This window comes from Falco punctatus (assembly GCF_963210335.1).
Source record: "Falco punctatus genome assembly, chromosome: 2".
Lineage (NCBI taxonomy): Eukaryota > Metazoa > Chordata > Aves > Falconiformes > Falconidae > Falco > Falco punctatus.
The window spans coordinates 26,628,779-27,205,494 of NC_137581.1; the positions used below are offsets into that span (position 1 = coordinate 26,628,779).

The 576,716-nt window shown below is 40.1% G+C and overlaps 5 protein-coding genes across 15 annotated transcripts; 2 read left to right on the forward strand and 3 right to left on the reverse strand.

Annotated features, from left to right (window-relative positions):
• Positions 1-19,454: 19,454 nt before the first annotated feature.
• Positions 19,455-276,508, reverse strand: DCLK1 (doublecortin like kinase 1). 5 transcript variants are annotated; one of them, XM_080377546.1, is made up of 18 exons: positions 270,815-276,508; positions 267,306-267,694; positions 257,303-257,649; positions 141,704-141,803; positions 102,324-102,440; positions 86,159-86,253; positions 68,490-68,574; positions 67,018-67,126; positions 62,554-62,611; positions 61,672-61,791; positions 55,741-55,887; positions 50,470-50,603; positions 49,720-49,797; positions 48,983-49,079; positions 46,993-47,073; positions 39,711-39,824; positions 33,905-33,978; positions 19,455-24,556 (listed from the first exon to the last, which is right to left on the reverse strand). In XM_080377546.1, exons 2-18 carry the CDS (start codon positions 267,679-267,681, stop codon positions 24,499-24,501), a joined length of 2,190 nt encoding a protein of 729 aa, XP_080233672.1. In that variant the 5' UTR covers positions 267,682-267,694; positions 270,815-276,508; the 3' UTR covers positions 19,455-24,498. The 5 variants fall into 5 exon arrangements, with proteins under 5 accessions (XP_080233672.1, XP_080233671.1, XP_080233673.1 ...); XM_080377545.1 differs by lacking the exon at positions 33,905-33,978; XM_080377547.1 differs by lacking the exons at positions 102,324-102,440; positions 141,704-141,803; positions 257,303-257,649; positions 267,306-267,694; positions 270,815-276,508 and adding an exon at positions 87,175-102,315.
• A 33,050-nt stretch (positions 276,509-309,558) lies between these two features.
• CCDC169 (coiled-coil domain containing 169) lies at positions 309,559-365,482 on the reverse strand. 2 transcript variants are annotated; one of them, XM_080377558.1, is made up of 8 exons: positions 360,470-365,482; positions 354,313-354,395; positions 353,754-353,864; positions 353,621-353,661; positions 319,217-319,315; positions 319,013-319,066; positions 315,118-315,194; positions 309,559-311,629 (listed from the first exon to the last, which is right to left on the reverse strand). In XM_080377558.1, exons 1-8 carry the CDS (start codon positions 360,544-360,546, stop codon positions 311,527-311,529), a joined length of 645 nt encoding a protein of 214 aa, XP_080233684.1. In that variant the 5' UTR covers positions 360,547-365,482; the 3' UTR covers positions 309,559-311,526. The 2 variants fall into 2 exon arrangements, with proteins under 2 accessions (XP_080233684.1, XP_080233685.1); XM_080377559.1 differs by lacking the exon at positions 354,313-354,395.
• A 115-nt stretch (positions 365,483-365,597) lies between these two features.
• Positions 365,598-383,256, reverse strand: SPART (spartin). 6 transcript variants are annotated; one of them, XM_080377556.1, is made up of 11 exons: positions 383,206-383,224; positions 382,227-382,388; positions 376,744-377,576; positions 375,655-375,852; positions 374,547-374,651; positions 372,640-372,769; positions 371,686-371,880; positions 370,553-370,711; positions 370,384-370,474; positions 369,355-369,415; positions 367,132-367,265 (listed from the first exon to the last, which is right to left on the reverse strand). In XM_080377556.1, exons 2-10 carry the CDS (start codon positions 382,243-382,245, stop codon positions 369,355-369,357), a joined length of 1,791 nt encoding a protein of 596 aa, XP_080233682.1. In that variant the 5' UTR covers positions 382,246-382,388; positions 383,206-383,224; the 3' UTR covers positions 367,132-367,265. The 6 variants fall into 6 exon arrangements, with proteins under 6 accessions (XP_080233677.1, XP_080233678.1, XP_080233679.1 ...); XM_080377551.1 differs by lacking the exon at positions 369,355-369,415 and having other exon boundaries at positions 365,598-367,265; positions 383,206-383,222; XM_080377552.1 differs by lacking the exons at positions 369,355-369,415; positions 382,227-382,388 and having other exon boundaries at positions 365,598-367,265; positions 383,206-383,256.
• A 36,497-nt stretch (positions 383,257-419,753) lies between these two features.
• CCNA1 (cyclin A1) lies at positions 419,754-432,941 on the forward strand. Its single transcript, XM_080377563.1, has 7 exons — positions 419,754-419,951; positions 421,047-421,290; positions 421,514-421,635; positions 422,773-422,996; positions 423,618-423,822; positions 424,752-424,865; positions 425,510-432,941. The coding sequence occupies exons 1-7, from the start codon at positions 419,826-419,828 to the stop codon at positions 425,645-425,647; spliced, it is 1,173 nt and encodes a 390-aa protein (XP_080233689.1). The 5' UTR covers positions 419,754-419,825; the 3' UTR covers positions 425,648-432,941.
• A 97,718-nt stretch (positions 432,942-530,659) lies between these two features.
• Positions 530,660-548,806, forward strand: SERTM1 (serine rich and transmembrane domain containing 1). The gene is made up of 3 exons (XM_080377562.1): positions 530,660-531,550; positions 538,121-538,212; positions 545,569-548,806. The coding sequence occupies exon 3, from the start codon at positions 545,754-545,756 to the stop codon at positions 546,075-546,077; it is 324 nt and encodes a 107-aa protein (XP_080233688.1). The 5' UTR covers positions 530,660-531,550; positions 538,121-538,212; positions 545,569-545,753; the 3' UTR covers positions 546,078-548,806.
• Positions 548,807-576,716: the final 27,910 nt, after the last annotated feature.

Below are 576,716 nucleotides of genomic sequence, written 5' to 3' on the forward strand. Positions count from 1 at the left end.
CCCAAAGTGTGGTGATGGAGTTACATCCAGCTGGTGATTAATCACATGTGGTATTCCCCAGAGCTCAGTACTGGGACCAGTCCTGTTTAATCCCTTTATTGATGATCTGGCTGAGGATATTGTGTGCACCCTCAGTAAGTTTGCAGATGACACCAGGTGGGGGGAGAGTGTTGATGTGCTTGAGGGCAGGAAGGTTCTGCAGAGGGATCTGGACAGGCTGGACCAATGGGCCAAGGCCAACTGTATGAAGTTCCAAAAGAAATGCTGGGTCCTGCATTTGGATCACAACAACCCCACACAAGGCTACAGGCTTGGGGCAGAGTGGCTGGAAAGATGCCTAGCAGAAAAGGACCTGGAGGTGCTGGCTGACCAGCCGAACATGAGCCAGCAGCGTCCCAGGTGGCCAAGAAGGTCAATAACATCCTGGCTTGTATCTGCAACAGTGTGGCCAGCAGGACTAAGGAAGTGATTGTGCCCCTGTACTCAGCACTGGTGAGACTATACTTCAAATACTGCATTCACTTTTGGGCCCCTCACTGCAAGAGAGGCTTCAAGGTGGTGGAGTATGTCCAGAGAAGGACAACAAAGCTGGTGAAGGGTCTAGAGCACAAGTCTTGTGAGAAGCAGCTGAAGGAACTGGGGTGGGTTTTTTTCTGGAGAAGATTTAGAGGAGATCTTATTACTCTTTCCAGCTACCTGAGAGGAGATTGTAGGCTGAGAGGGGTAGGCTTCTTCTCCCAAATAAGAAGCAACAGGACAAGAGGAAACAGCCTCAAGTTACACCAGAAGAGGTTTAGATTGGCTATTAGGAAAAATTTCTTCACCAAAAAGGTGGTCAAGCATTGGAACAGGCTGCCCAGGGAGGTGGTAGAATCACCTCCTTACAGGTGTTCAAAACACATGTAGATGTAGTGCTTAGTGATATGCTTTAGTGGTAGACTTGGCAGTCCTGGGTCAATGGTTGGACTCTATGATCTCAAAGGCCTTTTCCAGTTGCAATTTGAGTTAAGACGGACAACAAATATTGCAATACACACATATCAATTAGTGGTCAACAGCTTACCTGTCATGGTGTCTGTTACAGGTCACAGGTTCTCCCACTTGTCTCAGCTACATTGGGCACCAGTTGTTGTAGTGAGAGTCGAACTCAGTTACCCTGACACAGGGCAACAATTGTCACAGCACAAGCAGGCTAATAGGTTGCAACAAGGTTTGGGTTTTTTTTCATCAATCAGATCCTACTAGCCATACTATTTCTTCTACCTCCAGAGACCAGACCACACTGCTCCCACCTTATCTAACCCCCCACACTCCTCAGTGTTATTTAACTACTTAGTGGGAACGAGCTACAGCTGCACATCATCCATGTCAATCAACCCACTGCCATCGAGGCAAGGCCACAGCTGCATATTATCAATGCTAATCAACCCACTGCCTTCAGTCCTCTACATTTTCCAACCTAATTGATTCTATGATTCTTTTAATCTATGATTCTTTTGATGATCCATCCTACACAGAACAATTGCTCAGGAACTACCTGCAGCAGAGATTTTAGGATGGAAAATAAAACAGTTTCTGTGTTTAATACCTATAAAGTGCCATGACACTAACTGAATTTATACTTTGAACAAATGAGCAGTCATCTGCTTACCCTTTCCAACCATCACTTGGGCTACTTATGGATCAATGATAGATACAAACACAAAAAAAAGAAGTGCTAAGACACATGTTCCAACTTCTCAAGTTTTCTGATAGCTTCCTCTCAAATAGATGTTGCTTCTTTATGACTCTGAGTTCATGCTGATTTTTCATAAAAAATAGCTCTGATTTCCAGCTGAGTTCTTTCTCAGAGGAGGTTTGCAGTGGATATATATCAAAAAGTGTGTAGTCTTACCCAGCACACCTTAAAATGGAAATTGTATATGTAATGGTCTCTGATGATGACGATACACGTGTATACTCCACTAAGCATGTGGAGCCTACTAGAAAGTAAAATTGAGCTGAGGGGAAGCATTCATTTATCATACAGTAATCTATAATGTTGCCTATGCTAGATAAGAAATCCTTCAAAGTAAATCTGACATGAGAAGCTTTTGCTATTGATATGAAGTAGTGCACAGAAGCACCAACTGCAAAGCAGGACCTTGTTGAAGTAGATGTTATAAAAAAGAATAAAAACCTCATGACTGAGTTCTGAAAAAGTCACAGGTAATTGTAAAATGAACATTTTATTGTGAATTTAAGTAGAAGTCTTGGAGCAGGAGACAGTAGCTAAGAAGGAGCTGAGATTTCAGCTTACTATGCAACAATTTGCTCATTATTTCTTTTTTCTCATATACAGCTTCTTCCACCTATTCTTTTCCTGCCCAATCCTCCTGTTATATTTGTCAAGACAGGGTTCTAGATTTAAAGAACTGAACCTGGATCTCTTATAGTTTTCTTTTTCTCTCATTTTGCTGATGCAGAGCTCCTTAAGGGGCAATAACACAAGTCATTTTTCCATTAGTCATTGATTTCATATATATGCTTAGAGATAAAGTGAGGTTGGAAAGGTGAGAAGAGCAGAAAGCTTCACTGCATCAGTGCATAAGAAATGGAATATTATAGCAGTTTCTACCTGCATGCAAAGGAGAAGAAAATCACTAAGCTGTTGGGAATCAAGGTGAAGGGACAGGCTTTATGGCTCTCTGAGTATTAACTGTAACATTAACCCTAACCGTAATGGCATCTTGAGGCTGAGGCAGAGGTCCTCAGCACCATGGCAGGTGAAATTTAGAAAGGTGGCAAAGATGTTGATGCAGTGCCATACTGCCCTTGACATGCTTTTTCCAGCCCCAGTGGCCCTGAGCTGTAGGCTTTGTGGCTATCTCAAACCTAACCCTAACCCTAATGGCATCTAGGGGCTGAGGGGGAGGTCCCAGCACCAAGTATGGCCCAAATTATAAAGGTGTGGAGGCAGCAATGTTGGTGCATTGCCATGCTCCCCTTGCCATGCCTTTTCTAGCCCCAGTGGCCCTAGAGCTCTAGGTTTTGTGGCTATCTCAACCCTAAAACTAACACTAATTGTGGATTGGGGCTCAGGCTGAGGTCCCCCAGCACCATAGGTAGGCCAGATTAGAAAGATGTGGAAACATCAATGTCTGTGCAGTGCCATCCTTCCCTTGGCATACCTTTTCCAGTCCCAAATATCCCTGAAGCTGTAGGCTTTGTGGCTTTCTCAACCCTAACTCTAACACTAAGACTAATGGCAGATTGTGGCTGAGATCCCCATCACCATCGGGTGGCCCAGATCAGAAAGGTGTAGAGGCATCAATGTTGGTTCCGTGATGTGCTCCTCTTGGCATGCCTTTTCCATCCCCAGTGGCCCTGGAGCTGTAGATTTTGTGACTCTCCTAAGATTATGCCAGAGTTACCCTTTAATGCTTGTGGTAGGAAAATACATCTTCACAAAAGTATACCTTTGATAAGATGGACTACATTTCTTTCAAATGTTCTTAATGATTTCTTTTCCTGTTTTTATTGGAAAAAAAACCTGCTTTGTAATGGCCTTGTAGGCAAGGATATAGTAATATTTCTCTTCATAGGACCAGGATATAAGATGGGTCATGACCTGTTAGAAGTGAAATGAGATTGCACAGGAAAAAGCTTTAAAATGGCTTGAAATAGCCATAAAGATATAAGAAATAACTCTTAATTTCAGTTACATTGCTGTGAAAGCCCGTAATTACTGTAGTAATTATAAATGAAGTATACATTCTTTATCAGCCCAACCTGTATGATTAAAAAAGATTAAACTGCTGTTGGATCCTTTACTGGCACAAGGTTATTAACGTACAGAGGGCTTATTCAGCACACATTTCCTTTCAGAGGTTTGCACACAAAGGTTTTGGTGATCACCTTTGCCCTGACAGAGGTGCTGCCAGAAAAGGTTTTAGGACCAGATCCAAGACCTCAAACAGTGTGTCCTTTGCCCTTCAAACCAGCATGTGTCCATGCCTGTCACACCTGTGAGTGGGAGAGTCATGGCTTTGCTACATGTCTTTCGCATTGCCTTGCTTGGCCTCTAGACATTGTACTGTTCCCTGACCCCAAAACAGTTCTAGTGCTTCCCACATCTCTCCCTGAGTTTGTGCATGCCTTCTTTCAGAGACATCAGGAAAAGAAATAGTCCCACCTGCTTTTTTCCCTGTTACCCTTCACACCACTCCTCTGCATTGTGCACTGTGTCTGTTCCCAAAGTGTTTTTTTCTGCACTTTTTCCCCAGAAAAACTCAATTTACTTTTTTTTAAGGGACCAGACCTACTTAGGTGCCCACAATGCCTCATTGTATTGAACCATGCATCCTAGACTGAGGCAGCCAGCAGGTCCTAGCTGCTCCTGCAGTGCTCCCTTTCTCACCGGAAATTCCAAAATTGAGGTACCTTCTCATTTAGGTTTTTAGATTGGGATGTTTTTTTAGGTCTCCTAAAAAGCACTAGTCAAGGTGAAACGGAGTCAAGGTGCAGTGAAAGTAGTGGAGTGCCCACAATTGAGTATGCACACCTTTGGGAAACATCATTTGTTCTGGATCATACCTTCAAAATACTGTTGACTGAATGCTTAGGAAATCTTTTCAGTATCTAAATAATCAGTACCAATCACTGAACCATGTTAGTTATTTGTACATAAAACATATCACATCTGAGGGGGGCAAATTATTTTAATCCTGAAATAAAGCTTTCAGCTATTAGAGGTTTGAACAGGCTCCATCTGATTGTTCACTGAGCCCACAATGCCTGACAGCAGGAAATGTGGAGGAATTCTGCCACTGGGAAAACATTATGGGAACACTGTGGAGGAGTTCAGAACATAAATGGTATACGGGACTGAAGCAGAGTAATTGGAAAGGATTATTCCCAGGTAATGCTAGCCTTATAGCTGCCTATATCTGAGCAAGCCATACAGCTAATGATTCGTTTGATATATTTCTCATGACCTTAGGATGAGAAGAGTTGTGTCTTCTAAGTGCCTGTTGTGACCACAAATGCAGGTTGGAGTGATGGCCCTCAACCACAACACACGCGGTGCCTCTTCGCTGCCCATCTGCATTCCCCCCTGAGCCTGCCCAGGCAGCAGGCAGACCCACCCTGCTGCTGGGCCACAGGGCCTCCCCTGGGACCCCCGCATGCCTCTGCCTCTTGAGGCCCCTCCTCAAACCCCCAGAGTGCCGATTTAAGTAGCAGCAGTTGCGACTGGTCAGTATTGCTTCAGTCTGTACTACAGTGTGAGCTCCCCACGGGGAGGTGGCACGGCTTGGTGCAGGCCTAGCCTGTCTGTTTCTTCCTGGCGCCCTGCCTCCTGTGGGGCTATCTTCTCCCTTAGCTGGGAACACTACACTCCCATGCAGGCTGGCATCAGAGTACGGCTACGCTCTGAGCCATTGAAGACATTTACTATGATTCTCTCATTTCCCAGTGCAACACAGTCTGCCACAGTGAGACATGGGCTAGAGGGATGTTGTTGACACCTCCCAGCACAGCAGAGAGCCTCTGCCTCACCAACAGGGAGCTGGAGGGTGTTTCTGCCTTTCCTGACCCCTGCGTTATCTCCCCACGTGGTTCAGATGGGCCCGATGTGTTGGATCCCTTGGATCCAGCGAGCAGGGTACAGAGGAGGTGGATCACCAGTCGAGGGCCAGGGCTGGCCCAGCTGCAGGCCGGGGAGAGGAACGCAGGTGGCCTGAAACGTGGGTGCGAGCCAGCTGCGCTTCCCTCACTTCAGGCTAAGCAAAACCACAAACATGCATTTATTCATAGCATTCAAAACAGACAACACAGCCACAAATGTTTATAAAAGATGTAGGCAGAAAAAATAAAAGCAAAAATATGCTTAATCTGCTTATACCAAGGTAACATGAGAAAGTTCCCTCGTTTTCTTATTCAGCAGATTTGCTGTTTACCTCCTGATGAGACAGTTTCTGCCTTTGCCCATGCCTCTTTTTTGAATGAGTGACTTCAGTTTTGTAGCCAAAGGGCCCTTTGAAACCTCCTAAAGGGTGAAGACTGGTTTTGTCTTTCACCCCTAAACGTTTCTTTTTGTGGCTGAAGTAGGAGACAGACTATTCAACCCTCATGAGCAGAATAAATGTTGCTTCCCAGCTATAGCAATGTTAGAGCAATCCCAGTCTGCTATTGTGTTTTGCTAATAATTTATTTGATCCGTTATATTTTATTATTAGTTATATTAATAATTTACTAATATTTTAAAGAGTAACACACTAGGAGTCACTTGCTGTTCTTAACTGGTGAGTAACGGACTATAGCTAAACAGGGTATGAACCTCTTGCCCCCTCCTTTTGGCAGCTGTTGTGACTCAGTGAGGAATGCATCTTTCATTGAACCCTTCACTCTGTCGTTTTGTACTTAGAAACCTGCATGCTGGTATCACTCTCACTGCATATAATTCATTACTAATGTTTGCCCAGAGAAGACAGCAATCAGTCACAGTGAGGCAGCAATGGGGTTTGGGTGACTGGCCCTGAACCTCTGCAGAGAAAGACGAGGCACACACATACTGTGCATGGATCTGAGAAAGGAGGATGAGAATGGGGAAATGAATCTCCATATTCTGAGCTTTGTAGGTGCTCATGGATTTTGAAGAAAGAATTGGTTTCATTGATTATTTGTTTGCTTTAGAGCAGAATATTTTGATTACTGAGTCTTTGACTCTTCTCTTTGTAACAAAGCCATATTTGGTTGACACACTTATTATGAGACAGATGTGGGTGCTCTGGCCTGTTACACATCAGACGATCACAAGACCGGGATTGCAGGTCTATTTTTGTTAAAGAACATTAGTGAGGGAAAAAAATCCTTTGCTCAAACTGGATTAAGGACCAAAACAGCTTTTGTCCACTGCTTCAGATGAGGCATGTAGACCAAAGCACATCTTACAGAAGGTAGAAAAAAAGGGGCACAAAGGTACAAGACATGCCAAATTATGTGACTCTGAACAGACTCAAATGCTCCCAAGTCTGTGTAAAGGATTTGCTGAAAGTCAGGGGAACAATTGTCTAATTAATTCACCAGCTGATCAAAGGGGTAATCAAAAACAAAGGTAGGAGGGGAAGAGAGGGAAAAGATCCATGATGCAAACAAACAAACAAGCAAACTTAAACTAAAAGTCATCAAATGAGCATGATTGATGCCATCCTGAAGTGGATGGTAATCTACTTGCAGGAAGGATTTCAAAGACATGGATGTTGGCAGTCTATCACCCTGGAGATAAAAAAGCATAGTCATTAATATTCAAGAATTTGCTTTTGAAGCTCTGGATCATTCACATCCCATGTACAGTTTTTTCCATAAAAAACAATCTGAGGCCACTGCAGAAGGATTGAATTACATGGCAGGTTAGATACATGATGAAGTGAGAAAATGAATGGTGAGGATAACAAGACTTTCTTAAATTTTAAGTTCTCGTCCATGAACAAAAGAACTTAGTGCTTAAGTTAGCAGAACAAACAAAGCAAAGAATGGGAAGAAACCTCAAGTAGAAATGACTCAGCCTATAAACCTGAGAGCTCAGCAGGAAAAGCAGAGACAAGGGAAACAGACATAAACTTAAATTTAAGGAAGAAGAGATTTAAACCGGATGACAGGAAAAAAAATCTGACTCAGAAGGTTATTGGGTTAAAGATCAGACTGCCAAGGGAAATAGTTCAAGATACAATTATCAAAGAATTTAACACTGGAACCAAAGAGCATTGAGAGACTTATAACATTTCTATACGGGGTGGATTCACCCTGATAAAACCAGTGGCCCAGACTAGACAGAGCTGTGATTCTTTCCAGCCAAATTTCTCCAGAAATGGAATTCTAGAGTGGAATTCCTTTTGCTCATTTCCAGTAAATTAAACCACATCAAACTTAATATTTTGTACATAACTGCTGCAATGTGTTTGTCCTCGGAGTGTTTGTGCTATGGCCCAAGTTTACAAGGTTGTTGCAGGTTACAGCATTGTCATCTGACACATGCACATCATTAACGGTCAGGGCTGAAGCACTATTTCTGTAAACAGTGGGCTGGGGCGAAAGAGTTCCTGGTCTAAGTGCCAAAGAACAACGCCAGCTTCTGCTGCCATATGGCATGGGGACAAGCAGCAGGGTCAGCATTTCACAGTGTGTCACCTGGTTTCCTTCCTCAGATTGATGAGCATTAGCCAAGGAACTGTTCACATAGGCTTGCAAGGCAGTGCCACTTGTGTAGTCAGCCTGTGTGGATTTTTTTAAAAGAATAATGTTAAAGATGTGTGAAATATTCAGAGCTTTCATTTTGTGGTTCCCCCCTCTGCCATTATCCCATGATCTTTTTCTTTTCTCTGTAAGGGCTGAATAATAGCTTCATAATAGCTTCTAAGGAAAACTAGCTGGAAAATCAGTTTCTTCTGAGAAGAAAATTAGAATTATGAAATAAGGGAATGTTTTTTTCCAAAAATATTCTCAGGACTTAAATATTGAAGAGGTCTGTTTAAATGAGAGCTGGCCACATTCATGGTCACAAAATTTCAGAACAGCACATTTTATGTTGGAAAGATCAAAATTATACAAATCAACCTAGGAAGCCTAGAAGCAGCCATTTTCACCTCTAATTTCAGTGCATCAAGACCAAAAAAAAGGGAAGTCAAAGGGTACTTCTCTCTTGCAGAAAGAGGAAGGATAATAGCATCCCTTTAAAATGAGGGATGAAACAGGTAGGAGGAAGAGTGGAAGGAGATGAGGGAGCTGTTGCTTTCTTTTGGGGCAGGGCAGCGAGATCAAGTTCTGCAGCTGCGAGTGGGAAATAGTGACACTAAAGCTGCAGGAGTTGCCTCCTGAAGGTCCAGTACTACCTGCTGCATCAAGCAGCATCAAGCCAGCTCTCCACCCATCCCTTCAGCCACCGCAGCCCAGCACCCCTTACAGAAAGGCAGCCAGATACAACCACCAAGCTGCCCCTTCGGGCAGAAGCGCTGCTGGCTCCCATCTGTCTCTCCCTGGCACAAAGGCCAACAGCTAATTTAGGTTTCTCTCAGTTCCTGAGCTGCTGATTTCAACAATAATTGTACACCCTCAATTATTTTTTAAAATTCTACTGCTTCTCTCCAAATTGGTTGAAATCAGCCAACAGACTCAAGTCGTGAAGGGACGAGTGGGCAAGGAGCAGGCTGATGACAGTGGGACACACAGAAAGGAAAAGAGGTAAGATTATAACTAATGGCATTCTGGCACCTAAACTAATGAATTTTTCTCCACAGACGCAGGCAAGTGGTGGTACGTTGACAGCTCTGTGGGCACAGAAGCCTCATTTGAGTGTAATTTAAGACACACATGAAAGGCAGCACACATGAGACTGAATGAAAGTCCTGTGGGAGATTTTTCTTCCACATTTGGGCTTCAAGTAAGTAGTAAAGTAAGAGTTTGATGCTTGATTTCTGGCTATCCCATTCAATTTTCTGACTAGCCCAAATTTCTATTTACCTCATTTACAGGGTAACCTCAATCACTGGAGGGGTAAATTCACAGCACTGGTGTCCCAGGGAAGCAGCTGGGTGAGGGCGTGGGGCACAGCAGGCAGTTTGGATCTTGCTGCCTTTTGTGCATTCACATTGAAATGGGTGGCCAGTTTAGTTCCAAATTCTCATGATTTTGTTTCACTTTTTCTCCTTATTATTTGTCTCTTTTACCTTTTTCCTCATTAGCTCTCCTGGTACTGTAATACTGGAAAAATGCTCTGAATTTATCCTCTTTGCATGGTAGTCTGTGTGTATTACCCCTCTGCCCCTTCTGCTTTGCTATATCTGAAAGCACTTAGGCTGAACGGGCCTTCAAAGCTTTGCCTTCGTCTGATTTCCATTTCTGTTTTAGAAAAGGGAGACCAAAGAAACACTCCCTCTCCTCTCCCTGAACTGGGCAGCAGCACCTAGTCTCTGGGATGGCAGAGAGAGGACAAGGCACAAAGGCTTGAAAATGAGCAAACTTTTAAAGAGAACCAAGGTCTCCCTGAAGATCACTGTCTAAAGTCAGGTTCAGCATTGAGCCAGCCCCACCAAAACTTATTATTTTCAGGAAAAAGCTCCAGAAGGAGCCAACAAATTGCCCAGATAGGCTGTGTTCAAACACAAGCCTGGCCAGCCAACTTGTTTTAAGCTCAGAGTGATTATGCTGGACAGAACAGAAATAAAAAAGACTTATTAATACACCTCCCCCTGCCCATTGCATCCTTGCAAACACATCCTTTCTCTCAGCCTCCACTTCAGCCAACTACATGGCTTTTTGGTCATAGCAAACTCTGCCCAGCCTATTTTCTTCCTCCAGATGCTCTTTCCATGACCCTTGAGCTCAAGTTATTTCCGTTCCTTGCTGTTTTCAGCAGCTTTCCCATTTTTGCAGGCTCCACAGCTCGGTGGAGCAGCCTGCGCTTCTCCCAGAGGAGGTGGCTGCCACCCCTCCACAGAGACTACCGCCTCTCTAAAGAACACCTCACACAAGCTAAAAATTAATAAATAAACCAAATCTTGGCCATCACATAGGCCTTGGCTGTTCAAACTGACAGATCATTTTCCTGTTGTTTCTTTGAAGAGCTCTAGTACCTCTGCTCTGCTGCAAGGACATAAAATTGGCCACTAAGCTGATGCTGGGGTCAGAGAGAGGCCACATGCTGCTTTTGTGATTTGGGCAAGTCGAAAAGCTTCTGGACACCAATGTGCGCATTCTCACCAGAGGCCATTAGAGCTTTACTACTTTACTTTATTCGTTTGATGTGTTTCAGAGCTTCTTCCATGCCAGCTGTGGTGAAGTCTCCCCTGAGCAGAGCATAACCCTGTAGCACAGACACATCAGAGCTGCAGACAGGAGGTTAAAACAAAAGCAGCTGTCACCTCTTCATTTAGCGTAAAAGAAAAAATCCACAGGTTTGGGAACCTGGTGAAAAACATGAAGTCTAGTCCTTCAAAGTGGAGAGGTAGGACAGCTAGCTCCTTCCCCTGTGCTGGCAGGGTCCACACGAGCCAGCTGACTGCTCCTCCCCTTACAGAGTTGCACTTCACCATCACTACATTTGCACTTCCATGCAGTGTGAAATGCTCTGTAGCCAGAGCAACTGGCCAGCCCTCAACAGCTCCTGCACCACCAAATCTTTTAGACTGTGAGTCACTGAAATCCTGCAGCCTGGAAACTTTTCTTGGTTCATGGCATGTCAGGCTTTTGTGTTCTCCTTTTCAGCTCATCACTTTTCACTGGTTATGTTCTCTTGATGTGCGAACTGCTGGTCTGTAGGAATTTCAGTGCCACATGGTTATTTGTGGTTTGGCTTTCTCCATCTATCATTTTATATATAGGGGTGTGTGTGTGTGTGTGTGTGTGTACCAGTCTCCATCCCACTCCAGCTCCTAAGACTGAGTTCCTAGCCTCTCCCAGGGTTTTACCAGTGGCCTCAAAGCAGAAGCAAGTTTCTGCCAGTCTGCATTCCCATACAGGCACACAGCCAGTCATTAAACCTTTCCAATGGTCTCAGAAAATTTCCACCTATGGCAATTATGGTACCATCAGCCTTGAGTTGCAGACAGGAACCTACCAGTCTCCCTTCCAAGTATAGCAGCTATAAGGGGTAAAGGTTGACATTTTAATGGCAACACTGCATATTTTCCCCAAATTAGGCTACTGAGCAGATTAATGCATGTGCTCAGTGAGTTAGCTACTTAACTGATCCATTTGGCTGAAATGGGAAAGGCTGCAGGGAACGAGGACCAGTTTCTCCTGACATGTAAAGACAAAAGGAGGACAATTTCTGATCCGTTACAGGCTCATAATTAGAATAAAATACTATAATTAATTACCCACAGTTGTTTTCTTAACAGCAACAAAAACACCGAAGGGAAAAGTCCACAGTTCTCAAAAAATGAATGCAGAAACAAGACAAAACTTTTCTGCTACACATTGGTGAAGGAAGGTTGGTGTGCTTCAACAATGCACGGAAAATTGGACCTATAATTGGGAAAAAAATCATGATTTTCTCCTCCTCCAGCCAATGGAAGAGATGGCTTCTGCAGGAGAGTGATTGCACATCTTTAGTGGCACCGCAACCCAGCATTTCAGTAAAAAACCAGGTTTCTGTGCCATAGCATCAGGACTGTGGTCTACAGCACCCTTCCTCCCTTCGTGTTGTGGCTTTCAGCACACAGAGAACCAGCCACTGTGCTTTGCTTCCAGCTCTGTGGCTGCTAAGTCTGCAAGTGGAGAAGGCCTGTGGGGCTCTGCAGACTTCAGTAATTAGGTGTGCATTAAGAAAGTGGTTTTAAAGAATTTTTAACAAAAGAAATCTAGGCCAAAATGTCTTCCTCAGCTGCGGTTTAATTCAGCATCGCCTGGCCAAAAATGAGATATTTCATATTCTTAAGGAAAAACTGGAACTGACAAATTCATTACTTAATCAGGCTAATCTAGTAAATTAAGAGGTAATTCCAAAGAAATAATGAAAACTCTCTAGTGGCATATTAATTATGACTTTCTTTTCAGCTATTAAGAAAGGAGGATTATGGATGTGGCCAAGAATAGAGAGAGAGATATTTTCAGGGTCAGTGGGTTTATCTTTTCAGGTGTCTAGCAGGAAAGAATAAATTGATTTCTCTCTATGCAGGTGATTTGAGAAGCCTTGGACCGGAGATGTCTTTTTTCTTTATACTACATTGCATAATTAAACTTGTTATGTTTCAAAGTTTAGTATCTGCTTAAACAAATACATGCATATTCATGGCTTTGATAAAAAATCCAGCAATCTCTGATAACAGGCAACTGTCTCAGTGCTAAAAGTTTCTTTTTAACTGTAATGCCATTAATTGAATTTACTATGTGTATATGTTTCTCCTACCTAGAGCTGGTACAAAAAAAACAGTTTGGGGATATTCTGGAATGTTGTAGTACCATAGATTTGATTATGTGGCAATTATATGTAAAATGACAATATCCAGCTTCATCTTACATGAAGGGAAATAAATAATGAATTACCAAGGTTTCCTTTCAGGTGATTTCCTTGCCTGGAGTGTGGTATGTCTGTACTTCAAAATGAGCAGCTGGACATAATCTAGATCCTATCTTCCTTACCTGCCTGTTGCCCAAACAGAAGAATCACGATAAGATTTGGATATGTAACACTGTTAATCTTTTTTTTTTTTTTTTTTGTTAATGTTTCCAAAGTCCCATTTCCTAGAACATAACAGAAACAAGTAACAGGAAGCAAGTCTGAGTTTTGAACAAGTTTGCTGTTTAGAAAAAATAAAGCAAAACCCAAACCCCAAATCCAGCTGCTTTCCAGGGAAGACTTGGTTATGACTATTTACTACTGATTTGCAAGCCACCCATAGGGTCCCCATTTGTTGCCTGATGCCTGGCACATGCTTACAGCCAGTACAGAGGCAACAAACCAGCACCCCAATAGCTGCATTTTCCAGTCTCTTTGCAGAAGTGTGTCTTTTATGATTATCATTGGTTTAAGTATCTTTATGTCCTCGTTTCGGCTGGGACAGAGTTAATTTTCTTTTTAGTAGCTGGTGCAGTGCTGTTTGGATTTGTTGTGAGAACAATGTTGATAGCACATGGATGGGTTTGGTTTGTGCCAGGTGATGTTTGTACTAAATCAAGGACCTTTCAGTTTCTCAGGCCCTGCCAGAGAGAGGGCTGGAGGGGCACAAGCAATAGGGGAGGGGACACAGTCAGGACAGGTGACCCAAACTGCCCAAAGGGATATTCCATACATAGAATTTCATGATGGGTATATATAAGCTCGAGGAAGAAGCAGGGGGGGAGGGGGGAGGTGAGCATTGGGCATTACGACATTTGTCTTCCTAAGTAACCATTACCTGTGCTGGAGCCTGGCTGTCCTGGGGATGGCCAAACACCTGCCTGCCCATAGGAAGTGGTGAATGAGTTCCCTGTTTTGATTTGTTTGCTTGCACAGCTTTTGCTTTACCTATTAAACTGTCTTTATCTCAATGCACAAGTTTTCTCACTTTTACTCTTCCAATCCTCTCCCCCATCCCACTGCTGGAGGTGGGGGAGTGAGTGAGTGGCTGCATGGGGCTTAGTTGCCAGCCAGGGTTAAACTACAACACTTTCAAAAAGAGGATTTCACTGGCCTTTATATAGCCAGACTAAATGGTATTTAAGCATCATCAATTTTTACTTTGTCAGGAGCTGCCCATGACTGCACAGTGCACAGGAGCCTCGTGACTGCTGGCATTCTCTGGCAGAGACCAGCAGTGCCAAGCCTGCCTGCTGGCATGCAGCGGGCCAGGGTTTATTTTTCTACCTACACCATGACAAGTGGAAAACACTGCCTAGCTAGAGCAGCTCTGGGGCAGAGCAAAAAGCTACAACCGGGGCAACATCTAGGCTTAAGGTTTCCAGCAACTGCCTTTTCCTGCCTTGAAGGTTAAGTGGCAACACATAATAAAGCTGTGGGTCATTTATCACTTTGGGGCAAGTGACTGCAAGATAGTCTGTGTGTGTCTTCCATCATTGTCCTTTAGAAAGCATTGGATAAATCTAAAGCATGTAGATAATCTGAAGGCATGACACCTCCTCTCTATGTATTCCAAGTTTTACTGAGCATATGTAATGTTTGAACACAAATGATCATGTCCCACCTTCCTCCAAGTCTTTCTTCTTTTGTTATTGCAGTATTTTTTCACATGACTTGACTCTCTGTTTATACAAAATAAAAACACTTTGAAAGATCCAGATATAAGAACAACAGTGTAGAACTTGATCCCAACAGACACAATACATGTTTTTTAGACCCTACACCTTTCATTTACAATTTACACCACCCCTGCTGTTGAAAGCAGTCCCATCTTCCCACTGCAGCAATGACTTTTTCATACCCTTTTTCCTTGCATGCTGGTGTACTGGAGTCACAAACAGAACCAGGTAATTATTAATGCAGGGTAAACCTTTTTTCTTCCTTGAAGAAGTTTCCCTGATCTGTTTTACCACAGGGATTTGCACTGCACATTTGCAGTGCAGAAGAGAAAGGGAGTGTAGGAAGGAGAAAGAAACAAGTGGCCTGGAGGGGCTGGAGGTGTGTGAAAGGGGTAAGAGAAGAAGGGGGCTATTTTGTTTGAAGACAGTGAAGGTTCATGAAGGTTTATGGTGTTCACAAGTCACTCACCTTCATCTCAGCGTGCCGAAAGCTTTTTCTGCCAGTACGGTGGAGGGGACACTCTTTGGGAAGAGAAAGTCCAAAAAGGGAAGTACTACATGCCTATAACCCTGTTGTCAGTTTATAATCTCTGTGAACATAAAAATTTATCTTCTAGACAGACAGGCATCTTCTAATAGACTCTTTAGTTTTGCATCTATATCCTGCATCAAGAATTGTTCCATGAACGTGCTGTTAAATAGCAACTATTAACTTGTAAATGAGAGTAGGATAAAATACATGCTTTTACCAACATAGATAAAATAGCACTTTCTCTGCCTTTCAGCAAAAATAATCAGAGCACCCTGGTGGGATCTCATATTACTCAGACTCCTTATTTGTAGGTTTTACACTCCAGCACACTTGCTGATAATGTATGAAGTATGAAATTAAAACTAAATCGATTGTCAGAACAAATGAAAAAGTACACTATGCAATGCATTATCCTCTGGTCTTTTATTGTATTTCTTTATTCACCTGTTAATTCCCCAAATCCAGCCATTTACAATGAAACTTCCAGTCATTAGTGGGCTTTTGCAGGCTTCCACTGTAAAACAGTATTCACATTTCTCATGAGAGTTAGTATGTATAGTGTCGAAGGGCACCAGATAAAAAGGCTGTCAGTTCATACCATATTTGATTTCCATACGCTTATCCAAACTCACCTCCTGTACTAGGGCATTAGCACACGAAGTGTGAATTTTGTTAATAGTTGCTTCTCTTTTTTTTTTTTATAATCATGTTCATCAAGACTCACTTTGGTGCAGAGGTTTATGTGGGAAAACTGGGATGTGGCTGCATGACTAATTTTTAAAGCCTGTGCACAGCTTTTCAGGAATGCAGCTGGATGTAACTCCTTAGTGGCTTGCTTGTGATGACTGAATTGAAATATATTGTAATGCTTCTCCGCTTAAGAAACATGAGCTTGTTAGAAGTTAAACCTAGAGCTGAGGCATTAAGTGATTTGTCCTTTTCTATTCTTTTATTACCATTTTAGAGCAAATATTAAGTAACAACTTAAAAACTTAGTTCATTAGTTAAGGTGAAAATATCAGATCTCACTCCTTTTAATTCACATTTATTGGCATAAATGGCAGGATTTGAAAAATGCAATTTGGCTTCCCTCTATTTTTGCAGAAATATATATAATCTAGAAATTATTTATTTAGAACATTGAAAATGAAAGATTCATCTATGCCATTCAAACCACATAGCAATTCCTAAATTTCTTACTTTTCAAAAGAAATGATTTTTTTTTCTAAATTGAAATAATTTAGAAACTTGTTTTAAAGGCCACCACTTCCTTAGATAGCTTTTTAGCATACATGAGAAAAGTGTTATTTAATTTCACACTTAATTAATCCTTTAACAATTTTCATTCAGGCAGAATATAAAAGTTTATTATTAATTCCTTAATAAAATATAAGTTATAGCAGTTATGTCTTTAACCTTGGACCACTTTGAGTAATTTTTTACCCTCAGATACGACACCAAAGATCAGCACAAATGGCAAGTGATAAATTGGCCTCCAGGAATTACTAAAGAGTCCTCCTCCCTTTTTCACATCAACTCTCTCTGGAAATGCTTCTCCTGAACTACTTCTTGTTTTAGCATCAGTAAGTCAATTTGATTCCTCCCACCTCCTAACTATCAATGGCAAAAGTCATCAAGATCTGGTGTTAACCATCTTATATTTTATCTCCTTATTACACTGAAGTAACTACATAAAAACTACACCTAGTTAAGATTCATGATGAATGCCAAATTGTCAGAAGTTCATATCTTAGAGGTTTGTTTATTTGCCTTTTGCTATGTGCTTGGATTTGCTGAACAGAAAAAACCTCATCTCCTTTGCAAGACACAGCACCAGTAATACTCTTGGTCAAGCGATCCATTGCATTTATACCTTACAGATAATCCCCTCTCTCAGTTTACTAATTTCTCTCACCAGTTTTCAAACTCTCACCATATTATGGAACTCAGCTACAGTAGCTGTGGGCATCCTGTTTGAAAAGAAAATAAATTTATAAGTGCTGTCATTAATATAAGACCCTTTGGGTCTTGTTAGCAGATGTTGAAGCATTCCAGGCACCTAATGGAGGTGCGTAGGTAAAAAAAGTAATTACCTCTGAACAGCAATGGTGGTAGTAGTAGTAGCAGCAGCAGTATCAGTCATAGTAGTGATATCAGCTCTTGAAAGTAACTCTAGACAAGTAAAACTAGGCTTCTTTTTATTCACTGCTGTCACTTAAAATCAGATGTGTATGAAGAATTCATCATTAGCTTTAAAATCTGTTAAGAACATAGAAATACAAGAGATCTTCTGAGTTTCTGAGTCCAGTGTCTTCCTACAACAGGAAATGCATATGAAGACTTATCAGAAACACCTTAAGAAGAAAGTTCCTCATGAACAGAGCAAGTTCCACCTGAAAATCAATTGGAGCTTCTTGGCTCCAATGGTTCTACTGAAAAAAAACCCCTCTCAAAAATCTGTTTGATCAGCTGGTCAGAAAACATTTTCCAAATGCCAGTCTACAAGTGTCATGGCTAATCTCTACCTATATGCTTTCTGCTAGTTCTGCTATTTAGCATAAACAGTTATTTTCCTAACCTAACATTTACTCGTGCCTTGACAAAATGTGCAACACTGCAAGCAGATGCCAAGAAAATGGCATGGCTTTGTCCAGTGTCACCTCCTCACCCAGTCAGGCAGGGTGAACACTTTTGGAAATAAGTAAGCAATGTGGTTCATCATTCAAGTCAATCACTAAGAGGGATCAGGAAGACTTCTCTGTTACAGGTGGGTCATTCCATGAACTCTTTATTTAATGGATGCTTTATTCCTTCCTCTGGCCCCTGCTGCAGAAAATTGCAGTTAATATGGAGCCTCAATATAGCAACTCAATTCTTACTGAAGCTATTTGGTGTGGTCTATCCAAGTATATATGCAGACAAGCATAAAATGCATAGACATCAATTTTTGAAAGCTGTCATTTCCCAAAAGGACCCATTAAGGTAGGAGCATGCTGCAGAATTGCTAATAAAAAAAAAAATATTAATTTACAGTCATTTTTTAAACACCTAATTTCCCCACTAGCCTGCATGTAACACTACTTCAAACAGCTACACACGGTCTCATTTAGTGACTATACGAGGAAGAGGTCTGCATTATGTTTGCTAAAAGAACTAGGATTTCAATTCCATCTGCCGCTGGGTGTGTTTGATTTGTATATTAATTATGCCTGTTTGTAGCTGTAAATTTGCTCCAGATTAGTAGCTGATTGGCTCTGCACATGGATTCATTACACTGCGTGGCTTTCTTGCACTTTTATAGTTTTCAAATGATTCCATACTTATGCTTTTTAGACTGCTTCTAATACCCCTCTTATTCAGTGTGAGCTTTCAGCCTTGTCTTATTCAGACAATTTTTTTTGCCCTTTAAGAGAAAACATGTTCCTTTAATTCTTCTTTGTGGATCCTTTTGGCTGGTGTAACGTCAGCTTTGTCCATGGTGCTACTCTAAAACACAAGATGAAAATGCTTCTTCTCCCAATCTTACAGGGAAATTCAGCATGTCCACATTTAGCATTTGCTACTTGGAGTGACTTAAACTAATGGGTTTAGAAATTACACGAGCGCTCAGCATGGTATATATACATACCCACTACTGCACAAACTTTCAATGTTTGTCACACCAAAATAAAATTCTCCCACACGTGGAACATTTTTGCTCTTGATCGCTGAGTTTTCTCCCTGGTTTTAAAAATGCCCCAAAGTTCTGAGCTGTCACCTTTGTAGTTAAGACCTGTGAGATGTGCTTGAAAATGTACCACATCTGAAATGAGCCGCATAAAGACCGTCTTTGTGTCCGTATGTGTGAATGTTTGTGTACACTTAGAAAATAAATGTCAAAGAGGTCAAGCTGATTTCCCTTATATTTTAGGAAAAGAATCAACTGTGAGCTGAAAAATTGTATGCCAAGTTTCTGCCTGAAGCAAATTTTTACAATCAAATTAAAAACCTTTGAGACTAAGAGTTTATAATGGAAATACTAACACAGCCTTAACCATGGCAGCACTAGCAGGCACTGCAATAATATTAGGAAAGCTCTCCCTGCCCACAATCTAAACTAAATAAAAAAGATGCCATTTTCTAACATACACCCCAGGCTAGCAAATAACAATGATTTAATGTACTTGCCCTGTGGTAATATAGTAGCACTGCAAACCTCTGAGCCAATTTTTCTTTTCTTTTCTTTTTTTTTTTTTCTTTTTAAACATATATGCCCCATAGGGAAAGGATTGCAATTTAGCTCTTATTTGTGGATATATCGCTTTCATTTCAACAATTCTTGAAAGCCTTCCTGCTGTCATATGCTACTGTATGTGAGCACCCAACTGAATAAAGACCCGCCAGGCTTTTTCAGGAGTTTATTCACAGGTTTGGCTTTGCTTATTGTAGTATGCACCACATTTAAATTAGATGAGGGCTACTGTAAAGCAATAACATTGTCAATGACTGGAATCTCACTTTCCCCTCTAACAGTCTGAAGCAAATTAATGTATTGGTTGTTCATTAACAAGTAAACAGTTTCTGCTACAATGTCAAGGAAAAAGAATGTGTTCATTAATATGAACAATCTTCATCTACAAAGATGATTTACACAATGCATGTCATGAGATAGCTTTCCCCTAACTAGTACACTACCAAACTGAAAAGCTGATTCTTAGGACTTTCTTGAAATTACAATATTGTTTGTTTACCAATAAGAAAGACAGTCTCAGTCACCTATGCCACCATTGTAAGCTCTATAGTAAGTACTTAAAAAAAGAGAGATTTCTGGAATCACTTGTGGAATTAATAAAATTGATGACTACAGACTTACACTGCATTAATGATACATATTATTCCTGTGATAAGTTAAGCTAAAAATAAGATTAATTTGGTTATAGAAATTCCTTAAACAACAACACTTAAATTATTTCAAACTTGAAATTTTTCAAGAATTTTCTGAAAAAATCAGCAAACACTGGCTAAAAAAGCAAAGCAGTTTGGATACACCAATGTAATCAGCATGCCTAGTGCTTTTCTGTTAACCCTCTGAGTAGAACCATAGTATTCTGGATTTTTTGTACATTAATGCTATGAAAATTGTAACTTACAGAAATATTAATTTATATGTCACGACTTAATAAATCATGTTCTAAATATATTTGGGCTAGGCACCTCATCTAGTGAGCAATCCATCCATCTTAGAATTTTATTAACCATTAGAGAAGCCAGTCTAGCAGCTATAATGGAAGTTTTGATGATTGCCCTAGATTAGATGTGTTAACTCCTAGATGGAAACATCTAGATGAGACAACACCCAGCTCAGCAGCGTTTAACTAATCCTGTGCTATCACCTATCAGTACTACATTTTCACATCAAAGTTTGCTTACTGCATGTAAGCTCACTAGAATATTGCACTTAAGTTGGAGTCCACGTTATCCCCACTTACATTTAATTGAGAGGAATTAAGCTGGAAGTGACCCTGTTCTACTCTCCTGTTAATGCTAAGATCAGACTGTCAGGCATCTCCAGAGACCAAATATTAGATGACCTGAATCACCCTTCGGAAGTGCTCCTCTCCATCTCCTTGGTGATAAGACAGTGCCTTCCATGGCTGCCATCCGTCTCAGCTTGGTGGAAGGAAGTTGGCTTAAGGAAGTTGTAATAAGCTTAAAAAAAATATATGTTGTCACATTTAGCACCAATACGATGCAATGATTTATAAGGGAAATGAAGAAAGAAGTCAGGAAGACTGGTGTGTATTACAGTAAAATGCCCAGAGTGTGCTATGTGCTCTCCCAGATCATCACATTAAAAATAGTCTGTTACCTTTAATTTCTTTTTTTCACTGGTGTTTCAAGTATTTTTAGGGGCACATATCCTGTCTTTGCTTACCCCCAGGAATTCAGAAGTTAGGCAAGAAAAAGGGATCTCACTGCCAAACAAGCCTGAACCATTATTATTTCCATGAAATGATACGTACATATATATATGGTTATATTTAAAAATATATATGGATAAATGGATACATTTCAAACCATTATTGCCAACTCTTTCAAAACAGTTTAAATATTCAGACACCTTTCCTTGAAGCCTAAAAAGAGGCTATCAGCAATTTGAAACCCGATCTCTCATAGACCTAAAAATAACTTAAAATATATTTTTATAATTATGTTCATAAAACATGAACGAAAGATTGAAAACATATAAGACGTTGGGGATGAGTAGGGTTTTCAGGATCTAGGATTATTTTTACATACATTTTAAGCAGTACAAGATGGTGGAAGATGAAGGAGCCAAACATCTTACTTTAATGATAACCCTCCATTCCAAAACAAAGCAAAGCAAAGGTGATAGGAAAATCCCAGATGGATTTTTGAATAATATTTCTCATGCATAAGGTGAAGCATATTATTTTATTTTTTTTCTCCTGACTTCCCTCTCTCATTAAGAAGAACGAACATCAGCTTTTGCTTTAAGACTGCCAAATTTTCCCAATAGTGAAGGAGCATATGGTATCAATGGACATTTTTTTATTACCAAATGTATGTCTTGCATTTACATGGCTGAGTTGCATTTCTTCTAAAGGAAAGGCTGTGATATAAAGTGGGAAGGGCAATGCTGGAAAAACATATGCCAGTTCCTGACCTACTGTAAATTGATGTAGGTAAGTGGCAAGGGAGGCTTTACCTTAGCTGAGGGTTTAATCTTACTGAAAAATAATTTCTGTCCTTATCCAAATGTTATCAAACTACCATTAACTTCACAACAGCAGTGGCTGTGCCCTATCTACTAAGGATCTTTCTCTCCACAAAGAATCTAAGGTGGGATGGGCATGGTCAAAGATCTGCCACAGACACAGTCCTTCCCCAAAACCTAAAATCTGACAACTTTTGTATGGCAGTTCTTTTGTCCTTTCACCTCTTGCCCCTGTGGAGTTCTCCAAGACACCTACTTGCTTCACTTGGGTTAAGATGTTGCTACTCAGGTTCCAGACAGAGTAACTGAGGCCAAGCACAGGCCATCTGCCCATGGGTGTACGTTCAGAGATCAGAGCTCCTGAATTAGGGTGAGATTCATTCTAATAAACTCATAACCTGAAGTTTGGTGTCTGGTGTAAGCTTCCAACAGGAGTTCCTTCTACAGTCAATGGAGTGAATCAAACCATGAGTCCTACCTGAAATGCGTGCCCATGATAGGTGAGATGAATCAAACTTGGAAATGCTCATCTCTCTATATTATGCAGGATGTCTGCAGATCTAGTTTTGACTAAATATCTCACTTCTAGATCATTAACACTGGGTGGATTTAAAAACTTGCTGTATGAAGTACCTGTACCACTTCTGTGACGATTCACAAGTTGAAATTCCTGTATTTAAAGTCTTCATAGCTTTTAATATACAAATTTTCGTGACAGAGGCAATGAAAGATGCACTTTAAAGGATGGAGAAACAGAAGAATTTCAGTGTTCCTTGAAATACAGTTCAAGTGATACTTCCAACTAGAAATCCAAAAGAGCATTACACCAGCTGCAACAAGCTACAGGTACACATCAGCTGTCACAGCTGTTTGTCAGGACAGTTCCATATGCAAACAGAACTGAGAGTAGAAATGGCACCATGGGCAACTTGGTCTGCTCCTCCAAAATCTATTTGTACTTCCCAGCAAGAGCAGAAAAGTCTGCATATCTTTTTGGGCAGCACATTGATATTTCTAGCTGTATGATACGAGAGAAGAGGGGCGAAAGAGAGAAAAAGGGTAGGGAGGGAGGAGGGGGGGAAAACACATTTATGTGACTTTATAAACATTGTGAGAAAATTTTAACTTTAGAGGAGAAAAATTCCGTTTTATATGAATAATAAGAGAAAGTAAAAATTTCATATTTTTTATTTTAGAATAGGATTTTTGAAGTTGCTTTTTTCATTGAAGTGAAATTCTGAGGGATTTTATAATAATTTTTCTTTCAATTTATCACATCTGAAGCAAAAGTCTACAAAGTGTAATATTTCTGTGGAAGCCAACTTAAGGATAACGGTTAAATATAATGCTATAATGTTGCATTGAGGTTTCAACAAACCAGAAATATGTATACTCTGTGTAAATGCCCATTTTATTAAGTATTACAGATAGAAATGGTAAATAATTTTTAATTTCTCCATTCTAAGACAAATCTTCCACTAATTCAGTGTAGGCTTTACATATATATTAAATGACTTGTACTTTTGCTGGTTTAGAAGTAGTCTAGCTATTTTAAGGGTAATTCTCATCAATGTTAATCTTTAAAAGTGACTCCTGGAATAACCAGGTCATGCTGAGAGGATGTCTGCACATTTCTGACTGTGAGGCAAAGGAACCAGGAACTTCTCAACTACATCATTACATACCATTACATGACAAAACGCGTCCACAAGCCATTTCCCAAGACTCTGCATTGTCATTAGCAGCAAACAATATGGAAGCAACCTTTTGTGGCCATCACCACGTCATCTTCTGGAAACTACAAGGCTGCCCTAAACGGAATTCCCCGTTTAGCCTGCATTATATCCTCCAACAACAATCACTCCCTGTGGAAGTATGATGCAGGTTTAGAACGAGCTGCTATAGAAGATACTGTTTAATTTTATTTTCATTTTTTAAAGCCTAGATTTGTAACCCCTAAGCATTAGCGCGTTTGATATTGTTTTGGCCAGAAACAGGCAAGAAGCTTTAGGGTACTATAAAAGATATGTGCGTATAAAAGCAAAAAAGCCAGAATAAAGCCCTAATGTGGGTTGTCAAGGTTTAAATTGATTGTTTACTCAGAGGGTTAACATGTGCTAAAATTACATACTGCAGTTCCTAGCTTCACTGATGAAAACATTCACTGCTTCTATCTTTAAATAAAAAAGCAAAATAGCCTTAACCCTTTGAGGATCATATTAGCAGCAAGTTGCAATCTAAACAGAGAACAAGTATTTCAATCAATTAGGAAACTATTCTTACAAAGATTCTGTGAGCACCCTTTAGTGTTCCACCATCCCAGCATTTACTGCTGGATAGATCAGCTGTAATCACTTCACACAGGTCTGAAGGATTTTCAGGGTCTCAAAGGGTTAAAGCCAAGACTTTCGAGTAAAAGTGTTTTATTAAAAGGGTGAGTTAGGTGAGCGAACAGTCTCGGATGAACTTGGTGAATAGTCTTCCGATTCGGAGTTGAGTTCAGGTGGAGCTTGCTGTGCCTTATAACGTCCCCTCACATCCTGGTTGCGTCTTCGTCGGAAAACCTGCCTCTCCTTATCAAGAGCGGTGGTCTGGCAGGGGCATAAAATAAGAATAAATGAAATTAGGCTATGTGTGAAATGCAAAGCTAATGAAAACCATGAGTTTTTATGTGGCCTGCAATACGAGGGATAATAAATGTTCAGACCAAATTAAACCTGTTCTGTCTCAGTCAGGTCTGAAAGGTTGAGCCCATAACATAGCTAAATGCTTTAAAAAGTGCATTTCCCAAACATTAAGAGGTAGCGTGACATCATCGAGCAGATACAGTACCATATATATGGATGCCATATGTTCTACTTCTGGATGCTATTAATTTCATCCTTTAATAGATTCAAATTTCAAGCCAAATACCAAATGACCTTCCCCCCACCCTTCTCCAAGTATAAATCTGTTTCTACAGGCAAGGCAGAGATGTACGCTTGTCTTTGATTTGACCTAATGAAGGCTGATACACACTCACGCAAGTTCAAGTCAGTGCAATCAGCTAACAAAGATGGATTGTGATGAAGTTGTCAGACAAGAGAGAGAAACAAACACTGAAGGAAGCTAGCCCAGCTCTTTGACACTTTCCTCACGCTGCTCGATGGATGTTCTTAGGGAGAATGCTGAAGAGCTCTGACAGAAAGACCTGTTTAGCCTGACCACCCTGTCTCCACCTGCTAACCAAGGTCTATTGAATTAAATATTCCACTAATTATATCTAGGTCTATCCAGAGTATCTAGGAATGGGAAAGAAGAACATTTACTTGATGGGCTTCGGTTTTTGATCAGTTTCTGCCAGTATTGAGAATGCAAGTCTTAATAAGATGGCTGTTAACTTCTAGCCATATCCTTTCTTCTGCTTTTATGGCACATTTACAAGGTGAAACTGCGACCCAGGTAAGGGCAGCCTAAGTCTGACTAACAATTTCAAGCATGGGACTGGGTTTTGCTGTTGTCTTGGTTATGGAGTATTAGACTGCAGTCCCTGAAATTGCTGTAAAATTACAAGTTCAACAGGATGGCCTTGATTCAGCAAGAGCACTTCAACACAGTTAACCGTCTTCTGCAGCAAGGCTGCCTTCATGAATTTTTTTGAAAAAGCAAAATGGGAAAAGGCAGGTAGCTAGTAAGACGACATAAAAAATGCAAACAAATATCCGATTACGGCACTGGAGGCAAAGGTAACTTTGAGAAGCCAGTAGGTTTGACTTCTAAGACTTGTAAAATTTGTCCCTACTATGAAAATCTCCATTTAAAACAATGCAGCCAAAAGGTTATTCTGCTTCAAAGGATTTATTGTTTTTTCTTCAGAGAAACATGACTGATTTCTCTAGCAAATTTACCAGTTATAGCATGAGCCTCATAGGAGAGCAGAGATGTATTTTTATAACCAACATATTTTTGAGAACAAAATGAAAACTAAATCCATCATACCGGTGCAGAATAGCATTATAGCAACCCATGTTCTAAAAGAATGCAATCAGCATTCAATAATGATCTAACAGAGACAGAAAGATGGACAAGAGTACAGAGCTACTATAGCAAATGGATTTAGTTAGGCTAAATTGCTGAACTATTATTTTTGTGTCTGGAACCTACATGGCATTACTTTAAAGGGGCAAAACATTACCTTTGATAAGTTCATCCCCATATTTTAAATAACTCCTACAAAATCCAACACTTCTCATCTCCTGAGAACTTCTATGTTCACTGCTAATCTTTCAGTAAAGAATATATATACTCTAATTAGTATTTTCAATGCCTTCCATGTTTCTTAGCCTTGGACTGATTCAGTTTTTGATTATTTTTTAATGTGAAACAGAAGAATACCTAGACCTTTTACACACAGTGAATATACTGCATACAGTATGTAATTCTGTGTGAAAATTGAAAAGAATGGCATATATTACCATTCTATAAAATACAGATTTCCATTTAAAAGATTTTTTATGCTTACAGGAAATAAGCATTTATTTCAAGTTTAGACCACATCACATAATCCTCTGGTAATAGATACTCTCTTGTGAAAAATTTGAACATTTCTGGTCAAATAAATAAAAATATTTGTATTGAATTCAAAATGTATTTTTAAAACCTGCTCCATGAGAATGGTAAATGTATATGTAAAAACTGAAGATATTTAAAACAGGGTAAATTACACAGAAAGAAATACACTTGAATAAAAGATTTGTTTTGAAATTTAGCCTAGGATATTGCTATTTTTAAAGGAAAAAATTCCAAAATAAATAAGCCAGTTAATTAAATATCAGGACATATTTTTTAAGATGTTAAAAAATAAATCCCAAGGTACTGGTTTTCTACTATTGTTGGGAAAGCTTTTGGGGGCTTTTGTTTAAACACATTTTTAAAAATATACATAAAGGCACTTGCCTCAACAATAAAAAAAATTAAGCAGAAATACCCCTGATGATCTCACTTAATCCAGCATGCTATGCTGTAACTTGTAGGACCAAATATTTCTGGCTTCCTAACCCTTCAGAAACTTCCTGAGATATTTTGAGACAATATTTTTCTTTACATTTTTATCCAAAGTCTCCCTTGAATATTGTCTAATCAGTCTTCGTAAAGACACTCTTGTAGACTCAAGGTTATTATTGTGGTAACTCTCCTGGGCTGAGACATTCAGAGCCTTTCTCACCCAAAGAGATTATCAAATAAAAATATATAAAGTCACAAAGAGCTAAAAATACACAGGTCATATTCTAACATTTAACGTTTAACATATCAGACCCACAAAATGGGTCACTTCTGGCCACAGACAGAGCACCCACAAGCCCTACAGACCTTGCAAGACTGGGCTTCTTCTGCGCAATGTTTTGATGATGTTTTGTACTTCCAGCATCTAGTACGCTGCCAGACGGTATTGCTACTCTGCATTCTGCACAAATGCTATTTTTCATGTAATGAGGTCACGGTTATTTTTTACCTCTGAAGAATTTCAAAATATGATAGATTAATGCTGTGGAATGCAGGGGAGATGGTAAGAATCATTTGAGTATTGAACTGTGTGTGTAAAGGCAGTTTTCACCTACTGTACCTTCTTGTGCACGTGGGCATATTAAAAAAATCAGCTTTTTTGTTATTATTACTGATTTTTGTAGCAAAGGCCTCTTATACACATTGTCTTGGTTTAATAGATGTATTATTTCATCTACTGTTCAGCTGAGTGGTTCACCGGTGCATGAACCAGTCCATTATGGATTTCCAGGGCATTTCTACTTTAAGCTACTCTTTCAATAAATAATAAGAGGATCTGAAGTGCACTTATGCTTCAGAGGGCTGCAAATCCCAGATTTTCATTATCACATTTTGACATTTTTTTCCCTGGCTCGAGGTGAGAGAGTGAGAACTTTGAGCACTATACGATAGTAATGGCAACTCAAATGTAAGGATAGCATTCTTATTTAAGATATGCGGCTGTCCTCCTGCAATCCATGAGGAAATGTAGAGCTTCTTATCCAGCAGCGGATAAGTGGATTGCCTCTAATAGTTTGGTGCTGATGGGTCTGAAGCACTTCATTAAGCACTAATGTATTTTGCATCAACATTTAGTAATCCTGACACCCAATACCAAATGGTTAACAAGCCATTTTTGGAAATGCATTTAATTTCAAGTAAAGAAGCATTATTTTAAAATCATTCTTTCTGTCACCTGTATACCGAGGTGCAGTTAGCATTTCCCCAGGATTTTGCCATAGGGAGTGTCTTCATTTTGATTTCTACATCTTGATGTTGCAGGTCTCCTGAGCCATGCAAATTCATTTTTTATCTTGGAAAACGTTGAACTGTGTGTTTATGAAGAGACATTCAAAAACTGTAACAGCTTTGATATATATGTTGGATTTGCAGTGGGAAGCGCCTTATTTTAGCTGTGGGGTGATATTTTCTGTCAGGTCAGTAATTATTGGATTGAAGTAACTGCATTTTATGAATGTGAGCAGTGACTGTTTTTCTTTTCACTTGTCTTAATTTACTGCTGGACACCAAATATAGATATATATGCATTTCATTAATAAAAGAACATTATTGTGCATTTTGCCTCTTAGTCCATCCATTATTCATACCAGCCAGGAGACTGAACTGGGGATGCAGCTGTTCATGCATTAATCTAAAAAACCCTTCCCTTCACTTGCTTTCATTCTGCAGGAGCATATTTGTTATTTGCTTGTAATTTCTGTGATGCTTTGTTTAGTGTGTGGAATTACATGAACATATTGCAACACTGGTATTTTTTCTTCCAGTGCATTCTTTTACATACATATATGTGTATGCACATATTGAAATGTTCACACCTAGATAATTTTATCTTACTTCCTTAAGCTTCTGGCTAGTGACCTTGATACGCTGAGATATGTAATGATAGGTTTCCTTACTGTAAAAATTACCATTAAACAACGCTCATGGCACGAGCCAGGCAGCCCTTCAGTCTGATCTTTTTTTTTTATTTTTTCCATGGGTTTCTCAGGTTACACACACACACATATATATAATTTTATATATATATATAAAATATATATATGTGTGTGATTGATTTATGTTTCAAGACACTTTTTGGAGAGTACTTCAAAATTAGCAATGCACCTCAGTCCAGGAGTAAAAGACACGTGTTATTTTTAGCCCCTCAGGCACAAGCTGTAAGTTAAGTCAAGTTACACGGTGATTTGGAGATGTGCAAATGACCACATCGAGGGGACAAATTAATCGAGTGGATTTGAACCTAGACCTCCAAATGCAAAAGGCCAGTGCTTTAGCGCACCATGTAACTTCTGGCATGAAATTTAGCTAAAATGAAAGTAAAAAAGAAAGAAAACCAAATCAATTTGATGTATGCTTTGTACTGCATTGGTGAGGGAATACAAAGTAATATTCTACACATACAACTGCTGAATTAGTATTGCTATATTTAAGTTTGTGTTTATTTTTTTATATCCCCCCTTTTTAGAGACGTGATTCCTCAGCTGGTTTGAATTACATGTGGAAGAGACTTAATGCCAAGTTGTTTGCAAGGGTGAATTTTATTTATAGTTTGAAAATCAGTTGTGGTTTTCTTAGTCAAAGAGCAGAAGAGATTTAAAATGAGTTTAGATGCTTGCCTGTTTCTACCAGTATTCAGCTTACGGAGGGTTTTATGGTATTAAGCATGGCACTCTACAGATAGTAAGCCTGATTCCCAACTTTCTTGTCCCATTGTCAAGACATCTGGCTGTAAGTATTGACTTGAAAGTGTACTGTATTTACTTGGGACAGGTGTAAGTAATTTGACAGATGCAAAGTAATGGAAGTTAAGAACCAAACATAGAGGATGGAACTATGGGTTTTCAAATGAGCTATTCAGATACTTTTTTAGCTGTGACGATGAGAACTGTGTTTTAAAAATCAAGTATTTTATGAATTTAATATGGACTGGAATGTTAAGCATCCAATGTACCTCATCTCCTTGCTATTGTCATTACACAGATAAAATCATTAATGACTTTCCTATACATTTCCTGGGTTTTATTTTGCTCCTTTAGCTTTTATATAGTGTCTGTGGATATATAGAAAATAACATATGCTAACATTTTATATTAATTTTATACATAATACTACATATACGAACATTGCCTACTAAAGTTTTACATTAGATACAACCATTCTGATGCTCCCCTGATATTCTGAATCAGCCCAGAAACGGCAGAAAATTTAAGCCATTCTGTCAGTAGCAGATTAAAATAATGTTAAGATTCAGACAGAAACCAGAACCAGTTTGGAAATTCAGGGTCAAAGAAAATATTGGTAAGCTATGGAAAGCACTGCCTTCAAAACATGCTGCCACTAGGAGGAACAGGAAAAGCAGCTGAAGAAGGCTATGGACTGGACACTGCAACACTTGGGGCTAAAGAAAAGGCTTGGAATGCTTCCACTATATTCTGGCTTAGTTACAAGAAAGCCAAAAAATCTGGATTCACACAAACTGTTAAAAGCCTCAGTTAATGACATCTTAAAGAAAAGTTCCTCATAAGAAAGTAAATCCATCAGTTATGATATTTCTGAAGGATAATGCAAGTGCCATTTGGATTTTTTGTGGTCACTGCTGATAAGTTCCCGTATAAAATATGAATGAATTGGCTTTAAGCCTTTTACAAAGAGAACTACCAGAGAATGGCTGACTTTGGAGAAAAAAAAAAGAAATCCCGAACATAGTACCTCTGCTCAGAGATGGGTGATATCTGCTGTCTTCGGCTTGAGTTGGCATTAGCAATTTGGGAGAATGGAGATGGGACTGTACCATGGGCATTACCCTCCCGCACCAAGGCTGGCTTTCCTGGCTATCAGGAACAACAAAGTTTCACCAGCCTTGGCACAGTGCAGACTGGCGGGGGGGGGGGGGGGGGGGGCTGTAACTGGGACCCCCAGGTCTCATTCCCTCCTGCTGCTGCTTTGGCCTTTTCTGCACTTGTGTTTGCGGGGCTGGTGTCCCAACAGCATTAGGTGGGCTGCTTTAAAACATGTATCACTGTGGGGTCCAAATGATTTTACTGATTTAGCCCCTCTGATTTTTCTGTTCCTTCTAGTCAAGGAACAGTACAAGATTTCCTAGGCATTATATCTCATACCTGATACAACAAACATTATTGTACATAAGGTTTGTTGTATTTTAGTATCTAAAAAAAGTTGTGTCACTTTTGCACATCTTATCCTACTGAAAGGGAATATAACAGGGTCACAAAATTGGGACTTCGAGGCACTTTGGATAGGAATGTCTTTTAGGCCGAGAAAGGAAAAGGTTTTCTGGTTGACTGAAGTAGGAAATAGTGCCATTTAAAAAGATATTTTAGAAGATTACTAGAAACTAGGGATGAAAACAATCAAAGGAGTGGGGAAGAAATTAGTAGTTCAACACTGACAAAGGGAGCATTGCATTTTCCTTGGGACCTGCTTTCATTTTTCGCTGTACTTGTGAATTCAGGTTAATTTTCATGGGCCTGTGATAAATTAACTGTTTTATAGATGGGAACTGATGAACCTTTTCATATGCTTTGCATTTGCGTTACTAAAAAGTAAACACTTGCTACATCGAAATGGTTTTATTTAGCCTAAAAAGTTGGTCACTACAGCAGTTGCTTGTTCTCGGAGATGAAAGAGGACCAAGCACAGGGCAGTGCTTGTTTGGAGGTACCCCCTGTTATAGTATTTCCTAATTAAGCATCTACACCTAGGAGCCCTGCTCTCCCAATTGGCCTTTCCACACTAGGTGCCCTGTTTAGAAAGCGCTAATTATAAACATTGTTGTTACTGCCCCCAGCTGGAAAACAGAGCAGTTTATGTATGAATAAGAGAGATTATCGCCCATCTGCTCCAGCCCATTATTCAGGGATGTGTCATTTTGTATGCTGATGACAGCCATTACTAGTGCTTTAGTAAAATGGCTTTTTTTTTTTTTTTTTTAATAGCGTTTATTTATTTACCAAGTTGCAGAATTAGTCTTCCCCCCCTACCTCCTCAAAATGCATATGGTTTGTTTCAAAATCTGGGCTATGCAGTCAAACTGAGTCAAGGCCAGTCTGAGAGGAGATGCTCCATTTTATCACAGTTTCTGGTGGTCTGCACCCCCTGAAGCTGGGGTTTTAAAAGATCCAAACATTGTGTATAGAAAGATAGGAGTTTTTTGGGGGAGTTATTTTTCTTTTGGTGTAAAATATAGTAAAGCCGAGAAGGACTGTGAGCTGATCATGGATAGCAACTAAACTCCAGGAAGAGAAATAAAGCTCATTTGAGCTTTCCTCTGGTTTACAGAGGAGGCATTACATTTGCAACTATTTGACAAAGTCCTGCCTGACACAAAGTGCCATCTTTTCCTTCATAACCAGGAAAGAAGAATTCCTCTAATACTATCAAACCCACACTCAGCTAAAGCTGGGCACTCAGGTCCCATTCACCCTGTCTTCAAAACCAAAAAGCACAGATGCTGTGCTGCCGTCTCTTGGCTGTGTTGAAAGGTTGGAACCTGCGAATGCCAAGTGACGGGACAGACCAAGCAGGTTTTGCTGTGCCCTTGCAGGTCACGGTAGCTTTGTAGCCACCAACGCAAGCGCAATAAACTGGAATTACAGGTACTGCTGCACACTTGAGCAGTTGGAGTGAAAGTGTTTCTCAATTTTTCTGCTTTTTTTTGTCTGAAAAAAAAGATTATTTTTGGTTTTTCTTTCCCCAGAACATCCATATCGGTACCTACTTAACCCTCAGTGTGCGCTCGGTGAACTGCTAGGGTTTATGGAATCCGTGCTGTAGCCCGATCCATGCACTCAGTGAAATGATCCAGGGTGGGAGTTTTACTTTACTGGAAACACTTGCAGTGACCATCTCTGCTGTTTCACTAATGTGGTTAATTTGCTGTTTTCCCAAATAGCTCACAGATGAGTTTTTAAAGTCTTCAAACATTGCATTGTTAGAAAATGCAGGTTTTGCAAGAAACATAAAAATTTCTCCAGCTATCAATATGCGGGTCTTGTGAGTAATAAGAAGGAAAAAAGCCAGCAAATAACCACTTGATGGAAATTCCAGGGCTCTGGATTGACTGAGGAGGTGTGTGGACCTAGTGCCTCGTGTGGGCTATCAGACCCGGATCCCTCCTTGCCCCCGCTCCAGAATAACCCCTTCCCCCCAGAGCCCCATTTTATCATACAGGTTAAGCCAGCTAACAACAACCCTGGCACAGTTACACAATGAAGAAAAATATATTCAAAAGACTCATGCAATATTTTAAAAAAATCAAATAAAAATAAATAGGTATCAGAAGGGTTTTAAAAAGGAAAGAGAAGGAATGCATTGTTAGAAACACAAGCTTACCAGCACATACAATGCATTGTATTTCATTGAACTTGGGAGAGTTTCTGCAGACCATGTTATGTAAATGCATTGTTCAATCTAAGGTAAGGATTGTGTTTAGTGGGTTTAAAATGACAGTATATAGCTCCACATCTCACATGGAAAAAGAGGAAAATATATGCTGAGAGCCTGTTGCTGCTCCGTGTGTTTCAAAACAGGAGCGCAGGGGAAGCAGATGCCTTAACAAGCAATAGAGGAGGGGGAGGGTGCATACTTCAGCATATCTAGTAGATTTTCTATATACACTGTCCTTTTAACTATAGGAGAAATTGATACTGAGCATGTGCGATGAAGAGAAAGCTGGCAATGTGGGTGTGAGGGATGGGTGAAGAAAGGGAATGAGGGGGTGTGGCATCTCAATCAAGATTAAAACAAAACTGATAAAGCAGCATATGGACCGGATAACAAATCAAAAAGCATGTTTATCCACTGAAGGAACTGGTTAATGGAGACTGCCAGCACGTTGCCATGGAAACACTGACTGTTGGCGCTGCACCATCTCATACCTTATCCAATACATTCCTGGTTGTTGGTAGTAGTCCAAAGACCCTGATCTCTTGATGGTAAACCCGTGGTCCAGCTGAGCAGAGAGAAACGGGGCAACTCAGTGGATCGACATTAGGCTAAAGAATTCAGACTCCAGAGCAAGCTGTTCCTTATTTAGTGCATATTTACTGTTTTCACTTTCAGAAGGCACTTATCTAACATCCTAAAGCTATGTACCAGAGACGAAAAGGAAAAAAAAGTAAAGAAATAAAAGAAAAAGATACTAACTCTAGATTCAGTCTTGCTAAATTAGAAGCCGATTTATTCAAACTAAAATGGAGTTTGTGAAATAGGTTACCTAATGCATAATGCATTCATTTAAAAGTCTGACAAATATCTTGTTACCTCCAAAGACAGAAGTGCCCTTTTAAGTTGCACATACCAGTAATGGAAAATTATCTTTTGCAATTAAACTGTGAGGTTTAATAATTTAAAAAAAAAAATGCAGTGCAACCATCACAAGGAACAGGCTAGACAGACTACACAAGGCTTAAATTAGACTGCTTCATAATCATGGAATGTGTAAAGATGAAAAGAATCAGGTTTTGATACCCCATCAATCATGGTAATTCATTTCTAAAAATGCGTTAACCTTGGAGAGGAGGACTACTCAGAGCCATGAATAACATTGTTTATCATTTCAGCTTACACCTCATGCTCAAAAAGATAACAGTACAAAACTATTCGGTTTAAAATTGCACCAATTAAAGTCAAAATAGAAATTAACTTAACATCGTGTCCAGGAAAGTGTGCTCATGATATTACTTAAGGAATACAGATCTTTTAGGTTTAATTTATCATTATCAGAATCGTGTGCATAGGAACAAAGAAAATGTGTTGTTTTCTCTAACCCTTCTGTGCTGCACTAACAGACGGTGGAGACATCATTTAGCTGAGTTAAATAAAAATTTAGGGGAAAATATCTTGAGGGAGACACTTCGCCCGCTTTAAAATTGTTAGTTGTGATGATGTTCACATTTTACCCTATGAAGAGAAAAGGCCATTTTGTGCTTCACTAAGAACGTGGCATATATTTCCAATACTGATGACTATTTTGAATTCTAAATTCAGTAAAGCAGTTCAACGCATTTCCAGTTACCAACCACTCCAAGGGTAGCTAGGACCTAACTGCAAATTTGAATTTTTCTTGATGACTCCCCTGCAAGCGTAGAATTTAATAATTTATTCCATTTTGTTAAAACAATGCCACTTGCATCTTATTTAGAATTATTTAAAGGACGTTTCCTGTTTAAACGCAGGAGAACCTTGTACCGAGTTAATTTGCTGTTGGCTTAACTACACTGGTCTGTTATTGCCATCTACTGGCTTCCTTGTATGCTGCACATAAAATACACAAAAGGGGTGTTTTTTCTTAAAAAGCAGATCAAAAACATTGCCCTACAGTCGAAGAGCTAAAAAGTAATAGAGAAAAAAAACCAAAACAAAACGGGGGAGTTGCTTCCTAACACGACCTGAAACAATTTTGTTGGCGTGGAACTGCTGCTGTGGGAAACCTGACTGTGGACAAGGGTACCAGGACAACACAGACAATAGATGGGATGTGACAGCCCAAGCACGGGTTCACCTTTAAGCCAAGCAAAACCCACAGACTAAACTTGGCTTCTCTTCCACATCACTCAAGAAATCCCACCGCTAAAAACGCTGCTTGGAACCTGTGATTTTATGTTTAAACCGGCAGAATGCAGGGCAACAAGCCATCCACCACCTTGCCCTTGCCCGACTGCCAGCAGCGGCCCCACGTCGGTGTCCCCAGCCCACTCAGGGCTCTACAAGAGGCAGAGGGCTGCACCAACTTTCTGAGCAGCTTTTCTCTTTCCTGTCCTACTCAGTTCCTCCGAGTCTCCAGCTGGAGTTTACTCCCATTGCCAAGACAGAGACCTCATACAACCTTAAGAGAAGATTATCATTAATCTTTTCATCTGTCTTAACAATGGCAAAAATACAAGCACAGAAGTGACAACATACAGGCAAAGCTTTAACATTTCAGACAAGAACACAAACGATAGTCGGTTCATACAAGAAATTACTGCACACTTCTGGATCGCAGAAGCATTCTGAAAAAAATTATTTTGGCTCTTGGTTGCTTGAGCCACTGTCACTAAAGCCCAGAGGGTACAGCCACAGGGTGTTGTTCTGTGGCCAAGGAAAAACAAAAAAGAGGTGACACCCTTGGAGAATTGAAGGAAAAAATGTATCCCCCAATTTTAAAAAGACTACTTAGTAAAAAGTCTGGTTTCATGTTTTTACTGCAGTGTCTTTTATAAACACCATCCTGTAACTATAAAATACTGTTCTTATTGGAAAGCTGTATGAGAAACCTGATCCTGCAAATATTTTGGCACATGCTTAGCAGTTATGTGGCCACTTTGACACGGGCTGGAGGGGCACTAGCTCAGCCCCTGTCTGCTACAGAGACGGCACTCAATGTCTATGACAAGAGTTTAAGAATGGAGCATGAAAAGTGATCTTTCTCCTACATATTCTCCCCGCAGCAATCAGAGTTTTTTAGGGGCTTGCTAATTCTCTTGCTGTTTTAAAAGCTAGCTCTCCAATTAAAATTTTGCTGGCAAAGCTATGTTGGTTTAAGGGATTTTTTTTTCCAACTGACATAGTTATGCTGGCAGAACTTTTAATGATGTATTAAGGTATCAACAGAAAAGTCTCTTTGCCTGTATAGCTAGTTTTGTTAGGTGAATCATCTCTGCTACATCAGCAAAAGAACTACTTTGCTAGTCATGCACAACACGTTCATTATGGTAGTCTGTCCAAACTGACAAATCCTTTCAAATGTGGACAAACTCCAAGTCTGGACACATGCACAAACACTTGCAGGACGTCCCTACCCTGAATGGTCAGATACAACTTTGAGGATTACCACATCAGCAAGGTTCAGACTTAAGTCTGAACCAAAGAGGGGTTCAATACAATGTATCTGGACGTCGCTGAAGGAAGCAGCAGCCACGGCAGATGCCTGTAAAATACATGTGGCTTCAAACTTCCCCCCAGTCAAACTGACCACAAACGCTTCTTTAGAAAATTAGTTTTCATATTATAGTTTTAATTGGTGCATATGATAAATATTGCTTGAGATCTTTGAGGTGTGTTACTTCTTACCACTCAAGAAAACAGGCATATAATATCATACCAGTGTAAGGACAAATTAAGGACTAAATACCACAAATTACCTATCTCTGTAGATAAACAGAGTTATAAAACTTAAAATAATGCTATTAATTATCTGTTATACTCCTAAGTAAGCTATATAAATATATGCATATATTGACACATTTTCACACACACACACACACACACACACACAGAGACACAGATGTGTTATATAATATATAGAAGGCAACTCTGTATATTATATACACAAGCACTCTGTCAAAAAGTTACAGTAAACATACAAGCAGGCACAATAAAACAGTATTTTTGTAGAAAATACACTTAGTGCACGTCTTTAGTGCTGAACAATAAGTTACAGCATCTGTACATACTTTGAAAATTTTAAATGTAGAGCAGTCTTTGTTAATAAGATTTACTTCAATAATATTAGAGATTGCACAGTTAAAGGAAGACCCCCAAATGTAAACCCCTGATGACATGCGTGTCAAATGTATATTAAATAAGCTTTCAAATGCAGAAACAACAATTAAAGGTTTTGTTGTTTTGCTTTTGGCTTTATTTTACTTATTACATTAGTTTTGTAGAAAATAAGGGCAATTTCTTCTTAAAATCAAAGTTATTTAGCTTTCTGGAACATTACCAAATCACTACAGAAGTCTACACTTCTCCGTGTCTTCCAAGTTTTAGAAAATAATTGACACAAGCTAATCAAACCACTTTCTGAATTATGTAAAAATATGCTAAACATTTCTACTTCATAGGCCAAGTTGATGGATTAATCATGCCAGAGTATGATGTTCACCCATAGAGATGATCACTAAAAATAATCTGTTAAATTTCCAAACACTAGAAAATAAATAAAAGCCATTAAGAATGTAATTAAACATATACGTTCCCCCCCCCCCCCCCCCCCCCCGATGTATAACGTTTTGCAGTGGAAAGATTCACTACAGTGCCTTTTTCATTACTCAGTTGTCAAACTGCTGTAAACAATTCCTTGGCACAGCAACTGGGGCAAAGAAAAAAACAGAGGAGGGTGGGGAAATTAAAAACATAAAGGAGGCGAGGGGTGGATGAGGACAGAGGCATCATTTCTTGCTTTTAAGCTTTGAAGTCATTAGCGTGGAGGATCTGAACAGTAATTCTCATGGACAAGCGTGCTGGCAGTCCATTCGAAAGGAACACGGTTTCAGCTAGTCTATACAGAACATACCTGCATTTCAGATGAGCAATGGGTATGTGATGTTTTAGTTGTGGGAGAGTTGTTGCAGTATTATTGCTTAAAAATGGAAATAAATAAATGCTGACTATGTTAGCTGATGACTGAGAAAATCTAGGAAAAGCATGAGGAACAACTTGCTTCCATGTTGAGGACATTCAGGATTAGAAAGAGTAAAGAAAAAATATGAGAGGCACAGCTTGAAATTTTAAGTACTTATACCAAGTAACTTTGAGAGAGTATCCGTTTTGCTGCACAAACAGTTCACACCTGTGAGCCAGACTGCATGTGCTGAGCTGAGTTTACTTCATGCTGATTTAACTCACCACTGGAGGGGCTGAGCTGAGAAACATGAAAGTGGAAACAGTACAAGAAAGTGTACACGTGCAGTCACACCACCTGCAATTTATGGAAGCTGGGAATGAACACCGAGTAATCTGATATGGGAATGGTTATGTTTAACATGTCGCTTATTTTTAGTGACTATTTGGAGCATTAACATTACCATGAGTAATAAAAGCTTACAAACACAGGCAGATGTATTAAAAATGTGAAGGATGTGCATGTTACTATTCAATGGCATTAGTATGAAGAATCCCATAACACACTGAATTTATTCTGCGCACATGTATATCTAATACACGTGTTCATTTTGGGGAAAAAATACAAATGTATGCAATGTATGCTACACTGAGGATGCCATTGAAACCTCAGTAAAGCTTGGTCAAAAGTTTGGTCAAGCTTGGTTTCAGAACCTGGAATGCCTAGGTTGGAATTGCAAGATGACAGAAGGCAGCAAGGAGCTCCATTAATTCTTTACACAGTTAAGTCCTTCTGCCTAAAAGGAAGCAGTGTGCATGTGGCAGTACAGTAAAATGCTGCTGCTCAGCTAAATCTGAAGTGGCTAGATCTGTATCAACCATGAAGGTAGAAGCGAGGCATCATAGTGCCCTTTGACATCTTCAGAGAAGAGCAGCTGCGACTGCCATACAGATTTTCTGTTACGGTTTTGGAGCAACTTCCATTTTAAAGTGCTGCTGTCTTTCTGCTCCAACCTCTGTACGGCCTCAACCCATGTGATGATCCTGCCGCCAAGTAAAATGTCATGATCCCATTGTTCAGGTTGTTGAATCTACATTGGAGTTAGGTCCACTGATCTTCTGGTAAGATGTGGAAGTGTGTGTACAGTTATATCTCCCAGGGCTGCTAATGTGACTCGCAAGGGGAACCAATGGAGAAATTGTGCAGAATACCAGTCTAACGACATTTATATTAATAAAATGCTAGAATTATCTGAAAAATTAACCCTCTCTGGTTTTTTTTGGTGGCATGTCCTAAACACACACTGTCTTGTGGGCACATAAATGTTAGTTTTTCGGCTGTGTATTTCAGATGCTTACTGCTATGACAGAAACTCCAGCTGCTGTGCTGTTCGGTTTAGGGCCTGTGTTGAAATGCTTCTTTATCTTCCCAGCTACCGAGAGCTGATGTTCATTCTCTGGAAGGCCATCGTCCTGCAGAGAAATAGAGCAAAATAAAACTTCAGAGAGAAAAGGTGAAATAAAGGAATTGTGAGGTGATTCTGATAGAACCTGTCAATATAGAAAAGTTTACAAAAAGTTTGTAATGAAATATGGGTCAATCATTGTGTCCATCAATATATCTAAGGTATTTATAAGATGAACGTATGTCACAAACCAGCCTCTCCTTCTTTACCCAATATCTTACTCTCAAATTTTAGGTCATGTTAGTTAATAATAATGATTAAATATTTTATTATTCTTTCTGCCACGTCTTAACTACCCCCGCTCAGTTATTTTTGGGTTCATTAATATTTCAAAGCTTGGTAAACTCAGATCTGTTTATGAGTCCGTCTACACATCACATAAATTTAAAGATAATGACCTCAAAAGTAGAAAGCACCCAAAAGATTAAAGAAACCAGAGGCCCTGTTTTGGTAAGATGCAGGAAAGGCTCTCCAAAAGCCCTGAGAGACACCTCTAAGGTCCATGTCTTGTTGTAAAAGTTACAAACTCAGACACTATGGGGTTATGTGAATATTGCAGCCATGGCTCAGTGAGCTCCAGTGCAAGGAAACTCAGGCAAGATGGGAGGTCAGACATGCCCTGGATGAGACCCTTGGGACAGCTGACTGTGAGACCTCATCAGTATCAGGACGTATCATTGCCTATGTCTGCAGGCCAGCTTAGGTGTGGGCTCACGGCTTGCTGTGGCATTCCCCCCAGTCTATGACTGTACCATACCAGAATCATAGTTAAACAAAGTCACCTCTGCAGATCAAATCTCTGACTGACTGAGAACAAGGGACTGCAATTCCTTCCCCCAGTCCCAAGGCACGTAAGCCTGGGATGCTATGGGGAAAGGACAGGCAGAGGCACAGACTGCCTGGGAAAGCAGCTGGAGCCAGCTGTGGGTAGTCTCATTGTCCCTGCCAAAAGACACATGTTTTCAAGTTGATCTAACCTGAGGTAAAAGTAGGCACACAACTGTGTGCCCAAGCAGAGGCAGACACGTGTCCTGCTGTCACATGCACCAGGCAAGCTGGCTGCCATGCAGCTGGGCTGGGGGGTGCCTCCTCCCAGCTGGGGCATCCTGCTTCCCAGAGCAAACCTGTCAGTCTGCACCTAGCCACACAGGCATCCTTGATGCTGAAGTGAAACCCTACCAGAAGGAAGTGAGTTTGCAGTTTTGCACAAGTCAGCAGGTTGAATTCAAGCCCAAGAGAATAAAGTTCTTTTAGAAATTGCAATTAAGATCCTTATGCCTGAAAACAGTGCAAAAAGACTCCACTGGGTGAGACACCTCTGCTGGCAGAATATGCAGGATTTCAGCTAACAACAAGTAGAATAGGCAACAAAATGCAGAATATGCAGCTTATCAGGTCACTGGCCATCCACAACGGTCATCCCAAGCTGGTACTGCATGGTATGTGTAGCTATAAAAGTTTAAAAAGTTCTTAAACTCCACTTAAGCAAAATCCTAGCAGAATACAGGCAAACAAGAGACAAGATCACAATACAAAGAGATGACAGACACTTTTTTTTTCTGGCTTTGCAGCAATTCTGAGTGCGCTCAAAGAGTTACAGAATTGCTGCAGTAAATCATGAGTTCAGTGAGCATATGGGAATTTTAGGGAGGTTGGTTGGGGTTTGTTATTTATTTAGCTTGGGGAGTTTGTGTTCAGAGATCCCTCACTCACCCCTTAACAAAATGTCTCGGCTGGCAAAATATGGTCAAGTGCACACAGCTGCAAAACACAAAACAAAACAATACAACCCAGTAGCTGATTATTGTCTAACACCAGGGAGTCTTGGCTCGGTGGTATATGACCCCTAAAAATAACCTGCTTTCTGCTGACCTTGCCTTTCCCAGAAGAAAGCTAGTCTGTAAAGTGTACTCTTCTTCACTGGAGGGGGTGAGGGGGGGAAATAAAATCATTCTCTTGGCTTTCTTGATATGAAAGCCTGCCAAACGTGCATGTCATCTTGTCAAAAGACTAAAATATGGAAAAGACAATAGTTACCAAGACTGTGTAATATTTTATTGGTGAAGGACTGCACCCACAATTCCAGTGCAACATGCCAGAGACACATAGTTTGGGCTCCAGCCTTTAGATGAAATATCTTCCAGCTCAATGTAAGATGCGGCATAGGGATACACGGATTACTCTATCGTTATTAAATTTTCTCACTACTGTTGCTGCTACCTGATGTTTAGTAGTTATCTTTTTTAATTATTATATATATATATAGTATATTTTTATTCCAACATGCTTTATAAACAAGCTAATATATATTAGCTGGCTCCTGGAATCACTTCAGCCACCAATAAAATAGATGGAGGTGAGAGATGGTAACTGTTTAACTACATAAAAAACAAACTGCTTTGCAGTTTAAAAAGGCAAGAAGTGAAAAAAAAAAACACCATCAGATTCACCAGAATCAGCAGGGTAAGCTGTAGAATTGGAGAAAAAGCTAAACACCGCTGACAAGAATTTCATCAGGTTGCTGTAATGGAAAGGATGTCAGACCCCAATGAGGTTAACTGTTCCTTTTCCCTATTTTAACATTAGGAACTACTTCTTGCAGTGGGTTAGAATCACAGAATTTCATCTCAGCTTTAGCAATCAGGACAAGATCTTTTAAAGTTGACTAGTGATTTTTGGCGCTCAACTCATGAGCTTCAGAAAATGATGCTGTGAAAAAGCGCTCTCCTGAGCACATTTCAGAAGTTTAGCAGTCAAAATCCATTGATGTTTTCAAAACTCTGGTTCAGAATTTGAGTTTTCACCTGGACAATGTAAACTGCTTGGGATCTTAAGATGCCTTTTTTTTTTTTTTTTAAATCAACTTCCACAAAATAGGTTTCATGATCTATTTGCAAGAAATCAAAATGAAATTAAAAATAAGAGGCAGAGCCTTGGTGTCATTTGAGTAACTAATAAACACTGTTTTCATATTTGCATTGTCCTCTATGGCATGAGACACTGCCACTCAAAGAAAAAAGAAGTGTTAAAAAGATGGAATGAAGTTCAGGATTCCCAAACTCCTACTGCCCTGAAGCACTCAGATCCTTTTTACAAGAGCTTTACTTTCAAAGTCTAAAGGCATGAGATGAATAGGTCATTATATAAATAACAGCAGAAAATTAGAGAAAATAGAAGTACTGGAAAAGTTTTTGGACTCTTTCCTTTAAGGATTACAAGGAAATTTTTCTTTGAGCAGTGTCCTAGGGTGTAACCAAAAGTAGTGCAGCTGCCAAATAAGAAATGTCTTTTAAAATTAAGTTCCTCACAAATACTCAGCTTATTACTACTTATTGCTTGGTTACTCATTTCTTTTGCACACAGATTTCCAAGGCAGACATGGTTAAGGAAATATGTAAAAGCTCCAGCTTCCCTAATGCTTTTTAGGCTGGTGTGTGCCATCTTCCTCCTCCAGCATCAACACACAACAATTAGTATTGATTATTTTAACAGAGAAGGGTTTACAGAATGCAGTCCATCCCTTTCAGCATCCACTGCTCAGTGCAGCATTAGAAAATATTTACTACTTATACAACAAAAAGAGAGTAAGTTTGTCCTGTAATTTGTAGAGTATAATTCAGATTCTCAGTATCACCAATGTTTAAAATGCCAGACCTCAATCTTCCAGCCTCTTTTATAATTCTTTGGTTTTGCAAAGAATTTGAGCAGGTAAAGAAAGGAAAGAGCTGGGGTCCCTGTAGGGGAAGTATAAACCGATGGATTTGTTTCCAAGCCTAAGTGTACTGCATAGGAAAGACAAATCCAAATAAACTACATGGAGGGGGCAAGGAAATGCTGCTGAACTTCATTTAGAATTCAAGATCTCCATCTGTGGCAGTGGCACATAGCCAACATCTTTTCAGGTTTTGTTTTTTTGAATTGAAAACAGCTGGGATATTATTGACATAGGAACTGCTTTACTGGTCTGACTTTGACCATAACAACTTTTGCAGTTTCCAAGAGGATTCCAGCTATTTTTATGGCAAAAACTGAAACTGAAATGAGGGTTGGCTCCTACTGAAGCTGTCAAAGCACATTCCAGGAATCTCAGCAATTTACCAAGTAATCACATAGTAAGCAGCTATAAAGTAGAATGGTTATTTACAATCTACAAAATGGTTTTATACAGTGTAAGCAGTTACAACACTTCTATCAAAGGTTTGATCAAAGAGAGAAAATGTTTCTTAAAATTGTCAAAGAAAACACATGCCTGCTTTTCAAGCCAGCTGTCCTATCCAGTATTTTAGCTGCAAGTTTACCGCTCTATGAATAGGTTCAGAACTGAAATAAGAAAAGGGAAAGTAAAGTCTGGCATTTGATGCCATGGAAAAGTATTTAAACAGGTCATCTGGGAAAATGGAGTGTTAGGTGAAAACTTCACGTGCCATTTCTTCTCAGAAAGATAGTATTTTATGAAAGTTGCAGGGCAGAGCCTTTTATAAACAGGGATGAGTACTACCATAATTCCCTGTCCTGAAGCTGGGAAAATGAGGTACAGGGAAGCGGTGTGACAGACTTGAAGCTGCTCAGGCAGGTGATGGTTTGGGGATGTGAGTTTGGATCTGACACCAGCGCATCATTCTGCCTCTGTACACAAGCAGGCTGTCCCTGCTAGGCTGCCTACTGTGTACTTCCCAGCCTTACTTCAGTGAAGTGTCCTTTTTCACGAAAGCATTTAAGCACCTGTTTCAACCCAGCCATGTTCTTATTTCTCCTGAAGTGAACTAGGATTTTAGTGCCATATAGTTAATTTTATGCCTACTATTAAACGCTTCCATGTGTGATGCCTAGGATGCTAGGAATGACATTTGGAATGAGCTCAAGCACTTTCCTGAACTGGTCCCAGTGCTGGCCTTTATTTTTCCAGAAAAAATATCTGGAGGATACATATGAGAATTCAAAAGAGGTTTTGATCTGCATTATGAACTATTGTTAGCATATTGCTGAAAACAAAACACTGATTCATCTCAGCTGCTAAAAGCAGCAATTGGACAGAAAAGAAAAAATTACAGAACTGTCATAGAATATTTGTTTCATGTATTTATGGACAGAACTGCTACAGGTTTTGATTGCAAAGAAGTATAATTAGCATAAAACTATGAGAACTGCAGCAAGTGTAGTAGAGCTAGACCAAAGGTGAATTGAACACAGTATCTTGTTTCCAACAGTGTACTGTAGTCACAGTTCATGAAATAGTACATTTAACAAAAACAAGTAGTTCTTGAACTTTCCGCGGTATATCCTCCAGTTTCTGCCAGCCGAGTACTTAAGAACTTTGTGAGCCAAGAGTTGTATCCAGACCACCATATTTAAGAGGCACCAATGGGCTCATCCTCCAAAAATGTATCAAACTCCCTTTTAAATCCATTTAAGTCTCTGCAGTATCCTCTACAGTATCCACATTTTAACTTATTGCACAGAAAACCGAGAATTTGCCACGGTGCTTCAGAAAACAGAGCTCAAGTTTGGTTAGCAGAGCTCTGGAGTGTCAAAAGACTTTAGCCCTCAGCCCCTTTCCCTGTCACTTCCCATCAGCAGGCACTAGCGAGGGCAGGGAGCAGACCACGTCACCTGCACACCATCACCATCACGTTACTGGCAAAGAGCTGCACCTTTTCTTCTTAATACATCTCACTAAAATGGCTTCCTGAAATATATCATGGTGTAACTGAAGCCAAAAAGGAAAAAAAAATGTCTCCAGGGGGAGCATTAACAGTTCCAATGTGTTTTTTCAGAAAAAGAAGATTAGTGACCACATCCTTACGTGGTCCAAACAAGTGACGGTTCAGTAACCTCAGCAGCAGTGTGCAGACTGACACTGCGGGTGACCTGTTCTCTCTGCAGCTTCTGGTCAGTCACTTCCATCTCTTCCTCAGCTGCACTCCAGAAATCCCCACTCGTTCTCCTCCCATGGAGACAGAGAGACACCTCACTCACCAAAGGTCAGTATAAACTGTGACAGAATACTATGTCCAAGGACAGTACCTGGCAGCAAGGAAAATTAGTATTTCAGCTGCTTAAATGTTACCTTAAAAAATGAAAATATTTTCATCAGACATTGTCCTGGATCCTTGCACTCTGTACACGGCAGAACTGCTCTGCATGATAATATTTACAATTTAAAAAAAATAGTTTGGGCAACAAGGGAGCCTCCAAGACTAAAGCATATACTTAGGAAACACTTAACTATTCTGGGCTACATGGAGGACACTTTCATAAAAAAAGATTAACATTTTTAATAAAAAACATTAAGTTACTATATATTTGAATTTTAGAATAGTGAGTAGAAAAAGATTTTGGAGGACTATGCACTGAAACTTGCAAGAAACACAACAAAACATTATTTGTTCCTCCTTTTGTCTTTTTTCTCTGCTCATCCCAATTGTACTTTTCTCAGTCTTCCCTTCTGAATTTGAATCTGGATTTTCTCTAATTTTTCTTTCTTGTCATCCAAGTATTTTAAGACATATTAAATAGTCTGAAATAATTAACAAATATTAAGTAGTGTCCTTGTCTCAACATTAATTATAGAGAAATCTCTTTATTCTCTGCCAAATTTATCTCTATGCCATCTCACTGATTACCACTTTTATGGCAAATGTCCAGTCGCTTAGAGACAAGCCAGGATACATAAATAGCTATTTCATGGTAACTAAGATTAAATGGATATGGCTGCACATAAATATATATATATATTTCAACGTCAGAAGCTAAATATGATTCTAAAGGTTTCCCTGTTTCATGCTGGATCAAGTAGGCTTAACACCATGAGCTATATTTCAATAGCTCTTAATCATGACTGTCAGATTTTTGAGTCCATCTGAACTTAGGAGAGCAAAATGTGTCACTGAACCTGCAAGCTGATTGTTAGAGGTATAAATTTGTCAAGTGTGGTTGAGATTTGTTGAAAACCTGGCCCAAAATATTTCAGAGAAAATGTAGCTGAGCATGCATAAAATAGTGAATACTTCAAGGTACGCGTGATATACTAAACCAGCCTGTAACACAGCTTATTTCCAGTTAAATCTCTGGCATTTTTAGAATGTGCTGGCTCCAAAAGGGCATAGAAAGGACGACAGAAAAGAGCTCAAAGGTGCCAAGCTACAAGCAGCATCTATAAGCCTTAAAATACTTACATTGACCCATGGATGCTCAAGAACTTGCAAGGCTGAGAATCGCAGATCTACATCCACTTGAAGCATCATTGTGATAAGTTCCTGAGAAATGGAATACAGGGCCAAATTTAAAGAGCAGGTTTAAAGAAGAAATCAACATTTAATTCACAAAAGTGCTTTTCAATTGATTATGTAAGAGTGCTTAATAAGAGAGTGAACTACCAACTGCAGAAATACATTGATTATTAAAAAAAGGCACAAATATGAATTGCTGAACTTCAAGCTGAATTTTTATATCAGTATCTAGCAACACCTTGAAAAGCTAGAAGACAGCTTGGAGTTACACCTGTGTATCCACTGTTTAAGAGAAAAACACTTAATGCATAATGTACAAAACAGATGGTAGCATGAAATTAGGTTAGCTTCCCATTAAGAAAAAGCCAATTCTTCTGTAAGAAAAAACCCAGCAAATCTAGAATTTTACTTTAAGCTTTTGTATAAATGACAAGAAGATATTAAAAACCCAAACACTTAAAAATATTATTTTTTTTCTTGTGATTTCCTCTGCAATTACACAGTTTTCAACTAGAATGTAAATATACAACTAATTCCACCAGAGTGGAGTGCACAGGAAACAGCATGGAAGTATGACAGCAAATAAAGAGGTATCACCGAAGACCAAAGTTAATAGCTTTTAGCAACAAAGAGAAGTTAAATGAATAGGTTAATGCTTCAAAACAGAAAATTTGGACTGAACTATTTGGAAGAAGGTGTTTCACAGGAGGCCACCATTGGCAAAGGACTTGCAGAGTTCTCATTAATGATGCTATGAAATAAAGCCTGCTACACACAACAACGTGGTTCCTCCAACTCTATGACTGTATCTCATTCATTAACCTCGTTCGTTAACAGGCTAAAATGCTAGTCCTGATCACCCTCCACATATCTGTAAAAGCAGAATGTAACTCTCCAAAGAATGGAGATTCAGAATGTGAATGCTACTCTCATTAAATTTGGAGATGGATGCAGGTAATTTTGTTTTGGTGATTAATTAAACACTGTCACACTGAAAGAAACAGAAAGACACTTTTGCCTAGATTTGCCTTACAGGCTACAGAAGTAAACTGGCAGAAATTAAACACCTACCTACCTGCAGGATCACCATGTGAATAGTTTTATGGCTTTGGCATGTTTTGGTGTTTTGGGTTTGTGTGTTTTTTTTTACATACACATATGTATTATCTCTCTCTCTCTCTATCTCTCTATCTAATTTTTACACATGACCATTGTGAATGCCAGATCCCTAGAAAATCTGTGACTTAAACTGCTGCTCCAGTGCACTAATGAGAGTTAAAACCCCTTGATCTGCTCTGAAAGTGTAATGATTACTGTCAGGATCTGTACTTGAAAAGGATTTGTGTCTGCCTTAGCACACCTTGAGCTCTATGTCCTTTGTGTCATGTACCAAGAGGCTACACCATGAACTGGTGGCTGGAACCAGTCTGTGTTTCATACGACCCTGACAACAATAAGGAGTTACAGGTAATGTGAGGCCTGTTTTTTTGGAATAAAGAAACAACAGACATATCATCTAATGGATTTATAAGAGGAAAACAGACTCCCTATAATATTATTATATAATATTCAAAGGCTTCAGGTTGGTACCTGGTCCCCATCATAAGTACATATAAAGAAAGTACAGTCCCAAGGAGCTTTCAAGCTAAGAAGTGCAGGTCAAGCAAAATTACTCAAAATTTTTCTTGATCAGTAAAGGCTGCTGGTGCCTCTGGTGTGTGAGACATCATATAGAGACAGGGTCCATTTCAGAACCACCTGGAGTCTAACAGACAGTGATCATATGACAACATACTTGGTGACCCAGAGGAATTTATAGGTGTAGCAGGGAAGTGTGAGACGTGTCAAATACAGTACTGTGAAAGAACAACATGCATTAAATACTGGCACTGGGAGTAATATTGGAAAAGAGAGTATCATCAACTATAAAACCCACCTTTGCAGAGTCAGAAACGTTGTCCCAATACGGAGATGGAAAATCCACCTGTCCCATCAAAATCTGATCAAAAAGCACTTCTTGGTCATCTCCACTTCTGTAAAGTAAAAACCGAACAAAACCAACAAAAAAATCCACAAAGATTATTTCCAAAGCTGGTTTCAATAGGCTTCTTCAAATTGCTTTTAATTGGCAATCTCTTAGTATGCTTTTGGAAGCTGTTGATTCCCCTCAGGCGTGCAACCAAGGGTGTGAATAGTAAGATCATAAAACAAAGTGCATTGGTACATTCTTTCTGAGGTAACCTGCTTGTCTTTAGGGCTGTCAATAACTTTGCAATTGCTCTGAGGGAGAGAAATGATCTGATGTCCTTATTAAGTGGCTTACATTTTAATTACCTTTTACTGACCACAAAGTATGTCGTATTTGGTCCATGAAAGAAGATGCTTATTTCACTGTGTTTTTTAAACATCAGGCAAAGGCACCCAGAACCCATAATGGAGGCTCTTGTTTTGTAATGCAATGAAGTTTAAACTAAAATAAACAAACATGAGACAGACATTTTACAGTAAAATCACAGACTTTTATGGGGCTTGTGTAAATTACTGTGCAGAGCACAGGAAAACCCAAACTCTACGAGCAGAGAACTTTTTCCAGTGGGAATCCCTGTGCTTCATGCAAAGGCAGCACAGTGATCAATTCATAGAACAAGGATGGTTGAATAGATCGGTCCATACCCACGGAACGGAGGAAAACCACAGAGCAGGATGTAAGTAATCACACCCGCTGCCCAGATGTCCACCTTCAAGCCATATCTAGAAGTGTGAGAGACATGGTTAGAGACATCCAACTCCTATGAACTACAGTGCAAGAACAGAGGAAACATTTTCAGAATTATTCACAGTTTCTTATATACTCTCATCTGAACTTTCTCTGTGTCCTTCCTACCTATCCTAATTCTGCTTTCAAATCTTTTTTACATTTACATCTTAAAAACTACATGAGATCAAAATGTAGGAGTGCACAGAAGACGTTGTGCTGTATTCCTGAGTTAGAAGTGATGCCTACCAACATGAAGCCTGCAAAGGTGACAAAGGCTGCTCAAGCCAGCAGGCGTTTACTCTGTGGAACAGATCAGAAGAGGACAGTGTGTGATAATGAAATAAAATTAAGTGAATGGTAATTAGCAGTCTCTGGGGACAGCTTAAGAATTATTTTTATTGTATCTGAAAATGGCTTCTTTGTAAGTGAGTGTTAAGCTGAGAAGGTTGGGGGCAACTTGACACAACTCCAAAGCTGTCCTTCGTTTGGACAAGATAGCCTCTGGAGGCCCCTTCCAACTAAATTGTTCTATGAGCCATGATTCTGCATCATACCCAAGCAAAAGCAGCATAAAAGTCTTTACTGCAAGAACTCCTGTCTGGCATACTGGCGAGAACAACCTCCACTGTGTACACACCGGTGAATCGTCACTAGAAGTGATTTACCCAGTTTCAGCAATGATTTCTGGAGCTACATATGTTGGGGTGCCACAAACAGTATATAGAGGTCCATCCACAATTGTTGCTAGGCCAAAGTCTCCTAGCTTCAGGGACTTGCTTCCATCTTGGTGTTCATAAACCTAAATCAGGAGGAAAATTCAAAGGTTTAATGCAATACCGTCAAGGTAACTACTGTATCATTTTCTAACTGCCTGAAGCGTTCCTTCTAATTTACAGTCTTTTTTCTTCTCCTTACCAACAACATACTTCTCTGCATGCTTTGAAAATTCACAGACAATTTGGACAACTTCCCTTGCATGTACTCAGGGTGTTTGGGAAGAACTTACCTTGCTACCTGGCCAACAAAGGACATACTACTTGCTAGAAGCTAAAGCTCAGAAGCAAAGGTCTGACCTTCCAGTAGTGACGTTCCTAGCTCAACTCCCCATGGACAGCCGATACACAGTGTAGGGTTTTGGAGTTTGTTCCTTTAACTTCCACAGAGCTTAAAGGCTTGCACAGGAATTTCAACTTCTTAGATAATGCAGCAGTGACTGCACTGATAGCAGCAACAGATTCTTTGTGTGTTGAAGTCATGAGACACAACTGTGGCTGGACTATTTCACCTAGCAACACTATCCTCTTCTTGGATGACTGCTAAACTCCAATCAGTGACTTAGTGGTATGTTACCGTCATCATCAATGGACACAGGTAGGGCTATTAATGAGTATACAAGAAAATCCTGTGTTAAAACGGGGTCTTCACAGCAGCAACATGATCTTTCATGGGGTTTTATGGATGCAAATAGAGATTAAGATGCAGTCACAAGAAAAAAGCTAGAAACATCAGTAAAAAATACACATTTTTAAAAGCTGGCTTAATGCAAAGGAACAACCCTAAACCTGCAAACACTGAAAACTTACCAAAAAATGTTCAAAATCAAAACAGACTAAAATGCATTTAAATTAAACACTAGACTGTGAGTCTTTCTTTAATCCAGCTGCTGGGTTCTTGCTTCTCATTTTGAAACCGTTTACGATGGAATTTAATGCTGTTAACCACAACAGCACCTTAAAAAATGGAAACAGTCTATAGGAGGCCTTTTTAAAGTATGTATGCATCACTATTATTTTGCAACCCGAATCAAAACTCCATGCAATCTGGCTCACCAGCAGTGATGTCCTGACAACAGTTAGCAGTAACACCGTGCAAAACCAGTCATACTTCACAATCAAAACCAAAATCATCCTTAATACCCATCTTGACCAGCTACTCCTACATCAGAAATCACATTTATCTACAACTGTTTGCAGAGGTAAATCCTAGATCTTTGTCTCACAAAAATACAATAAATTCTACAATGGACCCATGAACAGTTCACTTGGTGCAAAAATGAAATCTTGAAGTCTCTTGCCAATGTTTGCTACAGATCTGCTATAGCTCATAATAATTATTTTATACACCACCACCACCCAGTTTCTCCTGTTAGTTAGTCATGTCTAGAGAAAAAAACCCCTCTGTCCAGATGATACAGCCACAAGCAGACATTCAGAATACACAAATTTCTTCTCCTTTCCTTATGTTATTTTTAATAATACAGCTGGACTTTAAGAGGACCAGCAATTTGATATGGATTCACATTTCTGTGTTACTAAGCCAGAAAAAAAGATAGGCTTATAGAAAAGCCCTGGAAAAAAAAAGCAATTACGGTTTTATTAAAAACACAGATTGTTAAATACATCTGGTTGCTGAAACTAAAGAAAGTGCTCTCTGAAATGGCAGTAATAAATCTAATTTCAACAACAGTTTTAATTAAAGGCTATAGACTAGAGCTTTAAATATTCACTTGCTGAAAAATGTAAAGCGTGCACTTAGACATCAAGAGCTGAATCCGGTCTAATTAGCATCTCAGATTCTATTTCATGCGGTTACCTTTTACAAAGCCCTCTCTAAGTTGTGTTAACTTAGTGAACCTTCATAAGTTCCTTCCTTTAACATACCACACCTTGTATGACTCATATATCCTAGAAATTAATTAGGAAGAGGCTCGTTTGGCAATATTTACCAATGCAGAAGGTTTGGTGCTGTGTGTTTTCTAGTATTTTGTCCCATCTGTTTCCAGGAACCACTTTCCTTGGAAAACTACTTCAGTTCACTTGTAAAACTGAAGAAAGTAACTTTTCCTCACCCTGTTATAACTCCATATAAAAAGAGCCCAATGTGAAGCTGTGGTATGTTACTTGCCAGTCAAGGAATGTGAAAGATAATTTAACGCTCATGTTATTCAGAACAAATGCTATATATGTTCTGCTGCATTTAAATACTGAAGGGCAATTAAAGAAATGGGGATTAGTGCAAATTACCCACTATGTAGTGCTTTCACTGTTTTAACTAAGCAATAAAACTTAGTAATTGTACAACACTAATTGAATGCAGCCACACATAATTGTGTGCCACCATATGTATCCTATTACTATAAAGACTGTCAGTATTTTCTAAGCTGCTCTTGTGATCGGTGCAGATGGCAACAGTCAGAGTTGTTCTCTAGGGTTTATTATATGGCTATAGAGACATCCCATGACTTGACAAAATAAACATGCTAAATAGCAGCAATTATGAAAAATGTTCCAATTAAAACATGGAAGATACTCTCTAGAGAACAAAAAAAGTGCTAACAAATCACAGGTATTCAGCATACCTTAAACTCTTGGACAGTTGACTGTTAGGTGGGCTTTGCATGCCTTGAGGATAATAAAGAATATTTAAGGACTTACAAAAATAACTGGTGGTGCACACAGGACATTGAGACAGGTTCACACCCCCCCAAGATTTATCAGCTGGGACTACAGCTGATAGCTATATCACATATACAGCTGATAGCTATATGACACTCAGCCGTAATCATAAAGTTACTTTTGGGAAAAAGAAAAAAAAAAAGGAAAGACAGGAAGAGGAGAAAGGAAAAGCCCTCCCCAGAACTGAGAAGAGATGCAATAAGGAGGCTCCAGAGGACCATCCTTCTCTGGGTGTCCCCTCCAGAGCAGCACATTCCCCTTCACCCCTTGTATCTTCTTGCCTGCCGTAACTCTATAGCTTTTGTCAGGCCTTGCTCACACTGCCTGTTGTTTTTTCCTGCTAACTGGGCTATTAGCCTTGGGGTATGTACTGATCCGGGCAGATGCTGCCCCCTCCCTAGTTAATTGCTCCACTCCCATTTGGGGCAGGTCTGTTATAGGCTCCCCTAAACCTAAAGCTACAACCCATGAGTAGCCTAAGGGCAGAGGGGAAAGGGCTGATTCTCACACCTATGACCAGGAGGACCTGCTGTAACAATACTACCAGGGTTTGCAGGTGCAAGGCCGTGACAGTAATAGCATGAAAGCAGCAGCACAAGCACAGCAAGGGAAAAATACTGACATGACCACTTAGGTGAAGGGTTACAGAGCTGCAAGCAAAAGGCAGGCTGCGGGAGGCAGGAAGGTCTTTAGCAACAGAAAGGCTAAGACCCATATGGCATTTTGCAAGTGTTTTATAAATGCCATGAAAATAACCCTAATTGCAGTCTTGTGATACAAGGAACTACCCATCCCATCCGACAAATAAGAGAATGAAAGTAGAAAGGTCAAGAGACACCGAGGCCGCAGACAGCCAGTGTCAGGGACAGGGTTAGAACTTGGGTAAGGTTGGTTGCAAAGGGTTCTTCTAAACCAGCGTTCATTCCTTTCCAGGACCTGATAAATTTTAGAGAATTAATGTAATTTGTGAATCAAGTGCTGGCTTTTGAGAGTTAGGATTCTGCAAGAGGTTAAGAGTTGCATCCTCACTGCTCGGAATCAATATCAATGTAGGACCTTTACATATGCATAACTGGAAAAATGCAGCTACAATGCAAATGGTGTGGTCATTCCTGGTAGTGAGTAATTACTAGAGACAGCTGGGTATAAAAATCTAATCCTCCCCCTGTTGCCCCCACCTCCTGCCTACTTTCCACTTTTCCCCAAAAAGCTTGTCTACTGTTAGAATTTAGGCATTTAGAGACATGTCAAGACAGCAGCAGGGCAAGCCTTGCCCCAGACCAAGCCCCTCCTGCACACTCCGAGTCACAGCATTAATGAACCCTGGCATGCGATTGCCATCACTTCTGCCTGCAGCCACCCACACCAGCACCAGGGCTGTGAATGGAGAATCAATCATTAGTGTCTAGTGAAACTGCCACCCAACATGTTCTTAGCAGATTCTGGAAAAAAAGGACAGGCTACTTCCTCACCCAGAATTATAAAGGCACCTGCCACTAGAGTAAACTACTGCTAGTAGTAAACCACTCAACTGTAAAACTCCCACTCCCTGGAAGTTTAGTAAGATCTGCTTGAATCAAGATTCTCATAAATCCTCTTCAGTGTCAAGCAGGACTAAATACACTAAATCATGACAGAGAACACACAGCTGAGAGAACTGATACTCTAGGTATCTTACGCATTTTTTTATGGTTGCAGAATATATGGAAATTTGGGACATCTTGATACTGGAACATGACAGCAAATCTGGGAAAACTCAGAGAACAGTGAAATAACAGGGAGAAATTACTTTCTCAAAAAAGATAAAACAATGTCAATTGGAGAACAAAATTTGCTGCATTCAAGAGTGCAAAATTCTCAGAAGAAGGACTTATTGCCAGGGTGTGTTTTTCATTGTCTTCAGTGGCTAGGGGTTCATACAGAGTCAGCCAGGAAAAGGAAGATTTAGGCTATCTATTTGGAAATAATAAAATAATAAACTTAATAAAAAGTTCTATAGGATTATTTGGGAGGTGCAGCAGGGGAAGGAAGGACACTGAAGTCTCTTCCTGGTTGTGCTCTGACGTACTGTGTGATTAGGGCTCAACATTTACACCCACCATGTTTGTAAAACTGAACTGCTGCTGATTACTCAGCCAGCTGCAGAAGTACAGAATAGTCTGCTGGGGACAGAACACCTTTGTGTTTATGAGAAGCTTGAAATGATGCTGCAGCTTACTAAAAGGTCACTTCTAGCGATCACTGGAACAACTCTGTCTCCATGTCCTGGAGAACAGTCTAGACATACCAGCTTGTTACTGTATTTTTTGTGATAGCTGTTATTCTTAGGAAAGCTTTACAATGCCAAGGTTAAAATGAAAAGACCTATAACTTAAAAGACTGAAATAAACTTGGCGGGTGTGTGGAAGGAGGAAGAAGTACAGACCTTCTCTCACACACTCTCAAGTTATCAACAATACCAAAAGCTGAATCTCCACTTACCAGTAGATTCTCCGGCTTGATATCCCTGTGGACAATGTTCAGGCTGTGAAGATATTTGATAGCACTGGCCAGATTGTAAAGCATTCCACTGGCGTCCCGCTCTGTATATTTGTTGGTGGAAGTAATAGCATCAAAAAGATCTCCTCCCTGGAGAAAAATTACCATGGCACCTTGAGCAATACTGCTTGTGAAATGACTGCAAAATGTAGAGAAGATCAAGGTGCATCATTTATAGAGGAGGAGGAGGAGGAGGAGGGAGGAGCAGCACAGCTTTCTTGCATCTATAAACGATGGGTACTGTGGTGACATCCCCCCATAATGGCAGCTGAACATATCAGTAATTCAGAATAATTTGTCATGGCTTAGTTGGTCAGACAAGAGGCTGGAATCTCTACTGAACACAATTCCCACCTGCTGCTGGTTTTGTCACATGTCCAGCACTTGCCAACCTGTGTGTTAAGAGCCTCTGCTGCAAATTTCTGGCATGCCTACATACTTGCCTGTCACAATGTCACTCACGTACCAACCCTTGCCACTCTTTATTATAATCACAAACAGGCTGACGTCAAATTTTTTTCCTGAAGCCTAACTGCACTCCAGAAAGATGAAAGAACTCTGAGTAAAACTCAAACCGGCTACTTGTCATCACTGCTAGCATATTTTAAAAGTTTGTTTCCATCTCATAAAACTTTGAAAACATGGATTTTATAAGCCACCTTCTCTATACAAGATGTGAAGTTTTGGGTAGTGTGATGCTTCTCGCAGCTAATACTGAAGAACTCTCCAGCATGTATGTCAGACAATCATACTGGAAGACACTTGAGAATTAACATTAGTATTTCACCACAGCTACAAATACAGATGGCACTTTGTGCCATTTCCAGCTCATTATGCTGTCTAATTCAGCTAAAAGCTACTGGCAGTGAAAGAAAAAAAAAAACAAGAAAAAAGAGAGAAAGAAAGAAGAAAAGAAGGAAAATTAAGTTGAAGTCCTCAAAGTTGAAATGAACTTCACCAGGATCTGAGGCAGCCATGACATTTGGACTGTATTTCCAGAGCTGAGCGGGCACATGGGAAGAAGAACATGTCAGTGCTTGGAGAAAGACCAAAAAAAAAAAGTTTAAAGAGGAGATGAAGGAGAAACCTTGACAGAGTGGAGGGAAAAAACAAACATCTTTTGAGAGATACTACTCAGAGGTGTTGGTCCTTCGGCCAAAATCAAAGCAGCACCATAAACAACACACAACACCACCAAAAGGAGGGAAAGGATAATTCTGCAAAAATAATGCAAAAAATCCCTGCTGCTGTCAAAACATAAAGAAAAAACCCAAAACACAGGAGACTGTATTTTAAAGAAAAGTAGGTGCTTTCTGAAGGAGTCCCAGCTTTGCCAACTCTCATGATTTTATCAATAGCTTCAAGTTATTTGTTGGGTTTTTCTAAGGCTCGGCTCCAGAGAAAACACTGTTTTCACTAAGAGAAAGGAGGAGGGGGAAGAAACAAAACCAGATCTTTTTCCAGGAATCATGGCTACAGAGAAAAAGGTAGAAAAAGACAATCACCAAAGACACAAACCTGAGAAAACAGACAGTACTAGTTAAAAAAACACCCAAATAAAGTATTAAAAATGTAGCATTGTTGAGGTGCAGCTGGGGTCGGCCCTGGCAGGTTTATTCCCACTGTAGATGCAAACCCCTAGTTTTGGAAACTGCTTGCAGCCCACTGTTGTCAAATCTGGACCACATCAAAACCGCTTGCTCTGACCAGTGACTGATTAAGATACATCAAGATACATAGTGTCAAGGAAAAGGAGGAATAAAAGACCAAGCTAAACCAGAGAGAGGATTAGAGAGAAAGGCCAAATATTTGGCAAAAGTACAGTACCATGTACTTCATGGCATCATCTGATCCCCAAGTATTACATATCAGCATGTGGCAATATATGTGGGAAAAATAACCTATTTTCCCTAACCTCTTTCCTGTGAAGCCTCAGTTCCAGCTGCTTTTTAACATGAGGTAGTGGATTAGACAGATCTTTGGTCTTATCTAATACCTTCCAGATGCTCACGAGAAGGGTCAATAGCCACAGCAAAGGATCTGCCTCCAAAACAAAGGAAATGGTCCAAGCTGAGATGCAAGGGGCAAGAAGGAAAAAAAGCTGAACCTTGAAAAGAGAAGGGAAAATTTTGGTCTAAAGTCAGAAGAAAATGAAAAAATGTTCATGTGCAAGAGAAACCTAAACTCAGAAAAAAATAGAGGCTGCAAAGCACATTAACAGATGGTCGAGGCAATCTGAAGCAGAATAACTTTCTTCATTTCAGCAGTCTACTTTACTTGGTAAAGTTTCTTACCAGGTAGCCCGCTAAGAAAAGAGCATATATTTAGTCTGTGGGATTCTCTGCACTTAAAAGGGAGGTGATGCCCTGGAAAGAGTTAACAGATCTGACAGCTATATCAGGCAGAATTGTTTTCAGACTTCCCTTTCCCCAAAGAGCACTTTAACCTGCAAGGTTCTGCTTAGCCAATTCACACTGCAGGTCACTATCATTTATTCAGGCACAAGATGTGAGTTCAGGATGACATTTCAGTCTTAAATCCCCTATTCTGGAGTAAAATGGGACCAGTAACATCTGAATGCAGTTTTTATCAATATGAGCACATAAGGAAGTATATTTGGAAGTACGGTAACCAATTATTTATTTATTAGCTTGTTATGTAAATGATATAATCTCTCTTTTCTTCTGCAAAAGTGAAATCATATCCTGGAGCAGTGAAGGAAACTGCAATAAATCTTGTTTGTTAAATTGGCCAAACCCCTGTTAGGTTTGAATAACAATTTTGTTTCGCTGTGTAAAAAGGCAATGTGCCAGAAACCAGGTCCTTGCTTCCTTTTACAAGCACCACTTGCAATGTGTTTATATTTGTATTTATGAAGTGCTTTTTCTTACACTTTACAAAGCAATGAATGGCCTATCTGCCATGAGGTGAGGGCACCATTTGCAGCAGCCACTTATGTCAAACATGTTACTGCCAATTAATGCAGGGTGGTATTAACTGAAACCGTGCTTTGCAGTATCAAACCTTTTCTCCATGAATTTCTTTCCTGTCTGTGAGTTTGATTTAAAGTCAGGTCTTCAAAAGTCAGTCAATAACAGATGGTTAATCAATTCTAACAGTGCAGGCTCTGAAATGGTAACAGTCAGCAACTGGTGAATTAACAATTAATGTCTTTCCAGAAATACCTTCCCTGGTGCCCATAGAGTATAACAAGTTTGGGGGTTTTTCCCAATTAAATATTAAGGAATATATGTTTGCTTCAAAGAAACAAAGTTGACTTCCCAGGATCAGGGTCTTTCTTCTAAATTTCTTTTATTATTCCACATAAAAGTAAAGAACATTAGCACTGTGCTCACTAGGATAGCTGAACTACAGAGATGTCTATAAAGCCCTCCTATAGCATGGCTAAAAGCATAAATATCTTGGTATGTGCAGCAATTCTGAAGAGTAAAGAAGAAAGAATGCAAGAAAACAGATTTTTCCAGAAAGTGAATATAATGGATAGTTTCCTTTATATACATCTTTTAGGCTAGTTATTTTGTAAGAGTTGTTGGTCCCCTCCTGTCTTATTTAGCTGAGCAGGACTTTGATTAAAAATCCACCAGAGACTACAGTTTGAACATTTTTCCAGCATGAATAGAACAGCAGGTTGCACCCATAAAACCAGCTATGTGCTTACGTCTTGGCATGTTAGACAAGGCACAGCTTTTACTTCTTAGCACACCTCATGGGGCCGAGATGAAGGATTTGTCAATGCAGGCTGAAGCTGTGGCTACATTAGATTACAAGTTGGTAAGAGTATTGAGGTACCTCTGAACAAGTTCTTACAGATACTGGGAAAAAGCTACAGTAACATGGATTTCAGAATGCGTTCGCTTATGGAAAATAACACTAATTATGGTTAAAATAGTGTTAGATGGCTAATGGCATCTGATCTGAAGCTGTGCTGTTTCATATTACGCTCCTGAGTGCAAGAGAGCGCTGTGACTATGAAGAAGGTGGGGAAATGCTTCTGGGACTGTCTACACAGAACGATTCATGGCATGGAAGAGTGCCAGGTTTTTGCTTTTTTTTGTAGGATTTAACCTCTCCATCAGAGACAAAACAGGGATGCTAGGTATCCTGTCAGCTTCTTGCCACCAGCACATCCCAGTGTGCTTCCTCAGAGCTTGGAGGTGGTGGACAGCTGGTTTAGTAGGACCATAAGCTCCATAGCACCACTCAAGCCAAGAACGTCATCTAGCAGGCTCAAACCTAAGAGGACAATGTTGCCATTTCCTAAGCTGTGGGGCACGGCTTGAGCTTCTCATGGATAACAGCTTTCCTGGTCTGCCACAAGGACAGGGAAAATTTGTGGCCATCCACCCATGGGTCACACTTGACAGCCTTCCAGCTCTGCACTAGGAACATAGCTTGTGTCACTGGTGCTGCCATAGAGCACAGGATAATGGAACAAAGCAAAAAAAAAAAAAAAATCATTCTTTTTGCTCTCGTATTCCAGCCGAGATTGGGAAGTTCTTCAAGAAACACTTGGACCTAGAATTGTCCTATCTAACATCTCAGCGAGGTGCCTACAGTAAGAGCACCTCCTAATCTCCACCTACAACCAGAGCAAAGCAGAAAACAATCCTGCTTGCCAAAATTGTTTTCTCTCACAACCTCTGGTGGTGCCTCTTTCTAACCATGGATACAGAGGATATCTACCAAAGGTGACCGCACTTAATTCAAGATAAATGGAAGTGAGCTGTGTGCCAGGGTTCGGAGTGCCTGATTTGCTCACAAGTGTTAAGCATGCACATACAACAGGCCTGCACAGAAATACTGCTGCTGCACAGCTTTATAGTAATCTTTGTCCTTAAAACTGTGGATTTCCAAGGTGTAGGCATGATAGGCTGCCCCAGGAGAACCTGCTGATCAAGATACAGAAATGAAGGTGGCTGCTGAAAAGACCTCCTTCCCACAGAATACTTGAGGAAGAAAGTCACTAATCCCATTAGTGAATGTGAAAAATATGTATTCTGTTAAAGTATGGAGGACAAGGTGTCCTCAGCGGTTTTCTGTCCTATTTGTACAATTTACTTAAATGTATTTTTGCCATTTTTTATGCACAGTGACATACTTGTGTATTAGTACTAGAATCAAGAGCTAAATTCGTACTTCTTGCACTGCACTGTTGACAGTACGGGGACAAGTGATGACCTGGTCTGAGTTTCCTAATCTAGTTTGAATATTCGCTTCCACCAGTGAGTGAAATAAATGCATGAGATCTGGAAGTTACTATGAAAAAAATAAATAGTGTCCCAAATGTAAAATACTGCATTCACAAACTTACTTTTAAAAATAGAGCCATGTTTTATATAGCAGGTTTTTCTCTTTCACTTCCCCCCTCCTCCAGCTTAATTATTATCAAGAAGGAAAAAAGACAGGTATTATTGCTTAAATATAACATAAATGAATATAATTTAATTAAACTATTTTATTAAAGAATACTGTATTTTGAAGGCTGGTATTTACAGCTATTCAGACTGGGTATATTTTCAATTCACTTTAAGGAAGATGTCTTTCTTTAAGATAAAACTTTTGTAGAAGACTTCTTTTGGGGGATCAAATAAAACTAGTGATCTCCAAAGTACTGTCCACAGAGCACTTACAGAAAGTCAGAGAAATAGTTGAAACATTTGAAAGCTATACAAATTAATCTAATAGCGGCTTACACATCTTTCAGTAGGGTGCTGGACAGGATTACCTGCACAGACCCCTTCCATTCTAAAATATTCTGTGATTCCATAATTTTTAGTAAGCTTTAGTACCAATGAAATTTTTCAATATGTTTGAAACAATTCTTAATAAGCAGCTTGTCTCCAAAATGCTCACCTTTACAAGTTCCATGACAAGGTACAACTCAGTTGGCATGTCCATCTCCTCAATCAGAAGTACAATATTGGGATGCTTGACTCGTCTTAAAATAGACACCTCATTCTGGATCATGTGTTCCTGCCACAAAAAAAAAAAAAAAAAAAAAAATCTTTAATGACTGTGGGTTAGTGGGAAAAACTTTCACAGTGGAAAAAGCAGAGGGAATTGGGACCTACATGGATTCTTCAGGTTTGTTTTTTTTTTTTAAAAAAAAGGTAACAGATGTTGCCTTCAGCAATATGGAAGGAACGTGTCTAGAAACAACATCAGTGTGATAACTGAAAAAAGAACAGAGAGTAGACCATAGAAAAAGAAATGGAGGAAAAGACATGCTTCTGATGCAGAGAAACATTAAATATGAAAGCTTCTAAAATTTTTTCTCTGCTGCAGAATCTTGACTTAAAAATATGATAGCAACTTCTGTTACAGATTTCAAAAGCTAACAGTCACTTGGTATAAAATTGACATCAATTTGATTAATCTTGAATACTGCTTAGCCACAGTGACAGGTGTTGTTATAATTATTACTATTTTTTTTCTATTTTCTATAACAACTGCAATTATGAAAGTTAGAGGACATAATTGCAGGGGTAAAGAGCAAGGGGAGTGCCCCCACACAACCAACCAACTGCAGAATCAACCCATGCATCTAGAAAGGCACACTGCAGCCTTTTATATGGATGCTCCAAGGGTCTCCAGGGGCCAAGCAAAGGCTTCAACCAAAAAGATTCTAACGTTTGCCAGGAAGAAGACAAATACCGACAGCTTCCTAAACAGATCTCTCACAAAATGTTTCTTGGGGAAAAAATGTTTTGGTCTCATATGATTTCTTGTACTTACTTTTCCTCTACATTTACTTTTTTTGATTATTTTCAGGGCATATTCTCTACCAGTTGATCTGAGGAAAGAGAAAAGAAAAAACTGTATGTTCAATCCCATTGAATATTTTTCTCAGGCAAGTTTATATTTGTTACTTGAGCACAGTAAGTCTCGGCAGGGATTCTATTCAAGTATTTGTTTGGTCAAGAAATGAAGCTTGGATTTGACTGGAATTGTGAACTTGAATCAAATGTATTGAATATGTGTGCCCAAGAAAAAGGTATTAAGCATGTTTTCAGAAAAATGAAGACATTTTGATGTTTGCAAAACAGTCACTTGATTTTTTTCATTTTATAGTGGTAATTGTTATTTCTTCTGCAGTTTTATGTAAAAATATTATATAGCATTTACAAATCCAAATCCTCTCAAAACCATAAAGTTTTGTTTTCTATTATATATAAAAAAATACAAGCTATGGTAATTACTTACATTTTTCACTTAAAATAAAAAGTCATTTGTTTGCACATCTGTACTTACAAGTTTTATGATAAAAACATCACTCTTTGGAATAATGTTTTAAGCATTAGGTAAGTATATGGTACTTAGCAGGTTTAAATATGATGTTTATAGGACAGAATATGAAAGGTTATGGAGACAGTAAGAAATTAAAGAGAATACATTTCCTTTTAAGTGGGTTTTTTTTGAAACCATATGATATTTATCACTGCCCTGTATATACATACATTCATTATATTGAATGCTAACACAGAAAAATCAGCTTGTAGACTAGTTAAGAGGATCAATTGCCATTTCTTAATCAAGTTACAGACCCAAAAGATGGCTGTAGGGATGAAACCACAAAGCTCTGTTCACAAGCTCTAGTTTCACTATAAGGTTAAATGCGTAATAGGTAACATAAGAAAAAGCCCTTACCGAAACACTTTCATTTTGTAATAAAAGTCAAAACAGTTTACAAAAGTCTATTACATTGCCCTTAGGTGCATGTTTCATTAAAAAATAAGGAAAAAAATTACCTCTCAAACATATGGGGTGATTTTTTTTCATTCTTCATTTATCAAAACAAAGTTAAACTGATACATTAAATTGATCTATAATAAGTTCAATAGAGAAATGAACATGCCTGAAAGTGTACAGTCTGTCAAACAGGACATGCAAAGTGAGTCATAAACTGAAAGCACTGCATTAGGAAAATGACTGGGCATTTTCATTGCCATATTTAAACATGGAGAATTCCTCTGGCAATGAGAGACACTATTTTTAGGGAATGGAAGGAGGAGGTAGTGGAAGGAATATTAGAAATTAAGATATCTGGGGTTCAAACTCCGACAAAGTATGCCCTCTTTCAATAGGAGTCTCTTTCAAGCTGTTTGGTTGCCCTAGGAATGCTTCCTTTCTGTCATGAGAAAGGAAATTGATGGTTTTTGTTGGCCATGGGAGACTCCATGTATTCCAACACACTGGGAAACCTGAGCTAGTGAGGAAATGTCAGAATTTGGAAGTATCTGAAAGTTAAAAATGAACACATATAAAAACACCGCAGGACAAATTGCGCATACAATGGAGCAGATATGTAACGAGCAGATGACAACTCTGACTGCTCTTTGTTTTGGTAAAAAGAAAATTAAAGCCAAGATAATGCAAATCCTTTCCCCTAAAAAGCCGCAGAACCGCAGGCTGTCAGCAGCGCTGCAACTTACACATCCGCCAAAAAATATGCATGGCCATGCCACAGACACACAGTGAAATGGGCATATCACCTCTCCCCTATCACTCAATCTAAACAATAAAATGGTGCCACACAAAGTAGGAAACACATTATAGTTGGATAAAAGTCTGGACCCACAGCACTACCACAGGGCACAGAGTTAGACCTCTAGTTTGTAACAGGGCTCTGTGCCACACTCACTGGCTGTTTTAACCTTTTGCAAAGTTTCCATTGCACTGGGGACAAAAATCTATCTTCATTACTTTTATTTGTGCATTAAATATGTACGCACATGTGTGTGTGTGTGCACATGCATTCACAGATAGATAGAATGGGATTTAGAAGTCCTCGTGTGACAATTTGGAAGATAGTTTTTCGTTTCTCTTCGGTCTGTTTGTTGTCAGAGGAAAATGCCTGTGAACACATTTGACGCATCAGAGTGGCTGACCAGTGCACACGGGCTGGTCTCCACAGCTCTGGAGAAGAAGTATCCATGTGATCAGTGAAGCTGTGTAACAAGACCCATTCCTACTTGCTTAACACCTCATGGCGCTATTCCTTTGAAGTCTAATGCACACAGGAACTGTATGTCCAAAGAAAGTGGAAAAGTCCTCTCTCCCAAGTATCACCCCATCAATTCTGGCTCTGCAAATGATGGACATATCAGACTTTGAAGTGAGGTGTTTTTTGCTTAGAAAGACTGTGAAGAATGTTTTTGAAGGGGCTTTACATGTACTGGCTTTAATTTACCCTCTTAGCCTTTAATTTCTCCTTCCACACTTGTGATGGCAAGGGCATACTGCTTTAGAAGTGGGAACTAACAGAAATAGTTCTGCTTGAATTTTCAAGATGTCCTGAAGTAGAACTCTGATATCATTCACATCTATGGAATGGTATAGGTCAGAGACCATAAAAGCATGTATTGGGGAATACCTGAGTAATCATGCTCTTAGAGCACGTATTCATTAGATATGTCATGTTATCGGATACTTCTGGGACCAGTGGGACAGACAAGAGGACAAGAAACAGTTTTCATTTAAGTTCTCAAGGCTATCGTAATTAGTATTACATTTAGGCGTGTCAGGACCTATATTTAATTTTATTCATGTCTTTTCTCCGAGCTTGAGAAAGAGTTGCAAAATGCACACCGCCACATTTGAACTGTCTCTCAGCATAACTGGCATTTTCAGCTGAATGACAGTGTATTAAAATCTCAACCTTTTATTTTGGCTTGCAATCTGTTTCAGTCGCTATGCACTTTTCTTTTAGCTTGCATTTTTCTCTTTTCTTAGTTACATGTTTTCACTCATGTTTTTCATCAGTCATGCCCCCTCCATGGGGCTTTACAGTGCTTTCTTGGTTTCATATTATTTTGCTTTGCTTCCTTTAGGTTTCCATATTCCCCAGTTTAGTGTTTGGACGCTGGGGTTTGATCTGAACAGCTATTGCCCTCCAGATGACCAGCTCCACCATGAACTCACTCTGACAGAGCTCTAAAGGCCTCACAAGAGTTTTGGCCAAGTCCCACCAGCACGCTGTCAGCTGATACAAAATCGGCTCTTCCCCCTTTCCCCAACAGATGTCTTCATGGTCTCCGCACTTGCCAGACACTTTCAGATGCAGGGCGGGACCTGTCTTTTTCTGAAGAGACTCTAGTTTAAAACCAGCCAAGCTAATTTATCATCATCTGCCATGAGATCTAATCTTTACTTACTCTCTAGGGTTAATATGACATTCTCACAGGCTAAAGAGCAAAAGTTCTTTCTTTGAGCCCAAAGGTGAGGTTACAGTCTTCTGTAATAGTCTCTATGATCTGGTAATAAGGGATATAAAACTTCACTTGTGAAATTTCATTATCAGACCTTGACATCTCCATTGTTCTTTCTTTTGGACATCTCTAGCGCTGGCAGGATTTTTGCCTTCTCTGCACTGCTGCTGGATATCATGAACAGTCTTACAATCATTTCACATACAGGTGAAGTACCTTCTATCTTTTTTACCCCACGTTCCCCTATTTTTAACAATGCCGCCAAAAGGCACCTGCGGTTCTGTGGGACTTTTCTGCTTTTGTTCCCTATTTTTTACACTCTTAATGTTGGGTCGATCCAGTTCAAACCAGGCTCATGACCTGCCTGACCAGATCTAGAAACCGACAGCTGAGCTAGTCAACATGGATGCTTTCAGCAACACTGACATTTGAGGTGACTTGTGCCTTCTCTAATCTGGAGTAGGTGTCTAAAATCAAAATGGTAAAGGGCACTGAAGAAGTTAGATTTTGAGTGCAGGCTCCTAAAGTTGGATGGAGCTCATATAATGGCATAAAGTGGGCAAGCAGGAGATAGATACCCATTTAATTAAAGATAAACATGGAAGAGGTTACTCCTCAGTGTCAGATGCAGAATAGATGGATCCAGTCAGCTTTTTATGCTGACCACCACCACTGCACTGCACACACAAAACTTCCTGACAACTTTAAAGAATGTCCCTACACATGAAATGTTTCATTGGTCTGATTTAACACAAAGAACTGGTAAAATCATGCATTCTGAAGAAAAACACCATATAAAGCTTACAAAGAATTAAACTCATAGATTGTCTGTTGGACTCTCTTTTTTTCATATGAGAGGGCATTACCTAGTTTTTCTGTCTGGCATTGAGACATTACCTTATTACATATTCTGTATTCTACAAATAAAGACATAGAAAAAGCATGCCATAAATGATTATTTTTACAGTCATAAGCATATCATCCTCCTCACCTTTCTATACACTCCTTCACAATAGCAAAATTTCCATCTCCTATAGTCCTTCCAACTTTATATCGCTCTGCTATCGATGCTGGAACCTGGAAACCTTCCTCCAACACTTCTGAAAGAATCATTAGTACATTTTTATTGTTAGTGAAGGAAACACAGATGTTGCACATAACATGCATTTTAAGTCTATGGTTTAGGAGCCTGGAAACCATTCAGAGTCAGTATCTCACTTACTGTACAGTGAAACCATGCTGCTGACATTGTATATACTCAACAGGTTTCACACAGATACAATAATGAAAAATAAGACTTCTGGGGGCTCAAACATACCACCATTCGAGTGTTACATAGTTTACCATTCCCATTGCAATATGCCCCCAGGACAAAACCAAAATTGTATTTTTTTAATTATGAAAAGGCCCCTGTGATCTGCACAAGCGCAGACCAGCCTCCAAAAAGGGTTGGAACTCCTTGACACAGCATGATTAAATATATGTACCAAAGAAGTCCAACACTCAAGCACTTATTTTATTACATCCTGTAAACTGAGACATCCATAAAACTCCTCATGTGCTAAGTGCTAGTTCTCCCCCTCCCCCAATATTAAATATTTAGTTTTTAAACAAATGTTCTCAATAATACTACCTCACATGCAACCTGGGCACCAGATGTTTTGGTAAAATTGCATTACACAGTGTCTAAGCATAAGAAAAGTTTGTAGTTTCATGTGTTTTAGTGCTCATTCATGTACCATTATTTTTAAATGTATTTGAAATAGTGTGTTACAAATACCTAACATGCCTCTAAAAGCTGACTGTAAACTGCAGCTGATACAAACTACTATATAAATACCGTACCATAAAAGAAATGTCTCTCAGAAATGTGACTTGAATTTACACACTTTAAGGCAGTGCTTTTAACTGTATCTTTATCTGTCCTTTGTTCCAGTTTAGTATGAAATGTGAATGTCATGATACAAGGAGGCTGGGGTTTGCCTGGATTCACAGGTGGCATGAACAGTTATGGTCAGAGGGAAACATACACATACAACGCATATGTGCGTGTGAGTGAACTGGCAGTATTTGAGCAGGCACTATCCCTTAGCCAGCACCTTAAAGCCTTAGTACAGGGTAAGATTAACCATTTTTGAGTAAAGACCCAGGACTGCAGCATGTTCTTTAGTACCACGACTGATGAGAGAAAAAGTTACTAAAATAATACAGTCAGCACTGTGTCACCTGCAGGGCTGGTATCTCGAGTATGCTGCAACAAAACCACCTCTGAATAGCGATGTCCAGATCAGATCTGATCCAGGGTGAACCTGAGTGGTTTGCTAAGGCTGCCGAGCTTCCTCATGGAGAGTCATCCAGCCCGCAATGCTCCCACCTTCTCCAGCAGGAAGAATGACTCATTTCCTACACAGCTGCTGTTGTCACTACATTGACTGCTTGGAAATGTCAGCCTTCAAATGTTACCTTCTGCAGGTCCATCATTTTCATCCATAGAGCTGCAAACTTTGGTGGATGCTAATGAGGTAGAGGAGCCACTGTGTTGGGAGCTCTGGAAATGGAGAGACACAAATGAAAACAGATGATTTTTAAGGAGCAGGAGTACCTGCAGCATGTTCCTGCTGGACAGACGTCCTGGAAAGGATTCAGTGTTCCCTATGTCAAGTATCAATTTACTTTGGCGAAGGGATACGAGGATGCTTGGGAAGAGTGCAGTTTTTCCACGGAAATTGCACTTCTGATATCCTTGCATAGGCAGAGATATCCCTGGTCCATCACGTGCAGCAATGCTGTTATGTATGGCCCATCAGTTTCTCCCTTTTCCACACACACTTGGCAGGGAAAACTGAGGAGCTGTATGCCCTCTGCAGGCAGGAGATTGTTTTCTCAGCAACACCGTTAACCCAGCAGGCACCAGAAGCACCAACGTCTGTTCTGACTGAATTTGGCTCTGTTACGGGCAGAATTCCTCACTTTTGCAAACCTCCCTCTGGTGAAATCCTCCCCAGTTGTGTTCTAGAAGGCAGAAATCATTATGGCAATGTATGGAGAAAATAAAACGTCAGGGTGAATAACGTTTGCTTTTCTTGGAAAAGCATTTGATTAGGTATAGCTCACTTGAGGCATCAGCCTGAACCTCCATTTTAAATACTCGTACAGCAAGTGTCTACATTTGCCTATACACTTAATGGGGGGAGGACAGTATCTCTGTAGTCCATGGAAGGTGACTCACAGCCACCCGGCTTGGATGCCAGAAGTACAGCAGGCAGGACTTTGCTAGGGAAGCCTTCCAAAGCACCTACCAGTGTCTATCAGTTACGTATGGACTCTAGGCATGTACTTCAGGAAGACTGCTTCATCACCAGTCTAGATGGATGAAACTACACAGGCACATGAGGTGGACTGGATTTCACCCAAAATGTTTATGCTGTGCTGTGTAATGATTACACCATCATATCTTCAGGATTCTCCCATCTTCAAAGCAAACTAGAAGCTAGAAATGTAACAGTGGCCCTTTAAACTTACAGCAAAACCCAGCACTTCCTCACGTCTTCATGTTGCAACATGAGTGAGAAGCATTCAGAGGATTTCCAAACTAAAACTTTCTCAGGTTCACACGGTTTGCATACTGAAAGCTTACAAAGTGCTGCAGTGTTTAATTACCCCCTTCAGTCTATATATTACATAAATTGCTGGTGGCACTGCACGTTACTAACACTACCGGTTTCTTATCTGCGTGTGTGAGGTATCTAGATGCCCACAGTCAGGGTGCCAATCCACTTTACAAATTTAATACAGCTCCTTTGGAATGACCTCTCTCCTCTGCCACCGCAGAGCACAGCTGATGGCTGGAGCAAGAGGAACTAACGATGCAGCAGCTGGGATTTTTGCAGAGCATGGAGCCAGGGAGAAGGCTGTCAGCAGAGTTAAAAGCTGGCCAGTATACTGAGTTCATTTGAATAGTCTAACTTTTAATTTCTCCCACAATAGATTAAGGTCAGCAAAGGCTGAACTTGGCCTATTTTTCACAAAATAATCCTGAAAGCTTGCACACCCCATCTACCAAGAGATTCTTTGCTCTTTTTCTCTTTTAATCAACCACAGCTCATTCTTTTCATCCATCCAAGCATTTTTGCTGAGCTTTGGCCGGAATTAAAAATTGCATTAATCAGTTTTTGGACTACTTTTGCTGCCTCTTGACAACAGAAGTGAGCACTGACTGATTTTGTGCAGCTCGCTAAGATATTGCTGCCCTTGTTTCATGATTAGGATGTGTTTATGTATGTTCTATTCCTGTGCTAAACTCTGTGGGACGTCTCAGTAAAAACTTACCTCTCGTTCATTTTTGAACAAATGAGCAGATGAGGATGAAGGTAACAGGAAAATGCTAGAAGTTCTCATGTCTGGAGAAGTCACTCTTAAAGCCTATTTTTATACACATGTAATGAGAGAACTGTTTCCTTTACACTCCTGCTTGTAAAATAAGCACAAAAACATGTTTTCACTACTCATTCTGCTGTGTCTGTTTGTTTTCCTAGACCAGGATCCAATTTCTTACTTTTTTCCCCACTCCACAGTATTTTCTTAAAGGACTTAAAACTTAAATATGTTTAATATTTGTTACATACAAAATCAAGAATGAATCTTTACAACATTTAAGGGGTACACCACAAAAAAGTTAGTGCTAGATTTTCAACAGATTATCAAACACATACTTTGTTCAGTTTTTTGCATTTTAAATAGTGAGATTACACTTTTTTAGCCAACGTTAGGCGAAGACTGCTAACTACTCACTGGTGCAGCTTTCTGCTAGCAGTCTGACGGTCTCTTTACGGAGTCTTTAACGTGTTGTTCTCATATGCGAAAATGGGGAGACACAGAAATCGAGACCTAACTCGGTGGCCACATCTTCTCAAAATGGGTGCCTAGAGGTACTCAAATTTCTATTTGGGAACTTAATTTCTCAAGGACCCTTAAGATGAGGTTTAGCTGAGAATGATGACTGCTTCGTCCTTCCAAAATTAGACTCCTTTGAGGGCCCATTCCAGCAAAGTGTTTCAGTAAGTGCTTCACTTTAAATACAAAAAGTCTTAATGGCATTAACACGAATGAAATTAAATTCACTTCTAAATATCTGTCTGATGTATAGCTCCCTAAATATGTATTTAGCCTAGGTTTAGTTAAACTAAAAAAAAAAAAAAAAAAAAAAAAAAAGAAAAAAAAAAAGTGGCCCATAGAAAATTTAAAGGAAATAAAACATCAACATGAGATTATTTTGTTAAGTGTCCCTTTTTCTTTTCTTATTGATACCACATAAGAATGGGAAGACTAAGATGATATCCATAATTGAAGAATTAAAGCGATGCATTAGCAGCATATACTGTACCATAGGTCTGCAAAAAAAGCATAGAGCCCCTTCAGTGAGATTTGCGTGCAAAGCACCAGCATGTGAGCAGCAGAGCTCGCCAGTGACAAGGAAGCAGTAGCTAAGAAGACATTTGCTAAAAATACATACTGAGATTTTGAAAACTCTAAAATTTTTAAATGACTTGAAAAATATGAAGAAAACGCACACTTTTCCTTTGCTGAACACCTCCTATTAAAACAACAGCTTAAAAATAAACCAGGAACTGTACATTTTCATATATTCACCAAGTCTGCTGACGGACCGACCCCCTTTCACAATGAAAGGGACGTTACTAGGTAAACACAACACAAATATTTTCATCTTTATTCAGTCCTCTGGAACAACATGCAGGCACTTATTTATTTATCTTTACTTCAGCTAGAAGAACATTCCTTTATTTAGACTTTAATTAGCTCGTTGTTCTCACAAGCTGAAAGCCCTCCGGGTCCAGCAATCCTTGTGGGTCTCGGTGTTCCTTCCAGTTGGCTTGCCAATCGTGAGGCAGTCTGTTGTCTACACTGTTGCTCTCACAGCTGTGGACCCCATCAGGGATATTGCAGATGGGGACGGGGAGAAAACAAAGTCTAAGCAAGAGTATAATCTCTTCAACACACAGACCTTAATGCAATTAGCTGTTTTAATTTTAAGAGATGCCGAGGTGCTTGAAATGTCAACACTTTTACATGGATTTAAAGGAGTCCAGTTGCACAGGTTGCCAGCACATGGCCATTTTTATGGCACACCTCCATAAAAGTGATGGCATAAAAAAAATCAGGTCTTTGGTGTAAGGATTTCAGATCCTATTCAGGTCTATATAACAGATGGCCAGCACACCACACATCTCACTGATGTGAATGGAAACATTAGCACTATAGTGTTTCATCTGCGTCTCACTGGGAGATTTATTTAGCAACTGTTTTGTAAATAATTTCTATGTCAGTGGAAATTGTGTTAAATCCATGAAAAAAATAAATGTTACTGTAATTTCTCTCTCCTCATACTCACCTTTGTCCTAAATTATTTTCAAAATTCCACTCCAACTAAACAGCAGGAATTATTCTTGTGGACTACCAGTATCAGCAGTTACGAGAAGAAACTTAAACAAGTACGACTAGGAAGTTTGTTAATGCAATTCAGATTCCTGAATCTTAAACCCCAAACACTGCATTATACTTTCCAAACCTCTCAAAACCTTTATTAGCGCACATGGAGTCTACAAAGTCTCTCAACAATAGATTCCTTTGTATTTTCCTAGCATGAAGGAAGCATCTGGATGAAATGTGAGTAACAGAAATGCACACAGGTGTAACACTGAGTTTGGATCTCATGCAGAGTTCTGCTCTTTTAGAAACAGGCTTAATGAAGTAAAAAGTAAAATTAGTAAAGTGTAAATTCAGGAAGGAGGTGCAGAATAAGGGAATTATTAATGCCTTCAACTGATGTCTCCTAAGATTTTCCCTATTCTGAAGAATTCTATGGAATTTAAAAAACATGCAAAACCTATGTGTGTCAGTAATATGTGTAAGATAAGTTCAATTCAGCAAAGATGAAAAGCATGAAAGCCAAAACTAAACAGTTAAGCAACCATGCTCACCTCTTCTGGAGCCTATACTAGTGTTCAGTCTGTTTATAAATAACCTTTGCAAGGTAACCATCATGAATTCCTGACATAGTCAATTACAATCATGAATTCCTGACATAGTCAATTCCTTACCCTCAAGATCATCACAGTTAATGGTAAAAAAAAGACAACAGTCCAGTGCAGGTATTCGCTTTGAAGGACTTTGAAGGGCTCAAAAAATTCCTTTAACATGTAGCAGTCCAGAGCAAGAAACTGAGTTAATACAACAAAATGGTACATCTCCAGAGAACAAAAGGGAAAGCAGAGGACAGCTGGTTTAAAACAGTAAAATAATATATCTTGATGCAACTTTTAAGAAAACAATCTATTTTTTTATTATTCAATTTAAAGCGAAGAAAGGGTTGCACTGAAACTCCCTCTCTAAGCTCTATGCAGTGAAAAATGTTTTTTTTTTTTTGTTGTTTTCTTTTGTTTAATGGTTTACAATTTTTGGCCCAGCCAGCTGAGATGGGGGAAAAAGTTTTCATGTAAACAGTACAGAGATGGTAAAAAAATTACTTCATGGAGAAACATCAAATCCACAATATTCATGCTGAAAGAATGGAAGCCAATGGAATTCAATGTATAGAAAAAGAAATTATGCAATTGTTTTCTTTTCAAATTCAACACTACACTAAACTGACAGAGATCCAAATTTATTTATAAACTGCTTTATCTGGAAAGGAATGACAAAAAACATATGCAAACCTGCTCTACTACTTATCCACCATTCTGTGTCCTGCCCTATCTAGTTAGATACTTGAGAGGCCCTACATAGGGAAATTATTTTTTTTCTTTTTCTTTTATGCAATTCAGGATTTACACAGTTTGGAGAAGAGTTAAATTCGAATGACACAAGCAACAATCTGCTGTGTGTCATTCAGGAACTTGTGTTGGTTTTCTTCTTTGAGGGATAGAGGGACAAATGGGGGAGTTTGCAAGGAAACGGAGCTGACACTGAAAGTTAAATTTTCAAGCTGAAGCACTTTGTTTTATTAGGATCCTCTTATTAAGCTGCAGCATCAACTCCTTTATACTCATTTGATTTGTGTAACAAAGCAATTCTGAAAGACCAATACAGTTTCCTATATGGTATTTAACAGTAAACTTAAATCCAACCTCCCCTAGCTCCTAACAGCTGCTTCCAAAGCTGAGCCATAATTCAGACTGTAGGGTCACTCAGTCTTTGGCATTCTCCAGAAAAGATTGATGATCTAAAAAAAAAAAGTATCAGATTCATGGTATCGGAAGCTGACCTGTCATTACTGTATCCATACTGTGGTTAACATAAAAAGTTACATATGCAGTGATGCAATGTGAAGGTTTCCTTTTTCCTTTTCTAAAGTTATACACAGTTAAAAGTTTCCACTCAACTACAGAACAAAAATTGAAAGGCCATCAAAGGAGGTTCTTATTTCTTCCACCTAATTAAGGACACAGCACAATCACCACTTCTATTTTGAATCTATTTGAGTTGCATTTTAAAAGCTTTCCTGGCATTCTTAACTGTTACTTGGTAGGGACAGAAACCTCAATTATTTTGTTTCTACTCTTCGTCATTTCTACAGTACTGTTTCCTTCCTATGTCTGTACAACATTTTAGGCAGACCTATTTACCAGCAGCCAAGATGGTTTCAAAACTAAAACTTTTATCAGGACCATAGATCTCTCTAGGAGAGTGTCTGAACATCAGCTGAAGCATCAGACTGGCAGATGACATGTCAGAAACTGTAACATCTCTCTTTCAACGCCCCCACCAAACAAAAAATAAAACTAGGCTATAGATATGTATTTTTAAAGAGCGGAAAGATATATCAAGAAAACAAGGTACTTATTCTAAAACTCTGTGGGTACGTTTCAGTACTCTCAGATTTTCACAGGCATATTTTGCTAATACTTTTCTTAAGAGGAGTGTTGCTATAGCTGAGTTGTCAGCAGGGAGCTGTACTTTGCTTTGGATGATCTACTAATTTCTCACTTCATACGTCAAATCTACCCCATTGCGTGCACACAAACTTACCCATAAGCAATTCAAGGCAGGTATATTTACTGTCTCCAAAAGACCTGTTAGAAACCAAATTCTTCCTTGAAGGATCTTCAGTATGCACACACTAGAGCCCACAGTTTATTATTTAAAAAGACACTAAATGTATCTAAAATCTAAAGGAACCCATTAGGATGCATGGATCCCATATGATTATACTAAATGAACTGTTAGATGGACAATGCTGATCCAAAATGAACAAGCAATACCAACTGCAAGTATTTTTTTAAAGCTGTTAATCATGTTTCCAAAATAAACTCACTGAACAGTGCGTATTTTTTAAATATATTTATTACATCGCTTACAATAATCTACAGTAATGTTAAATCTAGAGAAACAACAAATTGCAACAGGATGACATGGTCAAATATGAAACACAAGTACAACACAGTATGATGAAACAATGGCACAAAAATGAAGGTGATTTTCTTCAGCTGATTATATGAAATAAAACATTCATCAGCATTATTTTTTTTGCAAGTTTTACATTTTTTTGTTGATAAATCAACAGCTTTCTTTTTGGTTTCCTGCATCACATTAATACAAAAATGGTATATTTTAAAAAGCAAATATCCAAGCACTTTTCTTTAAAAAAAATAATTGTATGCATAACTTCGTAAAATCTTAAACTTATGTTGTAAATGTGCCAATATTTACAATATCATAGTGCAACTAACAAAATGAAGAGGCCTTAGCACAAACATTGTTAGCTCCTCTTTCACTAGAGTCCAAATTCCAAAACACTGTATTGCAGGGCAAACCACAAACTAATTACCTCATATAACATCAGAGAACAAGTACACGCTGAATACAGTACAGCTTTTTTTCAAACTTCACTGCTGAGGGTTAATTTAAGCAAATTTGAATATAAGCAACATGCGCAAATACAGACACTAAAATGCATACAATTATGTATGTGTGCACCGCGTGCGTTTTTAACCCTTCGCTAATGTGTGCATACACAACACATGTATCTACATACCCACTGCCGTCCACGGGGAGTTAGGGCGCTCAGCCAGCCTGAGACCAGGTGCATGGCGAAAAAGGCAAACCCGAGCCAGCTGAAAGGTGTTAACAACAGCAAACACGGCTCAGAATAGCCTCTGCTCTGCTCTGCAAGCCCTGCTTTCTGAACCGAGGGATTTCCTGGGGGCCAGCACCCCCATTTCCAAGGAGTGTGACAACCACTTGCTTGCTTTGCTCTGTATGTAAAGCTACTGCTGGCTGCGTGACATAAGGTTATTTTTCTATTCATCACTCATGGTTACAAGTTCTCATCCTGTCACTAACAGGTAAACTGAAAGTGAATATTAAATAAAGAACAATCTTGTATTCTGTTGAATACCATTAATTGGATACAAGAAAAAGCACAGACAACATTAATCTAAATATTCATCAAGTGTTGAGGTAATTTAGCACCATAAAGATTTTCTGTTTGTTCATTTCTCTACTATTTTTAACAAAACAGTACACTTGGGTTGATCAGAGGTTGTTTTCTATATTCTATATTACTGTTAATTCATTTTAACAGTTAGAGTTGTAGGACATCTTTTGTAACATACTGTGCTATATAAAGTTCACATCACAGTATGAAACTGTAAAAGCAAAAATGACTATTTATTTAAATTGCTACGGCACACAATCTCAACCCAGGTGTTCTTCAAGGCTGTCTAACATTATGGTATCCTTTCTTATAATATACGTTTATAGCCACAATATTAGTGCCCCAGAATTTTCATTTTACAGCCATATATGCCCTGTGAAAATGGGTTAAAGAGAAAAATAACTGAATATAATGTGCTGTTGCTGAATTATATTTTACAAATTAAAAAGCAATTTTTGCAGTGGATAATGAATGTTAAAGATTTTACTGATTTCAACAAAGAAACAGTGACGTTCAAGAGGAGACACAGGTCTGAATGTGTCAAAATAATACCATTTCAAATTTATGATTAATGTTTTGTCTGTGTATATGTATCTGGGTATAAGGTCCTATCCTTCCCACCTTGCAGTCAATCATGGTTTTGCCACTAAGTTCAAACTGAGCAGAACTTAGCCCTTGTTTGTACATGAGATCTCTTAAAACTGTACAGACTTCCTCGGGGGAGCTGCGCAGCAAGTACAGGTTAGTGCAGCTCCACTGCCTTTAACAGAGCTGTAGCAAATCCCACCAGATGAGCATCCTCCCATAAAGACATTTTCCCCACATATCTGTTTAAAGCCACAAATGTGTCATAACTGTGCATGGGTTTCAAAGCCATTAATCTATGTATGTGTGTGTATGTGCGTATAAATATAAACATACACATTCTGTGCTTCACATGTGAGCTGTTTGTTGCGTAAAAGAAGAAGAAAAGAGATTAAAAAAAACCCAGAAAGTTGCAGAAAGCATTAGGGAAATAATCACAAGGATTCATAAAGTTCAAAGGGAAGCAAAGCATTCACAATCTATACAAGACTCTTTAGCTACATCATAATCACCTTAGAGTAGGCACAAATAATGCAGCATACAGAGAACTATAAGAGGTTCAAACACTATAAAGTTGCTTAAGCTATTCTGTTATTTAATGAAGTCGATGAAATCTAGGGACAAACTAAAACCTGTGCTGTTGCAAGCAGAACTACAGCATCAAGAAACACAATTTCAGTTTCACCCATAAACTGAAACCTTCTGGTCTTGCTTAAAAGAAACATTTCATTCTGCTCATGTATAATGGGAATTACATTCCACACAAAAGTGATCTCAAAGTCTATAAACAGTGTACCTTTTCAATCTCTAAGGGACTTTCATTCCTTAAATGAAATATTAATGATACATATTGCCCCTGAATAGCCCCTTAATACAAGTCATATGTTGAAATGATTAAATGTTATGGACTAGCATATTCTTTGAAACAGTCTTGATGGAGAACTCGCTATGATAACAATTACTGATATAAGGTCCATTTTTCTTTTCCACAACTAAGCAAAGCCGTGGGATTCAGGTTTGCTGGCAATCTGCGCTCCCTGCGCAGAACAAACATTCTTAATGAACTGCTTTAAACAGCAATAGCCTACATGGGACAGGGGAGGAAAAATAATATTCCTGTAATTTCTTTTCTTTACAGGAAAAAACAATTTTCAAAACGACAGTATCAGTCTGGCGGAGTTGTCTGAATTTTTGGAAACTAATCCCAATGCACCTTTACATAATATGCATTTCTTGGGATTAAGTAATGATATTTTGCAAAGACATTCCTTCATAACAGGCAAAAATGCAAGTAAATTCACAGCTGCAAACTTTTTCAGTAGAACAGGACAGCTTTAGGATCGGGGTGCGGTGGGGGACACAGGGACTGTTCCTGTTGCTGGGAACAGTTTTAGATCTGAAGTCTGAAGCAGGAATGGAAAAACATGCATCTCAAAAGGAAACGACCTAACTGCTTCAACAAACCTGCCAGATCAATGACTTTCTCTCCAGGTGATACTGGAACCAAGTATTGAAAACAGAGAAGGTAAGTTTTGTATTCTGCTGCCCTTTTACTTCTTTTTGAAAATATCCTCCATAAAGAAAATGATTACTCGTACAGTGGAGCCACATCACATGCCAACATTTTCCAGCTGCCAAATTTTATTGTGAACAAATCAGTGTAAAGGAATTATTTCACTACGTTTAAAAGTTGGCATGTGGCAGCTAAAATTTTCTGCTATTAAGTAAATTTCCCTGATTGCAAAATATATTAAATCATCACTACGTAGCTCAAAAATATAATCTCTATGGATTTTTGTTGAGGACCAGAATCACACTTATTTCTAATTCTTAAATCATTATTATTTGAGATACTGAAAGGAAAGGTATAAGTCAGTAAAAACGTGATCACTACACTATCAGCTTAAATACAACAGATAAATTTTAAAGCAATATGCAACATACGATGGGAAATATTGCTGTTATGTAAATTAGACTAAGAGTCTCACAATAAAGCAGCAGAAAACAAATAAAATTAGTAGATATTTGTTAAGCAACTGGTTATAATGCATGACCTACTTTAACACTAAAGGAGTTTTGCATATTCATGCTGTACAAAATGACCATCTCTAGAAATTACGCAAACAGAGAAATTAGGTCAATAGAGGGATGATTTACAGTACTGCCATTTCTGTAGGCTTTCATTTTAAAATGCATAAGATGTCTTATCACAGCAAATAAAAAATGATGTTCCTGTCCTTAACAGAAGTGAAAATAATCACTAGTTTCTCAGGCAAAATGGTTTTTTTTTTTCCCCAAAGGTCTCATCACGTGTGTCAGATGACGCTGCTAGCCAGCAGGTCCCCATATTTTCTCATTTAGAAATCTGTCTGTATTTACTTGCAACACAGAGATGATCAGTATTAACAGCCCTTGCCAGGTAAAACATTCATGTTGCCTGTGAACACCCTTCTGTTTACAGTCATCAAATGGTAATGCAGAGAAGAGAACTTGAACACTGCTTTGAAAGCATTTACTTTCTGTCCAGTGCCCACATGGGATTTCTTCATCCTCTTTTCATTTAGATAAAAAGACTAAAATTAGAGTGTTCCAAATGTGCGTGTCAGGATCAGACAGTGTGGTGCAAGCAATTTAATATGGCAGGATTTTTCTTTTCTGCATTTTACCTATTCATTGGTAAAAGCAAAGTATTCATTAACTGTTCATACCCAAATGAATATACGTATGGTAAAAACAGAACATATAATCAGTACCTTAGATGATAAAAAGAGCACTATTCATAGATGTGCCCGCTATGGATTTGTGCGTTATATTCACCTTATTCAATCTTTGTTCCTTAAAGCATGCACAATGCTGTTTTGTACCTGATGGACATATTCAATGGCTCATTCATTAAAAATTCTTGCATTAAAATGCAGTGGTAAAGCCAAAAATACCCCCACACGCTAGAATTAATTTGGCCCCGTGTTTTTAATATTAAATATGCAAAACTCTTTTGTGCGATTCACTATTACTGTAAATTAGCAGCTATTCTCTTTAAAAATGTTAAACCTTCACCAAATCACAAACCATAAACATTGTTCCATTTTCTCTTTTACACTGAGTCTCCTACTGAATCCATATCATCCGAAGAGAGTGGGCGATACAGGTCCTGTAAGATGAAGTGCAGTATACATTTGTTTATTGTGTTTGATTTGTTGCACTGCAACTGTCATATTCTTTCTGTTACTGTGGACCAGAAGATATTGTTTAACATAAAATAAACATATTCTATACACTCAGATTTTTGGCTCAATGTCATAAAATTATTTTTTAATCAACAAATAGACGGTTAGTAAACAAAGCTGAAGTTTCAAAGTACCACATATTCTAAGAGGAAATTATTCTTTTATTGGATTCTTTCCTATTAAACACTATTAAAACAACGTTCGTCTGTTCTGGAGGGTCTCCTATTTGTTTGGAAACTTGGCAATATGAACTTAATAGTAAAGGGAATACATTTCCCTTTTTGCTGTTTTGCAAACAGCAGTAGGAAAGTGCTTACCTTGTATAAGGTAATCAAAAACTTGCCACCCATGGGTGATATAGCATGGATCCAGCCACACTTGAGTCCCAGAATGCTGACAGAATATTGCCATTATCTATATTGTACTGACAATGGTATCTCATTTCCACAGGTTTTCCTGTGTCTGTGTGGATGTGTAAAAAGGCAGCATGTAAAATCCCCCCATCGCTGGCTCTTTCTGACGGTAGCCAAGCAACCAGCTCATGGCAGCAGAGGGAGAGTCTGAGTGTACGATCCACTTTGTTTTTTTCAACACCCACTCTGAGCATCCTCTGATGGATCAGATGATCGTCAAATGCCAGAGGTGTTAGGTGATGATACACTGCCCTAGCCTACCTACAAAGCACAAAAATACTAGCCAAGATACCCCATAGCACTAGATGAAAAAGAAAGTTCAGCAAAGAGAAGCAGTAGAGGACAGAGCACTATCTTTTTAAGATGAATTAAACATAACTGATGGTTTAGAGGGGTGCTGAGTAGGCAGGTGCCCAGCACACATCATAGCCAAGCTCTGATAACTTTAAGGTGTTTTGGGGGCTCCTTTAAGAAAAAAGCATATTTAAAAAATACAACAGAACAAGTATAAGACAAATTACAAGACCACATGAGAATGGGAAGGCTGAGCTTTAGGGCTGATCTTTGGAGATTTTGGGGGGTTTTTTGTTGGTTTTTATTTAGCCACAGAGAGATAACTGAGGTGGGGAAAAAAAAAAAAGAAAAAGTAAAGGCTATACTATAAAACAAGGACTACCTAACATGAATGCTTTACAAATTTCAAATTTACAAGGGTCTTACTAATCTATGCAGGTTTATGTTTTACTTGCAGGCATAATATAAAGGGGATTTAAGTTGCTTAAAGGGGTTTTTCATTACCTAGAATGCTTTTTCTGCACGTATTCTGCCAATGGACATGTGTACATACAGTAGCAGACATGTTAGACTGGCAGAGTGAAAATCAGGTCTTAAATACATTTATATTGTGAACAATCTAGACAAAAGAAGAATTTTAAACAGACAAGACCATCTCATTCTGAATACCAACTAGTCAGTTAATTATTAAAATTTCTTTTGAGCATATACACTTTGGGAATTTCTAATACACAGCACAGAAAAAAAAAAAATCTTTTGATTTGCTAGAGAAGGTAACACCCCAAACTTTTGAATAGTATCTTCCAGGTCACTGTTCACTCCCCTGAATATAAAAATATAAGCATTCAGAACTTACAAAGATGATACTTGTAAGAACTGACTTTCAATACTTAGGGAATATTTTTGCATTAATTTCAATAATGTTATGGTTGTTTTAAAGCAAAATCACGCACAAGATTTCAGGATCATTTTCTCTGCTTTGTCATATACTTCTAAATACTTCAAACTTTTTTTAAGTTTTCCTTTCTGCAAGAATTTTCCTTGCCTATAATTAGCCAGAGAGCTGTATTTCTGAAAAGATATGAGGAGAATCTATTTTTTATTTTGCATAGATTAATAAAAAGACAAAACTTGCTGAATTAATAAGATTTCTTGGCCACATACAAGTCAAAAATTCCTTATATACATAGAATTAAACTCTTTTGTCTGATTAGTCAAGAGGTACCTTAAATCTAATTTTTTATTCTTCTATAGATTGTAGTCTCTAGGGAAGTAAGAAACACATTTAAAATAATGGCAAGCAACAGAAAACCAGGTATAAAGTATAGAATGTGTACACCTTAATTGAAGCAATGGCTCTGATTACAAGACAGTGGGAAATAAGCTCATAAACTATTATAAAGGCTAGCTAAATAAAATGTTGAGGTTGCTATTATGTATATTTATTATTTTGATTGCCATGACACCTTTTCTGGGTCTGCATCATTAACTGTACTCTATTGTGGTAGAGCTATATGCATGTGCAACACAATAACTCTCTACTTCAGCTGTTATAAACCTGAATTTCTGATGTTTTAATCCTCTGTGGAAATACACAATAAGTACATAACAATTTAAAACCAAGAATATTAACTTCCTATTTAAGAATAAATACAAAGAAAGAATTAAACTAGGTGAAAGCATAACTATAGTACACAGCCTGCAAGTTAAAGTAGTCAGAAGCTGATAATTCAATGATAGTTGGCTCAGATAGCTGATAAATTGTTCCTAGTTCACTTTCAAGTCCATGTAGTACACCCATGAAATTTATCTTTCAAATCGCACTTTCCTCAAATATAGATTGAATTTCACCCACGATTATAAAAATATGACTTTCACTGATTTCTGAATTTCTGGAAACAACTCAGCCACATACATATACAAGTTAGAAAGGGTAAAACTTTTATCTTTTTATGTTCTGGCTTTTGAGAATACAAAAGTTTGTCTGTAGGGTTATAAGAATATGGTTTTCATGAGTAGGCACCACAGCAGCATTTTGGGCTATATTTACAACAGTGGAAAGCCAGAATTTATTTTGTTAGAAAAGGTAAGTGATGAAATGTCAGGAAGATGATTGATCCCTATTTCAAGTTGCCTGATGAACTCCATAATTAGAAGGAATATTTTCCTTGAAAATTCTACCATCTCTACTATTTTTATACTTTACTATTCACAGAGATAAATCCCTCAGTTTGCAGATGTACCTTGCTTTTGTGCCTCTGAATTTAAAAGCATGACTTCCTCTCACCTGTACTTCCCAGGAAAAACACTGGCAGCCTGCCCAAACCCCTCGCTATTTTGACATACTAAACCTACAACTCCCTCAGAGCACATGGATGGGGATGCTGAAGAGCTGACTGACTGGTTACATCAAGGTAATCAGGCTGTGTTAGGGTCAATGTTCCCCATTGCCTTCCAGACCCAGTACATATCACTGGCACCCCATGAACCTCATGGCATGAGAGAACAGACATTCCTCTGACTGCACAAAGAAAGGGGCAGAAAAACCAATGAATTACACAGCTGAGCTGGCATCCCCAGGACCCAGCATCTTATTTCAGTTCTAAAGCAGTAGCTCCCTCAAACTCCATATAAAGAGAGAAACCTGGACCAGCCAGAAGCCCAGCATCACCTTCAACCCCAGACTGTGGCTCTAGTAGCCAACACTTCTTTCAGGGCAGGAATACCTCACCTCTCAACACTGGGGACAGTGAAATCACCTCCTCTTTTCTCTTGTAGGTCTATCACATAACACCAAAACTTCAAAAACCTCCTAGGGAATAAACCTTCTGCAGCTGGCCTGTCAGCCCCGCAGCTGAAGCCATGGAAGATAAAGTAAAATGCTCTGGGTTCAGATTTGGTTTATGACAATATGGCACACAACCTGTCCCCTAAATAAAGTTTAAATACCAACATACAATAGTACTAAAACTAAACAGAACACCATTTAGACTGCTAACAAGAAAATTAAGATCAGTAAGCACCGATGTTCATAATGGTTATTCGTAGAACTAATTCAGTTCTTGGAATACACATTATAACCTTCAATGACACAATCATATATGTTTTTTATACTGATCTTCTAGCTCATTCGCTTCACAAGTTAGAGATGAAAGCAGCTGAAATTCTCAGAGCAAGTGTAAAGTTTCCATCTCTGAACTTCCGAGCAGTTGATTTTGTAATGTAAATAATATTATTGCAATGCATTTTTACATGACTGCAATCCATTTTTACAGTAATGTATTCCATGTTTTGTCAGGTAAAAAAACCAAACAACTGTCTAAAATAAAGCCTGACAAGCATGAAAGGTCCCCTACCGAGGTCAAGGGACTAGATATGAGTATCTCATAACAATGTCTTATCTCTCCTGTAGTTTAATTCATTATTTATTTTCTATACAGTTAGCAATGTGATTATGTCACCACTATACAACCCTTTGCATCCATAACACTGCCACTTGGTGATCCTGTTACACTTCCACATAGGGAACCCGGATAAGGAGAAATCCATCTGCTCTCCTCTTCACACTTGAAACTCAGAAACCTTGTGGCCAGCCCCTCCCTGTGTCTAATGGTGCTGACCACATAGTTTCTACTCACCCATCCAACCAGCATTAACAGAAAAAACATTTCTTCACTGTGCAGAGAGAAGCATCAGTGGTGGGAAAGGAAGTTTAGGAAAGTTACCAATGAAAAGAGACAGTGTTACAGCAAATGAAAATCCACTGTATACTGATAACATCCATCTAGACACCCTTACATCAATGTATAATTCATTTGGAAGACTCTTTGTTCCCTCTTCAATGACTTATTAATGATTCATTAATAATCTTTGAGAGTAAGAACAAACAGGTGTAGAAGATATTGCATTCAAGAAGATTTTAGTACCAGCTTACCCAACTGAAACTTGCATCTTTACTGCCTGTACCAGATGATGAAAACCATGACACTACCCTGAGGCTTCAAGCTGCTGCTCACTGGCTGCCTCTATACTGCAAGATCACAGTTGGTTTCCACATCTATAAACAAGTCACGGCAGAAACCCATGGCTGTATCCTAGCCTGAGGAAACATTGGGCATGCACAATTCCTCAGCTCCCTGGTACCCGCCAGACATGAAGGAGGGTACACAGCCTAGAAGGGAGTTGTGCCATGCTACAGCTATTCCTGATCTGGATGTCTGGGGAATCAGGTCTGCACCAGCCCCTAAAGTCAAGCACTGCCAATTCTGTACGTAATCCACTTACTTTGAGACACACAAATTATGTCTTTATTTAAAAACTGAAAAGGCAGAAAAAGCATGTGTTCAAACTGTGTTTATAAACAAGTTAGAGATACAGAGTACTGCCTTAGGGAAGCTTCCATTGAGAACTGATCACAGTTTAGAAAATAGCAGAAGCGAAGATATACAGACATCTGTCCCATTGCTTTTGAACAGATACAAATAATTAAATAAGCATGTGGAGCCTTTTGGGTTGACAAGTCATATTTTGTCAGAGGGTTAACAGCAGTAACATAGGTACTACCTTAATTCTGGATGCTTAGGCACATTGTAGATTCCTCTATACTAGAGGGAACTTACAGCTCCTAACAACTCTGGTCCAGCAAAGTGACTGGCAAGTCTCATGCTGCTTCGATACTGATAGTATCTCCACTGCACAAGGCTATGGTATCACAGCTAATCCACAGCTAAATTCCACAGCACATTCTTTCACCTTGCTTCAAAATCAAAGCTGTTTGTAGTTTTCGCAAGTGACATAATGCCCATGGTAAATTAAGAAAAAAAAAAAGAAGTCTTTAACAATGTGAACATTTCCAGTTGTGAAACATGTGGAAAAAGAAACTAAAGAAAAAAAAAAAAAAAAGGTTTTGTAAAAAAGAAGAAAGATACCCCTGGTTTTCCCCTCAAGGATAAATCCATTTCCAGCATACTTTAGTATTTTAGCAGGCACAGAACTGTTCTGTTCCACTTCAGTGTTGTATAAATACAACAAGGACTGTAGCCAGGCTCTTCCACCCTATGACTCCAAACAGAAGGAATCAGTGGGGGGAAGGCTATCGGGTAATGGCTATGCTGGGTTGGCCCCAGCCATACTCAGAAACCAGTTTCCTTATTTCCTTACCCTCTGTTTCCGTAGGCTTCCTGGGCTGGTGGGAGATGGGCTTGGAGACTTCCCAGAGCGGGGAGTAGAAAGCTGGCTACCAGGGGTTCCATTCACTAAAAGAGCAATAAATTGAAAAAATAAATACAAGGCATTATTAAAAGCAAATAAATAGTTAAATCAACATACGTCTTTTCATTCTTTGCTGAAGAGATTAATTTGCTTTTGCTTAATGGTTTAAACATTAAATAAGGTAATTCACAAAAGAACTTTTTCCTCAGTGTTTTGGCTCATGAAGCCAATTTTTATACAGAGTGCAAGTAAATAAACACACCTGAAAGACTGTTTTGTCAATGGCAGAGAACATGAACATGTTTTCTTAAACTGTATTGTTCCTGTGCTTGAAAGTGATGGGGAACAAGATGCTTTGTTGACTTTAACAGACAGTTGATATATGTAAACCTTTTCATTCATTTAGTTATGGTTTGAAGTGCTACCCACCAAAAGTAAAAAGCAGTATTGCTTGCAAGAACAAATCAGCTGCTTGCTGTTCCTCACTCATTCATTTGAAGAGATTTTTGCAGTAGTATCTACCCCAAACATCACCTCAGACTTAACCCAGAAGGGCTTTCTAGAGGCAAATAAACTGGATGCAACACCTCAAGTCTGACTTGCAGCAAAGCATCACTTTCACAAATAAGTTCCTTCATATATGTTAGTGCCTATCATTTTAGAAGCATCTTTTGCATGCATGTGACATTATCTATTCAATTAACAAAACAATACCAGCAGAGGACAGAATTCTGCTACAAAATAGTCATACAAAAGGCTATCAATAATGTTTACACTGAGCTAGATAGAAACACTACAAAGCGTGGATCACATATATATGTAAATATTCTTAAACAAGCAACTGTTATATCACAGTCCATATTTGCCAGCACCAGGAAAAAAATATAATCGACTATTGAATTCCCAGATTCTGAATCTTAGGAGAATATTTACACACTAGGATATCAACAAGGTATTTGACTTACCTTCTATGAGTTCTAACATGGACAAAATCTTACTGTTTTAACCTGATAACAGCAAGCAGCAAAATTCCTGCTCTGTACTAAGCCAAGCTGTAGCCAAGATGAGAAGCAATGGGATTAGTTAAGGATAGCTGGGGCTGCTCACAGAGTGAGCTGAATGCGATGCAGGATTCATAAGCAGAAGCCTTTTCTGCGTAAGGCTGACGTCTTCAGAGCAGCAGTGGGAGGTGCAGGTGCTGTCTTAGGGCTACATCAAAGGTGTCAATTAAGCATAATGCTGCTGCTTCACAACGCTGAGCCACCGCAACCCCCACTCGCTTTCCATGGAGCCCCAAAAGCCTAAGCAATTCTATATGCTGTGCACTGAATCATAATGAGGTGCCTTTGGGGGCAATATACCAAATGACTCATCTGAAAATCAAAATGACAATAACTCTTGTAAAACCTTGGCTGACTGGCAATCTAGCAAATGTTAATTCCTTTGGATAATACAGGAGGCATTTTTAATAGATTTTCCTTACTTTTTACATAATACATTGTCCTCACTGGCTAATACTGGGCCCACACATTATAAGGAAGAAACATGTGTATCTACCACACCACACCACTCACATCAAGAAAACACATTATACTGCATGATAAATAATGATCGCTTAACAGAGCTTAGGTGCTATGAGTGATCAAATCTCAACATCACTTTGTGCAAGGCATTGTTTAAGGCAAAGGTGCAATATATTGGTATAATGATAAGAATAACAAGATAAATGAATTGGATTTAAATAGGCTGCTTTTCTAGAAAAACATTCTACACATGTAGGCTTCAAATTCTCTTTGTACAGAGGACAATAGTTGGCACATATCAGCACTGATTCAAATGCTGTACTAAGTGTGTGTGGGAAAGTACATGCATATGGACACATTCACTGAAGTTCGTACAGTATTCAGCAAAACACCCCATAGGTCTGGCCAATAATGACTAAAATCAAATTTATTATCAATACTTCTGAAATCATTTAGGAAAAGGACAAGATGAGGACATTAAAAATGAGATTTTTGGAACCTTAAACTTACAGTTTTAAAGGGCTCCTTATAAGCAAATATGGTACTATTTAGAAACTAATTCTAAACTACTAGTTTTCACATAGAGCTAGTCCTCAGGACTGCTAAGTAACAAGACTTCTCTTTAAACCAAGCAGATATTCTCAGGTCTTATTATTATGAAAAAAATTAAGATAAGAGAGACACTTTAATAGATCTTGTAGCACTAGGCAGTGGTTCCTGTTCCTTACAGATTGACTCCTTCCCCAGAACTTTCAACAACGATTTTTCTTAGAAATACTATTGCCGTTATTCTGTCCTGAAGACAAAGACTTGAAGCTACCAAGTGGATGCAGACAAACAGATGCAATGTTGTCTTTGACTCTTAATGTATTTCCCATGTACCATGTTTCATCTGTTTAAGATGAAAAACCAAAGTATTACAAACCCTAAAAATCACTCGCTTTCCAGCACCAGAGTATCTAAAGCATTTAAGCTAAGCTCCAATGCTCTCCCCAACAGCATTTTTGAAAAAGGAAAATGATGATAGTTGTGCTTGTGTTGGACATCTGTAATATCTGAAATCAAGAGCACGATTAATGGATCAAGGTCCTCAGGAGATTTAAGTGGCATTTGCTCACCTCCCTACCCATATCCAAAATACAAAGGTGGCAAGTACCTAAAACGCATACCAAGGTTTTTGCGAGTGTATAAGGACTCCCTGTGGAGAGATGTTTAGGAAACTAGAGATGACAGTTAGCACTGAGGATGAAATTCCTTTTACCGATCTTCAGGTACCTATTGCATTGACTTCTACATCTGAAGTAGTTTTCTAGACCTTATTTCAACCAAGTTGCTGTCATAGCATGAGATGTATCATCCCCAAGCAACCATCTAAAAGGGACCTGATGTACTAGGAGCATCCACTGAAGTGTAGACTTCTAAAGCTAGGAAAGAAGAATCCAAACACATGTACCTAGAGGTTTAAGATATGCTGGAGATGAAGCAAAATCATCAAAATTCTCCCCACCTACCAATTTTAGTGGATTTTATTCCAAACACAGAACTGCATTAAATAAACTTTGATGACCGAAGGCATACAAAGTCTACATTAGAGTCAACCTGAACAGGGACTGGGGTGAGGTGGGTTTTATTCCCAACTCTCTATATGCATCTGCACAACATCAGGCAAGTAATATAATCTTTACTACTTGTCTACTTAGGCTTTAAGTTCTGGCTGAATGAACTCTCTGGGCACATCATGTCTGTCTTCTGGATGCTGGATACCTGCAGATATATATTACTATTACTACCGATACTATTAATGTAATGCTTAAGACTGACATCACAACAGGCAAGAAATCCCAATTCCTAATAATTCCCCAGTCTACTCCAGAGCCCCCTCCTTTTTTATCTTCTTGTTTATGGCTTGTGGCCATTTCATCTCTGACTCTAATTCCTTGTAATTCACTATACTGAATTTGCAAATAGAGTTGATATTAAGTGCTGTGTAGTGGGAAGAGACTGGACTGATTCTGACCCCCTTCCTGAACTCCATTTACAATCACGACAATTCAAAGGCCATTCTTACATACACTGCTCATGACGAGACAACACAGAAACAAATATGTGAATAAAATCAATAATATTTAATAATAATGCATTCCTAGTAAGTAGTGGAATATAGTCTAAACTGCCCTAAAAATCATTTCTAGGTGGAATGCATTCTGGTTGGAAACTGCATTCCTGTCCAGTATCTGCACTGCATTTCTCATGGGCTGATACAGCACATGTTCCTACAGGGAACATTTATGTAGATAAAGACATATGAAATTGGTAAATCACTGTTGTGATTAATCATGTTATCGAGTGAGGCAAGAGTTTTCTTGTCACTTTTATTCATAAAATGGCAGGGGTCAGAGACTTCAGCTTAACACACAGCGCCCTCCCATGGTCTCATGAAAAAGATTTATCTGTACAAAATTTCAGAGGAAAAATATGTATTAAAAAGATAAAACAATAACAAAATTATTGTGGCTGCTCGGAGCAGATGTATGCAACTGCTCATGTGAACTCCTTTCCTTACCATCCTCTCAGTGGGGACGCATAACAGAGCAAGAACCTATCTTCGTATTTGTTTTTCCAGCACCTGGCACACACATGAAGGTAGAAAACCCCACAAAAAAGAACACTAAGCTGGATACCATCATCTACTAAGATAAATGCAAAATAGGTTTTCATATAATGATGTTTATGAACTAGTTAAAACACTGTAAATAAAATGTACTTTGATGGCAATCCAATAAATAATTTTGATAGGGAAACTTTTTATTAAATAATAATAATAAAAACTGAGAAAAGCTGAATGGAAGTGTCAAGTGCCAGTCTGAGAAGCTGCCGATGCCACTGCACTGTATTAAAATCATACCCTCCTATAAAACTGCCTGTTCATGTGTTAGCATCTTGTACTCTATAAAACATTTAGAGATGACTCTGTGTGTTAATAAAAGTGGTTTGCCAAACACAAGAGTGTGTGCAAAGAGGAAAAAATGAGACCAAAGGAAAAGAATGGTGCAGGCTTTTTTGCAGCCACAACTTACTTACAACTAGTACAGGATAAACTAAAAAATGATTTACAGAAGTCACAACAACGTGTGCAGGTAATTTTCAACAACTGTTAGCTAGAAAATAGTGATGCATGATCGCTACTTGACCTTGTATCAATTACTCCTGTAGTTTGTTGCTGTTCTTTCCAAAACAACATTTTTGCCTCAGTAGAATTATGTAGTTACAAAGTAGTTATGGAACAAACCATACCTTGCCTTTTGGTTCCTTCTGCTTCTGTATTCTACTTTTATACACCTTGTCATTTTTCTCTTCATTCCGAAAGACAGTTTGTCTGAAGCATCACATTAAGCAAGTTCCCTCATTATCACTCCCCAGTAAAGACAAGGCTTTACAGGTTCTACATCAGAATGCAACTGGTTGAGAAAAACTCCAAATAACGAGTACTGTGTTGATTTTAACTGGTTCTAAACTGTCCTTCTTACATTCAATCTTTTCTAGAGTTTATGATGAGAAGTTTCTTCTCTATGGGGGTGGTGAGGCACTGGAAGAGGTTACCCAGAAAAGCTGTGGACGCCCCATTCCTCGAAGTGTTCAAGGCCAGGCTGAATGGGGCTTTGAGCAGCCTGGTCTAGTGGAAGGTGTCCCTGCCCATGACAGGGGGGCTGGAACTCGATAATCTTTAAGGTCCCTTCCAACCCAGACGACTGTGATTATGCAGATACAAGAAAAACATCTCTCTTCCACTAAGACAAGGCTTGACAGACCCATACAGAGTTTTCACATGATCAACAGATCAACAGATTAAAAGTGTCAGCAAAAGGGATCACCTTCAGATCAGGTTTATATTTGTATCTTAGTAGCCACCAGTACCTGAGACCCTGTAAGTCACTGGTACGTGTGGTAGCCACACAACGTAACCCAAGCAGTGCAGAGCTCAGCAGGGACTGTAAACCCCACACACACTCAGCCCACAACAACCTCCATGGAATGGCCACTTCTACCCCAACCTGAAGTCAGCTATGTCCACACTTTCAAGCAGAGAAGTGCTGTAGACACTTAGACATTGCAGACATGCCTGATATCTCAGAAGACAGGAGTCTTCCTTGAAAATATCGTTTCCTGGAATCCACGAGTAATTTTTTTTTTTTTGGTAACCTCCTCATAAGGTGGGCAAGTGCCTCTTGTTTTTTTTCTCTGCACTTCATCAGAGTACAGCTGATATTTATGACCTTGGCTGCTAATTTTGTGTAGATCCTAACCGAGAGAGCATCTACATATATGTAAGTTTTAATGAAAATTTCCTTTGAACTGTTTTGCCTAATTAGAAAGACTAGGATTCTCAAATCAGTTTGTGTGAATGGAGTGCCAACTCTGAGGACATTTTCTCATTCAGCATTTAACTTTCTATTCCCTTTAGAGGGTTAAACTATTCAGTCTAACCAAATCTATTTCTCTTACTAACTCCTGATTTTTGTTACGGGCTATAAAATGATAAAACGTAGTTTTTTAATTATTAGTATCAAGTAGAAACACCATAAATAAAAAATTAAAAAGAAGCCAGGATCAAAGTAAAAATCATCTAAAAATCCCTGGGTCTGTAGGATGACTCCATCACTCCCATGGGTTTGTACTCTTGGCTTCAGGAAAGTTTTGCTTCAGCATATTTATTACAAAATCTGTCAGCTGAGTACCTGTAACAGTGTGAATAAAAGCATGTGACCTCACCAAAGACAATATGATATGTTCCTTCCTTTGGGATCCAAAAGGTCTTCTTGACTCAGGTGGCTGAAGAAGGGTTGTTTCTGGATAATGGTTTAGGGATGAACTATCCAACTAAATGAAAACATATCTTCTTGTGGAGAAACACATCTACCCCTTTTTTTCTAACTAGCTGAGAAAAGCACAAGCATCTGCCCTAGAGAAGTCTTCAATAAGATCCAATTTCCACATCCCAAACCACTTTTTTCTTTAGGGAACATCTACAGTTTTGATCAGGCTTTAGTCTGAGGTGTAGTTTCATGATTTCTTTACCCAGGTGCAATTTTTTTTTAAAAAAAAAAAAAAACAGCCCTTGGTAATAGGACCTACTCTATCTGCTCTTCACATGTTCCCTTTGTCATTCCGAATAGGTACGTGTATCAACTCAGTTACTCTTGAAACAGACCCCTGTCGCACTAAATAACTGAAACTGCAAAACAACTCCTCTTAACCCCAAACCTGAATTGCTGTTACAAAAAAGATTTCAAACATCTGAAATATTGTGGGTGACAGTTTGAGGGGAACAGTAGATAACTCAGCGGGGAGGAGAAGTGAGAAGTAAGTAATTTTGAAGGAGATGTTCAAACTGAAAAAAAAAAAAAACAGAAAGTAGTTTTGTTGTGAGCAAGTCCTGAAAATTATGAGTTGAGATTTCAGAGGCTAAAACAGGGTTCATCCAAATGCAGTATCCTTCCTTAATTTAACAGAAAAAGGTACAATAATTCCAGCCATCTCATGCTGCTCTTGATTTGATTAAAAGTAATGATCAGGAAGAAGTAAGCGCTGTGTTCTGCAAATCTGTTACCTCTTCACCTGCATTGAGGCTGACACCAATGGTGTTAATTGGTAGCTGGACAGAAGCCAACAGCTACTGAATAGTTTTCAGACATTCATAATTTTCAGTCACCAGCATCAGGCTGATACCTGGCCTCACTGAAACTCAATGTCTCTTTTATAATGTCCTTTCCCAAATAATATCTGATGCCAACAAAAAAACCCCAACCATTAAGGTGTTTTACAGCCTTTAAGAAGATATCAGGAAAATTAAATAGAGACAGGATTATCTATTGCACTTGGAACAAGACTTCAGCCCTCTGCTTGCCTGGGAGGTCACACTACTTTTCTCTGCTTCTCTCCTTTGCCTTGTTTCCTGCTTCTCTCCTCTATTTAGACTGAAAGCATTTTGAAGCAGACAATACCTCAAATGCATTTGTAAAAAATCAGGAAGCTATCCTCCTGCAGCGAGACTTGTCTTGTACTGTTTTGAAACACTGTCAGATGTAAATAAAAAACTGAACAAAACATAATAATGGAGAAGTCAGCTCTTACCACAGATCTTCCTAGCTTGCATGTACTCTTTTAAGAAAAAAAGTATTCTGTGTTTTTATATAAAAATAGGATGCATCTGCTTTCAGAGTCAGGGAGGCTACCAGGAGAATATAAGCACATTAAACACATGCTCCGTTAAGAAATTACAAAAAGGAAAAAGCAAGGATGGAAGAAAGGTGACCACCACCTATGGAGGAGCATACATTCCTCTTAAATATGTCAAGAAATGGTGTAAAAGCACATGCAGCTTTTTTTGCTCACTGTAGGTTGTAATGCTCAAAAGGGTGAGGGGTGTGTGTCTCCCATTCCCTTACAAAGTGACCCATTACCTTGCCCTCAGTTAACCAGAGTACAGATTTGCACCTGCGTGGCACTGAGCGCTAGTGCAGTCTCCAATATTGCTAAGGGTCTTTGTCTGCAACCCTGCAGCCTGCTTGCCACCTGAAGCTCCACCTTTTCCCCCATCCTGCTGTGCCAGGGTGTCCCAGCGCCTGTGGGACAGTATTTTTTATTTTTCTGTTCCCATGCTGTTACTGCCATGGCCAGGTACCTGCAAACCCTGACACTATTTTTATGGTAGGTCTGTATGGGGCTTTCAGGCTTGCCAAGGATGCTTCCCTTACAGGCAATGGAGGGATAAAGGCAACCCCAGCGGGTGAAGGTTATCTAAGATCCTTGGGAATGTCACTAAGAACCCTTTGCCCATAGTACCAGATGAGAGGACAAGGGAAATGGTTCTCTGGAGCAATGGCTGGGGGCTCGCCAAGGAGGGGAGACACTCAGGGTCCTTCGCCTGCTCCCACACGCAGTCAGGGGCCACTACAACAAGGGGAGACTGAAGCAGAAAGCAAGGGCCTTCAAGCAGAATTTTCTCTAAAAATCATCTGTGAACACTACTGAAATTATCTTCAAAGCACCAGTTCTGGTAAAATGGTATTGCTCCAGACTTAGAGATGCAAAAATGAGACACAGATATTAAAGAAAACCAAAAAACCAACCAACCCCTTAAAATAACCCCTTCAATTTCTGTGAGCAATTTCAGAAGCTATTGGGACAAATCTGGGAAAGTTCATCACACCACACTACTATTTGCTGAGACCAAGTAACTCATGGACTTCACTGCATTTATAAACATTTAGTTCAAGCCAAAGTGTGGCTTTAATTCATGTGCCACTTGAAATTCTGTGTCAAACATGGGAAACAGTTCTTGAGGGTGGTATATAAGTGCTTAAACCAAACCAGACCATGTCCTACCCTCATTGACACATCCATCTCTCTAACAATAGGGGAATAACCCAAAGGCTCTTATAATATCCTTCATTAACTCTAGTAATGATGAATCCCGATCAGCTATCCTGTGCTGGATGAGAAGAAAAATAATGTTGAATAGCTACATTAAAGACTATACCATACTACAAATGCATACAGGAGAGAATTAAGGGTAAGTCAAGGACATCCATTCATCTCAGGACTTTATCAGTTTTAATATCCAACTTCGACATTTTTACATTTTTTTAACATAGTCTTTGTCTATGCAACTTTCTTTTTAGGGCTCATGTGTAGTATGTGTATCCATGTGTCTTATCTTAATATGGGCATGAACTGATGACCAAGGCAGGCATCTGATCCTTTTGCATAGGAAGAATGCACAAACTTTTCAAAATGCAGCAAGAATCAAATAAGAGGGATCAGATTCTTTCTAATTAGCAACATGCTCTTGTCCATAGAGATTGCTTAGCTTTTTCTCAAGGGTATGCTACTGATAACACTTTCTGCCTGCCCTTATCCCTACTTTTCTCAACTTTTTTTTGTGATAAAACTCTTCACAAAATGATACATCTTTTCATTTTTAGAATGTGTATGTATTGGATTTGATCTGAGCAAAGAATCTGCTATTTTCTTGAGTATGTTTTGTGTTTATCCCTAATGAAAGAAAAAACCCCTAACAGTAAAGATGAATTGAAAGCAGTTTAAAGGCATAGAATAAAAAATAAATAAAAAAACCCCACAGATGTATATACACTTAGCAGTAAAAACATGACAACAAAAGCATAACTTCCAGTAATGCACTAGTCATTTAGGATACTCACTAATACGGAGATGTTTAATGTAGGCATACCATGGAAAAAATTATCTGTTCATACGTGCACTAGATGGTAATTCCTTCATTTTGCTACTGTCACAGGTACATAATCCCAATAAATAGGCAGTATTTTTAGGCCTACTGGATGGCAGAATAGTGAAATCTCTACATATTTTCTGCATTTCATGGGAGAACTTTGTATTTTGTCTAACATATGAGTTAGTGCTTCTTCTTTCCACTGTTGTTTTTTTTAAATGAAGTATATAATATCAAACCGCTTGTTTTTAAAATCTATTCATTGATTATTGTTAATTTTACATTATCTAAAAACAATTCTTGAGGGCAAGTGGCCACTTAGTGTAATATCGCTTCCTTTTATGACAGTTATATTGATGTAAAGACTCATATATGGAAGGTTAGAAATTGACTTCCCATAGCATCCACACAAGTTGACTTCAGTATTTGCAGGCTTTCTGCACACAAGAGCTACAGACAGCCAAGTGAGATCCATTGTCACCACAAAAATTAACTTTTATAGAAACATTTTGAATTGTTTATCCTTTTTAAGCAGTAAGAAGATAGACTAGACTAGACTAGACTGGAATAGAATAGAAGGACAGGACAGAACAGAACAGAACAGAAGAGATGGAAGAGACCTACAGTGATCACCTAGTCCAGCTGCCTGACCAGTCAGGGCTGACCAAAAGTTAAAGTGTGTTAAGGACATTGTCCAAATGCCTTTTAAAAACAGACAGGCTTGGGGCACTGACCACCTCTCCAGGAAGCCTGTTCCAGTGTATACTGGCTTTGTGTGGCAAAGTATCAGGGGGGCTACAAGGGTGGCTTCTGTGAGAAGCTGCTAGAAGCTTCCCACATGTCCCATAGAATTGACGCCAGCTGGCTCCAAGATGGACCCGCTGCTGGTCAAGGCCGAGCCCATCAGTGATGGTGGTAGCATCTCTGGGATAGCGTATTTAAGGGAAAAAAACCTGCACAAGACTAGCAGCAGCCAGAAAAGAGTGAAGATATGTAAAAGAAACAGGTCTGCAGACAAAAAAGTCAGTGCAGGAGAGATAGGAGGTGCTCCAGGGGGCAGGGGGGCGCTCCAGATGCCACAGTGGAGATTTCCCTGCAGCGCATGGTGGAGACCATGGTGAGGCAGGCTGCACCCTGCAGCCCATGGAGGTCCACGGTAGAGCAGATCTCCACGTGGAAGCCTGTGAGGGACCCCACACCAGGGCAGGTGGGTGCCCGAGGGAGGCTGTGACCCGTGGGCAGCCCATGCTGGAGCAGCTCCTGGCAGGGCCTGTGGCCCCGCGGGGAGAGGAGCCCGGGCTGGGGCAGGTTTGCTGGCGGGGCTGGGGACCCCGTGGGGACCCAGACTGGAGCTGTTTGTGTAGACCACAGACCTGTAATCTGTGGGAAGGGCTCATGTTGGAGAAATTTGTGGAGAACTGTCTCCCATGGGAGAGACGCCATGCTGGAACAGGAGAAGAGTATGAGGAATCCTCCTGAGAAGGAAGGAGCAGCAGAAAAAGCATGTGAAGAACTGACCGCAGCCCCATATCCCGTCCCCCTGTGCCGCTGGCAGGGAAGAGGGAGAGAAAATCAGAAGTTGAGCCCAGGAAGAAAGGAGGGGTGAAGGAAAGGTGCTTTTTTTTTAAAAAAAAATTGTTTTCTCATTACCACACTCTGTCTTGATTGGCAATAAATTAAATAAATTTTCACAGAATCATATAATGGTTTGGGTTATAAGGGACCTTTAAAGGTCATCTAGGTGAATGCCCCTGCAATGAGCAGGGACACCTTCCACTAGATCAGGTTGCTCACAGCCCCGTCCAGACTGACCTTGAATGTTTCCAGGGATGGGGCATCTACCACCTCTCTGGGCAACCTGTTCCAGTGTTTCACCACCCCCACTGCAGAAAAATTTCTTCATTATAGCTGGCATAAATCTACTTTCTTTTAGTTTAAAACCATTACCCCTTGTCCTATCACAACAGGTCCTGCTAAAAATCTTTCTTCTAAGCCCACTTTAAGTATAGAAATGCTGCAGCAAGATCTTCCCACAGCCTCCTCTTCTGCAGGCTGAACAACCCCAACTCTCTCAGCCTGTCTTCATAGGAGAGGTGCTCCATCCCTCTGATCATCTTTGTGGCCCTCCTCTGGACCCGCTCCAACAGGTCCATCTCTTTCCCGTGCTGAGGACTCCCGAGCTGAATGCAGTATTCCACGTGGGGTCTCACCAGAGCAGAGCTGAGGGGCAGATTCACCTCCCTCAGCCTGCTGGCCACACTTCTTTTGATGCAGCCCAGGATATGGTTCGTCTTCCGGGCTGCAAGCGCACATTGCTGGCTGATGTCCAGCTTTTCATCCACCAACACCCCCAAATCCTTCTCAGCAGAGCTGCTTTCGATATTCTGTAGCCTGTATAGATACCTGGTGTTGCCCTGACCCAGGTGCAGGACCTTGCACTTGGCCTTGTTGGACCGCATGAGGTTCACATGGGCCCACTTCTTGAGCTTATCCAGGTCCCCCTCGATGGCATCCTGTCCCTCAGGTGTGTCGACCACATCACTCAACTTGGTCTCATTTGCAAATTTGTTGAGGGTACACTCAATCCCGCTGTCTGTGTCATTGAAGAAGATATTAAACAGTATTGGCCCCTGAGGCACACCACTTGTCACCAATGTCCAGCTGGACATTGAGCTGTTGGCCACCACCCTCTGAATGTAACCATCCAAGCAAATCTTTATCCACCAAGCAGTCCACCCATCAAATCCATATCTCTCCAATTTAGAGGGAAGGGTGTTGTGGGGGACCGAGACTAAGGCCTTACAGAATTCCAGACAAATGACACCTGCAGCTCTTCCCTGTTCCACTGATGCAGTCACTCCATCATAGAAGTCCCCTAGGTTGGTCAGGCAAGATTTGCTGTTGGTGAAGCCATGCTGGCTGTCTCAAATCACCTCCTTGTCCTCTATGTGCCTTGGCACAGCTTCTAGGAGGAGCTGTTCTATGATCTTCCCAGGCACAGGGGTGAGGCTGACAGGTCAGCAGTTCCCAGGGTCCTCCCTTCTACCCTTTTTACAAATGGGTGCAGCATTTCCCTTTTTCCACTCACTGGGGACTTCACCTGACTGCCATGACTTTTCAATTAGCATGGAGACTGGCTTGGCAACGACATGAGCCGGTTCTCTCAGGACTCTGGGATGCATCTCATCAGGTCCCATAGACTTATGTATATTCAGGTTCCTCAGGTGGTCACAAACCTGATCTTCTCTTACAGTAGGAGGGATTTTGCTCCCCCAGTCCCTGTCTTGTGATCCACCCATTTTCTGCAAGTTAAGTCTGCTTTGCCCATGAAGATAATTTCTGAGTGATGTTCCTGTTTTTATCTCGACCCATGAGCCTTTCATTATATTTTCTGTCCCATGTCCAGCTGAAAGGGAAAGTGACAGAGTGGCTTTGGTGGGCACCTGGGGTCCAGCCAGGGTCAACCCACCACACAGTGTTTGACCACCCTCTCGGTAAAGAAATGCTTCCTAATGTCCACTCTAAACCTCTCCTCACCCAGCTTTGAACTGTTCCCATGTGCTCCATCACTGGATAGTTGGGAGAAGAGCTCAGCACCTCCCTCTCCACTTCCCCTCCTTAGGAAGCTGTAGGGAGCAATGAGGTCACCCCTCAGCCTCCTCTCCAAGCAAGACAAGCCCAGAATCCTCAGCCGCTCCTCACAGGACATGGCTTCCAGCCCTTTCACCAGCTTTGTTACCCTCCTCTGCACACATTCGAGTGCCTTAACGTTCTTCTTAAATTGTGGTGCCCAGAACTGCACACAGCACTCAAGGTGAGGCTGCACCAGTGCTGAATCCAGCGGGATCATCACCTCTTTTGACCGGCTGGTCACACTGCGTCTGATGCACCCCAGGGTGCGGTTTGCCCTCCTGGTGGCCAGGGCACACAGCTGACTCACGCTGAGCCCGCTGCCCACCAGCACCCCCAGATCCCTTTCCGCAGGGCTGTCCCAGCCACTCCTCTCCCAATTTGTACTTGTGCCCAGCATTACTCAGTCCCAGGTGCAGAATCTGGCTTTTGTTATTGTTAAATTTCATCCCATTAATCATTGTCCAATGCTGCAACCTATCTAGATCCCCCTGTAAGGCCTCTTGTTCATTGAGAGAGTCAACAGCACCTCCCAGTTTGGTATCATCATCAAACTTGCTAACACTGCATTCAACTCCTGCATCCAGATCATCAATAAAAATATTGAACAGAACCAGCCCTAGAACTGAACCCTGAGGAACATTGATGGTGACCAGTCATCAGCCAGATGTAGCCTCGTTTACTACAACACTTTGAGCCCTGCCCTTCAGCCAGTTCTTCACCCAGGCTCCTATCAGCTAACAGACTGATCTGCCAGCATCCTATCCATTCTTGTCAGGCTTTGTCTTATGTTTTTCTCTAAGAAAATCTTAATTACAGTGTGGAAATGATTATGTCCAATAGGCAAGGTCATAGAATATCTTTTGACATACTAGTATGTTCCTGTAAATTTAGTGGTTTCACGTAACATATTTTTAAGATGGGAAATGCATCATCAGCACAGGACCATCCAAAATGCTTTGCATTTTTAATATTTCCACTATAATGTTTCTTTCCTTGTTATAAATATAATGATATATTAATTATTATTGTGGCATACAGAAAACATTCCTTTTTTTCACCAGCTGTAAAATAATCTCCTGGTCTTTTGCAGTAATTGAACATGTAATGGTATTCTGCTCAGACCCTTGTAAAATTGAACTGCAGGAAATTAAGATTTACTGACCTATACTTCTGCATGTTTAAGTAAAACCAGTACAATTTCTCTCAGGACCAAAACCAACAAGTTATCACATAGCCAACATGGCAAAAATGTTGCTAGTCCCCTGGCAGAAACATTTGTTATGCATAGCAAGACTGTTGTTCCACACAGAAATGAACATACACGGTTCGCTGTCCATTACCTGTGCTCCCAAATGAATATTCATTAGACAAAACCCAGAAAGAGTCCATAACATTCACACAGCAAACTGGGTCTCCCTTGCTAAAGTTTAATTTAACTGTTCCACCTAGCTAGAAAGAAATCTGCTTAATACATGTCTAAGAAAGAGCTACTGCGGGCTTGCTCCTCACTATTGATACTTCTTCCCATTACCTCTTTTCAGGTTTCTCTATTTCAGCTGTTCTTAGGATGTATAGGAGGCATGTTGCCTCCCAGCCCTGTTACCTGTGTCTACGCCTCTCTCATTGTGTCTTTCCCACTTCCCTCCTTCCCTGAGCAAGGACCTTTTTTTTTTTCTCAGCTTAGTCTTCTTATGAAAAATATGGTTCCAGTTGGTCCATGTCTCCCCTCTTTGAAACCAGCTAGGAGCACCTGGGCCATTCTGATCACCACCTCCCCATAAAGACCTTACAGTGCTGGATGCAGGTCCCAGTATGAAATTCGCTTCCCTGTCGGCGGAAAACTTCCTGCATGAAGAGTGAGGTGGCTTTCAGACCTCTTGTTCACCTTTTACAAAATCCATATTCACAAGCAGTGCTGCAAATGCTGGATTGGGTCTACTCAACTGGTGCACACCAAGTACTTTGAAGCACCAAGTGGCAAATTATCTAATGCACTTTTTTTTGTTTATTTATTTGTTTTGCTTAGGAATAAGCAGCAGGGGGGAACTAGTCACAGACTACTTCATGGGAGCAGCTGCAAAGGCAGCCAAAGCAAGGCGCTTCAGACTGAGCTTCTTAAAGCTTTTTGCTGTGTCTTCTCCAGCCTGTTCCACTGGCTTGTTCAGTCAGCTCTGACTTTTTCTTCCTCAGCTATCTCTGCACCTCACACTCACATCTGTAATTGCATTCTTTCTCTGCCCTGCCCCCCTTTCCTCAGTATCCTCATTGCCTTTAACCTAACCTTTTCTCACTGCTGCCTCTCAACTCCTTCAGAAACAAAATACAAAATAAAGATTATGAAATCAACCTTTTGCAGACACAGATCCTATGCTGCATAATTTGGACTACTTCCTGCATTATACTTACTAAGTTCCTAGTAAAAAGAATATCTCTTTATGTCAGTCTTTATGTATTGGAAGCAAAATCATGCATGGAAAATAAATTGAACCATGGTATGCCAGAATATGATTTATAAAACTGGAGAATTATTTTATATTGGGAAATCACTTCATCGCAGATGCAACTTAGAAAACAAGTGAATTTTGACTATCAACTGTTTCACACATACAATGATTTTCCACAGAATCATGGCACTTCAAGCACATTGCCAATTGTATTGAAACAAATTGGTTGGTTTTTTTTAAGGAAGATTTCTTGCATGCTTTACCTGAGCTAGTAGAAGCAGGAGACTTGCTGCGTCGCGATGGGCCCGGGCTCTTGGTGGTGCTCCTACGCGAAGTTGAAGCTATTTTGGTATAGGAAGTGGATTTCACCACCCGACATTCTAAAAGACAAAGAAACTACATAAGTTAGCAATTAAGAAAGCCAGCAAGATTCTATAACAGAAAGAGCACTGAAAAGCACAAACATTTAGCCCACACTTGTTTTCATTCATCTTGAAGAGTTTTATGAGAAAATATAAAATCTGTATAAATGGCTCCATTAAAATCCAAGTACAGTATGTACCACATCCCAGATAAAGAACTGCTGCAGTAATCCAGACTTTTAGATACCATGGTTACTGCAAGTATTTAGGACAGCTTAATTTAACAGTGCTGAGATTACACATAAAACTTATTTGTTTCTGAAGATTTCAGCCTAAGTAATGCAGTGGTTTTTTGTAAATGATCCAAATGCAATGTAAGCATTTTTTGTTAACCTAGGCAGCCTCTTCTAGAAGAACTGGAAAGCTGCTTTTATATATCAAAATGTTAAGACTGTACAAGATGACGCAGGTGTCTGTCACTCATGAAAGGTTTGAAGAAAGTGAAGCATGTTTGTTGTTCCTGCTTAATCCTCTGGTGAGCAACAGCCCACATTGTATAGCACAGGCAACTCATCACAGGTTGAGGGAAACAGCTCTACTTGCTCATAAGAGACATCAGTAAAATCAATGAAGAGGTGAAATTACACTCCCACTTGAGAACACAGCAAGATGTTCAGGTTAGAGTTTATATACACCCACACAGCTCTGTAGGCATTCTTGCATTGTGCCTGCAAAATGGTTCTTGGCCCGAGGATGAAAGAACTTAGTGTGCATAATGCTGATGTCTTGCACTCATAATGGATACTAACTTAATCACCAGACATATTATACAGTTGGGCAAAAAAAAAAAAAAAAAAAAAAAAATCCACTTCTTAGCCAATATACAATTAGAAGTCTGCAGCAATGTTTATACTCTCTTCACCTGACAATGTCAGTATACTTCACTTATTTAAAAATGCATCAGTAAACATTTAGTTCTGTATCAACCTGCTTCCCATTGTCTTCCTATGTTTAAGGTTCCTCAACACAGGTTTAGAGAAATAAACAATATTTTTTTCTCCCTACTCAGAAAATACCATGTACAAGCCTGCACATTATTTAGTCTTCACAGATGATCAGTGGAGCCTGTAACATAGTTTAGACAGATTAGAGAACAAAGAAATAAAATTGAGCATAACTCATTAACTTAAACATATCCACCAGAGAATGACATCATGAAATGTATTTCTCTTGGCTGCCCTTGTCTTTCATCAGGCTATTGAAGGAAATAGAAGCAAGAACTGATGCGTTACTGAGGGAACACCCAGCACAGCTAAGAGCTGAGAGGACCAAAGAAACGCCCTGGTCTTCCCAAAGAAGCTTCTCATCCCCAAATCTCTGACCTTTCTAATGCCAAATAGTAGCTAATTTCTTTCTGTTGACATTTCATGTGATTCATTTATGACTACTCTCGTTTTATATGAATGATGAGTAGAAACGTAGAGAAACATTTACTCTGTTGTAAGAGGGAAGTATCAGCTGAAAACAGGAGGAATCAGATGAAAGCTTTCAATTAGATTCTACCGGGCAACTACAACAGGAACCTTACAACGATTTGCTGGCCTAAACAGGTGCTCCAGAAACTATCTATCCATGTGAAATGTAAACAGGTTCTTTACCTTTCTTGTAAACAAAGACTTAGAATGTCCTGAACACCTAACTGCCAGTTTGTTTGATCTTGGAAAACGACGACATGATCCCAGTGCAGGCCCCATTCACAGGAATCATTTGGGAACTGAATATTCTAATGGTCAACAAATGAGACTGAAGCAGAATGACTCATTCAAGCTAAACCCATTAGAACGTAATTATTTGCTTAGTAGAAAAACTTAAGGGCCCATGAGTAAAACAGCCAGGTACTTTTTGTAATACACTTTACTATGTTTCCTGTTTCCAACATGTAAAGAAAACAATTATCTACATCCCTCTCTTGCAATTTGTGCTGTGCACTAAAGCTTAACTCTCATCTTATTACAAGTATTAATATGCATTCAAGTTCTCTCAATACCTTCTAAGCACCCAGAGTTAGAATGAGGTTAGAGATAAGATTCTGTATTTGAATGCGTGTTTTCTCTCCTAGTATTGGAAAGGACCAGGCGAAAAGTGGTACAAACGAAAAGAAGAGGCAAATAAATGCATGTCACGGTTATCTTTCCATCCTACTGATACAATGCTATTGAGGACAATACTCAAGACAACCCTTCTTTTATTTTTTTATTCATAAACGGGCAGCGGTATGACTTGTGGAGAACCACGTGCACAAGCTTTCAGTGCTGCATACACCAGGGTCAGGCAACTCATGTCTTCGAGACTGTGGCAAGACTAGTTACAGAGTCTAAAATGATTTCCAGTTATGAGTAGAATGTAACCGTGCTGCTTGTTGTAAACAGGTCTCAGCTCCCATGAACAGTTTATTTATGCAATTTTGTTGTAACATTTAGTATGGAAAACTAAAATTTTACTGTAGGCAAGGATCCCACTTAGTAACCACATAACCACTGCTTGTCTCCTCTAAGACATTACCATTATCTGCCTGTTGCTGTAGAACTATGTGTGCATAAAGAGGAAGGGAAAACTAAACAAAAAAGTGTGTTTTTTAAAACCACATGTTCTACACAGAATCTATCCTGGTAAGGAAATAAATATGTATCTTCTCCTCATCAACAGTATTCCGATAACCATACAATGGATCCTTGGTAAGCCATCAAATAGAAGAACATTTTTTCCCCTGATTTTCTTCTGATGCCAAAACTATATCAGAAATAGATCTGAACTCCTGACAGAAGAGAGTTATAGTGCCTTTTCACTCATGTGGGCATGCTCAGCCAAGAAGAAACACTAAGTGTTTCTGATTACGTTCAGTGGGGAAGAAATGTATCATGAAGTCCCAGTCCTTCCTCCCACCATCGACTGACTAAGATTAAAGGAACAAAATGATGACACCCATGGTAACGTGAAGCAAAAGAAGGTCAACTTTTAAGGTTTGATCGTAGGCTTTATTGCTTTCCACCTCAGAATAATAGATAAATAAGAATGTTCTTTCAGCCAAAACATCTTGCAATAAGATGTTCTATTGTATAAATACAGACAGAACTAAAAAGTGGGAGAAAGAAGTACAAACAATCGGCAGCAAGACTAACGATGTGACACTGCAGTCCCTTTACAGCGTAGAATATCACCACAGCAGTCTGAGGCATTTGATGGACATTAAGAACAGTACAGCTGAGAAAAAAAGAGGAAATATCCCAAGGCTATGATCTGACATCATTGAGACACCATAGGGACAAGACAGGAAACACAAAGTTCCTGAGATTGCATGGTGGTTTCAATGAGCAGTAGGAACTGGTACAACTAGGAGGAACCCCAGCATATTTACTTGTGAGCTCTTGATTCTTCCTGTTGTCAAAATGGATAAAATGTAAGCATGAGGTAATTCAGGGATGTTAACGCACAGCATCATAACGCCTCCAGTCTCCAGGTCTGTGATGTTTCATTTCCAAGATGTTTCATTAGCTTGTATGTTCGGTAGATTTTACAATGCCAAGAAAGCAATACAGAGTAACTAATCTGCAATAAATGTGTCATAAAACGAACAAATTTAACATGTTTTGAGAGAACACTGAAAAGTTATCTAAACTACCAGGAGATCAAAAAGGCTTCCTTGTCAGCAATACAGAAGTTGACTGTATGGGCTTCATGAGTTCTGGGCTAAAATATCATTCTATGTACTGTTTTGCCTTTTTTTTTTTTTTTTTTTTTTTTTTTGAGGCCTCTGTGTAGAGGACAGATACTTACTTTTTTTGGTATCCCTGTCAATCTGTTTCTCTAAGACAGGAACATTTAACTTGGTTTAAGCAACAGCTGTATCCTACAGATAAGCAAGGAAGGAAGATCAAGGATGTATGTGGTTGTTGGTAAGCCACTTTACTGTAAGTCTTAAGCTGGTACCTTTTACCACTGCTTAAAGACATTAGCCTCACTAGCAGTGTCCTCAGGCCAATCAGTAGATCATTACCCCAAATGCAGTACCGATTTTAGTTTTTAATGTTAAGAGTAATTTGTTCCATGTTGCTAATACTTAATGCAGCTAATAAGATTTTACTTTTCAGCTGCATTCATGCCTTCAATTAAAACCAGTAATCTTCTGTTTGCAGAACTAAGTTTCACTCTTCCGCAAAAGGGAAATGGTACCATCCTGTCTAGTGGCATTGAAATAGACTGAAATTCACCCAACCCTACTGACAAATCAGTGGCAGCTATGACTTGTAATTACATGTTTAAAAGGGTAACTATCATACAGTTTCCAGAAATGAAAGGGATCTAGGGTATTTCACAGAGGTTTAAGTAATTTCAAACCTTCTATTGTCATGGTTGTGCCTACTTAAATTTTGTTCTGCATGTCTTCACGTTCAATGTGTTCCTGATGCAGATGGACAGTGATGTATGCATAGAATACAAAATCCTGACATTTTATCCCATGCACTAAGCTATCTGCCACTGTAAATGCATTTTTTTTGGAGACATTTTATCTTCTGATTTGATTTCTTACCAGTAACTTGTCCTCCACTCATGACAAAGATTAGGAATACTTTATTTCAACTCTGTGCTGCATATTTGTGACAGCAAATACCTAAACATCCTTTTTTTTTTTTTTTTTTTTTTTTTTCCTGCCAAGAAACATGCTTTGACTGGGGTATAAAATATAGAAAAAGCTAGATTTTCCTTCATGTAAAGTATCATTCTCCACTTCTGAAACTGAGATAAGTATTTACTGACAAGGCAAAAGCCAGAAATAAGGAAGGTATTCATGAATTCCTGTACTATGACTAATATCTCATTCTGCTCTAATGTATAACTTTCAAAATTCTTATTTGTTTCTAAATTCAGTGAAGTCACTCAGAAAGATTTTCTTAAAAGGTAAACAGAATTTATCTATAATCAAAATGTTGCTTCAAGTATTTCCTACTTTATCTTCAAACGTGCTCCTGTCTACATAACTTAAAGACACTGTTGGGAGGATTGAACTCATTGAGTACAAGACAGCTAAAAATATGATGCATACGTATGAACTATTCACCCCATGGTCCTTCCACACTCCATGGAACATGTGACCTATCTTAGGAACCTGTAAGTTAGAAAAGATGAATCTTACTCATGAATGACCAGATATAAATTATAGATTTTGAGTACTGGTGAAGGTACCCTAAATAGAAGCAGTATCTTTGGATGGGGATGGGCTCTTTTACTCAATACAAACAGTAACGCAAGATTTTTGCTGTATTTCATAATCTTACTGTGTATGAGTAGATTTTATCTTCCTGCCTTCTCCAAGCGCTAACCTTTTTGTCAGAATCATCTCACACAGACTTCCATGTTAATATTTTGGCTATACAAACACTATGATGTTAAATTTTACTTTTCAACAGAGAAGGAATCAGCTATCATGAAAAGTACCACCCTACAGCAGTGATAATGAGGAGTTAAAAAACATTTTTCATCACTGCAACAGCTTCTCTGACAAGGCACAATATCTAATTATTTTCCAACTCTGCGTTTGTAGGCAGCCAAAATTAGAAGACTTCTTCAAAACCTGCTTGCCTAAATGAATCTGAAATATTTCCTACCAAACCCATGTGAATGAATTTGCATGTGTAAAATATTAATTTCTGAAGCTGAAATTGCGTTATCAGAAAATATTTTAAGAGACTTGAAGAATGAGTTGAAATATGAACTCTGTCATTAGCTAAAACACACTGCTAGCACACAGTCTTTAACGTGTATGTCTTGTGCGTCTTGCCACATACTCCCCTTCACTTCCAGAGATTTTATCACTTCTTTGCTCAATATACTTCACCCAAGCTGTTCCAATGCTATTCATTAGTTTAACCCTATACTCAGAACACTCCCCCTACTGCAGGTTTACCACACTAGCTGCACTAACCAAAATATCAGAAAGTTACTTTTAACTGGAAATGGCTAACATGACACAACTGATTACAACTGCAATTGACTATATTATTTTTATGTATGGCCTCAACATTATTATTCATGAAACAAAGAAACGTGTCCTGCCTTTGCTTTTTCTTTCCTTGACAAAAGCATGTTCACTGGTCATATACTCTAACAACAGCAGATATCCCTCTAATGCCCCTGGTGAAGTTGGGGGGGAAATTCTTACTGAAGAGCCTTACTTTATCTTACTGGATGGCATTTTTCTTGACATTGTTTTATTCATGCAATTGGAGATGAAATGAGAGGATAGTACAAATTAATCAGTTCTTAAGTGTTCCGTTCAGCAGGATCAATGGCATGCTTTCCTGTCCAGTCCAAAGAGGTAGTATTTGTCGTATTACCTATTAAAAATCATCTTGTTCTTTGAGAATAAACAGACTTCCTATCCAATCCAGATGGTAAATATTAACATCATCCCAAGCATCAAGTACACAGGCATTCCATCATTTATTATTTTTTTTATTCCAGTCTAAGAGAAGTGACAACATTATAGTCCAACAAATTCAGGGTGTTTGGCACTACTACTTGATGTCTGAAGACTATCACTTGTTTTCAACCATCTTCCATTTCAAATGACTCTTTTGGAAGTTTACAAGTTCAAGTCCTTTCCACAGTTAGAAAAGTAAAAATGCCCATTTGCAGAGTATTGGCTTCACATGGAAAGTGTCAGCTAAAGATATTTCTGAGAAACACCCTTTCAAAACAGTTAAATTTTAACGCATTTTAACCAGGTCTTCTGAAGTTACAGATTTCTCTGTGTAACTGATTTGTAGTGAGGGAGAAAATACGTATTTAAACAGAATGTCCTACTTATCTCTGCTTTGATGCTTTTTCTCAAGTAAATATGCATATTTACAATTAATTTATCAGTATAACAAGTTCATTTTGCAGTATTAAGATTTAAAAGCCTTTTTTTTCTTCAAAGAAACAAAATATACTGTACTGTGATAAAGATTGTAGTCACAACAGTTAAGCACAAACCAAATTCCCATGGCACTTACACAGCTAAGTAGTTAGATTAGCAAGAAGCCTTGCACAAAAAAGGGATATACAAATATAAACAATCCATTTGAAACAGACTAATATGAGACCGTGACTGTTTACCTTTTTCTTTGTTTCAATTTCATTAAAAAGACTAACTGCAATCAGGCAGATAACTTTAGTGACAGCGGGATTAGAAGACAAGGTGCACTAAGAACAGAACAGGTTAGATAGAGCCCTTAGATAACATTTTCAAATTAGCTAAGCATGAAGAATATTTAGGGACACATCTGAGACAATCTCTGAGCTACCAGACACTATTTTTTGAGAATTGTGAAGGACAAGTAAAGTTCCAAGAGATTAGAACAAGTCAGAGCAAGTGCTGATCTTTAAAACTGACACAAATCAGAAAACTGGGAGCTGTGGAACACTCAGCCTAGTTTCAGATTATGGAAAAAATTAGCCAAAGGGAGGGTACAAAGAAGACAGAGTCAGGCTCTTTTCCTTTTACTTGTGGCAAGAGAAGAGGCAACGGGCACAAACTGAAACACAGGAGGTTCCCTCTGAACATCAGGAAATGTTTTTTTCACTCTGAGAGTGACCAGGCACTGGCCCAGTGAGGTGGCGGAGTCTCTCTCTATTTCCAGCCTTTAGGATATTCAAAAGCCATTCAGACACGATCCTGGGCACATGGTTCCTGCTGGCCCTGCTTGAGCAGGGGGGTTGGACCAGAGGAGGTCTCCAGAGGTCCCTTCCAACCTCAAACATTCTGTGATTCTGTGACAATACAAAACAATAAAGGAAACAAACCATTTGATGCTTAGAAGATATTAAAATTATATATAATAATATGATAGTCTAAATAGTTTTGTCAAGAACAAACTGTGTAAAAGTAGTCTTGCTGTAGCAGGATAACAAGGAGGACAGTAGAGATGATAAACTTTTGTAATCAGGATTTTGAAACCCAAGCTGCAATTTAGGAAAATATGTTCTACAGAAACTGCTTTTACAACGGGTATTGGAAAACCAAACCAGAGCAGTTATCAAGGGGTTTACTGTCAAATAAGGAGAGAATTAGCAAAGGAGTTCACCAGGGTTTTGTTTCCAAGCCTGGTATAAATCAAAATTTGTATTAATAAGCTGAGTATGCATTTTAAATCTGGTGATGAAACTATCATACTGTAAGCTGCAAGCACTGAAGAAGGACATAAATGGTATTTAGAAGAGTCTTGAAAAAAAGAGAAGTTATTAGAAAAAACAGATAGAACTCAACAAGTTCAAAGTACAACAACCAGGAAAGAATAAGCAACATAAAAAAAGGTAGAAGCTAGCTCACTACATGAGTCATTTGCATAACTGCTAAAGAGAGTTCTGCAAAAAAAGACATAAGTTTTGCAGTGGATCACATGCTGAATCTGAAGCAAACTACTCCAGCAAAAGGAAAGAAATCATCATCCTGCTGGTATGAACAGAAGCACTCTGTGGAGGACACCTGAATTATCCTGTTCTCAGGGCTACTGCATTGTTAGCCAATGCAACAAATCCACTTTTGTGTTTCCCATGTAGAAACAAGTTTTTCACCTTTAGAGGGTTGAGAGAATAGCAAGGAAGATCGCAACTCTGGGAAACATGACCAGCGAAGAATAACTAATATAAGCAGGATCTTCAGTTCAGAAAAGAAGTGATGTGACAAAGTAGCAGCCTTCAATACTTTATTAAGAAAAAAAAAATAAAATCCTACTATTAGTTGTATCACAAATAGGACAAAGAAGAGTGATTTTAAATTTCTAAAAGGCAGATTAATTCATGCATGAGGAAACATGTTTTTAACTGCAGAGATAAAGAAGTACTGGAACAAATCATGTGGAGGACTAGTTGAATTTCCCTAACTGCAACTTCACACAGACAGGTTAGCCAGAAACCTGTGAAGTCAATTTAGGTATAGCAGGTCCTCCGCTCTGGGACCTCTCAGATCCCTTCTGTGATTCCTTTGATTAAGTCCTCCTAGTGTGACTCACAGAAAGTACTCAGAATTTTTTTCACTGTCAGCACTTTTGTCTGGATTTAGCTGAGTGATAAGTAAAAGGAAGATAGTCACTCTAATATAAAACTGAAAGTCCAAGAACATTTTAGTAAAGGAAAAGTCCTCCTTAATGGGTGAATTAAAATCATTATCATTTCCTGAGTGGGGTGACTATTGAGATATAAATCTTTTATTTGTCTTCAAAAGCCAGCCTTAAGAATTTCTTTCAGCAGGGCATTAGCAGAATTGGCATTTCCCAAAAACCACAGACTTTCTCCTTCATAGACAATTCAGAATCTTGTTGGCTAATATTACCTCATACCATTATCTTGTATGTACATTCCTTCCAAACCATCTCCAATATGATGGAACCTAATACTGAGACAAAACATTTCTTACTGACTTCATAGATTACATCTTTTTTTACTCTCATTAGACAGATCTAAACTGATTTTGTGATGCTAGAGTTGCTTGAGGAGGCATGTCTCTATCTACATTTTCCACACGGCAGTCCGCTCTCGAAACACACTTTTCATTCTTTAGCCCATATATAGGCATGTCCAGATGAAAAAACAAAATGAAAACAGAAACTCACACATGCTACCCAGTTCAAGAAAAGCTGCTGTAAAAAAAGCAAATTAAAAGCCAACTAACCAAAAATATGTTAGCCCACACCATCTTCTGAAGCAGTCTGGAATGTAAACATTTGAAGCAAGGATCACTGCTTAATATGCAGCTGATGCTTAAATGATAATCAACAAGCCGTGGGTAGGCGAAGGGGAGCAGGAGGAGTGCTAACTACGCATCGATAAGACTATAATTACATACATTCAGTTAGGTTATTACTGGAAGCAATGCTTTACACTCTACCTTATAAAAATTACAGGTATTATTATGATAGTATCTAACATTTCAGTGGATTGTTGTTTTTAGCATCTTTTCTATAAAATTATTTCACTGCTGAGTCACACAAACTTAGCTGATGATAGACAAATCCAGTCTGAGCTGACCTTCTTCCATGAAATTAAAGCTGTTACTACGATTGACACAGTAGGCTAAGCCTAACAATGCACTAGACAACAATGTTTCATAGGGGTGTCTCATTTTTTTAACTCTTTGACCCATGTAATTTTTTGTTCTACACGGTGATGTCCAAGAAACGTCTCTAGCCCTGTATCTCCTCCATTAATTATAAAGAAATTCAAATGTGGAAGTATATCTACTTATAATTTTTTTAAATAAAGATGAATTTCTACTAAAGTGTTTGAAGAGGGCTGTCATACGGGTTGACAAAACACTGGGCTGCTTTTGAATTGAAGTCATGTAGCAACCATGAAAGATGAAAAAATAATTAATTTAGCAAGTTTTGCCATATTATTCTTTGCGAGTCACCCACAGTTTTCTCAGATATGTTCTTTATTTAAAGTCTTACTTCCCTAAAACTTGCATTCAGAAGTTTGGGATTATTCAGTATTTAGAAGTGAGAGTATTCCTAGTCTTGGAAGGGCTGCAACACTCAGAAGCTGCCTCTGAACAGATAAGGAAAAGCTACCAGTAAAGACCTGATGCAAAGCCAATGTTTACTAATCTATTTTCTACGAATATTCTCAAAGAGACACTTAATTTCCTGTAAAAAGTCATCCCAATACAGGGTGGGTTTTTTTTTTTTACAAGAATACTTTCAAAAAACAAATACCAAGAATTCCAAACACAGCTGAACCCCAAAGTTAACTTAAGCCCAGGTTTATTAACAAACATACTCCTATGTTCCTCTAGACATTCTAAGAGAAAATGTGACTTCTTTCTCACAAACGTAAGCACATATACAGCAATGTTGTTCAAAATCACAAAATACCAAATAAAGCAACAATGCTGATAATAAAATACAGTCCCTAGAATTACTAATTTCCATTCCACCAGTATCTGGAACCCAAGAAGCTCTTCAAGAACATCATAAATCCACTTCATAACTGAAACTTAGAAATATTGAAGACAAAATATCCTTGCCTTAACTTTCCAGTTTTCTTCTAACCTCCCTGTGGTTTTGCCAGTGTCAGTCCCAGCTTCCCATATGTCTGTTCCTCCCACAAAAAAGCCTCTGCACTTTCTCTGACACTAACTTCTATGAATAGAAAGCTCTCCCTGAGGCAACCTGCACAAGGCAGCTTCCCCCTCTGTATGATCCCCCGATGATTTTATAGTTTAAATATTGCAATTGGGATGATGTAACACAATGCAAAACAAACAGATGGGCAAGAGATGTAAAGCGTGGTCAGGTCTAAACTGGAAAACATCACTGCCAGAAATCTTGTTGGTCTCGCAGCTGCTGACATCGCTCCTGGGATGTGTGCACGCTGAAACTTTGCTGGCAACTGCATTGCTGGCTGAGGTTTGCAGCATGTGGTTCTATTTAGGTGCCACAAGCTGGGCTTTGTTTGCTTACTCCACATTTACATGTGCCTGCATGCAAACCTGTGGAGATAAAAGGTAATTCCGGATGCCAAAACTCTGTTGTGTAGATCAGACATGTTTTCCTACACTGAAAGAATTCTATGAACAAATGGGAGTTTTTTAATGAGGCACATTTACTTTGTGACTGCAGTGTAGAGTTCTGAAGGTACCATCCCAGATTTAACTTGAGCGTGGGTAGCAACTTAGCTACACGAAAATGGAGCTCAGAAAGGTAAATTATCGTATGTTCCTATGCTGCTGCAACATACAGCTTGACAGTGTGAGAGGGCTTATTTAAATCTCACTTGGGCATCTCTACTATTAACAGGAATTCTGTGATGGTACTAAAGAAAAATAATCAGTCCCAGTCTAATTTCTTTCCTAATTATTATATTCCATGCTATCTTTATGTGACAGCAGGTGCAGTTCCTCAGTCATATAAAAGCAGAGTACCAGAGACACTGCTTTAAGGAACAGTAATTCTAACAACAAAGAAATATTGGAAAAACAATACAGGTGTTATAAAAATAAACCAGTGCAAATGCAATGATAAATCACAAGAGAGTATGGTAAACCGGACCCTCAGGTACTTTGTCCAGTCTCATCACCCTATAGACTGTGACTGTACAACAGGGTTTCTGTAACAGTCGTGGTCTAAAGCCAGGAGCAAAAAAACCACTTAATGGACTGAGCTATACATCTTGAGTCATCCTCTGAAACAGCTGAGGAAGAGCAGTAGAATTCCAGCTCCCTGAACTGTTTCAAACAAGCAGCACCTTTTAAAGTAGCTAACCTGCTGCCTAACTTCCCTTCCACCTCGAACAGGAGCTCCTTCCCCTAATATTCACAGCTGATGAAATCAAATGGCAGCTTTCTCATAACTTATAAGACAGATATTCCATGGCCCTCTCACAGGTGAGAAGAAGACACTGCAAACAGTAGAGTCTGAAATTAAGCCCCTAGAGTCTGGAATGAGGTATTATAAATCTGATATATTCATAGAGATAAAAGTAATAGATATAGATACAGAAGTAATGTTTCAGATGGGTCAAAAGCCACTATGCAGGAGGAATTTTCAGAAGACCATGAAGGCTGAATTCATACCTTATTTCCATCAGAGTAGGATTTGTAGGATCTAAAATACCTGGATTAACCTGGACCACTTTAAAACAGACAAATGCAAACAAAAATTTTCATTTTGATTATTGTTTCTTCCATTCCTTCACTGAAATTAATATTTTTATGGGGAGAATATGACTTTAAAAACAGAAATAGATAAAGGTACTCTGCACTATTTCCAAAACCCTACCTCCTTATTCTAACAAGCTTGCAAATTACACACTGATACCTAACAAGGTAACACAGTTGAATTACATACTTGTTATCTGCAAAATTGGTCTGCTTCCAGTTATTATTCTGGTGTCGGAAGACATGAAAGGAATGGATCAATGAGGCAGCAGGATGTAATGATCTTTATATATTTTACTGAGGCAAAAAGGTTTTTCTTCTGGTTATTGATGCAAAAATGACGGAAAAATTTACACAAATGCTCTCAAAACTAATCAGAGACTTCGTGGCAGAAGACATCGTCAGCCACAGTTCCTACTCACAGGCACCTCATCAATGATTTAACATGACAGAGGGGACTGCAGCTTCATTATCTGGTGATATTTTATTTATTCATATTTAATTACTGCATATCATAACAATTTGAAACTTGACTGCATTGCAGAAGATGAAGGAAGAAATGAAGCTGTTATACTGGCTGTACTAACACATCTGCTTCACAGACCTACAGGGATTCACTCAGCCACAATATATAACGAAAGTGAAAAAACACTTATATTCTACAAATGAGTTACAAATTCTCCACATTAAAACTGGTGAAATAAACAATGATGTCTTCAAAATTCATGTAGTGGACGTGAGGAATTCTATTTATCTTCATTATATGTTGAGTGTGTTTGGGCCAAAATCCCCAATTTAGGTGAACCATAAGGAGGAAAAAAAATGATGGCAGGAGGAAAAAAAAAGTAACATGACAAATTAGCAGAACCAAACCTCTCCCCCAGTGGGAGGGAGAGGTGAAGGCCAAAGGGTAGATTAATCTTGCTATATCATATGGTCTTGATCTTAAAAATTTCTCTGCATGTTTAGCAGGAATCACACGCACAATGGGGAGACTTTGAAAAGATCAGGAGCCAGAGCAGATTAAGATGAAATGGGGCCAGATCCAAAAAGCCGTCAGCCTCCCACCCTTTCCTGCAGACTCCCATGTGGGCAGGAGATTGTTTCATGGCTCCAAAGTGCTCGTCTGTACTGAGCTCGTTGATGACTGCTCTCGCTCCCTGTGTCTCTGACAGAGGAGTTTTGACTTCTTTTTTCACAGCAGTATGAGCCGCAGCTGTGGACACAGGTCTTTGTAGCCCCTTGCACTTTGCGGCCTGAAATTAATGTGCAGAACCTGGCTGATCCAACCACACACACAAAATGGGTTCATGCCCAATCAAAAAAGAAAGAGTATTTTTAAAAAGTGAAAGAAATTAGAGACTTTGTTACAGTTGTTTTTAAATTGTAATTAGAAAAAAAAAAAAGGGCTCAAGCAGATGATCAGGTTACTGCAGTTTACCAAGTTACTGAGTGTCATCTGAGTCACAGCAATTATCTGCATATATGCATGGTAAAAGTGAGTTAATGCAACACGGCTTGGCTGAGCCTACAATAGAAGCAAATTAAATTATGTACACATGCACAATTGCTACAGCCGAGCTGATGTGTGATTGCTTTTCAAGCTATTGAAATTGCTTGTGTATGTAAACTTCAAAGTCTACCAGCCAAGCAAATAATTTAGAATAAAAAAAAAAAAAAAAAAGAATTGAAAGGATTTTAAAATCATCTATTCAATGAGTGACACAATGACAAAAAATGAAGAAGGACCCCTAAAAAGTATAAATGCTGTTGTAACTATTGATCTGAAAATTCAAAAGCATCCATATGGAAAACTGTTTTACTAATTTGCTTTCAGAACAGCTAGGTGCAAGAGCATATGTCCATTCACATAAATCTAACAGCAGTGTTTCCACTCTCTTTTAAGATAAAAAATAATTTGTTCCATGATTTATGATCTCACTGACTTCCCAAATTGAATTAGGCAGCTGAAACAATCTCTATCATTCTAAAAATTATTATTAATATGCTAGCATACACACATGCACTGACCAATACATTTTATTTTAATTCATTGTGGGTGAGGAGAACATAATAATTTTATGAGAAAGGGTTATACATCCACTAACAACAACTACAAACATTTGCTCAGAACTTTTGTGCAAAGCATGCCAAACAAACACCAACAATGTAATTCCCGGTTTTACACTGGCACAACCATTGCATTCTGTAACCTGAGAGAAACCTTGTTTAATTTAGATACTGTGCTCCCCATTCTTCGTTATTAAGAGCAATTAAACATATATTTTTATGGCTGTTGCTGTATATGTTTTCTTAAGTTCTTTTTTTGTTATTTTTTTCCTCAATTTTCTATATTAGGTGACTTACATTTGTTTGCTCTTTCAATATCAGCCTAAAAGTGTCAACCAATTAAGTTATTACTCACTGAACTAGGCAGAACTCTTTCGTCTTTCCCCTAATTTTTCCCTGCAACCATAACTCCTTGCTGGTTTCCATCTAATATTTAGATGTGCTTGAATGAAATGCTTTGGTTTGTACCTAATGCAATGCATGTGTTTATGGAACACAGCGGGCACACACTCCATTTTCAAGACATAACAACAGAACAGCCATTTATGAAAGTTTTACTGTTTCTGATTCCTGCTTCCTCTTCACCCCCCACCCCTTCCCCGAGTCCAACTGGAACATCTGGGTGCACTGGATTAAATAATGGACTCTTTGTTTGAAGAAAATTCACAGGAAACATTAAACTTCTCTTAAGACAGGAGAGATTAGTGCATGGGAGCCAAGACAGGAGAAAGTCAAGGAGTCAAATGGAGAACTGTGATTCTTGGGGACAGAAATTTAAATGTATCACTTGGATGTGAGAAGTTCTACCACCGATACCTGGGTCTTGCTGAAGTACATAGCGGCTAACTGTCATGGCAACATGGGGTTACTCTGCACCTCCTATACTGGATGCAAAAGGCAGAAATAAAGTATCACCCAAACAGGTAGGGATGAACCTGGGAAAAAATTCTCCCTTTCCATGGGAGAATTTCTTCAAGGCTTTTGTGAAAAGTCTGTAGTCAAAGAAAACTATAAGAAATCTGGTCTGATCTGTAATCCTTGCCTATCTCTACACATCTTTCTCCATATTAATGTATCTCAAGAGGGTGTATGCTACATTTTCTTTTGCTAATAAAAGCTAACAGAACCTGCAGAAGTTACCCAAGAGATGTGCATTGTTTTTCCAGTTCAGCTTGGTGAGGAAGCTTTTTAGATCAATAGAACTTCTACATCCATCCTTGGTTTAATAGAACACATTAGCTTTTTTACTATGGCAAATGAGCAATTAATTTTATTTTAATGCAAAGGTTAGTTTAAATAATATGGAAAGTTCTAGAGCATTAATTTTAGATGTTAGCACTGGTTTATGGTTTGGTTTTTTTTAAATCTGCATAGATCCAGTCCCCAAAGTTAACTGCAGATCTTCTATATCTGGACACAATTGTATCCAACAAAAGATTTCTACATACGTAGGTATCTAAATATTTTATGGCTCCCTTAGCAATTTGAAATGGAAAATGAATCTCTATGGAAGCAATAGAATTTGAGCATAGCAGTGTGCTGCTGATCTCCACAAGATTAATTTTACATCTCAGGCATAAGATATTTTTTCTTTATATACGTAGGGGGTGGGAAAGTATGTGGTGATTTTACTGTATTGGTACTATAGAAGTGGAGAACACCTACATAAAGCAAAAGCCTTATGCTTCACTTATCTGGATTTATTCTACAATCTACAAAGCAACAAAGGAGACAAGGGGCAGTCTTATCTGTTTTCCCCTTGTTCATCTTACACAGAAAGAATACTAACCAATTGGTTTAAGCTGTTAACAGGACCTAGATTTGCATTATGAGGTTCACCTGAAAAACTACCAGCTGCCTGACCTGAAGTAAGAAAAGCCACGTTGCACACAGTAATGAGAATCCTTGCACTCATCTTAGTGAAGCCTGACCTTTCCTAAGCTGGGTAATTTTCCTGCAAATTTACCTGATCAAAAACCTAGTGATTTTGCACCTTTATTAAAATAAACTTCTATGAAAACCAGAGCTATGTATTTAATCCTCAAATTCTGGGAAGCAATGCAGACAGGCTGCACAAAGGATTATTTTAGCATATACATCAGTAAAGAAAATTTATTCTCAAAGCATGCTATAAAAACAAACCAAGAAGCAATCCAGCACTACCATCATTTTTTTCCCCTCATTTAAACTGTTCCCCTTATTTCTTTGGAATTTCCATAACTTTCTACCTGTACCTTATATGGAGTACTGGAAAGAAACTGACTGAATTGGTTTAGCAGATAGTTAGCCTTCTTTTAATACTATATCTTATTTCTCAGGTTTTATGGTTCCTGTAATTAAATTACCTTGATATATATTCAGCTTTACATATATGGTCTAGAGGGCTAAATGCCTTAAAAGAGAAAACAACAGAAAACAGACTTCACAGTTTATTTCACTCTCCAAATATTTTTAGATCTTTTTTTTAAACAGCAGATGTTTAATATGCACACTTCAGTGCACATTCTCAGCATGTACATCTTGATTTTAATTGAGTTACCATGAAGGGACTATGACAATATATACTAGCTGATGATGTTCCTATTGGATTGTATTTGGCTGTACACAAACCTTCCAACAAGACTTCCTATTTTTCCCATGATTTCTTAAATAAATCATTATACATACTTCTGCAATGATACTTTAGGGTTGTTTTTAATTTTGTGCTTTTGATTATTTCTTTTTTTACTCTGAACAGGACAGGAAAAATGAAATTTGGAAATAAGTCTTATTTAAGGGATATGACTAAATGCCTAAATAACCACCTTTGTCAAATATTCCAACATGTAATACAGTTCCTGCTGTTTTAGACAGTGAGTTTGCTTACACAAGCAGCACCACCAGCATAACTAGGAAATCCTGGTGGTCACTCCAAATATATGAGCCCACCAAAGTCAAAGCACAAAAGATAAAAAAGACCCAATCTAATTTCAGAGTTACAAGGAGAAAAAAGAAAACATTGCAAGACCTTGATATAATATTTTCTCCCACTAACCTAAATACATATTCCTATAATTCCATTTTCACATTTCCAACAAACAGGTTTTGATAGTAAGAAGAAAGTGGCACAGGATATTTTTTGCTTCAAAGACCTTTAAATGAAGTGGATCTAAGAAATGGCATTCCAGAGAAACTTTCAGGACACAAAAGCTCTGACCCAGTAGCAATTTTGAAGAGCATGCCTAACTGCACTGCTCAGCAAGAAAAAAAAAAATCAATAAAAAATTGTTTACAAGCATCTTATCACATCTTGAAGGCTTATTCTGTCGCCTTTCCCCTCTTCTCTAGAAGCAGGTTAGGGGTTGTTTTTGTGATGATACACTGAGGCAGTGATGGAGTAGGAAGAGAAACTGGGAGAGGAAAATACAGCAGTTAATGATGAAGATGTTAGTGCAGAAAGTGTGATCAACAGTGCAGAATCTGTAAAGGGTCAAAAAGAAGGATGCACTGAGTCTTTGTGATCCAGGCAGGAAGGGACAATTAGGAACCCCAGAGAAACCACATTTGTTGGGCTGGAAATAACACAAGCAACACTGGGGCTGCAGCTGGAGAAAAAGGAAATGACCAGAAATAGATTTGAGATCACACGAGGGGAAGAACACCAGTGCCAGCTGTAAGAACAGTGGTGTCCTGGTGAAGGAGTCACAGTGCTGAGAGAGATACCAGTCTTTTATATTTCTGAGTACAAGTTAAGAAGACTGCAAGCACCAACTTTTCTACTGCTGTTCTTGTTATTATAGCATTTTTTGGTCTGCTATTGGTGTTATTTCAAATTTGCTGGGTTGCCACAGGTATTCACTGAAGTCCACCACTAGCAGTCACATTGTGTTAGAAAACAGACTCCTTTCATCACGGAGCTATGTTTTGTTGCATGCCATGTCACAATACATACATTGGCATTACGAGGAGAAGGGGAACTAAAGAAAGAAGTTCAGCAGAGGGCCAGATGTAACTTATTTTTTCAGTCCAAAGGTGTCTATTGGCTTAAAAACAAATGCAGCATTGCCTTCTATGTCAGGCCTCAGATTTAATAGCATGATCTGCATGTAACTTGATTTTAAAATGACTTCTTGAACAGTTCAAAGATCAAGCTACCTAAAACTATTTTTTCTCCATAAATTCATAGAAGATAAAATATTTCAATAAAACAAGTCTTTCTATTATTTCTTTTTACCAAAACCATCTATTACTCCTAGATCTTGACAACATATTGAAAATTTTTGAACATTTTCACAAAATTCTTTGACATAGAAGATGTCCAGTAAATTCTACCGATTTTTTTTCTCTTTGATGACTTATATGTTCAGTTATCTCTGAGCACCTGACTTTTCTGAGGACTTAGACCCCAAGGCTCATGAAATGCATAAGAAGTCCTAGACGGTGCAGCTGTTATTATTTTCCAGCCACCACGTTTAACAAATATCCCAGCGTAAAAGATGCAGTTGTTTTCTTGCTGCTGTAATTAGTAGCACTATTTAAGATATTTTTTTTTTTAAAATAGCAATTTTAAAATTTTGTACTTTTGCTGAAGTGCATGTCAAGAAATGCACAAAGAAACACTAAATTATTCTGTTCTGTGACTCATATTTAACATATTGCCACATTTAAAAAGTAAGGTATTTGGTGCCCAGAACTTTTTTTTCTTTGTAATCCACCTGTGTGACATTGCCTACACCACATCATGAGCCCTCCTTTCTACTGCAAAACACATGATTGAGATTAAGTGGAACACTGAAGTTCACTTAAACTGAACATTTAATTTAATGCTATGGTTGAAGCTGCTGGATACCTGCTATTGTAACATATTGTTCACCAGTTGCTTATAACATTTCATGAACACTTTAACTGTGGATTGAAATCTTCCATGTTTATTTTCTTTTGTCAGGCTGATTTACTCAACTGATATGTCCACAATTGAATCCCAAAAGTTAGAGGTGGCTAGGGGAAAGCTGATTATTTGTCAGATTAAAGAAACCAAAGGAAGCAGAACCGGAACAGACCCAAAACTGCCTGATTCCATAAAATTTCTCACTGATCAAATTTAGTTTTTCTGTGATTTACACAGCTAAACAGAAAAGCAAAGGTCTGGACAAAATGCAAACCTCAAGAAGTGTTTTCATGTAATAAGAAGACTTCTTTAGAAGTCTTCAGACCTCACAGAGATTTTTTCTGAAGATCCGGCCTGCATCACAGAGGACCTATCTCCTCTACATCTGCCCACAGACTGCATGGTTAAGTGTGCCATGTTGTACAACCACCACAGCACAACCTTCTTTCCAATTTCCTTTCCTGATATCCCTAGGCTACTGGTATTCCAAGCATGGAAAGGAGAACTGGAGACACTGTTTTGTTCTAAAAGTGCTGTCCTGTAAGGGATGGCATATAAAGGAGGAAACAGCCACACCGAAACACAGAGGGAGCCAAATAATGATGAAGTGAAACATAGTTTGATAGACAACCATAACTTGTGAACTCCTGAACATTTGTGAGCCTGATTTGTTTAATATTTGCACAGTATTACTACAAAGTGTTTTGGATTTGGAAAGGATTTGTCTTTTTTTAATTATTATTATTTATTTGAAGCATTTATTTGGGTTTTAAGATGTGCTTATATAAAACATGTTTAAAAATAGTAAAATTATACCAAATAACAAACAGTAAAGAAATATATTATTACTGAACTTAAAAAAAACCCAACACACACTCAAAACCAAACTCCCCCAAAAATTTCTGAAAATAGGAAGTGAAAATCAATGGATTATTAAAAGAATAAGATCCCTAGCAAGATAATCTGTATACTGGCCATTAATGTTTTTTCCCATTTGTGTATGCGTACACACATATGTGTATCCAGAAGGTATTTTTAGTTCTTTCGTTATAGTGTATCTGCTCTTACTATAGTCAAATTTTAGCTATTTCCATGTATCAGTTCTATTTCTGCTCTTCTCTATCACAAACCACACATTACCATTCAGCTGATAACAACATGAGAGTAGAGGAAAACAAATTTGCTAATTAATTCATTTGGAGATACTTTGAAGATAAAGGAGGCAGGCTAAAAAGTATTAGCATGAAATTTCTTGAGCATCAAGCTCTATCGACTTCTCACTAACACTTCTACACAACATAAATCATCACCTGTCCTGTGATGAGGTGAGCCAGAAAAGACAGGGCATTTTTCTTGGGTGAGGAGTTAAATTCTAAGAAGGCACAGCTTGAACATTGTGTATAAGGTGCACCGGTAATTGTTGCAGCACATATGATAATCTCTTGGCATCTTACGGCTCAAGTATCTAATGATAATATATGCAAGTGATGGAAAAACAACAGTTGTTCAGACACATAAACAAACACTTATTCAAATAAAATTCCACCCAAGTTAACTGGCTCCAGACAACTATTTTTTTTTGTTTTGTTTTATTTTGCCAGTGTTTATCTGTGAAGTTATGGTTTCTAACTAACCTATGCACTATTTTATACCCCCAAGATTCAGATATTTAAGTTTGAGACTTTAATTAGTGCTCTGTGGCTTTGAAATACCCAGGAGATAGATATTTCTCTTTCATTTTGTTTCTTTTTTCCTTCTTCATTACTGGACTTGCAGATCACAGGCAACTTTAAAGTAAATGAGGCCAACTTCAACTACAGTAGCAATGGTGGCAGTCACATATTCTGCTTAGTTAGGCACTTCTGATACACAAAACGTGTGGCATCTAAACACTTTCTGAGTGGGAGGCCTGACAGAAATGCTACTTCTAATGATAAATGCACAGCAAGTGCATACTGCAGTAGGAAGAACTTTTTAAAATCATGTTTTGGGATGAGGATCTTTTTTCCTCTCACTTCTTGCATTAATGCATGCACAGTTGCTGTGTCAGATCTCATCACAGTATACCCAAGAATAATGTTAAACATTTATGCCCAGGTGTTTACTAGTTTACTGAAGCTGTTCCTGTATGTAAGAGCTGCTAACAGCACTCACAAAAATATGAAATCTTTGTCCTGAAAAATTTGTCAGAAAGGAAAAGAAGTATTAAGACAGCTAGACAGAATCATAGAGAAATACATTCAGATGTCCTATGTATACCACCTAAATCATCATTTCCCCAGGTTTGGAATAAAGGACTAACCCACAGGATGAATGTGATGGATGATCTTTGAACAGACCACTCAAGTCATCTCCTAGGAAATGTTTTTAGGAGATAATTACTCTAGACATAGTGACCCTTCTGTCCTTCTAGGAATTGTTTGCTAAACTGGAGTATGGAAATGGGCTATTTTTTACCATGAAATTGCAATGGCATCAGTAACCTGCAAAAGTTCATATAGCCACTGAACTTAGTATCCTGTATTTTTTATTGTGTCCTACATGCCAAATTCTGTTCTGTACTTCTTGCTGGAACATAATGGAAAAGAACCACAGGTTTAAAGGCTATATTGGAAAAGACCAATTCAAGGGGACCTGGCCAAACTCAAGTGGGCCCATGTGAACCTCATGAGATCCAACAAGGCCAGGTGCAAGGTCCTGCACCTGGGTTGGGGCAACCCCCAATATCAATATAGGCTGGGGAATGAAGGGATTGAGAGCAGCCCTGAAGGGAATGACTTGGGGGTGCTGATGGATGAAAACTGGACATGAGCTGGCAGTCTGTGCTTGCAGCCCAGAAAGCCAAGCGTATCACGGGTTCCAGGGAGACCTTATTGCAGCATTTCCATAGTTAAAGGGGCTTATAAGAAAGATGGGGACAGACTGTTGAAAGGGCCTATAGTGACTAGACAAGGGGTAACAGGAGAGATTTAGACTAGATATAAGGAAGACATTTTTTACAATGACAGTGGTGAAACACTGGAACAGGTGGCCCACAGAGGTGGTAGATGCCCCATCCCTGGAAACATTCAAGGTCAGGTTGGACAGGGCTCTGAGCAACCTGATCTAGTTGGAGATGTCCCTGCTCATTGCAGTGGGTGTTGAACTAGATGATCTTTAAAGGTCCCTTCCAACCCAAACCATTCTATGATTCCAGAGTTTCATGCCAGCTTTCTCACAGACATGAAAAAGCCCATGTGTAATTTGAATACTGAACTTTGCCTGAATTTGTATAGAACCCTGAAATAGGAATGGCCCTGCACATTACAGGTAGTGGTGAATAATAGTATTTTAAAGTATCATTGTCATTCAAAAGGACATGGTGAGCTTGATGGAGAAACATGAAGTATTTCCTAAAAGGGAGACAAAGACATGGAGGCAGCTTTCAGTAGTTTTGAGATATAATCATGTAGGTTATTTAAAAAGGAGGAGGAAAAGACCTGCCCCTCATGCTAAGCACCAAATATTTTCAGTTGCTCATCCACCTAACTGCATCATGAGGTTCATCATAAGAAAGGTAAGAAATATCACTGAAGAAAGGTTTGAACACAATTCTTATTGATGAGTCCAGGAAGGCTATTCCACATGTGTGGGGGAGGAGAGGGAAAGAAAGTTCAGGAAAACACGGGGGACACTGGACACCAAAGCTAGGAATACTTGTGGAAGAGCAGGTAACACTACAAACTCTTCAGAAAAAAAGGTAGGTCCTCTTAAATGACTTCTGAGTCATTCATAGAATTATGTTTAATATTCAGAAAGTACCCATTCTGTGATTATAAGGTAAGCATGTTTAGAAGTTTGCCTTGTTATCCGTTGAGCAGAGAAACTGCTCATCTGGAAACTCTGTCATAGCTAACATGCTAACATAATCTCACTTACCATGGACTTTCTTTATCAAATTATGTCCACAAGTGACATATTGCAAACTTGCCATATAAACTGAAAACATGTTTCAGAAGCTTGGTCTCTTAGAAAAGCAGGAATATTCACACCCTTCCAAATGAACTATTCTTTCTTGAACAACTTCATATACTATTGCAAAGTGAGTTTCGTTGTTCCATTCAAATACATAAAGACATGAAGAGCTATTGTGAAAACACAGATGTAGCTATTGCAATTTACTAGATATATCTCAGAAACCTGGTCTGTTGCCACCTGTTTGAGAGCTTGAAGTAGGTGCATCCCCCTTATATGTTCCAATGATAAAAAAAATCCACAACAAGTGTGTCAATATTCTGGGACAGCAACAAGAATTACACAAGTTGTCTTCAGTATACAGGACCGGTAATTTGAAACGTGAGTTATGAGAATGACAGCAGTTTTTAAAATCTTCCAGATTACTGTTTTTCTGGATGAAATAAGGCTGCTGCCCTACATTGTGCAGGCAAAGACCTCCCTAAAGTGCAAAAACCCCCAAAAGCTAACAAAATGCCTGTAGTTTAATGGAGACTATTTATGTGCTTTAAAAAGGAAACCTCACATACATTTCACTGCAGCATTATCATTTGAACAAGTAACTACCCATGGAGCTTCCATCTCAGAAACAGAGCTGCCTAGAAGCTGGTATACATTCCCTGAAGCAGTTTCTATTACTGACAATATATATGCCTCTCTTTCCTTGGTAACAACCGTCGTACCTCCTTATACAGGTCTCCCATTTCAACAAGACCTATTTTCAGAATTCATTCTTAATGAATGGTGTGAAAGGGACTGCAACAAACACAATAATCTGCAAGATCTCTCTACGGTCTTTCATATCCTGTAATTTCACATATTAGATCTTGAAAGAATTAACCTAGCACAGTCTCAGGCTAGAAGCATTTTTCCTTTTCTTTAAAAAGAAGAGACATACAGTTCTGAATATTTCACTTGAGCTCACAAAGATTCCTATCTTGCACTGTACCCATATACTCCAGTTGCTTTTAAATGACTCAGAGAAGTCCTCTGTACTACAAGCAACTCCTGCTATACGTAGCTGTATCCATCAATAAGTGCCTGCAATCTCTAACAAGTTCCAAATGCCTAATAAGCACCTGGATCAAATTCAGAGTAGGAAATAATGACATCATAAAAGTAAGAAGAGGAAATACTCAATATCCTACCTCACTAAAGATGAAAGCTGTTAAAGCACAATGCAATGCAAATTATATTAGAGCTCAACATAATAAAAATCCAAAGTATGCAAAATCTCAAAACAAAGCTATTCATTAATTCACCTCTAACACAACACAGAAATACACAGTATCAAGGAATATCTTATTTTAGCTAGAAAGCTATAGCATCACTTCTGCAATGAGAGCTAACCAGCTAGAACCAAACTCTGGGGCTGAGAAGGCTATGCTTAACAGAGGATCCAGCAAAAGGATCAAGATGACAAAAAACAAAGCATATTTTCCACAAAAATTTGGGGCACTTGAGATGACTGAAAACTTTTTAGCATAGTCCTGGAGTCTAGAGACACAGTAACTGCTAAGACTCTCAGCACCATGAATAACCATGGATCCTGTGTAAAGAGTTTGCTGATACATCAACTCTTCACTTTATGAAACCATCAACCCTGGCATTAATTGACAGAGGCTTTGCTCCATCACAGCCACTTTACTTTTCAGACCGTATGTCTTTTAGTAAGGCCACATGCTACTAGTGCCCCAAAAGTTCTGAAATTTAAATGCAAACCACATCTTTCAACCTGACCCGGACTCCAGAAACTCTAGACATAAATGGGGAGATGAAGAGTAAGGTATATATTTAATTACCATAAGGTAGAAAAAGAATAACAGCACACAATTTGTATTCAGTTTGGACTCATTTCCTTTTTTCAATGCCTGGGCACAATTTTCTTCAAATCACCTGTAACAGATTTTTGGACTACTTGTACATTACCTGTAAGGAAATCCTTCTTTGCAATGTTAATGTTCCAGTGAGTCTTTAAGAACAGTCAAATAATTGGTGCAGTGACATTACTGTTAGACAAGATGTGAAGTCATTTACAAATTTCAGTTTTCCACTCAATCTTTTTTTTTCCCCCAATAGAAATTACTTTAAATTGGATATAGGCTCACAAAGTATTGCTAACAAAGCAGTCTGACTCACAAAGAAACAAGAAATTCAGGGGTATATCATGAAACTCAAGAAACAGAAACAATTTTAAGAAATTAGAGAAACTTTATTTTACATAGCATGAGGGAAATTGTTTAATCTGTTTTAAAAGGAAAAGTAACCCTAAATTCTAGTTGTCACTCACTAAAAAACCAGACATCATACTAACTGAAGAAAACTGTTTACTCGTATGTGAAATGACTAAGTTAAAGTTACAGAATCACAGAACGGTCAGGGTTGGAAGGGACCTCTGGAGATCATCTAGTTCCAACCCCCTGCTAAAGCAGGTTCTCCTACAGCACGTTGCACAGAGTCACGTCCAGGCGGGTTTTGAATGTCCCCAGAGAAGGAGACTCCACAGCCTCTCTGGGCAGCCTGCTCCAGTGCTCTGCCACCCTCAAGGTAAAGTTCTTCCTCATATTCAGAAGGAACTTCTTGTGTTGCAGTTTGTCCCTGTTGCTCCTTGTCCTGTCACTGGGCACCACTGAAAAGAGCCTGGCCCATCCTCCTGACACTCACCCTGAAAGTATTTGAAAGTATTTGTAGACATTGATAAGGTCCCCTCTCAGTCTTCTCTTCTCCAGGCTACACAGGCCCAGCTCTCTCAGCCTTTTCTCATCAGGGAGATGCTCCGATTCCCTCATCATCTTTGCAGCCCTCCGCTGGGCCCTCTCCAGTAGTTCCCTGTCTCTTCTGAACTGGGGAGCCCAGCACTGGACACAGCACTCCAGATGTGGCCTCACCAGGGCAGAGCACAGGGGCAGGAGAACCTCCCTCCACCTGCTGGCCATGTTCCCCCTGATGCACCCCAGGATCCCACTGGTCCTCGTGGCCACCAGGGCACCCTTCTGGCTTATGGGCAACTTGCTGTCCATTGATAAGTTCAGTGATAATAAGAACCAAGATAACTATAAATACAGAACTGAAAGTACTGGTGTGATTAAGAAGCTACACCTATTGCATTTTGGTTTATGGATGTGGCTTGAGAAAGGATGTAGCCTCCTTGACCTAGATTGTCATTTCCAAACTTTAAGGTTCCTTCACTCTTGAAGTGGATTCATGGGTGCAAAACGGGTTCCCGAGGTTGCAATGTCATCCCAGGTACACCTGGATGACAAACTAACATGTGACATGGCTATGCCCATCAATGGGGACCACATGTGAGAGCAAGGACAACCACAACAGTGCTTTGATACTAGCTGGCAATTAGGGCACTAACTTAAACAGATGACAATTAAGGTTTAAAGTCTATGTATTTTTGCTTACAAATGACTGTAGTTTACAGACATTTCAAACTATCCTAGGAAGGAGGGAGCTGAATGGAAGTGCTTTTTCTTCCTGATGTATGTCCTTACTTACTAGACTGTAGACACGTGCTCCTTCTTGCTTCCTACCTTCTTTCATGACTCTTGCATTCCTGCATGCAAAATATCAGGACACTTGTTTTGGAGGCGGAAAACGTGGACCAGTGCCAGTTAAGAATCAGACTATTCTAGCCTACCAGGAAGTCATTAGTTTTGGTACCCAATATAGCACAATTGATGTGTAGGGTTTTAGGTTAATTATAGACTTGCCCATGACAAGAATATCAGGTATCTTGGAACCCTGTTGAAAATTCTGGCTATTACATGCTACCTTGATATGTACCTACAACATTTACTATTAAACTACTGGTATGTTTACCTTGTATTTCTTACAGATTTTCCTCTCATCTTTACCGAACACCATCTACCCATACATTTAAAACAGAGTGTTATATCACAGGGGGGTGGGGGGAACCTGTAGGCTCTTTTCACACCATTCCTCTGTCTTCACTACGAAAAGCTGTATCCAAATCTAGTCCAAGTCACCAATCACACACTTCCCTAAGAATGCAATTATTCCAAATTCAGACCTGCGTAACTGGTCTGAATTTGGGTTTGGTTGGCAGGAACATGTAAGTAGGTGTAGGTTGCTTGTAATGGGTAGGAAAAGGAGATGAAACTTTCAAAACGTTGTTGAAAAAAATAAAGGAAGTATAACAACCATATTTTTGTTCCATTTAAACATAAGCTGTTATGTAACTGTCCACTGCAGTAGGTTTGGCTTTAAAGAAACATACACAGGCACATACACTGGTTCTCTTGTAACAAATAAAGTTATTTAACATACCTCTAGGAATTCAGAATATTAGAGACTTTTTTTTTCTAGTTAGTGACCCAAATTTGCCTCTAATAAGAGTACTGAAAATTAGTAGGCAGCAATTTTTAAAGAAGAAAACCATAAAGTGATGTCCGAAGAAATAAAACCACCTGGTATTCTAATGGGTTTTGAAAATAACAGTATTACTTGGCAGGCCTTTAATAAAAAGAATGCCTACACTGTCAAATATTAATAATTTTGATTTTTTTATCTAATCTTCATACACACAAGAAAAAAAATGAACTGTGACATAAGTAAGATATCAAATCAACCAGAGGCTAAGGAGTCCACAAATGGATACAGGAAAAGGCAAAATGAGAGATTCAGACAAACTTACTCTAATATGGAGCTCCTCAACTGTTTATTTTTACAGACAAAATCCTCATGCACCAGACAATTAAATACAGCACTCTTACTAAAGCAAAACACTTTTATATGCTGACACTAAATCAACATTCACACCTAGGCACACATGCCTTGCACATTGAGCTGTTCTGTAATGTGGGCAACAAAACCCGCCTGCCTTCTATAGGCAAATACAATTGCCAGCCCACCCACATTTTTGCCTCTTCACAATGGTACTGCTGACTTCAGCTGCCCCGGACTTGCCGCAACATTGCTTTACCTATCAACAGAAAATCCAGCAATTAGCTTCCCAAGTTAAAAAATACCAAAGTCTCCAGGACTGTCTCTAATTTAAAAATCCCTAGGCAGCTTTTGCCACTGATATTAATGGGTTCTCCTTGAATGCTATCTTGTTCAGGCAATTAAATTTTGCTATAATTATTTAGGTAAAACTAATGTAAACAGGCTGAGTCACACTGGCGATAGGCTAACTGCAGGATAGCTGGAAAACATGGCTTCACTAACAACATCTGCTACCACCACAACGCTTACTGAGGTGTGTAAAGTCCCAATGACTTTCTTTTTTTTTTATTATTCTGAGAAAGTTTAAATAATTGCAGACTGAAAATGTATGTTAGGCTGGAAATAGCCCATGAAACCATCTTTCATTCTGTGTATCACAGCATACTCCAGAGATTATTCAGAGTGTTTTGAATTTTACAGATTAGTTTGTTCATAAAGCTGATGTCCTATTTGAAAGCTCAAAGAGCCTATCTTAATTGAGCATGGGAAATCAGATAAGTAAAGAAATGACAGAAAAGCTTAACTAATATCAGCTTCTTTTGCTTTACAGGAAGGTGCACAGCATTAAATTCTGTTACTATCTTAATAGCACGTACAAGCTTTTTTCCTCAACAGTGACAAGTATTGCTTGCACAACACGATGCTTTTTGCAACTGACTTAACTTCTGCATTCTTCCCTGGGACAGTAATTTTCATTTCTCCAAAGATCTGATTAGAAAGGGTGCTTTTCTCCCATTACAGATTTCATTTTTTCCTGAATACAGAGGCCAAAACATTGACATAGTAGAACTGTCATTACTACACTGTATCGTGACTTCAGTTTATGGCGGTTTGTTTGGGGGTTTTGTTTTTTTAATCTCATCTGGCTAAAAACTTTACCTAATTTAATTTCTTTTGCAAGGTCAAAATCCACATAATTTTGGCAAATGTGTCTACGTGAACATTTTCATGTTCAGGTTTGTGTACAGACTTCTTTACAGACTAATTTTTCTTTAGGCTTTCCATTTTCTGCCTGTTGATTTTGGATCCTTACCGATCTATTTCGGACAGATGCAAACCTGAGACAGCTTCTGGGTTGCATTTTGGTTGAAATTACAAACCTCCTCTAATGTTCATCCCCAAACTCTTAAGTCTAATCGACTTCACTGACAAACTCTCTCGATTTTTCAGTGTTCTCTCTTAATATGTAAAAAAATCAACTTAATTGCCAGACAGGTTTGGTTTTACTTAATCTTCTATTCAACATAAATTAAATCAATACCTGCTTACAACATCTAATGCTCTTTCTAAGATGGCTTTTCTGTAATATCATTATTATTAACAAGACCAAACTAAATGGAATAAATGTTCCCAGTTAGCATTAGCAGCCTTTTATCTCTAATCTGCATCTAGGAAGTTTAAAGCTTCTCATAACATGTTAATATTTCTCCTGCTGGTAAAAACTACACAGCTGTCTGTCTGCATCCAGTCTGAGCTGTGATCCCAGCAGACTCCCAGCGGAATCTCAGGAGAACAGTACTCCCCAAAGTGATCTAGAAAAAAATCAATCTTGTTTTATTTATGTAGGTTTGTCTTTACTATTAAATGCTTACATATGAAATTAAGAATTCTACTTTTAATGACAATTTCAAGCAATTTATTAGATCCCAAAGTTAGGCTGCTTGACACGTATTTATTACCTGTGGTTTCCCAATTTATTTCTTTTAAGCAGAAACAATATACCCCATCTTCCAGCCCTGCAGTACAGCAACTGCTATGCAAACATCAGTCTATTACATTTTCTCAAGTCACCTATTCTGCAGACATTAATATCTGCTTGCAAAACAGAAAAAGCATGTAAAGTTAAAGACAGGAATAATTTGTATAATGCTTCATCAAATTTGCTCTCCTGCAGTTTTTTTTTCTTCGTAAACATGGTGTTTTCATCAGAAACTGCCTCACTCTGTCTAGCAAAAATGGGAAGACGGTTTACAATCTTAACTGTTCAAAGCAGCTGTGAAAAATTCCTTTCCTATTCCAGAGTAACAGGAAAACTTAAGTGATTTAAATTTCTTTGTCTTATAACCAACTTTCACTCTCTTAGGAATAATTAGCAATCTTCCAAAAACTTTCCTTGACCCAGGTCCTCCAGTTAAAAGAATGAGATCTCAGATTAGGTCCCTTCTTGCTTCAATAAATTTAAGTTCCTAGAAGATTTTCTTCCAAAAGAAAAACCCAAGTGCTACAATTCCTCTAGAACAAAATTTAAAAAAGCTCTGACTGAAGAATAAAAGAATCCAAATCAGAGCTCCATGACCTGCCACCTACGGGTGTTCAATTCCATGGCAACATGAGACTTCCTAATGATTACTCAGCCTTAAATTACTTTATGCATAATATTAGCAGCCAGTCCTCCTGCAGGGAGCTATGCTATAAAAAAAGTTTATTCGAAGGTGACTGTTCACAGGAGCAACCTGAACTCTAAGGTAACACTTTTGAATTTTCAATGGGAAATTTCTGTAGGTTGCATTTTGAAAACAGCAGCACTGAACCATTATACATTGTGAGCTATCAGTTTTGCAGTACAGACCAACACAGCCACTATACAGAGGGCTTCCACTGGCTGTATTTGCAGGACAGTAAAACCCTTTATGCTTGATATATGTGTCTGTATACACAGCATCTCACTAAATATGTATGTGTATATAGATATGGATATCTGTCACTGATGTACTGTTTCTGATTTCACCACTTTGAAATACTATCCAGGTTAGTTTTGATTCTCTTTCAGCTGCTGTACTGCAGTTTCTCTTTGGTAAGATTTTGGTTTTTTAAAACAGGCCTTTAAGAAATATTAAGGATAAATATTTTCCTCATATGCCTTCAGAAAGTTTCTGATTTCTAAAAGCTAATGAACTCTGGATTTTGAATTATTCTCTTTTCAAAAGGTTTTGCCAGTATAAGAGAATATGTGGACAGCTCTGCCATTAAAAACGCGTGCACACACTTACTCAAGACATTATAAAACTCCAAATATAGGGCCTGTATCTAATATGAGAAGTAGAAAATTACAATGTCAGTCTAAGAAGTCAGTCCAATTTTATTGATGATGAGTAGAATCTAATCACAATACAGAATCTCCCTGATACAACTCTAGTAGCCAACAAACAGGAAGGTCTCCAGGGCATGTCCTAATACAGTTTAGCAAATGACACAGTTCGTACACATTCTCAAACTGAATAATGAAGCCCTGACACTACAAAGACTACTAATCTTGAAACAGTCTCATACAAACTCGTAATAACTGAAGAAAATGGGACTGCATTGCTCACCCAAAAGATTGCCTGCAACAGGACTACTGGGCTCATCATTTCAGAAATAGATCAGATTCTAATAGTTGCCAGCATTGGAAAGGGTCTGCAAACTGTGAAAAATACAAGTGCAAATATACTTGCCAAGATCACCAACACTTTATGTTCCATTTTACCAAGTTAATTAACAAAACAAAGAAAAGTACAAAGATAAACATACGGGAAAGATGATTTCTAAACATCTATGATAAATTCCTCTGCGCTTCTCTCCAAGGGTTTATAATACACAGCTACTATCTGCTGCTTCTGTCATCACTGGAACTGGAAAAGGAAAAGATAAAAGTCTCTCCTAAAAAGCACTCAAAGGAAGCTGATATTTTGGAAGCTACCATCTTCTGAGGATACAGACTGAACATACAAGCTCAAAACTCAACCTGTGGTCTAGAATGAAGTATTACACAAACTGTGGATTAGGCTCAAGGGCTGTAAAATAAAGCAACTTCCATGAAAGAAGAGACATGACACAGCCAAATTAAGAACTCAAGTGCCAAGATCTACCTTGTTATGTCTACCAAATTTCGGTGTTACTTCCCCGGAACTGAAAAATTGTTTTTAAGGCTAGTCATAAAAATGGGAATTGTCCTGGAATTGTCCTCTTTGCATTTGGATATACAATTGAGATATTCATAGTTGAGGAAACTAGCTTAAAATGTGTTGTAAGAAAAATCTTTACCTGAACCAATCTGATTAATCTCAATATTCCCCTGGCAAGATTCAGTTCAAGAAATACAACACAAAAATAAAACAAAAGAGCAAAAATATAAATCTGTACAAACCCATAAACACATTCTGTCTACTCTTTTATTAACTATATATTAACACTACCTGTTATGAGTAAAACCTCCTGTGCGTTAAGATAAAAATACTGATGATTTTTAATAACCATTTTTCTTCTACTTAAAACAAGCTGAATCTTTATATTATAAATTCCCAATAAAAATGCCATTAATTAATATGCACATATTATTGAGAAACTCTTGATATTCTCGGACCCAAAGTTTTTAGTACTTTTATACCCCAAATCAGCTTTACCATGGTAAAATGTTGAAGGAATATGCACACTCAAAACTCCTTATGCAAACGAAGTGGGAATTTCCACCAGTTCTAATTTATTGGATAGCATTTCATTCATGCTATTTTTAACAGACATCAGAGAAAGAAAATACTGCAGAAAACATATTGAGGAACATTTGGTTCAATGAGCAGAGTGAGTTAGCATCAAATGCAGTCTTACTGTTTGGTTAGTTTCAATGAGAAACTGTTTTATAAGTTTTAAGTGATCACAATTTTTCCTGGTTATACATACAGGCAACTTTTTCATAACAACACTGATGAAAAGTGATAACTATGCAATATACATGCATGCATGGTGAGGAGGTAGGGGAAGGGAGAGAAAAGAAAGGCATTTCAGTATAAATCTGAACTGGGAAGTACGTATGTAATCTTCTTGAAAGCTCTAATGTCTTTATTCGCGTCTATAAATCTGCCAGCTAGGGAGAGCAAAGATTTATGATTTAAATGACCAGACTTTCACTGCTAGAGATGCTTAGGCAGAAAAGTGAGAAGCAATGTCTCAAATAAGTAGACCTGTGAGACAGAGTAGAGAATATTCAAAGCAAATATCTTGCAGACAACAGATAAGGAAATGGGCTTATATAATCGGCAACATACCTATAAAAAAAGTGCCAAATGTTAAAAGAAATCCTGCGCAGAAAAAAACCTGAGGTTCTGTGAATGCATTTTTCAAGTGAACAGCTCATTCGACCCGAGTGTTACTACAGATTTTATTTAATGAGCGCCACATGATATTATATTAACAACCACCTGATGATCAGGCTAACAGGCTTTTCTTAGTATTTAACTGCAGATCAGCATTCTCCTTTTAAAAGTTTAACACAACAGAAACAAGTGAGTCACTTGCACACTACCATGTGGCTGAGTCCTTCCACACAGCTAGAGCCAAGCCTGGCATGCCAGCTGAGGGACGGAGGTACTTCCAGTGCAGTGGGATGCAGGTGGTCTCAGTGATGGGATATTCCTATTGTTATTGGGAAAGTGGTGAAACTATCACACTGCTGGATGAAACAGACACCCTGTTAATGTCCTTACTGTGAGGAAGGGAATGAGGAAAAGCCGCGGTGTACCAAATGGGAAGGAGCTGAGGGTACTATGCAAGTGTCTAAGGCATGATGAGAGGGTGGAGATGAAATTGGAGGTCTTGGGGTAAGAAAATAAAGGGGTCACTGGATGCAAATCCACAGGAAACCCAGCTTCTTTCTTTCTGCCCTTTCTGAACCATTGGTCTGAAATGGTACACACAGCCAGAGGACTGGTCCCTCCTCCCTTTGTTTATTTCTGCATTGTACACAGAATATCTGTCTCCAGGCCCCAGCAGTTGTTGACATTTGAAAATATCACACCGTGCTGGAACACTTTATATTTATGCCTCTGTTGAAAGCAAAGTTATATCTCAGAGTCCCCAGAACCCACCATTACTTTCCAATTGCCAAAGCACGAGTTTTTGATGAGGGCAGAGTAAGTCAGCCAGCATGCTCTCCACTCCTAAGTCCAGCCAAAAACTGCTTAATACATCAGTCTCTGTCCTATAAATCAGGGTAGAAGAGGACTATAACTGATTTCTCCTTCCTCTCTCTTTTAGGAAGGACAGAGTAATGGAGGTTACAGAAACCTGACAGTTATTAACAGGGATAAACATGATACTCCTGACCTTAACAGCAGTTACTGAATCAGATGCATGTGCATGCCTCCACGCACACACGCACGTGTGCGGACGCCACAGGACTCAGATTTTCCTGGCAAGTTGTCTGCTGCTGGCAAGATGAAGCAGTAACACTGCTGGCACAGAGATGCTGAGCTGAGGACTAACACAGGCCAGCAAAATCAAAGTGAAATTAAGTTTCATAGATTCCAGTCCTAATTTTCCCCTAGAAGGGTCATTCTCATCATTGTTTCCATAACAGTAATATGTGCTCTTGACAAGTGAACTGCAGTTGTTTTCACATCCAGACATTCTATGTTGGTTACGCTCTGCTTGGAGGCAGACACTGGCTTTGGTCAGCTGGCATTGCAGCCTTTTAACATGATGCATCTCAGTATGTGATGAAATCCACCATACTTCAGTTTGTGCGACTTAAGCTTCCAAAGCACTCAGCCAACACTAACTAAACATAAAAAATAACTTAATTTTTTTAAAATTAAGTCTGATACCGCCAGCAAAACTCTCATATTTTACAGTGCTAAGAAAGAAATATCCGTATAATCCAAGGAGATGTTCTCATTTAGGGCCAATCCCGTGAGTTATTTGCATTGCCAAATCCTATTTAGGTGCCGAAATAACAGCTGATTGCAAATATTTTTGTGAGCGTGGCACTTAAACCCTAATCTCTGCCAACACACAGCTGAGGTCTATAGAAAACCATCCTCTGAGTTCTTTTCTTTGAAAACTGAACCACCATCAGTTAACGAAAACCTGGGATTTCTGGGAAAGTTTCCAGAACCGCAAACTAACAATGCCTGAAGCAGCCATGGCCATATTCTATGCCGAGGAATATTTCTTCTTACAAGCGGGTTGATGTAATGTGTGCTTCATTAATACAATGGTTTTGTGCTTTTCCCAAAAAAACTTTCTATGAAAACAGCATTTCCACTGATGCTTGACAAACAAGGAGTATTTACTTCTTAATTTTACGGTCATTCTGATGCATCCTCATGCCCCATCTGCAGTTCTCTTGATGGAAGTGTGTGTGGCTATTGTATCTATTGATTTGGTCAGATATGCAGATGATTGCTAGGAATTATGATGGGGGTGGTGCCTATTGATACTGTATTTCATGTGATAAACTGTGTGCTTAATATGAAAACCATCTGTACGTCAAGGAAGAGAGAAGATACTGCAATGTACAGTGCCGACTGCTTGTTTTTCTCTTTGATGGGTCCCTAATTAACTGACTTTTCTTAACTGATTGCCAAGGGGATATGCAATGCCTCTTCCTGAAAGACATAAAACAGAGAAATGAGATGATAGAAAGAAGGAACACACTCCTTCCTTCAAGGACAGGTTTGAGCCTGAAGTCTAAACAAAGAAAGGCTGAACTAATTGTTCAGCCTAAAGAAGAGAAAATTGATGAGGCTTATGGAAGCCCACAGATTTTTTCAAAGAAAAAGGAATCATCTGTTTCCCATGTTCACAGTAGATAAGAAAAGTAGTAATGGGCTTCATTTATAGCAAGGGAATCTGGGGTAAGATAACTGAAAAACAGTGAGGAGAGTTCACCACTGGCACAGAATGTCTTGGGAAGTTACAGATTCCTCATCAGAGGTGTTAAAGGGGCATGTTAGACAAGTTTATCAGAAATTAAATGGGGAATATTAATTCCACAGTTAGACAGGAAGATTGATTCACTGCCTTCTAGACTGTTTTTTTAAAATTTTTGGTTCTATGGCTTTTAGAAGGTGTTATCCTGTGCTAGGAGCAAGCCATGGGAGCAGGATAAAGAAAGATGACTAGGAATAATGCAGACTAACTTTAGACTTTTCCTTTCTGATGGGGTGAAATTAATCTCACCCTAAAAGCTTTTTCAGCAGCTTTACAGAAATACAGTGTAGATTCAGAACAGCTAAATCAGGCATATAGATCTCTTTACAAAAGATCCAGACAGTTCTGGAGCATAATCCACACTAACTGTTCTAAACATTCATCTTCAGCTGAGTCAATCAAACATCTACCATCTTACCTTGTCAATAGGTCTAAGTTTTATTTACTAAGAAAGAAACCTACTGAGGCTGGCTCAGCTGCAGGTACCTACTCTCTTGATACCTAGAGATAGCTAAAATGGATCCCAGTACAGCTGATAGGTCTTCCAATCCCAGAAACTTTGTCTCTTACTTGCCTCTAGTATCAGGAGCTCTGAACACACACCACAGAACAAGGGTATTCTTTGATAAACAATTCCCAAAAGCCCAGGGCTGTGGTTGTTTAAGTATTCATTCTCTCTGTTTTTCTTGCCCACCTTAAAATTTTGGTTTTCTTTATTCTTTAAACTGCAACACCTTAGCTATTATTCTCCTCATCTGGCTGAAACTGGGAAACACTGGAGGGATGTAGTGACTGAGACTAGCACAGTGTTGCTTCAAGCTGCTTTTCAGGGAAGCAGAGACTGGCTTTCCAAGCCTTGCACAGTTGGACAGCACTTAGTGATAATTTTAATGTTCTTAGATTAACCATGAGGAACACACAGACACACAGTGTGATCCCACAAACTTCATCTACCAAGCAAAACAAGCTGAAAGCTCAGCTGTTTTCTTATTCTCTCTTCAAATCTTGCTCTTACCTCTCTTACCTCAGAAAAGGCTGGGTAGATGTGTATCAGCTGGTATATCAGCTTTTAATGGCAAGCAACCTAAACAAGTTTTCTGATACCAAACTTCCCCCCAAAATATAGAGCAAAGTTGAAGTACATTTTGCAAAGAAATTACAGTCTGGAGCCTGATTTTATGCTCTTTCTTTGCTCCTATACTCAAAATAGTCATTCATTGAATCTTTACCTAGTAGAAAAGCAAACACCACAACAAATTGCTAAAGCTGTATTTTCAGCCTAGATTTTAAGCGCTTTTTTTTCCAGCTCAGCATAATATGGGTTTTAGCACCAATGTTCCAGAGAAAGACTGCTTACTCAAAGAGATGATGATATGTCAGACAAATAAAGACTAGGCAGAGTCAGGCTATGTCTGTACTTTGACACAAGACCTCCAAAAAAGAGCTATATACTTCAAAAAGGGATTTAGACAAATATGTTGTCAGCACTTCTCCCTGAGCCAGTGCTGGAAAAACTGCTGCAGGATTCACTGTGAGGAGATGCCAGGCAGCTGCCAATGTCATCTTTCAGATCAGAGACCCAAATGAATCCAGACTATGCAGTCAGCTACCTGGCTGTCCTGTCGTTAAAGGCAAGAATGACTGTGCTGGCCACATCGCCAACTGGGAAACTCCCCTGCTGCCCAAATATGTCCCCTTACCTTTCTAATTCCTGTCCTAAAGATGCCTAAAGTTACTTTTCCATGGTTTGTACATTTCACCTTAGAGGCAACTACAGCAATTTCATTATTGCAAAGAGCAAACCTGGTGCATCATTTGATTTTTATTTCCATATTACAAGGCCCTCTAGAGGAAGGCAGAATGAGTGCTTGCTCCTGTCTGTGCCTGACACAAAATGTCATTCCCGTGTCCAGTAGGAAAGATACTCATTTCAGACTCATCCCTCAGCTTACAAGGTATGGTCTGTGCAAACCGCCTTATTCTGCTCCTACACAAGCTAATGGAGCATTTGTCTGGATCCAAGTGAACCAAGAAGCCTTCCAGTTTCACAGGTTAGTTAGGGAAATACAACTGCACCATCATTCACAACTGCATCATCTAGCATCATAAACAATGATGAAGTACTGAAGTTAAAAAAAACACACACATGATGACTATGAAGGAGTTATTACTGTAACAAATTCTTTTCTGACTGATGTTTCAGTCAGCTGTTCTTTGAGATCTTTGATATTTCAAAAAGATGAGAGCAGCTGATACCAATGGATTACAAACACACCCTGGGCTGAGAGAAAGTGTAGGGGCAATAAAACCTTTGCTGAATCTTGCTGTACACAAAAATAAATACAATTAAAGTGGTAGACTTTTTTCCCCCAAATTTACGAAACATAGCTTTTTTCTTCCTGCCATGGTTCCTAAATTAGAAATATTCTTTGTAACAATATAGGTATTTGCAAATTGAACATGAGGATTATGTACATTGATCACATTATTGTATTAGTCAGTGTCTGAGAAAACAGAACTCCCTGAATTTTCTCAGATGACTTTCGCTGCATTTACTGATTATACTTATCTTCCATACAGAATTGTATCTATCTTCCTTTATCATATAACTTGTGAAATATTATATAAAGCTCAGTTGTAAGAACTGTGAGCTTGAAAGATTATGACAAAGCAGCAGAATAAATTCAACAGAAAATAAAGACAAAATGCTAAGACAGACATTGGAAAAAGAGGAGTTCCACCAAACACATAACCATTTCCTATGATATACAAAATTCAGGCTAAAGTGAAGTTTGATGCTAGATAGGCAGATATATTTCACTGGGTAACTTTATTGTTCCTTTCAGTTACTTATTTTCAGTAGTCAGAATTTAAAGAATAAAAATATTTAGGCTCTTTCTGAAATCAATTTAGGTGATACAGTTTTGTCTTAATTAGTGTGATATAGAAATCTGCCCTCTACTCTGGTTGTAAAAGTTTTAAAATACACCTTCTTACCACTTTCATCCAGCAAGAAATCATCCTGGTAACGGAACTTTTCTGGTCCACATGCAATAAAAATGTCATCATCGCCAAAGAAATCCTGAAGGCACATCACCTGCAAGCAAAAAGGAGAGGAAGGCATTGCATTAAATACTTCATCATCAGAATCGTAAGAACAACAAATGCCTCCTTGTCTCCATCTGCATGAACACTTTTAATGGAATCAACAGGGCTTCATCTCCAGATAAATTTCAAAGCTGTGCTCTGACCATCTGTTACAAGTGAGAAACACTTTCATGGACACTGCAGGAAGAGAGAGATAAGACAAAAAGCTGTAACTGTCACATTTATTACATGATGCATCAATGGGGTATGAGGCAAATGCCTTTTGTTTATGCACAAGGTACCATTCAGTACTTAGTGGATAACTAATTTGCTTTTGAGCCCACGTGTCCATCCTTTGCAATGAAACAAGGTTACAGCTTTGTATGCAGAATAATGAAATGGAGTTATTTCAGCAAAATCTCCCTGGCAGGGAATGGAACTCATATGGGTGAACTGAGTCTCCATCACACTCTTCCTCTTCACTAGCAGAGTCAAAATGAAGCCTCTTTGAAGGCATCAAGCTGAACAGTCAGGTGAGTGGGTAATGGTTCTTCTAGTACTGAGTAAAAGGGTAACCCCTTTCTACTCCCAAATATGAATAATCAGGATTACACTGGTGTAGTATCATGTCCATACAGGAGATTTCCAGGGAGACCTTATTGTGACCTTTCAATACTTGAAGGGAACTTATAAGAAAGATGGGACATACTTTCAGTGGTAGGACAAGGGGTAATGGTTTTAAACTAAAAAAGGGTAGATTTAGACTAGATATAAGGAAGAAATTTCTTACAATGACAGTGGTGAAACACTGGAACAGGTTGCCCAGAGAGGTGGTAGATGCCCCATCCCTGGAAATGTTCAAGGTCAGCCTGGACGGAGCTCTGAGCAACCTGATCTAGTTGAAGATGTCCCTGCTCATTGCAGGGAGGCTGGACTAGATGACTTTTAAAGGTCCCACTTTGATTCCAATTCTATAATTTCCTTACAAGAGCTTTTAGTTCACAAGGCACTATTTAACAGTTTAATGTTTCCATTTATATGACTACTTTTACTAATATTCTTGAAGAAAAATCAGTAACTTTCCCATAATCTGACATTGGACTTGCTGTTCCAGTTTTGACAAATTAAAAAAAAAAAAAAATTAGGTGTCTGACTACCTTTAAAAAGTCAAAGACATTTGGTAAACTCTGTTCCTGTTTCACATTTACAAGAAGATTTTAAAAGGCTACGTTCGCTTATTTTTTTATATCATGTTTTGTAAATAAATAGTGCACTAATATTTGAACAGGATAATTTCACAAATAGACTTTCAAGTTTACAGACAGGAAAGTAACACATGAAAATCTCTAAAAATTGACAAAATATTTGAGAACAGTCTAGCTAACCTCATAAAAAGCAGGGGGGGAAAGCCAGCATTTAGAGCCTACAAAAACACAAATGAAAGAATTGGCCAATGAGGTATTTCCAGGCTTCGGCATAAAAGCAAGCACCTTTCTAATCTGCAGAGACTGGTGTCTAAGGGTTATAAAATTCACATCATGCTTCCTGGAAACATGCCTTAAGGCTTTGGCATCTACAACAGTTATGAGCCTCTACGCTAGAAAAATCTCAAGGAAGAAAAATAGTGGTACATGTCATGACTTGCTTGCAGAGTAGGAATGGAGAGTAGAACTAGATGAAATAAATACCCAAAGACACAAAGGTAATCCCCAAAACTCCTTTCCTTAAGCAATGCACATATTTTTAAATTCAGCTCTACCACAACCCTATTCCTATCACGACTGCCATCTTAACACCTCACAGTACCTGAACACCAACATTAAAAATGTTAATATTTGACAGAGCTTTTTACCATGCTCCTACTCAGTTTATGTTCTATTAGTGTATCAGCCTCAGCAACCTTTATATAAAGTCATTTACTTACCATCTTTTTTTTTGTCCACAAGACATATCTTGACTATCTTCCCACCCCATACTCCCACCAAGTTTCAAACATCTCTTCCCTTCAGTCAAGTTCCTCTGAAATTGCTACCTCTCCCACAGCATGTACGAAACTACTAATTCACAAAATGACATTAAAAATCCTGTTATTTCCTGTTGCCTCCCAAGTTTGACACACTTCTGGGGAGTGATAACCTTTACATTCATGTTTATACCGAGCAGAGTATTAGAACTGAGCAAATAATAAGTCACACTAGGCGCAAAATTGATCTATTTTGACAACAAGGACGAATTAAAATCAAATTCATATTTGAATAATAAAAAAAAAAAGTATGAATTTAATAAAACTCAGAAATGCTTGTCTCTGCCCAGTTAAGAGGATTTTATTCAAGCCTAACCAAGACATTAAAATGGAGGTAACAACACCTAACCAGGCTCAACTCTGCCACTATTTAAAGCATCTCAGGTTCAATCAGTGCAATTTATATGCAAATAAGAAAGAAAATAGGATCAGCACAATAGAAAAATAATTTCTACTTAGATATCCTTGCATTTTATTAAACTTTACACTCATAATTTAAAGTGTTCTTATGCTTGCCTCTTTTCTCCATGCTCTCAGTTTCCTATAGTGTATGTAAAACTACATACGCTACATACACAAGTTTTTCTTGTCTCCAGGGATTTTATTAATTTAGGAATTATCTAGAAAGCTCATAGCAAGAGCTTAAGTTCTTTCCAAACCCACTCCCCTCTGAAATAACTTCTCTTCAGGCTTCCAATATCTTTTTATGTTATTTATTTGAAGCCTTGGAATGTCCTTCGCTGTCTGTATTTTCCATCCTTTATGTCTCAACATCCCTCGCCCTCTCCAATCCTCAGCTCACACTCCTCAGAGGTTTCACAGAAGGGCCTTTCCAGAAGGCATCTAACAAATACACAGCACCCCCTTCCAGGCTTTTTTGGATAGAAATCTGCAAGCACTTTCTATTCACTATCAGCCATCAGCTAAGCAACAGGACCTGCTTTTTATTACCCATTTTCACTTATGGAGAACACAGCTCCTCAAAAGTTACAGTTTAGAAGATCAAGGATTTGTATCACCCATACTGGACTGTACCAATGCTTAAAAGGCCAGTGTGCTCTGTTGCACATGATCAACTTTAAATAGAGCCCATTTTAAAAATAGTGAATTACAAAAGTCTCCCTGAACATTTTTGTTATTTTCAAGTCACAGAATCCATCTTCTTCTTTTTCACAAATGAGTTTTTATCTTCCATATTCCACCAGGACATTTCTGACAGTGAGGAAAACAAAGTCTATGCAGGAACGGTCAAACATACACCTTAAGTAAAAAGAAACTGAAAAAATAAATGTTTTCTACCACACACCTGGTACTAAACATACTGTGAAACTTATAAACAAAAAACTTTCTGGCAAAGAGGTGATATTTAAAGTGAATGGTGTCTCACACTCTCGTAGGGGAATGGATAAATAACAGTAACATCACCAGAGGCTAGGGAGTCTCGGGCATTACAATCCTTCGCATCAGTGGTAAGAAAACTGACAAGCAGCAGCAAAGAAAATTGATCACTAGTATAGGCTTCAGGCTATATGTAAGTCATGTGAAGAAGACTAGCTGACCTGTACGTACCCAGTGCAAAACAGAGGAGAGGCAGAAGTATTTGTCATGCCTAAACTCACCTGAGCAAGCTGTACAGGCTGAAGCCTGGATCCCCCACAAATCCTTGTCCTAGTAAAAACTTATGAATCTCACCTGCCTTCCAGTGGGAAATGCAAGTGTCTGCCTAGGAAGAATCTCAAATTATTTTGTATCTCAGCAGTTGCTGTGGTACTTTCGCTAGAAGCCCAGAGGGGACTTGGGGATCCAGATGGGCCAAGCACCCACAGCCTCTGGGGGAGCATGAAGCAGATCAGCTGAACTGCCCCAGAAGGAGAACAGGGAACAGAGCAGCAAACTTGGCTTCCATCCTAGCCTCAGGACTGGCTTTGCACCATAGCACAGATGCTGAGCCGCTGCAAAAACTACCTTAACTTTTCTTTCTTTTTTTTTTAAACAGGTGAGTACCTGGAACCAATGAGAAATATCCTAACTATTGTGGAGCCTTTTGTTTTCCCTCAACTGGCCTGAAACATTTATGCTCTTAATACTCACCTCTTTGAAGTTGGTAACTTTGTTATGGAGACTCTCTTTCTTATATCTATAAACGATGTGAGAAATTGTGCTTTATCTTTTGGAGCACAGATGACCTGAGAGTAAGAATAATAGCTTGTAGAGCATTACCTGGTTTTATTCTCTCACGACAAGTGAGAAAGAGCAGTCAGTACTGGTGTGGAGGAGGTGCAGAAGGACAGAGAGAGAGAAGCGGGAATGGAGGGAAAAGAGAGGGAAAGGCAAGGGGAAGAGAGGGAGAGGGACGAGAGAGGGAAGGAAGGAGGGAGGGACGGACAGAGGAATTTAATCAATCCTTTCTCTACAAGCATGCCATGAAAGCTACAGATAAAATCACCGTTTATAATCACTATATTCTGGCTATAGTGGGATCAGGGATCTTTCTGAATTCATGATTTAAAACACACACATGCACAAAAAAAAAACAGAACAATTTTTGTTTTGCATATGTTAGTCACAGCAAATCGAATATGTTCCTATTATTTTAGAGCAGACCACATATCAAGTTAATACCGACTCCGAAATTTTTAAGTGAAAAATAATCAGAAACTCAAATTTTCCCCTGCATTCAGGAATAGCTCACAGCAACAGCACAGTACATCACCACCACCAGGATTACTAACTCTCATGTTTTTCTTACAATTTTCACAATGCTTCCTTCTTGGATGAAGAAGAAGGGGGGGTGGTGGTGTTCTGTGTGTTTGTCCTCTTTTAATAACAACAACTTAATTAGACTCAAAGCTGAAAGCTATTTTGGATGAGCAATGAGAAAATCTCAAGCTGGGGTGCCCTCAGGCACCACTGCTGTTGGAGAGCTGGAAAGAAAAGTGAGGACAAAGAAATGAGGTGGTAAAACAAAAAAGATGCAGAAGGATGTAAGGAGAATTCAAACGGTAAGTGGTTATAGGGGTTTTCTGGAAAGACAAAGAGAAATGAAGGATGGCAAAAGGAAAACATGAGGCATAAAGGAAGGAGGAGAGGCAGGCTGCAAGGCAGGAGTGCAGACTGAGGGCAACAGGGGGGTAAATGAGGCTACCGAGGCAAGAGCAGCCCAAAGGAGGGGGGCAAGCAGAGAATCAGCGGCAAGTGTCTTCCAGCCTCTACCCCATAGCCAGCCAACTGGGAAGTTTTAAAGCTATTTTAAAGTAGCTTTTTTGAACCTGAACCAATGTCATATTGAGTTTGATCATCATTTCCCTGACAGTGAAACAGTTAAAAAACCCCAATCATATATTTGGAAAAACCTCAGTGTGTAAATAAGTCCTGATTTTAGGACTCTGACTCAGTTTTGTATCAAGTTTTATGAGTTTTATTATGGATTTTTTTTATTTTCCTCCTACTTTTGATTCACTTAGCCTCAATATTTAATTCCTAGGCAGGTCTCTTTAGTTCTTCCTGAGTAGAAGGAGCTCACTATAAACTTTGTTCTACTATTTTTCTCCTTTTTTGCCCTCTGACTGATTTTTCCAATAAAACAAAGGCCCTCCTTGTTTTAAGACATAAATTGATCCTTATTAATGTCTTAATATTTACGTCTCAAATTATATTTTCCACTAACCATCACCTCTGCACTAATTATTTTAACGATTTCCCCATTCTTTGTCTATTGCTCATGGAGGAACATCTCAGATCAGATCCTGAATTGATTTCACTGACGGCTACCAAAGACAGTCAGTAAGAAGTCTCATGACAGCTATGGATTTTCCTGAGAGATTATAAATCATAGAATCATGTAATACCTTGGGCTGAAAAATATTTTTAAAGAACATCTAGTCCACAAACACACACACACATGCCGCAATGAGCAGGGACACCTTCCACTAGATCAGGTTGCTCACAGCCCCGTCCAGACTGACCTTGAATGTTTCCAGGGATGGGGCATCTACCACCTCTCTGGGCAACCTGTTCCAGTGTTTCACCACCCCCACTGCAGAAAAATTTCTTCATTATAGCTGGCATAAATCTACTTTCTTTTAGTTTAAAACCATTACCCCTTGTCCTATCACAACAGGTCCTGCTAAAAATCTTTCTTCTAAGCCCACTTTAAGTATAGAAATGCTGCAGCAAGATCTTCCCACAGCCTCCTCTTCTGCAGGCTGAACAACCCCAACTCTCTCAGCCTGTCTTCATAGGAGAGGTGCTCCATCCCTCTGATCATCTTTGTGGCCCTCCTCTGGACCCGCTCCAACAGGTCCATCTCTTTCCCGTGCTGAGGACTCCCGAGCTGAATGCAGTATTCCACGTGGGGTCTCACCAGAGCAGAGCAGAGGGGCAGATTCACCTCCCTCAGCCTGCTGGCCACACTTCTTTTGATGCAGCCCAGGATATGGTTCGTCTTCCGGGCTGCAAGCGCACATTGCTGGCTGATGTCCAGCTTTTCATCCACCAGTACCCTTAAGTCCTACAGAAATTGTTTGTATATGTATTAACAGTCTTGTTTAATTTCAGAATCCTAGCAGAATTACAGTAACAGAAGGCATCTTTTATATTACTACATTTATCTCCCAGCCAGTATGGAGCTGCCTCCCATACTAGCTTTCCCAAATGCTTTGTTCAGTTTTGTAATATATTCCTTACTGTGTAGAACTTCCCTTATCAGAAAGACCAGCAAAACAGCCATTACTAATTTGTAAGGATTTCATGGCTTCAGGAAAATCAGAAATTAATCATTCCATACTGGTGTAATCGTCTTTAGGTCATTGCTGTGAAACGAGAAATCCAAACATCTCAGTAAGGCTTTCAGGAAGGGGAAAGAAAAATACTCATTGTTTATAAATAAATTTGCTATCTAGCCCTTTTTTAATTTTTTTTTTTTTTGAGGAACCTCAGCCGACCCCATTCTCTGTGAGCTGTGGATAATAGCAAGAAATACCCTTTCTGAGGGAAATGAATTAGACTTCAACAGGAATTCACAGAGCATCACATTTGAATATTGCCTTGAAGTTCAAGGCAAGTCTATTTCCCTTCCTGTTGGCTCAGGCTCTGAGGCTTTCATTGATGCCCTTTCACATTTATCAGTTTTTACACACATGCCACTTTCCGAGATCCAGTCCTGTACAAAAAAGTATAATTTATGATCAGCATATATGTACTTCCTCTCTTAGCTTCTCATCCACGTTCTCTTCTCAGGTGGTGGCTTAGCTGAAGGTATTGGGAGGTATCTGCTATATGTTTCCAAAGCTGAATGGCATAGAACTCATTCTTTTCTGTTGCAGTGAAATCTCCATGGTGACAACTGCATCATCAAGCTGTGAGAGCTCTTCAGTGAAAAAGAGCGTTTTATCACAAGATTCTCATTACAAGAGTGCCCTCTGTAAATGAGGAGGAGATGTTGCTGTAGGGGTTCAAACTGGCTGAAGCTAGTCTTTAACAACTGGCTTGTGTGGACACACTGCAGGTTAATGCCTCTGAAACACTATGTGTGCCCCCAAATTAGATGGTCCATCATAGATGGCCATAAACATGGCACCATCATAGATAGAAACATATGAATTTTCACACTCAAACTTGGCAGAAATAGCTTGTTCTCCTGCTGCCTCCCAGGAGTGGATGGAAAGCAAACCAGCACCCCCAGCCTCAAGGGAGTCACACCATGCTCCATGTATAACCTCCACCGCAGCTGCCTGTTGACCAGCAGTGGCTCAGGACTGACCACTCTTCATTTTGTTTCCTCTGTCAGCAATGCAGAGGTTGCTCTACTTTTTAAATTGTTGAAGATGTAGTATCAGTCTGCTTCAACAATTTGTGCATTCATCAACATCCATTCTGTGCTACATACAAAGAAGTTCTTCCTCATATTCAGAAGGAACTTCTTGTGTTGCAGTTTGTCCCTGTTGCTCCTTGTCCTGTCACTGGGCACCACTGAAAAGAGCCTGGCCCATCCTCCTGACACTCACCCTGAAAGTATTTGAAAGTATTTGTAGACATTGATAAGGTCCCCTCTCAGTCTTCTCTTCTCCAGGCTACACAGGCCCAGCTCTCTCAGCCTTTTCTCATCAGGGAGATGTTCCAGTTCCCTCATCATCTTTGCAGTCCTCCGCTGGGCCCTCTCCAGTAGTTCCCTGTCTCTCTTGAACTGGAAAGCCCAGAACTGGACACAGCACTCCAGATGTGGCCTCACCAGGGCAGAGCAGAGGGGAAGGATCACCTCCCTGGACCTGCTGGCCACGCTCCCCCTAATGCACCCCGGGATCCCACTGGTCTTCGTGGCCACCAGGGCACACTGCTGGCTCATGGGCAACTTGGTGTCCACCAGAACTCTCAGGTCCTTCTCCACAGAGCTGCCTTCCAGCTGGGCAGCCCCAGCATGTACTGGTACATGGGGTTGTCCCTCCCCAGGTGCAGGACCTCACACTTGCCTTTATTGAACATCATTAGGTTCCTCTCTGCCCAGCTCTCCAGCCTGTCCAGGTCTCGCTGAATGGCAGCGCAGCCTTCTGGTGTAGCAGCCACTGCTCCCAGTTTTGTGTCATCAGCAACTTGCTGAGGGGACACTCTGTCCCTTCATCCAGGTCATTGGTGGATAAGTCAAACAGGCCTGGACCCAGCACTGACCCCTGGGGAGCACCGCTGGCTACAGGCCTCCTGCTGGACCCTGCACCACTGATCACAGCCCCCGGAGCTCTGCATTCAGCCAGCCCTCAGCCCACCTCACTGTCCGCTCACCTAACCCACACTGCCTGAGCTTACCTGTGAGGATGTTGTGGAAGACAGTGTCAAAAGCCTTGCTGAGGTCAAGGTAGACAACATCCACCGCTCTCCCCTCATCTACCCAGCCACTCATTCCATCATAGAAGGCTATTGGATTGGTCAGGCATGATTTCTCCTTGGTGAATCCATGTTGACTGTTCCTGATGACCTTCTTTTCCTTCACATGCTTTGAGATGACCTCCGGGATGAGCTGTTCCACCACCTTTCCAGGGATTAAGGTGAGGCTGACCAGCCTGCAGTTTCCTGGATCCTCCTTCTTGCCCTTTTTGAAGACTGGAGAAACTTTTCTGTACTATGCTTTGAACACTAATCTTACTATCATCTGTTTTGTTTTTCTGTGTTGCACTAAATGACAGCATGCTTAAAAGAAAATCTAAATTAATATTCCAGGTTTTTCAATTGTGCCATCACCTTCTTCTTGAGCAACGTGTTTAATTTGTGACAAATCTTTTTTAAAACTTTGAAACTAATCCTCTGAATTCAGATAAAGTTAATAGAAACTTGGCAGTTTTAATTACTGAAACTACTGTATCTGGCCTGAAATGTTAGCTGAGACCTTTTCTTTGTTAGATTAAAACTAGTTTAGTAAACAAGTTTCTTTGCTAGAGAATTTGAGGCAAGCAGGGGATATTTCCCAACAGGGAACCCATGGGTTTATGCATGAATGCAATGCTGAGAAGCACTAATACTCAGTTTCAAGAATGGTTGCTCTGCAGGAAGCACAGACATGGCTGGTTCAAGCTTCCCCTGTCAAAAATTGCTTCATGCCAGACAGGATAAGAGCAGTGAGAACATGCCTCCTATCCACACCCAAAAATGACTCCTCCTCAAACGTTACCTTACTTTGAAAGCTGCATTAGTGCACAATTGCGCTGACTAGCTAGTGTGGAACAAGATTAACACACATTCACATGGGAAAGAGGAAAAATGCAGAGGCACCATCATCAAGCCTGGAGTGGGCATCTCCTGCATCAAATAGAAACTTGCTGCCCTCCAGTTTTCTAACCAGCTTGTTGCTTTTGCCTGCTCACTCCACTATTTAAACCCCACTGTGTACTAAAATTTCATTTCCTTCTGCACCTCTTACTTCTGAAAGCCTCCAGCGCTGACACCTGTTCTTGCAGACACCTCTAACTTAAAACACAACTGTTGCCCTGTCACTTCAGTTCTCTCTTCTAAACTCAGCTCTTGACACCACACACCACAACAATATAACTTGCCCAAGGCAACTCCTGTTTCCCCTTCTACCAGGCTCCATTTTCTCCCCTACATATGAATTCTTTGAGCACACTCTTTCCATTCACTCTTTACCCTGACTACAACACTTTGGCAACACAATGTAATTCTCCTTACATGTTCTCCTTTCTAGCATCTCTAAGGAGCACCACAGGAATTAAGCTGTGGCTCTTTACAATCTCTCCATAAATCCACTGAGGATAGTATTTGCAAATTCATCAGAAGCCTCTTTCTGAAATGCTTTTTTTCTCATTCTCAATTTAACTCCAATTTATCAGAGCCACATAATTTCTGTGGAAGTCTCCCTTCTGGTTTTCATGGTACCATATTTAGTTCTTCTCCTGCTGGCAAAAACTGCAATCAATGCATTACTTTGCAATTTCAAACCACTCTTACATTTTGGAGTGGTTTAATCTTTGGCTCCTTCCTCTTATTCTGTACTATGTCAGTCATCAGGAAACTCTGCACTTTCTATAGTTCCAATTTCAGAGCCTACAATATAAAATGTAAAACTCTACTGGCAACCCAAGTCCATAATCTTAGTCTGTTCCTCGTTTACTTTAGTTCCTAAATTTAGGATATTACTTTGCCCCCTAACTCCCTATATAAAAGGGATCTCAAATACTTTGCTACTATTACTGAAACCTTAACTCAGTATACCTCTTTTACTTTAACTGTCCAGCTCCTGCCTTGTAGCATTCCAGTCCATCCAAAGCAATTAATTGTAGGCATTTCAGAGAAGCATTTTGGATCTTGCAGTTACCAGATCTGAGGTGACCAAATACCTTTACTAGCTTCACCCACCCTTCTAATAGTTAAAGACCAATGAAGCATGAGCTTTTGCTCTTGCAAAACCTGCATTGCAGGTTCATGATATCCACAGAAAAACACAACTCTCAGTAGAATTTCTTCCAACCCTTTTTTATTTCTGCTAATCTGTTTTGAGAGTGACTATCATAAACAGTTTAGATCAGGGAAACCTGCATCTGTACTGTTTACATAGCAAGCAACAATTTTTCATTGTGATTTATGTATTTTATCTTTATATTTTATGTTAATTTGGTTTCCAATATGGATTCAACAAAGGTCTTGAGTTATCCACAAACTGATTCATCTTCCTTTTTAGGCACTTCCCCAAGTTATTGACATATGCCATTATTTAGTCAGAATCCAAGGTTTGAGGGCTGCAGAGATTTTTCTATCTAAATAGATATCTATGAACTGATGAAGGAGAGCATCACAGTAAGAACATCACACTGGTACTTCTTTATATAGATACTCATACTCAAGGTCCCATAACTCACTCAACACCAAAGCAAAATCCTAAGACTAAAAGTACTTAAAAAAATCTGAATGGTAAATTTTAACTCTGCTTCTTTTTAGGCTTCAAAATTTTTATGGTTTGTCATTTCCTACAAAATGAGAATTTGCATTTCCAGCCAGGTATATCATATGTTTCGATTGAAAGTACCTTGTGGCGTTAGCTATTCCTAAAACTACACAAATCACGAACAGTAACAAACAAGCAATGACTTGCTTACAACAGGCCACATAATGCTTGAGCCAACACACCCCCAACACCCCCACACCTCATAAAGCCAACAAAGAGACACAATTTGCTCCAAGTTCTGAATTGGACCTGTATCCTATTGTTTTGTCGTCCAGCAAGTGGCCCATAGCATCTTCTTGGCAGACAAGAGGCTGCTACAGCATAAAGCAAGGCAATAAATCATAAAGCAGCCATATGTCCTCTACTGTCTTCCCTAGCGTGACACAAAAAGTGGGATTAGGCATTATTATTGCCTCCTGTACTCATACCAAGAAAGGACAGAGGGATGCTCTCTTCTCCCAGCTGCTCTGCTCAGTAACACTTACCTGGAAGCTGCAGCTCGCTGGGTATCATCTGTGCATTGCAGCACAAGTCAGAACTGCTCCCACATCCAGGGAACACCACAGGTGTTATATCAAAAAAAATTGTATTATTATTCATGATATTGTTTGTAATTATAGTTAAATTAATATTTTAATTACATGTTAATATTTAAAATTAATAATACAGACTTTAATTAATAATACAAAAGATAAAGTACTGATAGATTATTCAGGCAAATAAGCAGAAAGGCATACTTATGAGCCATTCAAGGACTGCAGCAATTTCTAAGCTATGTTATTTGGCAAAGAAGCAGGAAAGTGAACCTTCAGGTTCAGAAGTCCAGCTGGATTAAGAAGCGGGATGCCCATCTGTCACAAGTACAAACCCAAGCATTTTTTTCCTCTGTCAAACTAGCAATGCATGTTCCTACACCAAAATTAAAAGGGACATAACTTTGCAGCCCCACTGCCCAGACAATCTTGCTTATAAAAGTCAAATGTATATGCCAGATAAAGATTTATCCTAAATAATGAACTACTTGGCCACATCAAATACAGTCATCTTGCATCAAAGGAAACAGAAACCTGCTAGCCACCATAAAATACTCTCCTGTTAATCACACAGCAATTGCACCACAGATCAGCATGCTTGTGATGGACAATTCAAATAGCATAACAAAGCTTGTAAAGGGATGGAGAGGAAAAAACTCCTCACACATTTAAAATGAATTAGTTGTAAACAGAGGGTGTTTTTTCCAGAACAATCAGACATTGAGAGAACGGCTGATTTAACAGCAGAAGATGTAATTAATGGGCCAATGGAGAAACAGTTGAGACGTTGATGGCAGAGTTCAACTACATCTGGATTTTATTTTTTTTCTGCCATATTCATGTATTTTACTTTATCAGCTGCAATACAACACTACCATTTAGTGGTCAGACACACAAAGTGCAGACTCCAGCAGCCCTCCTGTATTTTTGTCCAAACAGGTGGCAATATTTTAAAAGTAAATAGCGAACTCACATAATCCAGGAAATTAATATTACTCTAATTTCTGATGGCTAAGCAAAATAATTTTTCTTTGAATTTAGGTGCTTCAGTGAAGCCTTGTTAGAGGTACTGAAATAGTTTCAAAGACTGGGCAAATAAAACAGAAACACTTGCAAGTTATTAGCAGGAAAACCATGATACTATCTCACACAACTCTGCACTTCTGCTGAAATGTATCTGAATTTCAGAATGTGTATGCACAAGGGAAACCATTTATGTAGCTATACAAGCTGTCTTTTGCTGAAGATGATAAATACATTACCGTACACCTATGAGTTATTTACTCCAGATTATTACTGAATTCTCCTGTTAAATACTCAGGAATAGGAAAATTAAGCACAGAAAAATTAAGCATAGAATATGCTGCTTATGATCTAATGAGTGAGGAATTCTAAAGAAGCTTCTTCACCCACTTACACTAGTGTGGCAAATACCCTCTGTGTCAAGACGGTGTTTGCTTTTACTTATTTACCATTCAAATCATTGTACTCCTGCAACTGGACTTGAACAAAAGCTGCTGGTTTCAGAGCAGTCTCTCAAACCATCTAAAGTGTTTGTCAGTACGTTCTTCAAAAAGCAGTGACACTTGAGAATTCATTGGCTGAAAAATGCCTTTGTATGACAAAACCTCTTATAAATAAAACCCCTACAATTCAAAGGCCGCAAGTGTCTTTTCAATCATCAGTCACGTACAAGTGAAAATGCCATTTTTTGAAGTGGTTGGGATAGTATTACTTTTTAGAATACCATGCCAGATATATTCAAAAATTGAAATCCACAGCTTTGTTATGTTTGTAATCAACAGCGGAGTACTGGACTAGATTCTCACGGCTGTGTGTAAGGTTTCTAAAATAAGCAATAACAATCAATCATGAATTTTCATTGTTCACATTTTATGACAAATTTTAGCTGATGATTTAATCCTATCCTTCTAGTTGCTTAGAGTAGGTAAATGAGGGGGTAGAGACCAGCTAGGTGAAATGAATTAATTCAAAAGAAAAATGCAGTCAGGTGCCAGTTTCTGGGAATTATAATTACAGGTTTGGAGCTAAGAAGGAAATGTCTTTTTAAAGTACAGATAAAAAGATTTTTCAGGGTAAGCTTCTAGTGCTAGACAAAATGAAACACTGCCATGCTTACTGTGTTTAATAAATGTGTTATATTGGCCCATTTCCTCATAAGGCAATCAGTGGGTTTCCTACTGCTGAAGAAGTTTTATTGTATTTCCCCCCAAATCTTGCAAACTTGGATTTCATTCATAAATCTCAAAAATAAGGTGCACATGATCAATTTTTCTCCAAATCTGCTTTTTCCAAATACTTGCAGATCAGTAAAGCCTTCTGACTGCAATTTCTCGAATTCAATACAAATCTTCACCCAAAGACACTCTCATTATTTTACCCACAAGTGTACAATACTGTTATTTCCATTTTCAGTTAAGAGATCTATCAAACGTATGCTATGTCAAGTATGAGTCCTTGATTTAACCCTTAGATTCTAAGTACTTGATTGATTTTTAACCATGGTCCACTATGTATTTTTCTAGACATCTACTTATTTTTGCCAAATTCTGCTCAGCAGGAAGCTATAAGCTGGGTCCTGATCTGCTTGGCTGGCCAGATGCTGCTTTCTACCTTCCCAGCTGGGAATTGTGGCAGCAAGCTGCAACCGCTTTTTGAGACACTGGGAGACCGCATTGTTTTCCATTGGAGACTGCAGGAGACACCGCTTATCTGGGAATTGGTCTGAATACAATTTACTAGTCACCTGGATCCAAATCAAGATGGAAATCTTGATTTGTAATTTGGCTTTAGATACTGAAAATCCTTCTATAACAGAAATTGTATTATATACATTACTGAATGATACATGAAAAGGTCAAAGTCATAGTCAAATACAGCATTAAGAAAGCATCCAAGTTAGAGGCTACCATGTCATCAGGTCCACCTGGTGGCATTCAAGGAGGCAGTTTCTGGGAAGCCCCCTGGAATAAAAGATTTCCTTTCAGTTGGACTGGTCTTTGGATTCAGAGCAACCTGCCCCACAGTATGATTTTATCAAATGTGGGAATATTTCTGGCTTTGTCATTCTTGTGAGAGAGGTAGTGTGCGCTGCAGAAGCAGGTAAAAACATGGAATTTGTAAGGGTTATTAATATCTGAACCGAACCTATCACATCTTGTGCCTGAAGCAGAATCAGATTTCAACTAGTGATTCAAGTAGCAGATGGACTGTGCAATAACATGTATCTACCCAAATACAATTAGAGGTGGGAGACTTATTTTTCCGTCTTTGAAAGCATTTTAATTCCAAAATTCCAGTGCTACAATGCAGGCATCACCTTAATGTCCATGACACAATGTTCTCATGTTAGCTTACTGACTAATGGTGGACTGTGGTCCACCAATGCTGTACACTGCTTTTCTTTCAGGCATAATCATTAATAAAAAGCATGTGAGACAGCACTCCATCGTATACTGTCTGGAACGTAACTGAGATGTATGACGCCTTTTGGCTAGATAGACATGCAAAGTTAAGGTTTGGCATGCAACACTGAAAAAGAGCGACATGGTTGACTTCTAAAAAAAAAGGAGGAAAAGAGAAAACAGAAGTCCAGGTTTCAACAAGTCATTGCACACTGCGGCAATGTGTGACCAGTATAAAAACATCACAAATATGCTGATAATGTAGCATTTCATGTAACGATAAGGGCAATAAAATAGCAGAAAATGCAAATCCTTGAATAGCTAAACACCTTCCTCAAATTCCAGAGGGTCAGTTGGGCCGAACAATAATAGTAATCCTTTCAATAACCAGATCAAATGATTCAAGTATCAAAGCTCTTTGTGCTCAAGAAAAGTGAAAATTGAGAGATTCCCTTTCTTCTAAGTGCAAAATATAGACAATAAATCTAAAGTCCAATCCAAACAGACATTCAGATGCACAGACTCATCGCCATCTCTCTTGAAACTATTTGGCAAGTTTCCGTTATTACAACAGATGTTAACAAGATGGATAGAGAGCATGTTAAATAAACATTAATATTAATATACAAGTATCTAGCAAAGCCACTGTTCAAATTGTATACTTCCCCAAGGGCATTTCTTGGGAAATTAATCAGAGAAATTGTCTTGCTAGTAACTGCTATAAATTCAAGATATTTCCATTAACAAAGACTGTGTCCTTCAGAAAAAATGTGTAATCCATAACTGGGGTCCAGCAGAGTGATTCTTGTAACTGGGCTTTGACTCCTTAGGACAGAGCAGCAAAAGTTGGAAATACGCTGAGAGAATCTAACTTAGAAAGATTTACAATGTGAAAGAGTTCAAAAGCTTAAGGATGAAGAGCAGACACAAGCACACAAGCAATAATCACAAAAATCTGGAATTTTAAGCTCAGTTCTGTGGAAGAGACACCTTGATCAAAACTGTCGCCACTACACAGACAAGCTAGTTACAACCATTAAGATTTCTGAAGCACACTGAACGTGGAGATTGCTTTCCCATGTAAATGTTTCTCAGTAGAACTCAAATTATTCTTGTGAGTCTTTCAGTACAGCAAATGCTGGGACATTACTAAATCCAGCAAGTAAAAAATGAGAAGAGTTTGCAAATCCATGAATATGATGTGACCCCAAAGAAAGCCAGCAAAAACCTCAGATTGACACTTGGAAAAAGTATTTTACAAGTAGTGGTAGAGACACAATTGACTACCCAAGGATTTAAGAATTAAAAAGAAACCTGTGAAAAGGTGGCTAAACAAAAAGATGGCGTCAGTTAAAGTTTCAAAGAAATCCAGGGCAGCAAAACACAGAATAAATTCACAAGCAATGACAGGTGAAAAGGAGCTTTGTCAAGCATATCAGAAAGTTCTAGCACGATGATATAGAAAACGATGCCTTCAAAATCCCTTGTATTTTGCTAGAATTTTTTTTTAATATTTAAACTGTAATGTTATTCTCAGCTATAAACTGTCAAAGGGGGTACTTTTATTAAGAGTAGGTATCCAGAGTTGTTTAATTTTAAGATTAAAATGACTGGAATATACCGATACCAATATCCTTAAAATATACTTGATGCCTAAGAAAATGTAAAGGGAAACTTCTGGCTGCCATGCAACCCTCTAGCATTCATCATTAAACCGACAGCTGCATATTTATAGATTCCACAAGTGAAGACCATTCCATTCATGCTTAATTACTAGAAAGTTTATCCTCATCTGTGCACCTTGAGGGTGACTTATTTTAAGCTGTAGCATAGCTTAGAGGAAACATGCGGAGACACAATAAGCTCCAAATGAATTTGGACGAGTTTTGACTCTTTTTGACGTAATAAGATATATCAAACTGACACCGTGATGCAGATGCACATCTCTGCTGGCAGTGCAGTATTGCTTACATGCAACAGTCGTATCAAAAGTATTTGCCAGATGCGCTTGGAAATGATATGCAATTTAACACACATTTGAAGAAGAACTGACTCAAAACCCACATGAAATTTAAAAGATGAAGCAATCTGTGCTCAGGCACTACAGCCCTAAATAACTTGTTGAATTGCAGGCCCAGAAGTCCAGCAAACCATTCAGTACTTTGGCTGTTCCTTACACAACTTTACAATCTTTCAACTTGTACCACCTATAATCTGATTCTACTACCTATTACAAACTCAAACTTAATAGCCTTCAACTAAAAATCCTTTACGTCTGAAATCCTACATCTTTTAGGGAATGATGCAATAAAGAAACATGAAAAAGGCTACACGTAGGAGAAATTAGTGCATTTGCAATTCAGGAGGCTGCCAGTTGTAGATAGATTTGAGAAAGAAAGATACAGTAACAGAAAACAGCACCATGTTGGGAAGAGAAATTTGCATCAAAAGCAATTTCACCTGTTTGGTGAACATATATTTGGAGTTAACTCCATAATCCATGATTAACTGAATTAAATCCATATATATTTCTCTACACATTCTATGTGTATCAATATGAACAGATTTAAAGATCCCAGGATACAATTTGTAACTACCAACATAATGAACCAGAAAATGTCTGGCCTGTAAGAAAAAAAACAAACAACAAAACAAAACAGATGAAGGTTTGTCCAAACTGGTTAACTCTCCTAAGTTCAGGTATGTCTATAAAATCTCATAGCCTAAATCTCTCTCCTGTGCTTGCATATGCTTTTGTTGTTGTTGGGTTTTGGTTGGCTGGGATTTCCTTGGGTTTTGGTTGTGTTTTTATTGTTTTGTTGTTTTGTTTTTTTGTTAACCGAGAAACTGGGTTGCTAGCTCAGAAGCAAAGAGGGGAAAAAGGTAAGTATCTTAACCACCTGAAAGCAAAGATGAAGCTACAGATACACTAATTGTCAAAGCTGGGACATCTGTGCAGCATTAAAAAAAAATAATTATCAAGTCAAACAAAAGCAACAAGAAGGAACTGGCTACATAGCCCACAGATGGTGACACACTCTGATGGGGATGGAAGTAATTACGAGCCAGTCTTAGTTGTGGGACTCTTCAAGGAGTCCTTGAATGATATTCACAAACGTTAGGCATGTGACAGAGGATAAGCACTCTCACTTATATTAATGGCAAGGCTCCAATTACTCCGGCTGGCTTCATTACTTTGGAAGTGTTGTTAATAACTTTCAGCAGGCGCAGGTAACGCTTCAGCAAAAATATGAGATGCTTTCCTTTCTCAAGAGATACTGCACTAACAACCTGATATTGGAATCCAAATTTGAGTCTTTTTGTTGCTTAAAGGAAAAACCTGAAAAAGAGGAATATGAACACAGAAAATCAGAGCTTTACAACATGTTTGCAGAACGCTGCCAAGTGCATAAGCGTTCAAGGGTGCTTTGCATAGTTAGTCTTCTCAGTGTACGTTTGGCAGCAATGTATATGACATGCATTTGTTTTGTATTACCTATGTAATCACAAATTTCTAGCAAATTTATAACAGGCAACAGACTCACTTAGCCAAAAACACCTCAAACGTACACCCTTACTTGAGCTTTCCCCATCATTTAAAATCAAGTTAACTCTTTCAAGCCCCAAAGATACTTCTTTCCATTCCTTTGCGTTTTTATAGAGGTAGTTACCTTGCCTTTTGTTCAAGATGATTAGCCTTTAATATAACCCTTCTTTGCAGAAGCCAAGAGGCTGTGGGTGTGTTTTCCCTTCTTATAATAAAAATTAACCTGAAAACATACAAAATTGCTTTTCTCTCCTTCAGAGAAGTAACTTGGTATATAAGTAACCTACAAGGACCTAAAATAAACTCTCAGTAGGAGCCAGACAGTTTAGCACCAGCACTGATGCATTCTGTGTAAGGCCAGTATTAGGACTTTGAAAGGTGTTTTATAGAGATTTTTACTTGGTAATATATGATTTGGGCATAGTGTAGGTATTAATATTCCTCTAAACCTAAGTTACAATAAATTTTATTTCTTTTCTCCTGCTATTATACACAAAAGTTAACTTCATGAACAGAAAGTTATTCAATGGAAAGGGACAGATTTTAAAAAAGGTGGTTTAGAGCAGGAGGAAAACTAAGTGCTTTGAATTACCTTCCAGATATATCTCACTGCTGACAGATGTAGTAGCTCAGAGTCTCAGTAAAAACCAGCCTTGCTAGTTTACCTTCATAAATACATTTACTTTGCATCCTTAATTGTCCCCAAACTTCCTAAACCTACAGATTTATATAACCTGTAGGGTTATCTAAAAGAAGGGTTATACTAAAGGCTAATTAAAATCTAGACACAGGTAGGGAAAAGAAAAGAGCATCAATAGATATTCATAAGACAGATCTAAAGATCCTCCAGACTACATTAGAACTTGCCTCCGCAAACAGAAACTTGATCATGCAAGTAATGTATTAATTTCTTCCGAGTGACCCAAAAGTTGATGGAAGTATTACAGAGGGGGTAAAAAACACCGGCTGTTTGGAATGGCACAGTGACTCCACCAACCTGAGGGCTCAGATGAGCATAAAGCTCTAAGTTACCATCTGGGGCATGTTTTAAAATATTTCCTGTGCCAAGATTACCGTCTACCTTCCTGAGTTCATCAGTGGCCACTTCAGAATGAATTCACTCTGGAAAAACAACCATCATCCTAACAGCATGCAGCAGCCTTGTCTTCCCTCCTAACCAGCCGTGAATATTCAGAGAAATCAATACTGCTTCTAAAGGAGGCTAAACGGTTCCTTGTCCATCTGCAGGGGCTGCAGAGGTCTTCATTCCATTTTAATTATCCAGTGCACGCTTCAAACGCTCCACATACTCCAGCTCAGCAACTTAGGATGAACTTGCTTGGTTTCTCATGATTTTAAGCAAGTTTATTTCACGTTAAATGTTAGCGTTATTAAATTGGAATTCTTCATTTGAAAGCGGCGATGCCTGTTGATGACACGCTCAGAAAACGCAGGCCAAGAGCTGCACCGTACCAGGCAGGCTGGAGCGGAGCGGTGCGGAGCGGAGCCCCCGGCCCCGGCGCCGCTGCCGCCCCCCGCTTGCACACACGGGGGAGCTGCGGCTCCGCAGAGCCCGATGCTGCGGGCAGGGCCCAGCCGCCGCTCCTTTCGGTTTCTTCCGTTTCTTCAGCACGCTCTAGCAAAGAGACTTGCGGCTTCATACTAGGCATCTCTATCTCCAGACAGGCTGAAGGGGAAAATGCAGAAGTAAGGGGCGGGACGGGGGACGGGACACAGGATCATAAATAGAGAACTCCTACATCCTCCAGGGAGCTTTCATTGCAGAACTTCAAAACTAGTGACTTCTGGTTTTATAAGCGTGCAAAATGTACTGTTCCTAGCCAGAAGAAAGCCCTTCTCCCTTTCTCACATTTCAGATGCATTAACTTAGCTTTCCTTAAAGGCATGCTTGGCTATGAGCGATCACCCAAGCTAGTGCTCATAGCGTGAAATCTGTTTTTCACACTTTTTCCCATTTTTTCCTGAACATCAGGAAACAGATTTTAAGGTGAGGGTGACTTGAGCACTGGCACAGATTGCCCAAGGAGGCTGTGGAGTCCCAGCCTAAAAGATACACAAAAGCCATCTGGACACGGTCCTGGGCAGCCGGCTCTGGGTGACCTTGCCTGATCGGGGTGGGGGGGTTGAACCAGATGACCTCCAGTGGCCCCTCCCAGCTTCAGCCATTTGATTTTTTCCTTCAGTTCGTTTTCTCCTGCCATCACTCCCTCATTTTCACTCTTTTTTCCCATTAATATCTTCTGCCTCAATTGTCTTATTGCCAGCCTGTTTTTTCTCTGCTTACTCTTCATCTCCTGTTTTTCACTTTTGGACAGTGAAAGAATACTCTGCCCTTGGGAAGTAACAGGAGAGGCTACAGGTTTGACAATTGGAGCCAACAAACAGGTCCTGCTGAAGCATCTTCCATCTCTATAGTAACATGGGACAAGAGGCACTACAGGACAACATCCTCACCATAGTATATCAATTCAGGTGTACATACTACCATGCATACTTCATGTAACCAGTAAATTGCACTATTTGTATTAACATAAAAATGCTTCCCCATGTCACGAGTACTGCTAACACACTGGAAGTAATGTGTGCTTCATTTGTGGAACTGCCACATACATGGTAAACATTCTGCAAAATCTATTTGCGATATTTAAAAAAAAAAACAAACTGAGTTTTGAAACTAATTGCAAAGGATAATAAGTAGACATTTTATAGGTTTAGAAGCAAAAGCCCCTGACAACGGGCTATAAGCATGCTCCAAAATAACCCATTCCCTTAAAAAGACAGAAAATAAACCCCCAACCTCAGTATAAGTCACATTCATAAACAAAATTGGGACAGAAATAATAACAGAACAGATTATGTGTCCATAATTTACAGGAGACAATTCTCACCACCACCAGTTCCTGTCAGTTTTGCCTATGGCCTGTGAACAAATTCCTCACCAGCTTTGCCTGGACATCATATTACAACACTACCTGTCTTGACTAACCTCACTCCCAGAAGCCAAACCATCCCTGACCCTGTTCCTGAGGAAGAAGGGTAACTACTTTACCTGGTTGTGGAAACTTCAGGCAAACTCTGAGTGGGAAAAAGGGCTGTTCTCCCTCCTGCATCATCTGTCCCAGCAAGGACACATGGCATTCTTGGGAGACAGTAGCACCAGCTTGGGAAAGCTCTTCCCCGCTTCAAAAAGCTGAAGCGCACTATAAACAAAAGTTAGGAAAAAAGCCTTCGATGCTCTTTCTGTTGCCTCTCAAACTCTGAGCTTACCTCCTGCCATGCAATTAAAGCTGTCTTAAGAGTACTAAAAAAGTATTGAATCCACTGCATTACATCCATAAAACTAAAAACTCAAGATTGTTATGGAATGACATATTAAACAGTGTTTCAGGACTGGGACTTGCACTACTATGACTATTTAAATGAGAAAAGCATAATCTGTCTGAGACAAGAAATGATGGGCTCAGTCCTAGGGCATGGTACCTACTGTACCTTTCTGCCTCTTCTGCAAGCTTCCCACTAACAGAAATACAGGACATAACCCAAAGTCAGCTAAGGAAAACTTTGAAATAGGTTTGTCCTGTCATGAATTTACCTAACAAAATTCCTTCTGTTGCTAAGCAGCACTAACTGTTAAATCCAGTTAAGTTTGTAGGTGGCATATTATACACAGGGGGGCATGTTGCCATACTTCGGATGCAAGGGGGGCATGCAATTCTGTAGCTCTGAAATTAACCACAAGTTCTCAGGCACATGGACCACAACAGGTCAGAATGGAAGAGATCTCCTAGAATATCTATGCTTTTTGTTCCTCGTTCTACTGGTATTTTTAAACTTTTCAAAACACAACAAAATCCATATCCTTTGAGGTGAAAGATTTATGTATACTTAAAAAAATCCAATTTCAAAAATAATGCTGCATTCCTGTGTAATCCTATCATTTGTTCACCAAATCTGCTTCTCAGCAAAAGCCCTGCATTCCAACAATTACTTACTTTCTTGTTACAGTCTTAGCTGCAGTGTCTTGATAAATAGATGTTTCCATGGAGGTGACAAATGAATATCATCCATGTTGCAATGAGCTTTTGATTTCATCTTGAACCATTAGCTTTCAAACCACAGCTTATTCATTATTCATTTGTAGTAAGGAAATGGCTGAAACCCTGAGCACTACAGCAGATTAAAATCTGTGCATCAGTGTAGAAGTGCATTTGCCACCACACAAAATGAACAAAACTCCCTGGGATTAAAATAACGATCCTAGAAGCTGTCCTAAAGGCCTACAAAATTTCCCCCCTCAATTAATAGCATGCCTAAACTATGGGAATTAAGACACTTTTTAAATATTCAGGCAGGCAGGGGACTTTCAGGAGAAAAAAACAGCAGGTGACAGTCAACTTTTTTACACTGTAAGAATGACAAGTAAATGCTTTTCAGAAACCCAGGAACAGGCCCAAACACAGATCTTAAAAAATGTGACTTAATAGCTTAAAAGGAACACGTAAATTCTTGCGCTTTGTGACTGTTCTTGTGCATGAAACCACTATCTGATTCCCATTAAGAAAATGCCTTTCTTTTATCATTGGCTCACAGGTGCCTGTAGTCTTTGGCAGCTCTGAGGGAGTCTAAGAAAGAGGAGGAGTAAATATTTTCAGTCTTTCCATAACAAAAAAACTTTACAGTTCCTGCAGTTATTAAAGTTCATGAAAGCTTTCCACTCTGCAGGAATAAATGTCTACTTTTGTCTGCTCAAAACAGAGAAATATTTATTCTTCTATATTTAAATAAATCAAAGGCATTACAATTTTAAGATGGCCAATTACATTAACATACAGTATTAGTGCAGTCAGTCCATCTTCTGAAAACATTTTTTCAGTCTTAGTCCTGGGCTAGAAAAAAAGTCAATGCACTCTTATTGCCACAAGTAGCACCTTCAGAAATAAATTTTCTGTCTTCTGCTTTTCCACATACGAGGGCTTCAAACTTCTGGTAATTCAAAGAATATAAAATATTCGTATATAAATATAAATATATGTGTGTGTATATATATATATATAAAATATATATAGATATAAAATTATGAAATGCTGCCCTAAGACTAGGCTCCTTGGAAGGAAGGAATCTGTGACCAATGGTTGAAAGCCACAGCAGACACACGCACTGCAGCATCACCTTTTTTTTACTGCCTGCTTGTTATCTGTCATTGCCTGTAACAGCATTCAAATTTAATAAAATTAAAGTAGGCAGGAATTTTCTGGCTGATTTTCAGGTTGAAGGTGTTTATATGTACATGACCTGAAAGACTTTTTGGCTGGATGAAAGTTACCTTGCATCTGATCCAGGGAAACAAAACCGGACGTAGAAAAGTGGGACGCCCTTCACACTTGCCCTGGTTAATAACATCCATGCTCCTGCTGTCTGAGCACTGGAGTTGTGCTGGGAAAAGCACATCAATTAGAGTAAATTATAACCAATGACGTGTCTCATCATTTGAATTATTGTCCATTAAGAACTGACCTGAGTTTACAGAACACATTTCATTCACGTAATGGGCTTAATACCAGTGTGACAAGGGGTCGAAGGGTAACAAGAAATGATGAACAGAGATTACTTTGTTACATGGAAAAGGGACAAAGAGTGGTAACTAAATTTTTCCACTAATGCTATATGCCATTTTCATACTACTACTCTTACCCACTTTGTCAGATTACCATGAAGCTGGAATGACCACACGCTCCACTGCACAAACAGCCATCTCTATAAAGTCTCCTCGTATCTCACAGATGAGGCATTATCCAAGCATAACATAGGGGTGAGATGAAGTAAGCAATAAAGGCCAACCCTTATTCATGTCAAGAAATATGCAGACAGTCTAGACAAAGTGCTGAGCTCTTCCCGCACAGGTTGACTCACACGGAGTAAGCACATGTACTAAATGACCTTTTCTGCAGAAACACAACCTTTTCTGCTGGGGTCTTTTTGTTGTTGTTGTTGGAGACAGGGATGCAGGAGAGGGGGAGAAGAGGAAACCACTGCCCAGCCTTTGCAACCTCTGAAGATTCAATCCACCACATTTAATTTAAGGAGCTTTTCCACTCTGAACTCAAAATAAAAGTTGCAAGTGAAACTGTCCATTATTGCAATTCACAGTAGTTAAGGTCTGGAGCTGCCTAAGTTTTGAAGCGAGACATCTGGGGCACAGGCTGTCAGAAAATGGATTTGTCTCAGACCTAACTCTTTTCTTATTTGGGAGGAAACGGGAAATGCTCTCTCTCCATCATGCTCTTCATTTGCCTCTGAGCACAGATCCATAATAACCATGACAGCGCATCTCCCTCACAAGCACAAGTTGTAATTTTCAGAGGAAATGAAAGCAACAGGCAGATAGACAAAGCCATGGAAACCTTTCACCACAGCACAGTCAGGATTCCAGCATCGAGCTAGATGACTGATGATCAGAGTGAAACACGTGCTATTTTCCCTTGAGAAAAAAAACACCAAGAAACCCCAGGGACGGAACAAGGTGTTCTAGATACAATGTGATAGAGTACTTTTTTGTAACTTCCTAAGATAAACACACAAAAGACTGACACTTGTTGTGATATTTACTGGGGCTAAAAAGACCAGTGTGAACCCACTGTAGTGTGTGCTCGATCTTCTGAAAGACATTGTAACGTTATTAAGTGCTGTTTGCAAACCCTTGTTTAAACTATAACTTTTCTTTGCTTGCTCTCTCATGCATTTATATGAACTTGTCACTGTGTGCCTACCTGCTACAAGTTTTACTTTCTCCAACCGGATTAAGAAGAAGCAACTCCACAGACAAACAGCACAAAACAGTCTGAATCCACTAAAAAGTGAGCGTGCATGGTCCTTCAACAGAAAAATCACTGCAGCCACCCCACTTCACCTGGTGCACAAGGAAGCCTTGCTGTCTGACAGCTTGCTTTGGTATTATTTTCAAGTAGATGCTGTCATGCACAATACACTTGACATTTTGAAACCTATAGCTTCCAATTCATTTAATGAACATCATCCTATATTTACTACTGTTTCAAATACCTTACAGCATCAAAAATATCTGCAATTTTAGATAATGTCCATGGGAAAACAAGAAGCCACATATTTATATAACTGACCATTTCTGACGTGACAGCAAACTTTGAAAATCACAGCCCTAAAAGTTCATGACTGGAAATGAAGATGCAGGAAGAGCTAATTAGCAGCCATAACAGACTAATTAAATACTGAGTCCTAAGAGGGAATAAAGGTTCATACCCTTGTAGCATTTGGGCTATACAGTTTTAACCCCTAGGTCTAGGAATGTACTCTTGTAGGTTCTGTTTCAAGCTCAGTATCAGTTTGACCTTCCAGAAGCTACCATGTGATTTGGTCCAGTTTAATCAATGTGTCACAGTACAGATACATTTTTCTTACTTTTTTTTTTTTTTTTTTTTTTTTTTTTTTTTTTTTTTTTACATTTTTTGACATTTACAAAGCGTCCTGAGTTTGGAGAGTGTTTTACATTTACAAAGTGACCTGAGTTTGCAGAGTGTTCAGTAAAAAGCATAATGCAAAGAAGGAAGTTAATTTTTCTTGAGTACTAAAGAAAAAACTAAATATTCTGCTTTAAACCTAGAATAAGATATGAAAAGTTTATCAGTGAAAACTATTTGGCTTTTGTTCAATGACATGATATTAAAGCAAGAACACACAATCTTCAAGAAAAGTTTGTGCTAACATTATCCCTTTTCCAATTAGGAAATAACTAATGTCTACAGAACACATTTGTTATTGTTAAGTTGTACAATACCGCAACGCTAGGGTGGAAAACAGCAGTTCAGGCACAGAAGCTTTGGTTTACTTGAGCTGAAGTCACATTGCCCAGGAGAAACAGGCTTATTCCCCACACTTCAGCCAAGCACAGTTAACAGAAAGCAATAAGTCTCTATACAATGTGGCCCAAAAAGACAGCCCAGATCAGCTGTGTCACACCGTTGGGAAATCATCCTGCCACAGCCTGAAGTCAAATTCAGTGTGCAGCAGTATTGAAACTATGGGCCATTGCAACCAAAGCCTTCTACCAACACCTACTTGGCAGAAAAAGCAGCAGTTGTTCAACTGTGTCTTTGTGAAGATCCTCCCCAACTTAGAAAACCAGGAGAAACCTACTGAAACTAGGAACTGCTCACTTGCAGAATCACACTGCAGCATTTCTTCCCTAGTATTTCTATGTAATGACCAGATTAGTGTAGCTTATCTACTTTTCTGCTTTCCTTCCTGACTTGAGTACCTGGGGTGATACTCCACAACCTGCCAGCAACTAGATGACTCAGCTGAAAAACTGGAAGAAGCTGCTGCAGGATGGGAAGGTCGGGGCTATCTACAGTACTGTTAGTCCTGAAGCCTCTCGAAGGACTGGGCTTGAAACCCTCCTGCTATTCATGGTGGGAGAAGCCCCATGGAGAGCCAGGGGGGGAAAGCTCAGTCTGTGACATTCCCGTGGGTGTAATCACAAGTCCTCACTCACATAGCCTGTACTCACCAGGCATGAGTGGGGCCAAGCACACAGCTTTTGACCACAGCATTTTGTCAGCTTTGAAACCAAGCTCCATGGCTAAACAGCTCACTGGGCATTTTCAGAACATACATATAATCTTTGCAGTTCCCAACCTGCTTGATGATGTATTGTAACCAGAACAGACAAAGCACCACTGTGGCACCACTTCAAGGAAGAATTGATTTGATTTTTAAATTACTCCTCCTCTTCTGCAAACAGATCTTATTTTTGTCTCATGAAACCTACTTTTCCTAGTTTCTTCTCTGCAGAAGGGAGAATTTAGGCAATGTGTAGAGCTAACTGCACTATGTATAGATAGTATTATAGATCATCATCTTTGATGATCATGTTGAGTTCTTAAACCATTTTACATTTTTCACACCAGTGTCAGTCCCAGAAAACAGCAGGGAAATCTTCAGCAGCAGCTATTCAGTCATTTCTCTGTCACCAGCTAGGATAAAGCTCAAACAGCTCAAGTGCTTTATACAGAAGATTTAGCCGTTCGATCTTTTGGAGCAGGGATCGCACCAAGGTCAAAGAAAAGCCTCATTTATCTCCCTTTGAAAATTTCAGTTTCCTCAGATTTTAAGGTGGATGTGCTCTTATCCAAATGCACATCTTGTAGAAGCATAATTAGAATCAGACACTCTCTTTTTCTAATACTCTTCTTCCATAGGGTAATTTCTAGCCCCAGAACGTGCAAAGCAGCACCAGGAAGGATATGCCCCTCCCAGCTCCACAGCAAAAGAAACTAAAAAGCCCCATTTTCGCATGTGCAATTGCTGCTCCAACCACCAGATGCTACTGCGGCATTAGAATGGGAGCCAGGGGCTGTGGCTGCCACGGTCCCCCATAGTCTGCTGCTGGGGAATGGACATTATACAGTCTTTAATTACATGATCATATACCACCTCATCCCTCAAGCAGGTGTCATTTGGAAGAGGATAATGAAGAAAGCTGTTATCTGTAGGGCCCTTCTTCATTTGCTGGAAAAGTTAGCAGGTATGTACTGAACAAAATGAGACTGCAGGTGAAAAGCAGGGTGTCATGGCTGAGGCTGCTGAACACAATGAAGCTGTACTGTTAAAGAGACTGTTGCAAAGGGCTGAACAGTTGGGAGCCTGGGTACAGATACACTGTTCTGGCTATCCAGAACCAGAGGATATTTGAGACACTGTATTTCATCTTTCCATGTTTCCATTTCCTCTGTAAAATGGGGATAATGCCTGCCAACATCTCTGAAGTGACTTTATGAGTATTAAACAAATAGTGGTTCTAATGCATTAATGCATTTATACATTAAGTATTAATAGCACTAATGCTCAGCATCACACAGTATAGAGAAGAAAAAAAGCTATTTCATACAGAGTCATTCAGGTAATTTTAGTTTATTTTTTAAAATGTACAAAACTCAAAATAGGTTACCTATCCAACATGTTCTAAGAACCTTTGACAGCATTACATATTTAAAATGCAGCAGCACCACTTTAACTTCAATCTCTTTTTTGGAAGGAAAATTCAGAAGCCACGGTTAAGAAACGGTCCTCCAGGAGTAGGATGCCTGTAAGGCAGCCAGCACACCACAGCTACTGCTCCCTTACTGCAAAAACTTGAGTTCTAGTTACCTGGCATGAAAAGAATGGCTGTAGTATCTCATGGGTGGTCAGTTGACAAGAATGAAGACGGAGGTGCACCGAACAGGAACAGGTGACAAAGCCCACTATAAATAGTTCAGAAAAGTACCCAAACTACACTAGAAGCCTAGATTTAACACTTAACCCTTCAGCTGTTTGCAGTTGTTCTCCCCATCATGTTGCAGCCTCAATGAATGCCCAATGAGCTTTCTATTATCTCCTTCCCCATTTGCTACAACAAAAACCTGAAATCTGTGCCCTGTCAGCTACAGTTTGAATCATACAGAGATGGGATAAGTAAAACCCCTCCAACTCTTCCTCCCTCCATGACCAGACCTGTGTTCTGTGTAGCATTCCATGCCTGCTCACACTAGAGCAGCTCAGCAGGAAAAGAGCTGCTGTCTGGGAGGGTGATTTCTGCTGCTGCAGGGCACAAGGAAGGAGGGGTAGAATTAGTAGCCTAACTTACTCAAAGCAAAGTCACCTTATCACTGAACTGAAGGTAATCATACCACAAGAGAGAGAGAAATTATGCTTTTTTTCCCCTTATCTGAGGATTGCAATGTCCTGATAAGCAATCAGGCTCAAACATTTCAGCTCCGCATGCAGAATCCACAGTCCTTTTCAATGAACTCATCTCATTTAGACAGTGTTTTTCCTTCATCAAAAGTAAGTCCTTATCCTTCCCCCCACCTGATTCTCAGCTCCTTTCTAGAACCAAGGTCAATCCACAAGCTCATAGCAGAGCTGCTGTCCTACTGCCGTCCAGAAACTGTCCTGCACTGTCAAGAGTTTTATCCTTGCCTGCTGCCATTTAAACGTATGGCACACAGATCCCTTTCATCTTCCCCCTTTTCCTCTGTCAGAGAAAACAGAGGCCTGTGACATAGGCCAGATTTCCTCTGTTTCTTTTCCCTATGCATTTGCCAGTTGGTTCTGCACTGCAGAGCACTCGGATTCATAAAGGGATGTTGCTAAAATGGCATCAGTAACCTAAGCAAGTATCAGGAATTGCTTTTGTCTGTACAACTGCCTGGTGGAGCACAGCACTGTTGGGTGCAGAAATGGGATGGGGTAAAGAACAGGAGGAAGAAGGTCAAGGAGTGAGATAGAAAAGGATGACGGGTGAAAGACTGCTATTCAAAAAGCACAAAAGGATGCTAAGGCCAGGATTTTTCTGGATGAGGACTGCAGGTTTGGTAGCTTTTCCCAGTGATTACTCACCTGGATCTTACTGTCAGGACTGCCTTGCAGGCTTGTGGTTGACTACAGAAGGAAAGGGTTTATCATCTTACCTGAATTGTTGCAAACATTTCAAAAGATATTTTTTTTTTATATGGTGCTACTCTACTTTGTTAAGTTTGGTAGACTGTTTTTCTGATGTAAACCACAGTGAATTTACACAGACAAAGGCAGGGGGATGAAAGGATAATATAAATGTGCGTTCATATGTGTTTGAGAGAGAACATGCATCTTAGTGTTCCCTCTATATTACCACAACTACGCGCATCACAGGTTGAGTTTTGATTATTGATTAATGTACTGATTGATTATTCTACTAAAAAGGATTAATATAATTAATTTAATAATAATATATATGAATATACTTTATTATTCTACTAATTCACAACTTAGTGAAAACTTAAAGGTAGCATAGAAAGAGTTTCTTCTTCTGCCCAAATAAAGCCCTAACTAGCCTAGGGGTTTTCAGTGGCTTCAAAATTTGAACTGTTTGAATTAACACATTGCCCTATGGAAAAAGTCATCAGCTCCTTCACTGTACAAGCATGGCTAGGACACTTGTCCTGTAAGATTCCACCAATTCCAAATATTCAAGCTCACAAAGACAGGAGAGTGAAAGGAACCAAGCCACCAGAAACAGTTACAGCTGGAACACAAGCCAGGGTAATGCAAAACAAAGTACTGTCACGCTGAGCAGGATGGGTGGGAGAACTTCACCTTTTGGTCTGGTAGTAAAATAGGTGCAACCACCATGAAAAAGTAGAGCCTAAAGAAGTAAAATATAAATGCCTGCTCTTTGCTTAGGTGCTTAGTGAATGCTTTAAGTCAAATGAACTAGCAAGTGACCTCAAGGGCAGAAGCAGTTTTTGCAGCATAGTACACAATTCCCCTACAATAGAAAAGTAAGGTGGAGACCACAGGCTTTGTCACATTATTCCTTGGACAAGTGATGGATGGCTGCTCTGGACATGTGATAAGAAGAGGGAAGCTGCTAACTGAGGGCACAGGAGTCTCACGCAAGTAATACTGACTGCAGAAAGAAGGAGATGCCACCTGAAATGTTTCTTCCCTACCCACGGGGACATGGGATTAGAGGCTAGCTAGTGAGAGATAGGAGCTACCTTCATCTAGTCCATGCAGTAGATTATTGGAAGAGGTGAAAAGACATTGATAGTGCCATGTACAGAGAGCACTGTATCTGTCAAGAACTGTGTAGGAACCACTCAGTGTAATAAACCCCAACCCCCAAAGAAAGAAACACGTGTCACTTTTTGCATGCTGATGGAGGAGCCTCCAAAAATTTATCCATATAGGAGTCTCTTGACAGGTCAAGGGACATGGGAATCAGATTTTGAGTTCAATTTACCTTCCAACAAAGAAGTCCCTGCACAAAAAAGGGAAGAAAATTTAGTCTTGTAGTGATGACCAGGCAATACATTTCTGGAAATGAGGGACAGCTGCTAGCTAAGGAACCTACCACAACCAAGGGCCTGTATTTGTCAGTAGTTCATCTTCAAGGAGTGATTTCTTGCCATGGAATGTAATCTACCTGAAAACCAATGCTTTAATAACAAGTGCTCTCACTTATACATGGCTCAAGTCTTGGCTCCTCTTCCACAACAGAAAGCAGAAAGATTAATTGCCAAGCATCTTCTACTGAAATCTAGCCCTATAAGTGAATGCCACTTAGCCCTTTCTGGGGCCTTGATCTTTTGACAGGGTCTCCATTTTCCCTGGATTATATTTTGCTGGATTATAAAACAAGCCTCCCAATCTACCTTTCCAGACGTGATTACTGTTTGACTAAGTGGGGCAGCCAGAGGCTTTAGGAGAGAATCACAAATGCTGCACTTTCCTCTGCCTTGTAGGAATGAGTTGCAGTTCTCAGACTGTGTAGGTGCCTCAGAAGATCTTTGTGCCTGGGAAGAATTCAGAGTGCTGCTTGTCTCCTACAGAAGGGGTAGCTATTCAGAAAACACTGCCTCCAGGTTCATTATCAAACTCCAAGTGCTTCCTAAAGAGAGATATGTTAGGAATATTATCAAATTCCAACACTGCCCAGAGAGAGGGATATTAGGAGCAATAGTTCAGTTCCTTGTGAAGACTTTGCTTCTCTTTAATATAAGTGGTAAGAGAAGAGATCATTTCACTAAGCTAAACTTGGACAGAGTTTGATCTCCTGACACAAAATTCTGCTCAGACTCCCAGCACAGTTCAGCAGGGGGATTTTAAGCCTGTCTCAAGCAATGGCAGAGAAAAATTTCACTTCCTTCTGCAAGCTTCTACCATCACACTGACAGCAATCACATTTTAACCATAGAAAACCTTTGAGAAGTAGTACTCAGCTGGTCTAAAACTAGCACTGCTGATTGTGATGGAACTTGACCGCTGTTTTCTATTCACAGTTCTTTCAGTGCACTGCTGTTGTGCAAGGTAATTTTTCCAGTTATAATGAGGTTTAAAATAGCTAAAGAGACAATCCAGAACAAAACAGAGCACATGCAGTAGGTATTTCTTATGCATTTCAGCTTCATTATCAGTAAGACTTCCAGCTAGTTCTTAATACATTGATAGAGAAGTGTGATGTTATTTTGATACAATTAAGCGTAACATTTGGATCTTAACTAACTGACTCTGAATGTAGGGTTGTTTTAATTTCTGTATGCTCACTCTTTTGCTTCAAATGGATTTCCTTATTTCTTTAACTCTACCAAATACGATACCACAATAAAGTTAAAAGGAATTGCTAGGAGTCAGCAACAGACAGCATCACAACTGTCTGCCTGTGGTAGCAAGCAGGGACATGCCTCCCCTGTGGAAACAGTGACTGCCTGGGGAGGTAAAGCGGCCCATACCGAGTCTTGTACTGCTGCAGAGACACTGCTTCCAAAATTAGTTGGTTAATTTAAGACTAGTATGGAAAACTCTACTGTGTGCTCTTGTGACAGCAGCGCAGACAAATATTGAGGCTCTGACATGCATGTCAAAATAGTATTTTCCAAAAGGTACCCTTCAAAAGAAACAGGAGCAAAACTGAATCCTTGTGTCAACTTTAATATTCATGCAGTGGTAAACTGTGGATGAAGGTGGAGGCAGTTGCATGTGGATGGATTTTGCTTATCATGCATAGTTGTTTTTTTTCCTCTATGACCACAATACTGTTAATAAAACAGGATATGAAGGAGAAAGGCAGAGGAGCTCTCCTACACATCGTCATGTATATGGGAAATGATAAAATCAAAACACTTAAACTTGCTGACTTTCATTTACCCAATGACCACCGTGTATCTGAAAGAGGCAGGGAGCACCTGCAGATTTTCAGTAGCTGTCAGTGAGCCATGGTTGAGCAGAACACACATCGCTTTGCTGTGCAAGGACATAGTAAACTACTTAAATGTTGGCAATTGTCTGCCCTTCCACAATTCCTAAAAGGTGCTGAGTCGGTACCTATGAAGGACAGACACATCCCTGTTACAGTTCACATGGAAAGAGACACAAAGCAGCACTAAGGAGTGGCCCGTGGGACAGGGGCTTCGCAGCAGAAGGCTGTGTTGCACCCTTTGATCTCCCAAAGAACTAATCCTTCCTTCTTCACCTTCACAGGCCTCTGGAGGACTAGGGAGGTCATCTGCTAGTTTTCAAAAGGCTGACTTGTGAAACAGTGCCATAAAATCCCCTATTTTCAAGGCAACAATCTCATTCAAGCATCTCAAGGAAAACAGAGTTATGATTTTCCACACCTTCAGCCTGCCAATAAATGGCTTGATGAGAAGACACATAGATGTTACAGGCCTGATTGCTTTCACATACAAGAAGCCTATTTTATGCTCTAGCAACAGGAACTTCCTATGTATCTGTGCTACTTAAAGAAGCCAAAGTCTGTTGTGAGGCTTTAGTCACCTATAGCTGAAGAGAGGTTTAGCCAATTTTCATTGCACATCTGTTCTTCACTGCCTTTACGATACATCCCAGTTCTGAGGTCTATGCTTTGTTCCAATGCAACAAACATTTCCAAGCACAGGGAAACTAGAAGTGTAATTTTATTAAGTAATCTAATTGCATCCCTAATTCTAGCTTCTTATCAACCCTACTGAAAATATTTGTTTAATGCCCCTTCCATGCAGAACGGCAGACAAAAAAATGAGTAGTACAAAAAACCATAATTGCAGGCAACAAAGCATTATTGAAAAGCATTTTCATTCTTATTTTTTTCCCTCTGCAATATTTCTTCCAGAAGAGCAGTTAAAAAAATAAAAAGTGTCATTCTGATTCAAGACCTCTCCAGGTACATCTGACATTTTACTGCAGCTCAACCTCATTTGCCCCTTTGCCTGTCTGCCTCACCAGCCACCCAAACACTTATTCTCCAGAGGTCAGTACGGAATCAGACTTTATCTCAATTGCCATTTTCTTCTTCTTCCCTTCCACTACAATGAACAATACTCTTTTCCACCACTGCACAGTGAACGAGCTTCCACTTTCCCATACTTCAAGACAGGAAATGTATGCCTTTTCATGAAACCAATAACAGCATTTCACTGCATGTTTTTAAAATATTCTACACAATAATCTTCCAATTAAAAAAACCCCAAACTTACTGAACACTAGATTTGTTTTCTGTACAAAGAAAAAGTACAGTACAGTGACAATGTAAGTATGTTACCTCTGAAGTAATAATCACAATCTGAAAATTACTGGAGAACAGAAACAAATATGAACTGAATGCATGAGCACTTGCAGCTCCAAAAGAAGATGCTCCGCAGCTCTAAGTGGCTACATATTTCTTCCATAACTATGGGCATATATTGGGAAAAAAATACTACAACTTTTTCTTTTTTTTTTCTTTTTTTTTTTGAGCTCTACAGAACCTGTGGCTTGGCCAATCAAGATAAGATGGGCTAAAAGCCTTTCTTGGTTTGCTGGTTAAACAAAAGCAGTTTAAAGCCTCTTTTATCAAATCACACAAATAGAAAAGAAAGGAATAAATAGTAGGACAGTAAAAGCTGTGAAAAGACTGAAAACCAGTAAAGACAAAAGAAAATTCTCACCTCCAAGGACTGATGATACTGAAAATGTTTACACAAATTAAGAACAAAGGCAATAGTATAGGTTAAGTACAGATCAGGATGGCAAAGTTGTTAATAAAGATGCAGAAACAGTTTGTCTGTCCTGCATTTCAGTAGTGGCAGAAAAGATACTGCATCAAGTCACAATAGAATGTGTTCCAGTTCCTTGATAACTGAAGAGACTATTAGCAAGTATCTACTACCAAAACAGACCTTTTAAAATTAGAAGAGCTGGATAAGTATTATCCAAAAGTCTAGAAGAGATTATCTCAAAAATAGTCTATCTTGTTGACATGTAAATCTTTGGCTGCTACAGAATCTTTTGAAGACTGGAAGGGTACCAATAAAAAACAAAAGGTCATTTCAGATAACATTGGCAGATATACTCCAGTTAGCCTGACAACAGCCCGGATAAATGTAATACATTCGGGAAATAAAGCATTAGATTATAGGAATATAATTAGTGTTGGTCAGTGCAATTCTGTGGGAAAATCTATCTTGTCAGATAAACCTGGGTGTATTCTCTTGACAAAATAACAACTTGGTTGATAAAGGTAACTACATAGATGCAACAGACAATCTTAGATGAAACATTTAGGGGACTGGAGCATCTCCCTGATGAGGACAGGCTGAGAGAGCTGGGCCTGTGTAGCCTGGAGAAGAGAAGACTGAGAGGGGACCTTATCAATGTCTACAAATACTTTCAAATACTTTCAGGGTGAGTGTCAGGAGGATGGGCCAGGCTCTTTTCAGTGGTGCCCCGTGACAGGACAAGGAGCAACAGGGACAAACTGCAACACAAGAAGTTCCTTCTGAATATGAGGAAGAACTTCTTTACCTTGAGGGTGACAGAGCACTGGAACAGGCTGCCCAGAGAGGCCGTGGAGTCTCCTTCTCTGGGGACATTAAAAACGCACCTGCATGCGATTTGTGCAAGCTGCTCTAGGAGAACCTGCTTTAGCAGGGGGTTGGACTAGATGATCTCCAGAGTTCCCTTCCAACCATGAGCATTCTGTGATCTGGGCTTTTTCATGATATTCTGATTCAAAAATTAGCATTATTCAGTATCAGTAAAGCACATGATAACTGGGTTAAGATGGCTGAATAACAGTTCTCAAACAGTAACTGCAACTGGGAAATCACCTTGAAAAGGCAGCATTTCCAGCAGAGATCCACAGGGAATGACACTGGGCTTGATGTTTAACAGTTTTTTTAGTCAGTGACCCCATAATAAATATAATAAAGCCATTGCTGATGAAATTTGTAAGAGGCAAGGATAAGCATGAGATGGATCCCTGGAGGGAAGAGGCACCCAGAAAACTCGGTAAATATTCAAGGATAACCTCCTTCAACCTTTGGAGTGATGAGTCCCAGCAAAAAGGAAGTCAGGCAAAAATGCCAGGAGGCCTGCATGGATGAACAAGAAGCTCCTGGACAAAATAAAACACAAGAAGGAAGCCTATACGTGATGGCAGCAAGGACAGGTATCCTGGGAACAATACAGAGAAACTGTCTGAGCAGCCAGGGACCAGGTTAGGAAAGCTAAAGCCCTGACAGAATTAAATTTGGCCAGGGACATAAATGGCAACAAGAAATGTTTCTATAGGTATGTCAGTGATAAAAAAAAAAGACTAGGGACAATGTGGGCCCTCTTCAGAATGCAAAGGGGGAGCTGGTTACCTGGCACATGGAGAAGGCTGAGGTACTCAAAGACTTTTTCACCTCTGTCTTCACCAGCAAGTGCTCCAGCCACACCACCCAAGTTGCAGAAGGAAAAAGCAGGGACTGGGAGAATGAGGAAGCCCCTGCTACAGAAGAAGATCAGGTTTGAGACCATCTAAGAAAACCGAAGAAAACCTGGTCTAGTGGAAGTTGTCCTTGCCCATGGCAGAGGGGCTGGAACTAGATGATCTTTAAAGGTCCCTTCCCTTCAAACCCATACCATTCTACAATTCCATAATATTTACGAAGTGCCTTACAAATGATGTTTTATAGATTTCTAATCATTCTGTAATGCTACTCAGGTGACATCTATACAAGTAAATTGAACATTCTCTAATGCAGGAGTGTGCTAGTTAGCTCAGACCAAAAAGCATCCCAGGGAACCTTCAAATGATTTAATGTTATCAAGAACAGAGTTCCAGTGATGTGAGATGCCAGAGTCCAAGAAAGACAAAGAACAAAGCAAAAAATATAAAACATGACATACAAAAAAACCTGAGCAATCTAGAGTTGTTTAGATTTGAGGAAAGAAAAGAAAATACTTGGTCATAAGCATTTGTATATAGAAAGTACTACTGCATGGGAAAATGATATGTTGCTAGGACAGGAAGAAATTTAATTATAAGCAAGGAAGATTTAGATTAATGTTTAGGAATAACTTTTTGAAAGCAAGAACAGTAAAATAGTGGGAAAGATTCCACTGAGGAGTTGCAGAATCTCTTGGCAGCTGAAGTTTTAGACAAATATATACCAAGAGTTGGTCCTGCCTTGGAAAAGGGAGGCTGACTTAAGCAGCCACTGACCACTTTGGAGCCCTTTCAGATATTTTTTTCCCACAACACTATAGCACACACATGAAAAATGAATAAAATTCCCCTCTTCTGAGAGAAAAAAATATACTTCCCCTTTTATGCTGCCAAATGTATTTACATCTTATTTACTTGTGCTAACATGGGGCTTCTGCCAGGAATAAAAATGCTGTTTCATGCATTTAAGTCTACTCTTTGCCTGTTAAAATCCTACATGTTTTTATTCTCCAGTCTTACCTGTAGACCTTTCAGGCATCTTCTCACACATTAGATTTCATGTCTGTGATGAAAGTTGAGCCAAATGACAGAAAAAGTGTCAAAGAAAGACCACTGAACAGTGTGGAGGACCAAAAGGAAGTGTGAGATAGGAGTCAGTTCTGCAAGTCTTATTTGTACAGGAAAAGACCTGACAGCTCTGTTTATACTCCACTTTATCTCATCAGTCCGTGTTCCAGTTTAGTTTATGAATGGTTTGGGAAAAGACTATACTGTGTATTGTCCAAAACCTATCACAATAAAGTCAATACTGCTTGATCCACATGAAATGTGGTTCAGCTGAAAACTTTTTATAACCAGACCATTCCTTAGAAACACTTCCCTTCGTGCTCTCTGCTTCCTCTTCACATCCACACGACTTATATCCATGTACCCTAATATCCACCCACTTATGCCCACAGAAAGGGGGCAATTGATCCATATGGTATAACCCAGCATTTAGGTAACAGGTACCACAACTTGGAACACCTCAACCCAAGTTGTTCTGTGTTCAGCAATTAGAGACTAGCTTCCAATATATATATATATATACACATATATATATACACATACATATATATACATATATATATATATTTTTAAATAGCATAAATCACAATGCTACAGTTTCCTATCTGGACAACAAGATACACACACGCACCTTTCCAAAGCCATTTATTTGAATTTCCCTGTTGTCACTACCACCAAAGTATTCTGAAAGTCCCATAAATTTCTGCATGGGGTTAAAGGATTTGGGGAGTGGGAAGGGGATTTCAAATCTTTCTTCCTAAAAGGAAAGCCCTTAGGAACTTCCTTAACGAACAGATGCTAAAAGGCTACTGTGACCTTGCTTCATATGAAACCCAGACCGGATTCTGTCTTAAGCGGGAGTTAACAAGTTGAACGATCTGACACGTTCATTTGATAGGCAGTGATGAAAGGCCAGCTGTCAGTTTTATTTTGTTTGAAGATAAGCTGATTTATTGCTTACAAGTAATATGGCTGGCACCGGGCATGTGTCTGAGTAATAGTATATTTCAAAAACTATCACAGAAACATTCAATTCTGGTAGAGTACATTCACTGTTCAGAAAAATAAACACAATTTTTGAAATGTTTCAGGCTAACATTTTTCTATATCTTCCCATGTAAAGAAAAAGGGAAAAGCTCCCCCCACCAAAAAAAAAAAAAAAAAGTTTTCTTTTTTCTTTATTTTTTCTTAATTAGCTGGTACACCACAAGTAGCTGCTACCTGCTACCACTTATACCTACACACAGTCACATTTCCATATTCACCTTCAAGTTCAAAAACTGAATTGAAGTCTATTTATAAAGAAATTTGGGAAAGCTGTTTTGTTGGTGCAGTAGCAATCAATGCTTTCAACTCTGCATATTCTCTCACTTTCCACTTCCATCAGCATCTCCTGATAGTTTTATGGTTTACCACCATTTCAGATCAAAAAGAAAGCTCAGACCTACTAAACAGCAAAGATCCAGAGAAATTAATTTAATAGCCAAAACCAGGCCTGCCACATGACTCTGAGTGTTACACTATTTTTAAATTAATACTAAACAAGGAGTTTTAAATGAGAAAAACATTATACAAATTGCCCTCACGGGTTAACCAATGGAAAGAGAATTAAAAGCAGCAGTGGAGTCAATCAACAGTGCTTGAAGGATTACAAGGCACAGAGAAGCTGAACAACAGTGTAAGAGGCAGAAGACTGATAGGGGATACCAAGGTAAATCAGGAAAATCAGAAAGGATGGATGTTATTATACAGAAATTGGAAAATGTACAAAAGTCAAATGAATTACCTTTTAGCTGAGGGAAAAAAATAACCAAGGTAGAGGTTAAACAAAGTTCTCAAGCTGTTGAATAGAAAAGAAAGAGCAAGGAGGCTGGGGGGGGGTCTGTTAAATAAGGCAGGAATAGGGAAATGGAGACCAGCTACCACTACCTGCCTGCTCCAAGACCAGGTGGTTCTGAGATGAAAAAGCCTCCATAAGGAGCACTGTCAAAGGCAAAAGTTTAGACAGAGAGCAGCACAAATACTAACCTCATGCGAACAGAAGATTCCGGTTTTAAGATCTGAAATGGGCATTCCAGAAAGAGCAAAAGAAGAGAAAGAAGGTAAAATCAGATACCCAGGTTTCTCCTGCCTCTGCAACTACTGCTCCATTTTCTGCCCTTCTCCAAGTTCACAGGCAGGAAGCATTTGCTTACTGCGTTCAGTCTTGGAATTCCCATCCCCATCTCCATACCTACTCCATCTTCAGTTTTGCGTCTTGATGTTCACTGGGCTTACTCTTGCCAAATTCTTGTAGGATCTCTTCCTTGTCCCTACCCGTCCTCTACACATCACTGTATCCTCTTAATTTGTTGCATCAAGGAGCAGTAGTGCAATGTTTGCAAAAACCATTTAAAAGCATTTGTAAACTGGGCTGTAGAAGAGATAAAAATGGATTTGTATTTCACCTACCTTTTTTTTTTTTTTTTTTTTTTTTTTTTCTAACCAGGCAGAAAAGCTTGCAAGTTCCTCCTAGTTCATTTTAAAGAGGACTCACTGTGTTGGTATTTATTTTATAAGGGTTATTTAAATAATACCAGGTACACAGATTTGGTATCAGGAAACAACTCAATGGTATTTTATCTTAGTCAAGGGTATATATACTAGCAAAAATTGAGGCAGGAAGCCCTCTGGTGAGGCAAGGCTGGAAAGAAACTGCATGAGTCTCAGCAAGAAACAAAGCATCTGCAGCCAACAGGAAGCTCACGTTTCACATTTACCCAGAGTTTTGTAGAGATGATTTTTCAGGGTACAGGGCTTGAATTGTTCTCATTTTGCTTGGAAAGAAAGGGCTACAGTCCTAACGAAGAGGAATCTCATGAGCCATTCATAATAGTAGCAGCATGAAAGAAACATTTATTGTTTTTGAAACAGGAAAAGAGGGAAAGGGAGTTGTATTAAGTGTCCTAGGCATCACCATCAGAGCGACAAGGAAGCCTCCCACCAGGCTTCACCACAGTCACCACTTCCAACTCCTAATGCCAACTTATGCCATGCCTGTCCCTGCAGTATCCAATTATGTCCACAGTTTGAAGTACTTGAGAGCTTTTCTCCCTGGTAAATCGCTGCCCTACCAAGAAAGGCTTCAGATACCTGATGGCCTTAATATGTATTTCTTACACCACAGGACTTCAAAGTCATTTTTGGATCTCAGTCTTGAGGCAGGGTAATGTAGTGCCATCTGATTTCACTACAGCAATGTCCTCTGTTGGCCACCCTTGCTGAAAAAGCTGCCCTGCACATGCACCTTTGCATCTCAAGATGAACTGTCTCTCATGGGAAGCTACCACCTTTGCTATACAGTCCCTTTCCAGAGATGCTTGGGTCAGTTCTGTGATGAACTTTGAAAGCTGCAGGCTGCATAAAGGAATATAGGCTTATCAGCTCTTACTGCTCTCATTACAAGAGCTGATGCAAAAGTGGAAAAGAAATTAAAAGTACTGATTCTGAAGTCCTGCCAGATGTATTCTGAAGTATATTAACTGTGAAAGAAATTGCATATCCAGGAGGACTTGTCTTTCCTATCTGAAATAACAGCTACTGATAAGTCTTCATTCAGCTGTAAAATTTAACATGAAAACCTTGTTGAAGAAAAACTACTGAAGGGCAGTCCTTGAATGCAGGCACATCTTTTTTTTCTGTATCTACTAAAACTCATTGTTTTTTCTTAACCAGGTAGCATCAAATAACTACATTTTCCCATCAGTGCTCAAAGAAAGGAAAATCTTCAAGAATATAAACTCACTGGTATGGCAGTATGCTTTTCTTGCTTTAAGCAGTAGCATTTTCCCCGCATTCTATACTGGGATTCCTATGTTGACCAAGTAAAATTCCATACGATGCTGCTGATTTTGTCTCTATTTATTGGCAATTTCTGTCTCCCTTGTTCATGATCCATGTCTTCCTTGCTGCACCCATGATCTCGTTTAATGTCTCAATCCTTAGGAACACTTGACATCCCAAAGCCAAAGCAAAAGCAGGTATGTGCTTTCAGAAATGCAAGCATTTCTAAACAGAGAGAGAGGATTGACAGATTTCTCCTGGTTTTTTACTCCTATGGCATTTTTAAGTGCCAATTTTAAATTTATCAACTTTTCTGTCTGTAAAACAGACATGACATCTTGTAAGCTGTTACACTTTGAGTATGTGAGCAATGCAGCTTTGCTTCCTGAATCTTATTCCTGGGAAGTTTTTTTCTATATTCTTTTACTACAGTCTTAATTCTAGTTGAAACCACTGCCATTACCTGGATTAATCCAATGGATTAGCAGATCATCTTTTTTCTTTTAACTTTTAAATTGTTATTTATTATTTTTTGTTCTTCATTCTTCCAAATTGCTTGTTTATTCCAATGATGATTTTCAAAATGTAGCACATCACCAATTAAAAGACCCCAAACACATTTATTATATTTATCTCCAATTTTGTAAAGTTCTGTAATTATGAAAAAAATTCAAATGGAGTCAGTAAGAACATTTTTTTTAAAAAAAAACAACTTAAAGATCATTCTGCTGCCAGTGACATTAGCCTTTGAGTTACCACAAGCAACGTGACACCCTGCAAGATGCCACAGTGTACATGGTATGCCAAATTCAGATCAACCCTTCTGAACAGTGCAGATGGAGCAAGCAGCCACCACAATTTGTACAGCCAACATACAGTGTAACATGTCTTTGTTTCTTGGAATGTAGATTACTCCTTCCTAAATACATATTTATATATTTGGTACCTGCATCCCAGCTAACACCTGAGCAGGTATGCAATGGCATATTTATGAGTAGTGGGGTGGTCCACACACGTTTTGTACTCCATAAGAACCTAGAGAAAAACTGTAACAACAGTGTGTCCTGATACTAAAACTATGGATGGTTACCAAAAGTCCCTCTACTGAAATGCAGTGTATGATCCTAAGAGAATTTACATGAAAAGTAGATTTAATTTGGTTTAAAAAAAAATCTGAAATTAAATGTACATCTCTTATCACCCCACCGACATCTACAAGTTACTAAAATCTTTGTCCCAGAATTGCACAGATAAATCCTTTTACATTAAAGCATTGTCCTTGTATTTCAAAAGCATTCAGCTGCTGTCACTTGGAATGCAAGACAATTGGTGTGTCAGCATGATCCAGGATAATATAATGCACTCATTGAAATTAAGCCAAGCTCCATGTGGTGACTTGACCCTGGCTGGACACCAGGTGCCCATCAAAGCTGCTCTATCACTCCCCTCCTCAGCTGCACAGGGGAGAGAAAACACAATGAAAGTCTCCTGGGTCGAGGTAAGGACAGGGAGAGATCACTCACAGATTACTGTCATGGGCAAAACAGACTCACCTTGGGGAAATTAATTTAATTTATTATGAATCAAATCAGAGTAGGATAATGAGAAATAAGAACTAAATCTTAAAACAACTGCCTCCCACTCCTCCCTTCTTCCTGGGCTCAACTTTACTCCTGAATTCTCTGCACCATTCCCACACAGTGGCACAGGGTGACAGGGAATGAGGGCTGCGGTCAGTTCATCACACGCTGTTTCTGCTGCTCCTTCCTCCTCAGGGGAGGCTCCTCACACTCTTCCCCTGCTCCAGCGTGGGGTCCCTTCCACAACAGACAGTCCTCCATGAACTTCTCCAACATAAATTCTTCCCATGGGCTGTAGTTCTTCACAAACTGTTCCAGTTCCTTGCACCAGGTGCTGTCCTTCAGGCACAGGCTGCTTCAACATGGGTCCCCCATGGGGTCACAAGTCTTACAAGCAAAGCTGTTTCAGCACAGGCTTCCCATAGGGTCACTGCCTCCTTTGGGCATCTGCCTGCTCCACCATGGGGGTCTCCACTGGCTTCTGGTGGAGATCTGCTCCACCATGGACCTCCACAGGCTGCAGAGGCATGGGCTACAGGGGAATCTCTGCTCCAGCAGAGTACTTCCTCCCCCTCCTTCTTCACTGACCTTGGTGTCTGCAGAGTTGTTGCTCTCACATATTCTTACTCATCTCTCCAGCTGCAAATGCTGTTGCACAGGTTTCCCCCCATCCCTAAATATGTTATGCCAGAGACGCTACTGCCATCACTGATGGGCTCAGCCTTGGCCAGCGGTGGGTCCCTCTCGGAGCTGGCTGGCACTGGCTCTGTGGGGCATGGGGGAAACTTCTAGCAGCTTCTGACAGAAACCACTATTAAAACCTTGCAATGCAGACCCAATACACTCCAAAATCATAACTAAGCTGCCGCTGTATGCCAAGAAATTGTGTATCTGCAACATTACACACAAAACCTATTTGCAAAGTATTTAAATTAAGTTGACAGACATTTCAAGACCTTTCCACAATAACACAGATAAGCAATTATTCTAGTTGCATTCCTGCTGCTTAGATGTTAGGCCATAATTAACTGCCTTATGGATAAGAAGTGGAGATTGCAAATACTTCTACCTGGAGACCAAAAACTGGTGAAGAGATCAGTATGAAGTTGGGAAGGGAAGTAAAATTAACTAGATAAAGAACAGTGTTTATGTAACTGAAACCCACTGTACTGCAGCATTTATTTTAGTTCAAGGGAAGGAAAGATGTAGGAAGCAGATATGACATTTTCTTTGGATCTTCTTTATTGAGTAGAACAAGGGCAGGGTAACTCAGCTAGACAGACCAGTAACATCAGAAGCACAGAGCAGTCAAAAGATGGGTTCATAATTTTTGAACACTTTCATTAACATTTAGATTTATACACTTCACACAATTGAGCGTGACAGCTGAGCTCATGAGAGCTTCAGGCAAGAGAAAAGCCTATGAATGCAATAGTCATCGATGACAATACTAGTGACCTGAGTAAAGAGACTGACCTGAGACTATGATAGTGTCAGCTATCACAGTGACATCACAGTGCTTGTTTTATTCTGGGTTTTTACATAATAGGAAAAGTTAGAATTTTTTACTCTAGAGATTATAATGTTCAACAGCAGCTACCAGCTAACAGCTTTTAATTGTGTTGTGGGTTTTGGGTTTTTTTTGTTTGTTTGTTTCAGAAAGAACAGAGATAATTTTCCAAATTTTATGTCTATAGACCTCATTAGGATGATGGGAAAGAGAAGCTTGAACAGACAGCCTTAACAAAATCCTATAAAATTGATACTTTGAACATAGACACAACATAGACACAACCTTAGATATAAATTGCCGATGTCATATTTCAGAAGAAACAGTGCAATCAACTCTCTACAATTCAAACTATGAGGAAAGTCCTTATGATACCCAGCATATTTCAAAGCTAAACAGCAGAACAGAACCTATTTAAGGAACCAAAGAAAAGCAAGGGGTTTAGTCAGGAAATATACTTTACAATTCTTATAACTTCAGTTTTAGCCTACAGCCCTGGTTACAAAAGATTTCCGTGGGCAACACTGCAGCCCCTGACACAGCCTGAGAGGGACACAGTGACAGAGATCCCTCCTGTGCTAAACAAAAGGCCAGGTTTGTTCTACAGGAGGTTGTGCAGAGGAGAAAGTAGGTGGTGGGCAGAAGCCCTAAGATGACCTGTCCCACTTTGGACAGCCCCCAAAAATGTACCTGGGCTTGTGCACTTCAGTAAAGAGCTAAGCTGAGCACTATAAAAAGTAGTCTTAAAAAATTTTCCTCTGCTGTGCTCTACAAAAATGGAATCTGGTCAGAGAACAACATTCCTAAACATGACTCAAAAACAATTTACATCTATTTCATGTGTCAGTTCAGGGCAATGCCCCCATATATAAGAAAAGGCAAGAAATCCCCAAACCTAGAACTGCACTGAACCAGAAATGTGTTATTTTTTTAATATTATGACAGTCTTTTAAATTCTGTTAGAAATATATAGGGCAGCCCCCGTCTGTAAAACTTACTTTTAATACATATATATAATGTCACTTAGGAAACAGAAAGACAGATTAACTGATTTGTTAAGGAAGTACGTGCTGAGAAGTTTCCCGTATTTTGCCCAGTCTGATGCTTTATCTACAGTACTGCTTTCTGGAGGCAGGCACTTTTTATGGGAAATGTTTCTTGATCTTGTTAAGCGTGAGGAAAACTGAAAACAAAACAAGACCTGTATTCATGCTGCTATTTTTCTTTAAGGCCACAAAGCTGTTCTCACCTTGCCATGGACTCACTTTTTATCAATGCTCCACAGAACATAAAGAAACACTGCTTGATTTAGTAAACTGAAGTCATCAATAGTTTAGTAAATGTACTTCTTGTGTTTCTAGAGGAAACATCAATGTGTGTCAAAGAACAGATCAAACTAGTTAAGGTTTCACCTATCCCAAAACCAACCCAAGCACACGCATAGACTCAGGAATATTGATAACAAGCATTGTCTCATACAAAGTCAGCCAATGCAGACAAGCTACACTTTGATACATAACATTTGGAATATCTTAGAAAACTAATAACAAAAAAAAATATTTGGCTAACAGCACCAAGAAGGCATGTTCAGCCCTTCCTGGAAACTGATTCTATATTCAAAAATCCTGCAAAAGCACTAGGACCTACAAAAAGATGTGGAAGATGATATCTCTGTTAAAGAAAACCACAAAACAGGGAAAAGATAAAGAAAATAAAGGCAGATGGCGATCAGGAATTCTTTTTAATCAATGCAGAGACCAATATTTTATTTTGGAAAGTTTTCCTTTTCACTGTTTGTTACCATTCTTTACTGCAGCTTCAAGGGTGATGGTAGTAAAACACGTCTGTAGTAAAAATAATCTATTTTCTCAGCATAGTTGTTGGTATAGAACCTCATCCTGGTGACCCCAATTCATATAATCTAAAAATCTTTAAAAATCTTTACACCATCCATACCCCAGACTTAGCTTTAATTTAATTTTGTCCTGGTCTGAACTTCTAACTTCTAGAATCCAAACTAAACTGTTTTAGCCTTCATTAGTCCTACATCCATTCCTTAAGAACTTACCACCTCGGAGACAAATCCTCTGCACACAGAAACATCACAGAGGTGAAGGTCTTCAGCTTGGATTACTGTATTACCACAAAATGAAATCCATATTAAAGACCTTCTTCCAGTTCCCTAATTCCCCTGTTATCTGCTCACTTCCACGTAAAATTTGTTACCATCTCTGCACAGAATCCTTCCTCTCTCTTCCTGTTCCATCTTTCCCCCAAGCTTTTTTCTTTCTTTGATCTTTCATTATGTGTGCCTTGTCCTTCGGATGTTACTAAATGACCCTCTCACCCACTGGTTTCCAGCAATTTGGGGAAGTTTTAAGGCAAGTTTTCTTTTAGAATTAACCATCCCGAGTTCCATGTGCAATTTATATTTCTCTGTAATTGATGCTGTGTATCTCCCACTGTCATTTTGTAAGAATCCCTGCACTAACAGGATTAAAGTTGAAACTTAGGTTTAAATAAAGTATCAGTGTATAAAGCCTATGTTTCTTTCAAATGCTACAAAAAAATCACCATATGTAACTTTATAAAGCATTTTATCTATTTTTATATAGTCTTTCAAAAAATACTAGTTACCAATACAACTATCCCTCCTCCACAGTTTTGCCTCCTACAAGAAGCCTGAATAATTGAAATTTTCATTTTACTTGGAACTTCCACTAGTAATTACCCTCTAATAGCACCTTTCAAGACAGTTCAAAATGCTTAGCTCCCAGGAATAAGTCTTAAAAAAAATGCTGCAAAGTATACTAGTCAGGTCCAGTTTATGGGTACTTGAAAAAGACTATTATTTCTGGTGGTCACAAATTATGTATTTTTCTAGGTGAGTCAACAGTTACCACTAATACAAACAGATATCACATGGCCAGGTTCAAATAAAAAGATATTTTAGCAGACCCCACACCTTTCACACATTTGAACAACTAATGGTCTACCAGGACTTTTCTACTTCCACTGTCCACAGTCAGAGCAAGAGACTACAGATGAAGTGGAAGACCTCAAAGCTCTAAACCACAGCACTGTCTCAAAATGGATGTACAAGGGCAGGTTATGATCAACTACTGCAACCCACTGGGGTGCAGCCATACCCAGCCATTTTTACAGCTGCAACTGCAGCAGTTCTTGAGTCTAAAGAGACAACCTTATGTGCCAGAAATAACACCTAGAAAAACTTACTCCACAGAGCTCCCAAAACATTGACAAAAATGTGACAAGTTTTAGTGGGTTTCTTTTTTTTCCTTTTTTTTTTTCTTTTTTTTTTAAAGAAAGTGAAATGCAATGGATTTGTATATAAAAGATACTATAGTAATGACTACTGTGCACCTTAGGTAACATCAGCAACTGCAGATCCTTACCCTTGGTGTTGAGCTGTGCTGGGTGGCTATCTATTAAACTAGTCCACCAAACATGAGGTCTAAAAGGCAGGGCTAATCTGCAGCAGTGTTAACTGTAGCTGACAAGAATATTAAGTGCAAAGAATTAGCACAGAGCTACAGTTCTGTTCCAAAGAGTTCTAATTATGATTATTCTGTAGCCATACCACCTGCATTTTGAGTCAGTCTACAGCACTGCCAGCTGTGTGGTTGAAGAACAGCTATATGTCCGATTTGGGTGACACTCCCAGTCCTGTACATCTCCAAAAGTCCCATCTAAGGAAAGTTTCTACTTTTGATCTAAACCCAGAAAAAGTCCCTTCAAATCCTACACAAGTATTCAAAGAAAAGTGGCAGCCAATTTGTTTTTTAAGAGAAAACTGCCTTGTACTCTTTGACAAGCTAAATTGTGCAGATTTCTAGGAGCACCCCAAAGCCACAGTTTGGTTTTCCAAAAGACAGCACTGAATCACAGCAATACATTAGTAAATCAATGGTATCAGCTACTTGGCATACAAGTCTGGAATAATACCCTCTTGTATAGCACTTTACACCATCCCTCCATATGCCTTTTAAAAAATTGCACAGTGGTCTTGTCTCCTTTCCAAAAATCTAAGCCTTACAATCTGACACATTTTTTCTAAGATTTAAGAGTAGCACCATTCCAAAAAAAATTACCACCATTGTGTGTATATGAAAAACAATTTCAGCAAAGGTATAACCCACCAAAGAGCATGGTGGGAAGGAAAAAAAAATCCAGCAAAACAATACCAAAATGGTGTAGGAATAGCCCAGCCTCTGATACATGCAGGTGGAAGAGTTCGATCTTATTATTACACAGCAAAATTAACATGCAAATAAATAGCTTTCAATGGAAAAAAACCACTAGAATGATACACCAGAAAATCCTTGGTTTGTCATCAACAGGTACGTTTTTATTTCTGAGTGGATCTGTTTAACCTGGTCTAGTTACAAATTAGTCCAGTGGGTAGTCCAGCTTATTTTTTTTGCTCCCCTCTTTTTTTCTTTTTTTTTTTTTTAAATCTTGCAAAACTGAAGTGTTAAGATGTAGCTTGAAAAATAAATAATGAAGTCTTCATAGCTACACAGAAAACAAGTCACCATATGGTCCCCCTACTACACAGGCAAGGGAAGTTTAAAGAATGTCAGAAGTCCTCAATAGCAGTTTGCAATTATAATAAAGTCACTTGATCTGCATTTAATGATGAACCATTCTTGGAGACTACCCCTAAACTTTGTCAATTTTCAGCTCCAGTTCCATAGTTTTATTCCTTCTGTGGCCTGGAGAAGAGCACAGAGAGCAGCGTTTGATGCTTGGTGATACTAGGGGGTTTTGAGTAGATTTGGTAAACACATGCAAGCAGAAACATCTACAAAGGAATGGGAAAATGAAAAATTTCTATCTTCAGAGAGAGCTACAGCAGAGACAAGCAGAGGCTCCTGCCATTTCAATAACTCTTAAAACAGGAGAAATAGTATGATCCTTGCACTGAAACCATTCCCTCACAAAAGTTTTTCAGGGAGCTGTTCTGGCCTGGATTTTGTTATATTGGACATGACGAGACAGGGTTAGTTACAATGGCTACATGCCAAAGTAGAATGGTAGCATGGTTTGGATTTATGTTCCAAAATCCTAGTTGGTCCATTTCATTTGTATTGGAATAGTTAAAACTGAAGCCTAAAGCTGCTTTAATCTTCCAGAACAGCTCTCCTGAAAACCATTGACTGTTGCCTTGTAAACATAATCAAACCCAAGTTACTTCTGGCTTCTGCTTTGATGGCAAAGTGATCCTACACCTAGAACGTAAGCCAGCGATCTCCGTGCAAACGCAGAGGCAAACCGGAGCCATGCACACGTGCCCAGCTAGGGGCCAGCTGGCCCCAGCAGCAGCAGCCAGCCCAGGCACTTCAGGGGACAGCCCAGCCACAGGTGTGTGGATGTGCCGTGCTCACTGTGCCTCTCCCAGCTCACAGGATGGTTGGGTTCACTCCTGAATTTTAGCAGCCAGAAGAAAATAAAGAACATACTTTTAGTCGGTAAATTTAGCAGGCACAACTCTGAATACGTCTGTGAAGGATGTCTGCTGAAGTGGTGCCTTAAGCAAAAATACCCTCCAAAAGCCGTGCCAAGCTATTGTATTGCTCTCTCTATACCCCTGCTGCATCAAATATCTAATGGTGGGTGTTCTACTCTGCCTGTCTAACAGCTCCAAACAGGGCTTTACCAATCTACTTCCTCAGCACCACTTGCTTAAGACTTGACAAAACACATCACATCAGTGTTTGTTTTCAGGAAAATTCATGATATTAAGGTGAGACTCCTAACCAAAGGGGCTCAGTTACTTTATTCGATTTCATAAAGGACTGAAGACGGAGATGCAAAACAGCAGAAGATTAACCTGGTCATACTAGCTTTGCAAGCCAACAACTTTGCAACAGAATGGTTTATTTTTGTGCATGATAAAGAGATTCATATTAAGTACCCAAAATCCAATTCTGACATGCATGCAAAAATTAATTCTTACTGTAACAAGTGGATTTTAACTCAGTTTTTTGTCCTCTTGTGTAAAACAGGCTGAAAAAATATTGGAATTTTTCTCATTGGGAAATGAAGATTTGGCTTATTTAAAACATTTTGTGAGAACATAGGCATTTCATCAATATTTTAAACAAAAGCAGTGCCGATGTTTTTGAAGTGCTCCATCCACAAATGAGTTTGATATTTTGTCCCAATTAAGCAAAAAACTGGCATCTCAGAATCTCCCACAGAATGAAAATTCCCTGTGATCAGTTACAGGCTTGAAGGTTGAGTCTGCTAGTGGCTGTCACGATCCATTTCAAAAGGTACCTGTGTCTGCAGCAGAAAAATTCTTCATGAAAATGAACTGGAAGAGTATTGGAAAAAATCACCATAAAAATAATAACAATGTAACCTCTGCTTCTTCAACAGTGTTTTTATTTTTCCTTGAAATTAAAATTGTCCACATACCATTTGCAGCAAAGGTAATATTTCTTTGAAGAAAATCCGCAAAACCTTGTATTTTTAAAAGTATTGACTCTTCAGTTTTGTGCACCTGTAAACAGGGTTGTTCCAGTGACACTACTGAACCACCCTGAATCACCAGCTTACAGCAGCTGAGGGGATGAGCAGGTGCAAGAGGTTAACTTACACATCCATGCAATCTTCACAGAAAAGCAAAACATGATAGTGAAATACTCTTGAAGTTCATAATTTCCTAAACATTTCAATAATTTCAACATACAGATTTAGGAAGTCTTTTTCCTACCTTCCTTTACAAGTTTTAACTTGAACCTATCACAATATTCAGTACCAGTAGCAACAGGACAGAGGTGAGGTAAAGTTCCTTTACCCCTCTTCATGCTGAGATTCCTCTTGCTCTTAATATTCTGAGCACTACCTCTTCAATTATGCAAACCTTTGGCATTTCTTGTGGGACTTAATCATAACTGATGTACAGTTCTTCCAAGCTTAGGAATTAGGTTTTAATTTACCCTTCACGCAGCATGGTACACATATTCTGCGGAAAGACACTAAAACTGTCCCTCTTGAAAGGAAACATTCCACCAGAACCAAAGTAGTCTTTTTTTTTTTTTTTTTCAATGAGCTCTTCAACAGAAGGAATAAATATATAAATATCAGCTCTCATAATTGTCAATCAAGTTGGTACAAATTATTACAGTTTTCCTAATATTACTGAACCTTGTGAAATACACTTTTGATTCCATTAGCAAACATTTGTGTAAAAAACTGATACAGAAAGATTTAAAAACCATCTTCCTGTGTACATTCATGAAGTTCTTGGACAGAAGCAAAGATAACACAGTCTGAACATTCCAGATGTACAGGAATTCTGGTAGAACTTGAACTGTTCAGAAGGGGAAGGTGCTCCTCTACTGGATGGAAGCAAAGCAAGTATCCCATTTTATCCACATCGCTAGTTAACTGGGAAATGTTTTCCTTAAGGAACATCTCTAGTAATTGGTTTTCTCAAATACATATTTGGTACAATGTATCACACATATCAGAACCATCCCTGAGATTCAGTACTCCCAGCTACTATTCACTGTGCTCAGCAATTGAAAAGTCGCCAGTTGTTCATCCCTTTTGGCTTAAGTAGAGGGGTAGATGAGAGCAGCTAAGCTCTGTCAATAATATTGTGGAGAAATATCCAGCTGAGAAGCAGCAAATAACTTCATTGGAGACAGAGCTGGGTGCTTTTCTTCCTCTTCCATGCTCAATGTGTTGCTGGCCAGTAATCAAAACGCAGTACTGACTGGCTATATATTAAAAGACAACTAATGTTTGAAAGGATGAGAACTAACATTACAAGAACCACAGAAGAGTTTGTAAATCTGCTTGTCAGAAAATTATTAGTACCAGAATGTTACGAAATGAGTCAATTAGCTACCTAGCAGTCTGGTGCAGTGTGGAAACAAAGAAGATAATATAAAGAAGGAATGACAAAGTGAATTTCTTTGAGACTCCTTTACATTGCCAAAACAAAAAGCAGGAAGGAAAAAACTTCTGCATGTGAGCTGTTAACTAGGCAAGTGATATAAAACAGGACAGTCCGAAATATTTCACCATAAAGGATGAAATAATGCCCTTACCATTATCATCAAAGGAGGACGCTAAACAACAGCTGCTCCAGTAAGGGTTTTGAATCTGTAAACTTCAGGGTACCTTACATTTAAGACCTGTAAAGGAGGTCGAATGAGGAGCACTGAAGCAATAACAGTCCAGAAAAACTGGAAAAAGGGTCCAGTCCAACAACCAAGGGAACTGAACAGTGTTACCTGGATAATTAAAGTCTTGTCAATCAGACACTGGGTTCTGGGAAAACAAGATGGTAGCTGATGTGAGGTTCAAGCAGTTAAAAGAAGGAAATGTAATGAATGACAGTTGGGACAGATTAATGGAAAAAAGGTGTTGTTAAACTAAATTGATATTTTGTGAGCATGGAAAGAGTTGCTTTAAAGGAGGTGTGCTACCTCTGATGAGTGAACTGGTAAACATTAGTGCCTGCTGTAACGTTAAGACCAAAAAGAGCAAATAGAGCATTGTGATGTACAAAACAGGATCTGAAGCACTGCTATGGAGGTATGCTACTTCTGTGTTTTGGACTAACACAGATGTTCCTGGAACATTGTCTGCTCTAGGACACTGGCAATAAGTTGGAGAGTTTAGAGAACAGTCAGTGGAACAACTGAGGGATCAGAACATCTTGTCAAGAAGAAGGTAAAAAGGACTACAGGCTAAGCACCTGCACTGGAAACAAACTGTCTAGCTGACAAAGACCTAATCAAGACAAATTACTGGAAATTGGACCTGGCTAAAATCAGGTAAAGATGTGCACCATACTTCTCAACAAAGGAAAACATTAAGGCACTTATAGTAACTACCAAGGGTTATGGTGGATTTTTCAGTCACTGGAAACTTCTTAAATATCAGTGTTTATGCTATAGTGGATGCTATTCAAATATAGCTACAAGCCTGGGAGCCAAAGCAAGAATGATACATCCCTTTGTTCTGCTTTATGTGTCAGATCAGGGTAGGTGACCACAACAGATCATTCTGATCTTTTGATCTCTGCACCCACAGATAACTTCCCCTCATTTATTTTTATTTTTTTTTTTAGATAACCACTGTGGTCTGTTATGGACAAAGACCTCCTATTGGCTCACAAGGCACTGAAAACAGTACTTATTTTGTATTTCATTGCAGTTTTGAACTAAAGCCATTACAGTAACAGCTCAACAGTTTTAGGATGCTTATTTGCCTTATTCTACTCCCTCAAGAAAGCAGCCCCAGTTAGTTCAGAAAGTGACCTACTTGACGGAGAAATATAGGTCCAGCAAAAGCACCATCAGCAAGTATCACACCTTCCACAGTGCTGTGTACTGTGTTCACAATGTGCTGCTCTGCAATAATCCAGTCTTCTCTTTCCAACAGAAAGACAAATCAAAACCTCACCACAACAATGGTTATGATGTCTTCATTATTCACTTTCTAGTCCTCCCAGTAAAGAGGTCTAATCAAAAGTGTATTTTCCATTAATAAATACCATGCCTCACTTAGATATTCATCCTAATTGCTCCCCTCTGGTAAATCTCTGTATTAATGTGACATGCTGCTGGCCCACAGGAAATCTTGAATTCTCTGCAGATGTTAGAAAGAACAGAAATTAGTTCTTTATATTTTGTCACTAAATCAAGGAATTGTTGGGAAATGTCTTCCCATTGCTTTAAGCACATCTGTATGCTGACATGAGCAGTTGCCTTGGAAACTAAACTGCTCAAAATGTAATAAGGACAGAAGACATGTTAGCCAACAGCTTCAAAATTGTTCCCATCATTAAACAACTACACTACTTGTCAGTCTCTACAGTATTACAGGAACTGCTGCTAAGTAATTCTATCGATAGATGTTTTGTCCATGCAAAACAAGCAGGTGCCTACCAGTAAGGTAGCTCCTACCATTTGTATATGTATAGGGGTTTGGAGTAGCATTTTTTGGGTAGAGGGGGGGTTAGATTTAGGAGAGAATTACCACAGCCCTGGTTGTAGCTAGTTATTCAGCACTGATATCTGGAAAGGAGTAAAAACCATACAATGATAGTTTTTACATTCCCCATTCATGCAAGATGGAGCCACAGTCTTCACTTAAATATTACAATGTTGCCGACTGTCCTTCAAGATTCACATACACACAAGTGAACTGAATGACAGCTGCTGAGGGGAACAACTTTCCGATCCGTGCACGCAGAAGAAAAGAGAAAAAAAAAAAGGAATACTTGGCAGGTTCAAAGTCTTTCTCACTCAACTATAGAAATTGTACAATTTTCAGCAATAAAAAATTAAACATGATTTCAGATGACTGTTCTAAGTGTACTATACTGGCAAAAAAGTCCTATTTGTAATACCACTGCTGTTTATTTCAACATGGGACCAATGTGATACATATAGGCACTGATGTACAAGACTAAGGAAGAGCCATTTCTCTGACTGATGCAAAATCTTTGCAATATTATGTATTTTTTATTATATGTAACACATGCATGGCCTAGGTTTTGAATAAGGGATGGAGAATCCCACATTAGTATGCAAGAGAAGAATTTTCAAAAGCATTCAAGGTCATCTTTGCTAGAAGACATCTTTTTAATGCAAAGAAGAAACATTGCCTTGTTAAGAAATGTCTCCCTGTTTCAGGAAATTTTGCATTAAATTCAGGGGCAGAGTCGCTTGTGCCATTCTTTCAAATATATACTGTAGTCCTACAAGCAGAGCAAAGGGGAAGATGGAGAACCAAATTTAACCTTAGGAGAAATTAACCCATATACCATGATACTGTCAGCGGCAGCGTGGATGCCATGAGGGTTTCACAGAAATACACATCCATGTTTGCTTACTGCTGCTGGGGATTCTGTGTATTAACTCTACAGTTTAGACACTGTACATCTAATAAGAACTGTCTTACTGATATGCTCCTCAAAGAGAATTTCTTCTGCCTTCACATCTTTGTAAATACTGCCTTGTACCTCTACAGCTCTTGGGGGAATCTACAAGTCTAACTGTAAGACTTGCTTAGTTGCTACCAGTGACTGATGAAACAGTTTGAAATGGCAACTTCCTTTCATATCAATATTGTTAATTCTCCCCTTAAGCACTCATAAAGCAAAGGAAAAAAGGTTAAGCGGATAATGCTTGGAGCTTGCTTCCAGCTCATCCCCTTTCCTAGGGCTTAGATGACCCAAGTTGTCCCAGACATCCAGCAGAGTCATTTGCCTTAATCTGCAAAACTGCTCTTTGGAAGCAGTTCTTCATTCCTCCCCCTTTACTACATGCTCTACCTTAGAAATGCTCTGTTGAAATTCTTACAGTTTAATTCACTATTTATTTCCTACTATGCTCCAAACAGTCCTCTTATCTCCCCCTAATCAGTCAAAATAATACATATAATTGTCACAATTAATGATCAATTTTCCAGCACGTTTTTTGGGTGTTTGGTTGGGTTTTTTTAATACTTTCAGATCATTAAAGTCAGTCTGTGACAATAGCCTGATCTGTGATGAAGATGTAGAATGATAAGTCAAGTATGTGTATACGGGATGACTGGATCATGATAATTGATACTGTATGAGCTTCCTTTCATCTTTCCTGGTCTCCAGCATGGCTGCAAGCTTTACCTCAAGGGATGTAGCTGCATCAGAGCAAATCTACCTCCAGACATTTCAACCCAAATGTCTCCACGCAATTATTCACACTGAGCTGTCAGGCTTTCAGAAGCAGTTTCCTAGTACCCTTGTGTTAGCCTCCGGATGGTCTTTTGCTACCAGCAAGGCAGCAGACAGAGACCTGTTTGGGGAGTCCATAATCTGCCATCTTTACTGTGTGCACAGTATTGATGAGACCTTTTCAGAAAACGGCTGGTGTTGGGGACATTGCTGTAGGATGGCATCTTAGCAGGTAACTGTGTTGTTTTATACAGGTGGTGTAGATTAATTATTCAAGCAGTTTGATATGGTAGCTACAGAGTCCGCAAGATTTGCATCTAAAGGACAGGAGATGGTACAGTCAGGTAAGTCTGCAGACTTAGAGGACCTTGAAAAAACCTTGTTCATGTCAAACACTATTTAGTAGACAATTAATGCATGAGCTTGGTTTTGTGATAATTATGAAATTTCTCTCTGTAGCATCAGGAAGATGGAGAGAGTACTGACACAACAGGTAAACTGCTCAGGGTCTTTGAGTCTTTATGCCAGTTTTGCAGCTTAACATGCTGTAGGTTGAAAACTCATCTCTTTCCTTCAGAAACAGTAGTGAGACTAAGATTTTTGGATGAAGCTAAAGAATGTGATTTAAAAAGTGACTTAAGGGCATGCAGTGAGCCAGCACTGCATTTTCACCTCTGCCTAGGGAGATACCTTGTTCTCTCTGCCCTCAGCTCTCCTACCACCCCTAAACAAAACAAAAAGCCTAACACCAAATAAAGACGTACAAATAAGACAGACTACTCACTGTTAGAAGACCAATATGCCATTTTAATCATCCAGTTCCTACAAAACTTCAACAACAATATGACCATAGATTTTAAGATTTGCTTAGTATTTTCACTACTTACAAGACCTTACAGGAGAGGGTGGGGTTCGGTATTCTGGGGTTTTAGGGGGAGCGGGGTAGTAAGGGTTGTTTTTACAGAATGAAAGAATTAAAATTTGAAACACTACCTTGTAAGGTAGGTCAAGAAAGGTTTCAGCTTGTTGTTTGAAGACAGAGCATAGTTAATAGAGGACAATAAACCTGAAAGGGTAATTCATTGATCAGTCGTATCAGCTTATTTCAAGAGGAACTGAATTGCCCTGTGGAAATATCTACTTATCCCTAAACAATTAAGCTTAGACTTGACACTAAACTTTAGACGGTTAGTGCTAGGTGAGATGAATCACCCGTTTCTTTATTCTCTCCCACCTCTGTACCTCCCTTTGTCTGCTGGAACATAAGGGGAAATAGTCCCTGTTTGTAATTCATGTAGGGCTGACACTGCTATACACTATTCAGCATCTCAAGTTTCTCATGTATTAATCCCTCAGAGTCTCTAGCCTATAGGGAACTGATAGGATACAGATATAGCTGAGTTTTATAAAACAATAACCCCAAACCAGAAAATCCCATAACTGAGGTTTTCACCTGTTCATAGAATATATGAGGAGGAATACAGGCGTCCTGCTCTACGTCCAAACATCACAAAGGGGAAAAAAAACAAACGACCAGAGACTTCAGATGGAAGTGCCTCTTCAAAGGCTGTTAACCAGTGAAGCTAGGCTACCCACAGGCCTTTTCAAATGAGGCACAGCAGGTAGCTGAGACAAGCAAAATTTCAACCTATGTTGCTGTTTTCCTTAGGAAAACATTTAATTTCAAAAAACTTACAGAAAATATATATAGCTACATTCAGACCTGGTTATCTAAGAAATTCCTTGCTGAATTTGTATTATTCAATTAATGCACAAATATGTATCCACTAGTAAACACTGATTAAAAATCAAAGATCAATTGTGAAAGAATTCTTTCACAGAAAGACCTAGCTTCTCTGCCTACTAGATCTTGTTCAAAGTATCTTAAAATGTCTTACCACTCTCCTTATGGCCACATGTGCCTTCTGCGTATTAAAATATCACATATAGAGCTCTTCAGTTTAGGAGAAAACAGTGTCATTGAGCAAGTTCCTATAGGTTCTACTTCTTGTTTTCATCCACAAAGAAACCTTTTCTTACCCTTTTGCTAAATGCCGCAGTGAATTTGCATACCTGTCTAATCATGGGCCAAATAAAACATGGTACTGACACTGTCATCTGATTTCTCAGTGAAAAGCCAATGAAGTTTTGAAGTAATAATGGCTCTTCATGGCCAGCTAGGCAAACTGACTAATGGACCTGGCCTCTGGAAAAAGAAATGCTTCCAATGACACAGAAAATAAGGTTACAAGATCGGGGATGCATTTTAAAATATACTCAGTGAGAAATTCAGGACAAGGAAAATAGCTTGTCAGACTATTTGAGCTCAGAGGCAGGAATATAGGGAGAGTCAAATCTGCTCATCAGCTTCCCATGCATTGGCACAAGCAATATCAGGAGGGTTTGTTTAGGGACTGCAGATCATGCAGCCTATGTTTAAGCGGGCAGCATAGGGCATACTGACTGCAACAAACGGCGCAAATTGTAACACGGTTGCCAGCCAGTCCTTTAGCTGGAGTAACAACTGTGTGGTGAGTATTCCAGACTTGCACCACTCCTGACAGCAGGTAACGTTACAAACTGGTACCAGACACAACTTGGATTCAAAAGTACCAGCCTCAGAAGTTATGATGAGTACCTTAGTTCTATTTATTTACTCTAGCTCTCAAAGTTATGGACAGGTACAAAGCAAAAAGATCCAGAAGAAGAGCTGGGAAATTAAAAATAACACCAGAAAGTTTTACTTGATGCCACCCCATAAGCAGGGGCAGTGTGGGCAGGCAGTGTGCTTACAGCCTGGGACCCACATTGTTCATCCTTGCTCCAGACTCAGTGAGCTGACAGCTGGCTGGCAGTCAGCAGTGAGCTCCATCCCATTCCTGATGAGCTTATCAAATGAGCCGTTATTGCAAGAACTGCTGTAGTTCCACAACATAGTCTTGGATGGAAGTAGATAAACCCTGTATATTTTACAGTGTGATTGTAGAATAGCACAGCACTATGTTTCCAGGCAACATCTTCAGAGTTCATGCAAATGCTCAGCAATGAGCAGTGTTGTGATCTCTTAAAGGTGCTGCCATTTCAGGTTCTGGTGGAGTTAAACCCTTAGTGATGCAAGAAGCTCCAGACCAAATACATAATGCAAGGTCTTGCCAGTGAAAATCTCCCACTGACTGACTAACCACCATTACCACTTCTGACCCTACAGCAGAAAATCAAAGTTAAGAAGTAGGTATAGCTCGTCCCTCCTCTACAGGGAGGAGGAACTTTTTGGTTACAGAAGATGGGAAATATTTAGGGACTTCAGGAGTGTCATCGTCATCCCCGCCCCCCCCTTTTTTCCTTTTTTTTTTTTTTTTGGCAGGACTGTCAAGAACAGGGGTATCTTCTGATGTTCCTCAGCACAGTATGTCTAGGAAGACAAAGAACAGAGCTTGCTGTAGCCACCCCTCTAGCTTCAGCGAGCTCCAAAGCACAGCAGAAGTATTGACCAGCACTGAACTGAGGCTAGATAGCTGTTTTTTTTCCTGGGAAAGCAAGGATTACATAGGTATGCAGTGTTGGATCAGAGCTGGATAAATGGTACTGGATAAATTTGTGGGATATAATCAGTGCTTGGGAACAGGTTTCCAGCTCCTACTTTAAGCAAACAGCAAGAGTCTCCACAAGAGGAAATTAGCCACTGCAAATTATTAAGACTTTTGTAAGGGTCACAAATGTCAATGGCAGTTAATTAACTCTAACATTTTTCCCCCTTTTCTTTTAATACTGTGATTATTTTACATTATTAACACAGAATCCAAAAGCCAAAATACATTATTTCAATGCTGCACAGTTACAAAAGTATGTACCAAATAACAGTCAGGCATTACTTAGAGGAACAAAGAAACATTTTCATGGTATTCGTTTGTCCTGTCTTCCTAAAATGCAAAACCAGAGCATTATATTAGATATGTCTCCACTTTGGGATGTTCATAACAACCGTAATACTTCCAATATAAATCTTTGCTGAAAGTTTGCATGGAGGAGATCAAGATCTATAATGTAATAATGTAATTCTAACATAGCAAAAATATTTATAACTGTTATGAACAGAAATACAGCCCCAAGTATACACTGCCCAGTTGCAATTTATATTTTCCAAACATTGAACTGGAAAGCAGGAACTATGAACTCGTATGTTGCTGGGTACATAAGCACTTCACAGACAACTCACAGAAATACCATCCTTACACTATTCCCAAGACCTGTGTCGGTCTTCCAATATCTCAGATCCAGTCAAGTTTAACTTCAGTGCATTTTTTGGTGATTACACCTTTAGGGACAAAGGAAACAAAAAACTATTGATGTGGCAAGAGGAGTAAAAACTTCAAGCCAAAAGAATCCTCCTGGTAGGCAAGCAAAAATTGTGAATACAGAAGTAACCTCAGGTGTACTCAAGAAAAGCAAAACCTTGGCCAAGACTAATGATGCATTTATCTTCCTGACTAGAAAGAGCAGAAGTCTCTGTATGATCTCTCTACTATACTTCATCAAATCTCTCAGGAACAGGATCTGAAATGACTAAATGCACTGAATGGAGTATCTGAGCAATTAACAGGAAACGAAGAACTGGGGGAAGGGAAGGATATGCCTTAAATACCACCTCTGCCAATCTTAAATGCTTCATTCTGAGCATTTATCCACACGCCAAAGTCTTTCCATAAGGGAAAAGAAACAAAAGAGCACTTCTTTTTAATCATCAAAGTTAGGCAAGCAATATTCTAATGGTTAAAGGAAGATTTTCCCTTTCCTCAGGAAACTGCTCTAACCACCAGGTCAACCTGTTCTGGGCAGCAGCACTTAACCCCATAATGAAGCCGTTTCAATTTGAAAAGCCCAACACAGATCATTATTAGTTTAGAAAGCTAGCTAACATGAAGTACCATATTTTTCTAGCCCAGATACTGGTTTCTCAAGAGCAAGGAAAACCTAAATGTCAGGTACTGTAACAATGTCATGCTTTTGTTATTAATTTATAGTTTAGTAAGCCTGTGGCACTCTGGTTATGCACAGAAATGCAAATCATCTATGCTGGCAGAGAACTAGGTTGAAAAACTATAGATCAGGTGCCTTTTTTTTTTTTAATTGTCCCTAGATTTTCAAGCAAGTCTCTAATTTTCACACTTGCAACTGATGACTCAACCATAAAACCACAAAAAAAAAAAAAAAAAAAAAAAGCAACAGCATCACAGGTCACATTATGTAACTACACGGTATGTTCACCCCAGAATTCCCCTGCCCTTACAGTCCTCTGCTTCCCATCCACCACACAGCTCACACCCACCACAAGCACTTGTAAGGACCCCATGGGACAACTTAATCACTTCATTTTCCAGTAACTCTATTAAGCAGTCCTTGAAATTAACTTTCAGTTCAAACCTCTTTTGTTATTATAAGGGGCTGCTAACAAATCACCTGGAAGTGCTCAGCCCTCATTATCAAGTCTGCAACATTTGGCATCCATGACACAGTAAATTCAGCTTTGCTTTTTTATAAGCAAGATAAATAGCTGATAAGAGGCAGATACCAAAGCATTGACTCATACTGGAGTGCTATTTCTAATGCTGAATTATTAAAAAAAAAATAAAAATATTTAAGACATCTCAAAGACTGATTTCTTTTAAAATCAAGAGGACGGAAGAGGCAGCTATTTTAAAAACTGCTGGCAAAGTGAAAATCCTGTTTGCAGTTTACTTTCTGATAGAAATCTAAAAAAGATGAATGAGCAGAAAGTGAATAAATTTCTCCAGTTTTACTAATGGCAAGGTAATACAACTTAATGCAAGACCCTAGTGAATTTTTTTGAGTTACCAGCATGAGTTTTTTCCCTCCAAAGTTTAATGTGAGCTAATCACAGATACTTCAGGTGCAGGCACTTACCTACATGACCCAGAAATGTAACACTATCCCCCAAACACACCTTTTCCTATTCCTTCCCCCTCCCCTATTTTGCAATGCAATTTGCAGCAAACTAGCTCTTCACTGTGGCGATAGCCATAATGAAGAACAAAACTTCCCTGCATAAACTACGTTACTTAGACCAAGATGTAGATTAAATACAGTTGCTGATACTGTATTTATTTGTTGTGTACAGAATTATTCCATGTCTTTATCCACTTTTAGTTTCAACTGCCTAACCCCATGAAGAGCACAGCCTTAATGAGAGCACAAAGCTATTGATAACACCCTTTGAGCAGACATATCATTGCGAAGATTTGACCTGTATCTAAATGTGAATGTACTGACAAACAAAAGTGATGGTCTATAATGTCCCATAAGAAAGGTCAACGTAACATCACTTTAAAAATGTATTGCAGCAGTACTGAATGTTAAACTGAGATGGGAGTTTCACACAAACTGCCACAAATGGATGGCAGCCATATATTTCAAGTAGATCATAAATGGTTAGGATTAGAAGGGACCTTTAAAGATATCCAGTATAACGACCTCTAGCATGGGCAGGGACATCTTCCACTGGATCAGAGCCCCATCCAACCTGACCTTGAAGACTTCCAGTGATGGGGCATCATCCAAAGACAGCTGTGAGTAGTTTGAAACTGCCTCAAAACTGACTGGTGAAAGATCTTGCACCTTAAGACAACACCAGCCCCCATGCCCCCCATACAATGTTATACAATGTGGTTTTGTCATGGTTTAACCCCAGCCGGCAACCAAGCCCCACGGAGCCGCTCCCTCACTCCCCCTCACCCAAAGGGATGGCGAGAAGAATCAGAAAGGAACATAAAGCTCGAGGGTTGAGATAAGAACGATTTAATAGGTAAAGCAAAAGCCACGCACACAAGCAAAGCAACACAAGGGATTCATTCACCACTGCCCATGGGCAGGCAGGTGTTCGGCCATCCCCAGGACAGCAGGGCTCCATCACACATAATGGTTACTTGGGAAGACAAATTCCATAATGCCAGATGTCCCCTCCTTCCTTCTTCTTCCCCCAGTTTATATACTTGGCATGACATCCCGTGGTATGGAATACCTCTTTGGGCAGTTTGGGTCACCTGTCCTGGCTGTGTCCCCTCCCAACGTCCCATGCCCCTCCAGCTCTCTCACTGGCAGGGCCCAAGGAACTGAAAAATCGCTGATTTAGTACAAACATCACCCAGCAACAACTAAAACCATCAGTGAGTTATCAACATTGTTCTCACAGCAAATCCAAATCACAGCACTGCACCAGCTCCTAAGAAAAAAATTAACTCTATCCCAGCTGAAACCAGGACAGTTTTTGAGGTCAAAGTAGAGACTTGGAATTGTAACCTACAGAAAGACACTGTTGTCCTCTTTCTTCCTAAAACTAGCAGGCATTGGGAAGCAAAAGGAAAACAGCATTTTCTTATATGTTGCATAAGACACTTTTTTTTTTTTTAAATGAAGCAAATACAGAGAGAATATGGAGCAGACACTGTCCTCCAAAATATGTAGCTCATATGCCTATTTTTCATCTCATATCTGGATTAGCATATACCTAATTCTGGGACTGAAAATTACATGAAAGCTTTTCTATTTAAAAAAAGAAAAAAGTATCTGATTAGCCCTAGCAACTCCTTTACTTCTAAGAAGTATGCTTTCTGTTCAAAGCAAACAATCTATTATTTCACAGCCACACCATGTTTTGTTTTGGGTTGGTTTGGGGTTTTTTTTGGCTCATTAACCTGAGCTGGTCAAGCTGTTAAAAGAAAGCTCTGTTCTCATTGGTTCACTTTTAGAATTCAAACAATGGATTAGGCAAAAGCAGCAAAATGTTTATCATAGCAATGAATCACTGCAGCCAGTATCTAAAAGGCAAATATTGCTGAAAAACAGTCGTATGATAACACATTGTGAATAGTCTGAATTTTATTCACATGCTTACTTGTAATACTGAAAGCCAGATGCTGCCTGTACTTCAGCCAAAACTGTCATCATCTTGTATATGCTATAATGACAGCAGAATTTCTACCAGACTACACCCTTTGATTTTCATGTATCTGTATGTGCAGATCTGGGCGTGGGAAGGACTTGCAGATCTGCAGTTTGGAAAAAGCAAACATGGTTAGCTAAAATCTGCTCCCGAAGCTGAGATTAGATGAAGCTTCTGTTCTCCTAGACAAAAGCCACAGATTTCCAAGGCAAAACTGGTAACTCCTGATGAAGTTGTTTCAGGGAGGAAAGAGTATAAATGTATCTGTATGCTACTTTTAATCAATTGTATCTCAAACTAATCAGGATTGTCTAGGAGGCCGGAATCTGCTAACAACCCTGAACACTATTGTGTTATATTATCAGGACAGAACTGAGCCTTCCTGGCTAACACACAAAATGCAAATTGATGAAATGGGGATAGAAACTTAAGTTTTATGAATCTTGTAAAAGGTCTCTTTTTCACATCTGAGTTCCCTCCCCATCACTAAATAAACAAAAGTTTGTCAAAAGTAAAATACATAAATGTAGTAAGTAAAAACTTTTACACATCACAAAACAGTTGTACTATGACACAACATGAACTTGTCAATGATAAAATGAGACATCTACTACCATATTTGCCTTTCATTACTAAATTGCTTCTTTCGTGCATAGCAGCATACATACTAAATATGAAATAAAGGTCAGAGGAAACATTATCAGTCTCCTACTGCACATTTCCAGAACTGACTCAGATATTGAGGAAACCAAGGAATGAATCATGTTCAGTCCTTTTTAACTGAGAATATAAGCCAAAGTCTTTTACAAGTCTACAATTTACAAGCCAAGTCCTCCCAGTATTAAATCCCCTCAAATGGGTAAATCATATAAGCAACAAATTGCAAATTTATTGAGCAATTTAGAATCACAGAATCATTTAGGTTGGAAAAGACCCTTGAGATCATCAAGTCCAACCATTAACCCAGGACTGCCAAGCCCACCATTAAACCACGTCCCTGAGTGCCACATCTACACATCCTTTAGATACCTCCAGGGATGGTGATTCCACCACTTCCCTGGGCAGCCTGTTCCAATGCTAGACAACTCTTTTGGTGAAGGTGTTTTTCCTCATATCCATTGTAAACCTCCCCTGGTGCAACTTGAGGCCATTTCCTCTCATCCTGTTGCTTGTTACCTGGGAGACGAGATAGACACCCACCTCACTACAACCTCCTTTCAGCTAGTTGTAGAGATCAGTAAGGTCTCCCCTGAGCCTCCTTTTCTCCAGGCTCCTCAGTTCCCTCAGCTGCTCCTCATCAGACTTGTGCTCCAAACCCTTCACCAGATTCATTGCCCGTCTCTGGACACGCTCCAGCACCTCAGTGTCTGTCTTGTAGAGAGAGGCCCAAACCTGAACACAGGGTTCGAGGTGCGGCCTCACCAGTGCCCAGTGCAGGGGGATGATCACTGCCCTGGCCCTGCTGGCCACACTGTTTCAGAACAAGCCAGGATGCTGTTAGCCTTCTTGGCCACCTGGGCACACTGTTGGCTCATGTTCATCCAGCTGCTGAACAACAACCCCAAGTCCTTTCCCTCCAGGCAGCTTTCCAGCCGCTCTGCCCCAAACCTGTAGCCTTACATGGGGCTGTTGTGACCCAGGTGCAGGACCTGGCACTCAGCCTTGTTGAACCTCATGCCATTGGCCTCAGCTCATCAGTCCAGCCTGTCCAGATCCCTCTGCAGAGCCTTCCTGCCATCACACAGATCAACACTCCCCTGAAACTTGGTGTCGTCTACAAACTTACTGAGGGTGCACTCAATCCTTTTGTCCAGATCATCGATAAAGATATTAAATAGGACTGGCCCCTGGTACTGAGCCCTAGGGAACATGAACCAGCTGGTGAACAGCTGGATGTAACTCCATTCACCACCACTCATTGGGCTCGACCATTCAGCTAGTTTCTTACCCAGCACAGAGTACACACGTCCAAGCCATGAGCAGCCTGTTTCTCCAGGAGAACACTGTGGGAAACTGTGTCAAAGGCCTTACTGAAGTCCAGTTAGACAACACGCACAGCCTTTCACTCGTCTGCTAAGCAGGTCACCTTGTCATAGAAGGAGATCAGATTAATCAAGCAGGACCTGCCTTTCATAAACCTGTGCTCATTGAGCCTGATCCTCTGGTGTGCACCATGTGATGACACTCAAGTGTCTCAGTGTTGGTGAGGCTGATGCTTAAAATGCAGTGCTTAGCAAGCGAACACTGAAAATATAAGGGAGAAGGAAAACAAAATTGAAGTTATCACAATAAAAGTCACGCAGAACAACTTCATGGTAACCAGCAAGTTTGGCAAGCCAACAACACATATGGAAATGAGAAAGTGGGACCCTTTCTGTTCATGGTATTGGAGGAGAAAATTGGGCAAGTTTAATACATGAATGTCTTTTCTCTGAGAGGCACTGAGAAAGATGGATAGGATTTACAGATAATCAGATATGATAATTCATTTCACCCTTGTGACAGGCTATTTTAAGCTAAATGCTATGGCCAAAAGCCAGATGTGTAGACAAGCAGCTAAAATGTTGCAGTCCTACCTCTGAAGTCAGGGCACTCAGTCTCTGCTCTGCGACATCCACTATAGTAGATAAAATATAATGTGTTAAGGTATCCTTAAAATTGAAGACATCAAAAGCAGGTCAAAAAACATCTGTAGAGTAAACACTATTTCTTCTGAGTTTGAATCCAAGAAGGCAATATCAAAATACATTTCTTTTTAATACTAACTGCAGCACAGTAGTATCTACAGCAGAGGAAAAGCAGTTTTCAATACCCTGATTCCCGATGAATTTAATGGGGTGTAGACTCTAAATCCATACTCTTTTGAAGACTGGCTTTGGCCTTTGGACTCTCACTTTTAGTGAAGTGATGTTCAGGTAGCTGGACCTGCCTAATAATACATGAATGCACAGAACCAACACAACGGGAGGCACCCATTAGTTTAATGACAGTGTTGGCTGCAATAAGGTAACTTCCACCAGAGATGTCTGTCTTCTACTGTATCACCCAGCCACTTGCCTTACTTTTATGCAGATTTACATCCCTAAAATAGGAATATTAGAATAATTCTGCATAATCACTAATCCCAATGTATTCAAAGCAATCAGGAAATGTGAATATTTAACACACTGTTCTAGGGAATAAAAGGAGCCCTGTCAACTCAAATTATCCCGAAAATGTGTTCATTAACACCACTCCAAGCAAACACAAGAACAAGTACTCAAGCCCCCCTCAACAACTGGAAAACTGTAAGTGTGGGTTTACTGTAGTTTAGATAATTGGTGTGGAAAACATGAACTACAGCAGAAGTCTTACAGAGTAAATGAAGATATTCTGGGCATTTTAGGCTTTGTTTCTCTAAAGGTACAAGGAATCAAAGTAAAAGATCTGTCTGTAAAAGAAGACTAAATTAGCATGAACAACTGCTGGTAGGATGTGTCATTGTCCCTGGTGAGAAAGCCTGACACCTGTGTTCCTATCACCCAAACAGGTGCAAGCCATACAAAATGCCCTACTCTAAACACCCATGCCAGGGGCCTGGCTCCCCGCACGACCTCCTTTTGGCCTATTCTACAAGGGAATGGGGGACTCCAGTAGAACTTTGGCCAACCTTTAGCCTAAAACAATTTCAAAAGAAATAAAATTCAGATGGTGGTTTGAGTCTGAGATGTGTCATCTGTGAAATCTTAGAAGGTTCAGAGAGGTTGAAAGGTTCCTGAGAAGCACAAACAGCACCTCGGCAGCACCAGGGGTTGACCACCAGTCTTTTTTCCACAAAAAAAAAAGTGAACTTCCTTAACCCCCTCAACTACCAATGCCCCCCCCCCCCGCCCCCCGCCTGCAAGGATTCTTCTCAGAGAGGATTACATATCAAATCCCATTAATTCTTCTGATCTTTCTCCTTAATCGCTTTTTTCCCCAGACCACAAAAGCCTTGTTGCAGTTGTCAGTCCTGGTGTTCCCAGACAGACACACAGACCTTGTTCTTCTGAGGTTCTCAGTTCCCTTAAATCCGTAAGATATTGTGTATGCTCAATAATCAGGGCCAGAGGGGAACACCAATTGCAGACTGGGCCCATTGTGGTTTCCTGCCCACAACTGGAAAGTTCGTTTGAAAAATTTAACTGAAATGCTTCAGTCAGAAGGGTGGGAAAATGATAAGGAATCACAGGCTGTTCCCAGGAAAAATGTATTCATGAATTTCAATGTAGCCATTGAAAATAAATTCCATCAAAGAAACAAAATTAGTTTTTAAATGTTTTGGTATCAGCCAAAGAAGTAAGAACTTCTGAATAAGATCTGAATTGAAGAAAAAAAATGCTGAACTAATCTAGGTTGTTTATTTAGTTTGGTTGATTGATTGCAACATCATTGTTGTATGCAAATGCCATCCATGTAGAGCATGACATGGCACTCTGGGAACTGCAATTGCTTTACATTATTGAGTGGTGCCCCAGTTAACATCCACAGATCCTCACCATAAGGTGTTTGTGCAAATGCACCACTCCACCATGAATAACTTGAGTGTGTTACCAACTACAGTGAACAGTAGTGTGTTGATAGATTGAGGCAACTTGAACAGATGCCAGAATAACTAATGCCTTTGTGTTGATTTTCAGGAAACAAACATCTGTCCTTTGAAAACTAGATATTATTTCTAGATAATGACAAAAGAAACGGGACAGCAGACAGCAGACGTTTGCATTGAATCAGATTCTTGCATTACCTTTAAAAATGTTAATGGATGGTGTTTGGCTCCCAGGCTGACTTAAAGCAACAGAAATGTAGTTTCTTCTTTGTAATCACAGTACAGGAATATATGCTATTCCATCTACAAGGAAGTCTCCTTTTGTCATTAAATTTCTGCTTTTGTTTTCACTTGTGATTATCAGAAAGTCTTTATATTTGTTGAGACTATAGTGGTAATTTCACAATGGTATTTCAATTTCCTGCAATGTAATATTTCTAAGAGAAAAAATATACACACAAACACAGAAACAACCATGAAAAGTTATGAATCAAGTTTATCACCATATTTATAAAGGACTTTAAAAGCCTTAAATTAAAGGTCATCTAGTTCAGAGTTCTTCAGTTTGTTTTGAAGATACACAGTCTGCTAACCTCTCTCCCTTTCCCCCAATATTTTAATTGCTCTCAAGCACTTGGAAATAAGGGATTACATCCTTATTACATGGGCCAAATCCCATATGCATCTAGGAATTACACATGGATGCAAGTGAGAAGTATCCACTTTGATCCTGTTTAGGTTCCCTACAGTAATAGTCTGCACGCCTACAAACTCCCAGCTGAGAAAAGAGCCTTGGTGATCATTGATTTTTTCCTGTTCATTTAAAACAAAACAGCTTCAGTTAATAGATATCAGATTAAACTAAAAACTCCTCTGGCAAGACTCTTAAATGTATTTTTGCAAAGTCTCACTTTCCAGGCTTTTTCATCTCTGCACACCGTGCTTCATGCCAGAGTCAGCAGCGATCCAGCACAGCTTATCAACATGGGGTGCCCACTGGGCTTGCACACAATGCATCTGCACCTCCTGGGTGAAGTACTTGCTTATCCAGCGAACATGCTCCTTGCAGAGGTGAGGCACTTGGAGCTGGGATCTGAGCAATAAAGCCAGAGTTCCAACAGAGAAAAGAAGTTCTGGGAGCTGGGATCTGCAAAACAAAGCCAGAGGATTCCAACAAAGAAAACAAGTTTTCTGTGTTGAGTCTCCAACAGGGATGTGGCACAGCCATTACTGGTGTCAGCCATGACAGAGACTTCACCCTGCGAATCTTGCACCTCTAGCAAATGTCCTAACCGCTGCCTTACTGGATTTTCTCCTCTCCTTCTCTCCAGAACTATAAAAGGGTACGTTTCACCCATATGGCATGCAGAGCATGTTTTGTGGATTGGGAACTGAATCTGGGAGAACAGTTTTTTCCTATACCATCTCCTCTCCCTCTTCCTCTCTGATACCGAGTCCAGCACTGGGCAAGTCCCCTAACTAGTATGACCAACTATGGAAAAACATTTTCTTTATATCAGAAAAGGCAATCAAGATTTTTAAGTATCTGATAAGAAAAAGAGCTGCAATCAATATCAGCTGCACTTTTCAGATCCCATTATTTAATACAAGTAAGAAGTAGTCTGCAGTTATGTGCACACTGAAGAAATATTTTTTTTCTCTGTCTCTCCAAACTACAGAGTCACAAGAAGCGATACAGTCATAACTTATTGGTGTTAACACACAGAGAAGCAAAGCACAAACTTTGCAGAAGAAGAAATTGCTTCCTGGATTACTTTTTAAACAAGTTAGATACACTGCAGGGAGCAAATACCAGTGTTTCAGCCTGAGCACATAACTTCTGACTATTTTTGCTGATTCACGAGAATTTTTTTCAGATTTGGCCTTGGTTGATGACACTGGAGCTGTGTACCAGTTCTCAGGCACACAGAGCATACAGAGATATTTCACATCAAAATCAACAACACTATCAGCTCCCTCTATCTCCTGTATACTTTTGTGCAACTAGTGTTTGCAAATCTTTCTGCTCACAGCACTACAAGCTTTAGATAGTACATAGAAACAGGCTGGAAGAATGACATGGATTTTATTCTGTTCAACCTGCAGTACAGAGGCTGGATCTGGGCCCCCAGGAGAATTCATTCAGTTGCGCTCCAAACAGCTTCATTTCCTCAGGGCAACTTGCAAGTGTACAAAAAGGGGTCAAAGGCTGGATTCATTGCCCTGGCAGCTGCTGCAGCAGCTTGATCTGAAGCCTTCCCAAAATGTCTCAAGCCTATCAGGTCACTGGGCACCTGCACCTGCACTGCCCCCCAGCAATACTGAAGCTGTCATACAAGCACAGAACAGCAGCACTGTGAATGAGCAGTTAAACCCGTGCAAGCAGGAACTAACCATGCTGTGCAAGTGCAATACACATGCCCTGGCAAGACCTCTAAGTCTGACATCTCCAAAGCCACTGTGGATATGCGCTGGGTTTACCAAGTGGGAGGAATGACATGCAGCTGTCCTCTAACATTAAAAGGATTTAAACTACCAACCAAATATTATTAAAGGGCATAATCAGTAGTTGATTTGGAAAAAAGCATTTTCTTTAGTTAAATCCTTCTACTTCCCACATTGGAGATTTACTGCTTTTGTCTTGAATGGGTTGAGATTGTTCAGGAACTCGAGACCAGACCATTTATTGTAGAGTTTTGATCTATACAACTAAACTTCTGTTATGTTCCTCATCTCTAAGTTGTAGATGATGATGGATACCATCTAAATATCTACCACATACAAGAATAAGACAGAAAAGATTAAGACAGCTTCAATGAATTTATAACCTGACAAACACAACAACGTGGAGGAAAAAGAGTCTGAAGCAAGTTTGAAATTGCAAATACACGGGTTTCCATGCTTGTCTGCAAATTTTTCTGAGACCAGAACTGAACTTAGTCATCATTTTCTTTATGAACACAGCAGGAAAGTCAAATATTGCAGCACATAGTTTTGTGTCTAACATTGGAGTGAGGATTACTAAGTTGTTAAGCAGATATTTGCTACTGCTTCAGAGTGAAGCTATAGTAATATCTAGGGTAGCACTTTTATTACCTCTGCATAAATGCCAGGCACTGTGGAACAGTCAAACCTCACCGCCAGTACTCTTAATATCACAAAGCTGGCTTCACAAATTCTTCATTAAAGAATGCACTGATGTCGTCCTGGTACATGGTGTATTAAATATGCTGCCTTGTTTAATTCTAGTATCTTACAGGAAAAGCCAGATCATTGAATAATCAGATTTAGCTATCAGCACAGCAGGAGATCTATGTTTTAAACCAATTTAAGGACTGCAAATACCATATGCCAGCTGACAAAATCAAGCAACATAATTGACTCAAATGCTATCCTCTTCTGTTCGGCGGTTGTTTATTGCAGGACAATCTATGAAGCTACCCTACTAGAACAGCCACAGCTCCTATTGTCAGAGGCCACACAGCTGACAAATAATGACAGGCTCATTAAAATACCTCCATGTACAAACTGCATGAATTAGTGAAGGTTAGTATTTAACCATTAGAAAGTTTAAGCATGCTTGAAGAAAGATAAGATTAGGGAAAGGAGGAATGAAAGGACACTTTAATATACAATTTCTAATTATTTTTGCCAACAGAGATTGTGTGGGAGTTTCTCAATGGCATGCTCAATCCATTCCCATTGCTAAGATAGGGGCACCAGTCTTCTGTTCACTGCTTCCATTTCCCCTGCACAAGAAGCAGTTTACCAGGAAGGAAGAAAAGCAGAGGCTGCTATAAGGAGTGGTTAAAACCTGCGCTGTTATGGCTAGAGAACAGCTTTCACCTGGCTTAAATTTAGCCTAGTAGGGCTTAAACCTAGCTCAGCATGCATCGGGAACTGCAGTCACCCTCCTGACTGCACTGCAGATGCACCAGGAGCTTTCATTAGTACACACCCCCCCAAGAAACTTAAAGAAGAGAAATATTGGACAGAACGCATGCATGGCTGTGACCACCACCACTCTGGAGCTTTTCAGTCTGTGGATTTCATACAGAAGATGGTTGAAACTGGGGATTTCAGTTTAACAATCAGAAACCTTTAAGTTACTCAACAGAGGTTTCACAGGGAAGGTATTCTCTAAGCTCCTCTATCCCTCCTGACAAGCAATTACAGCTTCTCACTGCACAGCTCCTGTTTGAAACTAACTGACATAATGAGAAGAGGGAACAGATTTGCTTTTTAAAAAAAGATGGCCATCCAGCAGAGCTGTTCACTATAGAGTGGTTGTTCTCAATTTTTGCTCAGACTAGTATGATTTCATGGTAATCTGCAAATCTGACATTCTACAGTTCTATAGCTACTTTAAGATTTTTGGGCCGAATGGCACAGTGAAGGTATAAAGCATACACTTTTACAAGATAACAGAAAATTCTCTCTTCTGCAGAGTGTCAAACAGCGAGTTCAGAACAAGTAGTTCACGAAAGTCATCTTCCAAAAAGTATCACTTTCCAAAAATGCCCTTCAGCACACAGTGTAAGTCTTCGGAAGTGCCTCTTACAAAATACAGACCAGAACTTCTTTCCAGTTACACTAGAGCTAGATCAGCTGAAGCAAGACCTTGCTCACCTATGAGTTCATTATACATCACTGTAATCATATTTTTATCAGCATATCATATAACTAAATGAATTCCCTTACACTACAGTAATGAAATATTATTTATGGTGTGAATAGGAAGAACAAAAGCTACCACACTAAATTAATCTTCTGCAAGTGGTGACATTTTGTTTTTAATATGGCCATTGAGATAGCTTAACTGATATATACCACCAGCTATCATGGAAAACTATGACAAACCACAAAGTAGAAGTCACACCATCTCCTTGACTATATTAAGGCAATAGTTCCTTAAGTATCTTCTGATATTAAAACTACACATAAGAATGTGAACAACTGGATATTAAAGCCACTCAAACTTATTTTACTGCCTTGCAGTAAGCTGACAGAAATGATCCATACTGCACCCTGTACAAGTACAACCACATGAGTTAAAAAAAACCCAAACCTTAAAAACACTGGACTGTACCAAACCAAACACTGGCAATAGCAAGTATGATTAGGATGACCACACACTTTTGCTGATTTTGTATGCATTCATGACATGCAGTAAATGAGACAAAAAACCTATATGAGGAAAACTATATGCAACTGCACAGCTAAAAAGACAGCCTGTGGTCACACATGGAGGCTGAATGAGAACAAGAATTGTCCTTGTCAGTTTTTAAGTACTAGATTTTGCAATCTCAGTAAGGACCTTTTCAGTATAAGAACTCCACCCACCCCACCCCCCTTTTAATGGGGTTTCATGACAAAAAATGCAGTTCCATGAAAAGGAAAAATAAAAGCCATTATATACAAGATTTACTGTAACTCAGTCAACAGTAGCACAGGGAGTTCCGTAACATGAACAAGAACTGCAGACATAGACTGCCACAGCAGTGGGCCATGTCATGGAAGTTTTCTAGATCTTTGCTCATTCTTGGTGCTTTTGCATTTGGCTTCTTTTCAACCAGTCAAACATCTTTTCTGAAGCCTGAAGCTCCATGCAGGGCACATTTCATTTCACTCTTTACTTGGTATTTTCTGAGCCAGACCAGTGCTGAATGCAACCACTCTGCTTACACAGCCAATGGCTATGTTTTGCAACAAGATGTCATTCCCAGTTACAGTTCAGCTGGAATCAACTACAACTTCAAAATTCTTTTATTCAGACCTGCTTAGCTAGCAACTAATTCCCATGTGATATTTGATTATTTGTCCCAACACTGCACTTAGCTTTTACAATGTTAAAAAAAAAAATTCTCAATTTTAAATCTGTTCTCTAACATAGCTTCCATCTCTGATATGATTTGCAGGGCATATCTTAATTAAAAGTTCTTGTTGTTCATCGCATTAATATTAATTAGTAGCAGCATTGGGACAGGTTACTGTGAAACTGAGAATTTCTGCAGCTGAAAACAAACTAGCATAATCACACACTAAACTTGTTCTATGTCTATTTTGTACAAATCTTCAGCTAAACAGTATTTTTACACCTTATTCATAGGAGCACTAGTAAAGTGTTGAAAGCTTTCCTACAGTTAAGATATATCAAATTTACTTCTCCCGTACCCAGCAGGCACATTGCTCTGTCACAGAAGGAAGACAAACTGATGCAAAATTACTTGTCTTTGACAAATCTATGTTGATTGTTGCTTACCCCCTCAATTTCTTCAAAATGTCTGTTTCTTATTTCAGTATTTTTCCAGGAATTAATCTGCCTGGCCTGTGGTTCTGTTCTATACTTCCATCCCCTATTCCCTTTAGAAATAAGCACTAAGTTGGTCCTTTTCCAGTTTTCCAAAATTTCAGTTATTTTCTGTTCATTCTCAAATAAGGTCTCTAATAGCATTAACCCATTTTAGTCTTTTGCCTAAATTTGCCTGTCCACCATGAAAGCATTTAAGAAAGGACTCCAAGCTTTAACCTCTGTATGTATGCTAGGCTGTGTTCTGACATCTTGGCCCTTGTGCTTGTCTGCTCAGTTAATCACAATCAGTAAAGTAAAAATGATGCTTACAACATCTTTAGCAACATCTGTTGGTAACTTTCTAGACTTTCTGCCTAACAGCAAGTTCTTTCTTTAGTGATTTCTCTTGCTACTAATATATTTACAGCATGTTTTCTTGCTGCAGCTTTGCCACCTCCGTCTTGTTTTGTACCAAATCCTTCTAACGTCTCTGCATGCAAGTACTATTTTTTTTAAATAAGATCTGTTCAAAAGATGACCTAGTACCCACTTTTTGCATGGCTCCTTCAGTTTTAGGCTAATGAATAACTTGTAATTAGGCAGTGGCAATTATGGCTATCTATTCTTCCCAAAGAAACAGCTTGTACTTGTGCCCCCTTAGAGCATGTCTTTAAGAAACCACTAAATTGTCTGTCCTCAGACTTTGACAAATTATGTGATTTTCTGAAGTATGCTTTCCAGGCCATTGCTAAGAGCCACTTTCATCCAATTCACACCTTCCTCCACTCTTCCTTCCTTTTAGTCAGAAGCAAATACAGAAGACATTCACCATGAGTTGCTTTCAGCACTGTTTATCAAAAGAAGTGCTGAAATTTTGCTAGACTATGTGTTTTACAATACTATTTTCTGGAAGCTGCTAATGCAGTTGAAGTTCCTCTGAACACTATACCCTGTTCTTGGCAACATACATGGATGAGAAATAGCCTGCTTGAGGAATCTAAAGAGAACTAGCATGACTTGGTTTTTCTTCCTTGTACCTTCAGAGGCTTTCAACATCACCTAGTGGATTAAGTAAAGGCATCTTTACCACACAAAGGAAGAACTTCTTTTCTTCTCTTACCTGTCCTTGTTTTTCCTTAAGTGAGCTACTTATTCAGCACTTCAGTCATAAAAATTACTCCACTTGACTTGAGCAGCCAGCAGGTCAAGGGAGGTGATTCTGCTCCTCTACTCCACTCTGGTGAGACACTACCTGGAACACTGTGTCCAGGTCTGGAGTCCTCAGCACAGGAAAGATATTGACCTGTTGGAGGGAGTCCAGAGGAGGGCCACAAAGATGATCAGAGGGCTGGAGCACCTGTCCTATGAAGACAGGCTGAAAGAGCTGGGGGTGCTCAGCCTGGGGAAGAGAAAGCTCCAGGGAGACCTCATTGCAGCATTTCCATACTCAAAGTGGGCTTGTAAGAAAGATGGGGACAGACTTTTTGGTAGGGCTTGTTGTAATAGGACAAGTAACAACAGCTTTAAAATGAAAGAGGGTAAGTCTAGACTGGTCAAAAGGAAGAAATTTCTTACTGTGAAGGTGGCAAGACACTGGAATAGGTTGGCCAGAGAAGCTGTAGATACCTCATCTCTGGAAGTGTTCAAGGCCAGGTTGGACAGGGCTTTGAGCAGTCTGATCTAGTTGAAGATGTTCCTGTTTACTATAGGGGAGGGATTGGTCTAGATGGCCTTTAAAGGTCCCTTCAGACTCAAACCATTGTATGATTATGCTAAATAACGTATAACTGATTAACAAGTATGTCCAGTTCCTCTTATTTCCAATATATAAACCTATCATTTCCACAATTAAAGCAGCATCCCCATGGACTAGATTCCAGGCTGGAACAGGAAGTATTTGTTCCTTACTACCAACTAATCAGAATAGCAACAATTAATGTGATATGATAAAAGTGGGGTATCGTAATAGGAGACTTGACAGCTCAGGTCCTTTCTATGTTGGTCACAAACATCCCATCACATCAGGATGTGATTTTTTTATTTTTTTTTTTTTTTTGTGCATTAATTCAGTGACTGTTTCACAGAGCAGCTGGGTGGGAAGTCCACACAAGAAAATGCAACCCTTGATTTGCTCCCAAATACAGAGTGGCTTTTCAGCTACAAGACTTTGAAAAATCCTGCATGCAATAGCTTCCCAGCTATAAAATAAAATATAAAATAAAAAAAATAATATAAACCTACAGTTGCATCTAGCTTCAGAGAGTGCAAGCATGAGAAGTAAGGAAGCTTGTTAAGAGAATCCAAAAGGGGCAGATAAAGAATTTAAATCTTTGCAGGCAATGTAGATATTACGAACAGCGATAAGACTGGAAAGACAAGGCAGGTACATATTTCCTGTTAAGTAAAACCTGGAAAAGGAAGAAAGGAAATGAGAACAGTTAGAACAGCAGTGTAGGAGTAAGGTTACCCTCAAAAAACCTGAAGTCAAGACGAAACAGAAAAAAATAGCTCAATAGATCATAAAGTCTGGCAAATTAAATGTAAAAGCACAGCAAGGCAGGCAAAACTAAAAATCTGATGAACAACTGGCACAGACTAATGATAAATCTTTCTTCAAGCACATCAGGAACAGGAAGCCTGCCAGAAACTCTGGGAGGCAACTCATCATTAGAGTGGTAAAGAAACACTTAGAAGATAAAGGCATTACAGAAAATATGAAGATACAGATTCACTGCAGTGATGGTAACAGTATGAGATGCTGGGGAGGCTCTGTAAAAGGCTGTGATAGAAATATTAACATTGGTATGAATGGAGAATAAATGGTAACATTTGAGCACAGAAACACCAAGAAAAACAGCAGAAGAGGGAATATAAGAATGGAATTTGTTGATAGCATCTAGATTAGTAAGCCAGCAAGACTGCAGCACATTTACATGCAGTGTTTCAGGATACTCAAAACAAGAAAAGAAGTCTAAAACAAGCAACTGCAACTAATTCGTAATGATGCAGAGGTGAGAAAGGATGGAGAGACTAACAACTAACCAGACAGAGACTAACTACATGCCAGCCAAAAAATCCAAAAGCTGTAATGAGAACTCAACAGCTGGAGTCCTTTGTCTTCCACAGCACTGGACCAACAACTTGGATATACAGATCTTGGTGCCTGAACGCTAAACTCTGCAGACAGAAGTATCTTGGTGCTTGTAAGTACCCAGGTGTAAGAGTCTGGAAAGAAATCAGTTTCGTATTAAAGTAACATTTCACTCCTAGAAAGTCTCACTGAGTTTTGCCACATTATTGCTACAATATTGCAACACCATTTCTCAGGATTCCCCTGCCAAGACCCCTCTTTGCAGGGGACTCCAAGGGTATGTTTGATATTGCAGGTATATCAGGAACCAACAAAACTAACGCTAACAGCTCACCAGGACCAGACGGCACTCGACCCAGGAATCCTGAAAGAACTCAGGCATGTAATCAGTAAATTAGTAACACAACGGTATGTCACCTCTCAATTAAAAATATCTTGGTAAGTAGAGGACTGTGTGGTGGCCAAGGTGACAGACTTTTAAGAGACTGCAGACAAGACCTTAAGCCTAAGATCTGTGCGGTACATACTAATAAAAACTGCAATGAAGAATGGAATTAGATGTCTGGGTAAATATGACCCAGTTGGAAAGAGTCAGTATGCCTTTTGTAATGGGTTGCCCTGACATACAAGCCTACTGGATTTCTATCCACAAGCCAGTGGAGAAGGCTAATCCAGTTCCTCTCCTTCAAATTTCAAAAGATTTTCAAAAGAGCTGGGGGTACAAAAAAAGCTGGGAGGGGACACAGCTGGGACAGCTGACCCCAACTGATCAAAGGGATATTCCGTACCATATGATGCCATACGCAGCAATAACATAGGGGGAAGTTTGACCAGGGGGGCCACTGCTCAAGGACTGGCTGGACATCAGTTGGTTGGTGGTAAGCAATTGTTTTCATTTGCATCATCAGTTGTCTTTCGTGGGTTTTATATTTCTCTGTTATTTTTTTCTTTTCATTACCATTATTATTTTATTTCAATTATGAAACTGTTCATATCTCAGCCCACAATTTTTCTTACGTTCACCCTTTCAATTATCTTCCTTCCATCCTGCTGGGGGAAGGGGGGAGTGAGCGAGCTGCTGTGTGGTGCTTGGTTGCCAGCTGGGGTTAAACCACAGCAAGAAAACAGAGACTTTATGAAGAATGACTGAAGAGACAATAAAATAGCAGGTAACATTTAGTGTAGTTAAATCACAAATCATGCACGCAGGAAAAATAATCCTAACTTCAGAAAGTAAATTGTGAGCTTCAGTAAACTATCACCAGTTAGCTGTGATATCTTGATAATTATGATAGACAGCTGCGAGAAAATACCAGCCCCCTGCTCAGCAAGCAGTTAAAATAGAAAATAAAGTGTCAGGAATCATTAGGAAAAAAAGTTCAATAAACGTCTAACAGAGTTTCAGAAGGACAAAGAAGAGATGATTTGGGGGTCTGTAGGCATCATTCCCTAACAAAGCCCAAGGCAGGAATTATCAGTTCAATGACACTTTACTCTCCAAAATATCTTAAGCTTGATGGACACTCAGAACTGTTTGAAAGAAAGCTTTCAGAAAACTTTCTCTAGAAAGGCTGGATTACCAGAGTACCTTCTCTGATTCTCACCATGCCAAAACAAAGCATAATTTAGTTCTTAGGAGGTTTCCTCCCCTACCTTTGGCTCTTTCACTATGACTAGTGAAACTTCTGAAACTATCAGCAGAACAATTTCAGAAGAGCATTTGCATTAGCATCATTCCCCAAATCTTAGAGAACAGAAGCATTTAATAGGAATTGTTATATTGATCTGTCTGTATGCATTTTCCTATCATGAGATAAACAGTGAAAATAATTACATCAACATGTCCTGTGTTCTGACAACTGTTTTTTACTGCAGGTTAATGTAATTAGATGTTCACAGGCCAGAAAAACTACCAGAAAATCTAATTTTCTTGTTGTCAATTACTCTTTTGAGACACATGCAGTCACAGTGAATAAAAACTGAAACTCTGAAATAATGTACACCTCCACCATACCAGCTGTTATTTTCCATTGAAAATTAAACTTTTCCACCTTTTTTATGATACCAAACAAATGCAAACCATCTCCAGTCTTCATTCTCTTCTGTTATATTCAGTTTTGAGTGCTCTGCTCAAAAAGATGTCAAAAAGGTATTCTATGCATGGCAAAAAAATTAAACTGTTCAGATTATTTCTTCCTAAGTAATCAAAAAGTTCTTTCAATACTGTCAAATCAACATGCCCAAAATCCACAAAGGTGGCCCCAAACTTCCTAAGATAAAAAGCAAATGAAAGACTTTCAATGGTTAATAAAAAACAGTATATGGATAAAATGTTGTGAAACACATGGCTATAATGTCTTCCAAAGCATAATACCTAGTAGCTTTGAAGAAGAAAAAGCAATACAGACTCTCAAAGCTGCAAAAGTTCCAAAGCCACATTTCCAAGTCAGACAATGACTACCACAAAATTAAGGACAGAAAAATTAGAGCTGCCAACACTGCAATTAAACATCCCTGAACAGCCCATTTTGTTTAAAATTTCTGGGCAAACAGCATCCCTCGTTTGCTCTTCTTACCCTATAACTGTGTCACCACTCTGCTGCTGTGGGTGTGCTGACATGGTTGTTACATAACTCCCTCGCTCCCAAGTGAGATTAAAAAAAATAACACCAAAACACACCCCCAACTCCGGAAACTAACAGTTTTTCAGCTAGGCTGTGTTCCTCCAAGAGCTCTATTATGCCATTGGTTTTGGGGTAGCAGAGTCACAGACCCTTTCTCTTCCTTTTGCTTCTAGCAGTGTCCTGTGACAGGCATGACCTCCAGCACAATGGTGATGTTCTGCCCCAGCTGCAGCTTTCCATGATGCAAGCATCTACATGTGCCCTGGTTACCTCAAGCTCCGTTTCACAAAGAAAACAATCCTCTCTTGCAGGTCCAGTTCATCTCATCCTATGAAGGGTCATGAATCACGCCTTAGAAATGTCTATGTCTTTTCACTGGCTGTTACAATAGTCTAAATTAGCTTAGTTGGAGGAGGCTAAGATGCAAACATCTGAAGTGAGGGGAATGAAACTTACCTAAAGACACAGGCTCATGGCTGTGCACAGCTCCTTCCCTTCCCGTTCAGGGCTGGGCTGCCTTAGCTCCTCTTTGCATTCTCCTTAAGCCCCTCAGCCTACAGATCCTGAGAGCTAAAGTTAAATTCTTAATGATCTTCTTGCTGAATACATACATACGTAGCTTCGTAAAAGCCATTGTCATTAACCGTTATAAAGAATGAAGTGCAAAAAATGTATGTATGAAAACATAGAGGAATATCCATGGCAAAATTGAATAAATTTTCTTGGTTTTATTTAAAATTAAATAAAGTTTTCTGATTAGAAAGAGCAAATGAAATAGAAATCTAAGGGAATTAACTTGCTAAACCCCACTATCACTGTCATACTCTCCCCCAAATCAGCAACTTCACCTTAATAAGCAAACAAGTCAAATCCCACAAAGAAACAGAAATTCAGAACTTTATCTGGGGTTTTGCTGCCTTTAAATCAACAGTACCTAGCCACCATCCCGTGTTTTGCAGTACGATAGAAATTACAGCAGAATCACAGAAGAAATCTGATATCACATTGAACTTTGTCAGGGAATTAAAAAAGGAGAATCCAAACAGAACAGGACTTTTCAACAGCCTTTTCTTATGAAGGAGCTTTTCCTATGAAATGGCTCCAACAATAATTGCTAAGGTGTGTGGCAAGACAACGTGGGAGCTGCCCTTCTTCAGTGACAGAGCTCTCACCAGCATGCTCCTGATCATATGCTGAACTTAGGTTATCTTTGCAATGGAAAAAGATAAGTCTAGTCATAAGAGAGGAAAATGACCTTCAATTAACATAGAAATACTCCCTTCCTGGGTGAAGGTGGGTGCTTCCAGCCAGTTGGATCCTTTCAAGCATCAGCAAGGAAATAAGAAAGTAAACCTATTCTAAAGAAGGGGGCAGAGTTGTATTGTATTCTTCAGCATTTTATAAAGGTTCAGTCATTCAACAGCGCTTGATCTAGCTCTGTACTCTTACCTGAAAGATCCAATACTATCCAGATCCTACCTTTTGCTCCTTCTAACTTCTTTCTTGTCTCAGCCAAACCTCACAGCTGTAAATTCTCAGCCCCTTCTTGTTCACTGGTATCAATCTTTAAGAAAGTTTCTCTCAACACCTTCATTGTTTCACCATTAACCAATCCTTTTCTCTCATCTGTTTGTCAAAACCACAAGCACTCTTTCACTGCAGCACTTGCTTGTATATAAGATTTTTCTGCCCTGCTTAATTCAGAAGATCCTTACTTTCCACCCTCTAATATGGTAGACAATAATGTTCATTGCCACTTTAATTTCCCCCCTTTTTATTTAGAAAACTTCAATATCCAAAATAAAATTGTAAATTCTATTCCAGACATCAGTAAGATTATCAGCACCTTGCTTGATTCCTGCTCTGAATCTTGCCCAGGGCTGCAGGAGTTAGTCTCCTATATCTAGATGTGGGGCTGTACAAAAAGCCTATCAATTAAATGCCAAAGTTAGACAGTACCCCATCCTCAATGCCTTCATTTTTACAGCTATAAAAAGATCACTTCCCGTCAGCTTCAACAGAGATACATTTCCTACATTTCTTGCAGACACTTAGGTACTACTGAGGTTTCAGAGTACAAATGGATGACATTACAGCACAGCCACATTACAACATCCAGAGCAATTTTTTAAAAGTTACACCTCAGTGCTACAGAAATCCAGTAAGTGGAAACAGCAAAATCATGCTATGAGTTAGTAGGAATTGCATGTCTTATTTAAGAATTAGAAAAGCAGTACAGATTTAGTTTCAACATGTTTTTTTTCCCTCTTTATGTTTCAATACCATATATACAAACAGCAAGTAGAAACGCCTATGGTTTGCTAGCTCAGGTAACACTCCACAAAGGCTGCAGTCACTGGAGCTCTGTAGTAAAAAAAGCTACTGACCCAGAAGGGCAGCTGCTAATGGTGCAAGCAGATGCACCAGCCTTCTGCCAGCTGGTGCAGAGGGAAAGCAAATACCCTGAGAACCTCCACTCCCATCTGAGCTGGCCTGCCACAGCTGTGCCACAGCTTCTTACCACAGGAGTTTCTGATCCAAAGAAAAGTGGTTTTCCATAACAGCAGATCAGCGCAAAGCATTAACAAAGTAGCAGTTCACAAAAATTACCTGAAGACTTACTTCACCCTGCTGTACATCTGAGTAACTAATGACTCTCACTTGATTGATTTAACTTACAAACATTATGACCCAAAATAAAATGGGAATCATCTTTGTCTAGAAAACATTATGACTAGCAAACACCAACAACCACCATCATCATGCTCTCTTGACCATGCCTTCATTCACATTCCAGTTTTGAAGGGAGTCACAGACTGTCCACATTCCAAAAATATAACTTCTCAGTTCAACATACTCCAGAGGGAAATACAAATCTGTAAAAGGCAGAAAACACAACAGCTAATTAGGGCCCCACCACTGGGCCCCTAATACAGTATCTTTTCCAAACTCCTTAGAAAAACTGTGTTGAAAAATGAGTGTACTGAAAAATGGTAGTTAGAGCTCCTATTTTCTAAGAATTTTTTCTGACTACCATATGTGGTACCTATAGACACAATGCAATCATCTGTATCATACCTTATTGTTGGCCAACGAGAGTCCTAGAGGTGCTCCAGCCATGGCATTCTTTGGTTCCGTGTTAAATGGTCCTGCTCACTCATGCAGGAAAACGTTTACTTTTCTAGGTGAATCTTTACCAAAATACCTGGTAAAGCAAGTTTTGGGCCACAAGCAGCATTAGAAACAGCAAAACTTTTTCAGAGTAATAAATAAACTGAAGACAGAAAGGAAACATGGGGATTTCATAATACCAAAACCAGAGCAAACTCATGTTTCTCAGCAGCATGTGATTCTTTCCTTTTCAAAAGCAATGGCAGCGTGTCCACTGCTATTTCCATTTTAGAAAGCAGTGCCCAAACACTAAAACATATATCCAGTCATAACATGTCAGTATAGCCAAAGAACAGATTCTAATACATCATTTGGACTATTCCAATACAAAGTTAGACCCAAGTACTACCTTATACCAAAAGCAATAAAATGCACTTGAATCTGGAGTGTTTAAAGTAACTGGATAACAACAGGAAAGAAAGAAAAAAAATCCCCAAAATTCTAAACAATCTAATCTTGTAAGGAAACAGGCCTTAAGCATACTGAGTGTACTGCAAATCCCTTGGTTTTTTATCTCCACAGTATTTAAAACCTTCAGTCTCACTCAAATTTGACAGAGAAGCAGAGGTCTCAGCTATTTAACATATCTCTTCATTGTATGACACTATAAATAGTGAAACAGATATAATAATGACTCCTGGGAGGGTGAGGCTGCATAGGAGCCCACTGCCATTCATCAGCGAGGCTGCGCTGCCGAGACAGGTTACAGACAACCACTGAAAAGCCTTCAGTGATTGTTTTGTTGCACTCCAAGTTTATCAAGAAAGCTCGCTGCCCCTTTTACTTTGCCTTTTTCTACATTCAAAACAGAACACAGTAAAATTTATATTAAATATTTGTTTTCATAAATCTGAAAAGTGAAGAACTCCATTACTTTTATTATTCTGCATCTTCAAAACAATTATAAAAGCAATCATTACTCCTAACTTGAAAGCTAAACGTGCTGCACAGAGCCACAAAACCCAGGTCTGTAGAACATCTTAAGGTTAAAAACAAAACAAGAAAACCAGAGACTTTTTTAACCCCTGGTAAAACCAGAATATCTAAATAAAAATTATGGTAGCAGATACTAGTTCTGTCTTCAAGAGAGAAAAGGCTAAAATTTGTAAAATATTTTGTAATTAACTTGTTATTATACTGGTTGGTTTTAAAAGATGGTTTTACCCCCAAAGGCCAGACACAATGCATTTTTCAGTCTCCTGTATTAGCAACACAGAAATTATTTTTGTATGCCCTTAAAATCAAATTTGCAATGAATATGAAATAGTTCTTTATAATTTTGAGGAAGGGAGGGCTGTTGTTTCTTTCTAAGATAGTTTTCAAAAAGGATGCAATAACAGTCAGAGGTGATCAAGTGGGAGAAAAAGTAAGCAATGAAAGCAATTGTTCCATGTGAAGCCCTGACAGTGTATGCCTGTAGTTATCAGTGACTTGAAGCACCTTGCCATCAGCCAGCTCTGAGGCCCAAGATGGGCCACTGCTTTCCTGTCTAAGCAGAAAGAATTATTCTAATGGGCTGCAAACTCCCTGAGCTTTAAGTACCATTAAATGGAGACAAGTTAAAAACTTTCCACAAAGGATTTCTGTGAAGCCACAGAAGACATTTCCTCCTTGTTCATCACCTACACTGTTTTATTGAGAGACGAGATCATAACTATGCTCATCTTCATGTAATTTTCCTGCTGCCAAAATATCATTTGCTAAAAATAATGTTATTTGATACTCCAGGACAATGTTTTACCTAGCCCATCTTCCTCATTTCAGAAGCTGAAAAGGGCACTCCCTTAGCAAACAGAGGTTGCTGAAAAATCTTTATTTGTTTTGGTCATGTAAGCAGTATCTCTAAGTTGAAGTCCTCTCCCCTGAGGCACAAAGTGGCAAATAGATGAATAAGCTGGGAATTTCTGAAGACTGATGAAAGGAAAGCTAGAAGCTTTATATAAAAGGCCCACATGACTTCACCATAACACTGAGCATTACCAGTCACATGGGAACTCCCCCCTCAGAAGTTCAGATGAAGAGAACCGAGTTGGAGGTCTGTCTCTTCCCCAGCAGACAAAGTCTGCTTGCCCTTCATACACAGAGTGAGTTCAGTAGCGGGAAGTAATGCACCATCAAGGCTAAGAGATCAGTTAATATCATATTCTGACCAGAACCCTCTCCTTCCCCCACCTTTTTTCCCCTTTGTTCCCCTTTTTACATGGAACAATTATATTAATGCATTTCTAAAAATGGAAATATTCTTCTCCAAAATTTAGTAAGGTATAACGAATCTGGAGTAAAATTTTCCATGCCATGTAGCAGTCTCACATCCCCCTGATGTGGGAAGCCTCAATAACTACAGCTCTGACACAAAGACATTTCTTCATATCAAAAACCTTTGAATGTGTGTTTCATTAAAAAGTTCTTATAATTCCATCATGTGGAGCACAGACTCGCCATTTGGTTAGGAAGCTATGGCCAAGTTAATGACTTCTGAATTCTTGTGAAAACTCTCTTGAATTTGACCAAATTACAGGCTTATGAAATAAACATAACTCAAATATATTCAGCAGCTATCTGCTAGGATGTGGTTTCACCAACAACAACTGTAGCCAGCCCACGCTAGTGCTGCTGTCATGTGGCTAGTCACATCCTACTCTTTGACCTCCGGCCAGCTGTAGCACTTTCTTCCCATCCCCCAGTTTGTACTGGGATTAGAGCTTTTGGAATCCCAGTCAGTCATCTCCAAGTCCTGGTGCTGGCACAGGAGAGGCAAGGGGAAATACAACTGCATCTTTTGGCAGGGCTGCTAACAGAACCCCAGCCAAACAGGAAACTGCTTTCTAGGATGCTGCTCTGTGTCGATAGCAAAGCTCTGGAGATTCGATCTGGACAAAACATGTTAATTATACCACACTCACTTGAGCTGGTAATAAAAAAAAAACACCATCTCTCTATGACATTGAACATTACCATCTTAAAAATCATCCTGATTTTCAAAACCAGGCAAATCTTTACTACAGTTCTAATGACTACCATAGCTCCTCAGAGATACAGAAAAATAGGAAAATACCTAATTAAAGATAAGCACAAAAATAAGAATGTAGTGAAGGGCCACAAGGATAGCATGAAGGGAGAGATGCAACAACAATTTTATGCTCCAGATCTAGCAACTGACAGTATTAACTAACAAACAGCTAGTTCAAGAGACTTGCTTGAAACAGTTTTGGCAGAGAACTGAAGGCAGCTTGACAAAGTCACAGAAAGATTTGAAAAATAAAGGGAGGTAGACTACTACCTGTGTCTGCTGTCTCTTAGAAATTGCGTAAATGTATATTTTTTAAACAGAAATAGAAATTACAATATGTCTACAATACACGGAAAACGGGTACCAGTGGAAGCTCATGCTTATATATTTAATTCAAACAAGCTTTAACAGAAAAAGTGTTCTGTACAAGTTAAATTTATGTATTCTCTATTTTTTTATGAATGTGCTATGCTAAGAGGTCATATTAAAAGAAAAAAGGCCTACTTGACACACATTTGACTTGAATAACAAATACCAGAAACTCATCTATATAAAGTCAAATTTGCAATGAATATGAAATATTTCTTTATAATTTTGAGGAAGGGATGGCGGTTGTTCCTTTCTAAGATAGTTTTTGAAAAGGATGCAAGACTGAAGTTTTGTTACAACCTTTACAAAAATGATCTAAAAATCCATGCGTCATGGAATGCCAGCGCTACAGTGTGCTGTCTCCTATTTTCACTCCATCCATGTTCCATAAAGCTTTACCACACACACCTGCACAAATCTTGAAAATTCGTACACGTTCATCCATCAGTAAACACACTGATGCAGATCACTGAGATCTCCTAAGGAATACTAATCCCAGTAGAGAAAATTAGTCCCAAGAACAACAGTGAGAAAGCATCAACAGTTGTGATTTACAAAGCATACAAGAGAATGAAATCTCAAGACTATAAAAAACCTCTACAGAGGTAAATTATTATATGGTTAATACACATTATTTAAGATTAGTAGCTGCCATGCACCTAATACGCAAAGGCAAACTCTTCCCTAAGGAAAATGGTCACAGTGTCTGTGGGCTATGAACGAACAACTGCCACTGACCATCAGTTCATGACAGAAGCTGGACTCGCTGGCCTATACAAACAGGCCAATAAAAAAATAAGAATAGATGCAACAAAACACAAAATTAGGAAGCATTCACAGAACCATAGATATTTTGTTGGAAACAACCTCTGGGAATCTTTAGTTCAGACTTTCATTCCTTTCTCATGGCTTTCACCAAGTCAAGCTCCAAAACCTTCTAGGTATGAAGATTACACAAACTCTGAGCAAACTGCTCTAGTGCTCTACTACCCTTGTAGTGAAAATGTTTTTCCTAATATACAAACTGAACTTCCCAAGTGAGCCATTCCCCTTGCTACTTTGCTTCACACTACTTTTTTATAGCCTTTGATGAGCCTGGTGGGCTCATCGATTCAGGTATGTTGAGACTTGCAGACCCCGTACATGACCAAGTTTCTATGTGAAGTACACCCTGAAAAAAAACCCATAATATAGTTCCCAAAACTGTGTCTGATTCTGCTTATATGTACTTTGTACCTGACATTACCTGTCTTAGCACAGGCTGAGAAATCTGAGCATTAGAGCTAAGCTTAAAAGACCCATCCCAGCAAAGTCTGTGATCCTTCTGGCAAAGGCAAAGAGTTTAAAAGGTATTTAGGTGGCTAATGATGCTGTTAAGCATCTAATAAGGCTTTCACATGAATACTAGCTGCAGGAAGCTAAGTACACATAAACACCTTTAAAAATCCTGCCAAGAGCGTTGAGATGTTTCTGAAAAGTAACCGCAGGAGTCCCACAAATTCCACCCTGCCTCTCAGCAGAGAAGCCTAACCATTAGTTTATAGGCCACTAACTGGAAGGTTTGAAGTCTCCTGGCATTTGCCACCAATTCTGTTTGCAAATACTGTGTTACCTAATTACCGTTTGCTTCTGGTATGTCCTAAAGTTGTAATTCCAAAGACCTCTACAATCTTCAATAGTTTGTTTCTGACTGGACACTAACTTTCTTGCTCTAGAGTAAAATTTTAGAGAAGTCCTGGGAACAGGGGATAAGCTGAGAAATAGAGCTAGAAGAAAATAATTGCTTGGGCTGAGGGACAAAGTTGTCTTGTAAAACTGAAAATTGCTTTATGAAGTGAAATTGCACCAAGGGGTAATCTATCAGCAGGAGAGGGAAGAACATACCATGTTTACTTACACACATTTTAAACTCTACTACAGTCTCACATGTTCTCACTTACAATTGTTTAAAGGCACTGCAGTATTACATATGGTTTTCATATTTGCACTGCACATGCAGGATGCTTTGTTTTCCATATCATGATCCTGGCTTGGATTTGGGGGAATTTAACTCGTTCCCCAGTGCCAATGCACAATTTTAATCAGGAATCATGCAATATTTCATAATTTCCCTAAAGTAAGCGCCTGCTTCTGGTTTCAGACAATTATGTAACACTTGTTCAAATTTAGATTTCAGCATACAGTGTGCAGTACCAACGAACTGTTCACTATCCCCAGCTGAAAGTTGGGATGATGTAAAGATGGAAGAGCATCTGGTAGAGGAAAAAAAAATAGAGGAGGTAGCAAAGGAAGGAAGTGGAAGTTGTTTATTTTTTTATTATTTTTAAAATAAACATACTGGTAAGCTGAATGTGATCATTTGTTTTTTCATTTTCAAGTGCTTCAATAAAGAGATTGATACAGTTACTAGCTTGAATGCTGAGAAAGTAGCCACGCTAATATAAACAGCTTCTTATCCTGAAATTGTACCTGAGGACCATTATAACAAGAGACATTATACATTAATACATTGCACAGAGGCTTTATTGAATCTAACTATTTTTTCTGACAATAAGCTCAAACCCAAGATTAAAAGCTCATCTAAGATATGATACAAGTACAAGAGACCACCACTGTTCTGCAATCTGGCCAAGATCAGCAGGATGTGGAAAAGTTGTCAGTTTTCAGCTAGATCCTGCAGTTCTCCATGTACCTGCCAAATAATGATTCACAACAGAAGAATTCTCAAAATATTGTACAGCAATCACGAGAAAGCAATCAAGGGAAGCATGATGGTTTGCTGCATAGATCAAAGGAAAAATCAAGGCTGAATTTTTGCAAAGAGATCTTCCCTAGGTAAGACAACTGATCAATTTAATGTAGAAACATGATGACAAACGTTCAATACACAAAGTAACAGATTCAAAATGCTCCTCCTTTCTAGTACCAACAACCAAGGAACTGTAAACCAGCTAAAAAAAAAAAAATATCCAATCCAAACTCTAAAGATACACACAGAATCCATGTAATTCAACTCACTAAAGCTATATAAAAAACCCTCTAAGGACAACTACCTCAAACACCAGAAGCAGCTGCAGGCACCTTTTCAAGGGACATCCAGCTTGCTCAGAACATCTTACCATTCTGCCTTTCAGTGCTGGGCTTCTTGGCCTTAGCCCATACCACCCTTCCGAAGCTGCCATTTGCTGATGGTGAACATAACCTGAAATTAAACCCTACCCAGAACTCCTTGCATCTGGCTTCAGCTCTTTCAGCTGCACTTACCAAGATGCAGCAGTCGCACCTGTGAAAGCTCCCCAGCATAATCCCTGCTACTATCCTGCTCCTGCTAAACTGCAGCAAACTGAGCCACCACACTAGCTGCCTCCCCAAGTTTAAAACCACAATTCATTAAAAAAATTCATCAACTTCAGAAACAAGGGTGAACAAGAAAAGGGAGCGTTTTGCCTGAAACATGCATTTCTTTCAAGATTTCCCCTAGAAAACAGCTGTGAACAATAAATAAAATTTCACTTTCAAATCACAAAGGATTTGTGTGACTCTTGCCACTGCAGTGAAAATACAGCCAAGCCTGTGCATGGCCAAAAGAAAGCAAGTATCTCTGAGTCTTGCAATTCCTGTGACCCTTCTTTGCTCCCTTTCAAAGAGGGCAGGAAAATTATCAATATCATCTGTTCTTTCATGAGCCAAACAGCAGGTTTGTGGGCAATCTAAAAGTTTCAGCTTGGGTGATTAAACACAGCATTATAATACCCTACCCTGGAGCTTTTTCCTGTACACATGCTTTGATAAACCCTGCAAGTTGAACTAAATTAGACTTTATCCCTCTAAGCCAACTTTGAACCCTGGTAAATATATTCTCCTTGTGTGCATATTTCAAATGTCACTAATATTAGATGTAGCTTGTGAGAGTAATGAGCCAAAGCCAACAAGGCCTCACAACATATATAGCAAAAAAAAAGTCTCAAAGGCAAAAATTGCACAAGTTTGTAGTAAGGAAATAAACTTATACCCTCCTTTTCTTTATCTTGCCAAGGTCATCCCAATTTACTATTACGAATTGTCTCTGTTAATCAGAATAAGAGGTGTAGCTTAATGCAACTGAAATTTTAGATGCTGTTTAAAAGGGCAGAAAAATGAGTAATAGGTAAAGGAACATCAGCGTCGCTATGTGACCCAAAACCAGCAAGACTAACACTTACCTATATCCATTCATTGGGCAGGCTAGGTTTAAGGAACTTGTAGAAGGTCTTTCTATATAGAATACCTAAAGAAGTTCAAAACACCTTTGCAGAGTTTTAAATAACAAGGTAGCACACAGAACAGACTCTCAGAAAGAAAAAAAATACTTAAAAAAAACGAACTGGGGATGGCTTATGAGACTTTCAGCAACTTGTGCAGAAATGGCAGAAGCTATGCACTTTGCTTACCTAATTTTTGAAGGGGCAGTCTGAGAAAAAAAGCCAGGAACAGACAAAAGTTTCACAAAAAAACAGAGCAGATCTGTAGCCAGTCAATGACTAAAGGGGTACAGAACTTCAAGCAGAGAGTCCCTTTGCAGGAGCAGAACAAAACAGGACTTCTCTTCTTGGTGCCATTTTGTATACTTATACATAAACCCAATATTATATCCTTAAGTACTTCTAAAAGAAGGCTTGATTGGACTAATCACTCAAGACTAAAAAGGGTCATCAACATGTTAAGTGTATAGACTCCCCCATATCACACAGCTGGTGTCAATGTCTTTATTAAATCAACAGGAATACAGTATGAGAGCAACTTACTGTCAATGGTACCTCATTTAGATCTCTATTTAGACAGCAAATACTGACAGCTTACTAAATGGAAATCCCAGTCACCTGCTGGTTTTTAGTGATATTTCAGAAAAGTCTCAATTCTGTGATAACATTCTTCTGAACTACCCTTATGGGAAATCTTCCCAAAGAGATTTCTAGGAAGTTCTTTACTTGGTCAGCTGAACTCCTTTCTTAAGGCAATATTAGTATGCTTAGAGAATTTTCTCACAGCCCAGCTCTAACACATGGCACAAGACTGTAGCTAAGCTTTAGTTTTGTGATTTTAAGATGTGCTGTGAAATTGTGACATTGAATTTAGTGTCTCTTTCTCTTGCAAGATACTTTGGAGGCAGTGTAAAAAGAGGCCAGTTTTAACTCAGACTGGGATGACTGTGAGCTACTTTAGGTAGCAAACACCTTAAACCCATCATTCAGTTCCTTCCTATGAGACTGAATTATTAGAAACTCAGACTATTAAACACAAACAGACACACTAGAAGCCAGGTTCAAAACAAAAAGAATACTTTGATAGTACCAACAGTTGGGAGAAGTATGCAGGACAGGAATGTCTGACGTAGCTTTTGTGCTGATAGCTGAAAAGCCACAGTCAGCCTGGGAAGCAAGCCCTGCCAATGTGAACATACCAGGCAATGTAAGCAAGTGACAGAGCAATCCTGTCGCATCAAAGCTGCACCAACGAGTGCAATAAAGAATGTCCCCACTCAAGCCCTCTTCTAGAATACATTATTTTTGGCCATTGTAGAGATAGCAAAAATAAAGACTTTTTAGAAATTTATATTCATGTGTGCATTTGGCATTTATTCGATTTTGGCAGGGTAGACAATAAAGAGAGATGGAATATAAAACATGCACTTTACATAAAATGTTTGTGTGGATTTGTTGTATCAAATCAGGGGTTTAAAGTCTGATACATAAGAGGAGGGGGAAAAAATCCCCAGTTTGGCCACATTCTATACAATCTGGATGACTGATCTCATTTAAATAAAGGTCAAATAAGGAAGTAGTGATCAATTGTACTGCAAAGTCTTTTTCTCCCTTGTAAATGGTATTTATAATAAACATTTTTATTTAACAAATATTTAAACAGCGATATCAAGCTCTCCAATCAACCCATCTGGTCAGAGATTAGAACATTGGTACAGCTCAGAGTATCTACACAGCCTACAGCCCAAGTGTTGCCTTACATCTGGTTCAAAAGGACAAGTTTAGGTCAAATACTTAATCTAGTTGCCTGGCTTTTATCAGTCTGTGCTATAACTTTTACATTAAGTATGTTTTATTATCTAATTGATTCATATAATTTTTAAGTAAATCATGCCTTGAGTGACTTGTAAAGCTATTTGGGCAACTGCAAATTATTCTAACTGCATTACACACAAAGAGAATTCAATGTTCCCCATTTAAAAATCCCCAAATGGTTTTTAAAGAACATTGTAGGACTTGTATCATGGAATACAGTATCTGGAAGAGAGAGCAAGTACAAAGGATAGGCTTCTATTTATGGCATTCATTAGAAGATAGGTAAATTGCTCCTTTATTTTCCAGTGCATTCTGTCTTCTCTGTTCAAAGCTTTCAGATTACAGCTAACTAGGAACAAAAAGGGGTTGAGGGCTCCCTGTTTTGCACTGTGAAATACCACCACCATACCCACTGCTTTATTTCAAATTTGCAAAATGTAGTTGGTTTGCTTAACATGTAATACAATATTGAAATCTAGCTTTTCAAACATTAATCAAAGTCAAGTTGCTCACTCTGATTTCCAGGAGGTTTATGTGCTCATTGCAGTATAGCTTTCCTTACAAACAGCCTCACTATGAAAGAACAGATTATTTTTATTACAACAGGGAAGGTTTGAGCACTTCTCCACTTATATTAGAAATTAAAAAAATTAATAAATTCAGTAATAAAGGTGGTAACAGCTAGGGATAAAACTGCACTTCACTCAGTAATCCATCAAGCTGTGAATGTCATGCAGAGGCACTGACTCGCTTCAGAGACTGAACGCCAGTTTTCCAAGGCCAGCACATTCCCAAACTAAGCTAAAACAAGTCCGAAAGGACTCCTGTGAGTTAGCCTGCAGGCGCACCAGTTCACGTAAGCAGGGCTACTACTGTGTAACAAAGGGCTTTAAAAAATGTCTAAGAACTAGAACATAGTAACAGTGGGTTTTGGCCACACTTACCCTAAGAGGCTATGCCCTGCTCAGTACCTATAAAACCAAAGTGGCTGCAGGTAACGTAGCTTTCTGCCTAAGCCATAGAATTAGAGATGCTATTGAATTTCTAATGACTCAGCTTCTCCCTATACTCTGTAAGCTGCTTTGCTACTGCAGACTCCTCCCAGCGTTTTAGCTACAGGTCAAACAAACTATTCTTGGCCTCTTTCCTTACACATCTGTGGGCAGACAATGCTGTGCAACAGCTTTTTACTTTCACAGGAGTATCTGCATTTCTGCATAACAAACTAGTCTGTATTATACAATACTCACTTCACCCTCCTTGCAGCTATTCCCAATACTAATTGACACAAAATCCACTGATGAGTAGCACTCATGTAACACTATAGTAATGGCACTTCATCAGAGACTCAATGAGAGGATGTAGGCTAAATCTGAGCTACAGATTCTATACTAAGATCAAAAGACCCTATTTTCATGTCTACACCAGCCTCTGAGGAAGAGTCCAACTCCCTTTCAGTCTCACATAACTGGATTTATTAGTTGTGCAATGCACAATATTTTGCCCTGATTACCACTTACAAAACTAAAAAGCAAATTAATATTCTCCTTTGCAAATACATATAGTATTTTGTAACAAATCCCAGACTAGTTCCTTTGAGAACTACCTACTTTGAGACCATACACTCAGAAATTCACAGCTATAGAACCGATGGCTGCAAGGCAGCCTCAAATATAAAATTTTACACTAACACAGAATTATGTCTCACAATATGCTCCCTTTATCTGCATTCATTTTATAAAACTGATGAACTGATGACAGGTGTCAGTTTGTTTCTTAAAAGAAAGATCAGATGGGAATCCAGATTGTAGTTTTACAGAGGTCAAATAAGAAAATACTTTTAGAGTTCCAGAGAGCCTAGGGAGCCACATGTCAAAGAGCTGTCCTAATACTGCTCACTTTATATCCTGTCTTTGCTGGGATATTATAGAAAAGGAGTATTTAATTGCTCTTCGCAAATGACAGAATTGACTTTGCATTATAAAAACAATTCATTTGTTAACCAGAGAATAAGACAATTTATTGCATGGTTGGTTAAACTGTTCTGAAAACATGCATTTTCCAGCGCTTTATGTCTATGCAACTATTACACCTTTCCACAGGAGTCCTGTAGCTGTGTATAACAGGAGGTTTGTGATAGCTGAATTACAAAGAGAAGCCAACACCTCAAGTACACTTAAAAAAGGAAAAAAAAAGTTCCTGCTAACAGTCAATATGGAGGCCGTACTCCACTGAATATCAAGCTTTCACTTCCACTGCCTATTAGCGCCAAGAATGAAATCACTCTGTAGAAGTGTCCCTGTCCTTTGTGCAGCAGAAGCTGTTCCTTGGCAACCAATGCAGACAACTGAGTTGCCACGGAAACGGGAAAGGCTAATTTATAAAAACTCTGAAACAAAGCAACTGTAAAGGCAAGCCTAAATAGGGTGGGTATATTCTATATTACTTCCTACAGCATTACCAACATTTAAAAAAATATGAAAATACTAGATTACTAGCTGCAGTTTTCATTTTTCCTTCAAAATTGGGTTTACAGAGAGTTAACGTTTCATTGCATCGGCAGTGAAGAACCCCTTTCTCCCTTTGGTTCAAGTTGGCAAATATACCTGAAGATTTATACTGCAGCTGAAGAGGAATGCTTCCCATGTCAGCCAGTGTTTTCTTTTTCAGAGAAAAGGAGGGCTGAAGGAAAAAGGCACAGAACAACTGCTGAGGGGTGTGCCCAGAATATTTGCAAGCTGCATAAAGCAAGTGTTCACGTAGTGAAAAGGCAGAACAATTATGTACACCATAGATCACTTGAGTTAAGGAACGTATATTCACGTTTCCAATTCATTAATAAATATTTATTAGCAGAAAATATTTTATCATCTTTAGCGATTAGAAAGATGCCAGACACAGCCACCTCCTGAATACATTTTGACCACATTTACATTTTGTGTATGTACATGTGTGGAAAGCATGCTCAAGGCGTACATTTTTATCAGTGAACAAGGAGGGGAAACACCCCACCACATGCTGCATTTCCCAGGAAAGGAAACCAATATAACAAGTTCTTTCTTCAAAGAGAAAACTAGTATGTTCAGCTGCCTAGGCAGGCAACTTAACTCCTTAGCATCATATACTTGAAAGAAGGAGATGAAGAGAGCCCAAGTACATTTACTCAGAGACACTGATAGCAGGTTCTCATCGATGGGCACAGGGTGGATTCTCCTTCTGCTGTGTTAACTTCAGCGCTCTCCAATTTGCCATGGCACTTCCACAGAGTTAGGATTAGGCAGTAGCTATTTGTTTACTGACCAGCTGGCTACTGCCATTGGTGACAAGAGTCCTGGCTGCCTCACCTCCACAGGGGGAGAAGTCTGCCTGCACCACCAAGGGTATCAACCTGACCCTGTTTTAATCAGCCATAAAACTCCATAAATTCAGTGGTACTGCTTAAAAACTGCTATTGCTCTTTCAAGTTTCACTTAAGCAGACCCATAGGTTCCAAATGTATTAGGCGAGGATGGAAATAAATAGTCCATACAGCTTGTTTCCATGGGAAACAAGACAAGAATGGAAAGATACCAACAAGTTTAAAAGAAAATGCATCCTCTTGATGTTTTCTGCAAATCAAATAAATCAGTCATACTTTACTCACCCTCAGCTATTCAATTAACTGTGAAAACCGGTATTCTCACTGTTGATTATCACCAGAATGGTCAGATGTGTAAAATCCAGTGGAGCTAAAGGAAAGCAGCTGTTCTGAATAAGTTCTGCACATCAATTTGTTAGCATGAATTATAAAAGGAAAAAAAAATGCATCCCAACTGAACAGTTCCCTGAGTTCCCTTAGTTTAACACTTTACCTGCTATGCAAACAAAGAAATTCTGCATAGATTCCATCAATTTTAATGCAATAGTGAAATAATTTCTGAGCTATAGGGTGCTTCTAAGAAGTTTCTCCAGTGTACTTATTACATTACATGGCAACAGCCTATTTCCCACCACACACACAGACTCACCCTAACAATCTGACAAATTCTACTGCATAGAGCTTCTCCACAGTTTTAAAAGTAAGTAGATGTTAAAATTTAACCTCTATAGCTTGAAGGGTTGGTGTACCAAATACTCTCTGTGAACTTCTCTCTACTATGGTCCTCTAACAGAGCCACAGTAACTTCTGAGTTATCCTTAGAGAAACTGAGGAATATAAAACAAGACACAAGGGATGCGGGTTCTTTTAACCAGACACTGAACAGCAGATCTATGAGTGCAGATGAAATTCACCTGATGAAAGTGTAAGGGCTGGATAAGTTTCTTACAAATATCTCAGAAGTGGCTTTATGCTTCAATTATTTGGCTATTCTGATGCCTTAGAAGAGTTACAGGGACTGCCACCTTAACAAAGAGCCAAAAAAAGTGGCTAGCATACATTCTTCTCTCTTCACAGACTGTGTCCTGAAGTGTAAGAAGTTTTTATTACCATGTGAGCTGTTAACTTGTTTCACTGAAATACATGGTTGCACATTCTCTGCTCTTCAAAGAGGCAGGTGAAAATACACTCCCTGCTAAGCAGTCCTAATTCTTTCCTGCTGAAGACACGGGCCCGTTGTAAGTCTTCTTGAACTTCCCTTGATCGCAGCAAGTCAGTCAATAAAACTCCACTTGGATATCTGACAGCTTTATAGTCTGAAGACACTTTCCAAATGACGAGTGGCAAACCCATTCTTCACTGCCTACATGAATTCAGTTTATACACAGAAAAGATTACAATTCTATTTGTTGTCAAACTAATAACTTATTAGAACAAGGTAGCTGTTGTAATATGTTAAATCAAGAATATGCAGTTTATGCTTATTTCAACTGTTTCTTTATTTCTCATCCTAAAACATCTATTGGATTCATCATACTGAAACATTTTGTTCAGCAGCTGGCTGAACATGAGCCAGCAGTGTGCCTGGGTGGCCAAGGCACCCAGTAGCATCCTGGCTTGTATCAGAAACAGTGTGGCCAGCAGGACCAGGGCAGTGATTGCCCCCTGTACTGGGCACTGGTGAGGCCGCACCTCGAATACCATGTCAGGTTTGTGCCCCTCATCACAAGACAGACACTGAGGTGCTGGAGCATGTCCAGAGATGGGCAATGGGACTGGTGAAGGGTCTGGAGCACAAGTTGTATGAGAAGCGGCTGAGGGAACTGGGGCCATTTAGCCTGGAGAAAAGAAGGCTCAGGAGAGACCTTAGCACTCCCTACAGGTCCCTGAAAGGAGGTTTTAGCAAGGTGGGGGTCGGTCTCTTTTCCCAGATAATAAGCAATAGGATGAAAGGAAATGGCCTCATGTTGTGCCAGGGGAGGTTTAAATTGGATATTAGGAAAAATTTCTTCACTGAAAGGGTTATCAAGCATTGGAACAGGCTGCCCAAAGTCACCATCCCTGGAGGTATTTAAAAGATGTATAGATGTGGCACTCAGGGACATGGTTTAGTAGCGGACTTGGCAGTGCTATGTTAATGGTTGGACATGATGAACTTAAAGGTCTCTTCCAACCTAAATTCTATCAATCTAATCAATTATGTGATCTTATAAGCAACAACAAACATTTGCCCAGTACCTCTGAAGATAAGGACTTTCACATTTTCACATTTCAATATCTCTAAAGATCAGCAACAGCATTAAAATAATGACTCTATTGACGACAATTTTTTCCACAGCCTGAAAAAAATTTTAACAAATATTTTGAAGCAGACTGAAGATTTTGAAGCATATGTGGCAGATCGTTTGCATTTATATGTGATGGACCAAGATCAGGGAAGAACCACCCCAAACTTTATAGCAATGTTTTCCTCTCCAAAGACAGCTGTGTATGTTATCCTATATATGTGAGAACTATTTCCTTATAAAGCCAGCTGCCAGTAGTTAAGACTAGTCCAGACAGGCTTTGCTCAGTACTAGTTCCCAGCAGTACCAAACTTAACAAAGCTGAGGGAAATACAAGCCATAGTAACAAGAGGCAGGGAGAAAACAGGGGGTGAAAATCCACCTGAAAAAAATAACTAGGATAGAACAGTTTTTGTCCATAAACAACACTGACTGGTAGAAGCAAACAAAAAAAAAAAAAAAAAAAAAAACCAAAAGAAAAAAGAGACAAAGGACAAAACCAACAACAACAAAAAAGAAAAAAATTAACTACTTGTTTGTTCTCAAAAGAAGCAATGTGAGCGCTGGATTATGGGTGTATGTGTACACAAGCAGACAAGAGTGCCAACCTGCCCTTCCCAGATGAGCAAATTACTGAGTAGCAGAGATTTATGCAGGCATCTCGGAAGAAATGAAACCTGAATTAGGCAGGGTCATAAAAGAAACAGAAAAAAAAAAAAAAAAAAAAGAAACTAAATCATCTCTTAGATGCAGATTGATTGTATCCTCATTCGGGAAATAACTTTCCATTTATTGGGGGAAGAAAAAACCACCCCCAAACCTAATTCCCCTTTGTCTCCCCACCACCACCTACACACCACCTTCCCTATAGGAAGGGAGAAAACTAGGACAGTACAGTTAGCCTAGCTGTTTTGCAGTGTTGGTAATCAGCTGATGGTCTTGCTTCTCCTCCATACAACAATGTAGAAGCGAGTGACATAAGATGTCTGAAGAGAGTTTTCACAGGGTATGAAATTTTATGAATGAGAGCAGTATCAAAAAACCACCCTGGTAAATTTAGTTTATTATTCTATTGCAGGATGTGTCAAAATACTTGAAACATCTTAGCATTAGCCAGTTGACTCAGAATGGTATTATTCACAGCACTTAAACCTTTTCTGAGAAAGGAAGTTTGAGAACATGAAGCCTACAGAAGATTTTAAATTTGTATAGAAAAGGGCTGCCTAAAGGGAAGAAATACTAAATTATGTTTTCACCAACGACACACAACAAAGTTAGACTACTAAGGCTACTCTTTTCACTGCAAAATTTTTTATTCAAAAACCCCTTAGCTTCAGCTACAGCTTCACCAAATTAAAGTTGAGATATGTCTGCAATTAAAACTTTTTCAGACTTGCTAAAGATCAAACATAAATACTTGGATACAACACAGCATATACAGATGGCAGAAGATTCTCCAAATTACTTGTTATGTTTTTCAAAATGGAGGAGCATCTACCCTTCTAGGCTCTAAAGTCCTCCCTTCTTTGGGATGCATTACTTGGGATTTGTCAGGAGACAGCTGCTTCTCCCTCTGCAGTACCTACCAACAACCCTTCTACTCCCAGGGCTCCCTTAAGGGTTTCAAGGATTGCAAATAAGTTCCTTTTCCTGACCTACATGTAACACAGGATCCTGTGTAAAGGGGGCGAATGATCTCTTCATGTCTCTTCAGTAGCTCTGTACTGCTTTCTATGAACTCTTCTCACCTTGCTATTCATTCTGTGTTGTGTTCAGCCTTACCATTCCAGTTGATTAGCATCACCCATCCATAAAAACTTCATATTATCCTCTCAACTTCTGTCTGTACCTCCCCTCATGGAGGGCAGATTATCCAGTCTCATGCTCTTCTTCATGTCCACTGCTAAATACTCAGCCTGTCCTTCTCTACATCTCTAAGCAACTGAGATTAAGTACTAATTTAAAAAGGTATTAGGTACACCTTACTAAAGGCAAAATGTCTCAGTCTTATTTTGCTTAAGTCTCCTGTTTAACTGCCTAACTCTGATTCCCCGATGAGGACTGCAGGCAGAAGTGGTGCCTTTGTTCTTTCTAATGCAGCACACACCCGCTGCACCTCAGAAAAATGTTCTGGCTCTACTTAGCAAGACAAAAATGACTCCTTGCCTTTTCTGATCTGCTTGAAGGTTTTTGTACCAAGTTTAAAGATGTATTTCCAGGGAGTAATCTAAAATAATACAGAATAAAAGCTAAGGAAAGTTGGTACATAATTTTAGTGAGGCTCTGTTCCCAAAGAATGGAACTGCTCACTCTGTACTGTACAGAGAGACTACCGTTGATTTGGGTTACAAAAGCTTCCCACACATTCTACCGAGGTTCTTCTGAGGGAGAAAACTTGGAGCTGTAAGGCTGCCTATCATTTCAGGATTTCAGAATGATGTTCAGTTATGACAGGGTACTTAAAAGAAAGAAAAAAAAAAAGTAAGCTTGATGACTGCATAACATCATAACATTCCTGTTTCAAAGCTGCAGCAGGACAAGATGCTGCAATTTGAAACTAAAGGCAAGGGAGAAACTCTTCCACCCAGGGGAGGAACTGGATGCAGTGGTGAAGAGCTTCAATCAGTATAGCCACAATATAGGTCATTTTTCAGAGCATCTGCCTCTTATTTTATTGATCCTTCTGATTATTTGCCTATAAGAGAAGAAGCGCTGTTAAAGCTTTCCTCTTCCTACAGACATACAATATGACATTCAGTTGCTCCTCTCCCCCTCCTTCTGTACCATTTAAGAGAGCAGTTCCTACTGTATGCTGTGAAAGATGACTGGCATTCAGTTGGACTCAGCACAAGAGAAACCAGAGCTTAATTTTCTTTTCTAGGACAGCCCTCCTCCATCTGCAGATAGAAGACTTCGGGTTTTTTACAGGGATGCCACATTTAAAAGCCACCCCTCCTACAGTATTATTGAAAACTTGCCAAAAAAAGGAAAGTCACATCCTTTCTTTCTCATCACCTCCTTCCCCCTACAAACAACCAAAGTATAAAACACAGCAGGCTATATACCAGTACCCCACATTTAAATATTGCTGCTTAAATAAGATTTAAATGAAGTTGCAATATAATTTTGGTTGAAAACGTTTTTCAGGAACGTGTTATTCCTACAAATACTATTCATCTATAGTGACTCCTATACATCTTTACCCATTTGCTCCTTTGATCCCACATTTACAATTTAGTACATGTTTTAAAATTAATTTTAGCTTCACAGCATTATTTCTTGCTCATGTCTTAATGAAATTATTCATTTAAAGAAACATTCAACTAAATAGCTTTTTGTCAAAAATTGTATTGGTTAAAATGTATTTGTTTTGACAAATACTTTAACTGAAAACGTCAGACATTTTGTTAACTAATGGAATACTTGTAAATGACTATAGGTTTTTATTTTAGGAAATAAAAGGGTTTATTTCCTTTCAGTCTTGTGTTACAGAAATGGACCCACACACAGATTTTACCTAGTTATTTGGCATGTCCATACTACAGATACTGAATGTTCATGTCAGGTTTATTTGTTGCTAAATTTAACCAAAAGAGTGACAAGTTCAAGTATCAAAGTTCCTGGTTCTTGGCCAATTAGAATAGCCCTGTTCTTCCTGTTTCATCTCTTTAGATATTATGCGTGACTCAAACTTTGCTCACTGTACTGAGAGCATTCAACACTAGTATCAGTCCAACCGTCTTTACGTAAGATACAGAAATTTTGCCTATCCCTGATGAAAAAAGCAGGTATCAACAACTGCTTTCTCAAAGCCGCTAATCAACTACAAAACCACTAAAGAGTTCCTACTTCTATGACTTATTCTCCTACATAAATAAGTTTTTCCACCGTGTCATAGCAATGAAATATTCAACACTTCTTACATTAAAAACCTTCGTGTCATGCTTACTGCACTCTCACCTGGTTTCTGTTCCTCTGGTTCTGATAGGCCCTTTGATTACTCTTTCCTACATTAACTGCTTCATATTTGCTTTATTAAATCTTACACTGATTGCAGTCCGTGTTCCCAATTCATCAAGATCACACTCTATTTAAACAGATTCCTCCAGAGTATTCACAATGCTCCTCAATCTGCCCCAGAACAGATGTGTTCTGGTTTAGAAACTGAAACATCCAAATATCATTTTTTTCTTTAAGGCCTATAAGCCACCTTCTTTTACACAAATATATAGAAAACTGAATGTGCTGGAGCACTGGAATTATCTTGATGTAGCAAGAATAAAATAATAGAATACAACAGCATTTCAGATAGCAATATGGACTACTCAGACAACAGAAAATAGAGTGCCTTTTTGTATTCCAGGTGCTCTCACTCTAAACCCAACTGCTTAGGTGTAAACTCTGCTACCACCTTGATACCCACGTGGGGCACTGACCCTATTCACAACTCTGTAGCAAGAAGTGGACAGTAAACTACTCTGTATCAGAATCTAAAATGCCTTATATGGACTTTTTAATGATCATGAGCTTCTATAATTTTAATCTTTTTATTTTTAAGCACCAATACAGAATTATAGCATAGAACCATATAATTGTTTAGGTTGTAAAACACCTTTAAGATCATAGAGTGATTTTATTCTCATGTGAACACTGCATTTCTCATTATCAGTGTCTAGTGTGCCAGGATAATTTCCTGCAACACATGCATGTTACAGTCACCTCCTTCTCAAAGTTACTTCCTCTCTAACAAGCATGTAAGTATGCCACTTAAACACTATAATTGCATTAGCTTTAACTTAGATTTTGTGTGGGTGTAAGATGCAAACACAGATTTCATACACGGAGAAACAGCAGAAGGTTAAAGAAAATCTTGATCATAAGCATAAAAGATAGACAAACAGAACAAAAGCCCTGGAGTATGGAATCTAGATGTTGTGCTCAGGAGACCATTTCACACATAGAACAAACTCCACAGGAAGTGCCTTTTGTCAGAATTTCCTAGATTTTAAACTAACAATAGTTGTAACTACAAATTGAAAAAGGAGGTAATACTGACATACACAAAAAGAGTAGTTAAAAGCTCAAAGAAAATGAAGGAGTCTCCTAGAAAGCCTTCAGAAACAGACAAATGATTCAGAGGCGTGTAAGAAATCAAGAAAGAGAACATGAGACAGCAGGATATTTCAGGGACAACTAGAAGAAAGTGTCAAAGGTTCAGCTTTTGGATGCATGCTATATAGCAGCAGCTGCAGTTTGCAATTCAAATTAATGCAAAACAGACACATAACCTGGCTGCAAGGGAAAACAGGTAAAGATATTTTAAACCACAAACCTTCTACTTAAAAGTCAGCATGTGCATTTTGGGCAATGTCTGTCTTCCCTCACTTTCAATCACTTTACTCTGGCTATTCCACAAGATGCCCCCAATCTTCCCCTATTGCCTAGCAGCTTTAAGAAAATCACTGCTTAAATCAAGCCAAAAAGATAATTAAATGCTCTTCAAATGGAGATTTCACTCTATGAGTAAAAGTCTCTTACAGTTTTAAGCTATTAAAGCTCTGAGGAGTTTTAAATAGAAGTTTCTGAGGTCCAACACTTAATGGAAAACCAAATCCACCAGAACAACTGATTTGGGAGAGGCAATCAGCCTTAACTACTTAATATGAGTTCTATTTTGAGCAACATCCAACTCTGAATTCAAAACCCTATAATGTTTTGCTGGTTCCAGTGGGAGCATACCATAGTCTTCTGTCTTGCTTTCTGAACTTAAACTCACTTATCTCTGATAATTTCACACCCATTTGCACTCTTTTTTTCCTATTTGTAAAGTACCATACCCTGTCCTGCCATGCCTCAAGTTCCCAAAGACTTCTTTGCCCTTCTGTCTATGACTTCAGGAATTCAGTCCTATGGACAAAGCTTGATTCCCTTCTTGGAAGCCTTCTCAAGCAAAAACATTTCATTGTAATAGGTGGTTTGACCTACTTCAAAAGAGATTTTTGGAAAATGTGTAACAAAGTACTTAAAATTTAAGAACAAACTATGAGTGATATACACCTAGTCATATTAACCAGTGACATCAGGACGACAGTCTCAAAGGAGCTTGGTTTATTTATAAAATTCTAAGATGTTTTCAGAGCACTACCATCTTCATTCAGTACAATGGAAATATTTTAACCTACTGGTAATTGTATTAGTTCCTAAATCTGATTGAGTCTGGACATTCTGCCCTCATGAACTGGCACACAGTAGTGGGGACATAGATTCAGAAAAGATTAAGTCAATACTTCCTACAGGATTGAACAAATTAGTTTCAAGCTTGAAGACGAATGGAGGGGGGAAAAGGCAGAATACATTGTACATCACTGATTTAATAGCACTTAATATTGTTGTCCCTGTAGAGCCTCTAAGCCTCAGTCCCACTTCTACTGAAATTCACAGCAGAAATCCTCAGACACACAGAGTAAGGAAACAGAATTGTATCTCCAACTTCTATACACAGCAAGCTTCATTTAAGAAGGATTCTTCAAGAGGCAGAGACCTGGATTCATCTTGAATAACTTGGTGAGCACCTGAGACATATGTCATTGCCCTAGACTTGCTTTCTACAGAAAAAGAATCACAAGAGGCAATTCCAGACCAAATAGGTAGAACATCCAAAGACATTCGTGTTTCTTGCTGCTCACTGTAAGAACAGCAAAGTGCATGGCTTAAGAAGCTGGAAAGAATTGAAAATAAGTTAAGATGCTTCATAGTTGACTGCAGTTTCAGAAAAGAAACTGGGTTCACAGAAACTTAATTAGAAAAACAAGGTATAAAATTGGGCTGTCACTACCATCTCCTCCACCATCAGTAGTTTTGGGACTATTTTACCAGTATCAATTACATTTTGTGGTGTTTTAAAGATCTTGGTTCCTATAAACAGATAGAGAAAAATTAAAGAATTAGGTTTCACAGAAAAACATGGCTAGTAACACAAAATTTATGTAGTTTGCCCTCTCAGTATTCATCATTCATGGAAGAATTTCCTTCTACACAACAGCTTGGCAAAAACATGTTGAAAATGAAAGTAAGTAGAAAGAAATAAGTAATCAAGGACATACTTGCACTGTCTCAGGTAGCTGTTCAAACTTGAGCTTGATTCAAGAGTTACCAACCTTCAGTTTATTAATGCAACTTTTTCAAAAGAAAGATTGCCAAGATTTTCCAAGTGTTTGTGAAAAAAATTCAAGGTCTAACAATCCAAGGATAGAATTATACTAAAATGCTTACATTAAAAAGCAGATATTTAAATTCTAATAAGCTGCATGTAGTATTAAAAATTTTTTCTATGAATAGTACAATATAATTTCTTAGGAAAGAAACACGTGATACACAAAAACTATGAGAGGAAAATATTTTTTTTAGATTATACTTACAATTCTTCTAAATGGCTGGAAATTCTTAATCCTCTTGTAACAACTTGGTTTAGAAGGAACAGAAATAATCCAAGATTCATTATGCTTTTTTACAGTCTTATTACATCATGCCACTTCAGAGAGAGGAAATACATACCACACTTACTTATGCCAATGAAAAAAATATTACAAACAATAACAGCTTCAGAGAGTAAAAATAAAATTATCCCAGTGAACATGACAGTTTGACAATACACACTGTAAAGTCTTCAAACTACTGAGCTCAGCTCATTCAGTGAAAGTCATGAAATACAGTATCATAACAGGATGGGGTAGCAGAACAAAAAGTTTAGGATGACTACTATTTGAAAGCATCACAAAAGGATTTCAGCTCTTGACAGAGAATGTATCTGGTCCTGAGACTACACGCTACTGAGCAGTGGAAAATCTTTTCAATTCTCACCAATAATTTCATGCCCGTCTCTACAAAATAGTCGTACAACATCAGAGAAATCTGCAAGCACTGGTCCAAGTCCTCTTTGACCAAACAAAGAAGCAAAAAAATCACTCCCAACAAGACCATACAGTTGGGGGTGTTTCCGTTTGCTTCTCCTCTCCTGCCCGCCAGTCAGCAACACACAAATCAGAACTTAACTGAATGCTCCTCTTTGTTATATTGCACATTTAAAGCAATGGAGCAAAGTCCAGGTGGATGTTTATTCTAGTAACTGATAGTCCTGAATGACCACACCATTTCCTTTCCACTAAGGCATCCTTTCCCACACTTGCACAATACCATATTCCACCTTTGAGAAGCTGGAAATGACCTTTCCTTAAAAAAGGCTTCTGACTGTACATAAACTCTCTAATGAGTAACTGGATACCCTTATAAGACAGTAGGATCAATTTACGTGATATTTAAAGCATACTGAAGCAGATATGCAAGTTTTCAGTCTTACTCAATTAATAACAGCTTTTTTTACTTTGCACAGCATGAAAGCCAATCTAAAGGTCACAGAAGATGGCATCTTCTCTTAATTTTCAAAGTCAGCCTACAGTTCCTAAGGGATGCCAGTTAGCAACCCTGGAAACTGCTGTTGTGAGAGAGCTTTTAGAGACAGAGCAACACAGTTGTCAGTCTCAGCTTAATAGGAACTGACCTTAGACAAATGACTGAACACACTGCCTTCAGTTAGGAATGGGCTTTTCTGTTCACTCCTTCATGGAAGACTTCATTTGAGTAACAACTAAAATTGTTAGTCAATGCCATAACATGACATCAAAACAGCCTACCCAGAGTCACAAGGGTTCAAGGACCTATCACAGCTCTCCTCTAACACCAGAATAATACCAATCGCCCGACACTGTCTACCCTAGCATGTCTTTGAATTATTTTGAACCAGATTTTTATGCTTTTCTTAGTAAAGTACAGTCTAATTTATAATGGAAGTCCACTTCTCTCAATAGAATTCTAAGAATCTTCTAAGACCCCCAAAGCCTATCACCACCTGTAGAGACAGACAATTTTGGGTCTCTGATATTTTTTTGTTGTTTTTCATTCTATCATATCTTCAAGAAGGGGCCTTTTCCCCAGTATTAAGAAAAAAATCCTCATCTTTTAAGTCTTTTTCCCAAAATCAATTTCAAAACATCAAAGCCAGAAATAATACATATTCCAGAGAAAGGAAGTTTTTGATTGAATATAGTGCAGGTAGGAAGGAGGGAAAGCGAGATACATTAAAAGCTGGAGAGACACATTTTGTTCTTGGAGTGTCTTTCTCAGCTACATAACATGGTAGTGTGTCAGCATCTCCCAGACAGGGTCCTAAACTTCATGCCTAAAATTAAGCAGCATGGGTATTTTCTGAGGGGTATGGCCATTTAGCATTCACATTAGAAGCCCTTTAAGAAGAAACAGCTTGTACAGTGTAAACGCAATGGGTTTCAGGTCCCCAGGTAGTAAAGTGCCACCTCAAAAAAATAAACACAACTTTAGCTGTTGCTTCCCTTTTAAAATGCTTACATGCGCTGCAGAAGCCATTTTACTTAATGTTTGCTACCAATTAGTCAGCATCTGCACAGCTACACCTCACAGCAATTGCACCATGGTTCTCTGGTCAATCAACACCACCCCTGTGTGCCTGTGGCTGGCAGGGAGCTCCAAAGCCTTCAACCAAGGAGAGATATTAAAGTTACTGCACTCAAGAGATGTCATACAGAAGGTAAAATAGCACTTCTATACATTTTTCAAACTAGGAATAAAGTTGCATATATCTCGAGTGGACTGTAACTACAACTGAAGAACAAATAAAAACAACATGCACAACCAGTCACCCTTAAATGCACCTTCTATATTAAGAATGGAACGGATTACAAATGCTGATGTGAATCAAAATTACAGAGCACACACAAAACGAGTCACCTGCTGCACATAAATTTGATTTTTCTTAACATTTGTTTTGTCTAGACTGTCATATAACATAAGCTACATACATGCCAAGTAGAGAATGTCTTTCAGCGAATGACACCTACCTTGTTGTACATAGGCTTTTCTGTACCAAGGACAATCCAAGTCTAGAGAAAGACATTTGGGATTTTTAAAACATCCTACAAAAGGGTAGATTTGGTCAAGAATTTACTGTAGAATCAGACATTATCATCAAATGTTTTCCACTTGTTAAGAATAAAACAATTAAAAAAGCACATGCTCAGTTTAGGTGTAGGCGCAAATGGTTGATTCCTTTTTCTTGAAAGAGTACTTTCTTAAAACAGTAGTAGTAAAAACTAAGATATTAGGTGCCTTCACATAGAGGAGTCCACAGGAAAGGGAGCTTGTATCATAAAATATCCCCCTTTAGAATGGGGTCCCAATAAAAAACAAAAACATATTACCCAATGAAGAAGCTTCAAGCTTTCCAGCACTGTCATGTTCCCTTTCCTTGCAGCCACAATTTTTTAAAATATCTATTTTTATGGCTTAAAACAAGGTTATTGAAGGACATCCTATGTCTCTCAAACATACTTCTGCAAGGTATGCCTTTAAGTAACAGTAGCTATATTTCATATTTGTAAAGGTAATTTGATTTGTAATAATGTATTTTAAAAGAACAACAAAACTGATAGTGACTTTTATTCTGGTATCTCTGCCACTGACTACTTATCTGTCTGGAGTCAAATCCACAGCATAACACATAAACTGAATAATTTGCATGATTGCATCTTGTTAAGCTAAACAAACCACCTGTTCAAATAAGTAAGTCCCATTATAAACCAGATGTTTCTTCTGCTAAAAGTGAATAGAGGACTTACAAGGTAACAAAGCACTTTTGTCCAAACTTAGTCTTTGTCTAAACATACAAATTGTAAATACCCTGTACAAATACACACATCATAACACTTCTAAAATGGCACTGTTACACAATTTTGCTGTTATGTGTGACCTTTGTTAGTTTTCTGCCATTTCAGTCATTAGTGTTGTTCTAGAAGTGTACCAAGTAAACAGAAACCAGAGATCTGAGCTTGCAACACAGCAACCAGGCTCTATCTCCACAGGCAGCTTGCATCCTTCATGTTTGTATTGTGTGTCCACACACGGCCTTTTACAAAATTGTATTTTAATGTACATCAAACTAAAAATGGCACCTTCTGTTAAGGGAAGGTTAAAAACCAAACTGCAACGTTGGAGCTACAGTAAAGCAAGACATATTTTAGCCAAAAGTAAGCATTCCTTCTCTGTACAAGTACATGATAATATTAAGGGTCAACATTGGCAATACCTTTTAATGCACTTAAACAACCTTTTAATCTAAGAAAAAAAGAGTAATACAGTAAGAGCATGTCCTCATGATCTGTATTCCTACAGACAGCCATTAAACCTACTCATTATATTTTTATTTTCCTCACACAGCAAAGTCAGCCAGGAAAACTTCAAGACCTCCCCGAGAAAGGTTTTAATTTTGACTCATAAAACTATTAAACATTTCTAAGAGTCCCATCATCATCTTCAAATCCATCAGTATCTTACAGGGAGGTGATTCTCTCTCTTCCCCTAGAGTACAAACAGTATCAGTTCCTTCTACCTCTATCTATAAAAATACACATATACTATTCTAGACACAGTATGAAACCTATCCAGCTTTGAGGAATCATTAATAATTGAACTGCAAGAGTATACTAAATGCAGGCCACCAATGTGCTATATGATCAGATTGCAGTTGTATATTGTGCCCCTTTTAGCACAAGTTAAATTATATTCTAAAATTTCAGAAACCTTGAAGTCAAATACAGATTGACAAGTTACAAGGAAATGCAAATAAACCACTAGTCACCCTGTTTATAATAAGGAGAAACCAATTTTAAAAAAACTAAATTAAAAGCACGAAATCCTTCTCAACCTCCCTGATGTTATGCAGCCTTCTCAATGCCTCCTGCAGCTCAGCCACCTCTTGCAGGAGGTCCTCCACTGGGCACACCTTCTGGGGCCAGGTCTGCTGCCTGTCCCCGCCCCAGGAAAAAGGTCTGGGCACATCCTGCAGCCTGAGGTCTGCACTGCAGCCTCTCCCTTCAGCAGCTCCGTCTGGGTGGAGGCATCAGCCACCACCAACATAGATAGTGCAGACCCCCCAGCCAGAGCTGCAGCCTTTGCTCTCAGATGAACGCCCACCATTCTGCCTTGAGAGTCAGGTAGGATGAGGGTGTGACCTGTGAGGGTGTGTGACCTGTGAGGGTGACAACACACTGCCACAGGCTGCCCAGAGAAGCTGTGGATGCCCCATCCCTGGCAGTGCTCAAGGCCAGGCTGGATGGGGCTTTTAGCAACCTGGTCTAGTGGAAGGTGTCCCTGCCTATGGCAGGGGGGTTGGAACCAGAAGATCTTTAAGGTCCCTTCCAACCCAAACCATTCTGTGATTCTATGAAATCCCAAGTAAATACCTACGCAATACTGGAAAACATCAGGTTTCAGTCCCTGAACTGCTGCTGACTCAATGAGACAAGGTTGGTTAATTTTGTTGGGGTTTCTTTTCTTGGCAATTTTTGGGGTTTTTTTTCTTGGGTTTGGGTTTTTTGTTTGGTTGGTTTTTTTGTTTGTTTTTTTTTTTTTTTTTTTTAGTTTGGGTGTGGGGGTTTTCCCCCCTTTCTTCTACTATTCCATCATTTAAAAAACTGAAATGGTTACTACAACACACGTACTTAATCAAGCTCCCTGGAGTTATAAGGAACACCAACAAAACATTATGTGCACCAAAAATTACTGAATTTTCCAAAACCAAGAAGGAATTTTGGGGATGGAGGAAGAAAATTAATATAATGGAAGAGCTTTCTTCCTAGCAATAACAACTTTCCTCAGGTACTAATTGTGCAAGCACTACCTCTCTCATCAAGAGAAGTTTTTTACATTGTCATCAAATTTTATAGGCCATCATTCAAATTCCTTTTAACTGAACATAATATTTATTAACATCTTTTATAGATAAAAATCAAACATCACAACTAACCAAACTGTTGGAGGGAGAGCATTTAAGCTCAGTTCCTCAATGAGTAGGGTCAGTATGGGACAGCCACCTAACTCGGATGCCCAGTTAAGACTCTGACTCCTACAACTTTCTTTCTATTAGCCTGAGGCATCTAAAAATAGTTCCCAACAACAGCATACATACCCCATTACCCACCTGCAGTAACAATACATGGGACTCATGCCAATTTTTGCCATGCGTAGGTAATTCCAGTGTTGGCTTCATAAAATAAGTCACAAGAGATGGCTGTACAGAATAGCCTTTCTCCAAGTTACATTCCCAAAGAATAATCCTAGAAGAGTTTTATTCTCTTAGCTTACAGTAAGTTACTTTTCTTTGCTTGAGGCTTTAAAATTGTATTGCTTTTTAAGTTTGCAATGAAAAATTTAATCACAGATTTGTTAGATTTAGTCTAACACAGGCTTTTCCAGAACCTTCGAAGCTCCAGCAGGAGTCACAGCAGAAGTTCCCAACTATAAATATTACTGGAAAATTTTTGGATTTACCATGGATTTCCTCCCAGTAATCATTCACAGCTTGAGTTGAGCAATAAAGAAATCCATCATCGTGACCCCAACACCATCTGGGAGATCAGGTTTTTGGCATAGAAAAATGGAGCTGCAATTGCCTAGCAGCACAGGAAATCAATGACTTCCCTGTGCAGGGGTGAGCAACAGGCTGCTCCTGCTGAGCATGGGAATATTCATTTCCCTTTCTGCCAGCAAAGCTGCTTTGTACACACAGTGAGCAAAGCCTTCGTTATACCAGTAGAACACACACACACTTTCCCCCAAACCCTGCCCTTACCAGTAGGATTAGGCAGCAAGGTATGCTATTTCAACTGTAGAGCCAAAAAGAGATGGAGTGTGGAGACACCAGACCCCTGGGAGAGCCTTTAGACATGTAGGTTTCAGGCTACCAGGTAGATAACAAGTATCCCAGTACACCACTGATTTGAGCTTATCTCAAATCCCATGACTTAACAAAGGATTCAACTGAACTTTGACAGCATCAGGGCCAAGAAAACCTGATCTTCCCTTTCGCCCCAGTAGTAGGAAAGTAACATTTACTTCCAGCAATTAGAGCTCTAAAACAGGTGTAAAAATATTTTTTCATTTTAAACACAACCATCAAAGGGGCATTTGGAATACAAAAAAAATACAGGCAAGCACATTATCCAGAAGACAATAGGCCACATGTTTCATGTTTCAGGCTTCATAGCTAAACCACAAGTTTATTTACATATGCAATACAAAACAGATATGCAGCCCTTTTTACTGAGAAAGTTTGTAGGAATTAGAATAGACACTCAAGATCTTCTGTCAAGGTCACAGCAGAGACCACCACTGATCTCTGCAGCTTTAAAATCCCAACTCCTTCCTCAAATTTACTAGCCTTGGTGCTCCCTGGAGCATGAAGCAAGGTAAGAAGGACAGGAGTTGAGAGTTTCCCCAGACCTTTGCTGCAGACAAAAAGAACTTCACGTCACATTTTTGCTCCAGGTCAAAGCTCCCAATAAAGCCACAGTAATGGGATCATTACAGGTATATATGCAGTCATCAAGAACTGAACTACCAGTCTGCAACTGGTGTCAAAGGTTACTGATACAAAACAGCAGATGGAAGGGACTTCTGGTCAAGCCAGACTTGGCCCTGATTTGAACCAGTGCTCTGAATAAGCAGCTTGTCCATTAACCAGCCCTCTCTGAGATCAGAGGGTACTGTTGTAGCTGATTACAGCGCTGTGCCTGAATATTAACCTCAGTAACTGAAGACATTTTAGGATCACCACCAGATCTAGCTATTTACTTGTATCAAGCATATTTTGCAGTGTTTCCTGATAGGTACACTGTTACCTGTATATCTATGAATTGTTGAGCCTAGAATCTCTAAACTACAGATACATTACAGCAGAAATATCGTCATCTCTAGCAGCTTCTAGCTTCTCAGGAAGACTGTTTGCTCATCTTCCTACCCACATTCTATCTCTATCAATTTCTTCAGTTTAATAACTTGCATTTACAGTTGTAACTATCTGCCTTATTTCTCTAGAGTCACCATTGCTCTAATTCAATTCAGGTCATGCTGAAATTAGTCTTGCCCTTCATCAGGTTAACAGCTTTTCCAGTTTTGCTATAATTAATACATGTCCATAGATAAATTACAAATAAAGTGAAAGACAAAAAAGAAGTAGGATTACTATGTAATATTTTTTTCTTGTCCCTCCACTTGCAAGTTCAATAAGTCTCTCAAAAACCTCACCCTAATGCAACTTAGTATGTCAGAAAAAAAAGTGTCACTGCTTGAAGGTATTTCATAGAAGGAATAACACACAACCTACAAGAGACTCCTCAATAAATGTGGGCAACTACATAATACTACCTGTTTTCCTGCAAAAGGAAAAAAGCTCACTCATTTTCTAAGCTTGCACCTTCTTCATAGTCCATTCTAACTGCAGTAAGATTCATCATTTGGTCACTCTGGACAGCGGTAGACTTGCATTTATCAGAGTGGAATGTATCCTCACTGTTTGTTCTTACAGTTTACGGAAAGTCAAGTACAATGACTCATAAAACTGCTGCAAGAAAAAGCTGAAACAAGTTAACAGAATGAGCTTCTTTAAAATGACATCCTTCGTCCTACATTTCCGGCATGCAGAGCAAAAATCACACTTTCAACTGACAGATTTACAGCTATTATTTATCATAAATGGCAAGACGATCACTGAGGCCAAGTAATGCTTCATGATAAGATCTGTGAGCAGTTCGGGAACATGAGTATACTATAAGCAGTGGAAGGCCTGGTTCTATGTTCTAGAGAAAAGTAATTTTTTACTAATGAAAATTATATTTACTTCATGCTGAGAATTATCATAATGAAAATTCTTACCTGTTTTCCATCTAGTGTGTATAAGCGTTTAACCACCCCTGAATCCAGCTTGATGGCATCGGTTATATCAGTAAGAACCTGTTCAAATGAATGTGCTGTCTTCTTGTTGAGCAGAATCCGGACTGCTTTCCGTGGTTTCACTCCACTCCTGATGATAGTGACTAGTTTAGGCCTAATGAAATCCTTATTCTCTTTTGCATCTGGAGTACCTCCTTTAGCAGTGGCAAGAGATGGCACTGAACGAGAAGTAGAAGTTGTCTTAACATTCACTGACCAGTTTGGGTTTACATTCTTCGTGTACTCCAGTTTCTTGAAGGGTTCTATGGAACCACATACATAGCTTTCCCCTGTGGAAACAAAAGTGCCAGACCAGCAAGTCAGATTGGAGGGGGAAGGAAAACAGAAGGAAAAAAAAAACCAAAACCCACACAGAAATAGAACAAATCAAATTATTCTCAAATTATTAAACATTATTCTTATTATTCTTGATCTACAGTGCATAAAATATTGATCTTGTCCCTTCTTAGATGCTACAGACTATAAAATGACCTTTAAAGATCACTTTTCAGCTAACCATTCAGAAAATGCTATTACAAAATCCTTGAAAGCTGCAGTTCTCCGATCAGAAAACACCATCTGCAGTGGGGATTGCTGCTGTCAGTAAGTAGTGTTCATACCTAATCAGCTGCCCAGCACATTATCACAGTAGCCCCCCAGCCTTCATGCTTAAATGGCCTGCTCCTAACAAAACAGCATGCCTCAAACACTTCAGAAGAAATAATATGAAACGTTCTCAAAAACTATAGGTTACAAGTAACTTTCTATAAAAGGTGGATGAGTATCATGGGAGATTTGTTAATATTTGATTATTTAACACTTTAAGCAGCATAAAATGTATAAGCAAGAAATCTCACTGTATTATTCTACTGACTCAATATATAATATGGTGGAGAAAGGAAGGCAAAAAATAGTTATTACAGAGTACTTGCAGTTAAAAAAAGTGGATAAATAGTTCATATTTCTATTGCAGCATTATCTACAATAAAATATTTTCACAAATACCACACCCACACAATTTCTGGGGAGGGAGCACCTTAATTCAGTCCAGCTGCAGGTTGCTGCAAAAGGGGCACCTGCTCAGGTGCCCCCAACCTCTCCCTTGAGCTTGACTGACTGACTGCACTGCCAGTCACACTGGGTCAGTTGGACCAGCTCAGCGATCCGATTGAACAACACGAAGACAATATTAATTTTGCAACAAGCTTATCCAGTTCACCCTTCTGGCTGCAAAAACTCCCCAAAGAAAATAATACTAGATCCAGCAAGACCACACCTTCTGGCAGCCTGCAGTTAAACTCCATTACAAATAATGCAAAATCCTATCCTGAACAATACCACAAAAACATCTGAGATGTTTTAATTCTTCTGAGTTCAGTAGTTCAGTGTCTGAAAGCATAGAGGCCTTCATGTTAGCAGTTTAGCACAAGATATTAAAAATAGAACAAAACTCAATGATGTACCACGTATGCCAAAAAAGCACATAAGAAACGAAGATTTTCCCAACAATCCCCACACTAAGGAAAGAGGACACACAGTTCAATTACTAAAAGAAAAAGAAATATTTAAATTTTACTTCTGGGCACAAATTTTAAGGTTTCAGGGCACCCAACCCAATCCCACAAACAATACAGCACACAAGGAATTGTGGCCAATACACAGTTATCACAGTTAGAAATGGGGTAGGGAGAGGGGGATCCACTAGGACTTGAGGCCCCGGATGCGAGAGATTCAAGTTTGTTGTCATGATGCTCCAAAGGTGGGACAGTAACACACTGTATGGTGATTATCAGAAAAGCAGTGGAAGAACTCCAAAAGAAGACAAAGCAGAGAAACATGTGAAGATGGACCACTGAGCAGAAAAGGTAAATGCAATGACAGCATATGATCAAGCAAAAACCTTAAAAAGATTTTTGGGGTTTTCGGTTTTTGGGGGTTTTCTAAAGTATACTTATAAAGCAGAACAAAAAACAGAGTGGGAGATGAAGTAAGACATTCCAATGCTTACTAGTCATCATGTAAATTCAAGTTAATCTACACTTTGCAGTAACATCTAAAGTGCTAAGAATCTAAGATGGAATGTTTCCTTTTATCCATTGTATATATCTGAGAGAGATAGATATGGTAACATCAGAACAGAAAGGTGTAACCACAGCAATGATCCCAAAGTGATCAAATGGTACATATACTCTTTCACCCATGTCCCTATCCAATATTCTTAGCACTAGCTACTCAGTTACTGCAAGGTCAAAATGCATCCACAACACCACATCCATAAAATTAACAAGTTTTTAAAAACATTAAGAGCATTTTTAGGAAGGGGAGTGGGGTGAGGGGGGCAGGGATAATAATAAAATTTTCAGTTTCAGTGCTATCAGAGAAATTGTTCAGTTTAGTTGCATGAAATAACATTTATTTAAAGGCAAGTCTTCACATTAAAACTCACTTCTCAAAGGGTAGGTACCTAAACAAATGGCGATGCACATTGTACCCAGAAGATTTACATTTACTTTATTAAGAATTCTTTTTGTTCCCCTTCTTGAAAGGCTAGCATTCCACATGATTTTTAATATCAGCTATATTTAAAGGTCAGATGGGTTCCTTGTAGTGTTTAATAGCATATGTCAGCTCTTCATTATAAAACTAATCTTGTGTAAATGACCATAAAAAAGACCAATACAATCACTGAAGTCATGGGATTGTTTTAACATCAGACTTCTTTTTCCTTTCTTCATTTCCAACAGTACTATATTACGTCAATATTTGCACCAAGATTTTTATTTTCCTTTAAGAGGCTATTACTTTGCTACAGAATATCTTGAAGTTAGAGTATCCAAGACTTTCTAAGATGAAATACCTTTAGCAAGAGCTATGTTATACAGGAAAACAGAAACACTCACACCTTTTCCACAATTATGTTAAATGTAAGACTGTTTATACTTCAAGCAAAGTCCCCCTTCAGGGACGTTAGCCAGGGACTGCAGTTCTCATTCACAGTGGTCTTAAGGACCAGGCCTGTAAGAACAAAAACTAAATGGACAAACCCACTATGTCCTAGAAGTATCTTACATCTGATCTTAAGATCAGTAAACCCTGTTTTAAGGTGACATCCAGCAAATTTTAAGTACTCAAAACACTAGAAACACTCAAATACAAGCTTAAATTTCCTGAACATGGGACATGTCCATGAACATGAACTGACCAGTTCAATAAATCCATCTTCTGCCTTAACTATTGCTTCCTCACCAAAACTTAGGTGATGACATAATTTGGGTGGTCTTTTTTTAAATTTTTATTTTTTGTAACCTTTGCCTACAACTGCCTCACAGACAACAGCCTCACCCCCCTGACTCGTACCTGAAGGAAAATACACCTCCAGGGGTAATCCCACTGAGCACCACCAGCCCTTGCTCTGGGTCAGGCCTGAGCACAAATACAGCCCACAAATGTCGGCTTTGACTAACTGACAGATGGAGGAAGAAGGTAACAATCTTCACACACTAGATTTGTAACAGAATATACGTGTTGAAGAAGGAATCTTTGGAGATACTGGATTAAACAAAAGCATAGAAAAAACAGCCCACCTGTAGTATCTGCTTGACTGCAACTCCCCAAGAGAGGGGAGCGAGCATTTCACAGTACAGTCAGCTGTAACTAATGAAATTTTGACTCTTGATTACAGTATCAGTAGCCATTAGAAAAAGAAAAGCAGGACACCCAGCTGGTTTGGGATATCTGACATCTAGGGAAAAAAGTTATTTCTAAATCTTAGAAAGTATCCTTTTCCTGAACACCTTCCTACCTCTCCACAGCAACATGAAATGAAACACACAACACTAACTTAAAAAAAAAAAAAAAAAAAAAAAAAGGTAAAAGGTATACAATTGCCAGTTTTGAACCAGTAATCCTACAATTTAAGTTGTGAAAGTGCTCAACATGTCAGGACATTTCACATGGAACAATTACAATAAAACTGAGCATTGATAAGCTAATCAGAAAGCTAATCATTTAGAAAGACAGATTCCAAAACATGGTTTATGCTTAAAAAAAAAACCCACGAACCTACCACCTGCAGTTATACATCTGCTAAAATTCAGTGCAGCAGAACAACTAGAGCCATGTAACAATGAAGGACTTATAGGTCATGATAGAATTTCATTACATGCTTCATGTCTTAAAAATATAATTTAAAGAATAATATCTGTGTACAAAGTGACTGCTAAGGAGGCATCGAATCACTGCCTGTAAGTACTGGAGCTTTCCTGATGCAGGTGCTAATTCCCTCTTTGGCATATTGATACTAGCAGTTAGTTTGTTTTCTTTAGCTTTCTGATAGTCTTACTACAAGAATGATCAAGGCATTACCTCTTGAAAGGTATTATTTGCATTGCTTTTCTGTGCTAAAGGCTTTTTGGCCTAAAAAGGCTTCATAAAGAAGCCAGCTCGTCTTAGGTGAAAACCCTGGAGAAGGAATAGAGAACCTGTTTGAATCACGCAAGCAGAGAGGAAACCACCAACCCCTCTTTGTGAAAGCAGCAGGACCGCCAATTTATTGAAAATAGTGTTGATTCCTTGTAGCAGATGTGTGCTAGGAAAGAAAAGCTAATCTACAAGCCCACCAGAGATGAAGGAACTGCAGTACTTGCACATTTTGGTGGTGAGGATGTGCAGTGCAGCGGTTGTTCATTGTTTCCCCAACAGATAGGGCAAGAAATAGATTAAGAATACAAGGAAGGGACTGGCACCCCCAGAACCCCATGCAACAGGGAAACCTGCCCTTTTTCATTTCCATCCTTTGGCTTTGTCCATACAAAAGGCAGAAGAGCAATCTCAGGGTAAAGGATGAAGAATTCTGACTATCCTTCATCACACAGAGCAGATTGCAAAAGGAAAATTACGTGAACCAAATAAATTACTACCTAATAGTTCCCAAATGTGTTAGTTAATAGAACAATAACCTACTTAAGCCACATTACCACTGCCTTGTCTTTCTGCAGTGTCTGAAAAAAATGCAACAGTGCAAAAGAGATGGAGCATCTCCAGGAAATGAATCTGACCTACCCATGTTCACATAGACACCAGATGCATCAGAAACTTTAAATCAGATCTCCTCAGACCTTTTAAAGGGCTTATTTCACACATGGTTCTTTCTGCTTGGCTCAGACTGAAATATTTTTTTCTCTCATCAAAAGCTAAGTGAAAAACTAAGATGTACTTCCACCCCCTCTGGCCCATAATTTTCCACAGCCTTGCTACAAGCAAGATAGGCGTCATGCATACTTAAAAAATAACTGGAAAGCACCTAGAAAAAGAAAACATGGGCCCTTCCAAGAAGTTGTTAAGGAAGACACAATGTGAATCAACTGGTTAAAGGATTAATCTTCTGAAATTCATGAAATAATCAAATAAACAGTGCCAGAACCACGCTCTACCATTTTATGCAACAGGATTATTCAGCTGTTTGTTTATTAAACAATATAAGGATTGCAGGCATTTCTGCCACAGGCTCCAGTCCAACTTCCACTAACTCTGATAGCCCTGGATCAAGTCCATGGTAAATATCCAGTGTAAATTCAACCCTATAAACAAACGTCCACATAGTTTCAGCTCTACAAACATTTAAACAGATACTTTACTATTATTATTTTGATAGCATATTACATATGCATATGAATCTTTCCAGACCATCAGTTCCCACCTTCTGAAGTAGGCCTGACTTAGGAAGAAAGAGCATTAGCTCCAGAGTGCACCAGAGACCACATCAATCAGTTCCTACATCCCTGGCTGGGCTTCTCACCAGCGCAGCTGGAGCGGGTGCCAGAGTCAAGGAGGCTGTAGTAGTAGCAGGTAGGAGAAGGAACAGCTGAGACAAGAGGAATGACATGCCAGTGGGAGCAGCAAGACCCACACAAAAAAAGTTGGGAACTCAATCATAGCCCATCAGTTTAGCAAGGAGGCACTGCCTTTTGAACCCTCCACTGGCAGGCAGCTTCTCTGCTGCACCAAAGACAAACTGCCTGCCTCCACTCACAAAAGCCTCCCTGCAGTCCTCACGTGAGCCTTCATCCCCTCTGTCACTGCAGTGAGGTTCACATCTCCCAGGAGTTACTAGCCAGTTACAGCCATTACCAGACATTAAAACTGGTATATCTGTGCTTTTTTAAACTGCTCCTTCAATGAGGACTGCTCCAAGATAATCCCTGGGAGACATTCTTTTTCAGATTATTCCTTGAAACAATTTTGGCCATTACGCCTACTCAAAATGTGCATGCACACATACAAATCTTTATAATAGTCTGGCAATGCATCCAATATTGACATGTGACAATATTCTTTTCCAGTACTCTCTCAGGCTTGTGGTTTGGGGTTTTTGGTTTGTCTTTGACTGCCAGTTCTCTGCTGCAGAGTTCATCTTTTGTGTTAGGTATTGTGGAAACCTACAACAATTGATTTTGGTTCATACTCAAGACTCTGAGGTAATATTATAATAAAAATTAATGAGAAAAGGATGCAGTTCTGGCTATGGATTGATTCTGTGGTCTTTGTTCCACATAGCAGGACCCCAGGAGTAAAAACTGTAAATAATACTCTTTGTTTCAGAGTTATCCTGCTCATTCCAATCTATTACTGTTCTTGTTGCACTGTTTAATGGTATTTTGGGGGTTAAGACCCATCAGTCCACCTCTGCCTTCAGCTTTAAAGATGGTACACTTCTGGAAAAGCAAAAGGCATTTAGTCCTTTCATGACACTTTGTTTACAGCTAGACAATTTAGCCTTAAGAGCAACTTCATCTTGATAGTTTCTACATGCTTTGCTTACAGGTCATACCTAGGGAATGAAGTCATGTCACATTTGGAAACCATTCTTTAAAGGTAAGAGGACCCTGAACATCAGGTCTGACAAAAAGGAGGTAGCCTGAATGCATTGCATTCTTCTCTTCTCCTGTCACCTTAGAGGAAGTAAAGTTACAGAGCACTGTAAAAAGTGAAACTTTTTACAACGGTACATACCCCTTGTTACCAAATTCCAACAGATCTCACATGCCCAAAGTCTTAAAAAAACAAACCCTACAGAATTCATTAGTTTCAAATAAAAGGAAGATGTGTTCACGCACCTCAAAGTAACCTGCAACACCAGCATATAGCCATGCCAGCTCTGAATTGTCTGAAGGACAGAACTAAATATTACTGAAGCAAAACAGCTCCTTCACAACCTTTTTCATTTGGGACTATCTTCCATGCAGCTGTATGTGTTTAGCTTTGGGATGAGAGACAGTGGTTGCTGTCTTGTTTCCCCCAGAAGCTTCTCTTCTTCATGTACCATATAGGAAGGTAAGAGTCCAGTAACTTCCTCATAGGCATAAAGGCAAAAAACCCCACCAAATCAAAGCCTTAGATATTTACCTTACAGCACAATCACAAAATTTAATGTCCTTTCCAATAAAGAAGGAAAAAAAGGAGAAAAAATATCTAAATTCATAACAGTCTCATTAAATGAATCCAAAGAGTAAGGGAATAGTCTCACTAAGAAGGCGATGCTTTATATTTCAGTGGTTTGAGTACAAATGTAATTTGGCAAGAGGCAAAAATCAAGTGATTTTCCAGCTATTTAAGCACAAAGAACAGCTTCAAGCTAATTAATGCTGTACCAGACCGGCCAAACTCTAATAAATTTGTACAGTAAAGAGTGGAAAGGGTTTACATAAAAATCATCACTGAGCTAATAATATATGAACCTGTACTCTTCGCTGTACTTCTACAGCGAAGCTCTACAAAGGAAACAACAAAATAATCCACCTTGCAGTCTTATGCAAATAGACAGAAGTCCCCTTTCAGAGGAAACAAGGATGAAGCTCTCTACTTGCACACAAAGACTGACTTCTGTAAATCCCAGTGTTAACGGCACAAGAAAATAAGATTGTCCAACTTGAACTATACACAGGGAGGACGTGTTCGTTGAAAAGATAAAGAACAAAAGTTCCACAAAACTAAAAGAAATCCCAAAGCCCTTCTTTAAGATAAACTTATGTTCTTGTACTGTCATTCATTTTGACTGGCTGATTTATTCTTTTCTAGGTATTATTCTTTTCTAGGATGCCAAAATAAACCAGTCTTACAGGTTGCTGGATTTATTTCTGCATTCAGTTCTTTCTTTTCAAAAGCTGATTCTGACTGGCAGCAAAAGACGTTGCAAATCAACATTAACATCAATGATACTTGCTTCTTGATGAGCATACCAATCAAATAAGCATAATTATTTATACCACTACTGAGAAAAAAATGCACAAACACTGCTTTTAAACAGTTGTTGATTAATATTGGTCTTTCCTCACATAAATTGATTTTCTCCACCAATTAAATGCTGTTCTGACAAATACAGTTCTTACTCTGCCCTGATATTCATAGCATTGATCTTAAGTTTCCTTACCATTTCACTAAAGCTACAGTCCTAACCCCCAAAACCCTTACTTAGATAGACAATTCCATCACTTCAATTTTCTTTTTGAGCATCTTCATGTTGTCTCCTACTCTCCTTTTCATGCAAGGAGGATTATAAAGAATGTCCTCTCAAAATTTCTCCTTAAAAAGTTTTCTTCTGTTATGGCACCTAAAGGAGACAACTCAATGATGGCTGAACAACTGCTATGCAAAGGTGTGCTTCTCTTTCAGGAACCTTATTCATCATTAGCCTTTTCTTCTCTCCCCACGTTAGCTGCCTTCTGATCCTCTCATTACATTCGGATACCACAACTTCTCTCACCCAGTGCCAAAATTTAAAATCATAAAGAAATTACAGTCTGTTACAACTCTAATATGGCTGTCCAGTGGCTATATATCCATTTTTTACAAGTTTGCCCATGGTATGTTGGGGCCAGGGGCAGGATGGAAGCAATGATGAAAAAATTGTTCCATCTTTATTTTCTTTGAATGCAGTCAAGCACCTTCATTTAAACTTTACAGATAAAAAACAACCTCAGCTATGGCCATGTGCTATTTAATGCTTTCAGACCTTATACATTCTGATGTTTTGTACTAGGAGCTACTGCCTACACACATAAGAAGAAATCCACTGCAAAACAGAAGTACTTTATCTTGGAAAAGCTACTGTAGCAATTTGTAAAACTTGTAAAAGGCACTATTAATATCCTAGGCCAAATATTTTTATTGATTAATGCTGACAACTTCTTTTGTCAACAAAATTGTCACTGAAGGAGTGATAAACTCCTTGTCAATGGGCAAATCAGCAGCTGGGATCTCCAATGTTTGATCATGACAAGACCTGTCAGTTCTGACCAAATCACTGGTAATGCCTTATACTGCAGGTACATGAGCCTTATTTAAAATCAATGTAAGGATGCCAATGAACTAGGGAAGAGGAAAATGTAAAAACTAGAGGGAAGAAAAGTTTACAGTCTACCCCAGCTGAATCATGGCTACAACATTACTCCTTTAACAGGTTGCCTACATTTATACTCTTCTCCATGAGAGGAGAGTATTTTACTTAAGGCGCATTTACTTGTAGGGAAGAGTTGGAGCTCTTCACTAGGTACAGACAGACTTAAAAAAAAAATCCATCAGAACTGAATTTCATGTAAGTTTCATCAGCACCATGGACCTTGTCAAGTTTAACTGACTAAAATCTCATCAGCATTTTTAAACATGCAAGTTCAAAAGAAGCAGCAGATGCAATCTTCGAGGTCTAGGACTATCAACACTACATTAACAGAAAGGGAAAGGTCAGACACTGTCAACAAGATGGAATTAAGTAGCAAAGCAATAATATTTCATGGCACAATTTTAGATACTCACAATTCTAGTTATACTATTGAAGATCCTTTCTTTATCAATAAGAACAACAATACCATTACCTATTTGCAAAAGACTTAACAGATTTGACAAACACTGACTCAAACATAACTTTACACCTCCAAATCTTACTGCTGACCTTCTACTAGCTGGTCCAAGGAGGAAATCTTCTTGGAGCCATCAATCGTGTAGATTGTTCTCACTCCCTGGGGCAGATTCACATTGTCAGACAGAGTTCGGGTCAGATCAGCCAGGAGAGCTTCAAAGGATCTAAACCGGTCAGGGGAGATGGCATATACAATCCCTTTGAAATACCGGTCTCCATTGCGATAGAAACGAACTTTCTTGGCTTTTTTCTCAGAACTCAGGGTCTGTAGAGTACGGGTTCGGTAAAAGCTGCAGTGGGCACTGTGAGTAGGGCTGGGCAAACCATTTACCCGGGACCCTCTTCCATATCGCTGCGCTTTATCACGCTCATCAAAATGCTCCAGCTCCATATCTCTCCCAAAGGACATCTTGAAGTTCAACCTAAGGGATGCACAAGACAAAAGAAGTTTAAGAACAATGCACATTTTTAGGGAGCTCACTTTGAGACTTCACGTTCTATACATAACACTTACAGAGGACTACTTCCCAGTTTGAGACAAACATCTGAACGAAACCATGCTACGTTCACATGTTCATTTTACAGCTAACTCTCTTGCCATGCCGTAAAACCTAGCTCGTAAGTTAGGCTTTTATACACCATAGAAATGCCACTCATGAAACCCCTTGCTAGCAATATGCAAACATTAAAAAGCATTTGTTCAAATTCAGTAAGAGCTCCAAAAATGAGGTGACAAAGTTGAGCTACTGGAAAGAAAAAGAACAAACGCGTCAGCTTTCTACTTCTTCTCATGTTTTATTCAGGTGTGATTTGAGTCCAGTCTACCCTTTAGACTGTTCACCCCCACCAAACTGTTTGTTCCAAATGTGATCTCAGGAGAGGCCATTTCAGAAGGGCAACCAGTCACCAACAAGCAAGCAATTAAGAACTTCTCAGAGGAACAGATGTTGCAGGTTGGTGAGGAGAATCAGGACTACCACTTAGTGGGTCAAGCCCACAGTTCAAAATTCCTTGCATATTCTAACTGCTGGTTTCCCTACAGCCTAAGCTTTGTAATAAATTACTTCTGTTGTCCTTGTGCAAATATTTTGCATACTCTGAACCAACAGAAGTGCTCAAATGTTACGAAATCAAGATTAGAGGGACATGGGAAACTAGTACTTTCCAACGAGCAAGCTACTTCAGTGCTCTGTAATGTTTGCAAGACTTATTACTAATCAATTTGAATATTAGGTCTAGGGTATTAAAGTCTGACAGCTTCTTTTGCCTACAAAACTATCACTGAAGTGATAAATTCAGTGTCAACAGGTAAATTAGCAATTGGTGTCTCCCCATGTTTGACAATGACAAAAACCCGTCAGCTCTGACCAAAATGATCCCCATTGTTCAATATAGTTCACATAAATGGAAGTTCATGTTCTAAAATGAAATCAAGAAGGTAGATACTTCTGTTCCTTTTTACAATCAACACAAGACTAAATACTACAAATTGCACATTAATCTTCACAAATAAAACCAGAAATATGAAAAAAAAAATTAGAACAATCAAAAGGTTCAAAACACATTTAATTTAGGAGCCACCTAGATTTGCAGTTGTCTGCAGAACAGCAGAGCACAGTAAGTTTATTTATAGCATAGATGCACAGACCTAATTTAGAAGCAGCCTCTCTCATTGATTTCCAATAAAAAGAAAAAAAATAGCAAGCACAAGCTTTGTTTCAACCACTCATAACTGTGGGACCATTAAGAAAAAAAATGTATTCAGACCAGCTGTAAAACAGTAGGAGGGAATACAAAAAGGCCTATGGATGCTCTTTAGCTTACAGAAGTCTGTATTACACCAGTGATTATACAGCTGGACCCTGATGCTGCAAAGCTGTAGGGGATGCGCTCAGCAACTTCTCAGAGCGGTTCATGTGCTTGACTAGAACAAATACCTAAGGCACACCACTGCAAGTGCAGGGCCTTAGTGGCAATTATTTTCCCTGCTCTGTTTACAGCCCACAACTTATTTTGTTACATTGACACAGGATCATGTGTTTATGTGTATGTGCAAGATTTATATTTGTAAATATTTAAAGGTACCTAACTTATATATAGCACAGTAATATGTGTGTTTATAAATCATATATATATGCATATATGTGTGTATATATAAAAAGAAAAAGACTAATATATGCTTTTCCTGCTCAGTATACACACACCCCACTTCAGTGAAAAGAACAAGAACATTTGCTGTGGCATCTCACTGATACTTCTCTAGAGGTTAAATAGAAAACATCACTTCGTGGCCACAGCTTAGGATCAAGATTATACCACCAAGGTTTCCATGTAAAAAAAAAAAAATTGTCAGTTGTTTTACCTCATTTCTAATTCCAATGAGAAACTGTTATTTGAACAATCCCAGAACTCACAATTCAGAAGCTGTATCTCAAAAGCAATGGCTGTGCTAAGAAAAATGTTTTTTTCTTAGGTCTGCTGTTTCATGTGCTCAAACCATCTCAAACACATGCACACACACACAAAAAGGAAAAAACAAGTTTACATGAAGATATACTTTCTAAAGAGACTTTCAGCTTTACTAATTTTGGATGGGGGGAGGAAGAAGTGGGAGTCACTGCCCTTTCTTCTGCACACTTATGCTCTAATCAATAATGGCTGTAATTCCCAATTACACCCTTTAAAACAGAAATAGAGCTCCCCTTGAATACCACAGTCCTGCTATTTACAGAAAAGCATGTTCAAACCACAAGGTCAGAGCAGACAAAGAAATCCTACACAATTTGATCCGATCAGATGTTTCCATTTGCGTGTGTATAAATACACAGTGGGATATATACACAGATAGAGGAAAAATGAAAGGACACACCCCTGGAAAACCACCATGCCCAACACTTCACACCCTATACATCTGTTAAAGAATTATTTATAATGTAGGTGTGGGTGAGAAATTACATAAAACAATCAGACATGTTGATTTAAAAAAAAAAAAATCAAATAGATCACGCAGCGATGCGACTGGGACCCCGCGAAATCACCCAGGGACTGAGCAGCACACTAAGTCATGATGGAGGGGAAACGTGGATCCATGCGGCAGCGAATTCAAGAAAAAGGGGGTTCATGCTGCTGGGGCAGGGGAGACGTGTTTGAAACGCAGCCAGCCCGTTGAAGGCGGCACCGAGCCCCTCAGCCCCGCGGCGGGCGGGCTGCGCGGCGCCAACCGGTGACAAAACCGAGGTGCGCTCGCCCGCGGGCCACCGGGGGAAGCACCGACGGCGCTGCCGCGGGCCGGCGGACAGCCAGGCGCCCCAGGGCGGCAGCCCGCGGCAGGGGGCCGGCGCCGCACGCCCCGCAGCCCGGCACACGCCCCGGCACACGGCGCCCGCGGCTGAGCGGGGCCGCGCGGGGGAAGCGCTGCGGAGCGCGGCGGAGGCCGCCGCCCCGCACAATGGGCACAGGTGCCCGGCGGCCGCGCCCCAGCGGCCGCGCCGCAGCCCCTGCGCGGGGTGGGGGGCGGCCCCGACCCCGGCCCCGGCGCTCACCTGTTCTCCGCAGGCTGGCGAGCACCTTCTCCCTCAGACCTGCCGGCGGGGCGCGGAGGGAAGACGGCGGCTCGAAACGGGAGGCGGCCAAATTGCGGCAGCTCCCCCCCTCCCCCGCCGGCGACCACCCGGCTTTAATCGCAGTAGTTGCCGCAGAAAGCGGCTCCGCTGCCTTTGTTACGCCTCCCCTGGCTGGAGCGAGCTGCTGGGGAGCCCGGGCTGCAGCTGCTTCGCCTTTCTTCTGCTGCTGCCGGTTGCAGTGATTTGCATTAGCCCGGCCCTCATTGAAATGCGGCTCTTCACACCAGCCTCTCCCTGGCGCTCTCTCCAGAGGGCGGCGCCGCCGCCACCGTCTCCCCCTCTCTCTCTCCCGTTGCGAGCCCTCTCTTCGCCCGGCGCTGCGGACCGGCCGCCGGAGCCGCCCCCGGCAGCGCGTCCTGCCCGCGGGGCGGCGGGGGCGAGGGGAGCCCGCTGCCCGCCTGCGCCCCCCGGCAGCCCGGGCGCGGAGGGGGCCGCGCGGCGGCGGGGGGTTACGCGCCCAGCGGGCCCCCCTGAGGTAACTCTGCCGCGCCGCGGGCTGCTGCCTGCCCGCCGCCCCGGAGCCCCGGCCGTGGGGTGCGCCCGGTGGCGGCCCGCCTGCGTGCGGGGCAGGGCCGTGCCTGGCGGGGGCTCCCTGCCGGCCCTGCCAGGCCCTCGCCCAGCATCCAAAAAAACACCTTTGGAAGTATTTTGGCCAAATGTGTCACTGGGCATTTCCGCGAGGTTCGCCTGGTCCGAGAGTAAGAGAGCCCACGCCCAGACCCGCAGCTCGTGGACAGGGCTTGGGTGCTGAAGGTTGGTTTGTCGGGGGATTTAGGTACCAAAATTGGAGCCAGGCTTCCTTACACGGCTGGCTTAGTTACACCTGACCTTGGGGGTGACTAACCTCCACAGATGCTACAGTTTTTAGGCGGAAATTTCCCAGAAGATGTATTTGCCCAAAGGCATCTCGGGCTTCAGCTGACTCGCTCCTCCTGTGCCTGAGCCCCTCAGGTCTTGGAGCATGTTTGCTAAGTCAACCTCCACACAAAAATTCAGCCATAACTGATGCTTTCTCCTCCAAGCTTTGGCTATTCTTCATTTTTATTGAAAAACCTAATCTCAGTGGTTAAAACATTCTCGAGGTAAAGGACCTGGTTTGCTTTCCTTTGTGCAACAAAGACTACAACTGTCTTCTACTTGTCAGGTAAACATCCCACAGTCCAGAGGGACATGGTAGGGAAGAAAACACAGCCTGTCCCTTCCACTGAAGCTGCTCCACTTTGTACTCTGAAAGAATTAAAAATGTATTAGATCAGACAGAGAGAATTAGTCTGTAACCTCGTGGTTGTAGCACTCAGTTGGGAAGGACAAAAGATGGCTTTGTGTGTCTGTATTACAGACCATTTATGTGTTTTATATCCATAAATCCAGAAACAATCAGTGGAGCAGGGACTTAAGCCCCGGGTGCCCTGCTCCCAGTGATAGACCTCTAATCAGAACAGAGGCTCCTGCTTAATCTGTCTGAAGGCAAATGAAGCCTTCCGTCTACAAAAACTGTAAGAGGCTCAAAGGAAGAAGGGGATGGAGCACTCCTTTTCTGTTCCCCTAGAATAGTCCACGGATAGGCTCTTAGGAGACAGGAGATTCCCTAAAGGAGAAAAATTAATTGTTGCTGTGTCTTCATCCTCCTGGAGGAGTTCTTTAATCATTACAGATACAGGAGACTTCTGGCTACACTTGTTTCCTCAGTTTTTGAAGGAGAAATGAGCACCTAAAACCTTCAGGAAAACCTCTGCTCGAAGGAGTAATAGCATTAAAATACCTGAACATCAAAGAGATTCAGAAGTCAATCTACAACTCTGTCCTCAGCATGCTTTTACCACCTAGCTTAGTTTTTGTGGATCTTCTTCTAAGGCACCTAATTCTTCCCCTGTGGTCAGTGGGTTGCTGAGGCACTTTACTAAAGATCACAATTTTTCAGATGTGAGTTCCTAAAAATTGAGCACCTCCACATTGAGTATTTCACCAGCTACATTGCTTTATAGTCTACTGTTTCTGAAAATGTCTTGGTCTGTGATTAGACTTAACAGGTACGGCGATATTGAGAATGTTGGTATACTTGATGGAAGAATGGAAACTAATTTTAAAATAATTCTGGTCATCTCGCAAAAAAAAAATAAATCTGTTTTTAAACCAATTAGTTTGTAGGTGAAGAATCAAATAAGATATTCATGACAGTCTTAAATGATAAGAAAAAAAACAGGAGATCGCAAAGCTTAGAAGTGGACAAGACTATCCTGGTTCTGACAAAGGATTGTTCTTTAGCATTCTTCCGTGCTGTTTTGTCCAGTTCATTTTAAATGCCTCAAGTAACGGGGCTTCTAATTCCCAAAGGAGACATCTCTTTGAAGTTGAATTCCTCCAATTGTAAAGATTTTATTTTTTTTTCTGATGATCAGGTTAATGGAAATTTCTTATGTTTCAGCTCATTACTTTAGCTATAGTGCCCTGTGTTCACGTACATAATTTATTTCTCCCATAGGTGTTTACATGTCTCTGACATGTATTATTCACATTTAGCCTAAGTGTGCAAAATTTCACAGATGTTGAAGAAAGATCTTCACTCTGATGAAGTAAAAAAAAAAAAAAAAGTCAAAAGAAAAGAATACAAATCAATACTAAAGTATAAACTGAATAGGAAAGCATCTTTTGAAATGTGTTTTGTTCATTTGTAGTTTTGTTTTAACATGAATACACCACACAGCACTGTACAGTCTGTTTGCCTTCATCATGCATGCTTGCCATGTTTTTCTTTTTAAAGCACTTTGAAAGATGCTTTTCCTTTACCTTTTTCATGTGCTTGTCCTCAAATTAAAACAACATAATTTAAATAGAAACAAAGCTTGTGTAAATTGTTTCAACAGTTATATAGTGGCCTTGTTAAAAAAGCGTACTCTTTTGCTAATGCAAAATTGTCTTTCGTTATTGGACAGACTTTGGACTATTGCGTTTCCTGAGCCCTCTGTAATGCATTATTATAAACCACAATACAGTCACTTCTTAATCACACTTCAGATAAATTAAGTAAACTTCAACTTCTCATCTCTTTACTGTTAATCAGGTTTTTCAGATCCAGTATTTCAGTAGTGCTTTTCTGAACATTTCTAATTTTTAAGCACCTTTGTCAAAAGTGTACAGTAGAATTGGATACAGTTATGTCACCACCCAACACTGCTGTATCTGCAGGCTGTACCAAATGCCTTGGAACATTGTTCTGGGAGCTTCTCTTTAGTTGGCTAACCACTGTGACCCCTAAATCCTTTTCAGAGTCACTGCTTTCCAGGACACAGTCTCCAGTCTTCTAAACGTGACCTACATTCTTTGTTCCTGCTGAATGACCTTGCATTCAGCTGTCTCAAAAAGCACGTTCAAATGATCCTGGCTTACTAAAGGATGTCAATTTCCCCACAGAGAAACTGTTTTTTCTTTGAATTATTTAGTACTTCATGCATTTTATGTCATCTGCAAATTTTACCATTAATGCTGCTAAATGTTTCTTCAGATCACTCATAAAATCCTGTAGTAGCAGAGGACAGCATTTTCTGAAATGTGGGGCTCAATGCCCCGAGGCAGCGGTATCAAGGGTGTGTTCAGAGCTCATTCCACTTCTTGTCAGAGAGGCATTCATCTCTCTGGAGGCCAAACCAGACCAAGGGAACTGGTGCTAGCGTGGTCACATATGCCCGTTCCAGCAAACAGCCTGTGCCAGCTCCCAGCAGGGATCTGAGCAACTGGAGCTGCAGGCGCCAGCTGGGCACTGCAGAGGCGTGGGGTGGGGTGGCAGAGCCCTGGCACCAGAAACGTGTTGAGAAAAACTCGCTTGTAAAAAAGAACAGACCTCTACGAGTTCCTCAAGAATTACCCAAGGGATAATGATTAGCTGCTTGTAGTTACTTTTGAAGATCTGTCATTTAGCTGGTTTTTAATTAATTATTATTTGTTACACTGATTTTGTATAAAGCTAATCACTTAATTAGATTGATGTACTGCTGTCTGTCTGTTGCTTTACAGAAGCCTATGTCGATGCAGTCACCTTCATCAATCATATTCGGCAATCTCACCCAGAAAGCTACTCAATTTGATGTGCACATTGGCACTAATTACACAATCATTTTCTGTATTGATTATATCACGTGTCAGGCCTTCAGTTATTTTACCTGCTACTGATTCCAGCATAGCTAGAATTATATCATCAGGGTCATGTTTTTTGTGTAGACAAATTGTAACCCTGGCTTTAACTATGTTTTTTATTACTTCCTTAATATTCTTTACTTTCTTGAACAGCAACATTAATTGTTCAGGCATAAAACTAATAAATTCTTTTTAAAGTTAAACTACCTGTATATTAAAAAATATTTGCATATTATTTTAGGCAAAAACACGTGGCATTCTTGACGGGGATGGCATTGCATTATGCAGAAATACTTGTTGAATACTTTTGTCTGTTCTGCATTGTTATTGACAACTTCAGCTGTTTGCTTCTAATAACAGACCTACAGTTTTGCTGGGATTAATTTTGTTCACAATGTAATTTTTTTAATTCCTCTTTGTCCTTAGTATTTGTGTCTGTAAAATTTCTCACTGATGATTTCTCATATGTCTGTTGTTGATATTTCACTTGTCCAGACTTACAATAATGAGTAAATAAGTTTTTGATGTATTATCTGTCCTTCTGTATTTCTTTTCAGTGAAGATATTTTTAACAAAAGGCAACATCCTTTCTAACTGCACAACTGGATTTTTGAATCTAGTAAAATCATTCACTGCTAAAGACTTTTTTGTCTCCCTTATAACTGACTTCTTCAAGAAGTTCATCCTTTTAAAAGCAAACTATAGACTAGGATTTAACTCTCTTTGCATACAGCAGATATAATTATATGCTCATCATTGGATAAAACATTCTTAAAGTGATTTCTGCATATTCGCCCACCGGAAAGAGGTCCCATTGTGAAGTGAACATGTTTTGTATTGGAAAATTATGATATTTCACTTTTTGATATTCCATGGATATTTTGACTATGTCCACAAATGTTCTACAGAATGGTTTGTCAGACTTATGTGTCTTTATTTTTTTCTTTCAGATATTGTTGAGATGTTTCAGATACTAATATTTCTGATTTTATTAAGGGCATGTTTAAACAATTTTGTCTGATTTTATTTGCTTGCTTGTATTGCTTAACAAATTGAACCTAAGCCCCCGTCATTCAGGATTATCAATTATAAATGAACTATCCGTGTGGCAGGCTAAATCATACCTGTAAAACCTCTCTTATCCATCTCCAAAATAGTCTCCATTGTCATATAGTATAGCAAGAGATATATGTAAGTAAACTGTTACTATAATCTTTCTCCTTTCCAGTTTGCCAAGAAGCTGAAATAAAATAATTCTGAAGTGCAGGATCTGAACTTTTGCTGGTCTTTGGTTCAAACTAATTAAAGTAAATAGATTTTTTTGCTGACTGCTAACCTTTGGCAGAAGCATTTAAAATAATTTAAAATATGCATGTTCACAATAACCTCAACTCAACAGTATTCACATACTCTACACTGAGGATTTGAGGACTGTCTTTTTTTTTATTTTGAGAGAAAGCTGGTATGTTTTGAGAGAAAGCTGGTATGTTTTGAGAAAAAGCTGGTATGTTCTATGAATATAAATATACAAACTACACAGGTTTTTTTAATGACCTAAGAACAGCATACGTGGTAGTTTCGTTTACCAGTGTTTTAAAAATAAGTTGGAGGGGCTAGGGCTGGGACACAATTTTTACATTGTTTTTAAAAAGAGCTTGCTTCCTGAAAGAATATAGAGAGTAAAATTCTGCATTAACTATTGGCACTTTTGAAGTAAATCTCCAAATAACTCTTTTGCCATGTGGGTCTTGTCAATCAGAAGAGGGTTGCAACAGTAGCTGAGGCAGGATTTTGTGAGGACAGGGAGCAATAGACCTTAGCTCATTCTCAGGGAAGTGATCAGGCAGTGTGACCCAAGTCACTAAAGGATGTGTGAGGGCAGTAAACATGAAATAATGGGGAAATCTCAGGTCGTTCGAAGAGGAGAAATGAAGTAGGAAGACATTAGTGACCTGGGAGGTGTCTCAAATATTCACTGTATAGGAGTAGTTTTTTCACCTTCTAGATGCCATTTTTTTGTGATGCACTGGCCATATGAGGTTGTCAAGCAGTGTCTGCTGGGTTCCACACCTCCTGTTACACCCAGAATCAGATCCTTTGAGTAGCATATATCTTTTCTGAGTGAGGATTTGGATGCCATCCTCTCCTGTAGTTTATTCGCAGGTTAAAGGTGTAAGGCACTGGCTGTTGCTTTAACAAGACTACTATTTCTCTCATGCAGGTTGAGTACTACAGAGGTCTATCGCTTATGTAGTCTGAAAAGGCTCATTTACTGATAGTCCCTACACTTGACCACCCCATGGCTAAGCACAGCAGCAGGTAGAATTGATTTGATGACATTTAATTAAAGATTTATCTACATTATGGCTGAAAATCCAATTCTCGTTAATTTAGAGGAGTTTCAACCTCCAAACTATCATGATAATCTTAAAGATTTCAGTTTGTCTAATACCATTAGTGCACAGATAAATAGCAGTGTTTTAAGATCCTGAGCAGCAAATAATTTTACCTCCAAAGTATTGAAAATATAAAGTCTAGAGAAGTACTCTTTAATAACATCTCTGTTGATGCTAATTCAGATATGCTTAGCCACCATAAAGTTATACACTGCTTTAAGGTTCACCAGATAAAAGACAAAAAAAATTGATCACAGATCAATCCCAAATACCTTATTGGGGATTAGGACTAGGATCAATAATAAATACTTTATTGCTGAAGAAAAACAAAGGTAAATATACAGGCCGTAATAGTTTTAATTAGCAGTGGTACTGTAAGAGTAGTTGTGATTCTTATGGTAACATAGTTCAAGGTAAAATCAGATCAAAGTATAATATTCCCACAGTCATCGCATATTGTGTCAGGGATGCCCAGATTGCCAAAATAGTATATACAGAGGAAAAAGAATGAAAGTTAGAGACTCTTTTTGCAACAAACTAAACAGCTAGTAAATGGAGAAGGAAAGTAAACATAACTGATAGTCTTTTCCCCTTCCCCCAAAGAAAGAACTTAAATGCCTACGACTGGAGTCAGACTTTGGGAGCCTCAACACAAACCTGAAATCTGCCCAACACGCTACCCTTCTGGACTATTCCAGGTACCTCCAGTTCTACTGCACCAAACTAGAATTACCCAAAGCTCATTAAAAACTTGACTTTGAAAAATTTTCAGACAGTGACGTGACAATGATCTGAAATGATTCAAAATTAAATTTCTTTAAGAGCAGCTATTTATAATTACTTTTTAGAAAACATAAGGCAAAAGTTCTGGGCTGGGGTAGATAGATGTTTTCTATGATTTTGAAACTCTATGGATTGCCAGCTCAGTCCTTTGATAGGAAATATGGCCATTGTCATACATACATACATACAGTAACCATGTTTGTGTGGGGAAACTCATGAGGCCTAGAAGAGAATAGGGTAGCTGGCAGTTCTGTGTCACCAGATAACCCTTTTCCTGCTTCTCTGTGTGGTGAGATTTTAGAAGTTTAGGCACAGGCAACGTGAAATATATTCACATATAGCCTTAAACATGAATTTTTATAAAAAGAGGCTATTACTGTTAATAGCCAGAAAGAACTCAAACACAAATCTTAAGATTACATTAATTGTCGATAGGAAGGAAAGTAGTATTAAGCAAGTTAATCCACAAGCTCCTAGATGGTAACAAAGCAAAATCTAATTTGCCATGAAAGTGGAATTCAGGGTCCTCTGTTTTGAAGAACTAATTAATTTTGCTTGATTAGAAGAAAGTTTAGTGTAAAAAATCCCTTGAAAGTTTATGAAGGGCTGTTTTACATAAACAGAATTACATCTCTTTGTAGCTTTAAAACACAGAACCTTTTATATAATTTTTGAAATTTCAGTAAAACCAGTCCACGTGGAAAACCAACATTTTTAAATCTTAACAATTAATTGATGATATTGCAGTAGACAGTGACATTAAAAATTTTTTTCTTCCCTTTTGGATGGTGTAGACCTAGGGGAAACTGCCTCCAAACAATTATTGCTGCTTTGTTTCCTCAGTGGAATTTTACGAGGATTATTACGTTTAGAATTATCTGAACAACAGAAACCCCATTTGTCAGTTTAAAAAATGGCTGGGTTTTTTTGTGGCTCTGGAATGCCATTGTGGAAGGTGTCAGACATTCAGTAGACACATGGAATTACTGTGCACCCAGAAGCTCTGATGGAAGCTAGTTTCAACCATTTTTCAATCTTGTTAATTATGCAGTTATCAGAGGAAGATCTTTTCTATTCTTCCATTTGTCAGATTTCTTTTCAAGTATTTCTAATTCCTTGATCAGATATCCTTTGTAAAAGATCTCACAGCGATGCCAGTATTTCCGTGTAAAATCAAGGTTCCCCTGTAAAGCTAGGTGACAAACACTCATTTGTCACTCAATAATGCTGCTGTCTGGTGTGATGGTAACATCTTACATTTCTAAGTAGTAAGTTATTTTGGGGGTTGAAGAGTGACCAAAGTCATGGTTGCTAGGCTTTTTTTTTTTGTTTGTTTGGTTTTTTTTGTTACTCTGAGTCTGCTTTTATTTATTGTCTGTGAAATCTCACAGTTCTCCTATCCCTCATTCATCCTTGGAGCTGAAGTACTCTAGTTATCATTCATGACTTACCCAAAAGGTCTGATGAGTTTCCTTATCCAGTAGACTTTGTCAAGAGTCATACAATGAAACAGATCTGCCTCTCATCTGTACCTCATGCATTCATGCAGCGTAGCACTTTGCTTTCCTACTCTATCATGTTTCTCAGATGATATCCTTGCTCTGCAGTTCCTTCTCTCCCTCTCTCCTCTCAATCACATGCTATAAGGTGCCAGACACATCCCACACCATACACCAATCTGTAGTGCTCTCTCATGCACAGAAGTTGATAATTAAGGAATATATAAAGATGTAAATCCTTGTTAGAAACAAAGTATGCTTTGCTTTGCAGAAGAAATAAAGTTTTTAGAGAGAATTAAAGAACAATTGAAGATGTGTTTATCTTAGTTTAAGACCTACAATTCCGTGATGGTCATCTATGAAAGCCTCAGTTTTATCCAAATATCCCAAAAGCAATGACCATGTCTCAGTTTTCTTCTTGCAAACTGAGCCTTGCCTCTGTCTTACAGGGTCCTTTTTCACCCTGCTATCATTCCTTCACCTGTGTTCTCAAGCTGTGGCCCTTCTGGTCTCGTCTGCTCTGCAAGAGTCTTCAGAGCCTGTGGCTCTGGGTCATTGACCTTTCATAGCTTATATGTTTGCTAGAGTAGCTACATTGAGAAAATTTCTTCCTTTCTGCTTGTTTCCTCTGGCAGAGTGCTGCCAGATCACTCCTAATAGAGCAAACATCATCAAGCAATACACATAATCTTCCGCAGAACAGCACTAAATTTAACAGTCATTAAAAAATGCTGCTAGGGATTCAGGTCATAGACCTGGTACTATTCAGCTGCCTACAAAATAAAAGACTAGCACACCATCTTAATTGCACCAGATAATTATGAATTACAATCAGAGACTCTTAAGATACGTTAACTCCAGAAACTGAGGGAGCATCTGAAAAGGGGAGGGAATTAAAATGAAGTTGCTAATAAAGCTGAGATTTTCCTTACTATGCATGTTACCATGTCAACCTGAGTTATGCAGCATCACATTTGAGATCTATTCAAGACCCCTTCAAAAGCTTAGCAACTAACCAAGATGTTATAGATGGATTTTCAGCTGATTTTTGCATCTTTTGCATGATAAATGCTACTTAACCACATTCTTTTTCTGGTTTAATATCAAATGAAACTGAGCAAATGTTTAATTATGTCCATGCAGATGGTTTATTATGTAAGAGATAATTGCTTGTCCCACTTTGAAAGTACTAAACCATGCAGAAAACATGAGGCTCAATCATTTTAAGATGGCAAGTAATTGAATATAAATTATTCTTTCTTGCAGATAATATTTCTTATTAGATAAATAGAATAATTCTTATTATAGCAAAGAAGAACATGCAACATCGGTATCCTGTGTATGTATTTGTTTCAAATGGTTTAACTATGACTCTTTCTAGTTAGTACACAAATGTTTCCTCTGTTCTAGCTTCCTTCTTTAAGTCAGCCTAGCTTTCCACTGCTGTATGGCAGTGGTCTAAAGCCTTTTATTGAAAACTGAAGTAATGTAAAATTTGTCAGCTGATCTTTCAGAAAAAACTTTTCTTTACTAAGTACTTAACTATATATAATGGTCTTTAGCATTATTAGTTTGCTATTTAAAATATCTTACATACATTATGAGGTGTATTAGTTTCAGTTTCAGCATCTTAGTTTTGAGGATTATACAAGCTGGTACACATGAGTACCATAGTAGTAGAAGCTGTTGAGGAATTACATTTTTACCTGTTTCCCATGTTAGCTGAGCTATCTAAATTTTGAGAGACAAAAGGTGCAAAACAATATCCCATAAAACTAAAATAAAAGTATCAACCAGGATTTTTTTTATTTATTTAAATTCACATTCTTAGTAAAGAAACTAGACTTTTGCCTTTTTTTTTTTTTTTTTTAACTAGAAGTCTGTATCAAAACTTCAAAAGGGAATAAATCTAGAAGAATTGATAAGTTCATTGCACAATACCATGATAATTATTTGGCTAGGTGAAAGTCACTGGTAATGTAAAAGTGATTAAACACAATTTATCATCAGATGCAGAAAGTTCCCTCACACTTAAGAGAGATGCTGAAATAATTGTTCCCAGAGCAGCAGAATGAATGGAGCTCAGTCGGTCACACATCTTGCCTATATTGATTCTTAGATGTCCAATAGCGAATCAGTTTCTTAACCTTTTCCTCTTCATGGATACAAATACCCTTTCCCGCTACCCAGCTGTCTAATTTCCTAACATTTTGAGGAATTCAATGTACGTGAGCTCTCTCCTCATGTCCAATTTGGTTACAGGTTCCAGGGGTTGCAAATGATCAGGAGGCAGCCGATGGACATGACTTGCTCACCAAGGGCAGCAGATTGGCAGGGATCCCTCAGAGAGTCTTAAGAACCTCTGGGGGAGGATGGATGGTCACCACCTTAGCATTGCCAAAACCATGTTAAAAGTTTAGAAAAAACAAACTGTAGGTGCTCCGTTTGCCAGTACTTTTTCCATACTTTAGAAGACTTAATTTTGAATTGAGCCTCACTGCATTTTCTGAGTTTCATATCCTTAGAAAACAAAGCCAAACCAGTGCAGAAAACCTCTGTCTTGTGAAATGTCTACCAGGCACATCCATTTATGCAATGCTTGTATGTTCCTTGGGCAGCTCAGCATATTCCCCAAACATCCGTAATCTTAGCAGGAAAATTGTCTTCTTATGCTACTTCTTATTCCAGAACGAAGACAGGGCTACAAAATAATCAACACTCCCCTCTGTCTTGCTGAAGTTATGTTACATTTACAGGTAGATAGCATGCAGCAGCATAACCCTACTACCTACTAGTTACTGAAATACATAATTCCTAGACTGTGGTTTCAGGGATCCCATATTTTATCTGATCACTGGTGATGCTGGATAGAGAAACAGTTCAGCAAACAGCGAGTATTTCAACCCATGAGATACCTACAAGTTTTGTTGTTTTCTGTTTTCTCCCCTTTCCATTGGCAAAAGGGAATAGGGAACAAGAGGGAAATGGAAGCAAATGGCAAAGGTAGATTAGAAAGAAAGAAGAAATCAGAACAATAATTACTTTTCAGTTGTTTGTATAGTTGTGATAAATGTATGTATAGCAAAATATGTGCTTTTGCCAAGCTTATGAAATAAAATAATACTGTTAGAAGTCGATAGCTGTGCTTTGCAAGGGAGTGAAGTGTCCCTAAACAAAGGCTAAACTCATAGTAAGATGTATACTTAAGCATCTGGGATAAAAAATGTTTTTTCCTCCTTTCTCATTAAACAAGGTTTGTTTCATTGTTGCTGGGCATGCATGGTGAGCCCTTCAGCTTCCTCACTGCCACATACCACATAGCGCAAAGCTGGAAGAATTGCCCTAAATTCACCATTTTTTCTGTGGTTCTGTCTGTGTAAGAAGCCATGAAAACTGCAGGAAACAACGTTGTAATAACGATTTTCCTGAACTCCCTGCAGAGTTTGTGGTGTTCATACTTTGTCATCCTCAAACTAGAGAGGAGACACAAAGCTTCTGGGTGAAAAAGGATAAAACAAGCACAAAGCCAGGTGAAGAAAAAGAGGAAACAATGTAAAGATAGACCTTTAAAACATGTGCTGCATTTTATACTAATATTATGGCTGTGTTTGATGATAACATGCATGTAAAAACTCACTGGTCCTATCAGTGGATATGTGTACTCTCATATACATCTGTTACCATATGCTCTCACAACTATGTGCAAGATAAAAATAAAATTGTAATTGCAGGTTTTAAAGAGTGCTAATTACTGCCCCTGTTTGGTCAGTCCCACTTATATTTCATAGTGTGCCGACTTAAAACAATGAGGTGCTGTATGTCTTCCAAACTGTACATAGAAGTTTATATGATGATACCCTAAACAAACAATTTATCATATTTTTTTGTTACAAGATAATATAGCTTAAAATACTAACTACTCTCACTTTGGTACGTAGGGAGTCCCAGAACATTTTCCTATGAGTAGAACCCAGCAGAACAAAGGCAGAACAGGTATATTTCCAAATTTAAGAGACGTTAGATAAGTGTATGTGCTGAGAATTGAGGGACTGCATATCTATATAGCAAAGGGGAATGATTGCCATGTGGGAGCTGAGAGGAAGAAACAGGCTGCTCTGTTGAAAACTGAGGGGGAGAATGGTTACATAAAGACAAAAGACAAGGTACTGCCTACAAGCCAGATACAAGAAGATATACTTTGGGAATAGTCAGTGATAATGAGAGACAAACAGGAAAAGAAAAGGATATATATGTACACACCTCAGGCACACTGCAAAATAACACAAGGAAGGTTAACTGTTTAGTGTTTGTACAGATCCTAGCCTCTCCATCCTTTTTCTTATGAATTTCTTACGTATCTTTGTTGTTGTTGTTGGATACAAGAATGAGCTAAAATGTAGGAAATCAAATTGCCTTGTTTTTGAAAGAATTTGAAATATGTGGCAGCATCCTTAAAGGGAATTTAGTTTATCCCAAGTAATCATAAATCTACCTCTCAGAGACCCAGGGTTAAACCTATAACATATACAACAAACTTGGTCTTTGAGAGGTACAACCCATTGGTGTCTCAGGCTTTCATTTGAAAATGTTTGCCATCATGTGATCTGTGCAATACATGCAAGTATATGCTTCCTATCTTAACGTTTGTTAAATAAAAGGCTGCCATTTATTGTATGATTCAGTATATTGCAGTAGAGAGAAGGTACACTGGTGACCCTTTACATGTCACTGTAATACAAATAGCATGTAAATAAACCTTAAAAGCTGAGGGCAAATGTAATGGGTCACTGGGCGTAAGATATCCTTTTTCTTAGTCTCAGTTTAGATTGTAATCAAGGAGTTCTTACTCTTGCAGTTACTAGGTTATGTGTAGAGCATTAAGGCATTTATAAAATTAGCAGTTCTATTATACTAACGATTGGAAACTGGTATTGGCCGTTAATTGGACCAGTAGCCTGTGGAAATTAGTACTGCGTGATAAAGGGAGAAGGGGGTATTTCACACATTTGCTTCTGCCTCTCCCTACTAAGTGCTCTGGAAACCCTGTTGAGACAAAATGCCCAGGCTTTAACAGAGGGAACGTAGTTGTGTCTTGCCATGACCAGCAGAAGGCAAACCCTTTACTGTTCTGGTGACACAGTTCTGAGTTAGGACTCAATACAGAATCACGATACCATGTCTGTCTCAAGTAATGACAGACAGCACCTTCTCAGCTTTGTTTCTACCCTGGATCTTCACAAAGATTTAATCCTTCAGCTTGTCCATCACCCTGTTGTGCCTCTCTGGTCCTCAAGTATTGTCTTAATTGTCTCTCATGCTTCTATCATCCAGGTAGAATATGTCAGTGTAGGATTCTTATGTATCCTTAATCACAGGCTCAAAGGCTCTCTGTTGTCTTCTGTGCAGATGCAGGTGGTCATACAATAAAATAAAGAACAGTGATGACAGGCTCTGAATATTGTCTCATTTTACCCGAAAGTGCCAAATGAAAACTAGGAAATGAAAGAAAGTCCCCACCCCACCCCTAAGGATTGTTGTTAACAGTCCTTGTAATGGAGAGATTTCTTTGCAGATTGCTATGAATTATCTTCTAAAGAACTTTTCTGAATGTTTTCTTTTCTGAGATTGGTTTTGGAGGTGAGAAGATGTTTTATGTTTTGTGTCTTATGTTCATGTTTTATCTTGACCGCAGCAGCAAAAAGGTACCATCAGGCTGAAGATGTCTGCAAATTAATTAAAAAAAAAAATCAAGTCAATTGTCTTTAGACTGGAAGCATTTTCCTCAGTAAATACAGATACTGATGTTTCATCTTTAGCCAGTGATAGAAAGACCATTTAGGCGAGGAATCTGTATCATGAAAGTGTTTGCTTTCTAAAAGTAAACAAAGAAGCAGTTTCTAAATCACCAAAAGACAAAGAACAACTATTAGAGGGGTGAGATGAAGAAGACACCCAAGAGGAGAGCTCAGTGTGGGTGACCCAGACTGATTGATACAGGACGGATAATGCAATTCTTATCAAATAAACCAGGATTATGACTCAACAGCATATTTACCTATATGCTAATTGAAGTGTATACTTAAGCCCCCTAGAAATCAATAAACTTAAGCATTCATTTAAAACTCTTTCTTTAATTAAACTGTAAGAATCATGGAATTCTACTTTGTTTAGAAATAACACAAAATACTATGTATGCCTAGTAGTTTTAAGAAAGTGCTAGGGAATTAAGAAAAAAAAGTGCAATTGCATAAGGAAAGATTACATGTGCTGCTCAAAACTGTGAGAACAGTGCTCATGAATGAACTGAGCTTCACTAAAGCATAGCCAAGTTTGCAGAGCTGAAAAACTGTATTTAGCCATTTGTCTTAGGTTTGCATGTTTGTATTGAAGAAAAGCTCACCTTGATTCAGTGCATTGCTAACAGTAGCAAAATTCTTAATCATTTCAAGGGTTGCAGGCGCAGTAGACCTTTGACATATGAATGAAAGGTGGGGATGGATATAAAAAAATTTAGTTTATGACTGGTCACCATTTCCCCAGATCAAAAAGGCATCCATTTTATTATAGGTTAGTATAATGTACCCTAGGGGCTGACTAACAGTCTTTGAAGTCACTGGAATGCAGATATTTTTATTGAGAGGCCATGGTGGAGCAGGCTTACACCAAATTGTCTTGCTCACTTGAACCCTGAACACAGTTTGGGACCCAGTGCAAAAAATACCTAAGTACATGATTAATCATTAAGACCCAATGAATGTAATTATTTGCATTAGTAAAGTAATGTATATGCAGAAGTGTATGCCAAAGACAGGTATTTAGACTTATCTAAACATTTTTGTGGAATGACACACATAAAGGTGTCTGGATAACTCAGCAAGGTACAAAAAACTTACATGAAGTATGGGCAGGACCAAAGCATGCATATTTTGTGCAGGAAGGTGTGTATGTGCGGGTAAGTTCTCCTGTTTGTTGCCACTAACACAATTGTTACTTCGCCATCAACTGCCTGAATAATTGGTGGTTTCTTTCTCAGTTTCTTTGGCTGTACTTACATTGCTAAATGCATTCACTATAGGGAGATCCCTCGTGCCATGCTACATGGCGCAGAATATCTTATGTGCACACCCGGACTTGTCCCACTCACACAAGCCGGCTGCATGCACACTAGCCCTGGGCTTCCTTCTTAAGGACCAGTTGCTTAGAGATATGCTTTTTAATAACTTTTATTTTCTACTTGAAATTGTCTGAGAAAAAGTGAAGATCTTGCTTCAGCCTATCAAAAGCAGTATTTTTATAGCATGAAACAGAAGGCATGTACTACCTGTCTGGGGGAGACATGTAAGGTTGCTTGAGGCTGCAAAGCCTACTGAGGGTGGGTTGGGAGAATGTAACATTGGAGTTCAAGCTTGTCCGGGCTCGTATCATCCTTAGAGAATGGGGTTTGGACTGAATTATCTCCAGAAGTACACCTAGTTTTTGTTTTGCAGGGAACTAAATGTTTCAGTCTGAAACAGTGCTTACTGCTGAACTAATATATACAGTATTGATGATCAGGGAGCCAAGACCCAGCAGAAAATTGGGGAACTAAGATATTTGGTAGCTATTAAGTACCCGTTGAGAATAGATTATGAAAACACACTTTCCCATTAAGCATTCAGAGAGTCCAATAGCTCTGAAAAATATAAACAAGTCACCTGTGAAAAATGACAATATGAATATTATTGCTTTTCCTCAGACATTCAACTGCTGCCATATAAAACCCTTTTTGTTTGATAGTCTCTCTCTGACAGTCTCTCTCTAATATTAAAAATAAATGCATTTTAAAATGAATTTGCTATCTCCTGTTATCACAGACTGAGGCTGACTTTTAACAAGAAATACGATCTCAAAGAAATCAAGCTCAATATCTTGCTCTAAATTAGTTCCACTTGTTTGCATCTTTCCTTTAACATCAGTCACATTGTTTGGAAGGAACCGATTAAACAGCATATGGGTTCTGGGTTTCAACTTCACCAACTGCTTAATTATAACAGACAATATTTTATATCTTGTTTTGAGAAGTAAAAAAAATTAAATTATTCCTGCAAGTAGGTGTGAGGAGCACAAAAAGGTGTGAGCTTGGTGTTAGCAGATCCTCCCTTGACTTAATTCAAAGCTGTAGGAACACATCCTCCAGAGACCTAAGAAAAGTAGTCATAAAGAAGGTGGAAGTTAAAAAAGTTGTGTTCTAGGCATCTGAACCCTTTCACACATGCCTGTGCTTCCCATCAAGCATGCATGGGGAACGAGGAATAACAAAACAGGATGGACAGTTAGGTGAAATTAATTTTATCTGAAATTTCTAGACCTCTGCATGTTTTAGGTATGATCCATTTCACCTCGTGAAGACTGATGCTTCTGGACATGCAGCGACAGAAGGTATTATGGATATGAGCTGAAAGCATTGCACGCTAAAGGATATTAACCAACTTTAGGTGCCTCAGTGTTTAATGGGCAGCCGACTAGGGAATTGCTGGCATGAGAATTTCCTGCTCTCCTTCACATACTCAATCAGGGGAGAAAAACTGAATAAATAAAAACCATTGTGACCTGTGAAAAAACAAGCAGCATAGTCAAAGAACTCATAGACGTGGGATAGATTACAGAAAAAAAATACCAAGATGCTTTTAACTGCACACCACTGGTGCAGAAACACAACTATTTTTTGATACTGTATTTCACAGTTACAGGGGAAAAAAATAAATCAAAAAAATTAAACAACAAAAAAATGTCCTTCAGGCTCAGGAACATTTAATGTTTGCTGGCGTAATAGTACTGTAATCTTATTAAACGTTGGTCTTAATTGTTCCTATTTTACCTATTAGGTAAAAGTTTTGTGAATCAAGTCCTTACAGTGCATATTTAATTCACATATTTCAAAGTTACTGAAAATTTATTTTCTAATAGAAGCTCTTATTATCTTATTGACTTTTTTGGCAGAGCAAGGCCCCACCAGAGATTAAAATAATTTGCTTTATAAAAGGAAGTTCTGCTACAGTTACTCCAGAAATCTTCAGAAACTATTAGAGCACTCTACAAAATGACATATTTTAGACACTAAAATGTATGTTTTTACTATGCTAGATACTGGAAAAAATGTCAAGAGGTAATTGATTTATTCCAGTAGTGCTCTAAAATAAGTTCCATTACATCAAGCAATATTTATAGAAAACAACATTGAGAGAAATTGGTTTCAAGGCAAAAATGATTACATATTACATAGCACCTTGTGAACTTCCATGTTATTATGAACTATTTGAATATTGTGGTTTCCATAGATTAAATCTCTGATAAATGAAGTTGTGCTTCAATAACTGAAAAAATAATTTAAAGAGTTGCTTGTTCATGCTAGACCTTCATTACAGCCAAAAAAAAAAAAAAAAAAGGCAAGGTTTATCTTTTATTTACTAGGTTATTCAACAAATTCAGAGGTTATGGCAGTCCCAAAATCAAGAATGGATCAGGAACAAAATAGGGTAATATGGAGTTACGCTGTGTATGATAGTATTCGGCCTCCAACCTTATGACCAGATGTGATACCAGGTCTGTATTTCAGATTAATCCAAAATTGCAAAGAAGTGGAATAATTTACGTGGCTCAAGATACGATGTCTCATGTAACTGGCATCAGGTTTGGATAACAGATAGGCTGTAATTTAGATTAGCAGAACCCCTACATTTCAATCATTAACATGCATTCCTCCATTGTAGTTTTCCTTAACAAAAGCTAAGCTTTGTTCCCCAATAACTCAGATTTACGGTAATGTGGTTCCCACAGAGAAAAGAACAATTTCACCTCTGAAAAGGAAGATCTGTAAAACAATGTATAGGATAGCATTGTTAAATAATGTATTTTGAGTATTAGACAGTAAAAACTTCCTGTATTATATTAGACAGTAAAAACTGCCATACACAATAATCTGGCTGAGCTTCATAAGCCTGCATTTGGCCCATTGCTTTTGTCTCATACCCCAAACACGTTTGGCTCTGTAAAATACACTTTTGAGTTTACAGTGTAACAGGGACAGAAAAATAGTTTGAGAACTAATTAATATTTGCAAAGCATTTGTGTATTCCAAATGTTTTGGTTGCATAAAACAATTTACAGTCAATATTTAGTGTAACAGGTTAATTGTCTGAATTGGCCATAAACCAAAAACATCTTAATTTTTTAGTAAATCTTTCAGCGTAACAGCAATTGTGTATATTGTTTTATTCACACAAGTCTTTAAGAAAGGATGAGAAGTGTGTAAAAAGCTTTACAAAGCAGGAAGAAGACAGAAAGATAATACAGAATAAACTGGGCAATAAACTTCATTTCAATAAAATGGCTCACAATAATACCTAAGATAATAGGTATATGTCCTTTCTGCTGTCTCAGATTGGCAGCCCATTCAAAAGCAGCTATTTGAGAACATCCTGCTAATGCTGTTTTCTGATAGGGACTTCATGTAGGAGACATGAAAATAAATCTTAATATCTCTGATTATGGTCTACAATATCGCAGCAATAAAAGATCAAAAAAACCCCACCAAAATGTCACAAGGAATAGATTTACTCAATGATATTGAATCAACATTCCCCGGAACATGACAGATGCATAAGTGTGCTGCATATACGCAACTCCCACGTGACTTTTCTGACTGGCATTGCCATACTGCCTTATTTATGTACTTTTAAAAAAGTGTGTCCATTCAATTGTGTTCATGAATTTGATTAAACTGATTTTAAAATGCAGGTAATGTTCAGATTAGCTTTCCTTCCTGCATTCCAACCAGAATCTAGATTGTCTTCTGTGCCTTTCTGACTTAGGTGATGATTTCCACAGGATTCAGTAGTGACAATGCTGTGCATATTTGTAGACTATTTTCAGATTCCATTGGGTGACTTCTAGAAGAATCTATATCTAGCTGTGCATGAAACTGCCAGTTCCTCACATCAGCACTGACAGTCCACAGGCAGTCTAGGGGTTAAACTAATTAGGAAATGTATTTTTTTCAAAATTCCTTCATTTGGATACTAAGCCATTTTAGATGCCTAGTTGTTCTTAGGCATGTCACAATATTATCAGACAAAACAGACAAGGCTTTCGCCACAGTAAGATGAAGTCTGACCAAATATTTATCAGTCATTAAAATTTCTGTGTGAAGTTTTGCTTCACTCTACACACTTTTGTAAGTTGTGTTAGCCTCTTTATAGCATCCACTTCCTATTTTGACAATGCACAAGAACTACATGATATTGTTTCAGATCAATATTGGACTTAGCGTGTCAAACTGATTAGTGATTTTTTACTGTAATTTTATATTCCAGTAGTGTAAGCTCAATTGTTTTCCAGTACACTGTATGCATTATTTTACAGCAAACTTCAGAGGCTTTTCTGCTGCTGGAAGCCTCTTGCAAATTAATTCTGTTTTGACTGGACGACAGGATATCAGCAGGGGATGACTAAAAACCAGCAATCACAAAAAAAACCCTTTCCCTCTAGGAGACTCAAACTCAGCTGGAATGCAGACTTCTTCTTGGACGGGAAGGAATTTTTAATTATGTAGAAAAAATAGCTGAATAAAGGAGAAAATATAAATAATTAACAACCAACTTCACCCCGCAACAGCAAGAATTCCTCTTGGCTATTTTAAAACAGAAAAATAATTAGTATAGTATTTCAGAGTATGAGAAATAAACCACTTTTGCAGATACTCTTTTATGTTTCCTAGAATAGAACACCCCATCGTGACTGTGTCATTTAAACATTTGTAAAAGGGAAGAAAATCCTCTGAGTCTCCTTATGCATATTCTGATTAGCTCATGGAAATGTCAGAGTCTTCACACACGTAACTGGTGTGTGAAAGTCTTCAGCGGTGAAAGGCAGAGGGAGGAAAAAAGCCCAGACACTCCACCTTTGCTGTAGTCGTGTGGCTTTTGTAATCAAACGCTACTCTCCCAATTTAGAGAAGTTGAAGACTAAGTTCAGAATAGAAGTTAATTGAAGAATTGTGACAACAGCTGTTAGAACTGAAGGAGGACTTTGTTAGAGCAGGTTGCCAGCATGCAATGAATTGGCCAAAGCGAAGGACACAAGACAGTGACAAAAGCAAGAAATCTGAACTTCAGTATGAGCTGGCACATTGATGAATGTCTAGTAGTATTAGTTTTTCAAGATAAATCAAACTGGGTAGACCACCAAGTTTTCTTCAAAAAGCTCACACCCTAACAGGGAAAACCCTCCTTAAAGAGCACTAGGTAAGCTTCATACAAAAACACAGCGGGCACCTGAATTCCAGGCTGACTTTCAGGATAGTGAAAGTGAGGTAAATTCCATCCTGCAGGATTCACCTTTCCTCGGAGTCCAATACATCCATGTCCTTCTTGTACTGGGGAGCCCAAAACTACACACAGCACTCTAGACAGTCTCACAAGTGCCAAATTCATGATGAGAACCACTTCCCTGGACATGCAGGCTGATGCAACCCAGGAGGCTGCTGGCTGCCTTTGACACAGGGGTGCACTACTGGCTCTTCGTCAACATGTTGTCCACCAGAGCCCCCACATCCTTCTCTGCAAAGCTGCTTCTCAGCTCTTGGTTTCCAGCCTATGTTGGTGTCTGGGTTTTTTCTACTCCAGAGATGTTTGCATTTTCTTTTTCTGAACTTCATGAGGTTCCCGAGGTTCTTATAAATCCCTATGTCAAATTATATTCAAGCCTAAATGAACTGAATTTTTCACAGATTACATAAAAACAAAAATAATCCTTCAGATGGTTCTCGGAAGCACTGCAAATCTGCAGGGTTGCGTTCTACTTGCCACTAATATCTGAATGAAACTGGTGAGTCTAATTAACACTTGATGCTTTCCATGAGATAAGTGTTTTCAGCTAAAACAAAGTCAGGAACTCAAATATATTTCAAATACATTAGTTTAGCTTCGAGCCCACCATTTTTCTTTGACAAGGCAGCTGTGTAAAGTTATTTCATTTTAGGAGGAAATTTAGGGCTGAACAAATCTCAATTATTTTTTGAAACTTCAAGCTTCTTAGATCAGGCGTTTTCATAAAGAAATCTGACATTCTTACTTATGAGCCTTGGTGTCTGTTCTCCTTTGTGATCTTTAGCTTTATTTACTGCCTGTAGGCATGGGTAGCTACAACCATTTCAGGAAAAGAAGACGTTATTGATATTTTTATCCCAGTTATGCAGGTATCACCAGTAGAATACATTGCTTTCAGGTTTTGCATGGACCACAAATTATGGTAGTCTAAACAGCCTTTAATCTTCTTAACGGCATGCATTTTACTCCTCTGCAAACTGACAGTGCTCTGCCTGAAATAAAATTTAAAAAAAAAAAAAAAAAAGGAAACGGTCTTATTATTGCTATTATTACTTGCAGCACAGTTTTTCCTGCTGATGGCAAGGGTAATCAAGGTGATGGAAACCCACACACTTAATTCTCACTCAGTATGTTAAAAGCTGTCAAGAGACAAGTCCTGAGCTCCTTAACTTAGATAAACCTCAACTGAAAAAAAAAAAAAGTTTATCTGAATAGTACTTTAAACTTAATATCAACTTAGGCACATAGTTGCCATTAGTTTAATGAAAACACATTTTTAAATCTGGCTCTCAGCTTATATTTAGGTGCCATATGTAAACTAGATAAAATAAAACCCATAATATTTTACCCTGCCCAGATAGTCAGACATTTAACAGAACACATTTATATGACAATGTTTAAGAATTTAATTTAGCGAATTGCAAAATTTGCTTTACCCTGATAAACTCTTTCTATATACATATGCATAAAACTGTTCTACAGTGCTTCAAAACACTAACTGGGGAAAGATTTAAGACCTTTAAAGGTTAGTGAGAGGTGGTATTCTCTGAGGAGAACAAAAGGAGAATGAAGGTCCTTGAGAGACACTGGGGAGGCATTTCCAAATTACAGGAACTGCTGGCAGCACCAGAAAAAGCGGAATTAAGTGATCTTGTAACCTCTTACTAATGCTTACATATTTGTGCCTAGATTAAGCCTCAGGGCAGAGACTGTGTGGTTTTGTTACATTTTGTTATTTCACTTGTACTGATTTCCTGTTGTTCAATAATTCAGAGCAAACTATATACTGCACTAGAATGTATGGCTGTAGTCCTTTCCATGCATACCATAGCACGGCATGAACTCTGGAGAAGATGGTCTAACCTGTGCCGAACATCATCCCACCTTCTCTTGAGAATGCTTGCATTGTATGAGTCCATTCCTGTGGCTTGCCCGCCTGTAGACATCTGGGCTGTGATTGCTAGATGGAAGCTAGATCTGATGGCTTCAGGACTGAGGGGTCCCAGTCCCTGTCCCATACAGCCAGGCTGCCAACAGGATTTAGTCAAGAAGCCTATAGTATAACGAAACAATTACCCTCCTTATTCAGTGTTCATAGTACAGGTCACTATGACGTGGCAGCCGGAAACGTAACATTTTATTAGTGTTGTTGATCCAGAACCCCTCCACCCTTCTTGTACATGCACAGGATTTTTTCTTCCTTTTTTTTTTTTTTGCCTTTGCTCTTTCCAGATACATGTCCCAAGCAGTCTTTCTCCTTCTTGACTCACATTGTTGCAGAAACTTCGCAAAAGTTGGAACCACTAGATTCAGACCAGCAAGATATTTGCCTTTGACTGATGAGCAGACTTGCACCAGTGTGAACTCGCGTTCCCTCCATATTCTGAACCGTATATTGATCCCCTCTAGCCCCAGTGACGAGTATGGTGCATCTCTGCTTACAATCTCAAAAATGAAACAAACAAAAAAGACATAAATCCTGACCAGTCAGATATTGGCATATCCCTGACAACTGTGTCATGCTGCAGTCACAGAGTGTCTTCACTCACAAAAAACTCTGCCTCAGTAAAGCTGAATTTGCAAATATGGAGAAAAGAGAAGATTTGTACTTCTGCATGCTTTAAAACTGCCTGTGAAAGGCAGGGGTGAGGCCTGAGGTTAAGACAGTCATTGAAGAAAGTGGGATTCTGGCACAAAGAACCAGATCAGTGCAATCTGCACTCTCCCACCACCAGAGGAAGGAGTAATTTATGGTGTTTTTAACTGCAACTGCTTTACCCTTCTTTCTGTATTCTAACAGAGCTTGGCTGCGGGCTGCCTGGCTGAGTTGATGGGAAAGTGAAGATAAGCACCTCTGTAATTAAAAAAAAAAAATCTGCTGCCTGTAAACAAGCCCTGACAAGGTCCTCAGCAAGATCCTTAGGACAGTTGAAAGCCTGGACAAGTGCTCAAAGCATCTTTAAATTTGATTATTCCCGTTTGTTTGCAAATGGAAATCAAAAGGTCACTAAAGTCGAACCCCGTTTGAGTCTCATAAAGTAGTGCTGCAAACTATCAACATTTCTTTGACTAGGGTATTGCTAGTGACTTGCTGCAGTCTTGCACTGCCTCTCTTGTTGGCACATAGCTCCTTTGGCAGCTGTGATGAGTGAAAAATCTCCCTTGGTGGCTCTTGCATGGTCATTTCTATTAAATTGCCAAGTGCCGTATTCCAGTGGGTGTTCCAGCTTGTTAGACAAGGTGATAGATAATCCTGAGACAGAAGTCTGGCCTTGGTTTCTGGAGGGCAAAGCACTGCACAAACATAAAAAAATGACTATCAGAGCTGCTCATGGGAGTACCTTCAGGTAACTCATAGCAGGGTGCTAAAGGACTTGGTCTCAGAGAGCATCTATGATATGTCTACATATACTTGATGCCTTTATAATGACACATATAGCCACACAAACAGCACTCAGAAGACCAACAATCCAGGCTATCATAAGACTAAGAAAAATTACTCCTGACCAGGAGTGGGTTATACACTTGCCAAGATCCTCTTGTGCATGTTACATACACTTGGCATATTGACACTCAGCAGGGAAGATTAACGACTGAGATACAGGTCCTGAAGGACCCACATCTGTCAGGAATACCTCTGTGCCATGACACAGGCTGATGGTGATGGATGTCAAGGAGTTAGATGCCTCTTACAGGTCCTTTCATTGCTTTGAAGTGTTTTTGCAATGTAAATACAGGAGAAAAAATCAGTTGAGCACAGGGAAATTTTTTTAGGCAGGGTGTACAATGCTGTGAAGCATCCTAGAAGGAGTTCAGAGTGCCTGAGGCATCCTGTCTTGGATATATCTTGTATAACCAGATAGTACCTGAAGAATTAATATAATATCATTTCCCCCCCTTTATCTACTGCAGAAGATCAAACAGCTGTTCATAGTAATAACTTAATTTGTTCTCTAGTTAAAATAATTAGAAGAATGTATATTCCCCATGAAAGCAAGCTGTGTTGCAGCAGTTGCTTAATGCATTAACAATACTCTCTATCTTAGCTTCTTCAGGTAGGAGGAAAGCAGCACAAGGTATTCCCAAGGAGTATAATCCCATTTCACTTTGTGTGCCTTGGCTTTCTACCACAGTGGAGGAGCACATAGACAAAACTGCTACATTCCTTGAAAACTAATGTTCATAGAAGTTGTACATTACAACACTTAGATTAACTAGTTATTGGTAATATTTTCTTTGTTTCATAAAGGCATAAGTCTTAAAACTGAGAAGGTGCATCAAAGAGCAAAGACAGTCCAATCTTTAAAAAGTAAATATTTATCCTCTAGAAGTATTGCTCATTGCTACTCTTTTACTTTGCTTCCATGTATTTTATTGCTTTTTCCCCTACTCAGCATGATGCAAATTTTTCAGGTTAAACCAACTTCTTCTTCTATGTCTTCTACCAAGCAGACACTAACATTGAAATATTCATCTGTAGTGTATGCTCTTTACACTTTTCATTATTAAATAATGGGATTGTAAAATCAGCATTTAGAAACTTCATAAAACCTAACAGCCATATCAATAATGAGTTTGAAAATATTTTATCCTTCATTTTATGTGCTCCATAATGCAGCAGCAAATCATAATCTATATGTGGGAGACTTTCTCTATGATTTTTTTTTCCCTAGAAGTCTTGCATACTGGAAGTTATTTAAGGGGCGTTGCCTCTTTTCCGTGCCAGCATGTGATAAAGTTCCAAAACAGCCTTGCTGATTTACATGGCAGTTCTGTAAGGGACTCTGCAATGGTGCTCATGGTGGTTTGTTTGCGGGGATACATTTCCTGCTAACTCATTACTGGAAGTTTGAAAATGCCTTGAAAGAAGGCAGGCCTCTCCTTTCGTTCTTCCAAAAGTTGGGAGAGAATGTGTACTATCACTACAGTCATGAAGTTTTTCTTCCTATCTAGCTAAAAGTCAGCACTTTAAAAATCTAGCTTAAAGATACATTTTAACAACAGGTGTCGAAGGCAGATTCTTAGGTGAGCTGGATGGTGTGGGAAAGGAGGTGTCAAATAGTGACTTGCAGACATAAAAGCATGGAGACTGTGAAGCTGAGAAATCATGCTTCTGTGTTAATCACAAAGGGACTTCAAGAAAAGTTTAGAGTTTAATCTCATCTTTGTACTTTTGGTCTATTTTTGTTCTGGAATGAGGGAAAAGTTGGTTTCACCTTTCGGTTCTTATGCAACAGAACAAATTTAGAAAAATGTTTACATTTCTTCCTGAAGGTTTTTGCTCTCTGACTATAGCTATTATAAAAGTGCTATAACAACAAGAGCTTAGGAAAAAATGTTGCATTTCCCTTACACTGTGCAAATGTCAGCACCGTGTGCACATCCACTCCCCTCTGCCAGCACAGCTCAGTGAGTTTTAAGCTGAATAAGAGCCCCTTTGCAACTCAGTTGGTTCTCCTTGCTTAATAACCTCTTTCTTCTAAAACTACAAGTTTTCTGTTTGATGAAAAAAAAAAAAAATCAAAGAAAACAAGAGAAGTGAAGAGATGGAGGAAAGCATGGACCATAGGCAAGGTTAGTTCTCTTGCCCGCTTTTTGAAGAAGGAAGCAGAAGGCAGCAAAAGCAGAGCTGTGTCATACAACTGTTGTGTTGTTTCCTCTGCTTTTCAAAGTGCCTTGGCTATTTGATCTTTAGCAGATAGATGCTGTAGTCATTGTTTAGCAAAAGCCTTATCTTCATATGCCACTTTAGAACTATATTTCATAGTGAATGGCAACACAAACTTTCCCTAGTGATCTTCAAAACAATTTGCAAGCAAAATGGCAAGCTATCACAGTATCATTCCCTTAATTTCTCTTTCTGAGTCTCACTTTTATATATACTTTTTTTTTTTATCATGCTTTCTCAATGCATGTTGGTGCCACTTGACCTTTAAATGTCAAAATCCTTTTGAATGGCATTTACTGTGAACTCTGCAGCCATATACCATATGTGCCTAGCTAATATACATAAGAATCAAGAGATATATTTCATGATGCACAGCGAGACTTATGAATTCATTTTATTATTCCTATCACCTCCCCACCCCCATGAAAATAAATTTTCAACTAGCTACTGCTATTTTAGGAAGACGGTAGGGAGAGTATATACTGGCAAGCTGATTGACATAAGTCAGCTAACTCTTCCAGCTAAAGGTCTGAGTCTGCAAGCTGTTTCCTGGGGGTGGATCTCTATGCTAAGATTGAGAAGCCTGCAGAATTTAAACTGAAATCAGCTATAGCTAAGCTATAAACACTTACTTTAGCAGTTCTTAAAGTAAATAACCACTTACAAAGTGAAGTCGCTTTACATATTATTGTTACCACTTTCTGTTTGCTCTTGATCAGGTTTAACATAAAAATATTCTCTGTATTTTATTTTTTTCTGTTTGTCTCACATTGGGCAATAATAAGAGATTCCCATCATTGCATTGACCTGGATAAAATCTGAAATAAGAATCAAATACCCCATCTTTTTCCTTGAAAAGTTATGGACAAAGGCAGAGCAGGGGAGCCAGTCATGAGGAGAGAACTGAAAATATTCCCAGTGCAGACAAGTTTCATTCAGGCTCATCTCTCTAACACAAAGCTGTTTGGCAATGATTCAGTCGTAATAGATGTTCTCTACCAATCTCAGCTAGGACAAATAGCAGATTTTGTCCCATTCTCATGCCAGCAAAAAAAAAGGAAGATGAAAGGTCCCCTTCCTCCATCAATTTCTGAAGCAGAACATGACAGATTTTGAAGCCATTAATTGAGAAGTATGCTCGTGGGATGCTGCAGGAGAGAGTATGGTTTTCCATTTGTGACTATACTTTTGTTTGCAAAGGTGTACTCATCTATTTTACCCATTGGCAGGTCTTTCTGCCTACAGAGAAGAGGTTTAGCCTTCAGGAAGGGAGGATGAAAAATACTGATAAACTCGCCACTATTTCTCTCACTCACTTGGTCTAGACTGGCGGAAATGGCTGCCACAAAGAAACAGGATCAGGGCTCTGCTGGGCTGCAGAAGCCATCCACAGCCTGAACAGCCTGCAGGAAACTAGTCATTGTAGAAATCTGGGTATTACATCTTGCTGGGTGGCCAGCCAATAAACTCAAATAATCCCATTTTTGGGTGTACAAACAATGTAAGCATGCACAATTTCCACCATTCATTCAATTTTCTTCTTTCATCTTTCTGGTTTAGAAGGCATGGATTCGTTTGCAGGTTTTTACCGGTGATGCCTGTCGTGTTGAGATGGAGACGCCTCTAGAACATGACAGAATTATAGTGCTTACAACACCCACAGAAAACAGTTGCTATCCCACAGACAAGTGAGAAATTGAGTCACCATATCATCATCATCTCCTACAGCCCAGCTGAGTGTCCTAATTATAACATCATTCCCTATTCAGAATCATTTAAGTAAAATGAATCCTTAAAGGTAAGTACCTCCATAGTATTAAAGAGCCTTGCTGGCACAATGAGCTGTCTCACATTTGAATTACAGACATCCAGGCTAGATCATGACCTTTAGGATGACCTCAGGAGGTATTGTAGGCCAAAGCAAGGGCTCCTCAATATTCACCCAACATAGTGCTCTATCCTGAAGTAAACAGCGCATGGCCCTCACTAGGAACTTTCCTCCCAGCCATGCAGAGCTCATGTCCCCGTGTTCACTAGTACACATATTAACCCAGTGCTACATAGGTTTACTGAGCTTTCCTCCCAGTCAAAGGAGCTAACTTGATTACTTAATGGCCTTTAGAAAGCAAATTTGAAAGTAATCGTCTATTCTTAGCTCAGCCAGTTCTCCTTTCAAAAACGTTTTCCCAAGAGCTCAGCTCAGATGAATGGGATGTTGCCCACAGAGCTGTACAGCTTGCCTGCAATTTCCACCCACCATCCTGAAGGAGGTACCTGATAGTTAAAGGCACAATACAACACACACACAAAAAAATGAAAATCCTCCTATTACAAACCAAAGAAAATCCTCTTTCAGTTAGATAACCGTCACCTGAGAACAAAATCACAGGTATTGCAGTTTTTGTGGTTTGTCATACATTAGCCTCAAGTTTTCTCACATGGTGCAGATCTCCTCCAAGTGGGCAGGCGTGCTGCACGTGCACTGCCCGCGAGTGCTATTGCACTGGGAACATCGGTAACGGTCATGGCAGTAGGTACTCCTGGAATCCGATACCTGGTGCCTCCATGCTGAAAACACTGCTTTCAGCAGCTGAAATGGTGCCTTCTACCTGAAAATTCAAAAAGACCAAGGCTCATAAATAGAATGTAAGTCATTAAAAACCTTTGGTATGAAGTATTTCCCACAGATTTGTTTCCATGTTTTTTTATTGAAAATGAAATACATACTTTAGAACAATAAGCATCGACATTTGGTAGTGTGATTTTATTTTTTTCCGTAGTAACTAGTGTTCTTATTCCAGGGAAGCTGTACTGTTAGACATGGCACATATCCTCTAGGCTGACTTTGATCTCCTACCTTTTCTACCAGAAAACTCAAGCAGCTTTTCTCAAAAACTATCTGCATTTCGCAGGTTTGTGATTCCACTACTCAGTTAAGAGCCAGGTGCCTCAAAGTAACTTTAGCACGCAACTAGGACATTAGCACCTGTAAAGCTTTCACCACCCTCTTGGTTTAAGACCAAAGGACAAGATGTGTACAAAAAAGGAAAGGCTTAGTTGATAACAGTGTCACACCTGGAGAGAAAATCTCTGGTATTTCTGCACACACTGAAGAAGCCTAAATTTATCCTTCCTGAGAGTCACCAGCTTGACTTATCAGCTCATAGACAGAATGTGTTTGATATCACTGCTTTGTTAAAATTGCCAAAATCACAACTTTAGCCTCTTTAATATCAGTTCTGTTTAAGGGCAGTTGTATTTGAGTTTGCATGGCAGGTTTTTTTTGGGGGGGGCACAGGGGCGGCTTCAGCGAGTTGCTGCCAGCAGCTTCCCCCACGGCCCGCGGGGCCAGTGCCAGCCGGCTCCCGGAGGGACCCGCCGCTGGCCAAGGCCGAGCCCACCAGCGACAGCGGCAGCGCCTCAGGGGCTGCGTATTAAGCAGGGGGTAAAACCCCCGTGCGGCAGCGAGAGAGCGAGCGCAGCGGCCCCGCAGCCCCGGGCGGTGCGGAGGGGCCGGGGGGCTCCGGGCGCCGCAGCAGCGGCTCCCCCAGCCCGCGGGGCAGCCCCCGGCGGGGCAGGCCGTGCCCCCGGCCCACGGAGCCCGCGGGGGAGCAGGCAGCCAGCTGCAGCCTGGGGGTCCCCACACTGGAGCAGGTGGGTGCCCAAAGGAGACCATGACTCCGCTGTGACCCCTGCCCAGCTGAGGAGAGGAGAGACAGATTGGCTTTGGTGGGCACCTTGGGTCCAGTCAGGGTCAACCCACCACATAATGAAAAAGCAAAAGAGGGAGACTGACCTCTTATATTTTAAATAAAGCTTCATAGGCAACTACAAAGAGAAAGAATCAACATGGTAAAAGCATCACTCCCAGAGATGTACATATTAGAACTCCTGATTTGCTGAGGAAAGGATGAAAAGGTTACACAAAACCTCTTCAGCATTCCTTATTAAGGAGACCTTTTCCTTCCACTTGATTATGATTACTCTGTCTTCTTATACACATACAATTTCATAACATAAAGTGGTATTTTTTAAAAACCAACCTATTTTATTTAACCATTATATGTTTGGTTTAATAAAAATTATTCCAGCAGAGCATTTTCTGTTTGTTAAACACCAATGAGTTATGGATGACTGTGGAATACATGTTACAATGCACATGCAATGACATCAGCAATATATTTATTTCTGCACTGTAGAAAATTATTAACAAGAAACCATCAAAAGGCTGAACTGTTGCAAAGACATTTGAAGGATTTGAAATGGAGTACAGCACAGAATTTTATGGTTAAGCTGCATTTCGTCGTGGAGTGGCCAATAACTGAAACAGAAGCTCTTACCAGAAAGAGCTGCCCTACTCGGTTTGGATAAGATAAAGCAGAGTTGGCAGGAGATCTCCACCATTCATGGTCATCATCTTGACGATTGGACTGCTGGCTGGCTGGCTCAGGCTTCCCCACACTCGGCATCTGAGGGCTGCAAATCTCATCCTTCAATTTCTAACTTTTCCCATGTAACATACAGACAGTATTAGTGGCAGATTCCCTTTCTGGAACCTAACTTTCAAGCCCTGTATAATTTGAGCCCTCTTTGAATTTACTCTGTGAAGTCCTTTGAAAATCTGGCTCTTAATGTAAACCTTAACAACATATTCTGTATTATCTTCTGTTTGACCCTTTCTAAGGGTCCAGGAATTCCCTGGATACTGTTAGCCAGTCTTTGCACAGATATACTGGGCAAGTACCTTGGCTATGCTTATACTCCACAGGTCAAGAGGAACGCCAAAAGCATGCAGATTTACTTTAGAGCATCTCTCTCTTTTTTCTTTATACGAGAATTCAACCAGTCCATTAAATATATTAAACTTTATCTTTGCAAGTAAATAAATCACGCCCTCAGCAAGCCTCTTCTGTAGCAGAAGTATCTTCTTTGCTTCTGAGCACATTTTTAGATGTAAAATAATCAAAGGTATTTCTTAAGTAAACCTTTCAAAGGCTTTTATAGGGTAACCTTCCTGCTCTCACTCTGCTTTGTACCATTTGTTTTAAGCTGAAGTTTATATTAAGTTTGATACTACAATGTTTTTATAGAAATTATGAACTTTCTCTCAAAATAACTCAAGCCAAAGCCTGAATGGACCAGTTTTATCTTTCACTGCATAATTCTATTATTTAGATTTTAGGAGGGGTTGTTTTGGGTTGGGTTTTTGTTGTTGTTGTTGGCGAGCTTTTTTGCACATCATCAGAGCTTTGGCTGAGAAAGCAGCAGGGTGCTGTTTGTCCTCTGCAGCAATAGCATGTTCTTTTTTCTATTTTCTGTATCTTTGGGCACAGAGCGTTCCTTCTTCCTTTCTGAGAAATGCCATGGGCACTGCTCCTAAATGATAGTTCCCCGAGACCAGACAAGTAGTCCACAGACCTGCACTAAGCAGTAAAATTTTATTAATTTCCAGTTAAACTTTTGATGGGGAGAGGAGAGAGGACAGACAGTTCAAAAAGGGCAGAGCAGGCACTGCTGCGGCCAGTGCTGGCACTAGGAAACAGATGGTGCTGGGAAATCACCAGGCAGGCCAGAAAACAATCACTGAACTCTATGGCTCAGGCTTGAAGGCGACCAACTTTAGTTGGTCCTTTAGATGAAGGAATAAGTTTGCAGTACTGTGAAATGCTACGGTGGGAAAGTATGTGCTGCAGATACCAGAGAACACATGCACAAGCAATTAAAGCGATTATCTAGGCAGGGCAGACTACTAGGAGGAACAAGACAGGTATTTTTGCCAAGGTTTTGGGATATCTGCCATGAAAACTGCTATAACCTCCCTCACCGAATGCCAGCCCAGAGTGTGAAATACCAGATCTCCCCAGAGGCTTTAGCACTAGATCACATCTCTTCCACCTCTGCATTCGTTACCCTTTTCAGGAATTGTTAATTCCAGTGATGTCCACATAGTGATAAAATAAGCCAACAACAGAGAACACGCTACTATTCTGAATTGTAAGAATCTGTCAAACGCTGATATCTAACATTAAAAGCATGTGTGTTGCTATAATTGTTGAATTTTCTCCTAATCATCCCACCTCCAGAATGTGTGGGTAAGTTGCGTGTGAGATCCTAAGACAAAGGCTGGAGGGGTCGGAGGGAGGACAGTGTAAGTGCATGAACTCACTACTGTAAGGTAACTTGTACACACATGCCATGTGCTAAAATTGTAAACCCTGGACTGCCAGTAACAATCTGGGGCATGATAATCCCTTAATGAGCAACAGCAGGTGCTGAAGTGCTTAAAGTAAATCACTCCTGCATTTTAGCGAGCTGTTATTTATGTCATCGCTATTGACAAGTGCAAATCTGACAGGACTGGTAGCAGCCAGTGACCTCTGCTACTGAGGGCTAGGAGCTGCAGGGGATCCCCGGGCAGGCAGGGCAGGCAGGGCAGGCAGAGCAGACAGGGCAGGCAGGGCAGGCAGGGCAGGCAGGGCAGACAGGGCAGGCAGGGCAGGCAGGGCAGGCAGGGCAGGCAGGGCCTGTCCCACTGCCCCAGCCAGGAGTAGGGCAGGCTGACAGGGTGCCAGGGGCAGCCCCAGCCCCAGGCACCTCCCTGGGGACAGGGACAGCCAAGGCTGGCACAGGACATCTGCCCGCAAGTGGAGTTGGGGGTCAGGCCCGGTGAGCGGAACCAGGGTTAGACCCAGCCCAGGGTGACAAAGGCATCACAGCGTAGCTTTGTGAGTGTGGTTTTGTAATAACAGGTTTTTAGTCTTCTGATTATTTTTTTTTATAAGATGTACTTTTTCTGTCTCTGCTCTGACAAATTTGGATTGCTAGGAATTCCCATTGCTTGTGCAGTTTAGCATGCCTGTGGGTACACCCAGAAACACCAGCCACTGGAGAGGTGTTCGTACAAATTAAGAAACATTAGCCAAGGCAGCAATGACCACAACGCAACACAGTTTCACACTTGGTGCTTCGCTGCAGATGTCTGGAGTGCAAAACACAGTCCAGACATACGGTCTTCCACTCTTCTCCCCTCCTCGCCAGCCACATGAAGGACGCATGGTTTTCACGCCCCTCCAAGGCAGGACAGCCTCGGTGGCACAAGAGCAGCACCCGTCCTCGCTGCTCAGGGGCTGATGGCAGACCATCAGAGGCTTGGCCTGAGAGGTGATTTCTGGTGGCACCCTAAGGCAAGGCAGGTGATTTAATCCAAACATTTTAAGTGTATTTGGACAAATTATTCTTGTCCTAGAGATATATTATACTAATGAAATCATGCTATTAGCCGTTGCAGCCCTGGCAGGAATTGCAAACTATTTTAATCCTTCAAGAACACATTTGCCCAGCCAACAATTTGACTTGTCATTAGTAAACTCCTAGCTCAGCTTTTTAAGAGACGGGAACACACAAGAAAGTATTGATCTCTAGGTTATTGATTCCTATCACAATTGCATCAGATTTCTTCTAAGGTCTGTAGCAAATTGATCTGTGGGCTGTATTTTCCCACCTATATATTGGAGGTCCACAGGCTTCAGGGAGGGCTTTTTAGAATAATGCAGCAGCTTGTTGCTTTGATTTCAAAGGAGCATGGAGCTTGCCAGATCTCTTCAAAGGGAAGGAAAAAAAAAAAGGTAATTTGTCCTTGTAAATGCTGATGCAACATGAGAATAGATCTGTGGGCCTTGTAAATAGGGTGCTTAAAGAACAGGTCCTCTGTTGTGTGCTGGGCTGATGCAAGAAGAAAAGATCAGCCCAAAGTAGAGTCAAATCGCAGCTCAGTATTTCCTCTTGGCTCAGACTCTCTGCTGATCTTGTGTGTCACTCTCCCTAACCAGAGCAAGAAAGATAGGCATTTTCAAGAACAGGATTCACCGTACCTAGCTACACGCTGGACAGGTTATTCTGAATTTGTAATCCTGTATTCTCTTTCTAGTTAGTGGAGAGAAATCCAGTAGATGTGTCATCTGATACATTATAAGCAGCTTTGTTATAATGAGAGGAACTGCTCTCTGAAGGTGTCTATTTTTTCTCATTGATTACACATGGAGTACACGGTGATTAGCTCAGACTTAGATGTATGACTTCTAAGCCCCAAGCTGGGACAGATGATTCCCATGCTCACATTTCTTTCTTTCCCTTTTCTGCCCCCTTTTTTATGATTTCTCAGTATCCTATTCCTAATCAGCACAGGATGAGTCAAGGGGGCACACCCTTGTTGCTTCATCCTTCTCCCAAAATAATCCCTCAGCTGTGCATGATTTCTCTGCTCCCCAGCCTGCGTTGTTCCATTACACCACATCATTCCTAAGCAGATTCTCCACAGGACACTAGCTAGTTGTGAGGAGGGATCAGACAGCTGCAGGAGGAAGTGCTTGTTGTACAGAGTGGTGGGGGGAGCAAGGCATCTCCTCAGCCACACCTCACAAGGGGTCCTTCTCTTTTCATGGCTGACATTTTTTCCTTTGACAAGATTTGCACAGCAACTGGTGACACTGCTGGGCTGTGTTCATTGGGAAATGTTCCATGACCCAATAAGACATGAATCTTTATTGGTAATTCTTTTCAGTAAGATGCAGTGGCGTTAGACACTGTTTCTGCACAAACATAGCACCAATGTTATCCATTTACATTGTAAGACAAAAGAAAACCCATTTGATTTAGGTCAGGCCTACTCAGGCTCATTGTGTTTTTACCAGTTGGCTTCCTTCCAGAACTCACGTATTTATCTTCGTATCACTTTTCAGCACCAGAATCATACTATTCTCCCCACTGTACGGGTGGGTTCCTGGAACAGAGTTCATCTTATCCCAGGCAACAAAGTGAGGGGTGAGGATATTACATGGGAACCAGAGCGTAGGAGCTTTACTAACATGGAAGTAAAGCTCTGCTGCATCCATCAGGGAAGGCCACGCCAAGGAAGTCTTTGATATGGAATCCTGATGGAGTAGTGGTGATCCTCAAACACGTGACAGGTCATGGCAACGGCACACTCCTAGCTGCAAAATTTGAAGAAACTGCATTGCCTACACTTAGAAGCCCAGCTCCAACTTAGGAACTGCCCAGGTACCCGTGGGCACGAGCACAAGCAGCTGTTTAACCTCTTCTAGCGAGGTGCACTGAAGCATCTGCAACATCAGTACCGTGTTCTCAGCCTTGCTTTGTCCCTAGTTATAACAGGCAAAGGAACTTCAGCTGGGGGAACTCGAGATGCTCAGAACTGCCCTGTGCTAAGGGAGCAGGCTACTGTCCTTCTCAGTCCTGAGCTCTGTACTGTGGGTGAACAAAGTGCAACTCCCGTTGCTGTGTGACTACCACCAGGCACATGCCTCTCTTCCCATTCCTATCAGGTGATGTGCCACCATCTCTGATTAAGGAAAGAACATCTGAGAGTTTGGTAAAGAGTCACAATCACGATGGGAAATTTCTAGAAATGAATGGCAAGGGCCCAGCTAAGCCAGCTAGCTGTTTCCTGTTCCACCAGCCAGAATACACAAAACACCTTCATTCTCCTCCGTGAGAAAACTTGTGGAGTCTTGACAGTCATTTTAAGAGTATGTTGCCAGCCACACAGAGCATGCTACATGCAGGACACAACTGTGGTGGAAGCCACCTTCGTGACAGGCAGCACCCAGAACGGCTTCAGAGGTTAAACCCATTCCAGTAGCTCAGCTGTTGTTGGTTCTTGCTGAAAGGACAGCACAGCCTGGGTGAGCCTTTTCTGTGGAGTGGTGCATTGGTTTGCATGCAGAACCATAGGGAAAGACTGGTCCCATGTGCATGCTGCTCCTGCAGACGTGAGATACTCGTTTGGGCTCTACACAGTTTAGTCAGTAGCTTATGGCACAGATTAGCGAAGGGCAAAAAAACTGGATTCCAAGCTGTAACCTACAAGGAACTACATACAATGTTTTTATCTTTGGAAGAGAAGGCTAAACTGATCTGCCAAGATAAATGACGTACTGCCAACTTTGAAAAGCTTCATTATCTGGTCTAGAGCTGTCTGCCATTAGTGTGACACCTGTATGTAAAAAGATAAAACTGTTGCAATTAGCTGTGATTTTCACCCACGTACTTTATGTCTGCTTCCAACCAGAGTTCGTTCAAATTATTGTTTAGGTTTGAGACCAGTCTGGCAGCAGCAGCAGAAGCTTAATAACACAGAGGTTTGTTTGTTTCTTTCTTTCTTCCTTTCTTTATTTGCTTGCTACTGTGTGCATTACATTTCTAAAAATGCCTGCACAGCATCTTCCACTACTGGAAATGTATTAAAGGTAAATTATACATCTCATCTGGACCAGTGGAGATGGAATATCGCAGGAATTAGGGAAGCTGCGAACTGTACCACCCAGTCAGTTATTTATATTAAGAATCCATTAAACAAAGTATTTAAGCAATGAAATATCTTGCTCATTGTTAATGTCCTGAATGTGAGGAAGCTCATCACCTAAAGTTCTCTGGAGTCTGTGGTTATACTGCATAATTACATAATAATCAACCACACAGTCAATGCCTATCCAGCAAACATTTTAATTTTGTTCTGTCATAGAGGAATACAGTGGTCCTATACTGATTTATCAAAAAGAAAAATCATGATTCAATACACTCTTAAATCATGAGATTTTTTTTTTTTAAAAATAAACTTTTTCAGGAAATAAGAAATGTTTGCTTACCAGAATTTGAGATTTTTAATTCATATTTTCCAGCAACAATATGGGTAAATACTAAAAATGTCATAATTACTTCAAAATCATGACTCATCTGAAACCAGTGGAGTTACATGAGTAACTGTGTAAGGGAAGCATACTCTCAAGTCCTGAATTAGGGTATCAGATTTCTCGTTTCATCAATTAAAGGCACTTACATGCTACAACCAGTGTATCTGGAATCCCAACTACATTCTGTGCTGCAAGAAGTTTGGCCAGATTCAAACATTCAGCTCTAATTCTATCTTTCTCTGATGTTTAGCTCCATTCACTCACTGATCACAACTGTCAGCAATTCAATTTCCCATTTTTGTCTTCAGATTCCTCCAGTTTAGGATATGATGCACAGAGACTTCAGAGGAGACAGATTTACCCTGCAATGGTTAGCAACATCACAAAAGATCACTCTGTCACGAAATCAGAGAAAAACCAGGCGTCACTACACACCATTCTCTACTTTAAATAAGCCTAGCTCTGTGATTCAGTCTTCTATGCCTAAAATAATAATACATACGTGCTTTGAAGGATTAATTACTCCTAAATGTGCTGAAATATTCATATAGAATATAATTTATAAAGACATGTAACTGTTCATTGCCGCAAATGTAAACAAAATCAATTTCAGAGCACAGCATAATAGTAAAGAAAAAAAGTCCACATAAGAGAAATTCAGGAATTTCAAAACACTCATCCATCCAAAACAACAAAGCCAAATGAAAAATTCCAACATAATTTGGGAAAGCTAGCAGTGTAAAAATTTTTGCTCATGTCCAAAGAAACAACACAAAACACTTTTGAACCAAAAATTTTGCTGTTGCAAGGAAACTTGAGTCATCAAACAATCACAAGGGGTGCCCTTATTTTCAGAAAGGCAGGAGGAAAATGAAATGCCAGATTCAAAGAGTAAGAGTACAGAATTATAACCATTTTGCACAGCAAACTTTACAGCTGCCACACAATTAGAATGGTCAAACACATGTTTTAGGGCTTAATTAGCATACTACTGAGTTTCAAATCCTGAGGTTGCTCCTGGCAAGCTGAAACAGGGATGAAGTAGGACAGTCTGCTCTACTCCTCAGGTCATTACTGTACCAAACTCTAGCAATAAACAACTCTTTCTAGGCTTAAAAAAAAAAAAAAAAAAAAAAAAAAGTCTCTTTTTAAGTCCTCAGTAAGGACTACCCGTGAGGGAAGTACCCAAGTCTCCTGCTGTGCATAAGTGCCATTCTACCATATTTGTGCAATGTTCCCAGTTATTTTGAGGTGCTACTGGGAGCAGACTCAAGTGCATTGACTAACATTTGATTCAGAGACAGCAGTAGTAAATGTCTGCTGCATGAATCCAAGAACTGGGTATCTTTCACTACTGCAGATGTCCCTTGTCTTTTATGCCAACAGGACCATTATGGTGATTTTTTCCCACTCCTTCACGATGACAAATGCCAGCACAATCAAAATTTGGAATTTTTCCATGTGAAAAACAGGAACAGAAGAGTGCTAACCTAATCAGCTCTGCTATGCTTTCAACTGTGACTGTGACTAAAAAACTGGCCAGGCAGGCCACCCTGCTTTTGGAAGAATAATACCAGGTGCATCACAGTAACATAAGAAATACCTGAAATAAGCCTCATACTATGAAAGAGGAAAAAAATGGGGTTTCCATCCAGAATATGCTGTACAATACTGCAGGCCTTTTCTCTCTGCATTTTAGAATGACATCACTGATCTTTTTGTATGAGTTTAATTACAGCCTCACTTTAATGCTGCCAGTAATAAGGACCTATTAGTACTGCTCTTAAAAAGGCAAAAAGCTTTGTTAGATACTGAAAAGAGCTAGGGATGCTCTTAAAAATAATAAAGGGCAGTCAAGCAACCACGTTTGCTCTGCCAAGAGCTTTTAAGATGTAACCCAAAGGCTTGAAGCTTCATTACCAAAACATTTTTCCTTTTGCCACTTAGAAAAATTCTGCTGAAGTTTAATGACTAAAGTGTAGGTAGTGAAACTGCAACAATAATTGCATGCTTAAGAATTAAAATACAAAGTAGTTCTACTTTATTTGAAGAGATTACTTTAAATACTGGCACTGTTTTGGACCCTCAAAATACGCAGATCAGTGCCACTGAAGAATACATAGAGATTTTTATGGAACCCAGACTGTGGATACAAAGGTTCATCTGAGAGTTCAAATTTAAAATAGCAACATACCAATATCAGGAAACATAGTGTGTATACAGTGTTTAAAAGAAACAACCCATCCACAAGATAGGCTCTGAAGAAACCTTAATAAAGTGTTCTGGTTTTCTTTCATTTCTACCCATTACCAGCGCCTAAAGTAGCTGGCGATGGTGCTGTGCTTCTAAACCGTGCAGGCAAAGTGGCGGTCAACACAGGAGCTGTGGTAAGCCAGCTTCTGAAAGAGTTAGATTTGGAGGTGTTCTGTCTTCTCTGCTACAGTAATAAAGCTCGTAGAATATATAAACTTTAAAGGCACTCTACCGTATGGTATCACGTAAGAAATCAGACTGGCTAGTAAACTATGCTGTTGGTCTTTCTAAAAGCCAAATGAAAGGCATGTTCAGCTATACCAACATCAGACTACTTGAGAAGTTCTTTTTGCTGCCTGTATTGAATGGGCATGCTCTTGGATGGAACTGTATCTGAGATTTATTGGTTTGGGTGTTGATACAATACTTCAGGTTACATCAGCATGCCTTTTTCTTCTTCCTGGCTGAGAGGTCAAAAATGTTCCAGGATTGTCTGTTTTCAATGGCTGCCGTGTAGTCAAAAAGTTAAAGAATATACCTAGCGTACAAAGACATTAAACATTCTCCAAGGCTTCCAACATCCTGGCACACAGAATCACTGATAAGAACCAGAATGGAAAGGGTCAGAGATCACCAGAACAAAGATGGCAACCAGAAGAACAATTCTGTCAGGCAAAGGATCACTTACATTAAGTGCCATTAAGACATGCCAATCTGGGTTTGGTGTTATAGTAAGGCACAAATACCTTCATTTTCAATTTGGAAATGTTCTGTTAAATTTGGTGGTGTTTTTTAAATGACTGGAAGTTCTTGGCATTGATATTAAATTAGTGCTTTAGTTTGGGAAGTTGCTTCACTCCTAAAGTCTTTTTAATTGATCCTTTTTGAGGATTAACCATCTTCGGGTTTTCTGGAACACTGTACCTCCCTCTGAAATAAAATGGGTGAAGTTAGTTATCAAGTGTCACATTCCTTGTAAGCTTTAAATGCTATAAATTTACATGCTTTTTATATTTACATAACTGATTACTATTGTGAATTAATAAAGGTGACGGAGGAAAAAACAAGTATATTTCTGGGTTTGCAGGCTAGCAGAGCATCTATTCTGCATACAAACTCCCTCCTCATCTCACTATTCCTGACTGCTTCCTGTTACCTAAATGATGGCGTTTGAAGAACGTGAACAGAATACTGAACACCTGCACAAAGAGAACGATAACTGGCTAAGGAGACATTACATAATCCCCATTAGGAAATGGAAAACCACTTCATGTCAATGTAGTTACAGTTCTCTGCAGGTATTCCACTCCGCTCTGGAGACCATGCTCTTGAGCCCATGATCTTACATAGGAAATGCTGCTCACCAGACTTGTGCTCCAGACCCTTCACCAGCTTCACTGCCCATCTCTGAACATGCTCCAGAACCTCACTATCTTTCTTCAAGCAAGGGGCCCCAAACTGAACAAAGGATTCACAGTGCAGCCTCACCAGTGCCCAGTACAGGGGGATGATCACTGACCTGGCCCTGCTGGCCACACTGTTTCAGACAAGCCAGGATGCCGTTGGTCTTTTTGGCCACCTGGGCACACTGCTGGATCATGTCCAGCTGGCTGTCAGCCAGCACCACCAGGTCCTTTCCCTCCAGGCAGCCTTCCAGCCGCTCTGCCCCAAGCCTGTACCACTGCAAGGGATTGTTGTGACCTAAGGGCAGGACCCGACACTTCTTGTTGAACTTCATGCAACTGGCCTCAGCCCATCGGCCCAGCCTGACCAGACCCCTCGGCAGAGCCTTCCTGCCCTCCAGCAGATCAACAGTCCTGCCCAGCTTGGTGTCACCTGCCAGTTTACTGAGGATGCACTCAATCCCCTTGCCCGTAGAGATATGGAACTACTTCTACTTGGAGCTTGGAAGATTAGAACCCAAAGCCCCAGTCTGCTCAATAATTGATTATTCAAATAAATCCATTACTCAAAATCAATTGATTAATCTGTAGATCACTGTAGAACTGGACCAAGCACACACTGTGTGTCTGTGTGGAATTCTGCAGGCAGCAAAACCTCTTTCCACCCAAAACCAGCTGGAGTTACAGACTTGGAAGCCAGGTAGCTGCAGCCAGTGCAGTGTTGAAACTGAGCTAATAAGCCACGTTTATGCCCGAGTAAAACAGTAAGGGCTCATAATGACATTAAATTGGCTGCTCAGATTTCATCAGAGACATGAGTCATCAAGACATTCATGTTTTTCCCGACCGACAGCTAGCTTATCATCTTCTTTTCCTGTGAAATTCTGTAAGAAAGACCTTTACTGAACTTGGCTTCTAGGTCTGAGTGGCCAGGAAACTGAATGCATCGACAATTAGTGTTCAGAATTGCTACTCAAAAATGTTTTGATGTTGCTTTAATATGCTGGTTGGGTTTTCCAAACCTGCACCTATAGTTAAACTTTAAGCATAGTTTCTTAGTATGGTTTGGAATCCAATGAAGGCAGACATTTTCTGAAAGGTCAAGAGAAGTGAGAGAAAAACTCTGGACATAAAGTTTTCAAATTATTCTCAAGAACATGTTTATTTTCAGTCATGCGGGTCTTCCCTCATTTGAATAAAATTATTTCATTAACATCAGCTTGAATGAACAGCCTTCAGGCTGTAAATCAAAACATAATTAAAAAGGAATAATATAACAATGGCTGTGCTAACCTTGTGATGATCAAAGGGTCCTTACTTACATTCTAGTGTTTCCTTAAAATACAAACTATGCCAAATCCCCATTCTTATCTCCATGTTGCCAACTAAAGCCAAAGTTTGACCTTAAAGTTCTAAGTCCTAGTTATAAAAGCCAGTGCTTTGTAAACCATGTTTTTTGTTAGTAAGGGCAATTTAAAAGATGAAAAATTCCCTTCATGTGCATAAAGTACTTTGAAAAATTAAAAAGAATCCCCTGAGGGAAAATGCGTTGAAAGAGGATATTTTGTTACAATACGCATCTTCTGAGACAAGCAATTACAGGGCACTATTTTATTTTACACTTTATTTTCTTTTGTTTGATATAAAGAAAATTATGGAAATATACTGTCATATAATTTCAGCATAAGTAATGGTCTACTAAAATAAATTATAAAAAATCCCCAGATAATCACAGTTCTAACCCTCAGCAAATCTCAATATCTGGCTGATGATATTTAACCTTCCAGCAGAGACAGTGAATTCTAGTTCTAGCTTCCTGACCTTCTCCACATGAAGTATGTTAAACATCACTGGGACCAGAAGCAGCATACTGGTGGGGTCTGATGTACCCCCTCAAACCCATACATGCTTTTTTTCTGTATTGAGAAACTTTAGTTATAGTCTTTAATTCATATTGTACTACATTCATTCATATTCTTTTAATATCATCTCCTCGAGCATTAAGATCCAGTGTTCTGATTTCTGAAATCCTGTGATTCTGTGCTTACACAGAATGAAAGGATAAAGCTAGTCAGCAAATATACCTACACAATTTCATGCTTATAATTTACTCATTACATTTGCAGAAGTTCCCAATATATATTGTGTATGTTCATTTTGATAATATTGGTAAGTGGGTTTATTGGTAAGAGTATTTACTGTGAAATACTAAATACACAGAAAACATACTAGCTCAGGAAGTCTCCAAACAAAGTATTTGGGAGAGCTCCAAAAGCAAATATTATATCTGCCTGCTTACATACTTTTGTTTGTTGGCATCTACTTATGGCCGCTGGAGGCAGGATACTGGGTCCAACACAATTTTGACATGAATCCCTATATTCTTCGTATTTTATATTCTCAACATTTTCAGTCCAGCTGAAAAATAAACCTCCTCCAATTTCAAGCTCTCCCACAAGCACTACAATCAGAAATTAATTTTATTTCTATGTAGCTCAGAGAGGGTGGGCTCTTTTCAAATTTAAATTTATAACCCAAGTAACTAAACAGAAATCTGTTAAACAATGAAGTCTTTATATGTTGTCATCTAAAATCACTCACATTATCATCCACAAAAAGCTTTACAACCTCTATTAGCTAAAAAGGACCAAGCAAGGCATTTATTTAATTGAATCACTCTTAATGGACTAAAGGGTATACTTGCTATTCTCAACTCTGCAGTAATATAGAAAAAAATGATCCATTTTAAAGGCAGGTTGAAAGAGAAGGACATCAGAGGTATTGTAAGATTTCAGAAAGGCCACTTGAATACATGTATTTTCAATATTGCAACATACTTAGTATTAAATAAAACTGATTGAAAAGCAGTATCAAATATTATGTTAAGATTAATACTTTGTCAGTAGGATTATGCTCAGTGCTATTTACCATGAATAGAAAGTTGCAATATTCAAAACACAGTATTTAGCAAAAAATAATAAACCAGAAAACAGAGGAAATATAAAGAAAATTTACCTTAGTATCTGGTTTTCTCTCTTGCCAGTCAGAGCATTTGGTTTTTGCCTTTCAATGATTTTAAGTGTAGCTGAGGTCTGCAATAGCCAATTTTTTACAAAACAAGTTAAATGCTAACAACAATCACAGTTAAAGAAGTAAAATATTTCCAAACTAATTTTGACCCGCTATGGCCTTATCACCATAAAGTACTTTAAGCACATATTATAGTGATGCCTTGTTGATTTGGAGAATTGAACACATGCCAAAATCCCTTGCTGTGCAAAAATACCATTATTTATTGAGCTGAACAATCAGAAAATACGTAATTTCAATCAGCATGTTTTTGGTCATGCTACCTATAACTCCACATTTTCAATGAAGAAGGATTATTTTTCTAACATACTTCCCTGAATAAGAAACAAATTATAATCACTTAATCGTATTTTTGAATGATTAAACCATTAATTAAGGACAGGAATTACTTGAAAAAACATTAACACAGCATGGAAATCTCTGCATACTCTAGAAGTTTACTTTACTGGACACATTGAAAAAACCCTCGGTTGTTACCCTGGGTCTTGCATTTAACAGAATCCAAGCAGGACTAAATCACTTGGTTCCCTCATTCCATAGCTCCAAGGGTTTTCTTCTCACCCAGCTGCCTTCACCATGTTTACCATTACTTTACTGCATCTCAGAGGGACAGGCAGAAAATTAGAAAATGCAGAAAGTTTAGGGCTTGCCTGGCTGCTGTGCACACTTGGGTATCAAGTGTAAGTGAATAAAGTTTTCTCAGCCCCTTTAAACAGATCCATCAGGAACATGTAATAAATACTTAATATATCATGATTATCATGTATTGGCTACATCAGATCAGTGGAGGCTTTTTCAAAGCCTACAGCTAGATTTTGGGGCTACCTAAACAAGGCTCAAGCTTTGGATTATTACATTACATTAAAATGCTACATTTTATAGCATGTGTGAAAACATCTTGTGCTTGTGAGAAAAAAATTCTGGCACTAAAAAGAAGCGTGTCTCACTGCTTACAAGACAAAAGGTTTCTACTGTGCTTCCAAATATACAATGCACCAGGCAAGTGTTCTTGACCCAGTTGTAGCTGTAACTAAAACAGTCTTTTCAGAGTGCGAGCATAAAAATGGAATAGGATCTGCACAGATTTACCCTCTTGAAATCAAGAAATTTTTTACACTTAAGGAACTCTAGTACTAAAGATGGTGACTAGCATAATTCATCGTCTTTCTAGGCAGATGTGATTCTGTGACACAAGGCGAGGCCTGTACTACGATTGCCTTCACCATTCTTTTAAATTATTACTTATATGAATATAGAGTGCCAGTATATATGATTATTGTCCTTAACAGTCTCTTTGCTAGTAAAGTTTACTCCAGACCTATTCCAACTAAAACGAGCTGTTATTGCACAAGCAGATAATTGTGATTAATTGTGGTTTTTTTCTGCAAAGAATTCGTAATCGCAAGTCAGAGTCTACTATACTAGTAAAAGGCATGAAAGAAACGGCCTTTTCAAAGTTCTGCTATTGTTCTTTGCTTCTTAAACTGATTTCCGAATAATATCAGAAAGTGTTTTGAGATTTGTGGAGTCCAAATCCCAAACCAACATTTTTTCAGACAGAAAACAAAACAAAAGCAAGCATGAATACACCAGAAACCATTAGTGCCTCTAGCATGACTTCCCAAGTTTGTGAAATCTTTAATTTATTTTAAAACCATCATTTACAATTTACTATATCCATATAGATCCAGACAAGGCAGACAACAAAAGCACTCAGAAGATATTTTGTAAAACAGCAGAAAAAGCACTCTATTATAAAAAAGGCAATTAAAAGAAATGGCTTCTGAGAAGTGTCTCTGCCTTCTGCTTCTGCCACAGGCTTCAGGAGGGATCCAAAACAAGCTAGGAAAAAAAAATCCAAGTACCTGGGATTTTTTTAACACCTAGTAGCAGAAACTTCCATTCTAGGATTTTTTTAATATGCTTTTTTTTACTGTGGGCTATAGAAAAGCCCACAGTAGTGGGCTATAGAAAAGCCCACAGTAGTGGGCTATAGAAAAGCCCACAGTATAACAAGGAAAAAAAGCCTAAAAAGACATTATATACATTCTCTGTAACAAAGAATGTCATTGTAATATATAATAATATTCTGTAGTATATTTACTTTGGAATGTAGGGAAAATGTTAGCCTATGAGTAAATCCTTCTAACTTGACTACTACCAACATTACTGTGCAGACTTTAGAACAGAGAATTACAGCTGGAAAAGTCTGGACTGAATGTGAGTTTACTTCTGCCTCTATTGTTAAAATGAACTGTTAAAAGGGAGGGCATATATACACAGACTTTAAAATAATATAAAAGAAACAATCAAATCAAATCCATACCTGAACAGGACCTGAAAAGACCAGAGGAGCCACTGGTCCTTTTGTAACCAACAACCAACCATGATTAGGTTGACTGCCGTGTTCAGATTAGCAATGTAAAACATCAGTGTCTGATCACACAAACAACTCACATAGACTCTGCTCACAGCTCAGGAGGAGGGACTGATAAGTCCCTGGGAAATTCATTTAATCTTGATCTAGAACAGGTGTGATGGCTTGCACCTTAAACATGCTCCTCTCTCCATAGGATACAGAGGAACCATCTACAACTACTTTAGATTGGGTGTTTAACACTGGGAGATGATAGGGAGATTAAAGTGAAGATTATTATTTTGCTCTCATATGATTCTGAAATCATGGGGGCAAATAACTGACTACTGAGAACAAAATGTGCTACCTACCTTGAGTGTCAGTGGCAAAATCCTAGTCCCTAATGCTCCATTTAAGCAACATGCCAGTGCATATACCTCACTTCAAATAATGCTTTATGCACATTTAAGTGCTTTTCTAGGCAGCTGAACAGAGGCACTCCTCTTACTAGCATGTTCAGCAATAAAATCATTTTTTCTTTCCTATATTCTTCCTCCAGCAGTTCCCAGTTTCATTGTTAATGCGAAGATATTAACAGTTATCGTGGGCATTTACTGGGTTTTTTTTCTTGGTTTCATGCTGGAAAGTTAGTTTAAGCAATTCTTTCAGATTTCCCAGAGCAGCAATGAACCGTGCAAAAGAATCAGTTGCCTGCTGTGCAGACACATGGAAACACTGCTAATTACAGCCTTTCACCCCAGTAAGCTATGACAGGGATTCAGTGAGTCATTCTTGAGTATCACACTAAACTATTGCTTTTACATAATTCAGAAATTAAGAGCTCTTTCAGAATAAGAAGTACTAGAAATCTTTACAGGTTCCTTCAGTTTGCAGTATCAATTTTTATGTATTACATAATTTGCAGCAATAAAATTTAACCTCTGATTTCACCAAAACAAGGTATCTTATCCTTTAGCTTATAAATTTAATTGAAATACATGCTGTATCATCATTCTGAGCTGGATGGCTAGTTTGTCTTTAAAAGAATAAAAGGAGAAATACAAAAAAGAGGAATTGCTACTTAAGGTAGGTGTCACTACTGCTAAAAATTTGGTTCTGTTCTTTTCAACTGAAACATTAAATGGCATAGCACTCCTGCGACTAATGGATGGGCAAGCAAGTATCAGAAAATTGCTTCAGCTTTCTCAGTTAAGGGCACTGACTGTGCTTGGGAACAATGAAACACCAACTGACACAAAAGCAAAAATAGTATTTAAAAATAAATAAACTGTAGCAATATCTCAATTTCTAGCTCTCAAAATGTTTAAAAAGCAGCTTTTGTAATGGATTTGGTAGATGAATTAAGTGACAAAAGGCTTTGACCTAAGGTGTTAACAGATGCTGTTGCTATATTAAGAAAGCATACTGATTTTTAAAAGTTATTGAGTCACACATTTTTCTTACCTGTAAAATCTCTGAGAGGTATATGCGCCGCTCATTGTTAGCTTTGTGGTAAGCCTACAGTTAAAATAAGGGATATAGGCTAGAATTAAGCAAAATATTTTAAAAGCTTTTTTCCAGTGACATATTTTGTGGAACTATTCTATTGTCTGTTTGTCAGACAACATAATGGCTTTCATAGATTAGAGTCATACAGTGATTACAAACCTTTGCTTCTTGTTCCAGGCTAAGTTCATAGTCTTTTAGCTGATTCTGGAGCCTTTTTTTCTCTTCTTCTAGTTGTTTAAGAACCTCCTTTAAGGAACCCTGTGGTTACAGTAGATAAAATGATGTTTTATAAATATTTCCATTCTGTATAAAGATATCATCATCATAGTCCTTATTCTTCAAGCATTATGATGTTTGCCATTCTAATTGCTTCTTGTGCACTTTTTGTTTACATGGTTGTGCCTGGTACACTGCAGAGACAAAGGCAATTAACCATATGCTACAATTATCAAGTTATGCGCTACACATTTCCACTGTGTTAAAATGATACAGATACATTTTTCCACACTGCTGCTCCTTGATAGATTAATAAAGTCACCCTGTGGTGACCAGCAAGAATTGCTCCTTACCGCTAACAAAAGTTCACTCTGATGGGTCCTTTTCGGTAGGAGGAAGATTTCAGATCTCACCTGTACATCCATTTCCAAACCACTTGCTGAGAGAGCTGCTGGACTGGCTGAAGAGGCACATGGGATGTCAAAGTAACTCATGACAGCTTGGCTAGAAAGCAGTATTTTGTGGGGCAACTATCTGTCTTAGGTGTGTAGCCATCTACCTTGTCTACAATTGGGATGAGCTAGACCAAGAGTGGTAGAGACTGTTTTTGATTACTGGCACTGGAAGCAGAACACACACCCAAGCAGGTGCTCCTCCATTTCTAACACGGGAAACGGCTTCTCTTTCATAAATTGATCCACTCCATCCACTAGAGACATTCTTACTGGGCAACTCTAAAAGTAGATGGCTTTTTTATTTCCTTGTCTTACATTATTCAAGCTCAGTTTATAACTGTTTGTTTCTCTATTGAAATGATTTCTAAGATAACTGTTCTCCTTCCTCCCTGGTGTTTGCCCTCAGCATGAATAGACAGAAGACAGGAACACATTTTTTCAACATTCATTTTACTAGTATAAATAAGATGAGCTTTTAAAAATCGTTTTTCACACAGCTGGCTGTCCTTTCCTCTAATCATCAGAGTAACCCCTTTGTACATCAGGCTGGAGCTCAACCTTCTTACGGTTGGAGAACAGAACTGTATTGAGTATGTAGTACTCCAGAAGCCACCTCACTGCCCTGAACAATGTCAGTAATACTCCTGTAAACTGTGTAGAGAAGTTTTAGGATTGCATTTTCCTTTTTCACAGCTGCATGGTGATGGCTCACAGTCAATGAGGGATCAGCTGGAATACCCAGATTCTCCTCTGCAGCATGTCCAGGTGATCAGTTCTCAATTCATAACAGAATTTATTTACTATTTCCTAAATCCCTTGGTCTACACTATTAAATTTTAATCCCATTTTAATATTCTAGTCTTCAGTGTCGTTCTTTTTCTAAACAACATCCAGATCCCATTATATTACACAATTGGTATCAGGAGAGATATCACAACCTCTTTCTACTTTGTGTATCAAGGTCATGCAATAAGTGTTAAGATTACTCCTAAACTGGTCCTGGAAGAACTCTGCTTGTACTCCCCCAGCAGCCTCCTTCACTAGTCGCTGCTATTACGTTCCATTTTCCAGCTTTTTAGTCCTTCACAAACCTACTAATCTTTTTCTCCAAATTAGTTATTTTCCATGTGACATGGTATCTTTATCAGAGGTCACAATGAACATGATTACTGTATTTATTGTGACAACAAATCTATTGTCTCATCACAGAATGTCAACAGGTTTGCCCACCATCCATTTTTCAGTCTTGTTCTGCATTATTCCTCTTTTTCTCTATCTTAAAACTAAAACGAAAAAAAATCTTTTCTCCAATGCACACAATGCCATCATCCACAACTTTATTAAAACCACTTGCTATCAGATCAGTGATGTAGCAAGCCTGTTCTTTCAGAATCCTAAGGTACAGATTACACATTTCCCTCAATTTAAGCATGCCCAACTCCTTGAGTTTTCCTTAGGATTTAGTTACTGTCATTTCCTCTTCTAGGCACTGGCTGACATTAGATATTTCTTCCTTTGTCCTGCATTTTATTGTGTCTGCCTTTACTGAAAACTTAGGCAATATATACACATTTAATTTAAAATTAATTAATTCATGATAACTTGATCTGACAGTTTTTTTGACTGGCTTTTCTGCAATGTTCTTCTAGATTTTCAAATTCTAAAAATGCATTCCCTCCTTATTATCCAGTATTTTCTGACAAAAAGTGTTAACTATCACATCCACTGAGATCTGTGCCTCATCATTATTACTAAGCACTTGGGTTTTAGTCTTTATTTACAAGTATCATATACAATACAATTTCTGGAAGTAATCTAATAATATTATATCCAAATTAATCCATCCAAGTTTATATTTATATCTATATTTGACTGTATGTATGGGATTCAGTCTAAGGTGAAGATACCTACATTTGAGTGTCCATTTGTGAAGCTCCTGCTAAGCATCACAGTCAATACAGCCAATGATGCACAGCAATTCATTCAGCTGAACAGCTTCAGAGCTCAATTCAGGGGCCATCTGAGATGCTCTAGAGGTTCCAAGACATTGATGTGTGGCAGGTATGACACATGGGTTACGGGAGACACATGTCCTTTTGGAGCAGCGGTGGGCTACTCTGCACTGAAACATCTGCAAACCTCTTTGTTTACACAACTATTCCACAGAAGATGCCTGCTTAGATATATCTAGATAAAAGACTCTATACTCACTCAACTGTATTAATGAGACCTGTAGTAAGAATTCAAGATCCAGCCAAGAGGTAGACAGCTATATATAGAAAAGAAAATATTGGTGTCCTAATATTAGAGCCATATTGTTTCAATACATATTTCAATATTATTTCCCAATATTACTGTGACTAAAATTTGTTTTCCTATCGATCTCAAGATGAATTAACCCAAACAGATGATGATGAAAGAATGAACAACACTGATGTAAAAGTCTTTCACACCTGCAACATACCGTATCTATCTCTGTTTTGATCTTTCCTGCCAAATGCATACCTTTAATAATTATCCCTTCTTGTTTTCATTATCAGTGTTACTACATATCAGGCTAGTCAGGTTCTTCCATTTGTCTGCTTAGGCCCCCTGTGTAAACAAAGTATCCTTTTCAAAAATTTTGTTTATTTTTATTTCTAACTCGAGCATCTCCCTAGTCAGAATAGCTGAATCCTTTCACTTTCTGTACTGATTACCTTATCATTGCCTTAATGATCAGTTATTTCTTCTCATGACCTTAATGCTTCACTATGCATTTATTTACCAGATTTTTCCTGGTACACATGGAAAGGAAGATAATATGACTCTCCCCAGATATTCTCCCTTTCTTTTTTTCATGTATTTTTTTTGATTTCCCTATTTATCATGCAAACCTCAGATCCAGAAGGCCAGTGTCCTTACATCATCTGTTTCTCAGAGAGGTTATGAATGCATGCTAATGGTAAAAACATCCCAAACCTAATATAAGCCTTAAGGGATCAATACTGGGTCTGGTCCTGTTTAAAATCGTCATGAATGATCTGGATGATGGGGCACAGTGTCCCCTCAGGAAGGTTACAGATGACACCAAACTGGGAGGAATGGCTGATAGGCCAGAGGGTGGTGCTGCCATCCAGAGGGACCTCAGCAGGCTGGAGACATGGGCTGACAGGAGCCTCATGAAGTTGAACAAGAAGTCCAAAGTCCTGCACCTGGGGAGGAACAACCCCATGAGCTGATATATGCTGGAAGCTGCCCAGCTGGAAAGCAGCATGGTAGAAAGGGACCTGGGTGTCCTGGCAGACATGGGCCAGCAACGTGCCCTTCTTTGCAAAGAAGGTCAGCTGTATCCTGAGCTGCATTAGGCAAAGCATTCCCAGCAAGTCAAAGGAGGCGATGCTTCCCCTCTACCCAGCCCTGGTGAGGCCATACCCGGGGTAATGTGTTCAGTTCTGGGCTCCCCAAGGGAGACACGGACATACTGCAGAGAGTTCAGTGAAGGGCCATGGGGATGATTAGGGGACTGGATTACCTCTCCTGTAAGGAAAGGCTAAGAGATCTGGGATTGTTCAGTCTAGAGGAGAGAAGGCTGAGGGGGGATTTTATTGATGTGTATAATCACCAGAGGGTGGGTGCAAAGAGGACAGAGCCAGGCTGTTTTCACTGGTGCCCAGTGGCAGGACATGAGGCACTGGGCACAAGCTGAAACTCAGGAGGTTTCCTGTGAACATCAGGAAACACTTTTTTACTGTGAGAGTGACTGAGCAGTGCAATAAGTTGCCCAGGAAGGTTGTTGAGTCTCCCTCCTTAGAGGTATTAGAAAAACATCTAGACATCATCCTGGGCCACTGGCTCTAGGTGGCCTGTACAAGACAACCTCCAGAGGTCCCTCCCAACCTCAACAGTTCTGTGATTCCGTGACCTTCATTTTGTTGTTACAACTGTGCCCTCCATCCCTCAGCCAGTACCTTGGCCGAACAGTTCAGTTTCCACTTTTCTGGGCATCCATCCAGCCTCCCACAGTATTATTCAGTCTGTTCCAGAGTGAACTTGAAAATACCATTTGTCATTTCTCCAAAGATTATGTCATTCTTATAAAAGCATTTTCATCTCAGGTCCATAACTTATATCCTTGATTTTGGACATCATCAAGCCATTCTATTTTCTCGATGTGTAAAGTGATAGTCCTACCAATGGTTTCTAACAGGGAGCCACCAAGCACATACATCTCTTACATTTACTTGTTTGAAATCTCCAGTCTTCTCCTTTCTATCATCTGCAACTCACTGCGTCTTTTATTCTTTTCATAATTATCTATAAAACACATTACTTATTCAGCTTCAAATTTTATTTTTCATAAAATTTGCAGTAACATTTCTGGCTGTTGCTGTGAATTCCCTAGGAATGACTTCCATTGAAGTCAAGATTTTGCAGGAGCACGGCAAAAGGCACAGTACTTGTAAAACATGTTGCCAAGAGAGAATAACCAGTCCCACTTTTTTTTTTTTTTGTAAAAAAGGAGCTACAGAAGAGCCTCATCTTTCAAGAATGTTTCACACATGACTGAACTGTTATTAATTTTAATCTGTTACAACAGACACACTGGAGACATTAAAAGATTTGGGGGATTTTTGGTCTTTTTCTAATTAAAGCAGAAGTACCTTGGATGCAGATGAAATCTTTCTCCTAACACAGAAGGCTCCTAAAGTCAACACTGGCCCATTCAAGGAGAAAAAGGAAGCTGCAGATTAAAGAAAAGATTTGGCCAAATTCCACCAGGTTCATATGCTATTTCATTACTTCAGTGTCTGTACAGAATTAAACAAGACAGATACAGAAAACCTCAGCACTGTCAAGCGAGGTAACTAATTTTATTTTTTGCTTTCTTCACCTGACTGCATATTAAAGATCACAACCATGTTACAGCATATTTTGTACAACATATTTTGTACCACCTACAACATATTTTGTATGACTACAGTCAGCTTAAACACAGTAAATACAGAAGTTCATGATGCTCTCCAGATTTGTTCTGTGCAAATCCACAGCCCACTGTTTATTTCCTCACTAGATTGTCCATCAATGTTATATCAAACAGTAAGACTTGGTGTTGCAGCTGTTACTCACAACAGAGCAATTTGGTATTTCCTCAGTGATTGTACTCATCTAATTTCTTTGAGTTCTTTCACCTACAAAGTAGGGGTTTAGATCTTTTTTCATTTAATCTTTTCAGAAGCACTGTCTATTTTTTGCTGCCAATGCAGCTGGTGCAGTGCAGATGCCTGGGCATTCATTCAGCTCTAGAGCAAGGATGATATCCAACCGCAAGCAAACAAACGGTGCACTACACTGCTTCTCATGAGCAAGCAGATGAAAATAGATTGATACTACACTATATGGTTACCATCCCTATATTATCTGGGTGCCTCACAATTTGAAATGTACCTATGCTTACAATTCTCCTGTGAAATAAATTAAAAATTATTCCCAATGTATAGCTTGGGAAGTGAAGCCCCAAATCAAAAAGGGACTAGGGTCTAAATTGCACTTCAAGCAGAATGCTAATGCAGCAACCTATGCAATCTCTTACATTCTTCACATCTGATTTTGCCATGTCACTGAGGTAGGCATATGAGCTGTTGCTGTTGTGGTTGCCCATAAGCACAAGCTTAATCGAGCTCCTTAGTTTGCTGCTGAAAGCCTTTATGGAGTCTCAAAGCAAAGCTTTCTGGTGATCTGTCTGATGGGGCACAACCTGAGAAGCACGCTTCAGCCACGTCACATGAGGAAGGAATACTGTCTAACAGCCTAAAAAATAACTCACAAAGAGTTTAGATGGGCTGCATTTTAGTCCTCTGCCACCCTCAGAGCTTCAGTTCTCACATCTCATATCCTGAGAGTGCCCTTGCCATCATACTTAACTGCTACTGAGATATTTTTTTTAAGCCAGGCCATCAATCAGTCAGAAATGCAAAATTTACATGAATGGAAGAGGAACAAGCGAGAAAGGCTGCAAGGTCATGCTTACTTCTGAAATTTCAGACACAATTCTTGGATGTTTCTTACCAACTTGCAATTACACACTGTTTTGAATCCCAATCTAGCTGCCTTTCTCCCAGTTAATACCTAGGAAACTTAGGCAGCTAACTCAGTGTTCTGACTTCTGTTCCTGGGTCCACGCACCTAACTGATGATGCAGAGCTCAGCGTAGCAATACTGAAGTTCTTATAGGAATCTAGTGATACAGGTGTTCCTACTCAACTAAAAGACCTCCCCAAGTCCACAAACACTATAAAATGCAATTTCAAAAGCAGTCACAAGAAAATTTAAAATAGTAAAACTTCAGAGAGCTTGTAGAGACCCACTTTAGCTAGGACTATTGTAAATTACCTCCCACCCCTACTTTCAAGGCAGTAATTGAAGTGCTAGCTGAGACCTTAGGCATCTGAAATTTTTAGCTGCTGCACAACATTACAAATCAAGAAGTGAGAAACTCCAGCACATGAACTCAGCCAGATCATTAAGGGCTGGATTTGTCTTTCCTAAATTCTGTAGGAAGGAAGCAGAAAGAAACCTCACCAAAACAAATTCAATTCTCAGTGCTCATGGTTGTATGATCAGCTTAGTGCTTAATACAACAAAAGAACACAAAAGCAAAAGCTCACAGAAAACAGAGTTTAAAGCATACAGTAACACAGACTTATAGCAGAGTTCTTGGAGCACAGAAAAGTGTCAATACAAAGCAAGGACCAGTGAGAGCTCAAGAGAACGAGAAGGAGCCTCCCAGTATGCAGCACTCCCCCAGAGGGGGAAATTGCCAACAAAACTCCAGGATGAACCAGTAAGATAAATTCTGAAAAAGCTTTTAGAAGTGGTTTAACTGAATATTGAAATGGGTTTTCAAAGACAGGTTTATTACAGGTTCTTCTACTAAGTTTTGAATAGCTGGACAATGTGTTCCTGAAAAGGAGACATAAGCTAAGGCATTTAACCTGAATTTAAGATCCTTAGTTTTCAGTAAGTCATCCATGTCAAACCACTCTGAGCAAGCTGCTAAGCTAAAAGACACACTGAGATTTTAAATGAATACTTTCTTTATGTAATGGAATTTTGCAGGGCTTAGCAAGATTCACTCTCAGAGCAATGATACATTAAGTCTTCTGTCCAGCAGTGACCAAAGCCCAGAGTTCCACAAAGGGAACACCAATTCTCCAGTTCATCTTTTTTTCACACAATTTCCTTTTCATTCGACTAAAATCACAAATTTCACTTAACACTTGCCAGAAAATGAAATTATACAGAATGACACTGCAGCTGAATTTTTAAGGCCACCCACATATGTTGTACTCATTCTGGATTTTTCCTTGCCCTGCTACCAGTGGCAACAGAGATGATAATTTCCATAAATCATTTCACAACAGACAAGGTGACAAATCCATGACACCATCAAGAGGCTCAAACTTGCTTTCATCAGAGTCTAGCTCCTGCAAACTATTGATCTTTATGGCAATTTGCTTCAGCTCTAATGCTCTTTAACTTTTCTCCATGAGTTAAAACAGAAGCAATATATCTGTCAGTCGTGTCGAAAAAAAAAAAAGCAACACAAGAAGCCTTTGCAATCCATCCTACTTGACATTTTAAATCAAATGAAGTTTTGTTTAGAAAATAAACACTCTTCCCTCCAACACTAGGAGCTGATGTTCATCAGCTGATTTAGCTGAATCTTTTAACATGTTTTAAACCCATCAAGAGCAAAAAGCAATACTACATCTTTAGTTTTGTTGTAACAGAAAATTATACTGTTGATAACAATAAACTCACTAGTCATATACTACCGAGAAAATGATACACAAAAATTATTTAGCATATTTCTACAGAAAATATGCACTAACATGCACTCGGTATATACGCACAGATCCTCTAAGGGCTTCAGGAGAGGCGCAGAAAGGCTCCCGGCGCTTGTCTAAATGCCAAGTGCCCCCTCGCGGTTAGCACCATCTTCATAGTCAAAACCAGACCCGGAGCTGAACTCTACGCACGCAGCGCGTCTTATGTGCATCAGACATGTGCAACAGCTAGGGTAAAGAAACCAGCCTGAAGACTTGGAAATCTCAGGCTCCTTCAGTGTAATGGGTGTGGGGCACCGCTACCCTAAATCCTGCTGTCAATGGTCTCCACAGCATCACTCCTAGAGGTTAGCTGCTGACTCCAGGAGGAAGGCGGCAGAATGCAGACCTCCGTTGCCATGGTTGTTGCTGGCTCTGAAATGCTTCACTTAGTATCTTTTCTGGTCGGCCTGATTGCTTCCTTATGCATATTCTCTGGAAGATATCCCGGGGTCCCAAGTCAACCGATGTCGATGGACTTTTTAAGAACAGCCAGTAATAAATGTCCCTTGCCTGCAAGATTTTTCCCTGATTGTTTTCTTTGAAATATAAAACATATTCTGCCTCTGGGAATACCACAAAGTGATGTAAATAAAATTGCCTGCTGGTTTGTGCAAGGCCACCAGGAGGACCAACCACCACCACTATGACAAGGAAAATAAAAACGGCAAAACGAAAAGGTCTCTTCAAGGCATCCAAAATACTTGTCTGAGGTCAGATGAAAGGAGTAGGAAGGGGAGGTCTGCAAGGAGGCAGGATACAGCTTAGGGCAGTCAGACCAGGCTGCAGAACCTTCTCCAAAATACTCCCAAGTTTCACAAAAGACAGGATACCAGATTTCTTATTCCCACAGAGCTACTGGTGACTTAATCCAGCAAGAGCAATAAAGTTCATTTAACAGTCACTTTCTAGTAGAATTGTCAACATTTCCTATGACATTATAAAGTGCTGACATTCCCTATAGGCAGTTATCAACACCTACTGAAGTAGAGTCTTTGTTACGCGTTTTCATAAACCCAACATTCCCCTCCTGCCACGTTACCAACACCTTCTCCAGTGTGACACTGCCACACATTCTACTTACAGTATAAAACTGACAGCCTGAACAACCCTGAGGTGGTTGTGTGAGGGTCTCAGTTCTGCGGTCACTGCGCTCTCAGAAAGGCAGCTTTGCACAGTAAGTATCTGGCCCTTAATGTCAGAATTTTCTCAGCTATGGTGCTGGAGACTCCTGAAAATGGTGATTTATCACACAAACCTTGGTTCCTTGGCTAATCTTAAGCCATTACTAAGTGTTGCTAAGGCCATGACATCAGGAGTGCACTCTTCTGAACTGATTTTGCAGCGTGCTTTCCAGTCTTTGCATACTAAAGCCACTATCCAGGGATTCTTTCTTGCATAAATGGTGAGAGAGAAAGGAATAATTTTCTTTCTGCTTTTATGGAAAATTATGTTTAACAGAGAGCATGTATTTCACCAAAACTCATGTAATGAAAAGATGCGAACAAATGAATGCAGCATGTTTAAGAGAAGCAAGGAAAATTCACATCATGTTAGAGAGAAGGCATTCCTTCTGTAATTATTTCTGAAGTACTGTATGACATTTGTATTACTCATTGGGACATAAAGGAAATTACTGACTAAACAGTTTTCATTGCTGAAACTCCCCTGTGCTCCCTGTGCTCTTTACTATTTAGGTTATTTTTAATCTGCCCTCAGTACACAAAAATTCTTTTCTAAACCTTGCCTGTAAAATTTGTGTTCAAGGTATTGGTTCTGCATTTACTGTCATGTGACATCTACATTTTTTTTGAGACAAAAAGAAAAATATTATCTCAAGTCAATATAAGGACTTCAGAAAGACAGTTGTATATTTAAATGGTTTAGGGGTGTTTTTAATAGCAAGGAACCATTCATTAGTACGATTCTGATTTTAAAGCAAAAATAGCACAAGCCATCTGCAATAATCATTGCAATTTACCAACACAGAAAATCCTCAGTGCTTCCTTGCTCATCACTCCAGAATTTACATTTTTATTCTTCTTTTTCATTCAGGTTTTTATAGCTTGCTGACTGCCAGGGTCCCTAATGACGAACCTTTTTTTATTTTTCCTTTAGTGCTTGATATCAAGAAAATATTTCATGCTAGCTAGCTCTAGGTATGAATGATGATGGGATGAATTACTCTACAGAAATGTTCTTCTCTCCTTCTGTTGACTGGCAGGACCTTAAATGACTAGCTGAGTGAGATAAATCTAGTATCTTTGAGGTATTTCCTGTGTTAAATAGAGCTGAAATTGCTTAGGAAGTTACAGATTATTAGAGGTCCTTCTAATAATTCTAACTGCGTGATTCTGACTTCCTTGAAAAGTTAGAAAGGTTGCTAAAAGGTTAAAAAGACTTGCCAATACTACTTAATTTTCTAGATATGTTGCTCAAAATAAAAATGCTGTTGGCATATTATAGAAATTGTATCACCTCGCTGGAATTAAGTTTGAATGTGATTAAAGACTTCAGCATGTGACTTTTCAGAAATAAAGACTTGTAAAGTGTTTTCATTTCCTAAACATTCAATGTATTATTTGTTTTCTTTTTTCCTGTGGTTCTGTGACATTCTTACAACAGTCTTTTCTTTAAAATGTGTACTTGTGCTTTTTTACCTCTTCATGTTTGATGCATTAAAACTTAGAATAATGCGTACACTGTGGTGACCGTAACTTCAGCCCTAGACTTTAAAGTGGTCAGACCTAAAGCTGGCTGTTTACCTACACATATTTAAACTATTTTCAGGAGAATGTCTGTGAGGAGACTTAACAGCGCAATGTTAAGTGTCTTAGGGATGCCACTGGACTTCATGACAGATGGTTAGAGATACACATGCAGGTAGAAGCAGAAACACAGGTTGTGACACAGATGCTTATTGAAGCTTTCGTAAGCGTGTTTTTCAGTGAAAATGCAAAAATCCCCCAGTGGTTGTCAGAGGGAAGCTAGAGAATAAATTTCAGTGTAATATATGTGTACGCCAGATTTTTGGTTTATATGCATAACCATGAATTTCAGTTTTTATTGAACAGATGTAGATGCTTAAACTCACCTTCAGAAGATGAAGGAAAAAACTAGACCAGGATAAGAATATCCTAATGCCTAAGAATCCCTAAATAGGGTGTTTGGAATTCTTACGCGTGGACAGAAAGTACTGGATTTTTATAACTTTGTGCAGGAGTCCCGACTAAATGCTGAAATGATCTTAGAAAGACCCTTGAGTGGACCCTGAGTGAAGATAGCCTACTTGTTCAGATTTTTCCAAGACATTTCATAACGGAAATCTTGTAACAGAAGCAAGGCTAATAGAAGCTAAAAGTAAACAGGATTTGAAATATCGGGGAGGGGGGTGGGGGTGATATGGTGGACTCTTTGTAAGATGCTGGGAAGGCAAAATGGATGGTTGGGACTTATTTTAAAAGGCCAGAGAGGGACTGTGTGTGGGGGGGTCCTCTTCCATGCTCACTATAGAGACGTGTTCTATGGTTTTGTAACCCAACAGAAGGAAAAAAACTTAAGCTAGATCAGGAAGGAATCTCATGCATTAGCAGACTCTCCTTTAGCAAACTTAAGGACCATTTTGCTGTTGGCATTCATTCTATTCTAAAGAAAAAAAAATATTGAAAAGATTTTGCTACTTGCGGTTGACTATCAAACCTGAAGATTTCTTGAAATGTACTGTTAGTGTGTTGAGGTGATAAAAGCACAACACTGCATGTAAAGTTTTGCTTTTATATCTGTAATGGGATTCTCTGCAGTGATATGTAATTACATATTAAAGCCCATTCTTAAGAACTGACTAATGCTTTTTCTGTAGTTATATTGTTTTCAGAATACAGAGATGATAATGCCCTGATTCCTAGGAACTCATCAGTAACTGCTAGGAGAGCCCTGTTGGAGGAGTTAAAGTAACCACAAAACAGATGTTACATACGTAGCCATAAAGCACTGTAGTCTGTGTGAGGGTTTCAGCATATTCACTTTTTTTTGTGGATATTGGTTCATTCAGATTGTATCTTTCTTGTTAAATTTGCTGTTAAGTTTTGTTGCCACAGGGTAGATTTTAATGTATCTGTCCCAAAGCAGACAGACTTTTTGGCCTGCTGGGACATGGGATTCAAACTCCAACAGTGGTAACTGTTCAGATGATTAAGTTGGGTTTGCTTTTGGGGTTGATTTTTCTGAAAGTCAAGTTGTAGATCCTGCTTCCTCTACATGGAGAGATTCCTTATGGTATGCGTTTGCCATTATAGTAAAGACAGATATGCATTGTAGTGTAAACTTATAATTTGTTCCCATCACCCAGCAGTCTGACTGTCAGCGTTTGACTGTTTTTTTTTCCCTTTGGGGGAGGGGGGCAGGGATATTCTTACATCCCAAATCTGGGGGTTTTTGCACACTAGCTCTGGAGGAAAGAACAAGACTTCCCAGCTGGCGAACCAGACAAACAAGAAGTTTCATTCTTAAGTGATTCCTATTAGTCTCCTAAAGACAATGTCCATGTCAGGCAAGAGAAAAAGAATAACATCCTAAAGCATATTGCTTTTTCTGCAAGTATGATGAAGGAATAGTTAATCCTTTCCAACTTGAAACTCAGTAAGCAGTTTAGCACATTCCCAAATGTTACTAGTTATCTTTCTAAGTCTGCTTTTACCCTAAGCTGGTATCTGTGCTCCAGATTTTAATTCTGTATTCCTAAGATTTATGGAGGATGGAGAATCAGGTATATTGATAAAGTTAGATATTCAAATGCAATTCTGACTACAGGTTCATGGTTGTTGTTGATGTATTCATACAGTCCGGTTCTATATCAGCTATATCAGCGTGGTTTGAATGGCCATGTTTTCCAGCCTTCTTAAAAGATACACTTCTTCTCCACAGTTAGTAGATATTATTAAGCTGTGGGTTTTCCATGTCTTTCTAAGGTTAATTCTCAATAAATAAAGTATAACAAGTTACAGCATGTCTCAAACAAATAGTACCGCAGCATCCTGGTGCCCATGAAACATTTGCAAGTAAAAACCCCTGAATTTATGTGGCTCTGCATATAGACTTTGGGCATAATGCTGAAGTAGTTGCAGTGCTTTCAGACACTACCAAGTAATTCTGGATGCTACAGTGCTGTGCTGCTAAACATGGCTTTGTTTTGGGGGTTAATTTAGGTAGGTATGCTTAGTGCTGTATTGCCAATGCATCTGTTTCTGGTTGGATGGCACCCTCTCCTGGTACTCAAATGCTGCCCTAAAATGAGAGGATAGATGCAGCCACCATCACAAATCCAACACCTGTATGTGGGGATAAGGAATGAAGGTCACTGCCGTCCTAACATTGAAAATGAAGCAGGCAGGTTAGCTTTCTATTCCTTTAGCTGGAAACCTTGAGGAAACAGCTGGTGGGGTGGCTAATGTTTGGGAATGATGAATGCATGCTGTCACGGTTGGAGAGGCCTTCAAAAATGTGTTACTTGCCTTGTAATATGTTCTTCAAGGAAAATGGATAAAGATAATCTAAAGTATTTCCGTGTGCTTTTTCATCTTTGGGAGGCGTGTGGCTGTAATTGTAGCCTGGTGATGTTCCAGCAGTGGCAGGAAGAATGAGCCTTTCTATTTTTACAGAAATCCCACAGCAGCCTTTGCATTGCCTCTGCGCATAGGACACTTTGGATGATGTATGAACTGTTTATTAACTAGATCAATGGTTGCATGTTTGATTCATGATGAGTAACGTGCAGGTAGAGACCAATCAGTATATGGAATCTCAGCAAGCGTTTGTGTATCATAAATACTTCCTAAAGTATTGTAACATTTTAAAGCAAATTCTGGCAATTAAGCAATTAAGACCTTTTTTTGTCAAAGGTCTCCTCAGTTGCACAAAATCCTAGGAACTGCTTTCACGTGACATTTCTACTGCTGTTTTCAGTAAATATAGCAGATGACCACAGGTAGTGCTTTGGCATGTTCATGTCTAAGTATGGTACGTACCTGAACCCAGTGCTTAGGCTTCCACAAAGAAACACTGTTCTAAAGACAATGCTGCTGATATTTTATTTCTTTGTCAGATTACTGATTATTTTTTTTCATGTAAGTAAACATGCACTTCAAAGTGTCTAGACAATTACTGTTCTTTCTTAGAAACCAAAGCATTGTATCTGGCACCTATTTGTAACACTAGGGCATACAGTTTGGCTGAAGTTACCTTTGTAATTTCATTCTTGACTATTTAAGAACACAAAACTGTAGTATAGACTTCACATATAGCAGAGAGAAATTGCATAGTATAGCAGAGAGAAAATATCTGAGGACTTCCTCCTGCACTGTTGTATTCTGTATCTTAAAGTAATTGGTGACAAATTACAAATGGGATTTTGAGGGTTTTTTTTCAGTTGCACTGAATATACCAAGAGAGCAGTGTTTATGTATACAAATGAATTTCCACATTCACAAGACTATCAGAATATAATGTTTTGATGTTCAGGCTTTATAATCTGTTTTCACTGATTTATGTTGAGTACAAGTTCCAATCACCTTTATTTCTTCTTCTAGAAGTCGAACGGAGCCAGTGAGTGGAACATAAAAAGCAGTATGTAAAAACACAATCTCAAACTTTTTTCTGCACGCTGCACCCAATTCTAAGCAATGTAGCCTTGTATTAATTCTCCAAACATTGACAACGTATTTTCCAGTAAAACATAGTATACGTTATAAATCCAATGTATTTGATTCAGCATAGTCGAAACTGAGCAATGCTATCATTTGCACGGCTCTAATGAGAACATTGATATTTGTGCCTAGTAACACATTGCATTTCATACTAAATATGCTAGAATATTTCCTGTATGACTGTGTGCTGTACAGATAATGTATGATCATTTTTAGATCATGTAGGTTCAAGGTTTGCACCACTGAACTTGGTGCCGTTCTTTACTATACCACCACTTTCACTTTACTTGTGCCCCCTTTAGAAAAGGGGCAGCATTTTTCTTCAAGTTTGAAAACACTTGTCATTCTGCTGCTAGAACATGAGTAACTCACTCGAGGAAATACTGACTGGAAATGGCCTAGATCTCCATTTGCCACTTGGGTCAAATGCTATGCGTAATGACAAATTTCAAAATAGTCCTTACAGTACAAAAATTACTTTGTGGTGGTTTTGGTTTCATCTTTAAGTATAACTGCTTTTTCTTCATTAGAAAGGGGTGAGGCATTACATTAACCCTAGATCACTGGATCTGATCACTTGATAAGCTGTTAGGATAACTTAATCTAGAAATTAATGAACTTGAGGTCTGTGTTCTGTGAAGGATACAGCCTCTGATTCTCATGGAATGGTATACAATCAATTTAAAACGGAAAACATTTTGTAAGTCTAAATTTGCCCTCTGTAATTCTATCACCGGGTAGTTCAAATTCCTTTTTGGACATGAATGCCTCTCACTGTGAGCCTGAGTTAAACTGGCCCAGTGACCCTAGTAGTTAATGTAATGTGTTTATGTAAAACACATTTATAGCATTTGAACTAATTCAGATTGGGTTTTATTTCTGTAAAAGAGTTCCTTTTATCTTTTCTTACTAGCATGTGTATAAACACAAGCCACATGTTCATAAAAAAAGTTAGCATTCTTTTAGCCTCAAGTGTTCTGTGGCATGTCTGTGTTATATTTCTAAGATGCATCTTATCATAAGCTAACACAGCTGCCTCAAAAAAAAAAAAAAGAAAGAAAAGGAAAAGAAAGAGAAAGAGAGAAAGAAAGAGAAAGAGAAAGAGAGAAAGAAAGAGAAAGAGAAAGAGAAAGAGAAAGAGAAAGAGAAAGAGAAAGAAAAAAGAAAAAGAAAAATCCTGGAGTGGGAGGGAAGACAGTGTTGGTTATAACTAAGTAAATGAAAGACAAAGAAAAAACTACACTGTGTTCATAAATGATACCTGTATGCATTTAGAAAATCATGCGATATTAACTGATTAATTTACAAACTACCCTGAAAATAAGTTTCCTATAGTGACACTTCCTTCTCAAATAAACTGAAATGTATTTTTTACATCCTTTTTAGCTGAAAATTGACAGCTTCCTTAACCTTCTGTTTTTTAAGCAGTTGTAAGCATTTGACAAGGGTCCCTCTCAAATATATTCTGAGTAATAAGTTAATCTCAGGAGGGTTTGGTTATTTTAGTTTCTTCCCATTAACCACGTAGGCACTCTTAAGCTGTCATAGGTTTGGACTTTGTTTTGAACAAATACAAATTACACTGGCTTGGAAATGGCCCTTTCAGAGACACTCAGAGGATATAGTGCAGGCTTTCAGACAACAGTAAACTATTGCCATGTTTTGATTGTAGAACTTGAATATGTGTTTAATTTTTCTAAACAGATTGATGACACTTCTGTACCTGTTCTCTGGCCCAGCTTATTGAGGTATATTTAGATGTACTTTTTTGTCAAATACTTTTTTTTAAAAAGGGTTTGCTTTGTGTTTTTAAACCTTATGCTGTGATCTATAGCTGGATAACTGCTGTAATGTGAACAAAACTTTAATTTTTAATAATTTAAAGTATTTAACTTTAAAATGTGTGTATATTTTGATACTACCCTGTAAATTGTAGTTCCTAGTTTAGGAAGATAGAAGGGGAGGACCATATCAGCCTCAGTGTAATGTTGCAGTATTACCCATCTTCAAGACAAAAAGAACTGTTTACAGACACTTTGGAAGCTGTTTACCATTTTTCACATGTTTCATTAATTTTGCATTGGGAACTAACACAATTTTTACAGAAGAATTTAATTGGCTGCAAATTAGAGACATCTCATGGCCATTTGCAACAGTCAGAATAGAAGTGTTTCTGGAACATTGATGTTTTGTATGACAATTGTATGGCTATTTTTGAATTTCTAATCATTATAGATCCACAATTTGAATAGCGCACTACTTCATAAATTGTGGTATATAGACAGTGGACAACACAGCCTAATTTGTTTGAACACAGACTGTGAAAATTGTGTAAACGTACCTAATTGCTTATAGGAATATATGAATGTGTATGTGTGGCATATTAGGAGACATGACCTGAAAGTGCTGTAATGCTATGTTTGCCGCTTGCATTTTTTGCTCAACAACATGTAACTTTGTCTGGGAAAGCACTAGTGATTGCACTTGGTGAAACAATGTACTGCTAGCCAATGAAATTACTAGTCTTTGATGTTACAAAGATTAGAGAAGGCAGGGCCTAATGCAGAGGGGCTAGTTCATTCTTCTGAAAATAAAGGCCAAAGCTCATTTCCAAGAAAAAGAAACCTCCTCCCACTGGGAACTTCTTCCCTCACTCATGGCAGAAATATAATGGTGTACATTTCAGGGGGATTACTTTGGAAAGTAGCTACTGAAAGAAATTGGTCTCCCTTAGTGCTGCCCCTAAACGTGTTCTTGGTTCTGTAAAGTCATGTGAAGTTTACTCTAACATGTGAAAAACTGTCCACTGGTGTCCAAGCCCACTTAAACTTTTGATAAAATTCAAGTATTTCAAAAAATGGAGGTACATAACATAAAGCAGCTCAAAACTTACTCTAATCTCTTTAGTACAGACTGGCACAGGAGGTAATGTGTAGTAAAAAGTTTTTGTTTGTTATGACTATCTATTAAATGCCATATTTGAATTTTGGTCTATTCCTAGAGATGTTATGTGGCATTTGGATGTGTTTTGCAAACCATTTGGGTTCAAACAAATTAGTTAATAACCTGTAAAATTCTCTGCAAATATTAATGTAAGTTGTTTCATAGATGTCAATCTAGATCATGCTACCATTGAGAAAAAAGCTGTATATGAAACAACAATTTAATAAAATGTGGAAACTAGTTGGTTGCTTTTGTGAATGAATGCATGTAAAAACAAAAACATGAATGGTTGATCTGAATGATAGGTTCTTGAAGGTCTAAATAATTTACAGTCACTCCCTTCAACCCTGCTTGTATCTGGACTAGTGTGGAATAAAAACATTTGAAGAAGTACTACTTAAAAAAATATCAGCTGGCTTCCATAATTTGAAGATCTAGTTCTGCATATATTACAATTTATATGTTAAAAGGACACTGTCAACTGGAAGAAGGTTAGTTAAATCACTTAATATGAAAGTTAATGAGGAGAAACTATGCGGTTTGGTCTGCCTACAGCACATAACGGTCAAATGTCTACTGAAAAAGACTCTTTTGTCTTGCTGAGGGATTATAAAAAGCTTGATTTTTTTTTTTTTTTGCTTCTGTGTCTGAAGCTGAATTTCAGCAAACAAACCCAACTGCCTTGACTCTCAAGTTGTGTGTCCTTTTAATGCTGCTAAATGTAAATAATGCTACTTGCACACATCTTTCTCAAATGCACAGTGGCTAGCTTCTTCAAATAGTCTGGAGCTTAAAGACCAGCTTAAAAAAAAACACTGGCTAGTATACTTTTTTCTACACATAGCTTCAATCCACTTGGAAGACAACTGGATTAGTTACACAACTCCTTATCTGAGGTAACTTACCTGAGTCTACTTGTAGCCTAATGTGTGTGCGAAATACTAATTACCTGTTAAACAGACTGCCAATCTGGCTGAAGCCAATGCTTCCAAAGCAGCTAAAAAGCTATGATGATACAGTCTTGCCATGAATACTATCTAGTCAAGTAAGTGTCAGATATGTTCTTTGGAGGTTATAGAAATATTGTAGAGATTAACTTTTTTTTTTTTTTTTTTTTTTTTTTTTTTTTACGAAGAGAGACACATGCATACCTTCTTTCTTTTTTTTTCTCCCCCAAAAAACTTCTAGTTACACAAAGAAACCCTCGGGTCCACCTCTACCATCATACACCTGCTTTCATTGTGGAAAACCTGGCCACTATAGAAAGAACTGTCCAACAAAAACTAAGATTGTACAGGGGTTCTAGGGTTACCAAGCTTTTAAGTTTTTTTTTTCACCTTGGCAGTTACATAAATACATGAACACTCATAGTAAGAATTATTTCTCTTGGGGGTGAAATACGGAACTTACGTGGCAATGTTGCAAAGCCTTTCAAAATTCAAGGGAGACCTGGAATAATAGATGTGTAATTTTCTTTTTTCTAGGTCATACTCACCAAATATGTCCATAGATCTTTCTCAGTGAACCTTCACACACATTTTCATCTATTTCAGTAGTACCATGTTGCAGTAGTACCCAACCCAACCAGCTGTAACAAGACTTTTTTACCATCCCATACCAGGCTAACTTCAATAAGCAGTTCCTGTGCTTTTCCCCAGCTTGGCCACCAATCCCCCACAAGATTTCAAAATTTAATCTAACTTTTCTGCTGTTTCTTCATCCTTTTCAGGCCAGTCCACCCTGCTTCTTGCCTCTGCTACATTCAAAATCTTCCTTCTCCAGGGTCCTCTTCCAGCCAGCCTCTCCTCATCCAGGCCCCCTTCTTTTCTCCCAGGGCCTCTCCTACATCCAGGACACTTTCTTCCCTCTGCGTCTTCTGGGTCTCTCTTCATCCATTGCTCCTCTTCATATGCTCCTTCTTTTTCATACCCCTTAGAGCTATTTAACTACTTAGGAGGAACCAGCCACAGCTGCACCTTATCTACATCAGCCAACCCACCGCCCCAAGCCAGCCCACAGCTGTATATTATCAATGTTAATTAAACTGCCTTTATTCCTCTATAATTCCTCTAAAGTACTGAATTTTTTTCGGGTTCTAACTCTTTTTAATGACAGTTCAAAGCCTTTAAAATTTCATATAAAAACAAGATGCTTCTGTTGACCACGTCTATTGAATATTTGTGAGTTTTAATTACAGAAGCCTCTGGTTGATTATTCATGCTGTTTAACATCAATCACTGAAGTTATATACATGAGGTATGAATTCAACCTTCATATATAAATGGTGAATATAAGTTTCCCCAGGGACTGCTTCAGAATGCTGAATTAAGCTCTCACTCAGAAATTTGCTTTGGAGAGGGAGAGAGTTTGTGTCTCTTCTCTGAGTGGACGGTGAACTAAGGGATATTTCACTTTAAGGATACTGAAGTTATGCCAAAGAATGTCAACTGAGTTCAAAACACTGCTCAAGCCTTTGGTACAGCCTGGCTACTTTCATTGAGGAAAGTAGATATTTCAGTCAAGCAACCTTTCACTAGGTAAAAGGAGAGAATTAAAGGCTTTCACTGCTTGGAATAATCACTGAAATGTCATTTTAAGTGTGGGACTTGAGATATGTCTGCACTTCCTTTCCTAACAGGACAAAAATTTTGAGTCTGTTCCCAGAACTAAAAGGAGCACAGGAATTCCAAGGAGTTTCATGATGCAGGTGAAAGATCACAATACAAAGGGTGTTATGATGACAAAGACTGGGAAATATGCAATACCAACTATTAATGCCTAAGTATGGAATTAATTGGACTGACCAAAAAGTGAATTAGAGAAACCATGCACAAATGTCTGAGTGGCAATGCAGCCAAGCTGGCCAGCCTCTGTAACTGCAGAGGAGGAAGCACTGTCGTTGTATCTTAACTTCAAAATCTGTGATACTTTCTAATACTAAAATAGGTGAACCTACTGTTCATGCCCCTAGAAGCTGGGTAACTTTAGGGCATGCTAAGAATCTGTGCTTCTGCAAGACATTTCAGTAGTGTTTACCGTTGGAGTCATTCTCTGAAAGCTCATTTTGCTTCTGGTTTACGTTTCAAAGGCTTCTTGCAAAATTTAACAAATAGCTGTTATACTGAGATTTCCTCCCCCTCTGACTTTTAGCAAATCTCATGTGTGAAACAGACTGAAGTATTCCTGTTGCTATAAACTAAGAAAATACTACTGTGTGCTGACAAGAGTGGCTGTTTTAGAATGCACTTGGTAGCACTTCTATTTTTCTGTCATAGATCTCCTTTTGTAGAAGTTTTAACATAGACTTCTTTCATTTATAAAATTTAATTACTCAGAGACTAACTTTAACCCGAACCAGCAATTTACATTTATCCTCTGGCAAAGGAGAGGTGGGATGCACTTCACTGCTTTCTACCTGTCAAGCAATGATTCTTTCAGTCTGATCTAATTTCATAGTTGATGCAATGATTAAGGAAGTTCCATAGAAAGAAAATTGTTGTTGCTCCTCCCTGCCTACCCTCCCCGCTCCCCCGCCCCCCCGCCCTTTCTGGTATTGTGGCTAGGCTAATGTGGAGTAAGAAGACTTCCATTTATTAGCTTCCTTTGATAAAATCCAAAGGTGGGAAAAGTTTTCCTTTTACCCATCTTTTACTCTTTTCTTTTACCTTCCTGCCCTGCCCTCCGCACCTATGGCCACCCCTCCACCCCCCCGGCTCGAGGGAAACTTATGCTAGAGGGAAGAAGGAAAAGCCTCCCTTTTTATCAGAGGAGCTCCCCTCCTCCTCAGATGGTCCTATTCCAGATGAGTTATTATGTCTCATTTGTAAAGATACAATAACAGATGCAGTTGTTATTCCCAGCTGTGGAATGAGTTATTGTGATGAATGTAAGTGCTACTCCCATGTTTGTTAACCTAAAACATCACAATGCATTTAGTTTGTCCACAGCCCCTTCTCTCACGCAAAACTATATAGCCAACGCTGGTGACCGACTGTGGCCTGCCACAAATGGATAGTTAGGTATTTAATCCACATTCTTTGCCAAGGGAGAGTTGGTTAAAACTTTCAAAACTCAAACCCACTCATGGCTTTTTGAGATGTGTTTTATTCATTAATCTCGATGTTGGTGCCTTCTCACCGTACCAGATAGTGGAAAGACCACTAGTCAAAATATCATGACACAGCCTACTTGACATCTTCAAATGTTACAACAATGAAATACCGAAACTGTACAGCTATTTGTTGCATACTAGACATTTTTTACACTATTGAACATTTATATCTTCATGTTCTCCATTCAAGACCACATTCACCCATTAATCATCTACGTATTTGTATAATTGATAAGAACACCCAAAATTTCCTTAGTTTGGCTAAAACCTATTTTGATGCTTCTAATTACACAGAAGTACTAGAAAAGCATTACTGGAATCTGAGGAACATATATGCCCATCGTGTCATCAGACAGATGTTTCTCCTGATGCCTTAATTGCCAACAACTTCCTATGCTGGGTAACATGATGACATTTTTGTAAACTCTAAGAAAAGTCTATTTGTAAACAGCTGGAAGAGAAGAGTATGTTAATTTTCATCTCCTTAAACAAGGTTAAATTACATAAGGCTACATTTACTTTTCAAATGCATTATCTGTTGTTACAGAATCTGCAACTCTTCAGGGACAACCTAGCAAATTCAGGTCATGCTTTTGTTTAACATGATTGCCTGTCTTTCACATTCAGTGTTAACATTGAAGTACCAATCTTTAATACTAGTGTTTCATGTGACATGTTCATATATCTGTATGCTGATTTATTTTAGGCTTGATAGCATTTACAGGAATACACAAGTCATTTTATCCTGTAGAGACTTTTGTTCATCTATCTACTAAAGTGTCAGATGACCTTTTTGTAAGTGTTCTTCTGCCTCTAGGCTGAGAACAACTTCATCAATGGAACTGGCTACACAAAAGGGCTCAGTAATTAGATTCATCAGCAGCTGTCACCACCACCAACTCCACCACCACTCGTGACTGTAACACCTCCTGCTGCTCTGGTGACTGCCACTGAACTTTCTAAATCTTCCTCTCTGTTAATCAGCAGTGTGTTGGAAGAGAAGGTAAGTTTTATTTCAACATATGCTGTTGAAATACTGTATTTATTAGAGGTTATTTTCCAACTGTTTGCATTTACTCACAAGGGCTGTCTGGTTCCTGTACTAAGACAACAAGCATTACCATGTCTTCTGGGCCGCCAAGAAGGAACAATACTCACAACTGGAAAGTGACTGTAACTTTAGAATTTCTTTTAAAAAAATTATCTTCAGATGAGCTGAATGGGATTGCTTTCTTTTTCCTCTCCCCATTCCAAAAGGTCATCCGATGAAAAACAGTACAATTCACTCAGCAGGTGGCAGACCAGACTGAGAATTGTATTTCACGGAAAATCAGTCTATGATGACTTGTAACCTGTTAAACCAGTCTGTAACATGTACTTAATTTCTACAACAGCTGATTTATAATTAAGTATGCACAGATAGTTGCGGAGAATACAAGTGGTAACTAATTTTTCAGTAGCTCTAATTGGATTGGTTTTAACAAAGAAGATCTGTGCTTGCGGTAAAATTACTTCAAATAAAACTCTAGTACGTGACTGAGGAACTGTAAGCACCTATCAAAATTAAACATAATTACAGAATGAGGTGGAAAGCCACCCTTTAGATAACTGGCTGGACAGGACCGAAGAAATTCATTTCCCAATAGAAATCAGCCTCCAACATTCAGTGGCTTAGCTGATAGTGATTGAGCAAATTCTTGGAAAAGTCAACGCTGTTATTTTATGCCAATTTTGAATTTCTGCAATTTAGTCATCTCAAATAGCCAAGCTGCTTTCTCCCAGCTGGAGAGAGAGAGGAGTCTGTTTTCTTTGTCAATGCCATGCCAATATAGTCCTTCCTTTTGGTACGTATTTATTATAGATAGATTGTAAGGGTTTATAAAAATGTAGATAATGTTAATATAAATGTAAAAATTTATCTTAAAGGTAAATCAAAACAAAAAAACAGTATTCATCCCACAGATTACCAAAAAATCTCAGATTCAGTAAGCAAGGAAAGAACAATTCAGAGACAAGACCAGGCCAATTAGGTCACTACGAGGCAACAAATCAGGAAACATACATGGAAGAAAAGAAGCTTGAGAGAAGACCAGCTAATATCTGTGCAGTACTTTGAAGCTCAGAATTGCAAAGTGTATCAAGAAGTGGCAGAGGAGCAGTGGGCACTTGGCACCTGAGAGATGGGAGTCTCTTAAGCATAGGCAGCCTCCACCCACAGTTGCAAAACTGAGTATAAGGTGAGAAGACTGAGGGAACTGCTTGGGGTGAGGATGTGGAAGGCAAGTATGATAATCAAGAAATGAGGGTAGTCTCAAATAAACAGAAAGCACGGAGAAAAATGCTTAAGTTGAGAACAGGAAGTGCTCACCACCAAGTTCCTGCTTCATTCATTTTCCTCTTTAAAATCAATGCAGAGCATAACAGTGACACAGGGGTTTGCGTTTCTTTAGAAGTTCAAATTGAGGACATCCGCATAGCAAAGGTACCTAAAGGACTCAGGCCCCAGCACTACCATTGTAACAGCAGTCTTTGTGCATATGCCTCCACCTCCCTTGTATCTTCCATCACCCCATGCGCTTCCTCTTCCACTGGCGGTACCACCGCCACCATTTCCTCCTCAGTTTCCACTTGGTCAGCCTCCATCTGCTGGGTATACCTTCCCCTGTTCCAGGACACACCCCAACTCCTGCAAACATGTCATCAGTCAACAGCACTACCAACAGCACATTCAAATACCATCCCAACAACAGCAGCACTTTCTTTATAGAATCACAGAATCATTTAGGTTGGAAAAGACCTTTAAGATCATTGAGTCCAACTGTTAACCTAAAACTACAAAGTCCACTACTAAAGCAGGTCCTTAAGTCCACCTCTACATTTATTTTAATACCTCCAGGGATGGTGAAACAACCACCTCCCCAGGCAGCCTGTTCCAGTGCTTGACCAACCTTTCGGTGAAGAAATTTTCCCTAATATCCAATCTAAACCTCCCCTGGCACAACTTGAGGCTGTTTCATCCCTGTTACTTGTTACCTGGAAAAAGAGACCAACACCCACCTCACTACAATCTCCTATCAGGTAGTTTTAGGGAGCAATGAGGTCTCCACTCAGCCTCCTCCTCTCCAGACTAACCAGCCCCAGTTCCCTCAGCCGCTCCTCACCAGACTTGTGCTCCAGACCCTTCACCAGCTCCGCTGCCCGTCTCTGGACACGCTCCAGCACCTCAGTGTCTGTCTTGTAGAGAGAAGCCCAAACCTGAACACAGGGTTCGAGATGCGGCCTCACCAGTGCCCAGTGCAGGGGGACGATCACTGCCCTGGTCCTGCTGGCCACACTGTTTTGAATAGAAGCCAGGATGCTGTTGGCCTCCCTTATGTAGGGAGGAATTTTACAGAGAATGGAGACTTAAAAAGGAATACGTATTTGGCTCAATGAAATTGCGTTGTTTTTCATTGTTGTATTCTGATAGCATATCAGACTGCAGTCACACTAAAGTGCATCCGACATAAGCAAAAATGACAAAGAGTTTTATCCAACAGACTATTTCATTGCATATGGTAAACATGCAAAACTAAACCAAGACACGTGGAATTCTATAACATTCTCCAAAACTTGTAGGAATTCTAAACTGATTTTGGTTAACTAGGATGTTCACCTTTTGCACTGCATGCAGTACACATTTTTGCATCTTGGCCATGTTTTGTTTCTTGGTGTCTTTTTGGAATAAAGGTCAAGCTATAATTGTAGTAACAGTCAAACTGATTTTAACAGCGAAAAGAAGTCCAAACTCTATGAGTTTATGAATGATTCTCCTACAGGATTGGTGGCATATAGGAAGATTCAAAAGGAGCACAGGTATTCATTTTCCAGGTAAATGTTTTATATAATCCTAATGAGAAGGAGATGGTCTAGAACAATTAGAAAGAGTTCCAATCCACCTCTCTCTGTCGTTAGATGGACTGGATGATTCAAGGGATCAGCAGCGATAGGAGTTTCATATGTAGGTCACTAGCTCAAAAATGGCAGGGATTACAGTTGACTGATATTTATAATTGGGTAGTGGCTGTTAAAGAATGGTGCCTTTTTCACTAAAACTTCTCTGTAATGACATCCTTCACCTCCTGACAGCCATGAGCAGGCTAAAAACTGCATAGGTGTAGTTTCTGCATCTCCCTAGCCTGATTGTAACTATTACCTACCTCAAAGCACCTTGTAGGAGATATGTGAGAGACATTGCCTTAATTTTCTCTTCTGTCTATCTCATGTGGATACATAAAGAGATTTTAACCTGGACTGCAGACTGGTTAAATTTTTCTTACAAATCAAAAGATCAGACTTGTGTAAGGAAATCTCAAATTGGAGGAGAAATGAGCATATGTGGAATAAATTGTGAAGAAAAAACTCAGGGTAGCTGATGTCTTCTATCCTCAAAAAGCCCATGGGCAGGAGTCTGAATAGCTCTCTTAGTAATGCTGTCAGTATCTTTCCTAGAGCAATGGCATTCATTATTGGAGGCTGAGTTTAGCTGCTTTTAGATATGATTTTTCTTGAAATATGGTCACTATCCTTAGTTAGAGCTACAGGTATGTGCAAAATGTTGCTACAACGTTTGGCTAGAAGCCAGTCCTGCATGTAAGACTGCAAAACAAGTATTTTGCACCCTGTGCAAATTGCCAAATATGCAGTCAAGTTAAATTGACTAAGCTGGCATTTTAAAATGGAGCTTTACTGTCTTCAGGCTAAACCGTGTTTTCTTGATGCTTGATACTGTGCTGTAGCTACTAAGGCTTGCTCTTTTTGCATCTTACTGCAACAAGTATTTGCACTGCACGTAGCTGCTGAGCAGTGAAAAATGTGCACGTTCACGTACCAGTAGAGGCCAGTATACACCACCTTAAATCCATCCATAACTAAGTAGTTCATGTGATAGAAGTGAGTGGAAACATTTACCCTTCCTGTATGTTTTTACACTTACAAAGCAGCAGCTGTTCTGGCTTATAAGCAGAAAATTTACATGTTACCATGCTCTTCAATTTGCAGTAGCAGTATGTCAGCAGCTGAAAGAAGCTTTGACATAAGCATATGGAGAGGAATAAAAAAAAAAAAAAAAGTGAGAAAAAAATTGTTGTGAGTGGCTGTTTTAAATTAACTTCATTCATTTATTTTGTGTTGTGGGTCTGGGTGGGGTTTTTTCATTGTTTTTTTAAGGTCCAAGTCTCCCTACAGTGCTTCATCTCGGTCTGGAAGCTTGTATCCCTATTCCAAGCCAAGATCAGGTTCTTCCTCCTCTTGCTCCTGCTCTCAATCATTTAGTTGTGCCCACTCTCACTCCTACTCATGATTGCCGCCATATCAAAGAAGAGGCAATGGGAAGAGTCGTAACTATCGTCGTAGGTCAAGGTCACATAGTTATCCCCATTTAAGGCCAAGGTCACCCTCATACAGAAGATAACCATGCACCACCAAAGTCTCCAGTATTGAGGCCACTCTCCCACTAAACAGACTACACCTTAAGGGGAAGGACAACAGGAGTGTTTCAACAGATACAGAGAAGTTCCACCATATGATATGAAAGCTTACTACGGCAGACGAAACCAAGAGAGCCCATTACAGCAGAAGATGTTGAAATGGGCTCATGCTCCCAAGCAGAGATGGGGATAAAACTTTGGTTGTGTATACCTCTCTATAACTGCTTGCTTACATGTTGAAACAAGAATGTATATCTAATTTATCCACAATTGGTAGAAGTAGGACATGAAGCAATTACCAGATCAGACAGTCCCCAGTCTGGTAAGAATCTTGTGTCTTTGTTAATTAAATGTAGAGTTGGAACATAATTGATTCTTCATCATCTTAGCTAGTGGACTCGTCTTTTCTCTTGTCTGTTCCTATTTGAAAAAATACTGAAGATTTAGAATTGAAACAAAAGCTGTTTTATGAAGCATTACAAAAGACAGTGCTGTGTATCTCACCCGTTATGACTATACGGTTTTTTCCTCTTAGCACTAGTTCTACAGGAGGAAGCCCCATTAGAAAGAGTGGAGAAAATCCAGATACAAAAGGAACTGTCATTATGAACATGGAGGAGTATAAAGAGGATATAACAGCACTCGCTGAAAATGTCATTATGATGATCTAGGTCCCTCAGTCACAGTGGAATAAAGGTGACTTTGAGTCTGAAGAGGAAGATATTAAACCTACCTAGGTGCCCACAGACGTAGGAAAACCTGCTAGCATAATAAAAAAATGTGAGTGCTAAGCTGCCAAACCCTGTACAACACAATGAAAAAGAAACAGAACCTTTGGAGGGAACACAGGTCTGCGAGGCACACAGCAGGCAGAGGTGAGGACTTTCAGCCCAAAGACAAAGCAGGGGGTAAGGCTGGCTAATGTCCTAGTCTGGGTGTTTTCATGTAGATGTGCCTGTGTTTTGCATCCAGCTTGCACGACCAGTCTGTTCTGGATTTTCTTGTTACTACTAGTCAGCATTTCTTAAGACCCATCCCACTTTTACCACCACTTTCTAGTGTGCCAGTGAACTGCTTTCCATTGTGCCCTGTCCTTGTAGTTCTGACTGTCCCCGTAGACCCTGGCCTTCCTGCGTGTCTAACCCTATGCCTCCTAACGACCTGGCCGCCAGCACAGGAAGGATGCTGGGGCTGCTGCTGCTGCTGCTGTGCTCACTGCCATCAATTATTCAGGGCCAAGAGGCAGAGCGAGGAGGCTGGTGCTGCAGCAGGAGGTGAAACTGTTGCATAATTCATTAACGGAGCATAGTTTTCGTCTCTGTTTCCTTCTCTGCGACTCCCTCTCCCTGTGTTTCAATGCTTTCCTGTGTTTCTTGTATCCCATTGCATTTTAATTTCTCTTTCTATGTTTCTCTCTCTCTGGTGCCCTGGTCTTATTTTTTAATTCCTCCCTCTGTCCTGTACCCCATCACTTCTAAAATTTTCTTTATTTTCTTCTTTCCATCTCTCTGTTCCTATTTTTTAATTATCTCCTGTGTTTCTCATACCCCATCACTTTAAAAATTTTCTTAGTATGGTTCTTCCTATCCATCACAGCATCCTAGTTTTTTTAATATTCCTGTGTTTCTTGTACCCGATCAGTGTTTAAATGTTCTTTCTACATTGTCCTCTATCTCCCTGTCTTTATGCTTTACTTCTTATTTATATTTCCTGTACTCAGCTGCTTTTTAAAATTCCTTCTGTCCCCCTCTATCCAGCTCCCTTTCTTGATTTTTTAAAAGTTCTTCCCTCTATTTCTTGTACCCATCACTATTTAATTTCTCTTTCAACATTTCCCTTTATCTGCCTCCCTTTCCCTGAATTCTAATTCCTTATTTTTTTCCATATACACTGTCACTTTTTAAATTCTCTTTCAATGCTTCCTTTTGTTCTCATCCATGTTCCTGCATTTTCATTCTTTCCTATGTTTCTTGCAGATTGTCCCTTTAAAAAATTTCTGTGTCTGCCTCTATCTGATTCCCTGTCCCTGTTTTCTGATCCCTCCCTGTCCTGTACCCAGTTGCTTTAAAAATTTTATTTATTTAGTTTCCTGTCTTTTTTTTAATTTTTTCCTTTCCATAGTACACTTTGTCAATTTAAAATTTAGTTTCTATGGCTTTTATGCAGTTCACTGTCTTTATTTTCTAATTGTCTCCTGTCTGTCCTATACCCTGTCACTTCTTCCAATGTCTACTTTTATCAAGCCCCGAATCAGCATTTTTAATTCTTTCCTGTGACATGCACCCTGTCACTTTTAAAATTAATTTTGTGTGTCTTTTTTCCCCTATTCCTATTTTTTATTTATTCTTGTCTTTTTCCTTAAAGCCATCACATTTTAAACTGTCTATGTTGAAGTTTATCCACTTTGCTGTCCCTATTTTTTATGTTTTCCTTCTATCCTGTGCCTTGTTGCCTTTTAAATTTTCTTTCTATGTCTACTTTAACCTATTCACTGTCTTTTTTAAGTTATTGCTGTCTGACATGTAGGACATTGCCTTTTAAATTTTCTTTCTATGGCTAGTTAATTAGCTTTCACTGTTCTTTAATTCTTTCATCTGTCATGTACCCCATCACTTTTGAAATTTCTTTTCTATGTGTACTTCAATCTATTAACTGTCTTTATTTTAAATTTTATCCTGTCTCTCTGTGCTGGTTTTGGCTGGGGTAGAGTTAATTTTCTTCATAGTAGTTAGTATGGGGCTATGTTTTGGATTTGTGCTGGAAACAGCATTGGTAATTCAGGGATGTTTAGTTATTGCTGAGCAGCGCTTACACAGAGTCATGTCCTTTTCTGCTTCTCACACCACCCAACCAGTGAGCGGGCTGGGGGTGCACCAGAAGTTGAGAGGGGACACAGCTGGGACAGCTAGCCCCAACTGACCAAAGGGATATTCCATACCACATGATATCATGTCCAGAATATAAAACTGGGGGAAGAAGGATGGGGCAGACATCATCAATAATTTTAAAATTAGGTTTTGTGTTTCTTTACCCCCCTGGCTTTTTACATTTTCCTTCTACTTACATGTCTTAGTTCACTGCCGTTACTTAATTTTATTTTCCTTAATCCCTGTTGTTCTAAAAATTTTCTGTTTGCTTTTATTCCATTCACTCTTTTTTGCTGTCTTTATTTTTTTTTCTCTTTCCTTATGGCACTCACTTTTTAGTTTTCTTTCTACATCTCCATTTTAGTTCGCCGTCCCTATTTTTTTTTTCCATTTATTTCCCCAATTTGCATTGCTTTTAAATTTTTATACTTTTATGGTGTTTGCTCTCTGTATTTCACTGTCATTTCTTTTAAATATCTCTTGTCTTTCCTTAGTGTCTTCGCTTTTTAAACTTTCTTTCTACATCTGTTTTAGTTTGCTTTCCCTATTTTTTAGTTTTTCCCTTTATTTCCCTCATCTCTTTTGCTTTTTCAAATGGTTTTTCTATGCCTACTTTTATTCCCTTCACTGTCTTTTAAAATATTATTTCTTCTCTTTCCTTGGCACCCTCGCTTATTAGTTTTTCTTTCTATGTTTCTGTTTTAATTCATTGTCCCTATTTTTCACTTTATTTCCCTAATCCCCCTTGCTTTTTAAGTTTTCTACTTTTATCTATTCGCCATCTTTATTTCAATGTCTTTGTTGCTTGTCACTTTTAAAATGTTCTATATCTACTTTTATCCCATTTGATGCCTTTAGTTTTGAATTATTTCTTGTTCTTCTGTCTCCGTTCTAGTTTGCCATCCCTATTTTTTGATCTTTTCATCTTTTAATCCTGTGGCTTTTAAAATTTCGTTTCTCTGCCTATTTTTATCTACTTTGACATCCCTATTTTAATTTTTTTCCTGTCTGTCTCATACCTCATTGCTTTTTAAATTTTCTTTCCATCACCAGTTTTATCAATGGGCCTCTTCTCATTTTTTAATTCTTTCCTGCCTATCATTTAACTCATCACTTAGACTTACTTTTTATGTCTGCTTTTATCCAGTTCACTCTCTTCACTTACTGTTTCTTGCATTTCCTTAGCACCTGTTGTGGTTTAACCCCTGCCAGCATGCCAGGAATTGTAGTCCACCATGGGACAGCACTGGAAAGGGACTGCACCAGGCAGAAGAGAGGGGACTCTCTGCACCCCAGGAAGGCTGTACCCTGTTGTTGTGCCTGATTTAATTTTTGAAATACGTTGCTCAAAAAAAAATCTACTGTCTACTGTTGCCATATTATAGAAATTGTATCACCTTGCTGGAAGAATCACACTGCTATCTTTCCAAGAATCACACTGCTATCTTTCCAAAGAGCTTCATACAGCCATAGAATTATTTAGGTCAGAAAAGACTTTACCATTAACCCAGCACTGCCAAGTCAGTCCACCATTAAACCACAGCCCTAAGTGCCACATCTATAGGTCTTTTAAATACCTCCAAGGATGGGGACTCAGCCACTTTCCTGGGCAGCCTGTTCCAATGCTTGACAACCCTTTCAGTGAATAATTTTTTCCTGTGCAATATGCATAAGAAATATATATTCCTATTCATACCCAACTGCAAGCTGAAAGCTGAATATCATAGCATGCTTTTGATTAACATACACACACACACACTTTTATATATACCCACTCTCAGCATTTTTACTTTGAGCAAATGTGGATTGATGACTGGCTGCAAAGCTCTTTGTTTTTCTACACCCACTCACCACATCTGCTCTTTATTCTCATCTGTGGAGAAGCTAAATATTCCCACCTACTCCCTCGAACAACTCTCCAAAACATAAAAAGGATTTGGATAAACCTATATGCTTAAACAGCACAAAATAATCTGTGTATTTATTTTTTTTTTCCTAGTGTTTTATCTCCTAAAAATTTAAATAAAACTGGAGCAGCTCTGCATTCTCCAAGAGTATCTGTAAATATCCACTGACTTTTCCGATATTTTCAGTGAAAAAAAAACAACATAAAAGATATCTATTTTCTTCCCCTCTTTCCAACTCCTGAAAATCAAAACAAGGAAAATGAAATATTTCACTAAATCCCTAAGGACTTTTTTTCTCCTCTCTGGACAGACCATAGTCTTTAGGACAGTACTAAAACTGGCAAGAATGTTTACTACGTGAAAGCCATGTATCAGATCAGAAAGAGCAGTTATTCACACCCTGCTTACAACAGATAATCATTCCTACTAATAGGGCATGAAGCTTCTTCCAGGCTCAGTAAACTCCCATTAATCTTCAGAATCTGAAGCACAAAAAAGTCAGATGGAAACATTTCTGTAAGCATAAGCAACTGGAATAAAAATCATCATAGGCCTGCCTTATAATGTCCATTATTCCTACTTATGTGACAAGGCATTATCACATCTTTATCTACCTTCCCTATTTACAGAGTGAGTAAGACGCAAGGTGCAAAAAATTTCAGCAGACAACAGACTTAAGAAAAAATCAGTACTGAATATAAAATTGTTTTCACTTTATTTACAACTTTAGAAGAGTAGACGGCCAAAATATTTGCTGGTTTTATCTTGCCATTTTCTCCTCAAAATCGCAGAAAAATGTTTTATGCTTTGTTGAAATGCAGGTCATGAAATACGAATGTATTAAGGAATAACATTTTCAAAATGAAAACAGATACTTCCTTCACTGTTGCAAAGATTCACTGTACAATGAGGAATTCCTGTAACTCTATTTCGCAAAATGTTACTGCAACTATTCACCTATGTTACCACAGCTGATACAAAACTGGGAGTAGTGACTGATACACCAGAGCACTGTGCTGCCATTCTGAGGGGCCTCAACAGGCTGGAGAAGTAGGCAGAGAGGAATCGTATGAAATTCAGTTCACCAAGGGGAAATGCAGAAGAAATAACCCCAGGCACCAGCATATGCTGGGGCCCACTGGCTGGGAAGCAGCTTGGCAGCAAATGACCTTGGGGTCCTGGTGTGCGACAAGATGACCACAAGCCAGCTCTGCACTCTTGCTGCAAAGGCAGCCAATGGCCCCTTGGACTCCCCATTAGGAAGAATGTGGCCAGCAGGTTGAGGGAAGTAATATGTCCCTTTTCCTTAGCACTGGTGAGACATATCTGAAGTGCTGGGTCCAGTTTTGGACTCACCAGTACAAGAAAGATATGGACTTCCTGAACCAAGTCCAGCACAGGGCTATGAAGATTGATTAAGGGACTGGAGCATCTGACAGATGAAGAGAGGCTGAGAAAGCTGGGACTGTTCAGCCTGGAGAAGAGAAGGACCCCAGCAATGTGTATAAATACATGATAGGAGTGAATGAAGAAGAGGGAGCCAGCCTCTTCTCGGTAGTGCCCAGTGACAGGACAAGGGGCAATGGGCACGAATAGAAACACATGGAATTCCATCTGAACACAAGAAAGCACTTTTTTTTTACTGTGACAGTGGTCAAACACTAAGTGAGTCCATGATTTTGTGATCAAGGTTTAACATTTTTCATTTATTCACAGAACTAGCCCAGCTACTCCTTCTCATATGCCTTACTGCAGATTCAATCACACAACCTTCACTCCCTTAAAATTTGCACTGCTTGGCTCTCCCCAACATTCAGGTCTTACGTACCTCCTAAATAATGATTTTACTCTATAAATTTATAAGTAACTGCATTATCTGAAACAATAAAAAAGGAAGCAGGACTGATTGTTGTGGTTTCTAGACCAAGGCTGCTGGTATTTTTTTATCATGAGAAAACAAAAGATTATACAAGTTCTTCAATTACAGTGTTATTTATTGCTAAGCAACTAAATGCCATAGTACTCACCACAGGCATTTGATCAAAGGTGCGAACAATGGACAGTTTATCTACAAATAAGCAGAAAATTTGACCCATTGATATAATTTCAACATATAATCACTAATTGTATCAAAAGCCAGTTATGAATACGCGTTTCTACCTGCTGGATTTCCACGAATAAGCTCCATCTTGTCCTGAAGAATATTGATTTGCCTTTCTAGCTGTTTGTTCAATTCTACTTGTGTCTCGTATCTGGTTTTCCATTCATTACCTTAAAACAAATACAGGATTATTCTATCTTCCACATTATTTCATGCTGTTTAAAGTAAAACTTAGCATTTTTTCAAACTGTTCCCACTTTTTTTCTGGAGACTGAGAAAGTCTCAAATTAGTAATCCTCATAATGAGGATCTCTGCATACAAAAGAGCTCGAAAATATAAATCAAGGGATTTTTTCACAGGGCTTACTGTGGCCAGAATATTAACTCTATGAATTCATGTTATTCATAGTTTCATTAATAATTAATGAAGAAAGCTAACATGGCAGCATGTAGCATTCCTTAAGTTCACATTTGCAACATCACACCTCTAATAACCATGTCTGAAAAGGGAAAACTTGTATTTCTAAATAAAAATATGTATCTCTGTAGGGCCTTCACAAAATAATTAATATTTTTGTGTTTCCTAATCAATTAGCAAGACTGTTGTAATTCACTTACCTTCATCTTCAACACAGCTAAGTCTTTTTTCCAGCTCTCTTACAGTGTTTCCTAGTTCAAATATTGAGATTTCAAGGATTTCCCTGTGGTATTTAGAGAAGTCTGTAAATTCACTATTGCATTAATCTTATTATTAAAATTACAAAGAATAAAGCAAATATATTTTCAGCTGCAGCATCTATTAGTCATTCCTATGCAAATACATCATCTTGCCCATGCTTTTTTAATGTATTTTTCTCTACAGATACTACAGTGCCTTAAAAACAATGGAAGCATTTCTATGTCATTAATAAAATTACTTCCATAAAAAACAAGACCAGTATTTCTTAAATTTAAAAAATGTCTAGCAGACCATCAGAATTAAACAAATGTAGAAAAGACCCTGGCCTTAATTTTTCATTTAAAGAAGATGCCCAAGGAATATGTTTTTTGAAATGGGAATATGCCTGAGAGAGATGTGCTGTTTGAAATTCTAATTAATTCTTCATTTTGACTCACTAGTCAATGATTGTCATTTTCTAAATTGTACCCATAACAAAACCAATCAAAGCATACCATGTATTATGACTACCAGAAAATAAAGCCAGTGATTACATTGAATTTAACACAAAAATAAACCAAAACCAGGAGCTAAAACCATCATGTCTTTCAGTATCTTAACCTTGTGGGAAAATATATTTCTGGCAATTGATTACTTCTGGTGGGGCAGCCAGACAGCTGGCAAGTACTATGGAAACTGGGCAGTTTCTGCCTTGGAAGGTATGACCAGCAGCAGAAACTAGCAGAGGACTTTGGTGAGAGTACAACCCACCTGCATGCAACAGACAACATGCTGAATGACTCTCATCCTTTTAAGATGTTACTTCAGTGTGCTACAATGAATCATAACCATCTCAATCACAGCAAAAGGAAATTACTGCTAACTAAATTATCGGCCATATTTATGCCAACAGCTGGTTCTTTTTGGAGATGTCTATGGATAAATTCTCCTGCCTATGACTTCTCAAGAAGTCAGCCCACACCAGTGTAGGTTGTAAGAAAAACACACCACACCACAACGCAAAAACAGTTTGTGATTTTGTCCTTTAAAGTTGTTTGGAAAGTCAAGGTTTAAAATAAAACAACCAATGGTTCTTGGGTGCCTCCATTTTTCAGTGCCCAAACTGAGATACTTCAAAAGAACTGAGAACGAAACTCTTCAAATAAAGCCCTTTGGAAAACGCTTTATAATACCAACATGACTATAGATGCCTTTTAAATCTCACCCGAGTTCATTAAAACAAGCAAGAGAGAAAATAGTGTTGTCCTATTTTTTGGTGTGTTCTATTATTTTAAAGGGGAACTTCCATGTCAACACGGATCTTCTCTTTCTGAACATGTTCATAATGAGAAATGCTCTTAAGGAAATAGTTAATTGGCCTATGAGACATCAATGCTCTGATGATAGAGCTGATTAAGAAATGGTACCACCTGTTGCACTCCTCATGCTCACATTCAGTTGGTGACATTTCTTTTCTATAGCGTGAAACATCAGATTTCAACTGAAAGCTGCAGAAGCAAACCAACCCATCTTAAGAAACAGAAGAGGTATGCCTGGAATAAGGAAAGCTGAAGAGCTGAAATAGCAAAGAAATATAAAGAAGAGTAATTTCAGTGCAAGAAACACACAAGAAACAGGAGATGTCTGAATGGCAGGGGAGAGCTGGGTCTTCCCCTCCCTCCTTGCTCCATTGCTCTTTTTGTCTCTGCCAATGTTAAATCAGAGACAGGGGGACAAAGGCAAAGAAATAATGAAAGTATTGGTAACTTGCTGGAGACAAAATGGTTGTGGTGAAAGCCCCAGCAAAAGTTAGACTTGAAACATATAGGTCAAAAAGCTTAGATGCAGGAATAGCAAAGGAAATTTGATTTCTGCTGCCTGTTTGCTTCCACTCCAAATGAAATATGCAGATGGCTAGGAAGAAGAAAGACAAAATCTTACTACATTGCTGGTATCATTCCAACACAAATAGATAAAGTTTCTGTAAATCAGAACCTCTCAGTGCCTGGAAAAGACGAAATGATGACGACAGTGAGTGCTAAAATGGGATTTTTGGAAGGAAGTAACACTGAAAATTAGACACAGTCAAAGCTGTAACTAAAGCTGAGCTATCAAAATGAAATTGCTTTCCTTTCTAAAGAAATCCCAACCAGGTGCCTAGATGGATGCAGAGTGATAATACAGGAAGAATCAGTTCTTTACATCCAGTGTTTTCAGTTTTTAGTTTATGTTACCATTACAAGACTATATACAACATTGCGTACATTAGATTTTATTATTCTTTCTGCACCATTAGCAAAACTGCCAGCCAACTCCAATTATATTTTGTCCTGATGAAAGTGTGTACAGAAATGATAAATTGTCAGGTGTCAGACTGTAATTGCTACACTGACAGAAAGCTGTATTTTCATTTGGCAACTGAAACTGTTTTTTTCAAAAAAATCCAATTATTATTAAACATTTAATTCTCCAATAGCACCCAGAAAGTAGCCAGGGTGGAACCTCTCTATTTTAGTCAGTGTATGTGCAGTAAATCACAGTCCCTGCCCTAACAGAGGATGCAGAAATAAATCACATTGACCAACTTGGTAAATATTTCAGCTTTTTAATGTAACAGAGTATTTTGCATTTCTGGAGTTATTTCTAATTGTGACAGGAAGTGATGGTCACACCATATATTTTACTGTGAATTTAATGCAGCTGTCCTGCCCAAAGACTCAGTCTGTACTTAGAGGGACTGTGGTGTGACTTTCCTGCAGCCTCACATGTGCTAAACATAGACACATTCAAGCACTATGAATCTTTCCCATGTCAATGGACAATTTATAGTCATCACAGAAGAAAGCCCTTAAATCCTGGAGGCTCACATTTAAGTCATCAGGGGAGCATAACTACATCCTTGCATACTAAGCATAACAAGAAAGCTCTCTTGAAAAGGGGAAAAAAGCACAGTGCAGAAAAGAAGGCTGTGATTGGAATGATAAAAGAAAAAAATTGCTAAGTTTCTCTTTAAGACAGCGTACAGGTGTTATTTTACTTGAAAGTGACAGCCACCTAGGATGAAAGCCATTTTCTTGCACATTTTGCTATCCATATCTGGATATCTGCTACACGTATCAGGCAAAAGGCTGCCTGAAGCCATTTTCTGTAGTGGAGAGAGAAGCCGGTGAAACATTACAGGAGAAGCTCAAGGCAAATCATCAGTTCTAGGCTATCAGCTCTATAACATGACAGATCTTTACTGATTCCTGTAGAAGACAAAAGTATATAGATGCCTTCAGAACCTATGAATGAAGCAGAAACAATGCTGCGCAGTGCAAATGGCACCACAAAGAAGAGCATATACGGTATTGAAAGCTACAGACTTCTCACACTCGCAGTCAGGAGCGTGCTGGGAAAATGCTGCAGCTTTCCTGGCAAGCAAAGCCAGAGAAGCTGAAAGCTGAATTAACACACAACTCCATCAACATTAGTAAGTAGCTGACATGCATAAATATATGGCTTTAAGATCTCTTTATTAAGATGTCTACTGCAGCATTATATGCCTTCTCTCTTTCTCTCAGAAACATTTGCCATGACATTTCCCAATCAAAACCTGTACTGAATCTTGATTACAGTAATTCAGAGTCAAATTTAAGTTGACTTTCATTAAAGCCTTTGAAAGATCTCACAGTACTACATCCACAATCACCGAGAATCAGCAGGTACTTTAGGTACAGACCCCCTTACATATATGGATGATTGAATTTACTCTTTGATGTAAAAGATCTCTTCTTCATGACTGTTAAATGAGAGCAGGAGGTGGGCTGTTAGCAAACTGCCTAAATGTTACAATAATCAAATAAGCCAGTAAAAAGAGGCATGGGTAAGATGGCTGTGAAAGAATGCAGACATCTATCTGCAAGCCAGTTATCCTTATCTTGCTTTATACCCAATGGAGAGAAACAGGCACCTCCTAGGGGGTGAGTCATCTCATGCTAAAACAGCCAGCCAAAGTAGGTCAGATGAATCACACCTTCAAAGAGCCCTTCTGTATTCACTGACTACACATGCCACTGGTTTAGATACAGATGTCTAACAAGCCTGGTCATCAACAGTCAGGTTGAATAAACAATCTCTGTGAAATCGACAATACTAGTACTGTCTATTTGCACACACAAGATATACATGGGAAACATTTGTAGAATCCACCTGAAGCAACAAGTCTTTTACTGTCATGCCATCACAATAAAGTTTTTTATTAAGTATATATATTCCTTTCATTGGCAAATAAGCCACCACTTCACAATGTGTCCTGGACTTCGGGCACAGTCTCGCAGAAGATTCTCAGGGATGTTAGCAAGAACTTAAGGTACATAAAGAAATCAGATTTTCATTAACAACAACAACAACAAAAATATATCCAAGCAGTGCAAGAAAGCCAATACCATTCTGCAGTTGATATGTAGAACACACATCCCACTGGCACACTACTATTCAGGAGACATAGTAAAAGGACATTTGCTTACATGTTGCAAGCATGTCTAAGCTCCTTTTTGTGTCATTTCAAACACGGAAGCTGTGTACCTATTTTGACTCTGTTAGCATTGGTTTCGCCCTTTCCATTAATGAATACACATTTTATAAAGTCCATAATTGCAGGACTAGTTTGAAGAGATCTGCAGCCCAGACACTGAATGAAACATTGTCCAGGGAGAAGTCAGCATGGAATAAAATGTTTGAAAATTGTATGGAAATGTAAATATTAAGGGTCTGACTTAAGGCAGCATGGGAGCTTCTGACATTTTCTAACTTTGAATTTATTAACATTCAAAAGGCAATCATGTTATTTAACACAGGGGAAAAATGTGTAACTTCCTAAGTAAACTGAGGAAAAAGCCTAGAATCCCACCACTGCAGGAGAATCAGCAATCACCAGAGCACTGAAACATTTCCTGCTTAAGCAAGGGAACTAACAGGGAGCAGTAACCAGTCCTCATCTTCTCTGCAAACTGCAGTAGAGAGATGCCATACCTTCCCTGTAGGTTTCAGAGATATTTGCTGATAGTACAGAAGGGTGAAATCCAGCTTTCCAGTTTTATTCAACGTTGTGCAAAGAAGTGTGTATTACAACCACATCATTGTCCATCAGGTTCTTCTTCCCCCAGTCAGGCATGCACCCACGTAAGGTCTCTAATGTTTTTACCCCATCATGGCTTCCAGTCCCAGTGTACTGGTTTTGGCTTGGGTGCGGTTAATTTCCCTCACAGTAGCTCATATGGTGCTGTTCTGGATTTGTGATGAAACAGCGCTGATAACACAGTGATGCTTTGGCTATTGCTGAGCAGTGATCACACAGCACCAAGGCCTTTTCTTCTCCTCACGCCACCCCACCAGCGAGTGCACAAGAAGCTGTGAAGGTGACACAGCCGGGACAGCTGGCCCCAGCTGACCACCAGAGTACTGCGTATCACCTAATGCCTTGCTCAGCAATAAAACCTGAGGGGGGGTGGGGGGAAGTTTGCCAGGGCTGCCTTGCTTGAAGATTGCCATTGGCCAGCTGGTGGGGAGCAACTGGAGTTTTTCACATCGCTTACTTTTCTTGGGTGTGTTTGTTTCCTTTTTCTTTCTTTATTACTTATTACACTGCCTTTGCCTCAACCCACATATTTTCTCAGTTTCCCTTCCGACTCTCTCCCCCATCCCACTGGGAGGGCAGTGACCAGGCGGCTCTGCAGCGCTTAGCTGCCTGCTGTGGTTAAACCACGACACCCAGTCTTGTCTTCCTCGCCTCTTCCGCACCAGCCTCACCTTTGGCTGAAATTATTTCTCCTGCATCTTCAAGCTCCTCGGGCCAGGGCCAGCGCCAGCCCTTTGGCCAGCTGTCCCTGTTGGCCACCGTGCCCCGTGCCCCGCCCTGCCCCACCGCTCCCGGCTGCGCTCCGGCCGGGCCGAGCCGTGTCCCCCCGGGGCGCACAGGGCCTCCCAGGCCGCTCCGCACCCCCGCATCAGCCGGCGCTCCCGCCCCAGGCAGCAGCCGCCATTTTGCCGCAGGACGGCCGGGGCTTCGGCGCGGCTCCCCGGAACAGCTGGCGCCTGCGGAGCTCGGCCTCAGCCCCGTCCCCGCCGGGCACTCACTTCTTCCGCCTCTCTCGGCCCAGCTCCAGCGCCAGCCGGTCGGGGGCTGCCGCTCGCCCGCCGCCGCCATCCCCCATGCCGCCGCCGGCCCCCGCCCAGCGCGCAGTCCCCGCGTCGGCGCCGTTGCGCGGAGCGACGGCCGGCGCTGGCCTGAGGGAGCGGCTCGGCGCGGCCCCAGAGGCGGCGAGCGGGGGTCCTGGCCCCCGGCCCGGTCACCCCTCGGGGCGCTCAACCCCAGACACCGCGGATCTCCCGCTGCCCGGGGAAAGCGGTGCGGGGGCCGCCCAGCAGCTGGCGTCGCCTTTGCCTGTGGCGGTGCCCTCAGCCCGCCGGCAGCCGCTGCCGGGAGGCGGCTTCTCCCCTCTGTCAGGGAAGTCCCCGGCGTGTGGCTCGGGCCGCGCCAGGAATTAATGGGAAAAAACACAATACAGGTTTGGCCCAGTTTGCGTGCTGAGCTTTTTGTGACCTGGGACGCACAAATAATGTGCAGATTGTTCTGAACACCTCGACGTAAAGTAGCACGGGTTTAGGATAAGCACTTTGACCCACACATAAAGGCTGGCACAGCATGGCAGGGCCCGATGGCCAAAGGGAGCCCAGCCAGCATGTTGGCATCCCCGGCAGTTGTGATCAGTGCTGGCCATAAAGTAGTTTGCAAGAACCTAACTTGCGACAGAAAGCTTAAAATAGTCGGTCTTAATCATTGCTGATCAAGTCAATTAGTCAATATACACTGGCTACTATTTTAGTGGTCTGGATTCACGCTCAAAAATGTTTGATGTTGCATTTTTCAAACAAGGAATTTCAGATCTGATGGCTTCCTCAAGGTAAAGCTTTATGGGTGGACTGAATTAACCTCAGCTCAATGCTGCAAGAGTGGCATCACCTCTGCCAGGCTCTCCCTGTCACCTTCTCCGGCAGCTTCAGTGCCAGCTCCGACATCTAACTCCAACAGGCCAGTGCAGCTCAGGAAACCTAGAAAACTTGTACCAGGGAATGCATTTAATGTTTGCAGTTTCTGCTGGTTAGTGAGCTGAAACGGCTTACCAGCTGCTCAGAAAAGCCCCAGAGCTGACGCAAAAGGCAGGGTGAGACTGACAGCGACCAGGGTACTCTTGGATCAACTCACAATTTCACGCAACCTAGTGCTCGTTAGAGGAACTATCTGTTCGCTTTCTCAGGAAGGAGATGGACTGTAATTTAGCTTTACTGGTGTACTATGAAAAAACACAGGGTGTATTTTCTCAGTTCAAGTAATTCTGTTGCATAAGTAGCAAGCCAAAGCCAACAGCCCTACAGCTTGTTGGTAACACAGGCACTGCTCTGAAGTTTAAAACAAGGGTAAGGGTTATGTATTACCATTACTTTTAACATAGCATAAATCAGCATTGACATCCAAAAGTTGCCCCTGAAATCTTGTGAAATTTTAGGCCTAAGGTGCTAGCGCATGACACTGGAATGGCCCAGTCTAACACTTTATTGATACTGCAACAGCGGGGTCACTAATCCAGTGTCTGGGGGTAGAACAGTAGGATGGAGCATAAGAACCTTGATCGTAAGAAGAAAAAGTCATTTTAATTTCATTTGTCTGACAGATTAGAGCAGGAGGTGATTTTTGACAGTCTCGAGTTATAACTGATGCTATCATCTAATCACTGAATTATCACTTGAGGTGTGGATTGAATTAAAAATTGTCTGAAATACTTTAATCAAGAAACAAATTTTAGAAGAGTGCTGCACTGTAACGCATTTAAATTTAGCTGCTCATTTTGCCTTCACAATTTACTGAATGCTACCTTTTTAAGATATAGACTGAAAACACATTCCATACCAAACCAGTAATTTAAGTAATGACTTAGACCTAGGTTAGCATCCATAAGTAACTCAGTGTAGTGAATCTTAACAGCAAAGGTGTTAATCAGTAACCATTTTTCTTGTTACAAGTTTTTGTGAAGAACTGCTTCAAGATTTAACTTAACCAGCCTACTGAATAGTTCTCATCTGGAGGGCACATTCAGAACTCAGAAAGAACCCTGAAATCACACAGAAGTCTGAGAACAAAGAGCACATGGTAACAGGGCTGGATCCTGGCCACCATGTACTCTCTCTGCCCCAGGAAACCCTTCTTTGACCTGCTCTCCAGGATACTTTCAGGTCCTAGCCTCAACTCAGATTACTAGTTATCCTAACTAGGTAAGTTCTCAGGAACAATGTCACAGTGCACATAAAGATGAGCCCAGACCATACAGGTTGGGTTGGCACAGGACAGCAGGTATAACCATGTGCTTCACCAGGTGGTTTGGGAACTGGAGTGGGAGAAGAGCCAAGGCGTCTTGTGGACTGAGGTCCTGCGTGAGCATGGTAAAACTTCAAACTGTCAATATTTTTAACAATCACAGCAGTAACATAATGACACTTGCAACACATGAGAATTTTCCTGCATTTCTTTATTCCAAATAAATTGGCTAAAATTGGATATGGATACCTATAAAGCTGCTTTCATTGTTTTAAGGCTTTTAATGTTATTTTTGAAACTAAAATTTTCAGTAAGGAAAGCTGGGAAACCTGGTCATAATGTTTGACATTATATGGTTTGAAAACAGAATTTTATACTTGAATACATATCTTCAGATTATGTGAAGGCAATAAAGAGAGTTGCTTAAAAATAAGACAGACCAGTTGCAGAAGACAAACATTTCAGTTATGACTTAATTTAATTGTTAGAAAGAACTAGTTATTTCTGTAGCACCAGTAACTAGGGTATGACTGGCTGTGTGGACAAGGAAAAAGTGGTAGATGTATATTTTGACTTTGCCAAGGACTCTAATATAGCCTTCCATAGTACCCTTATAGCCAAATTGGCGAGTTACAGATTGGGTAACTGGGAAATAAGGTTGCTGGAAAATTGGCTGGGCCATCAGGTTTAAAGTGTGGTGATCAGCAGTATGACCACTTTACTCTGGGATCAAACCCTGACCCAATACCCTTGATTCTTTATTAACAACCTGGAAGACTGGGCATACCTTCAGCAAATTTGCCAATGATGATGAACTGAGGGGAGCAGCCTCTATGCAGGTGGGCAGGGCTGCCTTTCAGAGTGGGGTGTACAGCCTGAAGAGGCAGGTCGCTGAAAGGAACCTAATGATATTAAATAAAAAACAAATCCAATGTCTGGGATGGGAAAAGCCCATGTATCTGTACAGGCTGGGGATGCTAACAAGAATACAGCTTCATAGGAAGAGACACGGGGTCCCTGGTGAACAAGCTGACCGTGAGCTGGCAACACACCTTGCAGCAAACAAGGCCATCAGCCTCCTGGACTGCGTCAGAAGAACATAGCCAGGAGGCTGATGGAGATGGTTCTTCTGCTCAGTTCAGCACTTGTGGGACCACGTGCTGGAGCACTTAGTTTTGGTCCCCCAAACATATCCTAAGAGCTCCCTTAGGTCAGAGGCTGGCACACCTGGCCTATATTCAGCCTGGAGAAGAGAAGGTGTAAGGAGATCTTAGTGCTGTCAACAGCTACATAAGAGGAGGGCATGGAGAAGACAGGCTTTTCTCTAGTGTGCACTATGGAAGGATAAGCAGTAATGCACCTGAGTACCTATAAAAGTTTTAAGCCCAGTATAAGGGAGAAATATTTACCTTTACCAAAGTCAAACTTGGCAAAGGTTGCCCAGAGAGGTTGTAAAGTCTCCATCCTTGGAGATAATCAAAATGTGAGCAGAACTGACACAGAGTACTGTGCTCCAGCTGGACCTGTTTTGAAAAGGAAGGTGGATTACAGATCTCTGTAGTTTGGGACCTCTGGAGGTCCCTTCCAACCTACACTGTTTTATGGTGAGGTAGTCAGCATGTTTTAGTGGAAGGTAGTTCTACCAATTCATTTTAAAGGATTACAGATTTAGTTTGTCAGTAAATATTAAGATAGACTATCCCAAGATGGTTTTAAACTAGCATTAAACAAACTAATCAACCAATCCACCCTTGCAATCTAGAGGAATCCATTCAAATGCAGGGGTTTAGACTTGAGGTAAGAATAGTTGTTTATACAGACACAGCATTAGCTTAGGATGACTTAGAGGTCATTAAAAGTAATCTTCTCAAGACAAGATTTGAGACCACTATTGCAGCAGAAAAGACTTTGAACACATTATTTTGGAAATAGAAATGCAGTAGGAAAGCAGGTAGCAGTTCACTCAGTAAACAGCTTAGTAAGACCACTTCTAAGACTGCCATACATCAAAAGATGTTCAGTGTTCAAAGAAGAAACAAAACCAAGCTGGAAATAAAAACCTAACCTAAGATATAAGGCTTAGAGAGGTTAGCGTGTAGTGTACAAAAGGGAGAGCTGAGATAAGGCTGTTGAATATGGTAGAGGAAGTGGGGAGAACCCTGTGGAGTTGCTGCCCAGGGCCCAAGTAGTGACAACTGAAGCAGGGTAAATTCAACAGCGTAATACTTTCAGCAGTGAGAATTAACTAAAGTTTGGAACAACGTAAAAGGGAGTATCATGGATGTATCACATTAGAAAATGTAAAATGGGGTAGTAATTATTAAAAAAAGAATAGCTTTAATCTACTTCAAGACAAATTTGAAAGAGTACATGTGAAGTCAGCAACAACAGGTTCAACAGGACAATGCTTGTCTTATACGAATGGCATTCAAATATTTTTCCTCAGTGTGCTACAATTTAAGTCTCTTGAAGACTGTTAACACTTCGATCTTAACTGTTGTTTTAATACAACTTGTTGTTCTGATGGTTTATATAAAAAACTAAAGGACATGAGCTACATACGAAAGCAAAACAGGAGGCAGAAGGAAGATACAAATACATACATCCCTGCTGTAAATGAAGTTCATAACAAAAATGCTTTTGTGAGCATGAAGTCTTTAGTCACCTTAAAATGATTATACTTGGCAAGTGACAGACTGTAGAAAAAGAAAGTGTTGTAGTGGACTTTCAATGGACCTTTTTAGTTTGAAAAGTTTTAAGCTCTAATTGATGAGCTTATTTCTATCGTAAATATTGTAAATACCCTAATACTTTTCTTTTTTTCAGAAGGTCTAGTCTTTCCACTCCTTGATCCGTACAGTAGCTTCATATCATAAAAAGGCCAAGCACAGATTAACAGATTTTAATTTCATCTTTATTTCCATAAATCAAAGTTACACCGCAAGTGGTTAGATCCTTTGTTTCACATTTCTCACCCTAAGTACAGGCTTACAGTAGCTACCACAAAGTGTGCACCTATTACCATTCTAATAGACGTTAGTCATTACTGTATTTTTTTCAATCTGATGCAAATATCATTTGCTAACAATCATTTATAGTTATCTTCTCCATTTACATGAAATGGAGGGAAGTTGTAAATTGGTGGTGTTCTGTTTGCTGCAGGTCCAACCAATATTAAAATGTGTAGTAGCAGCGTTAAAACTCAATAATGAACTGTTAAATAAGTAGCAGTGTAAAACCATCTCAAGGGTTCTACGTATGGAGTTACTTCACACTATACTGGGAACAGAATGAAAAACCTACACGGTAAGGTCTATCCTATTCCACACACACCTCTTCATTAAAAGGGCTTGACTTCATACCCTTTAAAGATGCACCTTGTGCAACTATGAATTTAATAAAGATGCTGACTTAGAACTATTTGTTGAAGCAAATACATATTGTCTTCCATTAGGAGGCCATGATACATACTCTGAATCTTTCTGGATTGGCTGAAAAGTACAAATGCATAGAAGTTCCTAGTGTCCCCTATGGAATTATTTTATTTATTTATTTAATTTTTTTACAGAAAAATACTTTATGCAAAACCATACTTATCTTCTCTACATAAAAATCAAAATTTCAAAGAATCTTTGTATATTCCTTATGGAGTCAACTGGAGAATACATTTTTCTACAGTTGTAAATACCCTCTTTTAAAAGAAATGCTTGCTATCTTTGGTTTGCTTATATGCTGGATGGAAAAAAAAAGTTTTAAAGGGACTAACTACCTAGTTACCTGAGGTTCATCTTTCATTTCTTCTAACATAAGCTTTGGAAAGATTAGCTGTTTGGTAGCTGAACAGGGAAATTCTTTACAAAACAACGAAACACAAAGCTTATTTTAGTAGTGCATATTAAATAAGACAAGCTGTTTTAGTAAAACTAACTCTTAAGGGTAGTTAAAAACTAAAACTAGTAATCCTACTTGTTCCAGAATCAGTAATCCTATCTGTTCTGTACCACCACCTTCTTTACAAATATAAAGTATTACAAAAATATTCACAATAATATTTCTATATTAATGTATTATTCCATATTATATTTTGAAAAAGTGCTTACAGAGGCAAGTTTATTAACTGCAAACTTACATCCTTGCAGTTGTCTAAAGCCCTGATCAAGTTAAGACCCTTGTTCAGTACAGAACAAGGACTTAACACAACTTTCATTTTTCCATCTATGAACACCCTCCCTACTTTAACATTTTCATGTCATATTAACAGTTGCTTGAAAAGTACAGCGTGATTTGTGTTAAACTGCAGATTAGCAATGTGGTTACTTCTAAATAGGAAGTTTCATCTCTAATGTAAGGCTTTGAGAAATACTTCATTGCTTTCATTTTTTATCCTTCTTCTCATTATCCAATACTTTATATTCATCTAACACAGCATGGCCCGTTTCCTTTGCGGTTTTCTTTACAACAGCTTTGATACCAATACTGTCAATGTTAAATGCTGTCACACCAACATTGATTGCAGAATTCATAGCGTTGTCTGTAGCATGGCCAGCATCATCTCCATACCTTAAGAAAGATAGTGGTTTTGTAGATTTGTATACTTAGTATTTTAAAGCAAAAAATTAAGCATTACCAAAATAATAAGCACACAGCCTGAATGTCTAAAGAATAAAATTAGAAACTACCAAGCCATTTGAGCAAGGGCTGCTCCTCTATCAGATGAATTACTCTTTAGAGTTATCAATACGCTTCTGCCCTTTTTCCTCTGCAAAAAACCTTCCAGTCTTTCTCCCTCCTTCCTCTAGTTTTGATGAGAAGGCTTATCTATAGAACTATAAAGGGGTGGTGGTGTGTGCAATAACCCCCTAAGTACTTTTTCACTTAAGTTCTTAGGCAAACTTCCTAATATCCTCTATATCCTATCCCCCCATCTAAGTCCTCACAACTAGACCCTTGAAGCTGCTTAACCTTCTCAGTCTGTACCATGGGTGGCAGCACTGAGGAGGGAGGGCAAACTGTCCTGCCTTCTCACCTGTTACAGAAAAAGGGGCAGGAATCACCTCGGGCATATTTTAGCTCTATTGGTACCACCACTGCCAGAATAGTGCTTGGTTAGTACTTGTCCTCTATCACCTTTGCCCATGCCTACATGGCATAAAATGATACTGTGTCTCATGTAACAGCAACCCACTGGCATGTTAGTTCAAAATCTCCAGAGCAGACTTATTGAGGTAGTGCACCACTGTGCTCAAGTAAATTAACTCAGACAGCCTAGCAGGTCTCCTGGGTACAAAGACCTGCTGACACAGCTACACTCATACACTGGAGGTAGCAAGGTCCCTACAAAAGCGTTCCATTGTGCAGTGAAAGCTTATCTGAAGTAATCTGGAATCAATGCAGTGGCAAAGGGGAAGGAGCAGGGAAAAAGGAGAAGTCATACAATATCCCAAAAGACTCAAAAAAGCTGTCTTAAGGCTATGATGAAAATTGCTACAAGATAAAGCCTCAGGTCTCTTCACTGGGCTGTAGGCCCGGCTTCTTTATGCTTTAGGGCGTAGTGTCAGCAGTCTCATATTAATTACTCAACTGTGAAGAAAGGTGCACATATACACCAGTACGGACAGCATACAGGAGGACAAGAGTATAGTGAGAGCAGGAACTCCAACTGTTCTGGGCAACCAAACATTTCCCGAGAGAGCACTGTAATCAGACAAACCAGGCCAAAGGGAAGTATTTCTGGCAGCATCTGAATCCCAACAGTTAGCGGAGTTACTTTTTCCCTGTGCTTCCTGAGACCAGAAATTCTTTGAGGACCTCAAAGTAAGGCCAGAGAAAAGCACAGAATATTGAAGAACCTTGAAATCTATTGCATTATCAGTACAGCAGCCATGGCATGAAGCTGGAACCAACAATGAAACCAAATAAAAAGAATTAGTGCTTCTTTTGTTTTATTTTTAATTCTCTGATAGAGCAACAGCCTTGAATCACCAGCATCAAATTTGCAGAGCACAGAATTAATCTCACAGCAAATGTGCACTATTTGTCAGTTTGATTAGTTATTTGCACCTCAGGAACATCATAAGCCAGTTTTATACATCATAAGTAAAACAGGTAACCTCCTTTAAAGTAAGACTGTAGCTCATCCAATACAGTCAGATAACAATTTCTTAGTATTTGATAAGTGTTTTTTCAATTTGCTTGTCTCAATTGCATCATTTATCACTTTTGCTTTTTTAAGGAAGAAAGCTGGGCAGATGTAGATGCTGCAATTATTTAAACCACTGTAAAAAACCCACGAAGGTAGTAGCATGGTACTTTGGCAGAAGTATCTGAAGCTACGTTTGCCCCCTGTTCTGATCAACAAGCACATACGATGAGCATCTCTTTATAACTCCATCCAAAGAGGTATTGCAGCTAAGTTTTTTATTAATTTAGAGACACTGTGCTGATGCTCCTTCAGCTTTGTTTCCATTAAAGTGGAATTTAGCACATTCGCTGAAGTATTTTGAATGGCAGAAATCTTTGTCACCGAAACAAAAGCCAGCATCCAAAAGATATATATTATGTAGTATTTTAATATATTTATATAGATTTTTAAAAGATCACATATCAAATATTTTAAAATATATCATAATTAACTGCAACATTTAATTACTTATTGGTTTTCACTCTTAGTGCCTGTTGACTGCTGATCTCCATATGTCCTATTTTTATATCTAAAACAAAAACATTAATGTGAATTCATGTGAAACCTCCTGATATTCCTATTAAGTACAAACATTAGCAACAAAGCACCACTGACTAGAACTTCACTATCAAGCCTCTTTCAAATTCAGCACAACACAACCCTGAATGCCAATCCACTTAATTTTGTATGCTGTTTACCTTGTTACCTTCTGGTAGTAGCCTGTACGCACTTTCAGCAATCCTGAACATCTCTTTTGTGACACTTATTACCAGTTCCACAACCTACATGTTTTTGCTTACTCTTCACTTTTTATTGTAATACATATATTGCCTTTTTTTTTTTTTAAGGGGTATATTTCATGTCTTGCAGTTATTTTGATATATTCCCTTATTCTCCACAGCATCTTCCAGTACATGCACTCAGTTTTGGTCTTTCCATCATCTTAATCCCAAATGTTACTAACCTCTTTCCCTATTATCTTTTTCTAAGAATGTCTGTATTTTGCAAGTCAAGTCTACTGTATTATTGCTATTTATGTCTTAGATTTCCTTACACAGTTCTCTTTTTTGTACATCCTCACTTTAACCAAACCTGCTGATAGATGGAATTCTTCCATTTTTCTTAAATTTAGCTAAGTAAATACTTACTACATAAATTCAGGACCAGAGCTGAGAAGTTTAAAACAGTAACATTTTTAATAATGACATTGTAGTGTAGAGCAAAGATATAAATCTGAACGTTACTTGTAACATAGCCTGAAGCGGTAATATTTCTAGAAGAGAGCTAAAAAAATACTTACCACGACCACTTACTCATTTAATCTTTTTACTTACAGGAGATGCTCATTACTGTGCACTTAGCAGCTTATCATGTGCTGCATAGAGTAAAGCAAGTATTTCAGTTAGTTTCCCTGCACTTTCATATACTTTTTTTTGCCAGTATTCAAACACAATGACAACATGCTGTAGAAGATGAACCAATAAAAACATAACTTACTTGTATTTGACAGTTTTTACAGTCTCAGTTGAAACACTTTTAGCAATGCACTTTGCTGCGCTTTCTAAACCTTGCCACACTGTTGAAAACCCTGTAAAAATGAGGAGCTTATGTGAGTTCATAGCGTTGAAAAAAGTACAATTACAAAAGTATATGGAATTTTTATTACCTTGAACTCCACTTGCTGCCACCACCAGAGCACCATCAAAAGTGGATTTACCATCTTTATCTTTCTTAAGGGATTCTGGAACTAATTTGCTGCCATGCTTCTTCACGTGTGGAGCCAGCTCCTTTCCGACACAGCTTGCTATAGAACACACTCCCTCAACTACCGTAAAAGAATAGTATGCAGATTATTTAGTAAGAACAAAGGTCATCTTTCTTCAAAAGTCCTTACTTCTAATTAGAACTAAGCTTCACTGAAGTCTTAAGCGTTGCTTCTATTTAAATGCTCTTACTTGAAAGACAGACTTTAATCCAGGCTTAAGTACCCAACTGATACAGAAGCAACCTTATTTTTCAGATTCTGCACAACTCCAATTCCTAAGAAATGGGTAAGGCTGGCCTTACAGCTAAAAAGAACTTTAAAAGAAATACGTACATGCCCTGGACTCAAACTGTTTCCATTGCTTTGTTACCCCCAACCTGCAGATAGGTAACAAGCTGTTTCTTTCCTCACTTGTCTTTAGGAGAAGTCTTTCTTACAGTCTTTCCAGCTCTTCAAAGTACTTTTGCAACATCCAGCACAATTTGTTTTTTAAACTTGGATGAGTAACTAGACACTGGACATAAACATTAATGCAAGTAAGTAACACAATGAAGTTACTGAGAGCTGCTAGGGTTACCAAGCACCTCTGAACAACCAGCCATTTCTATCTGGAAGTTTATACATAGTCTAATAGACTTGTTTCAGGTGTGTGTATTTAAAACAATGCCCCCACACACACATTCTCTAATGGTACAATATGGTAGTAACCAGTGACTATACAGCTTTTAAAATACACTGCTATCAATTTAAGAAGAGAGGTACCATCTTCAAATAACTGTCTATAACTTAGAAAAGCATGCCAAACTTAAGACTGTACAGACTATTCTTTTAAGAAAAAAATGCCTTAAGGCCATAGAATAAGTATTAGTCCTAAAGTATGTCTCTCACAGGAGGTAACTAGGCACAAACTACCGATCTCTGGATTTCATCTGCTCAGTCCCTCCCCTCTAGGTCACTGGCTAGAGAAACCAACCCCCACTTTATGAAATATTTAAGGCAAAAAATAGAATATACTATGAGATGGAAATTTTTACCTAAGAACTGGCTGACTTTCACAGCTCCTCCAGTAGCCTGTTTTGCTACATGAAGTCCCTTTGCTACAGTTGGATTGACTTCCAGAGGTTTTTCTTCTGGTTGAATGTGTTCTCGCAGTTTAGAAGCTCCTTTGTGGATAGCTTTACCAGTATATTCTGCTCCTTTTACTAGGCCCCAGCTTACCCAAGACGCACCTTCAAGGCAAAAATTGTTTTTCTTACAATGTACAATATTACAGACTATGATTCCTACAGTTTTCCCTCCTCTGAAACACTGACTTTACAAACATTCCTGATAACACAGTCGGCAATTATATTCTTCCCTGCATGGGCCAGCATGAATTCCTGAAGCGATTTCGGCTCCTACACCACCCACAGTTTTTCAGTTTACTAATGTTCAATATAGCCATCTCTCATCAATGTCAGCTTAATACAGACATTCAGTTTTTTAATAAATATCCATGCCCCAGTTGGGTCAGAAGGACAGAACTGCACACCTCAACACTAATAACGTTCCGAAAACATAAAACCCAACCCTCTAGCCCTCCTAGCAGATTTATTACAATCAGTTTGTGGTCATTAGTATATTCCAAAAGTTCGCAGAGGGAAAAAAATGTTTATCTGCAGAAATCACAACAGATACCTGCTTTAATAGAACAATTTTACTCCTGTATGAGCAGTTATACATCACGGTGGTTTGAGTCACAGGCAGAGATATCCTGACATATAGTCAACTGAGGAGCCTCATGAACAAAACTGTTGCCAATGTGTTTAAATTCTGCACTGTTTTTATAAAGGTTGTCAAAGTATCCTTTAGATGATCACAACGAACTGGTGAACAACTACTTCTGACCACTCAGCTTCTACTAGCACACATGTGTTTAGGTGAAAATACTGTTTAAATGTTACTCACAGAGCTTTACATTCAACACAATCCTCTTATTACAGCAGTACCTGATAAGATTCCATGGGCAACTTTCTCACTCCATTCTGGCAACTCTTTCTGATTTTCTGCTCCTTCAGGTTGTGGTTGGATACGTACAGTCTGAGGCAAGTTAACTGCATCACCAGAGGCTTCTGAAGGCTATGAAGAAAAAGTAAACATCTGAGAAGCTACTTCCCAATGTATCATCAGGATTTCTGGTTTAAATGCTTTAGATCATACAGATCTGATATCAAATCATGTTAATATTGTGTATTCCTTGGGTAAGTGTACAGAAACTCAAGCAAGCTGTAAGGGTACAAGCAACTCAATTTGCACAGAAATGCTGCGCATTCAAAAAAGCTTATCAGACAGCTCAGCACTTCCTGTACGCTTTCTTAATCCAGTTACAATAGAGATGTGCTTGCCAATACGGCCATATGGTCAAGTAACTAAGGAAAACTTGCAATACAAACTAACTAGCAATACAGCTAAGAGACTCGTCAACCTATTATTTTTATCTTCTCAGAGGGAATTCACCTCTGTTGTTATTCAGTATGAGAACTGCAGTCTTTGGTCAGAGAATCCAGCTGCACTAAAAGAATGCAGCTGTTCTGGTTGTTTTGCTCCTTACCCTTTCCTCTCAAATTAAAAAATAAAGGAGATTATTCATTCTACGTGCCATTGATGCTGTTGCAGAATGGCACAGCCAAGGACCACATCAAGCTCCGAATCTAAAGCTGGGCAGACAGGTTCTGTGTGATTTCATGTCAAACACTAGAGTTTCTGGAGTATATGTTAATCATTCAAACACAGCAACCACCACCACAGTATGGTTAGTTTTTCTAAATAGTACAGCAAAACTTTACACAGTTCACAGACAATGTATAATAGAACTTTAACTATAGAAAGCACAAAAATTGGAATAGATTTAGGTTTTTCTTAGAGATTCCACGTTTAGGTCTTCTCCAATGTAAAAGTAAAAGAAACCTCCAACACTTCCGTGATTGAAAACACTGCTAGTTAACGATGGACAGAAAGAAAAAATCTTTTTGTTTAGTCTAGAAAAGTCTAACTGACAGCATTCATAGATGAAACCTAGGAACAGAACAGAATACAGAATAATGTTTGGTATTACATGGAATTCTTAGATTCCCCTGAAATATTTACTGGAAATAAAAGCAGGGTATGTCACAAAGATGACTGTTGCAATAAAAGAAAGCAAAACCAACATTAACAGAAAAGAGTAGATTAAGATTTACAAGGTTGCTACCCAGAAGATTAACAATGTATCCCTGACATATACTGTATCATCAATTACTGCTGGACAGCAGTGTGAAATCACCTGTTCAAGAAAGACCTTTAGCATGTGACCAAAACACTTCAGCGGCTGGGCAGGACAAATAACCTTAATACACAGCTATAGCTAAAAAACAACCAACCAAAAACAGTTAAAAACCCCCAAACTATGTTCCAGATATAATTTAATTACACCACAGTTTGGGTCACTACATAGAAAAACAGTCAACAAGACTTCTAAGGACTATACTAAAGAACAGAAATTGATTGCCTAATAGGACAGGTGACTCAATACTATAATTAAATTAAATACAGTTGTTAATTAGATCCTCATGAGTACTGTGTAAAACAGACACGTTAAATGGCCATCAGATTAGGCTTTGAAATATTTGTGCTATATCAAGTTTTTTAAAACTCCAGCAATCTGCTCATTTGCAAAATGTGGCAGCCTGCAGTAGTGAATTAGCTCTTGAACAACCAAAAAACTCCAGCCAACACCCCACACACACACTACACAGCACACCATACATTGCCGCTGTCAATTGAGTCTGGAATCTCAGCAGTACCAGTGTCTGTTTCTGTGACAATTTTTTATTATTTTTTTAACATAAAATTTTGGAATCACTGTCCTGGAATTTACCTGGACTTTGTGGCCAGACATCTGTTTAAATTTATCTTCAAAATGCGCTCTATCAGTTGCTGGGAGCTCTGAAGATAACCCTACTCTCTCATGGGATCCTGGCACCTGTGACATTATATCAGGGAACATTAACAAAAACATGGAATTTGAGGACAATAAGGAACTAATGAGATAGCAAGTTTGAACTACTACACATGAAAAATAACAGGATCTTATCCAGTAAGTCCTGCATTGAAATATCACATAAAGGTTCTGTAGTACCTTTCCCTTTAAAATAAAAATTAGTGGCCTCCTGTGCCAGTGAAGTTCCTTTCTGAACTCAACAGGATTTACACAGTAACAGAACCCCACTCACACAGCATGCTGCAAACTGGTCTTCCATCAGCACTGCATTCAAATCTTCATGGTTCAACATGATTTTGTCTTTCACAAAAAGATATAATCTTGCTATGAGCTTTTACGTAGTTATTGATTACCATTCTTCCTGAGATGGTGCTCTAGTGCTCTTACAGTAACATTTTTCACCTTGTCTCCAGTCACTGTATCTTACTGCACCTTGTTACACTGTTGGGGTTTTTTTTCTGTTTTCTCAATCTGCCAACATCTTAGTGCAATAAGGAACCAGATATGTCTATTTTGAGATCACATTTGAATGCAGATTTTTGAGATACACGCTATTTTCACAGGTTTGCTCTCAAGTGGCTTAACATTTTTGAACTGTTAACACGTTTGGGCACAATATTCCAAGAATGGTATCATCAAAACTACACAGAGAGCGTGTGCATGTGTGTGCACACACAGCAGAAAATGTGCTTTCTCCTAAACACAAAACTTTGAGTCCTACATTACCTTTTGGAAAAATAGAGAAAATATAAAAAATGGTCTCCAATTCCTCTCTGCGCTTACAAATCTGTACTTTAAAATTTCTCTTCTCCCATCTCACAGGCCTACAGCTTCATTACTAGGTTGTTTAATCTTGGATACTTTATCGATTTCTCACTGGTGAGCTTACCAAGCAAGACACAGAACTTCGCAGTTTCACACAAAAAATACATTGACCATTTACACCTTTCCTTATCAGCTTAAACCAGGCAGCCCAGAAATTCACCTGGATTCGAAGGTCAGACATCTGTTTTAAGAGATCCTCAAACAGCTCTCTGTCAGCTGCTGGAAGTTCTGAAGACAGCACTACTCCCACGTAGGACCCTGGTATCTGGGACATCGTGTCAGGAAACATGTACACTCCAGTATTGCAGCACAGAACAGGAGACTGGTTACACATTAGAGGATATAACCAGTCACAAACCTAGAGAAGACAAGCACAAAAAGGAATTAAAGGATCCTTTTAAAAAGGCAGGTAAAACATACTGATAAGCATCACAAACTTGATTTTGTATAACGTTTTGTAAAAGCAGATGACAAGCACTGCCAAACAAGTCAGAATTCACAGCGCCTGTAGATCTCAGGCTGGGTTTATATGATTGGATAATGAGACTGTATGTCTGTTGTTGGCTGACTGTTGAAGGCTGCTAACACAGGTGGAGGTGAACTAGCAGACCCAAAACCAAGAAGCAGTTTTTGTTTGCTCCTCCAGGTTTCCCCTTTGTGGATGAGATTTCCAACAGCCAATCTTAGCAGCAAAAAGGAGATCCAGAAACCAGACCAGAAACACAATGTACATTACAGAACATGCCCACGTGAAGCAAGCATGGACCAAAAAAATTCAAATAATGCATCTTTTTTATTTGTAGTTCAGAGTCTGGGTTAACACAGGCCCTCAAATTCCACATTATCAGCTGCCCTAACTGTAGTACCTTATCACTAGCTCTGACCGAAGCAGGTAGTGCACAACCCCATTTTACACCAACACGTTACAACAGCTGAATTAACACATCTTCTCTATGGGAGGAAAGGGAAGTTCACTTAATGAAAAGACATGTTAAGTCAACTCCTTTAGAAAATGGAATTCACCAGAACAGTCAGCACCTGACAACCTTTGGAAGACAGCTGATTTTCGCAAAAAAAAGTCATAAAAGTATGTATTTGCACAAAACCATTTTTCCAACAGCTGTAACATCCTTCATATTATCACACAGATATTTAGGCTCAGAAGAGCAAGAACTTAAGAAAACTGCCTTTTAAATTTTTATGACAGCTCTTGAAATTCAATTAAAGGAGAAAATTATTTTCCTGTTACCTGAAGAAATGCAGGTGGACGATTCTGTGCCATCTCACTATCTGTATCCAGGAACTTCACAATGCGTAGATATCCAGGATATGAAGGAGCACTAACCTGCCCATCAGGAGTTACAAAGAAGATTTGCACTCCTTGGGGAATCAAGATCAGCTCATCTGCATCCACTCCCAGGTTTTCAAGGGGAGGTGGCTGAGTACACTTACTGTAGTAGTCCTCACCTACAGAAGAAAACTCCCCTGAGTCCGTGCCATAAGACACGGTAAAATGGCCGTTGGTAGCTTGAGGAGTATAGGCAGGAGGTGCTTCATTTGGCAGACAAAGAGGTTTTGCAGATGATGGACTCATAGCTGGAATTTGCCCCTGGCTCGCAGTTGCAACACCCCTATCTGCTACAGGTGGTTGATTTGGTACAAACGAAGAATTAGGGGCAGGAGGTCGTTCTGGTTTTTCTTTGGAAGGAATGGATGGGTACAACTTGGGCACCCCAGCAGGGGCATCCATCGCAGCAGGACTTGCTTGTACAGGTGGCATGTTTTGTTCTAGAATGCCGAGTCGAGCGTGAACATTTCGGAGGGTCTCCCTCATCTTCTGTTGCATTTGCCTAGCAGACTCCCACTGGGACCCTACACATGCAGGACCTTGCGATGGAATGCTAATACCTCGGAGCAAGTGGTCAAGCCCTTGCTTGTAGTAACTTCTTGCCTCTTCTTTCTGACCCCGTTCATCGGTATTCAGTCCTCTATTGATAAAAATAAAGGCTTTCCTGTACTCTTCATTAATAGCTTTAATATTTGCATCTTCTTGCATAACTGGATCCTGCAGTTCTTCCATTACTGCAAATTGGAATAAAGCCCATTAAGCATGTTCATAGATGAAACCAAACAATATTTACCTTAGAATACCTTCTAACCAGTTTCTAATGATGACCACACTGCATGTATTAGCAGAAAGCTATCTAGTTGCTTGGTGCAGTGCCTGCTACATTATGGTTATCTCCTAATAACCTCCAGATTTAGAATATGTGACTCCAAGGCAGCAAGGAGTTGATAACCATCGCATCTAGTTACATCACACACATGCATTTTTTAGAAGTTAAACATCAAAAGAATATGAACACACCTGATATTAAACTTTTCATCTAAAAGTAGTATTAAGATCAGTAGCAAATAGAGGAGTAAAAAAAATAATTTAGAAACATCTAACTTTTGATAATATTTTCAAAAAATCTTTTAAGATATTAAAAAATGCAGTTAACATTTTTTATCTATTTAAATAAAGGCTGAAGTTACAAACTCAGTACATTTAAGTAATTTAAGGTAAAGAACTCAAAAGATTAAAACAAATCTTGATAAACTTCAACTAACATCAACACACAGAATGTGAAGAAATACTCTGAACAGTTAAAGCTGTGCTTTACAACATGAAAACAGGTAATTTCTTACTTCCTTTACAGTGTTTATAAAGTGAGAAAGACAATTGGTGTTTTCGCTTTCTTGCACCCCAGTTGACAAAAACTTGGAAGTACCAGTATCTATAAAATGTTGTAGCTTTTATGTCTATTGCACCAACTGAACAGCAGAAAATAATCCAATAGGTTTATGTGAACTCTAAAGTGTGTAAAATCACTCTTTTAACTGAATGCAGGTCTTCAGTCTTGGCCAAATGCAGCAAATACAAATCATTCTTGGACTAACATCATGTTTGCAACACACAATGTAAAAAAAAACTCCAGTGAAATTTTTTGCTGACTGTGTTGAGAGGCACTGTCAGTTCAGAAAAATCAGGTTATACTAGAAGAGAATAATGATCACTGACAACAAAAACTGGATACTATATAAAAATGAAAGAGTATGTATTTTCAGTAAAAACAATGATTCTCTGCTGTAAGCTTGATGGGAGAGAGAAAAATCTAGAGACATCTGTCAATCACAATGATAGCAAGCTACAGAAAACATGAGGGTAAGTAAAATCCAAGTGCAAAAATTAAAATACTTCCATTCCATGCGCAGAAGCATTAATGCCACTGCACACAGCATTGGTGAGACCTCACACAACACTGAGCCACATTCAAGAAAGCTGTACCTGAACTGGAAGAGATGTGCAGAAAGTTACTGGTTTTTTTCTTGTGAATCAATCACTTTTCTTTTGCCTAGAGAGGCAAGTTCCCCTTACCAAGCCAATAAACCAAAGGCTAAGTCACAGGGGTCCTCAAACTTTTTAACCAGGGGGCCAGCACACAGATGAAGTGGCAGGCAGGTGGCTGCTTGGTTTCCCCCCCCAACCCCCGGCGGGGGGGAGGGGAGGTCTGTAAATACCGGGGGCTGGACTGAGGACCCTGGGGGGCGTATCTGGCCCGCGGGCCGTAGTTTGAGGACCCCTGGGCTAAGAGATTGGATTAGTCACTATGAATATACTGGATGAATGGAAGAAAGTAAATCAGGAAAGAAGAAAAGAACTACTGAAATCCAAACTCATAATAAAACCCTGAAATTGTACCTACATTTAAGTTTATTTAATGTCTCTTCTTCTTTTAGTCTATCAATAAAGTAAAAAAAAATAATTAAAAAAATGTGTATCGTCCAGAAAATATCCTTCCTCTACTCCAACATAACCAAAGAAACTTAAGCAGTGCAAGTCATGAAAAGATTTTGAAGGAAAGATGAAACATTAGGCTCTATTCCTGCATCCTTTATGATCAAAATGCAGATAGCACTTAAGTGACTGATGCATCTGCAGTCACAGGACCAAACTGCCATGTAATCTGGAACGTATCTGTATTTTTATCACGTGACAAAATCCAATTTCATGCAAAAGACAAGATGTGTGATTTTAGTCCAATGACAGACACATAGCTAGGAATATGACAGGGATGGCTCGAGAAGGCAGCCCACATGGAGTGGATCAGCAGCAACTTGAGCCACCAGGCTTGCTGCCCATTCCCCACCATGTAGCCGGAAAACAAATCTTGGGCTGGAGGAGATTTTTCTGGTTGATTGCAATCACCTGCTGCCAATGTGCTCGGCATCTTTGATTTAAGCTGAGAACAACACTGGCATAAGAGTAAGTGTATATTTAACAAGGACATCAGGTTTAGAAGTTTTAAGTATGTTTCTGACCAGCACAATAGGAAGCAATTAATTGGAAAGAATTACTGTCAAATACAGCTGGATCCTTACATGAAAGATTTTACTTAGCCATGTCATATATTTTATGAGCTAGACATTAACCATTTAATATGTGCATAGCCAAATAATTTGCTAGCAAAAAAACCCAGGGACTCCCAAACCACATCATCTTGCGTCAACACTTGTTTTTACTAATGAAAAATCAAATCTTCCTTTTAAGAAGGGCATAAAGGTAAAAAACAACTCAATATTAAAGAACTCTGATTTAAAAATTACTGTAGGTTTCCAAAACAGAGAAAATATTTAGAAGAGTGAGAGACAGGCAAGTTTAATCTAATATCACAGTTTATTTCTTTATGAGCAAAATTTACCATTTTTGACTTTTTTAGAGCCTGTGAATTCATTCTGTAAATGAATTCTGTAAAAAGTCTGTAAAGTCCATTAAGGCTTTAAGTAAAGAGTTCATCTGTGTGAACACAACTGCAGCACCATAGTCTATTTTGCTCCATGTTTTTTATTTGTTTCTGCTGGGGAAGGCTAAGGCAAAGATACTTTACAGCTTTTATATCATTTTTTTGCTAGTGATTGTCAGTACATTACAAAAAGAGGCATCAAGTAAAATCCTAAAGTCATAGCTACATTTCCATTTAATAGTGAACTAATTTACTATTCACTGTATGCTCATCATACTGTCAACACTACTGTACTTGCTAAAGCTCAGTCTTTATTCACAATAGAAAAGGTCTGTAAGAAAACAGAGATGTCAGCACGATCAGTGTACATACAGCACTAGTACAGCCGTGCACAGCGGAGGTACAAAATCTGGCTCAGCAATTCAGAAGAGTGGGTGTTTTGCAACTCTTCTCTGATCATTTGCAACATACCAAGTTCGCAGTGTATGTACAGTATAGTTACCATGAACCTATGCATTAGTGTGGCAAAGCACTTGGAGGAAGGAATTAATGGTATATCTTAAGTTTAACACAAGGTAACTAAAAGTCAGTCTGAAGAGCTGAATTCAATTAATTCTTATTGATTTATTAAAATTAATACAAAATAACGGATTGTATAAAGTAAGGAAGCCAACTGGATTGCTCCCTCACAACACAAGAGGAAATATTCTCTGAAACAGAACATTTAAGTAGCAATCTGATTGTATGCAAGGAAGATCCTTAGTCATTATTATTTTCAGTATTATGATCTTAGTATAGTATTTAAGTGTCCTGCATGCTTTGATATTTATCTGTAATCAGTTTCTGTACAATGCAGAGTCTTATTTCCTCTGTTTCAGAGCTGGAATGAATGGCAAGGTGTATATTACTAAATACGAGAGTGCCACAAGTGAACCTTTGATCCTACGGCCTGCACAGACTGGCCCAGATCTGTACTACTCGGCACTAAGACCGAGAGGAACCTCTCCTACAGGAAGCTGGCCCAAAACAGAGCTAGGAAAAGAGCCAACAGGCACCGTAGATAATCACAGATCAATCCAGTGCCTGAGCTCATTTCATGGCCCTTTTTCATTTATCAGTACACATATAGTCTGTGTTTTAAATGACTTGAACAAGAGAGGCTAGCTACAGTGCAACACGGAAACTCGAGTTCAATTTTATATAGTAAGCTAACATCTCAACTATCTGGCTGATCACCCATCCTCCGAAGCAGCAAACCCCACTTCATTAAAAATATAATGTATATTTTAATAAAAAAAAAGTACAGCTTAATGATGGATCTCACTGCCAGAAGGTAAACATGAAGCCTAAAGCTTATTAAGAGGATTAAATATTCTTACTGACAGAGGTAGTACACTCCTTCCGTCTCACTATTTCTGAAACCTGGGGAATGTAAGGCAGAAAAAGCAAAAAACAACAAAAAAATGCAAACCACTTAATCAAAGAGCTGTTCCTGCGTATCAACTATTTTACTATCAGCCACTGATTTCAAAGATGAAGAGGATAAAGGAGAACTACCATGCAGGCAGAATTGTTTAAGCCTTACTTCTGTAGGGAAAGAGCAATTAACAAAGTATTAGTGACTTTCAAGAATTCAGAGAACAAAACTGAATTAAAACAAATGTTATAAAGGATTTAAACTAATACATGCCAGGTACTAGCTGATAAACTAAAAGCAAAAAACTGTGAATTTATTTAGGTTGTTTAAAGTAGCCCTTAAATTTTTCATTAACTGGTGGCCTGCTGCTAGTATTTAAGCACCTAAGGCTAGGTAATACCAACAGCTACACAACAGAAAGGCAGTGATCTGACCTAACATGGTCATTCTTACCCTCAAAATTACTGAGGACTTCAGTAAACTCCCATCTTCCAACATTTCAACCTACACCAATACCCCCGCACCTACATTCACCCAGCCAGCACATCCACTTCTCCTCCTCTGGGTACTGCTGCTTGTTTCAAACACTTTTCTGCCCAGATGAATACTTCCTGACTCCTTGGTGTGTATTTCCATCCACAAGCACTCAACACAGAGCTTTTAGGCTTTGAGGGCCTACTTGGCACTTCTCTGGAAAGGAAACTGAAAAACCAGTCGGGCAGATAATTCCTTTCATCGTGTAGCCGTGCTGCCCAGCCTTGAATTTTCACAGGGCTCATGTCCAAAGACATTGTCACTATCCACCACCGAGTGGCCAGAGACTCTGACGACGTCATGGAAGATGCAGCGTTACGTAAGATGGCTACTTAATATTTTTCATCAGCTGCACGCCTGCCAGTTTCCGATCACCGCCAATAGATTTTTCCACATTCAAACAACTCCAGCCCAACCCGACGCGAATCTTTTAAAAACCACAAAACACGAGGAACAGTCTTCCGAAGTACACTGACAAGTAACCTCTCAGTCCCATAAGGAGCCACGCAAGAAATGACCGCGGTTACTTCAACCCAGCCTAACCACCCGCTGCCCCGCCGGCTCTCCCGCACCGGGGCTCGCCGCGCTGAGGCGGCACCGCGCCCCCCGCACCCCCCGCCGGGGTGGGGGCTCCCTCCCGCCTCCGGCGCCGCACACCTGCAGGCCGGCCTCAGGCCTGAGGCGATACGAGCCCCCCGGGCGCTGCCCGGCCCGGCCCAGGCCCGCGTCCCGGCTCCCCGCCGCGCACACAGCAACCTCCGCCCCGCCTTCGCTTCGGCACCGCGGCCGCGCTGCGGCGCCCACCCCGCGACCTCCTACCTGCCCTGTGCCCGCCCCGCCCCAGGCCCGACAAGCCCCCTCACCGCAGCCCGCCGGGCCGGGCCGGGCCGGGCCTCCCCGCGTCCCCGGGCTCCGCAGCTGAGCCCCCCTCCAACCCGGGAGGGCTCGACCCCGGCCCCGCCGCCGCGCTCACCGAGCCAGACCCCGCAGCCCCAGCCGAGGCCCCGCCTCCCGGGTCAGGCGGCAGCGGGCGGGGCCGCCGGCACGCGGCCCTGCCGTCACCGCGCGGCCGTGGCGGGTGCGGGCGGGGCCGGCGCGGCGGGAGCGGCGCTCCGGGGGCGAGCGGGGCGGGCAGCGTGGGAGCCTAATGCGCTGTGTGGTGATGTTGAATAAGGATACCCACCGGGTAAGCACGGAAAACCTGGACCATTTTGTGGGACCCCACACGTAACATTCCCAGCCTTCAGGCATGCCGTAAGCATGGTCCTCGAGTCCAGCCTAAGGGAAATTTTTTCTGGAAAGGGGTCAGCGCTCTTGGAGGGTCTGCTGCGGCGGGGTCTGCTGCAATGGAGACGGGAACGTGAGAACCAGGGAGACTCTGCAGAATGTACCAGCTTCAGTGGACTGGGAGTTCAGTTTGTTAATTAAGCAGCACATTAAGTTGACAAAAATGGTCAGAAGAGAGTACTACCAGGGAAATACCTGGCTCTGTAAAGCCCGGTGGTAGCAAAGCTCTTCTCTTGGGTGGTTTATAGCTAAACACATCCCTGTTGGGACAGATTATAGTGAAGCTGGGCACGACAGAACTTGAGTTATTCACAAATGTTGATTACGATATTGAGATGCTGCTTACTCAGTTCAGAGGAAAAAACAAATTCAAATGCTGATGAAGCGTGCTAGCGTGCCTCTTTGTCACACCTGGAATAGTGGGCCACTTTATTAGATGGCAGCTATGTGTTTTCCAAAATGATTTGACATACAGTCAGACTGCAGAGAGCAGTGGAGGTGGTGAAATATATTTCACCTTTTTTCCTTTAGCATCAAAGGTGCAAATTATGCTGCTGTCAAAAAAGAGACCATTCAGGGGCAAGGACTCTGCACTTCACAAGCCTGGAAGTGATTTTTTTATTACTATTACTACTACTAATAATAATAATGACAATGATAGTGATGATGATGAATTATTCTGAATTATGCATTTTTTCCTGGTTTTTTTGGAGGTGGTTTGGTTTTGTTTTATTTGGAGGGGGGGGGAGGCTACACAGAAGATTAAAAATGCAAACTTGAAAATGCAGAATTACAAAGCAGTGTATCTCACACTGTATCCACAATTAAACATTCTTTTAATGCTCTTAATGTTGTGGAGGAACAGATGTCTGCATGCTGATTTTACCTCATGAATTCGTTTCTCTGGGAACATGAAAGAGAAATTCTTGTCTTCTGGCTTTTTGTGGCTCACACCACCAAGTACTAATGTGTCAAACTGAAAAATAATGCATAGCCCTAATGATATCAAGTGTTGTTTTTTCTACTGTTTTTCAGTGGACAAGAGTGGTTGGGCATCTGTGATAAGTTGCGTTAATCACTTGAATGCATGTAGTCTCTTCCCTATTTCTTAAGAAGCTGTAACTCTCATTCAGCTCTGTGTATGTGTACAAAAATACACATACCCAAACTTCAAAGTAAGTTATTCCAAAAATTGTATTGGCAGAATTAGGGCCTTGTGATATACTGTATGTAAGAAAAAAGATCAAGATTTTGTTACAGATGACTTGGGAGAACATCTGTTTTCCTAATCATTTAGGTGAGGCAATCTGGGGCCCTGCCTGTGGCAGTCTTCTTGTAGTGTCTTCTTGTCTTCTGGCTTGTCTTGTAGCGTCAGCTCTTCACGATTTGAAAATCAGGCTAGCCTCCTGTTGCTTGAATTAGAACAGGTCTGAGGGCTGTTAGTCTGTGAGTAACAACATGTTTTCTTGCATCTTCCTTTGATGAATCTGATATTGGCCAGTTTTTGGACTAGACAGTTCTGTGAACTGGTCCTGTGCAGGAATAGATGTCATACAGTGTGTCTTGTTTGGTAAGGGTATATGAAATACTAGCTAAAAGACATCTGCTTATGTAGATTTTCTCTCCTTTTATGTTTCAGGTAAGTCTGTGTTTGGATAGGATTCACTTTCTAGTTGGAGTGCCACTGTGTGTGTGCTAGATTACGTAGACTTTCTCTTTCTCAAGTGAGAAGTGGATAACTTTCCTGATAGCTTTGTACTTAGAAATGAGACTCTGTTTTGTAATTAGGTGGCATATCTGTCATGTAATTACGTCAGTTTTCCCTGCCTAGGGAAGAAAGTTGAAGGAGTCACATGTCTCAATTTGTTTTTCGAAGTACAAGCTTCTCAAATTGATGGGCAGGAGCTCAACCAGAATGATTCTAGTTATCCACTGTGTAATCCCAAACAACAGTCTAGCTCTGCACAGCCCTGTACATAATATTGTGGATGATGTGTGGAAACAGGCTGTGGAAATCAGTTCTAGTTCCCAAGACTAGGTGCTGAGACCATTCATGTCCTTCTCAGTATCAGGGCAAGTCCTGTGCCTGTCTTCGGTTTCTTCGTCCTTTGGTTACCCAAAGAGGTGCTGAGGAGGATGCTTGGTGTATCAACACCTTGAACATGCAATGATATGCTTCCAAAAATTCCTCAATATGGAACTCAAAGAGTATGGTTTGAATACTGAGTGTTCAGCTGACACTCTATATAAACAGTTTCCAAACAATTAATAGATCAAAATAATAAGGGTATTTGTTAGACAAAGTGTTTTGTAGAAATCCTGATCTTTGATAGATGAATCTTAAACTGGAAGGAGGATCTAGACTTCAATTTACAAACATGTGGTTTCAACTTTATTAGTTACCCCAATCAACTGAAGGCATGTATAAACCTTTGAAAAACGGGGTCCTGCATTTGTAATGTAAGTCATTCACAAGGAATAGCTTGCTCACCATCAGATGCAATAATTTTAATCTTGTTCTGATCTTTTCAGTTTTCTGTCAAAACTGTATTTTATAACATTATACTATATTTTAATAATAAATGATGTCTGCACCATTTTTAAATTAACAGAACTCCAACTGGAATTTTTATATCTCAGTTCTGCTCTATTCTAAACTGAAACTGAAAGTTTGTGTCTAGCAAAACTGGCCTAAAGATATACTGTTACTGTATAGCTAGATGGCAGTATTCACATTGCTTTGAGAAAAACTAGGGCTATTTGAAAGATTTTCAGCAAAATCTGGCTGCTCTGTAAGTTAAATGGTATGGTCCTGTTTTGAAATGGGTTGCACACGAATGTTTGAATACCTAATATATCTGAAAATCTATCCATTTCATTTAGGTCTCTAAATTGGAGATGCATAATTTGGCCCTACAGATAATGAGTACAAAATGTAGTATTTCCCTGTTCATCTAAAAAGATAAAAATTTGATTATGTGTCTACATCTTTCAAAACAGGCTAATATATTATTATATATGATTAATTTGAGAGTTTTGTAAATAAATAAATAAAATAAAAACATTCATTTTACGTACATACTCTGTTTACTTAAAATTTGAGGCGATATTAATAGGAAAACTGAATCTTTGCCATTGACTCAGCAGACCTTGAATCATTCTTACAATGATCTTTTAGTTTTTTCTCAGTAGAAAACCTCCCAAACCTCGTTTATTTCATTACAAAAGCAATTAAATGCAGTACAGTAAAATGCAGATGCTACTGAACATGTCTATAATAGGCTAATCTGTAAACACAATGAGTAGGGAAACAGATTCCAGCTTAAAATCCCAAGAAGCTACTTTAAGCAGCATTAGAGGGAAGCATATGTTTATGATAGTATCATGAAATGCTACAAGGTTGTTTTGATGATATATGAATTTTCATCCTTTCAGATACAGAACAACATACTTATTCAACAAAGTCTTTCTGAATGTCCAACAAGCTCCTTCCATCCGTCCCACCAAGCCTTACCGATCTTCATTAAGCGTAACCCCACCACCTCTTGCTTTGCCCTCTAAATGGACAAAGGCACTTTTTAGAACATTACCACATTTTTCTCCCTACTCAAGGAATATGTTTATTTGTCTAGTCCAGGCTACCATGCACAGTGGCATAAGCCTTCCAGTCCTTAATGTGTCAGCCCACATGGAGGTGAGACTGGGAAGACCTGGGACAGGGGAGCTTGGGCCCTGCTGGCTCACACAGTCTGAGGCTTACACAGAGCTTCTACTATGAGCAGAGTTGTGGGCTGGGTCCACCTTGTCCTCTCAGCTTTTTGGAGGATAACCAATATCCTGAGGCTAATTTGCTAAAACCCCTGCTTTGCCATTATATGCAACCTTGGCTGACTGACACTTTATGAGAAACAGAGTTTGCTTCCATTCAGCTGAAGACCAGAGCAAGTTGCAAGGAGCTTAGTGGCAAAAAAAGCACAGAGGAGTAAGACCAGGAAGATATGGGTATGGGTATGCATAAGGAGGAGACAAGTAGGCTTGGGAAATAATTTCTGTGCAACACAAGCAGTATTTTGTAAATAATAATAATAATAAAAAAGTGGGCTAAGTAGTGTTGCTTTGTATTTGCTGTTGGATATAAGATGCCGTGTAAATGGCCAGTGACAACTGTGGATTGTTTAGGTCATTTGAAGGAGCATCTTGGAAGGTATTAGAAAAGCTGAATACTCTGAACGTTTGTTCTACACTATTGCGTGCTGGCACTTCTGCATGAACAGAGTTGTGAATTCTTCACTTATTCTTGTAGGCAGTTGTTCATGTGTTTATTTCAGTTGAGTGGAGGCTACCAAGTGTGACACCCATCCACAAGGAGAATCCAGGGAACTACAGGCCTGTCAGCCTGACCCCAGTGCTGGGCAACGTTGTGGATCAGGTCACCCAGAGTGCCATCACACGGCATGTGCAGGACAACCAAGGGATCAGGCCCAGCCAGCATGGGGTTATGAAAGGCAGGTCCTGCTTGACAAACCTGATCTCCCACCACAAAGTGACCCTGCTTAGAGATGAGGGAAAGGCTGTGGCTGTTCTCTACCTGGACCTTAGTAAAGCTGTTGACACCATTTCCCACAGCATTCTCCTGGAGAAACTGGCTGCTTGTGGCTTGGACAGATGTGCACTTCACTGGGTAAAAACCTGGCTGGACAGCCGAGTCTGAAGGGTAGTGGTGAGTGGAGTTACATCCTGCTGGTGACCGGTCACAAGGGGTGTTCCTCATGGCTCGGTGCTGGGGCCGGTCCTGTTTAATGTCTTTATTGATGATCTGAATGAGGGGATCGAGTGCACCCTCAGTAAGTTTGCAGGTGACACCAAATTGAGGGGGCAGTGCTGATCTGCTTGAGGGCAGGAAGGCTCTGCAGAGGGATCTGGGCAGGCTGGACCCATGGGCCGAGGCCAGTTGGATGAGGTTCCACAAGGCTCAGTGCCGGGTCCTGCCCTTAGGTCACACCAGCCCCACGCAGCGCTACAGGCTGGGGCAGAGCGGCTGGAAAGCTGCCCGATGGAAAAGGTCCTGGGGGTGCTGGCTGACAGCCGGCTGAACATGAGCCAGCAGTGTGCCCAGGTGGCCAATAAGACCAACAGCATCCTGGCTGGTATGTAGAATATACACATATATGTGTGTATATATAAAATAGCATAACAGTGTGTCCAGCAGGACTAAGGCAGTGACCGTCCCCCTGTGCTCAGCACTGGTGAGTGGTGAGGTGAACCTCAAATCCTGTGTTCAGTTTTGGGCCCCTCGCTGCAAGGGGGGTGTAGAGGGGCTGGAGCATGTCCAAGGAAGAACAATGAGGCTGGTGAAGGGTCTGGAGCACAAGTCTGATGAGGAGTAGCTGAAGGAACTGGGGTTGTTTAATCTGGAGAAAAAGAGACTGAGGGGAGACCTTATCACTCTCTACAGCTGCCTGAACAGTGGTTGTAGGCAGGTGGGGGTCGGTCTCTTCTCCCAGGTAACAAGCAATAGGACAAGAGGAAAGAGCCTCAAGTTGCACCCGGCGAGGTTTAGATTGGATGTTCGGAAAAATGTCTGCCCCAGAATCATTGTCAAGCATTGGAACAGGCTGCCCAGGGGAGTGGCTGAGTCCCCATCCCTGGAGGTATTTAAAAGACCTATAGATGTGGCACTTAGGGACGCAGTTTAGTGGTGGACTTGGCAGTATTAGGTAAACAGTTGGACTAAAGGTCTTTTCCAACCTAAATGATTCTATGATTCTATGATGCTATTTTTACTGATTTTGCTGCTAACTGCTCAAAAATTGTCTCTAAATGTATGCAAAGTTATATATTCATTTACTAGTGAGGTGGTATTATTTCCTAGAATCTCCCTGTCCATGACATTCCTGTGGGGGGGGGGGTTCACAGACGCAGAAAAACACGGGGAGGCTCCTGTGCTGAAAGGACTTGCCATCTCCATAGGAGACTAAAGACAGCAGGCGATACAGATGAGAAGTCCAAGAAAGCCATGGGACTGTTCAGAGCCACATTCAACCTTAATTAAAGTAAATTAAAGAGCAAATAGTGTTGTGTTGTCTTCTGAAAATCAGCTCTACTACACACTTTTCAAGGGTCCATGGGGACAGGATGGACATGGACTGTGTGTCAGACAGGCTGGCTCCCTAGCAGGGGGAAAGAAGAGGGAGAGCCAACAGGAGTGCCTTTCCTCAGGTGCCACTTCAGCTCTGACACTAGTCATAAGAGCCTTTAGGACTGGGCCAACCTGATCTAGAGGATCTAGCCAGAGGAGATCCTGGATGATGTGGGCATACTGTTTCTCCTGGTAAACTGTTGCTGTGGCCTTGGCATTATAACAGGGGTGAATTTAGCTCTGCTATCACAGTTCAATTATTTATGAATTTCAGTTCACTGTCCTTGGAAATACCATTGACAGAATCTTTTCTGCTGCTCTCTGTAATTTCTTATCTCTAGTTTATGGGCTAGACTGCAGAAAGCAAAGCAGGCTAACTATGTAGTGAGCGGAGGTGTCAGCCTAAAATCAAACAATACTGCAGCGAAAATTAGGTTTTGCTCAGCCTCTGTCTATTCTGCAGACTATAGGATAGTACAGAGATGCTTAAACCTATTCTCAGTATTTCTGAATAACAGTGAAGGTTATACTATGGACATATCTACTTGAAATCATAATGTGAAGTCTAACCATGATTTTATTAGCAAAAATGCACCATTACATTGCTATTCAGTAATTCTGGTCTTACAGCCCTCTTCTGACTGCCTTGCTTGCTAATGCATAGACTAAAAGGTTTCTGAATTTTCTTTATTTCTGTAAATCCAATGCCCGTGATTTTTCATTTATAGGAATGGGATTTATATTTATCAGCTCAGTGGAGGAAATCTGCCATCAGAACCTGAAATGAATCTCCAGAGTTTTTGTAGATGGGCAATATCAACCAAAGGTCAGTAAATTTCATAATCAAAAGCTGTATAATACAGAACAAAGGTTAAGAGTTCATTAAAACTCATAATCAGAGGCTATAAAAGTTGAATGAAAAAGTCACCTGAAAGTTCACAGCTCCATTATTAATACTTATATAGGGAGCTCAGTGCAAAGCTTGGCCTTGAGTGTACAAGGGAAACATGCTAGGTAATACATTACTTGTAAATATGATTGAATTTAATTTTAAATTCGCCAAAACAGCAAAAAATGAGACTGTGATGGTACAGACACCTACGTACATCCTCAGTGTTATGGACTGCCCTGTGGTAAATGGACCTACATGTGTAGGGTTTTGTCCAAGTGTGTGCAGAGAATTTGTGAGCCATTAACCACCCTGTGCTTATGCTGATTCCTCTTTCCTAGGTTAGAAGGCTGCATCCTTTACTTAGAGATACCTCATGGTTATTCCAGCTTGGCAATCACAACACTTAAGCACCTGAAGCATATATAAAACTTGAACTTTAAATAAAAGTTTCTTTGTTATTGGCTTTATGTACTTCCCTAGGTAAATTACCTAGTACAAGCATTGGAATGTTGTTCCACCATTGTATAAACAAATTACAGTAAAATTCCTGTTTTCTTCATTCAATCTTCTTGGGTGAAGGAGAATTATGTATTAAATTTAGTGAACATGGAACTCTCCTGAAATGAAATAGGTATTTTTTTAATTTTCTAGAAGGCATATTAGACTTCAAAATTATTTTAATTGAAATATTTAATATCTTTCCTTTTTATACAGGGATTACAAGGAAAACCCTTCTGGGGCTAATTTAACACAAACAAGTCCCAATAACTAGCACTGGGAACTCTAACCAGCTGGATAAAGTGTCTGTATGATATTGAAATGCAAGTAACAAGGTTATATCCCAAGGATTACATTTTTATGAGAAATTTTTCATACCTTTTATTCCCTCAGTGTTTGAGACATTATTGTATTCCAGTACAATTATTTTATTACCCTCAAATATTATTTATTTATTGAAATATTTAAGAAAATAGAATATGCAGCATAATTAAGTCTAGATTTTTATGTGCATAGGTCTCGATACGTGCTCTTAGGGAATTAACCTTGTTTGAAGTCTGTACTTGTAGGATGAAAATACCCTTTCACTTTCCCTCTTGCAATTCGAGTGAATTAATTTAATTCTTCAAAAGCTCAGGAATTCATGCTGTCTGCATACTAGCGGAGTGCAGAGAGGCTGAGGGCATAATTACCTTAACAGTCAAATCATCCTGGTTTAAAAACCAATCAATGAACCCACTGGTGAAGAACTGTCTTTTTCTTTGATTTGGCAGGTTTTTAGCACCACTGATGCTGTTCATGGTAGGTCCTCATCACAGTCACATCTGCAGACCTGATGGGATGATGAACTGCAGCGTGGAGGTGGGGAACTTGTCAGAATAGCCTTGCTGCCAGAGAAAAAGGGGCACCACTTGCAACCTAAGGATCTAAAATACACCCTCTAAGCTATTTCTCAGGTATATAGTAGATAGTAGTTAATTTCTTTTGTTAGCATAAGCTAACAATAAGTGATAGGACAGGGATCACCATTCTTTGCTGAGAGCAGCGGCTCTGCAAAACTAAGGTGCCGTGAGAAAGGTACACTTCTGTGCGTGAGGAGGCACATGCATTTGGAGGATAGTGGCTTGCATTATCCAGGAAAATAACTCCTCCACACAGTATCAGCTGTAATGGTGAAAGGTAAATTCACTTTCTTCACAATATGCCATGTCCCTTCTTGAACTGTTCAAATGATTACTTTGTTCTAATTTACAGAAAACACATATTTGAAGATACTAATTCTGACTGGGTTTTACTTGCAAAGCACTTCAAATTCGATAAAAATTCAATACATATTTACTCAAGCAAAACCTGTTCCACTGTTCTTGTCTACTGCATAAATTTTTCAAGTATTTTCAAAAGCTGCCTGAGTAAAACTACAGATATTCAAGAGCAGAAGATTGTTCTCCTGGCTTCAAGGATGGGTAGTTCAGTGGCTTACACAATTTTCTTGTTTTGTTTGAAGCCTTTAAAAAAGAAGTAATTCCTGTAGACATTTTTATTTGGTAGGTGTGAAAACAGTGATTGTATAAAAAATGCTTTTCGACTGAAACTAGGGTGCCAAATGCAACCTAAATTTGAGTTAATCCCTATTGAACTGAATTCTGTCTTAACAGGATTATACACATCAGAGGTGAGACAGCTTCTAGTTCTTTGGTCTAGTTTGAAATACGTACAAGTAAGACAGCTTATATCACCTCTGACACAGCACTCATTTTCTGTATTAGGTCCTTCTGCCTCAGGTTTTGCACGTATTATAAGAGCAACATTCTCTGGTGTTGTTAGCTATTGCCCTATCTTTGATGTTCCCTTCTGGAAAAGATTATAGCCAAAAAGATCTGGAAAGAAATTAAAAATCAATAATAAAAATAGGAATGCTCATTTAAAGCAACAGGTATGGCATATACTGCATTTCCCTAAATACATGCTGGGAATACTCCCTTCTAAAACCATTCTTGCCTCTTGAGCAGTAGTTCTGCTCTCTTGTTAGCCAGCACTGACTACACTAATCTGTGTAATAGCACCTGATGTCAAGACCTACAAATGATCCTAGATGTTAGTTTATATCAAATACACTCAAATAGCATTGTATTAAGATGCAATGAAACTGTGACACTAACATAAAGAGTGATGAACCAAACTTCGTGAGACTGATGGACAAAGAGAAGAAGCTAACATAAACAAGCTAGTGGGCTGATATCACATATAAGGAGGAAATATAAGACAATGTATAACTGAAGCAGTACGATATAGGTATGGAAAACTGAAATGTTTTACTAACAGTTCAGTGATATCCAGGACATTGCACTACCTGGGCAAGGCAACAGTAATTCTGTGCTAATGTAAGGGCTCTGGAGGGAAAAAGAGCCTGTTCCAGGCTAGTGCTTACATACACTTTCTGACTGTAAAACAGGAAAACTTTCCAAACTTGATGAGGTAATAGGAAGTTTTATGTTATTAAGAGTAATGGGCTCACAAGTGTTCATTGTCAGTCTTGGTCAGTCTAAAGTACCTCGGAAGCCAGGTGGTATAATTAAATCAGATTGAGCAATTACGCTGGAAATACCCACATCAAATGAAGACGGTTCAGAAGTTTCTTGGACTAATTCTGTCATTAACTGCAAAAAACCCTAGCTAATTATCTTATTATAGTACACTGTTTAAGCCTTAACCCATAATCAGCATAATCAATAGTGTTACTTTGTGGACACATTCTCAAAAGAAACATTTTACTTAGAAAACACAGTGTAAATGTCATAGGGCCTTATGAATAAAACATTTGTTATTAAAATTATTGAATACAGTCCTCAGCTAATCCCACCACTTTTCCACTGTTAGACGTGCTTACTGTTATAAAGGCTGTTGCCATGTGTGTTCTTGAAGTACAAAGCATGGTGCGGTGCTTACTGCCACCAGCTGCTGGCCAGTGCAAATTATCCACCTTGTGCAATAACCTTTTTCTGAGGAGCAACAATAGCAGCTGGAGTTGGTGAGGGCCAGGAGCTCTTAAAATGGAAGCAGAAAAGGACATATGTCTGAGGCCTTGTTCATACTTTGTGATTCGATTTCCATACAACTCAGAAAGTGTCTCGCTGTGAGACCCAAGTTTGCTGTGAAGCCCTTGAAAACTAAAGTAGTTTCAATCTCCAGATAGAAAGAAGAAGGTGTACAGAGCCACCAGGGTGTATTTGCACACTGACTCCTGGAAAGGTGTCCTTTGCACATGAAAAGTCTTGTGTGGGGACCCAAAACAAAAGAGAATGAGGCTTCCCAGTCTTTCAGAAACCTGAAGGGGTGAGGATATCCCCAGGTGCAGAAGCTGAATCTATGTCTCTCATGCAGTTGCCTTTTTTTCTTTGCAGATATTTTGATCCTCCTTTGTCACTCCTCTAGGGCTGGAGCTGAGACAGTCTAATGCCTCCAGTGCACCATAACCACAAAGCAGTTGCAAAGAGGTGCACCATCATGCACAGTATTACATAAAAACACCGATTTCTTCAGTTTCCCTGTTGAATAACTATTCCATAAAGAATCAATGATTTGGCTCTGTTGATTGTTGTGTATAAGTGTTAGCAACTAGGTTGGTCCAGAGCTGTAGCCTTCTAAACCACATCTTTTGCTGCTCTTTTAAAACGTCAGCATTCCTAGAACTATCAGATCAGAATGTCCTCATGGTCAAGAATTTGGGAGGAATGAAAAGTCTCTAGGTTTGCTGGCTGTCCACAGCTGTAACAGAGGTGGCCGGTGCACAAGGAGCTGATTCCTGGCTCCCCTGAGCACAGCTGTTGTGGGAGCTGACAGCTGGATTTGGAGAAAGCCCAGGAGTGGTGCAGGGGGTGGGTCGAGCAGGCGCTCCGGCACTGCTTTCTCTTTGTCAGAGTATCTGCATGCCTTGCACAAGTGACAATAAGGACCAATTAATTTGGAAACCTGCAGGAAGGTGGTACATCTGTTATAACTCTTGGACATTTGGAGTGATGATGCCCTAATGATGTGGAACACCAGTGTGCTGAGAGCAGCTGGGGTGTTAGCAGTGGTGCTGGCAGGTGTGAGAGCACTGGGTGGCCCGAGGGATGGTGGGGGAGCCCCCGCCAGGCAGCTGGGGACCGGGAAGTCCAGCCCGGCTTGGTGTGTGCATGGGCTGTGCCTCTGGGATCAGGGGGCAGATGCATGCTGCTCCAGCAGCAGTTGCTTGAAAACTGACAAACTCCATCTCACTTCACTCCTGCCACGTCCCGCACTTGAAGTCCTTGCATTTCCCAGCCTTCCCCCATGGTCCATCCCTCTGTGCCAGGAGGCAGCTGCCTGCACTAACCCTGCAGTTTTGAGTCACTGTGAGCAGCAAGTCCTGTGTATCAGCTGGAGAAGCTGACTTTCACAGCTCGTACTGTATCATTGCTGTAGAACCCCTGTGGGCTGTTCCTCAGAAATGGCTGAGTTTCTGCGATGCCTTTGCCGGTGTATGCAAGTAATTAAAATCTCTGTATAAAAAGCTCTTTTGAATGAAATGTCTTATACAAGTATGTTATTATCATTGCCAAAAATGGTGTTGAAACCGTGCTTATCTCTATCTTGTCTTTCCCAGTTTGGTTCCTTTAGCAAAAGGTATAATAATAATGAATAATGTGACAATACCATCTTTTTCTATTGCTTTAGTCTTCACCATGTGTCAGTATTATCTTTCTCAGCAGTCATCATTGCAATGAGTGAATAGAAACTGTTATTAGGAGGCTGCATTACAGCTTAAATTGCACGTAGCAATCACCTTGAATTTGATTGTCTGTCCTTCAAGCAAATTCTAAGCGAGAAAACCGTTAGTGATACCTTGGTGGTCCTGATGTACACCACCTTTACAAACAAGTCAAATGTTAATAAATTAAGTTAATTCCCAGAAATAATGGCCTGTGTTCTTGGAAATGAAACTAAATCCTATCACTTTACTGGATTCTTATTAAAGCTGGACAAACACTCGGTTTATGATTTGGAGACTGCCAGTAAAGCAAGAATATGCATTACTCATCTACTCTTCACTTCTGAGACTAGAATCAGACGGAAGTTGCATATAAACGTTCTGTGTTGTTCAATAAACAAATGACAATAGAGGCATAGAGAAGGTAGCTCTTGATAAACAATGACTTATGAAAGAATTCCTAGACAAGCTGTTACCAGTGGACGGGAGTGGCCTCCCATGTATTTAATTTTGGTGTGAGTTTCTACAAGTTGATGTGTACACGAGTGCTAATGAGCATGACTGTACATCAGCTTGAAGCTCTCTTGGTAGCTAATATCAGCAGTGCTACAACTAGCTGTGTAAATGAAGAAATGTGTGGTGGTCACTGTTGTACTATGCTATTGGAATTATGAAGATGCTGCAGTCACTTGGTAAAAGACTGCAGGATAGAGAACCAAGTATTTTGGATCTTAGAGCAGTAGGGCTAAAATCTATATAGAGCTTCAGGTGCAATATTCATTTCTTGGAAATAGACTGAGAAAAAACAGTTTTTTTCAAGTAAGAAAAAAGCTATAGATGTTTTTAAAATCTAGATACAGATCTCTGCACCACAGAAGATGGCTGGCAAATGCTAAAACAAAGACCAAAGGGCACTTGAGAGAAACATCCTTGTAATCTTTTTGCTGCTTTTCTTCTCACCTTACCTGCAGCTGTTAGGCACGAAGAGGTGTGCTGTGGGGCACCCCACCAGCTTTGCCTACCTGCCTGTCAGCAGCCAGCTCTTTGTTTTTCTTCTTTAGTTACATCTCTTAGCTTTTCTTTGACTTTATAAGTCCTGTGGTTTATTTTTTATTGCTCACCAGAGGGAGATAACAAGAATAAAACTCTTTGTTCAAACAGTGATAAAAGCACGAGAGGGAGAGACGGAATCTTCCATCTTCCATCAATCAACAAAAGTCAGTCTGAAAGAACCCTGTGTGCATGAGGTTGTGGATTAAGCAGGTGCGTTGAGCCCATGTAGGAAGCAAATGTGATGCCAGAACAGTTTGCTTCATCCTTGTTGCAAACCACCTGCAAAAGATTTGCAGGAGAAAATTACTGTCTGCAATGATTTGTATGCATTTCTACCCAGAACATCTCTCTCTCTGTGGGAAGGGAAGCAGTGACAAATTGTTCGAGATTGTGGGTAGCCAAAAGATCCTGACCCTGCAAACTGCATATCAGAATCTCCTGTAAGCTTTGGGACCAGTTTGTGGCAGCAACTCTCCCAGGGTCCCAGCACTTCATTTTTGCAGGATGAGGTTACACTGGGCAAGTGGTGATGGCAGCCTTAGCAGCACATGCTGGTTTGCTTTTTCCCACCACAGAGAATTCAAATAGTCCCCTCAGCACTTTCTGCCCCCTGGGGGGGTCCATCTCCTGCCTGAGGACTGTTCTAGACTCGTGAGACAGTGCAGATCAAGAGTGAGAGGGTGACCACTCCTGTTCTAGACAGCATTCTGAGCACGAAAATCTCAATTTTGCTAAATATAGCTTTTTCACCAAGAGATGTTTAACATACAGAAATCGGAGTATAGAGCCCCTGGTGGGCCAGATTATTAGACATATTCCTTCTCAAGAAAGGTATTTTTCTCTCTAATCAAAAAATGAAATTACTACATCACCCAATGTCATAGTCTATTTACACTTTAATTTTTCTAATTGAAGACATTCTTGTAAAGGTCTCCCCTGACCACTGCTCTAGAGCTGAGGTGGCTGGGAGTAGCCTGTATGGTAACTACAACACAGAAAGGGGACAGGGTCCCCTTTATTGTCTCTTAGTCAAGGAGACATCTGACATGAAGCCTCCCTCATCTTAACTTGGGATGCCTATTACCTGAGCCTGCTGCCAACAGCACTGACAATTTTGTGAATCTAGGCTGTCATTCCTCACACTTTTCAATGGTCCTAAAACAACCCCTCAGAAAAAAAAAAAAAAACCACAACATTTCCTTTGTAGCAGAATAAAATAAATGCAAACCCCTGAAAATATTTATTTTATCTCAGTATCCCTTCTTCTTAGGTTTTTGGTGGGATTTTTTTATGTTGAGCCACAAGGAAAGAAAGGATATTGGCACAATCCTAATCTCTACTACCAGGCAGAGGATTCAGACCTTGGGGGTTTATTACCAAGAGAGTGGGGGAATAGCCCCTCTCCAGGTAGCAGGGCTCTCCCTCAGTGAGACTTGTTGGCAACACACTCAGCTGAACGCCAGGCACGATGGTTGATATGGATCTTGCTACAAAGGGAGATTTTTGTTCCCTGAAAAAGTCATGCATTTTCCTTACTCAGAGTCTGTGCACACTCTTTTCCACATGATTTCAAAATACACTCTTTTCAAAACCATTGTCAAAAGCATAAAGAAACGAAATTATTTTTCCTTAAATACCGCATATCTTATTTTTCTTACGATCTTAATTTTGCAGTGGTTTTCTACAGATAATGCTGCACATGGTACAGTATATGTCGGCAGGATTATTCAAAAGCCAAGCGCAGGGGAAGGAAAAATACAAGGTTTATCTCATTATCTTTAGGAGCATCCAGATAAAATTGTAAATGGGTGTTTTCATAAAGCTTTCCAGTTCTCATCACACGGTACTAATTAAAGCTTTGTATAAATTTGCACATCTTGTCACAAGCACAGAGAAAGTATGGGAAAATTAAAAATGCAAGCTTTGCTGACATGCACGTGAACTTTTAATTTTGCATATTTTTTCTATCTTTGTTTTGAACAAGAATTTGAAGAAGAATTTTGCAGGGGAATTTAATGCTCTCCTGTTAAGAGAGCTCTTTCCTATGTGTGTGTGTATTGCTGTACTAGCCCTAGTAATACCTGCACCCTGAACACAAAATTCATGCATGGAGCTGAGCTAACACAGACACACGAGACATTCAGCCTTCTCCCAAGAGCCTTGCAATACAATTTAAAATAACTTCCAAGCATGAGGAATAATAACAATTGGGAAGAACAAAGGGAGAGGGACAGGATATCTCGGATAGCACTGTGACACTCAAACCATTGTAGGTTTAGCTTTAAGCCCTTTAATTTCCTATGCAGTGAGCATTTGGCTGGGTGGTTATTACTGGCTGCCTCTGATATCAGAGAAAAGCAGGAGCGTGTTCTGGTGGGAGCTGCACAGGCAGATTTGTTCAGTGGAGTATTTCTCCCCTCTGAAGGCCACTTAGTGTTTCCAATGTGGCCCAAAAAAAAGCTCGTCTTCCTGAGAGCCAGACTGCCTCTTTAATTCAGAGCAGCACCAGGGTGTGATGGTTTCCTCATTATTTGAGGTATCTCTTTCCTGTCAGTCAGGGTTGCCTCTGCGTCAGGGAGCTGATACACTCCACACTGCAAAACTTTGCAAGAAGCGAGGTGATGTTCTCATTAAAGTAACCATGAATCCCTTAGGAACATCCCAGCCTTCAAGAAACTCAGTTTGTTGTTTGACCTGTTTTCTTCAGAAAGGCTGCTGGAGAATGCAGAGGAAAGGTCTGACATATGGTACCCACACTGACACGTTGGGCAGAATCACAGGAATACGTTATTTATGAATCACTCTGTATTAATTCACCTACAGGTCTCTGGAGAATACAACTTGTAAACAAAATTCTTAAAATGTTACCTGAGGTACTGCACAGCAGATCAATTAATAATTATTAATCCACTAATAATGAGTGTTTTTTACAGTTTAATAGAGCTCTGTGCTGAACTTAAGTGAAAGGTTGTTTCAGGTGGTTGTAGGGACTATAGATTTTCTATGGGGAGGTATGTGTTTGATTGCTCACTGCCGTGGATTTTGTATAATCACATGCATATGGAAAAAATGCTGGAAAGCTGTATCAAATCAGACTGGTAATGACACACAGTTTGGACAGTTGCAGGTGACCATATGGGTGGAGAATCAGAACCTCTTCTGTGAAGACAGTGGGGAAAGACCAGGCTCCAAAGCCTAACTTAGACAGTAAAAGATAGGAATATGTTTGTAGCAACTCATTAACAGTGCATTTATTCTATGTAGCACTTCCTATAGTGGCTTCTGAATGTGTCGTTTTAGTAGTCTTTTTTATTACCAAGTCTCAACAGATCATGCGAAAAAATGAATTGTGACTTGGCAGTCACAACGTTAGTCTGCTGCACATTTAAACAGACTGTTGAAAGAGAAATTTTTAACAGCTAAAATCCAAGCACCTGGCAAACAGAATGTTTTGCAAGGAGATTGGTTTATTTCACTTGACAGTTTTATTAAACTTTAATCACCTTCTCAGTGCCTGCATTGTCTAGTACCCACTGTTCCTATGGCCTAAATCAGGGACTCCTAAAAAGATGAATACTTATTTTTCTGATTCTTAAGCACAGTGCAGTTCTGCTGTCTTTCATTATTAACTGTAAACCAGAGACAGAAATCGTTGAGATAAAATGAGGCAATAAAACAAAATTAAAGTGCTGTCAACACTAGATTTGTCATGAACTTAATGAGCTTCGCCATAAAGGGTTCTGATTATAGGTAATATTTCACAATGCCATTCATCACTCAACGAAATAATATACTTTTAGGAGACAACTGTTACTGTGTTCTGAAATTATGATGGCACTTACAGACGAGACTGATGTGTGCTGTGAGCAGTTGCCATTGCTGCTGTGCTCCAACTAAAGGCTATGTGCATTGTATGAAGTTAAAGTTGTCGCCTACCCGGTGTTTACATTACAGAAAGTTCAAAAAGCAGTAACAGGACACCCAGCTCAGCTTGAACTGTCTCCTGCTAGCCTTTCCTATGGTTTTATGCAGATACTCTGTTTCCCCCACTTCCCTCCAGTCTCCACATCTTCCCCATGCTGCAGAATGCATGTGACACGTGCAGCTGAGGCATGTTACAAGTCAGTAGCCAGAGGTATATGGTAAGGCTACTGACCTGTCTGGCTCCCCAGCCCCATTGACCAAACACACATCAGTAGGCAAGCCTCACCTCACAGAGACAGCCTTTATGGCAAGCACTATGCAATGCTTACATTTCTGGCACAGGGAGCATAGTGAGAAACTCTAATTGCTCTATCCTTGCCCCTGGTACCTGGGAAGCCTGCCCTCCAGTTGTTTTCTAAGAAAGTGAAAACCCTGAATAATTTACGGAAGAACTTAAAGGCAGATTTTCCAGCTGGGTCAGATCTTTCATTTACCCTTAATGTTTTTTTCTCAACTGTAAATCTAGTTGTTTCCATAGATTACTTTCACTTCACATCTGTGCAGATGAGAAAATGAGGTCAGACAGATCTGCTAGGTGTAATCTTCTACTTATTTGCTTAAGGTGAAACTTAAGGTAGTTGCCAAACCTGTAAAAACAAGAGAGGAATGAGGATCTATCAGCACAATGACCCACATCTGGTGGGTGTGCACAAGCAATATCAGAAGGGCCTTGCCTGATGGGGAATCTGCTTGGAAACATCTTTTGTGTCCACAAAGAGCTGTGTAGAAATGACAGTCTGAATAACGAAGCAGCTGACTTCAGTGCAGACACAGGTACTTAGATGTCTAAAACCTGGAAAACATTTCAATTGTGCCTGGACCATTACGCTTCTTGTTATTTTTAGCTGCCATGACACAAAAGTTATCGGCTGGCTTTCTTGTTTGCAGAAGTTGAAAAGATTACATCAAAGCTAATCAAAAAGGCAGTTTTAGAGCTGAAAGCTATGACACGTCAGTCCAAGTTGATGTGCAGAATCAAACTCTACGACTCAAGGAGTTATAAAGCAGGTACATTTATTACAGTGCCAGGGGCAAGGGGGATTGCTCCTCCTAACTTGCACACTTAATTTTACTCACAATACATATTCATACAGTGAAGTTGGTTATAGTTCCACCCAAAGTCTACACCTCCTAACTAATTATTGGTTAGTTGCTTTCTTGCTTCCATTTAAAGGTACAGTTCATTTTAAATTTACTATGCATGCTCCCTGAGCGGAGGATCCACCCTCTTTGGGGGGGGGCATCTGAGTAGGAGGTCACAATCTCCCACTACCACAATTATTTTACCCTAGTGTCCTTGAGTCTTGTGTCTTCGGCAGTTTGTTTCCTTTTAGCAGTTAGAGTGGCCTTGTCAGAAGGCTCCTTATTTACATTCTTGTTGAGCTCATCTACATCAGTACTAACTGTCCCCTTCTGGGAATGCTGAGTGGGCTGAGCTCCAAACCTTCTCTCGCAGACAACGAGGCTCCCGCTTGTGTGTTGATGGTTCCTGTTACCTATGTAACTCCTGCCTGCAGCAGAGTTTTAGGTTTCTTGCTATATTTTCTCGCATCAAAGTCCTGAAAATCCTTATTGACGCTGCTAGTCTGACTCACACCACTGCTTCCTCCTCATCAGAGCACTCTTCATCTGGAGGAGTATGGTAGAGTCTGAGAAAATCTGATCACATATTAGCTGCAATATTCAATGCATCAGTATTTCTGAAGCCAAGAAATAAATACTTTATATGCATTATGACTTTAATTGGTGAGCTGATGAACAGTATTCTGTATTCCTCAAATACACAGTCATTGCTTTCTTTTAACCACATTTTGTCACTGATCTGTGTGATATCAAGACATCAGGACATCAAGAATGTAGGCCTGAGCTATGGGCTATAATGTGAGGCTATGACAGGTGTTCTGGGTAATCTGATATGGACAGGGAAATAAAAAATCAAACCCACAGCTAGCTGTGACCATTATCAATGGCTTACAGCTTACAGTGCACACAGCACTGGACTCAGCATTGACACTGAGTTACGTAGCACTGAGTAGCCCAGGGCAAGCCAGGGAGCTGTAAATCTGGGACATTTTCTGGTATCCTTGTAAATGTCAGCCAAAGCATATATAGTATCGTTTTGCTTTTTGATGCATGCCAAATCACTTTAGGATTGTGATTTGTAAAAGTGATTTTCCTTCCTTTCTGGGGCACTCTGGAAGATGCTGTTAAGGTTGTGAAAAAGGCTCGCTAGCTCTTTAACAAAGTCCTGACCCAAAAAATGCTGGAGTAAATGGAAACCCTCATTTTATCTCTAGTCATGGTTAGATGAAGTCACAAATCTCCTGGGATTCATTACAAAATCCAAAACAGTGCAGCGCAGTTCAACACCTGTAGCTTGAAAGTTTACTCTGCTCAATAGCTGGGGAGTTTTTGGACCATCATTTCCCTTTGGATATTCATAGCATGTGGACATGATTTTGTCTTTGGTCTTTCTGTTATTTCACAGGGATGAGATCGAAGCTCAGTGCCCACCACTGCATATACAACACAGGACACCCTCAGTCCAGTACCTGTGTCACCCCACGCTCCTCAGGACGGAGAGAGGAACCACCCACCAGCAGCCACGTTTCTTGGTAACTTCCTATTGTCAGACCATGGTTACTCAGGGCATTATGTCATTTGTTTCAGCCTGTTTTTATTGACTGGGTAAATAACTCTCTTGATTGCAGCAGTTACAGTTTTCCCTGTGGTTATGTTTGGGCAACAAGCTGCTCACCCTTCTTTAACTGCACTGTTAATTAGGAGGTCTATGTTTCCCTTCTTGTCAAAAGCAACTAAGCTCCCTGCCACTGGAATCCCTCCTCCTCTCTTCTCCTAGGGTGAGAGAACAGTGATCGTTTGCTTGGTTACGCTTCAAGTTTTCTGTATGCTTTTAATAAAATCTGTAATTAATACTTTGAGAGGGTGTTTTTTTTCCTGTGGCTGAGCACATTTTGTGCACAATTTTTAAATGGCAGTAAACAAAAATAAAGAATACTTAATTGTGCTCCCAGTGTGACGCTGACATTTCTCATAACGCGGCAATAGCCTGAGTGGCTAAGTGTGAATGTCTAAAAGAAGTCAGCATTGTATTTGTAACAAGCATCCTGTCTTCATTAACTAATCAAGTCTTACATGGAACAATCTGCCCAAACACTGCCAAAGATTTGGCAGTGTTAAAATCCAGGGACGCTAGACTTTCTGGGAACACAGAGTAAGCCATTAGTGCCCTTTTCCTGGGTTTTAGAAGAAAGCAGCAGCAGTCTTTGACCTGTGAAAATCTATAAAGAGCATGAAGAGCTTGAATGGACTCCAGCTGAAGCCAAAGATAAACTAGACATGTCAATATAAGCAGAAATGAGCCCAAAACATCCACATATGGGAAACTGATAACTAGTATTTCTAAATACAGAGTTTATATTACTTATTGTCATCAGATATCACAGCTTGTGAGTTTAGTTTTAACTTTAAAAAAATTAGACATAAATACGCTTCTAGATACAAAATAATCACAAGAGACTGTGTTCATCTCACATAACTTGTTGAGACAGTCTCCATCTTTAGCCAAAGGAGAGACAAAGGCACCTCCTGAGGCTGACTCAGCTTTTCAGTCTTTAAGCCTCAGTTTAAAATGAGAAGTGCCCTTCTCTTTCAGGGGAAGATAAATTTCAAATTTGTCTTCAAGAGAAGATAAAGTTTCAAGCAAGACATACTTCACTTTCCATACCTGGACTACAAGAACATTTCTCTGATTTATATGCCACTCGTCACTATTCACTGTAAGTCTGGAGTACCATGAGGATGCAGCACTTTTTATATTCAGACAATATGCACATGAAAGGGATTTTGTATTTTTCTGAATAATAAAGTGTTGGTCCTTGTCTGAGGTAGGCTGTTCAACTAGATGAATCACAGGTCTGCCTGGAAGACACATAAACCTATTAATGTATTCTTATTCTTACCTACTTTCATATTCTTTTAAGAGTTTTACATTAGCTTTTAAAACCTCAACTTAACTTTCTAAATGAAGTCATATTTATGTAGCCTTTGAATAAAAAATACATATATTGGCTCTGAAGAAACATATTATTCTCTAATACGAAGTGCCTTGTTCAATACTTACAAGTCCCTTACCACTTTGTTTGTACTGTAACATTTCCATATAGTTTGATTTGAAGGCATCCAACTATTTTCAAGTTTTGAGAAACTACATAGGTAGGTTCATTACAATGCCTTAAGACAGAAATCACAAGATGCATTTAGAAACTTGAGCCTGGGAGAGGATAATATCATATGCCATATCCATGCAGCCTTCAGCGTCTATTGTGGAGATACAAGGAATGGCAACTATCACATTGAAAGTATGGGTTAGATAAAGTGACAGGGAGGCGGATGGAAAACTGCCTGAAATGCCAAGCTGACAGGACTGTGGTCAGTGGCGCAAGGTCCAGATGGAGGAAAGTCACTATTGGTGTACCCCAGGCATCCATACTGGGGCCAATCCTGTTTAACATCTTCATTAATGACCTGGATGATGGGAAAAAGTACACCTTTAACATGTTTGCACAATACAAAACTGGGAGGAATGACTGATAAACCATGTGGGCGTGCTGCCCTTCAGAGGGACCTCAGCAAGCTAGAGAAATGGGCTGTGAGAAACCTCATGTGGTTCAGTAAGGGGAAATGCCAAGTACTGTACCCAGGGAGGAACAAGCCCAGGCACCAGCATATGCTCAGGGCTGGCCAGCTAGAAACCAGCTTGGCAGAGAACAGCTTTGGTGTCCTGGTAGACAGACAGGTCACCACAAGCCAGCAATGCACTCTTGCTGCAAGGGTGGCCAGTGGCCCCCTGGGCTGCATTAGGAAGAACATCGCCAGCAGGTTGAAGGTGGTGATCCATCCTCTCCACTCAGCACTGGTGAGGCTCTGGGCTCCTCAGTAAAAGATGCGTATTTACTGGAGGGAGTCCAGCACAGGGCTATGAAGGTTGATTAAGGGACTGGAGCATCTGACAGATGAGGAGAGGCTGAGAAAGCTGGGACTGTTCAGCCTGGGGAAGAGAGGGCCCAGAGGGATCCCAGCAATGTGTATAAATACATAATAGAGGTGAATGAAGAAGAGGGAGCCAGCCTTTTCTCAGTAGTGACCAGTGACAGGACAATAAAACATGTGAAATTCCATCCAAACACAATAAAGCACTTCTTTTTTACTGTGAGAGTGGTCAAACACTGGAACACATTGCCGAGAGACGTGGAGTTTCCACCTGCGGAGATACTCAAACCCAACTGGGCATGATGCTGGGCAACCTGCTGTAGCTGACCCTGCTTGAGCAAGGGGGCTGGACTAGATGATCTCAAGAGTCCCCTCTCAACCTAAATGATTTTGTGACTTTGTGATTCATAATCCTTGAAAGTCCTGGTATTGCTAATAGCTTACTGTTATGAATGACTGCTTACTCTGTCTTTGTAAAAAGTTTCCAGAAGATTGGTTAAAACTAGTCCAAACACATTTGTTGGTTTTTTTTTTCCCCCAGAAAATTGTATTACTTCAATGAAAATTCCTATAAATGTTTCTCCATGTATTTAATTTTTGAATATTTTCATTTCAGAAAACTTTGAAACTCCTTCATATTTGACTTTATGTGGTTTTATTTATTATTTGTAAGTGTTCATAACAAATTAGGAATGGTAGTGCTACAGCATAGATGGAACATCTAATTCTTAAAATCAGTAACAGCAGTTAATACATTATACTGATTAAAACAGGTGGGGTTTTTTAGCATTAATATCTAAGGTTGTTTCATTTTAATGTACAGGTAATCTAGAGAAGGTATTCTGTCCATCCACAAAGTAGTAATTTATCTTCATGGTTCTAGAGTAAAATTAAAACAGCAAAAATTTTTCCTCTATGTATATGCAGTATGTTTGGTTTTGGTGCACATTATATACTACAATAGGTATTTTATGAAATAAATCAACATTAAAAATATTTAAAATTAGGTTCTCAAATTTTTTAAAAAAAGTTTTGCATAGTAATTTTTATGTGAAAATCCCATTTCATGGGAAACTAAATTGTGTCTTCAGGCAAGGAAGACATTTCAAAAAGTCATAATTTGCAGCAAATTAGGAATTCTGTTTCAATGCTCTCAGTTCCTCCAGATTATATGAGTGGTTTACTCACATCTGTTTCATAAGCAGCAACAGAGAAAGAGCATCACATAAAAAGAGGATGACCTGATCTCCTGCATGTTACGTGTACATAAACCAGTGTGGAAAGTCTCCCAAAGTCGAACAAGAGTTTCTTGTGTCATCCTAATAAATATGAGAGTAGAATCAGGTGTAGAGGTAACCAGCTGGTTATTTAGATACTAATGAACCTTTCCAAGACTTCAGAACATTGCTGTTTCACAGGCACACATCAGAGAAGTCTTTCTGGGCACGTCCAGCCTGAGAAGCTTCAGTTTCCCCGAAAGGGGACTGCTTGCAGACACTGAAGATGCTCAGCGACATCCAGGACTGGTTCCAGATTGTCACTGGTGAAAAAGCATATTCTGGGACTGCCAAATAAGCACGCTGTCACTGCGTGCTGGGGAGGGACCCCAGAGAATGGGAACGACCATACAGTGCTTGAGCAGGACTGCTGCACAGAGGAGCTGGCCCTGCCTGCTGGGGCGGATCTACTGTGACAGACACTGGGTCATTCACAGGCAGAAACATAATTACCGTGTTCCAAAAGGGATGCTGATATTAAATGAACAAACAGGGAGACAGTAATTACAGGAGAAGGGGAAAACAGTGACATTTATGCCCTGTTTTGGTATATCTGGCTCCAAAGGCTTCTTTATTTGCCCTAAAACAGTGGGATGCTGTATCTCCATCACCCTAGAGCTGAGAAGGCAAGAATCATTCATAGAGCATCAATGCAAGAATCAGGTATAAAGCTGTCAGCAGTACACAACTAGATGATGGAAAAGTACCACCAGGAAAATTCTTAGTGGTCTTAAAGGACATCACGCATTGCTGTCTGAAAATAAGCTCTGAAACCCTAACAAGCTGGTAAAAAGATACAAGCTCTCTGCTCTCTTGGTACTAAGCAAGTATAAAATATAAAAGAAGAAAGTTTGAATACATATGCCATACATTATAAGTTCAGTAAATGAAACAGAGTTTTGTAAGTGCTGTCTCTGACAGTATATTCTATTTCAAGAAAGGCATTTATTGCTTACTACCTTATCAGTACCACGGTGGTAGTCTGTAAGCTAGAGATAAATAGAAATTATTATTTTTTCTGGCTAACAGATGAATACTTAAAGGCCTGGGCTCTTTTACAGATAAGGACTCTTCTAAAATGACTATAATTCATTCACCTCTCAGATGTGTATCTTTTCTCAGGAGGGTATCAGAGGCAAAGGTTTCCTTTGCTTTAGAGACAACCTATGGATGCTTATTAACTACCTGAGAATAGGACGCGGTTGGCTTCTGGGGTGGAAAGCAGGGAATGATGAAAACAGGGAGAGGGCAACATCTAGAGGACAAAAGAATGTGACGCCGAGCTCTTGACTGTCCAGACTAAAAAAGGAGTTTGCAGTTACCTTACTGTGTTTTCTAAGGAAAGAGCTGCTTCCAGAGTAAGGAATTAGGTAAATATAAACATGCAGGTGAAAGCTTACTAGTCAGTGATGTCATAGCCCAAATATAGCTCTACAGGAACTAATTTTCAGCTAAGAGTTGTTTTGATCTTAGAGGCCAAAAAGTCTGTTAGATCATCTCATTAAGGTTTCTATTTATTAATGTACCATAGGATTTTTTTCCCCAGTTACTCCAGTATACAGTCTGGTAGCATGTGTATTTTTTAGATAATGTATATCTTAACTAAAGACATACTGAAAACATGGAGAGACATCCTGGTTTCCCCTGGGGTGTGTGTGCTCTAATGGGTAATAAATCTCATTGTTACAAACATTTGCTTTATGCCTAATTGGAATCTGACTGTTTTCAGGTACCTGTCATTGAATCTTATTATCTCAGTGTCTGATAGAATAAATGGGCTTTTCAGGCTTGGTATCATCTTCCCGTGGGAGCCCTGATGCAATCCTGTCATCTTTCAGTCTTCCACTTAGTAAGATGTTGAGATATTTAAATGTCTTCCTATAAGGTTTAGGTTGGGTTTTTTTTAATAAAAACCTCCACATCTTTTTTTTTTTCTTTTTTTTTCTTTATTCTGTTCTGCATCCCTTGCTATGTTTTCAGCATCTTTTTTATGTGTAGAAATTGGTTTTCCCTGTTAAAATCATCATTCATTTTTTCTACATTGTAGAGTTCTTATTCTCCACCACACTGAATTTGGAAACTCAAACTCTATGATATCAAAGCTTCTTGGCTTTCCAAGTTGTAGCCAAGATGAATGTTAGCAAGCCAAAAAGCACAGATGACTACACGAACAGAGCTTTTTAAATTTTAACCTATGTGAAATAGATGTGCTGAATTTTCCAGTCCTCTATTTCCCCTACTAATTACCCATCTCCACTACTTATATACAGATTTGCTCTCTTTAGTAATTGAATTATCTTATTGTTTGTATTTCTTTATTCACAGTTAAGATTTTTTTATTCACACTAGATTTTAATATCTCTCCTTCCCACAAGATCACTTTTTCCCACTATGCATTGCATTTTCATGAGAGCTGTACGCTTGCAATTACAGGTACTCTATAAATCATCATCACTGTGAACCATGGACATAAATAAACAAGGGTGATGAAAGACCTTTTACTGCTATCAGTTATAACATAAAACAGGTTACACAGACAAGCTGTGACCTGTGAGATCAGATTGGTATCTGGAGTTTTAATCTCTGTTCTTGGCTGCAGTAGAGAAAAATAGCTATCATTTATCACTAGCAAAGCATGCAGTAAGCAATAAGAATGTGTGAGCTCAACTACATTAAACGTTAGCTGCTGTGTATGTACATACACATCTACTACAAACATTTATTAGCAATATGCTGTAATTATGAACACAGATTCATTATGGACAACTTGAAACAGCAGAATTCAGATAATTGCAATGGGAAAGTGTAATTGCAATGAGCAAGTATCATTAACTAATTTACTCAGATAATCAAGGGCCAGCTAAAATTACATTGTGGAGAAACCACACAGTATTCCAATTAAAACACATAAACAAAAGAAAAAAGGTAGGGGAACTCTCCAAGTAATGGCACAGCTTGGCTACTTGTGTTTCTTCTTTTAATGCACTTTCCTGGCCATAAGGCTAATAACTCTGGTATACAGTTTGTGATGAACAGTGTATTGTTACAAGCAGCCATATAGCTGTATTTTTCTTTAGTTTGAAAACAACAAGACTGCGATACTCCAGGTATGATCGGTGAAGTACAGCCTATTTGCTTCACGGGTTATGAAATCCACACTAATGGGTTGTCTAAGGAGCTCATCTAACAGATTTGATGAAGCTTATCACTGACTCTAGGGAAAATAGGGGAAAGAGTGCCAGGCACATGAAACCAATGGGCAATGGCTGTAAAGCCATCCTCTGTCTAAGCACCTGTCTCTCCTTTCACCCGTGCATGGTGGCATGAAGTCATGTACTTAATATGTAAGACACAGAGTTCAGAGGACAACCTCTCTTCCAGTTCAGATAAAACCATTACCGGACTGCAGCAACACCAGATCTTGCATGCAGAGCTAACTGAAAAAACAACAGTTGCTTGTCATGATTCATTGTGATAAATAGTTGTCATTCTGATAATTCCCCCCCCAAACCAAAACATACATTGCTTTTGTTCAGAGGTTGTTCTTGCCTTCAAACAGAGATTTTCAATTTAATTTGAAATAAATTATTGTAATATCAAAAAGTTAAATTACTGAAATACAAGATACAAAAGTTTTGGTGCTTGATTTCTTTCTATTATAAGTCAAAAAAGAAATTCCATATCAAACTGCTATTCTATTAAGAAAACTATTAAAACGCCTTCAGATAATTATAGTGATCAGTTCTGCTCACATACTTTAATTTAGCTGTAACAAGGATTTATGGTATGAATTTTAGCATGTGGAAAGTCTCAAAGAAGTTACCACCCTGTCAAGATACAGCATTTACTCTGGCCCTTCAGAGCTCTGTTGAGCTGAGGCCTTCATGAGCGGCCTTTGCCTTCACAACATTATAGATGTTGATCATTGCACCTACTTTTCAAAACGACAAAGAAAAAAAAACTATTTCGCAAGATTATTGCTGCTATTGATTTTGCCTCAATTTTTGTTAATTATAGTTGATCTCCAACTAGTCATGCATACAAAACTCATCTGCTTTATATGCATGCAAGCCACTCTACATGAATTAATAACACAACCAAGTAGAACTGAGAGCAACAAATAATAAATAACTGTTCTTTTAACATCCAGATGCTGCACTCTGAGAAGTTGTCTGTGACTTGTTACCTGCGAAACAGAGCCCAAGGGTCAGCTTCTATAGGATCATCAAGTCAAAACATGAATTTTTTTGAAACTTTTCAACTGCCAGCTTCTGAGTAGGAATGAACAGCAGCTGTCAAAAACAGATGAGTAACAGATGCTGTGAATATAGGGATCGTAAATTAGGAGCCTGACTGAGAAAAGCTCTGCTATACAAGGGCATTTTAGCATGCACTTCAGCAGTACCTGGCAGAAGGACCTACCAGTGGAGCTAGATGGTTATTAAAGGGAGTGATCTGAACAATCTGGAAATGTCTATTTCTGAATTATGCACACCTCTTTCAAGGTTCTGTCAAAGTTATGGGTGTTTTCCTGTGTCATTTTGAAATTAAAAGAAGGGCTGAGATATTAATACTCTGTGAAGGACATTAATTTAAAACATGCACAGTGCTAAAGCATGCTATCAGCTGCTTTACGATACAGAGAAGCTTGTAAAGGAATAAAATAAGGACAGCAGAAATATTTGAAGTTCGGTTTTTTCCCATCACATGCAGCACTAAAGGGTATAGATTATATTTCATGATTGTGTTGATACTGAAAAATCTCATTTTCTTGTCCTTCTGGGTGAAATGGGAGTAACTGCAGTGGTGCTGGGCAACGTGCATAGTCACAAAGCTAGCAGGAGCAGCCCTAGACTGCTGTGGAGGAGCAACCCCAAAGCTGGAAATGTTTGGAACTGTATTTGTCGCCTGTGAGACCACTTGATTCAGAAACATCTTCGGGGTCAGCTTCAGACTATTCTGCTCATACCTCGTAGTGCAAGGCACTGGGGCTAGTGTACTTTATGATCCCAGTAAGAAAGGCACTCAGACTCAATAAGCTATTGCTTAAAATACGATTTTCTGGAGCTATCACAAGAAAGAAAAAGAATAGAGATAATCTTATGTCCCTTCAGGTGCTGCGAACTCCAAGCTGTGCAGTGTCAGACAGACCTTTGTTCATGTGGTACAGATCCCACCCGTAGAAAGGTTTGGTAACACTTTGGTTTCAAGACCTCTGAAAGAATTTTCTTAGATTAAAAAATTATTTTATTCATCATTTCTACCATCAACTAACCATGTGTTCACAGGAGAACTTGCTGCTCCACTCTAAGATAAAGACAAGGACATGTGAGTGGTGTAATCGACAATACCGAGTGGGAGCTGCCAGTGGGCTCCTGTTACCACCACCCAGCTGAGTTTGTGCTGCGGACAAGACACCTGCACAGCCCAGCACTGGCCTGGAGGACAAGCTGTATGGGCAGCACAGTGCAGTGCAGCACCGGCTTGTGCCTACTTCACTGTTACGTGTATCACTAACTCTTTGATAAACTATAGTCTTCTGGTTAGGTTTGCTACAGCCCTAAAGGGGAAAATCTTGTACCTGCTTGAGGGTTTTAGGCTTTTCTTTCCTGCTGGGGGCATCAGCTGGTGCCCTGTGCCAGCCTGGTAGTTTCCACTGCTTCTTGAGGCGAGTTCTGCCTACTATTAGACATGAGACACGGCAGCAAAGGATTGTTGCTGGAGGGTCCCTTTATTATCTAGCATGAGGGCGACGGGATTTGCAGGCAGGCTGTGCTGTAAGGTGAGGGGCCTACGGAGATGATAAGGATGCAAAGTGCATCAGGTTTCAACCAGCATCAACCATGCCACGAACAAGGCAGCTGGAAGCACAGAAGCGAACGTTCTCCCGCTATAGAGGGAACAAGATGCCTGTGGCTCTGTCTGGGATGTAGGATATGTTGCTGCTCCCCTTCCTTCGTCACACAGACACCTTGGGACTTTCACAGGTTATTTCTGTTTTCAATAGCAAGTGGAGGATGAGTATGTGCACAATGCAGGCAGATCTCACAGTCTTACCTTGCACAGCCTTTGCCAAGAACACAGATGGTGTACTGTAACTCTGAAGGCATTCAGCATCCAGGGAACAGGAATCTGCTTTTGAGGGCTGCTCTGGGACCATCACACTCTTCTTACACCAGCCTCACATGGTTGTCTCTGGGCTGTTCGGCAGAACGGATTTTCAAGAACACTCTGCTTACTAAGGTCCTACATTTATTGTCCTCCATTATGCCCCTGGCTCTGTATCTCCACATCCACTTTACATTTAATTTATATGCTACAGTGGTATGCAGTATAGTAAGAATCAGAAATTGTATCATAGCACTCCATGTAACAGAATGGGCTGCTTGGTTGATCTTGCAGGCAATATAAACCTTTCACAGCCTTTCACACTGGTTGGTGATTTGGCTTGAGGAAAATCAGTCAGTTCACTTTGCAGGTAAATTTCAGTTCACAGATACACGTAATGTGTTATTAATTTAGGCCTCTCTTTAGGAAGAAAGCTTTAATTCTAAGCCTTGGAGTTAACTGATCTTATGAAGTCAGTATATTTAAAAATACACAAAAGTTTGTGTACAGCAGACCCCTAATACACATAGAGAAAACATAATTTTGCACAACATAAAATTGCATGTGTGTGCTGGTTTGTGTGTTTTCTTTTTTATAACTGAAAAGTTTAGTGCATGAAACCTAGTGGAACTTGCTTAATAGAGAACACTGGCAAAGTTATGAAAGCAAATTTAATCAGTAAATTATTCTGAAAGGCAAATATAAAGTATTTTCTAAAGAAGCTTAAGGAATACTGATGAATTGCAAATTAAAACTATGTAGACGTCATTCAAAGAAGCATCATAAAGGCGAAACAGATTTTTAAAGTGCATCATGTAAGCATAAGCAACAGTTTGTAGAAACATGTCCATTGGAAAAAGCTACTTTCTTTTACATCCTGTGAACTACAGTTGAATATTACACATAACCTCAATTGACAAGCATACATGTAGCCCTATTTAAATTATACCAATCGACACTACATAATCAGTACAACCTGCACCATTAAGTTTAGATTTAGTTAAAAAAAAAGGAAAAAGAAAAGTTTATAAACATTCCAATATAGATTCCATCTTCTAGCACTCAGAATATAGTTATTTTTCTAAAACTTTCCTGAAATATTTTAGAAAAGCAATTTACTGCTTTAAAACTCTGATTTAAGCACAGTATTTCTTCCTTATCTCTGCCTTCTTTTTGCTTGTGAAGGCAACAAAATAAATTATAGCTCTGGTTTTCTTCTGTTTTTTTCTTTCAGACAAGTGTAACTTTGCAAAAGCTAAGGGCATTTGGAAAAGTTATGGAACAGCAAAAGGAGAAACACAAGATTAGAGGAAACTAGGTGGCAGACATTACTAATTTGATTGCCTCCTGACAACCTCTTTGGGTTACGGCTGGACTTCTTTTTGAGTTTCTGGAGGGTGCTGAACAAGCACAATTCTTACTCTCAGAGCATTTCTTCTATGCTTAGGAATACAGGCTCAGAAAACCCTAGAGTATTAGGTTCTCTTATCTATCAAAACAGGGAGTCCATGTGTCTACTGCCAATGGGGACTGGTCCCTGGCAATGCTATCCTTTGGATTATGCTCCCAAACTCTTGAAAAAGCACAATCTGCCATGAGCCTGCACTGCAGCAGGCACCATGTCAGAGCTGTACTAACAACTGTACAGTATAGATGACTGAACTGCATGGTACTGTAAATTTTCCAGCCATTTTTAAAGCACTATCATAAGCCAACCAATACAGACTGTGTCTGTGTCTGCCTGTGCTACCAGCGATAAGTGATCCTATCTGTTAGGTTGTTGGGTGCACAGAGCATTTTCTCGTTGGGCTACAGAGTTGTCCAAGCTCACAGTTCACAGTGGGCTTTCATGCAGAGGAATACTATGTAAGCTTGGACTTGAGCGCTGGTTTGGGCCTGTGCTAAATACCCAGTACAGGTAGAGAAAGCTAAAGCCATCTATCCAATATATGTGGAGAGTTGGTGGCTCAACCAAGGCTGTGTTGACAACCCAACAACTTGGGTCTTGTTTGTATGCCTTGGACAACAACTCCTGAGCCCTGGAATCATGTCGTAATTGTTGGCCATTTTTGAGATTTTGGTAGTTCAGAAAAACACTGAGACTCAAGATGGAATCTCTGTATTCTTAAATAATGTGAGATTAATTTACTGATATGATAATCAAAGCAAACTGCAGCCAGGGAACTATTCACAACCCAAGGAACCATAGCCATATGAAAGAAGAGAGGTCATGTTCTTCATTTTTTTGGTGCTGTAACTGCGAACATACAACACAGTCCTGATAGGACCCTGCAGGTCACAAAATCCAGACCCTGCTTTTGCTGTCCAGGAGATTTCATAATCCTTTTTAGAAACTTTCTGAACTCAAAGACTGCTCCCACAGCACATTTTCCAGGGTATTATGCAGCTGTGCATTAAATTTGCCATGCAGTGGGACTTCCAGGGTTGCTCTGCAATAAGCTGACCTCAGAAAAGTCTGTGGCACATGTGGACCTGCTGTATGATTGCTCGGTACATTGGTCTGAAAAAATTTGCTGAATATTGCATGTGACCTGGCCAAGGTTGCCATAACTCTGTTTAACCTGCTTGAATGGGTTTTAATACGAAAATCCAGCTCTTCAATCTCTAAAGAAGCCCTCTGTGGCACTTCTGGGAGGTCTGACGTCAGGGGAGAACAGGAGATCAGGCACAGTCACTCTCCATGCCCTGTATCATGAACTGAAGCCTGTGTGGAGCTTGCTATATAAAACCTGGGACGTAACAGTTGCCCTCAGAGAGGAAAGCAGGAGCCTGTGCCTGCTCCCACAGCATGGAAGAAGGGAAGCCCCTTTAATTAAAAGAGTCACCGAAATGGGAAATTTCAAAATTCAAAGCAAAAACTGCAAAAAGTAAGAATAGCTAAGGAAAGATTCACAAGACAGAGACTAGTCCTAACCAGCCCTTTAATGTCATCTTTTCCAGAGCCACCAAGGAAGCATCCTGCCAAGTCAGGTATTGCTCTGACTTCTCTGTCTTCCTAGAAATCATAAGTAAGACAGTAATTACTGCAAGAAGCCCTAAGGAGTCCACTCAGGAAGGCTTCAGTTTCCTCCTAAGCACACACAGGGAAGCTCAGAAGTAAATGATTAATGGCCCAAAGCTTTATTTCATCTGCTGCTACAATTAAGTAGTGGCTGGCAAAGCTCACCGGCCTCCCTCAGGTACTAATCCATACTGGGCTGTTTCAAAGAGTTCCTGAGAAACTGGAGCTTAGATAACCTCATTAAAAGCTATTTGAGAGGTGTTTCAGTTACATTAATGTACTGTATGACTACTGAGGATATCCATATGCTGCTCATATATAAAACCAAGAATAAATCATCTGTTGGGTAGCTGAGGTTATGATGGATATGATGGGTATTTGAATATAAAAGATATTCACTGCCTATAGACAAATTTAGTAAATAACTTCCATCCATATATTTGTCTAGGAGTGACACATGATATTTGTATCAATGTAAGTTATATGTTAGACCTGTGACTACCAAGTTCGGACATGCCTCATGAGAAATACCACATGGAGAGACTGAGCAATTAGAAAAATAGGTTTGGACAGAGGTAAGATTATTTTTATAAGCTACAAGCAGTCTTCACAAACATCATCTACCTATCTGAAAACATGCGCTTGCATAATATTTCATCTATCTCAGTATCATACCTAGATGTTTTTACTGAAAATAATAATAATAAAAAAAACCCAACCACCAGCTCTGGCACTGCCAAAGGAAGATACCTTGAAAGAATAGCTGGTATTTTCAATGTTGGCAAAGAATAGGATAACATTTTAAAAATCATGAAAAAATAAATAGCACTTAAAATTATTCAGGCACAGAGCACTGTGTCTATAAAGACAAGGGATGGCATCACCCCCACTGCCTTCCTGATGCTGGTACCTGCGTCATAATTTCTTTTGTGCTGGACCTGCAGTTCATGGAGTTTATGGAAACCCAGTTCAGAGAACTGACCCCGCCAGTGACAATGCTGTGGTGTTGTTGTGGCTGTGTTACTTCTGAGGTGGACCAGGTCCTTGGTCTGTCTCACAGGCACACACATCCTTGTGCCAGCAAGAGGGTGGCAGCAGCAGTGAGTGGCTGGGAGTGGGACAGTCCTTGTCCACAGCAGGCAAGACCATGCTGAATGCAAACGGGCACACAACCAGGGTGCCAGGGATGTAAATGTCCCTGGGGATCTGAGCCCTAGAACCATCATCTCATTGATGTCCTGAGGGAATGAGTTTCCTAAATCATTCCCTTATTTTTCGTATTTTAACACTTCACTCTTCAATATACAGCTGCTGTTCTTCTCAGAGGAGAATTTGAAACTACTAACCAGTATTGATTTAAGGTCAGAAGAGTAGTGCCAGCTACTTAAAATATAATTAGAGACTGAAATAAGTGTCTTGATACTCCTAAATTAGAAAAAAATTGCTAAATATTAATTCAAAGTGAAAGATAATTTTTGCTTTGATGGAAAGATCCCATTTTTTCTTCCCTTATTGATAAACAGTTTGAGACTGGGCTTCATTTTCACTCATAAAACATATATTTCAAAAGCCTTCTGTTTAACAAATGTTGTTAAAACTGAAAATTTTAATTAAAATGTGGAATTTAGAAAGTTTTGATTAACATCCACCTTCTTAGACTGCTATGGATTCTACATCTATCATAGCACAGGTTTTTTTCAAGATTTTTTAGTAGCCCCATCAAAACAATAGGATAAAGGGTATTTAAAGTTCTGCTTAAGCTGATACTTAATTTCAAAGGCTGACAGCTAGGCTAATTTTTTCCAGAAATTAAAACTTTGCATGCAAATATTTAAAGAAGTGTCCCCAAGTGAAGTCTTCCTTGTGGAAACCTGGGGTTTAGAGATGACATGAAAGAAAGAGAAGAACACCAAAGTACAGTGTGAACAGTCCCCCTGACCTGCATTTGCCCACACCTGTAGTTGTGGCAGCTCCACTATGATAACTACCTGCTTACAACCTTGTTGCTGCAAGGACATGGAGCTCCTCTTGTCAAAAAGGAGTAGTGGTGTTATGTGGCCAACGGATCAAACAGAGGCAACATTTTTCACCTTGAGATATACCACTTACCTCCTATAGTACAGTGGGGGAAAGGGAGGCAATTAAAAATTAAACATAAGCAAAGTGGGGGGAAAGATACAGACCTTAACACAGCCTGGATGACAAAAAGTGCAAAAAACAATTCTGGCATAAGACCCTGCTTGATCTATCCAAATTTTTGATCAGAGCTCCCTCATTCCAATCACACTGGAGAGCATCTCAAGAAGTACCACAACAGCCAAGGCACAGACATTTTTGACAGTAGTTTCTTAAACCTGCTCTTACAGATCTGCTAAAAGAGGAACCCCCAGTTTCCTGTGCTGTCTCTTCTAGGGCATCACAATCCTGATACCTAACTTAAATCTCACGCTGAGGTTTCAGCTGTTATACCGCTTGCTCTTCTGTCTCCACCATGGACTTTCAGAGGGCTCACATGCCACCCAGGCTACATTCCTGTTTGTTCATGCCAGGCCAGCCATGAGCATGGTGACTTGCGCTCAGTCCGAGGATCACTATAACCTCCTCATTCTCCTTCACAGAGCTGCTACCTACCTGGCTGTTCCCTGTCCTGCATTTGGCAGCCGGTGGCTCTGTCTGACCTTGCTCTTGCGCTTCAGGAGCATCCTGCTTTTGCAGAACATTTTTCCAGTTTGTCAAGATAATTCCTGAAATCTAATCTTGTTCCCAGTGCAGTCACAGCCCTTTCCAGCACCATCCGTGGTGTTACCCACAGGTCTAGCGAGTGTGCTCTCTGTGTCGTTACCCACAGCGCCGGTGAAAACCAGCACTGGACAAAACGCTGCTTGATTCCTTTTACAAAGCTCCGTGTTTCCACTGCTGACAGCTGAGAACTGCTTTCATGTACAATCAGTCCTGCCAGTTGTCCCCTGGCTTAGACTTTATCAAAGCGTCACGGGAGTCAAATCCACGCTTAAATCAACTACATCTTGGGTTTCCTTCCTCCCAGAGGGAAGTCAAACTCTTCTGGCCTCAGCTGTGCCCCTAACGCTGCGGCTGTCGCTCCTGCACCCCTCTCTCACACCCTGGGCGCTGGAAACAGCGCGTCGCGGGGGGCGGCGGCGCCGGGGCCGGGCGCTCGGGCTGTGCCGGGCGCTCCGCGGGGCTGAGCCGGCCGCTCCGTGCCCCGCGCGGGGCAGCGGCCGGGCCCGCGGCGGGCGGCACCCGCCGGGGTCTCCACGACGCTCGGGCGCCGCTTGCGTTGCCAGGGCGGCGGCGCCGGCGGTTGCGGCCCGAGCTTCCAATTGGCAGCGGCCAACAGCCGCCTCCGCCCCCGTTGGCCGCCGCCTATATAGGAGCGGCGGGCCGGTAGCCCCGCCGGCGTGCGCGACCCGGCCTGTCCCGTGAGTGGGGCCGCCCGAGGCGCAGCCACCGGTCTGTGGCGGTTCGGGGAGCGGTCCCCCCCCCCCCCCCCCCCCCCCCCGCCGATTTAACGCTGTTGCGGTGCTTGCTTGTGGGTTTTTGTGGTCTCCGAAAGGTATCGACGTCGGGGCGATGCGCCGCACTTGTGAGACGAGCTGGGAGGGCCGGCGGGAGCCCTGCCTGGCCCTGCCCCGCAGCGGCGGGCGGACCGTGCTGGGGATGCTTACGGGGAGCGGGCAGCAGCGGCCCGGCGGCCAGGTGAGCCCCACCCGCGGCGGCAGCCGTGCTCCCTCCCTCCCCGCCGAGGGGCCGCGGCCACCTGCCGGGGGTCCCGGGCCCGGGGGTCCCTACCGCGCTCCGGGACCGGCGGGGGCGGCCCCCCGCGGGCACGAGCCCGCTCTCGGGGCTGCAGGCGGGGGCCGGGGCGGCGGGTGAGCGGTTGGATCGGGCTTCTGTTAACGAGCGTGAGTTTCCCGAGAAACCCGGCGAGTAACTGCTCAGTCCTAATCCGTAGATGCTTCCCTGTGGAAATCCTTTGAGTAAACAATCCGTCCTGGAAGGGAGACTCGGTGGGACTATGGGGGCACTTAAGCCCTGAAGTGTAGGGGGCGGTTCAAGAAAAGTCTGTTTACTAGTGCTTACCCGCTGCTGCCAGCCTGGCTGTGCCCTTTCAGGGTGCCGGGGCCCCCCAGAAACTAAAGGTTCACACCAGGGTCTGTGCACTGCTCTTCCTTGGGCCATCCCGGGCTCTACAGGTGTGGCAGGGAAATGTTACTGCACTGACTTACAAGACCTAAAATAGCAGCTACTACATGCATACAAACTCCTCTTGGTTGTGACAGTGTAAAGCTCTGAACTCGGTAACTTATTCCTAGTCCTAGGGCTGTGGTGTTTGAGCTCAAAAGTTCAAACTCCTGTTTGTAACTTGGCATAAAATGCCTTTCTTGCAGGTGAAGCCCTTCATAAGGCTGTGACAGTGCCTGAGCACTTCCTTTTGTTACTCTGACTTGCTGCACTTTAAAGCAGCTGCCCCTTGCCAGAACGGAATGTGGAGCAGCCCCATCGGAACTGAGCAGCACCCTCACCTTATTCTCCTTGGTGTGGTGGGTGCTGGAGATGAGGCTACTCACATGACATTCACCAACACCTCTTTCTGTGAGCAGCCTGTTGCAACAAGACAGCAACAAGTGGTACTTCTGAGGCACCAGCTGTAGCTGGTGTTTTTTCCGGTGAATTTTTGTTATTGTGACTGTTGGGCAAGGATAGATTTTCTTTTCTGAAACAAGTGATACTCACTGTGTTCTGTTCTTCCTGAGCTGCCCTTCCACAGCATTACTGTGTGCTCTGTTTCAGGGTGCCAATGTTATTGGATGCTTTTCTGGCTCTGAAAATACCATCGCTTCACCTCAAAAAGATTCGTTACTCACCTACATGGTCAATGCTGTGTCAAAGCAAGGGTTTTCTATCTATGTGGATGACCCAGAGCAGAAAGAAAACTACAACTGCCAAGTGGATGAAGAGCTAGAATCAAACCTGTGTGAACTGGGTAGTAGTGCAATCACATCCAATGTTCACCTACTGCTGGATCTGAGTACAGGTAACTCCTGTTACTACTCGGATAGTATCTACAGCACAAGTATGTATAGGGCGATTATGAATTGTGATGCTGGTAAGCTAGTGAGTAGCTTATGTTACAGCAGGTAACACTCCAAGAGAATTTGGATTGTGTCTACATGAGTCACAAAGCTTATGTGCTGGAAACAGCAGAAGTTGAAGAGGCTAATTACACAAATGTCTTGCTGCTTCCTTTTACCTGTTAGGGTGTCCTATGGTAATGGATATATCTATCCAGTCCCAGCCTGAGGATCACATGGAAGATGACGTAACTCTGACTGTGGTAGAGTATGCAGAAGAAATTCATCAATACCTCCGAGAGGCTGAAGTGAGTGGCTTGTTATAAGCTTATAGGTACTTGTGGCCTCTGTGATAGGCTGCAGTACTGCAGAGATGTATGGCCGCCGCAGGGTAACCCAAGGCGGCCACTGAACTACAGAATAAAGCAAGCTGTAAAAGCCATCTCTGAAGGCAGCATCTAGACAGTGATGAGATCTTTCAGAATTCACTGTGTCACAGAATGGCCAAGTTTGGAAGGGACCTCTGGAGATCTAATCTGACCCCCTGCTAAAGCAAGTTCACTTAGATCAGGTGGCAGAGTCACATCCAGGCAGATTTTGAATGTCTCCAGAGAAGGAGACTTTACAGCAGGGGTCCTCAAACTTTTTAAACAGGGGGCTGGAGTGCAGATGCAGTGGCAGACAGACATCTGTGGCTGCTTGGTTCCCCCCCCAACCCCCGGCAGGGCGGGTTGGGGGGTCTGTAAATACCAGGGGCCGGACTGAGGACCCTGGGGGGCTGTATCTGGCCCGTGGGCCATAGTCTGAGGACCCCTGCTCTACAGCCTGTCTGGGCAAGCCCGTTTCAGTGCTTTGTCACCCTCAAAGAAGTTCTTCCTCATACTCAGTTGGAACTTGTGTTTCAGTTCATGCCTGTTGCCCCTTGTCCCTGAAGTCCCCTACCATTGGAGCAACTCTTGACTCTTTGGGGTGAAGAATACTTGCAGACAAGAGTTGAATGCTGCAAAAATACTGAAGCAGTTGGATGTGATCTCACTGACGGTTCTCTTGCTATAGTAGTATTCTCTACCTTTCTGTATCAGAGCAATAAAGTGCAGTCTCCCAATAGGAAGGGGAGGTGGGAGTGGGGAAATACCACTTCTTCTTCTTCACGTCCCTCTGAATACCTCCTACATGCTTGATGGTGCAGGCTGTTCATAGTCCTGGAAGTCTTTTACTTTCCTACTTTACTCCTGTGCCTTGAGTGTAGAAGTTTTCTGGAGATGCTACTAGATGCCAATTAATACTACAAGCACTATAATTGTAGTTAGTAGTAGTAATGAGTTATTAATAGTGGAGCAACTCATGCTTCTTTTGGTATAAGTATAAAGAACATTAATCAGCTCAGCCATCAATGGGTCTCTTCAGGGTGAGCATCCTGATTATTTAACACTCTCTCCACACAGGTAAGATTCAGGCCCAAGCCCTGCTACATGAGGAAGCAGCCAGATATCACAACAGAAATGCGTGCCATCTTGGTTGACTGGATGGTGCAAGTAGGGGAAGAATATAAACTTCAGACAGAGACTTTGTACTTGGCGGTGAACTTCCTGGACAGGTTTCTTTCCTGCATGTCTGTTCTCAGAGGGAAGCTGCAGCTTGTAGGAACAGCAGCACTTCTTCTGGCTGCGTAAGTGTTTCATCTCCTGAAATCTCAGTGAGCTAAACCTTACTTTTAGACTGAGTCTTTTTGTTTAATTTGAAGGACTGAAGCTTACAGTGGTAGGTAGCTTTTCATGATGTCTCAAGATTAGCAACTTTGCCTACTTTGGCACTAGCAAAATTAAACATTTAATGTTTGTGAGGAACTGCAGCGGGGGAACCTTGTAACCATAACAGCAGGAGCAAAACCACTACTGTATTAGAATGCTAGCCTATAAGGTTGTAGTAGATTCACAATTGTAATCTGAAATTAGCCTTAAGCTGCTTTAAGTAGATGGGGTACCCAACATAGATGAGTACATGAGTCTGTCTGGAGTTCATAGTTACTGAGACTTCTTTCTGAGAGCTTGCTATCAGGCAAGAGTTAATGATATGAGTGTGTTTCTACCTAGACTGATGACTTGGAGTTCCTCTAAACATCTTTGCCCATACTTGAAACTAAATTGTTACCTAGCCTGGAGAAAGAATTAAAATAAGAGCTCTAAACAAATCTTAATGTTACATGCCTGTCCTTGTATGGGTCCAGCAGAAACCTCTCTTTACCATAACTCTTAAGCTGACAAATGTGCTTTCTGTATTCCTCCTTCAGGAAACATGAAGAGATCTACCCTCCAGAAGTGGATGAATTTCTGTATATAACAGACAATGCCTACGGAAAAAGGCAGTTGCTAAGAATGGAACACCTGCTTCTCAAAGTGTTGGCTTTTGACCTAACAGCCCCAACTATCAACCAGTTCCTCCTCCAGTATATCCAGAGACATGGAGTCTGTATAAGGACAGAGAACTTTGCAAGGGTATGAATTATCCTCCTTTCAGGACTAATGGGGGAGAAATGACCCTAAAAGCAGAACCACTTGTATTTCACAAAGTTATCTGAGCAGACAGGTTCCGCTATACTATGCACTATGAGAAGATACTTTCTCATGCCAGGTTCTATCTGGGATGGCAATAGGCCTAAAGGTGGATGTTTTGTAGCCTACTAACCTTAGCAGGTGGCTTGTGTGCCGAGTCCTCTGGATGTCTCGTGGAAATACCAAGCTTGGTCTATCTGCCTGGTCAGGAATAATGCACTGACTGGGCAAGTAGGTGGTAGAAATCTGATTTTTTTTTTCAACAGTGCCTGTGTAGGAAGTCTGTGGCAGATGTGGTGGTACTGCATACTGCTGCACAATGACACAGTATATACCTGCATGGGCAACTCTGCTTAGAAACAGTTTAACCCCACCTTATAGCAAAACATCTGACCTGCTGCTTATCTGCAAAGGGTGTAGGATTGTACAGTGACTGTACTCCAACAGAGCCCAAATTCTGTTTGAGAGCTGTCAATTTATCCCTGATTCCAAGTGAGGTCCACCTATGTGAACAAGAGCCTCAGAGGATGGAAAAAATGTCTTATTTAACACCCCACCCCCACCCCCCCATTTATTTTCTAAGTCTCTATCTGTAAAATTAAATCAGAACTGATGATGGGACCAGAACTTCAGATTAGTGTAGATCATTTAGGCTTTGATAAAGTATGGTCTTTCTGTCCCCACTGAAATGTGCTAAAGGTTATTCTGTAAGACCAACAGGACTAGAATACTATTCTACCCACCAGACTTGTAACTCGTGGTACTTTTTTTACATGAAACTGAGACCACTGACAATTCTCGGTGCCTGTTGTATTGGACTGATTGTACCAGCTAGGCTCAATCTCTTAGGCACGTGTGGGGTTTTTGTTCAGTATCTTGCAGAGCTGAGTCTCCTTGAAGCTGATCCTTTTCTGGGGTACCTTCCTTCACAAACTGCTGCAGCAGCCTACTGTCTAGCAAACTATACAGTGAACAGGTCTTTCTGGGTAAGAACAACTGCATGTTAATTAGTAGCTCAAGCATTTTGTCTTCATTAGAACTAGGTTGAGAAGTAGAAGGAGTAACTTCAAAGTATGTTGTTATAAAGGCTGGAATCCTAGGATCAGTAATTGTTTCTGAGCTAATGGAACCACCTGATAAATTAATGTTAAATCAACCTGAAATATCCTGCCTCTTGTGGGGAGCAAGGTCTCTCCCACATCATCTGTACCTAAGGCCTTGTTAGTCTTAAATCTCCAAAACTCTCCCCCCAAATACAATTCAGGAGCTTTCTGGGAGGGAGGGGAGGGCTGCATGTGTCTGTGGAGTGATTACACTGAGTGGCTGCTTTAGTGTAAGCCTTGATAGGCCTCTCAGCTGTGTGTTGGAGGAATAGCTTTAACAGAGCAGAATGCACAAGAGATCTAATGGATGTCACATGCTTAGAGGAGCTGCTTGTCAGATCTCCTGGCACCAAGGAAGACCTAGAGTGAAACTGATGGCAGGATATAGTTAAATTCTTTTCAAGCCTAAAGAATCTAGAGTCAGCACTGATGTCGTGAAAATGGTTTCTGCTCCTGTAGAAAATGTATCTTCTAGATGAATGTTGCCTACAATAGAGTAATACTGCTTTTTTTCCTCCTCTGACCAGCCGGAAACACTTGCTGCATTCACTGGGTATTCATTAAGTGAGATAGTGCCTTGCCTGACTGATCTGCATAAAGCATGCTTTGATGCTTCCCATTGCCAACTGCAAGCAATTAAGGAGAAGTATAAGCATTCAAAGTAAGTAACCAGGAAGCCAGTGTTCTGTAGCTTGGAGGCTATAAGGACAGGATGACTGGAAGCTTGGGCTACAGCTGCTGTGGCTGACAAATGTCTCATAGTGGTCAACTTCTATTTCTCAAACCGGAGCATCTGTCAGCCTCTTGAGGGGAAAACTTTTCTGACCATGACCAGAAGAGTAGTTCCTACAGAGGTATATAGATGTATTGGGTAACTATTCTTCTGCAGCATTGCAGGATGATTATCTTCTTCCCCATTGTATTGCACAAGAAGATGTTATCTTTAAATTTGTTAACTAAACTGATATATTTAATGATTGCATTTGTATTCCAGGTACTTGCAGGTGTCTCTTCTGGATCTCCCAGCAGTTCTTCCTCAACAATAGAGACTGTGGATCTTGGACTTGAAGGTTACTTTGTCCCTGTCAGCAAAGCTGGTCTAATACTTCATAGAGCACCACAGGTCATGCATTTGTAACCACAGTGATCAGAATGTGTTTTAGCTTCTATTTTTTAATTAGATGTCCCTTTTTAAAAAGGATATTAGAATATAGCTCTTAATATAACTGACACACTTTGAATAAATGTCTTATTACACTTTTCCTCTGAATTCTGATTCCAGTTAATACCTGCAGTAAGTGAGTAGAAAGGGTTGTGGGTTTTGACAAAATCATTGTGAGCAGGGCTTTTAAGCTGGCTGGAGTGGATAAAGTGTGACTCAAACCAACACAACCTGACATCTCCATAGACATGGGTGATGTGCTGCAGTACCTTACCTGCTGCTTCCTCTTCTATGAGAAGATCATGTATCTGTGAACAGAACCTATGTTCTGCAACTTGTTGGCCAGATCGCAGCAGAAACATCCAGATGCAAGTGGTCTATGATGGTCTTCTACACACAAGTTCAGAGCTCAGTGTTGAGGTAAAAGTGAAACTTTATAGCAAAAAATAAAGCAAATAGGGGGGATTGCTTTGTGGGGAGCTGGAGGAAGGGAAGGCTGTGGCAGAGCCTTAGGAGCACTTCAAACACTGGTAGACAGACTGCAGTAAAGGGCAAGGGTAAACTATGAAGTGCTGGAACAGTGGAGTTGAGCTGGATGGCTGCTGTATCATATTTGTGGAATTGAGTAGTCTTACAGCATAGTTGTCTGAGATGACTTCTGCCTTTATAGTACTGTTGAATGTGAGTGCTCAGCAGTCTCTAGAGGTACCTCACTCTTAGCAGGAAGAAGGGGGGTGATGGTACAGCACTGTCTTATTCTGAACTGCTATACTGTCTTGTGGCCCCAGTTATTTGTTAGGTAGTGTTTTTTAAAAAACAAAGCACCACTCTGAGTATTCTTAAACACAAGCCCTATCCAAAGTAGTCACAAAAACAAAATAAGTCAACATGTAGAGAACTATATTCAGCTCATCTAAATGGCAAGATAAATCTGAGGTGTTCTTTTACTGTAAGAGTTTAAAACCTTCAGTGCTTAGTGATTCCTAAGAGAGTAATCTGTACAGGGCATTATGTGTTTCCAAGCAAGAATATGCTTAATGTTTGATGCTAACATGCAATTCAGCAGACATACTAAGTACCAGCTAACAAGACTTTTCAATTTTAAAACCTGATTATACAACTGTGTGTCATGATGCTCTTCTTCGCTTCAGGGCTTTCATTTCCCTTGTGTGCAAAATGTTCTTCCCCCTGCCTCCTTCTTGTCTGGGCTGGTGAATCCTAGTAGTGCAAACACTTGTATTCCTCCATGTGGTGGATGATGCTGAGAAGGTCTAGCATTCCTGTCAGCAAAAAAGGGGGGTGAGGAACCCAAAACTTGTAGGTCAATATGAAGGCAGTTTAATGAACTAATAGCAAAAGTCACACATGTGGAAGCAAAGGAAAATAAAAGATGCTGTTCTCTACTTCCTATCAGCAGGTGATGTTCAGCCACTTCCTGGGAAGCAGGGCTTCAGTACACATATTGTTTGTTCCAGAAGACACATGTCATAATTAATGCACCCCTTCTTCCTTTTATATCTGAACAGATGTCATATGGTATGGAATATTCTACTAGTCACTTTGGGTCAGCTGTCCTGGCTATGTCCACTCCCAAGATGTTGCCTGCTGGTGAAAGAAGAGGAGAAGGTTGGACAGACAGCCTTCATGCTGTGTGAGCACTGCTCAGCAGCAGTCAAAACACTGGAGTGTCATCACCACCTTTCTAGTCACCAGTACAAGCACAGCGCTATGAGGGCTGCAGGGGGGCTCAGCCAGACCCCATACACTCTGAAATGGAGATAGTGGTAATGACTGATTCACTTGTCTCAAAGTAAATATCCTTTAAGGGAGGGGAGCATTCAGTTTTAGTCTAACCTATGCAGTTCTTAGACCCTTGCCTCAAACACTTCCTAGTCAAGTAAACAAATCTGTCTTGGTTATTTACTGATAATGATAGATGTGAGCAGATATCCCATGCTCATGTCTGTGGTATCCACTTTGTGGTCAAGGTCTAGATCCATGGATTGTCTCTACGCTATGAATTTCACAGCTTGTGGATGAATGTCTTCAAGGTGAGCTATGAACTTCACTCCTGCCTGCAGCCAACTCCTTTAAAGCAGATGGCTGAGTACAAGGGTCAGAGCTAGTGGTGCCTAGTTACAATGAAGAGCAGTGAATTTCTTGGTTGCCTCTTCCACAAGGAATGGTGACTGTACTGACCAAGAGTCTTGCTACATCTACCAGGCTTACAAGTACTTGTTTATGGTGTTTCAGGCTGAACATAAGGTGTCCTGAAACCACATGTTAATAAGACTTTCTCTACCCATAAGTAATAGTGCTTACTGAGCCGTGGTTACTGTAGTATTGATTATTTTGGGAGCAGTGGTGAATGTCTCAAGTGCAGAACTATTTCCTAGTATTACAGCAGTTTGAGGATACTCGTATGGTCATGTCACAATAGTCATGGGGAAAGGGTGGATTTTGACCTTAGGAACAGTATGACCACAGTCACGTCTTGTGTTCCTGGGCAAACAGATTTGGTCCATCTAACACAGTACGTGTCTAGGTCTGAATTTACTAAATGTTTTATCATGTGATGTCTTCCTAGAAGCCAAACTTTCACTTTGTTTTACTTTTTTAGTTTATTTAGTTGCAAAACAGATACAACAGTTGCATTTAACTTCCTTGAAGCTTTAATTCTCTGGTATACAGACTTGCCTGACTGTTTGTTTGTTTTAACTATATTTGAAGAAGACTGCTTTGTCTGCTTTCTTGTTTGTTTTGTCATTATTTTGCAACTGAAGTAGTGGCTTAAATATTCTTTTAGTCCAAAGGCTAAAAAGGGGAAATGAAAAAAAGCTAAGTAGTTAAGGTGAAGAGTCACAAAATTCTGCAGTGTGATTGCTAATAACAAGTTTGTGCAAGATGCATTAAATTTTAATTTGTGAGACAAACTGATCTAAAGTGGTCTCAGCTGAGATCTGTGGCATTTAGAATTTTCTTGTTCTATCCTCAGTTCCTTTGATATTTGTCTTACTCAGAGCAAGGAAAAGACTTATTGGTCTTGTATGAGTGAGCCTTGACTCTTCCAAGGTGAAAACTGCATGCTATCTCCTCTCCCATTCTATGTGAGTCATCAGACTTAACTGTGGTCTACCCCTCATGTGGGCTCTTCTCTGCAGCTGATACTTGAGATCAAGGTATGAGATGCTTCAGTTGGGCATATTGTGGTAATGAAGGTGAAATAATGTTGTTTTAATAAGAGGAAGTGCTTAAATGCAGATGCAAAACCACTTAAAAGTACTTAAAAGATGTACTGAAAATAATCAAGTATACAGGAATATGGATTTATAAAGCAGGAGATGAAAGCAACCCAAAAGAAAGCTTTTAAGTTTTCATTGAGGTAGTTACTATGCTATACAGAAAACTTAAGACCTGTAAAGCTCACAGCCTTGTATGATGTTTGAAACAAACAGGACCAGACTTCCTGAAGACAGCCATATTCTGGAAAAGAAATGAAGGAGAATCAACACTAAGGACTGAACAGGGGCAGTCTCCATTCTTGACCATCCCACTTAATGTCTTGCAGACCACAGCCACAAATAAGACCTCTTTTTTTGTTGTTTTTTTGTTCAGGAAATATTTAAATTGTTGCAGTTTCAGAAATGTCAACCCTGATCTTGCTCGGTTAGCTCTGCTGTGAAGGTCAGCCTGTTGACTTTCAGCACGTTATTTCAAAGGCTGAATATTGACTTCTATGCAGGTCACAGTATCTTCCTCCCAACTAAAACCTACTGGGACACTGAGAGTAAAACCTACTGGTAAGACAGCAGGCTGAGCACTTCCAAGGAGCTTTGAATGATCATTAAATATTCTGTGGAGTGGGTTGGAATTGAGAAGTATTGAGGATCTTAACTTTTGATCTATGATGTTCAATTCAAGAGCTCTTAAACATTGCTATCAGAAACAAACAAACAGCTCCCTAACCTTATTCTAGCAGTTTCCATACTATCATGCTGTGACATTCAGAAGATCCAAACGTCTGTGGTTGCATGATCCTGTTTCTTCTGTGTAATATTTAATTTTTTTAACCAATAACTTCTAACATTAAATATTGTAGCTGACTGGTGTCCTGAGAAAGCTGTTGTTTACAGCTGGGGATGTATTGTGCATCCGCTGTTCCCTTAAGATTAAAAAGGACAAGCAGAACTCAATACTCTGTGAGAAGGTGCTGCTTTAATAACTAGGGTCTGTCTTTGTTTTTCTCTTCTCTGGAGTGAGTTAAGGATGTCTGAGAGGTAATTGGGTAATTAGAGAAAATGATTTAACTGTGGTCCGGACAGTTAAGCTGTTAATTCATGACTGAAGGGTGGCAGCCTTGTTGGGAAATCTGGCTGTGTGATTAGCCTGTGTACGTACCTGCTTGCTGTCAGTTCTACAAATGCCTAAAATTAGCTCAGATCACTGAGGTTGGTACTTACCTTAACCACTGACCTTGAGGCAGCTTGTGGGGCTGCTCTTAAGGATGAGAAATAAGACAGCAGTATCAGTGATTGCTTCCTGGAATTAAGCTTTGTGTCTTGCAATTTTCCCCAGCATTCGCTGCCCCAGAGCAAGGTATACTGAAGAGCTGTGCAGACTCTGCTAGGCAGTTATGAACTGGAGGAGGTACAGGCCCATACCCTGTCACTCAGATGATGTAGAGCCCTATCAAGCTGAGTCTTACGAACTTTGTTAGGTCCTCTGCTGGTTTTAGTGGATGTATGTATTTTCCCATTGCATCAGACAAGGGTCTCACTGAATACTTATTTTTACCTCTTGTCTGCTTCGTAGTTCCTCTCTTGTATGGTAAGCTCAGACTTTCTCTTGGATGCTTGTTCAGACTGCATCCACTTAATTTACAAAACACAAAGCTTTGCAAGATAAGATGCCCATAATGAATATCCCTGGCAACATGTTTATGGGAAATGTACATCTTACCTGATGTTCCTGCAGAGATTTAGAGAAACTCTGGCTTAGTAAGCCTGTGTGATGAGTAGCTAATATAACCAGTCTCAGCTGTTCTGTGCCCTGCTTGGGATTTGTCAGCGTAGATGGCAGCAGTGCAACATTGAAGAGAATTAGCACAGACAGACTTCCAAGACAGTCTGCAGAAAGATGCTGAGCATATGATACATACAGTTAATCCTAAAATACATGCCTACCCTCATCCAATTTGCTTGTGTTTAATCTAAACTAAGCAAGAAAGACCAAGCAGTCCTGTCCCTAATCCTCCTGAAGATGTGAAAATTATGGTTCTTTCCTTGAGGTTTGTACAGTCTTTGTCTAGCTAGGCTGTGCTAGTACTAAAAAATTATTGTGAGCTAGGAAAGGGCTGGTTTCTGGCCAAGTGTCTGTCTCCCATTTGGCTTGTTTCCATGATGCTTAGGGCTAGCTCCTTTTTTTAAGGAGATTTGTCCTGGGGAGAGCTTGTTCAAGCAGGACAAAACAGCCAGTATGAGCTAACAGGCCGTGTGGGTGGCTGTGCTTAGTGCTCGTGCTTGCTGTTTGCCCCTCTTTTGTCTTAGCAATGTGCCCAGAATGACCAAGTGACCCTGTCACTACATAGCTAAACTATAAGAGAGTCCTCAGTCCTTGTCTTTCAGATGTTCAGATCTTCTTCATGTGAACACAGAGGAGCATTACTGGAGCCAAGTGCTGGAAGAGCAGGCTAATGATAAAATACTGAGTTTTGGCAAGAAAGTCTTCTCCTTCCACCATCTGCAGCCAAGCTGCTTTTACTTTCTGTTTATTATTGTTTGTGTTTTGATGTGTAAATAACTTGAAAAATTAGGGAAGAGAGCCCTAGACCCCACAGTATTCAACAGTTGGGCATTTGGTACTAATTAGCAAGTTGCTTACAGTAGAATACTGTAACCCTATCTCTATCTAGGCAGAAACTGGAGTGTGATGTATCTCAAAAGAGAATCATCCTTCATTTGGTTCTTTTAGTCCTTCATAAGGAGGACAGAAATATCTGGGAATTAAAACGGATGGCAAAACAGGCTGCAGATGAACAGCAACAGCAGTGCTGTTCTCCCACGTAATGGAGTGAGATGTTAATGTGGCAGAACCAGGTTCACTCCAAATCACCTTTGCATTGCGTGTGCTTAGGAACAATATACGTCTCCCAGTGCCGTGATGTATTGTCACCTGTATTTACTGGAGAGACACATAAAAATATTCTCGGTTTCAGCCACACGAGAAGACCTTGAGCTTTTTATGGTGTTAAACCAGAAGCAGGGAGTGAAAGGATTCTACCGTTAAATACTAGTGAGGCTGCGTTCCGATGGTCTCCCAAGAATACAACCAGAAGAGGGCACCGGCGTCCATGGTCCACGGCTTGAGGGGAAAGTCAACCTTAGCGTCTCCCAAAAGGATGCTGGGTCAGAGTTCAAGCAAGCTATTTATTGGTCATGGACTCATTTTCAGATGGTAGGCTAGAAACATGTGAGATCACTGCAGCAAGTTATGTGCAGTTATTTTTTTCATTAGATGTAACCAGGATTTAGTGAAGCTGCAATGTAAGGCTGTCAGCTGTGCTGTCTAGCTCTCACACATGGTGCTCCAGGGACACTTGAAGAAAATAAATGCAACTTTTCAAAACATCTGTAGACTTGTACTGTGAAATGCGACTTTTTGCACTCGTTTATCTAGCACTCTCAGATCTTTTTCCTTGTTGTACAAATCAGACTATCTGATGTTGATTTGAACTTAAAACCTTCTTCAGAATAAAAATATAATGGAACCTGTTAATGTTCATGACATAAGCATTCTGTTGAAACAGGTCTGATGGATGAGAGTCTCCTTATACCGCAGGTTGGGCAGATAAAGCTCTTGTAATATCACAGAGCTTGTACGGCTTGTGCAAGAGAGGGGAATTCCTGCCAGATGTTTCAGCCCTATTTAGAGGAAGGGGGGAGGAATAAAATAATCAACGATAACTTTTAAGTTAGAATGTATTCCTCTTGCTCACTGAAAACTTCAGTGTTAACTCCTGTTTCAAGGTAATCTAGCTAGATGGAGAATGGTTATATATGAGAATTACTGCTCAGTTTGTGGTGTTAAAAGTGACATTTTTTTTTGATCTTAGTCATGTTTTCTCCGTTCTGTTCCCAACGTCAGTTTCACTTTTACAAGCTGTTCAGCCATTCAAATTACACGTGGTTTTTGTGTTTTGTTTGTTGGGGTTTTTTGCGGGTTTGGTTTTTTTTTTGTTTTTTTTTTTTTTTTTTTTTTTGTCTTCAGCTATTTCTAAAAGGTGTTTTCTCCCAGTTTTAGCCTCTAAACAGAAGGGACGCTGGTGGAGTCAGTGGTAAGCTTGTATCCAGAGCAGTCATCCGAGTGCTGCAGCAGTGATCTAATATTACTCAATGCAAAACTTGTCAGTAAAGCATTTTCTGAGTCCAGTGGAAGTGTGTTCTCCTTGGTCAGTTATGTTGCTGAACTGTAACTGATTCTAGGCTCATTATTTTTGAGCTTTTGTGGGTATCCATACAGATGTATTTTGAATTAGTTGCTGAACCAGTTGTCATGTGCACAGAGGCATGGACTGCCTGAGGCGCTCCATGGGCATTGGCTAGAGGAAAACAAATCTTTTGTTCTGGCAAACAGTAGCAGCTTTTGGGAGGTGTTGCTGTCTCTGAGTAAAAGAGGTATGGAGGCAAGCAGAGCATGTTCACATCATGCATGTGTACATTCAGTAGGCACTTGAACACCTGTGAACAAATGCAATTTTCCACATATGCCTGTGCATCTGCTAGTTGAATGTTGTACTCCTTCCTCTGCCTTTTTTCTCTTCATTCAGTAATTGCTCACACCTTTCAAGCAATGTAGAAGAAGGATGTGGCTCTGCAGAGGCTCTTTTGCCAGCAGGATAACACTGTGCAGGGCTCCTGGCTCAGAGCCAGCAAATAATAAATCTCTCATCATGCAGAACTGACACACTAGAGCTGAACAGAGCATATTCATTTTTTTAAAGCATCTCCTTGCACCGAGTCTTAAACATGCAGTTGGCTCCTAATCTTTTAGTTAGTTAACCTGTATCACCTGGTGAAAAGACAAGCCCAGTAGGGAGTACATAGGCTTTGATGGCTCTATTTTTTCAGCAAGTAATCAGAGTAGAAAGCTCTGCTGTAGTTTGCCAGTTCATGCCTTGCAAAGCTGTACTTTCTGTAAATGGCTTCTTGTCTTAGTGCGTGAACATTAGGCCATCATGAAACTCACAGCACAACCACTGCCAGTGCTCCCAGGCTGCTAAGCTGGGCAGTGTGTAAGGGATATACGAGTAGGTTCTGCTGTTTAATACCATTCTATGGGCCAATTCAGAGGTTACTGACTGGGAACTGCTGATCTCTGTAACTTCCACTTGTGTTAAAGCAAATGCTGACTGGACTTAAACTGGGAAAATCCTTTATTTTATTGTCAGATGAAATCTCCAGAATCTTTCATAGCTATCTTGTAAAAAGAAAAGGATTTTATTAAAAAACAAAACAATTAAAAAAAACAAAACAACCAAACAAACCAAACTTAAATTCACTAATCTAATTACCAAGAAAATGACATTGTCCAATACTGTGCTGAATTGTCTGTCACAGAACACAATATTAATTAAAAAGTTGCTGTTTCCCACATCTGGAGAAGAGAAACTTGTGGAGGGTTTTCCCATTTCAAAATATCCATGGATGGTTGAAACATACTTTAGAAACTTTGGGGGTTTTCCTTGTAGGGTGTGACATGAGTGAACTCTAAGGATGCTCAAGGAGATTCTGAGAATTTCTTTCTGCTAAATCGTATTAAAGATACTGAAAAATTCAAGAGTAAAGTTAAATGGTGTAAAATTCAGTGTAATACAGTGTAATATTAAAGCTAAAAAAAAAGCTCATTACAATATTAAATGTAGCACATCTATCTGTCCTTGATCTGTAAGTGACTTTGCTAAAGCATTAAAGGTTATCACTGGATTTTTGTTTACTGCCCTTTTCAAGTGCCACTATTACGAAGTAGTGAAATCTTAACTAAATCTCATACTGTCTTCAAATAGGGCTTGCATTTCACCTGGCTTGTGAATGACCCCAAATCACTAGCTGCTTGCCTTTTTCCAGAAACAGGGAAAGGCTGTGATGAGTACTGTATCCAACAGTAAACATGATAGAAATGTTCAATACAGTGTAGCTAGCCAGTGTTTACAGTATTGATTGTCTAGAGAGGATTGATTCTATATCAGCTCATGAAGCGTTAACCACAGCTTGTTTACCCCATGGTCAGAGTTTGAGATAGGAACACATTTTAAAAATATTTTGACTATCTATGCTCTGCATCCAGGTTTGATGTTGACAATTTCTGAAAGCCCATCAACAAAAGAAGTGCTGACTTAGAACTCTGCATTATTTGGTAGAAAGCCTGGCTCCTTGCATTTTTCTCTAATGAAAGTTCTACGTGTCACTGTAGAGAGCCAGGCAAACACATGAAGCCTCCAATACTCACCAGTAAGCACTTGGAGCAAAATGAGTGGTTGTCTCATGTTGGGTGATCCCATCATGCAAGGGCTGAATAGGAGCATGGTTTCCCCTTGTTCAGAGAGCTCCTGATATCATTTTTCTTTTGCTTAATTCATTGTCACATTTGTATTCGTTCTGTCTTTCATAAACGCTTTGTAGGGTGCTGCTGAGCAGAGTGTTTTTCACTTGTTTGATCAGTGGTTCTGCTCTCTGGACCTTTTAAGTTACTCTGTGTATGAAGAGTCTCACATTGAACTTACAGCCATAGAAGAAACCTCTTTTTATATATATAATTGGAAACAAGTGGTATGTTAAGATAGTTATGGGTGATGGTTAACTAGAAGGTCTATTGCAGTTCAGACTGGCAGCAAAAAGGGATTGGGTTTTTCGCTCAAGAGTCAGAGTGTATAGAGGCCTTAGTTGACACTGTCCATATAGATGCATAGATTTTTAAGGTCAAAAGATTATCAGACATTCTGATGCCTTTTATACCTGTTTAACCATATTTGATTGTTGCTAAATGATCATGTTTATGCCTGTTTAACATGTTTGATTGATGATAGAACCTCTCTATTTTTAACTTCTACATATCAGACTCTCATTTCAAGTCTTTTTTTTTTTTTTTTTTCCTTTTCCCAGCTAGGTTAGAGCACCTTCACTAACTGTGTTTTCTTTCCATGTGAGAATGTAACCACAACGATTAAGTTGCCCCATGGTTTTTCTCTTGTAAACAAAATTAATTGAGGATTCTGAGCTTTTTATGGCAATCAATTATTTCTAGCTCTCGTGTGTTTAAAGCACTCCTCTCCAGTTACTGAACATCCTCTTAAAACATGGGTGTCAGAAGATGGGGTGCAGCTCTCATCATGGTCTCATGGGCACAGTAGATGTCAGCTGCAGGACTGCAAGGCCCACAGTCCCTGAAGAAAGTAACTTTCTAATGATTGTTGAGAATAAGTGCTGGCAACTACGTGCTGCTGAAGATACGACTCTTGCCGAAGCCTGCTTGTAATGAAAGCTGATTCACCGTTTTTTTTCCCCCAGTGTATACAAATCAAAGGCAGAAGGCTGCCTTTGCTCCTGGCAAGCTACCAAAGCCATCAGTTAGGCAGGAGTTGGCCAGATGTCTTGTACGCTGAGAAGCGCTTCTAATATATACTAATTGTAATTATTATGCCAGTATTAAATATCACCATCTGTTTTTTTATCTGAAGTCAATGCCACTAAAGGACTTTGAGCTCTTCAAGGTATTTCTTTAAGTTTCAGAGGTGACTGCATGGATTTTGGCCTGTATTTTGTTTCTAGTAATGCTCACCTCAGTGGTGCTTGGGTGGTCAAACACAGCTGGGACCTTTTAATTCTTTTTTGTAAGTGTAGGGGAAGCAAATAATTAAGGTGAAGGAAGCTAAACACTTTACGCAGGTAAAACTCTGAAGGGGGCAGGCAACTTTGTGCTGAAGGATGCAGCAAGGCCTGAGGTGTGGCATGGCACCTTTCCTATCAGGATCGTGCGAAGGCCTTCCATGTCTGTGTGAGGGCCGGGGGGATGGAGGGCCTGCAGAAGAAGAGGATTGAGTCAGAGATCATCTAATTACAGGGGTGTACTGGGCGTCTGTGGCCAGGTGCTGGCAGGGGGCTGCAGGGCCTCTGTGAGGAGTGGTGGGGCTACCCCGTGCCAGGCTCAGCCAGCTCCAGCCCACCCGCCGCAGGGCACGGCTGAGCCCCTCGGCCAGGGTGGTGGCACCTCTGGGAAAGCCTGTTCAAGAAAGGGCAGAAAATACCAGACAGAGGGTAAAGCTGAGGGAAGCAGGGCTGGAGGAAGAGGAGGTGCTCTGTGGTCCCAGAGCAGGTGTCCCCTGACAGCCCATGGACAGGATCCAAGCCAGAGCAGGGGGAGGCATGAGGCAGATGGAGCGGCAGAGAGGAGCCGTTACAGAGTGACCGCAGCCCCCCATGTGGCTCAGAGCGGGGAGGTCTGGAGTCAAGCTGAGCCTGGAAAAGCAGGGAGGAAAGCTGGTTTAAAGTTTGCCTCTGTTTCCCACTAACCAAATTGGTAGTTAAATATTTATTTTAATTGGCAAAAAATTAAGCTCATTTTCCCCAACTCATATCTGTTTTGCCCAGGACTGAGGAAGCAGGGTTTGTTTAGCCTGAAGAAAATGTGGCTAAGGAAAACTTAATTGGTTTCAACTGCTTAAATAAGGAAGTTTGTTAGAAAGCCAGAATGGGAGTTCTCTGAGGGGCATAGCTGAGGCTGGGAGGCAGCAGCTGCAGCGGGGGAGGCTCTGCTTGCACACGAGGAAAAATACTTTACCATGAGATTGGTTAAACACTAGTGCTGGTTGCCCAGAGATGTGGTGGGACCTCCATCCTGGGAGATGTCCAGAGGTCGATGGAACAAGCCTGGAGCACCTGCTGTGGCTGTGAGGTTAGCTCTGCTCTGGGCTGGCAGCCTCCAGAGGAGGAGCCTAACCTGGATTTTTCTGTCATCCCAGAAGATGCACTGCTGGAATGGGGAAACATAACTGTAGAGGGACTGTTTTTGTCCTGTGTTCCTATTCAATGTGAACAGCTAAATGTTAAATAAAATGACAGTGAAATATGACAAGAGCAACATTATGTAAAAAGGTGTGGAGTAGTCTTCTTATCACCTGAACAACAAAGCCTCCACCTTTTAATATGTTACTATGTGAACTTGTGTTTAGATATACACACATATATATATATATATATATATGCATACATGCATATACATAGACATTGAGAGGAAAATGGTGAAGGGTTGTACCCAGGCTGCCTATAGTCAGTGCCTGACCTAAACACCACGACTATTAAGGCTGAGAAAATGCTGACAGTTTTGTGCACCTATTTCTGAGACCTGGAAGAAAGAAGCTGTGGTCACTAAGAAGCAGTCCAAGTACAAGTTAATCCTCAACAGTAAGCAGTCTCCACTGCGTTGAACCTTGGGATGCGTAGTACTGCTTGGGATACATTCTGCAGAGCCCAGGTCGGTGCAGAGATCAAAAGGCAGTTGTCTTGCTGTAGCTTCGAATCACAGGTATGTTGCTTTGCTGCCACACATGGCAGAAGTATACAGTTCTGATTAAATGTGTATCATACATGTTAGTAATATTTTTGTTTCATTAATGCTTATGAAAGCCATGAGAATGAAAATATTGCCTTCTGCTTTAGGAATAGTCTGCTTCTCTTCTTTCACAATCAAATTTATGTGATGCACATGCACCTCCTGCAATCTGATGGCCTGATCCTCAGAAGTTTGAAGTGGGAGATACGAAATTTATTTTAATAGTGAGGTGCTCTACAGCTGTGGTTTGTAGAGGGGTTTTGTGTTTTTCCTGCCTTTGTGTGCATCTGTGCACACAGCCTTTGACTGGTTTGAACATGTTCTTGGTCATCTGTGTGCTGACACCCTCTGTTAATTTTGAGATGCTGTACAGAACTTCAATGTGAGTTCTGCCACCTGTGGCCCTCAGTTCTTTCATAGTCACCTCTGTCATAATTCATGACAGAAATGTTGTCATAACCATTTTCACGTCAATTTGATCCATTGTGCTGTCTGCTACTATGATGAACAGAAAAGTTATTTGATAACTTTGAGCTTTATACCCTAGAAGATTAAATAAAAACAACTTGCTCCATGGCATCCAGTAACTTTATTAGAAACAATTTTGGGCTAAAGCTGAACTTGATGTTGGGTATGATAGGCTCCAGCTGACTGACCTAAGCCATTGAGAAAGTTTTCAGGAGTGTCTAAATGACCTAGAAGCCTAGGTCTTCTTCAGTTTAAAAGTCTTGTGCTTCTGCTTTATTTAGGTACTTAAAAACTGTCAGAATCAGTGATAAGGCTTGACTGGTGTTCACTGTGCAGCTTGTTCCTATTTTGAAAATGTGCTAAGTATGTTAACTAATTCACTCCCCTCTAATTTATTTTAACTGTTGCACAGTTAGCGTGGTGATAGGCTATTGTAAACAGTGACAATGTTTCTTGCATGTTATTTAGGAAAGACCTTATTAGTACTGCAGAAGCTGCAGTGTTGTTAAGGTACCAAGAGCAGAGATGTAGCAGCCTGGAACATCAGTGAAGGTTTGGGTTTATCAAAGCAGTGCCAGTCTCTATTGCTAACATCTTCTAAGGCAGACTCATACTGCAATTTTTTTGGCCATCTAACACTTCAGTAAATATTTTAGCATTGGTCTTGATTATGGCAGCAATTTAAAATAGTTTTCACATTTTGAAATTACTACATATACTCATTTGTTTAAACTTCCACAGGAACCAGTGCTGTAGAAAAGTCTCAGCAGTAACCTAAAAAGAAACCCCTATTCTGTTCAATCCAGGGTGGCAGTTCTGCATATTTACATGCTGCCTCTACATTAATAATTCTAGTCATAATTTATTTCCATTTCTGGAAAAGACTCAATATGGCATTAGATGTGTTGAGCAGATCAGCAGCTGCAGTGTTTATAATCTTTTACCCTTTCATGTGTTTTATGGGAAATGGCTTCAAGTCCATGTTGGTATTACCCAAGCAGAGCAGCTTCATGCATTTTTGTACAGTTTCTTTATTTTTCCAGAGATTTTGCACAGTTGTTTTGTAAAATGCTATGTTTATAACTTCCTAGAAACAGATGTAGTGTTTACTGACTGACTAAGATGAACCTGGGAATTGGGTTTCAAATTGCTTCGAGGCAGAAAAGTAGAGTGGGGTTTTCAAAGGCACTCTGTGTAGATCCAATCTTTATTCCTGTTGAAGTAGGTGGGAGTGTCAGAACTCCTAGGCCTGCTTGAAAGAATGATGTGAAGCTTTTTACAGTAAGTTTAGACTCATTTTCTTACAGTTTCTCTGTCTGAAAAAATGAAGGCTGTAATAATCCATCACAACCATGTTAGTTAATATCTGGCAAAAGGAACAAAGTTTCATATATCAGGAAAAATTGTGTACTGATAACTCAGATTTTTCTGGTTTGGTGTTACAATGATCTAAGTTTGCAAAAACAAAAACAAGGATCAGAGTAACTGGGCAGACATCTGGGACTGGTGACGTGGTCAGATAGGGGATTTGGTCAAGAACAAAGGCAGCTAGTAACATGCAATGGTTGAGGTGCAGAGATAGGTGCTTGTTTGGAGCTCTCTGGGAAAGAAGGTTTTAAAGAGCTAGAAGAGGTGAATATGGGGAGGATGAGCCTGACTTGTTAAAAAATCTGTGTAATCTTCCCTTCCTCTTTCCAGAAGCCTTTGTTCATGTTAGAACACCCAAAACTACTTACACAATCAAGAGAAGAATAAAGAGGCGAGGGGAAAAAAAATAAACAGAAGGAAAGTAAAATTCTCCAAATCTTTTGTGCTTGTTGCCAGTCCTACCAGGGGTAAGGCTCTTGCTGAGGGAAAGAGGGTGAAAAGACTTTGTTTCAGCTTGTCTTACAGGACTGTTTTGCCCTGGGGCATCTCTGGATAAAAGCTGTGGGGCAGAGGCACCTGCTGTTGGTGGTTTACATGCTCCGGAGTTCCTGAATTCAATTCTGACTCTGCTAGGGCAGGTTAAGTCTCTTCAGTTTTTCATGGTAATTGTGACAAATGAGAGCCCAGGGGCTCAGCTCTTTTCCTCTGAAAATCAGGCTTTCTGTGTGGGTGGCTGATAAATGGAAGTCTTAAAGCTTAAAATATCTGCTTCTGGTCTTCTGTACCTTTTTTTCACCTATAAAGGTAAATCTATTTCGGCATAGCTTTTTGAAGATATTCTGAGGCTTTTTCCTGAGCCATTAGCAGGTGTAAAACTGTGTATGATATAAGAAAACAATACACACTAGTAGAAAGAGTATGAACATGAAAATATTTCTGTGGGTACCCTAAGGAAAGAAAAACCTATTTACCCACTACTGAAGCTTGGAAGACAGAAGTGTTAAATGCTTCTTCTGCTTTAACCTTCACCCTTTGGCGTTTATAGTTGGTTAACGACTGTTAGTGCTGACAAGATGAGAAGTCCAGCTATGATAGATGTAATGTTGAAAGAATGAAGGGGAAGTAAGTTTCAGAAGACTGTAAAAGGCAAGTTTAGGGGGTTTTGATAGGTGAGGAAAAAACAAGAAAGGAGGTACTAGGAAGTTATAGATTACTTGGCCTCAGTTTTGAACTGGAAATACAACAGAGGGGATGTTAAATCAAATTATTTCTAACCACCTAGAATAACAACTAAGATGAATAATGAGATGAATAGTTATTAGGTATGAGTTAATCATATATCAGCCTAATGTCCTCGTAGGATGGGTGTTGTAAGTAAAGGAAAAGTAAATACGTCATGTTTTCTTGATTTTTATTAAGGCTTTTGTCTGTAATGACACTCACATAAGAAAGAGGAAACCTGGATTTGATGAAACTGAATGGGGTTTTATGATTGGTAGGAAATGGTACTCAAATGGTAGTTGTCTCTAGCTAGTTATCCAAATGGATGTTCATTAATGTAAAAATATTTTCACTAATGACTTAGATAAGTAGATAGCATGCTTATAAAAGTGCAGGTGGCACTAAGGTGAGAAAGAACGGTGATCCATGGAGAGACAGCCTGGTGCATGCTGCTCAGAGCAGTAAGGGAGGCTCTGAAAGGGTCTGGAGGGAGTATGGCCCCCTGCCTGCCACGCACAACTGCTGCAGGAGACCTGGCTTTGCTCACCTTCAAGAAGGGAAGGCAGAAGGGGGCTTCAAATTTGGTTATATAATACCTGTCTTCAAATACAGGTAAGGGAGAGAATAAATCCCAGGGGTGACAAGGACTAACAGGCTTATATTACAGTGATGGAGGTTTTAGTTCTCTCTCAAGGGAAGAGCTATGTAGCAAGATAGCTGAGCATGGAATTTGGTCATCTTGGTGGTGTTGCTTATGGAGGTATTTATGCAAATAAATGAATTATTTATGCAAATCAGGGAGGTCAGGACCTATTGAGAGCAATACAGGCATGGGTGCTGCTGCCTCAGGAATGGGAAGGGCAAGATAAATACATGAGGAGGTACTCCTAACACAATAATACGAGTTTTATGGAACTACTATATGGAACCAGTAGGGCAGAATTCAGATATGACACTATGTTCTCTCCACATTTTCCCAGGATATGAGTAAAAATATGGCTCTTTATGGCTTTTTACCTACCACTTCTGCCAAATCAGGATCTAGCTTGAGGGCTTGCTGACTGTCCAGTTGATTGTTTTTGCTCATACTGGTACTTGTTAAAACATGGTTTGGAAATGCTGCTGATGCCAGAGGAAAGAATAAAAGCCAGCTCACGCTCTCATGGCTCTGTGGACTCAGCACTGTTCTGTGTATTCATATTGCCTTTGATGCAGTTGCAAATAGCCCTGAGCAACAGAATGGCCATATAGATAAAATGAATGTTAGCCAAAGGGACTTGACCCTGTTGTGCATGTATACCAAATACTCCAAATTAAATAACATAATATTAATAATGAAATTGTGGTGGGTAAATATAGGGATCTGACAGGTTCTACCTTAATACTTATGGAGATCAGTATAAAGTGGAAACTAAAATGCTGACATGAATTCTCTGTGTAAAAGGGCAGGTGGCTTGTCTCTGTGCACTCTTTGGGGGAAGAATGTGAGCTGTCCTGCAGTAAACCTATGTACCACCTGGTGCCTTGCCTTTCTCTGCTGGCAGCAGTGATAATGTATCTCCTAGGCTTTTAACACGTGAAGTGTCCAAAGGCATCTCAGATGTGCTTTCTTGGAAGCATCAGTGGAGTATGTTCTATAAGAATACTTCCCATACCACCCCCCTCTGTTTTTCCCTTATGGTTGGACTTGATTTTAAAGGTCTTTTCCAAGCTAAATGATTCTATGATTTTAACTTGGTTACTTGTTATTTCTTTTGGATAAGAGGAAACTACAGGAAAGGTGAAGGTAACTAAAGCTCTGGGACTTTAGCTTTTGAAGGCTGCTCAGCTAAAGCCTTTCTCATGTGGAGAAAGAACACAGAGAATGAATTCTGAATTTCTGTACTATAAGTAAGATGACAGACTTCTCTTGTGCTCTGTGTAGACTGTAAGGAGTTCATCCCATCCCAGTATAATTCAGTAGGAATTTACCTCAGGAGGTCTCTAGTCGAGCCTCTAGCATGAAATGGGATCAGCTGTGAGGGCAGAGCTGATTGCTCAGGACTTTATTCTACCTGGCCTTGAAAAACTCCAAGGATGGAGACGGCACAATCTGAACAACCTGTTCCACTGCTTCACTGTCCTCAAGGTGGAAAAGTTTCTCCATATAGGCAGTTTAAACATCCCTTGTTTCAACTGATAATTACTGTATCTCATCCTCTCGTCATGCATGACTGTGAAGACCCCAGCTCTGTTCTCTTGACGACCTCACAGATCTCCTTGTAGGTATTGTACAGCCCTTTTTCTTCCCCAGTTCCACTAGTAAAGTGGTTGAGGTTTTCTCAGTTTTATCTCTAATCTCCTTGGGTACCAGGAAAGCATCAATACCTCCATTTTCACAAGTAGAAAACTAATCTCAGCTAAGTGAATTTGCTAGATTATTTACATGTTCTGTTGATCTGACAGTAAGGACTAACTCAGCTCCAGATTTAGACACATAAGTTTAGGTTTCTGCATCACGATTGCCTTCATGTGAAGTGAGTGTCTGAGATCCTATTATATTCAGTGGAGGTGAAGTCAAAACAGCCATCAGAGCTTCGAGGTCATTTTTCTCACACCTCGGCATGCTCAGCTGTCTTGTTCTCTGGAGTCCACTACCTGTGCTGAGTAGATCTCCACCGGCTATAGTGGCATTGTCTCACACGTAGCCACTTGCATTGCAGAGGCACAAACTTGTTCCTGAACCTGGAGCTGAATCCCACCATAAGAAACTGGCTCAAATTGATCCAGGAAGTCAGTAGTGGAGTATTATTTGAACTCTCATCTCTCTAGTTCGTGCTGAATGCCCTACATACTGGAAGAGTCATTCTGTTTCAGAGGAATTGTGTGATTTTGTCCTGTGATTACCAGAGGACAGGGAGGCAGAGTTTGTTGAAAGCAGCACTGGTAGGTTAGAGCATGGTGCGCAGTGGGGTTTTTTCTTATATACAAAGCTTGTTTGACAGTTCTGCGACAGCATTTTCTATGGTTTCCAGTTCAGTGGCATTGGGTCTAAACACTTTGATTTATTATCACAAGTAATTTACTTAAAACTCAGACACCCTCCTTTTGGACTGACATATGGGAATGACAGTGAATTCAATATTGAGCAAAATTAATACCTGTTACAAAGGTGAAATCTATGCACATGAAAGTAGAGTGACAGTTGTAATTATGTAACACTTTTTCTAGGGGATGAATAGTTGCTCTGATCATAAAAAGCTTTAGAAATGCTAATGCTTTTTGTGGTTACTGACGTGAGTGTGCACTATTAAATATATGAAATAAAAAAATATACTGAAAGAGCTGTAAAACAGCTTAGCTGTTCAGAGGATCTTGCTTTGTGGTATTTAGCTGTACATCGATGTCTCTGTTCTTTAGCTCCTCAAGCTCTATCAGATTGCATTCTGTAGTGCTGGTTTGACATTGCTAGCATGGTGGTATCCCAAGGAGTCTGTGTCTTTCAGGATGAGGGTTTTTGTTTAGCCAAGCCAGGAAAATGATGAATGATCAACTGGAAGTGAACACAGGATGACACTGGGCTTTGCTAGTGATCAGGAAGAGTGATGACTGCTGTTTGGAAACCCTCTGTCTTTGGAGTTTAGATGTTTCTTAATTTTTTATTTTTTTTTTTAAAGCTATAAGGAGGCGTAGTGTGAGTGTTCTATGTGTATGGGAAGAGAAGACAAAGTCACCTTTTACATTTTTTGTATCCTGGGAAGATAAAGTTGGCGGAACTATGAGAAATGAGAATACTTAGAAATGTAAAACTGTAATACAAAAAAAAGTAAACAACTCCATTATCTCTTCCATACTTCTGAAACACAAAGGTCTCCCTTTTTCTTTCCATTCCCACTTCTTATTCCTTAGGAAAAAATATTCTGAAATGGAAAAGGCAAAAATCTTAAAATCTATAATGCTTCATATCTACAATATGCTTAGTGCTGCAGTGATATAATCTATGTACAATTCTGGTTGCTCACATTCAACAAAATTGAAGTCTACTAAGCAAGGAAAGGTTAGTAGGATGGTTGGTCCTTTCTGATGAATCTATATTGCTAAAAGAAAGCAAACCCAGCTTTACTAGTTTATCCCAGATTGGTATTCAGCTCTCTCCAGATACAATATTTATTGTTGTATGAACATTGGGAGGGAAACAACCTCTTGAAGCTAAGCAGCATGAAAAGATGGAGCTCAGAAAGTTTATCCTGGTTCTAGACACTGTAGAAATGAAATTCTGGAACAGTCTTCCAGTAGAAACCATGGGTCAAGAAGGAGCTTACTTGTCCTGGATTATGGCAAGGGAGTGTAAAATATGATACTATGTGACGGCACACTGAACAAGTGTGCCTGCTTTGCTCAGTAAAGGAGCCCAGGGAACAAGTCCAACTTTTCCACCCATTTGTTATTACTTTACTTCTTGGTGTTACTTTCAATGCCAGCTAGCACTCTCAAAGATGCCATTGAGACATGATTCCACAGACAGTTTCCTTCAAGGCTTCTACCTAAAAAACATGATACAAATGTGACTGCACTCAGGTGGGTTTGCATGGTTCTCCAACACTCATAGTGGGTTTTCCGCTCGTAAACACGCTCTTATGCCACTCCTGGGGAAGTTCAGCTGCTGCATGGTGTCTTGCCAGCTCTCATATCCAGAGCCTGTCCACTCTGTAAGAAATTGTAGGTCTCCCAAGTCAGTGCCTGCAAATCAACAGTCCCACTTAATGGAGGAGGTCACCCATTTCAGGTGATACAAAATTAGCATCTGTATCTGTACAATTACTAGGCTTTTGCTCCCAGCTTGTGGAAGAAGTGGTAAGAGGCCATCCATGGAAAGCTGTACAAGGTCTTAGGGTCTAGTGGAAATGTTTAGGAGCCGGGCAACCTGAGTCTATATTTCCTTTCAGTGTGTGACATAATATCTTCCCTAGTTTTCCCTGCTAGGAGAACTGATTGACACATATCAGAGTCAAGCCCATGTGCATACCAGTATGTAGGGAGTAGGCACTGTGGGCACTGACACCCAAATACTACCTAGAAAGCAGCTAAATGCAATCACTTAGGCATTGCCCGATTCCAGAAGGCTTCTCCAAAACACATGATCTCTCTTTCTAAAGGTGGAGGCTTTCAAGGGGTCTCTGGGTGCCCGGTGGTACTCAAACCAGGTTCCCAAAACACTGGATTATTTTCTGCCTTGTCATTATGCCCAGTCTAGTCTGGGCCAAGCATTGGTGTGAAGAAGAGGTTTTGCAGAGTATTCTTGGATAGGAGACTATCACCCACCATTAATTTTCCACTTTCTGAAAACAATTGCTAGTGGTTATGTGTTCGTTCAGGGCAGCACTGCTTGAAAAGCACCTGACTGCTTGGTTCAGCTCATAGAGTGAGTTATGTGACATCCCACCGGCTGAATAGCTGCTATAGGTAGCTCCCAGATCAGCTATTCACTCTGACATCTTCCTGAAGCTATCAACTGAGCAATCCCAGTTAATGGATGCTTTTGCAAAAATTGTAATCTTATACAGTTGTGAGCAGGGAACGACCTACATTTATGGGGTGTTCTTGTTAGTAGTTCAAGCAGTACAATGACAGGAAGAGTGTATTACACAGAGGTCTGGTATTTCATTTCAGAAAATGATATCCCTGCTTTATCCTTATTATCTCTAGAAAGCAATAGTTTTCCTACCGTTACATGTATGCTCTTTTAAAAAAGTGTAAGGAGCCACTGGATTTCTCTGTGGTTCGGGCAACAACAGAGCTGGAGGGCTAGTGGCCACCTTGTGGAAAGTAAATGAGAACTGATGGAGAAGGAGCAATGGGAAAGCATGTGGAAACCCTGACTTTTCTCTTTCTTTTCCTCTTCATTAGTGCTAGCTGGTGGCACTAAGCCATAGCCTACGGTGATGAATCATACACATGGACTGTGAGGAAGCCCAGAGGCGCTCTGCTCAGAGGGAAGGAAATCCTTGCAGGCTTTCCCAGTAACATGGACAGGAAAGCAATGTGAGCAGCCTTCAAAAGCTAAAGTCCCAGAGCTTTAGTTACCTTCACCTTTCCTGTAGTTTCCTCTTATCCAAAAGAAATAACAAGTAACCAAGTTAAAATCATAGAATCATAATAATAATGGTTAAAGGGCTCCGTTAACCCCTGCATTTGGGAAGGGCATAGAGTCACACTTCATCTATTGTTTACCAAGGATGTAAAACAACAGTGTGGCCTCAAGTTTGCATTTTTTTCAGAGCTTCTGGCCGTAAAACCAATGAAACTCTGGAGTTCTTCCATTGCTACACTGCTACCTTTCAGGATCAGTGGTTATCATGGGTATGTACACGTCTTTTTTGAGCAGCTTAGGTGCTGACAGCCATGAAGATTTATATAAAGGTTCTGGCATAGCTCACTTTTTGAAAGGCTGAAGCTTGTTCTAGAATACTTCACAGGTTTTCCTTCCTTTTTTTTTTACTATATTAAAACCAGTGTTTTCTGTTTACTCATTTTATCAAGCCCAGTTTTTACTTGACTTACAGAAACAGTAATAAAGCCTATTTCTTACCTTTTTTTCTTTAAAGAAGACTAATAGCACATGTACTTTACCCAGGCATCAGGTAGCTGAAAGAGAATTTTTTTTTATTGATGTCAGGTAAAATCAGAAAATAAGCTTATGATTGAAAACTATGATTAATGAACTGTTTTGCTTTATACAAGCTTTATATACATATATATGTTGCTTTATATAGGTCACAGGAGGAGTGGCCATCTTGTGGGTAACTCCTTTGGGATTGAAACAGCTGTATGGTCTGATTTCTTAGAAGGAGGGTGTGCTTTTCTTGTGATTTCTGTTTAATATGAATTCAGGTTGGGTTAGTTTTAATGATAAGATTTTATATTATATGTTATCCTCATATCCAGTCTTGATTTCTTGTGTATATTTTTAAAACCTAAATGTCTACAGCTCACCATCCTTCTAAAGTCCATTACTCTTCCCTTCTTGTCATCCTTGTTTTACATGAGGAAAGTTTATCAGATGATTACAGATTATGATATTATCTAGGTAGAATTTGCTGTAGTAGATAAATGTAATTTAATGTAATTTAAAATCATATATTTGTCTGAAGTTCTGTTTTCATTTGTTTTGAAGTTGTAATGATTGTAAAGAGTTTAGAGAGGAAGTACAGAGTTTTCAAACAAAAATTAAATAAAAACCACATCTATCTTGCATGCTAAGGCTCTTCTGTCAGACAGGATAGAGGCACTATGCAATCCACTTTCATAACAAGATTCTTCAGAATTATTTTGCATGTACTGCAGAATTTCATCACAGATTAAAAAGTACAAACATGCTCTATTTTTCAATAACCAAAAAATCTGACTACTTCGTAATTACTAAAATTTCTTTGTGATACTTTGAGGTCTGTCCATTTGTCTAGGTAATTGACATAATATATACAGGCTAATGATTAATTTATTGATTTTTGGATTTTACAGGAAACATTTTTGGATTTTAATCTGACTTGAACAGACAAGGAGCATGTTCTTATCTGTACTGTCAGGAGGAGTGGAGTAGCAAAGTCTCCTCCCTTGCCTTTTGATTATATTTAAACTCACTACTCATGCTTTAATTGATTTTTTTATCAAATGACTTGAAGCTTCCAGGCAAATGAACCCAGTTTAAATTTTGTGTTTATTATCTGACAATATGAAAAGCCCACAGTTAGCAGTTTGTCTTAATTTTTGTAGGCCAGTAATGTTGTAGTTTTTGTCAACAGAGGCAAGCATTCCTTATGCAGACCAAATCTCAGAGCCTAGGGGCTAATTTGTAGTATCTGTTAGCCACACAAGCATGCAGGCTCAGTCTTACCTTCATGGTAAACAGCAGTGAATTTCTGTCTTTGGGAACACTGGAAAAACAGATCATCTGTGGCAAATCAGGGCCGTCTGTGAGGAGATGAATTCAAGCAGTATTGTATAAGAAGCCAATCCATGCCTCTGGAGTAACATTCTGCACATCACTGATGCCTTCAGCAAGAACTTGACAAGCCAGTTTCCCAAGAGAAAAGTTAGATATAAATGTTTTTCTCAGCCATGTTCCATGATCTTTCTTCCTGGTACCTGCATTATATTTCTTTCTCTACCAGGTGTGTCAAATATGCCAGTTGGGCTCTGGCCCTCCTGAGGTTTTTATGTGGGCCAAAGATCCTCCAGAATCAAAGCTTCCATATGAATATGCCTTTAATGCATGGTAAATCTGAACTGTATCTAAGCACAAAGTACAGGCCTTTTATATATTTTTTCATCAGTCAGTGAACTTCTTGCAGTATCAAGGTGGAATTAATTTAATCTAAAACACAAACATCCTGTCTAAACCAGCTACCTGGGCTTGGACTCCTTACAGTCAATCATGAGGGAGAGGTACACTCAAAAGCTGTTACCCCCATGTCTCACACACATGACTTGAGATGAATGATTCCCTAGAGGCACCTATTTCTTTCTGTTGATGCTACAGGAAGCTTAAGTTTCACTTTTAATCTTAAACATCCACAGTGATCCCAGAAATATTTCCCTTAACTGTTTCATTGGCATCATGGGTAGTAATGATGATGTAATTGCTACAGGAAAAACATGAAGAAAAGAGAAAAGGGAAATGAAAGGAAGGCATGGGGGGAAAAGGGAAATAGACCATTTTTCTACAGACACTAAACAAAATTGTAACATGAAACAAAGGATACAAATAGAGTGGTCCTAAAAAGCATTAATTTTTCTACTGAATGAGGTGGCAAGGCACCAAATAAATAGTGACAATTATTTATTATTTTAGGGCACCTTCTGTCCTTCAGCTTTTCTCATGTGTTCTGTTGATATCCCTAGGATATGTTGTGTTTTGGTCTCAAGATTAAAAAGCACTACATTCGTAAAAGCCTTTCCCCTTGGGTCTCTTGGATGCCTCTTTTTCTTCTTTCCTAGCATGATCTTGTTTCTCCCTGCTGTCATCTCCAATGTCTGGATGTGATTCCCCAGTTTCTGTCTCTAATCTTTTTGGTTTTCTAACTGTGCCTCCTGAAAGTATCAGAAGCCATCTGCCACTGATTAAAAGTGACCTGTTTCTCTTTACCCTCATAGTTCAGATCCTTGCTCATACTTCCTGAGAAGTTAAATGTAATTATTCTGCCAGAAAGTGAGTCTCTTGAGTACTCTAAGAACTCTGTGAGGCATCAGGGCACCACAACACCATGTGATCATTTAGAATTGATCATCCAGTGCAATGCACCTGAGGAACTGACATAGTCTTAATCAAAATAGGCCTCCACAGAGCCAGGCTACAGTGTTCATGTCACAGAGGTGAGAGCATGTAGTTCACTGACTCTTGTCTCTCTGTGATGGAGGACAGGAAAAGAGAAAAGGATATAACTCCTTTTAATTTTTCCGTAGATAGATCTCTAACCCTCAGTGGGGTTGAGAGGGGCTTGATACTTTAGATCCCGGGTTCTGATTAGTTTGGAAAATTATACTTGAGCTTGTTATCCTAAGTCAGTGATGTCCTAAGGAGGAAAGAGCTTTTGTTCACAGGCTGTGGCAGCACTTCAGACGTCTGTGGCGGATGGCTGTGCAGTGCCCACACCTCCTACCAGACTCACCAGTAGTGCTGCCTTCCCTGTTGGAGCCGATGTTGTTCCTCCTACCTGACACTGATTTTTGCAGTTCTCCACACTTCAGAAAAATACTGTGCTATCTCAGGGAAAGGTTTAATTATAGGTTTGGGGGTGGGTTTTTATCTTTCTTTATTTTTTTAGGCTCTTTCTTACTCTTTGGTACCTGAAAGCTTTGTTCTTTAGAAATGCTGGGCAGGCAATGGAAGACTGCAGAAACAGTTTCTCTGCCTTCCCAGTTTATGCGGAAAAGAAAGAAATGTGTTCTTTTCCAGCAGGCTAGGGTGGGTTGAAATAAGTAATCTCTTCTCACCTGATTTTGCAAGATGACTTTCTGGATCTACTTAGTCTCATAAGATCCTATTCATAAATCTTGAAATGATTACCATTATTTTGTCAGTGATACGAGTTGCTCTTCATTCTAACTCCCAAAATCCAGGAGGATTCATGGAAACCATACCTCATGTCTGGGATGTGAGCAAAATATGTTGTTTATTAATACAAAGGGAGCAATTAAAAGATGCTAACAATTGAACTAGATGGCATCTTATGCCACTTCTGATGCTGAGAGCCCCAAAGTGACAGCATCAGATGGACCCCTTCTTTGTGTACAGTGCTCTGTGCAGTCCCATTTGCAATGAGGCATGAGCTGAGAGGGTTTCCCACTTTTATTCCAGCACATGCTCTTTTTACTCTGATTATCCTTTGCAGCATAAACAGCTTATACACCATGCAGTTGCAGGCTGTTTATAGGGAGCTACCTACTGCTAAACTTGTTGTCAGACCTTTGTGCACAGTCACCAGCCCCTCATGATAACAAATACCTTTCATGTTTCTGCTACAGTTGCCATTTTATAAGGGTTATTTTCTCCCATAAACCTTTGGATTTTTCCTCTGCAGATTTTCCTTCTGCTCCTTTATGAATATTAGTCTTAATTCAAAAGCTCAGAACACCCACAGTCACTAAGCTAGAAGTAAGCTATTTTTGCATTTTTACATTGACTCTGACTGTAGATAATAACTCAGGCTCACTGGTATTTTAACATTGTGACCATCCTGCTGAAAATAATTTTGACACACTTCAATTTCTTCCTGATGTCTAGTTAACAGATAACTGGCAGCCTCATCATAATATTGGTGTACTTTGGTTGTGGTAAGAGAAGTGTGAAGAATCACTGGAGGAACTGCAAGTCCTGTCTGTCTTGCAGGCTTATTTTAATCTTTGTAGAAGCAATTCTGCTTCATTGTCACTGAAGTTCTTGTGACAGATCCACAAAATAAATAAATTCTACCTGTCTCCAAAGACAGTTTTCTTTTTATCTCAAAAAAGCAAGCTAAAGTGAAGACAGTGCAATATTTCATAGGATATGTGTGGAAAAATGCCTTTTGGGTTGCTGCTACCAAAAAAAGAGAAATGAAGAATGAAAAACCTTTGACCAACTCACTCATTTCTTCTCCTCACTCTTCAGATTTAGCACTAAGTGAAGTTGCAGCCTCTTGAACCAACTGGATTTTTTTTTTGCCATTAACTGAAGTATCTCATGCCTTGTTTGCAGTTCTTTGTATTCTCCTAAAAATGCAAAGATGCACTTTGATGCAAAGTAAATGCAAAGAATCATTTTTAGAATAAGAAATATCTCCTTGGTAGCCATCAGGGAGATGCTGGTTTTCAAGTCACTGTCACTGCCTGTAGGAAGACTCCACTTTGCTATTGCACTGTATATTTGGTATTGTAGTGCATGCTCCAAAACTTAGAAGTACTTTCTTCCTCAGCTACTGATAGTTCCTGTGTCAGATTAAACAGGACTCTTCTTAGCTCCAGCAGAGTTCTACCTCCTACACCAGTACACTGCTCAAAATATGTAAAGTCACAGGAAAAATGTCTTCTCCAGTCTATGGCAAATAGTATATGAAAATCTTGAAATCCTTTCTCTTCTATATTGCCATGATTTAACCCCAGTTAGCAGCTAAGCATCACACAGCCACTCTCTCCCAGTGGGACAGGGTAGAGAATTGGAAGGGTAAAAGTGAGAAATCTCATGGACTGAGATAAAGACAGTTCAATAGGTAAAGCAAAAGCCGTGCATGCAAGCGAAGGAAAACAAGGAATTCATTCACCACTCGCCATGGGGAGGCAGGTGCTCAGCCATCCCCAGGAAAGCCGGGCTCCATTACGCATAATGGTTACTTGGGAAGACAAACGCCGTAATTCTGAATGTCCCCTCCTTCCTTCCCCCAACTTTAAATGCTGAGCATGATGCCATATGGTGTGGAATATCCCTGTGGTCAGTTGGGGCCAGCTGTCCTGGCTGTGCCTGCTCCCAGCTTCTCGTGCACCCCCAGCCCGTTTGCTAGCGGGGAGGTGTGAGGAGCAGAAAAGGTCTTGACTTTGTATAAGCACTGCTTAGCAATAACTAAAATATCCCTGTGTTAGCAACACCATTTCCAGCACAAATAAAAATCGTAGCCCCCCTACTAGCTACTACGGAGAAAAGTAACTCTATCCCAGCCCAAATCATTCATGCTACCTGTGACTAAATGTTTTGACCTTGGAATTGCCTAGGCTGTGTTTTTATATTTGCACAATATGTAAGGCTTTCAAATCCAAACTATAATGTCCAAGAAAAGGATTTATATGTAAAGAATGAATGAGAATTAAGCAGTAAGATTCCTAGAAATTGCGTGTTATGTTGAGATAACCCAGACCTCAAAGGTGGTTCTTGAACCAATTGTCACTGACCTGACAGGAGTGTTATCTCACACGAACACAGTCCTTGGGGTGTGCTGCTGGCATAATTAACTGGCAACTGGAAAAAAATACTGTGTGCAGGACTACAAGAAACCAATCATTTAAGAAGCACAATATAATTTTCTATTAAATGTGGTTTAACCAAACTTTTCAGTTTTGCTTAGGGGAAAAATTTTGCACATTTTAGACCAGATTCTTAAAAGTATTCAGCCGCTAGAATGACAATGAAAATCTAGCCCTCGATTTATGTGTTTCTGTGGAAATGCAAAATGTGTAAGTTATGTTCTGTTCATTTCTGCGTAATTACATATCCCCCCAAGGAATTAGCTTTAGTAAGTTCCATTTTTGCATATTAATTTCTTAGCTAGAACATTTCATCATAATGTTGAGAAAAGAGTAACATTTAATCACCATTAGAGAAGTGGGAGCTTTCGGAAAGTGATGGCGGCACATAGGCGTCACCTGGGGAGCCATTCACCTTCGGGTCACTTGTTCCCGTTGAGGTGTCCTTGGGAATAACCAAGAGCAGCTCCTATCTCGTGGTGTTTCCCTGCTTACTAGTAATGAACTTGTATAATGAACTAGTAGACTCAGACCGTCACCTTTGCCTTGGCTGCAACTTGGCAGCTTCAAAAAGACAGTCAAAAGTCTGGGTGGCTACAGAAATACTGGGCTAACTAGAAACTGGTGTTCCCATCAGGGAGGGAAGCCTCACCCGTGTGAGGGAGACTTGCTCCACAAAAATGCCCTTTCTGCAAACAGCCAGAGGACTCTGTTTCCCACCTGACACCAGCATTCTTCCCATGTCAACTCCATATTAGGATTTACTTTGTCTAAGATGTCAACGTGCTAAAGTCCTGGATGTAAAAAATAAATCCCAACAACCACACCATTATTTTTGCCCATGGCCTGTGGTTATTAACAGGTAAGTGCTGTTCCCTCTTGCCCATATACACTAATCAACAAATGGCCTGTCCCATGACTGCCCTTGCTCAGAATGCTGCAGGCTCCTCAGCGTCATCCCTAGTTTCTCACAGAAATGGGGGTTTGTACAGTTTATGTGTGGAGTGTCAGCCTATGCTGTTGGCCAAGTCTAACCCATATGGCTTAAAGGGAGCTATCTAACCCTCCAACAAGTCTTGCTATAATAGTTGGCTGGGTGGAGGGGAGAAAGTCTGCACGTCCTGACTGTGAAAAAGCTTGCAATGTTCACCTAAACAGCAGTCAGAGAGAGAGCATACGTGAGAGACCATGAGGGAGAGCAAGAGTGTGCATAAGGATACACCTCCACTTGCTGCCGCTCTTGAAAAGGTTCATATCTAATGCACACTTTTTCAGTTGTCAGCATGAATCAACCTAAAGAGAGAAATCCAGGGGAAAACAACCTGCATTAGTTCTGCCACCCATCAGCCCTCTGATGTAATTGATTCAGTGACAAGCCAGAGACACTATTTGATACATCTGTGTATATTACATGAATCACACTCTAAGCTAGTTAAGATATAAGAACTTTGCTTGGTATTTTATGAATCATACTCTTTAGACATGTTAAATGCTACCAGTCACTTTTTGCTATCAAAGGAGCACAACATTATCTTCTGATCTTCAGAAACAACAGTTCCAAGGGTAAGTAAAATAAATGTATTTCTTTGATTACTGAGGCTGAGTAAAGCACACTTCAGAGGCTCCAGAGCTGGTAGTGATAGCTGTATGAAGTAGAAAAATTTTACTTCTGCTATCTTGCTTGTATAGGTATTTCACATAAAGTCAGATGAGGTCAGTGAAGTTAAAAGACACAGAGCTAATGAATATGAGACAGATACCATAATCATTTAGATTGGAAAAGACCCTTAAGATCATTGATGTAATTTAGCAGGTTCTTCAGTCATCAGAGTTAGGTTTGATGCCTTTGCCTCAAGGGAGGACAAGAAACAATTTGAAAAATTCAAGTTATGTGAAGTATAAAGGTACTTTTCAACTTGTGCCCTTTCTGCTATACAACTGAAATGAGGTGGCATTCATGAAATTTTAAATTTGTTGCATTTTGAAGTATGGGTGAAATGAACTGAAACATGGAAGTACATTTTCTCCTGTAGCACCCTGGAAAATAAACTATTGCAGTCAGTCATTTTCTGGAAGGAAAAAAATTCTATTATGCTGAGTTTCTTATTTGATACCAAGCTAGTCTGCTTTGCAGAGTTAATCAAACATTGATTCTTGGACTAATTTTCACTTTACTGTGTGAATGTGTGATAACAGAGAATTTCTGTACTGATGAGGTATGCACACTCAGTTGCTTTCTCTGTCTTTGCCTCTGCAAAGCTTGGAAAAGCTTTGAACTCAAGCCATGAGGGAGCTAGAAGGAATGAAGAGGCAAGCCCTGTGATCAGTGGCAGCAGATAGAACCATTACGTGCAGTCTAGACATATGTCATGGAAGTGTTTAGTCTGGGAGAAATGCCTATGTCTAGTGTTACTTTCTGCTGTGGATGGCTTTTGGGGACCTCTGTGTGGTTAGCAGCCACAGCTTTTCCTTGTTACAGGAAGAAGGATATTTCTTCCTAAGCAACATGGGTTCTTGAGATGGGATTGTTGCAATGGCACAGTACTGTGAGGTCTTGACACTGCCCTTGGACTGAAATTGTCAGTATTACTCCAAGTCAGGTATGCATGGAGTAATCTAGGCATCGTCATTGCTTGTTTCCTGTGGGAAGCTGACCTGGGGCACTCAATGTCTGCAACTTCTCAGTTGGTGTGCAATGTGAGCAAAACACTGCTCTTTGTTACATACTCTCCTGCTGTGGGTGTTGCCATTTTTCTTCCTTCACAATGATCTAAACTCTTTCTATGCTGAGTCATTACCCTTCCCTCAATCTCCTAATCCCTGGGTTATTATAAAGCTGCATGTGCAGAATTCCATGCAGTCAAAGACACTTTATTGTATTTTCCAGTATTCCCTTGTCAAGTTATATAACTTCTTTTTGCCTTCTCTTTCTTTTTCTAGGTTCACTCAACTTTGCACTGGCTTCTTTTCAGTCACACCACACAAGCTTGTAACTATCAAGGCAGAAGCTTTCTTTACAATTTCTGACATCTGGAACAGCCTTCTTGTAAATCTCTGCCCTGTTGACTCATAAGTTCATTTTTTTTGTTGTATGAACATATTTCTTCTCCCATCTCTTTCCCTTGGTTCATCTCTCCCTCCAAGACACTGTAGCTTTTCAGAATTTAACTATTTTTTCACTTCATATCTGAAGCCTGAACCCCAAGTCTAATACTCAAAAGCTGGGGCTTCTGTCCTTCCTCAGTATATTTTGGAATTGAAAGATGTTAAACCTGAACAAAGTTCTGCTAGGTGGTTTCTGAGAGTTGTTAAAAGAGACAAATTTATAGATGTTTTATTAAGATGTAATACTGGTTGAGATGCTCCCAAGTGTTTGTTTTATGGTTCAGAAGACAGTTTGTTTCAGAAGAAATTTCCTCTCTCTCAATGAAGACAGCATCTTCAGAACCCTGTAAATAATTAACTAATAATGAAAGTTATCACTACTGCATGTTGTCCACGTGAAGGTGAATTGCAAACATTAACAATTAGATGAAAAGAAAAGATGAAATTTCTTCTCATTAAAAAAAAAAAAAAATTATGAAGAGTTGTCACTCATACGATTAAAGAGATGTCCCTTCTCCACCTGTCAGAGATGATTGCCTTTGTAGGTACAAAGGCTCAAATCAAGGGTTCACTCATGTTCCTTCATTTCAAGAAAGATACAAATAAAGTGCCTAGCACTCTCTTTCAGGGCCTCTCTTTCAGGGCCCATGTCTCTGTAATGCTAATAATGGTAGGAATGTTCCTCCGTTAGGGCATGAGGGATTTTAATCCATAAATAACTTGAGTGAATAGAAACAATTTCCCATCCCTCAAGTGACCAAACTGATTTTTTGTAACTTACAGAGAGGGAAAGTGCCATTAATATTGAACGGGAACTTGTCTGAATGGATCTCATGTGATTTCTGCAAGAAAAGGCAGCCCCTCTGTGAAGCCAGAGAGTGCCTGCTGTACACTTAAAACACTTTACAGCTAAGGTTAGTGGTAAGAGCTAAAGCAGCAAAGTCAGTACACTTGGTAGTTTACATAAAATTAATTTATTTTTGCAAGAAAGTCAGGGCCTCACACTGCCGATATTTTAATGAAATATCACAGACGCTTTAACAGAAAAAGTGATCTGTTCTGTATCATGAAACTAGAAGCTGATGAAATGAAGAATGAGGAGAAATGTCTTAAGCAAAAAAATGTTTTATCACACGTTCAAATGGAATAATAAGTGTGGCTTATTCATCCGTCTTTCTGGCTGTATATGAGCATGACAGAAGAGCAGTACCCCGGGGAGCTGGCTTTCATGCCCTCTGTTCTGTTCAATATCCACAGGCTAGCTGTAACCTTGGAACGCAGATTTTGGAGGACAGTTCAATTTTTCCAATTCAGCTTCTCTAACAGGAGCCTTAGCTGATATTACTTGACTGTCAAGGTTTGTTATATGGGGTATTGCCAGCCACTGCATTGGTATGAAAGGAGCTTGAAATGAAAGCTGAGGACATGCGCTGTATTTTCATTCTGAAGCCATCTGTGTGGCAGGACAGGTAATTAATTCAGCATGAAAATTAAAAGGCATAACTGGAATATGTTAGAGAAGTAAACAAACTCCATAGCAGACTGCTGACCGGAGGAGGGGGGGTGGGGCTCTGCAGCCTGACTCCTGGATATGAGACTACATCCCATGCAGTCCCTCGCAGGAAAGTCCTTACGCGCTGTGGATACCTTCTGCTCACATCAGCAGGGAGACCAGCCCACCCCGTAGCCCCAAGTCCTTCCATCAATGGGGCTGTGCGGGGCCTTCGCAGCCCTTATCAGCCTTCCCATACTGCATGGCTGTCTCTGCTGTAAAATCACTCCTTTGTTTCCATGTAGACAAAGAATGTCCTAGAATTTAATAAGCAGCTGTGAGGGAACACAAGACAACAAGACTGATTCACCTTCCTTTGCAGATTGCCACTTGCTAGTTTGTTTTTGTTGCCTGTTTGAACTACTGTCAGCTCATCATAAACAGGCAAAATCCACATGCCCCTACTGCTGGTAATGAAGTACAAAACTAGACTAGCTGACAAGGTATTTTCTAACCGAAAGACATTTTTGCCAGGGTATTTATTTAACATAAAGTTGCACAGAGAGTGGCACAGAGATCTTAACTGTGAGTTTCCTACTACTAAATAACTGAAATGCCATATGGAGGTATTTAAAAGATGTGTAGATGTGGCACTTAAGGGCATGGTGTAGTGGTGGACTTGGCAGCGCTGGGTTAATGGTTGGACTTGATTTTGTTAAAGGTCTTTTCCAATCTAAACAATTCTATGATTCTGTGATTCTATGAAATGTCAGCGGAGAACCTGAAGTAATTATACCCACTGAAACCCTCCAATTAAGATGTTACTTTCCACCAGAGACAATGGGCAAGATTCTGTATCCAAGGTAAATCCACAAAGCACTTTAGAGGCAGATTGAATTTCTATTCCAGCAAAAGATAGTAGAATTTATATTATTAATTTCCTTTTATGGTAGTAGCCCATCAGGAACCTAGAAAAGACTTGCCCAAGTTATTTATATGGTAAACTGAGTTAAGCTGGGTAACAGTATATTTCACAGGCCAAAACCTTTTAAGAAGCATTCACTAACAATTTAGATTTCTTATACTGAACAACCGCATCACTGCTGCAGCAGATTTGTTGGATTCTGTTTATCATGCTCCTTGCTGAAACTGAAATCACTTCAGTTAAACATTTAAAAAATCTGGGCCATAACCTTTTCTAACAAGGAAGATGCAAAAGTGTGAAAGCTTCAGCCTTTGCCTTTACAGCATGTTCAGGGTGGCAGCACAAAGAGCAGATTCACTCCATTTCATTTGTACCCAGCACAATCCTTGAATTCCTCAATTCTTATTATAGCCAATAGAGTAAATAAAAGATATATATAACCAGATGAAAAATATGGAGGAAAGATGAGAGGAATAGTAAATTTAAATCCATACAAAAGTTATACAAACTTAATAAAACTTACATACCTATTTAATAAAACTCTACACAATGGAAGACCTTCTGGAGACACAAGTGAAAAGGTCACTTTGACAGTCTTGCTAATGTAAATCCTGTTCACAAATAATTTTGTCAATGTGACACTGAGTCCTGTGTGGACTTACAGGCAGGGAAGCTCAGTGTACCTGGCACAATCAGAGCACACTTATCCATGGCAAAAACATCAAATGATATTCACATGGAGGGTAGGGCAGTGGCTGATCTCAAATTATATTTATATTGAAGAAGCCTGTAAGGCCTGCAAAGGGTTTTAAGCTACTGTGACACCTGTATTTGGATGCTAATCACAGTGATAGAATAAAAATGTTTAACATGCAGGCTTATAAACCTAGTGCTTTCCTCTTCTCTCTTTTGACAGTATTTTCAATCAGAGTGAAATTTGATCCTATGAAACTGGTTGTCTGCAGTTTTAGAAATGAGTACTTAATTCTTTCTGTCCTGTCTTCTAGCATTCCTGGACAATATATATACTTCACATTAGAAGAATTATCTAATTATTTTAGTCCGTGCAGCCACTTGCTTCCAATTTCTTCCCTTACCTTTGAATTAGATAATTGCAAACCCTGATGCTTGATATCTGCTAATCACCTACTTAAAGTATTGATCAGAAGCCTTCAAGTCTCTCAGAGATGAGAAATGACCACCTAAAGACTTGATTTCTGAAGAGGGAGACATATGGAAAACATGTCATACTGAGAGTTTTATATAGGAAATGGCATTGCCAGAGGCTTCACCTGCCTTTCAGCTGTGCCTGAAATGTAAAAAACATCCCCTCGAACCCCACCCATATACCTTCTCCCATGGCTGTTGGCTCTGGCTGTTGGATAAGCTTCCATTTAACAATTAGCAACATTACCTTTTCCCCTTCACAGCTTCCAGATATTTAGACATGAGTAATCAGAACAAAACCCTTAATGTTTTTATTTCTCTTTTATGGTTTTAGAAGAGTTTCATTAATGGGTTGGAATCAGAAGCTCCTATTTTCTGTTTACATATACACCCATGTAAGTCAGGGAGAGACAGAAGTTCAATGCATGAACCGTCTCCCACAGAGATCCAATTAAAGCTTGCTGGGTTAGATTTTATTTAAAAAAAAAAAACAAAAAAACAACAAAAAAACAGCCTCAGGTTTTCACAGCTGAATCACAAGCAAGTTCTTTTCATAAAACATATACATATACTCAGTGCTTTACAACCTAATTGGGGTCTTGGGTTTAAATGATTCACATGTTGCACTGAAGTCTGCTTTTTTAAAGGCATTCTTAAAAAACCCAAACAACAAAAGAGATTTGGGACAGGCTGGAGAATTAGAAAGGTTATCAAGAACAAATTAGCACCAAAATTATTCTGCCTTGTGCATGCAATATTAAACAGTAATAAATGCCTTTGAATGTCTCACTACTTAATTATCTGTTTTGAAAATGAATTATTAGTGAAACAGACATTTTTGGCTTTAACTAAGTATGAGACCTTGTGTTGTGAAGACCTCTGTGTTAAGTCACCCAAAAGAGTGTTTTTGTCTGTAGTTCAAATGCAAGTACCTACCTTTCCAATTACCTAATAATTTATTTCTGCTGTACAGTCACCCCTGGGTGTAGGATGCCATCACAGGGTAGAGATAGAAAACTTGATGAGCTAGTGAGTTTTAAATAAAATCCTGTCTTTGATTTCCTCCCTTGCAGTCAATCTTTTCACATTCACCAGTTCAGAGGAATAAGGGAATTCTCCAGGTCTGATGGGTGTGATAAAAAGACAAGTGTCCTGATTTTTGGCTGGGATAAAGTTAGTTTTCTTCTGGTACAGTGCCATGTTTTGGATTTAGTATGAGAATAATGTTGATAACACACTAGTTTTAGTTGTTGCTAAGTAGCGCTTACTCTAAATCAAGGACTTTTCAGTTTCCCATGCTCTGCCAGTGAGGAGGTGCACAAGGAGCTGGGAGGGAGCAGAGCCAGGACAGCTGACCCGAACTAGCCAAAGGGATATTCCACACCATAGAACAACATGCTCACTATATTAACTGGGGGGAGTTGGCTGAGAGGCACTGATCACTGCTCAGGAACTGGCTGGGCTTTGGCCAGCAGGTGGTGAGCAATTATGTGGACAACAGTCCTTTTTGGCACCCAATATGGGGCTTGAATCCATGACCCTGAAGCAGCAACTTTGAGAACAAATAAATCAACATTGTGACCAGTCACTATTAAACTAATATAGTAAATGCTTATAACAAATTTGTAAAAAAGGACTGTTGTGTTTAACCCCAGCCAGCAACTAAGTAGCACACAGCTGCTCGCTCATTCACCTTCCACCCCAGGTGGGATTGGGAGGAGAACTGGGAAAAAGGTAAAATCCATGGGTTGAGATAAAAACAGTTTAATAATCAAAATAATAATAACAACAATAATAATTGTAATGAAGACAAGAGAGAGGAATAAAATCCAGGAGGGAAAAAAACCCAACCAAACAAGTGATGCACAATACAATTGCTCACCACCCACTGACTGATGCCCAGCCATCAGCACTCTACCAGCTACTAGGAAGAAAATTAACTCTATCTCAGCTGAAACCAAGACAAGGCACCAAAAAATTGACATACTATGACTACTGTACTAAATTGGAGCAGTGACCTCACTGGCTTTTCTTTCACAGAAATCAAGCTTTGATGAAGAGGCCTGAACACAGTAGCAGGGAGTTAGAGATTTACGTGCTTGTATAACTTCTACACACTGTTTTCCCTCCACTAGCTCACACAGTAGTTATTCTGGGCACCAACAAAGTCTGAGATTTAGGTTAAACCACTGTAATTAAGCACACATAATGCAGCTGTGAGGTTCCCAGTACCTACATCCTACCCAATCGTCTAACACTTTTGTAAGATGCTACATTCTTTCCTCAGTTATATTTGTGGCAATAGATTTTGTGGTGAATTGTATGTGTAAAAAATATTTATTCTACCTTTGCATTTCACAGATGCTCCTTTGAGAGAAGGTGGATAGGAGAATCTAATTCACCACTTTATATTGTGTATTCTTTTATGTGCCAAACCCCTTTCTTACGTTCCTTCTTTACGTTAATAGCCTATATTTCTTTACTCAGTCTTCACTCTAAAAACCTTTCATCATCATTGCTGGTCTGTGAACATGTTCTAATATCTCCCAGGCCCTTTTTTCAGGTTAGGACTATAAGAAGATTGTACAATGGGATTATGGAAGGATAATAAGTAGCAGTGAGAGCAGAGGGAAAAGGCATTCTGCCATAACAAAGGGAAGAGTAAAAGGGAGTGAAAGGGCATGAATAAAATAAGGAGAAAACATGATACAGATAAGAAAAATAATAGGACAAGTAAATCATTAGCCACTATATCGTAATGGTACGCAAAGATACCAAGTGACTGTCTGTAGGAGGCAATAATTTCATGTTAATAGCCTCCCCACACCCTCCCAGGGGCTTGCAGGGCAAGGTTTAAATAATCTCCTTCTGGGAATGATTCCTCATTTTGCCTTTGGGGAAAGTATTGGGCAAATACTCACAAAGGGTCCCAACCAAACCACTACCAAGTAGTAAATTAAATACCAAGAACTGGGATGAGGGGACACAGTGTTGCTGTGTCAGAAGGAATATACTCTGAAGCTAAACAGAGGATGCATTGCAGTAATTTCTTTGTTCTAACTGAAATACTTTTGCCTCATTTTATTGCGACAGTGTTAATAAACTAGTACGCGTATCTGCTTGGCTGGTTGACACGGTGTCCTGGACAGGAAGTGGTGCACCATTCTCTTGGCCAAGAGTTTTGTGTCATAGTTTCTTACAGCTGACTGATGGATGCTGCTGCAGCCAAAGCCCCCAAGCAAAAATGGCAATGAGAGGTAATTGGGACAAAGCTGTAGTTGTTAAGTCTACTGTAAATATGTTGGAAGTAGCCCCTACAAAGGATTGACAAAAAAGAGGGGATTCCACAAAAAACATGTATTGAAGTTGTGGAAGTCCTTACCACGAGATTACACAAAAGCTAAAACTTTCCAGGAGTTCAAGATGAACCATAAAAAAGTTCAAGGAAGAGGAATCCATGGAGAGTTTTTAAATATATAGAAACTTTCTCTACCTGAAGAGGAACCTGTGCCAGAAAGCTTGGAAGCTGAAGGCTCTTAGAGGGAATATTATGAATGTTTGTCCTGATCCTAAATTCTTTTGTTGGTGAGATGGTGTGACATGGTACAGTAACTCTGAAATGAGCTGAAAATTTGAATTTATGATTATGTACTTACAAAGAATACTTCTTGTGATACCAAAATAAGCATGGATATATGAAAACCAAACCCACCAGAAATGCCAAAAGGCAATTATTTCTTGCAAAACAACCAATTCTTCTCTTATCTTTATGTTCAGGTTTTAGCAGAGACCCACACACTTTCCAAACAAGAGTCTGGAATCAAAGGAGATAATTCTAATAGGTGAAAGGCATGGACTCAAAAGAAATAGTTTTACAGCATGGTAATTTTCTCACAGCCCTTCTCATGCTACATCATTGGTATTCTACAGAGGGAAATAACTTGTTTCTTTTGCTGTTTCACAAATGTTAATGATTTCATCATCTCTCCCCTTGCTAACATTCTCCTGTACTCAAAATCTGCAGACACCCTATTTACTTGAATCGTCTGTATATAGTACAAACATAATAGTTAAACCAGTACTATTGCTCCCAAATTATTATTAATGTACTCTGCTGTTCCTGCTTCAGATGTGAGGAAGGGCTTGTGTGCCTGAAAATTTGTCAGTTGTTCCACCCAAATTAGTTCTAAAGGAAAAAATTTGTCCCTCTCTACAAGCTTTGCACCAATTAAGAAATACAAAACTTGGAAAAAATATGAAGGAGAGAAGAAACACAAGCCCAAAGAAAAAAGGACAGAATATACAAATCATTACAGAGTGGATGTGTTAGGTCCCTGTTAGTCTAAGAAAACAAAATTAAAGACTAATGAGAATGAGATAGATTACTCCATCCTGAGGAGTGACAGGGATTAGATATTGTCTCCAAAACTCCCACACACACACCCTGGGGTTTAGGGGCTGATATTATCAAATGATGGGTAAAAAGGGAACAACTCCTTGCTTGGAACACTGTTCAGTCCTTCCATCACAAAACAGCAGTGTGGGGCAGTCCAAGTTAAGGGAGAAGCAGTATCACAGCTTCCTGCTAGAAATTACAGGATATATGAGCCAGGTCTATTTGTGTCAAATTGCCACAAGCCTGGTGTGCACTATCTCTTCCAATGCCAGTTTTTTTAACTGTTGTTGGGTAATGTGGTCACATACTGCCAAATTTTGTTCATCAGTATGAACTGGATAATCCACATGCACTTGGGACTGTGCTGGCAGATGGATCACACTTTCTGGTTGACGCTTTGGTTGTGTAGCTGATGAAGAAACAAGAGGAACAAGAGGGTGAAAATGGTAATTTTTGGGTATTTCTTCAGAGCAAGTGCTCTCAAGAAAAGGAGACTTTCTGAATCATATGAACCACAGATGACATACCAATTTTCTCCCAAATTACTTGAGCAGGAAGATGTCTGAAGGGAGGGGAATTTTCTTCTGCAGCAAGTTCCCTCTATGGAGATCTGATTCTGGGTTGGGCCAGCTAGTTGGTAATTAATAGTGCCAATAGGAGATGACAGGTAGTGAAAACAGGCAAATTATGAAGTCCATGGCCATGCAGATCTCACTTCTAGACCTGAGAATGTCATCATGGTTCTGCTTGTTGTGGAGAGGTGCTACGTGAGACAGGACACCGAGACATAGCGCTGGCACTTACTGTGTCTGCCCAAGGATGGGACTTCTTTCATTTTATTTTGCTGTCTAAAGGGTGTCTAGTTTAAATTCTTCCTACAATCACCACATAGACCCTAGAGAGAGGTACCTTTGCAGACCAATTCACTCTTTATCTGTTTTATATATGTTTCTTAGGATATGCTGATACTCTCTGCAAGCGCCTATCTGTCTCTTTGGCTATAGAGAAAGGGAACCCAGACAGCTGACCTAGACCAGAGAGAAGACCTTAATCAAGGTGAATCTTCCTCGGTCTCTTGGCAATCAGTGATTGAAATGCTATTTTATCACAACTCTAGGATGCTTTGTCCATCTTCTTTTCTCTCTCTGGACTGTTTTGTGAGAAGGCAAGGTATTTTTGAGGTCATTTTCCCCTTACCAAAAGTTTTCTGTAGAAGATAGAGTTTGAGTGGCTGGCAGCCTGAAAAGGGCAGCAAGCAGGGAGGTAAAAAGGGTATTTTTGTCTCTGTATCCTGTCTTCTGAGTTGAAGGGTAGGTCTGAAGCAAAGGAACTTTGAGGTGAACTGACCTAAGTGGTTTTGAAGGAGAAAAAGCATCAGAAGTTGTCTTAAAGTTATTGAAAAGGTAAAAGTCCTGGTTTCAGCTGGGATAGAGTTAGTTTTCTTCTTAGTAGCTGGTGCAGTGCTGTGCTTTGAATTTGGCGTGAGAACAATGTTGACAGCACATGGATGGTTTTGGTTGTTGCTGGGTAATGTTTATACTAAGTCAAGGACTTTTCAGTTTCTCAGGCCCTGCCAGCCAGAGGGCTGGAGGGACACAAGAAATTGGGAGGGGACACAGCCAGGACAGCTGACCCGAACTAGCCAAAGGGATATTCCATACCATATGACATCATGCTGAGTATATAAATTGGGGGAAGAAGAAGGTATGAGGGGACATCCGGCATTATGGCATTTGTCTTCCCAAGTAACCATTACACATGATGAAGCCCTGCTGTCCTGGGGATGGCCGAACACCTGCCCACTGATGGAAACTGGTGATGAATTCCTTGTGTTGCTTTGCTTGCATGTGTGGCTTTTGCTTTACCTATTAAATTGTTCTTACCTCAACTCTCAAGTTTTACATTCCTTTCTGATTCTCCTCCCCATCCCTCTGGGTGAGGGGGCAGTGAGGGAGTGGCTTCATGGTGCTTGGGCTGGGCTTAAACCACAGCAGTTTTCTGGAAACCTTTATAGTGGTAACATATGGGCTTTCTTCTGAGGTTTAAAAATAACAGTGTAGTGCGTATCACTGCATCATGGTGTGGAAAAATCAAATTAGATGGATGAAAAGACCATGTAAGAAAAGGAAACAGATAAAATAGGAGAAAATGGAGATTTAGGTTATTAATGTGAAACAAGAAAAGAAAGAAGTGAATATTTCCAAATGAATTGCTTTAATTATGTTGAAAATAATAGGTATTCCCAACATAACAATCTCTGTTTGTATGTAAGTATCTGTAGTAAGAAAATCATGTAATAGCCTGTAATGTACTTCCCTGAAGAGGGTATTGTACACAGACAAGAAGTTGTAATGATAGAGTTACTTCTAACAATTATGAAGGGAAATACCTAAATTTTATCTCAGGTTCTGCAAATTGAGGCTCCAGCCCCGCTATTCTCATTACATCCAAAGGCAGCCAGTGCTGTGGACCCGCACCTTCTTCCTCTTCTGTAACAAGTTTTTAACAAGTGACATTTGTTATTAGTCACATGTAAATTTCTTAGAGCAGCACCACTTGCATCACAATGATTAAGCACCAATAGTAGGTTTATTATCCACCAACCATGCTATGGCTTATAGTTTATCTTCATGTATTTTGCTGAGCTGAAACACAGCATACAGGAAAAAAAGACAAAAAAAAAAAGGAAAAGGATGTCATTCTAACTTACACAAATATATCTAATTATATTCTGAGCCATTAGCATTAAATGAATTGCTGTTTCTGCTGGCAGCTGAGAGCCAGCAAGTTTCAGCGCTGTAGCTGTGCCTACGCCATCAGGCAGTGGAAATTTGTGCAGAAAACAGCAGCTGTCTTTGATGATGTTCTTAACGTGTTGATGGGTAAAACAGCCTCTTTATGATGGATGTTGCTGTTAAGTGTTTTAATGCAGGAAAATACTTAAACAGTTTAGCCACCTTCATCATCAGCTGAAGGGACTCACAAGGGCTTCTGAATTTATTACATTAATCATGTACCCCATTACTTTTACCTTCAGATTGGTATCTGCATTACTTATGAAACCTGCAACTTCTTGAGCACTTTCTCTGTACTGCTTGGTCTAGCCCAGAAGTAATGTAGAGAGGCTAAGAAAAATCTAATTTATGCTGACATTTTTCAACTCACTGATGTGTTTTTTTCTCGGTCAGCATTTTTTAACATTTTGTCCCAAAGCCTGTGATACCCAGTGGTCTTTTTAAAGCCCCTAGGACTTGAACTTATGTAGAAATATTAAAAACTCTCCAGTTATGTTAAAAAGACAAATCAAGACTTTGCATAACCTTGAGTTTCAAATACTGCAGAAATAAGCACATTTCAGATCTTGACAATACATTCCTCTGCTCTGTTATCTACATGTCTGTGAGTTTAATTGTTCTGGCTCTATCACAAAAAATCAAATCTGCTTAAGCTTTTAGTCAACCTCTCATACTTTATAAGAAGGGGAATTAATTTTAAAAAACATTTTATTAACTTTTTTTCTTTACTGCAAGACAAATACATTGGCAGTCATTGCTTCAAATTAATTAATTAAAAAGTAACCAAGATATGATGCATAAGAGGGGAAAGAAATAATTTAAGATATCACTCAATATATATTACTTAGTTATTTATTTAATTTACTGTATTCCTTATCCTGCCATGCAGGAGCTCTCTGAAATCAATAGAATGCATGAAACAGCTTCATGTCCCCAGTCTGTAAGAACTTCTTTTCTCCATTCTAGTAAATGAGGAATCTGCCATTAATAAGACTGAATCACAGCTAAGATTTTGTAAGACTTGGAACATGGCTTAGTCCCTGTGGGCAAGAGAAGGCCTAATGGAAAGGCAGAAGTTATTCATGATACTAGCATGAAGATGGCTGGGTGGACTTTCTACTTACCATGTCAGAGATCTCCTTCCCAAATGAAGATGATGGATTCAGAAGCATCAGAAGCAGACATTTTGAGATTTAAATCAAAGGAACCCACAGAAAAACCTGGACTTTTTGGTAGAACAAGCACATAAATTTTTGAGCATTCAACCCTGGAACAGAAGCTCTTTTAGAGAAGAAAAAAGGGTAGGATTCACCTCATTAGAGCTGTGCAGTTAAAAGATTGTGCATCTGGACCACTTCCCCTAGACTAAGCTCACTAGAAGTCTACAGAAAGAAATTGATTTTGCCACCTTCTACAGGTTCCCATCTATCTCTCCAGTGTGTGTGTCTATGGAATGACTCCACTAAATCAGACATCCAACTTTAAGGGATAAAATGTGGTGGGGGCAATTTCAGCACTCATTAACCTGGAATATTACCCAAATATTCAATTTAAGAGGTCATACTTCAAGCCTGAATGTTTTGGAAATGCCCCAGAATCCTTGGAATTATCTCAACCTCCATCCTACCTTCCATGCATAACCATCAGTATGGCCTATGCTCAGTGTGTGTTTCTACAAAATTAAAACAATGATCCTGTAAAGTGTTTGGAGATCTGAAGAGAAGATCTGACTTTCAACATTTACAAGGTTATTATGACCATCTTTTGAAAAGTCAGTTTAAATCAAAGGAGCTGAAAAATGAAAATGAAAGAAAATGACTGGATATTTCAATTACATACATGACCAACAGAAGGGAAACTTGCATACACTGAATGGAAGAATTTAATCTGCAATATCATAGAGTCATAGAATGGTTTAGGTTGGAAGGGACCTTTAAAGGTCATCTAGTTCAGTGCCCCTGCAACGAGCAGGGACATCTTCCACTAGATCAGGTTGCTCAGAGCCCTGTCCAACCTCACCTTGAATGTTTCCAGAGATGGGATATCTACCACCATTCTGAGCAACCTGTTCCAGTGTTTTACCATCCTCTTTGTAAAAGATTTCTTCCTTATATCTAATCTAAATCTGCCCTCTTTTAGTTTAAAACTGTTACTCTTGTCCTATTGCAACAGGCCCTGCTAAAAAGTTTGTCCCCATCCTTCTTATAAGCCCCATTTAAGTATTGAAAGGCCAATAAAAGGTCTCCCTGGAGACTTCTCCAGGCTGAAAAACCCCAACTCTCTCAACCTTTCTTCATTGAAAAATATGAATAGCAAGTTTCAATTTCAAAGCACAGTACAAAGATGTTGGATTAATTTCTCACTCCAGATAACAGCAGTTACAATTTTATTAGATAGAGGCCTTTGAACATTATCTTGATCCTTGATAATTAGTAATAATGATAAAGGTATAGTGCTTAGGCACTGGGTATTAATTTCACAGACATCACAGCACTTCACCTTATTATACATGCCACAAAGTAGCTTCAGGTTGAGCTCACTTGCTTTTTCTTCCCTCACCTGTTTTGCAGTACTGTAGTCCTTGGCAGTTTATGCAGAATCAATTCATCCTTGATCCCTCTGAACTTATCCCATAAATAAGTACTTTAGAAACATCTCCTGACATTGCTGCAATTGACAAGGGAGGAAGCCTCTCTTTGCTCAGAGTAACTCACCATTTCATACCAAGGCTAACCTAGGTTTTGTCTCATCTGGGATGACTGATCTTTTAAATATTTATAAACCACTGATCATACTGAGTCATCTGTTGTCAGTACTTGAGTGTTTTCCTTTTTTTTTTTTCAGTGAAACTGTGCAGCAGTTACTTGCTCAGGGTCTAGACTTCAGCTGTGTACATAAAGGCAGCTCTGCAGAAGTTGGTGGAACTCTGCTGGTTGACCCCTACAGAATTATGCAGTCCCTGCACCTCCACAAGCATCTTTGCTGGTAGAGAATTAGCTTGTTGGAGTTTGGTTTAAGCTTTGGTTTTGTTTGGAAAGATGTGGTAATGACTCTTAAAAGATCAGGCTGTGAACAGAGTAACTAACAGAAGTGCTTGCCTACTGAACTTTTTCTTCTCTCAATACATCCTATTAAGTCTTTAAAAAAGTCATCATCACATCTCAAAAAGACACCTGAGTCCCACATGGAGGTGTGAGCCACCATTCCTGGTGTTTACTAAGCTATTTCTTCCTAAGCTGCCTCAAGGCTTTGCTGACTGATAAGCTCATTGTTATCTGTTATTGTAAAGGTGTTGCTGTGCAGCAGCACTGCTGCTTAACTCACTGCCCGATCAGGCTGTGCTTTGGGCATTGCCAGTGAACTTCAGAAAATAAAATGTTAAACCAAGCACCAAACTATATGCTAAGGTGGGGAAAAGAAAGGATGTAAATGTCAAAGTATTGATATTCAGGGGCACAACCTCTGTATAAATGAGTATAAATTAATAGTTAAAATTCCAGAACATTTCTTACTTCCTCTGGGACCCTTGAGGATACCATCACAATTTTGACAGAACACATATTTGGCAATGCCGCTACATTGTTACACTTACCAAATGCCTGACATTTGCAAGGATAATTTTTTTTTCTCACAATTTTTGTGTACATTTTCAGGTCACCTCTCAGGCTTTGACCGCAGAGGTTGAGAGGAGATGTGGCTTGCTGCAAACATCACCACAGGAGCTTTCATTTAACTACCACTACCTGGTGGCACAGCCTGTGGAGCTGGCTCAAGCTGTTGCATGCTTCCAACACAGCAGGGCTTTCCCTGGAGTAGTCCACATTGGTACATCCACACTCACTGGTGTCCTCTGAGCTCTCTTTGCAGCTATATAACATCACAGAATCATCAAATCATTTAGGTTGGAAAAAAACTTTTGAGATCATCAAGTCCAACCATTAACCCAGGACTGCTAAGTCCATCACTAAACCATGTCCCCAAGAACCACATCTACATGGTTTTTAAGCACCTCCAGGGATGGTGACCCAACCACCCCACTGGGAAGCCTGTTCCAGTGCTTGATCACACTTAACAGTGAAGACGTTTTTCCTAATATCCAATCTAAACTTCCCCTGGCACAACTGAGACTATTTCCTCTTGTCCTGTTTCTAGCTATCTGGGAGAAGAGACCGACCCCCACTTGCCTACAACCTCCTTTCGGGTAGCTGGAAAGACCAGTAAGATCCCCCCTGAGTCTCCTTTTCTTCAGGTGAAACCACCCCAGTTCCCTCAGCTGCTCCTCATTAGACTTGTGCTCCAGACCCTTCACCAGCTCCATTGTCCTTCCCTGGACACGCTCCAGCACCTCTACATCCCTCTTGAAGTGAGGGGCCGAAAACTGAACACAATATTTGAGGTGCGGCTGCACTAGTGCTGAGTACAGGGGCACAATCACTTCTTTAGTCCTGCTGGCCACACTGTTCCTGATACAAGCCAGGATGCTGTTGGCCTTCTTGGCCACCTGGGCACACTGCTGGCTCATGTTCAGCCGGCTGTCAACCAGCACCCCCAGGTCCTTTCCCACCAGGCAGCTTTCCAGCCACTCTTCCCAAGGCCTGTAGCCTTGCATGGGGTTGTTGTGACCTCAGGGCAGGTCCCGGCACTGAGCCTGGTTGAACCTCATACAACTGGCCTCAGCCCATCAGCCCAGCCTGTCCAGACCCCTCTGCAGAGCCTTCCTGCCCTCAAGCAGGACAACACTCTTGCCCAACTTGGTCTCATCTGCAAACTGACTGAGGATGCACTCGATCCTCTTGTCCAGATAAATGATAAAGACATTAAACAGGACTGGCCCCAGCACTAAGCCCTGGGGAACACCACTTGTGACCAGTCACCAGCTGGATGTAATTCCATTTGCCACCACTCTTTGGGCTCAGCCAGCCAGCCAGGTTTTTACCCAGTGAAGTGCACATCTGTCCAAGCCACAAGCAGCCAGTTTCTCCAGGAGAATGCTGTGGGAAATGGTGTCAAAGGCTTTACTAAGGTCCAGGTAGAGAACAGCCACAGCCTTTCCCTCATCCACTAAGTGGGTCATCTTGTCATAGAAGGAGATCAGGTTTTTCAGGAAGGACCTGCCTTTCATAACCCCATGCTGGCTGGGCCTGATCCCTTGGTTGTCCTGCACATGCCATGTGATGGCACTCAGGATGACCTGTTCCATAACCTTCCCCAGCACTGGGGTCAGGCTGACAGGCCTGTAGTTCCCTGGATCCTGCTTTTGGTCCTTCTTGTAGATAGCTGTCACATTGGCTAACCTCCAGTCTTCTGGGACCTCTCCAGTTTGCCAAGACTGCTGATAAATTATGAAGAGGTATCTCTCATATTATGCTATTTTCCTGCTGCATGGACTGGGGGAACCATGCACACACCCCTCCTCACCCTGTCCCTGCTCCACTTCTGTTGTAGCCATTCACCAACTCTTATGCACCAGTGCTCCTACCAGCACCCATGACCAGCAATCTTAGCTGCATCTCACTTCTGCCTTCTTAGGACATGTGTGGACACATCTTCTAAAATGGCCCCTTGTCAGAAACCTTTCTTACATTGGATATTTGAATATCACATGCTAGCATTATTTTTAATGTCTATGAACATAAATGATCATATAAGTGGTTGTCCCCATTGTTAAAGATGAATTGAGTGCCTCTGGACGGAGGAGGAGCAGGACCTGTAATAGGCATTTGAATAGTCACTGGTGATTTTCAGAGTGTTCTTTACTAGGATGTGCTCTGGCCAAATCTGATACCACAGGGAAACCTCTCAGCTCCTACCAAACCCTACAGGAACTGAGGAAACTGAGCACTTACAAGACCAGGTCACTTGGCATCATTCTTGCTGAGCAGGCCATCTTCTGTAGTTTGCAAATCCCTGAATCCCTCCTCAGCCCATGGAGGGGAGCAGACACAGCAGTACCAACCAGAAGACTGACAGCTGTGATTGATACTGAAGTGTTTCCTGCAGGGGCAGATTGTTAGCATTGAAAAATGCAGGTGGCCTCTTCAGACAAATAGGCTTCTTTTTTTTTTTTTTTTTTATATAACCGTTCTGATATGTCCTTCCTGTGGAGGGCATAGTTATTCTTATCTCTCCTTGTTCATTAGTCTTGTTGGAGATTTATCTCTCATCTGAGATAAAAAAATCCTGTAATAAGGGTAGAGTGCCCCAATGAAGATATAAGAAACCCATTTGTCATAAATGTTACTGCTTTCTCTATTTGCTGATCCCTCCAAGAACCTAGGACAGAACGTGATTCTCCAGTTTAATTTTGTCTGTTTGTTAAAGATTAGAAATAATTGTGGATCATCCTCTTTGGATCAGCTTTGGGAGCTGATTTGGACTGCAGTGGGATTTGTGTGCGTGGAGTGATATGTCTCAGATATAGACCCCGGCTTACACATCAGCCTGGTTGCACACCAGAATCACTGTGGCTTAGGGAGTAAGATTTATATCTATTTTTCTCTAAGAGATTGCAAAGCAGTTGAATGGAAGCAATCTGCTATAAACAGCAAAGCCAGGTGAGTGCACCATGTGCACAGCACCAGCTCTTGTATTCTGCAGTCTGATCCCTTTTATTTGCACCGAGCTGCTCGGCACAGTGGAGGTTGGTAGGTGGTGTTGTCAGGGAGCTGGTTATTGGCCAGCATGCACCAGCTCAGGGCCCCTTAAACCAGTACATCTCACCCATCGCCCTTAGATGTTAATAACACAAGAAACCGCCATCTCTGTAGATGGTGCCTGGAGCACCCATAGTCTGTTGTAGCCCACACAAGTGTTAAACTCTAAACCATCTTCCTTTCCTACATGAATTATACTAACAATTTTTTGAGGGGAGAGCAAAAAGAAAAAGCCTGAAAAAAACAGAAACTCTAATATGTGCAGAAGTGATCAGTTTGAGCAGGCACCACAAGAACAACCAGCAGTGCAAATCTCTACCCTTTGAACTGCAAAAAGGATTTTATTTACTGACATGAATGAGACGCTAAGGGAGGAATGCAGGGTGAATACTTTGTCAGCGTACTAAATTGCTATTAGTAGGGAGAAGAAAGATGATGAGGGTGAGAAATCCTGTTTTTCTGGAAAACTACTGCACCAAGTGCAGAGTCAGGATCACAAAAAGGAAGGTTGGGCATATGGGTCTGGTGTGATCCTTTTGAAAGGCACCCATGTTAGTAAGATTTAAGTCACCTGTATCAGAGATTCCCAACCCATACCCAACCCTACTGCAAGTGACAGCTCATCTCTGCATTTATTGGACCGTAAAATGAAGCAATGATACTTGACTATCTTCTAAGGCTGGGAGATAGCATCTTAATAAAAAGTTCTGTGAAGTACTTTTCAATAAATAATAAACAGTAAGGAGACAGACATTTTGAAGTTATCAATCAGCTTGATCTTAGACAAATACATTTTCCTTGAGCAGAAAGGGAAAAATCGCTGTCTCTAAGTAACACTCTCTGAATGGGCTTCCAGAGGACTATGTGAGGCAAAGGTTAACCCTCCCATGCAGCAGCAATGTACTGCAGCTTTGCACAAATGGATAACTTCCTACTTTCTTAATATATATAAGGAAAATAAGGAGTTTTACATCATAGGGTCTGATCAATTTCACAAGCCATTGCATTTCATGCCATCACTCATGTATCAAGACGCCTTATTTGGCTAAAGCATGTCTTTCAGAATGGTTAATAAAGCTGAAATTGAAAACACCAAAAAGTGGAGGATCTTGCTTTTCTCTTAGTTATCCTTTGTAATGGGAAATCATCCTCGCTTTTAAATGTGTGTATAATTTCTCATTGAAATATGTGATACAGCCTCAGCTTCCAAATACGCCTTTCTCCACCACAAGACCAGCTTCCCTCTGGGTACTGAGCCCCCCCGAGCTGGAAGACAGGGCTGAGGAAGAGCAGAATGAAGTCTCCACATTCCAGGAGGAAACAGTTAGTGACCTGCTGCTCCACTTAAATGTGCACAAGTCTATGGGGCTGGATGGGATACTGTGGTTACTGAGGGAGCTGGAAGAAAATAATTTATCAGTGGTCCTGGCAAACTGGAGAGGTCCCAGAAGACTGGAGGTTAGCCAGTGTGACACCTATCTGCAAGAAAGACCAAAAGCAGGATCCAGGGAACTACAGGCCTGTCAGCTTGGTGCTGGGAAAGGTTATGGAGCAGGTCACCCTTGAGGAAATGGCCTCAAATTGTGTCAGGGGAGTTTAGACTGGATATTGGGGAAAAATGTCTTCACCGAAAGGGTGGTCAAGCACTGGAACAGGCTTCCCAGTGGGGTGGTTGGGTCACCATCCCTGGAGGTGTTTAAAAAACATGTAGATGTGGTTCTTGGGGATGTGGTTTAGTGATGGACTTAGCAGTCCTGGGTTAATGGTTGGACTTGATGATCTCAAAAGTTTTTTCCAACCTAAATGATTTGATGATTCTGTGATTTGAAACTTCCCGAGTATCCATTTTTTTTCTACCTGTAAAGGTACTTAGGCACAGGCAGCAAGCCAACAGTCTTTCTACTTGTGATACATTAAACAGTCTGATCTTGTCAAGTTTCTCACTGCAAAACATTTTCTCTGGTTCTCAAAGGTCTTACAAAAGGTCTGTATGTATTATATATGTATAGTTAGCTCAATCAGCCTGATTTCTCAGCTAAACCTTATTCTTCCCTTTATGGAGGTTGCAAGGCAGGTTTTCTGTAAATCCATACTGGAAAATGAGGGATAGAAAACAGAGATTTCTTTTGATACCTATTGGCAGGCACAGAGGAAAAAATACTCTGGGCTGCTTGAAAGCAACAACAGAGAAATTTTCAAAAACTGAGGAAAGTTTTTGTTGTTTTTTGTAGATAATAGGCCTCATTTTCTTTTAATCATATACACGAAAATATTCCTTTAGTATGTATTTTTTTCACATTTTGGTAGTGATCTGTTATAGTCCTTTTCAGGCAAAGAAGGAAAAAGAAGGGATAAGAGGTTTCCTGAAAAAAAGTGTTGTCTGGACAAGGATGTCTGGACAAGAAGGGTCTCTCTCTGTGGATTTACTAGCAGGGCTCTCCGTGCAAAAGATTAAAAAAGAAAAAAGTTTCAGGAACTGGCATTATCTAACTTAGCAAGCTGTAATGGTGTATTTTTTTAAAGCATTTAGATCTGAAGCCTTACTTAGAGACCACAAACTGTATCTTGGTAATTTTCCTTAGAATGACAGAATACTCCCTTTTGGAGATCAAAGAAAATGATCATAACATTACCAAAACTTCAAATATTTCATGCTGAAAAACAAGTTTTGGTAGCAGTAAAAACATATACTCTCTCAAAATATCTCAATCAAATAATAAAATATTTTCCTTGGATGAAATTGTAAGATATTTTAAGGCAGGAACAAGAGGACCTTCCTGGCTGGTTAGACATCTAAAGTACAGTCATCTACATCTGAGCTTGGCAGCTTTGCTTTCCTTTGGGGCAGCAAGGAAAAAGGCACTTATCGAACATCTTTCATGTGGTCTATTTTAGATAGCTCTTTAAGATTAAGTTAATCACACTCTAGATGTACCTAGATGACAAGCTCAGACATAGAAATCCACATTTTCACATGTATGTGTTTAGCCCCATGAATCCTGTCTTGGTATCCTTCTCCTCCACAATATACATAGCTTGAACCACATAATTCCCTTCCTTTTCCTCCAAATCCTCCCTAAAATTATCTTGCACACAATCTGTCTCACCATGATGGTATTTCTGGCTTGTAAAGATTTCTATTTTGTAGATCTCTGTGCCCTTGAGTGTATTACTAATGCAGGCATTCAGTGATTTGGCAAGAATAGAGAAAGTTGATTTCCTAAGCTGCAGGACTGCTTTGAGTGCTGGGAAGTGAGTCATCTTGCCACTGTACAAGCTACTTTTTGCTTTGGTTATCAGTCCAGACTCTTTGGATGCAGCCTGGTGGGTTCACATCGCAAAGATCATCTTCAGCTTTTCACATGACAGCTTACAAGCAGTACTTGTCAGAAGAGACAGTCTTTTTTAAGACGGTATCATCTGGCTTGAGTCATTTTCACCCCTTTGCACAAAAAAGTGTCTTGCAACATTCAACTATGTCACTTCTTGCTCTTTTAGGGATTTACAAAGACTATGTGAATTTCTGAAGTTTCAGAGAGATTTTGTGGAAAAGCTCTTATGGTTGTCCAAGCTGCAAAAAATCTAGTCTGTGGGGAAAAAAAAAAAAAAAAAAAAAGTGTTTCCTTTCTAAGAATTTTGCTTGCCTGCAAAGGCACTAACAGTCACACCTTGAAAAAAGGTGGAAGTTCATCAGTGCTCTGCCTGCATCAATCCCCATGGCCACCTTACCTTACTGGTATTGCAGAATCTGTCTCTGCTAATTGTGTTTATTACTGTGGATAGCAAAATGCATGCAAATAATGGCTGCTTTCCTTTGAATGATTGCTGGACCTTGATTTTCTCACAGTGATTTTTTAGTGGCTTGAAGCAGAGGAGTCTGCTAGGTCATTTAAACCATGGCACTGATATAAATAATACTATCCTATAGGTTAACTCTGTAATTATTCTTTTTTTCCCCCTTTTGAAACCAAGAATTCTAAGAGATTTGATTCTACAGCAAAACCACCAAAGCATTGTGACACCTGTTGGAGACCTGAACCTTTGGTTTTGGTAGAAAAAGTTTTATAGTGTTTTTTTGTGGCACATAGCATGTTTTCTTGATATCCCTTAATAAACATCAGCATTGCATCAGCATTGCACTGTCATATGGTTAATCCACACGCAGCAACCCTTGCAACTGTATTAGTGGCAGAGTTAGTCTTCAGTTCCAGAATCATTCCACCAGTGGCAGAGCAGGCACAGTTTCAGCAAGACTCATTGTCTATGCTATCACCATGACCTAGCTCTGCTATTTTATTTCTGCTGTCATCCATCTGTTGCCAGTAAAGGGAATAGGGCCAAGCAGGAAAGGCAATTCTTCTCAAACGTGTCTCTGCTTTCTTCATTACTAATATATTTCTCCCCACTTTGGGCCCACTCCTTTCTGCTTTGGGTGCAAGCTCTTTCCCTTAGTTTTTCAAGACATTTCTTTCTAGAGTTTGGGAGCATTTTGAGTTTCTTTTCTGTATAACTTTTCTGTAAGGAAGGATCATTACTGAGGCGATTCTTCTTGATATCGCTCTATGTTTCCTCCTTAATTTAGGTACTTTCAGGAATCATCACCACGGCTATCTGATCTGTCCTCATAGATCTTACCTAATTTTCTCAAGGGTTTTGAACAATGCTTCGCCACTATCTATGTCTTTCTGAAACCTAGATATCTCAAGACTTACTTGAGTTACTGTTCTTTCATATGACACTTGGCAATTGTCTAGCCTGCACTAGTCCCAGCATAATGTCCAGTACATCAATGCGGGAAATCCAAAACCTGTTTATTTTCCAAAATACCCACCACTTACATAACTAAAGTACACTTCAAATAGGTATATGGCTGAGGAATATGTAAAATTATAAAGAACTGACTGAAACATGCTTGATACTTGTCACAAGTATTGCTTACAAATTTTATGCTTCTTCAGAGTGGATGTCATCAGGGGTATGAATATTGTCCAGCTAAGGAATAAGTAGTTTTCATGCCAGTCCAAGAAGTCCTTTTTATATGCATGTGGAACAATACTTCATGATTAAAATGCTGTCCTTCCATCTCCCTTTGGGCACATCTTTGAGGTATGATGCCCGTTCCCATACATATTTCTCACAAATCTCTATCTTGGAAATCTTTATCAACAGTAAAAAAAATAGATCAGGTTATATGAAATGTAGCCTTCAAAAATAATGCTTTAAACACAATGCAATATTCCAATGTTATTTTTTTGTCTTTGCAATACAAATCTTGGTTCTACACACTTGAGCTATGTTTGGCAAGACCAGTGTTCATATGACTGTCAGTGACTGATCTATCATATTAACAGTGGTAACAGTGGTGGATATTTATCGTTTTAGAAAAGCTGATAGTTTAGAAGTAGCTTGTGTTAATGTGTTAATGTGGATCACTGGGACATCAGTGTGGATCAGACCATTCAACCCAGTTTGGCCTAGATGTACAGGTGTAATGTAATCGTAAATGTTGGATGTAAGCAGACAAGCATTTAGGTATAACTTCTTTTTTCCTCCATATGTTGTTCTTATATTGTTGTTCTTCTGAACTGGTAGTGTGGGAATTCTGGTGGCAGACTTGACAGAACCAATGACATGTAAAATGTTTTTCGTTTTCCCACTAATGCAGTGCTGTATTCCTTATCTCATTTTGTTTCCTCAGCTGGTACCTGCCTTTGACCAAAGAAAGCAGTTGTATATGAACTAGCTGTATATATCCCTCTTATACTTTCCTTTTATAGGGAACTTAAACACTTCCAAGACAAAATTCTTCTCATACATAATTAAGCTCTAAAATAGGTCAAATACATGGTACCCTAAAAGTGCTTACTTCTGTCCGCTGACCATAAAGACAATTTAAGCTGAAAGGTGTGCATGTATATGCCTACTGAATGCATTCCTGAAACCTGGCTATTCTGAACCGGTCTAGAGCACCATAAGTGTTGTGACAGATGTTCACTGGCAACATAACATCTTGGATTTTGATCACAGTTTATGGATGCAAAGGATAATCTGTCCCTTCAGTTTTTCAGTAGGACAGAAAATAACTCAATCTATTTATCATTTAAATAAGTTCCACAATAGCTGTTAATGATTTCACAACAAATTCTAGGAAATTGTGCCTTGAGAATTTTATGTATATATATACACACACACACACACACATATATATATCTATGACAACACAAAAGAAGTCTTACCAAAAAAGAAGACTTAACCTCATCAGCCAGGGTAGAGCATTTGATTAATTTCTTTAGCCAAGACATAGTTTGGGAAAAGTCTTCTTTTTCATCTATTAACATTGTGAGAAAACCTTCACAAAACAGAAACTGGTACATTGATCTTTGATACAGGATGGGGTGAGAGAAAGCCATGACTCATCCACAACTAGTTCATATTTCACCTGACAGTGACAAAGTTCTTAATGCCCTTTTTTTTGCTGCAGCATTTTACATGTATATATGTCTGCATAGTCAGTGCTTCATGGCTTCTCTGTCCTTATAAGTAATTGTTTTATTTCTGTCTGAAAATATATTCTGCTGTACATTATTTAGATTTCTCAGACATTTCCTGGAAGTTTCTTCTCTGCCAGAGTCATTGCTGTCTTGTTTTCTTGACAAAGTAGAGATCAGAAGTTATATTGTTCTAAAGCTGTTGTGACATTTTGATGATCAGTAAGTGTTGTATTAGCTTCATTCAAATTTCTGGAAACAACAACTGTGACATGCTGGTGAATCCAGACAGCTCTTAGAAAAGTATCCCTTTAATACATGTCCTGGAGGGACATCTGTGTGACACTGGATCTCCTGAAACTGGTGAAGTACATATGTTTTCTTTCTTGCTTTGGAAAAGTTTCCACTGGCTCATCCTTGGTTAGGGCTTTATATTTATGAGTTGCCTGTGTATAGTAAACTCCTCATCATTCCGCCCCCAGATTGTCATCAACATCCAAATAAACAAAATAGACAATAAACAGTAGAAACAAATGTACAAACAGAACGAAAAATTGTTACAAGATTGGCATATTTCTACTACCATAGAAATGCTAGCAGTAGAAGAAGGGCTCTATCAAACCACACAGATAGATAATTCAGCTAAGATTTTGCCAGGTACCAATTGTCCTCTGATCCAGAAATTATATAGAGAGTCATCCCACCTGCAATGAGCAAAGCACTGAGGCAGCCTTTCATGGGCCACACAGAGCTGCAGTGATGGAAGAGTGACTTGAAGATGCAGGAGGTGTTGTTTGGCCTTGAGCTCCAGCAGAAATCTCTCTGAAGGACTCTGGTCAGGACCACGGTGCTGACCGCAACACGTGAGTGGGTCTAGAAAGTGCAGCCCTTCAGATCCAGGTCAGACCTGCTGAGATTTTGAACCCTTGGTTCTTAAAACAAAATGCAAATGAGGGTAGTGAAAGGGAAAATATCTTCTGTTAACACACATTATCTCATTAATAAAGTTCTGAGAACAAGACCAGAGTTAGGACAATCTTTACACAGACCATGTCTGTAAACTAAACTGTAGCACTTCAGCCGCATATTGTATTTGTTTTGGAAAAAAAGACTATTCCCAGTGAAGATTTTTTCATTGCTGGTGCCACAATGAAAATACACTTAGCAATTTTTTTCTGCATACTAATGAAGCAACCACTCATTTTAGCACCTCTAAACTTAATGGTAGCCATAAATCTTCTGACTAGCCTTCTAAAGTATCAGGAAATGAGTGTTTTATTTGGTCTTCTCTCTGTGGAATAGCAATATTTGTGATCTTCCAGTGGTGTGTAAGTTCATTTATCATTTCTTAATGAGGGAAGATGAGAGGGTCATACTGTGATCAAATCATTCATGTCTTCTACTCACAGGGGCAGAAGAATAATCATCTCAGAGGACTTTCCTCTTCAGTCATTGCACCACAACAGAGCTTTACTTTGTGTCTGTCTGAAGCCTCTCAGGGAATCCTTTCATGGTCATTTTCTTTTCCTGAGGAATGGCTGATCTTTTCTGAGGTGCCCATACAAGCACAAAGCAGGATGAGCTCTCCGAGCACCTGCTTTACCCGAGTGGCACTCACCTTGCCAAACCTGTGTGCTTGCAGCTGCCCTGTACCACCAGGTCTTCCCATCCTCCCACTTCTCCTGGCTTCAGGTCTGCCAAATTTTTCTCTAACTTGAATTTGTAACATTAATCTATTTAAGGATATTTTATTTGGGTTTTATTAATTAAAGAGCAAAAAAGAGGTTTTATTTTTAGCTTAGATCATTGGCCCCATGAGTTTACACTGACACATCTGTAGGAGGGTTGATTTGGATTAGGTTGGAAGCAATAGGGATGGAGAGATGGGGAAAACATTGCTTCTCGCCTCCCTGCAAAACTTACTGTTTCATGAAACTACATGCTCTGTAATGAGCCAGCCATTTCCATTTACTCTTTCTGGGTTTGTCCCCTTTACCTTTGCTGCAAAGTTTTTTGCCCCTGGTGTTTGTGAGATGACCGAAGTTAGTCAGAGCTGCATTGCTCCAAACAATAAATGAAACTTTATTGCCCTAAAGAAATTTCTTTCATTTCAAAGTGGCTTCTATTAACCTCGGTTCAGTGAAAAAATCCAATAATGTAACTTCTGCAGCTGGTAATATTTTGCCTTACAAATATCTTTCAAATCCTTACAAAGGCAATTGTGAAAAGTAATAAGCAAATCTTTAGGGTAAGTGCAGAAAATTATCTGATGATTAAAGACAAATTCCCCAAAGAATAAGCAAATTAAGAAAGTATAGTCTGTTCAAGATCTGTCTTTAAAAGTTTGTTATTTTGATTGAATATGAAACTGAATCTCATGAACAAAATGACTGTGCTTATTCTTTTGACTTTCTATAAAGAAAACCTTTCAAATTATATGTATTCACTAAGGCAAAATGAAATGGATACTTTTGACCTGTTATCCTGTCTAGTTTATATGTACACAACACATACATGAGTGTACAATATACTTCTGATTTTACTAATTATGTTTAAGATTAATAAAATTCAGTTTATGTTTTTCAAAGAATTTAACTTCACTGTTTGTACTGGGGTAGGGTAAATAATTTGTAACAAAGAACTCATGTATATTCTATTCAGGAGTTCTCTGTGAACAAAGCTTAATTCTTCCCAGTGTAATTGCCATTCATAATTATTTGCTCAATAATTCATGCAAATAATTTGCAGCCATAATTCATTCTTAAGCAGGTTCATTGAGCCCATTTGAATTCTGATCTGCGATGATTGGGAACATGATTATTCTGCGTGTTTCTACCCTTGATGGCAGAGGCAATTGAATCAAACTTTCCATTCAGCATAAGTGCTCTTTTAAATTGGGATGGATTTGTGTGTGTGATTTAGTACCTTTCAGTGACGGAAGCAAATTGACTGCAACTCTTTTAATCAGTTGTCTGGTGCAACCTGAAACTTTTGATGACTAAATTCTTGCCTTCTGTAATTGGTCTGGAACAAGTTGTGTCATTAATCATCCTGAATGTAAACTCTTTGCTGAAAGATTACTAAAAGGCAAAACAATGTTTTACAAATTAAAGGAATATTTGGAATGGTTGTTTCAGTCTGCTGTTGATTACAGCTAGGTTAAAATATTCTAATTAGCTCAAGAATATGTACCCGTGTACTATACAGAAAAAGCACAGCGGAAAAAATCCAGACTCTGCTGAAATATTGTAAATTGGATAGTCTCTGAGAGCAATCCTCCTCTCTGTGAAAGGGAAGAGAGAGAGGGAGATCCTTCCTCTGTTATTTTCAATCTCAGGGATTTCAGTGACCAAAACTGCTTGAATTGGACAGAAGAAAAGGGAAATTCTAATTAATTTCTACTTGAGACAATAATTCAGGTACAATGACACAGACAACTGAGGAGGTTTTGTTTGGGGGTTTTTTGCTTCCTTGATTTGTTGTTTTTTTTTTTTTTCCTAAGTGTTTTCTATTTGCCAAGCTTCGAGTTCTTGCTAATACCATTGCTGCAAAGCTCTCCCAATTCATTGGCAGAGAAGATGATAAATAAGTTATGACATTATTCAGATGAGATTTGGCCAAGTTAAAAATGGTGTAACGGAGTGAGTCCCAATGAAGAGGTGCAAATGCCTCTCACAGCAGGAGCGCTGGTATAGACACCTGGGGATGACCGAGCACCTTAAGCTGCAGAAGCAGAGCATTAAATGGTAGACGTTGAAATGCCTAATTTGTGACAAGCACCTGCCCACTTTCAAAAGGCAAAGTAACTTTTTAGTTTTTGCAATCTGACACATGAGGCAAAAACTCTGGCAAGTGGTTGCTTGCTGTTGTTAGGAGGTTTTGAGGAATTTGGGAGACAGATTGGCTCTTTAGAGTTGAAACTGCAGGATACCTCTTCCTGGAGAATCTACACTAAAGTGCAGGGAGAAGATCAGCACTTGCACTGTTGCCAGAGAATAGAGGCACCAAACTCCTTGCCTGCCAGGTTACTGTAGTCCTGCCTGGCAGACCAAGGAGAGACAGTGTTTGTCACAGCCATGATCCTTCTTCTAGTGCCTGAAAGAGACTAGATCAAGAAATCCTGCATGCTGATGATCAGATCTGCCAGACATTGTCAAATATGTGAGGCTGTTGCAGCACTACATCCTCAGGTCCAGCTGACAGCAAGGCAGAACATGTGTTCCCAGTTAGCACACACACAAAATGCAGATATACATATATATATAGCTGGCTGTACAGATTAGCAGAGACAGAAAACACCCATCACTCACAGAAACGTGAACGCTGCTGATGGGACTGAAGTCCACTAGTGGAGTAAGCGCACATGTATATGCACACAGAGTATGGATCCCTCCTGCAGCTGGTGCTGAATGCTCATTCCATCCTTTAACCCTTCTGGCATTCGGACCTATGAGCCTCTCCCAGTGAGCCTCACAGCCCCCGCTTTAGGCAGGCTGATGAGGCAGGACCTCTCCTGGGGCCATGCCCTGGGGGGTTCCAAATCCAGGAGCTTCTCAGCCTCCATGTACACCCAGCAGCAGCCGGGACTGGCGCTACCTTGGTATTGCTGCGTGAGGGAGTTCCCATTGCTGTTGCTCCTCTGCTCCTCTGTGTTTGCAGCAGTCAGCCCTTAATCACAGCACCTGACATGATCCTAATGATCTATTACTGATATACTGAAGGTGGTAATTGGCAGTAAAACTGACAGTCATGTCCCTGTTTGTTACATTTTCATGTCTCAGTTTATATTGTTTCTTCAATAAACCTTTTAAAACTGACTCATCTTTGCAGCAAATGAGCTAAATGTGACTTCTTTGCTCATCAATAGCTGCCTGAGTGCTGCTGTGGGCAGAGTTGTCCCGTGCTGACAGGGCACAGCTGATGGAATTGGAGTTGACAATCAGTAATTATTTTCTTGTTTTGGTTCTTTGATTAGTATTTTTTATCTTGTCACTAATATAAAGCCTTGCTCAGTGGGTACTTGTTATAAGAATGAGCATAGAGAAAAGGTTTAGATAATCATCTTTGAAAAATGAAGAGACAGCTATGGCAAGGACCACGAACAAAGAGCATGTGTAGCAGATATCTACAGCAGATAATTCTTATTTTAGTAGAAGCTTATGCCTGGAAGTTTCAGTGGAAGTTGAAGGATTCCTGGTGAGATCTTTATGCTACCAAGGGGAGATGGACCTTGAACATCCAGATTTCACCTAATATTGAAAACATATTCTCTAGGGCTGGATTCACAGGCATTCAGGGAGCACACTCCTGGCTGCCTGGTAGCACCCGTACATGGCTCTGGAATCCAACTGGACACATGGAATTTTTGTTTATTTCCTTATATATATCTAGCCATTTTCCTGCAAAAGGTATGCTCCTTAGGAAGAACTTCTTTACTTTGAGCATGACAGAGCACTGGAACAGGCTGCCCGGAGAGGTTGTTAAGTCTCCTCCTCTGGAGACATTCAAAACCTGCCTGGATGCACCTGCCTGAGGTGAACCCTCTTTAGCAGGGAGGGGGACTGGATGATCTCCAGAGGTTCCTTCCAACCCTGAACATTCTGTGACATTGAGCAATGTTGTATTGCCACACTGTTCTTCCTGATCTTTCTGTTATTAGGACTGCAGTTTCTGGCTGAGCCAGTTCAACAAAGTCCTGCTCCATAGAGCATATCAAGCAGCATAAAAAAGGAGTCTGTGCAACAGCATCAGATACCCTGAGTGAGCCTTTTCTGTAGATCTCTGTTTGCACTTCTGACAGCAACATCTTTAATAGAGGGCTGGATATGGCCTTTTGTGTTGTCATTCAAAGAATATTTCCAGGAAAAGCAGAAATGAGCCAAACCAATACAATCAATGTCAGGGGAAAAGCCAATACTCTTTGTTTAAGGACTTACTGCTTATAGAACCCTGTGTTTTAAAATAAATTGATTTTCAGTGTCCTCTGACTGTTGCAATGCAAATTTACAAGGGAGTTCACTGGGTTTGAGGATATGTAAGTGTGAGGTCTCAGGATCCATTATTCTGATGGATTACTCTGGTGAAGGCACATCCCCACTTGGAATTTGCCTGAGCTCAACAAACTTTTCAGTAAATCTTTGATTTGCTGTTATGTATGTGTGGCAGTCTTAAAGAATGCCAGAGGTGAAAGTCCTGAAATCCTTCCTGATGTCCTGCAAAGGAGCTGAGAAAGGACTTCATGCTTTGTCCACTGAGAAGGGCCACAGGTGCTCAATGACCACCAGCTGCCTGATTTGCTCCATTTTTGGAAGCACAGACAGAGCTTTCTGCACTGTCCAGAGCCTTATTCATGTCCAGATGGAGATCAGTGATGACTGGTGTCCATCAGGAGTCTGTATTGGGACCAGTACTGTTTAATATCTTCATCAATGACATAGACAGTGGGATTGAGGGCACCCTCGTCAAGTTTGCAGATGACGCTAAGCTGAGTGGTGTGGTTGACATTCCTGATGGACAGGGTGCCATTCAGAGGTGCCTGAACAAGATCAAGAAGTGAGCCCATGTGAACCTCATGAGGTTCAGCAAGTCCAAGTGCAAGGTCCTGTACCTGGGTCAGGGCAACTGATACCCATACAGGCTGGGGCACAAAAGGATTGAGAGCAGCCCAGCTGAGAAAGACTTGGGGGTACTGGTGGATGAAAAGCTGGATGTGAGCCAGTGATGTGTGCTCACAGCCCATAAAGCCAACCATATCCTTGGCTGCATCAAAAAAAGTGTGGCCAGCAGGTTGAGGGAGGTGATTCTGCCCCTCTACTCCACTCTGGTGAGATCCCACCCGGAGTACTGCCCCTATCTCTTGAGTCCTCAACACATGAAAGGCATGGACCTGTTGGAGTGGGTCCAGAGGAGGGCCACATAAATGATCAGAGAGATGGAACACCTCTCCTATGAGGAAAGGCTTGGAGAATTGGGGTTGTTCAGCCTGGAGAAGAGAAGGCTCCAGGGACACCTTATTGCAGCCTTTCAATACTTAAAGGGGTCTTGTAAGAAAGATGGGGACAAACATTTTAGCTGGGCCTGTTGTTATAGGACAAGGAGTAATGGTTTTAAACTAAAAAAGGGTAGATTTAAACTAGATATAAGGAAGAAATTTTTTATAAAGAGGGTGGTGAAACACTGGAACATGTTGCCCAGAATAGTGGTAGATGTCCCACCTCTGGAAACATCCGAGGTGAGGCTGGACAACCTGATCTAGTGGAAGATGTCCCTGCTCATTGCAGGGGCATTGAACTAGATGACCTTTAAAGATCCCTTCCAACCCGAACTACTCTTTCATTCTATGATTGGCTCTGGGTATACAAGCCCCAGCTGTGGCAGTCACCTTTCCTGTTGGGTCTATGGGGAAACAAACCAAAGGCCAAGCTAGCAGAGGTGCTCATATGCCTAATGTCGTAAATGACACACAGGTATTTTTAAAGGTATTCTAAGCACCTAATTCTGCTGAAAAACTGAAAAACATTTTTAGAGGTTCACAGGACTCTGGCTTGGGCATTACATTATTTGCATCTGTGCATCTGTGTTATGATTTGGTGGTTTCTAATCCCAGAGTATGAAGGGATCCTTAAGCTAAGGCAAACATCTGCCATCAGACTCTTAGGCACCCTGAGAATCCCACCAGCACCCACTGGAAGTGTATCAGCATTTTGTACAGACTCTCAGATGGGCAATGTCTGGTAGAAGAACCTTGAAACATTTCTACTGGGGATGGTTTTCAACTTGTCATCTCCAGATGGTCTCACAGATTTCACTATCTGTTCTGGCCATTTGCTTCCTCCTCTTCCTCGCTGTTGTCAAGACACAAGTTGAAATGCATACTTTCTGGCAGTGTATTGGAACAGAGGGAACTTTTTCATTAAAATCCAGGACTGAAAATTGTATTATAATCACTGGGATGTTAAAAAGTCATATTTTGAAGTCCAGGAGATTTATAAGGTTTTAAGAGTTTTTCACCGAGTCTTCATGCTCCTGGTGAAAAGCTTTTAAAATTAGCCAAATATGTGTAATTTCTGTATTTATGCACATATATATGTGTGGGTTTGAGTTCTGCCCACATCTTCAGTTATTCTGGAGAACAGTGGGCATAATCCAGCTCGGTCTTCTCTTTCAGTGGTTCCAATCAAACAGAATACAGAATAGCTGTGGCCCTAAGCTACTGTCTGTAAGAACACTTGCCAACCTAGTACAGGACTTAAAGCAAAAGCTGTGTCTGATGGATCTCTCACTGTGCTCTGAAGTGTTTCTTTATCTTTTTTCCCCCACTTCTTAGGAGTTACAGACTCACAGTCCTCAGTTTTTAATTGCTGATACTGCACCTTCCTTCTCCCCACTTCTCTTTGTTCTTTGAAACCAGCTAAACTGTCAATCAGCAAAGAGGAAATAAAGTCATAAATATTAGAGCTGACAAAAGCCAGGCGATTCTTGCTGCTCAGAAATCAAAATGTGTTTTTCTTATTAAGAGACATTTTGGATACTGCTTAATTGCTTCTGAAAATTGATTGCTGCTGATACTGAACGCTTTGATAAAGACAAGGTTATTCTGCTGAGTGCACTGCTAGTCTGGTTCACTGGCCGTATTAAAATGTTGATCTTCACTTCTCCTGAAATTCTGTTTTCTGATTTTCTGTATTAATAATCCTCTGAGCATCCTGATGTACATCCCTTAGTATATCAGTGAGTGAGTATAGTCACTCACTGGAACTGTTTTTCCTTTTTCTTCAGCATCTGGGGGGACACTAAACCTGAAACAAATGAATACTTGCTACCAAAAAGCAAAAGACTTCATGCTTGAAAAAGAAAATATGCTACTCAATATCTTTATTTTATGTTTTACTTCATCCCCAAAGTGAACATCTGGGCATCTTTCTGAGTCACATGCAGCTGTCTGTGGGAGGCCTAAAAATACAACATAAAATACCTCACTCAAAACAGATCCTTCAGCTATGCTTGCTTGGTTTCTCATTCACTTTAATTTCAGAAAAAAATACAATATCTTTGAACTGAAATCTTAGATTTTCATATTTGTATTCCATAAAAGCTGAAAATCTTATGTGAAATGACAGAAGGAACCAGGGCACTAAATTATTCAGAGGCTTGCTGAGAAGATATGGAACTTATCATAATGAAGGTTAAATCCTTGTCCAGGTTGCTGCTTGCTGAAAATTGCCTGTCTGCTTCGGCAGCTGAGGTGAGGTGTGTTGGTATTCTCATTGCAGAGCCTTCATCATCAGTTCTTTATCATATGATACCTTGGTGTTGTGCAGTGTATATAGAGTCTTGTGATGCCTGCTGCAGTCTGAACTCAAATAGTTTGTCATCAAGCTGTTGGGCACAAGAATGGGGTCTTCCCAGGTCTTGCTGGCATAGCAAGGCTGTTCCCAGCACCTGAGCTAACTTAATGGGAGGTGTCTACTCAGCATAGAAATATTGCAGCGTGATGTCCACGTTTGTGGCTGAAAGAACAGAGGTGAGCGCTCAGCTGGACTTTGCACGGGGAGTTTGTACACATGCCCAGAGGTGACCCCAACAGTCAGAGCTGTTTGGATAGCAAGGCAGGTCCACATTGCAGCTGCCCACACTGTGTCTGTCCCCTGTGCAGAGGGTATCTTGCCCATTCAGTTGGTAAAATGTGTTTAAAAACACCATAGACAGTTAAAAAGAAAAAAAAATATCTTGAGAAACAAGGAAGGAACTCTACCTTATATTTCTTTGCTTTTCTTTTCTGGAGAAGTGTGGACAAAAATGACTAAGGCTGTTTTCAGTAAACAAGGTCCAGCAGCCTCCTGGAGGAAAGACAGTGCAAGCAGATGGGTTGTGAGGAGCATGGTGGCTTCTCCACAGGACACTACTCCCTCACCACCATCATAACTGAGTCTTTAAAAAGAAATAATGAACCTCGGTGCAATATATGCTCCACAATTTCTGTCTGTAACTCCACTATAATTCTGACCCTGCTGGCACAAGGTCAGTGAGGTTTTACCTGTTTTAAGTTTGTTAGGGATATCTAAGAATTTCTTGTAAAATCTGAATTCTGCACTGGCATTACTAGTGGATGCCATTTTGGTGTCACAGGAAAGAGACTGGAAGTCTGGACTCCAGTTCAAAAAGCTCCTTGGTTTCACATGAGAGGAAAATGGCTGGTGCTGTTTACTACCCCTTCCAGCTTGTGAATTTAACTGGAGAAAGCTCTTATTTGTTCCAGGTAGCTCCAGTTGAAAGTAGGAAAAGTCCTTCTGTTTTTAAGTGCAGAGCCTTGTGGAAACCATGGCCAGCGGGTGGACCTGGCACGATAGCTCCCCTGGAGGCATTCCAGAACTCACGATCTATGTCTACACTACAAGTGGAAGAGAGATAGGGAGGAAACTTGTCGTCTTGAGGCCAAGGAGCATCAGCTGTCTCTTTCCCACATGGCTTAGGGCTCACCACAGAGCAGAGCAGAGCAGAGCTGACTATATGTACACTACGTTGCATTTGGCTTTGAGGGTTTTCTAGGTCCTGTGTAATGTCTTCTGGCTATAATACTTGATTATACTCTTCTTGTACATTTTTTCAAGTTAAGGCTACCTTATATTGCTGTCGCAGGTCACCAAATTACTGTTTCTATAGCTTAAGAACATATATTGCATACCTTAGCACGGGGCAGAAGGGCATATGGGAGTGCCTGAGTGTGCGTGGGTAGTTGGGATAGCATTAGAGGACTGTGTGGGGCATAGGAAGCCAAACCTGGTGCAGCCTCATCCATAATGTCTTTGCAGTTCTGTTTCTGGAGTGAAGTATATCCCTAATTTTGCCCAGGAGAAAACTGGGTGAATTTACTCAAAGCCCAGTAGAAAATGAACTATTAATTAAGCAGTGTAGCCAACCGAGGTGTGCTGTTCAAGCTTTGTTCCTGGTTTGTTCTCATTAGCAGTGTTAATGTAATTACTGTCTCTCTAGATTTTCAGGTCTCCTATGAGCTCCTGGTGATCTGTAGAGTTTATGGACATGTCTGTCACTCATCCTGCAAGGAGGCAGCCAACATCACACAGGAAACCATGGCAGGAGATTTCCTTTTGCCCTCTTCCTTCTGTGACATTTATTAGGAAATGCATGACCCAGTGACCACACAGGAGCCTTTTGTGTTTTGTTTTTTTTTTTTTTTCTCTTGATGAGCCCAGGTGTCTTTTTCTCTTGGTATCTAAGAGTTTTATTTGCCTAGTGATGTGGTATGTGATGTCACACAACAAACAGCTTCTTCCAGTTCCAGTAACAACCCTTTAGTGGTCCTACATCATGGGAAGGATCAGCCTGTCTCCATGCATTTGATGAGAAAAGGCAGTCAGGATTTGTTTTAGCTCTACCCTACTTTAACATTAGAAGAGCTGAAGCCGTTATATAGCTGCCTAAAGCAGGTTGCTAAACCCGTTCTGAGACATCAAAATAAAAGGTTCCAGATGTGCATATATCCTGAGCATGGCAAGCAGACAAAGCTTTACATCAGCAGCAGTCCTGAAAATAAGGCCATTCTTAATGCAATAACTAATGCCTGCTCTAGGCTTGCAATATTTGGAAAATCAAACTGTAAACGTCAAGCTTCTTTCTGCATTTCATTTTGCAGTAATACTTAGCAATACTGATGTGTGTTTGTGCTTATCTAAAAAAAAAAAACAAAACCCAAACAAACAAAAACAAACCCAAAACCCCAAACCAAACAAAAAACCTCAAGAAAAACATAGATTTCATTGTATATGGGTTTGAATCCAAACTGCAAAGCTGAATCCTGCAAACTGTGAGACAGGTTTGAATCCAAATGCTAATCCTAGTTTGGTGTCTGGTTTAGATGGATCAAGTCAGAAATACAGATCCAGGCTTGTCAAGGAAAGAGGTGGCTGGTGAAGCCAGGTGGGTGTGATGGACCTTGTGAGGGGAGGTTTCTCAAGCTGAAGAGAGGGGACTGGCAGACAGGAGGTCTCAGCCCAGAACCTAGCTCTGCTCCAGAATTTCTGGGTCCTTAAACCAAACTTGCAAGTGTTCCATCATTTTGAGACCCAGACTTTGAAGCTATTGATATGGGGATTCATTTTTCAAATGCCTGCTTCTGAAGCAAATGTGAAACAGCCCTTGTTGTGCCAGCACTCTGCCGATTGCCTGGCTACTGTGGTGATAGTTGCCACTGGGGCTACCTGCAGCAGTGGTACCAGTGCTTGTATTTCTGATCTGTATGATTTCATATAGGGAGGGTGAAACCAGGGATTTTTGCCACTGAAATTTCTTGTGATTTTCAGCACCTAATTTTAGCAAAAAGCGTGTTTGATACACTTGTACAGAGGAATACTAAGATTTTTTTTTCTCCCACCCTTATGCCTCTTTTTTCCCACCCATTTTCACACTGCGGAATCTTTTCCTTCCTTTTCTTTCTCTACATGGTTACTGTGATCATTAGCTATGTCTTCATAATGCATGCTTTGCACCAGCAGATTGCATGCATGTCATGTTTCTCTCATATACTGCACAAAAAGAAAGAGGGTCAAATTTTACACTGGAGGGCTTTATTGCACTGATGTGAAAGAGTGTTGTTTTGCTTTCTGTGAGCTGGTTTGGATTTGCATGGCTGGGACAAGGACAAGAACAGTTCTTTGTCCACAGTATGTGTAGGTTACATAATCTTCAGAGCAGAAGGGAAAGTAATCAAGTATGTTTATTACAGTCAGTGCAGAGGATAGGAGTTGGCCACCCTGGGCTCCAGCAAATGTGGGAGGCTCCAGTGTGGTGTTGAGAGTTGGAAGGATAATTGATAACAGTTTGGAAAAAAAAAATAATTCTTGAGCTCTCAGTAAAAGGGTTAAGTGAATTTTGTAATGAAAAAAATACTGATGAGTTGTAAAACATTTATGGCCAAAATAATGAGAAATTATTCTAATTGTTGGACAGATCCTTATGATATAGCTGCTGTCTCATAAAAATTTCAGCAGCAACATGGTCCCCATCCCAGGCTGTTTACTGTCTAGAAGATGGATGTGCAAAAGAAGTCATCACCAAAGAAGCTTTCTTTTTCTTCTTCAGTTTAGTGGTTGTTTCATTCATTACCTTCCCTGTCTTTGAAGACTATGAAAGATTAAAGGTCATCAGACGAAGACAAAGAGATCTTTTATCCCTATGCATATACTACAGACTGCTACCAGAGAGAACAGTCAGGGGGATACATACCTTTCTGCTGAGCCAATGCTTTGGGGTTTTTTTGTTCTTATGCACATGAGCAGTTGCCAACAAGAAGGTATGTGCATGACAGGAGGGACAGGGACAGGACTTAAAGTTTCATCATCAGTTAAGAATCATAGAATAGAATCATAGAAGCCTTTAGGTTGGAAAAGACCCTTAAGATCATTGAGTCCAACCACTTCTCCCAGTCTTCCTATTCTTCTTCCTCCTGTTCCTCCTCCTAGTCCTTTTTCTCCTTTTCATCCTCCTCTTCCTCTTTTTCTTCTAGCTTTTATTTCTATGATTCTTTTGCAAAACACTTCCTCCTGATTTTGTTCATCTTTGTTCCCTTTCTTATCTTTCACCTTCCTGTGTTCTTTCCCCTTTCCTCTTCTCCAGTCTCCTTCTCATCCAGTTCCTCCTCCTTTTCTTCAGAATACTACTACTACTCTTGCCTCCTGTTGCCTTCTTCTAGTCTTCCTGTTGTTCCCTCCTGTTGATGTCCTCCTCCTCCTTCTCAAAAAAAAAAAAATATTTAGAAAAGTACTCACTTCTGGAGGAATGGAATATTGGGAGACAGATCATTATCTAGAGAGCCATTAAAGTGTTTTATCTAGCTATAGAAAAGTAAATGGAAATGTAAGAGAAAAACAAAACAGTGTTAGATAATGTATAGGCAATGTTGAGACTAGTGTACCTATCCACAAGAGGATTAAATTCACTCCAATTTCATCCAGTCACATTTCAAATACCCAGAAGATAGGAATCCATCAAATTCCAACTGAATGTGACAACAACAGAACTTAGCTTTGTACATTTCTATAAAAGTGTAGAAAAGGTAAAAAAGGTATAGTGGCAGAGCAGGAATCAAGGGAAATTGAAATGCATTATGAATATTTGTAATAGTTTAATGAATCTTTTCCAAATTCTGTGTCAACCTTATAGAATAGACTAGATAAGTGATTCTCTGTGAATTTACAAATTTATGGCTGGTTCACTCTGACCTCAAAGGGAGGATTGAAATTGTGAATAAAACTTTAAAGGAAACACTCCCAATAGATTTTTTTTCTTTTCAAATGCGTGAGATTTCTTCCACTTGGGAATAATGTTATCTGCTCACATACTATATGGGAAAAGGACTTGGGCTAGAAGCTTCACAGCACAGAGAGAACAATTGCTGGACAGCATCCTAATTGCAGCGAGACTCAGTATTTTATAGTTTGCAGGCATTATTGTTCACCATATTTGCTACATCAGTCATTCTCTGAAAGGTGCTAATAGTGACTGTGTTATTGCAGTATCTGAGAGCCCCTCACACTCCTCCATTTAATTTGCCATAAAACTCCCCCCTGCAATTCAGAGAAATCACATTAGTTGTATTTCCAGTGGAGAACTGAAGCACAAATAGCTTAAGTAACCTGTCAGAGATGACACAGGGAGTCTGGTGGAGCTGGAAGCGAGCAGCGTCAAAGGCTTCAGCCACAGCTCCCATCTCCCTCCCCAGCTCCCTACTCCCACCACCCTTCCCTAGAGCCCTCTTGTGCTGCCAGAGCTAATGCACTGGTAGGGATACTGGATTGTTTTACAGCAGCATGTAGAATTACTGGAAGTGAGTTTATTGCTTTCTAATGGCTCAGGTCATTCATGCTTCAGTATTCATGTGGGAGTAGGCAGCCAGTGAGTTGAAACACTACTATGGCAGCTAATGCAAAAGCTGAAATACAGCTTTAGCAGTGCACTTGGCTTGCGTCAACAGAGAAGCAAAACCAGAGCTCATCCCAACATCCCTGCAATGTTTCTCTGCATGTAAGTGGGAAAAAACAGTCTGGTCAGCTCTCAGTGATTCTCTTTTCCTTTCCAGTCCATATTTATAAAACTTAGCTTTTGATGTTCTTGCTCCTGTTGCTGTTTGTGTTTACTGCTGACTAATTGTGTTCTGCTGGCCCTGCACAAAATTTGTTATCACAAGAAAAACATCATAGGCCAGATGACTGTTATACTTGCTACACGCATAGCAAAGCCATAGTTTTTCCAGAGACCGCCTTCATCATCTGTTGACTGAGGACACTTGCGAATTGGACAGCTCTTCTGTAAGACACTAAACAGAGTTGACAACATCTGGCCAACCAACACCTACTGAGACTCAGTGGAGGAAGCCTGAAGCGTGGCTTTGATATCTGGAATCTGTAAAGCTGAGCGTGGTTGCTGCCATGCCAAAGGCAGAACCTAAGGTCTGTGTTTTTCTTCTGCGTCTCTGAAATGGCTTGTCCCTCAGGTCTGCCAGGAAGGATTGCAAAGACTATAGTTGTACCTGGACACTTTCAGCTGACATGAAAACAGGACCTTTTGTTCCCTCATTGACAGCTGCACCCTACACCGAAGGGTCAATAGCTACATAAGCACACTCCTTTGTGAGGGCATGAAGATACTGAAAGGTGCAGAAAGACTTGAGCATGCCCTTCCCACACACTTTTCCAACTTGTGAGCCAGCTCTGGGGATTCAATAACCCTGTCACATAAACTGCAAAGAAGAGGTCTTGTCTGTATCTATCTAGGGAGGCAAGCCATGACTGACAGTGACCTTGCTCATGATACGTTAAACAAGCACTTCAATCACAGTCACTCTGCTGCCTCCAATTTGATTCATTGCTTGAGCATGAATTTTTCAGGACTAATTACATCTAATCATATGTGACTTGGGCACATGAGCAAACTAAAGGTTCAGCAGCAAGGCACGAGATGAATGAGAAACTGGCTGGCAAGGTGTCATGGTTTAACCCCAGCAGGCAACTAAGCACCACACAGACGCTCACTCAGTCCCCCACCCAGTGGGATGGAGAAGTGAATTAGAAGGGTAAGAGTGTGAAAACTCATAGGTTGAGATAAAGAGAGTTTCATTAAAAAAAAAAAAAAAAGAAAGAAAGAAAAAAAAAGAAAGAAAAAAAAAAGAAAAAAAAAGGCAGAGTAAAAACCCAAGAAAAGCAAGTGATGCAAAAAAACCCCCGTTGCTCACCACCCATCAACTGCTGCCCAGCTAGTTCCCAAGCAATGGCAGCCCTGGCAAACCTCTTCCTTCCCCCTACCCCACCCAGTTTTATTGTTGAGCATGTTGCCGTATGGTATAGGAAATCCCTTTGGTCAGTTGGCATCAGCTGTCCCAGCTGTGTCCCCTCCCAATGTTTTGTGCACCAGTGCTTACACAGTGTAAAGGCCTTTGCTGTCACACCACTGCTCAGCAATGGCTAAAACATCGCGGTATTATCAACACTGTTTTCATCACAAATCCAAAACACAGTACCTATGAAGAAAATTAACTCTGTCTCAGCTAAAACCAGTATAGAAAGATAAAAAGCTATGAGCTTTAAGCTATGAAGAGAGAGAACATAGCCAATCCCAAAAAGATTGAGAAAAGCGCAGACTGTCTCCAGGAAACAGGTAGATTATGCAGGACCTGGTTTTAATACAAAAGGTAGGTATGAAAGGCGAGATTCTCTTCATCTTTGTTTTCGGCCAAGGAGAGGACAGCATGCAAGGGCCATGCCATGATGGAATTGCTTCATTTCATGAGGGAGGGCAGCAAGATAAGATGGGCTTTGAGGGAGCAAATCTTGACAGACTCAAGCAACTGGTAGTAAGATCTCATGGAAGGCAATCAAATTGGAAATGGAATAGATGGTGGCTTCTGTAAGGAAATGCTCTCAAGAGCACAACTGCCAACTGTCCCAGAGAGGAGGAGGAGGAATAAGAAGTTTAGAAAGAAATTAGCTAATTACTGAGTTTTTCATTGAGCCAGGTTCAAGGGGGCACATAGAAACATCAGTGAGAAAAGATTGCTGAGTGCAACTCTAAAACATAGGGAAATCAGGAAAAAGAAAGGCATAGAATGAGATATCTTCTATCTCTGGTCATGGCACAATTTCTTATTAGCTTCTGTACGAACACCAGCAATAAGGAGACAAACAGGAAATGTGAAATCCATTACTAGTAGAGGAGGAAAACTATTAACTGATTATGCTTAATGCCTTTTGCTTGCATCTGTGTTAAATGGTTTCTTTGCCTTCCTTAGTAAAAAGGTTAACTGCAATCAATTGACTAATCGTTTCATACCCGTGACAAAGGGGCAAGATGCACCTCAGGCTGTACTGCAGCTGCAGCAAGCACAGAGCTGTGGGAAGCTGTGGAAGATGTGAGCTCCTGGGAGGCTGGGAAAGACATGGATGCTGCTGATGCCTGTGCGAGAGGGCAGGGAAGAGCCAGGCAATTCCCAGTCTCCAGGTCCCAGAAAGATCCTGCAACAAATAAGCTTTTTGGAAGCACTTAGAAGAAAGCCAGATGTATGAATCTCATGGGTCTACTGAGATTAATTAGGAATCAACATCCCACTCCAAAAAAGACAGTTTGGTAGAAGATTTGGTAGAAGATGGGTTACAGTCACCAGCTGAATATGGGGCAGGAACTGCATGGTTTTGAAAAGGAGAGCAGGCAAACACCATCCCTCAACAGGAAGATAGTCTGCACACAAGGCAAGGAGTTGTCTGTCTGCTTCTCTCAGCTGTAGGAAGGCTGGCTCGGGATTTCTGTGACCAATTTTTGGTGTTGAAGAGAGCAAATAAAATGGCTGCAGGAAGGAGAAAGATATGGCTTTTGAGGAAAGATTGAATGGATTGGGCTTGTTTAGCTTGCAAAGGGGAGGCTAGTGTGTAGGTGTGAGATGGAGGAGAGGTGGCTGCCAAAAGGAAGAGAGAGAAGCTGATCTCTGCCTGGCATGGAACAGGTGGAAAGTTGCAGGTTTGTGCTGCTGCTGGGAAGCTGAGAGCTGTCAGGAGCCATTCAGGCTGGGAGGATCCTGCCCCCTGAGATGCCTTTCAGTTCTGCATCCTCCGAGTCTCTGTAAGAACCAGTCTCAAGGACCTGGCAGCCAAACAGCCCCATGGGAACAGTGTGGGTGGCTCTGGGTGGGCTGGACAAGAACAATCAACATTTCAAGAGCAGGGCTTGCTGGTGGCATTGCAACTGCTTGAGACAGCCTGTGTTTAATGACTTCAGTGGCAAGCTGAAAAAGTCTTAGAGACTTTTCTGGTACAGCTCCTTGGAAGCTTTGGTGGGCACTGATGTCGTTGAGGCAATGCAACAACGGTGACCAGCCCTCCAGGGCAAGGCAGGGACCTCACTCCCTGCATCTCATCCACGTGGTAGGGGGTGTTGGAGCTGAGACCTCACTGCACTTCCCAGAGCTCTGCAGCTTTTGCCCCAATCACAGCAGTGACTCTGAGCGGCTCTCAAATAAAAAGCCCACTTACATAAATCTCTGTAAAGACCTCGCAACTGCTTTTCACATTTGTCATGAAAACAGTGCTGATGCAGGGACAGAAGGAGATGAGAAAAGCATGGGATACTTGCAATTTGTGGGAAATAGCTATGCAGTCAAATCAATTGCTACACGTGGGTCCCCATGGAAATAGGTCCTTGTCACGATATACCAGTGCCAAATTTTATCTCTGATTATTGTAGTTCAGCCTTGCCAAATCAGCTCAGCCAGTGGAGCCACATACTCAGCAGGCAGTGAGACCAGTTCCCCGCATGAAAGGCTGGGTCTCCGCACTGCAGATGGACAGAGCAGCGACAGAATGAGACCCTTTCTACAGCAGACGCATCAGCGCACAGAAACCATCCGGCTGCCATTCAAATGGCTAAAGTGTCTGAAAGTAAATTCAATAGAAAAGTTTGTTAGGTAAGTGAAAGGTAGCTCTGAGGAGCTGTGGATCGGTGAAAGTCTGCAGCAGCAGCTTGCAGGATGAGTCCAGCTCAGGAGATATGCATGAAGTAGTTCTAAACTGAAAGGGAAGCTCAGAACCTGGAAAAAGGCCAGGTTTAACATCCTAGGTCCAGTGTGGCTGTTTTTCAAAAATCCCATGTGCGTTTTAGAGGATTCATTGGCTTCTGTACTGTCCCTACCTTAGCAATCTCAAAAAAGATTTTTATTTACATAAAATGCAGTTTCAGCATAGGTATGCTGTGAAGACCAGCATGCAGAGCAGAGTATTTGCAAATCAGGCATAATCTTTTCATGTGCCTTGGACACATGGTGGTAACTTCATTTTAGTATGCAAAGTTTGCCTCGGTCAAACTGCTGAGCTAAAAAAAATCCTATATGCCACCCTCAAAGCCTGAAAGAAACATTGCCAATTTTACAAGTGGTTAAACTAAGCCTGGAGGACTCTTGCTTTCTGAGACAGGAACTAACCACCTCTAATAGGTCCTTTCCATCTCTGGCTTTTCTGAAGCTACGAGTCTTTGAAGACTGTGACTGACAGGCTCATTAGCACTGAACAGCCTTAAACGCACACCGAATAACTTGCCGAGCTAATTAGAGGAATGCTGGGATAAAGAGAGCATGACAATAGAATATTTCTGACATTAATTAGAGGAAGAAAAAAAGCAAGACTGAGCTTCCTGAAAGAAATGTGAGTTGAGAGTGCGTAATCTTGCAAGATGCCGAGCACTCGGGGAGGCTTCGAGGCACAGTCCCAGGGGGCCATTGCAGCAGGGCAAAGAGCTGGGGCATGGGGCTCCCCCCACGGCAGAGGGATGCACCCCAAGCAGACACCTGGTGAAAGAAAGCGTGGGGGTGGGTGAGAAATAGCCTGTGGAAAAGACCGGTCTGAAAGAAAGAATGATTCCTTTCTACCTGTCTCCAACATGATAGGCAGGTTTTAATTCAAGCAGGTTAATGTGAAATGCAAAGCAAGGGGAACAAAAGCAAATCTAGCCCCAAAATAAGCAAAACTCAAACTGAGAGTAAGGAAGTATGAGAAACAGAAAGCAGCTGCAGGGCTTGAGTGGTATTAATGCATTGCTGTGCGTCTTAACTGTCTCCCACATTGTTTAAAAAACGCACCAATGATTTTTTCCCATCCCTGTCCTCTGGCTCTCTCTAATTGCTTCCAGTTGGATGCCTCCAGGGCACATTTTCCCCAGGTGTTCTCCTACAGCTTCACAGGCTCGTTTTCCTTTCTGTGGGGCTCGGTGGCAGTGGCTGTGCCCCCTGCAATGTTCAGGGTTAAGTGGAGCCCTGCAGAGGGACAGCCTCGGTGGTCAGCTCCACTCCAGCCTTGCCCAGCCCAGGCTGGCTGTGCTGATCCCACCGCTCTGTCCACACACTTATACAACCATTTCAAGCAGGAAAAGTGTTACCCCAAACTGCTGATATTAGCTTGGGAGAAAGCAACATGGGGTGATCTCTGCTGCAAGGGTCTCTAAGGGTCTTGGTGCACAGTGGCTGCCCTGCCCTGAAACCTCTGCACATGGAGATTCTCACTAGTGAGACTTGCAAACATAGCTGCTTATGTCTTTCCTTTCTTGAATAAAAGAGAAGGAAAGGTGCCAGTAACTTTCAGACACTAGCCCTATGGTTGTAAAGAGAGATGTTCAGTAGCAGATGCAATTGCCATGTGCATCTAGAAAGGTGGTACAATTTTACCTCCCACAAGTAACATAAAAGATGAGTTTTCACAACTACTTCTTTCTTCCTCAAACCCACTATCTCATTTGACCTCAACATGAGGTGTGGCTTTTCTTATTTTGGGCTTACACTTAAGAATTTTCTTTTCTCATATATAATTAATGGATGCATTTTTACTTATGGTGGTATTAAAATATTCTTTATGGTGTCTTTATATTTGTTCAAAGGACAAGGAGTTGAATTTCATGCTTTTTTCATGTGTAAAATTTTCAACTTTTCTTAAAATTTGCTGGTTGTCCCATAACAACTGATTGCAGCATTTATCATATTTTTTTCATGCTGATTTCTGGTGAAATACCTTGGAAGAAGCCAGACAGTGTGATTTGGATAGGGACTAGAACAGTATAAATAACAGAAAAATCACCCTCAAAAGTCACTAGGGAGAATGTGTTGGTTTTTATAAAGGCTTTTATCACCATCACATCCAAGCAGTGTTTTTATATTTAATGACCAAAGTGGTTCTTCTGCAAGACACAGTATATGTGTTGCATAAGATTTTCTGAAAGCACAGGAGATGGTCAGCCAGCTGTCGAGGTTATATTAGGAAACCCTGTTCAAAGAAATATGTTCTGCATAAATCTTAAAAGCTGGTGATGTGACAGCCTTCTGACGAGCGTGAATTTCAGCTGGAAAAGCCTGTCACCTCCCGGCAGCTGCAACACGGTTCTTCCCAGCCAGTGCAGCCAGAGCCCCTTTGTTACCTCCAGTTGCTGCTGTGGAACTGATGGTTGTTGCTTTTGGGGATGTAAGAAGTAACTAAAACTTTGCATTTTTGCACCTGCAAACTAGAAAAAGTCTAGAGTTCAGACACAATGGTAACAAAAACTTGACTTGGAGAACTAGAAGAGGTGAGAGCATTTTCATTCCTTTTTCTGTATTAGCGATTTGGCTTGCAAAGCTCTAAGAAATAGGCTCTTGCTTTTAATCAGAATTACGAGCATGGAAGTCTTAGCACACTCCCTCCTGGGGTAGCCACTGTTTTGGAATAATAATGAAGAGATTGTTGATTTTAACAGCAGGCAGAGGAAAAATTCAGGAAAATATCCTCTACCTGTAGAGGAATGAAGCTGGGTTAATTATCACTGATAATATACAGCTGTGGGCTGGCTTCAGGGGCGGTGGGTTGGCTGATGTAGATAAGGTGCAGCTGTGGCTGGTTCTGTTAAGGGGTTGGGCAGCCAAGGAAGGGAGAGCAGCCGAGGAAGAAGCAGAGACCACATGCCCTGGATGAGGAGAAGGCAGCAGAGGGACTGGCACGAAGAGTATGTTGGTATGAGATGGCAAAAGACCTTGTTGCAGCTGGATGGTTTGGAGAGTGCTGTGACATCTACCAGTGTAATTTGTGCCTGTGAAATATCCTGTTGCTTCTTTTTGTGGCTCTGCTGTGGGCATGTGTATACTGACAAAGGGCAGAATGAGGGTAGGTGCATGCTTGTATCAGCAAGGAGGATGCAGAGCCCCATTCATGGAAAAGGGCTCCTGAGACAGATCATGCCAGGAAATAAAAATAAAAATTGCGTAGCCTCCCATGTCATGTGCCACAGAAACCAAGCAGTTTTGTTTCTCTTGGAGCTGGAAGACAGCACCTGTAGGTCAACGTAGCTGGCAAATGGCAAACCTGTTTGGTTTGAGGAGGAACAAAAAGGAAAAAGTGATAAAAGTCACTTCTTAAGAGAAAACTTAGTCAAACAATGCAGTCCAGGATTTTCTAGCACAAACATCTCCTGACTTCAGCCAGGCCTCAGAAGGACGACTTTAAAAAAGACAAAGGTCCTGAGGGGAGGCAGGCACACCGACTACTCATTTCTTCAGATACAAGGAGGGCAGCATCCTCACCACTGCCCACTGTCAAAGCATTCCTGAGCCTGTTCACTAAAGAAGCAGCACCTTCCCACAGCAACACACTGGCAGTACTGAGCATCGCAATTATTTTCTTTTCTTGGCTTCCTCATCTCATAAGTATTCTTTTTTTCAGGGAGTGGTTGATACTTTCCTTATTTTTCTTAATTTTGGGGGAAGTTTACTATCTTTTTTTTTACTTCCACTGCAATTTCAAAACAGGTAAAGAGCTGTAAATATACACTCTATTGCAAAATCATAGGAAAAAACCCTCACATCTTCAAATAATCCCAGAAGCAAATAATGAAATACAACATGCAGAAACATAAACACATATTTCCACCTCTCCCTCCAAATGTGAAAACCTGATATAAAAAGGAAACCAAATGTGGGAACTCTGAAATGCTCACCTAATAATTCTGGCATTTCATTTATTCTGGTGCTGTGTTTCTGGAAACCAGGGGAGCACAACGAGCGAAAAAAAGGAAGCTATTTCAAGGGATTTAACAACTGAACTGGAGGAAATCTGATTATAAATGTGCTTCCAGCCACTTTCTGCTAAAGCGAGACAAAATACTTTTAAGATAAAACACACAGAAAAAAAAGTCCTAGAAAATTTACAGTCTTTCTACACCTTTTTAAATAGCTTGTAAATACCCATATAATGAGTCCTGTCCTGTTCAGAGCCTTTAAGTTCTGCTAGAGTGTAAAATGAACACTCAGGAAAGAAGAGAAATCCTCTATGCATGCTACTTTAAAACATCAATGCATGGATATTAAATACCGATTTAATGCTATAATAGTTTAACATTAATAATAAACTCTCCGGGCTTTTAGGATGATTTCCATAGTCCTTCTGAAATGTCTCAAAATTCCTTTCAACCCCATTGGTTTCGCTGAGATCTTTCCACGTAAGAAACAATCTAGATTGGTGTATAGTCAAGGTTTTCAGCTGATTTCCATTTTTGTTGTTGTTGTTCTTGCCAGTTACAGTAGGAACACTGGAGTCCATCCGCACTGTGAAGGAAGCTCTAAGGCTTTTTGGCTGTGCCAATTCAGCTGTCTCTGAGCGGCTGCCCGTCAGCAGGCTCGCTATTGACCAAGCAATGCTTAATGGCTTTCTGGTTACATACGCAGAGATGCAAAATGCTAGTTTTCAACATATGTCAGATATAGGTAGATAAAGATCAGGAAAGTAGCAAATAGTTACACAACTGTGTCTTGTAAAGAAGGAGCTATAGATATATTTATATAAACATATTTATAACAGCATTTCCCTCAGACGCCTTGAATTGTCAAAAGGTATGAGTGGGCTTTTTCCCCGTTTAAGTGAACTCTCCAAAAGGTTGTTTCTACTCAAAGATTGCTGTCTGGGCTTCCTCAAGTCAGAGGAGAGACTTGAGTGTCACTAAAAGCTGGTTTGTCTGTTTGGCTGAGGGTGGGAGGACCTGAAGTGCTGCTGAGCATTGCCTTTCTCCAGCGGTACCACTGAGGCAGTTCCATGGTTTTCAGATGATTAAAGGTAAGGGAGATCCCTGCTCATGGTGATACACCAGCTCCTTCCTGTCCATCTTTGCTCTGTTCTTCTCTAAAATTAATCATTTAATCTGAGAGTGCACAAGGACAATGCCAAAAAACACATGCAACATGACATCCTTCCGCAAATAAATGCTCATAGGTAACTGCCAACAAATTTAGATTCCCTAAATTTCCATCCATTTTTACGTTTGCTAATTAGAAAATTGGCAACTGATTAGGTGCATTTATTGTACCCTGATCTCAGCACAGCATCCTTTGTCTTGTGCTAGAGATTGAAGACCTGTGTGATTGCTACAAAAATAACCATAATTGCTATTCATACTCAGGGAGTTTTACAGGTATTTATCTAAGAAAAAAAAGCCATGAAACAGGTAGTGAAAAAAGCATGTTAGGATTTTCAAATAATTAAAGCCCAGACCACTTTGCCTGTCTGCCTCAGACTACACTGCAATTATGGAAGCCAATTATCACTTCTATCTTGCAAGGGATCAGGTTTTGTCCATTAGCTCTGAATTTATTACAGAAAGTCAGGAGATAAAGGTAGCATTCTTGATCACTGACCTTTGAAAAAATACTTTTCTAAAACAAAACTAATTTGCAATTTTCTTGACCTAGCAAGGAAATATATCTATCAAGTTTTAAAAGTATCATCTTTGGGAAAGCGCCAAGGTATCATCACTCCAGTCACCTATCCTTTTATAACATAGATGATGTCATTTTAATATTTAGTTCTCTGTGGTCATATATTCCACAATGCATTTGGGGAACCTCATTCCACTGGTTAGACATAAACTTATTTTTATTGCAGCATATCCACAGTAAAAAATTATTGGGGTCCCAGTGAACTCACAAGTATGTAATGCACCACCCCAGTTCCCAAACGGTTTATCAGACCACATCATTCGGGCTAAGCATATCCTAACCTAACAATTATGATTTGATCACTCTCTCACTTGATTAGCAGACTAAATTAGCAAGCAAAGAGAACAGAGATCTCCTTTGTTAAAGAAGCCTTTCTCCCATTTCTGTTATGTAGTGTATTCTAACCCACCCAGCGTCAGGAATCCCGATCCTTTCTTCTTGCACTTTTACATCTGCCAGCCAGCACCCTAGGGCCAGGATGGCCACCACTGTCTCTCTTTGCTCTTAGACATATTACTATACTCTTCATGTTACTATGCTCTTAGACATATTACTATACACTATGTTGCTCTTCAGTAACAATTGTTGGCTTTCAGGTTTCTATAGATAACTGAGCATCTGTGATCTATCACTTGCTTCAATAAAAGATGGATTTAACTATGGATATGGATATTTTAAAATGAAATAAATTAAATCCAGCCTACTGGCCATGGAATGACTTGTTTATGTGGTGAGCTCTTCCAACTAGATTTTCCCTGAGTACCTTTTATATATATTCTATATACAATGTAGGGTGAACCCAGACAGCCTAGTTGCCTGTCCTTTAACTTCGCATGTAAATAAAACACATAGGTCTGGATACACATGTGTACCCTAGTAATATAAAGGAGAATGACAATTTACTTGTCTTCAATATGGTCTTGTGGACTTTGTGTTGGGATGCGAGAACTGTTATCTGGCTAAACTCCAACAGCTGTGTCATAGTTCAGGATATGACTCAGGATCTACTTAATCTATTTTTTTCTCATAGCTCATCATAATTTGGCTTCTACCTGCCAGTGAGTTATGTTCCTCCATAGAACATGACTTCCAGTGAATTTGTTCTGAATTCTTGTTTACCAATTGATCACTTCATCTTCCAACGACTATACTATGAAAAAAGATTAGCTTCTACCCTGCTTTTTTCAACCAGAAGGGTATAAAGTGCTTTCATTTATTTATACTGATTGACATAAAAATGCTAAAGATAAATGAGGACTATGCTCATTCTTTGAGAACAGCACCTGACTTTGTCAGGGTAAATGTTTTGTCATGGCCTGGTTGCAAAGTAATTTTAAAAAGATAAATATAATAGCTTATACAAAAGCTTGTACTATATATTGGTATTTGATCATTTTATGGTATCACAAAAGTAGAATGTTACCTGAGCACACCTTCTTGGCTAGAAATCTTGTTTTGGGAAAAGATTGATACTGACAATTAGGTGGTAAGTGAAATAAATAAATTGTGTCTGGGAAAACAACTTTCTGGTGGCAGTTTCTTTTTCCAGTACAACTGAAAAAAAGGTTATGCCCCAACTGATAAAAATTTACAGCAGGTGTATAGTAGTTGTGGTTTTAAACTTAAACCTTGAGGGAGATACTTCTTTTTCAGCACAGTAACTTCCTTTACCACCAAATCAGAAATCAAACAATACATAGCACCATCTTCTTGGCTGCAACGTATCACAGAGCAACCCCTGAGTTATTTAATCCATGCAGCAGTTAACATCTCATATGATATGAGTCCTGTGGTACACATCAGGATACCCTATTCTGTTAGCTAACCACTGTTCAGTTTATGTTTACATCACATCACCATTATGGGGCATAATGTCACCTCTCTTGGTCTTCCAGCAGATGTCAGGAACTAGGAGTCAAAACAACTGGACTCTTAATTATCTTATCAGCTGTCAGAAATGAAGTTATTTCAGCACCTTCATCTAAACATGTTCTGGTTTTAACACATCATCACATCTGAGGGTTTGTAACTGTTATCTAATGAAAAAAAGAAGCTCCTTTTATTTTTTATTTATTTATTTATTAATCCTGAAGGTAAAATTGTAGATGTTCCAATGTCTTCTATTGCAGCTATCAAAACCCCATTTCAGAAATTAAGTCCCTTTTGTGTTACATTACTAAAATTATTGGAATCCTAATGGAGAAGAATTAGATCCTATATCTTAATGGATAACAGGGAAAGATGAGGGAATTAATTTATTTTAAGTGCTTTTCTCCTCTTGTTAATCATGGCAATAAAAATCTGCAGAAACCTACCTTGAGGAGTGAGCGATGGCAGGTTCATTTAAATGCAGGTTTTGGTGTTTATTTCCAGACTTAGGATTTTGGTAGAATTATAGAAATGTCAAGCAGAAGACCTATCAAACCACTGTACTGGGAACCATGCATCCTTGGACCATACTTGAGAGATGTTTGTTTAAATTTCTTAAAAGTACGTGAAATAAAAAAGATTCTAATGCATTCCTAGGCCATGGAAAGGATGGCAAGAGTGAGATTTGTTTAAGTATGATTAGGTGGAATCCACTTGACTTGAGGGGTAGGGAAGAACACAGCAAGCATGGGCCAAATTCCATTTCTCAGTCAATCTAGTACAATACATGTCCAGACTGCATGGCACGCGGGGTACGTTACCTAATCATGAACCTGCTCCCAGAGTGGTTTGTATTCATACTAGGCTGTGGTATGGAAAGCAGCTACCAACTAACTACTGTAATTCTGGGTTTGTATGCATGAGACGCATGTTCTGCTGAGGCTGATGGCACAGCCGATGTGCTAGGCACAGTTAGTACAACTGTCCTTGAAAGCTTATCAGCATCTGACTTATAACCATCAAATCAAGGCAGGGGGTGGGAGAGATTTGCAGCAGTGCAATTAAACGTTTCAAGTGCCATAAAGTACCCTACAAATATGAGCAATTCTGGGATCATAATTGTGGAAAAAGTGAGGATGTGAGTGCTGCAAGCAAATCCACCTTTTGGTAATGTATGGATTTTTAATGTTGATGTTGAATATTAATGGTACTAATTGACTTGACTTAGTTATTTGAGACATAAATCCACGCATTTTTGATCTGCAGGGGTTGGTAAACCACAAAACGTGAGTATCACCTTTGAGCGCTCTCATTAGCTTGTATCTGCTTAACAGGGATTGTAGCCTAATCCCAAAAGAAGAGGGCTCCTGGTGCAAGCCCGCCTGTACCACATACCTAACTTAACTTTGCTGCCACATACACTGAACAACTAAGGAAAAAAAATAATGTTAGCTATAGCAAAATGCTTAAATAACTAATTGGCACAGACTTAATATAGTGCTGTGCCATATTGGTATGAAATACTGGTACCATGCCATCCAACACACCAGGCAACAGGAAGACAGAAGGATATATGCTGGCTCTTCATAATCTAACCTGACTGCAGGACACCAGCAGTCAGAACTGGGCACAATTAACAAAAATGAGCCCTTGTAAGCCATTTGGTCTTCCCAAACACTGCACTAAGGCAAGGGGAAATCAGAAACAGAAGAGAAGGCAGCGTGTGGCACAGGTATGTCTTTTGTGACTCCCAATATCCAAAGAACCCAAATAAAGAACATAGACATGGAAGCTGCACGGAAGCTTAAATGAAGAGAATAAGCAAACCATGAATAAGAGCAATGAGCAGAAAGTGTAGTCCAGGTCAAGACACATTTTTGCACAATTTTTAGAAAAATGAAAGAAGAAAAGGAATTTTCTCAGCTTATATGCAACTATGATGAAGGCACATATTTAAGCTGCAAAAACAGGACAAGGCAAACAAGAAGCACCTGTCTTACATCCAGGTGTAAATAAAAATGTGTGCAGTGTGAATACTCTCTCTGGCTAATCAAAGCTGGAGAGAGCAAGAGAGCTTCTTGCAAATAGAAGGTGGTTAATCAAACTTGGATGAGAAAAAATAATGTGAAAATAATGTAACGTATGTACTAATTAACCCTAGAAGCAGCTAGGAGAGTACTCTTTTTTTGCACCTCATCAAATAATAGAGCAGAGTCTGTTCTGCCCGTTGGTTTAATAGGACTTCAGACCATTTGCAACCAAGCTTAGTTCTGGTTAAAGGAAATCCCTCATAACAGAAAGCACAGTCATAATTATTTGGATAATTTAAATTAGGAAATTTAAATTCAGGAATATACACAGAAATTCAGAACACTTATAATCCACAGTACTAGTTTTTATTAGTATTTCCATCAACTGTATAGGATTCACCTGCCCTTCATGGTTAACCACTGTGACTGAGAGAGCTAATTTGGGTGATGATAAGCTAAAATATGCCACAGATGATACCTTCCCTGCTGAAGTGTGAGAAAAGTCTGGACTCAGAAAACCTTACCTACTGCAGACAGACTTATTTTTCCCCAAAAATGTAAGCTAGCATTGTGTCAGTTGTGGCAGACTCATTTTTCCGTACAAAAAGAAGTTGCCTCACATGGGTCATGTATCAGTAAAACAGGTCCATGGGGGTCCATCTGTCAAAGTGAAATTGGACCAGGGAACAAATTTTACAGGAAAACTGACAGTTAATACATGAAGTAGAGCAATTTTCATATCCTTTTCTGTCCTCAATCATCACAGCAGGTAGAATTCTACCATCAGATTTTTGTTGAAAAGATTTCTCATTGTAAATGTGAAGGACTGGAACTGTGCAAGTCCCTGAAGCCGTCTGAACCCCTCTGAATGTGACAAACAGCATCTTCATCAAAGTGATACAGGGGTGAAGAAAGAAAAATGTTTGGTCGCCTGCTAGGGGAACCACATGCTAAAGAGACACATGTGACAGTTTCTTTATGAAAAAGTGTATGTTTGTAACAAAATATTTATATTTTATGCAGAATAATTTGAAATAGGAGATCAGCTCTTGCTGTGGTACTCTGCATTGTGAGGATAATTTGTGTCATAAAAGGGCTGTAATCCTAATTTTCTGTTTTAGGCAAATTGAGTTCACTCATGTTTTTTGGAAATGAGGCACTCAAAAGTAATAGTAACATTCAAAGAACTGGAGAAGTTTTTTTGTAGTGTGAGACTGTGTTATGACCCAGGCCAGGGACTGTTTGACATCAAATGGAACCATCAGCAAGTACCTGGTCAGGAAATACTCTTCATACAGCACCTCCTTTAATTAGTTATTTGGGAACAGGATTTTTGATTATTGAAAACAGAAAGGTAGATGCAGGTTTCACTGAACAGGAGTAGATGTCGGGAGATGCATCTATAAAATTGTCTAAATTGGCTCCAGCTGATAGGGAATCACCACACAAAAATCTGCTTGCTGTTAGAGAGAAAATGAAAACTCTGATAGTAACAAATAAATAACAAGTAATTATCAGGGGACTGTAATTAAATAGAATTTATTCTTTGACCCTCAACAGGAAGATACTTCCAGGAATTAGTGTTTTACAACAGGTTAGAGTAATATTGCTTGGTAACTGTTGTCTTAGAAGATATGTGTCTTCTTGCCTATAATGTCCCTACTCCAGGTTTCATTTTCACTCTCCCTATATGAGACAGCATGGGATGAGGTATAATTATGCCTTTTCCAATCTCTGAAGGGAATTAATTTTCTAAAGGGAACACCATTCTAAAGGGAATAAAGTTGACATGATATATAAATAAGTCAGCTTTTGACATAATATACCAACCTACTAGCCTTTAAACTGAGAGTATTATTTAATTACAATGATGGCTGTTATAGTAAAATAAGCAATTATACACATAAAGTAGAAAAAACCTTGAAATTATTTTCTATATGATGTTGATTTAGAAGCACATCTCTGTAATATGTGTATAAAAATTAACTGTAATGTTCTGAACTCACACTAGTACCTTGCACACCAAAACACTGAAGCTGTAACACCACTAGTGAAAGTTTCCATTATTGCACCATGGAGTTAGCTCAAGCACGTGTTTTTCAGATATATGACTTGAGTTTTTTGATTGGAAGCCTTTAGGTGCTAGAGTAAATTGAAGTACGAAGTGTGATATGCACAATTTATTGTGGTCACACCAACAGAAAGAGCAGCAGAAATAGCAGAAATTTTTTTCCTAGTGAATAAAAACAATGAGACATATTAGTTAGTTCTTAAATAAGGATATTTCACTTTTAATATAGATAATAATAATTAACTTGTGTTTCTGCAATTTAATCCCAGATCAGAATCTACATAAACAACGGTGCAAAACCAGAGCTGTATTTCATTGGTTCCTTGCTTTTATGCTAAGCCTTATGGCTGAAACTAATTAATAGTTTAACTTTGGAATCCCAGGTCTTTGCAGGTCCAGATCCAGCAGACACAAAATGCAGGTGCCTGTGAAGCAGGAATGCCTTAGTAGGTAGAGTTAGCCCAAGGGCCTTTGAAAGTTTGCCAAAATCTAAGCTGTTAAAAACAACCCAAGATGACAAAAAGGTGGGTGAGATTTGTGAGACTATGAAGAAATATCTGATGAAAACAAATAAAACTGATCATTTAAGAACTGGATTAATTTATAATAAATCTAAAGTTTTCCCTCTGTTGGTAATATAGGGACTATTTTGTTGCTACTGAAAACCACTAACTGATTTATATCAGTTATATGATGAATTATTGATCCCTTTTGGTTGCTGAACTGGAGTTTTTTTGCAGCAGGCAATTTTTTGTTTGGATGTAGTTATAACCCTAACTAGAATTTTGCCCCATTATTTGGCAAGGATGTGGTCCTGTTCTAGACAAAAAAGACAAATGTTCTGTTGTACATATGGCCTCTTAAAGCTGTGTTTTCCACCAAGAAGATTCTGTTGCATACCAGTAATTGTGGTTCACACTGATGTGTTGGAGGTTTAGGTGACTTCAGATATTGACACACAGTGACAACCTTGCCTACTGTGTGCTGCTTTTTTTTTTTTCCCAACAAACGCAGAACATTTGCTGTGAAACATCACAGCCCCTCATCACATCATAAAAGGAAAAGCTGGTGGCCAGAAGCAGTTTTCTTCAAAATAGCATTTTGGAAGAAAGATGTGGCTGATTCAGAAATCGGACTGATATTTTGGGGTATGAAATGGCTTCACAAGCACATGAGAAAAAAATAAAGCCTGACCATGCAACACAATATTCACAAGAGTAAGGGACGCTCATGTTTACAGTGACGGTAGCATTGGGCCCTGTATTATTGCTGTGATCAATAAAAGTCTGCTTCCTAAGGGAAGTGAAGAAATAAATCCTATATGTGTTTTCATTTCAAGGACAAGACCTCAGCCCTGCAGAAGTATACTTATTTAGACTCCTTGGCCATGACAGAAACTCCATTGACCCCCTGATGAGTGGCAACAAGTAGGATGAGAAAAAGGGATTGCATTTTCTTATTAGGAGTTATAGCAGCAATGGCTCTTATATTACAAGAAAGCAAATTTTACAGATTACATGCCTGATTTCCTATGGAAGTGGAGCTGACAATCTCATCTGTCTCATCTGTGTATAATTTCCTGCCTCTTTATATATTTTCAACGTTGGCCAATTTCAGTGAAAAAAATCTCAAACTACTAAATCCCATTAATTTTATGCAAATTGGCAATGTGGTAGAGGGAACCAATGTGAATTAGTTAAGGGACTGAGGTAAAGCCTGCTGGATGAGCTTAGTCTCATTATCAGACATTGGAGAATCCACAGAGCAAAAAGCCACGTAGATGAAGATGACTGTTTAGTTTTCTGGTGTAGACCCGACCTAAAACTTTAAGAAAGGGGCAGCCACCAATTTGATATATGTCCTGTTGTGATGCCAAATTACTGGCACTTTAGACCCTAGACTGGAAAATAATATGATGTACTCACACGTTTTATGTAGGCTACACCTTTGCAACACAAATACATACTGAAATTTTGCACTTAACCATGTCAAGTCTAGTCTTTTTAATATCACTTATAATGACCTTTAAAATTAAACAATCCATGCCATGCTGTTGATAAGGTTTTGAAGAGGGAATAAAATGTGTCTGGGAAAAAAAATAATCTGAAATTGTTACATTCAAGAGAAGGGAGAACATTATAGAAGAGTTTTGCTCAGAAGAGAGCTTTGAATGAGAAGATTTGCCAGAACACATGCAAAAAAGCAAGCAGAGCACTTGCCTGCTGCTCTGCACTGGGGCTACAAGGAATTCAAAGAACAAAAGTCACTGAAGGACTGGAGAAAATCTTACAGTAGTTGAAATTGTTGGCTCAATTTCCTCTGTCACCATTAAGATGTATGAGATACATTATGAAAGTGTTCTGGATTTCATCAAATGCGATGTATCTTTTACATTTTCAGTGGACTGAAAACCCTAGCAGAGTCCATTTTTAGCTTTAAAAGCAATTAAAAAACCCTGATAGCAGAAAATATGAAAGAATACATATTTTAACAAATTAATAGAAGTAAAAATTAGTCTGTTTCACATAATTTGAAATTAAGAATTCTTAACCACTTCACAAATATTTAGTTGCTATGTGTATGCATGTACATACAAATGTAACCATGGAAGAAAGTCTCCATATGCAAGCTTTTTCTGGTTACAAATAAATGGTTTCCGAATTAAAAAAGAAAAGCACCAAAACATGTTAGTACAAGCTGGAATGGTATATTCACATATGCATATATATTCACATTTATATATGTAGTGCTATTCAAGCACTACACGTGCAAACATGAAAGTGTACATGATATATGTACACTTGAACCCAAAAATGCAAGTATTTATAATTATTTTTTTTTATGAAGAGGAAACATGCTAACGGTCCAAATATAAGCCAGACTGCAAAAGAGCAGAAGATCAAAGAGCTTTAAGCTATTCTGAAGACTTGGTTAATTTGTCAGGGGTTTTGACACCTGTCTGTGGGGATAAATGCTACCACATATCTTTGACACACAATCTGCCGCTGCCCTGGTTTTATTTCCCCCTGGAGGGGGCTGCTGGGGGTAGGCAGTGTTACCTGCAAGAGACATGGAATATGTGGCGCCCACAAAAAGGTGATGAGACCATTAAAACTCTAGAAGAAATTGTGCTGTGTTAGCTGGCATCTGCATCGTTGCAGGATGGGCACAGACACCCCTCTTCTTTGCTAATTCCCTTCACAGATCTATGTTTATCAGATTTATCAGGCTCTTTTCCACTCTGAAGTTTCCCTTAATTACATCCAGAGCATGGCACAAACCATCCTACCTCAAGAGCTCTATCACTAACAGGCTGGTTTTTAGCCTTAGAGAAAACAAAACAAAACAGAAAACCGGGGGAAAAAAAGATAAAAATTTCCATGCACAAAAATATTGCTTTTGCTCCAGTTGTTCAAACAGAGCTCAAAACAGTTACGACAGAGGGGCTATCACCCCAGCTGGAGCATAGTGGTACCACGTAAAAACCTTCAGCCTGATTCCCAGGGGCTGACAGCTAAAAGGGAAAAAGCTAAAGTGCAGATCAATCAACGTGCTATATAGCAGCAAGAATAAAAGCTAATGTATAATTCAAACAGTGTGTTAATTAGTGGAACATAGATTACAAGCCCTGGAAAATGACAGAAGAAATAGCTTTACTTTGAATTTAAAAGCATTGTAAACTTGTGCCTGAAGATTATTTAATGACAGATTTTCTTCTATCAGATAATTAATAATTTATCAGTTATAAGAACAGGAGCATTTGAAAAATTTTTAAGCATGAACATCTGACTCAACTGGGTTACTCTAAAGGTCCCTACTCCCCTCAAATAAAAATACTTTGGTTTTCAGAGCAGAACAGAACACCATTGGGAAGAAAGTGAAAAGTTCACTTCGGAAGAGGAGGGCCATGCTCTAGAAGGATTTAAAACTCAGTTCAACCACATTAGGTCCCAAACAATTGGAAGAAATTCTTTTATATTTCCCCTTAACAGATTTTAGCTTGACTTTTAGTCACCTGCTACCTGATTTTGTCAGTAATTCTGACTGACCCCCAGACATTAAGCACAGTGTTAATGGCCTGAGAGATGCCCTCTGGTTTCTGTGGGAATTTCTTTGTGTCTTGAGGTCACACCAAGAACAGTTTTCCCAGAAAGGAGACCCTCTGGCAGTGCTCCCTCTTCTCCAGGATTGAAAGCTACTGTCCTACAGGATTGAAAGATACTGCCAGCACATATTTTTAGTTTGATGCCAAATATACCTGTACACATCCATATGTCAGTTTACATTAAAACAACATGCATCTCCTCCAGCTCCCAGGGAATGTCGCTTAGGGTCACTTTCACAGCAGTTTCCAAGCACGGCCATGGCCCAGATGCTTGGCATCCATCACGGCAATGCAGAGCACTGTGAACGATGCCCAACAGCCCACCACAGCCTTGGGCTCAGGCAGGCAAGCAGCCCTAGGCACCAAAAAAAATCCCTTTTTGTCACCTTGTACTGGAGCACAGCACTTCAAAAGTAGGCAACAGCAGCAGCAAGAGCAGAAAACATGATGCAAAAAGTGGGGAAACCAACTGATCTCTCCCAAAGCATGTCTGGGGTGAGCTGAGAACTGCTAGGTCTGAGGCAGACCTACTGATGCCTAAGCTGAAATAGCAGCAGCAGCTCACCCCACAGCTAGGCTTACAAAGCCTGGTGAATTGGAGGGTGTGTTATTGATTAAAGAGTGCAGAGCAGGTCTTTGGGGTTTTATTAGAACTAAAATGAATCTTTAGAAAATGTGGCTTCCCAGCTAAGAGATATGGAGTAAACCCACCTCGGATTACAGCAGAGTGACTTCACGGCCAAGCCATGCAGATGGCTTCGTGACTAAAGAGCAAGAAGAGTTAAGGACTAACTTTGTGCCAGGATGAATTCCTGCTGAAAGAATGAAGGCAAAAAAGCACACACACACACACACACAAAACACACACCAAAAAAACACCAAAAAAAAAAGTTTCACTAATAGGAGACTGAAAAGAAAGATGTCATTTAAAGAGTCTTGAAATTTACCCAGCTAATCTAATGAAGGAAGAGTTTGTCCCTTTGTGCCTAAAGAAGAACTCTGCAGCACAGAAATGATGGTTTCCAGTCTAGGTCACCTGTATTTTACATAGGAATCTCAGACTCCTAAATAGTGTACACCCCACCTCTTCCCACCAATGCATCCTAAAAGGATTTATGAGAAACTCATGCCCACCCACACCTGACAACTCTCCTGCCCTTTCCCTCCTGAGACACCATCTCCACTGATGGGGTATTGTGCTGCATTGGTGCTGGTCTGGTATTGTATGTCCTTCTGGGTATGGGGACCAAACAGGACAAGGAAAACCCTAAAAATTAATGTAAAGGGCTAACATTTTCTTCTTTGACTAACCAAATATTCATACTGGTGTTGTTGCTCTTCAGCCTCCTTTTCGAGCTCCTCCTCATATCCCTCTGCTGTAATCCATCTCACTCAGGCCTGCAAAGAGCCATATATGTCTTGGGATAAAGCAGTAATAAATTAAGGAATGAATAACACTACCCAAAGAAGCAAAAGCTTCCAACAATGGCTATCCATTATTTATTTGTTACTATCAAATTAATAACTGCTCTTTGTCTTTCACAATATTGCTTTATAACTGTCTCCTATATGTCTTTTAAGAAAAAATTAAGACATCCATTACAGTAACAGCCCTTACCACTTGCACTCTATGTTTTCAAAACACTTTACAAGCATTATATTATATTAATTAATTATGTGGTGTACATTAAAGTCATTGCAACAAACATGAGATTATTGTTTTCTGACATCTAGAGTGCATATAGAATAGGGATAATAAGAAGATGACCCATAAAAGAGGGCCTTTGAGGATGGCCATGAAGATGTTCAAAGGGCTTTCTGAATCTCTCCTATGAAGACAGAGAGCTGGGGTTGTTCAGCCTGGAGAAGAGAAGGCTCCAGGGAGACCTCACAGCAGCCGTCCAGTACCTAAAGGGGCCCTACACGAAAGCTGGAGGGGGACTTTTTACAAGGGCATGTAGTAACAGGATGAGGAGGAATGGCTTTAAACTGGAAAAGGGTAGATATTAGGAAGAAATTCTTCACTGTGAGGGTGGTGAGGCACTGGCACAGGCTGCCTAGAGAAGCTGTGGTTGCCCCATCCCTGGCAGTGCTCAAGGCCAGGCTGGATGGGGCTTTGAGCAACCTGGTCTGGTGGAAGGTGTCCCTGCCCATGGCAGGGGGGGTGGAACTAGATGATCTTTAAGGTCCCTTCCAACCCAAACCATTCTATGATTCTAAAACGATCACAGCATATCCTTTATTTTTATCATATATCCTGAGCAAAGTGTCTCTAAAGCCGACCTCAAGCATAGTCTTTTTGGCTCCCTTGTTTCTGTCAAAAGTAGAAATAATTTATGAAATGTCTGTGCTCAGACATCTCTGCTCTTTAAAAAGTGCAGCTCTGTAAGGCATCCAGGGTTCACCTCTGCATCCTTAGGTCCCCCTACCACCCTCCCCGTCCCCCCACCTCTGCTCACCTCCCACATGCTGTTTGGAAGAGGGACCACGAACCCCAGCCAGAGCTGCCGTTTCTGCATGTAGCAGGTACCCACATCTTACACAGAGCACTTTGATCTGTGAAGATATTAAATGATATTTTCCTGTACTTATGTATGCAAAATACTGGGAGTAATTTAGCTCAAAAAATATAACATCACTAATTAGACTTCATATTATAAGAGATGAAATTCTGTCACCAGCCTGTATTTAACCACTACTGTCGCACTGTCATTGCTGATGACTCTTCCATTATTAGCACTTTTTATAATCAAAAGCAACAATACCTCCAGCCCCAAAGCCCAAAAGCAGGCCAAAGTTCCAACATTATTTTGTGTGAATTTTTTCACCATTGGTCAGCTTGGACCATTCAAGAAGAATCAAATATCCTTCCTTTGACTTATTCTGAATGGATGGGACTTTATCCATTCAAATCCCTTTGAATTCATGACTGAGTGAATGCACATGTGACTAGTAATTTTACCATCATCAACCATCCTACTTAGCATTTAAGTGAAATAACATTGAATGATCCTACAATCAGGCTTTATACCGTCTCCAAATGGCAATATTGACAAAAGCCTAGAGCCAATATATAATGTTGATTATTTTTCTACGTCTTATGTCCCTTTCTGCCTACATTATCACTTGAGTGAAAAATACTATTATTTGCTTTTGTCCATATAGTGATAGCGTTTGGAGGTCACACAGTCTCCTCTCATGTTGTGCAGGCTGGCAGGCGTGCCACACCACCAGCACCCGTGGCAGCAGTGGCTGCTACGCGTTTGGCCACGCTCAGCCCTGGTTGTAGCTTTGCTCCACTCTGAAACTCCTGTACGAAGCTGCTGAGGACTGTTTCCAGGCTGCATGTTGCTGCTTTCTCAGCACTCATCGGGGCTATGATTGCCACTTTCTCATTAGCATTGATATCCAATGTCTTAACTGCGACATCCACCATTACTTCTTGCATTACATCCAATAGGGTGAATGACCACAGCTTTGGCTTTGGGATGTGTTTGAGAGCAACCAGCACTTTACAGGATTGGCAATGATAGTAGCAGAACTACAAACCAGGTTACTTTACTCCTAGTCTCCTGCAGTAATCACAGGACAGTTTACCAGTGATATCCTGTATTTACATGCAAATCTTACCGTACCCATGCAGCAACCTACTCTACTTGTGTAAACACATTTTGCTTGAGCAACTGATGAGTGTCAGCATTTTGCAGGTGAAATTTAAGCAATAGTGTCGAAAGTAGAGGAATAAATATCTATGAGAGCTTTGATTTGTAAAGTTTATTGAGTACAGGTTTTATTTCTTCTAACTGAGGTAATGTCAGAGGAATTAATTTGACTTCTGCTGAGCTATTGTAGATATAAACTACTATTGCTGAGTGGATTAAAAAATAAATTATTTTTCTTTAAATTGCAAGGCCTTGATGATGAATTCCCACTGGCTAAAGCAAAACAATACATCTTTAAAATATGTATAAAATCTCAATTTATAAAATTTATGTAAGATTTCCTGAAATTTGCATGTATCTAGCTGATTATTAGCATTATTCAGAGCAAAAATAGCATTTGATTGTTTCTGTTACATTCAGAAGCAAATAAATCAATCCCGGGGTTTTCAGCTACTGGAGAGGAAAATACGTGGGTAGCCACGGCTTCCAAGACTATTCTAGCTAAAAGGAGACAAAATACACCTCAGAGAGGAACAATGTTCAATATCATAGTGAAACTATGTGATTAATAGAACAGCACCATATCAGACTGCTTTGATAGCTCGTTTAATTTCAGGCAGAGCCCTGTTCTCCTGACACACATAAAGCACCACAGCAGTAAGTCACCCTGTCGAGCTCCTCTTAGCACGAAGTTTTGGTCACTGGGGCTGTGACTATAATTTTAGTTACCACAGTGATGAGTTTGTAAAGAGACTGTCATCTGTAAAGCTGGTATCAGGCATTTACCTCCTCTGACTCGCATCCAGCTAATTTTTCTACTTAAGTGTTCATGCTGTGCTTTTGTTTTCAGAAAAGCTAATGAAATTAAGTGCCCTCTTAGAAATGCTTCAGTGTTTTCCAGAATATGATTAAATGAATGAAAGAATATTTTTATATATTATATATATGCATATATATATATATATATATATGCACAGCTGGGAGAGATAAATGAAAAGATGAGGCGTGTTCATATATGACTGTTGACTTGGGCACACTTGGGCTCTGGGCTGGTTACTGTCTTAGCTGCAGATGGCAGCTTTAAATACTAGAATTATTTCCCAAGTTAAGAACAGAGATATACTACAGAAACTCAAATACCTTTGTCAGGTTTAATGGATGAATTCTGGCCTTATAATCCTACCATGGGATATAGTGTGAAAAAAACAGAAAGGAAGCAACATTTACAACTATTGAGACCTTGCAGGCCTCTGGCAATGCGCAGGCTTTCTCTGCTGCAGTCACTATATGCCCACCTGTATCTTTGCTGCCCATGCAAGGATAAGAAATAGAGGAAAATAAGACTCTGCCATAAAGCAGTGTTAGAATTAGTTTGATATGTGTGTATCACTAGCATAGTTAATTTTTTTGTACCTGGACCCTGTATTGCTTGTTCTGGTTTTAGACTTCTGCCTTTTCACCAAGCACAGAAGTATTATTTCAGATATATATCAACATACAGAATTGACAGAAATGTTACTATTTTAAAAAAAAAATAAATTATTATTCTGATATCAGCTAATAACTTCAGTGAACTTTAGTGAACAGGAAGCCAGAAGGCACAATATCACAACTTGCATGATTGAAAATGGGGACAATAGTTTGAAAATAATTCCTTTTATGGAACAGTGTGATACCTTGGCTTTAATTCAAATGATAACTTTGAGTTTTGATATTCCTTTTTGTAAAGCAGTGTCTCTGGCATTTGTCCAAAGAATATGTCAAAGCAATGAAGCAAGCTCACAGCGTGCCTGTCTGCCTGGGGTTATTGCTGTAGCCTACCAAAACCCACTGGTACAGCTTACAGCTACCATGTGGATTTAATGCCGTTACCTTTGTGAAGTGAACTGATTAGTGCTATGTTAATCCATTTAACTTGGCGCAGTTGATGGACTGATACAACCGGTCTTCTTTCAGATAGTCTAGCAAGTAACTAGAAAGTGGTACAACTGAAGACTTTGGTCGTTACTGAGCTGGGCTTGATGGGAATAAGTTACCCTGGGGGAAAGGCTCCAGTATGCATCTCACATTGAAAGTCTGTGGATTTTTAGAAAGAATTCCAAAACTCTTCTCTTTGCTAGGGGGAAAAATAATAATACTCATATATTCAACTTCCTTTCTGGGAATTCATTATTGATGCATAATAATAACTTATTTGTTATTGTTAACAAATTTATACAGATTAAAACCAGTTACTTCATCTTAAAGGCAACAGAAATATTAAACCAAATCCTTCCTTCATCTGTGATGTTATTTGCTGAGGACTTTGCATCCATTACACTACAGCACATTCAAAGCTGAAAAGGTTGACCAGAAATAGCACTCTCTGATGTTTTCTTGGCTTCCAAATGTCAAGTCCTTCACAGTTCATATGACCATAACAAGGGACATGAATTTACCTTGTACTGATAGTCAGGACTACAGACCAAGAAACCCAGCATCTTACCACTATGTATGCATATATGTATGCGTGTAAATTATGAGAAAGCAACAAACAGCTGTACCGTGAAAAGCTGGTGGAGTAGTAATTCCATGAAAAATCAGACTCTAAGCAGTGACGGGTTTGTTGTTGTGGCACAGGGTGAAAAACGGGCTCCAGCTGAACTCCTTCAATTACTTATGAAGGACAACTTGGAACAGAGATTATAAACCAAATCATAAATTCATTTTCCATATCTCTTCTGCTAACAATAAGAAATAGCTGCCAAACAGAATAATTTCACAGATTCTGATATTGGGAACCTGGCTTAATAAAACTATCTTCCAGACTAAGCAATGGGGGTAAATCAGTCAGCTTGTGGCTGACTGCTCCTTATAGTACTCTCTCTTTCTTGTCACTCAAGTGAATCACTGGTGCCCATGGAACTGCACATGCATAAAGTTATAAGAGAAGTGAATCATTTCCAGCGTGCAGCTATTAACCCACCATCCTGAAACTGCTAAACTGTCTTTCTCAGACATCCCTCGAGTCTTCTCAACGGTGCTGAGTTTCATATTGCTCCATTTTATTGGTTAATGACAAATCTTTAGGAAATAAAACTTTTTTATAGCATGTTTCATTGGAAGAGTTCTCAAATAGCCTAGCACACAAGGAAGGATATTGGGAAATGAGATGAAGAGGTCTCATCAGAGACAACAAAACAGGTCATGTCCTCCAAGTGCCACCTGTCTCTCCTACTGCAGCACTGGCCCTCCATACACCTTGGGTGATGGAAGCAAATAGAAATAGCAAAAAAGAATTGCATTTGGATAGACAGACATAAAATTGGATAAGAAAGCATAACCACCCCTATCCTGGGCTCTCTGTTTAAAATTTGAGAAGAGACTATAAAGGAGAACCTACGGAGGCAGGAATAAGGGAATTCTAGCTTACAAGTGGTCTGAAGCATGGCTGCATAACATAGCATATATTATATGCTTGCTTTAGGGTAAGAGTGCAGAAAACTGCAAAGCTGCTCCACTTTCCACAATGAGATAAGGACTTCTAGTGAAGAGTCATTTGCCTATCAGTCTTAAGCTTTAGCATCCTTGACTGCAGTCAAGGGATGCCAAAGACAAAGGATCTGATGTCAATGTCAGTGAAGGATTCTCCTCACAGTACTTCCCAGAATCAGATCCAATTTATTTAAACACTGTCTCAATCAAAAAGACTGTGAAAATTGCACTTGCCATTAGTGTAGCTGAGTTTTGGGAAGAAAAAGAGCTTTTGTCACTTCTGTGTATCTTTGGTTTCTCTGGCCAAAGCTAACCCATGATCATTTGTCTTTGATATTATCAGACTCTGAACTAGTAGGGAATCCACTTCTTTTTTTCCCTAGTATTTTGAATGTGAATAGATCACAGGAAGATGCAGGAACAGCTGCTATTTCTTCACTCTTGGTTGGTGACAGAAACCACGTTTTTAGGGTTGAGATGAAAAGCTGATCTCAGATCATGTGTTCTTAGGCTGGCATGTGTAGATGCACTCAGGAGCTGACAGAATAATTCTGATAATGTATCTCAGTGCTGATGACATAGCGTTTTATGTTACCACTCTCTGAAGAATTAGCTAAGGTTATCACACAGTTCATAGATTTCCTCTGATCCTGATGAAATGGGGACACTGCTGGCAAAAGCAGTATTACCTCTTAGGGACAAAAAGAAGCAGCAACCATTGACCTCTGAGATGCTAAAATGATCAAAAAAACCCTCCCACTTCTCTGAATTATAATGAAATTTCTTTTCTTACACCACTTTAGGTTATCCTCAGCTTGAATCTATTACTGTATTACAAAAAAAAAAAAAAAAAAAAAAAGTGCCTTCTGAAGAGATAGAGACCTCCTTTGGGAATATTTCATCTGACGCACATAAATAGATGGGCTGCAGTAGCTCTGCTACATTCCCTGGGTAAAAAGCATCTCCATGTGAGATACGTCTTGTGCTGTGGGTTTGTTTTCCCTGCTCGCTGTCAGCTTGGCAGCTGGCTCTGTAGGGTTCAGACAGGAGGGCCCCGATGAGATCCGTCTCTGCTATTGTTGCTTCTGCGGTTTTGTGGGGATGAAATTGATCTTTTTAGGGGATCATTTATCTTTGTGATGGAGTTCCTGATTTTCATTTATACTTAGGCCACTTTGGAGTGTTCTGGCAGTGTAATGGGGCTTTAAAATCAGCTCAGATCACATTTGTATTCACTTTAAAGCACTTCTGCTCTGACAGATGGTATCAAATGCTTATAGAGTACACAGACATCAGATCTGTAATGTTTTGATTAACTAACAGCTATATACCCATCTTTTGAAAATGACATCAACATTAAGACACCACAGGTAAGGATACCAGAGTAGCTCTGCCTCAGCTATATCCAGTACTCGTAAGTAGATCATCTGATACAGGTGCAACAGCAGCCAAGAGTATGTCTGTGAAAAGATCTAATACAAAATTATGTCTGGAATGGCACTTTGAATGTGTAGTATAATGTGAGAAACTCTGATCTGGGAATTTATCAGTAACTATTATAGAGAATAGTGTTGGCTCATTAATTATGTGAACACAGCAATGAAAGTGAGGAAATGCACTATATAGCTGAGACCAGATTTTACAATCTGAAGGACATGCTCAAGCTCTTGAACACAGAAAAATGCACATACATATAATCTGAGCAAAATAACCAAGTGATTATATCAGCAAAGGGCATGGGTATCAGTGAAGAACAGGGGTTGTACTGGCCCATGCAGTGATATGCTTTTAGAAGTTGAGGGTTGCAGGGAGTTTAAAGGTACAGAGCAAGGCTTGAATTTGGAAATCATGGTTTAGCACTTAAAGTTTTTCTGGCCCCACAGTGAGATCCCTGCAGGCACAAAACTCTTTTCAGATTGCAGTTCAATATCCCTGACTTAAGTAACAAAATGAATTAAAAAAAAAAGGCAGGGGGGAGGGGTAGGAGTTGGCTTGTCATTAAAATACCTAATTGTAGTGTATATTTGGAGGTGTCTTGTGTGATCTGGGTGCCTAAGATCCCAGTATAGACAGTGGAGAGCTATGGCTCTGCTCAGTGCTAAGATGCCCTTAGGCATCCTGCTTGCTTCCCAGTTACCAAGTAAGAAACCTGCAGGTACCCTATAGGCCCTTTTCATATCTACCAGCACTTTACAATGTCTCAGGTACCCTATGACATCTAAAATGTCATGGATGGCTCTCTATGGGCAGCTGGATCAAGCCCAAGATGCCACAGTTTATGGGTTTAATCTGATATTACCAATTTTTATGGAAACTAGAAATCACTTCACTGAAATAGGGGAATTAGACCATGTGAACTCAGGGCAAGAAACACCATGGTCCTCCTCACAGAGAGAAAAGTCCTATTAGGCATCAGAAAAGCCACACAAAAGTACATGCATATGCATGCCACCTTCTAACTGATCTGCCTAGAAAAGCTTCAGGTGGAGCTTGCATCTTTGTAAAGACTAGAGGTCATTAGCCACAAGACACAAATCTCTAAGAAAACAAGTTTTTGCATTTCCAGTGCTTGCAGAACTACGTATTCATCATAAGTTGTGTATGAATTTCATTGCCTTTAAAATCAAGTGTAACTTTCTCAGCTGACTCTATTACAGGATTTGCTGTTGGCTATTCATGCACCTTGATTCCCAGAAAGAAGTAGCAGTCCCTGGACACAAAAAGACATCACTGGCTGACCTTGGACATTATCTGTGTACTTAATGTACCTCACTGCAGATGTGTCCTAAAAAAAGAGCTGACATAAACATTAAGTTTCTGTGGTTAATGTTAACTATTAACAGGCAGAGCTGATCCACGCCAGTGTTTCAGATCACAGATCAGCAGTGCATAAGGCACTTGTACTTTTATTAACATGTGAATATATTAATATTATACAAGTGACATTTAGGGAAATTAATAGCCTGTTATTCCATAGGGCCCTCATTAAAGTCAACCTCTCCTGAAGTTGCTCGATGGTAAAGTTCCCAAGTGGATTAGTAGGAAGCATGGAGAGAACACACGAACTTTGCAGTGACTGCTCTTAATAATGATTGCAGGTAATTAAAAAGACTAGAGGCATCTGGAGAATTCTAGGTCTAATAGTGGTCTAACAGTATTTAAAAAACATCTAACTAAAGAGTCAATTGAGCTTTAGAAATCCTTTAGCTGGTCCTTGCATTATAGCTTTTATGTGATGGAGGAATTATAAGTTAAATATTGGCTCAATAAGTCTTTAAAGACTTTTCCTATTTGCAGTGTTGGCCATTATTAAATAGTCATGTTTATGCAAATTATAGTGGAGAAGCCTTTTCAGTATTGGAAAACATTACCCTGAAAACTCATTAGCTTTCAGCCACTGTGTTCACAAAAAAGTACAAGACAAAATATGTGCTGAAGGCAGTGCTACAACCTGAGTACAAGTCCAGGTGCTAAAAAGACGTGGTCAGGTTCTGGGAGGTGTCGCTACCCACTGCCTTCCCCTGGGACTTCGGCAAAGAGCGAGAGGAGAGCCAGCATTACTGAGGAAAAGTCTCTGTGCAAAGAGCAGAGGGGTTTATTCTCATCCTAGCTCTTAGTAGACCTGCATTCTCTCTATGTAAATACTGAAAGTGAAGATCTCAGCTGGACAGATGAGGATCTGATTTTCTAGGGTGAGATTTAGTTCTTTTAACTTCTCTGTGCTTATAACTTCGGGGTGTCATGAAGCAGCCCTTTCTGAGGAAGTCCCTAAGTTCCCTAGATGCCCAAAAGGAGAAAGATGAATGTCTGTAAGGCCATCAGAAAAGGTCGAGTAGACCTAATTCGTGCTCAAACTTAGATGAATAAGAACTCCCTCTGGAGGTTTTCACAGTCACCTACCACTTTCCATTGACAACAAAGTGAATTTAAGCATTTCGGAAAGACTCAGCTCCACAGCCTTAAAACATGGCTCTGTTTGATGCATAATTTGGGTGAGCTGCATCCAAACATGCACTTCAATAAATAAATTCGAGTGGCTTGGCGAGGACAAAAAAAGCCAGGAACAGATTTTAACCACAAAGATAAAGGGAGAAAGTTGGGTAAAGCATTCCTTTGTTAACTGATTTCATAACAGCAGAAGTTGTTCTGCATTTCACATTATAGAAGCCCACAGAAGGATGGGATTGTATCAGCTTCTTCAGTCAAAATTCCCCAAGCTGTGGTACACCTGGAAGTAATACTAAAGTAGAAAGGACATAGCAAAGCCAAGCAGACAGCATGGGTATAGCAACTCTGTTGACAGGCATTCCAGCAGAGTCGGGGAATCAAGAAGCTGCTTGCTTACTCTGCCACGTAACAACTCTGAGCAGTACAGGGAATCACATCAGGAATATTCAAAGCAGCAATAATAGTAAAAAGGAATTTCTCATACTTTTTTGTGTTCTAAGGCAGAAAAGCCATTAAATCCACTGAAGCTGTACCGTCTCATAGACAGTCTAGTAGCAGCAGGTATGACGCTGAGCTCTGGAGGCCCAGCTGGACTAAGTATCAGTTAAGTCATGTCTTCTGGACATGCCCTTTCCAGGCCAGACCCTCAGAAGCAGCCATACTTATTCAGAGCACTCTCCAGACCTTCAGCCTGCTGCTCTGACTCCAAAGGCAAAATCAGTACTCAGCTGGCTGTAGGTACATTTTAAAAAATTTGAAGTAGCTTTGTAGGGACTTTTTTGTGTTCTCACCATCTGAAGACTCTCCATGCATTTTTCTACTTAGTTTCATGTTTTTTTCAGGCCTTCTCTGAAAAGATCCGTCTTCCTGTTTCTCTGTTTAACGCTCTAGCGGAACATTTTGTCTTTGCAAAACATTTTGAGATGCATTTTGCATGAAAGACACTGTCCTGAGGAAGGGCCAGCTCATACTGTGCTGTTTGCACAGAAAGTGAGAAGGAGGAAGAGCAATAAAAGAACAACTTAATTACTTTGGAGCTGTGATGCTTCCTGCTACCACAGCCTCTGCATGAGGTCCTGACACAGCTACCAGAGTTGACTGCAAGAGGCATGATCTTGCTGACAACTCCTCTGGTGCTGCTTTAACCACTGTCACTGAGCAGCTCACAGCAAACGAACAAGCCACAAAGAGCAGCAGGACATCAGTGATGTGACCCAAACTAAGAAAGCATCAGGAAATATCAGTGACCTCCGAAAAGCACAAAAGCCTTTCTGCCCTGTTCTCCTCTGCTGAACAAATGCATAGCCTCTTCTAGCAGAGCTGCTCACCCCCCTCGAGAGGTGCTTTATCCAGGAAAAGAGTGACAAATTAGAGCACAGCTGCAAAATTAATTCCCACTCATTGCCTAAGTACTGGTACCTTTTTGTAGCCATACAAGCTAGGACAATACGACCTAACCTTCGTTACATAGGTTGAGATTGTGAGACATACTGGATAGATCTGGAGCTGACTTCTGAGCTTCTCCCCAAGCCACAGAGCCAAGGATGACTAGTGGCTGTGCCTGATGGCTCTGGGGTAAGTACATTCATCAGCAGGAAGCACTTAAGGATTTCCTCATTCCTCAATGAATTAGGTTTTAATCTAAAATCCACTAAAGTGAGAAAAGTCCAAGGGATCGCAATTTGTTTTCTTTAGAAAGCACCAGGTGTTTTTTGGCCAGGCTAGCAACAGCATGCCTGGCTTAGCAGACACTTCAGTTCTGTTGCATTTCTTTCGTTCCTCTTCTTCTTCCAGCTTGACCCTAGGGAGAATTCCTGCTGCCTGTCCTAGCTTGCAATTCCACTCCTGGAATAACTGAGCTGTAAGAGAAGCATTTCTCTTGGCTTCTTTCTTTTTTTCAAGATTCAAACATTTTGCTTTGCCACTTTTGCTTCTCCCATCTCATTAGAATTCTGTACTTCAGCACTTATCTATATGACAAAATCAAAGCTGAGAACTTTAATCCACCATCGGTTTATATCCAGTGACATTGTACCAAAGAGCCCTCTAGTCTGAGTATACAAATAGGAAAGTGTACAGCAAATTCTCAGGTTTTTTAAATGGTTTCAGCAGGATTCTTCACCTCTAATCTAATCATTAGTGCCAGTAGTGTTGTAGGTGCCTACAATATTTCTTCCCTTACAGTTTCAACGGGCTTTGTGTGTTATTGCCACAACAGCTCATGTAATCAGCCAGTCCACTGTCAAATGTGTCCTTTTCTGCAGTGGCTGCAAGTTGAACTGAGCCAGTGCTCTGCTTTCAGGTGATGGAGATGATAGCACTAACTTACACCCAATTCTTTTTCTGTTCATATACCATACACGTGACTTTCCACCCCAAGAAGCCAAACCTAAACAAAAAACACCCAAAACCCATAAAAACATTTACTTCCTCTTTAATAGGTGAAATATTCAAAGGGCATTTTTGCCACTTGAAAGCCAAACCCCTCTCTTTTGTATCCCACTGCATTCACAGGTTATTATCAAGGAATAATACAGTTCATTCCTTGGGAATGATTTTCCCTTTAAGATTTGTCTTTTATTTACTTGTTCATATGGCTTATTCCTCCAAAACCGACTTTGTTTCCTGACATCCCAAGTTCCTTTTCTACTGAAACTGTATAGACTGTATCAAAGAAAGCAAATCTCACCGAACTGCCTCCACAGCACACTGCAACCTGTGCACCCCCCCAAGAGCAATTAAAATGAAGAACAACCTTATCCAACATCCTTTTCCGAACTGCGCATGGACATTAGCCAGACACAAGCTGCAGAGGGTGCATTAAATTCCCCATCTGCTCTTCACAGTGCCTGTCACTAATTTCTAACCCACAGTAAAGTCATTTGGCCAAAAAAATCATACTGGATGAGGCAGGCACAGCGGCAGCCAGCTGAGCCTTTCCTTCCACAGTGTCCACAGAAGGAGATGTGTTCCAGCCAGCCAGCATTTTCCCAGTCTGTGATTCCAAAGCACGTGATATCTGCAGGTAAGTCACTCTCGGAACAAACTAGCAAAGCCAGATTTTGTTCTCATTTACGCTACTTTATGGGCATCATCTGAGATGGTCTCGGTACCACTATTAATTGACTCCCGTTTAAATGATACCAAACTATCCCTGAGGGCCTCAGCAGCTGTCCTGAAACTTGGAAGAGTTTTTGGAAAGCCACCTGCAGGTTTCCGCTCCCCGGGGAGCCTGCTTTGCTGGCCCCCTCCTGCGGCGCGCCCAGCTCCCGGCTGCGGTGCCGCCGTCCGACCCCCCGCAGAGCCTCTGCCCGAAGGAGCCCGCAGCTGCCGCGGGCTGCGGTGCCCGCTGGGGTGCAGGATTCACGCGGTGTCCCGGTGGGAAAGGACCAGCCTCGGGAGCTGGGGAGCGGCGCTCCGGCGGTAGGTGCTGCGGGACAGCCGCGGGACGGCACGGGCCAGCTGTCACCGCGGCTCTGTGTGATGCCCGATAAACCCGGTGACTTTCACTCTCCGCACAGCAGTGAGGCGGGGGGGGGTCGCCCCCTGCCAGCCCCCTCCGTGAGTGAAGCGCCTTGCCCGGGCTCACACGGGGAGGGCACGCCGAGCGGGCAGCGCGGCCCCCCGCCGCCCCGCCGCAGCACAGACCGCCCCGGCACCGAGCGAAGGGGCAGCGGCTGCCCCCGCCCGCCCGGTCCCCGCAGCCGCATAGCGCCCCGGGGCGGGGGGCGGCAGGACTGGGGGCTGGGGGCGGTGGCGGCGGGGCTGGGGGCGGGCAGCCCCGGGGCTGGGGGCGGCGGGCGGGCAGCGCGGCGGGGCCGGGCGAGGGGCGGGCCGGGGGCGGTGCTCCCTTCGCGGCCGTGCGGGACGGCGGCGGGGGCCGAGCCGGGCGCGGGGAGCGGAGCCGGAGCCGGAGCCGGGCGCGGTGAGCGGGGCTGGCCCCGGCGGGGCGGCTGCGGGCAGGCGGTGCCGGTGCGTGTTTCGTCGGGCTCTGGCCGTCTCCCCTCGGGGAGCTCGGCGCTTCGGGGCTGGGCTGGTTTTGTGCCCCCTGCCTAAATCCCGGTGCCCTCGGGTTTTGCTGAGCCTCGGCTGGGTACGGCTGAGCCGGTCCGCTGAGAACTGTTGCTCACCTTTCCGCAGCGCCGGGCACCGTGTCCCCTCGCTGTCCGGCGCGGTGCGGAGCGGGTCTCCCAGCAGGTCCTGGAAGGCGCCGTGCGCGCAGGGAGCAGCGCCCGCCCTGCGCCGGGGGAGGCTTCCCAAGGTCTTGCCTTCCGTGTGCCGTAATCAAGGACATTTGGTTTTTACACGCGTTTAACCTAGGTATGTGTGAGGCCTGTGTGTGAATGTTCCCGAATGTGTCTTGGGAGGAACCTATTTTTGTCCTTACTGACTTGGTGGGTTGTCAAAGTGCTTGGATGGAACGAATGCTGCTTCGTTTTGGAGAAATTGCTTTTGCTGGAGGGAGAGAGGGCAGCGCGCTGGGAGAGCGTGGGGACAGCACCTGGGGGTGCGCTGCTTCTGGGAGGAGGGATGCCGAGGGAAGGGCGGCACAGGTTGGTTTCCGTTTCTGAGAGATGCTGCAGACCAGGGATTTAATCGTGTGGAGCGTCGGGTCATCACTGTGCAAGCACATTTTTGGCTCTGTGGGTATAAGCATAGATTGCCACCCGTGTGCTCTTTCACATTGTTTGCAGGAAGATGACGGGAAAGGAATTGCTCCCTCTGCAAATAAATTGTAAAATGCCTGTCCAGTGTACTGGTAGAAGAGCTGAGCATAGGCAGCACAACGTGGAAAAAGAAAACAGGGTGGATGCACAAAAATGTGCCCTTTCCAATCACTTTACATCTAGCTAAAAGCTGCAGGCTGTTCAAATACCAACTCAAGTGGAGGTAATAAAAGTTGGGGACAGAAAGCAAGGGAAGCAAACTCTTGCTACCCTGGCAAACGCTAAACAGAAATTGGGAGAGTAGTGGTAAAGGGCTGAGTGTTTGCCATGTTGATCAGCACTGAGATAAGCAAAGACAATTATCCTAATAATAATAATACTGAGTATTACCAAATTCAATTCTCAGGTGATTATGGCAGAATGGGAGAAAGATGAATAGAAAAAACGTGCAACATCTGGACCATATAGGATGTACATAGTGCTGGCAGTTTTATTCTGATAAGGCATCCGTCTGGAGGGTTGATGTCTGTTTCCTTATGGTTTTGCTTTTTACAGTCATTTTGACCCTGCTCTGGCTTTTCTGTGCCTGAACAGGTTGAAATGAAGCGCAACCTGAAACCACCAGCCTCCTCTCTGCTATAATGCCTAGAAGGGCTTGTCCCTTTTAGGGATGGCTGCTTCTGGTTGTAGCTGGGTGCTGGCTACCTTCCTTCCCCCTCTCTTCCTCAGACTGGGTCGTCCATACGACCCAAGGTGGGGTAAGGAGTGGCAGGCATGTCACCCCTGCCTTCCTCATGTTTCCCTGGCTGTCTTCTGCTCTGGCATGCAGGCTTGCCCCCCTGCAGACTGCTACTTGCTACATTCAGTACAGGTGCATTGCTGTCAACAGGAGAAATGCGGTAGGACCGTGAACTGGTGGGGAAGGGGTCCTTGGCTTTTTCAGCATCCAAGTCTACCCTGGTATTACCACCAAGCTGGTGAGTGTATATACATGAATGTATTTGGCTTAGGAAGTTATTGCTGTTTGCATTTTGTTAACCTTTTCAGACATAAAAGGCTGACTGGGATGGCTTGTGTCTGCCAAGTGTCTTGGTTCATAATTGGGTCTCACTGGTGCAGCACAAATTATAAATTGTATTCTGTAAATTCCCCATCAGAGGCAGGAAGCAGCACAGTTTTCCTCCTGGTGCCCCATCTACGCAGAAGCACAAGAGGAATTAACTCAACGATAGAGTGCATCCAGAAGTTACCGAAAAATCTGGTGTTTCTGATAGGTTTGAGGCTTGGAATTTAAATGCTATAAAGTCAAGACATTTTCACCTCTACCTCCTACACTCTCTTGCAAGCACTCCTCCCCTTGTGTCTTCATGACTGCGGTTACCTCCTTTTCCTGGCTTGCGCAGAGGAAATCCTGTTACGGCATAGTCGATCCACGGCACTGCTGCAAAAACCCACCTCTTAGCCTGCTGCTTCGGCTGCATCTCCCCTCTTTGTCAGTCCTCCTGCTGCTCCCTTTTCTCCCCTGCATTGGACACGTCAGTGGCAGGCTTCACTTTCAAGTGTCCTCAATATTCTCCCTGTACATGATGTACCACCTCTCCTGCTTTACCAAGACATACCCCCAGGCTTTGATCAGCCCATGCTCTCAGCATCCACCTCCCTCAAGCTATCACCTTCATATTTCTCCAAGCTTCGCCTTGCACTTGCTTGTAGCTTCGTATAGGCACCTGGTCCCTCATTTCATGAATTTTCCTGATATGTCCCAGCACGTTTGCTTTTGCTGCGATGCCTTCAGCAGCTGTCTCATGAGACGCTGAGACAAGCCCTCACCTGTGCTGCCACCACCTCTGTCACTGGAATTAGTCTGGCTCTCAATTTGAGCAAAACAGTGTCCTCTAAAGCTGGGGCACCTGAGAGGCAATGTCACACAAATCACTCTATCTAGCACCAGCAGAAGCTCTCCTTCCATAGTCTAGGTCACCCTTGTTTTCTCTTTTTGGCATTTGAGGTGCAACCCTGCCCCCTTATGCTTTCTCGTTAATGCAACTCCCTTTGCAATAGTGGCGTATCTTTGCATAAGTTATTGCAGGCTGTTTTGCAAACAGTGACGATATGTAAATATTACGCACACAAATACAGACATGATAAAGCCACAGTCTCTTTGACAAGGGAATGCATGCAGCCTGCATTGGTAAAATAAGGAGTGGCGTGAGGATGGAGATCTTTTCTGTTACACCATTGAGGGGAAACAGAGAATTGAAGGAGAAGGCTGTTTTCTTTCATCTCTGGGTAAAGCAGGCTGGGACACCTGAGTCGGGAAGCAGAGTTACAGCAAACAGAGTTACTGTGGTAGCACATCTGTGCCTAAAGCTCAATAGACATTTACGTTCACAGCACATAGTTGGTACTGAATCTTCTTTTTCAGGGAGAAAAATATCAGAAACAAAATGATGCATTAACATTGAATTAAATGTACAAAATTCTGTCCTAGTTTTATATTGTGTCAGGATTTCTAAGGAGGTTAAAATCAAATCTGCTTGGCATTTTGGGGGTTGATATGGACTATATACTTTGTTTTTATAAAATATATTGAAGCCAGTGCGTCAGCTGAATTTTACCATAAGAAAGTGTTTTCTCATTACTCTGGACTCCACTTACTGGGTCACAACTTCATTAATTAAGGACTAATAACCCCATTGACTAGCAAAGTTAAGGGCCTGGAGTCTGCAGGGAGGGCTCCAGAGACGGAGGAGGACGTGCCCCCATGGAGTATGAGAGATGGAGCTTCTGAGCTACTCTCCTGTGTGCAGCCATCTCGTATGTCACCAGGCAGGATGCTGTGCTGCAGCACTGAAGGGGGACAATGGAGACCTTACATCTATTCATTTCCAGATTTAGCCACATTGTGCCCTAAAACTGTATTCCTGGTAGCTGAAGGGGACTGTGGCTGATATTTCTGAGGGGTTTTCCCCCCTTGCCTGGAGGCTGAACTTGTGAGTCTGAGCTCTGCAAGTTGTTAGCTTCACAGGTGGCGAGTGTGATGGAGAATGAAAGCAAGCTCTGATAACTAGGACTGTTTGCCCTGGAGCTTGATATATTATCTGGTGGGTTTTGCTCTAAGTGACGTGGAGGAGCTGAAGCACTGCCCCATGAGAAGTCTGTGCAGCTTCAGGAAGGGCAAACATGGTACACAGCCCCCCACTGCACCAGCCGTTTGGCCCCAGGTGGGGAGCCCAGCCTTGGCCTGCTTGCCAGATAAAAAAGGTGGCTATCAGGAGCCCATAGTAAAAGTCAGGCACAAGCTAACAAAGCTTAATCGGCTTTTGTTTGTTTTGAGATTAATGGTGTCATCACCACCACCCCCCACACCTGCTGGGTGGCATCTTCTCTGGAGAGGCTTACTTACTGGTGTTGGTGGGAGACTCCACACAGCTGCTTGCAGCCTTGGCAGGGAGGGGTAGCAGGAGTGGGATGACTCAACTATGACAGGAGACAGCAAGACAGAAGCAGTTGAAATATTTTCATATACTTATTCCACTGAGGAAAATGGGCTTTAACTGATTATTTTTTTTTTACCTTCCCTTTTTTTTTGTCCTGTGAAGAAGTACATTTCTAATTAAGCAGCCATTCTGTCCTGCCCTGAATTTCCTGTTCAAACAAAACTTTTGAATCTGGGGTTACAAGCAATCAAACAAGAAGTCATTCCACAAAACACAGAGATTAAGGAATCCTGATACCTGCCAGTTCCTCCCTCTTCCCTGCTAACCTTGCCCTGGACCTCCTTTCCAGCTGAGCACCGGTGGGCTGTTACTTTGACAGTGACACCTTAGTGGCTGTGTTTGACTGTAGAAGTCGGTTACTGAGACCTAAAACTGTTAGCAAGACCCAAACGTCTGTGTGTACCTTCACGTCTCCTCTTCCTGATCATCTGCTGTCATTAAAATTTAGGAGCTTGACCATCTTTGAGGTTTCTGCCTGGGGTTGAGTTTGGCTGAGGGAGACCCACAGGAGCAAAATTATTCAGAGTGGGAATAAAGGGAATAAAGCTGGGACTGGACACCAAGAAATCAAATATGACCTGTCACTATGGGCAGTAAAGAGTGGGCTTTTGAGTTTAATGGTGTGTTTTTTCAGCAAGCTGTAATTTTTCACAGGAAAATTTCAACAAAAGTGGGGATTAAATATTTTTAGCAAACCAGCACAAGAAGGAGACTGATTTCCCTGGCGACTGCATGTTCTTTGGGTGAGATTCAGACTTGCACTCCCATGGGAGGTAGGATCAGGAGGGCCTCGTTTCCCCATCTGAGGTCCCAGATGCACAGCAGAGAGACTCCTTTCCCCATTCGCATCCTGAGAGATACAAGGAACAGACAGGTCCCTGCTCCCCATGTACCTTATCGGCGATGGCAGTGAATACAGTGTTTGGGCCAAATCCTGCTGTGCCAGAACATGGTCAGCACAAGCCTCAGCTGTGGGCTAGTGCTGCAGCTGAGACCGTGAAAATAGCTGTGAAGGGCATTAAACCAGTGCGAGAAGGATGAAGGACTGTGGAGTATGACTGTGTCTGCCAAGGGGTCTCCTGCAGATAAGCTTCTTGATGTTCTGGTCCAAATATTTCTGTGTTCTTCAAAGGTAATTAAAAGCCCAGGCCTCTCCATCTCGCTGTGTACACTTGCCATTTGAATATGAATGCATGCATTTAAAGAGCCTTGAGGATGTATTGTGGTTTGCACTGTGTCTCTGGCATGTTTAATCAGCTCAATATTTGGGAGGCTCTGTTCCCTTCACCTTGCGGGGGCTTGGGGTGTTGTATTGAATGAAGGGCTAAATGGGCAAGAGCAGTGCTCTGTGTGTCTGGGGGTAGACGGACTAAAGGAGATTCTGCAGAGACAAAAGAGAGCTGGAAAAGAAGCAAAATGATGTGAACCATTTGTCTTGTTTGAAGGTACAGTCCCTGTTGCATAGATCTGTGCCTCTCTTCCCTCAGGAGAGCTGCTCTGAAAGAAACAAAGGGAAAGGGTCTGTGCTTTGAGCAGACAAAACGGGGCGGGGGGGGGGGGGGGGGGGGGGCACATAGCACTGAGCTCTTTGTTACATGAGGCAGCTTTGCTAGAGAAAAGGTATCCAGGGGCTGCTGCATCCCCCGCTCCATCCCAGTACCACCACCCGCCACAGCCTGCGTGCTTCTGTGCAAGGTGATGGGTGCATGCCCTTGCGTCCAGAGGGTGTGCTGGGTCCGTCCCTAGAGAAGCCAATCTTGGGGTTCACCTGCAGCCCTCCAGCTCTCCTTCTGCATGGGGAGGTGCTCAGGAAGCTGTCCGACTCCCTTTGGGTGGAACATTAGTGTAGTCAGTGTTATCAAAACATTTGGATTTCAACAATGCTGACTTTTAACAGCTGCGCTAGATAATTTTCTTTATTGAACTTGGATGGGCTTAAACCATAAGTGATTCAGAAATTGAAGAGATGAAAGCAACACAACAGTGCATTAACATTTATCCTCAGAGATCTGCTTCTCTAATGCAGTTCAAACCAAATGTGCTGAAAGGGTAGAGCTCGGAGATGTGTAATGATTGTGCAAGCGTCTTTTCTTTCCCGGAGGGAAGAATGTTTTTGAAAGTGGCCCTACTTTTGCTTTAATCTGCATCATCTGGGATTATTTCTTCATATGCAATCCATCAAATTTGCTTAATTAAAAACAGTTCAGGGGCCACATTTTCATTTTAGGTATTGAACGAATGTAGCACACAAAATTCTGCTAGCTATCCTTGTGCATATACAGTATTCAGTTTGGGGATTTCACATAAGTGAACTGCAGATTGTCTAAAATAAAGAGAATAAATAACTAATAATATGTAATCCAGAAAGACCTGATTCCTGGCCAGAGTCTTTAGGGGATAATGTGAAATGGAGTGCAGTGCTCCGGTGCTTGAAGAGGTGCCAGGGGACAGCAGGCTGTCTTGGTCCTGGAGCACTCTGCAAAAGAAGAAGAGAAAGGTGTTATCAAGGCATAGTAAAACAGAGATCAGGATCATGATTTTGGTATTATACATGCAGTGCTGTAACTGGACAGCAGAAGGAAGTGGCTAGCAGGAATAAAACAAAAGCTAGGATTCCAGTCGGTTTGTTTTTCTCTGAAATTTCTGGCACCGAGAGCAGTCAAAATTCAGCACTTTTCTTCCCTGTCTCTTTATTAATGTAGCTTTGATTTTCTTTTTTATAGGGGCTTTTCTCAGCATGCACTCCCTTTAGCGTGATAACTGACCGCATTCTGCACGTTGGACATTTGGCTTACATCCCTGTATCTTCCTGCTTGTAAGTATTTTATTCATTTTCCTTGCTTGTTTTTCTCTTACTTTTAAAGAGCAGATTCAACTGCCAGGCCCTGGGTCTGATCCTAGGTCATGATGTCTTTGCTTTACATTGATAGGGTTATTAACCCTATAATCTGCAGATCCATGGGAAATGTAAATGATACAAGCATTTCATCCTCTCTTGAATTAATCTAAATATCCTTATGGCTCTGAGATTTTCATTTCCCCAGCCTCACACAAAACCTCAAACAAAATATAACTTGATTTTAACCTGAAACCAAGCCATCTGGGCACTTGTCTTGTTAGATTTTAGAAGTCATAAATTTAAAACGTATTAAATCATAATAAAAAAATGAAATTAGATCATAAATTAAAAGGAAGATTTTGCTTATGGCAGGAACTAGTTTTTCCTTTTCCTTGTGTGCACTGTTTTATTGAGTCAGTTGGTGACTGATCCTGTTTCCCAGGCAGAGTGGTAAAGGGTTTCTCTGCTCCTGGAGGGTCCATCTGTAACAGGAAAAAGCAGCATCTTATTTACTCATGGTCTTTTACTTGCCAAAGGCATTTATGCAAGAATAAGCAGTATTAAGGATCATATTCTTTCTAAACTCCAAATGAGCAATCACTCTTTGCCTTTCCTACCTACATTTTCAATGGAATAAAAAGTTGCTCACTTTTCTGTCCAGAGCTACTAATTTAGTTGCATGATACTGAATTGCTATATTTTTGCAGTCTAGAGTAAATTGCCTTTCAAGGCTGAAGAGTTCTATGTATGTAAAGTTCATTTAGTCCTTTAGTATGAGTGTGCAAACATACTTTTATTGGCATTGAATGCTTTATGTTACATGTCAGCTGGAAGGACAGTATGTGGTGATATAGTCCTATATGCTAAAGGAAATAAATGTAGAAAACGAACGTGGTGAGGGGAAAGATGAAAGAATTATAGGAAAGCTCACTGGCTTTCATATATATATCAAATTAGCAAAGGTCACGAGAAACCTTTATCTTTTTAATAGATCTAGTGAAAACTTGCTGTCAGCTTTTGGAAATAATCACTATGATAACAGAACTTGGGGGGGCAACACACCTTTAGGGCTACAGAATTTTCATCCTGGAAGTGGCATAATCATATTGCCTTGGAACCTGCACAACTGTCCTCCTGCTCTTCCTGCCCTGTTGCTCAACGATGGAGAGGTGGTTCTGTTTTCAGGTCATGAGGGGATGATATCACTATCTGCTCATTCCTGGCTTTAACATTCCAAAAAGGCAAAAAAGAGCAGAGAACACACTTGTGAGTTCTTTAACAGAGATAATCAATGTCATCTAATGAATGGCTTCTGCCTCCTCTCTCCTACTCAATACAAAGTGCCATCTGCCTCATATGGAGCAAGCAATTTTTGCATGGACCCAGAGTACCATTGCAACTCATCTCCCTTTCCTAGCCATTTCCTAGCCAGATTAATGGCCAGTAACTTCATCTAGGATCTGCTAACCACCAGATCCTCCCCATCATGGGGATGGTCCCAAGTCATCCATTGTGGATGCATCGTTCCACTAGTGTGTGTGTGTGTGCTTCTTTGACTCTCATCTCCGTGTCCCCTGGGACACACATGTGTGCACGCAAGGGAACTGGATCCACAGGAGGACAGTGTGTGCAAGATAAGAAAGCCTGGTGGCCAGAGGGTCCTTCTGCCAGGATCCACAGACACCTGACATGGGCACGCTTCTTCAGCTATCCTGCACTGCCCTGCTTCACAGAGCCCCCTGTTTTGAAGATGGTAGAAATCTAATCTTTCTGTTGCACTCCTCCTCTGCCTTTCTGTATACCCAAAAGGGTTTTAAGTTTTTAGGGAAGGCAGGCAGATACAGTTAACAGCATATTGATGTCTGATGGTATGAGGGACCTCACAGTGCTAACAGTGGTAAAGGCAAATTAAGCTCTCCTGTTAGGAGTCGTTTGCAATAAGGGCTTATCTAGAATGCCTTCTACCTGTAAAGAAAGAGTTGATGGGAGATTGTGATAAAAATGTTAGTTTATGTAGCATAAAAACACTGATTTTCTGTGATGCCAGTTTGTATTTCTGCTTAAACGTTTTGAAGCCTCTGAAACAGCCAAGGTATTTCTCAGCTTGTAGTCACAAAAAGCCAGGAAGAACCAAGAAAACAACATGCTTCTCTATGGCTGATAAACTCCCAAGAAAATGAATCTACCAGACTTCGCTTTGCTCCCTGTTCCTCAATTTTTAGGGCTTCAGCAGTTGTGAGTATGCTCCATTAAAGTGTATTTCACTGAGCCTGGAAAGACAGTTGTTGCATCAAGATACACAGAGAAATACAACGCAGGCAACTGGATGGTAAAGGATTTATGACTCTGGGACTGTGAAAAAGCTGTATGTTTACTGCATGCCATCCTGGAAAGCGCTGCAGTCTCATTTAACATTCACCTTAGACTGAACTGGGAGATGACTATTGTCTCAGCAATGCTCAAGCTTAAATTAGATGCGTTACATATAATTTGGTACCAAGGGCATATGCTAATTGATGAGGCCTCTGCTACTGACCACATTTCCATTTTCTGAAAACACAGGTTTTCTGACAGGTGCCATCAAAGATGCAGTTGATAGCTTTGGCATGGCTACCCAGGCACGATACTGCATGGTGCCTGGGATTTACCTCTTGCGTAGTGATGGTTTGCTTAATCCCTCACCTACCCAGTTTGCTCTGTTTTTGGTGAATTGTGCCTGTCTTCCACTTATCATGGGATAAAAGAAAAGACGAAAAACTTCAACTGAGCCGGTCTACCATATCTGCAGGTAACCCTACCCTTTGAATAAGAGTGCTTGTTCTCACTTGTGAGAAGTGATTTATGCCGAGGCCATGGATGGAGGAACAGTGCATCACTGGAGGAAAATGCCTAAATAGTAGTTCTGGTTGAAAAGCAAGGATGTACAAATGACACCACATGTCTAGCAGAGCCTTTCCTGTGTACCAGCCCTCATATCTGGGGGATAAAGTAGCAGAACAAAGTTTTGCTCTCTTGTATGTTGGAAATCAGCAGAGCCTGGAGCGGAGACTGTGCCTTCTTGGTACAGTGAGTTGTTTTACTGAAATGCATGAACCTTTCTAAGCAGTTTGCCCATCAGAGCAGCAAGGCTGTGTAACAGTGGAGTAATAGCAGCAGGAAAACTCAGTGTCGGAAAGGTAGAGTATGACCTGGGACTTTCAGTGGTGGGGCTGGACTCGATGACTCAGGAAGCCTCCTCAAGGCATGCATCCCTGCCCTGGCATTGCAGCAGTGCCCCTGAGAAAGTAATCCGGATCCACCTAACACCACAAAAACCGAGTCTTTGTTGACCAAAGACCAGCCAGGTCCCAGTTCTCCTGTCCTAGAAGTTTCCAGGACTGGTTGTGGGGGAAGCCTTCTTCTGTCAGGATCAGAGTTCCTCTGCATCTCCAATTGTTCAGCAGCAGCACTTTAAATTCAGTCTTTGCCTGAAACAAACTCAGCTTTCCAACAGTAGATGAGGGCAAAGGACAGACTACTACAGAGCTTGAAAACTTTGGCTCCTTAGTTGAGTTCCTTGATCAGTTACAGCTCTGAGAAACGCAACGGGTTTGTTGCCATTAGCCACTGAGTTTTGCCATTATACTTAGAAGTCAGTGACAAAATTCCCAATCATTTTGGGGGGACCGGGTTTGGACTACATGCTATGATGTTGTTCTGTTCAGTTTTCACAAAGGCACCAAACCAATTACCAAACAAGAAGGTGAAGCTGACGTCTGGCTTTACTGGAGGCTATTCCTTTAGGAGGATTAGGGTAAGAGAGACAAATGGTTCATGACACTTACCTCCTTCTCCAGGCAGAAGCAGGAGCCCTGAAGCAGTAGCTGTGGTGCAGTGAATAAAACTACTTGTGGATTGTCCTCTTAAAGGCAGGGAGATCTGTTTTGTGGCATGGCAGAGGTTCATGCAGCCCTAGGGCTGTGTAGCCACATTTCAGTCCAGAAGGATGTTTGCACCCCAGCCCCACGTCACCGGCTGAGCCATCCTGGCTGCTCTCCAGCAGGATTGCAATGCTGGAATGGTACCAGGGAATGTTGTGAGGGATCAGGACCAGATCCATTTTATTTCTGTATGTGTTTTGTACCTTTCCTGTGAATACTACTCAAATGTCAGGATCAGATATGTTCACAGGCTCTATGATTTTGCTGGTTTATTCCAACAGCGTACAGGTGGTTGGTAAAAATCCTTCTAGACTGAGTAGGACTTTACACTTTATGTCCATATTTTCAAATGTGTGATTAAAACAACACAGATATTTTTTTCCTAAAATATTACCCAAAGAACCACTTCATCTGAAGCTATGTTTGATGGAGAGTTTCATTTACACATCACATCACTACACACTGTGTGAGGCAACTGGGATGTGGGCCACAATCATCTGGAACCAGAGTTTATATTGTCTCTGATCTCACTACGAAATAGTCAGTTAAAAATAGCCCAGCTGACATCATAAGACCTATAAAGGCTCTGATCTAGCAAAGTACTCACATCTCTGCTTAACTGTGAGGTTCTGATTACTCCTATTTAAGACCATAAATTTTCCACTAACTTCAAAGAAAGTCCTACACCAAAGTTCTTCCTTGTACCAGGGCCAAAACTGTTAATGGTGGAAGTGGAATGTAGTGGATTTCAAATTTGTGAAGAATTTAAAGGCTTTTAACTTCTGTCATGTTAGAGAATTTATGTGAATTAATTCCTTAAGTTACTGTAGAGCAATTCAATTAATATTGGATCTGCTTTTCATTATGACAAGTAATCAAGGATAAACATCTTCTATATCAAAGCTTATCTTTTAAGAAGGATAAATTAGCTATAATGTACTTAACTACTTCCAGAACATGAAATGAACACGTATTGTTCCATTAGTTAATTTTGGATTCCTAAATTAAAGACAGTTCAAAAGGAGTATAATCTCATCAGGATCTCTCTTTGTTCAGTTTGTTGTGACTTATTTCACAAGGTACAATAAATACTGTTTCTTGTGGGGCTAAATACTATTAGGATTATAAAATATTTTTGGTTCAGTATATTTTATGCATCACTATGAGTTATATACCACAAGGGTAAGAATATTTTTAGCTGGTATTTGCAGATGCAGTTTTGTACTCCTGCAACTCCTCTAGGCTATCGGGATGCTTGATTAAGACCACCAAGAGCTCTGCAATAAAACAATCAATGCAGTAAATAAACAATAAACCAACATGTGGAATGTAACCTTTTATCCATTAAAATATTACGGATGTGTACGTACTATTAAATTAGTGCAGGCCAAGGTATAGGCCTGTCATCGTCTCTCCTGTTGAATTAGCAAACCCATCTCCTTGGCATGGTTTTGGCCAGCTGGTACCCTCCAAGCAATGCCTGGACATATTTGGAGTTAGGACTGGCCATCGTTCATTCCCAAAGGCAGATATGATTTGGCTACCCAGCCCATGGACATAAAAGGGAGTTTAGCCATCTCGTCACGGTGTGCCACACAAATTGTCCCCGAGACCAGAGAACAGCCTTGACCTGTTTTATGTAGCGGTATAGATGTAGTTCTGAGGTATAGAAAATAAAATAGGGTTTTAAAACGTAGAATTAGATTCTACCTACTGCTTAATGTAGTCCTTATTTACTCAGGCACTTAGGACTTTTTACAGCATATAGCATAACCTCCTAAATTTAATTTACAGTGCAAAAGCACAGTGGGTAACTATGCGAGTAACTTCAGTGGCTGCAAAGCGAACTCCTTAGCGTTCGTCAGTGGGTGTCTCCGAGCCTGCTGTTCTCAGAGAAGAAACAGCACCAGCAGGACAGTGCCTCATCCTTCCCGAGCACCATCAGTTCAGGCTGGGGCTTTTGTGGTACACCTAGTGCAAAAAAGTGTCATCCCCTTGAAGAAAGAGGTACTTTACTAAGTTAGCAGAGTTAGCATGTTTAAAGGAAAAATTGTATGGCAGACCATTGCTGGGAACAGTGCAGGGATGTTCTTGTGGAAACACAGGGAGATACCTGGGCAGTTGTGTTGCACACAGAAGGGGAGACCCCAGACGGTCACATCGGGCCTGATTCTCTCTGGCCGATGCCAACAGCGTTTGCTCTCTTTGTTGCCATGAAAATCAGTGGGATTTTCCTCAAAGCCTCTACCTGTAAGTTAGAGATAACTGTATTGAACTGGGACCACAGGATGAGGCCGAATGCAAGGTCAGGATGAGAGGGACCATGCTGGGAACATAGTTCTGTGTGAATATTGTCTTCCTCATGGAAGAAAAGCTTGCTGCCTTTCCTTGTGATGCCCGAGTATCTGCAGTGAGAGGCTGACCACGCATGGTTGCACAGAAAGATTGCGTGTGGATGATTATATGCAGAAAATGAGCTTCATTTCCTACCCGCTTGCACCTTGCATTAACTGTTTTGCATCAAAACAAGGGCAAGGGGTTACACCATGTAATTCAGCTACAGCACATCAGCTTTTTATAAGCAATTCCCCACCAGCAAGCCTTCTCTTTACGCTTCCAGACTGCCCCTAGGGACTGACTACATTTGTTTAAAGAGAAGCAGCTGAGCACATTCTGTGCTGCTCTGACCTTTGCCAGCACCAGGGCTTCCAGGTCCCAACCCAAAGTGGCTGGAGGCAAAGCTCTTGCAAAGATGGGATTTCTTCCCCATTAGCGTTCGCTGCCCTCACATAGTCCCCTTGCATTCTCTAAGATGCCATGGCTGCCCATTCCCTCAGGATTTTGCTTGTAGGTGTCAGAAGCTGCAACACTTTACTGAAAGGTGCCTGCCATTGAGTTACCCGTGGCAGAATTACAGCAAGATGCATTTTTGATCTTTGAGACCATTTGATCCATTTTGTAAATATGTACTAAGAAAACAGGTCTGGCATATTTTCTCATTCTGGGTACCTCTGGCAAGACAGTATGGAATAAGTGGCTAATGGCTGAGGATGAAACCATTGACCATCATGGTGTTGAGCAGCCTTGCGCATCTAGGTTGAGGAGCTGAAGTCTTGGGAGGGACTTTTTGTTCCTTGACTAGATCTTTTTCCACAAGACAAAGTCAGATTCCAAGGTGCCTGTCCCATATAAAGTACATTTTTGATTGTGCCATTCCTCAGTTAAACAACTTGTGGTGGGAAAGGGTCAATTTTAATGACTGATGTGTAGGATTTCTCCTAATCCCTGCATTTTGGAAAACAAAGATATAAAGATAATTGTTAGTTAATGCTTTAAGAATGTAGCTTAGCACTCATATTAAATCACATTATCTGCTGGTAAATTTATCTTGCTTTTTTTTTTTCTCTTGCAGTTCCAAAGGATACAATCTTACATTGTCCTGGGCTTGAGCAGTAAAAGATAAATTTGATCACTGGCTGACTTGTCATCTCTTCATTGTGATGGAAAAACAGTCGCCTAAAATAAACCCTTTGTTATGCTGCTAAAACTGCCTTTGAATCCTAGATCTGTTGTGATTTATAAAACACAAACCCAAAAATGTCAGAACCTGACCCTTCATCTGGATTTGTAGGAAACATGGAAAATGGGACTTTTCTGGAGCTGTATCCCACATCCCTTTCAACTTCAGTGGATTCATCACCTGGCCGTTTATCCAACGTCTATGTCTATGTTTCTATATTCCTTAGTCTCTTAGCTTTTCTCCTTTTGCTATTGATCATTGCACTTCAGAGGCTGAAAAACATAATTTCTTCCAGTTCCTCCTACCCAGAATATAATAGTGATGCTGGAAGTTCTTTCACTAATTTAGAGGTTTGTAGTATTTCTTCCCAGCGCTCTGCTCTCTCAAACCTTTCTTCATGAAACTAAATGGAAGGAAACACACGGGGAGTGGAAGTGCTTTGTCTAGTTTCTTGGGGAGGTAGTGCATGCAACATTTACCTTAGAAGACTATTATGAAGAGGTGGCTTTTAAAGTTTCCTTAGGATTTTTTTCTTTCCTTTTCCAGTCTTCATTTCACTTTTACTAATGTTTTTTTCATTTTGGACACTGGATAATGACACTTCATTATCATTTCTTGCCTGTAATAGTGATGCTGTCTTTCTCTCACACCTATACAGTGTTCATTAAGAGTATTCCTGCCAAATTGTAATACAGTTCTAACTGGACGTGCCATTTTTCAGCTGTAGTTGTGACCCCTTCCCTGGTTTCGCATCAATAATACGCTGAGTACTTTTCTTTCTTCTTTTTTAATTAGATAAGGACTTCTGGATGAAATCCCTATTGCAAAACTGCTTAAGTTACAAATAATAGGACAAATTAAAGTTGTTGGTATTTTTTTTATTTTCACATCTTTTTCAGTATTTATTGATGTTTATAAAACAACTAAAATCCGTTTCTTGAAGAATGTTGTTTTGTTTATTTGTACTCCCAACACATTCTGTATAAAGTCTCTGTATTTCAGTTTCTGAGTCTCTTTGGTTAACTTAGTAAAACAACTACAATAACGATGCTCACTGCTGAATGTGTGGAGGTATTTTTGGACCCTGTTGCATCTCATTCTCCTAATGACTTGTTCCTCCAGGGGGCAGCTTTTGCTGCTGAATCATAAATACATCATAAACACAACTCCTTCGCATCCTTCACTGATACTGTAGCTTATTCTTCCTGGATGCCAGTACAAACCAGTGGTTTCTTTGAAAAGATCTGCATACAACAACTACAGCTAGCAAACTGAGTAGCTCTTAAACTGTCCTGTACTGCACAAGATGCTTATACTCACGTGAGCAGGGCCAGCAGGGCCAGACATTGCTTGCACTGGTGAGGACTTGCTGGGCCAGATTTTGCCCTGTAATTTCACAAACACGTGCTGGGCTGGAGAGGGGACACAAGGATCTGCATAATGGCCAGGCAGACCTGTGCTCTGGCCCTCGGGGTGCAAGGGGTACCTGCAGAGTGTAGGAAGAGATGGGCAAGAAAAAGGCAGTGTGTCTTCCCCTTTTCCCTATCAGCATAAGGAGAGGACAGAGATGTAGGGTGAGAAATGGATGATGTTTCACAACCTCACTCCTCTTTGTGATGCCGTACCTGGGTTATGATTTCCCTCTGCTCAAAATGTAACCCAGCACTCAGTTTCTGCAGTAAAATAACTAGCAGCGTTGTGAACAGGATCCTGTGGTCAGCTGGGAATTAAATCAAGCCAAATGATCAAAGAAATTATTCCATGTGCCGAGTGTGATCTGCTAAGACTGCAGCCCCACACAGTGCGGTGCAATTCCTTGCTGTCCTGCGCTACGTGAGCACAGCCCAGTCCTGCCACTCAAGTCTATGCAAATTGTGCTTTCGTGGCAGGATCCAAGTCACTGGAGAGACTTGAGCAAGGGTATGGAAATGTCACTGCCATTTCTGTTGCTGGCATAACAGCATGCATAGCTCTGGGTGATGGGACAGTCTCAGCAGGAGCGCAGGGCAATGCTCCCCTGCACTACCACCCAGCAGATGACGGCTTAGGGGGCTGCAGAAGACCTCCCGACCAGACTTGTTACACGCATCCTCCTGCCAAGCTGTTAGCGTGTTCATCAGCAAGACACGTTCTGCCATTAACAGCACAGGCTTTAAAAGAGAAATTTGGATAGCCCGGTGTAAATATAATCATTAGAAATGCAGCTGTTCGGTGACAAACAACATACAGATGACGCTGGAGTCGGTCATTTCAATTTTTAAATGTGAACCTACAGTACGGTAAGTGGTAATGCCTCACGGTGTCTAACAAAGGTCAAAGAACTTGCTGACTACTAAAGAACTTAAGGTTGCAGGTTCTCCGAGCCAAACTGGTTTGATGAATATATTTAGTCTCTGGAATATTTTATTCATCCAGACAATTTCTTGTAAGTCACTTTTCATTGTAATTGATGATAGGCCTTGGGAAAAGACTTAACTATTTAAAAGGAATCAGGAAACATTTCCTTTCTGAAAGCTCTTCCAAAGCCCAAACCTGTAACAGAATGTATTTGTGTGTTGACTGGTAGATTAAAATAAATGAACTGTAAATCAAGACAGAGCAATCGTTCAACTATCTTCTCTTACTGACAAAGTTGTAAATTTGTTGCATCCTTTGCTGCAAATGCAGGAGTTTAATCACAACCAGAGGTGAGACCCCAGGTTGAGATAGATATTTGTTTTCAGAGATATGTCTCCCATTACTAGTTTATGCTTGCAGATATAGAGACATTTAATATTAAATACAGACTGTTGAAAACCCATCGGCTTTGTTCAACGAGCTGTTGTCAAACTTCACAAGAGCAAAAAGTATTTTTCAGACCACACAAAGTAGCAAAGGTAACTGAAACCATACATTGCATTTTGCTTTGTAGTTTGCTAGATGCTATTAATTTTTTCCCACTCAGCAGTGACATATGGGACTGTATACAGTCATCAGGATTTCAGCTGACTTGCACCTGTTCTCTTCAGGAGAGATTTAAGCAGAAACAGAATAGCATCAGGAGAAGCCACAGGCGAAAAGCACCATGGCATTTTTGAGGATTACTAAGTACTAGTTCTTCAAGGAAAGAAAAAAAAAAAAAAGAGGGGGGGGGGAAAAAAGCAACATGAGAACCAGAGCTTGAGTTTACTTGACAACACTGGAACAGGCTTCCTGGAGAGGTGGTTGATGCCCCAGGCCTGTCAGTGTTTAAGAGGCATCTGGACAATGTCCTTAATAAAATGCTTTAACTTTTGGTCAGCCCTGAAGTGGTCAGGCAGGTGGAATAGATGATTGTTGTAGGTCCCTTCCAACTGAACTAGTCTAGTCTAGTCTAGTCTGAACTAGAGTTGCAGGGGTTTCCCACCATGGTAAACTGAAAAACAGACTAGATTCTTCACTTTCATTAAATTTCTGTATTTTCTCTCTCCCTCTCTCTCCATTTCCCCTTCTTCCTGTCACTCACATACCAAACAGACCTGGACAGGCTGGAGAAATGGGCAGAGAGGAATCTCATGAAATGCGGCAAGGGAAAATGCATAGTCCTGCACTTGGGGAGAAATAACCTCAGGCACCAGCACAAGCTGATTAGCTGGCAAACAGCTCTGCAGGGAAGGACCTGGGGGTCCTGGTGGACCCTAAATGGGATATGGCTCATCAGTGCACTCTTGCTGCAAAGGAGGCCAGGAGCATCCTGAGCTGCATTAGAAGGAGCACTGCCAGCTGGTCATGGGAGGTGATCCTTACCCCTGGCTCAGCATCAGTGGGACCCCTGCGTTGCTGTGTCTAGTTCTGGGCTCCCCAGTAGAAGAGAGATGTGGTGATACTGCAGTGAGCTCAGTGCGGGGCTACCAAGATGATTAAGGGACTGGAACATCTTTCATATGAGGAGAGGCTGAGACAGCTGGGACTGTTTAGTCTAGAGAGGGCTCAAGAAGATCTCATCAATGTATATAAATACCTCGTGGGCAGGAGGAAGAAGAGGGAGCCAGGCTCTGCTCAGTGGTTCCCAGTGACAGGACAGGAGGCAATGGGCACAAACAGAAACATGAAATTCCATCTGAACACAAAAAAACCCAAACATTTTACCGTGAGGGTAGTCAAACACTGGCACAGATGGCCCAGAGAGGCTGTGGGCTCTCCATGTGCTGGGCAACCTTCCTGCAGCTGACCTTGCTTTGTGTGGGAGGGCTGGACCAGATGATCCTCGGAGGTCCCCTATCCATGCTGTGATTCTGTGATTCATGTCAGTGCAAAAACTCAACAGCTCTAGCTCGCTGCCTCCTGCCGATGTGTTTTCTCATCTCTGGAGTTGAGTAAACAATATATTTACTAGGGGGTGATTTACTCAATAACTTGTTATTAAAGAGCTGCTCTGTTCCTCCTCCTACCAGCAACTTTTCCAGCTTTTCCACTGTCTTTTTGTGGTGTGGGTTCACATTTCACCGTCAGCTTTTACGCTGAGCCCCTTTCGTTTTCACTAAGCCCTCTGACTGCAACAATGCCATTAGCTTCAGTGATATATGACTCCAAGATTGCATGGCTTGAGGTAGTTGCAAAGTGTACCTGGAAATCTATAGAAAGAAAAATAGAAATAAGGCATGGATAAGGAAAGAACAGAAGGAGTTTCTGGATCACACAGAAAAAATCAGTTGCTTTAATTCAACAAATACGGTCCATGTAAGTGTATTTAATCAAAGAGTACCTCATGAAGGCTGTAGCAGCCTCTATATCTCCTCCTCTGCACTGCTGTCCACCTTGGCCCTACTGCCAAGCTACATCATATTTGTCTGACTTCAACGTTACCAAATTATTCCCATCCTGAAACAGTATTATGCTTTTCACCTAGCAACTCTTCAGCTCTGCAGAGAGTTTATTCCATTGAAACAATTTTCTGCTTTCAGCCCTTCTCCCTCTGCAAGCTCACCTGAAAGGTTTTTCTCTGTAAGCTTAAAGTCTTGTCTGGATTTCCTACAGATATCTTTTAACTTGAGAACAATACTTACTCCTCTTCCGTGCAGCTTGTTCACCCTTCTCTTTCACTGTCTAACCCTGTGGTACTCTAGCAAGGTTGAATCCCCATGGAGCATCACACTGCTGTACTTGAGCTTTTTTCCTTCAAAGTAGTTTTTTTGGGGTTTGGGGTGGTTTTTTTGGTTTGTTGTTTGGTGGTTTGTTTTTGGTTTGGGTTTTTTTTTTTTTGTTTTTTTTTTTTTTTTTGTGAGATCACTGGGAAAGACATCTGCGTGGGAACATTATTTACGAAGTCCGTATACCTCCCATTCTTTTTGGTGGGACCGTTTTCACAGCATCTGTTACGGTTGTCTAAGGAAACATTGTGAATTAGAGCCCAGCTGCTTCCCCAGCTGAATAACCTTTTCATGTCAGCAGCCCCTTATAGGCACCCAAAGACAACGGCCCCACTCTGTGGCTGCAGCAGAGGATTACATGCCCCAAATTCAGGGTGTAAAAATAGCCTAAAGTCCTTTCTTTTTCCTCCAAGAAACGTGGGCTTGCCTACATTTTTGGCACAACATAGAGCAGCCCTCAAGCTGCTTTACTCTAAATGAGCAATGTGATTCCAGCCAGTGTGACGTGCGAACGGGACCCACCTGCAATCACAGCCCCACTCTCACGCCATAGCTCCATAAAGGTCCTGGCTCTGTCAGACCATCTGTAAGTGGGCTGGCCTGAACCAGCCAAGATGCTGTCCCAGGCTGGAGCTTGATCAGGGACACTTTGCTGGTACCACACCAAAGGTGTTTTCACAGCTCCTCCCAACACTGTGCTTTGGAGATAAAAGCAGTATCAGCCTCCTGTGTACTTGTTTTCAAACCAGGTAAATGTGTTAGTATAATCATGGTAACCACCATGCAGGTGACAGTGAAGCAGGACCAGGTGAGATGAGCTATTTTTCACTTCTGTTTTCTTTGTTTTAGATCAGTGGGAGCTGATGGGCCACTTTAAGTCTAAAAATCCCAGCTGGAGGCTAATGGCATGCCTAGGATCTCCACAAGCTTTTAGGAAATAGGACTGGGCTCCTTTGCATTGCTTAAGTTCACCTTCTGTTCTTTATGGACGAGGGGTGCATTTGTTTTGGTGCCAAAAGATGTAGCTGTAAAACAATTAAGCTCTGTGAGCAGCTTCAGTTAAAAAACTGGAAGCAAAAAAAAACCTGTTTATCGAAGTATAATCTAACATATTTTTTACAAACAAACTTTGAAAGTTCTATTTGGAAAGTTGTATTTTTGATATCTATTTCTAAAGAAAAATGGGGAAAACTATTTGGTTGATTCTTTAAAAAATAAGTATTTTATTCCAGCTGTGCTGACAAATATTTCTGCCCACAGATTTTTCTAGGTAAGACATTCTACTGTTTAAAGGGGCATATAATTATCCATTTATTTCTCTGCCTTATCCTTAAGAAATGAGCGTAAGTGTCTGTCAGCAATTTTGCCACACATTTACTTATGAAGCTGCACTCGTCATACTGCATATCGATTTGGTCATACAGACTAGGTCCTAGAATATGTTTACATAGTTCTTGTCAGAAAGTATTATTAGTATAAGATTGAGACCAAGCTATTAGTTAATGAAATGTGCCATCACTGTCCCTTCAACACACAGATCAGTTTGTCTTTTGTCTTAGAATATTAGTTACAGCCTACAAATCATTAGCGTGGCTTTATCTTGAGCCTGGACTCAGCAGTTGCTGACAAATAAGAAATGCAAAGGACATATTTCTGTTAGAGGTGCCCTGTGTGGTTTGCTCAGGGCAAATCCTGCTCCAGCTCCCTGGATGCTGCTGTTCCAGCACAGGCAGCTGTGTGCCAGGGGCTGTCTGCAGAAGTACTCCCTGGCTGCACCCCTTTTCCCAAACAGCTTCATTGGGATGCAGAAGATGGAAGTAAACCTGGAGGCTGGCAGATGATATTAAACTAGGACTAACTGCAAGCACCTGCCAGGACAAAGGAATGGTACAAAGGCACCCACTGAGAGCAGAAGCATGGCAGGGAGCGAAATGAGATGCAGCCTGAAAAGCATGTAAATTAATGTGTCTGAGGCAGAAGTAAACTGGAAAAGGACCACTGGTGGTGGGAGAAACACAGGCAACAGTGACAGAAAAGCATCTTCTGATGATCTTTTTTGCTGTCTCTGCATCTGGACAGATCCAAAGGATTGCTCAATAAACTCTGCTTCATCTGGGATGCCACCAAAAGGTTCTCCCAAGCTGTCATGGTGTCTCCCTGCACAGCCCAGGCTGCTGGGCAGGAGCCAGGGTAGCTGCCTCGAGGCATCCCCCTGACACAGCCTACAGCTCCTCAGCCCCTGCTCACCCAGGGCCACCAACACGGCAGGGGGGTGGCTGTGACCGATGGCAGAGAGAGCCTGGCCTGCGTACCTAGGGCCAAGCGGTGACCTTTACAGGTCACCAAAAAATCCTTTGCCAAGCACAGATGGCACTAATGGTGTGACCCGACAGGTGCCTCCTCATCTGGAGACACCGAGTTGGTGCTTCCCATCTGGTCACCTGCCAGCACCCCAGTTCTCATGCTACATACAGCACACTTCAGCACATGTGGAACTAGCTGCTCTTCAAAGACTGTTCTTCCTGTGTCCAGAGAGGGCTTCGCAATAAGAAATACCTCTGGCCTCCCAGTGATTTTGCATGTTATAGTAACATTGTTGGAAAACCCATAGGAGACTGCCCAGTCTCCATGGTAAGAAGTCTGAAGAACCGGTAACATACATTTTTAGTAGTTACTTTAAAATAAAAGCTGATTAATTGTTTTCAGTTTCCATTCATGTCTTAAGAGGTTGGTTTTGTTCAGAAAATAACTCCTAAGTGACCATGTCATTGTATGTCTGCAGGAATAATTTCCCTTCATTACCTACTCTATATTTGAGGAACTTGCAAATACGTGATTTCAGACTACACCTCTGTGTTATATTCATGAAGAAATGGCCAGATTAGCAATTTCTGCTGTCAGTATGGAACAAGTGCTAGTGGAAGAAAACGGGGTAACACTAATGTCTGATTCCCAGTAGTGGGTTAAAGGCTGGATTAGGTCTGCCAGAAAATTTTGTTGGACCCAAGTGGTTCCCATTTCATGGTGGCTGTTGGAGGTGTGGAAGAAACTGCCAATCCTGCTGATGCCGGGCAAGGGGCAAGTATGTACTTTGCAGTGGGTGAGGTGAGGTGAGCTCCTGTGACCCCATCCTCACCCAGCATGGGCGCCTAGCACGTTCTCCCTCCTGCACTGACACGTTCTTCTGCATCCTCTGCTTTTGCACAGGTTGGTAGTCCAGGATGGACATGGTCCTTGCACAGATGGTCTGGAAGGACTGTGCCCAAGATCCTGGCTTGGGCAAGTCCACACGGCACACCTTTGATGGACTCTGTGACTCCAGTAACCTCCTAAACTCCACCCAGTGCCACCGGTGTGTCTTCTACCTCCACAAGTTTCAAAACAGCAAATCCAGTGAACTTCCCCTTTAGCAAGTATTACACACCTTTGCCCAAGCTCTGTTCTCAGTTACCGATGTGGGGCCAGCAAAGTTGTCCTGGAGACACACATCCAGTGACAAGAAAAACATCTCATCTTCTGATGTTTCTCATAACTGCACCTGCACCACAGCTCTGTTGGCCCAGCTGCTGTCTTCAAGTGGTTTTCTGTGGCTGTTGACACCTAGGGTCAAATGTTATTGACCAAAAAGACTCTGCCATCTCCTTTTTCTTTTTCCCAGAGAAAAAAAGTCTCTGTTTTTTCATCTAGGATGCAGAGAATTCTGGTTTCCATATCACAACATATGCAACCTACTGCTGTAGGTAGATACAAACATAATTTAATTATGCACACTTTAGTGGGCCTCAGTAGCTCCAGTTACATGTATGTATTGAAAAGGGGCCCAGCAGCTGTATGTAACATAATCAAGCACACTCCCCAGAAAAACTTTCAGCAAAAAAATTATTGGTAAACTCCATTGGATTAGAAAAAATTGTAGCTCATGTTGAAGGTAAAGAAGATTGGACTGACAGATTTATAATTGCTTGGATCTACTGAGAATTCAGAACAAGGCAAGCTGTTTGACCAAAGGCACTTTCTAGTGTCTAACTCATCAGTATTCATTAAGTGGGAATGTAGGCTGCTGAGATGAAGAACAGCAGACACGGTAACTTGAACTTTGGCAAGATCAAAAGCAATCAAGTTAGGTACTAGAGTCAGTGTGCTTCATTTGAAATGGAAGAGAAGACAGGAAAAAAAAAAAAAAAAGCTTTGTGTGATTTTGCATTACAAAAAAATAATTGTAATTTTGTAATACCAGGGTAGTTACAGAGAGAAAGTGGAAAAAACAGCAAGACAGACAGACAGACTGGCTGATCAATGCCTTTGCTCATCTTGGGTCCTCCTAGCTTCTGTCATCTGGATTTATTCAAAACGGCTAACAAAAAGGCAGAGCTTTGCTGCTGTTCTCTCCCGTGCCCTAGTCTGTCTGAGTAGATGTCCTTTTAAAGTAACCCTGCTGGGTGGTCTCCTGGGATAGTCTTCTAGGATGGTTTTTGGTTTGCTTCCCCAAAGGCAGATCCCAGCAGAGGGAAAAGTAAACAAAAGCCAAGAAAGTTTTAATGAGTATAGAACTGGATATGTAAATAAATAGGTACACAAATAAAGAGACAGAGGATAAGAAATTAAATACATAGAGAATAAGAAAAAGGACTTGGAGAAGATGTGTAGAAAGAGGGGCAGAAGAGGTACAAGTTCAGTTCAAATTCTATCTTCCAGAAAAAAAAAAAAAAAATGGATGCAGAAAGACAAGAGGAACAAAAAAAAAAAAAAATACTGCTTTTCTGGCAAGCCACCCACCAACTACTTCTTATTTGAAACTAGAAACCCACCATGCAAAACAGATAAGTGGAAGGGTAATTAGGAAAAGGGGTATGATAAAGTGTTTGGGGAGCATGGTATTTGCTCTGCCCGTGTGTTCAGCTGCTCCAGGAAATGTGCCAGAGAGAACGGAGAAAAAGAGTCATCTCTGCAGACAAGAAATGATGGGCAGGTGGACTCTGCCTTCAGCAACTCCAGGATCTGTGAACTTTGAGTGGGGTTTGAGTGAGCCAGGATCTGCTCCTCATCTGCTTCAACCTACACCCCCTCCAGACAGTCCCAGGGACTGTCCCGGTGGCTTCAGGAGCCCAGCGCTGGTGGGTGCCAGCCACTGTCCCGCTCCCCAGCAGCCACCGTGCTGCAGGAGCTGCTGTGAGAGAGTGTGACTGTGATGTCTGCACACTGACCAGCTGTAAATGCCTCGGGACAGATTCATCGTCACCTAAAGCAGATATCTGACCTATTGTCTTGCCTGGAAAAATGTTTTTATACCCTTTTCTTTTTCTGTTTTGGTGTTGTTGTTTTCTATCAAGCTTAGTCATTAAAAAGTAACTTGGAAAAGCAGACCTCACGTGTGTCTGAAGATACTGACTTCTATTAAAGTGGAATTGTCTGCCACTACAGGGACTCTGGCAAAGGGAATACAGAAACAAAGGCAGAATGACAGCAAAGCAGAGTACAGAAGTGAGGGACAGACTTTGCCATACATCATTCCCAAGGATGCCAGGATTTAACAGTTAATTTAATCTGTTCTTTTTTCAAAATTAAAATGATGCTAGAAGCAACCCAGCTGTTCCCCCGCCCCACCCGAGAGCTCTGTTATCCCACATGGTTGTGTCTGCACAGGTGGGTGTAGGATGCCACAAGGCTCCATCTGCTCCCTGGACCTGGCCAGTGCCGGTTTAGGGGCCATCACCTGTATCAGTGTAGTGCCATCCCCAGTTTATAAGCCTATATAACCTCTAGAGCAGATCACAGACCTCCTCTTGTCCATCTATCTCAGAGCATCAACAGGAAAAGCTCATAACTACCTGTATCTATCCCTGAAAACACGTGCTTTCTTCACTCATAGTGACACTACGAGCATGACTCCCAATGACATTTTTTCCAGTTAAATTATTAACTTTCACTGATTTCATTATCCCTTTTAACTTACAATAGTACTCAAGGTGACTAATGCCTCATTGTGATGGGCATGCTGAAACACAGTGATGGGCTCTGCCCATCTCCACATTACCTTGGTCAAAACGATTTTCACTTAAGTCATGTTCATGTCTCCATTTAAAAACCACCAATGGCCACTGTGCCTTTCAGTCATTATTTCCATCGGAGGTCCTGTTATTACTCAGTACTGTTCACCTTATTATCTTGTACTACACCCTCACACTAAAGATAACTTAAAATTTCTATGCTATAAATAATGCAGCAGCTCAGGAAGCAAGCTAAGAAGCACTGGTTCCAGCAGAAAAAAATTAGATACTTGTAATGCTTCTGAAACAAATGATGTGCAGGCAATGGGCAATGATTCTACTGCAATTAACCTGCAAGCAGCCGAAGTTGCAGCAGAGTCTTATACAGATATTTCCTATCTTATTCCATCTTCCCTGTTCACTGAAAAATACAGGTTACAGTTTACTGTAATGAGCTTCATGCATTTCTGTCAAAAGTGTTTGGATTAAATAAAGCACATTATAAAGTGAAACATTTATTACAACATTTTTGAAACAAGCACACTTCTCAAATATTGTTTTGAACTCTATTTAGAAGTGATTCGGCTATATCTGATTTTTTAAAAGAAGTATCCAAAGTATGTCTGTACAGATTAAATGAAACAATTTTGTTTGACGTAAAAGTAGATTTTTTTTTTTTTTCAAAAACAGGGTCATATTTTTGTGAAGAAAAATTATTTCAGATTGACCATGATTCATTTTTTCAATTATTTAATTCATCCAGAAAAACCCTAAAAATATCAGTTATTTATAAAACCTTAATCTAATTTTCTTTCATGACTTGATCCTAATGCATGTTTGCACATAAACCTCCTGTTGACCTCCATGAAAGTTATACATCTGAAAGGAACACAGAACCAGACTCAGCAGACAAAATTAGTGTTTTTCTAATTGCTTTAATTGGTGTTTAATTTTTCCGCTGTTTAGAGCCCAAGTTACTGACTTCTAACAGGAAAAAGAAATGTACGCTGGAATGAGAATGTAATCAGATAAGAAAAATGGTTAATATTATATTAGAGCTCCAGAAACAGAGCAATTGGTAAATGTGAATGTTTTCATTAGAATTACAAATACCACCAATTTCCATTTCTGTTGCCACTTCAACTAATTTATATTCATAAAACCACATCCCTGAAAATGTGTAAAACATCTGTTTGGAGAAACTGAGTGTTAATAACTAAACCATGTGCATCATCGTGCAGAGACCTCTGGAGCTGTAAGGAGGAAGATCATCTCCATTAAAGGCAGTGATTTGTGAGTTGTCCACAGGATGGATCTAATCACATTATTCATTAATTCAGTCTACACCAACAAAAGAAGTGACTCAAAATCATCAACACCGGCACAAAGAACTTTATTTAGTTTTTTTTTTTTCAGATGAAACATGGCAATGACTTTAGTGGACTCCCTTTGTATGCAGGTACTTCAGAAAGCCCTTTCTTCCCTATTTTCTTTAGGTTTTCCTGTTTTCTTTAGTTTTTCTGAAAGTACTGCTTGCCCTCTGTATGTGGCACTTTACGCTAAGCAATCTGAGACCCTCCAGTGCAGTAACTAGGTGTGCTTTCACCTCCCACCAAAACAGCGGGATAACATTAACGGTGGTAAATAATATGCTGCTCCCCTCTCAAGTGTACATTTACCAATGCCCCTTACTGAATATTACCGACTTTGTTTAGCATGCAGCACAGGCCTTCTGCTGATAATAGGTAACATCTGCTTTAGATCAAAAGGGTAGGGAACAGGTTCTTCTTGCAGGCAGATGCTGCTCATCCCAGTTGTCTGTAGCAAATTTTAAGTAGAGCTGGCATATATCAAAAATCAGAGCTGACAAGATGTATTTTTAGCCACATACCTCTCATCTGGATATCAATGTACAGCACTTTGGGTTTTGGATTTTTAACAGTTTACTTAATTTCTTCAATACTATAGTAATCATTATTAAATATAGATAGATTTCCCAGAGTGGCTGCTGCAAAGAAAAATACGCAACCCTGAGTTTATACAGGGCCCTTTTCCTATATATAGACGTCATGAAGGATGTGTGATTAAAGATGGGATTCTCAGATTACTGCTCAGACCAGGAAATAGGGATGGAGAATTCTTTCCATCCCTGTCCTAAGTGTTGGACAACCTGTGCTAGCATGCAGGGAAGCATGCTGCTGCTTTCTCTCACAGTTGGCACCTATGAGCTCAGATCTGGAGGCTTTTTCCCTTAGATACCAAAACCAGGTCCAACCTTTCTTTCAAAGGACAACAAGTTGCTCGTTGTGCTATGAGGGCTGGTGTCCAGCATCACGGCAAAGCTGGCAGCCAGGAGAAGGAACTTCCAGGCAAATACAGCTCAGCACTTTTAGCCACACAGTGGAGGTGCTGAGTTGCTCTACTGAATGCCCCACAGGCATTAATGTCAGCACATGGGGGCTTACATAGTACAGAAAAACTTCAAGGAGTGAATTTGCCTAATTCTAGCAAGCCCACAATAAAAACAGATGTGCTATTTCAGTGTTTAGGCCATATAACTTGTCCAAACCTGGACAAATTTCCATGGCAATCTCAAAATGACTATCCAAAACTCATGGCTCAGTACATGAAGGCACAAAAAAAAAAAATCTTAGTGAGAAGGGAACTTGAGAAAAAGTAATGTATTTTTTCCTCTTCTCATTTTTTTACCTCTTGAAACCCTGAAAAAAAATTTTTCTCAACTGGACACCTAGCAAGGAACTCGTAGCCTAAAGAAATACAATCTGGCGACACAGCAGTAAGTGTGAATAGGATTTTGCAATGAAAACCATTGTTACTTATGTTAACCATAACGGGATGCTATATCATATGCATCTTCATAGAAGTTTTACAACATAATCCTAATATACTACATTATAATAAAATTATTAACAGGTCATAGTTAAAGTATATAGAATATGCTTTATTATTATACGTAAACTAACACTTCAGAAAGCAATCATTGTGGTTCATTGAGGGCATTAGGTTTCTTGAGACTTTTCTTTTTTGTATTACAGCCACAGTTGTAATACAAGAGCTAAAGAAACTGTGTCAGTGATTCCTATGAAACATCTGTGTCCATAATCTGGAAGCAAAATTCTGAGTGATTTATATCTCTGGGCTAAAGTCCCATGAAAGAATCGTTAAGTAATCACTTCAAAAGCAATTTCCTTTAGTACAGGATGTCCATGAATTTTAATAGGTCATAAGTATACAGTAGCAAGGATTTTGTTTCATGGTATGCTTTTCCTTCTCTGAAATAATTGTCAAATGTTCTTGAATGCACCTCAACACACTTTATAATGCAAATGAATCCTTAGAAGCCAGGCTTTTTGGGATAGGATCACCTCAGGGAGCATTATTTCTTTCTCTTAAAACAGTACTGGTGTCATTCTATAATATAATATGCATTCTGAAAACATTACTTTCTAAGTTACTTCAGATACTTTCTATTTTGTTTTCATAAACCCCTGTCTGAATAGTTAGATCTCTGCACCACTGCATCCTGGTTTTCTGGAAATCCCCAAAGATTTGTGGTTTTGGATGGTTGAATTACAATATTTTAATTAACAAATCATCCTTATTATTTAGGGATTATTTTGCTCCCCTGCAAAATCCAGAAGTAAAGTCTGGATTGAAAACATTGAAGAAACATTTTCAGTGCATGTTTTTGGGCTTGTCAAGGCTATGATTTCTCAAAGCTATGGACCAAAAGAAGCCTCCCAATCATGATTTTCAAAACATACGCATGAAACACAGATTTGTCTGACATCCTCCAAATGTTTGTTGACAGTGCCAAATGAGTTCGTTTTACTTTCTCTCACTTTCATATACACATATACATATTTGTATGCTTATGTGTATGCCACCAAACTCCTCCATCCTCCCAGTGGTTTCTGTTGTTCTTCTCTGAATTTGTCACTTGTTTCTGGGAAGATGCTCAGCATCCCACACAGCGTAGCTCCTGTCACCCCACAGACCCAGAGAGCATTTGCTGGATTCCCACTTTGCAAGGAGATGTCTCTGCACAATGCAAGCAACCCCAAATTTGCCATACAATGTGGCAAGCTCACATTTAATCTTTTTTTTGCTCCTCATCACACTAAACCTTGTTATACTGTTGCCCTGGTTTCATGCTTCTACCAGGAATCTTTGCCTCAGCTGAGCTTCCCCACATGCTGTGTCTTACCTTTTTCCAGTCCGAACTTCATTTTGGTTTGCTCTTCCCATGTTTTTCACAAATCATTGTTATTTATTTGCCTGTGGTGCTGTAAGGCCACAAAAGATATTGCCTGGGGTGCCCCCCCCCCCCCCCCCCCGTGTTACACTCAATATTTGAAGATTCTCAAATGAAATAGCATTGGAGGAATAAGTGCAGTTATCAGTGATGTAACCCATGGATATATGAGGTACAGGGAAACCATCACTCCTGTCCTCCAAAGCATCTGGGTGAGTCTGAAATCAAACAGCACCATTGGAAGCCTGGGCAGAGGAAAGCTGTGCATGGTATGGTCAGGAAACGGAACCCTGGTCCACTCCATTAACCCCAAAGCCATCCTTTCCCTTAGCACCTCTTCATCAGTTCTTCACCTCCAATGTGCTTACCTTGTCCCAGTTTAGCTTGTCCTTAGGATTTCTTTTAATACTCTGTTTACTTCTTCAACCAGATCATTAAATAAGATATTAAACAAGTCTGCATGCGCCAACTTGATACATTAATGTTGACCATTAGCCTTTGTTTACATATCAGGGAGTTTTCATCCCGATCAAAGTACCTATCAAGATAATTACAAGAGTGATATTTCGTAAGTGACTCTATCTAGCGCACTGTAGAGGGATTTTTAAAGGACCGAGGACATATGTTACCATTGTCTGGGTTGGACAACCCAGGCCTGTTAGCTGAAGCTGCAGAGCAGCTTTAAATTGTCCTGGGAACAAGCAGTGGGAGAAAGAAAACAAGCTATGCACAAACAAGAAGCCAGGTGCAGAGCAAGCCCTGGGAGCCGTGAAATCAACACACTCTCACCAGCACACTCTGATAAGGCGCCTGCAGCATGCCCACCAGTCAGCGACACGGACCCCGCGTAGCCCAGAGACTTTTATCCAATCACCTGTGTGTAAAGTCAGGTGAGCGGTTGGTTTAAGTTATAAATATGACCTGTTTGTTTAATAAAGTGAGCACGGCATGTAGCCATATTGGTGTGATTGTCGTGACTTGGCCGACTCTCCACAGGGGACCCTCTTCGGCGCACTACTAAAATGTAATTATATTGGTGTAAATTGTCCAAGCTATCAACAGAATTAGGCATGTTACATCTGTAGAAGATCTGCTGTTGTTACCTTCCCTGCTTTTCTTCCCCCAAATTTGCCTGTTTGAGGCCGAGCCAAGGCCTAGGAGCAACAGGGGAGCTTGGGCAGTGGATGCATGGAGCCATGAGATACTGTGGAGAAGATACGGCTGGGAGAGTGACAGACTGCTACATTGGATGAGGAAAGTCTACAGTACTGTCCTCTGTGGCTCCTGCTTTCCTTTCACAGATGTCTGGGGTTTTCCTCCCTCAGCATTTTCCCCATTGCATGATGAATGATGGGAGCTTATCCTCATCCAAATGTGACTGCCAGGATCATTCCTCTCCTCCAGAGAAAGGAAACTACATTCCATTTTCTCTTCTTTTTCACATACATCTTAGAGCATGAGCTGCCTTGCTAGGGAGCTCCCTGCTCCTTGAGGTCAACTCCACCAGCTGACAATCCCTGTAAAAGACTTCCCCTTCCAGCAGGACACATGGAGTGACAGAGTTTGCTTCGTTGCTCTTCATCTACTTCTTCATGGTTCAAACTTTAAACACCTGTTGAAAATCTCTTGCAAACTGTGCCTTCTCTGCCTTGTCTCAGCAGCAGCCAGCCTTTGGCTGGGAAGCAAATCCAGCTCCAGGAGCATCACTGAAGCTACCCAGGATTGATGACTTCTCCCAGGTACCATTTCAGCTATCTCAGGCTCTGCAGGAACTGGCTGCTCCCAATTAAAACCTAAATTTGCTGCATAAATACCACAGTCCCCATATGACCTGAATTCACTGACTTTTTTTATGTTTCTATTTTCTGGTAGTCCATGTCTGGTTTAGCAATTAACAGCAATTTTATTAGATCTCCTTTACTTCCTAAATGCTCTTCTTTTTCTTTCTCATGGCAGACATAACCCTTTAAGAGACAGATAAAGCTCTTCTTGTGCAAGTTTAGTTCCCTCACTGATTCTTGGATGTTTTCCTTTCTGGCAGCCTTTTTCAGGCAGGAAGTGGCCTATATGAAAATGTGTTATATTTTTCACTTGGCTTTTGATCACTTCCAACTACATTTCCACTGGCTTTCCTACTTATACCTTTTCCTTAAAAGCCTTATCCAATTCCCTCTTTTTGTTTTGTTCTGTTGTCATAGATTTTCTTTAATCTCAGTTTTTCTGTGCAGCTCATTAGTCTAGACGAGAAGATGAGGATGGTGGGGAAGAAGTAAAACAGAAGGCATGCCCGAGATCTCAGCCTTAGGCACAAAATTAAACACTTCATAGAAGGAGAAGCACCTTCTGGTACGGATTGCTTAGCAGTGCTACAGATAATGTTACCCCTTGCCATTGAAAGCACCTAGCTTGCCAGCTAGTGGCATGCAACCTCTGAGCATGACAGTATGAGAGCATAATACAACTCAGCTTTTATTCAGAGGGAATATTTGCTGAAATTGCTATTAAGTGGCTGAAAAGGTGTGAAAATCACTTTGCTTTCTTTGTTTGCTGCAGAATCGTGGACTCAACTGATCTCATCACTTCCAAGATGTTAGACTGACTTGCTACAGTAAATTCTGTCCTTCCAAAATTGTCAGAGAAAATAAATATCTCAAGGTATTTTGTGATCTCAAAGGCATTGCCATACCACAAGATGCAATGCCCTGTGAGGTAGCTGAGCACAGCAGTATTGTGGTTTACTTTGTTTTAAGCATGAAGATTTTGACAGAAGACTACCTAAAATAGGGAGTGTCTGAGTATCACGAAAGGAAAAGTTAACAGGGCATCAGATACTACACTTCAAGCCTGACTGCATTATTTGGGGGCAGGGGGAAAGCTCCAGTTTTATTTTAAAGGACTCAAAGCTGTATTTTCAAATATGTAGCTCATCACTTCTTAGTCTCGGTAGTCAACTGTAGTATCTTCTTTGATGACTTGCAAAGCTATTTCTTAGAAGAAACAGATAATTTTTAGTTGAAGCAAATTCTATGAAACAGTAATAAAACAAAAATCTTGAAAGGAATTCTGGAATATTCCACAATCCTGCCTGGGTTTCAGTGTGGATCTGAGGCATGAATATATTTACATAACTGAAAAAGAAATGTGGGAAGGTCATTGAACTTGGAAAAGTATCGGGTGTACAGCATGAACCGAAAGGCTTTGCCAAAGCATTATTTGTGCAGTCTCTGTTTCCCTGCTCATTTGTTTCAGAAAGTAACAGTTTTTCATAGTGTTGAAGGTCCGTCCTGTCGCGGTCAGGCTGTGCAGTCATCACTTACCATCTGCTGAGTCACTGTGTTAGGCAATGGGAATCAACGGAGTCACAGTCAGACCGGCCACAAAATGCCGTAGACCAGGATATATTTGCAATGTGTTTCAATGGAGATACACTTGCCTCTGGTTTTTGTACACCAGCCCTACTCTTGAAACTTTCAGACTTAGCTTATTGTACTTGCAGCCCCAAATGAAATTTCAATAGTGCACAGGGCAATCCTTGCCCTAAAGTATGCCCAGTCTGAACGCAATGAGAGGGGGAAACCCCCAGCTATTATTCTCCTGATTAGGTCTTTCAAGTGAGGCATTAAACGCCTTTTCCAAAGTCATATTAGAGGCATATGGCAAATCTGGGAATTGGATGTCAGTATCTTGAATCCTTGGCCAGGGTCCCACTGGGAAGGCGCTCTCCTTCTTTGAATGTTCCGTTAGAGAGCAGGCACGCTTTGTGCCTCTCAGCCCTCTGTCTAACCCAGCAAACAAATCTACATTCGCTCACTGCAAAGCGGCTACCTCTTTTACACGAGCTGATAAAACGTGACAATACTTACAGTGATAAAAGAGGCTCAAGTTGTGCTTCTGCGCTATCCAAGTGACTTCGAAGTATTTCACTTTTCACTATCTCAGGGTGGGTTTTTTTTGTGGTTGGGTTTTGCATTTGGTTTTGAGGGTTTTTTTTTTTGTTGTTGCTAACTGCTAGCTAAGCCAGAGGGGATAGACATACAGGTAAATACACACAGGGGAGCTATTCATCTAAACATTAATCTCCCTTGCATATGGTCAGCTAAGTAACTCTACAGGCTTCGTCAATGGTATTGACCAGATTTTGATCAGCTAGAATGGGTGCCAAGGCATTGAAATGATTTTCACATACTTACACATACATTGCCTACAAACTGAATCCCATCTTATATATATATATATACCTGCATACAATCTTATGTTTTGTATATGTATATTTATACAATCATATCTTATACAAAGTAGTTATCCACTCCTGAGGCAGCTACCCCAGACTACCTAGACAATTAACGGAGGGAAACAGGGTTAACGGAATAAAAATTTCCAAGATGCAAAGCAGCTGACTTGTTTCAGTTAACTCTTTCCTGATATGGTGTTTCATAATTTAGAACTGTTTTTTGGACACTGAGGGAGTCTAGACTAGCCAGCGCAGGTGTTGCCACTGCAGAGGTTTACCCTGGGGCAGATGACCCTCACACCTCTGCCCCCTGAAGGCCTTGCCTGCAAAACTATCACAGACCAGCTGTAATGCATTGGCCTTGCATCTCCTGTTTCTGGACATATCAAGCCCCACCAAACAGGGATAAAAGACTTACCTTTTTGCACAATAGCTGAAAACTAGTGTAGGCAAAGTTTGAGGTTTGTTTTTTCAAAACCATTCGCTCTACAGCTTCTTCATTAATGTCTCAAATTTCATTCATTTAATACAAACTGAAACTTAGCCACTAGATAGGTGAAAATAGCAAGCCTCTTCAACAAAGCAGTGTTCTGCAATGGAAACATTCCTCTTGTGTTACTGACCAAATAATGTAGCAAGGGGAAACAATTCAGTTCTCATAATTTAAGCCAAATAAGGACTGAAGCAGTTTATTGACTTGTTAATGACACATAACTCACCTGCAGTACATTGGGGATCAGTATCCATAATACAGATAAACCATGTCTCCTGCAGGTGAAGGAAGGTCTCTCCATAAGCCCACTTATGGTGGGTCCCCACTTGCTGCACCCCATACTGTCATGCCACCCGCTGAGCACAGGCTCCATGGGGCATCCCACACAGATGATGCTCTGTTTGATGTAGGTGGGAATTGCAATGCTGGCAGGGCAGCTTCTGGCAGTGTCATATCAGGTTTGGCTATTGCTGGTTACCCTTCAAGGTGTCTCCCCCCACTACCAATTTTCACGTTTCTTTCATACTTCTTTTCAGGCTGACTCCTCCTTCATTTCAAAGCTCTCTTTGAAGTTCCCTGGCTACTGTTTAATGCATTGATGGTCTCTCTTCCCCTTTAACACCATCAGCTGGTGGGTGACGGTCACCTTCGTCTTTAAGGTGGTCAGTTAACATGGGCAAATGTCCTCCAGACAGCTCTGTGTATTCAGTACACACACAGACGCTATTTACCTCACACTCTTGTGTTACCAGGTGTTGTTATTCAGGCCATTTGCCAAGGGTGGGCTGCGTGAACACCTCCACAGTTATTTTTAAAAGTGTTGTGAATATTCATCTCTTCCCCGGTTGTTTGTGGTTGTTTGTGGGTTTTTGCTATTAAATGTTGTTTATGGCTTAGTTTGGTATCTTTGTGGATGCTTGAAACTATGCGCTCACCTACACACTTGTTTCTCATTTGAGCAAAATTAGTGGCACTGCCACTGCATTCAAGGTTGCATATTGTAGCTTCTGATAAGGAAATACAAGGAAAAACAACTGTGGCCATGCCCAGCACAAACTGTTGGTAAGACATACAGTACAAAGGCCATGTTATCACCCACCAGCTTCACTGCAGCCTAGCAGACTGAGCAAAGAGTGGGAAGCTGAGGAATCCTTTGCTTCCATGCTTGCCCTTGCTGTTGATGTACCATGGTACATTAAACACAAAGCCAGTGCAGGCTGTCAAACCCTACTGTAAACCTTGTCAGCAGATTGAATGGTCATTTATAGTAGTAGAGAGATCTGCTCTGTCTTCAGGGGAAAGAGCAGCTGCACCTGGCCTCAATAAACTTGTGTGTCATACCTCCTATTAAGAACATGGGACACCAGAACTAGCCTGCATCATGGGAATCTTGTACTCTGCCACCTCTTGATCTTCTGATGCCCTAAGCCTGGTTTTGAGCTCCTTTGTACCACTACAGGAGCTAACAAAATCTCATGGATGCTTTTGCTCTATGCTGGCTGGCTTCCCACCCATGCCAGCTGCTCAGACCTCCCCCATTGGTGTCATGGCTCATGCTGGGGAAGCTGACTCCTCAAGACAGCTGAAGTTCCTTTGCAAAGCTTCAGCTTGGGACAGGGCTGAGGCCAAGGAGAACACACTGGCAGTATTATGAATATTTTGCCTAGCTATTTACAAAGTACAGCTATAGCACAGGGGATCAAATACTGGCTTGTTTTGGTAACAAGCTATTGTAAGTAGGAAGAGCAGCAGTCTAGATGAGAAACAGCCCAAGGAGGGTGGAAGAAACTAAGAGAAAACAGTCAGCTATTATCTGCAAAATGGGAATATCAAAGCTCCCAACAGTGGTGTTACCAAGACTGAAAACTTACTATCCAAGAGCACTAAAGAGCTGAACAGACTTTCCTGAAGACAGAGAAAGATGTGACTTGCCAGCAACTGCTTTCAGGAAGACCAAAAGAGATACTGAAAAAATAAGTTATATGATGCTTTGCTTGGGCGAGTCTTGGAGGAACCTAAATTTTAGAAAAATTTATTTAGAAAAAAATTAATCAAATAGCCTGGCAAGGAAGGGATAGGATAAAGACTCTGCTTGTTTTAATCTTGCTCTCTCTGCTTGTTATATTTCTGTGAATAAATAAATCACAGTAGTCTGGGAACCAGTTGTCCTGGATTGTCTTGATACCAGAAAACTGGAGGGTGGCAAATTGGTGATGCTGTGAAAATGACTCTGGGGCAGTGCTGAGGAACTCTAGGTCTGTAATCTTGATGCCTCTACCATGCAAATTAATTGAAAGTATAATGAAGATTAGAATTAGTGGACACTAGGATAAAACCAGTCTATTTGAGAAGAATCACCAAGGCTTTTGTGAAGAGAGAACCTGTCTTATGAACAAGAATATGGACAGAGGGGATCAAGATCATCCCGTCTACTTGGATTTCCAAAAGACTTTTGGAAAGTCCATTGCCAAAGACCATTTAGGAAACTGAGCAGCCATGGAGCAAGCATAACAGTGTTTTTGTGGATAAAGAAATGGTAAAGAGATAGGAAACAAAGCTGAGGAGCAATTGTTCACTTTTCAGGCTGGAGGGATCTGTGTAGGATTTTTTTGCTATTTGACATAATCTGTGAATGAGCTGGAAGAGGGAGCTGGTAACAGGCTCTTGTGATATTTCTGATGAAACTAAGGTACTCAGGGCTGTAAGGATGATGTCAACAGTGAAGACAGACATCCTACAAGCATGAGTGACTGGGCAGGGTATAATAACAGATGAAATTTGCTGGGGTGCACTTAAAAAAATTATCTATCCAAACTTGACATTTGAATTGATGGGTGTTCAGCTGCTCATCTTCATTCAGGAGTAAACTCCTGGGGTTATAATAGCTAGTCCCATGAAAACAACAGTCCCATCACAGCTGTCAGCTGTTGTCAAGCAAACAAGGAAATCAGGAAAAAGCAGTGGACATCTTCATGCCACTGTATAAACCCACAGTTTACCTGTATCATGCAAACTGTGTGCAGCTCTGCTCCCCTCACCACTGAAAGGTTTTAGTAAGGCAGGAAGAAGACAGTATGGCATTCAAAGTATGCAGTGGCATTTATACGAAGCAGGTAAGACTCTCTAGGATGAAAAACAGTGCAGATAATTATTTGTTCATGGAGAGAATGGATGAGGATCAATTGTTAATTCTTTTTTGCAATGCAGGGATGAGGGAGCAGCAAATGAAGCCAGTAGGAGCCAGGCAAAAGACAAGTAGAGAAACTGGTCCCTCACGCAAAGGGTAGGTGACAAAAAATGTGGATGCTGAAAGTTTATATGTTTAAAGTTTCTAAATAAATACAAACAACATCTGGCTCAGGAGGCCTGTGACCTGAAAATGGTAGGCACTTGAGAGAATACTAGAGGAAATTGTATCTAGCTATCTTAATTTTATATCCTTCCCTAGGTACCTGATTAGGGCTACTTCTGGAGATAAGACACTAGACTCAGTGGACCTCTGGTGTGACCCAGTTCTTACATCACTTTCCTTTATGTCCTAGGGAAGATCCAAACTCTGTTGGGTGGATGAAAATTACTAAGATTATGGAATAGTGGATGTTTCAACATGACAACCCAGCCAGAACTGGGGTGCTGAGAAGCATACAATTAATTGTATATAATTTAAAATAAATGTCTACAGAGTCAGAGCATGTCCTTCTACTTCTGTACCCTATTCTACTTCTGTACCCTAAAGCATAGTACAGCACAGTTCTCTTTACTGGAGACACAAAATGAAGGCAGGTTCACTGCTCTAAACTTAACCAGAATAATTAAAAGCATAATTACATTTCTGGTACCACAAGCTCTGGCAATGAAACCTGACACCAAAAAATATAAAAAGTAAGGAAGGATTGCCTTTCTGGATTTATTCTGCGGTATTAAATATACAGCTGGTGTAAAAAAGAATAATAGGCAATGATAATTAAAAAACGTATAGCAAGCAGTGTAATAATTACTTTCTGGAAATGCTATAAAAATGGCAGCATGGTGTTCCAGATGTCTTAGTGTAGGGACTTCTGTCTACAAGGAGGTTATTTTACACAGTGCTGGGATATGCTCAGCATTGCAAATTAGATAATATTTTTTATGTAGTCAGCCATATCCTCCTGCAGTGAAATCATTGCTTCTCTGCAGCAGAAATTTTCTCCAATGTAAATTTTCAGCATTCAGGGCAGAAATCCCAGGCATATGTGCTGCAGGTGGGCCCTACACATCATAGAATTCTCCCTGGTGCCTATACTGTAATATATAGCAAAAATTAGGCTGAAGGTACTCAGCTCCTGGGACTTCGTAGACAAGGACAAAACATTCATGACCTTAGCTGAAAGAGATGATTTTCAATATTTGCATTATATATGTTACTGAGCTTGGTGCAATATTTAGGGGGAAATAAGGATTATTTAATAAAAATGCTAGTGTATGAAAATCATACTTGCACAGTCCAATTTTACGGAACTATCACTATTAAACATTCATGTTAAGTGTAATTTTTGAAGTGTGATACAGGCGTATTTTATACTTTCTGACTCCAAGAATATTTCATTCACCATCATTCACCAGTATAGAAAAAAACTAAATAAATGACACTAACTGTCATTCCCAACAGGATGACATCCCTGCAGGATGACTTCTGCAGGGGCTGTAGTACAGGAAGAGCCTGAGGGCTGTGCTAAAGCAGAACCCTTTCTGCAACATGACTACAAAGGAGGAATGGTCTAGAAGATACCTTCACATCTCCTGTTGCTGCCCCCAGAAGAGTGTTTCAATTATTTAGTGGTCTCTGATGAATGTATAGGAAATCTACATTGACTTTACTCTTTTGGGAAACCTGGATCCATCCCAGATAACTTCAGACACCCAGCCAGAGCACTTACATTCCTAGTAATGTAGAACAGCAACTGATCAGAAGTTCATTCATCCAAAGTACAGATGGGTTTGTTTTGCAGTCCTGTCTGAAGTGTAGGAAGGAACTGAACTGAAGTGTGTAATTTGCTGGATGAGTGTGAAGAGGGTTAGGGTAGTATATAAAAAGATAAACTTGCTTGCTCCTCCTGTTTTAGAAAAGAGCATTTACTGTCACTTCATGTTGTGTTGGGGTTTATCTGGGAAGAATATGAGAAATGACTTGATTTATAGTTCCCAACCAGACTTTGGAGTCAGTTAGGCATCTAGCAGATAAGCAACTCAAAACAAAAGTGCTTTGGAGCTTGCACAGGAACATGACTTTAGGTATATTGAGAACAGTGTATCGAAAACCAAGCACACTACAAAGCACGTGAGCCTCGTGCTTAATCAAGCAGCTGCTGAGTACAAACAGGATTCAAACTGGACCTTAGCAGCAGCTATGTGTGCGCTTAGGGTGCGAGCAAGAAGAGTGGGACAGATCTTCCCTGGTGAACAGAACCTGTCTCAACTCTTGCTAGCCCATGGGATCTAGCACAAAAATATTGTCCTGCCATCGCAATTTAGAAAAGTAGTCTGCAGGTAAGGCACAAGTGAGAAGAGATGCTGCTTTCTATCCTGTATATGCCTTCTGTAGCTGACAGGCATTGCAAAACTCAGTAATGCCTCTTTGTGACATGTCTGAAGACTATGCTCAGTAAAAATGTCACCTGAAGTGACAGTGTTTATTGGCTTATGGGAAATTGTTCGATATATGACTTTTTTTAGAAGGAGGGAGCTGATCTATAAACAATAGCACCATCACTTTTCACTAAACGTTCATATGTTCTCATATGCTTTAAGTGGAAACAGGCCTGTAAAAGTAATAATACTGAATTGTACCTATGGTTGAGTTGATGACACACTGAAAATTAAAAGGTTATGTGAATTAATAAAGAAATGAAGCAACATGATTAAGAGAGCGACCTCGCTGAAACAAGGCTCTTGCACAATAAAATGTAACACTGGACAACTATGGCTTGATTTTACAGTGCTGTTTGAAAATGAAAAGTGATGTGAAATGGCATTCTGGTGACCATGTTTGTTATATCTTAATTACTTTCAGATTAAACCCATTCCCTTTACCAATTAGAGACGTGCTTTGCTAGCCCTGGCAATTCTGCCTGCTTTCTAATACTCAGAATAGCTTTTTTTCTCATTATATCTGCTTTGATGCCTATACAAAGTCAAGCTGTGAATTCACTCAAGATTTGTCAGCCCTAAGACCTTCCAACTGCGCTTTTCTAAAATTTGTGCACAACTCCATGACTCCAGGTTTGGTGATCACCATGTTGAGAATACCCTTAAGGGATTCAACACGTTCAATTTTAATGTTATTACGAATACAAGGTGCTTGCAGAACAGAAACACAGTCTGTCACAAAATAGGCAGATCTGACTGTATGCACACAGGGAAGTTGTGTGTTGAGTAAGAAGATGTCATTTTTACATATCTGCTTTCCAGGGCATGACTACTCTATAATTATTTTTGACAATACATCAAATTAATGTACTCTGATATATCCTGTAAAATTAATGAAGCCATAGTAATGGCAGGTAGACCAGCAGCGCTTTGCTGTGAAATCCTCAGTGAGTGGTTAATTATAGAATTAGGGACTTTTTAGCAAGAACATGTCTATTTCTCTGCTAATGAAAGTAGACTCTCAAGAGCTTTGGAAATACATTATTTCTGGGTTAATGAATTATAAAGAATATCATAATTACTAAGATACCTCTGTAATAAAAAACGGCAGGTCTTTTATAGAAAAGCGACAAATTATTCTGTTCAAAGAATCACTATGTGTACACCTGCTAAACTGATTTGTTTGCTGTGACCTGTTTCTTTAAATGCCAGCTGTTCTGTGTGACAGTAGTTACAAAGGATGCACAGTCATTTTAGCTCCTCCATGGAGCCTTAAGAGTATTTATTCTAGCTTGTTTTTTAACCCAAGAATGACTTTTTTTCTGAGAAAGCATGTTTTCCCCACTTTAGTCATTGTAAGCGCGAGAATAAACCAAATTAAGTATTATTTTTTTTGTTGGATGCTTTCAATACAGGAAACAATGTTGATTTCATCTTCCTGAGTCAATCAATTCCTTTCTAAATGGAGAAGCATCTGATTTTGCCTTCTAAGTCCCTGAGGGTTTTTTTAAGGGGTAATCATTTCTGAAACTACACAGGCAGTGAAGGTAAATCCTAGATTGGTTCATGGAGAACCAAAATTGAAATCTATCTGGAGCACTGGATGGTTGAAACACTAAGCAGATGGCTTGGCGGCTTGGCAGACTGTAGGTTCGTACTCCATCAGTCTACCTTCTGTTTTTAAACCTTATGCTAATTCATACCAAAAGTCTTCAAATAATCAGAAAATGTTGACATATCATCAATCTATTCTAGTAGCAGAATCACTTTGAGTTTGATATTCAGCACTAATATAAGTCAAGTCACTCTAGTACCTTCAGGCTTGGCCAGGGAGCCAGAAATTCACGGTTTCTCTTGCAGAGTGGTGTTGTCTACATCTCTGTATAATTCTGCAACTTCATGCAATTAGGCCCAGTCAGTTCTACATACATGCTTAACTTTAAACTTGCCTGTTGATTTCCCTGGGATTGAATGTGCTTTCAGGTATGCCCTGACACCACTATTGCATTGACTTCACCTGGAAAGCTTACAGTGTACACTGGTAAGCTTGTGCAGAGCCCTCTGCAAGAGAATGCAGGAGATTGCTGGCCATATTGCTCACTGCTAAGTGAAGAAAAATCCTAGCCTTAAAGTTGGTAATCTGTCGTAGGCAAATCAGAGTAAGTGGAAACAGAATCTTCAAACTTCTAGAGATGTTTAATCCAAATAACGCTTCCCAACACCTTGGCACTCAAAGATGTATTCTTAAAAGTGAAGCCATTATCAGCAGAATTATAAGAAACAGCTGGTGAGACATGAAAAAATACTTAATCATATTCACACAACGTAAGAATAAATTCATAAGTTCCCTATAGTCTTATCATTTAACATATCTTCCAACTGAGCAGATAAGAAAACTTTGGCAAGACTACAATACCTGCATCTTCTTATTTCTTACCTACTGGCAACACAAATGAGCCACAGAAATCTAGTGATAAAAAAAATTACAGATTTGTTTCCACATTTCTTTTTTACTTTTATAATGTCAAGTGAAAAAAATTAGGGTTCTTCTACCTTGTAGACATATAGAACATTTTAATCACCACTATAACAACTCTCATCAACTGTGTTTCTAACAGAGATGAGAAACCTGGCACTGAAGTGAAGTTAGTTACGGGCTAGTGAGGAAGAAACGGGTCCATCGCTGATGGAGGTTGTCAACACTTCCCTTGGGTGGGAAGTCGCCAGCTTCTGTTATGGAAATTACAGTACCACAGCTACTCAAAATGCAACTCCAGACACATTCACACTGACTCTGAACTCTGGTTTTTAACTTTCTGTTTCTGATGGGGAGGTAGGTCACTGTGAGAAAAACTTCAGGTTCACTGGTTGCCTCAGATATCCTCTGAGCTTGTCAGCGTGGGCATGACACAAGATCCAGACACACAGCTAATGGAAACCAGGAGAGAACTTTGAAGCTGAGGCCTCAGATATTCATGATGATTTTTTAAAACCAATTTTGCATCTTCAGGGCATAAAACACAGCCTATTTTTGCTCAGATATCTAAGGAGAAAGGAGCACACTAAACAGTGTCAGGGTCTCTTTTTAATAGGATACCAAGTGTAGCACCAAGGGGTTCTAAATAGATTTGCACACATAAAAACCTTGTGAATCCGTGTCAGTCCCTTTGAGGGGGACATGGGGATGTGGAATTTAACAAAATGCCAGTTCAATATACTACACGATGTCTTAAAGGTTCAGGCCACTTTAAGATTGCCATTTGTCAGGCAGGCATGTGAAATCCCACTCCTTTCAGTTTTCATTGCTTTGTAATGCCTCTTCATCCAAAAAAAAAAAAAAAAAAAAAAAATTAGACAAGACAGAAAAGCCACCATGTATACCTTTAAATTCTTCGGCCCAAATTGTCTCCAGTCATGGATTTCATGCTGATTTACCACAGGTAAGAACAAAACAAGATCCTGGCAAAGAATATGCTATCCTTCAGTGATGGAATGGGTAATAGAAGGCTGATAATCCCTGTTCTGTTAAACCAGTTTCAGAAAAAAGCTGAGTAATAAAAGCTTCAGTACACAGTGGTCACAAATACTTGTGACAACCTCACATTTTTATTTAAAAAGACCATTCAAAACAGGCACTGTAATATTTACATCATTCAAATTACAGAGCAGGATACCAAAATTCTTGATTTTCATCCAAATATTCCTAGGATATCATTAACCAAAATTAAGTCCAAAATCACTCTATCTTCTTATATCAGAATAAATTAGCATTGAAAAGTATTAATCAATTACAAAGGAGGCTGCATGGACAAAGTGATCAAAGCAACAAAATAACTGTCATGGGAATTCATTTCCTGAAAGCAACTCTGCTTGCTTGGACTTCTAATGTCCCTTTCAGATGTTTTTTGAGTTAAATCCTGATACCCTTACTCAGTAGTTCCACAGTCAAAAAGACATTAGTGGTTTTGCCTCAGAGGAACGTCAGATGTGGTTACTGACTGAAGAACTCCACAAGCCAAACGCTGTTCTTCCTAAGATCCTCCTCCACAGCTGGAGGCTCACTCTCCCAGTTTTGCTAGTGGACTGGACAAGGCAACTGAACAAAGACGTACCTTTTTGAATTTGTTTTGAGCTTGATCTAGTTCCTTATGATATTCATGGCATAACCTCACAAACAGCCCTGCCAGCACAATTGTAAGGGAGCTGCCTGGCAGTGCTCAGGCTGAGGATGGGGAAGATGGCAGTGCCTTCAGGCATCATCAAACCACAGCCTCAGACACTAGAGAGGTCTTTAATTAATGCATAGCTTGTAGTACTGCTTCTATAAGTTATGATGATCTACACAAACCAATTGGTGAATTGATTGCCAGGTCATGTAAAAATAAGCTGGCTGTATTACTGACTTAAAAGTACAAGCTAGTTAGAAACTGCTGCAAGTAGTCTACAGTTCATCAACCTCATTGAAAAGTTACCAGTGCTCCTCAGACAAAGACAGGTTCTTCTGTCCAAGGAATACTTTTGGTGTTGAGTACAGGATCTTTAACTTAGTATTGCATATAGCAGAGCATCAAGTCTGTTTAATTCTGGCAGATATAATTTGCCGTGGCACTTGGAAAATAGCTTTTCCATTAAGATGGCATTGATTTCAGCTTCAAAATGTGGATGTGAAATTAAATACTATGGCCAAGTCCATCTAACATTTTGATGCTGAGGGGGAGAGCTTTGGCTTCTCCCTCTTTCCTATGCAGTATCCATATGAGGGTCCTGCATCACCACCTTCACCTCGCTTCCAGTACAGCTGCCTGTGCTCATGGCCAGCTTTGATACCAGAAAGCTGTCTGGCCTTGAAGAGCTAAGTGAGAAAGATCTGCAAAATGCCTCTTTGGAGTCAACAGCCCTTTGCTTGGGTGAGGCTTTTAAGGTGATCCTCCTGGCCTTAGTCCTTGCTGGAGCTCCACTGTAGCCATGCCTATGCGTGGCAATGCATCTCACTGACATGGCCACAGTCCATTGGACTCCACTTCCTGGCTTCACCTCAGGCCCTGGCTCATCACTGTGGACTTGTCCAGTAATCTGGGCTCTTGGCTGAACACAGCTACCATCACAGGGTCTATTTGGCTTGCCTCCCTCAGGTACTGTGGGACAGGGCTATGGGGTCTCTGCACTACCTGCCCTGTTGCTACCCTGGCTCCTGGCTCCTCTTTCCTTGCAGCACAGCCCCGCTCCCGCTGCTCCCTGACCATCCTGCTGACCTGAAGGGACTCTCTGTTCTGGCAGTAAGCAATTTACCATTTTTTCAGGCCAGTTCTCCACTGAGCAT

Excerpts from the sequence above, each read along its gene's own strand:
- DCLK1 (XM_080377545.1), bottom strand. The coding sequence starts at position 267,681 with ATGTCCTTTGGGAGAGATATGGAGCTGGAGCATTTTGATGAGCGTGAT. Across the intron at positions 102,441-141,703 it reads TTTCTTGCTGGATGAAAGTG|AATGTCGGGTGGTGAAATCC; the intron begins GTAAGAAGGTGT and ends TTTGTCTTTTAG. Across the intron at positions 49,080-49,719 it reads GGTTTTCCTCCGTTCCGTGG|AAGTGGAGATGACCAAGAAG; the intron begins GTATGGACCGAT and ends TTTACTTTACAG.
- CCDC169 (XM_080377558.1), bottom strand. The coding sequence starts at position 360,546 with ATGGGGGATGGCGGCGGCGGGCGAGCGGCAGCCCCCGACCGGCTGGCG. Across the intron at positions 353,662-353,753 it reads TATTCGTGGAAATCCAGCAG|ATAAACTGTCCATTGTTCGC; the intron begins GTAGAAACGCGT and ends GCTTATTTGTAG. Across the intron at positions 319,067-319,216 it reads GCCTGGAACAAGAAGCAAAG|GCTTACCACAAAGCTAACAA; the intron begins GTTTGTAATCAC and ends TTTTAACTGTAG.
- SPART (XM_080377551.1), bottom strand. Across the intron at positions 374,652-375,654 it reads TGTCTGACCTTCGAATCCAG|GTGCCAGGATCCCATGAGAG; the intron begins GTGAATTTCTGG and ends ATAATGTCACAG. Across the intron at positions 371,881-372,639 it reads TGCCCATGGAATCTTATCAG|GTGCGTCTTGGGTAAGCTGG; the intron begins GTACTGCTGTAA and ends TTTGCCTTGAAG.
- CCNA1 (XM_080377563.1), top strand. The coding sequence starts at position 419,826 with ATGCGCCGCACTTGTGAGACGAGCTGGGAGGGCCGGCGGGAGCCCTGC. Across the intron at positions 419,952-421,046 it reads AGCAGCGGCCCGGCGGCCAG|GGTGCCAATGTTATTGGATG; the intron begins GTGAGCCCCACC and ends GCTCTGTTTCAG. Across the intron at positions 422,997-423,617 it reads GCAGCACTTCTTCTGGCTGC|GAAACATGAAGAGATCTACC; the intron begins GTAAGTGTTTCA and ends TTCCTCCTTCAG.
- SERTM1 (XM_080377562.1), top strand. The coding sequence starts at position 545,754 with ATGTCAGAACCTGACCCTTCATCTGGATTTGTAGGAAACATGGAAAAT.